The sequence below is a fragment of the Carassius carassius genome, chromosome 15, assembly GCF_963082965.1.
Source record: "Carassius carassius chromosome 15, fCarCar2.1, whole genome shotgun sequence".
In the NCBI taxonomy this organism is placed as follows: domain Eukaryota; kingdom Metazoa; phylum Chordata; class Actinopteri; order Cypriniformes; family Cyprinidae; genus Carassius; species Carassius carassius.
In genome coordinates this window covers 10718122-11167399 of record NC_081769.1, presented here as the reverse complement: position 1 = coordinate 11167399, position 449278 = coordinate 10718122, and the positions used below count along the sequence as shown (strand labels likewise).

The window sequence follows — 449278 nt, the reverse complement described above, 5'->3', positions numbered from 1 at the left end:
GCAATTTTACACTATTGTCGTGGGTTAAAGCAACCACAATAACATGATATTTAGACCCTGCAATGGCACTTTTCCCAGGGTAACCTCACCAAAAATTGCCCTGGAATGTAATTTTTACCGCTCTTGAAATGCAATTGGGCTAGTTTTGTTGTGCAAACCTGGCAACCCTGCATTGTTTGGCACATATACATCACAGACAGACAGAGAGCGCAGAAGTGAAGCCCTCACTCCCTTTCCAATTGTGTTTGTCTTGGTGTGGAGGTGAGTGGTGATGAACAAAAGACTACGCTACCTGTGCCTCGAATTTACAGCTAATTACCCCAAAGACAAAGGCAAATAAAGGTAATTTGTCTTGCTAACATCCATGACCCATGAGTTACCATGTAATAAGTTAACTAAAGTTTAGGCTAGCTAAGGCAGTTGCATACAGGCCAACTTAGGGGGGTTCATCCAATATAACGTTATTAATTATTTTTTAAAATAATTTTTCTTTATTAACTTTTTTTATTCAGCTTTTGTTTCTCCATTAAGGGGTATTTCACCCAAAAATGAAAATTAGCCTGTGTTTTCTCACCCTCAAAGTATATGACTTTCTTTTTTCAGACGAATCCAATCAGAGTTTTATAAAAAATAAAAATTGTGCTGGCTCCTCCAATCCTTGCAATGGGGATAAGTGGGTGTTTTTTGTCAATAGTCCAGACGACGTGAAATAAAGTGTGCGCATCCATAATAAAACATGCCTCACAGCTCCAGCGGGTAAATAAAGTCCTCATGTAGCGAATCCATGCGATTTTTGTAAGATGAATATCCATATTTCAAATGTAATAAACACTTTTTTTCTCAATTTTGCTGACTGTGATATGTGGAAGTCATTCAGGTGATGTAGGATGTTGGGGTAGAGGGATTAGAGACGAACGCGGAGAGAAAACAAAACGCCAGTTAGGGCTGGACGATTAATTGAAAAATAATCAAAACCGAAATTCATAACCTCTAACCCACGTAATTTTCCCATTTCGGTTTTTTAATCCTTTTAACACTTCCCCCTTAAAAGCATACTAGCGCGTGTGTAGCCACATGACTCTGCCCCGTCCAGACAGTGGCATAAAAGCAAAGCGTTGTGAGCGGTGATCCTTGCGTCTTCACTAAACTTTGTCAGTTGTATTTCTTTTATGGTTTGGACATTCAAGCGATTAGATGAACGGATGTGTATTCTTATATCGAGCTACCATGTTCGCGCAGCTGCATTGTGGCACGAACACTCATATAAACAGTAGATGTGAAGATCGCGCACACAGAGGAACACAGAAACTGGTTGTCAGCGCTGTCCTGTGATTTATCACTAAAGTAGTTTAGAATCTCAAAACTTATTAGGCTATAGCATGTTTGTGTGCAGCAGTGTGTGCAAATGAAACAACTGGGTGAGTGTGAGGGAATTAAAGTAAATTGGTAAGTCAGAGTTGTATAGGCCTATTATTAATAAAGGCCTATTCAATGTTTTGATTATTTTTATAAAAATGAGAAGTGACCTTTTTTCCACTTGAGCCCCTGCCCTCCGAAATATCTGTGCATATCCCTGCACAAGAGCGTCTCAAAGTCACACCTAACAGTGGATCCATCACCGTCAGCAGATACCTAATGGATCTGCTGATAAGCACTCGGTGAAGAGTGTGAAGGGATGATCATTGTAGCCAATCACAGTCATATCTGTTGAGCGTGTGAACACAATGACCAGTATGCTCAACAGTGCTCAAATGTTAGCGGCAAATCAAGTTTTCAAAAATTTCAATCAAATTTTCACTACTGAATGGTAATGCGGTCTGTACTTTTGAGAGCACTATCTGATACTAAGCATTTATAATGCTATAATGTTCTATTGGAGGACAGTTGAATAATACTCTTCTTTCTGTAATAACCCATTTTTTCTTCTGCTTGCTATTTTATTGCCATTTAATTTTTGATATCAGAATCACTGTGACCCTCAAGTGACAAATTTGTTTATGGATGATGTATCTGCCAACAGAATGGAACATGAAAGAATTGTAAATCTGATAATATACTGAGTGTCTACATGAAGGGCAGTTTCATTTCATGGTGTTATGTATAGCCGTAGGGGATATTGGTGAACTGCGATGAGCCGATGAAAAGGATGGAATGTGTGTGTGGTGTGTTCTGCAAGTTGAGACCAATTCGAACCAGGTTTCAGGCAGGTAGTACAAATTACATCAGCTTGCTTTAAATACAATAACCCAAACGTTTTTATCATTCTTTTCTTAAAGGAATCATTTGAAATGTAGCTTCTTTAGTGGTGTAAGGAGGTTAAAATAACTATACAGATAAGATTTGGAAAGGATTGGGATTGTCTGGATGGGTGCTTCATTAAACTAATAAAATATGAATATATAATAACAACATTATATGCATAATTAAGGGGAAAAGTTAATTAAGGTGCTGATTGTACATGATGCTGACACTACAGTGGCCGTTTTTAACAAGTTTCCTTGATCTGGCTGTCCATTTTGTTTCTATTTACATAAAAAAAAATATTCAAAAGTCAAGGTGCATGTGAAATTTATACCATAAATTAAGATGGTCTCCTCATGTGAAGTTAATGACAGACCTTATTTAACTCAAAACAAAATCTGCCATTCTAGAAACCTGTAGGAGCTCCTTAGAGAACCCATGGCTGAAGATGCTAATTGTTTTTCAGGTTTTAGGGCTACAAACTGAACTGCTATATTTGAGAAGGTCAAAATAAATGGGGAGAAGTGGTGTTATAAATAATACAGTCCTGCAATAACAGAGATTCCTATACAGACTGAATTAGATTACTCATAGGACCTCAGAGTTCGCCAAAAATCAGCAAGTAATTTGCTACATCATTTTACAGAGGTTATATGAGTCATAACCAGATATACAGTAGTCCTACATTTTTTAGATGGTATTGAAATTGCAAAGTGTGTCTTTAAAAGCAAAAAATGTACTTAAACTCCACATGGAAAACAAGCCCTATCTGAATAATGATCAAGACCAAATATTTCTTAGATTTATAATACATTGGTAGTGTTCTTCCAAAGGAAGATGTTACAAAGGAAATGTGGCTAGTTCATTTGACTTTATTTTTGAGAATAACCCATTTGAATAAAGATGTGGAGAAGGGTGAAGCTTACAGCATTTGAGTTTCAGTTATTCACCGTATAATGCTTTAATGCTTTTACTGCAATGATAGAGCTTGGAATAGCCAGAACAATTTTTAATGTAACTCCGACCGGATCATATACAAGTCATATACACCTAGGATGCTTCGAGGGTGAGTAAATAACAGGCTATTGTTAATTTTTGGGTGAAATAACCCTTTAACTTACCTGTTCATGAGAGCTTCTTTTTTAATTCTTTCCGTCATTTTTAAAATTCTGTCATCAAAAAATTTGTATCGCCGCATCACTTCTGTCATAAAAAAAAAAAAGAAATATATATATATATATATATATATATATATATATATATATATATATATATATATATATATATATATATATAAATCAGTGTGCCAGAGGGAGTTAGGGCAGATATAAATATTTTCAGTAAATAATTATTTAAATTTCTGCCTGTTCCTCACCAAAATCCATTACATGACAGTTTTGGAATAGAACTACAGTGTTATGAAAGAATTTTTAAATGGTAGTTTTATAGGACTTTTTGCTTTTTGAAGCTTGAAATTGCAAGAGACCAACAATGAACCCTTTTCACAGCCTGTGATAGTGTTTCCACAGTTATTAACATTGTAAGTCTGGTTAAAAAATGTATGTCTATTCTTTTTTCTTTTATATACATATATCACATATAAAAATCATATATAATTCATTCAAAATGAAGTTTGAAGTTTACACAACTATGGTGTCAGGATCACGCCCTGTCTGTCTTGTCTTTGTTTCATGTTTCCTTAATTGTGTTGCGTGTGAGCACATGGCTCTGTCTTTGTTGTTGTCTACCTGGTGCTCCTTTTGTCCTGCCTCATTTCCCGTTGCCACACCCCTTGTTTTGTCTTCGTTAGTCTAAATTTGTCAACTGTTCCTCAGAGTCAACTTCTGGCATCCCTATAATAATGAGGGGTATAATAATAAGTCACCTTCAATACTGTGATCCAGGAACAAGTTGTGTCTACCACAGTCATCACTCAGTCTACCTCTGTCTTCCCAGAGTCATCCTAGTGCACTCCTGTTATTCTAGAATCAGTCAAGTCAAGTGTTGTCCCTCAGTCAATAAAGACTGTTCCCAACTTGAATATAATGAATGTGATAGATTTCCTCTCAAATTCTCTACATTATCTCAGTCTTAGGTCCAGGTTTACAGTGAGCCTTTGCTAGATGTGTAAATTATCATTAAAGCTGTAGAACGAAAGACAGAGGGCAGCCAAATGACACTCTCTCCTGTTATTGTCACATCCTTACACCTGAGACAACAGCCTCGAGAGGGATCTGTCAATCACAACGTCACAATGAACCCGAGAGGGTGCCTGGAGCTGACTGCTTATTGTCATGGCAACACTCTAAGGTGAGGACCTTAAGGACTGTCATTTGCATCAGAGAGACTCAGAAGAGGGCAGAGCTCTTGCACAACACACGATAGTCTCTGAACAGGCAAGTATAGGATAGTGATGGTAAGTTCGGATCATTTTACCGACTCGGACTTTTGAGTCTCGTTCAGCAAAATGAACGAATCTTTTTTCGAGTCATTTCGTTCATTTTAGCAAAATGTAATGAAAATGTTATGTGTTACTTCCCCAACACATCTAGTACTTACGCAAACGTTGATCACACTAAAAACAATACAAAACTAAAATGCTATAAGATACAGAAAAAAAAATTCATTCTTTACCTGGGTCTTCAGTCTGTGATTAGCTCACCTCACCTCTTATCTGACAGGAAGTCCTCGGGTTTAAGTCATTCCTTAATCACGTGACAGCCCCATACGCAAAACTAACGCAGTCTTGAGCCGGAAAGAGAATTGATTAGTTCATCTAATGAGTCTTTCGGGTCTCGGGTCGAGTTTGACTCGTTCCTTAATCACGTGACAGCCCCATACGCAAAACTAACGCAGTCTTGAGCCGGAAAGAGAATTGATTAGTTCATCTAATGAGTCTTTCGGGTCTCGGGTCGAGTTTGACTCGTTCCTTAATCACGTGACAGCCCCATACGCTATTTCTGACATTTTCTGTCACTGTGTTTTTGTTACTGTTTGTTGAGGATCTGTGGTTTGTTATTATTCTATAAATAAATAAAACCCTGTTATAAATAAAATATTGATTAATTTGTCTTTTTGACTGTCTATCGGTAAATAAACACTAGGCTATATAATAATATAATAATTCAAGCTTACAATAAAAAGTATTTATACTAGTTTGTTCATTTTTACTCCAATTTTGAGTTTGCTGGTATAATAATTGCTTTTCTTAGGCAGACTTGACATATTGGTGTAATATATGTATAAGAAGATTGCTCAAAAAAGGACATAATGACATATACATTAAAAGCAAATACAATTTTGAATTTGAATTATTAATGTTAGTTTAAAACATTAAGGTTATGATAACTTCAGCTTTAACAGTTTTAACCCAGCTCAGAGTGAGGAGGATACTTCAGATCCTGGTGCGACTGCCAGTGCAGGGGCCATGTTTTGGGAAGACTTTGACGAGAGGGTAGCAAGCTTGAGGCCTTCTGCTACCTCTTCTAAGACCTCAGATGCTATAAAGGAGATGCGGGCCTACCTTGCAGAGCCACTCTTACCCCGCACATCAGACCCTCTGGCCTGGTGGAGGAGATGTTCACCAGTATACAAAAGCCTTTCTGAAGCCACAAAGACAAGACTTTGCATTGTGGCCACATCTGTGCCATCTGAAAGAATTTTTTCTAAAACTGGGCAGATTATCTCAGATAGAAGAAACAGACTCAGCCCATCCAAGGTCAGGGAGCTTGTTTTTTTTTTAAATGCAAACATGCCTTAAAGCAAGTCCTAAAAATAGCCACAGTGTGTTATTTATTTTAAAGCTTATTTATTTTTATTTATTTAGAAAAAGACTAGCTTGTTGTGCAATAATTTTGTTGTTGTTGTGATTTTAAAGGTAATTTGTTATTGTTATAAGGCTCCGTAGCTTTAGTATCTCTTAATTTTCATTTTTTTATATTTAAATGGTTTAAAATTATTTGGGGAATAGTTATCCTCTTTGATATAAAGTTTTTATTTTGGCACAAAAGTGTTATTTATTTTAAAATGTATTCATTTTAAATTATTATATAAAAAAAGCAAAGCTTGTTGTGCAATATTTTGTTTTTCTTTTTTTTTATATTGTACTTTTAAAGTTCATTTGTTAAGGTTATTAGACCCTGTGGCTTTATTATCTTTTAATTTATATTTTATTTTTAATTATTTACTTTTTTATTATTTAGATTTATTTTGGAATAGTTGTCCTCTTTGTTACAAAGCTTTTCTGGCACAAAAATAAACAATAAACAACAATTCAAAATTATGTACACAGTGTTTTTTAATGTTTATAAAGTGTCATATGTTACAAAAGTATGGTTTATACAGAAAATCTGATTTAATAATTACTCTAGCCAATGTTGTCACATCACGGGACAAAAGAACAAACAACCCAAAGAACCGAAAGATGAACTAATCAATTATCTTTCCGGCTCAATACTGCATTCTTTAACTGTTAGCGTATGGGTCTGTCACATGATTAAGGAATGACTCGACCCGAAGACTCATGAGATGAACTAATCAATTCTCTTTCCGGCTCATATTGCATTGGTTTTAGCGTATATGGCTGTCACGTGATTAAGGAACGAGTCAAAAACCCGATAGACCCGAACTATGAACTAATCAATTCTCTTTCCGGCTCAGACTGCATTGGGTAAGCGTATGGGGCTGTCACGTGATTAAGGAACGAGTCAAAAACCTGATAGACCCGAACTATGAACTAATCAATTCTCTTTCCGGCTCAGACTGCATTGGGTAAGCGTATGGGGCTGTCACGTGATTAAGGAACGAGTCAAAAACCCGATAGACCCGAACTATGAACTAATCAATTCTCTTTCCGGCTCAGACTGCATTGGGTAAGCGTATGGGGCTGTCACGTGATTAAGGAACGAGTCAAAAACCCGATAGACCCGAACTATGAACTAATCAATTCTCTTTCCGGCTCAAGATTGTATTGACTGACAGGTGAATCACTACTACTAGAACAGAACCTATAGAATATTGCGCATGCGCGACTGAACGAATCACTCCCCGAGACGACTCGTTCTTCCCGAGTCACATTAAAGATTCGTTCAAAATGAACGAATCGTTCAAGAACGACACATCACTAGTATAGGAAAATCTTTGTGAAGTTAGTGTCACAGTCTTCTGTCTTTCTGTCACTGTCTTCTGTGAGTGTTGTGTTTGTTTGGTGCCATGTGCTCTCTCCTGTCCTTTTCTGACCCCGCCCACCTTGTCACCTCATTACTGTTTATTTGCTCCACCTGTGTTTCTCCCTTGCTCCCGGACTCATTACCTTCACTCCGCACACCTGTCTCTCAATCACACACAGCTGTTGCTCATTGTCATGGACTAGACATAGATCTCATTGAGTTTGTCATTTGAATAGTAGAACCCCACACAAAAAAGTGTGGGCACCCCTGGATTAAAGCATTCACACTTTATCTTTAAAGAACTTTGTTTTTCTACCTCCACAAGTGCATCTATTATGTTTGATCGACTGCATACATACTGCAAACAGAGTATTTGTGATACAGGTGTCAGGCTGGTAGAGCAGGACTGGAGGAAAAACACAGCACAAACACACAAGAACACAAAACACAACTCGGCACAACACAAGGAGAAACAAATTGACGTAATAAAAGGGAAAAAATAAAACAAGAAAAAGAAGAAATGAAAAACTAAACAAATAAGGAAATATAAGAGATTAGACTACCACTATCAAATCAAAGTAATAAGGAGAATACAAGACTAGAAATGATACTGATGAACAACTAAAGAAAATATTACCAGTAAATATGAGCTACATAATTGAAGATTAAAGAGAGAGAGAGAGAGAGAGAGAGAAAGAGAGAGGGAGGGAGAGAAATTAAAAGCAAAATCTACAACAAGGAGACACAATCGCAGCAAACAACAGGGCAAGACTGGAAAACAGAGCAGCAAGTCAGTAACTGTCCAGAGCACAAAACAAACCAGCCAACACAAGAGGAAGAAACGGAACAATATAAAGTGAGGAAAGTAAACCGGCTCCAGGTGACCACAATTAATGGAATGAGAACAAGACAAGGGTTAAACGAGAGTGTGACCAAGGGAAGAAAGGAGGTGAAACACATGGAAGACACAAAGACAAAGCAACGTGTAAAGACACGACAAAGAAAAAAACATTAAACAAAGACAACAAAGACAATGTCTGCCTCCTGTGAAAACCTGAACTGGACCCCAAACGTCACCCACCGAGCGAAGCTTCACTATTGATCTTCATTGTCAGTGAGAGATATAAAGCAGGTATTCGCTATGGTAAGAGTGACTAAGCTGAGCAAGGGTGAGTGAGAGCATCACACCACCAGACACCTTGGTTCCTTCCCATAGATATGGTGTGGAGGGACACCACTCAACATCACCATCCAAGACAGCGATCCCACAGGAAACTGAACACAGAGGAGTGAAGCTGCAATAAGTCACTAAAGACTATAGAGTATGGAGAATTTTTACTAGGGAGGTCAATCGTTAAAATTTTTTCACTGAGTGACAGTTGTCACCTCCCATTACATTTTGGGCAGTGTGGCACAAAACGCAGTTGCGCTTTGTCCTGAGTTTGAGTCCAGGCTCGTGGACCTTTCCAGACAACAACCTTGTGTTTTCAATGTAATGTTAAAATTGAAGAATATCATAATTTAACTTTTTTTATTTATTTAATTAATAGATTAATTGAATATATAGATAAATGTAATGGTCCCCACAAGTTTTTTTTGGGGGGGGGAGATCTCATTGAGTTTGTCATTTGAATAGTAGAACCCCACACAGAAAAGTGTGGGCACCCCTGGATTAAAGCATTCACACTTTATATTTAAAGAACTTTGTTTTTCTACCTCCACAAGTGCATCTATTATGGCTGCATACATATTGCAAACAGAGTATTTGTGATAAAGGTGTCAGGCTGGTAGAGCAGGACTGGCGGGAAAACCGCACAAACACACAAGAACACAAAACACAACTCGGCACAACACAAGGAGAAACAACATGACGTAATAAAAGGGAAAAAGAAAACAAGAAAAAGAAGAAATGAAAAACTAAACAAATAAGGAAATATATGAGATTAGACTACCACTATCAAATCAAAGCAATAAGGAGAATACAAGACTAGAAATGATACTGATGAACAACTAAAGAAAACATTACCAGTAAATATGAGCTACATCATTGAAGATTAAAGAGAGAGAGAGAGAGAGAGAGAGAGAGAGAGAGAGAGAGAGAAATATCAAAAGCAAAATCTACAACAAGGAGACACAATCACAGCAAATAACAGGATAAGACTGGAAAACAGACCAGCAAGTCTGTAACTGTCTAGAGCACAATACAAACCAGCCAAAACAAGAGGAAGAAACAGAACAATATAAAGGGAGAAAGGAAAACGGGGGCCAGTTGACCACAATTAATGAAATGAGAACAAGACAAGGGTTAAACAAGAGAGCGTGACCAATGGAAGAAAGGAGGTGGAACACATGGAAGACACAAAGATAAAGCACCGTGTAAAGATAAGACAAGAATGAAAGAAACATTAAACAAAGACAAATAGTGCTGCAACGAAGCATTGCAACATGCATGAAATGCGTCAACGCATCACACTGTTTACATTTATCTCGCGTAATGCCGGCATAATCTGCTCCTGGGAATGGAGAAAATTCCAGGCTTTCACAAAAAGCTAGACCATGATTATCAAAAGTATGGGAATACTTTAAACTAGGGATATGCCGGTATCAAATTTTCCTGTTGCGGTTAATTGATAATGCTTTTATCACTGTGTACGGTTTTATCACTGTATTGAAATTTTGTTTTAAAAAAGTGGTCATAATACAGTATAACAGGTTAAATAACTTTTCTTCTTATAACAAAAATAACTAAACATTTAAAACAAAGCAATACATAAAAATATATAAATGTTACATGTTTTACATATTAAAGTGCAAAAGAACAATAAAAACCAATAGGTATCACTTTAGCCTATTAAGTCTAAATATTTCAGTAGTTGGCTCTGTAATAAACACCATAGGGAAAACACAAATCTGAATGGTTATTTAAGATTATTTAAATATGGTTTAGAAAGTAACAGATGCTTTATTTACTGTGTTTACAGGGTAAGGGCTGCATTTAGCGCCATCTGCTGTCAGAGAGTGAATGTGTTTTCATTCAGCGTCTCTCACATGTTCCTCCATGCGCTTATCATGCGTGTTTGTTTACATCAAAGCGCATGCGCTCTTTCAAGCAGCATACAGCGATGTTTTGCATTTTAAGCAGCTGATGGGATTACTATTCTTAAAATGCATTCCAAATTCGGAATACTTTGTAATGTATATTTATTCACAGTATTTAGAAGTGCCCACGATAACAATATCGTGCATATTAATCACCGCAATATACCGCATTACCGAATACCGGCACAGGTCTACTTTAAACAGATGCCAAATAAAATGGTCCTTTGTTCCCTTTGCGAAACCGAAATGGCTTACCATTGCAGCACAACTACGATGCACAAGCACCTCAGGAGAAAACATCCTGCTGCTCTCCGACCTCAAAAGGACGAGCCATCTATGTAAGTATTTATTATTACAATTAGTTTTTTTTTAATTGTATAAACTGTAAACATATATTACAGTATAGGTTACTTTGGCAAAAATAAAACAAACTTTTAATTAACATACTGGTTGTTAGAAGTTGTTTATGCACACGTAGACAAAAAATTTAACTACTAGATTTACATTAACAGTATGCTGTAATCTAGTAGTGTACGTGAACATATAGATAAATAGGCTACTAGTGCACTTTTGTCTACTTTTGTCACAAGCCAATTAAATAAAACATAATCATAAGTACGTGATTAATAACAAACTATCTCATTAAATTAAATGGGATTAAAATGCTTTCTGTATTTCATGATAAAATTACATTCCATACACTTTCTGAAATACAATTAATGTTAGGGCTGTGCAAAAAAATCGAATGCGATTTTCATGCGCATATTGTAAGTAAAGGCGCTCCTGTGATTAGCAGCATGTGCGTTCAGATCAGGATTGCAAAACAAATCAAACAAAAACCTGCCCAATTACTTCTCAAAACTAGCTCAATCGCGTTTCTTTCCAGGCGATAAAATACTAATTTTTGGCGGGGTTCCCTTGATAAAAATTGCATTTTAGGGGCTAAACATCACGTTAATTGTATTGGAGTCGCTTCGAACCGCGAACATGAAAAACAATCGCAGACTTGGCAACACTGGTTGGCCTAAAATCTATTTCAAAACCAGAGACGATTCTTTGTTGATTTTGAAAGTGATTTTGTGTAGCGTGTCGGTGGACTATGGCTCTGCATAGTAAATGCCGCTCCACCTGAACCAGTGTTGCCAAGTCCGCATGTCCGCAGGTTGAAGCGACCCCAATACCAATGATAGTGTTACCAAAATTTCAGTATTCGGTACCGATACCAATGAAAATCCAAGATATTTTTTTAAGATATTTTTGTTCATTGAGGGTTTCTGTAAAAAAAAAAATAGTAATAGATCATAATAATTATTATTAAAAGATAATAATACTACTAATTCTACTACCATACTAACAATATACAATGCACTATGGATTGATGAGCTGCTGGTTCATGAATATTAATCACGTTGTCTGCGTTCGGTCGAACTGATTTGCTGAAATCAAAACAGGGACGGTAATAGATAATAGACGGTAATAGACATGGAGCAGACACCGTCACCCACTGCCCACCCAACTACAAAGAAAACATCCTACCATCAAAAAAACTCAACACAGTCCAACAGGGAAGAGACTCAGGAGGACAAATAATCTGGTACAAATCAAAACTCCACAACCACATCAACACAGTGAAGCAATGCAAATACTACACCTGGCTTAACCCTTTAAGCAGCAGCCCTGTCTCACACCACACTCTTGGGAAAGATACCTTGTACGTTGGGTGCCGATTTTTACGCCATATTTACTTTCAGTGTACATTGATTTGATAAGGTCATAGGTTTTACCTCCTATGCCGCTTTCAATAAGTTTGTAAAACAGTCCTTGGTGCCAAATTGAGTCAAAAGCTGCTACTGCTTGTCTGTTTTATAATTTCATTTAATATCCCATCAGGTCCAGATTCTTTTTTGGGTTGGATGTTTAGGATTTTTTCTTTGCGTTCTTTATCAGTTATTGGGAAATCTAATGGGTTTTGGTTATCTTTGATTGCTAATTCTAGTTTTCCCAATTGGTTGATTGTTTGGTTTTGTTTACAGTTTGTGTCTGTTTGTACTTTATTAAACAGTGTTTCGAAATGACTTTCCCATATTTCTCCATTTTGGATTGCCAATTCTTCATGATCAGTTTTTTTCAGATTGTTACAGTTATTCCAAAATTGGTTTGTGTTCACTGACTTCTCAATTATTGTGAGTTGGTTTTGGGTGTATTGTGCTTTTTTGGTTCTGAGTGTATGTTTGTATTGTTTTAGTGTTGCACAGTAAAGAATGTGGATCTCTGTATTATTTGGATCTCTGTGTTTCTGATTTGACAGTGTTCTCAGTTTTTTGCGAGTAGTTTAGCAGTCCTGATCAAACCAATTTTTGTCATTTTTGGGTATTAGATTTTTTCCAGATTTTGTTTTCAATTTGGATTGTTTTGCTGATTTTTCAAATATGTAATTTAAATCTTTGACCGCAAGATTGACACCTTCATTGGTGTGAGCATAGATGTTATTTAGAAAGTTATCTATCAGTGCTTGTATTTTTGGGCTGCTAAGTGCTTTCTGATATTCTTCAGCGCTGTTTTCAGCCCATCTGTATGGTTTTCTGATGTTGTACAGTTTACTGGGCTTTGTGTTAATGTTATTTTCAGTCTTTTTGAGATACACAGTGATTTGACTGTGATCGGACAGAGGGGTTAGTTCTCTAACAGTGAATGATCTGAGAGATGAAGGATCTATGTCTGTTATCATATAGTCAACTGTGCTATTCCCAAGAGGTGAGCAAAATGTGAATTTTCCTAAAGTGTCTCCTCGTAACCTACCGTTGATGATATGCAGACCCAAGCTTCAACAGAGCTGCAGGAGGTCTTTCCCATTCTTATTTACTATGTGATCATGGATATTTCTGTGGATATGGGATAATGTGTTATTAATAACAGTCAGTTTGTTGTTGATGTATTTGCTCCCTTGTGTGTCGGTGAAGTCCGGCTGTAGTCCTGTTCTTGCGTTCAGGTCTCCACAGATGAGCACATTTCCCTGGGCCTGGAAGTGGCTTGTCTCTTCCTCTAATATGGAGAACGTGTCTTCTCTGTAGTAGGGGGACTCTGATGGTGGGATGTATATGGCACACAGGTATGTATCTTTTCTGGATGGGAGCAGTTCCTTGTGGATTTTAGTTCACCCAGATAGCAAAATTATGTAATTAATAACTTACCCTCATGTTGTTCCAAACCCGTAAGACCTCAGTTTATCTTTGGAACACAGTTTAAGATATTTTAGATTTAGTCCGAGAGCTCTCAGTCCCTCCATTGAAGCTGTGTATACGGTATACTGTCCATGTCCAGAAAGGTAAGAAAAACATCATCAAAGTAGTCCATGTGACATCATTTTGGTCCAAAAATAGCAAAAACGACGACTTTATTCAGCATTGTCTTCTCTTCCGTGTCTGTTGTGTGAGAGAGTTCAAAACAAAGCAGTCTGGATATCCGGTTCGCGAACGAATTATTCAGTTCACCAAATCGAACTGAATCATTTTAAACGGTTCGCACCTCTAATACGCATTAATCAACAAATGACTTAAGCTGTTAACTTTTTTAATGTGGCTGACACTCCCTCTGAGTTCAAACAAACCAATATCCCGGAGTAATTCATTTATTCAAACAGTACACTGACTGAACTGATGTGAAGAGAGAACTGAAGATGAACACCGAGCCGATCAGCAAATGAAATTAGCTCCGCCCACTACCGGAGAAACCGGCATATCTTCTGCTTGTTCGAAAATATGAATAATTCTAAATGAACTCCATTATTTTGACAGGAGAAGACAACAAAGAATATAGTTTACATGTAGCATGTTGATTCAGCGTGGTAAGACTCTCGCTCTCTCTCTTTGCATGTGTGAGAAACAGAGCTATCAGCAAAGCGACGGCGAGTCGTGCTCCTTCATACAGAGTTTACAGTTCGGCAAATACCATAGACAGTAAAAGAGGCAAATACAGGTGTACTGTGCGTCCATTGAGATGAATTGAAAAGTACAGATCGCTTGATGGAGAGAGAACTCTGAAGCGCTCAGTGTTCAGCGAGTGAAAATATATCTGCGCCAATCTTATAATAGCCTCGAACACACACACACACTGGCGAGTAAAATCTAAGAATTTATTAGCCAATGGCTAACAATAGACATAATTTAGTCGCCCTGAGTAAAATTTATTCACATAAGCGAGTGATTTACTCGCAAGGTAGAGGCTGTTTTGACGGTTTTCCGTGAATACCTTTAAATTGACACTGGTTTTACTCAAATGAAACGGTAAAATGCTTGTGAAGTGACTCAGAACAGTTCTGGTGATGTTGTTTGTGTATTTATGTACTCATTATTGCAAGCGTCATGCGCTTCAATCTATGTAGTAAACAAACCATTCATTCATTCACACAGAGACATGCACGCAGAACATGCAGGATGCAGATTTCAACCAACTTTTGCGGCTTAACATTTACAGATACTGGTCCATATGGAGATTTGATTTGATTAATTTATGCTAACTTTGACAAATTCCGTGACTGTGCATATTAAAATGTAAGTTTCATTTTCATGACTGGATTTTGAGATTCCGTCCGTGTTTTCTGCTTCGCGGAAATCATAGCGCTGTATGCATCCAGAACCGGGTTTGAACGGGTCCTCGGTACCACCGGTCAAAGTCAAAGTCACCTTTATTTATATAACGCTTTAAACAAAATACATTGCGTCAAAGCAACTGAACAACATTCATTAGGAAAACAGTGTCAATAATGCAAAAATGATAGTTAAAGGCAGTTCATCATTGGATTCAGTTATGTCATCTCTGTTCAGTTAAATAGTGTCTGTGCATTTATTTGCAATCAAGTCAACGATATCGCTGTAGATGAAGTGTCCCCAACTAAGCAAGCCAGAGGCGACAGCGGCAAGGAACCGAAACTCCATCGGTGACAGAATGGAGAAAAAAACCTTGGGAGAAACCAGGCTCAGTTGGGGGGCCAGTTCTCCTCTGACCAGACGAAACCAGTAGTTCAATTCCAGGCTGCAGCAAAGTCAGATTGTGCAGAAGAATCATCTGTTTCCTGTGGTCTTGTCCTGGTGCTCCTCTGAGACAAGGTCTTTACAGGGGATCTGTATCTGGGGCTCTAGTTGTCCTGGTCTCCACTGTCTTTCAGGGATGTAGAGGTCCTTTCTAGGTGCTGATCCAGCATCTGGTCTGGATACGTACTGGATCCGGGTGACTGCAGTGACCCTCTGATCTGGACACAGACTGGATCTGGTGGCCACGGTGACCTCGGAACAAGAGAGAAACAGACAAATATTAGCGTAGATGCCATTCTTCTAATGATGTAGCAAGTACATAGGGTGTTATGGGAAGTGTTTCCGGTTCCGGTTTACCTAATTAATGCAGCCTAAAAATCCTTTAACGGATTTGGATAATAAAAGCATATTAGTATGTTATGTGTATGCCAGGTTAAAGAGATGGGTCTTTAATCTAGATTTAAACTGCAAGAGTGTGTCTGCCTCCCGAACAATGTTAGGTAGGTTATTCCAGAGTTTGGGCGCCAAATAGGAAAAGGATCTGCCGCCTGCAGTTGATTTTGATATTCTAGGTATTATCAAATTGCCTGAGTTTTGAGAACGTAGCGGACGTAGAGGATTATAATGTAAAAGGAGCTCATTCAAATACTGAGGTGCTAAACCATTCAGGGCTTTATAAGTAATAAGCAATATTTTAAAATCTATACGATGCTTGATAGGGAGCCAGTGCAGTGTTGACAGGACCGGGCTAATATGGTCATACTTTCTGGTTCTAATAAGAACTCTTGCTGCTGCATTTTGGACTAGCTGTAGTTTGTTTACTAAGCGTGCAGAACAACCACCCAATAAAGCATTACAATAATCTAACCTTGAGGTCATAAATGCATGGAAATAACATTTCTGCATTTGACATTGAGAGCATAGGCCGTAATTTAGATATATTTTTGAGATGGAAAAATGCAGTTTTACAAATGCTAGAAACGTGGCTTTCTAAGGAAAGATTGCGATCAAATAGCACACCTAGGTTCCTAACTGATGACGAAGAATTGACAGAGCAACCATCAAGTCTTAGACAGTGTTCTAGGTTATTACAAGCGGAGTTTTTAGGTCCTATAATTAACACCTCTGTTTTTTCAGAATTTAGCAGTAAGAAATTACTCGTCATCCAGTTTTTTATATCGACTATGCAATCCATTGGTTTTTCAAATTGGTGTGTTTCACCGGGCTGTGAAGAAATATAGAGCTGAGTATCATCAGCATAACAGTGAAAGCTAACACCATGTTTCCTGATGATATCTCCCAAGGGTAACATATAAAGCGTGAAGAGTAGCGGCCCTAGTACTGAGCCTTGATGTACTCCATACTGCACTTGTGATCGATAGGATACATCTTCATTCACTGCTACGAACTGATGGCGGTCATATAAGTATGATTTAAACCATGCTAATGCACTTCCACTGATGCCAACAAAGTGTTCAAGTCTATGCAAAAGAATGTTGTGGTCAATTGTGTCAAACGCAGCACTAAGATCCAATAAAACTAATAGAGAGATACACCCACGATCAGATGATAAGAGCAGATCATTTGTAACTCTAATGAGAGCAGTCTCAGTACTATGATACGGTCTAAATCCTGACTGGAAAACCTCACATATACCATTTTTCTCTAAGAAGGAATATAATTGTGTGGATACCACCTTTTCTAGTATCTTGGACAGAAAAGGGAGATTCGAGATTGGTCTATAATTAAATAGTTCTTTGGGGTCAAGTTGTGGTTTTTTGATGAGAGGCTTAATAACAGCCAGTTTGAAGGTTTTGGGGACATATCCTAATGACAATGAGGAATTAATAATAGTCAGAAGAGGATCTATGACTTCTGGAAGCACCTCTTTTAGGAGCTTAGATGGTATAGGGTCTAACATACATGTTGTTGGTTTAGATGATTTAACAAGTTTATACAATTCTTCCTCTCCTATGGTAGAGAATGAGTGGAACTGTTCCTCAGGGGGTCTATAGTGCACTGTCTGATGTGATACTGTAGCTGACGGCTGAATGGTTGCAATTTTATCTCTAATAGTATCGATTTTAGAAGTAAAGTAGTTCATAAAGTCATTACTGCTGTGGTGTTGGGAAATGTCAACATTTGTTGAGGCTTTATTTTTCGTTAATTTAGCCACTGTATTGAATAAATACCTGGGGTTATGTTTGTTTTCTTCTAAAAGAGAAGAAAAGTAATAGGATCTAGCAGTTTTTAATGCTTTTCTGTAGGATATGTTACTTTCCCGCCAAGCAATACGAAATACCTCTAGTTTTGTTTTCCTCCAGCTGCGCTCCATTTTTCGGGCTGCTCTCTTTAGGGTGCGAGTATGCTCATTATACCATGGTGTCAAACTGTTTTCCTTAACCTTCCTTAAGCGTAAAGGAGCAACTTTATTTAAAGTGCTAAAAAAGAGAGAGTCCATAGTTTCTGTTACATCATCAAGTTGTTCTGAGGTTTTGGATATGCTAAGGAATTTGGATACATCAGGAAGATAACTTAAAAAGTAGTCTTTTGTGTTAGAAGTGATGGTTCTTCCATACTTGTAACAAGAAGTAGAATTTACAATTTTGGCTATATGAATTTTGCAAAGAACTAAATAATGATCTGAGATATCATCACTTGGCTGAATAATTTCAACACCATCAACATCAATTCCATGTGACAGTATTAAATCTAGAGTATGATTTCGACAATGAGTAGGTCCTGAAGCGTGTTGTCTAAAACCAATAGAGTTCAGAATGTCTATAAATGCTGATCCCAATGCATCGTTTTCATTACCAACATGGATATTAAGATCACCAACTATTAAAACTTTATCTGCAGCCAGAACTAACTCGTAAATGTAAAATCACCAAACTCTTTAATAAAGTCTGTATGGTGCCCTGGTGGCCTGTATACAGTAGCCAGTACAAACATAACAGGGGATTTATCATTAACATTTGTTTCTCTGGATAATGTTATATGAAGCACCATAACTTCAAACGAGTTATACTTGTAGCCTGCCCTCTGAGAAATCCTGAAAACGTTGTTATAAATTGAAGCAACACCTCCACCTTTGCCTTTTAGACGTGGCTCATGTTTATAACAGTAATCTTGGGGGGTGGACTCATTTAAAATAATGTAATCATCAGGTTTTAGCCAGGTTTCTGTCAAACAGAGTACATCTATATTATGATCAGTGATCATATTATTTACAAAAAGTGTTTTCGTAGAAAGGGATCTGATACTCAATAAGCCAAGCTTTATCATTTGTTTATCCATATTGCTTCTGTTTTTTATTTGTTGAACCTCAATTAAATTGTTAATCTTAACTTGGTTTGGACAGTAATTACAGAAACCTGGTACCATGACATTTTCATTTTTTTAGTACCGACTTGGTACCGAAGTACCGGGTCTTTTGACAACACTAACCAATAACGTGATGTTTAGCCCCTAAAATGCTAATTTTACCAAGGCAACCCTGCCAAAAAACGTGTATTTTAACCCCGGGATGCAATTTTTATCTGCAAACCTCCTGGAAACACGATTGGGCTAGTTTTGAGAAGTAAGTGGGCAGGATTTGTTTTGAAAACTTGGCAACCCCGATCTGAACGCACGTGCTGGAGATGTACTTCTAATCACAGGAGCGCCTTTACTGACGAGATGCGCATTAAAATTGCATTCGATTTTTTACACGGCCCTAATTAATGTTGTAATCAAAGTACTCATATTAAACATTGTAATTAATCACATTCAGTTCATAAAAATGCAGATTTACTACACTCTTTGAAATACAGTACACTACAGTTTATATATTGCCAGCATTCATAGATTTCATGTTTAAATTTATTCATATTGTTAATTATTGTGTTTGTTTTTTTCTCAGAAAGAGGCAAAGCTGTGTACAAGATTTCTTTCATAAAAAGGATGCCACTGTTTCCATAACCTAGATGGCCGTTACACTTACCGAAAGCATACTCAACATGATTGTAAAAGATATGAGACCTCTTTCTATTGTATTCTATTTGTGAGATGATCAACATGTTTTACCCAGGATACACATTTACCTCCAGGTCCCATTTAAACTGTATTAACCCTTATTTTTGCCCAGTGTTGAGCAGTGCTTTTGTTGAATTTATATGGCATTTTGAATGCTTTTGATTTTATATGACATTATTCGTTCCTGATGCTAAAGTGTTGTTTACATTTTATTTTTGCCACTTTATTTTTGTATACTGTAAAAACTTCAACCACACTGAAGTATTTTTTGGAAAAAATTTAATAAAAGTTGATATATTATATTAGAAGTTGTACTTATCATTTTTTGTAAAGTGATCAAAATGATCCATTAGCTAATTAAAAAAGAACAGTAGATTAATCAAAAAAAATTATAAAAATAATCTACTAGTCGACTAATCAAAAAAAATAATCATTAGATTAGTTGACAGAAAAAAATAATCATTAGTTGCAGCTCTAAAGACAACACTGACAAAGTCTGCCTCCCGCGAGAAGCTGAACTGTACCCTAACCGTCACCCACCGAGCGAAACTTCACTATTGATCTTCACTGTCAGTGGGAGATATAAAGCAGGTATTCGCGAGTGACTCAGCTGAGCAAGGGTGAGTGAGAGCATCACACCACCGGACACCTTGGTTCCTTCCCATAGATATGGTGTGGAGGGACACCACTCAACATCACCATCCAAGACAGCGAACCAGCAGGAAACTGAACACAGAGGAGTGAAGCTGTAATGCAAAGACTACCGAAGACAACCGACACTACCGAAGATTACCGATGCTGGCTTCTGATAGGACGTCCTGCTTTTCTATCTAATTAATAAGTCACCACAGTTTATAGAATATGGAGTATTTCTACTAGGACAGTCAATCATTAAAATATTTTAATCTAATCAACTCCACAGCGTGACAATTAATTAATTGCATATTAATCACACATCAAATCTGTCTAAACAATTGCCCATAAAAGAACATTTAATGCCAGTATTGATAAATCGATATTACAAATATACATATTATATATTTATTATATATTATTTTATTTATTTATTTATTTATTTTATTTTATTTTATTTTTTCCTTTTTGGATGCACTATCCCTTTAATTAGTTTTTTTTACTAATATAGTTTTTTACATAATGTAGAAGCCTTCTAATCTTTTTGTATTTGTTGTTACAGTTTTTACTGTGATCGGACTGACTCGAAGAATGCAAAAGCTTCTAATTAAATATTCAAAAAAGCGCCTGCCTCTCTCTCTTTATTTTTATTTTTTTATTATTATTATTGTAATTACATCCCTTGAGGTTCTTCTTGATTTTGACTAAACAGACCCTCATTATTTCAACCCTATTCTGACCCTCTTTCCGAAATTCTCAGTTTTTAAGGGATAATGTAAAAGGCCACTGATATCAATGTCTAACATCATCCGATAGGAAGAAATATCAAACGTACCAATGTCCCATTGTTAAAAAATTAAAATAAAATAAAATAATGAATCCATACAAAACATTTACAGACAAAACATTTTGAATACGACTAACTTACTTACGTTAGGAAAATAGGAATAGGAAATAGGAAAGCGTTAGCACTCGTTAGCTTGTCATTAGCATTTTCATTCGAACCTATCGCTGTTTTCTTTTCTCCTCTCGCTCCAGTTTTTCACAAGTTCATCAAACAACCGCAGTAAGAATTTTCATCAAGCATGGTGAGTAATGCTAAAGAGTAGGCTAGACACCTTTATAGACAAACATAAACTATTGAGTGAACATCAGTATGGCTTTAGAGCAAATAGGTCAACTTCAATGGCAGTGATGGAAATGGTAGAAGAGATTTCCACTTCAATGGATAATAATGAATATACTGTGGGGGTGTTCCTGGATTTAAAAAAAGCTTTTGACACTATTGATCATGCTCTATTAATGAGGAAACTGGAAAGATATGGTATAAGAGGCAAAGCCTATTTTTGGTTAAAAAGTTACCTTGATGACAGATATCAATTTGTCCAAATAAATGATGTTAGATCAGATTTAATGAAAGTTACTTGTGGTGTTCCACAGGGCTCGGTGTTAGGCCCCATAATGTTTGTACTGTACATAAATTATATTTGTGAAGTGTCAAAAATATTAAAAATGGTTTTGTTTGCTGATGACACTAATTTATATTGTTCAGGGAAAAATTTGGAACAGCTTCTGAATAGAGTGGAAATTGAATTGATGATCTTAAAAAAATGGTTTGATGATAATAGATTGTCATTGAATTTAAGTAAAACAAAGTTCATAATATTTGGTAATCGAAAGAGTTTTAATAAAGTTAAAATTAGGATTAACAATGAGGAAATAGATAGAGTATATGAAAATAAATTTCTAGGTGTTATAATAGATCACAAATTATGTTGGAAACCACATATTAATCATGTAAAAAGAAAAATGTCACAATCCATTGCAATATTACATAAAACTAAACATATTCTGAATGAAAATTCATTATATATTTTGTATTGTGCGCTCATAGTTCCATACATGATCTATTGTGTGGAGGTTTGGGGACATGCATATAAAACCAATATAAATCCAATATATATGTTACAAAAAAGAGCAATAAGGATTATAAAACATGTTGACTATCACGAGCCAACTAATCAATTGTTTAGTAATTTAAATGCTTTAAAATTTTTTGATTTTGATTTAGTAAATTTCTATACTGTACAGACAATGTATAAAGTCTATAATAATTTGCTTCCAAACTGTATCCAGAGGCTGTTTGAAATAAGAGAAAGTCAGTATGGAATAAGAGGAATGCATATGTTTAAAAAAATAAGGGTAAGAACTAATACAAAAAATAGATGCATATCTGTCAAAGGGGTAAATCTATGGAATAATTTGCATACGGAATTAAAATTGTGTAATTCACTTTGTAAATTCAAGAAAATGTTTAAAAACAAGGTGGTTAATAATTATTTAATTTAACGGGTATTAAAAAGTTATTTTTCTTTCCTTCTGTTTTTTTTTTTTTTTTCTTTATATAATTTGTATATGTATGTGTGTCTTGTATTAATCACTACTAGTAAAAAGTGCCGCTCATTTGATTGATAATTATGTACAAAGGGTAGGCGTAATAAGCAGAGGCTTCAGCCTACACCTTTTCGGTTATTATGTATAACTTCATTTATTTTTGTATGATTGATTGTCTGTGAGGACCGAATTAAATAAAATAAAAAAATAAAAAAATTCTCCTGTCATTGGTACTTGCACCTCTTGCCACATGTACAGTTTATCTATCTCTGTCGCTGATGAGGGACTCACATGTGATAAATGCAGGGAAATAGTTAGGCTGACAGAGAAAATTTCAGAATTAGAGACACGCATCCAAACTTTAATTGAGGACAGTAAGAATGTTAGGGCTCTAGATACGGCTTTGGATGAGTCTAGCTCAGGGATTCCTGTACATTGTTCGGTTCCAGAGCCCCTGCAGCAGGGCAACTGGATGACGGTAAGGCAGCGTAGTCGTGGGTCAAAACACCACTCTTCTGTTCCGATCAAAACATTAAACAGGTTCTCCCCACTCAGTGATGCACCCACTGAGAAACCTGATGAAAGTGCTCTAGTTATTGGTGATTCTATTGTACGGAACGTGAATATAGAGACACCAGCCACCATAGTCAAATGTTTACCGGGAGCCAGAGCGCCTGACATCTTGGCAAATTTAAAAGTGCTGGCTAATGCTAAACGTAAATACAGTAAGATTGTTATTCATGCCGGCGCTAATGATGTTCGACTTCGCCAGACGGAGATCACTAAAAATAACATTAAAGAGGTGTGTGAACTTGCAAGCACGATGTCAGACACTGTAATATGCTCTGGTCCCCACCCTGCTTACCGTGGTGATGAGATGCATAGCAGATTGTCATCACTCAATGGCTGGATGTCTAAGTGGTGCCCACAGAATAACATAGGTTTCATAGACAATTGGACGAGCTTTTGGGGCAGACCTGACCTGTTTAAAAGAGATGGTCTTCATCCCTCCTGGGGTGGCGCCACTCTTCTCTCTAGAAATATGGCAAATAGTCTTAGTGTTTATACTTGACTAACTGGGGCCCAGGTCAGGAAGCAGACAGACTGGCTAAACCGACCGTCTGCTAGCTGCCTCCCGTCACAGAGGTCAGTTAATTCTCAGCACATAGAGACTTTTTCACCTAGATATCACACTACAGAGACTGTGTCTGTTCCCCGAACTAGAAAAAACAAAAAACGTCCAAACCAAGTTAAGATTAACAATTTAATTGAGGTTCAACAAATAAAAAACAGAAGCAATATGGATAAACAAATGATAAAGCTTGGCTTATTGAATATCAGATCCCTTTCTACGAAAACACTTTATGTAAATAATATGATCACTGATCATAATGTAGATGTGCTCTGTTTGACAGAAACCTGGCTAAAACCTGATGATTACATTATTTTAAATGAGTCCACCCCCCAATATTACTGTTATAAACATGAGCCGCGTCTAAAAGGCAAAGGTGGAGGTGTTGCTTCAATTTATAACAACGTTTTCAGAATTTCTCAGAGGGCAGGCTTCAAGTATAACTCGTTTGAAGTAATGGTGCTTCATATAACATTATCCAGAGAAACAAATGTTAATGATAAATCCCCTGTTATGTTTGTACTGGCTACTGTATACAGGCCACCAGGGCACCATACAGACTTTATTAAAGAGTTTGGTGATTTTACATCCGAGTTAGTTCTGGCTGCAGATAAAGTCTTAATAGTTGGTGATTTTAATATCCATGTTGATAATGAAAAAGATGCATTGGGAACACCATTTATAGACATTCTGAACTCTATTGGTGTTAGACAACACGTTTCAGGACCTACTCATTGTCGAAATCATACTCTAGATTTAATACTGTCACATGGAATTAATGTTGATGGGGTTGAAATTATTCAGCCAAGTGATGATATCTCAGATCATTATTTAGTTCTGTGCAAACTTCACATAGCCAAAATTGTAAATTCTACTTCTTGTTACAAGTATGGAAGAACCATCACTTCTAACACAAAAGACTGCTTTTTAAGTTATCTTCCTGATGTATCCAAATTCCTTAGCATATGCAAAATCTCAGAACAGCTTGATGATGTAACAGAAACTATGGACTCTCTCTTTTCTAGCACTTTAAATAAAGTTGCTCCTTTACGCTTAAGGAAGGTTAAGGAAAACAGTTTGACACCATGGTATAATGAGCATACTTTCACCCTAAAGAGAGCAGCCCGAAAAATGGAGCGTGGCTGGAGGAAAACAAAACTAGAGGTATTTCGTATTGCTTGGCGGGAAAGTAACATATCCTACAGAAAAGCGTTAAAAACTGCTAGATCCGATTACTTTTCTTCTCTTTTAGAAGAAAACATAACCCCAGGTATTTATTTAATACAGTGGCTAAATTAACGAAAAATAAAGCCTCAACAAGTGTTGACATTTCCCAACACCACAGCAGTAATTACTTTATGAACTACTTTACTTCTAAAATCGATACTATTAGAGATAAAATTGCAACCATTCAGCCGTCAGCTACAGTATCACATCAGACAGTGCACTATAGACCCCCTGAGGAACAGTTCCACTCATTCTCTACTATAGGAGAGGAAGAATTGTATAAACTTGTTAAATCATCTAAACCAACAACATGTATGTTAGACCCTATACCATCTAAGCTCCTAAAAGAGGTGCTTCCAGAAGTCATAGATCCTCTTCTGACTATTATTAATTCCTCATTGTCATTAGGATATGTCCCCAAAACCTTCAAACTGGCTGTTATTAAGCCTCTCATCAAAAAACCACAACTTGACCCCAAAGAACTAGTTAATTATAGACCAATCTCGAATCTCCCTTTTCTGTCCAAGATACTAGAAAAGGTGGTATCCTCACAATTATATTCCTTCTTAGAGAAAAATTGTATATGTGAGGATTTCCAGTCAGGATTTAGACCGTATCATAGTACTGAGACTGCTCTCCTTAGAGTTACAAATGATCTGCTCTTATCATCTGATCGTGGGTTTATCACTCTATTAGTTTTATTGGATCTTAGTGCTGCATTTGACACAATTGACCACAACATTCTTTTGCATAGACTTGAACACTTTGTTGGCATCAGTGGAAGTGCATTAGCATGGTTTAAATCGTATTTATATGACCGCCATCAGTTCGTAGCAGTGAATGAAGATGTATCCTATCGATCACAAGTGCAGTATGGAGTACCTCAAGGCTCAGTACTAGGGCCGCTACTCTTCACGCTTTATATGTTATCGTTTCATCACAATTTCACCATCAAGTTAGGCACATCAACCATAACTCCTTCAAAAACAGCTAGAAGCCTTGGAGTTATGATTGATGATCAGCTGACTTTCTCAGACCACATTGCTAAAACTGTCCGATCCTGCAGATTTGCTTTATTCAACATCAAGAAGATCAAGCCCTTTCTTTCGGAACATGCTGCACAACTCCTTGTTCAAGCTCTTGTTCTGTCCAGGCTGGACTATTGCAATGCCCTCTTGGCAGATCTTCCAGCCAATTCTATCAAACATTTACAATTAATTCAGAACGCGGCAGCAATATTAATTTTGAATGAGCCAAAAAAAATACATGTCACACCTCTGTTTATCAATTTCCACTGGCTTCCAATAGCTGCTCGTATAAAATTCAAGGCATTGATGTTTGCCTACAAAACTACCACTGGCTCTGCACCCATTTACCTAAATTTGTTACTTCAGACTTATGTGCCCTCTAAAAGCTTGCGTTCTGCAAGTGAACGTCGCTTGATTGTGCCATCCCAAAGAAGCACAAAATCACTTTTACGGACTTTTAAATTAAATGTTCCCTCCTGGTGGAATGACCTCCCAAACTCAATCCGGACAGCTGAGTCCTTAGCCATCTTCAAGAATCTGTTTTCTTTATATTATATTATTTAAAATCCCATGCTAGGTGTACTGTGTTAACCTAACTGAGACTTGTTATAGCACTTATATATAATTGCTCTTTTTGTTTTTGATTGCTTCCACTGTCCTCATCTGTAAGTCGCTTTGGATAAAAGCGTCCGCTAAATGAATAAATGTAAATATATATATATATATATATGCACAGGGCTGGGGAGTAACAAAATACATAAAGGCGTTACGTATTTAAAATACAAAATATGAAACTGAATTTCGTTATAATTACATTTTAAATACAGTTACATCTGAAAAGTACTTTAGATTACCGAAGTGATTACTTTTAATTTTGATGCCATTTAATAATTAAATATTTAAGTAAACAGTTGCAGCATGTTCATTTAGCAACTGGTTTATTTATTTATTTATTTTTATTATTATTAATATTTTTTTTCCATTTAGCAACTCGTAGTGAGCGTGCATACCACACATCATAAAACACTCATCACGACACAAAAATTATTCTAGGATTCATATTTTGCATTCAGTTAACAGATCCATACGAATCACAAATCATGCAGCTTACACAAAATTGATTCCTCTTTCGCGTATCCTTGCTTCTAAATGAACACATACACAAATATATCTCAAAATACTTGTCTCTGCATGTATTCTCGTAAACATGGTTATGTCTCAAGTGAACGTGTAAAGTGGAGAAATAAATCTCCTTTGCATTTTTATATTGGATCCGTGCACTTGGTCTTAAAGGGGCAGCAGCCTTTAAATTTCCATTAGTGGCACCTGCTGTCAGAGAGTGACTTTTGCATCTCATTCACATAAAATCCGACCATTCTGTTTTTACTTCATTTTTTTTATTATACAATGCAAATAACATGTATTTAGCATCTTTTTTGGAGGGGATAGTAATTTAAATGGTTTTCTCTGATTTAAAATAGAACACAGACAAAGCCTTTGTTTAAATTTAGATATGTCTTTTAGTTGTATGATTTTGTATTTGATTTAGGATTTGTTTTAAAATTTCAAGTTAGTTTTATTAACATTCCAATTTTACAAAGAAATATGCAGCATTTTGTCTTGTCTAATAGGACACATTTTCATTTATAATGATCTCATTTTGTAAAAATAAATAAATGTATAACAGTATACAACAATAAATGTGTATTGTGAATATTATCACATCGTAAGTTTATTGAATTGTTACATCCCGATATGCTACTAGTTTTTGCTGATCATGCTGATTTGTCTAAAGTAAAGTTCAGTTCAGGGATTTTGAAATGTTGCCAGGCCTGAGGTGTGTTTCCCAAAAGCATCATTAATAACGACATTGCTTGCAACCGTGGAAAATGAGCACTGACAACTTTGACTTAACGATTACTTTGTGCCGATCGCTTCTCCATAGAGATGATTATCATCACTTAGAGTTTGGTCCATTCATTAAACAAATCTATTGTATAACTTTGACAAATCTGCGAGTTGTTTTAGCTACTTTTATTAGGGTTTGGTGTGTCTGGATTTGTTTTGAAGCTTGGAATGCAGCATGAAACAGCCCGGAATCCCATTCATTGTATTCAAATTGAATTTCTATTGATTGGAAGATTTAAATGACATAACATTTGTTTTGTCGTTCATAGAAATTCTGTGGAAAATTGATATAAATAAAGTGCAAAGAAAACACAAATCTTAGGGCTGGTAGATGTCACTTTTGTTTAGAGTTGGGAATCATAAAAACAAGACATCAAGTTAATATGTTCCTTTGTGTTACAAAGCTTAAGTATTTCAAAGTATTCTAAAGTATTTAGATTAAGTTACTAAACCTGAGTAATCTAACAAAATACGTTACTGATTACTTAATCTGTAGTGAAATACATTTTAAAAGTAACCTTCCCAGCCCTGTGTGTGTGTATATATATATATATATATATATATATATATATATATATATATATATATATATATATATATATATATATATAATTGTAAGTGATCTCTGATTAATTTTAATTTAGTTGTAGTTTTAAGTTAATAGTTAATTGTTCTAATTGGCCTGTTTACCAAACTCTGGGTTCGTACTAGTAAACTATATTCCATGTAAACACCACATTTACGGTAAAAGTAAAACTTTAGTGTAATTTGAAATTAAATGTTTACGGCCACACGAAACTGTTAAGCAGATTTTTTTTTTTTTTAGAAGCAAGGGTAAAATAACATTTTGTGTGACCACTCTAACAAACTGATAGCTGAAATGTGTTATTTTAATCACTAAAATTAATGTAATCTTACCATATCCAAACATCAAATGGAATTATAGACTAGAATTTTCCTGAATACTACATGGAGACACATTTTGAATTAAAATATATTAATGAAGGATGTAATGACTTTTAATGCACATTATTTCGAAAAGCACAGAAATAAGTGTTTTTATATGTGCATTAGTTATGATTATTTCATTTTACACTACTATTTACACTGAATATTTTTTGTTGTTGTTATTCAAAACATTGATGAATATAAAAATTTTCAGATCATAACCATAACAGTTCACCCCCTCCCAGAATGGCATGTCCTTGTGCTGACAAAAAAGTCCAACAGAGGAGGGAGGGTGGGGGTTCAGGAGGCAGGTGTGGGCCAGGCAAGGGGCAGGAATGGAGAGGCAGCATGGTCCATAGTACCAGGAGGAAGGAGCCAGATGACCGTTCACCGGTCATCACACCACAGCTGTTTCCTCCAGCGAAAATCTAGCCCTTAACACATATGAACACAAACTTTAATTATACTTATTTAAATATACTTGTTTTAATTATACTTACGTTATACATACACTACTGTGCAAAAGTCTTAGGCACATTATTATTTTAACCCCAAAGAATGGTGTTCGGCCAGTTATTTATATCTTTTGCTGTGTCAGTAGAAAATATCAGTTTACATTTCCAAACATTCATTTTGCCATTAATTTTAATAATAATCTAGTGAAATTTTTGAATGCACAAGCAGTCTGAAAACAGCCGGTGCTCCACTTGGAGATCTGATCACACCATCATCAAATCTGCCTGTGATTACATGAAGAAACAGATGAAACTGAGACAAACTAAATCCAAAAGAATTATGGTCATATCTCCAAGACGCTTGAAGAAAGCTAGAAAGAAAGCTTTCTACAAAGCTACCTGAAAAAAATACTACTTTATAAAGAATGACCATACAGTCATTCACAGAACTGATTAAAGACAGTGACAGACAGCACTCATTTGAACTAAATATCAGAGTGATTGACAGAGATACAGCAGAAACATTATGTGTGGTTTTGTATTAAATAATGACCCAGATCGTGAAATACATTTATTAGCCTTACAGTAAGGGAAAAACAACTTGGGAAATGAGAGCATCCAAAGAGCGTGTGAAAGCTATGGATTTATTTTAAACATTTTTAATGTTCCCGAGGCGACGAATGGTTGTCGACTAATGAAAGCGGAGCTGGAGGGACGAGGGAGCCCGGTGGAGCGGGTGGGATGACGGGCCACAGTGGAGATGAGGGAGCTATGAGCCAAGACGGAGCAGATGGGTCGAAGGACAGAGGTGGAGTCCAGGGCTCGGAGGCTGTTAATGTCTACATATCTACACAATGTGTACGACTGTCAAGTTATCTAAAGCTCATTATTAGCACACTCAATTTAAATTCATAATTTATAACCTTAATGCCATTTCAAACCCAAATATGACTTTCTTTCTTTTGTTCATTCCTCAATTAAGTATTTTTTTTATTAATCTTTATTAGCAGTGGAGGATTACAGTGGTCAGGGCCCCTAAGCTGCTCTTTGTGTGAGGCCTGCTACAGCAAGCAGGTGTCTCTGAGGTATGCTAGTCTCGCGAGTTTGCTTGTTTAATTATAGCAGCAAAGGAAGCAAGTTTCCTTACTTTAGCAAAGGTAAACCAGTATCCTCTTGGTTTATATTGAAATCCTCAACATTTTTCTTTACAAATCGTCGGTTTGTACTTCTAATTCATGACTGGCATTTTGTTTTTTTCTCTCTCCGCATTCATCACTAATCATCCAACGCCAGAGTACTACGTCATCCGCCGGAACTGCTTCAGTGTATGACAGTCAGTGCAAGTAAAAAAAAGTGTTTAAATGTTTATTACATTTGAAATATGGTAAATTTTCTTACAAAAACTCATGGATTCCCTATAGGGAGCCTTTGTTCCCCCCTCGGAGCCATGTGTTGTACGTGGTATTATGAATGCGCATGCTTTAATTGACGACTTGTGGACTGTTTAACTGTAACACCCACTGACTGCAATGATTATGATAGCTTGGAATAGCTAGGACAATTTTAATATATGTCACGATCTCGTGGGGTCTTAGGCTTTTATTGCCCTGGAGCACATGGCTTTTTGTTTTGATGGGTCGCCAGGTGTTTCACGGTCTCCGCCCTTCTTGTTACCCCCGATTAATGTGTTCTCCTGCACCTGCACCCTGTTCTGTACTTATTATCTTCCCTTTATCATGCCCTTGTGTTTGTTGTCTTGTGTCAGTCCGTAAGCATTGTTAGAAGCGCTAATCTTCTCCTTGCCTTCCGAGTTTTTTGACCCTGCTTTATTCTTTTGCCCGAGCCGCACGCCAACAATCCGCCCTTATATGATGGGGATCCGAATTCATGTCTGACATTTCTCTCTCAATGTGCACTGGTGTTCGCGCTGCAACCACGTCGTTATGCTACTGAGCGCCTGAAGGTTGCTTATGTCATCACAATGCTGACAGAAAAAGCTTGTGAGTGGGGGACGGCCATTTGCGATGCTAGAGCCCACTTCTGTTTGAATTTTGAGGAGTTTCGCAGGGAAATGACTAAGCTGTTTGCTCGCTCGGCAAGAGGGGATGAGGCTGCATCTCAACTCGTGCAGCTTCGCCAAGGGGGACGTTCGGTGACTGAATACGCCATCCAGTTCAAGACACTAGCGGGCTTAATTTTGACATCCAGCATGAAATTGCCACACACGATCTACCGCAAGACCTGGAGGGCTTTATGGATCTGGCCACTCGAGTTGAGCGCCGCCTCCATTTGCGTCAGCGGTGGTTGGCTTCCCACCCATCAATGAAGGTAGAAGAAGACCAGTCTTTCAAGGCTCAATGTCTGCCTCAATCATCTTTAATGGAACCTAAACCCATGCAGTTGGGGCAACTTCGACTATCTGCTCATGAGAAACAACAAAGATTGGTGCAGGATCTCTGCCTCTATTGTGGGAGGGCAGGCCACTTCGTTCAAGGATGCCCGTTAAAAGCCAAAGCCCAGTAGTCAACCCGGGGAGTCCTAGCGGGCGTTTCTCCTCTCATCTCCCCCAAGTCGCGTACCCAGTTGCCTGCCACCATCATATACCAAGGCTCTGTCCACTCCTGTAAGGCTCTTATTGACTCTGGCGCCGAGGCCAGCTTCCTGGACTACATTACTGCCAAGGACTGGGGCATTCCTGCCGTTCCTCTCTCCTCTCCCGTCACTGTCTGGGGTCTCTCTGGTCAGCCTATAGCTACTATCACCCACACCACCCCTCGTGTAAGTCTTGTTGTCTCGGGCAATCACCATGAGTCAGCTGTGCTGTTCCTCCTGGAGTCCCCTCACGCCAGTCTTATTCTGGGGCACCCAAGGTTGGTTCAGCACAGTACTCATGTGGAATGGTCTCGCAGTCAGAATGATTCTTGGAGTCAGTCATGTCATGCATGTTGCCTTGGTGCTGCCTCTCCTCCTGTCTCTGTGTCTCCTGTGTTGCAGGATGAGGCCGTTGACCTCACTGGGGTTCCGGCGGAGTACTCTGATCTGCTGCGAGTGTTCAGCAAGTCCCGGGCCACCTCGCTACCTCCTCACTGCCATTGATTTGTGCCATCGACCTCCTCCCAGGCACTTCTCCGCCCCAGTGTCGTTTATTTTCCCTGTCAGGTCCTGAACGAGAGGCTATAGACCAATACATTCAAGAATCCTTAAAAGCTGGGCTCATTTGCACTCGTATTCCCCTGCTGGCGCTGGGTTCTTCTTCGTCAAGAAGAAGGATGGCTCTCTGCGTCCTTGCATTGATTACCGAGGGTTAAATGACATCACTATAAAGAACAGGTACCCCTTTCCGTTAATGTCATCTGCCTTTGAACTTTTGCAGGGAGCCAAGGCCTTCACTAAGTCAGACCTCCGCAATGCGGGCAATCATCTCATCCACATTCATGAGGGTGATGAGTGGAAGACAACCTTCAATACCCCCACGGGACACTATGAATACCTGGTCCTTCCCTTCAGGCTTACTAACGCTCCTGCTGTCTTCCAGGGCATGGTCAATAGCGTGTTGGGAGACATAATTAATCAATTTGTCTTTGTGTATCTCAACGATATTCTCATCTTCTCTCCATCCCTTCAGGTACACTCAGCACGTGTGCCAGGTCCTCCAACGGCTGCTGGAGAACCAGCTTTATGTCAAAGTGGAGAAGTGCGAGTTCCACGAATTTCACCTGGAATGCTCGGGCTCAAGAGGCCTTTGATAATTTAAAGTCCTGATTTATCTCTGGTCCTGTTCTCTCCATTCCAGATCCTGAAAAGCAATTCATCGTTGAGGTGGATGTGTCTGAGGTTGGGGTAGGCGCAGTCTTGTCCCAACGCTCCAGTAAGGATGGGAAGGTGCACCCCTGTGCATATTTTTCCCATCGCCTTAACCCTGCGGAACGAAATTACGACATTGGCAACCATGAGCTGCTGGCGGTCAGGTTTGCCCTTGGTGTATGGCGTCACTGGTTGGAGGGGTTGGCGCTGCCCTTCTTGGTCTGGATGGATCACAAGAATTTAGAATATGTCCGTTCGGCCAAGAGACTGAGTCCACGCCAGGCTCGCTGGGCACTCTTATTTGGTCGCTTTAACTTCACCCTTTCATACGGCCTGGCTCTAAGAACGTTAAACCAGATACCCTATCCCGTCAGTTCGAGCGATCAGGAGAGGAGGCCCCTGCAGAGACAATTCTCCCTGAGGGGGTGGTGGTAGGGGTCCTCTCCTGGGACGTCGAGCGATGGGTGGAGGAGGCTGGGCGAGGGGAGGAAGTACCAGTTGAGTGTCCGGCAGGTCGGTTGTTCGTGCCAGCTGCGCTACGTCCGGGGGTCCTTCAGTGGGGTCATGAGTCCAGAATCGCCTGCCATCCAGGAGTCGGGAGATCTCTTGCTACTATGCGCCAGCAATTCTGGTGGACCACTATGGGCCAGGATGTCAGGCAGTTTGTCTTGGCTTGCTCTGTTTGTGCCCAAAACAAGGTCTCTAATCGTAACCCATCGGTTTACATTCATCCGCTGTTGGATCCTGGCCTTGTTTTCACAATATAACCCTGACTGATTTTGTCTTAAAGGGTTAGTTCACCGAAAAATGAAAATTATGTCATTAATGACTCACCCTCCTGTCATTCCAAACCCGTCATCTTCAGAACACAGTTTAAGATATATTAGATTTAGTCCGAGAGTTTTCTGTCCCTCCATTGAAAACGTATGTAAGGTATACTGTCCATGTCCAGAAAGGTAATAAAAACATCTTCAAAGTAGTCCATGTGACATCAGAGGGTCAGTTAGAATTTTTTGAAGTATCAAAAATACATTTTGGTCCAAAAATTGCAAAAACTATGACTTTATTCAGCATTGTCTTCTCTTCCGGGTCTGTTGTGAGTGAGTTCAAAACACTGCAGTTGAGTGATATCCGGTTCGCGAATAAATCACTCAATGTAACCGGATCTTCTTCAACCAGTTCACCAAATCGAACTGAATCATTTGAAACAGTTCACGTGTCCAATAAGCATTAATCCACAAATGACTTAAGCTGTTAACTTTTTTTAACGTGGCTGACACTCCCTCTGAGTTCAAATAAACCAATATCCCGGAGTAATTAATTTACTCAAACAGTACACTGACTGAACTGCTGTGAAGAGAGAACTGAAGATGAACACCGAGCCAAGCCAGATAACGAACAAAAGACTGACTGAATAAAGTCGTAGTTTTTGCTATTTTTGGACCAAAAGGCATTTTCGATGCTTCAGAAAAATTCTAACTGACCCTCTGATGTCACATGGACTAATTTAAATTTAAATTAAATGTATGCATTTAGCAGACGCTTTTATCCAAAGCGACTTACAGTGCATTCAGGCTATCAATTTTTACCTATCATGTGTTCCCGGGGAATCGAACCCCCAACATTGCACTTGATATCGCAATGCTCTACCAATTGAGCTACAGGAACACTTTGATGATGTTTTTATTACCTTTCTGGAAATGGACAGTAAACCGTACATACAATTTCAATGGAGGGACAGAAAGCTCTCAGACTAAATCTAAAATATCTTAAACTGTGTTCCGAAGATGAACGGAGGTCTTACGGGTTTGGAATGACATGAGGGTGAGTCATTAATGACATAATATTAATTTTTCTGTGAACTAACCCTTCAAAAAAGTCATTTACACCTAGGATGCTTTGAGTGTAGGTGCAAAACTGTCTAAGTTTAGTTTTTGGGTGAACTAATCCTTTAATAAACTGTGAGAATAAAAGAGTAGAAAGGCACCATGCCCTGGGTAATACTGTCACATGGTTTTTGAGGTAAGTTGACAAATTGGTCTAATAAAAAAATCACTTTTATCACTCAGATAAATATATCACATATATCACACAGAAACATGTGAAGACACACAGCTATAGTTTTATTTAAGGCATGGATGATGCTTTTATCTATCCTCAAGGGAAAGAATGCAATATGTGCTCACTTGTCAACAGAAACATTTATAAACAGAGGTTAGAAATCATCTGCGGAACTGCATACATTCTCTTTCTCTTTCTAATTACACTTAATTTAATCATTCCCGTGGTTAGGATTCATTAAAATTACGTTTCTAATAAATGGATGCAGGCCAGAGGTAACTCATGGTAGTGACTTTTGCTTCTCTCAGTTTTCTGAGAAACCCTCTTACATGGTCCAGCAATAATGGCTCTATCCACTCATCTCTTGCCTAATGATGAGAAGGCTTGTAGTTTTATATTTCAGCCTTTTATATATATATATATATATATCGCAATGCTATATATATCTGACCTTGTTAGACAACTGTGATCAAGTTGCACTTATTTATAACTTGAAAGGAATATTATAAACTGAAATGTTTATACTTGTTGGAAAATCCAGCCTATTGAAAAAAAAAAAAAGAATTATACCAATTATATCATGAAATATTTAAAAGACAGGCTTTACTTTTTATGGTAGGGATTAATTCTTTGAAGTAACACAGTACTGTGCAGTCATTCTGATGAAGAAAATGTTCTTTAAGGAAATTAATCGTTTGTTTATTTGTTAATTGCAGAGAAGAAATGCTATATTTTCATCCTTTACAAAAAAATTTGAATTTCTGAGGATTTTAGAGTGGTTTTGTTAATACATAGTTAAAAGCCAGTGATGTTCTCTCTTATGAAACTACAAGTACTTATGTTTTACCCATCTTTCCAACTAATCGTGATTAATCGCATCCAAAATTAAAGTTTTTGTGAACATAAAGTGTGTGTGTAGTGTGTATATTTATAATATGTGTGTGTGTATGTGTGTGTGTGAGTGTGTGTGTGTGTGTATATATATATATATGTATATATACACACACACACACACACACACACACACATATATATAAAGACACACACATACAGTATATATTTAGAAAATATTAACATGTATAAATTTATATTCATATAATTTATATTATCAATATATCCATACATGTGTGTACATTTATATATACACAATAAATATACACAGTACATACACATATTATGTACACAATTTTTTTTTTGGATGCGATTAATCATAATTAATTGTTGTCCAGCACTGCAATATACTAAAATTAACTGCAGTTTTTAAATATTGTACAGTTTACCAAGGATATAAAGTATCAGTGCATTCAGCATTTATGCTAAACTAGTCTTATGTTCAAATCTGTTTGGTGAACTCCCTTCTTACGTTTAAAAAGAAGCAGTCAAAGTACTTTGAAGTGAAATTGGAAGCAGAACACAGGCAGGAGTCTCTGGCCCACATTAGGTAAATGTAAATTAGACCTGTGGGAATTTAAACTGGATGAAAGGGAGATTTAATATTTCGCTGAAATTTCATTTATTTTCCTCCCTCGACATGCTCCTGATTTCCAAAAGTGTAATCAGTATGAGGCAAATGACAAGATCAACTCAGATGGGGTTGATATAGCCACTCAAACTCTTCTCCTCTTTATTCATTTGATTTCTGGAAATTATATCTGCATTTTGCAGTTTGCATTTGGTGTTCGACCAAATACAAACTAAAAATTGCAAATTTGCAAAATGGGATTTGAGCATTAATTTATGAAAAATAAATAAGCTGTCAGATACTTGTAATTCTTCACTTGATAGAGGTTTTTGGCTAGTCTTGAAATAATTTCTCATGAATCTTAGATGAGCACATTTACTCAAGTGAAAATTCCAAAATCAGCAAAAAAAAGTAGAACAATCAATGTTCTAAAGTTGCAGTCATACATTTCCAAAAATAATGACTTTTTAATTATGCATAAACTAGTGTGGGTGATGAAAAATCGGGCAAAACACTGATAATAGGCCTTTTTTTTTTTTTTTTTTTTTTTTTTTTTACAAAAAAAGGCCACCTACACACTACAGAATTTAGGGAGTATAATGTCCACATATACATATACTTGATTTGTCTAAATAAGCAGTTTTCAACCAGAGGACTGGGGCCACTAAGGGGGTCTACTTCCAAAGGGGACCTCAAGATGACTTAAAAAGGTAAAAAAAAAAGCACTAAAATATTAAGCAATATCAGAAAAGCAATATCAGCTTAATTCTTTTTCTTATTTTAATTCCCCGCCATTTTATTTATTAATTTAATCATTTATTTACTGTTTTTCAACTTGTTTTTTGAAAAAGAAAAAAGCAGGGTTCCCACTATCTAGATACCTGGATATATAAGGTAAAAGCCTGATTTACTGGAAAAGTCAAGTAAATCACTCAAATGAATAATTGCATGCATGGACCTTTTAAATGATTAGTTATGCAGAGCTTTGAAATTAAGAGAAATATCAGGTAAAAATTTGATCTCTAAATCGGGTAGATGATATGATATGAATTGGGTAGAAAGGTATCAAAACATGAAAGAAAGAAAAAAAGAAAGAAAGAAAACATTTTGTCCAGTAAATCACAAACTGCAGAAGCCATGGGGTCTTTGAACATTGTTACTGACCATAGGGGCCTTTTAGCCAAAAAGGTTTAGAACCACAATTCTAAATGATTGTTTCTCAGAAGAAGGGAGTGACATATTTAAATGCAGTGTGTGTACAGTATGTGGCCTATAGGATGCAGATGAAAGTCTTGAATCATGTATGACAACTATACATATGACACCACAAATACAGACTCAGCAATTGTAATGCATAACTGTGCCTTTGGGCACCAAATGCCTTGTAGGAGCCCAGCAGGAGTTACATGGCGAAGGCTCAGTTTCACTCCACACCACAGTTTCATAGTCCTCAGCATCTATTCTAGTATAGCAGCCTTCATTAAAGATTTAGCTTGTACACCACAATTCTCTTGTTCTGTCATTTCAAGGATACTGTAAAAGAAAAATTGTTTAGAAGCTGCATTATTAGCTTAGCTTCATATCTGATTCACAGCTGCAGTTATTCTTCCTGAATGCACTGACAAAGCTTAATTTCTTCCATGTAAATGCAGGTTTTGTCCAATGCGGTTATGACAACACAACAAATAAGTGACAGATTTAGTTGATTATTTGGTGTCTAATTTTGTGACAATTCACCCACTATGAAATATCATTAGTCCAAGATCTCACTCCTCATAACTGTACATTAAATATTAAATATCTTATAATTGGCTGTTGACCACTGTAGGCCATTGACAGCAAATTAACATTCAGCATAGAAAGACAAATTGCTTGTTGTTGAAAACCAATTTTATCAAGGACATGCAAGTCTCTACCCAGTGATGGACCTCCGCATGAGTCCTGCCTGCAAATGACCATCTGGAATGTCTTCTCTCAGACACTGTGCACATCACATAATCACAGTTCAAGGATTGTCAATCCTGATTAGGGAAATCGACTCAATAATCCATGCAAATGCACTGCCTCCTCTCATTTTAGCTGTCTTGCATAATGTGCATGACTTTCTAAGCAGCACAACAAAACAGACTTTCAGACACTGACATAAATGAGTCTGGACAATTAAAATCAAAGCAAGAGAATTTTGAGAATTGCTTTCCCCCCTAAATATAAGGGAATCTCTTCAATTGGAGAGTCATAGATCTCTGTTAAGGTGCAGTTTCTTTTCTTTTATGTGCTCGAGGAGGGCCTTGGCTCTTTGTTCAATGTGTTGGATGATAGATTTGAGTCCGGACGCCCCTCTTCTGCTCACCCAGAATTCCCGATCTACAGACAGGGAGCGAAGGAGCATCTTCTCCAGACATCCTGATTGCAGTACTGAAACAGCCCGCTTTGGAAACCTGCCAATCAACAAATATACTTACATATCTATATGTTCAAAACAGTTACGCTAACTGTTTTGAACATTTCAATCAATATTATTTCCTTTAAAACAGCATCCTTGTTCTGAAATTTGTATTTGTAAACAAATTTGTCTACTTCTAATTTAGTTGCCCCTTTTACCCTACAATAGAGGTCAACAAGTGTTTTATCAAATGCACAATGTTAATGTCATGGTTCAAACTTACAACATTGACAGTCCACATTTGTAACAATTAGGCTGGTATAAAATAGTATTGATAGTATAAATCTGGATAATTATTCACAAATACCAATACTTACTCATCAATACCTTCAACCAGTCTGAAGTTGAGGTTGTCTTGTGGTTGATGAGGTCTTCCTGCATTGTCAATAAAAACCAATCTGGATGGTTCTGTCTTCCGCACCTATAAATAAAAGTTATAATATACAGCTTATTTTGGGTAGATTCATGTGTACAGTATATACATTATGTAAAGTGGTTCTAAAGTATTTGGAAACTTTTGGACATTTAAATGGTTAGTTCACCCAAAGATTAAAATTGTGTCATAAGTTAGCTTACTCCACCTTTTCAAACACGTAGTACATTTGTTTATTTTCTAAACTCTAATGAAGATATTTTGTCAAAAAAAAAAAAGAGAGAGAAAAACAGTTTATACAGAACATTGTAAAAGTAACCCAAAGAAATCATTGTAATCCATGTAAAAGTATTGCATGTGAATCAATGAGATTCACATCAATTGTGAAATTTAATCTGTCCATGTCTGTATATCTATAGAAAATTTTTAGACAGCGTTTTAAAAGTCCTTAATTTGTCCCTAATTTGTGTTTTGAAGATGAACAAAAAGCCTTATAGATTTGGAACAAAAATATTTTTCATTTCTGGGTAAACTAACCCTTTAAGTTACACTTCAAAAATGTAGAATTACATTTCATTAGATAGAAATTAGCACCTGATAGAAAATGCTAAACCTCTTTTCAGATTTTGTTGAATTATATTTCGAATCACATAACTGTCCCAAAAGTATATTCAGTGTGTACAAAAATCAAAAGTCGTGACTAGTAATTGCCTACCATTGAAAATCGAGACTAGCATATAATATAACTTTTGTTTTTACAGTTCACATCCATGTTTAATAATAGGGTTAGGGTTTAGAGTAAAAGAGTGAGCTTGTATGAATTATACTGGTTGCAGTGTGGTCTGTAGGTTTTTTTCTAAGCAACAGTGAGAGACTTCTAAAATTGTTGAATGATTTTGTGGGCAAGCGATATTAAAACCGATGACTTTGGCAGACTTTCTCCAAAAAACTAAACCACAACCATGTTGGAGCTCCATTTCTCCAGCTCTCTGAACACTATCAGATAATGACAACAGAACCAATCTAAAGGCTCCCATGGAAACTGATTGCCTTGTCTCATTTTAGCTGCCTCGCTTAATTTAGTTGGGTTTCCAACTCACAGTTTGAGTGTGAGCTCACTTCATGTAGACCTTGAGAACTGTTGGAAAGTTATTACTTTTGATATTGGAAAGCAGAATGAAGGGAAAAAATGTTCTACACTCTCCTTGTAGAAAATGAATACTTACCAGCAGTGCAACCTTGTCATGAGGTCAGTCAATACAACTTGATGAAAAGGCAACTGCTTCAGGTTTCACTGAAGGCATAGTGTCATAAATTTTTCAAAGTCAAATGGAGTACTGGTCTTACTCAAGCAAAATATATATTTATTTATTATCAATGTAATTGCAAACCATTTCAGTTCTATAAAATATGGGACTCCTTTCTCTACAACTGGGTGATAATGTGATGGACTCTGAGGGTTGGACTAACTACTATAGAATGAGGATGTTGGATGTCTGGTATTGAAAAGTTAGTATTGTATAATCTGACAAATATCATCAATATTTCCTTTACCAGGATGTGCACCAGATTTAAGTCTTTTGGGTTTCCACATTTGACATGCAGCAGGTTTTCTACACAGAGTTCTGATGGGTCTGGTCTGAAACCACAGCAAGATCGGTCTAGTCTGTCATTCACCTAGAGAAAACAACAAATTCAGCACATTTTAATAATAATAATAATAATAATATTTCAGTAGGCATTCAATAGACATAGACATCAGAAATAGGCTTTCAAACCACATCTTTTAATGTTGAAATGTTAGTTTGAACAGCTTGTATTTTGTACATGTTTCATGATTTCAGTTCCGGTCTAGTCATGTTTTTTTATGACAGGTCTTCTAATTTGGGTTCAGTCATGTGGTTCCTGTTTCACTTCATGTAACCTCCTATTCCTGGTTGCTGCTTATTGGTTCATCATCTCCCATTCTTGTTATTAATTCTGTTCTCTCATTGGTTCATGTTCATTTTGTTTAGCAGTTTGTTTTGTCATTAGTTGTTTACATCATGTGATTAAAAAGTGCAAATTAGGAAGCTGGGCCAGTCGTGGGCCCTGTTCTTTGAAAAGTAAATTAGGCAGTGAGAGTCTGCCTTCTGAGGCAAAGAGGTTGACCTCTGCCTTGCCAAAGATCTCCCATATTCTTTGAACCATTTGGGCTGAGCATCCACAGCTCTGATGGGACGTTGGTCTGAGATAGCAAGTCTGCCCCTTTAATTCAACCTGACCAGCATAAGCGCTGCGCTTTGAGAACGCAAGTTGAGCTGAGCCCATTCCAGGAGGTGCTCTGACAGAACGAAGAGGCACTTCAAGGAGAGACCACCCTGGCGATTTATATACAACACCACTGTCATGCTGTCCGAACGGACTAGCTCGTGGAATACCATAGGTCTGGCAGAAAGGTGCGAAGGCCTAAACGTACTGCCAGCATTTCCAGGCAGTTGATGTGAAGCCGACTCTCTTCTTTCGACCAATGGTCGAAAGCCAGTATGCCATCGCACAGTGCTCCCCAACCCTTGTTAGAAGCATCTGTCAAGACCACCTTCCTTTTGCAGACCATTCCCAGGGGCACACCCATCCACTCAGAGTCTTTCCAAGGGGCCAGAGCTTCTACGCAGGCCCAATTTATCTTGACGCCATGACGCTAGGTGTGGGACAGAACTCATGGATTTAGCCATCACTGAAGGAGCCGCATTTGAAGCAGGACAAGCTGAAGGCCATGAGGCCCAACATCTTCTGAAACACCTTAAGGGGGCTCCAACTTTGAATGAGGCCACAAGCTGCTGACTAGACAGTGCACAATCTGGCATGACTATCACCCTCATTCATGCTGAGTCGAGAACTCTTCCCGGGAATGATATCCGCTGGCTGGGGGAGAGCGTGCTCTTGGCAATATTGACCCTGAGTCCCAGGCATTCTAAGTTAATGAGGAGGAAGGATCTGTGAGATAATATATTGTTCTCTTACTGGGCCAAGATGAGCCCGAGAGCCCAATCACCTTTGAGTGGTACAAAACGCGCCAATGGTACACAAAGTACCTTGGTCTGCGGAATTTGCATCGCGAGCTCCGCCCCGCAGAGCGGGTATATAAGGAGCAACGCGAGCAACATCGCTTGCTGCTTTCACCAGAGTGCTACAAGCAAGAGTCACTGGTCTTGGTGTGACGGCGCGATTCAGCGGTTCGTCTGGGTTTCCTGCGACAGCTCCCGCGTTCCCCTGAGCACTTCAACACAGCTAAAAGAGCAATTTCTCTCACAAAAGAGATACGGGCCGACTTGCGTCTTTTTAAAGATGTCATTTCGCCCGTGTGTTTCTGGGTGCGGTCGATATATCGCTCCTCGTGACGGTCGCTGTGTCACGTGTTTGGGCTTCCAGGACGCTGAGACTGAGTTCGTGGATGGCTCATGTTCTCATTGCAGGGACATGACCATCTCGGCGTTGAGATCGAGACTCGATTACCTTAAAAGGTATAGAGTCCCCTCTGCCACACCCCGTTCTAGCTTTTCTTCTCGTAAGAGGGCTACTTCGGCTGGTGGCCAGGGTGATCTGAGGGTTACTGTGTGGGCTTCCCCGACGAGCGAACCTCCTCGGGCCACACCCCCCTCACATACGCCGCAGCCGGTCGAGTTTCCGGATGAGTTTGCTGGACCCTCTCATGCTCCTGACATCTCATTCGGGGCTCGCGAAGAGGACTGTATGCCGATCGCCGCATCACAAGGCGGGCTTGAGTCCTCGGGAGATGAGGATTCGGCTGCGTTGCCTCCCTCGGGAGTGCCAGCTTTATTCGAGTCCGATCCCGAGCTGATGGCCGTGCTTTCCCGGGCAGCGGAGAGCATCGGGCTTGAGTGGAACCCTCCATCCTGTCCTGAGCGCTCGAGGCTGGATGATTGGTTCCTGGGGGCTGCTCATGCGGATCGCCAGCACCCCCCTCTGGTTCCTTTCTTCCCGGAAGTGCACCAGGAGGAAACCAGTTCATGGAAGGCACCTTTAACTGCCCGAAACCGTTCTGGTACTTCCTCCGCCTTCACTGCCCTCGATGGCGGGGCGGCCAAGGGGTATGCTGGGATTCCCCCGGAGCGTTCTGTTGCGATGCAACTGTGTCCACAGAGCGCCACCGCTTGGCGTGGTGGTCCCAAGCTGCCCTCCAAGGCCTGTAAGTTCTCATCCACGCTTGTGGCCAAGGCTTACAGAGCTGCGGGCCAGGCCGCTTCTGCCCTGCATGCCCTGGCCTCACTTCAGGTCTATCAGGCCTAGCTGCTCCGGCAGCTGCACGAGGGCAGTGCTGTCCCAGGGGTTTTGGCCTCAGCCTGCTCGTCGCCGAAGGCACCCCCCTGCGGCCTCTGCACTCCTGCTCAGCCACAGCAGCAGCCTTCACCCCGGCCGCAGCGAGGAGATGGCCGCAGAAGGGAGGCGCAACCCGTCTCTGCCCCTAAGCCTGCAAAACTCCAGGCCAAGCGGCGTTCCTGAGACGGGCGACCCGGAGTTGGAGACGTCAGCTCGTCAGGAGATGGTAGCAGGACCACTCCTTCCCCCGGAGGAGGGCCGGGGGAGAATCCTTTGTTCTCGTTTTCTTTTTGTTCCGCCACTGGCCCTGCGGCCGCTGGTACCCATACCTTCACTAAAAGAGCTGTTTCCTCTACCTCCGGGTCCCAAGAGGCCACGAATGACAGTTGGCGATGTGCTTCCTCGCCACTCTCGTTCCCCTCTCCCCTTGCCAGTTTCCAGGCAAAGCCGGCCAGAGAACGCTCGGCCTTCTCATGCCCTCTTTGCTACTTGGAGTCAGATGAGTGCCTGCACTCCGCCCCCGCTAAGGGACGCTATGCCTCCCATGCTGTGGCTGTCTGCTCCACCACGCTGCCCCACTGTGGGTATGCCTGTAGTCCCCTTGACCCCGGTGGTTCGGTTCCTGGGAGCCTAGCTAGAGCTCCCCAGGCCTTCCCGCTGGCTCATCTGGATGCTCAGGCTCGGCTACGCGATTCAGTTCGCCCGGCGTCCCCCCAGGTTTCGGGGTGTCCACGCAACGATGGTGGGCAAAGATGCCCCTGTCATGCGCGCGGAGGTCGCGACCCTGCTGGCAAAGGGCGCGATAGAACCGGTCCCTCCAGCCGACATGAAGTCCGGCTTTTACAGCCCTTACTTTATAGTACCAAAGAAGACAGGTGGGTTACGGCCAATCCTGGACTTGCGTGCCTTGAACCGAGCTCTGCACAGACTCCCGTTCAAGATGCTAACGCCCAAGCGCATTTTCGAATGCATTCGTCCGATGGATTGGTTTGCAGCGATCGACCTGAAGAACGCGTACTTTCATGTCTCCATTCTTCCTCGACACAGACCGTTTCTTCGGTTTGCTTTCGAGGGGCAGGCATATCAGTACAAGGTTCTCCCATTCGGGTTGGCCCTGTCTCCCCGCGTCTTTAAGAAGGTCGCAGAGGGAGTCCTGGCTTCTCTCAGGGAACAAGGTGTCCGTATCCTCAACTACCTCGACGACTGGCTGATCCTAGCTCACTCTCGAGAGCGGTTGTGCGAGCACAGGGATCTGGTGCTCAGACACCTTGCCCGACTGGGTCTTCAGGTCAACTGGGAAAAGAGCAAGCTCTCCCCTGTGCAGAGGATCTCTTTTCTCGGTATGGAAATAGACTCGGTCGCCATGTTCGCGCGGCTTACGAACGAGCGCGCGCAGTCACTTACTGAATTGCCTGAGACAATTCGAGGGCAAGAGAGCGGTTCCACTGAAATTGTTTCAGAGGCTCCTGGGGCATATGGCGTCCGCAGCGGCGGTCTTACCGCTCGGGTTACTCCATATGAGACCGCTTCAGCACTGGCTTCATGACCGAGTCCCGAGATGGGCATGGCAACAGGGCACGCTCCGAGTGACCATCACTCCGGCCTGCCGCCAAAACTTCACCCCGTGGTTGGACCCCTCGTTTCTATGGGCCGGCGTGCCCCTAGAACCAGTGTCCAGACATGGTGTTGTATCAACAGATGCCTCTGCCACGGGCTGGGGTGCCATGTGCAACGGGCATGCTGCGTCAGGCTCCTGGACAGGACCCCGACTTCAGTGGCATGTCAATTGCCTCGATTTGCTAGCAGTACGTCTTGCTCTGCACCGCTTCAGGGCCCTGCTGAAGGACAAGCACGTTCTGGTCCGTAAGGACAACACTGCGACCGTAGCGTACATCAACCGTCAGGGTGGTCTACGCTCCCGCCGCATGTCGCAACTCGCTCACCATCTCCTCCTGTGGAGTCACAAGCATCTGAGGTCGCTTTGTGCCATTCACATTCCGGGCAGGCTCAATCGTGCAGCCGACGAGCTCTCACGGCAGCAGTCTCGCCCCGGGGAATGGAGACTCCACCCCCAGTCAGTTCAGCTCATTTGGGAACACTTCGGAGATGCTCAGGTAGACCTGTTTGCCTCTCCAGAAAATTCCCACTGCCAGTTGTTTTACTCCCTGACCGAGGGCACCCTCGGCACGGGCGCCCTGGCACACAGCTGGCCGCTGGGCCTGCGCAAGTATGCATTTCCCCCAGTGAGCCTTCTTGCACAGAAGATGTGCAAGATCAGGGAGGACGAGGAGCAGGTCCTCATGGTTGCGCCTTTTTGGCCCGGCCGGACCTGGTTCCCCGAACTTGTACTGCTCGCGACAGCCCCTCACTGGCCAATTCCTCTGAGGAAGGACCTTCTTTCTCAGAGACGGGGCACCCTCTGGCACCCACGTCCCGATCTGTGGAACCTACATGTGTGGGTTCTGGATGGGTCACGGAAGGTTTAGGTACCTTGCCACCAAAGGTGGTAGCTACCATCACTTCAGCTAGAGCCATGTCCACCAGACATGCCTATGCTTTGAAGTGGAACCTCTTCATCACTTGGTGTTCTTCACGGCGTGAGGACCCCTGGAAATGCCCGATTGGGTCAGTGCTTTCCTTTCTTCAGGAGGGGTTGGAACGAAGGCTGTCTCCTTCCACCCTCAAGGTCTATGTGGACGCCATTTCGGCTCACCATGACCCTGTTGAAGGTAAGTCTCTTGGGAGGCACGATCTGATCATCAGGTTCCTGAGAGGAGCAAGGAGGCTCAATCCGCCTCGCCCTCAGCAAATCCCCTCTTGGGACCTCGCAGTGGTTCTATCAGCACTGCAGAGAGCTCCCTTCGAACCCTTGCTCTCAGTAGAGCTAAAATTTCTATCTTTGAAAACTGCGCTCCTGGTGGCTTTGGCTTCGGTGAAGAGGGTCGGGGACCTGCAGGCATTTTCAGTTGATGAAGCGTGCCTGGAATTCGGGCCGGCTAACTCTCACGTTATCTTGAGACCCCGGCCTGGGTACGTGCCCAAAGTTCCCACCACTCCTTTTAGGGATCAGGTGGTGAACTTGCAAGCGCTGCCCCTGGAGGAGGCAGACCCAGCCCTGGCGCTGCTCTGTCCAGTACGTGTGCTCCGCACCTATGTGGACAGTGCCTTAGGACCTCAGACCAGCTCTTTGTCTGTTACAGAGGCCAGCAGAAGGGAAAGGCTGTCTCCAAGCAGAGGTTATCCCACTGGATAGTGGATGCTATTGTCCTGGGTTATCAGGCTCAAGACCTGCCATGCCCCCTAGTGGTGAGAGCTCACTCAACTAGGAGCGTAGCTTCCTCCTGGCCGCTGGCGCATGGCGCCTCGCTAGCAGACATCTGTAGAGCTGCGGGCTGGGCGACCCCTAACACATTCGCGAGGTTTTATAATCTCCGTGTAGAGCCCGTGTCCTCCCGGGTACTCGCCCCTTCGGGCCAGTAAGGACCTGCTCGGTGTCAATCCGCTTGCTGCGCCATTCCACTCCGCGGACTGGATGCGTGCGCTATTCCCCTCAGGTGAGTTCCTCAGTCAGAACCCTGGGTTCCTCCAGCATTGTTGATGTCCAACACTTGTGTACATGCCCTTTGGTCAGCCATGTGTGGGACTAGGTGCCTCCATGTGTCGTGATTCCCCTTCTGGGTAATCCCACGTGTGTATGTCCACAGTAAGTCTCTCCGCAGCATGTGTCTTTCCCTTGGCAAGCCCCTTGCCAGCTCTGTCGTTGAAACTTCCACCCTGCGGGCTGGGTACCTCAGAGTTCTTATGTATCACCACCTTGGTAGATCCTGCCTTCTGTAAGTCCTCCCACGGGCAGGCAGCCTGCTAGCATATGTCCAGCTGGAATATGCTACCCAGTGTAGTCTGTGTGAGCTATAGGCCCTCACTCGTGCTGGCCTCACGACAGGGTGCTATCACTCACACGGGTCGCTGGAAGACAGCCATGTGGCGTTTTGTATGGGACCCCATTCGTAACGTTGAACGTGACCGACTGAAAGTGAATGTCTTGGTTACGTATGTAACCCTCGTTCCCTGAAGGAGGGAACAGAGACGTTACGTCCCCTTGCCACATCGCTGTTCAGCTGAACGGCCAGGTCACTGGCTCAGCTCCTCAGCGAAGACTTGAATGCGAGTTGCTCGCGTTGCTCCTTATATACCGGCTCTGCGGGGCAGAGCTCGCGATGCAAATTCCGCAGACCAAGGTACTTTGTGTACCATTGGCTCGTTTTGTACCACTCGAAGGTGATTGGGCTCTCGGGCGAGATCCCATTCGTAACGTCTCCGTTCCCTCCCTCCGACGTTTTTCTCCATAACGTCTTAGCAGAAGCAGCACGAGTGAAGTATCAATAGGGAACTCAGGATTACTTACTTACCATTGTGTTTAATAAACAGTTTTCAAACTCAATTTTCCTTTATCAAAGCAAGCAACTGAACTTTCAGTGCAGAAAGTCTTAAGAGATTACAGGGGTAATATTGTGGTTGATCGTTTCTCATAACATTTAACAACATTACTCCTCTTTGGTTTTTATGTGTGATGGGACCACACTCTTTTATCATCTCATTCCCAGTTTTAACACCTTCCCACCCTCTTAAACTCCACAGGCCATAATGACACACCACTGCTATATTTCACACTGTAAAGTGAACCGAGTCTGATCTCAGAACAACTGAGATCCCCTGAAGATGGAGCTGGGTAATAATCTTGTAAAGGCATTTAAATACACTTTCCCTTGAACGTTAAATGTTTTAAAAGATTTAAAGGTAAAAAGTTCAAACCCCCGTAAAACGATGAATATTTTGTCATCATGTAATTTTTTACATTTAATGGTGCTTGTCTCATTTTCTGTTAAACCTGACAATATGCAAGTGCAAAAGAGATCTGAGAATTAGGGTAGAGGGTAAGATTCAAATCAAAAACATATAGTTTGGTCTGTTGTTTTACTGCAGTATTTATTCATTTATTTAGGAACTTAAGTGTAAATCAGCATCAGTTACCATATGGAAAAGAGCACCTTGAACATTCTGGTATGTTTCATGTGATATATACATACCACCTGGCACTATGTGAACATGTATTGCCCCCTCCTGTTAAATTATGAAAGAACAGTGTATAATTAACCACATTATTTGATAGTATAATTAACTACATTATTTTAGAAAGCGTTAAATTTCACTAGCCACATCCAAGACCTGATTACTGCCAGATTTGTTGAATTAAGAAATCACTTAAATTTCTAAGGCTTTGGGACTCCAGCGATCCATGGTCAGAGCCAGAATCCACAAATGGAGAAAACTTGGAATGGTGATGAAACTTCCCAGGAGAAGCCGGCCTACTCCAATAGTGCAACGACGACTGATCCAGTAGGTCATGAAATACTCAGAACAACATCTAAAGAACTGCATGCCTCTCTTGCCTCAATTAAGGTCAGTGTTCATGATTCAACAATAAGAAAAAGACTGGGACAAAATGGCATCCATGGGAGAGTTCCAAGGTACTGTAAAAGCCATTACTGATCAAAAAGAACACAAAGGCTTGTCTCATATTTGCCCAATAAATAAATAAATAAATGTGGATTATACCCAAGACTTTTGGGCAAATATTCTGTGGACTGATGAGACAAGTTTCATTTTGGAAGATGTGTGTCCTGTTACATCTGGCGTAAAACCACCACAGCATTAAATTAAAAGAACATCATAGCAAGAGTCAAACATGGTGTTGATAGTGTGATGGTCTGAGGCTGCTTGTTATGACATGCCATGATTGATGGAACCATGAATTCTGAACTCTATCAGAAAATCCTGAAGAAGAATGTCCGGGCATCAGTTTGTGATCTCAAGCTCAGGTGGACTTGAGTTATGCAGAAGGATAATAATCCCAAACACACCAGCAAGTGCACCTCTGAATGGCTTGAGAAAAACTAAATTAAGGTATTGGAGTGGCCAAGTCAAAGTCTGGACTTAAATCCAATTGAGATGCTGTGGCAGGACTTTAAACAGTCCATTCATGCTCAAACCCTCCAATGTGGCTGAATTAAAACAATTCTACAAAGAAGGGGGAGCAGAAATCCCAGCCTCCACATTGATGTAAAAGATTCATTGTCAGTTATCGCAAACACTCTTATTGCAATTGTTGCTGCAAAGGGTGGCACAATCAGTTATTAGATTTAGGGGGGAATTACTTTTTCACGTAGTGCCAGGCAGGTTTTTTTCGTAATAAATGAAATCATTATTTCAAAACTGCATTTTATATTTACTTGGGTTATCTTTGTGTAATATTACAATTTGTATAATGATCTTAATCATTCAAGTGTGACAAAAAGAAAAAAAGGGGGGAGGGGGGTGCAAAAACCTTTTCACAGTACTGTATATATGTATGTGTGTGTGTGTGTATATATATATATATATATATATATATATATATATATACACAAAATGTATATATACAATTATTTTAAAAAAAAATGTTGCAGCAGTATAAAAATTTGTCAATTATGGAAAAAAATGCCTTAAAATAGCTAGAAAAGATGTTTGTCATTTGACTATATTGAAAATAAAATTGATTTATTGAATTTACAAAAATATATGAATTAATTTATTTTAGCTACATTTAAACAAACAAATGTATTCACTAACCTTCAACTGTCTTTTTTTAATGTAGCTAAAATAAATTGTTTGCAACCACCTTACCTTGCTTACCTTAAAATAAATTATCTTTTTTTTTTGTTTACAGTGTACATGCTGATATAATACTAAAAATAAAATTTTTAACATGAGCTCAGTGTCTGTGACAGCTGATGTCAGTTGGCAGTATTAGAAGCAGAGGGTTGTCAACATACATTGTGTTCTTGCCGCACATCATACTCAAATCTGTGCTCTCTTTTCTCACAGAGCCAGCACTGGGATAACCTTAGGGCTCACTTATGTAATGCTCTAGCCCAATGCTGCTAGTGAACCATGGTGAATGCCACAGAGCATTTCTGTTGAAGACATTTCCTTGTCACAGCCCATGAATATTCTGAATCATGTGACCTTTTGTTCAGAAATGCAAATATCTTTGCCATTGGTGAGTGCTATGTTGGGTTTATATACAATGTCTTTATACATACAGGTATACAATCATTTTTATACCTGTTTTTTTTTCAACAAAAATACTGTACTTACAAATAATATTTTAGAATAACAATTTGCGTGAAAAATATCATGAATTTCATCATTTGTTTTAATGACAGTAGTACTTGAGCTGCCACTGACAAAATTTGTAAACTTGGCAATATAATTTGGCAATGTTTTAAATGCAGTAGAAGCAAGGGCATTTACAGTTAAACTCCAAAGAGAGTCCAGTGTACTCAATGAAGCTCAGTGATGCACAATGCTCAATAAAGACCAGGAGTCAAATTTGAAGTTCAATCAGTTGCCAGAGACTTTATGAAGACAGAGTTCTCTTTGCCCTCCACATAGGGCAATAGGAAATGAGCAAGAGAAGCCTTGAACATAGAACACAGAAACATTGTACACTCACAGCATAGAAATTGTACTGTAACTATAGATAGTATAGATTTTTCCCCTTTGTTTCTGTGTTGCAGAATCTCTAAGTTCACATGAATGGAAACTGTATAAAATTTAAAAAGATTAGATCATAATTGTATTAGAGTTTGTTTTACCCATTAGTGGATCTTTATTGCTGTCATAGACCAGTGAAAAAAAAAAAAACTAAAATGTTTAATTAAAAATGAATCCACCGATCTATAATTAACCTTGTTTGTCCACACAATATCCATTTCATGAGCTCATAAAAAATTTATAAAATTGAAGTCATGAAACATATTGTAGCAACGTACAGTTGTTCGAATACCGTGGGCTAACTAGAGCTAAGCTAGACTGTTTATTTTAACCTAACGGCTAGCAGGGTGCTAGCACCTATACGGCGCGACTTACTTTCGCTAGCGGGGAGAGCGAGCACTCGCGTCCCATACACCGCACGACCATGAGTGTCTCTGTTTGTGAAGAGTTGTCAACAAACCAGCCAACAGGAGGCAGTAGTGTCTGTTACTCTTTAATTTCAGAACTCAATATTCAAACTTACACTGGCAAGGCCATATCACAAGTCACTCCCCTACACATCTCTCTCCATGACGGTGACAGTCACCCCTTTTTATAACATGGCAGTAAATGAACCCGAATCAACTCAAATTAACTTAGACATGAACATGTATAACATTACTAATAAAGGAACTCAAACATCTTGCTTAAATAACTCATAATTGAACGTTAAACAAATTCCCATGATGCACCTGGCTGCCAGTGCTGACTTACGGGTCATTACATAACCCCCCCCCAAGAGGGTTAGTGTCCCCACAACCCTATTCTCCCACAACAAAATCCAAAAAATGTCCTGGCCAACTTCGAACACGCTTCGGTCTCTCTGATGTTTTACCCCCAGCGCCAGGCTCAACCCTGAGTCCATTACTGTCCGTTGCAGCGCTGGGAGTGGATGGTGGGGAGCCTCCCTGGCCTCCACCATTCTCTTGTTCTGGGGCCAGTGGGTGGTACGGTGCCAACCGATCCTTGTGAAGCACCACCCGCCTACCCCGTCCAGGCATTCGGACCCGGAAGACCACCTCCGAAATTTGATTTAGTATCTCTCCGGGTCCCTGCCAATGATGGGTCAGTTTGGGTGACAACCCACGCTTTCTCTGAGGGCAGAACACCCACACTCTGTCCCCTGGCTTAAGGGTAGGCCCGTGGGCCCGGGTATCGTACGCCCGCTTCTGGCGGGCTCCAGCGTCCTCTAGAGCCTCCCTGGCCAGTTGATGGACAGTGCCCAGACGCTCCTTCAATCGCCGGAAGTAGTCCAGTTCTGGTCCACCAGCAATCTCCGGCTCGGGGGGCGACCCGAACACCAAGTCCACCGGCGTGCGGAGCTCCCTCCCAAACATCAGCGCTGCCGGTGTGCACTGACTTGACTCCTGCACTGCTGTCCTATATGCCCAAAGGACCAGGGGCAGATGCTGGTCCCAGTCTCTCTGGTGCTGACTAGTCAAGATAGCAAGTTGGGTAGCCAGGGTGCGGTTGAACCGCTCAACCAGTCCATCGCTTTGAGGGTGGAGGGGAGTGGTTCTTGTTTTCTTTACCCCCAGCCGCTGGCACACCTCACTGAACAACCGACTTTCAAAGTTCCGCCCCTGGTCACTGTGAAGTTCGTCCGGCACCCCGAAACGGGCAAACATCTCATCCACTAGTCGCTGTGCCGACGTGGAAGCACTCTGATCCGGCTCCGCATATGCTTCTGGCCACTTCGTGAAATAGTCCATAGCTACTAGGACAAAGCGGTTGCCGGCCTCTGTGATGGGAAATGGTCCCAAGATATCAACTCCGATCCTCTCCATGGGTGCCCCTACTAGGTACTGTTGCAACGGTGCATGAGAGCGTTGGCTGGGTCCCTTCTGTGCCGTGCAGACATCGCAGCAGTGAACATGTAGCTCTGCATCCTGCCGACACCCCGGCCAGTAGAACCGCTGCCGCAGCCGCCGCACTGTTTTGGAGTTCCCGAAATGGCCAGCTCCAGCTGCCCCATGAACCCAATGGAGGACTTCCGACCGCAGAGCGTGGGGAACCAGGAGTTGCAGACGGTCCACTCCCCCCCTGGGTGCCTGCCACCTTCTGTAGATCACATCATCGTGGAGCTCCAGGCTGCCCCACTGAGAATGAAGTGACTTGATTTCAGGCCCCTGTGAGGACACCGCTGGCCAGTCTGGACGTGCTCGAGCCTCCAGCCAACCCCTCACCTTCACCATAACTCGGTCATTCGCCTGCTGTTGTCTCAGCTGCTCGATGGTGAATGGCCCTGCGTCTCCACCACTGCCACCTGGCTCTGTGGCTGCCGACGATGGGCCCAGATCTCGTTCTTCCTGACGAGCACAATACCGACATTCATCAGCAAGGCATGGACGTCTGGAGAGGGCATCAGCGTTGGCATGCTGCCGCCCTGGTCGGTGTTGAACCTCGAAGTCGTACTCTTGGAGGATCTCCAGCCACCTTGCCACCTGACCCTCTGGTTGGCGGAAGTTCAGCATCCAGGTGAGGCTAGCGTGGTCGGTCCTCAGTGTGAACCTGGTGCCCAGGAGGTAGGGCCTGAAGTGACGGACTGCCAAGACCACAGCTAACAACTCCCGCCGGGTGACACAGTAGTTTCTTTCAGGACGACTAAGGCTGCAGCTATAATAAGCCACCACTCGCTCTCCAGTCTCCCCCTTCTGGGAGAGTACGGCACCAACCCCCACGTTGCTGGCATCAGTATCCACCAGGAAAGGTTGGTTGGGGTCAGGGTAGGCCAGAACAGGAGCATCTATAAGAGCGGCTTTTAGCTGGTGGAAGGCTGCCGCACAGTCCTCGGACCACCCGAATCGCCGACCCTTATTTGTCAGCTGATGTAAGGGGCTGGCGATGGTAGCAAAGTCTCTGACATACCTTCTATAATAGGAGGCCAGGCCTAAGAAGCTCCGCAACTCATTGATGTTGGTTGGTGGGGGCCAGTCCTTCACTGTGGCCACCTTTGTTGGGTCGGTGGCCACCCCGCTCTCACTAACAACGTGCCCCAGGAACTGCGTTTGGCGGGTGAGCAGGTTACACTTGGCCGGGTTCAACCGCAGCCCGGCATTACGGATGGCTGTCAGGACCTCCCTTAAATTGTGGACAGCGTGGTCAAAGTCTCTGGCATGGACTAATAGATCATCCAAATAGACCACACAGCGGGTACGAGGAATGTCTTTAAGGACCCGCTCCATCAGCCTCTCAAAGGTTGCTGGGGCATTACACAGCCCAAAGGGCATCACCTTAAACTGCCACAGTCCTTGCCCTATGGTAAACGCAGTTTTGGGCCGGGCCTCCGCCGCCAGCTCCACTTGCCAATACCCACTGCGCAAGTCCAAAGAGCTGAACCAACAGGATCCAGCAACATAATCCAATGCGTCATCAATGCGCGGAAGTGGGTATGAGTCCTTGCGGGTGACCGAATTTAGCCGCCGAAAGTCCACGCAAGGGCGCCACCCCCCCGTTTTCTTCCGCACCATGACCATAGGTGCAGCCCAGGGACTGTCTGAGGGCTCTATAATGCCGTTAGCTGCCATATCTCGGATCATTTCTTCAGCAGCCTGGCGCTTGGCGAGAGGCAGTCTGTGGGGCCGCAAGCGAATGGGAGCAGCGGGGCCAGTGTCAATGTGATGCTGCACCAAATCTGTTCTAGTACAGTCCTCCTCTCGAGCAGCAAAAATGTCCACAAAGTCTTTCAATAGGCATTGCAGCTGCTCCTGCTGCAGCACGCTCAGATGCTCACTGCTTCGCCGCCCCAACTCCTCAACAGCAGCAACAGTCTCAGGTGATGGATGGGTGAAAGGAGCGTGCGGTGTTAATGACTGGGATGCACTAGTCTGAGCTGCAATACTCCCATGGAGCACCCCTTGAGTCTCTGCAGATCTTGTATGGCGGCCGGGGGCCGGAGCCAGTGAACACTGGTGTCTAAGCGGTGGCTGCGGGGCGGCAGCCTCTCCATGATGACTCCGACCCGACCGGAGCGGCACGCTCTCATTACCTAAGCACAGTGCGGACCCCAGCACGTCGACACATGCTCCCCAGTGGGCCAACAAGTCCAAACCAACAATGCACTCATCTCTGATGTCGGCGAGCCAGAACTCATGGCTTGTCTGGCTCATCCCCACCGCCACAGACAACAGTTTCTTCCCAGGCATTACTGTCTTTTCACCCGTGACGGTGAGGAGTTCGGTATTGGTGGGGGTCCAGTCCCCTGGAAGAGGACCGGCCGTCCCTGGCAACAATCCTTTTCGTAGCAAGCAAATGGTGGACCCCGTATCCACCAGGGCGCTGCAGGGCTGTCCGTCAATAACACAGTCAAGGTACAATCCTCTGATAAGCCCACAGCGCCCCACAGTAGGGCAGTCATTGTGGAGGGGTGCCAAAGAACGGGGTGAGGGTCCCCTCACTGCCTCACTCCAAGGTCGTTTCCCGGGGGTGATGTTGCCCGGGGCCGGGGACTCGGGGCAGGGCAGTCCCTGGCGAAGTGCCCCGGTTCTCCACAGCGAAAGCAGCGGTCTAGTCTCGACCTCCGTCGGGGGGTCACTGGTTGAGCCCGGCTGACCTCCTCCTGAGACTGGACACCGTCAAGCTCTCGTTCTGCTGCTCTTGCTAGCTGGCGCTGGAGTGGAGATTGACCTGTTGTCGGCCCAGCCTGCAGCACTTCCTCAGCTCGCTCAGCCTCTCTCAGTGCCTCACTCAGATCTTGAGGTGATGACAAACGGACATGCTGACGTAGCCGTTCAGGTGTAAGACCCCGCAGGAAAGCATGGAGGCTCAGCTCTTCCCTCGCTGTGGCTGGGAAGGTAGGGTAGCCTTTCCTAACATGGACACGTATGTCAGCGGCGAATGCCCCCACACTCTCTTCTTCATGTCGACGTCGGTTAGTAAGCTCTTCCCTGCTCTGCTCTGCAGAGGTTCTCTGCCCGAAGCGGCTGTTAAGGGCATCGGTGAGGGCCTGAATATCACGTCGCTCTTCAGGAGACAGATCGATGAGGACCTGAAGTGCAGAACCCTCCAAGGCGAGGGCCAAGTGAGTCGCCGTCTCCTCACGGGTCCATCCATCGTGGAGAGCAGCCAGATCGACCTGGGCCAGGTAGGGCTCCAGGGGCGTCAACCCGCTGTATCGTGGTAGCTTTGCGGGTGATCGTGAGGGGAGGCCAGCCTGGACGCTGATTTGGCGTGTTGGTGTGAGAGTCGCAGATTTATCCTGCCCATGCCTAAGAGAGCGATACACAGTCCGGGGAACGCTGGCGCCATCAGGCCAGTGCGGAGCCCTGTTTCTCTGCGTCGCCTCATTTGTCAGGCGCTCTAGCGTGATACAATTCTCTCTGAGAGCACGCTCTATTTCGCCTATACTTTGCTCCATAGCTCCGTCTTCTAAACGGCCTCAATCCCACTTCTGACACCAATGTAGCAACGTACAGTTGTTCAAATACCGTGGGCTAACTAGAGCTAAGCTAGACTGTTTATTTTAACCTAACGGCTAGCAGGGTGCTAGCACCTATACGGCGCGACTTACTTTCGCTAGCGGGGAGAGCGAGCACTCGCGTCCCATACACCGCACGACCATGAGTGTCTCTGTTTGTGAAGAGTTGTCAACAAACCAGCCAACAGGAGGCAGTAGTGTCTGTTACTCTTTAATTTCAGAACTCAATATTCAAACTTACACTGGCAAGGCCATATCACAAGTCACTCCCCTACACATCTCTCTCCATGACGGTGACAGTCACCCCTTTTTATAACATGGCAGTAAATGAACCCGAATCAACTCAAATTAACTTAGACATGAACATGTATAACATTACTAATAAAGGAACTCAAACATCTTGCTTAAATAACTCATAATTGAACGTTAAACAAATTCCCATGATGCACCTGGCTGCCAGTGCTGACTTACGGGTCATTACAATATTTATCCATTTCAGTGCTTAATTTAAATCAAATTATAATTCATATGCCTGAAAAACTCATGGAAAGTTAAGAAATTCTTCAAAGGTTAAGAGAAAATATTAGAACACTAAACAAATAAAATGAAAAGGATTTTTAATTGAGTTAAAAATGTAATTAACAACAGATGAAGTGATTTACCAGCCTAAAAGAGTGGTCACATTTACTGTTGTTTAGATCATTTTTGTGGGCAAAATCTAGCCATTTGGTCATTTGAATTAGCCACACTGACCAACAGAAAGCTGAACTATCGCTAAACTAGACAATAGAAAATTTTAAACTTCAACAAAGTTTCAATGGCAAAGTAGGTTTACAACCATTGTCAACAGTGTAGCACTGCATGAATCGGTTGGTTTGGATATATATATAAAAAAACAACTTCACGAGTTCATGCTTACATATAATTAGCTGAGGTATGGTATGTGGAATTGGTGTGCTGTCCGGGGAAGGGCTCCGAGCTGGAAATGGCCCGAACCTAGAGTACCCCCCCTTCCCCGTCTATTTATAAAGTGAACTTGAAGTGAGGAGATGGGGTGGTGGAGGGATGCTGATTAACCTTCAATGGATAGAGGCAAGTCAGCGATATTTATACTGTGGGATTGATTACTAGATTGTGGTCCACCTGTGTTGATTAGGCTAAGTATCTGACGCGCTCCTCCCGAACCTTGTTAACGAGAACTTCATATGTATAAAAAGTGTTGCCATGTTTTCCCTGCACAACAAATACTGATTAGCATATTTAATTTGCTGTTCTGTAAGTTTGCATGATTAGTTGCATTGTATTATCTACATTATCATACTTCCTGCCTTCTGAAATCCTATCAGATCAGATCTGTGGCCCACCAGTTGAGAAACACTGATCTACATTTTAGAGTGGCACACAGAAGGATTTGTTTTCCAAATGGTGATAGTGAGCGTGTCCTTCACACTCTTCTGTGCTTTAAGGTGTGAGGTTTCACATCAGTGCCATCAGAGGTGCTAAATGAATAGAGAGGAACAAGTGTTTAAGGGTCCCAGTCAGCAATTTCACCAAATCAATACTAAGCTATTAGCTGTTGGCCATGTTACAGCTATTGACTTTTTCTTCTTAGATCTAATGTATTATTCATGGACAATCCATACTCCCATTTTTTCACAGTACAGAGTTTTCGCACACAGATTATTCTAACAAATTCACAAAGTACATTCATAAGCATTTGCAATTACGCATTGTTGGGATCACAACATTAGTCTACAGTATGTCTGCCATCAAGTAATTTTTGCATATATGATTTGGCCAGATTTCAAGCTGGAAGATGAGTTTTGCAGTTTTGCATGCATAATATGAAGTGTTTTTTTTTGCCAAAGATTAGTCAAGGTTATGTTCCAAGGAGTCAGTGTTAGGGTTAGGCTTAGAGAAGCAGATTACTCAAAAAGCGAAATTTGCTAAAACTTGGTGAGCAATAAGTGAGAGTTTAAAGTTAAAATGCCATAATGATGGATTTGTTTCATATAAACATGTAGCTTTTCAGAATCAGAATCAGAATCAGAATGAGCTTTATTGCCAGGTATGTAGACACATACGAGGAATTTGTTTTCGTGACAGAGCTCCGCAGTGCAACATAACAGCGACAGAACAAAAAACACAATAAGGAATAAAAAATACAAAAAAATACAAATAGGTGGGTAAGGATTGACAATATACAAATTGACAATGTATGGCAGGTATATTAAAAAGAGCATTTATGTATGTACATGTATATTATGTGGAAAAATTGTAACTGTACGCTAAGTATGTGTGTTTGGATAAATAAGTGTATGTGTATATAAATATAAATATAAGTAGTATAGTGTGTTCCATGTATGTACATGTATATTATCTGCAAAAGATTTACGTGTACGCTAAGTATGTGTGTTGGATAAAAAGTGTAGTGTATATAAATATAAATAGTGTAGTGTGTCCCACAGTTATTATCAGCTTCAATTCACAGGACATTACTTGATAGGAGTTGTGTTGAATACTTGTGGATTATTGTGATGTATTTATCATCTATTTGAACTCTCATTCTGACGGCATCTATTAACTGCACTGGTGAGAAAGTCATGTACTGTAATGCTAAATTACTCAAATCTGTTCCAATGAAAAAAAAAAAAACATCTACAGTACAACTTGGATGGCCTGATGGTTAGTATGTTTTCATTTTTTTTTTGTGAACTGTTCTTTTAATATCTTCAGGCAAGTTAAAAAAAAATATATATATATATATTTTAATATAAATATATATATAAATATATATATATAAATATATATATATATATATATATATATATTTAAATATAGAGCAGTAAAAATATATATATATATATATATATATATATATATATATATATATATATATATATATTTTTTTTTTTTTTTTTTTTTTACTGCTCTATATTTTATTATTGTGTTATTGTAGTTTTTTGTCATTTAGTTATAAATCACATTGGTTAAAACTCTAGATGTAGTATATATAAATACTACACGTCATGGTACATTTCAAGAACACCAGCTAATGCAACTGCCAAGATTCAGTGTCAGTGTGTTATTAGATGCATTTTTAACGATTATCCTAAAATCATAAAATTACAAAGGAAGTATAACCCTATCAGTTTCAATCTGTTTATAAGAATGGATGCATGCATTTACCTCCATTATATGTTCACAATATTAATTAAGTGTCACCATGACAACTATAGTTCTTGAAAAAGAGTAAAAACAGTGCAGCTATGAGGAGCAAAAAGTGAAGAAATGTGTGTGTGTTAGTGTAACTAAGCTAAATCACAGTTTCATTAATACATTTCAAACCCGCACATTCAATTAGATGCAATTTGAACATGTCTGTGTTTCAGCTGGATATTAACTGCCTGGTTATCAATTATAATCATTGTTTTAAACAACTAGGTTGACTAGGTCATGAACTCACATCAGTGATTGCATTTTTAAATTAAAAAATAATTTCAAGAGCCATCAGGAGAAAGGAGACATTGAAGAACAGAAAAAACAGCCTTATTATGTGAATCTGTTTAAACGAGATGTACATATTTTTTCATGTTAAATTGCTCTCTCCTTTCGCTAATTTCACACTTACATATAATAAAGTAAAAGGTTATGCATATTTGGCGTGCTGTCTGAGGAGAGGTCTCCGAGCTTGGTAATTCCTCCCAAACTCGGGGTACCCCCCCTGCCCAGGGAGAGGGGTCTGAGCTTGGCATTTAGCCCAGACCCAGAGCGCTCCCTCTGAGTGCTCCCCCCGAAGCTGGGGTAGGAACAGGCCGATGGTGAGGAGTCAGGGTAGTTGAGGGATGCTGGAATACTGTAGAGAGAATGTAGTTAAGATAATTTGGACTATTTATAGAAGTTCTCTCTTGAGTTGATAGGATAGATTATGTAATTGCTGTTAATAAATTGTGTTGCAGAAATGACTCGAACCAGACAAATTAAAGAGTCGATCAGGGCTATGGCTGAAACAAGAGCTGAATTCCTCAGTAAGGCAACAGGAAGTCATAAAACAGAGATTTGTCAAATCTGTTGTTTGTAATTGATAAGCAACGCCGGACATCATGTGTAAACCCATGAGAGTACTACACAAGATCTTTTGACTTCCCCCACCCAGCAGAACCAGACTGAAATTCCTAAGGGGGAAGGGGCTTTGAACCTCTGGTCTCCACAGACATCTTTGCCAAGAGAATGGCAAAGAAACTGTCTTTTCTACATGTATATGGACCAAAATGAACTCCAAAATGACTTATGAATGAATATCAGTCCATCGCTTAACTCCATATTCATTTGTATGTAACCCACACATTTGACTATCATGTTATAATCACTTATTGTGTATGTCTTTTAATAACTATGGGATAGCTTAAGGATTCATAATCATGTTTGGTATTTTTGTGATGGAAACTGCTTGCTTGAAATAGTCCTGACAATCAATGATTGGTCAAATGTATCATATTCTTGTTATAGGAATCATGTCCAAAATTATACCCTGCAAGAGCGGGAAAATTCGGACCACATGCTTGGTAAGATAAACATATGTTTTATGATACCCCCGAGCCAAGACAATATCTGATTGGTCAAGACAACATTTGAGGTGTGGCCAACAGGCCAGTTTAAATACTCAGGACACCATAAAATCTTGCTGTTAGTCTCTAGCTATGCTTCTGCTATTAGTCATGTCTGCTTTTAGTTGTTAGCTTTGCTTCTGCTATTAGTCATGCCTGCTTTAGTATGCTTTGAGCTTTTAGCTTTGCTTCTTAGCTTTAGCTTTTAGCCATGCTGTTTGTCATCACTGTTCTTTGAGCGCGTTCCCAGCGTGCTTCAGCCTGCACGCCTGCTGCTACTTAGCCACGATGAGAAGAAACACCACCTATAGTCTCGTCAAACTTTACTTCTTTTCTTTTCCGTTTGAGAGTTTCGTGTTCTGAGTTAAGTTTTGTAACGTCGAGTCTCCGACGCCTGACCTCGGGTGCCCGTTCAACTTCAACCAGCCACACAACTCCATCTTCAGCCAACGTCCAACCACGGGCTTCCCAAGACATCACTTCAACGACTACTGAACTTCCAGCCAATCAGCGACAACAAAGGGACTCCCTTTACACAGGCAATGTACCTTCAGACATTTGTGCTGGTGTATCTAATATTATTTTAATCTCATTGAGGAACTCAATGCGATGGTTAATTAAGTGATTGATGGCTGTTCATGTCTATGCAATTTAACGTATTGCTGTAAACTTGGGATTCCATATTTCCATTCTCTTAAACTCATCTTTCCCTAACTTTCGATCTTCCTGCAACTTGTGTATATTTGTGCGTGCGTGCGTTTATGTGTTAGATTAGTTTATATGTCTTAGATTTATGTAATAAAGCCTTATTCATATTGAAAAGAGAAGTATCTTGTGTTTTGTGCTTTCAAGTTAATGTCTTAAACTGCCGATCTTGTTACTGTGCTAATTGATAGTGTTTTCACTATAGTTTGGATATTAATATCCAGCGCAGATTTGATGTTAAATGGCTCGTTCAGTGAATCGCAGGGCGTCTCAGTGATCAGCCGTGAAACAGTGATTCTGTTCAAATTCCCTTTAAAATCTTAAATGATTCCCTTTGAGCTAAATTGACCTGTTTCCCTTACAATTGGCTGGGTTAATTGTTTGAATGTGCTCCTCTCGAACTTTATTAATAAAACATAATTTCACAGTGAACACTTACATATAATAATCAGAGTAAAGGTTATTCGTATTTGGCATGCTGTCTGGGCAGAGGGCACCGAGCTCGGCATTTAGCCCAGACCCAGAGTGCTTCCACCCCAAAAATTTAAAAGCGCAGGACAGCATCCAGAGTGGGGCATTGATAACCCCCCAAAACTTGCAGAACTTAAGGTTGGTGGGGTGCTGGATGCTTAGAGTAGAATCATTGCAGTGGCTGCAGCATCTGGAAGGAGAAAGTGGCTTCCACGGAAGTGAGCACTTCTGCGGCAGTAACCGCAGAGATGTTCAGGTGGACTGGTGAAAATTAGCTGATGTTAAAGGACTCAGCTGATGAAGGTTCTGTTAGCTTCTTTGATATGGAAGCAGTCTGACCGAGTAGGTCTTGAAGGCCTCTGATGTCTAGTGGTTGAGAGCCTGGATCTGAGACTGGGAGAGACCTTTTTGGGTGGCTGTGATAGCTGCGCCTGTATGGAAGAAGTGGTTGGAGAAATGATATGGTGGGATGCCGGATAACAGTAGAACGGACTTGAGGTGTTTTTGTAACCGGAAACATGTGAGAGGAGTTTAGCCTGCAGGCTTCTGTAATGCAGGTAGGCTAGGAGGGTTTGGTATGGTTGGATTGGTGACTGGAGATTGAAGATGTAAATGAAGTGGCCTCTTCTTGATTGGTCTGTCTTGCTTTGCTTAATGAAATAAGAGATTGCTTCAGTGTCTATCACTGATAGGTCTGAAAAGGTTAGGTGGATTTTTGTATTGAAGCTGGACGTGATGGTGAGTTCCGAGCATCTGAGGAAACCGAGGAAGGCTAATATGAACATGGAGTTGAGTGTGCGGAAATGCATTTGGTTAAGATTATTGACTGTCTAGCATCTTGGTGGGTGGGTTGGGCACTTTGGATGCCTTTAATGAGCATGGATGTCTGTGAGCTGAATATTTCTGGGGAGAGTGAGCAGAACATGAGCTTGTAAAAAATTTTTATTCCACTTAGGTAGCCTTTGATGGAGCTGGCTTGCAGGTTTTTGTTGGCATTGAGATGGGAGATGAACGAGGTGATGGCAAGCAGGGAAAATCAGGGAAAGGCAGGTTGTAAGCATGGTGAAAATTTTTAAAGCTGTTCCAAGCGGTTAAGTAGGATTAGAGGGTCCTGTGTGAGACAGCCTGGAGAATAGAACAGAGGGATGCATTTTGAAGGGTTCTTAGTGTGTGGTTTATGGGAATATCAGCTCTGAATATATAGGTACTGGCATTGGCAGTGGGTCGACATCTGGCGCAAGCAGCCTGAATTTCTAGAAAGCAAAATAAAAGAGAGAATCAGCTATTTAATTTTTGGATCCGGGGACATGTTTTGATGAATTGGTCAAACTGTGAGACATCTTAAAAAGGGCATTCATGCGGGGGAATGAGACTCGCCTTTATTTATGCAATGCAAGGCCGACTTCTTTTTTGATTAAGAGATCGACTGTGTCATGTTCGAAGACGGTGAACTGGGGGTTGGCACAAATTATGCTTTGGCGCAGAAGGCTTTCAACGCTATGATTAAAGCCATGGGTGAGATCAGACTGTAAATAATCAGTAAAGTTATTTTCAGGGTGGTGAATCATTTCAACAGTCAAATGGTAAATATGCACATGAGTCGATAAGCAGGGTTTTTCATTTTTATTCGCGGATTTGAACACAGGGCATATGATGCAGGCATGTGTGCCACCACAAAAGCTGCAGACATGCATGAAGCCCCAGCACTGCCTTGTGCACCTGCCACAGTTGAAGTGGAGTGGACCTGGTTGTTGGAGAAGGGGTGGCGGTAGTCAGAAAGGGAGAGCGGTGGTTCAGCTGAGCTGTTTAGGTGATGTGAGACATAGCATTTGAGGCGGTTCGGGGCAAGAAGGGATGAACAGATTCAAAATTAGCTGAAAACAGCTTGTGATAGGTGTACAAGTGAAAGCCTCCATATGATAATGTTAGCTCAGTGACTATTGCAAGATAGTTGCTGAACTCATGTCTCCTGAGTGGAACTGCTGTGCAAATTACCAAATTACAGTGAATTCAGGAATGACAAGATGAGTGACGGATTATGCGCTGTGTGACGGAGAAATCTGAAGTCTGAAGAAGGTGGTGAAAGGAGTGACAGGAGAGAAAAAAGGTCTATGTCTGCACCTGCTAGAATCTGTGACCTGATGCTGCCGGTGACTGGGGTGGTTCCAAGGCCGGGGCATTCAGTGGGATGGGCACCGGTGCGGCGGATTGAATGAAGAATGAAGATGGGGATGAGAGAGAGGAGAAGGAAGAGCTGCCATTGAAGCTGCTTGTGGAGGCAGCCTCATGCTAGTGACAGCTCCGATGTCCGGGCATGCGCTGCTAACAGAGGCATTCTCACGCTAGCCACGGCTCCGGTAGTGAAGCCATATAGGAAAGAAAGGAAGAAAAGAGGGCTAGGAAGGTGTCTGGACCCATGCCGCTAACGGAGGCAGCCTTGGGCTAGAGTTTGAAGGCAGAGCCACAGGCCATGTACTGGGGAGAGGATAGCAAGAAGGAGGAGGAGAAGGGAAAGGCTGTAGGTGAGCGGGAGCTGTTGGCGAAGTCATGCTCATGCCTCTGGGACTGTCTGTGAGCCCTTTCACGGAATCAGTAGCAGCTGTGGGCTGGAGCTCAGCTGAGTGGAGTAACTGACTAGGGCTAGCAGTGATGGAGTAAAGTAAATTTCAGTGATGCTCAGCACCTGTCTTAGGCTTAAGACTATCCACTTCTCAATAGCGGGGATAGAGGATCCGGTGGAGGCAAAGGAGGATACAGGAGAAGGTGTCGGACACCTGGAAGGAGGAGGCAAGAGCGTGACTTGGTGTATCGAGGTGCCTGTGGCTGATTGCCGTGCCCTAGTGGGCACTGGTGTGCTAAGCCACACCTGAAGATGGCGTAGGACCCTGGGCATCGAGGGAGTTGTCGTTTGCGAACAATTCTATCTCTGACATTGCGGTGATTGGGTGTGCCAATGCTGAAATACTGTAGAGAGAATGAAGGTAAGATGGCTTGGGCTATTTATAGAACTTTTCTCTCAAGCTGATAGGATAGATGGTGTAATATCTGTTAATGAATTGGCCAGGTTAATTATCTGAATGTGCTCCTCCTGAACTTTGTTAATTAAACATAATTTAATATCTGAATAACAAATTTTAAACTATACACACGCACATATAGTTTTAAAAATAATTAATAATTTAATGATTTTATTTTAGCTTGTGAATATATAAACATTATCAAATAAATTCACGTAATTCACTTGCATTAGTCTAATATAACTTTCATCAGTGGTGTTTTTTTTTTCTTATCTTATCTTAATGTGTTTGAATTTTTATATTTTCATGAAGATCTCAATCTTCAACAGAGATGTGAACTGTGGTGACTCTCCAATGAGAATTGAATCAGACAGACGTTCTCAACATGTCATGTGTGACTGTTTGCTGGAGATGTCATACTTTCACTGCTTAATCTCCAGACTAAAGCCATGTTGAATTTGTCTAGTTTGTCAACTTTAAACCTATCATAAAAGTGAAAGTTTGTTTAAATCTCTGACTGAGCATCCCGACCAACCCAACGCAACAATCTTGACTTATCTAATTCTTTGAGTTTTAGGCACGGTTTTCTGCTAGTCTAAACAATGAAAAATGCACTGTTTAGAAAACAAGTTTAAAACTCAAAATGCTAAATCACTCACTTCACCCCTAAGATAGTAAATTTTAAGCAGGAAAAATGCCAATGCTGAAATGGAAAACATGAATTACTTTAAATACCAGGATTGGCAGATAGGCGATTATGTACTTGGCAGTACCCTACATTGTGTGACTCATAGAAGAGTTTCTAACCACTATGGTCACATACATTGATTAAATATATATAAACTAAAGTCATATAATTTAAACTTAAATTAGTTACCATTTTGATTTCATGGTCTACATATCCCAATCTTTTTAAAAGATCTAGGACTTCAACCCTTCTTCTGGGGACCCACTGTCCTGCAAAGTATTTGTAAGATGTTTCAGCTCACCTAGCCTGTGATTCTTCAAATGATCCTGAAAGCCTTGATTACCTGTTTCAGGGGGGTTTGATTAGGGTTATAGCTAAACTCTACAGTACAAGGGATCCATAGGAAGAGAGTTAGGGTTAGGGTTAGGACCTAAGAACATAACACCTAGGTTATAATATAAAAAATTGTATTTGTGTGTTATTTGCGATATACATATGCAATTTACTCTCATTAAATATATAATAACACATTATACTCAAAAGTTTGTGGAAACAAAATATTTATTTTAATAGTGTTTCTTACCTGCAGCAGGAAGTCAAACAAGGCAAGCCTCCCCCACTCTGAATGATGAACTCCCACACAGGTTGTAAAGTTTAGTGGCACCCAAGTACCACACCTGCTCTGAAGTAGAATCTGATATTGTGGCCAAGTGAGTGAGAAAGAATTTTGGTCATTGTCACCTTCAGACAGATGTTGGATGCTGGGATCCCACCATATTACTGGTCTGGGAGATCCATTGATGTACTTGTAGGGTAGAATCTCACTGTGGAATGTTCTCAACACTGCGGGCAAGCTCCGGTTCAGACCCAGAACTCTGTCCAGGTGAAAGGCGAACACCTCAAACCAGTCATTGGGACGTTTTATGAGAGCACAGCTTCCTGTCTCACAGCATGTGATATGATTTTCCCCTTCAGGAGCAAAAATGTCTTTTTTCTCACTGAATCCAACCTGAAGCACTTGTCCATGACCTGGAAGCCTGGATTTACTCAACACAGTGCCTGTGGATAGAAGTGCCATCTTTTTTATATCATCCTCACTGAGCCAGGGTAGAGACTCTGCATTGGTTTGGTTCCAGCTATCATTGAAAGTCTCATCAGAGAACATCATACACCCGTCATTGGCTGAATCCTTGATGCCAGCCTCTTCAGGAATTCTGTCTTTTGTTTCTGCTCCAAATTTGGGTCTCTTCGTCTCAGAGGGGTCTGTTTGTCTTTCATGTCTTCCTACTTTTCCAGGGGCCTGTTTCAGTTTTACCACCTGCTGTGCATCAGATAACTGCCCCACAAGCCTCTTTGCTTTGGCTTCATCTGGAATGCATTTGTGCCTGCATGTCTTGTTGTTTGGGCGGAGGCTTTGGATGCTGGCAGACTGAGGGAATGCTAGATCGTGTCTGGAGCGAAGAAGATGGATGGTTGGGTTGGAGTTGCTGCTATTTCCTAGTTTAACAGCTCGCCCTCTTTTGGCACTAGCTGCAAATACTTTGCCTGGATACTTGTTTATGTTCTGCAGATGTCGTTCCTTTTTGTTTGCTTTACTTTTTGCAGGCTTTTCAGTTGATGCTGTTCTTCCAGAGGAAAATGATAGTTGGTGATGGTTAACCATCAGGAGATGTTTAGCAGAATCTTTCATTTCAGGATTCTTCAAGGTTTTGCTGTGTTCATATGAAGACACTGGAAGATAATGTTTTAGAGACAACTTCTCAACCAGCCTGCTGGGTTTGTTTTTGCGGGGGCCCCTTATGTTCAGCCTGCTCTGCTCAGATTGGAAGGGAGGGAGGGTGTATATCATCACCACCGAAAGACTGAAGAGAAACAGGAAGACCACCACAAACTGACATTTTAGTCTGAACTTCAACCACACTCTTAAAGCCTGCAAGACACAGCAGAGAAGGCAGTGGTAAAGACAAACAATACAATAAAGTCAGCAAGCAAGTCATAAATGTCAGAGAGAAAAGGTTTTGTAAACAAGAAAAGCAGTTTGGATTTCATGGAAGGTAGGGAAAACTAAAAGAGGGAATATTTTTAGAGATCCATTTTCACCCATTTCCATATGTGGTTAAGATTGTGGCTTTGTGGCTTTAGGTTAGAGATTTTCCATATGTGTCCATTACATTGTGCACTTCAGGTCCTACAGACTGGAATGTAGACTGGATCTTTCACAGCTGTTAGTTTTAGGGTGATATCTGAGAATTAATCAGCCTGAATATGGAATGTTTGATTCCAGATTATTATCATATTCTTAACGCGAATGATAAAACAGGGTCTGGAAAATGTTACTTTATTTGGCTTGTTTTAGCCGCATTCTCTAATTTTCCTGCCCCAGCCTTGACCCGTTCTAAATTGGGCGAAGCCTGTCATTTAAGGTTTAGAAAAAGTACCAATCATCCCGAAACTATACACACAACTGTGAAAAGTAAAATGTAGCTTTAAAAGGCTGCTGAAAATTAGAATGTTTGTTGACTGTGGCAAACAGAGTTAGGTGAACTTAGCTTAAAAAGAAAACATACATATAGCCTTTAAAATATATTACTTAATAACATAGTCTATATGTTTGATATAAAACATACATATAAAAAGGAAAACATACATATAGCCTTTAAAATATATTACTTAATAACATAGCCTCTATGTTTGATATTAATCATATTTGCACACATTAAAGTCTCAATAAAAAAAGCATACATATGTGCATGTCCGTCAATACAATAAGCCATGATGCCTAAATGCAATGCATTTCCACATATATCTGGACGCTAAACAGAAAATACATTTCTCAATGATATTTTTATGACTTTAGCAGATAGCACCTGTGAAAGACTTCTATTATGCTTTAATTTAAAGAATGCCTTGTGTGCAGTTTCACAAGACTAAGAAGTAGCACACAAACTGCGACAGGTTAGAGCCTGTTTCACTAACTTACACAAAAAAAGTGAATGTTTCTATGAAGGCAAGTGGATATCTAGGTCATAATTATGCATGAGGAGATCATGCAGATTTCTAGCTGATACCAGGTTCAGTATATAGGATTTTGTCATGTTTGCTGTGCAGTAGTTTGGTAAAGAGGTCACATGTTAAATAGATGCACTGTGGACATTTAAGCCATTTTACACTTAAACACTTAAAACACTTACAAATGTGTTTATGAATTCATAGTTTTGTGTCTAAGTAAATAGTCAAGTCACCTTTATTTCTATAGCACTTTATTCAATATAGATTGCGTCAAAGCTTCACAGTGATAAATAAAACAGAATCAGTTATGAAAACTCATAGGGTGCACGTTAAATCAGATTCTGTCCATTTGTTAAACACAATAATCTGCACCTTGCATTCTTATTATTTATCCAGCAAAAAATAAAAAAATAAATACATTTTGCATTTGTGTTATCTTGCATTGGTAACAAGTCTCAATGAGCTTTCACGGTATTGCTTGCCAGATGTCAAGAGTTCAAATCCCTGAATCAGAGTTTAAAAGAGCTTGAATAAAAAACAAAATACGAACATAGATTAGTAATTTTGAATGCTAGAGGTAAATTTACTCATCACAACATTGCAATGTTCAGTAAGAAAAATGAATATTCATTTTAAGATTTGCAAAAGATTAGATTTACACGTTAAATTAGATGAAAGCAAATATAATATGAATTTAATAAACATGCACAATTAAATATCCAGTATGATTGTATATGTATCAAATTGTAAAAAAAAAAAAAAAAATACAAATCTTTGATACCGGACAAAAGATATGTTTTTTTTAATTGATTTAGTTTTTCTAAGCCCTTTGCCAGATATTCTTTTTTTAAGCATTAAACTCCATTAATATAGATTTTTTATTTTTTCCCCTTTAAAACATTACTAGAAATCTAATGGAATTTTTTTTTTTTTTTCAAATAAATATGTCCTGATTTAAAAATGTTTAGCTATTTTTACTGTACATTAAAAATACTGAATAAAACAAATTACTTGTTTATGCCTTTTATTTAAGGTTACAGGCTTTAGATCTGTAAAAGAGATTTGGCTCTTTCCCACACACTTATAAAACCTATTTACAACAACAACAATTCAATTCCACAAAGGAAATCTTTAAATCCAGGTCAGCGTTTTAACAGTGAGTCAGAGATAAAACCCCTCAGCAATTCACATTATCTAAACAAACTGTTAGGAAAACAACCCACTGAAGCAACAGTCTCTCGCTGGTCCAGTGCACACAGAACATCTGCCAAAACCAATAAAACAAGACCTTAACAATCTTTAACAAATCTTACACCTCCTAAAGTATCAAAGGTGTTTGATTACCCACTGGTGAGTGTATGGAAAGTTGACTAGATATTCAGATGGTGAAAGAAAAGGGTTGAAGTTATGGCTATGTACAGTATGTAGACTGAACTTCACACTGAACGTTGTTGTGTCTGTGGTTTAGAGGACCCTTGCAAATTAAATGCTTTCATTAAACTTTCAGTACTTATGTTAACAATTAAGCATATTGACACTATGGTACGTTAAACTGGCAAATGCAAACAACACTAATAAAGTACAGTACAGACCAAAAGTTTGGACACACTTTCTCATTCAAAGAGTTTTCTTTATTTTCTACAATCTAGAGAATCTACAAAAAAAATTGTAGATTCACACTGAAGGCATTAAAACTATGAATTAACACATGTGGAATTATATATGGAATTATATACATAACAAAAAAGTGTGAAACAACTGAAAATATGTCATATTCTAGGTTCTTCAAAGTAGCCACCTTTTGCTTTGATTACTGCTTTGCACACTCTTGGCATTGTCTTGGTGAGCTTCAAGAGGTAGTCACCTGAAATGGTCTTCCAACAGTCTTGAAGGAGTTCCCCGAGAGATGCTTAGCACTTGTTGGCCCTTTTGCCTTCTGTCTGCGGTCCAGCTCACCCCTAAACCATCTCGATTGGGTTCAGGTCCGGTGACTGTGGAGGCCAGGTCATCTGGCGCAGCAACCCATCACTCTCCTTCTTGGTGAAATAGCCCTTGATGCCTTCAGTGTGACTCTACAATTTTCATAGTCATGAAAATAAAGAAAACTCGTTGAATGAGAAGGTGTGTCCAAACCTTTGGTCTGTACTGTATGGCCCAAGACATCACACTGTTAAACAAGACAGTGATCCAAGCACAACAAACACAGGAAGACAGACTGAGACCATGAAGAGGATTTACTCAGACAAGTACAATGTTTTGGGGAAAACATGTTCACATCTCAAAGCTATTATTTTTCAATAGTTTTTTTTTTTCTTTCTTACTTTCACAGACTACGCCTTTAGGACTCAAAACAAAGTGTATTAATTAGTTTCTGGTGAAATAATGGAAAAAAAAGTATAAAAGCCTAACAACATTACATAAAAAAAACACCAAATGAATCCAACAAACATGTTGTCTACAGTCAAAATATGGCATGTGAAGACAAAATATGGATGTGTTTTTTCTCACTGCAAATTTTAAAAGCAGCATGTTTGAGGTGTTAAAGTAAAGTGTTATCTGCCATTGTGTTTGTCTTTTCCACCTCTTTCTCTTATCTGCTCAAATCATTTAGACCCATCTGGGCCCATTTTTACCAACAGTAATGAAGTCCTGCACATAGAATGTTAATTCAATTCAATTCAATTCAATTCAAGTTTATTTGTGTAGCGCTTTTTACAATACAAATCGTTACAAAGCAACTTTACAGAAAATTAATGCAATTAATTTTTTTTAAATTAATGTTAATGCAAATGCTGCCTTCAGTAAACTATATAGAAGCATATGGCTAACTGGGTAAATTATTTTAATGCATTTCCCAACCTGATCTCATGAAAAATATTTTGAGGTGGTGTTTTGTATGAATTTTGACAATATAATCATACAGATTAAAAAAATATATATATTTTTTTTTTGCCTAAACATAAAGGTCCACCTCTACCCTATACCTAATCATAACTGTTAGTTTCAAATCAACTGAAAATGTAAAACTGCAATGTACAAACTCAAACAAATTAGCCTCTAATTCACAAAAACTAGTTAGAAATTTCATGAGAGTGAGTTGGATTTAGAAGTAAACTCAAGTATACTGAAATGACCCTCGTCACTTTTTTTTTTAAAGCAGAATGCTGAAATGTCAGTAGCGTTTAAAGGTGAATTGTGTCCTTTTTTAATGTTAATAACCCTTTTCCTATCCCAGATTAATATGCAGAGCTATAAGCCATTTACGCTGTTTGCAACATTGTCATGTTTGTTCAAACAACATTAGGGTGGCCATATGCACCGTTCATACGGGACACGTCCCAGCCAGGATTTTAATATTGCCTAAAATATCCAGGTTGTGTGACATTCATGAGCTATAGAGAGCAGAGCACACAGCTCCTAATGCTTTCGATTTGCTCTCGTGAACCTACTTTGGTGTCTTTTTTTGATCGGTGTGCAGCAACGATTCAAGTCAAACTACCGAACAAACACGTGCTTTGCATCACTTTGATCGTTCCCTGTAGTTCTCACGTTCTCACGCGCAGCCCCACAATTGGGCAATTATGAACAATACCTGCATGTTATTGGTCAAACTGCTTTTGATGTTTTAAGTCAAGTCAAGTCACCTTTATTTATCTAGCGCTTTAAACAAAATACATTGCGTCAAAGCAACTGAACAACATTCATTAGGAAAACAGTGTGTCAATAATGCAAAATGACAGTTAAAGGCAGTTCATCATTGAATTCAGTGATGTCATCTCTGTTCAGTTTAAATAATCACGTCAACGATATCGCTGTAAATGAAGTGACCCCAACTAAGCAAGCCAGAGGCGACAGCGGCAGTGTTTTCATAGAAAGGGATCTGATATTCAATAAGCCAAGCTTTATCATTTGTTTATCTGTATTGCATCTGTTTTTTATTTGTTGAACCTCAATTAAATTGTTACTCTTAACTTGGTTTCGACGTTTTTTGTATTTTCTAGTTCGGGGAACAGACACAATCTCTATAGTGTGATATCTAGGTGAAAGAGTCTCTATGTGCTGAGAATTAACTGACCTCTGTGACGTGAGGCAGCTAGCAGACAAATTTGTACAAATTTTAGGCAATATTAAAATCCTGGCCGGGACATGTCCCATATGAACAGCACATATGGCTCACCCTAAACAACATAGCAGCATTTGCGAAACCAGTGGCATGACTTTAAAAAAGTTTTAAATCAAGTAAATATTTAGGTAGCTTGGAGTTTTTTTTTTGTTTTAGCTGGATGTATGCATCCACAGAAATCTGAGCCGCTGAAGACGAGGTGGATTAATTTAGTTTTTGAAGAAAGATGCTCCCTCAACTCTACACCGGACTGCTTTGTGAATGAGTGAATGTCAGTATAAAGCAGATTTTGCACAAAAGTTACTCCTTAAGGATGCAGTAGTGTCAGCTGTTTGTGATCCAGCTACACCTCCGTAAGAAGTAAGTATTACACGTTAGTTTTCCAAATTGCATTTCTGAAAGAGCTTCTTAGCACTCTGTAAGGCTAATGTTGCTAAAGCTACCATTGTCTGTCTTTTTTAACTGATGCTGCCTTCACATGCTACCAGAATGATTGTGAATAGAAAGGTGGGAGCTAAAATTGCATATGAAAGCAATGTGAAGTTGACCGCTGGAATTAGTCAAGCACATATTCACAATCACATATTCCCGTCTGTGTAATTCATAAAGTGCATTTTTTATGCAAAGTACAACCAGATGACTGACTTTTAAACTGAGTGCTTTGTCTGTAAAGTTAACAGGCTTTTACCAATAGTGGAATGTTTATTCGCAAACCCAGCACTGGTATTGCAGGAGCTTGAGCTTTTGATGCTCTGACCTCTTCCCCGGATCACCAGCTCATTTACATTTAAAGGGGAAGACATGAAAATTATGCATTTTGGCTCATACCCTAAAAGTGGCAATTTTAACAAGCTATAAAAAAAATTATCTGTAAAGTATTTTGAGGTCAAACTTCACATACACACTCTGGGGACATCGGATACCTATTTTACGTCTTTTGAAAAGGGGCATAATAGGTCCCCTTTAAACATCTTGTTTATTTTTAGGTTTGAATAACTAAACCTGGCTCTCACCATGAACATGACCCTATAAGCTGACATGGCTGGAAAGAAAATAAGATTTTGTACATCCATTTGCAATTACTGCAGAAATTAAACACTAAACATGTATTGACCCAGAACAATCATTTAAATAAATACAGTGTTCATATTAAAATGGCCATCAGTCCAGTACAGACACTTGCCCTCGCAGCTAATATGGTCCAAAAAGGAGAAGTTGCAGCTTTCTGATTGAATGAAAAGAGTATACAGAATGTCAAACTACAATTCATGAACAAGACTAAGGAAACAAACAAACTGCCAGCAGCTGAAAGCTTGTTTATGACAGCTGCATTAGAAATCTGAATGAACACCTTCTCATGACAACAGAGAACAAAGACTCACTCAATGCTGAGATGTAATTGGGAAAGATGGTGCTTTGAGCCCCTTTAGCTGCAGTATATATCACTCTTCCTCATCCAGGCATTTAAGTTCATATTTGTTAATGAACAATGATTATTCACATAAGATGTGTAGCATAAGATAACGATGAACAAATTTAGGTAGGCCTAAAATTAAATTTTAGAATAGGTCAAACGGAGAGGATGGAGGGCCAATGAACGAGGGTGACAGAGAGGATCTGGAGGTCCTAGGTGGAGCCGATGGCGCCGGCGGCTGATGCAGAGATGTGGATCCGGGAGGTTGCAGTGGTGCCAGAGTGACAGAGGACTGAGTTGGAGCCGAGGTGATGTAGGAGCCTGACAGAGCCAGAGGGATGGAACGACGAGGTGAAGCCAGAGGAGTGGACTCCCAAGGCGCAGGATGGTTGATGCCAGACCAAGGCGTAGCCGGGGGGACGAGGGAGCCAGGCGGAGCTTGTGGACTACCGGGGCCACAATGGAGAGGAGGGAGCTAGAAGCCATTGTGGAGCCGCCAGGTCAATGGGCCGAAGTGAAGTCCAGGTCTCGGAGGCTGGAGGCGGAGGTGAGGGAGTCTCCAACAACCGCGACACTGGAGGATGGCAGTCCCGCTGGGCTCGCACCGCAATGATTGTGGGCTGAGTGCGAGCAGAGGGGCTGCCAGATGACAGCGGTGGTGGAGGGCATTTTTGAGGAGTGGGAACTGGAGGGCATATTCTAGGAGCAGGTACTGGAGAATCGGAAGCCCATTTAGGGCTGAACGAGGGAACCATGGACGAAGGAAGTCTGGACAGGAACAGCGGAGACAACGGAGAAAGGAGGGGGGCAGTTCGATCTCCAGATCAGTTTCCCAACCAGTGAGATCCTCCTCCTCGTTTTGGCCCTTTTGCTATGCCATATTCAGCTTACCCTCAGCTGCGGTGCCTCGCACCGTCCGTGGCTTTCTCCCTCGTGGCAGGCAGTGCTTCCTGGCTAACACACCTGCACTGATGTCACAACCTCTGTCTCCACAGCGATCCTCAATTCTGTCGCTCTCTCTAGCGATGGCTCATAGGTTGCAGTGGGCTCTGGCTCTCCGTCAGCTGTGGGCTCGGGCATGCGCTCTGCACATAGGGGAGATGGTGGGCTGGGCTCTGGGTCGGGAGTGGCACTGGCGATTAATCCCTGGGAACTGGTGAGGAATGGAGATCCATTTCTCACCAGTGTCCACTCCACAAAAGGCAGTGAATTCAGATGGCAGCGCTCTGCACTCGACGCTCAGGCTTGCATCATAGAAAGTGCAGAGTGTGTCATCAGGGTAGCTGGTGATATGAGCTGACAATAGGAACTGTGTGGTATGGTCCTCGAGAGATCAGCCTCCCGGCTCCAACAGTAGGAAGCGGAATTCAGGGTGAAGGAAAGCATCCATGAGGGCACAGAGGAAAAAAAAACACAGATAGAAAAAACATGGAAACAAAACGGAGGGGAGACATGCAATTTAAACTTTTTTTTGGTGGTCGTACATTCTGTCACACTATGTGTAGCAAGGAGTGAGAAAACCAGGAATGCATGGAACAATCTTCTTTTAATACAATAATCCACATGAATACACAGGGCAGGCAGGAGCACACGAAACACAGAGGTAGACATACCATCTCTGACAAAAACGGACATGGGCTTATAAACACAAGATAATTGGGGGAACACAAGTGCATGGAATGATACAATTTACATAGTACACGGAATACATGGAGGGAAAACACAACATAATGAGTTCAGGGGCATGACAATGTTGATTATTTTGTTTTTAATTAATGAAAGTAATTAAAATTGTTAAATGAGCTCACATTTATTTATTGCATTTATATAATTTTAGGTGAGTTATATTATTATGGTCTGTCTTTCTGTTTATCTGTGGGACCATGGGTTATATATGACAAAAGTTGAATGTGTATTAATTTATAATATATATATATATATTATATGTGTGTATATATATATATATATATATATATATATATATATATATATATCTGCCTGTTACATTTTTATATTGTCAAGAAATGTTAGGTTAAAGGCTGAGAGTAGGTTTGGTGTTGGGGCCTTAAAATATATATCAAGACATTGTAACTGAAATTATTGCCGTTGTACGTACACACACACACACACACACACACACACACACATATATATATATATATATATATATATATATATATATGCTTAAAAAAAATACAGATATACAATATATATTAATATAATATATAAATATAAGTATATAGAAATATATAAACACATGCAGTATACAAACATATTCAGATCAGATGGAAATCTTACAATATGACTTACAGGTTTTGCAGCATCTTATTCAATTTTAAGATGTTACCTCAATTTTTGGATGCCATTGCATTCCATCTTACTGTGAATGGCAAATAATAATAATTTTAATATATTATTTTGCATTGATTTTATATTCCCTGCTGAATTGCTCTAATTTTATGAAAATTCCTTATTGTGATAGCAAAACAAAACAATAATAATAATAATATAATAAAATCACGCTTGCATTGAGAAACTCCGTAGCCCCCTAAGACTAAATAAAAAGTGTAATGTCAGCATAGCAGGATCTTCCATAGCATAACCGGCTGTGGGAAAACTCTGCTTGATGTATGATCTTTCATGCATTGTGCAAAGGTCAGCATTACCCTCTACCCATAAAGCAGGATCTGTGATACCATTGCATGCAGAAGTCAAATGGTTTGGTGTGAGGAAGGTACGGTGAGAGAAAGATTGAAAGAGAAAGAGAGAGGAAGAAAAAGAGATCAGCCATCTGCTGCCATGTCTGTCCTTCCTTCAGAGTGTCATCAGCGAGTGTCTTTCTTATTATGGAGCAGATGCTTTTGACACTAGTGTCATCCTGAAATATATAATGCGCAGCTCTGTGTGTAGGTTGAAAATGTGTCACTGACAGTCTGCTGCAGTCATTTATATTCACATACAAAAGCAACAGAGAAAAACAGCATACACCAACAACAACAAAGCAACTGGCTCTTGTGGACCAAGCTTTAGAAAGCTATATAAATACATAAACATATCACAAACTATGCATTAGATAAACAAAATAAACCATTATTAGCATAACAAAATGAGAAATATTTGATAGGCTAATTATTCTATGAAAAAAAAACTGCCATCATTTTGATATTTAGATTTTTACATATGCATTATTTAGTTTTGATCGTGAAGCTAATCATTTAACTACAATCTTTCAATAATATATTATTAGGAGACAGAGTGACAGCTGATATTTCTATGCATTTTATGCTGCTGCTATACAGTTTTAGATATTAGATATATATGTATATCCTTGATTACATTACAAGCTACCAGAATATAATCTTTTTGGCCATAAATATATATCAGGAAATTGCATTTTTTTGCTTAGTTTTGTTCTCTGAATAAAACTTTATTTCCTCCTGAAGTACTAGCTCCATATTCACCTCTATCATTCTACATCAGCCTAAAAAGCCTAATGTATCAAAAAGGACACTTACAACACATATGTACTTTTTATAGGTTTAATAAACCATATTATACAGTAGGTTCAATACACCATAAAAATCTAAGTGTTTTTTTTCTGACTATTTTTTATGTCAGGTTTTAAAGGGTTAAGAAAGTAAATCATGTATTTTTATTTTATGTTGCCTTTGTAGTCAGCTATATTTTCCTTTATTAGTATTTTAGCTGATATGATTCAGAAGAATATACTCCTAAATGGTGCATGTATGTCAGTAATTGTGACAGATTTGCTTGCATTTTAGTATTTGTAATTTCCCTGTTTTTTGGATGAAAAATTAAGAAGTGTAGTGTAAATGTGTGTGAGAGCTTTGTGTGGGGTTTTTGCTGCCCTATGTGTGACCTATATGACCGGGTCTGTCACTTACTAGAGGGAAGGATAATACTGTAATACTGTAAATTTAACCTTAATGCCCCCCCCCCCCCAATAACTGTGAGGAGTATGATTGAAATACTTTAATTGCAAACAGCTGCAGCTGCTTTGAACAGAGATTTCATAATCACAGAAGGATGCTGACAACTGAGTTAATCACAGATTTTTAGCAGGGCTTGCTACATTCACATTATCCACAATAAATTTTAAAACAGTGTTTTCTTTTCTAAACAATCTCCATCTTAGCATTATTATTATTATTATTATCATTATTATTATTATTATTATTATGAATTCCTCAGTCACGTTACTGTGCATGCATAAAAAGTGATAAAAGCTCAGTAAGATGATACAGAGAGACCACTTATAATGTTCTTATGTTCTCATATTCAACAAAATATTTCACTGTTCACTGTTGTGTCCAGGTCACACAAAACCATTCCATGTATGGTATGTATGTAAAATAAGCAATTGTCATGTTTTGCTGCAGAACAGCAGTTGCAAGTAAATATTCTGTCAGATTTTTAGGAATATAATAAAAAATACAAGACTATGAATGTGAATACCAGGCACAACAATGCTGGTACATATCTATTGGTACAATATGTGACACATGACTAAACACTTATCATAGTTTTTGAATACATCCATTTTCACAGTCCACACTACAATGAGAAAAAAGCATTTTTAAATGTATCCTCTTGGGAGAATGTCTTCAGAAACACTGTGTCAGTGTCAATGGAAAGGCCAAAACGTAGAGAAAAAGATGCATTTTCAAATTTATCCAGATTGATGTTGACTTAGACTTAAATGGAAGACCAGCGAGCTGAAGCCCCCTTAAATAGGGTCTACAACAATTGAGTACCACAAAAAAAGTATCAGTACCCAGACTGTCTTTAAAAATGACATTGTGTACATCTACCTCTGATCATTTTAGATCTGTTTGCTGGATGAACCCATGGAATTAAATACACAGGCTATACAGTAGATAACCTGCTTGCAATGTCTCCAGATTTAATTAAACACAAATATCATCATATTTCTTGATTATCTACATTTAGTCTCTCCCTGACACCGACTTGCTTCTAAAGCTCAACAAAAATTGTGTGCAGGTGCTGTTGCTCCATGGCAATTTGAGAAGCCATTATTACAATGTCACAACTTCCTCAGACAATCAATTCTAATTCCCTTGGTGGCTATCTCATTCTGCCATGCTCATTCGCTGCTCACTGCTCACTGGCTGCCGCTGATTAACAGGCAGACCAATAACATTGCAGAAATGACTTCTAGATAATGTTGTGTGAGTCAGAGTCAAATCTCAATCTATGATGAATTTACACACACACACACACACAAACACACACACACACACACACACACACACACACACACACACACACACACACACACACACAGCAGTACATGTAGTATATGATAGTACTTAAAGAACACTGTGTATTACTTATATACGCTTTGAATTTTTTTGATAAGTACTGCATCTTTTCCAGCAGGAAATTTGAACAGCTAATGATTTTACATAAAAGAAAGAAATAAGTTCTTGGGAATCTGGGACAGCAATGTCTAAAGTTATCAGTAGGAAATACTGCTCTCTCAGGAGTGACTGACTCAGCCAGGCAGTAACTGGCAAACTGGTTCCCTCTACCAGATGGCACAGATATTTTCAAACATAGATCCCTTCTTACAAGTGAATTCAAGATGTTCAGCAATGAGTCACATTTAACAGATGTTATGCATAAGTTCTGAATAAAACGCTAAACGTTTAAAACCTCACCTGCAAATGCTTCATCTCTGTGAAAGACTTCATTACAGTTTTTTATGATTTCTCACACACTAAAATTAAAAATAACACACAGTTAGTAAAACCTGACACTCAAAGAGCAAAACCTTCAGCCCAATTCTGCACAACTATAAGCACATTCTCAACCTCCCACTTTTTGCAAAACATTACACACATTGTTTTGCAGACACTAAACACACGTAGACACAGAAATCTAATATGATGTCACTTCTTTGCCATTTTAAGGCACTGCTTTCCAAAATATTAAATTTATGAACCAATTTATTAAACACGGCCATCAGGTGTGCATATACTTAACTGTAAACTCAACAATTAAGGTGTAAGCATAATGAAAAGGCAACAGGTGAATTTATGTTTTCAACAAAAATGAAAGGCAGCAGTGCAGGAAGAGGAAGCGGAATAGGGAAAAACATTTATGGCCACAGAGCTATTTTGAATGTCCCAGGTCAACGTAGTAGTAGCATCACAATATGCTGCAATCACACAGAATGGGGTCCTCCAATGGTATTTGCATGCCAAAATAGGTACGTACAGCACCGACTACATACTAAATACTGTTTTTAGACAGACTAAGTATTGGACAGCCTAGGTGTCTGGTTCCATTATTCCAGTACCTCCCACAACACTCTCCCTTCCTTTGCTTTTCCCCTTCTGAATGACAGTGGAAGGTTTATGATCTCCGACCCTATGTTTTACTCCTCCTTTTACTAAGGATTCACTATTCAAAAGGATTCCTTCCTCGCTATCTTGTGAGGGATGACATTGACTGTGGTATGGATGAGTTGGCCATGCGAAGAGTTGATGCTAAGATGTTTTCCCCCATCTCCACAAAAGTTTATGTACTGTACTATTTTGTATTTGGAATATGTTCTGATTTTCTGTACAAAACCTAATTGCAATGATGTACCGAACGATTTTACAATGTGGTGAGAAATACTATAAATATTTTCATAAATGGGCAGAACTTGTCTCATGTGTTGTGTAAGGTCAATATTTTCATGTACTTTAACAATATTAAAAAAAAAATCAAAAACTGAAATGTTACAAGGGTTTAAGATTGAGAACAGCAGTGTCTAAGTGGTTCAAACAGAATCCAACTGTATGTACCACGTGTGTGCCAAAACTGGGTTTTGTTAAATTATGTAAAGTAATCGTAAAAAAAACTGTAAAATGACAGTAATGTATTGGTTTTATTGTACTGGTTGTATTATATTTTCATGTTCAAGCTTTAAGAGACAGGTTTAGGGATGGCAATATCCTGTGGGTTTTCAGAATCTATAAATCTGTGGCAAATCTGGCATAAACCATTTTATTTTTCTTATCTTGTAGAAAAGTCATGCCAGCTATCATAAGCCAACACAAACAGAACAAACACTTAAACAGGACCTGCAGAATTACTGGAACAAAGTACTTGGATCTGAAAACAAAAGAGAAATCTGCCCATTCAAAAACTGGCAAGAAATCTGAGATATACACATAGGCATGATTAGAGAACACAAACGAATGATACAAATAAACCAGACAATGCACTACAAATAGTGTATTGTCCACACAGGAAAGACCACAATTGGACAACTGCAGGAGCTTTTAGCATCCTGGTGTCAACAATACTGCAACCTGCAATTAAGCACCATCTCCATGCCAACAAACCATTTGGAAGGATTGCCAGAATAAAACCCCTTTGCTCTTGCCAGCTTTTAAGTGCCAGGGGTTTCCTTTTGTTCAAAAAAAGGAAATCGACTAGTATGGTAAAAAAAAAACAAAAAAACAAACACAGCATTCTGGCATAGGTTTAGTGCAAAAGGGTTTGGTGGAAAAGGGGTTATCTTATACAGACAATAAGCAAATCTCCCTGCGAGGTATGATTATTTGGTTTTAGTTTCAAAACACCTTGTAATCTTATTAAAATACCTCCAGATGGATTCTAGACTAAATTCCAGCTTTAACATCAACATCTGGATGCCAGTATCAGTAGGCATGGAACAGTTTGTCTCGCAATGCCGTGTATACACGCATTATTTCGGAATTTTTTCATTATACTCCTAAAGGTAAATTTTTTTGATTCGTTTTTTTTTTCTAAGAGTGTAGTAATACAATAATAGTAGCAGCAGTTTTTTAATATTGTTGTAGTGTTTGTTATGTTGCCAGGATTAATGCCACATATACAGTGTTGGGGAGTAACTAGTTACATGTAACAGCGTTACGTAATTTAATTACAAAAATATAGTAACTGTAATTAGTTACAGTTACTACGAAAAAATGAGTAATTAAATTACAGTTACTTATGAAATTTTTTACGATTACAAAGGGGATTACATTTGAATATTTACACACATCCACATACAGATTTAACTGATTTCTTTCCCAAATCGCACTGACTATGGTTCGTAGAATCCAGTCATAAAAACGGAATGCCTAACGCGGACGGAATATGCCACATTTTGGATGACTAAATCAAAAGTAGGTCAGTACACTTGAATGCACATTCTGCGTGTCTGTGGAAATCAGGCGCGGACTGGACACCGGGAGAACCGGGACAATTTCGGTGGCCTGGCAGCCGATTTTGCCCCACTATTTAATATCATTATTGTATAATTGCCTGCCGAATGTACTAAAGCGATCATTTGCGAATCCGCCATTTGATAATTAAATCTCTAATAAGTCATGAAGTGTTAGTCATGACTCGCGCGCTCTCCGCGCCTCCGCCAAATGGTTTGGATCAGACTCAGAGTAATCAATGCGAGAGAGAGAGAGAGAGAGAGAGAGAGAGAGAGAAAGAGAGAGAAAGAGAGAGAGAGAGAGAGAGAGACAGAGAGAGAGAGAGACAGAGAGAGAGAGAGAGAGAGACAGAGAGAGAGAGAGACAGAGAGAGAGAGAGAGAGAGAGACAGAGAGAGAGAGAGACAGAGAGAGAGAGAGAGAGAGAGAGAGAGAGAGAGACAGAGAGAGAGAGAGAGACAGAGAGAGAGAGAGAGAGAGACAGAGAGAGAGAGAGAGACAGAGAGAGAGAGAGAGTAGAGTGGACTGGGGAAGCGCACAGCTGGAGCAGAGAAGCAGAACTAGTGTTCAGGGTTTCAGGTCAGTTTCATCTGTAAAGATGCTTTTTTGTCTTTGTTTTTTTATTTATTTAATCAAGCAGCAGCACGTTGCTCATCAGTCATCACTCAAAAAAACTATATAAAGGACATCATTATTATCAGTTGTAATGTTACAGTAGGAATTTATCTGAAAAACAATCAGATTTTTTTTTATAGGTTTAGGGGAGCTACGACAGACAACAACACAACCCTTACGAAAATTAACATTTTAATATTTAACTATAAATCCAGAGAAAATGGTTACTATTGTTTAACTGTGATCACCAAAAATAAAAATTTAAAAATAAATACAAATCCATTTGCAAAAAAAAACAAAAAAACAAGGTTATTTTACTTTTATATAGGCTAAAAAAAGCAAGTCAATTTTTGTAAGGAAAACATGACTCGTGTACAGTATTAGGATTTTTCTATAAAGATATTGTAGTATTGTAGAGTATTGTATTGTATAGTTTTGTTCAATCTTGAGTATTAAAGTCATGAGAGAGATGGATAACAGGGCAAAATAAAGAGACTGAAGAGAAAAATGGAAGTGAAGGTGCAGTTCAGGAGAGAACTTATAATTATTTTGCATGTCCCCAAATTAAAGATTTAAAATAGATAAAAAATAGTTTTGTCCATGAATTTGTTTGTATGAGTTTGAATTTTCCAGTCTGAATTTTTTTTCCCAGTCCGCCCCTCCTGTAAATTAATGGCAAAGACATGGTTTCATTTACTACACATAGGCCTACTGAAGCTTGCAGTGTTTTCAACCTCTGCTGCCTCAATATAGGAGTACACGAGCACATAAACATAATTTCTAGAACTGCTCTGTGTCACTTCATGTGCATTTTACTTATTTTGAGAAAACTATCATCATATACAGAGACAGCAGTTTAAAAAAAACACCAATGTTTAGGAGTTTATTACACAGAATACGACACATGCTTATTAGATAACTGTATTTAAGTTGATGTATATGCTTTTATTTATTATTCTTTAAATTTCACAAATTTAGAAAAGTAATCAAAAAGTACTCAAAAGTAATTAGTTACATTACTTTAATAAAGTAATTGAAAAAGTTACACTACTATTACATTTTAAACAGGGTAACTTGTAATCTGTAACCTATTACATTTCCAAAGTAACCTTCCCAACACTGCACATATAACATAATAAGCAGGTAAGATTTTAAGCTTTGCATTAGGGTCCTTTTATTTTGCAGTAACATCTGGCTGGATGTTCTACCATCAAAGAGTCTTCACTGAATGCACGAGTGATCCATATCAAAGATTACTTTAAATAATTTTACTTCATAAAACATTAGATTCATCGCAGTCTTTCAGTGATCAGCAGATAAAGTCCACATGCATTTTTCATTGCCTTCTCTGCAAATAATTGCAATGCAATGCTTGGTAACTGCAACCTAACCCTCACAGGCAAGAACGCCTGTCTTTGGGTCTGCTGGGGTCTGCTGAGGAGGGCTGGAGCTAGGATGAATGATTCAAAGAATTCTCAATGCTGAAAAACATTAGGCACTGTTGTACAACTCTTGCATTATTGAAAACAAAGACTTTCCTGCCGAGTATAAAGACACACATCAGAAGTCTGATCTTAATACACACAATGTGCTTTAGTGCCACGTTCTGCAAAGAGCACTATTTTGAGCTATTTGATTCTATTTTTACTGAATTCAGATACATTTTAAAAGCAACACTTTTATCCAGTTTTGTGAAGGTTTGCATTGTGAGTTAAACAATAAAAGCTCATCTCAAAAAATATTCATTGAGTATTTAATAATTCACCACTAAACATGACCTGTGCAATATAAACTCTAGGAAAGCAGTCAATGTGCAAAAGTAATTACAAACAAATCATTCTGAGCTAGTATAACAATGAAAAGTTCTCAATTGGACACTTACCATTATAAAAACCACTGATAGACGTCTAATGTGTTCCGGCTGTACAATCACAGCATCAGCGCCACATCATCTTCATTCCTGCACTCCTCATCCATGCAAATACAGTATTATTCATGATGTAAACCTTCTTTAAGTTACTCTCATCTTAGCTGGACCGGTTTATGCATGAGATGGATCCAAAGTCACATTGTTTAGTGACTTTCCCTGGGTTTATTCTTGAGTTTCCATTGCAAAGTTTCCAAAGTCTCAGAACAAAGCTCTGATCTCTAGCAACACATTGCAGGAGGACGGTGGACTTGAGAAGGGAAAGCAGAGTGGATGTTTGGAGAGGAATGTGCTGTGTAACATGAGAAGAGACTTAAAAAAAAGAAAAAAAGAGAACATACTGAGGAGATTTATTGTCGTGGGCTGGGCTCTCTTAGTGATTTCACAAATGTTGTATGTAATCTTCATTTAATTTTTGTGTAAACAAAATCCTCAAGCAGAAGACAATTAAACTTACAGTGGTAACTAATTTCAATCAAAGTTACAGCTACTGTTAATTTTGGGAAAATATTTCTGTGGGAACTTGGTGTTAACCTCGACTGTCATCTAAAAAAAAGTAACAAAATGATGAAATGTTCTGACACATTAAATGATCATGTCAGAGTACAAGAACAGTTACTTTGGTGAATTAGAGGATGAAATGTAGGGCTTTGTAAAACTATTTCATTCACATTTTTACAAAGAAAATGATTTATATCAGTTGTATTGTTCAAAAAATATTTCACATTTTGGTTCACTATCCATAAAGAGTACTTCTAAAAAATAATTAAGGCACCTTGAGAATGTATTTTCGGACTGTACTGTCCTCTTCTGGTAGAATGGTGAGTAACAGAAGGAGATGATTGGGAAAAAGGCAAGTACATTGAGCAATGTCTCTCTCTCTCTAATATCGCACAGGAATCTTGTTTGGAAGAAGAAAAAGAAGAAAACCCACTGGAGCCGCAATAAAAATAAATAAATAAATAAATAAATAAATAACAAAAAGCTAACAACACCTCTGATTTTACAGAGGAGGAAGATGCAGAATATGTGAACAACTGTATTTATTTGCAAAACAGCCTCACATTTACTGAATTTTAAATAATTCTGTAATATTTCAACAAACAATAAAACACTTAGAATTTAAAAACCTTTATGGATACTTTTATACTTGTTTTGCATTTTCAATAATATTATTGCTGAATTGCATCTAATAAAATCAAATGCATATACAGTAAATATATACAGTATGCTCTGTATACATTTTGACTTGATATTCTTTATCTTATTCCAAAGAAAACTAAATTAAACAAATTAAAATCATTCCTATTCTCCTATAAAGAAATTTGGATAAAATTTTTATGTTCGAACTGAATTTTCAGATTTATTTAGAATATATTTCTTATGTATTTGTTTTGCTGAGCCTGGTTTCTCCTAAGGTTATTATTATAATTATTATTACCCTTCTTCTCCATTTCTGTCACCAGTGGATTTTGGGTCCCTTTCCATTGTTGACTTTACCCTTTGTACAAACAAGGCGATGACATCAAGGAATCAACACTGAGCTGACTTTACCTGGAAAATTGAATGTTTACTATTGTTCTCTTTAAAGAGCTGCTTTACAGCATAATTAACATTTTATTGCATTGTGGAAACATTATTTTCCTGTTTAACACTGTAAAGCTGCTATGACACAATCTGTGTCATGTAAAGCACTATATGTGTAAAATAAAGATGACTTGACTTGTCTACTGTATATAAAAAGTGTCCTTAGAATTAATTTTACTTACTTTAATAGCATTACATGTCAAATGCCATCAGTTGAAATACATAATCACCAGTCCTCACTGCACATTAATATTGTATTAACAATCATAACATTTATTTAGAGTAATATGACATATTTCGTCCAAAGACGACGTGTGCTGAAGAGCACATGCAGAAATACACATGTATGATACATAAAGGATGATGCAGTTGAACGAGACAAACATTAGATGCAATACACAATCAAAACATTGTCAGGACCTAATAGATACTTTTCACTGTAAATATGCTAAAATCTTGTCTTAGTCTTCAGTGTTTTCATTCAAATCCCCAGTACAAGACTTTGCTACTGCATTCCTGGGCTAGAAAGACCTGTACACTGCCTTTTTGGATAGAATGACATTGAATACAGGTTTGGTGTTCACATCAGGTGTCTTTTTTTAACCTTAGCACCGCTGAACCTTCTTATAATTATAATCTTTCTTTAGCAGGTAATTCTGCATTGACACATCAAAATCTCTCCTGGTTTACAATACCTCCCTGGGTGAAACACTAGTCTTGCAGACGAGAACTCAGTACAAGAACCTCAATAACAAAAGCGCACCAGCGCAATGACGAGGTACGTAAGGGTGATAATAGTCAAAGCAGAGAACAGCAGGAGGAGACCAGTAAAGAGGACGTTGTTAATGGGTAGCTTGATGATTTTCCCTTCGGCTGGGATCATGTTGGAAAGTGCAAGCATGTAGCCCAGGGACCACGCTATACTGGTCTTATTTACCTGTGAAACACAAAGAGACATATGGAGAGGTCCAGTTCATTTCAGAGTTTTGATAGACAGAACTGATTTGCTGGAGGGGGAGAGAATATCATTGGTAGATATTTGACATCACAGTCATGCGCTGATACAGGACATAGGTTACTAGATTCGACGTGTGTTCCTTAAAATTCAGGTGCTAAGAAATGCATTAACTGTGAAAAGACATTTAAATGAATATTTCTGGTTTACAGTATTCTGTAAAAATTCATGTTTAACTTGCCATTTGTTTGTAATTATTTGTAAAGTTTATCAACCAATTTCTGAGTTTTAGTGTCTTATGTGCAGTATTTGCAATGTTGTAATGTGTTCAGATTGCAAAAATCACAAAATTAGTAGAATACTTGGCATATTTAAGAGGTTTCAGTTGTTTTTGTTGAATTTGCCATTACAATACCCATATAACAAACTATTTCCGGAACGACCTGCGATGGAAGGAATCTGCTGGAACATTCAAAATGATGGACTGGCCACCTCAAAGTTTAGACCTCAACCCCATCAAATTTGGGGCAAGTTGGAATATAAACTGGAAAGATCTATTGTACAGTCAAAGGAAAGCCTTTGGCTTGAGTTGCAGAAGGCATGAGGTTAGCATTAGTGTTCTCAGGAAATATATTGACACTATGCCAGAGAGATGTGCTGCTGTAATTGCTGCAAAAGGTGGACATACCAAATATTAAAGTTAAAAGTGCATAAAAACAGTACGACTCAATTCATCAAGTTTTGTTGTACTCAGAACTACCATCTGCATGTTTGATCAACATTATGAAATTAAATAATATTTTAGAGGCAAAAAAAAAAAAAAATCAGATCTTCAGATCTGTCAGGTGTTCTAATAATTTTGGCCACCACTGTACAGCCGTGGCCAAAAGATTTGAGAATGACACAAATATACATTTTCACAAAGTCTGCTTCTACAGTGTTTTTAGATATTTTTGTCAGATGTTACTATGGTATACTGAAGTATAATTAAAATTACAATTAAAATGAAATGTATGCATTTAGCAGATGCCTTTATCCAAAGCGACTTACAGTGCTTTCAGGCTAACATTTTTTTCATTTTATTTTATTTATTTATTTTTTTAAATTTTTTACCTAACATGTGTTCCCTGGGAATCGAACCCACAACCTGTTGCGCTTATTAAAAAATTTAATGAATGAATTTAATTTAATTAATTCATTAAATTAAGTGAATTAAATTCTTCTAATTTAATTCACTTATTAAATTAGAAGAATTTCAGCCCTGGCAAGCTGTCAATAAACTTCTGGGCCACACCCATACTGATGGCAGCCCATTCTTGTATAATCAATGCTTGGAGTTTGTCAGAATTTGTGGGTTTTTGTTTGTTCACCCGCCTCTTGAGGATTGACCACAAGTTCTCAATGGTATTAAGGTCTGTGGAATTTCTTGGCCATGGATCCAAAATTTAGATTTTTTGTTCCCCAAACCACTTAGTTATCACTTTTTCCTTATAGCAAGGTGCTCCAGCATGCTGGAAAAGGCATCGTTCATTGCCAAACTGTTCTTGGATGGTCAGAAGTTTGTACCATTCTTTATTCCTGCTGTGTTCTTAGGCAAAATTGTGAGTGAGCCTTGGCTGAGAAGCAACCACCCCAGTCCTCAGCTGTCCAATCCCTGTACCTTTTGGAGAATATCAGTCCATCCCTGATATTTTTCCAGGAAAGAAGTGGGTTCTTTGCTGCCCTTTTTGATACCAGTCCATCCTCCAAAAGTCTTGGCCTCACTGTGCATGCAGATCGAGCGGCAACCTCCCGCTCTCTCTCTCTCTCGTGAAGCCTGCAAAAGGGAGTCAATCCCATAGACTCCCCATGTTAAAATGCCCAATTTTACAGCAGAAAATAACGTTTACAGCTTGGTTCAAAAAAATGATTTTGGTCTATATAGCTAATTTTGCCCTTCATGACAACTGTGAGGAGGTTGAATTTTTTATAACTCATCAGTTTAAATTATATTAAGGGTGTGGTCACTTGAGTGACAGGTGGATTGCCGCTGCTGTCACTGCTGTCGAGCTAGGTGGGCGTGGCTTCAGCAACCAGCTCCCACCTTTTTGCCCATTTTCGATTGTCCGGGAGAGTCACGCGGTGACGCATTGCCATGATGGCGACGGCTCGCTCTGCACACTTTTGGCTTCAAAAACGCTCTTCAGGAGTCTACGGGTGACATCATGGACACTACGTCCATGTTTTTATACAGTCCATGGTGCAGATGCACTCACACCTGACAGCTGCCATTCCTGAGCAAACTCTGCACTGCTGGTGCCCGGATCCCACAGCTGAATAAACTTTAGGAGATGGTCCTGACACTTGCTGGACTTTCTTAGGTGCCCTGAAGCTATCTTAACAGCAATTTAACCTCTCCCTTTGAAGTTCTTGATTATCTGATAAATGATTGATTTGGGTGCTATTTTACTAGCAGCATTATCCTTGCCTGTGAATCCCTTTTTGTGCAAAGCAATGATAACTGCACATGTTTCCTCGCAGGTAACCATAGTTAACAGAGGAAGAAAATTATTTCAAGCACCACCTTCCTTTTAAAGCTTCCAGTCTGTTATTCTAAATCATTCAGCATGACAGAGTGATCTCTAGCCTTGTCCTCGTCAACACTCACACCTGTGATAATGAGAGAATCACTGACATGATGTCAGATGGTCCTTTTGTGGCAGGGCTGTAATACAGTGATTATGCTTCTGGGATTAAGTTAATTTTCATGGCGAAGAGGGACTTTGCCACCAATTGCAATCTGATCACTCTTCATAACATTCTGGAGTATATGCAAATTGCCTTCATAAAAACTGAGGCAGCAGAATTTGTGAAAATTAATATTTGTGTCATTCTCAAAACTACAATGATAGCAATATTTTCCTCTTTTGATGTGTATCTGGTTTAAAGCAGTACTAAGTTTATTTGTAATGAGATTAGTTATTTTTGTAAACCAATAAACAGTGAAATACATTTGGCCTTTGTCAGAATCCTGCTAGAAATTGTGAATATACCAAAAAAAGAAAAAAAGATATGTACCTCTTTCTGAAAATTTAGATTTTTCCAGTTGTCTGTGTTGAACTTGTAACCGTCTGCAAGAATGCTGTGCACATAATTTGCAGAGTAGCAGTAGGACTTCAGATGGATTTCTCTGATGTTTTTGTTGGATGTCTTGAGCTAAAGGGGGTCGGGGGACATTAAAAGGTTGGTTTATTGATTTTACACATCAATCAAATCTACACAAAGAATCATTTATTCCAGTCTCTGTTATCCTACCAGTCATGATTATGCAGTTGGTCAATACTCACAGTCTCCCAGTCCTTTGAGCAAAACTGTTTCATGTTCATGTTGAAAGTCTCCATACTTTTGGATCCATTCACTTTAAGAGCCCAAGCAGTCCAGTAGAAGCCTGCATAAGCCTAAACAAAAATGTCGGAACGTTTGGTCACAATAACATGCAAGGAATTAATGACATTTGCCATTATTGAGGTTTAACCATAAAGGCACCCATTTGATTTGAGAGCTACATTACATCATTGAGATCACACAAAGCTACTATATGGCTTCCAAAGCCTTGGTGTATAGTATACTTCTCTTCTTTTACGGTGAATTAGATGTCCTTTTTAGATTTTGTTTGTTATTTTTATTTATTTATTTTTTATTCTCCTTTTGCATTCAACAGACAACATAACAGCATACAAGTTTTAAATGACATGCGGTTGAGTAAATTATGGCAGAATTTTCATTTTTGGGTGAAATATTAACTAGTTGTTTAGCATGCATATTACTAGCACAGTGGCTGTTTATTAGCACACATTAATTCCTTATTCTGACCATATTTTAGATCCCTTAATCCTACCCCAAACCTAAACGTAACAACTACCTTACTAACTATTAATAAGCAGCTAGGATTTAATTGAGTGAAAACTCTTAGTTATTGAAAATGTACTCCCTAATCTAAAGCATTACCACTATTTCTGCTACAGCATGTAACTTAACTAAGAGAAATGCAACCTGTCCTCCAACCAATACGCTCGTACAGGTCGTTTGTCCAAATCCCTGAAATACAACCCATCAGAGCGTATACTACAATTGCGCCCCTATCGGCAAAAGGCCGTTTTCATATTAATGTTTTGTACTCTTTTATTTGCACTCTGATTTGCATTTCGTGTAGCTCAGTTGGTAGATTATTGCGTTAAACCTTGATAGGTAATCATACTATTATGGGTTCGATCCCAGGGAATGGACGTGCACGAAAATGTATATGCTCAATAGATCATAATTTATCATGATTTCTGTGAGGGTTAGGTTTAGGGGTGGGGTTAGGTGTGGTCATTCGAATGAATAAGCCACCTAGTAAAATATGTAGGAAATACTGTGAGATTTTTTTTTTTTTTTTTTTTGCATTATTGACACACTGTTTTCCTAATGAATTGTTCAGTTGCTTTGACACAATGAATTTTGTTTAAAGCACTATATAAATAAAGGTGACTTGACTTGACTTGATCAGTGTAAAAAGCCCACACATTGCATTTAAATAAACGTGCGTTTTGATTGGTAATGACGTTATACGTCATTTCATGATGACAGACGCAACGCGATACTGTTTTTATTTTTACGCCCGCTAGAGGACGCTTAACTTTAAAACGTAAACATAGGTCATAATAAGGTGCTTGCACAAACGACCTATATGGTCGTTTTATGCCTACCATGAAGTCTCCACTGAGTGGTGGTTGATAAATTCCATCGAAGGAACAGTTTTCAGTTCCCTGGCAGGATGTCAGGTTAAAGATACTGCTAACCAATAATTTGCACCCTTCAGGGTCACTCTGTCCAAAAAAATAAATATTTCGCTTTGGACTATACTTCGTTGGAAGATCATTCTGTGTACATTCACTGCCAAAAACCTCCTCTGCAAGCATGGAGTTATTGTAGCCAAAATGATAACAGGGGTGCTTCACATTAGCCCAGTTGGTGGATTCCTGGGAAAGAGAGAAAGAGAGAGAGAGAGAGAGAGAGAGAGAGAGAGAGAGATCATGACAACTATGTAAAATGATACTTAAAGCCTTTATAATGCATTATAAAAGGTAAATAGAGGTTATAATGTATTATAATTATTCATAATGTGTAATTTATTACATTATATCTTGTCGTAAATATTACAAATGAATTTAAAATACATAGTGTAACAATGAATTGATACTGTAAATGTTATAATTCATTAACTGTGGTCACAATTATTCATGAGATTGTACAATGCATTATAACGTGCATTACAAGGCATAAGTAATACATTAAAACAAATAAAGTGTTACCTTTTTATATTGATAATAGGTAATTGGTCATTAAAATAGTTAATCATTAAAATAAAAAAAAATGAAGTGAAAATTGCCCAACTTGTTGGCAAAGGTTATTTACGCTAGTTCTGCCCACCACTATCTGGTTGAGATAGACAAAATTACAAAAGAATCCTGACAATCAAATGGGCTGGTACATCCACCATGACACGTACAGCTCCAGTTGTGCACGCTCAGAACTATGGCTCATGCTCAATCCTCTTCCTGGAACACATTTACTGATCAGCAGGTTCAATATGGTTAGGGAAAGATAAGATCCCATTAAGCCAGCATACATTGATGTTCGTATCATATACACGGGATATGTTGTTATTCTTGAACAATATTTAACAATGTACTACAACTACAGTGAAGTTCAAATAATATCTGCCACTATTTGCACTACATTTAAATAGCATTTAACACTATTTAATAAATTGGAAAACACTTCAACCGCTGGGGTGGGACAGACCACCTTTGATGTGTTTAAAACAAGTCTGTTTTAATGTTAGGATAGTTTTATGTTAGGAAATACCTAATACAGTACAATGCATTTAAAGAAAATATTAATATAAACATTTCTGGTAGAAATCAGGACAATATAATGAAATTAATTTCTCTTTTTTAACCCTACATTAAATGGCTGATATTAGTGCAATCTGTACAAGTGTTGACATTGCATTGTTCGGGGAAACGTTAAGCATAAGCTATGGGGTTAATTGCATGTCTCAGCAAAAATGGATTTTAGAAAAAAGGTTTTAGGCATATTTTGCAGATCAGTGTCTTTGTGTACTGATGGAAGTGAAGCAAATAGAAGCGGTCTAACAGGTACAATTCATATGCAATCTAAAAGAAAAATCCAATGTGGATCTAAAATGTTTTACCTACTGTATCATAAATAAAACATATTTATATTTTATGAAACAAGTAATGCACACTAATTCATTTGACAATGACATGAGTGTACTCTACCTTTGCAAGTTTGGCCAAAACTCTCTTCTCAGCTTCATTTTTCCCATAGCAGAGGAAACTGTGAGTATAGATGTTGTATTCATAGCCATAGAGTGAAACCTTAATGAGGTCTTCACCTTTGGCATCATCAGAAGTGGCAAAGGCAATCTGGGTGGAGGCGCCACCCAAGTCCAATGAGCCAACTGTCTCAGCCCCATGAGGATGTACCCAGGCATTCCAGAGATTTTTCTATAAAACAGACTAAAGTTAAAAATGTAAAAAGTTCAATAAATCTCTGTTTTCTGTACTTTTTGTTCAGATTCAATATTGTGTAATAAAATGACTGTACCTTAAAAAAAAAAAAAGAATCAAAAGATCCCCACTGCCCAGTAAAGCTGCCCATGGACTGACCTCTAGGAAGTTCCCCTTCAGGTAGTTGACGGTGATCCAGCCATAAAGGCCTTCTTCCTGTCCAGAGATAATGGAGGCATTTTGAAAATTGAAAGGAAGAGAGCTAAGGTAGTTCTTGATGGTTTTCAGAATAGCGTTGGAAGTCTCCTCATCTTTCATACTGTGTAAAAAAATAATAATAATAAAAAATATAAATTATTGCAACGATATGGCATGCATCGTGTCAGTTTAACTTTGTGGCAACTATATATTTCGATATTTCTTCGTTGATTGATTTAAAATGTATTGTTATTTGAGAAATAACACTTTGGACATAATTGTAACTCTCTGAACATGCGCATAAGACCAATTTTCTTTTATTTAATATTTTGCTATTCATATTTAATTCTGTTCTCTAACACTGAACTCTCAGTATCACAGTAAATGACTCAACTGATAAATATAGCAATAGAGATACGAACATAAAAAGAAAATATATATATAAAAAAGGATTCTTACTGTAGAAGCCTCATCCCTGCTGTTGCCCCAAGGAAGACTGGGGTCGAGTTATGCCGATGGGAGGGAATGGCCTCAGTTATATATGCTATGCAATCTTTTAAACTCTCCCATGTCTTTTTATCCTGATCCGCATCTTTACCAAAATCTGAAATGCCAGGGCCTTGAAAAGACACATTTTATTATTACATTACCTTCTGTAATGTATAAAATGTTTAAGTTTCATTATTATTGTATCACTGCCTATGTTAAAAGAGTAGTAAAGAACAGTAGTAAAAGAGAGTAGTAAAGAACTATACTTATTATTATTTTTTATATAAGATAATTATTAATTTACCAAAAATGTTTTTTTCACTTTTTCTATTTCAATAAATGTTGTGAAGAACAGTCTACCTGCATTTATTATTATTATTATACTTATTATTATTACACTACTTATTATTATTATTATTATTAATGTTTTTTTTTTTTTTTTTTTTTTTACATCATGGCACACCCAACTTGGGCAGAATTCATGGAAAGTTCCACTAATATCTCTGAGCTGTTCACTGTAAAGAATAAGTTGATCAGTACCTTGAACCTGACACTTTTTGGTCTCCCTCACAACCCCAGTGTTGTTTTCTTTCTCGGCAGGCCACTCATAGAGATACACAGTGGTCCTGGAGGAGCCTGCATCCAAAACAATACCATACTGGAGACAGAGAGAGAGAGAGAGAGAGAGAGAGAGAGAGAGAGAAAGAGAGAGAGAGAGAGAGAGAGAGAGAGAAAGAGAGAGAGAGAGAGAGAGAGAGAGAGAGAAAGAAAAAGAGAAAGAGAGAAAGAGAGAGAAAGAGAGAGAGAGAAAGAGAGAGAGAGAGAAAGAGAGAGAGAGAAAGAGAGAAAGAGAGAGAGAGAGAGAGAAAGAGAAAGAGAGAGAGAGAGAGAGAGAGAGAGAGAAAGAGAAAGAGAAAGAGAAAGAGAAAGAGAGAGAGATTCTATTTTACCATCTTCTATTTTATTTTTATTTTTTATTTTATTTCTTACTTATACATTCACATACACTAATTCACTTTGCACTACATGGTTAATACTTTTTTATATATTTTATTATAACTATTTTTTTTTCTTTCTGTTAATACATATGTGCACTATTTGTAAGCAGCCCAGCTGCAACTGCTTGCCAATACAAATGTACAGTTTTTGTCATGCCAATAAAGCACACCTAGATTGATATTGAGAGAGAGAGAGAGAGAGAGAGAGAGAGAGAGAGCAACAGAAGTGATGAAAGACATTATTACAGTAACTGTCACCACCAAATTCTCTTTCTTTCAAAGCCATAAAGAGCTTATTCATTTGCACTCTCCACAAAATGCATTGGTGAATAGCAATTTGACATGGTCTCAATCATGACTGAGTGAAGCAGTCAAGAGCAGGCATGTCTAATTGCCTGAAGCCCCTTTTGGAAGAAACTAACAAAAGTATATTTTTTTCCGTTGGGAAAATATTCAAAGATTGACTTCATGAGTCATCAAAAGGATCATCTATTTAAAGATTAATGATGCATTGTTTTATGGAACTAAATAACTCCATCAATGGTGATTATCCACTGAAAGTAGTTTTTGTGTGTAGAAAAATAGGTTTCCAGTGAGTGTTGTAAAAAAAAAAATATATATATATTGTTTTCACTGAGTAATAGGAAGCTGAAAGTAGTATTATGTAAAGTCATAATCCGTAAATCATAACTATAATAATCTTTCACCACATTTTGCCCACTATTCATCTGTAAATGAATAGTGTTCCATATGTGTGATGTGTGATGTTTGTTTTTCAACACTTATTAGGAATGTTACATAAGCTGAACATACAAACATTCATGTGTAACATATAGTTTAACCACATATTACATATTATTAAACAAATAATATTATATATTATTCATTAACAAATTAATGAGTTAATTATACTAACCAATTATACTTTCATGCCTCATAATTTTATACACTTTAAAGGGAACCCAGTTTATTGGTCAGTTTAATAGGCTCCGACTTGTATCATGCATGTAAAAATTACATAATTTTACCTTTAATCCACGGGATATATAAGTCTTCTTATGAGTTTGCACAACTGCTATAGATATGATGACTGCTATGCTGGCCAGCATAAAGGCGGCGGCAAAAGCTATTGCCACTTTTGCCATCCTCACCTACAGACAAAAAGATGAATATATCAAAAATCCAGCTTAATTCTCATGCAACTAATAGCTGAAAACTATTTATAATAAAAGATTGTTGAAAAAAAGAATAAAAAACGTACAGTTTTTATTTGCTATTATTTTACAAAACTATATATATTGTCATGCTTTGAATCTAGACATCAATCAATCATTTATCCAACATGCACATAAAAAGGTTCAAATGTGCATTTGAAATTATGAGGTGAGCTTTAAATTTTAAGGCAACTTAATGCAACCTTGTAATCACGATGCTTCAATTTAGATATTATCTAATCAATTTAGATATTATGTAATAAAGCATTTATTTATTATTTATTTTTTAACTGACAAAATCATTTTACAGTGAATGATTGAGGAAGAGGGTTACTTGTTGAGCCTGGGAACTGTTAATAAAAATGTTACTTTCTAAATGATTTGCCCAACTAATGACTTTCAGCATTTGCTTGGATGTTTTTTTTTCTGTTTTTTTTTTGTCATGTTGTGAGATTTGGGAAACTCTTCCAGACACTGTCAAGTCCACAGGCACTCTGTTAATCAAAGGTTTGTCATCTTCTGTAAAAATGGTCTGGAGCACACTCAGTTTTGTACCCTACTCAACCAGATGTAAGTATGTTCTCATATCATCCTGGAGCCTCTTACTCTAACCCATATTATGGTTTCAGTTTCTAATTTGATCAAAGAAAGTGGTTAGCGTTTTGAACTCAAAGACATACAGTATTAACATCATTTTAATACTGCTTCTGTGCTGTCATCCAAAACATCTTACCATGGAATTGTTTATTTAAATTATATATTATATACACATATATTAATTTTGAGATGCGAGCCCACATATTGTTCTTTTGTAAAGGTACTGTATATATAACATTATATTGCAGATTTCAAAGATATCATAACTCTCAATAAAAGAGAACAAAATCAAAATCAATGAAATTCTCTATTAATCGAAACACATCTGTTCTATGATCTGATACATGATCTGATAAGAAAACAAATATCAAATACAAAATACATACATTTCTGTAACAATCATACCATTATTAATACAGTGATAAAAATGTTTATTTGCTTACCCCTCTGCGTGAGGCTGTTGTAAGGTGGTCTGAAGATTGTGACTCTTTATTGATCATTCTGTCCAGACATGCAAGACTGTAAATGTGTAACTGTGCTTGGATGTGTGTGAGAGTGTGTGCATATGTTTGTGTTTGAAAAAGCAAGCATGAGGAGACAGAATGGGAGGGGTTTGGCTGTCACTCCCCGTAAGCAGGATCTCACCATTAAAGTTCATTAGAAACTCTACCCATTCAGATGGATGTTAATAAGGAAAAGACCATACACACTTGTCAACTTTTCTAAAAATAATCAGATAATATTACTAGCTATTTATTTATTTTTTTTGCTATTTATTCAATATCTCTGGGGATGATTTTTTCATTCTTTTTTTCAATTCATTAAATTTCTGTTTTTAAAAATAAAGAATCAATTGTTTTATGGAAATTCTTAAGATGCTTTGAAGACACGGAACAAACATTTGATTCCTTTCCGTGCAGGCAGCTACATGTACTCTTAGTTATGAATGTGGCAGTTCCCACTGCAAAGAAAAAAAGAGACTTCAGTTTATGTTTAAGACATATTTCATTCAATAATGTTAAACAACAAAATATTGACTGTATATTAGTGGGGAATACAACATATAAAGACCAAATGCAAGAGTATTGACATTTGAGAGGTAAAATCTATTCATAATTCTTTTTCTGCTGGCTGTGCATTAAGTGTTTTTAAAAGCTTGTAATATTATTTGAAAATGCCCCTTTTAATGGGTTATTTTGTGTGCTTGGTCAGCTAGATGTTTATGCCTGATCCTAATGGGGCACTTTACAGCAACCTGAGAATGAACGAAAGAGCTGTGTGGTGATCAGAGCTTACAAAATATCACTTTATTGGAAAGTCACAGACCGCATGAGAGACATACTGACACTGACATTTACATTAACTCTCTGCTAGAACAGGATCCATTTACACAACAGAGTCACACTTTGCAATGTGGTTTGGGTGAGGTATTAATCCTTCTTCTCAAAGTGGAATCCTCATTGACGAGTTTATAATGCAAACTGAATCTATCTATCTATCTATCTATCTATCTATCTATCTATCCATCCATCCATCTATCCATCCATCCATGGATTTTAAATTTAATTCTGAATCAATACATTAATACTCAAACACTTTATGTAAAATCAAAGCAGCTCCAAAATGGTTACAGCTAAATTCACTGTAATGGTTACAGTAATTAATTCATCTTTCTTTTTTATTCCATTGATATATTTCCAGTGATAAAGAAATCTGCATGAGAAGTTAAATGGGTGGTTATTGAAGCATGAAATAGCATGGAAATTCATTAATTCTGGAAACTGGTTGACATTGTTAAAGTATTTTACTTTAAATAAAATTCCAGCTTATGAGCTAGATGATGTCTCTAAGCTCATGATAATTGTATTACACCATCTACACTTTACACTGGATGCTTACTGTAGAGTCTGCTGTAAAATTACCACTGTAATTTATTACACACCCAGATCATCTAGGATCATCAATATTATTTTTATTTATTCTAAAACTGTCCATTATTCACTTCAGTTCTATACAAAGCGCTGGACATCCTCGCCACCCTGACGCCTCACACATCTAGCCAAAGCTGGGAAGATGAATCATACCTTAACACTGACTGGAGATGAAGACAGCCAAACTGAATTAGATTGTTCTGTTCGTCATAGGGTGTGCTGAATACAAGTATATTTAGCTGCTGGAAGTGTGATTTGACACTCCATTAGCCACAAGAAGCCGGAAAGTCAGTTCTTCACAACTGGATTAGGATAGAGAAGGCAGGGAAAACAGGCATATTGAAGCATTTCTCACTATGCAATAACATATATTGCAGTCCTTGGTTTCATTGCCACGTACACAGGCATTGAGCCTATAAATACTCTCGCTTGTCAATGGTGTTTAATATCAAAAACATGATGCACTGTGTTAATGATACAGATGATGAGTTTATTGTGTGGCTGTTTGTGAACTAATGACAAGAGCCAATTCACACATTTTCCAAAAAAGTGTTTAGTTTCAATGAAAAAAGGATAAACAATACAGTTCAATTTGTTAACATTATATAATGTATTATGTGTCATGAACTAGAAATGAACAACTATATTTTCCCAAAATTGTATATGTTAATATTAATTTAAAACTGATCATTGTTTTTTTCATGACCTTTTAGAAAACAATAACAACATTTTGATAGTTAAAAATGTATAATACATAACCAAGAGTAATAAGTGTTGTAATATGTGCTGTTATAATGTGTAAAAGTTTTGTATTTATTACATATATAATTTATTTGGCATAAAAATATTGACACGCTATATGCTGCCGAAAGGAACACGGAGCCGACGATAATCGAAATAGTCTTTATTAATGCAACACAGGAGTAAATCCAACATGGAGAACAGGAGGAAGACACACGTATGGAACTGGTAGACCCGACAAAACTGAACAGAGAAATGTATATTTAAAATTATACATGATTGGATTTTATGATGTCATTTTTCATGCTTTTAACATGTTCACCATCTGATAAATGAATGTTCAACATGCTCAGTGTATAACTCTCCATTCCTGTATGCAGTCTAATTTACAATATGTACTGTATAATAAGCATGATAGTAGACAGAAGAAAGGAATTCCCCTAATTCTATTAATACTGTATATCATACAACCACTGAATAATCTAATAGCATTCGATTAAATTGAATTCTCAGTGAAACTTAAAACCGTCTTATCACATGAGCATTCATATTTAGATAGGGAATCAATGCAAAGTTTAAGTGTGAATAGATATGAACAAATAACTCATTCATCATACATCCCTGAAGACTATAAATGAACTATTATTCATATGCATAATATAATAAATGACCACAACTAGAATCTACACAACGATTATTCTTCAGTTAATTATTATCAAAGGCATTAATGCCTGCTATATCACTCAGCAATGATGGATTTCTATATATATACTGTAAATAAAATACAAAGTTTTGTTGCTATATCTGTATCAGTTATTCAGTTTGTACAGCAGATACTTTCAGAATACATTAATGCTTCCATCAGACATCTTAAGTGAGGAGGCTGAGATGTGTGATTCCTCTAGAAGCAATTAGACGAGCAAGTTCTCCTTGGATTTACAACTAACAGACACAGACCCCAGAGAGAAATCGTGTCCTTTTTACATCCACAGCAGTAAATCAAATAGCACAAATTCAGGAAGGGGGAATAATGTGACTAACTGTACACAAATCATTCCTCCCTTAGGTCTTAAGAATTATTATGTCATGTCTGTGGTGTACATCTTTAATACCCAGAATGCATTTCCTCAAACTCTTTAACAATTAAGGGCTGAAGGAGTCCAAGTCTGCTGGGACAGCTGTAGATTTGCTTAAAGCATTTAGTTGAGTGCCTAACAATATCCTGTAACATTCTTCAGATATAATGTGAGAGGAGCAGACACTTAAACAAACATGCCAATGGAACTTATTTTACTCATTTATGCCAAATTGTCAGACATTATATCTATGAAGAAGTGATCAAAAGAATGATTTTCTGACTTTGGGTGCCCTTTAAACAGACTTCCAATCTGCTATTGTGATTTTTTGTATCCATACTTCAAATGTGACATCACAATTGGACACTTGTCCTTTTTTGTCTGGAATATGAATAGTTTCTTTCTTGAGGCCCTCAAAGTCATAAAGTAGGTTTCAATGTCATTTGCACAATTGAACATTTGTGTGTAATGTGTGTGATTCCCTATAATCATCTGCCAGGCAGTCTGTCTGGCCACCCAGCTTTGGAAACTGTTGCATGCAACTATCATTATACTTATTTGGTTTGTTTCATGGAAGATAATAATAATTCTATTCACTTACCAGTTCATCATATCTGTAACATATAAATTATATAATGTATTGTCCTCCAACCTGTTAAACTCAAAAAATAGTTCAATCAAAAATTTGAACTCTGACATCATTTACTCACACTCACATTGTTCTAAACCTGCAGAACACTGAGATGTTTTTTTTTAAAGATTTTCATATGTGCTGCACAGAAGTAATACAGGTTTTAAATAAAGACAGAATTTTCTTTTTTCTGTGAAATATCCCAGTCATGCAGATCATCAGACGTGTTCTTAATGAGAGAAAATCAGCAAATATCAGTATGAATAAAAAAATAAATATCATATATACACTAATAGCATATATAAACAGATAAGTGTGAAAAAAAATCAAGGCCAGTGTAACATTTAGTGCCACTAGAATAAACTCATTAGTATTGTATCACGTCTATACATCATCTAATATAACTCTAACTTGTATGGCCCATTAATCAAAGTGCAGCAGTTAAGTGCGCAATGAGATTACAAGTGTTGTGATTTCTTCCCATTAGAACATTTATCTGTATCCTTACATTGTTACAACATCTGTTGTTATACAGCTCAAACTTGAATGAATACAGAAATGTTGATATATATTATAGCACAATACATGCGGGATACTATGTTATGATCTCAAAACACTTTTACCACAGGTCATGATTCATAGCTAAGACATTTTGATGATTGCATCACATATCCAGCTTCATATTAATGGCTATTCTAATGTACAGTAGTAAACTTGCTTGATAGCTCACCTGGTACAGCATTCCACTTGCAATGTAGAGCACTTGAGTATGAGTCCTGTAACAAAGACTAGTATATGCAATTTAAATGAGCATGGTTAGGTTATGGTTTTTATTTAACATTTGCTTTTGTTGAACGCGCTCCTCCTGAACCTTGTTACTTAAATCTCATATAACAACCAATGCAATAAACCATTTGTTTTAGGGGAACTCAGTGGACATTTCACTTAAAAAGTATCAAAAAACATGCCGAAAAAAAAAAAAACAAGAACCGAAGTATCCATTTTCGAGAAATGTCACCACAGGAAAAAAAATTCCAATAAGCCTTGTAAAAAATAGCTACCTGTCCTAGACACATTACTTGGCTGATGGTCAGAAATCCACCCAAAAAATGCTGTTGTTTTTGAATTTGCAAAATTACAAATACCTGTTCAGTAGCATGTAGCCAGTAGCATGATAATAATTTAGAATATTGGAAATGTTGGACACGACAAGGTTTTATTTGATTTATTTTAAACATTTAAATATTCCCTTTAATAGGTTCACTCAATGCTGCATCAGGGCTGATGCCATGTGGAAAACCCCCTAAAGGTGTGTAGATTGACTGAAGCCTGTATAGAAACAATTCAGTTTAACTGCATCACTAGCACCTCGTAAGAAAAACCCAGCTATGTCTTTCTGGCAAAACAGTACTGGCCTACTTTTAAGCAGCTTATTCTCAGTTGAGGAAACCATTATTGTTCCAGCTCTTTCCAACATCTTTGAAAGGACCAAAGGTGATACAAACGCTGGACTTCGGCTCAGGAAATCCATCCCTGACAATGCGCTACAACAATGCAATATTGTTGAGGCAAATTCCCCCTGTTACTGATTCCCCCTGTTGTTTAATATATATATATATATATGGTTATAGACACAAAAGGCTCCACTTCGAATCTTACCAAGGGAAACTGGCAGGCCGCCCTAACTCTGTCGGCACAAATAATGCAGCCTTCAGTACTCATAGTGAGCAATGAAAATACCCAGCCCTTTCCTTCAGCCTACATGGGACATCCGCCACTTTTCAGCAAATGAAGGATATGCACTTATGGGGCAAAGGGAATGCAAGTGAGAAACCACCTCCAAGACTAATGTTTTTTCCATTTCTCCTCTCTCAGAGTCGCGGACTGAGAAAACACTATGCTTGCTACCCAAACTCACCACAGACGCCGGAAACAATGGGGCTTTCTTACACCACCTATGCACATTGGATTTTACACTGTTCATTTTATAATAAAAGCCCCTCTAGGCAGGGCTGTGCACAGGTGGGTGGCCCGGTGGCTAAAGCCACCGCTCCTTTGTCCTCATCGGCTGAGGTGCCCCTCTCACAACACCCTCCACCCTCAGCTGAGCTAAATGCATTCTGTTAGCACTCCGCTAAAGATTCGCTGATTCCGCAAATTCGCTCTGTATTTTCCCACTGTCCTGCAGCATCACTCAAAACCTGTGTGCCTGAGTAGAGACCACAGTTCTCGGAGCTCGTACATTATCAGGTAGATGCATTACAATTCACATAGAAATAAAAAAGATTAAATAACACATAATCCGCTGTTGTTGGCACACTTGAGAGAAAAAGCGAAGGGAGGCTGCTAAAGGCAGTTCAACACTGCAAACATGAATTCAAAGCTCCAGCAAGCCAGCAAGTAAATCATCATATAGAACATTTAGCTGTTTGTCACACTTTAATTCTTGTAATTAAGTAGGCTATAGTCCACGTTATAATCACTTGTCTTGATACAAGTAATCTATAACATATTTTATTAAAACCATATTAATAGTAGGCCTATAAATTGTTTAAAAATCATATAAATGTTCTAAATGAGTTGTTTATTAGTATATAATATAGATTTATGCTGTAAAATATTAAATAAATGTCTAATACTTATAAGAGAGAGTGGGGTAAGATTAGAAATTTTTTACTTCAAAAATCAAGATAAGGGAAAATTATGCAGAGATACAATGAAAGTATCTATCCTATCTAATACTACCCTTAATGAAATCATTTTAAATGATCAGAATGTATCTATGACAAAGGGTTCTAAAAATAAAGCTTTTTATAAAAAAAAGTGTTCCCATGGTTCAGGGTTATTGTTAAGTTGACCCAAGTCGAGTCAGTGGGTAAAATGCTCCATCTGAAATGACCATCTGACCAAATCTGATTCAAACCCATGTGAAATAAATAACAATATAAAAACTAATTTAATATTTTCCTCTTACAGACATTCACATTTCTTTTCATAAAATTAACTTTAACAACATAAAACCAACCAAATGAAGTTTAAATTTCAATATTTAATTGTTTAGATGTCTGAAACAATATGTTGAACACCAAAGTTGTAGCCTTCCAGACTAAACAGAGTTTGTAGGCCATTAGTGACTACAGGTGGAAAGATATATCTGATAATAATGTGAAACACATTTTCTGATTCTTATCAGAGAAGGATTTGGTGCACTTGTACACTGTCCCTATGAATAAACTACAATTAATACTCATATGAACTAAACTAGTGATATCACATTAAAACATCAGTTCATTCAAGTCGCTACAGGAGGCCTTTGTTCACCCCCCAGAGCCATGTGAGACAATTTTTTTTTATGGAAAGGGGCTTTTTATTTCACTTCTTTTGGACTGAAGGAATGCAACACCCTCTAACTGCAACAATAGAGATTGAAAGATCAAAGACTATCTTTTATATAACTCTGACTGGATTTGTCTGAAAGAAGAAATGTCATACACATAGGATGAGTGAACTGTAGCCTAATTTTCATTTGTGGGTGAACAAACCCTTTAACAACAGTGCCTTATGGTAAGTTAAAATGCAGACTCAATTTACCCTACAACATGTGGCTTACTTTGCCCCATAGCTGCCATTTAAAAAAAAGAAGAAAAAAAAGCTTTTGACCAGTTGAGGCTAATATTTAGCTTAATGATTGGCATGGTTTTGTGGTACCCGTCAAGCAGTAAATCTTTACGGTCTGACTACGCCACCCCCTGATGATGGGCAGGAGGACCCACAAGTCTTCCCTTAATGTAGTGTAGCTAACTCTATATTTTCCCCACAAAGGGACAGTTGACAAGAGGCAGATATATAGATGTATTCCAAATTTATTACAATTTAGTACAAAAAGTGTGGAAAAGTTATTAAAATGGATCTTAAATACTGCTAAACAATTGGTGGATTCTCCTCAGTCTAGGAAGGTCGGATCAGCCAATGCGAAACCCCTGCTCAGGAGGACCCTGGTGAGACAAGAAGAAACAGGAGACAGCAACCCAGCACCAGAAGAAGCATGCAACACACCAAGCACCACACATTCAAGATCTTCAGATACCACGACAAAAATCTCACACCGTGTTATGGTTATAAATACACCCCAAACCAATGTTTCTAACAATGTGGTCCCTTGGCAAGAAGGGGCAAAGCATCAGTGTGGATCCGGCCTTGTACAGGGATAGCCTAAGCAGAAGACATAGTTAGAGAGGAGAACCACCAGCATTGATAGCACCAGAAGTTAAGGAACAATGCTACTACAAGTAGGGCACATGGGTGGTAGGCCCAGAAGCAAAATCACATCACACAATCACACAAACAAACCAGCTGGCCTGGTCCCTTTTTGGAAATAAACAATCATGTTAGTTGCCAGCCTCATTAAACAGCATAGCATAGTCAACTCAAACATGGCTAGAAAATATAGGCCTACTTTTCAGTATGCTCAACTGTCCCACAGCTCATTGACATATGAAGACAAAGGTGAACATTCCTTTGCTACAGACAGAAAAAGTATTTTAAAACATGTTCCAATGCAGATATAAAACACTCAATGGCAAATGTACATATTAAGGCATTTACCGATGCAGCCCAGCAGCTCAGGTCACAATGAGATGATCACAACATATTTTAAAACTCCATGCAGAAGCCTGTGTCCTCCATGAAGAGTAGACACGCACTTCTAGAAATTACCCTGATAAAAACAAAATAAATATTAAAATTCAAATGGCAGTGATTAATCATGCTATACCATAACCAACAGTACCTACAGTCGTGGCCAAAAGTTTTGAGAATTACATAAATATTAGTTTTCAAAATGTTTGCTGCTAAACTGCTTTTAGATCTTTGTTTCAGTTGTTTCTGTGATGTACTGAAATATAATTACAAGCACTTCATACGTTTCAAAGGCTTTTATCGACAATTACATGACATTTATGCAAAGAGTCAGTATGTGCAGTGTTGGCCCTTCTTTTTCAGGACCTCTGCAATTCGACTGGGCATGCTCTCAATCAACTTCTGGGCCAAATCCTGACTGATAGCAATCCATTCTTTCATAATCACTTCTTGGAGTTTGTCAGAATTAGTGGGTTTTTGTTTGTCCACCCGCCTCTTGAGGATTGACCACAAGTTCTCAATGGGATTAAGATCTGGGGAGTTTCCAGGCCATGGACCCAAAATTTCAACATTCTGGTCCCCAAAACACTTAGTTTTCACTTTTGCCTTATGGCACGGTGCTCCATCGTGCTGGAAAATGCATTGTTCTTCACCAAACTGTTGTTGGATTGTTGGAAGAAGTTGCTGTTGGAGGGTGTTTTGGTACCATTCTTTATTCATGGCTGTGTTTTTGGGCAGAATTGTGAGTGAGACCACTCCCTTGGATGAGAAGCAACCCCACACATGAATGGTGTCAGGATGCTTTACTGTTGGCATGACACAGGACTGATGGTAGCGCTCACGTTTTCTTCTCCGGACAAGCCTTTTTCCAGATGCCCCAAACAATCGGAAAGGGGCTTCATCGGAGAATATGACTTTGCCCCAATCCTCAGCAGTCCATTCACTATACTTTCTGCAGAAGATCCATCTGTCCCTGATGTTTTTTTTTTTTGGAGAGAAGAGGCTTCTTTGCTGCCCTTCTTGACACCAGGCCATCTTCCAAAAGTCTTCGCCTCACTGTGCGTGCAGATGCACTCACACCTGCCTGCTGCCATTCCTGAGCAAGCTCTGCACTGGTGGCACTCCGATCCCGCAGCTGAATCGTCTTTAGGAGACGATCCTGGCGCTTGCTGGACTTTCTTGCATGCCCTGAAGTTTCTTTACAAGAATTGAACCTCTTTCCTTGAAGTTCTTGATGATCCTATAAATTGTTGATTTAGGTGCAATCTTAGTAGCCACAATATCCTTGCCTGTGAAGCCATTTTTATGCAACGCAATGATGGCTGCACGTGTTTCTTTGCAGGTCACCATGGTTAAAATTGGAAGAACAATGATTTCAAGCATCACCCTCCTTTTAACATGTCAAGTCTGCCATTCTAACCCAATCAGCCTGACATAATGATCTCCAGCCTTGTGCTCGTCAACATTCTCACCTGAGTTAACAAGACGATTACTGAAATGATCTCAGCAGGTCCTTTAATGACAGCAATGAAATGCAGTGGAAAGGTTTTTTTCAAGTTAATTTTCATGGCAAAGAAGGACTATGCAATTCATCTGATCACTCTTCATAACATTCTGGAGTATATGCAAATTGCTATTATAAAAACTTAAGCAGCTACTTTTCCAATTTTCAATATTTATGTAATTCTCAAAACTTTTGGCCACGACTGTACATGAAAAAGAAGCCCAAAGTGCACAACAGTGTCCAGCACCAACACAAAGAGAATCTGCCTTGCAACCAGCAGACACTTATCACTTCCTAATTGGTCATGTGACTTTTCAAAACATCATGTGGTCCTGGGTGTTGTGTGAACGTGATGCAGCTATGTTGTGTGCCTGCCTGTGTAGATCCCCACACTCACTCCTCCCAAAAGGTGTCGTCGCCCCCGACGATCAAACCTTAGCCCCAAGGAATGCAGCAGCCCTTACCACCCCCACATTGGGACTGGATACTGTGGACCTTGGCAGATTGTGAGGATTCTTGTGTTTTCCAGCTGTTACCCGCCTGGTGCGTCTAAGACCTGGTGACCTGTTTTGAAGTTGGGGGTGCCCTTCATCACTGTCATCATCATCATCATCATCGTCATCCTCGTCCCAACTCTCATCCTCCTCCACAGGTACTTCTGCAACTTCACTGGGGGCCATTGGTGGCGGATCTGGAGTGACAGCAGCTACTGGAGTAGGTGTTGCTGCTTCTATTCAGGTAAGGACATCTTCGTCACTGCAAGTGGAATAACCTTCTGGGTAGTTTTTGTGGATGGCTGAGGGACCTTTGGTACTGATGGTATGATATCCAACTGTGATGCTCTAATCTCTGTTCTGTGGACTTGCCGGACATTACCAGTTCCATCAGCCAATGTGACAGTGTAGGGCCCACCAGGGCCAGTTGGTGTCCTGACGACTTTGTACAGTGCTGGTGACCAGACATCCTGGATCTTGCGACGACCTTGGCAGTGGTGATCTTTTAAGTAGACCAATTGGCCATCTGTAAAACCCTTATCACACACCTGTTGATTGTGGTTTCGCTGCCGGTAATCTGCTGCCTCCTCCATGTTCTTGCGGGCTAGTTCACGAGTTACCTGAAGCCGTTCCTGATGCCGTATGACCCATTCATCCAAAGAACTTGTTTCTTCGGTGTCGTTAGCCCCCAAGAGGAAATCTATAGGGAGTCGAGGTAGCACGCCAAACATCAACAAGTAAGGGGAATGACCAGTGGAGCGGTGGGTAGAAGTGTTGTATGCCCACACCAACTGAGTGATGTACTTTGGCCACGCCCATTTCTTTTCCACAGTGAGCGATCGGAGGAGGTCATGGAGGGTCCTGTTAAATCGCTCACATTGGCCATTCCCTTGGGGATGGTATGCTGTTGTTCTAGACTTTTCAATCCCATATGGCTGACACAACTGTGCGATGAGTACACTCTCAAAGTTTCTCCCTTGGTCGGAATGTATTAGTTTAGGCACTCTGAAGCGGTTGAACCAGCAGTCAACTAGGATCTTCGCCACTGTTCTGGCACTTTGGTCTTTGGTTGGGATTGCCTGGGTCATGACCAAGACATTTTCCCTGCCATCTGTTGCAGACTCAAGCAGGGTAAAATCTATGGCAAGTACTTCTAATGGCTGACCTGCTAGCAGAACCCCCTGGTAAGTCTTGACTTTGGGCTGGACAGCTTTAGACAGCACACAGCGTTGGCAATTCTGACAGTACTTCTCAATTTCTACTCCCATCCCTGGCCAGTAACACCGTTGCCTCACCAGGTCAGTAGTTCGGCGTACTCCTTAATGTCCATGTTGGTCATGGAGACCCCGGAGAAGTTCCTGGTGAAGACACTGCGGCAGGGGTAGTTGGGTGTATGGCTCTCCATGAGGGGCAGTTGTCTTTCGGTACAGCAGGCCGTCTTTCTCCAAGATACGATCCCACTGCCGGAGGAGATGTTGTACATCCTTGGTGAGTTTGGTCCGCTGTTCCTTGGTGGGAGGCCTTCCTAGTCTGCAAAGAGACAGAAAGTCTTTCAAAACAGGATCCACCCCCTGCAACATTGCCAGTTCAGCATTGGATCGACTTGGAAGGACTCCGATTTGGTAAGGTTCAACTCTCAGCTGGTCAGTCTCCAGATCTGTGGTCTCTGCCTGCATGCTGTACTGGCAAGAGAGAGAGTCAGCATTAGCATTATTTTTTCCTGGTCGGTAGTGTACAGTGAAGTCGAAAGCTGCCAACTAGGCAACCCATCTTTGTTCAGTAGCCCCCAACTTCAGGGTCTGAAAATGACTTAAAGGGTTATTATCAGTGTAAACCTTACATTTGCTGCCAAGCAAGTACTCTCTGAATTTTTCTGAAACGCCCATTTTAATGCTAAGAACTCCAGCTTCATGGAGCTATAATTCTCCATATTATGCTCCGAACCACGCAATGAGCGACTAGCATATGCCACCGGTCTCAATTTTCCCTCCTTCTCCTGAGAAAGGACTGCACCTAGCCCTTGGGGACTAGCGTCTATCTCCAAGACAAAGGGCTTTGTGAAATCAGCAAATGCCAAGATGGGAGTACTTACAAACCTGCTCTTCAACTCAGTGAAACTTCTCTCACATTTTTCAGTCCACATACTGGGAAGGACGGCAGCTGGCCTGGTCCTACACACCTTTGCAGTTTTAATTACATCTGCCACTAGTTGGGGAAGTGGGGCCGCTAACGGTGCAAACCCCTTAATGAAGCGACGATAATAGCTGCAAAATCCAAGAAATGATCGGACTTCGGTCACATCACAAGGCCTCCTCCAGTTACTCACAGCAGACACCTTTTCTGGATCAGTGGCCACACCTTCTTTGGACACGCGATGTCCCAAGTACTGCACTTCCTTCCTGAAAAAGTGGCACTTACTCAGCTTTGCCTTAAGCCCTTTCTGTTGGAGTCGGCTAAGGACCATCTCCAGTCTCTGCAAGTGCTGGGCCACAGAAGAAGAAAAGATTATGACATCATCCAGATATAAAAGAACTGAGTGAAAGCTCTGATCACCAAATATTCGCTCCATGAGCCTCTGAAACGTGCCGGGAGCGTTACATAGCCCAAATGGCATCCTTTCAAATTCAAACAGGCCAAAGGGGGTACAGAATGCAGTTTTTGGCTTATCTCTCTCAGCAACAGGAACTTGATTATAGCCATTAGCCAAATCCAGAGTTGAGAACCACTGGGCCCCTGACAAGGCATCCAATGACTCCTCAATACGAGGTAATGGGTAGGCATCCTTTCTTGTCTTGGCGTTAAGCTGACGGTAATAGACACACATCCGTAGCTCTCCAGTTTTCTTTTGCACCAGGACAATGGGTGATGCGTAAGGGCTGCTACTCTCCCTGATCACTCTGCTGTCCAGAAGCTGTTTTATATGGTCCTTTACAGCCTGCCACTGTGTAGGGGGTATTCGCCTATATCTTTGTCAGACTGGGGCATCATCTAAAAGAGTTATCTCATGTACAATCTCATCAGTGCAACCCAGATCTCCATCATATCTAGCAAAGAAATCACTATACCTCTCTAACAGCTGTTTTGCTTGGCCCTCCTTTTCAGGTGAAAGCTCTGACCAGTGTAAAGATGCAAGAACTTCTGAGATGGAGGCAGGTGGCCCCCCAGCAGTATGAATATTAACTAGGGCAACATCACCATTCTCCCCTTCAAACTTCAGCTCCTCTGCCTGAATGTCAACCACTGAGTGCAACATCCCCAGCACCTGCTTTGAGTGGACAGTAGCACCAGTTGATCCTACATTTACTACAGGAACATATGTCACACCATTGGAAACACTGAGTAACGACGGGGACAACAGCAAACCTGGGGCAAGATCGGAGCCTCCAGGTTTCAACAGCATTGTGGCAGGTGGCGTATGTGGGACTTTTGGGCAGGTGACTTTAATAAACTTAAGTGACCCAGCTGGGATGAATTCCCCACCCCTTTCTAGGACCCGCACCTGACCCTCATGAGTTAAATGGCACACATCTTGGTGGCGACAGTAGCGGAGCACAGACTCCCAACAGGCCTCTGCCTTAACAGCACCTAGAGGAGCAAATAATTCCTCACCCTGTTGTGCAAACAACTCCCTATAACACTGAGAAATGACATTCATTCCTAACAGCCCAGGAATGGAATGTTGCTGTAGTGTGCCAGGGGCATCCTTCACCACCAAAGGAAAGGTTCTACCCAGTACCTGGATATCCATCTCTAAATATCCAACATAGGGGATATTTAAACCATTTGCAGCTTTTGATGCCAACCACCCACATGACTTGAGCCTAGGTGCTCCCCAATTTTGTAATACTTCCTTAAAAAGGGACTCTGTGATTGTTGTCACCATAGAACCAGTGTCCAGTAGACACTTTACTTTAACACCCCCCATCTTTACCTCCACAACAGGGCATTTACCTACAAGTGAGATTGACTCATCCGAAGAGAGCAAGACCTGATTAGAGGGACTAGGATTGTTTGTCACAGTGCTTGGATCAATATGATGCATATCTGACTGTCCTGTAACTGCAGGATTTTCCTCGGGCTGGACATTGGGTAAACTGGCTGTTCGCTGCCTTGGTCCCTGTCGACACTAACGGAGGACATGCCCAGGCTTACGACATCGGAGACAGATGGGTTGGCCTTCCGGGTTAACCTGTTAACCTGCACCCCGACGTCCTTGTCCTCAAAGCCTCTTAAAGCCTCTCCCACACGCACATGCAAGTGATTATGAATAGATTAAATGAAACAGGACAAATTTAATCTAGACAAACTATGTATCATTATAAAGATCTAAGCCTCAAGCATCGACGACAGATCGCTGTTTTTCAATGGAAAGCTTATAAAGACTGTATTTGCTACATTTGTGTAAGCAGTTCACATAAAAAAATAAACATTGAAAACGCTGTACATACCAGATCCGTCTTATAACGAGTCATAAACACATCCACAGCTGTAAATCCCGGTTTAGTTAGAAAGGTAAGGGTCAACTGAACGACATCTCATGAAGCACGTTTAGTCCAACGAAGCAATAACGTTGTAATATGGATCATAATTCCTTTGTTTACATTTCATTTCTTCAGCGACAGAATTGTTTGCGTCCGTTGTGGAATAACTCACGGTCGAAAACTGCCTCTTGGTAGTAAAAACACGGCACGGTTTTGCAGCATACAGTGTCTACAAACAGAATGAGGCAATCCACCAGAAAAAAGAATGAATGAAAAATAGGCGGAAAATTGTTTTATTTGAATTTGGCGCTCTCTCCTCAGAGCTGGTGACGCGCTCTGACGCACCTGTCAGCTGATGCAGGCGGAACTTACAGCGATCGCAAATTCCTGTCTTTCTTTTTATTTTAGAGAGTTTTTATATATGTGAGAGTGTGTTTTATGTTGAATGTGAATGTATCTGCATGATTACCATCTGTTTGAGTGCAAATCAGCCCAAATCAGCTCGCTATTACTGAATGGTCACAGCTATCAAAGTGAACGCGTCTATATGAATAGGGAGAGTGGATTATTTACTTCGGCACATTTGTGTTATTACCATCTGTATAAGTGGCCATCAGCACATCAGCACTTATTTGCATCGTAATTCATTGTAAAATATGCATCTCTAGCAATCTCAGGATGTTCTATATTGGCAAACAATGTTAAATCTTTTTTTATTTTTCTTATTATTCTTATTTTTCTTACTCAAATTATTCTTATTGTATTTTTCTACTGCTCAAATAAATAATTTATATGATGTCTAAGTTTATGTCTAGTGTTTTATAATTGAAAAAAAAACTATGCAGTGGTATGTTTACTGACTAAATAGTTTGTAGAAGCCTTCAATACTATTGGGAAATATATTTTCTTATATTTGGGGGGGTGGGGGGTGTAGACATAGTCTCAGAAAAATATTTGCAGGAGTCTCATTTTTCATGATATTTTATTCAGATTTGAAATAGAAACTCATGAGACATGTGGCTTTCAACCCATTACTTTTCTAGATTGCTCCAGGACTTATTTCATGTATTTTTATATCAAATAAAAAAAATATTTAAGAGTGGTAAAAAAAATTCAAGGCACTTTAGTGTCTATAACTTTTAATATTTTTGAGCATTATCAAATCTGGTTGATAAAAAGTGAAGCCCAAAGGGTCTTCTTTCTAAAGACACCACAATTATGTTTGTAACACACTGAAGTAGGAAACTATTACAATTATAAGTTAGTTAGAGCACTTTCAGCTGTGAGTCCCATAATGGGGGGGGGGTGCTGGCTAACAGGTTAAACTGGTAATTGGGGTTATGAGGACGAGAAGTAGGCTGGGTTAACACAGATACTATCTTAGACAGACTCAGTAGTATTTTATTAATCTGTGACTGCTGTTGGTTAAGCTGTTCCTGCAAGACAGAAACTTCAAACCCTTTTCCCACCCCCACTGCATGACAAGCCCCTTCAACATTTAGATCCACCCCACAGTGGTGAAGCTCGGCTCGAGTTTGTCCAGAGGGGCGCCCACCCTCTTCCATCCATCTAATTGGTTCATGCCGTAGTGCTATAAAAGCAACAGCCGGATTTTGACGCACAATGCTCTTTAGCCTCGTCTTAAGGAAACATCACGTACATGCTCCATGAACTGATCTCTAACTAACATATCTGGGTCTGTCAACCTATTAGGGTAAGCACGTTTGATTTCTTCAATTAGAGCCCACAAAGAGTGAGAAAATTCTTTTAAAGACTCCCCATCTTTCTGTTTTCTGTCAAAGAATTTTCTTTGCAGGCTGACAAAGGAGGAGGAGGAACCATAAACTTCTTTTAAAATGTTTAAGATTGTATCCGGATTTTCCCGCTCGGCTAAAGAGCGGAATCTGATTTCAGCTTTTGCTTCTCCTTCCAAATGATCATAAAGGAAGAGGGCCTTCTCCCTAGCGCTCATATTCCTATCCCTCATGCATGACTCAATATTTTCTATCCAATCATAAATCAATATATCAGATTTAGATTTCGAGCCGGAGAAGTGGGGGCACTTTCTCTCTCTTTGAATATAAACAAAACTTTCTGGTCTAGGTTGTGGACCAGGAAAATTTGGTGAGCCCCACCAGCAATAGTGCCATTACCAGAGGTACCTGCACTGGCACCTCTTCCTCTCTGAAGTTTTTCATTAGCCACTCGTAATCTCTGCACTTCTTCCCGAAGAGTCAAGATTTCCTCAGGCACATGTTCCTCCACCTCACTCATCTTACCAGTTTAACATCCTCACTATCACAAAAGAGAAGATGGAACAATGTCAAAGACATGGAAAACAAAAAAAAACTTCAGTTGAGAAGTAGTAGTCACTGGCCATTGATTGCCATCGTATTTATTTTTGTCTTGGCCATCCACTTGTAGTCTTCTGTTGTCCAGAGCCAGCCACTGTTTCTATTTTAACAAAATAAAATAAAAAAATACACAACAAAACCATGTAGACAAAACAAAATATCAATGCCTCATTTAGATCCTGCCGACTACACCATAAATGTGGTACCTGTCAAGCAGTAAATCTTTACGGTCTGACTACGCCACCCCCTGATGATGGGCAGGAGGACCCACAAGTCTTCCCTTAATGTAGTGTAGCTAACTTTATATTTTCCCCGCAAAGGGACAGTTGACAAGAGGCAGATATATAGATGTATTCCAAATTTAGTACAATTTAGTACAAAAAGTGTGGAAAAGTTATTAAAATGGATCTTAAATACTGCTATACAATTGGTGGATTCTCCTCAGTCTAGGAAGGTTGGATCAGCCAATGCGAAACCCCTGCTCAGGAGGACCCTGGTGAGACAAGAAGAAACAGGAGACAGCAACCCAGCACCAGAAGAAGCATGCAACACAGCAAGCACCACACATTCAAGATCTTCAGATACCACGACAAAAATCTCACACCGTGTTATGGTTATAAATACACCCCAAACCAATGTTTCTAACAATGTGGTCCCTTGGCAAGAAGGGGCAAAGCATCAGTGTGGATCCGGCCTTGTACAGGGATAGCCTAAGCAGAAGACATAGTTAGAGAGGAGAACCACCAGCATTGATAGCACCAGAAGTTAAGGAACAATGCTACTACAAGTAGGGCACATGGGTGGTAGGCCCAGAAGCAAAATCACATCACACAATCACACAAACAAACCAGCTGGCCTGGTCCCTTTTTGGAAATAAACAATCATGTTAGTTGCCAGCCTCATTAAACAGCATAGCATAGTCAACTCAAACATGGCTAGAAAATATAGGCCTACTTTTCAGTATGCTCAACTGTCCCACAGCTCATTGACATATGAAGACAAAGGTGAACATTCCTTTGCTACAGACAGAAAAAAGTATTTTAAAACGTGTTCCAATGCAGATATAAAACACTCAATGGCAAATGTACATATTAAGGCATTTACCGATGCAGCCCAGCAGCTCAGGTCACAATTAGATGATCACAACATATTTTAAAACTCCATGCAGAAGCCTGTGTCCTCCATGAAGAGTAGACACGCACTTCTAGAAATTATCCTGATAAAACAAAATAAATATTAAAATTCAAATGGCAGTGATTAATCATGCTCTACCATGACCAACAGTAACTACATGAAAAGGAAACCCAACGCGCACAACAGTGTCCAGCACCAACACAAAGAGAATCTGCCTTGCAACCAGCAGACACTTATCACTTTCTAATTGGTCATGTGACTTTTCAAAACATCATGTGGTCCTGTGTGTTGTGTGAACGTGATGCTGCTATGTTGTGTGCCTGCCTGTGTAGATCCCCACAGTTTTTTTTTTTTGCTAAATCACCTGTATGTATCATGACTTCCAATGAAGATGAGGCAGTAGCAGGCTCAGAGAGTGAAGGAGAGCCCATTCTTATCTAAAAACATCTACAGTAAAGTCTGATATTATTACAGAGTGTGCTGTCTTCTCTTTTAATTGTATATTTGTAACAACTGGATCACTTGTATTAACAAGCACCCAATCCCTAGTGCCCCTTTTTTAGGTTTGGGCCACTGCCCCTTAAAATGTCTGCTCGGCCCTGCCTCCAGTGAATCTCATTTTTAACCCTACCACACCCTGTAAAACAGCCCCCTTCTCCACCAAACTTTACAGTAATGTTCTCCTGATATCTGCCAAACCTAGACTCAGCCATCATCAGAGTCCAGTGGCAATGTATTTCACACCCGATTGGCATTGTACTTGATATGAAGCTTGAATGCAGCTTGCAGGAAGCTCCCACCAAAAAAGCCTAAAGGTGGTATTAATGCTTGTGGGAGTTTGAACTGCTAACTTTGGAAACAGTAGACTGTTGGTCACTTTTACACATATGCTCCTCAGAATTTGGTGGCTGAGTTTCTGCTGTTCCTAAAAACCTTCCACTTTACAGTAATACCACTTAAAGTACATTCGAATGTGGAATATCTAGTAGGGATGGAATTTCACGAATTGACTTATTGCAATGGTGTCATCCTATCACAGAACCACACTTGAATTCATTGAGCCCTTCAGAACAATCCTTTTTTTCACAGTGTTTTCAAAGTGTTTATAAATGCAGATTGCATTACTAGGTGATTGATTTTATACTCAAATTCAATTGTTACTGTATTTGAGTGATGGCCACAGTGCCTTCACACACCCAGTAGATTGACTGATTGATTTTCATTTACATTATACATTAACACTTTACATCCAGTGATATCTTGTTTTGATCTGCCTGCCTGTACTGTATGCTTGTTCTTTCTATTTTTACCCCCTGGCTCCTCCCACTTTTCACCACTTACCCAATTATGCAAGTTTGGAAAATGCTAATAGATAATGTGTTATCCTCTATGTCACCTTGCGCTAATTTTATTTGATTGAATTTTCAGAGAAAAAATAAATACATAAAATTTTCTCACACAATGTTGTCGAATGACTTTAAAAGACGTAAAAGATGTCATGCATATATTTGACTTTTATCTTTTTCGGTTATTTATTTAATTATTTATTTGAGTTTGCCAACCCATGTTGTATGCTTTGGACTATGAACAATTATTAACATTCTTGATTTTTTGATACTTAGAATGATACTTAAATGCAAAAGATGCAATTTTACATGAGAAAATTTCCCAACAAACTTCTCTGTCAATGGAAAAGTATGCAATCACCACTGTTTTACATTATGATGCCCCTTTATGAAATGGAATGCATTTAGAGTAAATCAACTGAATGATATCAAATTAAACATGAATTATTATGATGACAAGAGTATTTCATATGTCAACATGTTTTTACAGCATCTGTGATTTAATAACAGAATACCATAAACAGCAGAGATCACCAGTACTGTGTGAAAGCTCTACATACAGCACTTACTAGTCAATCAACACTTGAGATAAACACACAATATATGCGCACATAATAAAACAACTGTATAAGTGGCAGACATGCTAACACACCCAACAACATGCATACACAGAAATAAAGCAACCATGCAACCAGTAGATGGATGGATGGATATTTTTACTTCAGTTTGTTTTCGGCGTGTGTCCTAATTCAGTTTTCTTATTAGTCTATTTCTTACAAGTCCTTATGTAAGCTCTGTCATTGAACTCTAGCTCTTAATTCCATTCTGTAAGATTTCATTGTGTCTCCACCTCCTTTTACTTCTTAATTTCCTTGCTGTTAGTTTCCATTCTGTTATTTTTTTTTCTTGTAAATAAGGCAACATATGTCTCATGAATAATGATGTGACCGTGCTGCCATAAATGTCACATTTCTGTTTACACAAAAAAAAAAAAAGAAAAAAACTATCTTATATTTGAATGAGTATCTGCTAAATAAGTGCCACCTCCTACAGTATTTCCTCCTCAACTTGTTTTGTAATAGAGGTCACAAGAAGTTTTTGTACAGTACTTACACCCCAAAACCAATTATCTGAATGCATGTAAATAAATATCTGTATATGGAGATATGATTAGAATGGATCATTATAATCCAGATGCAACAGTTGTGCACTGTTCTGTGTGCATCTGTTATGTTTCCAACCAGAGGACATAGTGTGTAATTACATCATTTACTGTACATGCATCTGTCGTGGGCTATCCTAAGGATTCATGTAGATAACATTAACATTTTTGAAACCTTATTTTGCCAACGCTATATTATTTCATATGCATTAAGAATCAACCCTTTATACCTCAACAAGATAACATGCAGTTGTCCTGTTTAATGAGTTTGTGGATTTTGGGCTTTTTTATGTTTATTTTGTACTTTGAGCCAGACAGCTTCCAGTATGATGCAGCTCTGTTTTAAATCACATACGGTACAAAATTCTTAAATGTGTGCTTTGCATCATTGTGGGAAACCCATTCACTGTGTATTCTATTTGATTTCTAACACGTTCCTATAATATATCTCCACTGCTGGTCCAGGACAGTCAACTGCAGCAAGAAAGTCACAATGATTATGATGTTGCTCTGTTTTAAATGACATACGGTACAAAATTCTTAAATGTGTGCTTTGCATCATCGTGGGAAACCCATTCACTGTGTATTATATTTGATTTCTAACACGTTTCTATATTATATCTCCACTGCTGCTCCAGGACAGTCAACTGCAGCAAGAAAGTCACAATGATTTTGAAGCCATACTGCCATCTGCTGGGTTTAAATAGACACTGCAACAAAACAAACGCATCAATTCCAGACTACTTTTGAGTTTTTTCTTTATTTATAAGTATAGTTGGGAGAAAAATTAAGTGAACTATTTTCAAATTCCTGGTTTTCTGCTTAAGTTGGTCATGACATCTTGGTCATGTGATCTGATCTTCACCAAGTCACAAATATCAACAAACACTTTATTTCACAATATAAAGATTATAAAGCTCAAACAATCATGATCATTCATGTCTTTATTGAATACACCCATTAAACTTACAACATGATAGTGGGAAAACGCCATAAATAGTGCTGCATGTTCTTCCCAAACAATTCTATTTGTCCACAAGACATTTTCCTAGTAGTGTTGTGGAGTGTCGAGGTGGTCTTTGGCAAACTTTAGGCATGCTGCAATGTTTTGTTTGGAGAGCAGTGGCTTTCTTTGTGGTGTTCTTTCATAGATACCATGCCTGTTCAATGTTTTGTGTGTGGTTTACTCATGAACGAAGATGTTAATTAACTTCAATGAATCCTACAAGTCTTTAGCTTTTACTCTAAGGTTCTTTTTTACCTCATTCTGTCATCATTCTGTGTTGTGCCATGGGTGTCCACTTCTATGGAAAGTAGCCACAGTGCCATATCGTCTTTATAGTTAGACAGTTTGTCTAAGTGAGGACTGATAAATATATGTAGTCTTTGTAATTACTCTCTAACCTTTCCAACAACAAGCATATCACCAACTCTCGGTTGTATTGGGTATTTATATAAGTCAGCTTTACTCTAAACCACACCGTTATTCTTGTTTCATTGATTGGACTCCTGGTTTGCTAACATCTGACTCCAGTAGTCCTTTAGTAACACCAGAAGCCTAGTGTTTCACCTTTTCCACCATCACTTTGTATGTTTAATGAGTGTGCTCAATAAAGACTAGCAAGATGATGATTGTTTGTTTCAACAACTTATATCAAAGACTAAATATTGTGTTTTTGTGACTTTGATGAAAATTATATCCAATTTCATGACTAATTTATGCAGAAAACCAGAAAATTGCAAATAGTGCACTTACTTTATCTTGCAACTGTGTATGTATATACAAAGTTCTGGCATGAAGCAGATAGATAGATCCAACTCAATATGACATAATGACATCATTATCACACGGCACAGCTTCATACTGTAGATGTTCTATGTGTAGCAGCAATATACCTTACATGCTCACAGCAGCATGTTGAGGATGTATTGACAGTAGCAAGTCCCAGTGCTGCATCTATATATATACTTTGTACTTACCTTTTACTAGATATTATTGAATTAACAGTAGTGTCCCTAAATACATTTATTAGGCATAAATGTGTACATCAATTCACTTTATACATACATCACTTAATACTAATAATTAATCATAATGTTTTTAAGAACGATAAATATCTTTATCACTAGTTTAAAAAAGGACTTGTCTCATTATTTATGCATATATATTCAGGCAAAACATGAACAGGTTCACAAAACTAGAAAAGTACAATATGGATAAACTAAAATGTGCATTATTATACATTTAGAGCTATATAATGTAAAATATTTACACATTATTTATTGTATAAATATATAATTACAATGTAGGGACTACAATGCACAAACTATTAATTAACAATCAATTTAAACTATAAACTAATATTTTACAAATTAATTATAAGTACTCTTTCACTGTATACTTATAAAGTATATTTTAGCAATTATAAATAGTACAGCATAATGCATTTTAGGTTACTGTGGAAGAAATACAGCAGACTGGTAGGCACACAGACTGCAAGAAAAATTATATACCTGTATTGTAAAATATTGTGGATATGCATAGTGAATAAACAAACTGTAATCTTGCAACACACTATAAAATTCAATTCACATGCAACAGTTTGGGAGAAATGCACTTTATTGTCACTGTTAATACATACACACACTACTGTTTTATCTTTTTTAACTATTCGGTCACAACAGCTGTCAAAGAATGTCGGTGAGGTATCTCATCACAGCAGCTGAGCTCAGTCGAGAACAAAGCTTTTAGAAAAGAGGAATTAGGCTCAATATTTGATTTTGCATTATGAAGCTGCAGCACGAGTGAACAAAGCTATAATGAAATAAGTGAAGGACAATACATACATACATTTTGACAATAAATAGTAGAAAGAATCACAGCAGTAGAGTGAAAGTAAGGCCGTGTTGATAGCAGACGTAATACAGATCACCCATTTTTCTTAATATGTGATGCCCTCCACAGTAGTCAGTGGGGCAGTTCCTATAGCAGCTCTGATGCCAGGTGACTGATGTGGCTCCAGGCCTCCTGAACATGCCGTGACTCAGTAGTACGAGCGCACACGGCAAACCGCAGAACAAACTTGCCTGCCAGTTGGCACGGTACCAGATGGATTTTACGTACGCTGTTGATCCTCTTCAACAGAGTTTCATTTAATTCATTGGAGCCCTGCAGGGTATAACACATAGCTCATTAAGGATTTTTTATTTTATTTTTTATTTATTTTGTAACTGCTCACTGATCTAAAAAATGTGCTAACAAAGACACTTGACACAACACAAGTCCAATATACTGAGCACTGTTTTATAATTAACTGACTATTTGGACTGTGTTAAAGTAAATTCATCAGCATAATATTATGGTTATGTATACAAATAGGTTGCATATAAAATATACATTAGGATTAGTATTGCTAATTAAAATAAAGTAAAACAAACATTATTTTAAAATAATAATGTATTTATTTATTTATTTAGTTTCAGTTGTAGTACGGAAATAACTAAAATTAAATATATTTATTTAAATATATTTTTTTTATACTTTTTTCCCCTAAATTCAATAAAATAATTGGTAAATTTTCTTCTAAAAAAATTAATAAATAAATAAAAATGTGGTATCAGAGTTTCTTTTTTTTTTTTTCTCTCCATGTTGCTGTTGTAAATACTATAACAACAGTGTTATAGTAAATAAAAATATACATTAGGATTAGTATTGCTAATTTAAATAAAGTAAAACAAACATTATTTTAAAATAATAATGTATTTATTTATTTATTTAGTTTCAGTTGTAGTACGGAAATAACTAAAATTAAATATATTTATTTAAATATATTTTTTTTTATACTTTTTTCCCCTAAATTCAATAAAATAGTTGGTAAATTTTCTTCTAAAAAAATTAATAAATAAATAAAAATGTGGTATCAGAGTTTCTTTTTTTTTTTTTCTCTCCATGTTGCTGTTGTAAATACTATAACAACAGTGCTGCTCTCTTTGCATGTCAGTGGAAATTAAAATAAATCATACTGCAATTTTCCATAATTAACAACCTCTCAGAGTCCATTATAACCACAGGAAGACATGTTTTGTTTCTGTAGAGTTTTTCTCTGACCTTGAGTCTAAAGCAGACAAGGCCCAGCACAACATCAGCTGAGATCTCGAAGCGTTGATCGGCTCTCACCAAAGACTCAAACTCTTTGGCCAGTCCTACTTGCTGAAACAAGATGAAAAACACATTTTACACACGAAATCATGTGGCTAATTTGTGTGAAAGTGACAATGATTTATGTAAAAAACTAATAAATAAATAAAAGTTTGTTGTATGTCTTTGTTGAATATGCTCATATTGTGTTGAACAGCATGCAAACAAAAATAAAATAAAATAAAATAAAATAAAATCTTACATGTTTGGAATAACCTGAGCTGTAAATAATAAATAATAGGTGGTTACAAAAGCTTTCATCTCTGGGTGAAATACTTCAAGAATACCAGCAGAGGGTAGCCTGTAGATTAAAATAAGCAACAAAAATACCAGAGCAGAGAATGTTCAGGTGCTAATCATGTAGAATAAATTGTCCTAAATAGATTAAGTTTTTCAGTAATCATTTTTTCAATGCTGATTGCTGGAATCAAATCTGAACCCACAATTTCCTCATTCTCAATTATTCCTTATTGCCACTGTCCAGCAGTTGAGAGCTGACCATTAAACCTGAGTCATTCACAATTACCGAAATACTGAATGAAGAAAAGATAAGTACAAATAGGGGATATTGTGTTTTTTTGATAGATGTTCTAAATAAACTATTTTATCGGTAATCATTTTTTAAAATGCTGATTACTGGAATCAACATTGAGCACACAATTTTCAAATTTTCAGACCACTATTCCTTATGGCCACTGTCTGGTTAGCATTTGAGAGCTGACCATTAAATCTGAGTCATTCAGAATTACTGAAGAAATGAATGAAGAAAATAGAAGTACAAATGGGGGAAGAAAAATGTTATTCAATGGACAGACATCTTTTACTAAACTGAAACTAATAAGAACATACAAAGAGTTTAAAAATAGGTCCTGTATGCTCTGTATTTTCCCACAAACATAGAATCTGCCGAAGAACATGTCCAGAACATATAATGAAGATGAAGGTTGGGGGGGGGGGGGTTGCTCATTTGCGTCATTCCAAATCGACTGTGAAGCCAAATAAGATGCGATTGGCAAGGCTAACTTGATTGACAGCATGGATTAATGGCAGTTACCTTGCGGATGTGGGCTTGGAGACCTTTGAGTCCGTACATGCGGAACACAAACCACATCTTGAGAGAGCGGAACCTACGACCCAATGGGATCTGCCAGTGCTGAAGGGAGATGAGATGAGATAAGACATGAACTGTGCTCACATAAATACACAAACCACTGCACATACACTTTTGATTATACAAAATACAAAAGGTCGCTAGCTCCTTTTCTCAACACCTATACAGACTTAAATATAGATTAAAATACTTGTTTCTTCCTATACAAAGAACAATTGAGCACACAGAGACATATAACTGATAAATATATATGAAGTTATATGGTTACTGTAATCGATGTTTAAAGAACTAAATTTGTGTTTCTCAGACATGCTAATAAACAAATAAAAATGCATGTTTCACAGACATGCAAATAAAATGAACCTCTGATAATCACCAAGTCACCTATGTAATAATATTATCAGAACAAGAAAAGTTATTCATTCAGATAATAACCTAATATAGAGGAACAGAGGTCTTCAGCAGGCTAAACAAACATTATCTCAGACAAGCACACCTGCACATACCTATTGCATGCAATATACTTACTCTATAATCGGTGACAAGTCCTATGAATATAGAAAAGAAAATCAACATTTAGTGATAACACCCTAAAAAGCAAGCTCAGATGTAAATAATACCATGAGATGAGTACACAGCACACAAATGATTCTTTACATTACAAGCAATAAAAAGAACATCATTCTTTTTTTCCATCTGTCCAAGCCCTTGGTAATTTAATCAGGAAGTTGCTTATGATGGAAATGGCTTTAAGGTGTGTATGCATATATGCACGTATGTGTGTGTGTGTGTGTGTGTTTTGTGTTCTGGGTTTAGAGACTCTTTTGTTTTGCTGTCTGCAAAATTACAATCGTATGCACAGCTGCACACTGCCCACAGACACATTACCACAGTAACTGTCTTTGTTTAGCCATGTTTAAATGCCCAAAAAGCAACAGCCAGCTCATTGGTGGACATGTGTGAGAAAAACAACAGACATGAGAGATCAAATTACTGATACTGCATTAGATATTTAAAAAGTGGCATATGCAAACAAATCAAGACTCTTTCTAGACATTTTAGAATTACTTGTACCCATGGTATAACAGCTGCATCGAATGCTTTGAAAACGCCCCCGGCAAGACCCCATACTGAAGCATGTGTGAAATCAGTCCAATAGAGAGGTGAGACATCATGAGCTGGGTGTGACATGCGCAACCAGAGAGCATAAAGACCCATCCGGTAAACACACATATTAGCTTCTGCTCTTCAGCAAGCTTGCTGTGTATGTGTGTCTGTGTATGCAAAAAGCACTCAGTCAGTCAGGAATTACTTGGTATAAAAAGTGAGAATTCAAATGTATAGTATAAATTCAAGTATAAGGCAAAATCTAATGTGGTGAGCATAAGGCATTTCAAGTCGTGTTTTCCTCCCTAGCCACGCTATCCCTCGAGTGGGGATACACATGATGTGTGAATTGTCTGTTTTGGAGCGGAACATGCATGTACACCCCTTGAGGGGGCTGCCTGCCATGACTGTGTCCTTCTCACTCTCCATGTGCTCCGCTCCTGCCTGGCCATCTTCGATGAAAGTGGCCAGGTTCGCAGTCCTGATGTGTTTGGCCCTGCCATTGTTATCATGGGAATCACAAGTGAATTTAGCGGAGGGATCTGATATGGGCTCATACTTATCTCTGTCCTCACCTGCTAGATCCACAGCTTCCTCTCAGGGATCGGAAGCCCGCCCTGTGGTTTCTTCCCCTCAGAGAGAGAGAGCTAGGCATTTCATCTATCTTCCTCAGAGGAGGTTTATGTGATGAGCATCGAAACAGAGGAGACTGCGGACTCACCACCGCAGTCCCTCACATATGAGGAGCTAGTGGAGGTTGTGACTCGCCCTGTAGCCAAGCTCAACATTGATATGCCAGTTGAGAAACAGGTAGCTTGTCCCAAACGCAAACTTGAAGAGCACTTCCTTAGAGCTAGAACACAACCTTCACGGCCTTCCATTTTCCCCGATCTCCATGCCTAGGTGTCGAGATCATGGGAGAAGCTGTACTCAGCTTGACTCTTCAGCCCAACAGTCACCAACAGTCACTAACTAATCGAACATCGTGGGGCTGAATGAAAGGGTGGTGGGGCAGACACTCACAAGCTATCTCTCACTATCCTCAACTTCATCCCTGAAGGCCCGAAGCTTCCCACCAGGCCAGTAAAACTGACATCCAGCTTGGTTGTGAAAGCTTATACGGTGACACGTCAGGCTGGTACATGTCTGCACAATATGGCGATGCTGCAGGCATACCAGGCCGACCTGCTTAAAGACCTGGATGATAAGTATGAAGAAGAATCTGACGTCGGGCCACAGAACTGTCGCTTCGGGCCACCAAGGAAACGAACAGAGCCATTAGCAGTTCCATGGCAGCTCTTATGGCTACAGAGCGACGCCTGTGGTTGAACCTATCCGATTAACAAGACATGGTCAGATTCTTCCTGCCCCACTTTCGCCTTCTGGCCACTTCAGCGGCGCAGTAGACACTGTAGTAGAGAGGGTTCAGGAGGCAAAGAAGCAGGTGGAGTGGGAGCAGTCCCAGCCATCCAGCTCCTCATATTGCCAGACACGAAACAAGCACGTCGCAATCTGAAACCTCATGCAGTAAGACCAGGGGACGGGGCAGCACTCTCGGTCGGGGTCCTTGAAGCAGAAAACAGATCTGTGGACCTTTATTATGTCTAAGAGGACCTCGGCCAAGCAGGCCTGACTATACCATGGTCAAGACCCTGAGGGCAGCCAACCCTGGGGAGGAGAGGTACACACCTCAATATACAGTGCCCAATACAGGGCAGGGCTCAGTGAGCTCAGACGAGCATATTTCCCAGCTGCCACCCATCGACGGTACGCTACGGGAAAGCTCGTCTCCTCAGATGAGGGCACTAGAACAGTCAGGTAGATCGTTCCCTGCAAGCCATCCACATCAGGGCACCAAAGTGGCTCCTCTAGTGACACCAGAGGCCTGTCTCGAGAGACTGGTTCCCTTAGTAGACCTTATGACAGCATGGAAACCTCTGCCAAATGTCTCACAATGGGTCCTGAACACTGTAGAGGGAGGTTACAGAATCAAGTTTGGTTCTCATCCGCCTCGCTTCAACAGGGTTATTCTTATATTAGTGAGCCAGGAGCAGGTTCTGGTATTGGAACAAGAGGTAGAAACTCTCTTGAGGAAGAAAGCCATAGATCTGCATCTACTAAGCAGCGTTATCAAACGATTTCAGTACAAGAAGCTTACAATCAAACAGATTGTGTTTCAAATCAGGTCTGAGGACTGGTTTGTCATGATAGATCCCAAGGACACATACTTCCATGTATCCATCCTTCCTCAACACAGAAAGTTCTTGAAGTTTGCTTTCGGGGGCGAAGCATACCAGTATAGGGTTCCTCCATTCGGCCTGTCACTCTCACCCCACACTTTCACGAAGTGTGTGGATGCTGCCCTGGCTCCGTTGTGACTCCAGGGCATCCACATACTGATGGATAATCGACGATTGATTGTTTTTAGCTCAGTCAAAGCAGATGGCAGCTCGTCATCGAGATGTGGTCCTCGTCCATATGAAAGAGCTGGGGTTACAGCTAAACGTCAAGAAAAGTATGCTTTCTCCTCTACAGAGAACCACTTATCTTGGCATAGTGTGGTATTCGACAACGATTCAGGCACAGTTGTCTCCTGCTTGTATTGAAGTGATTCTCACAGCTGTGAGTAGAGTGAGAGAAGGCAAGTCACTCACTGTCAAACAGTGTCAGAGATAGTTGGGTCTGATGGCAGCTGCATCCAATGTGATACCTTTTGACCTGCTGTACATGAGACCCTTACAGAGTTCGGCCAGGCAGAAGTGGATATATTCGTATTGCAGGAAACAACACACTGTCCACTCTGGTTCTCCCTCATGCATCCAGCCCAAGCACATCAAACTCATGGTACAGACATGGTCGAGGCTTCATTTGTATGTATCTCTATCTATCTATCTATCTATCTATCTATCTATCTATCTATCTATCTATCTATCTATCTATCTATCCTAAAATAAAAGTCACTTGGTTTAATAATGGAATCATGTTTATACATTTTTAAGTGTGTCTTTGGTGTCCAAATATTTTTTAGGGACAGTGTATTTTATTTAAATAACTTCCAGTATGTATGTAAAATATTGTATTGTTGCCAAAATTCCACACAAATGCACAATACAGGCAAAATACTCTTAAATCAACTGTCAGTGTAGCAGGTTAGAAAGCTGTTGTTTACTAGCAGCAAGCAGAGGCTTACAGAAGACAGCAGAGCACTAAGGTGAATAATCTGAGCCTTCAATGTGACGTAAAGTGGATGTCAGCACAAAACGCCATGTCTCATTAATGAGGATCATGGTCATCCTCTTTACACCTCTGCACTGAAGTCCTTTATTGAGTTTATTATTGTTTATTCTTTGCAATAATGACTGGCTGTTTCCAGTGCTAAACTAACAGAAATATGTGAGAGCAAAATAAAATAAGAAATAAGCAGTGCAAAGTGCTGATTGGTTACCTGACTCTTGGTGATCATGCTTCAGATAAAGCGGCTCCATTTTAAATGCCCCAATGATGTCTGATCTTTTCTTCACCCTACACAGAAACATTTATCTTTATCACAGTGTAGGAGACAACAGTCATATGACATTATTGTGCATAAAGCATATATCATTATTATTTGAATTTTCAGTAATAGCTAAGTAATATGGTTTTAAACAAAAAGTAACATACAACTCAATAAATGTATGCATATGCTTCATCTGGATTTTAAACAAATTTAGCACAACATACCGTTCAATAAGAGACAATAAAAAAAAAGATTTATTATTTTACGATTTTCATGCATCGGTTTTTCAGTTATGATTGTTCACAAACCAAAAATGTAAAATTAGACACACAAACAGGAAGTGTAGTAAAAAAGATTAATCAAAGCTGTTGTTTGCAGATAATGCCATTGATACAATCACATTTTGCTACACGAATGAACCTTTTATATGTGCAGCACATCTATATGAAGGTATGTATCCATTTTATGTATTTACAATAGCTAATGCACTTATGGTCATTGTCAAGTTAGTTCTTAGAAAAGGATTTGCATCATTTGTTTTAAGGTTCAGGTATAAGGTTCACTTTATTGCCATTTAGTCAAGGCAGGGTTAAGGTGGGGTTTCAAGATTAGCAGACACCGCTAAGTTTAATTATTTTCTTTCTAATGTGATGAAGTGACATATTCACATCACACAATACATTTTTAAAATGTGGCTTAAGTGTTGAAATAACTTTGGGGCCACTGTATACACATTGTGATATATCATTACAATTAATTCTAAATCATTCATCATTCGAAATCATTCTTATCTGCTGATCTGCTCAAGAAAAAAAAAAAAATTTATTCTATGATGAATGAAAAAATCTTTTTAATTTAGCTAAGTGCATATTTGCTGTATAAATGCTTTGTATTTGCTGTATATTATCAGGGTAAATTTGGATACACTCTTGTCTTGTATTTTCTCTCTATATAACCATGAACATTTTTGTTTGCCTGGTGCTGACATAAAGAGCAGCTGGGACGGTTTCCTCTATTGACTGACAAAGCCAACCAATAGCATGTTGAGAAACAGTAGAATGGCCCTGATAATAAATTAAACATGCTTTTTACTGATAGAGCCACTAAACACTTACCACATTGCTGAACAGTCAAAGTTGACCAGGAGCCATTTATGAGGATTGAAATTGAAAGAGTCTGCAAACTAAAAGAAATGAAGATTTTAATGTGATTTGTTGTGAATTGATGTATCTAACTTACTCTTGAGAAAAGGGACAAAACATCACTTACTTAAATTTGCAACCTATCTATTATCAGAGAGGCTCTGGTGAGTCTTATAAATATTTAGTTTTAGATATTTATCTAAATGTAATTCAAATTGTTTGTGAATTATAAAATAATTTTAAATAGTATCTAGCAACACAAACAACAGAGGTGCCAATGCAGTTGATAAAGCTGTAGTCCCAATTCTTTTTTTTTATTTTACATATTTTTTTTTTATATCTTTTTTTTAATTGATTGCTAGATCTGTCAATATTTATAATGAAACTGAAATTTACTATGAACGTATTATTCATGAGGATTAACTAACTTATTATTAACTAATAATAAACTAGTATTTATGTAGTATTACTAGTATTCATTCTATACTATAGGAGAGGAAGAATCGTATAAACTCAATCATCTAAATTAACAACATGTATGTTAGACCCTATTCCATCTAAGCTCCTAAAACAGGTGCTTCCAGAAGTCATAGATCCTCTTCTGACTATTATTCATTCCTCATTGTCATTAGGATATGTCCTCAAAATCTTCAAACTGGCTGTTATTAAGCCTTTCATCAAAAAAATCACAACTAGACCCCAAAGAACTAGTTAATTATAGACCGATCTCGAATCTCCCTTTTCTGTCCAAGATAGTAAAAAAAGTAGTATCCTCACAATTATATTACTTAGAGAAAATTGGTATCTGTGAGGATTTCCAGTCAGGATTTAGACCGTATCATAGTACTGAGACTGCTCTCCCTAGAGTTACAAATGACCTGCTCTTATCATCTGATCGTGCTTGTACAGTATCTCTCTATTAGTGGTATTGGATCTTAGCCCTGCGCTCAACACTATTGACCAAAACATTATTTTGCATAGACTAGAAAACTCTGTTGGCATTAATGGAAGTGCATTAGCATGGTTTAAATCATACTTATATGAAGCTATCAATTTGAAGCAGTGAATAAAGAGGTATCATATTGATCACAAGAGCAGTATGAAGTACCTCAAGGCTAAGTACTAGGGCCGTTACTCTTCACACTTTATATGTTACCCTTGGGAGATATCATCAGGAAACACAGTGTTAGCTTTCACTCTTATGCCGATGATACTCAGCTCTATATTTCTTTGTGGCCCGGCGAAACACCAATTTGAAAAACTAATGAAATGCATAGGTGATATAAAAAACTGGATGATGAGTAATTTCTTACTGCTAAATTCAGAAAAAAAACTGGTGTTAATTATAGGACCTAAATACTGCATGTAATAACCTACAAAGCTGTCTTGATGGCTGCTCTGTCAATTCTTCTTGCTATTTGATAGCAATATTTCCTAAGAAAGCCATGTTTCTAGCATTTGTAAAATTGCATTTTTCCATCTCATCTAATATATCTAAATTACGACCTATGCTCCCAATGTCAAATGCAGAAATGTTAATCCATGCATTTATGAACTCAAGGTTAGATTATTGTAATGCTTTATTGGATGATTGTTCTACAGGCTTAATAAAGAAACTCCAGACCAAACTCCGAAATGCAGCAGCTAGAGTTCTTACTAGAACCAGGAAGTATGACCATATTAGCCCGGTTCAGTCAACACTGCAATGGCTCCCTATCAAACATTGTATAGATTTGTATAGATATTAGATTATAGTTTTCCATGTCTGCTGCGCTCTCAAAACTGGCAAATTGATAATACACAGAATATCAAAGTCAACCGCGGGCGGCAGATCCTTTTCCTTTTTAGTGCCTAAACTCTGGAATAACCTACCTAACATTGTTCGGGAGGCAGACACACTCTTGCAGTTCAAATCTAGATTAAAGACCCATCTCTTTAACCTGGCTTACACATAACACATTAATACGCTTCTAATATCCAAATCTGTTAAACCGGGAACACCCCATAACACCTGATGTACTTGCTACATCTTTAGAAGAATGGCATTTAGGCTAATATTAGTCTTTTTCTCTCTTATTCCGAGGTCACCGTAGCCACCAGATCCAGTCTGTATCCAGATCAGATGGTGGATCAGCACCTAGAAAGGACCTCTACAACCCTGAAAGACAGCGGAGGCCACGACAGCTAGATGAGCCCCAGATACAGATCCCCTGTAAAGACCTTGTCTCAGACGACCACCAGGACATGACCACAGGAAACAGATGATTCTTCTGCACAATCTGAATTGAACTGCTGGTTTAGTCTGGTCAGAGGAGAACTGGCTCCCCAACTGAGCCTGGTTTCTCCCAAGTTTTTTTCTCCATTCTGTCACCGATGGAGTTTTGGTTCCTTGCCGCTGTCGCCTCTGGCTTGCATAGTTTGGGACTCTTCATTTACAGCGATATCGTTGACTTGACTGCAAATTATTGCACAGATACTATTGAAACTGAACTGAGGACATCACTGAATTCAATGATGAACTGCCTTTAACTGTCATTTTGCATTATTGACACAATGTTTTCCTAATTAATGTTGTACACTTGCTTTGACACAATCTGTTTTGTTTAAGGTGCTACATAAATAAAGGTGACTTGACTTGACTAGTATTTACATACTCATGCAGTTTTACAGACTCTTTATACCAGAAATCAGTGTTAAAATAAAGATGGTGGTTTTGGAATATGAAAATAAATTTGGCTTGCTAAAAATCAAGATTAATCATCTTACAGAAATCTGTTAGCATGGTCTGATATCTGACTCATAGCATATTATGCATCAAACTCACAATCAACTGCAGCATCTGTCCAATGAGCATTCAAAAAGAGCCACTATCTCAAAGTCTAATCTTTTTGCTCACTCTCCCCTTTCCAATATCCTTTCCATCTGCCACAATAAAGGCAGACACTGCCATGACGGTTTGATTGTTGCCGTGCTGAGTCCTGTCTGTCTTTCACTTACTGGTAACCAACACCACACAGGAAACAGCAGCCAGCTGTAATTCCGGTCAATAATAAAAACCATTGTCTGTGCAGAGGAGCACAGTCTTCACTCTTGTTTGAACTCATGCTCCTAATAAACAGTGATATTTCTTTAGCGAGGGAAAAAAGGAACTTATCTAAAGGTCTTCCTATGCCTCAGGAAATTACTTTACCCTTATCATTTTGACACCCAGCTGGGCTCCACGACAACTCAAAGGACAATCAGGGATTTCTAATATCCCGCATATTCCACAAGTCATCGCTCATGCCAGCTCGTATCATTTGTGACATTTAAATATTCTCAATCACACACATACGACTCTGTCCTCGAACCATCGCTCCTAAAGTAACAGGATCAATAGTTTGAGCCCGGCACAGATTGCTCTTCTGTTATCGCTCGTGCCTCTCTGGGTGTTAAGAGCACCCTGTGAAGTGTGCTTAAGAACACCCCGTGTGATTTGAATGTTATCTTACCTCTATGCCATTCAGCAAGGGTCTGAACTCTGGACAGATAAATGCACTCCCAGCATATGCAGCATCAATGTGCATCCAGATCTTCTCTGCATTACCTGACATAGAAACAATGACAATGTGTCTATTAAAATATTAATCAATAAACTGATTTGCTAGAACAAATAAGATACAAAGGAAAATAACAGTAAATGTAAATTAGTCTTACATATAGGGCCGAGCTCAGTGATGCAGTCGAATGCACAGGATGGAGTTGTCCCCAGTGTTGCACAAAACTAAGAAAAACAAGCAGAATATCAAATAGATGGATTATTATGTGTTCATTTGAATATTTAAATGTACTACAAATAAGTCAACCTAGACATTTCTTTATCCTAATGTAGAATGTGCAATGAAAAATTCATTTGAGCTATAGGTTTTGATCACAAAAAGATTTGTTCCTGCTTGGTTTGTCGTTATGCTGTGATTCTTCTGACATGGGTTTGCTGGCTGAGCCTGGGGCTAATTTGACTAATGTGATTCAGAAAACAGGCTTCCCAAACAGCATTAACCATCATGCAGACTGTGGGGGGACAGGTTCAGAGAAAGAGCAGAGACAAATGTCCAATTTGTTCTCATTTTGTGCTCTCTAACAGTCTGAGTGGCTGCTATCTTTTTTACCATGTTTTGCACTTGTTATATACATAGTGACTGGAAGTTCTAATGGTAAGGGTTAATCATTAAGATTCAAGAGAAAATTCTGCAGCATTTCCTGGCATGATGTCAGAGTTAAAAATAATAACAATAACTATAAATAAAACTAGATATTTTCCAGATGTCTGGAGCTTTTTGTCAAAAAAAATAATAAAAAAAATAATAATAATAATTTATTATATAAAAAAACTATATAAAAACCCATGCCTGACCATCAGAATTCCCCTTTATTTTGTGTCGCTAATAAAAAAAAAAATCCAAACAAAAAATATCTGTATTTGGTTTGATGAATGCATTGGCTATATTGTGCATTTTGCATTTAGGGATTTTTTATTTCTTTTTTACATAGACAATGCAAAGTAGTGTTTCTTAGGATAATTCTTAAGGTGGTCACATTTTAGTTTTGGGGACCAATTCTTACTATAACTATGGCTTAAATAAACTCATAATTTGCATCACATTGATGGTTAGTATGGTAGTTGTTAGGTTTGGGATAAGAGTACAGGATTTAATATATGGTCACACAGAATATGTGCTTGTAAGTACTAATAAACGGCCAATATGTTAGGAATATGCATGATGATAAGCAACTATTTATAGCAAAAAGTTGATATATTGATGATACCTTTTGAACATTCTGTTGACAATAAATAATGTTGCACCTTTTACAGTTGTGCTCATAAGATTACATTGCAGAATATGCAAATATGTTAATAATTTTAACTAGATAAGAGGGATCATGAAAATTGCATGTTTTATTTAGTACTCTCCTGAATAAGCAATTTCAAATATAAGAGATGTTTATATATTTTCCACAAGATAAAATAACAACTGAATTCATAAAAAATGAGCCACTTCGAAAGACTGCATATCTTAATACTGTGTGTTGTTTCTGAGCAATCTTCCACATCCTGCACATTCCTTGGTTTTCCAGCATCTTTTGCATATCTGAACCATTTCCAACAGTGACTGTATGATATTAAGATCCACATGTTTACATGGAGGACAATTGAAGGACTCATACACAGCTATTACAAAAGTGGAAAATATTTACTGATGCTTAAGAAGGCAACACAATGCATTAAGAGCCACAGGTTGTAAACTTTTGAACAGGATGATGATGTGTAAGTTTTTCTTATTTTGTTTAAAGATCATACCATTTATCATTTGGTAACGCACCTGTGAAGCTAGATAAATACTTAAATGTTTCCCAGAAGACAGAATAAGTAGAATTTACCCTGATCATCCAGTTCAAATGGTTCAATTCAAAAACGCGTTGTGTTGCCTTCTTGAACATCAGTAAATGTTTTCATCTACATAGTTATGCATGCGTCCCCCAATTGTCCTCCATGTGAAAAAATGGATCTCAAAATCATACAGTCACTGTTGAAAAGGGTTCAAATATGCAGAAGATGCTGTGAAACCAATGAATGTGTAGGAGCTGGAGGATTTTTCTGAAGAACAGCTCCGGACCAACAAAGGACTCATGAGCTACTATCACAAAACAGAAAGAAAGTCCTGAATCATCCAGAAAACAACATAAAGTATTAAGATTCAAGGGCATGTAATCTTTTAAACTGGGCCATTTTTTTTAAATTCAATTATTATTTTGTCTTGGGTAGAATATATAAACATCTATGAAATAGCTTATTCAGGAGCACAACTGGATACCAATTAACTCTCATTAGACTATTAGTAGACTGTCCGCATAATATCTGCCTACTCTTTATTGTGATGGTCTCCCAGCAGACTTTACTGACTATAAGTAACCTTGCAAATAATTGTCAACTAATTCTAACTCTAACCCTACCAGTCTACTAATACTCTACTAACACTCTATTGAGACTTTGTAGATATTATAGATGCAAAATTACTTATAGTCAACAGAATGCGTTAAAGGGACGATCAAAATAAAGTGAATACCTGCTCTTTGAACCAAAGTGTTACTCTAAAGACAATAAGTGGTGCTGTTTAAAAGAAGCTTGTAGTTATTAGAGATATACATACAAAAAATGGTATGAGTCCTGCGGCTCTGTCCTCTTCTAGAACTTTCTTCAATGCAGCTCCTTTCACAGAAAACTCACTGTTGGTGGGAATTTTCTTCATCCTTACTCCACCTATCAAACCTGCCCTCTCCACCGATGAGTGTGCCTGAAATATCAACAAGACACTGCCATATAATTTATCAATTAATGATTTACAAACCTGCTTTGAACTTACTTTTTTGTTTTTGAGATTGCAGCTACTGATCTGGATGAGCTTACTGACACTGTGACATCCTACATCAGTTTCTGTGAGGACGTTTGTTCCCACCAGGACATATTTAACATTTAACAGAGACTAGCCTTGGTTCAGTGCAAAACTCAGACAGCTTCGCCAGGCCAAAGAGGACACCTACAGGAGTGGGGACAAAGCCTTGTACAAACAGGCCAAATACACAATGAAAGTGGCAAAGGTCAACTAAAGAAAAGAAATAAAAAAAAAACAGCTCTCAAGAAATGATTCTACATCAGTGTGGAATGGCCTGGAAGACATCTCCAGCTACAAGAACCCCATACCCCAGAATTGAGGCCAATCAACAACTTGCTGAAGACCTGAACGAGTTTTACTGCAGGTCTGAAAAGCAAAAGACTGGACTGACACCCCAAACTCGCTCAGACCTTCTCACATCACAGCCATCAACACCCTCTCCCTCCCTCCCTCCCCCTGCTGTTTCTCGGCCTGCACTTTCTGTGAAGATCTGTGAAGATGATGTACACAAAGTCTTCAAAAAGCAGATGATAAGGAAAGTCCAGATGGTGTCTCTCCACCCTGCCTTTGCTGTCCAGCTTTCATCTATCTTCACACTGATCTTCCCTGGAGCTGTGTGTAGTCCCCTCCTGCTTAAAATGTTCCACCATCATCCCTGTACCCAATAAATCAAAAATCACAAGACTTAATGACTACAGATTAATGCACCCTTGCTCCATCTGTCAGTGGATCAACAGCTTCCTGACAGAGAGACAGCTAGTGAGGCTGGGAAAACTTGCATCCAACACCTGCACCATCAGCACTGGAGCTTCCCTAGGGCTTCATTCTTTCCCCACTGCTCTTCTCCCTCTACACAAAAGACTGCTCCTCTAAAGACCCCTCTGTCAAACTCCTGAAGTTTGTAGATAACACTACAGTCATTGGCCTCATCCAGGACTCCGATGAGACTGCATACAGACAAGAGGTTGAGCAACTGGCTGTCTGGTGCAGTCACAACAACCTGGAGCTGAACATGCTCAAAACTGTGGAGATGATAGTAGACTTTAGGAGAAACCCCTCTGCTCTTCCCCTTCTCACCATCATGATGAGCACAGTGGCTGCAGTGGAGTCTTTCAGGTTCCTGGGCACAACCATCACTATGGACCTGAAGTGGGTTGTACTTCCTTTATCAGCTGAAAATTTTCAAACTGCCACAGGCACAAATGACACATATAACTGTCTGGTTTTGGTCAGCCAGCAAATCAGATATGAGAAGACTGCAACGGACTGTTAGGACAGCAGAAAGGATCATTGGTGTGCACCTGCCCAGTCTTCAGGACTTGTGCAACTCCGGAGTAAAGAAAGGCTTGTGACATCATTAAAGACCAAAGTAATGGTTCCTTGCTGCTGTCACCTCTGGCTTGCCCTGTTGGGGACACTGCTTTGCTTTATTGACACAATACTTTTCTATTTAATGCTGTTTAGTTGCTTTGTTACAATCTGTATGGATAAAAGTGCTATATAAATAAAGGTGACTTGACTTGATTTATACAGTTGTATACAGAGTAAATAATGCACAAATCTGTACACAAACCTACTGTTCCAGATTCATTTCATACACATTATTATAATTTATTGTTAAGTACAGTATTACTATTTAAATGTTTTTTTTCTGTTCTCATGTCAGATGTATATGTATATATGCATGCCTGTATGTACTGTATGTAATGGGAGCACCCTAAAAACACACACAACAAATTCCTTGTGTGTTTGCACACACCTGGCGAATAAAACAAATTCTGATTCTGATTGTTTTAAAAAACATAACCAAATATTCATGTTTTCCTGTTAGACACACATATGCTGTAAGCACATTCATAAACAAGTGGCTCTTCACCATTATCCTACTGCATGACCCTTTCACTTTGTTTGACATTTTTATTCAACAAGAATTCTTGCTAATCATCCCCACTAACAGAAACTCATTCTTACTTACAGATGGACATGACGCCATTTTCACAGTGCCTGTGTGTATTATCTTGCAGGTCATTAGTCTAGACTAAATATACCCCTGCAGCAGTCTTTCATCCAGTATTGTTGTTTTACCTGATCAGATGAATAGGCAACAAGTTTGGATATAATGTCTGTCTCAGATTGGTCAGGATGGTCAGCCTGGATCAGTTTGATGATTTTGGAACGAGCAGCAAGAAGAGCTATGAGAGTGGCTTCACTGGCAGTGCCCTGCACAAACAAACAACACAATATTTTTATTCATACTTGATACTTGAAATTCAAAAGCAGTCTAGATTGAGCAGGTTTCACAATTGGTAAACGTTTAATATTACTTGAGACATAATTTTCCTAATTTCAAATATTGCATTGAGTGAAACAATCATAATTGTAATTGTAAATGCAGTAGTGATGAATTTTCATCAGCTCTCCAGCGCTTTTGTGTGTCCACAATGAGTGAATGAGAAGACTTCCACTCGAAAACCCCTCAATACAGATCATCTCTGCTCATTGTAAGGCACGAGCTGTCTTTGATTTCTCTTCGTAAGCCCGACACGTCCTGATTAATAATGATTCAGTTTACTTTATGGGATTATCTGGAAAACTGTAGCCACACTTGCGTTTTCAATTCCAACGTCTTTGATTGAATGCCATATTCACCATATTTAACCCTATGAAGCCTTCTGTATCATATTTGATCTGCAAATTTCTAAAGCCTCTAAATTATCAACGTGATTAAAACTTTGCTAAAAAAACAGTCTGTCACCTTGATTGATCCTTGTAGAGGGTAAAAGGCCTTTTATTAAAAAAAAATATTATTCTTTAAACATGCTCCATCAGATCAATGTACATTGCAAATGTTTTGCTAGGAAATCTTTACAGACTTGTATAAAGTAAATAAAAGTTTTATATTTATATTGTTTATATTTTATTTAAGTTGTCAGCTTTACTGCTATAAAGATCTCATTGATTTACATTAAAAGCTATCAGAATTTTATCTTTTTTTTTTCTGGCCATAGAAATATCACCATCTGGACCAAATTGCATATTTTTTGGTCCTCTGAATAAGATTGAAATATGTTTTCCCTCTTTTTTCCTCCATGAGCATGAAATCTAAATTTCCTGATATGAGGCATAAAAAGCCTGATGTACCAAATATTATACTCAAAAACATGAAAACTTATTTGTACTTTGATAAATATCTTCTACTTCCACCTGTTCTCCTCCCCTCTCTGCTATTCCCACTTTTGCTGAGAGACATTGCTTACAAAACCCACAAACTCCCTCATTAGTGTGTGCTATTGGTGAAAATAATGCTGTTGTCATAGTGAGAGGAGAAAAAAAAGGAAAAATAAATAACCTTCAGTAGGAGGACACAAACACTCCAAAGCAGACTTAATTACAGAGCATCAAACCAACTGTCATCAGTGGGCTTTCCATACGCTGTGCTTCGTGTGTCTCTCTATAAATGGTCACAGCTGCTCAACTGCTACATCCATAGTGACAAAATGATCACAGACCGCTCTCAACGCACGCCCGCCTGACTGGCTCCTCTCATGTGTAGTCGATGTCTTAAAAGGCAATTTCTACAGGACATAACAATTTGCAGGGCCTAGAGAAGAAATCAATGACAAACAAATTGTTGTGTGGGACATGTGTTTGATATTTGTTATTGTTCAAAAGAAATTGCCCGTAAACATGGATTAAGTTTGCCCAGGTGACATTAAAGTGGTTTAAAATGTCCAAAATTTTGTGCAATTTTTTGTGTTAATAATATGAATCAAACTTTGCAAAACAACAGATGATTAAGGTTAATGTGCATTCACATACAGTAGTTAGACATGTCTTGAATTTTAAAATAAATACTGTATATATATATATATATATATATATATATATATATATATATATATATATATATATATATATATAATCTTATGATAATATGATATCTTATCATCTCCATAGACCCCCTGCAGTACATGGACCCACTTAATGGTCCCTCAGTTTATTTATTTATTTAACCTTTATTTAACCAGGCAAATAAATTTAGAACAAGTTCTTATTTTCAATAATAGCCTGACAGGAGAATTAATATCTCCTGAGAAACCATACAAACATATATTACAATACATAAAACACATAAAATTAAAATAAAATCTCAGTTGGCTAACCATAGAAAGTAAGTGCCTATGGTTAGCCAAGGAACTATAATACGATTATCTAGTTGTATAGTATTAGAATGAGGTTTCAGCAACTTTTAAAGATATTCAGGTAATAAGCCCAGTAGAACTTTGTAAATAAAAATATACCAGTGGATTTCTTGTTTTGTATTCAATGATATCCAATTCAAAAGGAAGTATAATTCGCAATTAGGAGCAATACTGTAAGGTGCATTAGTAATCATTAGCTGCATGATATAACACATCTTGGCTGACGTGGTAAAATCAGATCAATTTTGAAACAAGAAACCAAGTCTAGATTAAACTTTCTTATGTGGGTAGTAAAAGTCAAGGAGCTATCAAGCCAGATTCCAAGATATGTATAAGAGGATACTATCTTAATTTTCGCCCCAACCAAAGTTATGATGACTTTATTTTTATTTTTCCAAACCACATTACTTTTGGTTTTGTGTGTGTTTTTTTAACTAGATTCAGGTCATTAAAAGCATCTTGAATATTATTAAAACCATCCTGTAACTGGTTTAAAACGTCATCATACATTATGACGATCCCACAACATAGAGAAACACATCATCCACATATAGGTGAATATAGGTTCCTTTTCAGGAACTCGAGCTGCGTCGAAACGCTTTTGGGGAACGTCCCTGACGAGACCGACTCTGAATATCGTGTGCAATCAGTCCATCGGAAAGGCGTGACGTCACGGGCGGGGTGACGTAGCGACCAGGAAGCTATAAAAGCACGTGCCGTGCAGCTGGCTTCAGCTTCGAATCTGTCAGCAAGCGCTCTGTGTGCATGTCAAAGTCTGTCCTGTTGGTCCTATTTATTGTTGTCTGTCCCTTAGCCATTAAAAGATCGCTAAAACAGCTCAATATGCCAAAACAAAAGCAAAAGACCTAACATATGAAGGGCGATTCCAAGCCACGTTATAGATTGTGTGTTCCTCCCTGCCCTCGCTACATTACGAGTGGGGATACACACAGTTTGTGCGTGGCTTGCCTGGGATCGAAGCACGCTGAGTCGGCTCTCGAGGGGGCCGACTACCCGCATTGTGAACGAATGCCAATGCAGACGCTTCGATCCCGCAGGGCTCTCTTCGAGAAGTGAGCCTTCGCAAGCGTTCCTCGCGATGCCGGTTCCGCTTTCGCCGAGGCGAAGCCGCACCGGCATTCGTTGGGTTCGCAGATCGATCTGCTGGAAGGTATGGAGACGGGCACGTCCTTATCTCCTACCGTACCCACCAGATCTGCCTGATTCCGGGGTTTGGAAGCCCGAGCTTCGGCTCTTCCCCCCGAGCGTCGGGCTTGACGCTCTGCCTTTCTTTCTCCGAGGAGATTGACACGGAGGGCGTCGGGGAGCTTGTAGTTGCACAAACAAGTTGCATAAGCACAGTTTAAAACAAACAGTGTCATTATACGGGCAGCGTTAGTGAGCAGCTATTTAATCTCCGAGGGGATTAATATTGTTTGTGTGACTAAGCTATTCGCGCGCTGTCGAGGCAACGCGTGTATTACATCATTTTCAGTTGTGATGTGAATTTTTCCATACCCGACCGCGTGTCTGGTTATTTTTAACTCCATTTAATGAGTTGGTTCTATCACTTCAATGTGTACTTTATCACAATCTAGACCGTGTTTACTTGTCTGATTGTTTGATTATTTTAAATTCTGAGGAATATGACTCTGAGAAGTCAATATATCACTATATGTGTACTTTATCACAATCTAGACCGTGTTTACTTGTCTGATTGTTTGATTTCACTAAATTCTGAGGAATTTGGATTGCATTAGATTCTGAGGAATCTAATGACTGTTATCTAACTTCGAGAAGTTCAATATATCACTTCAATGTGTATTGTATCACAATCCAGACTCATGAAGTTAGATGTACTGGAGGGACTGCTGGGCGGGAGCAGCCCCCTCCGCGTACAAACAGTCACGACTACAGAGGGCAGCCCCTACTGGGGTAGAGCGGTGTCCACCTCATTACACGGTGCCCGTCTCACCTCAGTGCCCTCGGGAGGTGGGTCTGCCAACCCTGCCAGAGTTTCAGGGTGCAGCGGCCTCCAGCGAGCACTACTCAGTTATTTCCGCCCGTGAGCGTAGCGGAGGTGGGCCTCTTACTCCAGAGATCAGTCTCGAGAGACTGATTCCCTTAGTACATTAGCTAGCAGCGTGGAAACTACTGCCAATGTATCTCAATGGGTCCTGCGCACAGTGGAAAGACAATAGTCGGCCTCCTGCAGGCTCTGGTTATGGAACAAAAAGTGAATACCCTTTTTAGGAAGGAGGCCATCGAGGTGGTCCCTCCTCTAGTCAGGGAGTCCAGGTTTTATAGCCGGTATTTCATAGTTCCAAAGAAGGATGGGGAGTTGCGTTCGATCTTAGACTTATGTCATCTAAACCTCTCAGTAATGTCACTGAAGTTCAAAATGCTCACTGTCAAACAGATTGTAGCTCAAATCAGATCCGAGGACTGGTTTGTCACAATAGATCTCAAGACGCATACTTCCATATCCATCCTTCCACAATACAGGAAGTTTCTGAGGTTCGCTTTCGGGGGCAAAGCTTATCAATATCGAGTACTTCCCTTTGGCCTCGCACTCTCACCCCGCACGTTCACGAATGTATGGATGCGGCTCTGGTATCCCTCCGTATGCGGGGCATCCGCATTTTAAATTATATCGACGATTGGTTGATCCTAGCTCAATCAGAGCAGATGGCGGCTCGACATCGAGATGTCGTTCTCGCACACATGGGGGAGCTGGGTTTGAGACTAAACGCCAAGAAGAGTGTACTTTCTCCAGTTCAGAGAACCACCTATCTAGGCGTAGTGTGGAGTTCGACCACGATGCAGGCACGCTTGTCTCCTGCTCGGATCGAGTCGATCCTCACATCAGTCGAGAGAGTCAAAGAAGGCCAGTCACTCACTGTCAAACAATTCCAGAGATTGTTAGGGCTGATGGCAGCTGCGTCCAACGTGATACCTTTTGGCCTGCTGTACATGAGACCCCTACAGTGGTGGCTCAAGTCCAAGGGCTTTTCCCCGAGGGGAAATCCACTTCGAGTTATCAAGGTCACGCGGCGGTGCCTTCGTGCCTAAGACATGTGGAGGAAACCTTGGTTCTTGAATCAGGGCCCGGTGCTGGGAGTTCCTTGTCGCCGTGTAACGCTAGCGACAGATGCGTCCCTCACCGGTTGGGGTGCGGTCATGAGCGGCCACCCTGTCCGCGGTCTGTGGAGTGGTCGCCATCTAACATGGCACATCAATTGCCTAGAGATACTAGCGGTCTATCGAGCATTGAAATATTTCCTCCCAGACCTGAGAGGTCACCATGTGTTGGTGCGCACCGACAACACATCAGTGGTCTCTTATATCAATCACCAGGGGGGTCTGCGTTCGCGCCCCTTGTACAAGCTGGCACACCAGATCCTTCTGTGGTCCAAGGGCAAACTCCTCTCGATCAGAGAAGTGTATATTCCTGGGAGATTGAATGTGGGAGCAGACATACTGTCGAGACAGGGGCCGAGGCCCGGGGAATGGATGCTTCACCCCGAGGTGGTGAAGCAGATATGGAGAGTATTTGGCACAGCCCAGGTTGACCTCTTTGCGACTCAGGAGACATCGCAATGTCCCCTCTGGTTCTCTCTAGTTCATCCAGCTCCTCTGGGACTGGACGCTATGGTACAGACCTGGCCGAGGCCTCGTCTGTACGCTTTTCCCCCTATCGCTCTGCTCCCGGGAGTTCTGGCGAGAGTACGCCGGGACGGGGCCCATCTACTACTAGTAGCCCCGTTCTGGCCGGGCCGAGTTTGGTTCTCAGATCTAGTCTCGCTCCTCGACGGCTCTCCGTGGGAGATACCGATCAGGACAGACCTACTCTCACAGGCGCAGGGCACGATAATTCACCCTCGCCCGGAGTTGTGGAAGCTGTGGGTGTGGCCCCTGAGGGGGCACAGCTGTTAGCAGCTGGTCTCTCAACCGAGGTTGTTGAGACCCTACTCCAATCCAGAGCTCCCTCTACGAGGAAACTGTACGCCCTGAAGTGGAAGCTCTTCACTTCATGGTGCAGAGACCGCCAGCTTGACCCAGCAGACTGCCCAGTTGGTACAGTTCTGGAGTTTTTACAAGCCAGGCTCTCTTTACGATCTTGACATGCGAGCCACGCCGGGCTCTTCTGTTCTCTCGTCTTAGCTGTGCTCTTTTGACTACACACTAGGCAGGGATTTGGAAGTCTGGCAGCGTGGGCACATCGTTCCCCAAAAGCGTTTCGACGCAGCTCGAGTTCCTGAAAAGGAACGTCTCAAGGTTACGTATGTAACCCTAGTTCCTTGAAGGAATGAGACGCTGCGTCGCAGAGCCATACTCCCGGCACCCCTGCCGGCGCTTGCTTCCCTACTCGAAGCTGAAGCCAGCTGCACGGCACGTGCTTTTATAGCTTCCTGGTCGCTACGTCACCCCGCCCGTGACGTCACGCCTTTCCGATTGACTGATTGCACACGATATTCAGAGTCGGTCTCGTCAGGGACGTTCCCCAAAAGCGTTTCGACGCAGCGTCTCATTCCTTCAAGGAACTAGGGTTACATACGTAACCTTGAGACGTTTTATGACTACTGATAACCTGAGAAATAATATAAATGTTGATTGGAAACAGGGTTGGTGCTAACACAGAGCCCAAAGGGACCTCTTTATTGATAGTTTATGGTTCCAATAATTGTTGGTGAATCTTTACATATTGGATCTTTTAAATAAATAGTTAACCAAGATAACCAAGATAGGGTTAATTTAGACACAACAATACTGTGTAATCTGGATAATAATATAGAATGATCAGCTGTATTGAAAGCTTTAGCAAGGTCAAAAAATAGCTGCACAAAATTGTTGGGTTTCTAATACGTTATAGATATCATTCATAACTTTTACAACTGCTGTAGTACAAAACGAAATCCAGATTTAACTTTAGATAAGGTGTTATTTGTATTAAGAAACCCAATCAATTGCTTATTAATTCGTTTTTCCATCACGTTTGCAACACAAGGCAAAACTGAGATTTGGGAACTTTTTTTTTTTTTTGAGATTTGAATTTGGATCTGTTTTTTCACCACTCTTATGAAAATTGCTCAATGGCTACTTTCCAAATTTTAGGTATTTCCATTGTATTTCTAGATAAACTGAAAATACATTTACCTAAAGGATTATTAGGAACACCATACTAATACTGTGTTTGACCCCCTTTCGCCTTCAGAACTGCCCAATTCTACTTGGCATTGATTCAACAAGGTGCTGAAAGCATTCTTTAGAAATGCTGGCCCATATCGATAGGATAGCATCTTGCAGTTGATGGAAATTTGTGGGATGCACATCCAGGGCACAAAGCTTTAAGTACAGTGAACTCATTGTTATGTTCAAGAAAAAAATTTGAAATGATTCAAGCTTTGTGACGGTGCATTATCCTGCTGGAAGTAGCCATCAGAGGATGGGTACATGGTGGTCATAAAGGGATGGACATGGTCAGAAACAATGCTCAGGTAGGCCGTGGCATTTAAATGATGCCCAGTTGGCACTAAGGGGCCTAAAGTGTTCCAAGAAAACATCCCCCACACCATTACACCACCACCAACACCAGCCTGCACAGTGGTAACAAGGCATGATGGATCCATGTTCTCATTCTGTTTACATCAAATTCTGACTCTACCATATGAATGTCTCAACAGAAATCGAGACTCATCAGACCAGGCAACATTTTTCCAGTCTTCAACTGTCCAATTTTGTTGAGCTCGTGCAAATTGTAGCCTCTTTTTACTATCTGTAGTGGAGATGAGATGTACCCGGTGGGGTTTTCTGCTGTTGTAGCCCATCCGCCTCAAGGTTGTGCGTGTTGTGGCTTCACAAATGCTTTGCTGCATACCTCGGTTGTAACGAGTGGTTATTTCAGTCAAAGTTGCTCTTTTATCAGCTTGAATCAGTCTACCCATTCTCCTTTGGCCTCTAGCATCAACAAGGCATTTTCACCCACAGGACTGCCGCATACTGGATGTTTTTCCCTTTTCACACCATTCTTTGTAAACCCTAGAAATGGTTGTGCGTGAAAATCCCAATACATTTATTCATTTAGCTGAAACTTTTATCCAAAGCGACTTGTACAGACTTGTATAGATATATACATATCTATATATGTATATATCAGAGGTCGCACACCTCTGGAGAAGCGTAGAGAGAGAGATGTAGTATAGTGACAAACACAGTGTCAAATCTCTTATGTGTTTGCAGTACACAAGCCACAGACGGTTAAGACAGCTGACTCCATTGTAATGTAACCGTCTCTCTCTCTCTCTTTCTCCCTCTCTCTCTCACACATACGCATACACACACACACATGACACGCAAAACTCTGCATTTTAAGAGTCAATAGCAAATACTTAAACACTCTTGAAGTCAAGTCAGTGACCAACAAATTGGGATATCGCTTCGATAGACCAATGCACTGAAGAACCTGCATGAGGGTGACTGAGACAGTCCAACTTTCTGCAAGGTGGGCAGCTGCTGCCTCCATCCGTCCGCTGGTCGCAGTGCCCCAGCCAAGGGTGGACCCCAGAGTCCATCCCTGCTCCTGAACCGCATCTGCAGCAGCCTCCAGCAAGTGGTGCCATGGAGCTGGGAGTAAGCAGGCCAACCCACCTGTCAAACCTGCTGGTGAATGGAAGAGCAAGAGGCCCCAGGACGGGTGACCCAGAGAGAGAGGAAGCTGCTTTTGGGGGAGGAGGGCCAGGTGGAGAATCTGGAAATCTTGATCAGAATTTTTCTATCTCTGTGTCCCAGGAGGGCACGGAGAGTTGAGGACGGCCCAACACCGGACCCCACTCATCCTCCTCCTTCGCCAGTCAGCAGCAGCGGATGGATTGAGAGTGTCAAACAAAGGCCCTACTCACGCACCCTCTGCCAACCTGTGGAACCAGGTGAGCCTTGAACCCACTCTCTCACCCCTCTCGAACTCGCTCACAAGCTGTCAAGTTGGGTCCCTGTGTTCCACCTCACTGCCCCATTGCGGGTAAAGCTGTGGTTCCATTGGTCCCGCCTTGCAGCGATTAACCTGAAGGACACATAACTTTCATGTGTTGATCCTTCTGCACCACAGACCATTTCTGCGGTTCGCGTTCGAGGGGCGTGCATATCAGTATAGAGTTCTGCCCTTCGGTCTGTCCCTGTCTCCCTAGTCTTCACAAAGTTCAGGGAGGTGGCTCTGGGTCCCCTCAGAGAGTTAGGTGTTTGCATCCTTAACTATTTCGACAATTGGCTTATTCTAGCTGTTATTCTTTTACTTATTCCAGCTGTGCGAACACAGGGACTTGGTGCTCTGGCACCTCAGCCTGTTGGTTCTTAGGGTCAACTGGGAAAAGAGCAAACTCTTGATGCAGAGGATCTCTTTTCTCGTGGAATGGAACTGGATATGGTCAAACAGACAGCACAGAGGAAGGTGCACAGTCGGTGCTAGCCTGCTTGAATACACTCAAGGGCAGGACAACGTTCCCACTGAAACACTTTCAGAGGCTCCTGGGGCATATGGCGGCTGCAGCGGCACTTACACCGCTTGGCCTGTTACATATGAGACCGCTCCAGTACTGGTTTTATGGCCGAGTTCCAAGGTGGGCATGGAAACGTGGCACTCACCAGGTCCAAGTTACACTGGCCTGTCACCAAGCCTTAATCCACGTGGTCAGATCTTACATTCCTCCAGGCAGGGGTGCCCCCAGAATAGATCTCCAGGCATGCTGTGGTTTACACAGATACCTCCACCACTTGCTGGGGGACCACGTACAACGGGGCATGCAGTCTCAGGGGTTTGGACAGGCCCACAGCTGTGTTGGCACATCAGTTGCCTAGAGTTGTTAGCAGCGTGCCTTGCCTTGAACCGGTCTCAAAGGGCACTTATGAGGCAAGCACGTGCTAGTCCTCATGGACAACACAGCAACCATTGCCTACATCAACCGACAAGGTGATCTGCACTCCCATCACATGTCGCAACTCGCCCGCCACCACCTCCGTTGGAGTCGGAAGGTTCTGAGGGCACTTCGTGCTCTTCACATTACGGGCCTGCTCAACCGTAAAGCTGATGAGCTGTCTCAAGCAATGCTCCCAGGAGAATGGCGACTTCATCCCCAGATGGTCCAGTTGATTTGGAGACATTTTTGGAGCCGCTCAGGAAGATATGCAAATATGCGTTTCCCCAGTGAGCCTTCTTGCACAGAAACTGTTTTGCTAGTGGAGCCACATTGGGTCACTTGGACCTAATTCCCTGAACTAGCGCTCCTTGTGACAGCCCCTCTTTAGCCAATTTCTCTGAGGAAGGATCTTCTAACTCAGAGAGGGGGCACTGCTTGGCCCCCACATCCAGACCTTTGGAAACTCCATGTCTGGTCCCTGGACAGTACACGGAGGTTCTAGGTGACCTACCCCAGGAGGTAGCAAACACCATCACTTCAGCCAGAGCACCGTCTAAAAGACACGCTTGAAGTGGAACCTTTTCATCGAGTGGTGTTCTTCTCACTGAGAAGACCCCCGGAGATGGCCAATTGCTTTCCTTTCTGCAGCAAGGGCTGGAGCGAAGGCTGTTTCCCTCCATCCTCAAAGTCCAGGATGCTGCTATTGCTGCGTACCATGAGCCTGTGAATGGGAAATATTTGGGTAAGCATAATCAAGTTCCTTAGAGGGGCCAGGAGGTTAAATCCTTCCCGGCCACCCTCTTTACCCTCTTGGGACCTGTCTCTAGTGCTAAAATCACTACAGCAGGGCCCAGCTGGGCCTTTGTATTCAGTTGAGCTAAAGTTTCTTTCAATGAAAACTCCTGCTTGCACTGACCTCCTTCAAGAGGTTAAGGAACCTGCACACATTTTCGGTCGACGATTCATGCCTAAACCCCCAACATGTTTGCTAGATTCTATAGCCTTCGTGTGCAGCCTGTATCCTCCTGTGTTCTCACCTTAAACGGGTAATGGCACCGAGAGGCCCCGCTTAGTGTCAGCTTGCTAAAACTGAGTGTCCAGACTGTAGTCCCTGTTGAGATCCTCCACCACCTTCGGCAGCTGGATGTGGCGGAACGTCAGGCACCATGCCTTATGATACTGTGAGAACTGTGGAAGGCTAGGTTCCAAATTGAGACCTAAGTTTCCCGGCAGACTTCTGTCTCTCCAAGATGGTTACAATCACCTCAGATTTCTCAATATACAAAACTCGTTCGGGAAAGGTATGGCTTCCACAGCCTCCCTGTTCCAGGTAAAACAGGTAGGTTTCCCAGTGTTATCCAATCTCACTCATTGAGGTAGTGCTTTGACAATGGTGAGTGGAACTACTTGTTCTGAGCCCCGGCCTACACCAAATAGGGGTGCAGGTGGCTTGCACAGGGCACTGGAAGAAGCACCACCCATGGTGCTTTGATAGAGACCCCTATTCGTCAGTCACCAACGTGATGTCGAGAGTGACCAACTGAAAGGGAACATTTCAGTTAAGTATTGTGATCCTCGTTTCCTAAAGGAGGGAACGGAGACGTCATGTCCTGTCACCATGGTTGCTGTAACACCACTGAGTGGACCGGGACACCGGCTCGGCTCCTCAGCAAAAACCTGTTATCCATTGCATCTGCTGCCTTATTATACTCACGCTGTGATGAGCAGCTGGCTGCAATAATTGCATGCCAGTGTGCAGTGGCTCTTTTAGTTTGCACTTTAAGTAGATTTGTCTATTGAAGTCCTTCAAGAAACGAGGGTTACCATACGTAACCAAGATGATTGTCGAAGCAAAGTCAGAATTACCTCCTAACTCCTAGGTTCATGAAACGGTCATCCATAAAATTCGTTACTGTTCTGTTGTAAGTAATCTTAAATATTCCTAAATGCATCTACTTTCGGAAGGCCAAAAAAAGTGATTTTGCCTTCACCTAGAAACACATAGCATCACACAGTGAACATTTGGGCGGCATTATGCAAATATTTCCACATCGTGAGGTAAACATGTGGAGGCGTGTTTGAATGAGTTGGTTTAAGGGGGCGTGGCAGAGTCTTAAGTTTGATAAAGAATATCTTCTTTAATTTGAGACTGCGGTTTTTGCAACTTTACAGATCTTTTTTATGCACCAAGAGCTTGTAAAACTCCAAAGAGAAAGGAAAAATTTAAATCGCATCATATGAACCCTTTAAATTTGCAGCAGCTAGAACATGTAAGAAAGCATCTAAAATTCAAATTTAGATGTACACTTGGTTGAAAACGCTGTATAAGTGATACCATGTAAATCTTTATTTAAACTTGAAATACTAGCAGATAAAATATTTTACTTATTATATTACCTGGATGACCCCTCCCCCTCTGCCCTCTGTACCAGCTAAGAAATCCGCTGGTAGCTTCAGCATCTTCCCCAGCCAGTCCAGCATCACTGTCTCTAGCTCTGTACAGGCAGGACTTGCTGCCTACAGAAATAAATAAAGGTATTTATTGCTAAATAAAATCTTGAATTAGTATGCAAGATGAGCGCTTCAGATGTCATGGATGGTGGATGGATGCAAAAGCAGACGGATGCAGGAATAACAGACCAACAGGTGGCTAAATGGATGGATGGAAAAGTAGATGGATGCAGAATTAACAGTCCGATAGGTTGCTAAATGGATGGATGGAAAAGCAGATAGATGTATAATTAACAGACTGACAGGTGGCTAACTTGATGGATGGATGGATGGATGGATGGACAGATGGCAGATGAATGTTTGATGGATGGATGGATGGATGGATGGATGGATGGATAGATGGATGGATAGAAACAGGTGAATATTGGATGGGCGGATGGATGGATGGATGGAAAAACCGATGAATGATGTATGGATGGAAATGCAGAAGAATTTTGGATTGATAAACGAATGGATAAATGAAAAATCAGATGGTTGGATGAATGGATAGAAGGAAAAGCAAAAGCAAAAGCATGCTGGATGGATGATGGAAAAGCAGATGGGTGGATGATTGATGGACAGACAGATGACTAAATGGATAAATGCAAAAAATGGACAGACAGGTTGCTAAATTAATGGATGGGTGGTTGGATGGACAAACAGACTATACAGACCGTTCTCATCCCAAGGCGTCATGTACTGACCCTTTTGACATTTCGTCAACATCCTACGCACATGGCACCCTCTAGCGTCAATATTAGAAGCAGATAAAAATGGGCCAGAAGGCGCCTCCTAGCGGTCTAACCCTAACCCTCACCCTAACCCTAAACTTAACCCATAATCTGTGTCTCATATTGACGCTAGAGGGTGCCATATGCGTAGGATGTTGACGAAATGTCAAGAGGGTCAGTATATGACGCCTTGGGATGAGAATGCGTTAGACTATCAGGTACCTAAATAGAAGGATGGATAAATGAATAGATGGTTCAAAATAGGGACAGACAGATGGCTTATTAGATGGATAGACAGGTATGTTCAGAGAGAGAGAGAGAGAGAGAGAGAGAGAGAGAGACATACCCAAGAGAATCCAATGCAGCCAATGGCCCCACACAGCATATCAGCCAGCATTGCAGGAAAAGAGTGGGCAGTAGGAAAGTATGCATAGAAATACGGGCTGTGCCAGTGTGTTACCTGAAAAATATAGAAACATTCAATTAAAATGTGTTTTCATTGTTCATGAAAAACACCAAAAGATCATGTTTAAAACCATTTTCTACAGTAATATACAATTTTCAAGCAAAAGAGCCACCTAAGACTATGGACTGTAATCTGTCAGATTTAGCTTCGTTGTTCTATTTTTGTTCAGCTTTGCTCTTTTGAACAGGGATTATGACTTCAGTAATAGTGACATCAGGGTTTTTTGCTCAGAACGTTAAAGGTTAGATGAAATTATGAAGGCTAAATAAAATTATTCTTTGTGTTTAGCAGAGGAGAGAGCTTGAGGCACTGTGTGTCTGTGTCTCTCTTGAAGGATTTTCCTATTGTGAGTCATTCATTAGCCCAAGCTCACACTTTTAAACAACCATTAAAACAAGACTTCTGAAAGGGAAAATTTATCTAATTGGACACAGTGGGAAGGTTAACACCTTCAACTGAATTAAAGTGTTTGTTTTTTCCTCTGAGCTAAGCAATGAAGGGGTGGGGGAGGATTTTCTCTTACTCCAGGTCAGAGTTTAATGATTCATTTCCTAACTATCAGCTTCCAAACCCTCAAAAGGTGGACTTTGAGCATGTCTAATGAGAGAAAACCTTGAGGGTCTCTTGATGTGGTCACCTGTTAGTAAAACAAAGTATCTTTATCTGCACAAGATAAATCATACAAATTTATGAATATTTGCCTTGCTGTTACATCATCATTGAAATAATGTATAACCACATAATCATATAAGTTAACTGCTTGGTAGACTATCATTTTAAATTATTGGCATAATGTCATTACGTGCAATATACACAACATAAGATAAATGCTGACAAAAGCTTGCTTTATAGCATTTTTTTTTCTAAATTACTATAATAAATGTAAACCATCAAGGACAAAGATTAAAAAGACAGATTCAACTAGATTTCACAAGAGCTCTACTGTCTATAACAAGAAAGTCTTGTGATAAAGTCACTAAATGTGTTGTCTGTTTAATTTGTGGACCAATAAAAGTATTGATTTTATTAAAAAAAAAGAAAGAAAAAAATTACTGACCCCAAATTACTGACCAGTAGTGCATATTGTTATTACAAAATATTTATATTTTACAGATATAGCTTCTTTTTTTTTTTTTTTTTTTATTCATCAAAATATCCTAAAAAAGTATCACATGTTCTGAAAAAAAAATTAGCAGCAGAACTGTTTCCAACTTTGATAATGAATCATCATATTAGAATGATTTCTAAAGGATCGTGTGATAATGATCCTAAAATTTCAGCTTTGCTTCACAGAAATAAATAATAATATATCACAATATTACATTTTTTTCTGTATTTTTGATCAAATAAATGCAGGCTTGATGAGCAGAAGAAACTTCTTTCAAAAACATTAAAAATAGTAATGTTTCCAAACTTTTGGTCTGTACTGTATATATATTTATATATATATTCCTGATGATAGTTTTTTAAAGTGTTACATTAATAAATGTATATAATGTATTATTTGACTTGTTTATTTATACATTTTGTATTATATGTTTGATATATTACCATTCAAAAATAGATTTCATAGAGTTCAAGTCATTAAAAATCTTTTCACACAAGATCTGATATCTGAAAACCACTGTATGTAATGACAGTAAAGTAAAGCAATTGTATCATAGCTGGTCAGCACTGACTCACCCCTGGCATGATCACCCTCTCTATGTCTTTGACCACATCCTCATAGCTCTCTGCTTCCTGCGGGGCTTCCTCTGGAATCAGTGACCTGAGATATCCAGGTTCCACATCAGGGTAAACCTGTCTCTTCTCAATGTTCTCTATATAATCGGCCACATAGTCCACCATCTCCTTTCCACGTCTCCGGAACTCTGCAGCGTCCATGTTTTTGACTGAAACAGGAGTAGAATCTCTCAGTGTGGAGAATAAAAGACAAACTGATGTACGTTTTTAAAAAGGAGAGGTGTAATTATATTAGTGTTATGAGTGTTTTCAGGGTCAACATGACTCTCCGTATCTTAACAGGAAAATCACAGCCAGAGGCCACATGTTCAGGACACGAAATGTAATTGTAGATACAATAATACTCAACCATACATTACTGTCAGTGATTATTTCCATTTTTTTTATTTTAAGAATTCTCATAGAATAATAAACAGATAATACCACAGCATATCATTATTATTTAAGTACTATATAATAATATTAAAGTTTAATTAATATTTTGAATTAGCTTTTTTTATTCATTTAAATATTTTCTGTTTCATTTAAATTCATTATTATTATTATTATTGTTATTATGTTATTTATGCTTTTGTAATTTGTATTGTTTTTTTTTCCAGTTCATATTTTTAATATTTTTCCTTTCTTTTGTTGTCTATTCTATTCTTTTGTTTTGTTTTCTATTCTAATTCATTCAACAAAAGCATTTTCAATAGTTTTAGTTTTAGTTAACCATAATAACCCTGCAGCTTATTTTGAAACATGAAATGCACTTCATGGGGAGTGCACAAATTGATTTAATTTGTGCGAATTTTGAAAATGAATACAAAAACTGTATGTCACTTCACCTCAGTAGCAATATTCTGCTTATTAAAACATCACATGTTGCCAAATACATACTTTAAAAATTCACAAATGATAGTTTATCATTGACATGAACTTTGCCATCAAAAGTGTTATTAATATACTGGTACAGCTAATTCACATTAATTCTACTGATTTAATTCATTGCACTGATTCTCCTCACAGGACACATGTACTAGGTAAATCTGATCTTAAGTTAGAATTTGTTAGAGCAAATGTAATAGAAAGAGACTGTACCAATCAAATCATTGTTCTAAACGAGCTTTGTCAGCAGGGTCGGGGACAGTGGCTACTACTAATTATTTGTATGCCTGTTATCTCTTCACACTAATCCACGTAATACAAATGGATTGAGATGTGTCAGTGTGTCAGTTTGGCTGTGTGTGTGTGTGTGTGTGTGTGTGTGTGTGTGTGTGTGTGTGTGTGTGTGTGTGTGTGTGTGTGTGTGTGTGTGTGTGTGTGTGTGTGTGTGTGTGTGTGTGTGTGTGTGTGTGTGTGTGATGACTCATCTAGAAGGTAACTGGGCTTTTTGATCACGTACCAGTAAGTACTATTAGACTTAATCTTTACACATGCACACAAACAAGCAAACATAGATTTAGTATCTAAGGACAAAGCATGAACATATTAATAACCTGCAAAAATGTAATGTATTTTTGTACTTTGTAAGCACTTTTAATATAGAATTAGGATAGGAATATTAGGAATGCAATCAGCAAATTATAAAAAAGCATTTAATGAATCAATTATTGTCCTAATGTTCCTAATGAGAATTTTATGAAATAAAATCCATATAAAGTATTATATGACTATTATCAGTCAGATTTTGATTCGAATAAGCCTCCGAAAGCATATGGTGTGACAAGATATGATATCTTTATGACATGTCACATTGTACTGAAGCAGGTGCTGTAAAAATAGATTAAAAGCTAAAGTCTGCTGACATTTGACTTGTTACAGTGACTTTGTGTTTTTTTTTTCGTTTTTTTGTTACTCAATATAATAATAATAATAATAAAAATAATAAATCAATATATTTTAATATGAAATCAAATGTAGAAAAAGAAAGTAAAGACAATCCACTTTAGCAGTTACAAAATCCCATAATAGCCCTCTATTTGGACCTTGTACCTGGACTGTGTTCTAAAAGCTCAACGATTGTTACGCTCATAATATCTCTCTTTTTCCTCTAATTGCTTTCATTGTACTTACAGTGTCAGGCAAACAGAAGAGTCCTCTCTCTCGTAGGTCCTTACACGCTTTCTGTTTGTTTCAAACACATATATAAAAACACGTATACACAGAGTAAAGCAGAGTGATGTGGAACAGCAGGGAAGCCTGGGGGTTTATCAGCCCTGCCACTGTTCAGACGGCCAATCAGAACGAGCCTTTCATTCCGAGCAACACACACAGGCAGGGCATAAGGAGTTAATGAGAACCTGTTCACTTTCCACAAACATTAAAACAACCTCAGAACAACACACACACACACACACACACACACAAATTGTCTCACCCTGAATAATAATTGTATAACTAATGGCATATAGCACCTGAAAAATACTTGGAATGTATGAACTCAGATTATCCTTAGTCACCTCCTATGTAATATCTTAGCCATCTAATTTTTTATTAAACTGTAATTTTGCAGGTATCAAGGACATCTGAGGTGCCTTTGTACAGTTTACAGCCATTTCACATTCAAATGACTCAATAATATATTGTATTATGGAATAAATGTGTTTTCTTGTAAACTTAGTCATTAGATCTGTATTAGATCACAGGTTTCCCTCTCACATCTTGAGTGAATTAGCTCTGGAACCAAAGTCTATAGAACAGAAACAGGCTATTTGGGTGAAAACCTATCCACAAAAGCCATTTACTGAATACATCCAACAATATTAGCCTAAAAAAAAAAAAAAAAAACCTTTTATAAAAAGAAAACCTTTAGTGACGAAACATGGATACTGTAATTGGATGTCTGCCAAATTATTTAAAGTTTTCTGCCTTTTTTATACCCATCAAATCTCAAACTGAGAACATTATTTGAAATAATAAAATTAATTCTCTAATAGTGATGCAAAAACATAGGCCTATTGATATGAGTCATGAATCGGTTAAAGCCACTCCCTTAAAATTTCTGTATTCCATTTCAGAGAAAAACACACTATTCTTAAAGTCAGTTTTCTGCTTATACTGTATATTGACACAGCTTGAATTTATAGCTTGCTGGGGACTGACAGACTGTAATTACTGAGCATCTATATAACTCAGTCAGTGAGAGTCTCAGTCAGTCACAGTGCCTGTAACTAAAAAAAAACCTTGCTAACTTCAATTACCAATCTTTAAATAGCTGAACCAATTTCAATTAACCACGTCTTTAAAGCATATTTTTGGTTACCTGACACAACAGTTATTGTCACAATGACAACCTGATAATTAATAAAAAATGGATGAATTCTGCACCGGATGCACGGGACTAGTTTAGTTACTCGATACCAAACGAAGGACCCTTACCTCGATACCTTTTTACTAACAGGTGGGGATGCCTGAATCCATTTACTATTTATGAGTTTGTCTGCCCCCTAGTGGACATGAACATGGCTTACATCGAAATCTAACAGGTGATTCTACAAAATAATACATCATGTAGTTTTATTGTATAATGTTGTCTAATATCTGCTAATAATGTCTATGTATCATTTAGAAACTTTATTAAAAGTTATCCTTGTTGTGTTTCTGTGTAGCTGTTTTTCAGTGACTGCAGTCCACATTTAAAATGTAGCACAACTGTGAGTGAAGTTTAAATATACGTTTGCACCAATTCATTTTGTCCGTGTAATACACATAAAATTTTATATGGCCAAATTAATTATTTGTACTGTTGATAAGTATAAATAGGAATATTTTATAGAACAAACGGTCTAGTAATTAATAAATGTAGACTACCAATAGATTCCAAGCATTGTTCAGGAGCTTTTTCACATTTTTAATTACTATTATTTTTTTTAAATACAAATTCAAATAAATATGTATCTTGAGCTATTTACAGTTTTGTGAATGATGTATTTTTATTAATATTTAAATTTTTTTTTTTTTTTTTTTTTTTTTTTTTTTCAATTATTTCATTTATTTTTTATCAAATGAAAAAAATACAGGTGCATCTCAATAAATTAGCATGTCATGGAAAAGTTCATTTATTTCAGTAATTAAACTCAAATTGTGAAACTTGTGTATTAAATAAGCTACTGAAGTAGTTTAAGACTTTGGTTCTTTTAATTGTGCTGATTTTGGCTCACATTTAACAAAAACCCACCAATTCAATCTCAACAAATTAGAATATGGTGACATGCCAATCAGCTAATCAACTCAAAACAACTGCAAAGGTTTCCTGAGCCTTCAAAATGGTCTCTCAGTTTGGTTCACTGGGCTACACAATCATGGGGAAGACTACTGATCTGACAGTTGTCCTGAAGACAATCATTGGCACCTTTCACAAGGAGGGTAAGCCACAAACATTAATTGCCAAAGAAGATGGCTGTTCATACAAGCATGTTAACAGAAAGTTGAGTGGAAGGAAAAATTGTGGAAGAAAAAGATGCACAACCAACCGAGAGAACTGCAGCCTTATGAGGATTGTCAAGCAAAATCGATTCAAGAATCTTAGTGAACTTCACAAGTAATGGACTGAGGCTGGGGTCAAGGCATCAAGAGCCACCACACACAGAAGCGTCAAGGAATTTGGTGAACCACAGACAACGTCAGAGGCGTCTTACCTGGGCTAAGGAGATGAAGAACTGGACTGTTGCCCAGTGGTCCAAAGTCCTCTTTTCAGATGAGGGCAAGTTTTATATTTCATTTAGAAACCAAGGTCCTAGAGTCTGGAGGAAGGATGGAGAAGCTCATAGCCCAAGTTGCTTGAAGTCCAGTGTTAAGTTTCTACATTCTGTGATGATTTGGGGTGCAATGTCATTTGCTGGTGTTGGTCCATTGTGTTTTTTGAAAAACAGTCACTACACCCGTTTATCAAGAAATTTTGGAGCACTTCATGCTTCCTTCTGCTGACCAGCTTTTTGAAGATGCTGATTTCATTTCCCAGCAGGATTTGGACCTGGCCACACTGCCAAAATCCCCAAAAGTTGGTTAAATGACCATGGTGTTGATGTGCTTGACTAGCCAGCAAACTCACCAGACCTGAACCCCCACAGAGAATCTATGGAGTATTGTCAAGAGGAAAATGAGAAACAAGAGACCAAACAATGCAGATGAGCTGAAGGCCACTGTCAAAGAAACCTGGGCTTCCACACCACCTCAGCAGTGCCACAAACTGATTACCTCCATGACACGCCGAATTAAGGCAGTAATTAGAGCAAAAGGAGCCCCTACCAAGTATTGATTACACATACAGTAAAGTAATATACTTTCCAGAATACCAACTTTTCACATTTTTTTTTTAAAAATGATTATTATTGGTCTTATGAAATATTCTAATTTGTTGAGATTTGTTAAAAAACTAAAAACAAAGACTTAAACTACTACAGTCTGTGAGCATTGAATTTATTTAATTCACGAGTTTCACAATTTGAGTTGAATTACTGAAATAAATGAACTTTTCCACGACATTCTAATTTATTGAGATGCCTGTATGTAATATGCAATATGTCTTATCTAAAGCTATTCCTTCTTAAAAGGGCTTGGCAAAAGAAAAAAAAAGAAATCTGAGTCACATGTTCCCTTAACAGTAAGCATCTTACAAAGTCCTACAACACAAGTATAATCACTTAATCATATGAAAAGTGTAAGTGTGTAATGTTTGCTTGCTGGGATAATATCAACACACTTTGAGATGTCAATCAATTAATATTTTATTCTAAACAGAATATATCAGTCCCTTATTTGTACAAAAATACCTGAAAATGTTACAATTAGAATTTGTAAGCCATTCAGCTATTTACAGAACCAAGCAGAACACATTATCAACACAGAATCTGAAAAGAAGAAACCATTTTTTTTCTATCCATGTTTTTGTTTGTTTGATTGTTTCATTCCCTGAAAGACATAGATTCATATTTACTTCTACATTACTTACAGTTATGGTCATGATATTTTGCATCGAAAAAAAAACATACCAAAGCTCAGGAAATATCACTGACAGTTGGGAGAAGGTTCTGATTATGGCATGAAAAAAAGTCACAGAAGTACTGCTTTATATTACAGCGTCCATGTTACACACGGTAGATGCTGATATGATTCATGACAATAGCAATAATTAAAAGCAGATCCACAGAATTGCACATTAAGTTCATTACAAATTGCTATTTATGTATAATGCAATTACTCTGTAACATGAACAGTATAATCAAAAGCATGACCTCCTCTTTCATCAGAACTGATACTAGTGACAAATGGTCACAAATTCCAAATCAGTAACCATAACCTGAGTAGAAACACCCTTCAGGTCAACATTAGTGAAGAGAGAGGATGGACTGTAGGGTTTCGAGGCACCTGATATTCAAAAATTTGTGAAGGAATAGTTTATCCAAAAAAAAAAAAAAAGGAAGAAGAAGCTTGTATATGGAGTACAAAAGGAGTGATATAGCAAAATGTCCAAGCTGCTCTGTTCCACTCTATGGGCAAAAAAGCAGCTCCAAATGACTTGTAAATGTTATTTTTTAAAGTGAATTATCCCTAAAGGGTTAAGAAAGGGTTGAAGCTATATAATTCAACTCATTTGACAAAACTAGAATATCTTAAAGGCCAGAGATTCATTAAGAGAAAAAGTGTCCAATATTAGAGGTCTGGTGTGGACTCAATAAAAAGAAGTATACTGTTAGTTTAATCAAAAGAAAAATACAGAGAAGAAGTCTTGCTGGTCCACAGGACCAGTTTTAAACAGCCTCCACTTCAACCCTGAGCAACCCAGTTACATTCAGTTCTTTTAAATATAAAAATGACATTTATTTCTTTCACTGATAAACTCTCAGATCACACATTTTCTTTCAAACAACAATGGGGAAAATGCCAAAAGAAAAAAAGAAGACTTTGATCCATATTTAAGAAACATCTCTACAATATCTACAAGGCATAAATTTGTTAGCGTTTTCATAATAAGTGTATTTGTAAGAATAAGTGAGTTTTTTAAACAGCTATTTAGCTTAATAATGACCTTCAATGACTAAAGGAGCTCAAAGTCCAGTTTTCTGTCAGCTCAATGCAAACATAACATATTCTTTAAGGTCAATTAGCATGACAAAGCAACACAAAATAAAATAGATTCAATATTTACACACTTAACCAAATAATAAAAATGCACTAAAATAAGTCAAGTTTCTTCATTTTATATGCCATTGTGAAAAAAAGAAAAAAGAAAAGAAAATCTGTCTCCAAAAATTCAGTGTGGTATCTACAAACTTTAACAGTTGTACATGAAAGGAGTGTACCTATAATGTCCTTTTTAGCTGCAAGTTACATGGTATATGTAAAAATGAAACAATGATGCAAATTAAATGAATGCGTAAAGACAACGTGACTGTAATGTATTTCTGTATTAACTCCCAGAGTGTCTGGATTGTGAACAAACAACCTGTTCACACTTCACTTTTAGACGGCCAACTAGTTAAGCATTAAGCATTAATGGTACTCAGACTATCCTAATGATCAATTTTACTGACACAGTTGATTCACCAGTAACATATAGTAATCTAGCCTTTAAGTAACCTACAACTTCTTCACTGGCAAAATCCAACCCCCCCCCCCCCCCCCTTTTTTTTAATTGTTTAATTATCTCAGAAAAAAAAAATCATATAACCTCTAAACTTAATACATCCATCTGTCTGAACAAGGCAGAACAATTCTTGATATACTGTTACACTAGAATTATAGTATATCAAAACGGGTTGTAGAATATGCTAATTAATATCATCATGACTGAAATGTTGCTAGTTTAGTCCTTGGCTGGCTGATTGAATAGCTTCAATTATCAAACCCTGAAAAATAAAAACAATAATGTCAAGTTCAGAAAGCTTGCGTGTGTATGCTTGTGTCTTTTGGTGAACGTACCACCCACCCAAACTGCAGCTAAATTAACACTGACATATACTCATCCTCAAGGCTTGAATGAACTTAACTGACACTGAGAAAGATATTCAAGTGAATAATAATAGCGCTGACTTAAGCCCTGCAGTCTCTTTCTGTGGTTAAATCATCCAATGAGGTCTAAGTACTACCTGACAGACTGAGATCATATCCTTATTACACGGCTCTCTGAAATACTTGATTCATTGTTCCATAATCAAATAAATCAAAATTTCATTTTTAATTAGCTTTTTATTTGTAAGTAGCCGTGTAATAAGAAGAATAATGTACAGTCAAAATATCAGGATTGCCCTTTCGAGATTTTGTTATTTTTATTTTATTACCGGCTGATTGTAAATTATCCCTTACTTAACTGAGATGACATGAATTACATATATCTTAGAATACATCTATGAATAAACAGCTTAATGTTACTTTGTGACTACTATTTTTTTATAGACAACAATATGAAATTTGCAAAATAGACCTTAAATGTGTAGACATCTCATGAGAATGGAAACAAAGCTTTCTGGAATACGTGTAGAATACATGTCTGTTCAATGGGTTGCACCGTATATTGTGCTAACTTGTGTTTTTGTCCACTGGAATATTTTTCCAAAATATGTGTTTTCAATATAGTGTCAGATTAACAACTGACAGCGTTGTACACAACAGTACAACCCATTGAACAGGCTTTACTGAATCTACCATTAAAAAAGACCATAAAAACGGTGTTCTACAGTAGGATGTTGATGAAGAAATAGTGTTAAAAGATTCAAGAAAGGGGGTGCAGTTAATAACTGAGGTTAACCAAATTGTGGAAGAATATTATTGAACAGCGCTAAGAAAAAAACTAAATTTCAAGTAATCAAATCCAGATAAATAAATACATTTGTTGAAGCAATACTTAATAATGATTGTGTCGTTTGCATTTAACTATGCACTGATATCTTGGGTTAACTTGTAGGCATGGTGGCTATGCCATCTCTATCTAGTTTAATACAATATAGGAACAAACTAAAAACATGGCTCTTTCTTTACACTGCGTAAAAAAAAAAAATCTTTACAAAATCGTTGTACCTACTGCTACCATGGACAAGGCAGATTATAAATTTGAACCCCATCTTTTTGTGGGTGTTCTTAGCCCGAGCTTCACAGTGTGCTGTCCTCGAAACAATCTTTTGAAACATGGAGAGAAAACTAGAAAGTCAACAACAAAAATAGACTGGAGCTGGGACTGAAGATAACAGCAGTTCTAAAGATTCCAGTTAGTTGATCTAACTCTTGATAGACTGCGACCCACAGCGGAGTTCCCAGTAGAGGGTTTAGTGGTTATTACTCAACAGACTCCTCTTTAAAATCAAGGCACCGTTCCTAAAGGATGTGGTGGTGATGTCAGGCCATGTTTTTGTTCTCATGTTTAAAGGAAAAGTTCACTCAAAAACTAACTTTGGCCATTATTTTTCACCTTCATGTCTTTCCAAAATCTTTTCTTTTTTTTAGCGGATACGAGTTAGACGTCAAAATTTCAGATGGTTCCTTACACAAAGCTATATGTGGCAGTGTTTTAGTACTCAAGGCTGGACTCTTTTAAGTTGTCATGCCCAAGGAAATATTTGGACTCGCGCTCAACCTTCTTGTGGTCTCGAATACAATACTGTCATATGGCTTAAAATATAGCGCATGATCCATATATAATGTTTTGTTGTTGTTGTTTGTCCTGAAAACTGAAAGCCATGGTCACTATGAACTAAGAAATACAGTTGTCTGCCAATTTGCAACTGTACAATCTGTGTTCTACAAAAAAGAAGAAAGTCACATGGTTTTCGTACAACAATAGGGTGAGTAAATAACCCAATTTCATTTTTGAGATCCAACTATTTCTTGTAGGAGTGAAGGGACACATTAATTACTGATATGGCCAGTAGAGAGTGCTGCAGGTTATGTTTTGTGAATGGGAAAAACTACACAAGCATTTAACTCGATGAAAGAGGCCAAATGCACTATGCATGAGAGTTCTTTGCTCAACACAATGAGCACATAAAAAGAAAACATGTGTCTAAATATTCTAGTGATTACCGGTGAAAACGATATAAAGCACAAATTTAACGGCAACGTCTTTTCACAGTACTGAAACCACCAATCGGGTGTCTGCATCTCACAGGACATTCTAGAATCAAATCTGCTTGATTTATAAAAGCAACAATTGCCATAGCTTGGTTGTTCCTGGTTCATGAGTGCAAAATGAGTGTTCTGCTGGTCTTCCCAAACCGTTATCTGCATGATTAAGACCTGAAGACTCCCTCTGGATGATTGTCCTGAGAACCTGCTCTGGCCACGGTCGAGTGTGCAGGTGGCTGAGAGGTTCGTCAGCAGCTAACACACAAGCTTTATTTCCTTTATTTCTTGCTGGTCCTGTTTGTGTTTGTTCTTTTGATTTTCTCTCCTTGATAGAGAGTTGCTCTTGCATTGTGCTTTTCTCCAGCCCAGCAGCACAGCATTACACCACAGCACACGAAGTCTGAGTGTTTGTATTTAGGCGGAATCAGGCAAATGGAGGTCATAAGGCCACAGTGGTGCAGGGGTGTTTAAGTTTGCAAGGCAGAACTCCTCTATTCAGCGTGTAAAACTCCACCAACTGGATCAGGTCTGTGAATTTGGTGGCGGCGTCGTCAAGGCTCAAGAACATTTGACCATCTTCTTCACACTGGAAAATGTAAAACATTTATGCATTCTGAAATGTGTCAGGCTGCAATTTAAAAAAGCATTCTAAACTGTCGGCTTCTATGGTAAGGTTTCTCTGCTGGCAGAGCTACAGTTTTAAAAGATTCTTGCTGAGCATGTTAATATAAGTCACGCTGACATATTTATAGCCAGATACCTGATTAATAACACAGTTTAAAGGCTCAACCTTTTGAATTTTAACTCTATCACCCTCCTGAAGTATTTTGAGGTTTGTTACAGGCACAGCAAAGCAAGAATGCTTGTTATGTACAGTGTGCTATGCACTTGCAATGCATTGGCCCAACATTTGCATTTGTGACCTTGCATAACGTAAGTGCCCTTTCAAGGGAACTTCTAACTGCATCCTTTAAGGGCCGCTATTGGGAACACCTCGTCGTGACCCGTGTCTGAAGCATACATTGAAAAAACACCAATGAGTTGGACAGCGACAGCCTCTGACGTCACTACTGGCGCGACTATAAACAGGCACCGGGAGAACACATCATTCTCTTCTTCGTCTTCACTGACTGTTCTGTTTGAAGCATGCATCTGAAAGAACTGGTAAGAGTGATCTTTCTCTGTCTATCATGGCGACTACTAGCAAGCGTTTAGACAATGTGTGCATCCGTGCATCTGTTTTTTCCCCAGAGCACTCCAGCATTATTTCCACAGATCGAGCTGATGACTCTCAAACATACTGTTTTGAGATGCACCATTCCATCTATGAGCTGCTCTATCAGAGTGCCATGAGTTGTGCCCTTTGTTGAGTTGGTAAAAGCCCTGTTCGTATTGGGTGCCACTCCACCTATGTACCCTCGGATACCTATCTAAACAGGGTGTTGCTACTAGAGATCTGTTGAGACAGCTCCTTCAGCAAGCTTGTGCGAAAGCAAGCAGTAGCCTGTGTGACAGGCAAGAGTTGGTATAAAATGCTAGGTTCTTAGCCGTATCCCTTTAAAGGAATCTTTCCTGATTCCAAGCCTTCAGTTCTACCCTGGGCCGAGGCCTTAAAAATTAAGTTGGGTATGTAGCTTAGGCCTTTGGCTGTCACAGACAGCCGTCTAAACGTCCCAGGGGCAAGTTGGTACTTAGTGTTCGCCATGATTCTTGCCTGCACTCCCCTCAGCATGGTAGCGTGGGTATACTGTTCCCCATAGCAACCCCTAGAGGATGCAGTTCGAGGTTCCCTTGAAAGGGAATGTCTCAGGTTACGAATGTAACCATGGTTCCCTGAGTAGGAAACGAGACACTGCATCCTCTAGCTCCCTGCCATGCTTCGGACACAAGCTTCAGACGAAGAAGTGAATGACGTGTTTTCCCGGTGCCTGTTTATATTTGCACCAGTAGTGATGTCAGAGGCTGTCATCGGCCAACTCGTTTGTGCTTTTTCAATGTATGCTTCAGACACGAGTCACAACGAGGTGTTCCCCATAGTGACCCCTTAGAGGACGCAGTGTCTCGTTCCCTACTCAGGGAACCATGGTTACATTCATAACCTGTGACGTTTCTTGTCTTTCACACTCATTCTCAGCAAGGTAGTATTCAAAAAATCTAATGCATACTTGGAATACTTGACTCCTTTAAAGATATGCCATCATCAGCACACAGAGTTCATATGCTACATGTTTTGAGTGTAGTAAACTAAAACTATAAAATCTTACCGGTAAAATCTGGAAATGTTTGATTTTCTGGTGATGACACATTGTAAGTACAAATGCCTTAGGATTGCTCTGGCTATCCCTCAAGAGAAACATTCTGTTGCACAAAAAACAATTATGTGTTAAGTATATCTTGTATAGTCAGAACACAGAATCATCCAGAATGTTGTTGAGAAGAACTAATGAGCTAATAATATTTTTCAATATTATTTAACTAATAAATATGTACCCATCCACTCTGCCCTGCTGATGGATCATCTTGTGGGATTCCTCCCGTGAAATACGACCATGAAACCACAGCTGAGTTCTGTGGATAACTGGATCAGAGGACATACAAAATGTCTTTAAGACAAAGATGATGGTGAGCACGTTTCATATTCAGAGTACTGTGCATATTCAATGTTATCTTTTCTTTAAAGGCATACATTACATATTCTTTAAACACAAGGATTTTATCATTAATGAACTGTTCTTATTAAGACAATGATGTAATAGTAATTTTGTTTTACACCTTTTTTAAATCCAATTTACTTTATTTGCATTACCAGCTAAACTTTGGATTTGTACTAAACATAACACCATTTACATTAAAATAAATTAATTATTTTATTCAGCAATAATGCATTACACTGATCAAAAGTGACAGTAGGTCGTTTCACTTTGTTGCAAAGAATTTACTTTAACTTTCACTTGATTAAAATATAACATGAACCATTGGTTCCAACAAAACTGTTTTTAAAATTGATAAGTAATAAGCAATGTTTCCAAACCAGCATATTACAATAATTTCTGAAGGATCACATGATATTTATTGCAATTTGCCATCCATTTATAATAATTATTCACTATTTTACTGTATTTTTGATTGAATAAACATAGCCTTGGTAAAAACAAAAGGCTTCTTTAAAATACAAAATTAGGCATGATAGAGTAAATATAAATGTAAAAAAGTTAATATATGTCAAAATACTCATTTAAACACTCTAGAAAGTACCTCCGCTTAATGATGAGGGGTGTAATGGGCTGGGGCTTCCTAGTATATTCATACGCTGACTTCTCTTCTGAAAAAAGATAGGGAGACATAAACCACACAGTCAATCAACTTAAAATGCTCTACATCATGCTAATTTAATTACAAAACAGTATCTGTATTATCTGTGTTGAACTGGTAAACACTGCTTAGAAACATGATTTATATTATCTCTGTAATTCATCTAGATCAGGAAAGAACATCTGGTAGATATTTTAAAAATCAAATATCTAAACAATCAAAACAAAGAAGATCATTGGAACCTACTCTCCAGGCATGTCCCTCCTCCATGGCAGCACTCTGAGCCTCCACAGGATTGTCAATCACTCGGCCTATCCTCCCTGAGAAATCCATGGCTACCAGAGAGTTCTCTGAGACACTCCTCTGGAAAAGAAGATCGGAAGTTACAGCGACTTTGTTTGACACATTATAGATGTTTTGTCTTTTGCTAATTATCTAGTCAATATCTAGTACATGTTCTAAACGAGTAAGCAGAAGTTAAAACTTTTTAAGCATAACATAAATATTCATGGATTGATCTCTGGTATTTTTTTCTAAAATTGTCAGCATTGCATAATATCCATAGGACAGGCTGTAATAATAACTTCACTGCCAACACTTGAACAATCATTCCATAATTTGACATCATGGCCCACATACTGACACGTCTGATTAATGCTCCATCTGTGAGGTAGAGAGAGAATGCAGGGGTAGATTAAGTGAGTGAGTGTCTTACCACGGGTGCTGAGAAGTGTGAAAGCAATGTTTTTCGCTGCTGGGGGATCTTGTAATTTTGATAGAGTAAAATTCCATACTATAAGAAAAAAAAAAAAGTTAAACAGTTGAAAAAATAATTTTACCCTTTAACAAAATACCACAATAAAACATAGATTTGTCATTTTCCCCATTTCAGTACACAATATGTCATACATCATTTACGTCTAATGCATAGAACATAACTGCATTATGTTTGTCACAGATGCTCTAGATCAGTCAAAGAAAGGGGTCTAGGTTCTAGATCAGCCTTAAAGTGTGTAAAAGTTTTAGATCACCCTGAGAAAGAGTGCAGGTTCTAGAACAACTAAGGAAAGAGTACATGTTGTAGATCAGTCAGGGAAAAGGATATTGGTTTTAGATAAACCTTGAAATGCATATGGGTTCTAGATTGGTCAGGAAGAAGGTTTAGATTCTGGAAAGGATGCCACTTCTAGATTAACATATGAAAGGGAGCAGTTTTTAGAATACCCGTGAAAAGCAAAGCAATGGGTTCTAGATTAGTCAGGGAATTAGCAGCTTCTAGATTAGCCAAGGAAAGAAGATTTTATATCAGGCCAGGAAAGGAGGGGTTTCAGAGTCAGCCTGGAGATGGTGAGCATTCTAGATCAGTCAGGGAAGGTTAGCAGGTTCAACTGCAGATCAGTTAAGGAAAGGGTACAAATCCATAGATTGGCCAGGGGCAAAAGGTGTGGATTCTAGATCAGCCAGGAAAGGGTGGGGGTTCTAGCTCAGTTAGCTAAAGTTTAGTTTCCAGATGAAGAGTGCCCTTTAAAACTTCCCGTAAAAAGAAGAGGCATCAGATTATTCAGTGAAATTTGTCTGGTTCTATATCATTCAAGGTAAAGGTTAAGGTTAAATAAACCAGGGAAAAGATGTGGGGTTTTAAAACAGCCAGGGAATAAATGCGAGTTCTAGAACATCTAAGGAAAGAGTGCATGTTGTAGATCAGTTATGGGAAGGATATTGATTTTAGATAAACCTTGAAACTCATATAAGTTCTAGATCTGTCAGGAAGAAAACTCAGATTCGGGAAAGGGTGCAGTTTCTAGATGAGCATATGAAAGTGTGCATTGTTTATAATAGCCATGGAAATCAATGTGATCTAGATTAATCAGAGAAATAAGCAGCTTCTAAATTAGCCAAGGGAAGAAGAAATTAGATCAGGCAAGAAAATAAATGGGTTCTAGATCAGCCTGGAGATGGTGAGCATTCTAGATCAGGTTTTCAGTTTCAACTGCAGATCAGTTAAGGAAAGGTTACAAATACTAGATTGGCCAGGAAAAAAAGGTGTGGGTTCTAGATCAGCCATGAAAGGGTGTGGGTTCTAGCTCAGTTAGCTAAAGTTCAAGGTGAACCACAGAGAGGGTGCTGAGTGCACCCTTTAAAACTGCCAGTAAAAAAGAAGAGGTATCAGATCAGTCAGTGAAATTTTTCAGGTTTTAGACGTAAAGGTTAAGTAAGGGAAAATGTACATCCAGCTGGTTATTATCACAGAATAACCCACGACAGTGTTGTATCACCCTGGTGGGGGTTATTCTGCGATAACAACTGGCTGGATGTACATTTTCCCGCTTATTACATGGCTACTTGCCACATAAGTAAATAATTAGATACAAAATATCGAATTGAGTTGAAGTATTTGAAAGCAAAACTTCCATGAAGACAGCAGTTGCGAGCAAGCGGCAAGTTCAAACTAGACGGACGTTTGACCACTTATTCCACAACATTTCACCACATAAATAATTAAGGTAATAAAAGATTTATTTGATTTACAATTTAAAAAAAAAATCTTACCAGTTTGTTAGTTCTTTTATAATCCATTAAAGCGTACAGAACAATCGTATCAAAATGGCAGCAGCTGCATTTGTATGAAATAAAAGCGCGAGTCCGCAATACCAGGATGACATAAATTATATGTACACCATTTTGAATCAAGTTTTAATATTTTATAAGCTAAACAAACGCAAAGATTCCACCACGAAAAACTGTTCCTAGCAAGAGTACAGGGCCGACTTCAGTTACCCGTATAAGCCTGTGTTATCATCTTTTATTAGCTGTGTTATCACCTTTGATGTATGTCACGTCACTTTTACCGGTTGTATTCGAGGTATACCATAATGCCGAATGTCCCAACTGAACGATCAGAATCAAGTATTCTACAGAGCCATGTAATAAGGTTAAATAAACCAGTGAAAAACTGTGGGTTCTAGCACAGTCAGGAAAAAGGCTCAGGTTCCAGATGTAACATGGAAAGGGTGCAGGTTCTAAATCAGCCAGGAATAAGGCACAGGTACATTAGCCAGTGAAATGTGGTTCTACTACCAACCTTGAAAAGTCTGAAGGCCGTCATCCAGCATGTTCTGCTCTGCTCGTCCTCTGCACACAACATCCTCAGTTCTTTCACTTCATTCCTTACTTTGTTAGGCTGCAAAAAATCATAATGCACAACATTAGTCACTCTGCTACTAAGACTTAGTGAGATGTTTAACTGTGTTTTTCTGCAATGCGTAAACGCTTTTTAGACTGAATTTGTTAAATCTTTAACATTTAACTTATCAGAGCTTATCTGATTTAAGTTCTCACAACAGATCACATAAACTTACTTTTATGCAGAATTCAAAGTCAGTCGGTGCATTGTGCAGCTTTCTCCCTGTTATTACTGTAAAGACATTGCTGTCCTCCAGGTCTGCTAGTAGCTGTAAATGCCTGGGCTCCTGTGAAAGATCAGCCAACAGCTCATGTCATTTAATGGATAAGGAGGGGAGAGGGCACTAAAAGAGCACTCAGAAATGGGGGAGGGGACAGTTCTAACAAACACCTGATGACATTAACAGAGGCTTGTACATGATGCAGACTGGTAAAACAGACTAGGTTTTGTTTTATAAAAATAAAGCAAGCTAAATTTAGGTTTAGGGTTGTCATTTCACCAGTATAAAAGATAACTCACCTTTGACGTTCCTTTTGTTGAGAAGTACAACCCTGACCGTCTTAAAAACACATACAGTTTCTTCCATGATTTCCTGCCCATTTCTTTCACATACAAATATCCCTGGATCTCAGGACAACTGTTGGAGTTTAAGAAGTTCTGAAGGTAAAAGAAGAAAATAATTGAAAGTTCGATAAATCAAAAATTTTCTTTTCTGTGTGAACTATTCACAACCAGGTTTTAACAACGGTCTGAACGTGCAAATAAACCTAAAACTAAATATTTACTAAAAATTTTAAACTAGGTATCCAGGAAGGTTATGGGGGACTCGAGGAAATGAGCTAAATCGGACTAAACGTGTGTATATTTAGAGAAAGGTTATTTAGTAAAAAAAAATAACTCATACTGTAAATGTAATACTGTAATTAATCAGTCAATTGTGAAAAAAAAAAATCTGTTGTATGTAGCATATCTTTTTTCACTAACTCAGTTGTCAGCTAGATTATAAGAGAGGGGTCTTATCTTGTAAAAAGGCAAAGATGTGTGGGCTGATGTTAGAACAGTGGGTGATGGGAAAGAGAACACGTGTCAGTGTTGTACCTGCAGGAGCTGAGATGGGGGGATGGTCCCGTTGGTTTCCTGACACCAGGCAACCATTTGCTCTGGGAAGAAGTTCTGTAAAAAAAAAAAAAAATAAACAAAAACATCTTCTCTTAGTGATAGACGATATTTACATTAAGTGCAAATAGCTATAGATTCTATTTTCACTTTGTTAAAATAGAAGGATTTTCTGCTATTTTACTACTTTTTGCAAATAGTGGAACTTTTCTGCACCTCAGTATTGTAGTACATTATTAAACAGAATGCAATGATAAAGAACTAAGTGTAAATTATCATTTTAATTTTAATTATTAAATGGATGCCACCTTTTCGGGACAATAAAGCCCTCTCTACACCTATCCTAACCCTACCTGATACTTTATTTTCAACTTTTTAATTTTTATTGAAAATAAATGCCTTTCCAATGAGATTTGAAAAGGGTCGATCACATCAAAAAGACTACAGCACACGCTTTACCACCTACACCACACTGAAGCTGATGTTTGACAACCATCTTTTGTAGTTTTGACTACCTCAATCACACGCTGGTGGGCAGAGTTAGTGTAAATATTTAAATATAAGTGCCATTTGCACTTAGTGTAAATAGACACTCCCTTTAATATAACTTTTTACATTTACATCTCAATGTTGCGTGTGAATGAATTCAACGTTACAGTATATAAGTCTTATTAGTTGTATGATGCTTATTAAGTGAAAAAAGTCTACTACTAATACTAATAATAATAATATTTATAATAATAATGCAAAGTAACAATAACTTTTCTATGATTAAAGATATCCATCTGCTTGTTTAAAATTTTGCCTCATCACAGAGAAAAAAGAATCTTCAACACAGGGAAAGGTTTTGTAATGACTGCTGGAAAAACCCTGTCTTTAGTGCTTAAGCTGGATGAAAAAAGAGCAATTATTTGCTATTATTCTAAAAGCTCCTTGGTCCAAAAACCCACAAAACAATGGAGTATTACATAATCTTTAAAAGCATAAGCCTGCCACCCATTGACTTTCTTCTAATGATTTTCTACCACCACAAGGAATTTCAGAAGATTCAGTACAAAGCTTTGCATAGCTCAGAAAATAACTTGAAAAAAATCATAACAAATATTATTTAAAGTGCACATAATGTATTAGAATAAAATAAATAAATGAAAAAAATAAATAATTTGTACAGCATTGTATATAACCTGTATAATTCTTAATTACTTACTTTTTATGTCATAACCAACTGAATACATCAATGATCTGTTATGTAATGTGTTATGTGTTTGGCAATCCCACAAGTGACTGGACAATCATGGATGAGACAAATGGATAGAGAAAAATATTTGAATTTAGAAACTAATTGTCAGTGTCACATCGGGTGAACATTTTGCAGACTAGCATGAGAATCTTTACGGAAGTCACACTATGTCTGAATTATATTTAATATAATTCGTTTTTTACTCATTTTATGGAAGCACATACATTTTGCCAAGTGTAAATGGGGTGCAGTCTGATCAGTCAAGGTGCATAAGGTGACTATGTGGAAAACAGGCCCAAAGTAAGTGTTCCCAAAGATTCTATAGTCAGTAGCATTCTTGTGTTACAGCATTTTAAAACAGTGTCAAGGGTAAAAAAAAAAATCTTACAATTAAAGCACAGATTTCCTTCCTCTCTCTGTCTCCAGCTGAATTTACAAGAGGACTGAATGTTCCTGAAAGTGTTTGATTACCAGCCCAAACAGTAAGAGGCATGGATTTCTTTTGGATTGTGTGTGAGAGAGTGTGAGAGCAGCTCACTGAACTGGAATCATGTCACTTGATATCTGCATCTACCAAATAAGACTGAAAACAGTCCATTAATGTGAGGAACTTTCCTTCAGCGATAATCCGTGTCACGTTACTTATGTACCTACCGACACCTACACCTTGACTACGAGACAGAAATAAAAATCACCTTAACCTTATTATGAAATAGTTCAAGTGAGGGCTTGGATTAACTTACCAAAGGATTTTTAAAGAATTCATATTTGGCATAGTTCTTCCTGAAGAGAAATTTACTCTCACTGGTCATTGATGCCTGCACTTGGACAACCAGTTCATGGTCTTCTAAACATCTCTCTGTGGAATTATGGAGAAAAAAAAAAGAATCAGGTTAAAATAAGTCACATACACCCTTCAAGATCTGTATTGCTCTTCTGAAAAGGTCTGTGTGTATAGACATATGACAAAAATGCATCTTTGTAACCAAAGACTCATGCTTGGTGTAATATTTGCATCTTGAATGACATCATTGTCTGTTAGCATTCATGCAGGCAGACAAAAAATAAACAGGGTGAGCGATCCCTGCCTGATGAAAAGAGAGTTTGTCTGGAGGAGATAAAGCCCCCCACACACCACCTCTCTCCCCACTCCCCATTCAGCTTAACCAGTAAAGGGACTTACTGACTTAAAAAAGCCCTCCATTTGATTTATGCATAGATCTCTATTTAGTTTCTCTGTCTTTATCACAATCTCTGTCCTATGGGTCTAAATGTGTAGTTAATGCTAGTCATGAATGCAAAAAAATTCACTGTATTCCAAAGTTCAAGTTTGTTGAGCTCTGCTTTGCAAAATTGTATCATGCGAAGACGTGTGACCAATAGAAGACTGTTAGCCTACATCATGGTGTGACCTCTTAGCATTGCAGAAAAGCAGAGTAGATTCCATATTTTGGATAGTTTATATGTGTTTAGGAAGAATCAAGATTCATTTTTATTTTTTTAAGACGGTGTGACATCATATTACAACCATCACATTATCCAAAATTTTGCATCCTCAAAGTCTAGCATGAGCCACAGCTTTACCAAAATTCAGATTGAAAAGTCTCAGATAAAATAAAGTTAGGCAAAAATGCAGAGAAAACTATTGATGTTCAATACAAGTTTAAAATAAGACAAATATGCTTCTAAAGTGTAATTTGAAATAAAAACAAACAAACAACTCAAGGTTTCTGATTTTCAAGCAGTTTAGTGCTTAAGGTGGATGAAAAAAGAACAATTATTTATTATATAATTATATAATTTTAAAAAGGTTAAAAAAACCTTTACTTTTTTTACTGTTCCACCATATTTGTTCCTTTCTTCAGTCGATGTGTCTAGAAAGCATATAGCAATTATTCACCCTAACAACAATTTTGTATATGTGTATCAATTTATGCACACTTTAATCCACTTTACGACAAACCCTGTTTATGACTTTTCCCCACAACACATCCATCTTGAAATGGCGCTTGGAGATACAGAAGTACACTGAAGTGACAAGCTTTTCCATCATCCCACCGTTCAATATTTGGCTTAGTAAGGAGAGAGAAGGGATTGCAAAGAGATGATGTCATGCTTTCGTTCAACCGCACTTTGCAATATTTTAGCAGAGAGGATCCATAGCAAATGATGAATGGACCTGCTTTGACATTTTAAACGCAGCCTGTTTCGCATATAAAATAAAGCATTTGTCCAAACGGTTTGTGTTAGAAAAATTGAATCAAGAGATAAATAAGATTAATATTATTAATGTAATTGTATCAGGGACACTAAATACCAACACAATGGCTATTTTCAGAGATTGTGCTTACCTAAACAAGTTTAAAAAAAAAAGGTTAAAATTTAAATTCCAAATACGCCTTTTTTGTATGTGTAGCATTGAGAAGTCAATGAGTTAATTTTGGTTAATACACTAACAGACCATTCTAAACATGAATCTCTGTTAGGTATTTTTTTAAATATCTTTTTGTTTAGTTTATGATGCTGTTCACCATGTTTTCAACAGATATAGAAACTGAGGTCTTTTTCTTAGTTGCATTTAGTGTTTAGTTTCCAAACAACTTAATACCGTCATTGAGATTCTCATTGCTTTTGTATCAGATAAACACGATTATATGATTAATTGTTGATTAAAATATTCATATACTAACATGTGAAACAATATATTTCCATTATCCCCTTTAATATCTGAAACGTAGTTTCACTTATTAATAACTTACAATGTAGCTACCTACTTATAAAAAATAATTTTATATATATATATATATATATATATATATATATATATATATTAACTTGACTGTACTGTAGGTTAACCACATTAAACTATGAGTAGACTTATAGCTTTTGGCAGCTACAGTCTCAAAATTCCCCAAAATTTCCTAATCATCTGTTGGATCTCAAACACTCACTTGGAAACTGAAAGTAAAATAGAACATTGAAAGAATGATGAAAGAATGATGATACAGAGAAAGGAAGCAGGATGTCTGTTGCAAATAAAAAGAAAATGATTTGTTTGCCAAACAAAGCAAATAGTTGTAATGGAAAACGAAATCCTGTCCAGACCACGTACTCCGGGTGGCTGAACTTACTGTATGACTCGTTGCCCTGGGCTGACTTCAGTTCTACTAGCAAGCCTCAAGTTCACGCCACAGGTTATTTGAGGTAACCAATTAACACACAGCATGCGTTAGCCTAGAGATTTGTCCACAACATGTGCACTCTGACAGCAACCATCAGCATCAAAAAAAACCACTGACCATGTTTGAGTTTAAAGCAGTACGAGCAAAAGCACTAAAATAATTCTAATTACAAACAATAAAATGCTAAGTATTATATAACTCTACATAGTTAGGATGGCAAAATTAGGAGGCTTATGAACTTTTAATGTTCAAAAAACACTTCCCAATGTTATGTGTCCAATCAAATTATATGGTATTTAGACAAATTCATCTGTCATTTTCTAAAATATAGCCAAATTAGGGAGATATTAACATGTCAGGGTGTCATGCTCACATTCTAAAAAAAAAAAGAAAGAAAAGAACTATGCAAGGTAAAAGGAAATATAATTTGAACTACTTCAACTATGGCTTAAAATGGATATCAACTTTTATTTTTCTGGTAGTTGAATCTTGGATCATAAACAGCTTTGGTGCTATCTTGGGTCACCTTATAAATTGTGTCCTGAAACACAAAACACATTAATATCCGATGCTCAACTCTAAAATACAAGAACCAGTACCAGTTCAACTCTTGAGGAACTTAACTTCCTGTTATGTCCCTCCGTGAGACGGGATTTCCTCCGGCGACCGTTAATCAATTACCCTCAGCCCGAGGACATAAAAGGAAGAATCAAGGAAGTCTGTCTTCTTCTTTTACATGGTCATCATTGATTTCAACTCTAGCACAAAAGAGCCTGTAATTACTGCATCTAAAGTGGTTGACGCACACACAGACACTTTAAAACAGCTCTATAAATTCACTCGCTCCCCTCTAGCCTAGAAAACTAGCAAGTCAGTTACCGAGTCCCAGGGCTGGATGATGCTCCACAAGAGCCCAACTGTTATCGTCCACACAATGGTTTTTATAGACAAGAAACTGGCACAGGTCTCGCGCCGTCATGTCGGCTGGGATCTCCACCACCTTTCCCATCCCATCCTCGCTGAAGATTTTTATGATCTGAAATACATGAAAAAAAATCAGATATCTTAGATATGACGTTGAGATTAAACTGAAACAACAATTACACATTTTTGCATGGAAAAACACATTTACATACTGGGAAATTTTACTGCGTCACTAGACAACTTTATTTTCTAGGGCCCCGGCGGAAATAAAATAAACATCAAATAGTGAAACACAACAACATTTTATGTGAACTTACGATATCTTTACACAAAAATAAAATAATATATGTAACTCTTCAAAGGCTTTGACCCAGATTGTAAAGTCATGGTCGAATGCAGGTCTTCTCACATCCAAATTCAGTCTCTAGACTACATCGTTAATATGTGTTGAAGTTAAAAAAAAGATTTAATTCTAAATAGTTTGGTGCTCGACACTAAACGAGTCGCATGCCATTGTGTCCCCTTCATCACACACACATACTAGGTTTTCTCGAAAATTCTCTATTCCTATTTGCAACATCGCTAACACGTTCTGAGATCTTTCATACGTTCTCTCACCCAGCACACATTTAAGCCCACACCACATACATTTTGAAATCCATTCCATCAACCTTTACAGCTTTTCCACGACATTTACTCAGATGAATTCCATCATTCAGTCAAACCGTGGATGTAACCATTCCCATCACGCTCTATTTTGGATTTTTAGTTTAATTCAACAGGTTCTATTTTTCTCCCCACTACAGACGGACACAAACTCCCCAGACTCTTCTAGTCTCCTAGGGGGAGAGGGATTCCGAAGTAGCCAGGAGGAGCTCTAGATTTGGGCTGAGGAGAAATCTTACCTCCCCAGGCCTGAGCAGGCAACAGTCAGAAGAACACGATGGCATTTTCCCCAGCAGCCTGTGTCCTCCTCCACACTCTGAGAGACGAACCAGCTCCCTGAATGTCTCCACAACTCCACAAGAAAGAAAAAAAGGACCGGAAAAAGGAAAAAAGCAGTTCCGATGCTTTGCAGATGCTTCTTCCCGTCAGTGGCTCAGCATATCCTACCTGTCACAATCTCCCTCCTTCTCTTTCTCTCTCTGTCTAGCTTTGGCGCAGGACAGAGCATGCAGATGGCACTGTTTCCAGCTTGGCAGACAACTTGTCTCTGTTCCCCTCACAAAGGGTTACAGCCACAGGCTTTTAGGTAGTGAATCAAACCACACTTCCCTAACCAATCATAGGGCTAGCTCAAGCTGATGTAATCATTCCCACACAGACACAGTCACACACACAAACTTACACACCCCTCAAACACGCACACACATCGACAGACGCACATACACAGACGTGCAGTCATATGCACGCACAGCCTTAACTTTTCTTTCCCCCTTCTGCATAGCTTCAGTTTCTTTTCACTCTCGAAATGAGAACAGCTCGTTTTTAGCAGCTCGTTTCTTTCCTCAGAAGTGGAAAGGGCGATAGGACCGGACAGACAAAGCTTCTCAGCTGTCTAAACCTTCATTTCCAGAGTCTTGAATTAGTTTCATGTGAGGACTTGTTGAACGTTTTCTTACTTTCAAAAGCCTAGCTTTGAAGTTGTTAGTTTGAAGCCAGAAATTTCTCTCACGATAGGGCAAGACTCATTACAGCGGAAATGAAACAAATGCCAACACTTGAGACGCCGCTCACTGCCTTCCCCCCAGCCAAACTTTATGCCAACATTCCTCCACTAAAGCCGATAAAAAATAAAAAATAAAACAAAAAAGCAAACCCCAGCAGTTTCATTTGGGACCCCTGAATTCTCACAGACAATCCTAGAGACATGCGCAAACAAGGACAGAAGTCAGACACAAACTTTAAGATAGCTAATTCAACAGAAGACGGACACAATGAGGCTACACCCACCCATTTCTGTGGAATTTAATTGAGTTTTTCTCTTTAATAGACCCAGAGTTTCATCTCAAGTTTTTATCTCTCTCTGTATTGACACGCATATCTGCTTGACTGCCCCTGCTAAAATTAACTTTCTGTGTCCACAAGAAACCGGACAGAATGGATGACTCAATCCCTTTCAATCCTTTAGGAGACTATTTCAGTTATGGGGGTGGGGAGGAAGGAAGGTAGCAAGAGGAAGTCGGGGATAGAGGGCTGGAGGGAGTGCTGGAATCAGTCCAGAAGAAAGAGTCAGTAGGGGTGGTAACATAAAAGGTATGCAAACTCTCCAGTGCTCCAGCTGGCTTGACTGCTCCTCCTCTTCTCCTCTCTGTCACTCATCACTATACCATTTTGGCAGTCAGAGGGGAGAAGACTGGGTCCCATATGTGCACTCACCATCTCATAGCGTCATAAGCTGCAGCCATGTCGTGCAATGTACAGCAGGTCCAACATTACCCTACTGACCCATATAACCAAATGGTTACTGTTGGACTTTATATAGGAGTTTGTCTGTAAATGTTTGCATTGTCATCTTGACCTGTTTATTTTTATAGTATAACCATCAGGGACATACCATTATTTAACAAAAATATGTATATCTACATTCACCCCACCCCACTTTTTGAGACAAAATCATATTACAAGAGCTTTATTTTCTATTTTAAATATTAAATTCTGGACCAAGTAGAAACCAGCATGTAAAGGATAAACCAGTAAGCTTATTTACCAATCTCCTTCAGCAAATCAAATGTGTGTGTCATGTCAAATATTACTATTAATAAGTTAAGTTTTATAATATTATATGTCTCACCCACTTTGATTTTTCCAAAATCCCTGATCACTAAAATTCAAAATTTTTCAAATACATTTTTTTATGCCCCTGATAGCAGTAGAGTGAGGACAAACATTACTAAAAGAAGCAAGGAAATGGAAGTGAAATGAAGTTACAAACTAGTTTCAAATTTGTTTCACGTGCATGCCATTTGAATATGTGAAAACACAATTAAGATTCAAGAGCTAAAAGCAAAGGGCAATATTTTCTCTCAAAACAAAGATATTGCATTGCTTAAAATGCTTGGAATACAGACATATGGAGTACTTTTATGACACCTTTGTGAAGCTTTACACAATATGCTTTTGTTATATGGAATGAACCGCTTGGACATCCTTCAAAACATCTTGTTTTGTAGAAGAAAAATGTAGTATGAGTTTAGAATCACATGAGGGTGAGTAAATGATGACCAAAAGTGTCTGAGCACATATGCTAACTGCTAGGCTCTGACAAGTGTTTGTTTCCAAAACGTAGGAACTTTTTCCATTGCAAATCTGGAAGTCATTGGAATCTTTCAGAGTCCCGAAGAGCCTCCAGAGAGCATAGCTAACTCTCCTATTTACCAAGAAAAACAAAGATTAGTTAGCAATCAGATTGCAATGAACAAATTAATGCATCAGCCATGAGATGTTCCAGTCAATCCCAAAATAGAAATATTAAGTTACATAACACAATTATATTGTCACACAGGAGTCTTTTTCCTGACAGTATCGGGGAAAACATATAAGAAGAATTAATGTCTTCAGGTTGTTAATTCATAAGTCAAGTAACTGATGATACCAGATTGTGACAGAATTGGCATTAATGAAACCAACAAATATTACCACATCTACTTTTCCAGTCAGTAATTAAAGCTGTTAGAGGTAAGGAATGGTGTTAACTTTCGGTTCCAGGCTAAGACCAACACTTCCTGTCTTTCATCTTTCCTGTTTTCCAGTGTGCTCATGTCTCTGAGTCACAAAGACTAAATAAATAACTGTTTTAGGGAATAAAGAGCCAGTTCTACTGCCCAGTATAGTTTCTTCACATTTTTAAAAAGGAATCAACTGGTTAATTTACAAGTGTCAGCTTCATTTATGTTCTGTATAAATAATATGTTTTATATATCTGTCCAAGCACCCCCTGCAACACCTTTCACCGAGGCCCCAAGGATTGAAAACCTTGGAAACAAATCCCTGAACGCTATTTTACATACTTTAGGTAGACATTGCTGTAGAGAAGACAATGAATATGTCTATGTGTGTTTGTGGGACTCTTGTTTTTCAAATATGCTGTAAAAACATTCAGAAGAACTGTCAGTTTTAGTAAATCTCTACCCTACCACAGTGTCTACACTGTCTACATTATAATCAGAGATGCTGTCTACACTGGATGCAAAAATACCTGACAGAAAACTGCTGCTGTGTTCTATTTATGACGTATTAGCGCAAATTTCAAATGATTTTCAACTGTCGCTTTGTGTAGACAGGCTTTAGCTGTCACGGTTGCAGCGCAGCTTTAAAATGCTTTAAATTAATAAAATACACATGATCACAATATTCATTTTGTGAGAATGATTTATATGACTGTCACAGAGTTATGGTATCATTTTCACTACAATAGAGAACCGTGCTCTTCAAAAAGTATTTTGAAATGTCAGCGTATTTTACCAAGGGGGAAAAAAAGTTAAAGTGATGATACATGTGATGTGTGAAAAAATAGGTAAATATCATTTGTGATCAGAAAATTGTATATTCTCGATCATTTCAAATCAGGTTGCAAATTATGCAAAAAGTTTGAAAATATTATAATAATATATAAATTTCAGGGACCCCAGGCAATTGTTTTTGTCCCCTAATCACAATCAAATGCACTTTGGACATTGCTAGTAGGTAAGTGAGAGTGTGAACTCTTTGAAAAGTAAATTATTTAATCAAAACAAACAGAATATAGTGCAAACATTTTTTAATTGAATTCAACTGAAACTAAATTTTTCTTCATGCTGGCAAGCCCTTAACAACTGAGTGTGAGGTAAAATGCCCTCCTTACCACCTTACAACTGCTTTTATGATTTCTTCTCCCACAAAATGTGTTGCTCTATCAAAGTTTATTAAAAAACACTAAAGGAGTGTAGAGAAAGCACATTTTAAAAGCACATCCTTAAGGTGCGCCTTTAGCCCCGTTGTACCTTAATATTTACCATGTAATTTACAAGACCCTTGTTGTAAATTATCCAATGAAGAATGTGTGTAAATGACGCATGAAAAAAAAAAAAAAAATAGTCCGATAGGATGACCTCAAAATGCTTTGGAAAATGCCATTGTCATCACTGGTCCTGCAACCTTATAATCCTCCTCTGGCCCGGAAAATGATTGCCTGTAAGTCATCCATTGATAAGCACGACAGATTCACCCTCCCTCCCCCCCTCTGGTTTACAAGTGCATTTTTAATGACCAGACTCCTCCTCCAAGTTATTGTGTGCTGAAGGCTACGGCCTGACTTCTCCTCTAATGAGACAGTGAGACAAAACCAGAGCAGGAACAATCAGAGGGCTCTGGAAAAACATGTTTCTTTTTTCTATAAGACACTGCCAGGCGACCATGGGACTCTAGCTAACCCCTTTATCACTCCTGGCTGCCTGCCTGGGTGACTGTGCTGATTCATGAGTCAAGCATCAAACGCTCCTTGTTTTCTAATTATTGTGTCAGATTGGGTTATAAATTTTAACAATATCTGTCTTTATATGTATTCATTAACACACCATGCGAAGGTCCAAATAAACTTGAGGCCTGACTGATCAACTAGCATTTTGTGTAGTTTAGAAAAGAACAGATGTGAGACTCTGAACCCCTTTTGTGCTGCATGAATAAAGGAATAGGAGTTGACATTAGAGTAGGTGGATGATGACATATTATGTGGATAGTGTGTCTTGACTGACTGGTTGGCTTAATTGGACTGAATTATTATTATTATTATTTTTATTTTTTTTGCCACATCTATTAGACTAACATTTAAATTTATCTACAACAATCTATAGAAGTGACATGCAGGAAAAAAATTGCAAGATTATATTTCTCACAATTGTTAATTTACAGTCTGCAATTGTTTTTTTATTATTATTTGTTATTATTATTCAGTGGCAGAACCAGCCTTCCATAAAAATGTCATAACTAGGGATGGGTATCGTTAGGGTTTTAATGGTAGCCTATTACTACTCTTACCGATACTGCTTATCGATCCGGTACTTTAACAGCATTCTTATCGATACTTTTTGTTATATATGACAAATTAAGAGCTGAATTAACATTGCTTTATATTCTGAAATGTAAAATAAATATTTAATGAAATTCATATAAAACGTAAATTTGTAAATGCACTAGTGTGCAGGCATTTTAGTGTATTATATACATAAGATACAGTAAGCACATGAACAAAGAAACAAAGTAAAACTGACAAATACAATAAAAACACATATTGCAATAAATACATTGTCTTGCAAATTGTATCTGACTAGAGTCGCCAGCTGTTTCTTATATGCAACACTATTTAAACATTTGTCTATGATGCATTTTTTGCTATTCACAATTCACAAGCGAGATTGCGCTAACGCGGAGGAAAAGCGCATTTGCTTACACAATTTGGCACAAGAGATGCTGTTTCTCAGGCTGAAATGTGTGTGTGCTCTTGTTTTTGTGACATATCAGGACACAACTCTGTATAATGACATGGGTATGACAGGTATTACAAGGAGAGGGTGACTTATGAGGACATAACCCATGTCCCCATTTTTCAAAACGCTTATAAATCATACAGAATTAGTTTTTTTGAGAAAGTAAAAATGCACAAAGTTTCCTGTGAGGGTTAGGGTTAGGTGTAGGGTTGGTGTAGGGCCATAGAATATACAGTTTCTACAGTATAAAAACCATTATGCCTATGGGATGTCCCCACTTTTCACAAAAACAAACGTGTGTGTGTGTGTGTGTGTGTGTGTGTGGCGTGCTCCAAAATAGACAAGCAAATTAAATTTTGAGCTACGGGTGCACATCCAAACAATTAAATACATAGAGAGCATTAACTTGGACTCCATTAACTCCATTAACATTAACTTAAGTATTCACTTAAACACAGTTTATGTCTTAAGTGGATGAGAACATTTGGGAGAAAATCCTTTGAGTTTCTTAATTTCTCCAGTACTGACAGCAGAACCTTTAATGTCAGAGCATATCGATACTCCGGTCTTTTATAATTAAAGGCAGGGTAGGTAAAAAAATGTATTAAAAACTTTTTTTCCAAATTTGTTTAAACTTTATTTATATATCAATACATAATTCAAATGTAAGTACTCTGAAAAAGAAAGTATAAAAATCGAGTGACTGTAGACCTCTCACGACTGTTTTAAAGACAGCTCATTATTTCCATTCACTCCACCCCCTCCCTTCTGGGTTCCTTCCAAAGCCTCTACTACGGCTCGCTAAGTAATGTTATGTTAGCTATATTACGCAGCTACGTGTGCTAATGACACATGCTTCATGAAAAAAATATGTATGATCAAAATACAAAAAGAAAGATTTACCTGTCCAGCAGAAATAAAGCCATCAAGGAGTCACTTTTCAGCCCCTTGAGTTCCCTCAGTTCTCGCCATCGCTGGAAAGCCACGCCGATTTTAACTCGCGTTTTATTTCTTTGTTTATCCAAAGACTTTTTGTTCATTGTCTTTTCTTGTACTGTTACTGTCTTCCTTTTTTTGCCTGGTTCGCCTTCACTAACTGCATAGGCTGGTATTGTGAATTTTGCTTGCTGTTTCTCTGCCATTGTTTTGGTATTCCTAGGATCCGTGCCTGTTGAATCAAACGTGCTGTTTCCTCAAATCAAACGTGCACGCGCAAGTGGGCAGGTCATGTGTGGCAAAAGGGTGGTTGCCATGGTTGCGAGAGAGTGACAGTCGCCTAAGCCAATCCTATGTTTCGTCCCGAAATGGAAATAATGAGCTGTGTTTAATACAGATTAAACGGTCTAGAGTCACTCGATTTTTATACTCTTTTTATCAGAGTACTTACATTTTAATTATGCATTGATATATATAGAAAGTTTAAACAAATTTGGAAGAAAGTTGTTTATACATGTATTACCTACACTGCCTTTAAGCAACGGGACTGATTTAATACAGGGTTTCAGTACCCAACACATTATACCAACAATTAAACCGTTATTAATTTATTTTTATTTTATTATATTGTTATTGGGTTTTTTTCACCATATTTATCAGCCATTTCTTTTGGGTATGACTGACAAGTGTAAAACAGACAATAATAATGTCCTCTATCTATTGTGACAAAGGTAGTGATTTTGAATTGGACACTCCTGTCAGATGACACAACTCCAAAAATGTAATTGCGACCATATGATTAACCTTGAGCTAAAATAAGCCAGCACTGCCTTTTGGTTACAGTGTCATCTCTGCTGGGCCAAAAATGCTGAGCTTGCTTCACCACACTGAGGTTTTAATGAACTACAAAAACAGCTGATCATCATCAAAACACCCCCACACAAAGGAGGAGAGGACAGAAAGAAAGAAAAAAGAAACAAGGTCAAATAAATAAGGTTAAATAAATAAACTTTCATAACTCTTAAAAATAATGTCATTATTAAGTCACATAATGTGATGACTTTTGACAAGTTTAAATGCTTTTTAAAAATAGTTAAAAATGCCTTAAAATGCAGTGGGCTCAAAAAGTCTATAACCCTGTCGGAAATAGTGGATTCATAAAAATACAAAAAGCTATCTGGATTTGGAAAAAAAAATTGTAAAACAAAGGAACCAAAAATATAAAATAAATAAAGTACAGTACATTTGTGACAATGACTATATTAAATCCTTTGAATCTCAGTTGGCATATGTCTTTGGCAAAAAAGCTTTCTTTTTCATCTGGGCCAGCAAGCGGAAGAACAGAGGATCTATATATAGATCACACGGACACTATCAGTGTGGATGAATCCCTGCTGTCCGATCTTTTGGCCCCTCATCTCACTCTCAGCCACACACGTAGGCACTAACAATCCAGTCCTGATTGGACATCCTCTTTAGCCTTTGGTATCCAACTGAGATAAAACCAAAAAAGAGCCAAATATTTCCCCAATAGGACCAGGGACTTTAATTGCGTCCTTGGGCCGCAGGGCCGCTCATTCAGCCCAACAGCAGGTCATTGTCTATTTGGGGACGAAAACCCAACAGACAAAAAGAATGACATCATTACTTTTGATTTAACAGTAATTTCAGGTCAAGCAGCACCGTAACAATTCTTCACATTCATGCCACCCAGACACTAACTCCTCCTTTCCATAACCAGAGGAACTAAAGGCCATTCACTCACATGGCAGAGATCCATTTCACAGTTTAAGGATTCACACAAAGAGATTCTGATTGATGTGTGATGAAATCTAGATATGTATGATGCAAGCTGGGTCAACTTCCACAAGCTTACCCTTCATCTGTCACATGGCTTGTTACATGCAGGAGCTTAAAGTGGATATCCGTTGCCCTTTGGATGTCTCCAAAAGAAAATTCACTTGACAAAGTCTTATATAAGAGCTTTAGCCAACATAGGCTCATTGGAAATACATGCCTCCACCTTTCTGCAAAACTCAAAAAACTTGCCTATACACACCAATTGCTGCAGTTTCAGGCAGTAAAACTTATATTCCTTTTTACACAAAATATGATTTGCATGTCCACTGTTTAGGTTAGGTTATCGGGTAGCTTTAAGATTACAAACCACCGCAATACGTACTTGAAGCAATGTAATACAAACACAGCAATACGCGCCTATATCAACATAACATAACTGGATGTTTCACTTTGAAACTGTCTCAAAATGTACAGTAAGGCACATAATGACTGTGTTGCAGAAATGTATTTAAAGGCCCGTATTTCGAATGAGCCTGGGTTGGCTTTAGCATCATTCTTAATTTTGAACTTGAACATGGTCAGACTTTTGGCTTTGTTCCCCATTGTATTTCTGGGCCTTGACAAACACAGGGTTAACATAAAATAAAATATATCATGTAAAATAATTGCTGAAAACTTTAAACAAATTTCAAACTTCATTTATTTTCATATATCTGTAAGATATGTCAATTCAGTATTAACAACAAATGTAATTGCAATTATTTTTCAAACACATATTGAGAACACTAAATCCTTAAACCACAGTTTTATTTCTGGGTTACACACTTGTTTAAAGCAATATTTTACCAATCATAAAAGCTCTATCATCATTTAGGTTGGAAACATGGTTTATCCAAGAATGTGAATATCGATGCTTCTATCAATGAAAGATTGATTTGTGTAGTTAGGGTTAACACATTGTTTAACCTAATACAATACTTGTCCTTCCAAACTTATATGATGCTCTTTCTTCTGCGGAGCTTAATGCACAATGTTTGACATTATACCATTTTTGAGGTTTGTGTTTTTGATGTAGTCTGCATACAGTTTGTGTGCACTGATCAATTTATTTGATTTGTACAGATCCTCAAAGGCAGGTTCCTCTTGAGCCTTACTCCTGGAAAGTTTAGCTTCAACCCTAATTAAATGCATCTGATTCAGCTAATCAAGTCCATAAGGATTATTTTTAAACTACAGGTAAGTGTGTTGAAGCATGGTTGGAACTAATCTCTGTGGGACAGAGTTAGGCAACCTTGCCCTACAACAGTATATATTTTGGAAAATGTTTTAGCTCTTTTGGTCCATATCATGGAATCCAGTTATCACTTTGAATGAACAGTTTGAAATTTAAGTATAAACAGATTGAAAGTGTATCCACTCTCAAATCTGTGGAGCACCCTAAGGGGAAACAGTGATTGAAATGAACATAGAAAAATAAAAAAAAGATTTAAATGCTTTTGTGATCATTTGCAAAATTTTCGCAATCGATCAAGAAACTTTACTTATGCTTGCAAAACTTGTATTCGCTCATAAAAAGTATTGCATGTCCCCAAGAAACTCTGCTTTGACTCGTAAAAGTCACTCGTAAAAGTCACGTTTGTGGAACACAACATTTAGCAAGCAAAAACAAAATAATCTCAATATAATTTTTCCTTCCATATATTTGTTCCTTCACTATGTCCCCTTAGGGTGCTTTAATTGAGAGGGCATAACATTTTAGTCTGTTTAACTGTTCATTCAAAGTGATCACTTTTTTCCAAACTTTTTTCAAAATATCTTCCATTGAATTACAGAGAAGAATGAAAACCATTAAGTTTGGAATGACATGAAAGTGAGTAAATGATGACAGAATTTTCATTTTTAAATGAACTATTCATTAAACAAATGTTATGAATTAAGAATGAGCAGTGGTCAAAGGCCTAGGCGATGGGATTATTTGGTTGTTCTTTCATGAACAGATGGTGATGTGGGACAAAGCTATAAAACATTTCAAAAGACTGACTTGTCTTGCTCAGGCACCACATCAATCAAATTGGTTTAAAGGGTCATATATTTCATTTCCCAACTTGTCAAATATCATGTTTGCTGGTGAAAAAAATGGCATTTGAACTCAATCATCTTCAAATAAAACAAACTTCTTTGTCCAAGCAAGTACTGAAATATCTGTGAGCCACGTACTATGGGTGCCACGTACCACGTACTACATTATTTCATGAAGATAATTTTATTTTCTTGATTTTAGGACAAACACAGTGTCTGGAAATTACATTGAAATAACACGTGTCTAAATCTAATGCATCCTGAGAGTGTTGATTTGGTCCAGAAACAGTATAAATGATGTCTAAATGAACCTTAAATGATGTTGAAATATTTCCACTGACCACTTTTGAACTAGTTTTTAACCTTGTAAGGAGGTTCTGTGAACATCTAAATCAGATGTACAGAAGACGTCAAAAAAAGACGTCATAAAAACTTTCATTCTGGCTCCTCAGTGGACGTCTTTTCAACGTCTGCAAAGACATAAAAAGACGTCCACTGGACGTAACTTTGCACAGTGGGTAAGTTCACAAATAACCTAATAGAGTTGTTTTTGTGTTTGTCTAATTCTATTTTTTTTATAAGATGGGGAAACAATTGCATAAATGTGATGCACTGTTTAATTTGGAGATGGGGTGGTGCTAGCGCAGTGGATAAGACACATGTCTTTGGTGTGAGAGACCCGGGTTCGAATCCACTGTGAGACACCAATGTGTCCCTGAGCAAGACACTTAACCCCTAGTTGCTCCAGAGGTGTGTGACCTCTGACATATGTGGCAATTTTAAGTCGCTTTGGATAAAAGCGTTAGCTAAGTGAATAAATGTAATTTGGTTTAGTTTATAAGCATACATTAAACATGATTCAAATAAATGTTATTTAACTTTTTTAATTATCCTGATTTAGTTCTCTTAATTATTATGCAATTTATACAATAAACTTTATGTATTTTAAATAAATAAACTTTTTATTATTAATTAAGAATAATTACACTTTACATAAACTAATTACATAAACCTGAGGATTATGCATTTAAAATAAATAGGTTTTATTATCCTAATGAAAATAAATCGTATAAAGTTTATTTGGTAGATTTGTGTTAAAATTATGAAAAAAATTTACTTTAAAAATAAAATTACATAAATCTTAAATTTTGGGTGAAATTTTTCTGTGAGTGTATGATATGAGTTTACTTTTTCCATAAATTCTTTCAAAATTTCCTCCAAGGATTAAACAACTATTAACCTCTGGTGTGTGATACCGCTGAACCTTTTCTAAGGGTCCAGCTCTCAGCCATCATTAACTAGAGTACTTGGATTTTGAATGGGGTGAGGAACCGACTGGAATTAGGTTCTCAAACTAAGCCAGCAGAAGAATGAGGCCAAAGGTGAAAGTGCTTTCTCATTTAAAACATGGAATTCTGTACAGTACTGCCCACTCCGCTTCACTAAGTCTCCATAATAGACCTTAGCCTGGGTAGTCTACCATCATATATGAAAACAAGGCTGTAAGAGATAGGAGTAGAGTGTGTTCGACGGATTGTACTGTTATTTACCAACATACCAATTGTTCATCTTGTTGAAACATTTTTCAAAAAAACTTTGAGTGGACAAACAACAATTCTGATAGTTGTGAGTTCTGAAAATTTTATTCGATCTAGATCCTTTACACATTTCATGAAATTTCATAAAAAAGAACCAAAAAGAAAAGCACAATTTTGGCATTCCCGCTGTCTCTTTTTCTCTCTCCTATTTTTTTTCCTTTCCTCTGAAAGACATGCATTCCTGCGCTCCAGATGAGAGCCTAAAGGCTGACAGCTACGTGCCGTATGCGTGACCTACATGAATCCAGCTGCTCTATGCTGACAACTCTGAGCTACTCAGCTATAAGTCTTCAAAATGCTGACAAAGCAGTTCAGGGCAGACTCACTAACCCTGGTGAATGGGAAGGATTTAAACAACAAGGAAATTAACAATGAACTAAGAATCATTTGTGGATAATAGTTTGAAAACTGCATGCTGTATCTCTTGCAGTCTAGATTTATAAGATTTGACCCTGTAAACACATATGGAATTCTATTTCTGTTCACTGGGGTCAAGATAACTTTAAGACAATGTTTTTGGCAGTGCACCTCAGCAAGACAGAATTAGTATATTGGCAGTTTGTACTATACGTCTAGTTTTAATTAGTGTCCTTCTGAAGGAACTGCTTAAATCACTGTTCTCAGTCACAACTGTACTTAGCAGTCAGTAATCCAGTCAGGTATCGACTTGCTCAGTGGGTTAAAGGATAAAATTGGCTCTTTGACTCTGGAGAAGCCTTAGACTAAATCAGAGCCTGGCCAGTTTCCAAGCCAGCATCTGTCAACAGCTCTGTTGTGACTGGTATCAGCCTAGCAGAGAAAATCTGCAGATTTTATGCCCAGGAGCTCACCTGGGTGTGTGATGTGACACGTACACACACACACACCACCAGCTAAAACCGGCACATACTGCATCATCACACAGGTGACCAGGAGGGTGAAAAGCTATCTGTAATACAGATCTTCCTTGCTATGTAATTTAGCTGCAATATAATAGGAGCACCTGACACAAATTTTTCAAAATAACCTTTCAGCATCCTACACACAGCTCAGATCTGAGCTAATTATTTCTTGATCTTGGAATTTCTATCTTCTAAGTAACATGCAATCCTGCATTTCCAAAAGTACCAAATGATGCATAACCATATAACCATGGTAGTACCATATTATTGTTTGAACTATGTTGGATCACAATATAAATGGCATGGTATATGAATATGTATTGTTAGAATAAAAATTGGTTCCACTTTATTTTGGTAATCCACTTTAGAAATTCTACTTATTATAAGTAAGAGTATTTAGATTCATTATAGTATTAGTAGAAGTGTTGGGGATAACGGGTAACACAGTAACGCATTTCTGTAATCTAATTACTTGGTGAATGAGTTTTAATGAGTTTTCATAAATTTTACATTTATTTAATTTGATTACAGGTACTTTTGGCAATAAAATTACATTACTTAAGTTACAAATGTAGTGTTAAAATGTATAAAGTAAAAATCAGACAGTCCTACAACATTTAGATGCAATGAAAGCTTGTATTTCAATTCGTATGAATCATATTTAAAAATGTTTCACTCAACATATTTTAGTCAGCCATTATAGTTTGGAAAAATTTCAACAAGTGAGTGTGTACAAGTTTGTCACAGTAACAATAATATAAGTAAAAAATAAATGACTCTTTAGAATGATATCATCTGCTGCATTAAGGCCTTTACAATTCAAGGCATATTCTTCACAGTGTGTTTTCTTCCAAAAACGAAAAGTAGCAAAGATGAACTTGAATCTTTCTTTGTACACGGAGGTGATGTGGACATTTACATGTTACGCGCATCTCAAGCCTGGTTTTGTGTAGATGATTATTTTATAGCATACGATGTGTGCAGACACATCATAGGTGAGCTCAGAAAGGGAAAACTGTACCTCACGTTGGTTTCATACAGATTATTTAATCAGAGAATATTTATTTTCGACATGACTTACTTCATTTAATAATAGGCACTTCAAGCTTTCTTTAGATAAATTGTATTTCTCAGGTAATTGTCTTTCATTTTAGTGACTCGTTTCAGGAGGATTTTCACGGAGACTGAATGCAGAAAGCGCACCCTATTTGTTTTCTTTATTTTACAAAACAAACAAAAAAGGTTTTGTAGATTTTGGGAGTGTAGGCTATAAAAATAATAGGCTACTTATGTATTTTTCAGTAAATATTCAATTAATAAAAGAACTATAGTTTCTCTTTGTAGTGTATTTTTTACTTGAAAGTAAAGAGATTAGCAATCTTATTACTTTTTAAATGCAGTAATCAGTAATGTCATCAAATTACAGTTTTAAAGAAGTAATAAGTAATTTGTAGTGGATTACCTTTTTTTTGTAACTTATTACCTAGCACTGATTAGTAGATTTTTAGGTTTAGAGTAAGTAGAATATGTTGACATTTTCATGCAGTTACTTATAGTCATACTATTAAGCAAACAGTCTACTAAAACTCAGATGACTTGTAGTTAACATGTAGTTACAACATTACTTACAGTCAGCAGAATGTCTAAAGATGACTATCGAAATAAAGTGTTACCTATAACTATCATTTACAAATAAGCTTCATTGTACTACTTTTTTGTTATCACAGTACACCATTTTTAGTATCATGGTCCATATTAACCTGACTCAAGTGGTTTTATTCTTACCTCTGAGATAGGTCCTTCAAGTTATCTTGGAGACGTGAGGTGTACAAGTCGCAACATCTAACTACTGGGGTGCCTCAGGGCTCAATTCTTGGACCACTTCTCTTCTCTGTCTACATGTTGAGCAGATTTGCTTTATACAACATCAAGAAGATCAGGTCCTTTCTTTCAGAACATGCTTCACAACACCTTGTTTAAGCTCTTGTTCTGTCCATGCTGGACTAACTGGGTAAACGATTAGCTGACATTATTGACAACGTTGACAAAAAAAAAGAAAAAAATATTTTAGTCAAGTACTCGTTTTATCTATATGACCCAATGTAAGAGCCTGCAGTAACGCAAGTAAAAAAAAAAAAAAAATACAAATATTTAATTAGAGTGACAATTTGGTTTGCAGAGATCAAAACTTGATCGAGCTCAGGACTGTTTTGATTATCATAACCCTATAAGGTATTTTAAGAGAGATTTCGTTGTGCAGGTTGTGCTTGAATAAAATAGTTTATCCAGAAATAAAGCATCTCATCCCTTACCTCTATTTTGTTTTGTATCCATATGATTTACAAAAGTAGATATCAGGCAGAATGATGTCATTCAGTGAATTTTTTTTCATATGGCTAACTAAATGGTGAATGAAAGAGTTTATCTGTCTGTCAACTCATTTTGTGCCAAATACATTTATTTGTATTAATTAATTGTATAATAATTTTAATTACATAATATGATTTTCAAAAGCTGAAGTACAACCCGAATTCCGGAAAAGTTGGGACGTTTTTTAAATTTTAATAAAATGAAAACTAAAAGACTTTCGAATCACATGAGCCAATATTTTATTCACAATAGTAAATAAAGACCTTGTCTCAGAGGAGCACCAGGACAAGACCACAGGAAACAGATGATTCTTCTGCACAATCTGACTTTGCTGCAGTCTGGAATTGAACTACTGGTTTCGTCTGGTCAGAGGAGAACTGGCCCCCCAACTGAGCCTGGTTTCTCCCAAGGTTTTTTTCTCCATTCTGTCACCGATGGAGTTTCGGTTCCTTGCCGCTGTCGCCTCTGGCTTGCTTAGTTGGGGACACTTCATCTACAGCGATATCGTTGACTTGATTGCAAATAAATGCACAGACACTATTGAACTGAACAGAGATGACATAACTGAATCCAATGATGAACTGCCTTTAACTCTCATTTTTGCATTATTGACACTGTTTTCCTAATGAATGTTGTTCAGTTGCTTTGACGCAATGTATTTTGTTTAAAGCGCTATATAAATAAAGGTGACAATAGAACATAGATAACATAGCAAATGTTTAAACTGAGAAAGTTTACAATTTTATGCACAAAATGAGCTCATTTCAATTTTGATTTCTGCTACAGGTCTCAAATAGTTGGGACGGGGCATGTTTACCATGGTGTAGCATCTCCTTTTCTTTTCAAAACAGTTTGAAGACGTCTGGGCATTGAGGCTATGAGTTGCTGGAGTTTTGCTGGAGTTTTTCATTTAATGATGCGCCAAATGTTCTCTATAGGTGAAAGATCTGGACTGCAGGCAGGCCAGGTTAGCACCCGGACTCTTCTACGACGAAGCCATGCTGTTGTTATAGCTGCAGTATGTGGTTTTGCATTGTCCTGCTGAAATAAACAAGGCCTTCCCTGAAATAGACGTTGTTTGGAGGGAAGCATATGTTGCTCTAAAACCTTTATATACCTTTCAGCATTCACAGAGCCTTCCAAAACATGCAAGCTGCCCATACCGTATGCACTTATGCACCCCCATACCATCAGAGATGCTGGCTTTTGAACTGAACGCTGATAACATGCTGGAAGGTCTCCCTCCTCTTTAGCCCGGAGGACACGGCGTCCGTGATTTCCAACAAGAATGTCAAATTTAAACTCGTCTGACCATAAAACACTATTCCACTTTGAAATAGTCAATTTTAAATGAACCTTGGCCCACAGGACACGACGGCGCTTCTGGACCATTTTCACATATGGCTTCCTTTTTGCATGATAGAGCTTTAGTTGGCATCTGCTGATGGCACGGCGGATTTTGTTTACCGACAGTGGTTTCTGAAAGTATTCCTGGGCCCATTTAGTAATGTCATTGACACAATCATGCCGATGAGTGATGCAGTGTCGTCTGAGAGCCCGAAGACCACGGGCATCCAATAAAGGTCTCCGGCCTTGTCCCTTACGCACAGAGATTTCTCCAGTTTCTCTGAATCTTTTGATGATGTTATGCACTGTAGATGATGAGATTTGCAAAGCCTTTGCAATTTGACGTTGAGGAACATTGTTTTTAAAGTTTTCCACAATTTTTTTACGCAGTCTTTCACAGATTGGAGAGCCTCTGCCCATCTTTACTTCTGAGAGACTCTGCTTCTCTAAGACAAAGCTTTTATAGCTAATCATGTTACAGACCTGATATCAATTAACTTAATTAATCACTAGATGTTCTCCCAGCTGAATCTTTTCAAAATTGCTTGCTTTTTTAGCCATTTGTTGCCCCCGTGCCAACTTTTTTGAGACCTGTAGCAGGCATTAAATTTTAAATGAGCTAATTAAGTGGATAAAAGTGTAAAATTTCTCAGTTTAAACATTTGCTACGTTATCTATGTTCTATTGTGAATAAAATATTGGCTCATGTGATTTGAAATTCCTTTAGTTTTCATTTTATTAAAATTTAAAAAACGTCCCAACTTTTCCGGAATTCGGGTTGTAATTGCATTTGTTTATTTGTTAGATTAACTCTGCAGAGTAATCCGCCTCCTCCATGCCAGAGCCTGCCTCTCTTCCCTGACCTCTACATCAAGGCATCGAGGTTGTAGGCTAGACCCATCTCGACCCATATCTTCGGTACTACCTCCAGTCATTATACCAACGAGACAGGGTTGAGTGATGCTTGTGAGCTATCTGTCCCCTGGCACTGCATCGTCCTTGAAGTCTCTGGCATTGCCCTCCAAGCCGCTGCAGATCACCTCAGCACTGGTAGGTAGGCTGGTGCTTGCTTGCACACCATGGCGGTGTTGCAGGCCCACTAAACCGATCTGTTGAAAAAGCTGGATGAGGGCGAGGAGATTAATTTTGAGAATATCACCGAGCTCAGATGAAATGCTGATCTGTCTTTTCATGCCACCAAAGATACCACCCGTGCTATCGGCCAGTCTATGGCAGAACTGGTGGCGGCAGAGAGACATCTGTGGTTGACCTGATATGAAAGGGAAGGACAGGGTCTTCATCATAGATGCCCCACTTTCTCCTTTCTAGTCTGTTCTGTGACACCGTCAATTCCGTTGTTGACAGGTGCCAGGAGGCTTGTAAACAAGTGGCAGTGTTTGAAGCAGGCTCTGGTAATGAAACAAGAAGTCAACACTCTCTTGAGGAAAGAGGCCATCGACAGCAGGTACTTCATCGTTCCAAAGAAGGATGGAGGGTTGTGTCCCATTTTAGATCTGGGTCAATTAAACCACTCAGTCATGCAACTGAAGTTCAGGATGCTAACAATCAAGCAAGTCATGTCTCAGATCAGGTCTAATGATTGGTTTGTCACGATTGATCTAAAAGAGGCATACTTCTGTATCTGTATCCTTCCCCAACACAGGAATTTACTGAGGTTTGCTCTTTTTGGGGCAAAGCTTACCAATATCAGGTGCTTCCCTTCGGCCAAGCACTCTCATCACACTTTCACAAAGTGTGTGGATGCTGCTCTGGCTCCTCTGCAACTCCAGGGCATCCACATACTCAGCTACACTGACGATTGGTTGATATTAGATCAATCAGAGCAGATGGCGGTTCGGCATCGAGATGTTGTTCTGGCTCACACGAAAGTGCTAGGGTTAAGACTAAATGCCCAGAAAAGTGTGCTTTCTCCACTACAGAGAACAAATTATCTGACGTGGTGTGGGATTCTACCACAATGAAGGCACTTCTGTCTCCAGCTTGGATCGAGTCGGTCTTCACTGCAGTTGTGAGAGGTCAGTCACTCACTGTCAAGCAGTTTCAAAAACTGCTTGGTCTGATGTCAGCTGCTTTAAACGTGATACATTTTGGCCTGCTGTACATGAGACCCCTACATTGGTGGCTCAGGACCCAGGGGTTTTCCCAGAGGGGAAACCCATTCTGCTTGCTCAAGGTCATGCGGCAATGCCTTTGTACCTTAGAAATGTGGAGGCAACCTTGGTTCTTGTCTCAGGGCCCGGTGCTGTGAGCTGCTTGTCACTGCATAATGATAGCGACAGATGCGTCCCTTGTGGGATGGGGAGTGGTCATGAGTGGCCACTCGGCCCGTTGCCTGTGGAGCAGTCACCATCTCATGTGCACATCGAGCACCATAGTTACAAATGTGGAAGCTGTGGGTGTGGCCCCTCAGGGGGCACAACTCGTAGCTTCCGGTGAGATCATGATACCATCATCCAATCCAGAGCTCCCTCTACAAGGAAACTGTAAACACTGAAGTGGAAGCTTTTCACTTCTTGGTGCATAGACTGACAGCTAGACCCAGTTAACTGCCAGTTGGTACAGTGCTGGAGTTCCTTCAGGCCCGATTCTCCACAGGGTTGACCCACTCCACCTTGAAGGTGTACACCCCTCTTGGTGGCCATTCAGTGGGCAGACATCCCCTAGTTACACTTTTACTCATTGGTAAGCTGAGGCTTAGGCCTCCCGTACTATCTCATGACCCTGGCTGTGGTGTTAGAGGCTCTCTGTAAGCCTCCTTTTGAGCCTATAGAGGAGATATCTGATTTTCATCTCACTATTAAGACTACCTTCCTTCTGGCAATTTCTTTTCTCAATAGAGTTGGGGATTTGCAGGCCCTCTCAGTGGCCCCTTCTAACCTAAACTTTGCGCCTGGTCTGGCCAAAGGGTTTCTCTAGCCGCGAGGGGGCTATGTACCTAAAGTTCCCTCCTCTACACCATGGGCCTGTCGTACTCTAGGCCTTCTGTCCTCCTCCTTTTCGGCAGCCTGACCAGCAGAAGCTTAATTGTATGTGTCTAGTGTGAGCAAGGGTAAGACATAATGGGGTTTTGTTTTTATTTTTGCATGTGTACCATATTATGACATTCTTTTAGAATCATGGTACCATGACATATGAACATGTTAATCATAAAACATCATTTTTTATACCAAAGAATTATGATTTTATGAAGATGGCAATATGGTAATAGACTACAACGAAAGTTTAGGTCATGTATCATGATAATACCATGGTATTATCTGACATAGTTTGTAGTATAATGCAAATATGGTAGTCAAAAATTAATTTTGTTTTTAATGTACTATGGTAATATGTAGTTGAAACAGCGGGCATATTTCTGACAAATAGTCATTTTAACTGTGACAAAATAAAACACACATGGAACTCTGTTCTAATCAAACAGGGGCCTGGGACTCCTCAGAATACCAGAGTTTCATTTACCACTCTAAGACCATGAGATAAACCAGTTGTGAGTTCAGTGCGCAAAGCTGGAGGATCAGAAAATGGATTACAGAACTTCAGTGTAATAAAGATCCATACTGTCTTGGCATCATAGGACCACATGTTTGGGTGAATGTATCATCATGTATCATAACATGCACAGACATAGTCTGTGGCATGCATAGTCATGTAACCAGAACCCCATGGCTAAACCTTTGAGGTGGCAAAACTTTTTGTAAGTTTAAGCCATGCAAGATTTGAGTTAAAGCCACTGTGTCCTCGAGCAAGACACACACCCCCTGAAATAGCTACAATGGTAAAAGAGTCTTGGAATGCAATACATCTTGGAAAAATTATGATCACATCACTAAAACCACACTTTGTCAGGGACCCAAAATGGCTACATTGCATGTGAAGTGTAAATGCTGATGCATGACAGCATCAAAGTATTGCCTACTAATGAAACATGAAATCATTTGAACCGAAAAGTATTTTAAACTTGCCAGAACAAAATAAATAAGGCAAAATGCAACATTTCTGATAGGCCGTGTGAGGTCCAACACATGAATTTAAAATTGGTACTGTCCTCTTTTCATTATTAAAGGGATAGTTAACTCAAAATGAAAATTCTCTCATAATTTACAAAATGTCATTCCAAACCTGTATGACTTTCTTTTTCACGTGGAATACAAAAAAAAAAAAACATTTTGGAAATTGTTTTGAAATATCTTCTTTTATTCTCCACAGAAGAAAGACTAATATGTTTGGAACTATTTATTGAATAATTCACTAAACCAATCTGTTCAAAATGATGACTCATTCTGGAACAAAACATGTCACATGTCATTGAATCATTACTGAAATGATTTACTCAAAAATGCTGATTTAATCGAATACAAAACACCACTGCTGTCTTTCTGGGAGATGTGCAACTGTGTTGGTAACTTTGTTGATTAGCAAAGCAAAAACTACTTAGACTAAGTAACTAGAAATAGTGTGTGTCTATAAGCAGCATTATTTATAGAATCAAGATTAATATAGACAAAGAAATTAATCCAATGGAAATGCATCTATCCAAAATGTAAATATAAAGGTAATACAACAAACTAAACAAGAAACATGATGACAATCAGAAAGCAGAGAAACAAACAAACTGAAGCTGCGTTCCAACTGAGTCCCTACACATTTTACTACAGTACAGATATCTGTAGAAAAATCTTAACATGTTCTGTTTTTTATGCAAATGTTGTTATTTAAAGACAATATATTGGAAACACTAACTTCTCATTCATAAGCAACTAATGTAAGGGTCTCGTGTGAGCCAACAACCTGACTGCCAGTGTAATAAAATATAATTTTATCATGCTATTGGTCTGAACATCAGCACAGCTGTACCTGTTTCAATATTTGGAATAACGGCACTATCTTCTGATGTGATATTGCTTAAATATCACCTCCTGCTGTGACAAAAACAGACATAATGATCTCAGACCAATTGGCTACCTCTGCCCATACCACACCTCAGTGACTACAGCTAACCCAACACAGTAAGCACTTCTCCTCATCCTATCTCAAGTTGTGCTGTATTGTGTGGGCTTGATGAGCCTGCGAGCCCTTCCCAGTTCTGGGTTATTTCCAGCCGCTTACCTCACCCTAGAGTAAAAATGCATCAACACATTAAAGTGAGGTAAGATACTATTAAGCATATTGCTCATCCCCTTATTTCAGTTCCAGGCCTTCTCGGTGGGTGCCAGAACCTGATGTCAGTGAGTGCTTTAAATAGATTAAAGCTTACATTTTACTCTCTCTCTCTCTCTCTCTCTCTCTCTCTCTCTCTCTCTCTCCCCCTCCCTCTCTCTCTCTCCCTCCCTCCCTCTCTCTCTCTCTCTCTCTCTCTCTCTCTCTCTCTCTCACTGTGCTGATGGTGTGTTTCTGATAATAGTAGAAGATTCTAGAATGGAATAAACCCTGCTACAAGTCTGTTACAAATAAACTTTAAAATAAACTTGAGTCAGATAGGAGACACAATAAATTACTACGATTTCTGAAATTTGCAGAGCCATGGCATGCTATCAATGGGCCGGCTGGCTTGTAGTAGCCTTCTGGTTCGCGTGCCTTCTGCGTGGGATCTAGAAGAGCAATGGGGGCCTGTCAGAAAGCGCCCGCAGCTTGGAAAATTCTGTAAACACAAAAACGCCTTGTTTCTTACCAGGCAAGCAGGCCTTCAGACATCTGCACTTCTTTGAGCGTGCATTTGAGAAAAACTATCCAGGGGGTGCAAACCAGAAGCAGCTGTCCAAAAGTCCAAAAACCAGCTTCATAACACATATGATTTCCAGAGCGCACTATGGTGCCTCTATACAACACTCTGAGGATACTTACAGTGGTCCCAAAGTGTATTTAAAAACACATGCCAAACTTGAGTATGTTGGCAGGAATGAAACAGCATAAATAGCAATTAATAGTTTCAATGTGGCATTCATTTTAATGAAAGAAAGCACAACTATGTGAAAAACAAATATGCTTAATCATATTGAACGTGTACTTCTGGTGTACTTCAAATCACTTTAAAAAGTGTATTTAAACAAAAACAATGTGCAGATAATTTTATGAAATCAAAGGCTACTTAAGATAGTAAACCTTCATGACTGCTTCTCAAAATACTTAAGTAGACTTTTAATAAACGCAATTTATAAATGTGAAGCTCTACTTTGATGTAGATTTTTAATTATGAGTAGTGATTTAAAGAAGTATACTTATTTTGATGAGCTCTTGATGGCGCCGCCTCTCTTCTAGCTCTCGATGGCGCCGCACACGGCTGCTTCAATGCTTGGCTCTCCAGTGTTTGAACTGTTTTTCTTCGTTTTTTTTCTGTTTTTTTTTTTTTTTAAAACATTATCCGTTTCTCCAAGGATGAACTGCTGAACATTCGGCAGAACACACCACAAGATCTTTTACCGGATTTTAATTATTCAGCCGTTTTACTGAACGTTACTGTCAGAGGAGCAGTGGCGTTGATCAAATGCGCAAAAGCGCAGACAGGGAAAGCGAGCGGGAGCACTTGTCAGACTCAGGAAGCGCGGATTTTGAATGCCGTTGCCTAGCATCCATCTGGCAAATCTCCGCTCTCTACCTAACAAAATGGACGTATTTGTTCTGCTCTCTCATACAAATAAGGATTTCTCACACTCTGCTGCTCTGTGTTTCACGGAAACCTGGCTGAATGACGCCATACCGGACAGCGCGCTTAATAAAGGATGCATATTACTCTGTTCCACGAGCAGTTTTGGGGCTGTCTGATCACTGTCTATGTCATCTTATAACGACCTACAAGCAGAAACTTAATTTACTACTGCTAAACCTGTAGTGAAGACTGTGAAGAGATGGACCAGCAAAACAGGGCAAGATTTACAAGCTTGTTTTGACCTCACTGATTGGAGTGTTTTTGAAGCTGCTACCACCGATCTGGACGACCACACAGAGACTGTGACATCCTATATTAGTTTTTGTGAGGATATATGCATTCTTACCAGGACTTATTTAACATTCAACAATGATAAGCCACGGTTTACAACAAAACTCAGATGTCTTTGTCAGGCCAGAGAGGATGCCTACAGAAATGGGGACAGAGTCTTGTACAACCAGGAACACAGTGAACAAAGAGATTAGAGCGGCTAAAAAACTTATGCTAAAAAGTTGGAAGACCAGTTTACTTCCAACGACTCAACTTCAGTGTGGCGAGGACCGACAGCCAACACTAACTACAAGACACCATCTCCCTGCACTGAGGCTAATCAACGACTTGCTAACAACCTGAATCAGTTTTATTGTAGATTTAAAAAAACCCACCACCCATTCTGACCATCTCCCTACACAACTTTTAACACCTCCAGCAATCACCTTTTCCACCCCTCCTGCTCTTCAAATCTGTGAAGATGATGTGCGCCAGGTCTTCAGGAAGAACAAAAGAAGAAAAGAAACAGGCCCAGATGGTGTTACACCAGCATGTCTGAAAACCTGTGCTGACCAGCTGGCCCCCATCTTTTCACAGATCTTCAACAGATCTCCGGAGCCCCGTTCCAAAGAAACCCAAGATAACAGGACTTAATGACTACAGACCTGTGGCTCTAACGTCTGTCGTCACAAAGTCATTTGCAAAACTGGTTCTGGCTTATCTGAAGGACATTACTGGACCCTTACTGGACCCCCTGCAGTTTGCTTACCGAGCAAACAGGACCGTGGATGATGCAATCAACATGGGATTGCACTTCAACCTGCAACATCTGGACAAAACAGGGACTTATGTGAGGATCCTCTTTGTGGACTTTAGTTCTGCTTTCAACACCAACATCCCAACAGCCCTCCAGATCAAACTGACCCAGCTCTCTGTTCCTAGCTATATCTGTCAGTGGATCACCAGCTTTCTGATAGATAGGCATCAGTTAGTGAGACTGGGGAAATTCATGTCAAACAGCTGCTCCACCAACACTGGTGCCCCTCAGGGATGTGTTCTCTCCCCACTGCTCTTCTTGCTGTACACCAACGACTGCACCTCTAAAGACCCTACTGTCAAGCTCCTGAAGTTTGCAGATGACACTACAGTCATCTGCCTCATCCAGGACGGTAATGAGTCTGCTTACAGACAAGAGGTTGAGCAGCTGACTGTCTGGTGCAGTCTTAACAACCTGGAGCTGAACATGCTCAAAACAGTGGAGATGATCATGGACTTCAGAAGAAACCCCCCAGCACTCCCCCCACCATCATGAACAGCACTGTGGCTGCAGTGGTGTCATTCAGATTCCTGGGAACCACCATCTCCCAGGACCTGAAGTGGGACAATCACATTGACTCCATTGTGAAAAAGGCCCAACAAAGGTTGTACTTCCTTCACCAGCTGAGTAACTTTAAACTGCCACAGGAGATGCTGAAACAGTTCATCCTTCATTGAGTCTGTCCTGTGTACTTCAATAAATGTCTGGTTTGGTTCAACTACAAAATCAGACATCAGAAGACTACAGAAAAAGGTTCGAACTGCTGAAAGGATTATTGGTACTCCCCTGCCCACCCTTCAAGAACTGTATGCATCCAGAGTAAGGAAAAGGGCTCAGAAAATCACTCTGGATTCCTCACTCGTTTATATACGAGTAAAAGTACTTTAAAATCAATCCTAAATGTAACTGGAAGCCAGTGTAAGGACCTGAGGACTGGTGTGATATGCTCTAATGTTCTGGTTCTAGTCCGAATCCTGGCAGCAGCATTCTTGATAAGCTGAAGCTGTCTAATTGTCTTTTTTAGACTTTTCTACCTCATGAACAGTTAAATGTTCCCCACTTTTGCAATAAAAAACGTGCAATATCCATATATTTATTTTTTACCCCTTCATCCTAGTACGTACATCCCTGCATCTTACTAAATCCTAATCCATTATCACTAATAGCACAATTGTTTATACACTTATTTATTAGCAATGTTTTTTGTCTGTGTGTTGTCTCTGTGTACTGGAAGCTTATGTCACTAAAACACATTCCATGGCATACTTGGCAATAAAGCTCTTTCTGATTCTGATGAGTTGACAAACAGATTAAAGCACGTGTAAAGCACCTGTTTTAATTTTTAACTCTAGTATGCTATTTGATTTTACATTTAAATTTTATACATTGTAAATGTGCTAAAACTAATTATGGAACTACATGAGGACCATCAATGGTCTGGTTAACACATTCTTCAAAGTGTCTTCAGAAAAAAGAGAAACTTCAGTGTTTTTGTATTGTTTTGTATTATATTAATTACAGGCTTTTTCCCTGTATGGTGTCATTCATTGCCTTCTTAGTGGCCTATATTTGTATAAAGGTATATATATACATTCAGGTCTTTATAAGTATTTAGCAAGATTTTAAAATGCTATCGATGTTCAATAGAGATCCAGTGTTGACAGAACTGAGGTCATACTTCCTGGTTCTAGTAAGAACTAGCTGCTGCATTTTTAACCATATATATATATATATATATATATATATATATATATATATATATATATATATATAAGCTATAATATAAAGGTATATATACCAGGAAGTATGACCACATTAGCCCAGTTCTGTCAACACTGGATCTCTATTGAACATCAATTGCATTTTAAAATCTTGCTAAATAGTTATAAAGTCCTGAATAGTTTAGCTCCTCAGTACTTTAGCAAGTCCATATCGTATTATAATCCTTCACATCTTCTGCAATCACAAAACCTAGAATAACAAAATCAACTGCGGGCAGCAGGTCCTTTTCCTATTTAGCGCCCAAACTCTAGAACAATCTACCTTGGTACTGTAATAGATGAAAAGTTGACCTTTGAGGCTCATGTGGATGCTGTGTGTAAGAAAGCCCACCAGCTTATGTTCTACCTGCGGAAGCTTTGCAGTTTTAAAGTGGATAGTACTTTCATGAAGATGTTTTATTCTTGTTGTACTGGGGAAGTCGTGGCCTAATGGTTAGAGAGTCGGACTCGCAATCGAATGGTTGTGAGTTCGAGTCTCGGGCCGGCAGGAATTGTAGGTGGGGGGAGTGCATGTACAGTGCTCTCTCCACCTTCAATAACACGACTTAGGTGCCCTTGAGCAACTGCTTCCCGGGCTCTGCAGCATAAATGGCTGCCCACTGCTCCGGGTGTGTAATCATGGTGCGTGTGTGTTCACTGCTGTGTGTGTGCACTTTGGATGGGTTAAAAGCAGAGCACGAATTCTGATTATGGGTCACCATACTTGGCTGTATGTCACATCACTTCACTTCACTTCACTACTGAATTTGTCATTACGTTCTCATTTGTGCGTTGGTATGGGTCACTAAATGTTAAAAAAAGAAACAGATTGAAGGGTATTGTTAAAGTGAGTGGTAACTCACTTTAAATTATTTGAACGACTTGCATAAGGCTAGGACTTTGAAGAAGGCTCAGTTAATTATGAATGATCCCAGCCATCCCTTGCAGAATGTTTTTAAGTTGCTTCCTTCTACTCGCAGATATTATTTGCCTCTATGTAGGACCAATAGATTTAAAAATTATTTTATACCAGCTGCCATTGGTTTTTTTAATTACAAATAATTTTATGTATATTATTAATGAAAGTCATTGTTTTTGTCTGTGTGTTGTGGTGCTTGTTTGTTGTTTGCATATGGTTTACTGCTGGCTGTGAAACATATTGTCCTTCGGAGATAATAAAGTTGACCTTGACCTAACACTGTTCTGGAGGCAGACACATTCTGTCAGTTTAAATCTAGATTAAAGAACCATCTCTTTAACCTGGAATACACATTACACCCTATTGCATTTATATAATTAAAATCTGTTAAACTAAAAGATTGTTAGGTTGCAAGGTCAACCGAAACCGGGAAAACTTCCCATTACACTAGATGTACTTGTTATGTCATAAGAAGAATGACATTAATACTAGTATTAGACTGTTTCATTCTTATTCCAAGGTCACAAATCCTCTGACCTGTGTTGCAGCCTGGAATTGAACCCCTCTATACTGGTTGTATGGCCATGAAGAACTGCCCCACCCCGACTGAGCCTGGTTTCTCCCAATGTTTTTATTTATTTATTTTTTTATCACAGATAGAGTTTTGGTTCCTTGCCACTGTCGCCTTTGGCTTGCTTAGTTAGGATGCTTGAATGATTATTGGAACACTGTTGGAAGAGAACTGAACTGGATGATGACATCACTGACTCAATTGACTTAAGGCGAGACACTGCAGGTGAATAGGGCAAAAAAAATAACTAATAGTTATCACCTTACTTACCCAGTTGATTGATTACATTTATTATTGCAAACATTTTTTGTATTACAAGTTTTCAAAAATGTTATGTTTAAATATGCAAATTAGTCATTATTTAATGAAATATGTGCTAATTTGCATAAATGTCTAGTACAAAAATCTGAACACTAGATGAAGTCAGTTTCAAATTTTTTGTTTAATTTTTTTGACATATTAGAGTCAAATGTTTTTACAGAGGGAATTCTGGTTATCTTTTTTTGTCACTCCATAATTCAGAAAATACTTTGAACAGCCAGAAAACAATATATTTTCACAATTTTGGGGGGAATAAAATGTTGTATATAATCAAGGAAAATATATATGAACAAATCCCTCTGTAAAAACCTTGAGAGTATAGACAGGAATAAAAATGTCAAGTTTGGTGTGTGTAAGTGCTACTGAAGTGGAGATTTATGGCTCAGTGTTGAAGAAAAAACTCATTTTGAGAAAACGGCCTTTAAAAATATGTATTGTAATTGAAATCTATTGAAACAAACAGATAAAGTGCTATAAAAGAAACACTTAACAGTGTCTTTTGGATGTTTTCCTTCCACTAGTTTGAAAAAGCACTTTATGAAAAACCAAAAAGCCCAAAATCTCAAAATTGACAGGTGCTTGAAAAAACAGTGTTTTTGCCTGCAGTGTCTCACCTTAAACTGGAAAACATATTATTGTCCTCTTGCATTACTGACAAAATACTTTCCTGTTTGATACTGTAACACTGCTTTGACACAATCAATTGTATAAGGTGCTATTTAAATAAAGGTGGCTTGACTTGACTGAACTATTCTTCAGAATTTTCTGCTTTTGTTTTCCATGGAAGAGAGAAAAATAAAATGTTGGTTTGCACCATAGCTCTGACAAAAAAAAAAAAATAATAATAAAAATAAATCAAAAATATAAACACGGCATAACAATAAACCTCAATCAGTGCTTCTAATGGCACCCCCTGGTTAATTAGAATGGAGGTGATTTAATTCTGACGTGATGCTCACATCCTTTGTAAACACAATGTCAAGTCACAGGCCATGCAACAAGTATGTTCTCATTTCTCATATTGCAAAATAACATCTGCTATTCACACTCACTCCACATACAAAGAACAGGCAATGTGCTTGATATCTTGATAACATTTATGGACATCATCAGTCACTGATGATTTGTCAGCTGTTTTAAATTTCTTCCAGGTGTTCTTCCAGGTTGTTTTCTCTTTTGGACTGACCAGAATCCTTCTCTAGCACTTAGACCCCTACTGGGTTCCATCCACAGGACAATAAAAGTAAAGAGAGAGGGATTAGGGTAATTTATTAATGTCTGTAGTAATTTTTACGGTAACATGGGGACCATGTTACGGTAACAGACCGTGGCCCCATATGGATGTGGTTACCCTTGAGCAATGACAAGACTTTCCAGGAATATATCAGGGCCTCACTCAGCTCACATGTAACAGCCAGGGGTCCAGAGAAAGCTATATATACACACAGGCACACAACAGATGCTCACACACACAAATCCAAACAATTTAACTGCAATGTAAACAAATGCATAAATGTGCCTTAAAAACAACATGATCATGGTCTAGCATTGTGTTGCATTTGGCATATGCTTAGATAAGTTACATGGTGGTCCTTAGGTAATTTGATTTCAAATCAGCCTTCCATCATTTTCTGATCACACCTCTTCTCTTTTCTCAATATTTTCTTGAATACTTCCCATCTGTCCTATTCCGTTAACGGCTAAAAGTCTTTTATAAATTCCCAAAAAGATTTTATTTCATTTTGGATGAAGACATGATTATAGGGGACATACATGTGGACATAACTTTTTATTACTGCTGTAAGTAACTTACTGTAAGAATATATGAGTCACACTGTAAAGGAAGTGACACGTTTCTTGGGAAACCAGTGTCTAGACACATGTCAAAGCAATACACCACACTGAACTGAAATTCAGCATGTTCGAAATTACACCAACAACCATGTTATCCTAACAGTCCCATTAACTAATTAAAAATATATTTAAAAAAACCACATTGAGAGGCCTTTCAAAGTAACATTAATAACCATACAGAAAGATTCATGGAATAACTCAAACAGAAATGATATCTGTCACTCTTTACCCAACCCTAATGTTGTTCCAAAACGGTGTGTTGTTAATTTCTCCATGGAACACAGAAGGAATAAAATTTTTTAAGAATCTTTCCCATAAATGACAGTCCATACTGACACCAGCTGCCCCCCCCCCCCCACACACCATAAAATAAATAATTCTGATGCACCAAACTGAAACCAGTGACCCTAAGCCATCATATGCATCAGAAGTTATTTTGGAATACATTTATGGTTCTTTTCTGACTACATTTTTGCTTTTTTGTGGTTTCTGGAGCATGACTGTAGTCAGTATGAACTAATGCTTTACGAAAATAAGTTGCACAAATATTCTTCAGAATTTATCCTTTTGTGTTCCATGGAAGAAAAAAAAAATATGCTGGGTTGGAAAGACAAGGGGGCGAATAAATAATGTCAGAATTTCCATTTTTGTATATAGTGAACTATTCCTTCAAGAGAGAGAGAAGAATGAGAACAAAGGGTCTCTTACATATTTGCCTGAGGGCTGACACTGAGGTAAGGAGCCAGAGCTGAGCGTAGGGGAACTCGCGGGGCTGCAGAGCTCAGGAAAGGGATTGGGGATGGCAGGTAGAGAGGACGTTCGGTACTGTTGCTCCTCTTCCTGAAGTCTTCTGGAGGAATAAATTAAAATCTCAGATTTAGGGTTATATTACGGACATGAAATGTGCAAAGAACCTTGTCTCACAAGGGTATTACTGTCGGCCAAGAATGGTTGGTGGCTTTGGGCAACATTAGCATTTAGGGCCATTTTTTGAAGTCAGTAGTTGAGGAGTCCTTTTGAAGTGGGGACTTCAGAGAAAAACTGAAACACACACACAGACATTAATGCCTTAGATTTGAGGGCATGAGGGAGTGTGTGATAGGGAATTCAGAGCTGAAGTCTGAACGGTAACCTCTGAATGAACCTTTGCTTGAGTGAACCCTCGTTCACGAGCTCGTTATGCTCAACTTCCTGCTGTGATCCACAGCTGAGAGGGAAAAACACGCTCACCAAATGGAAACCATTTATTCTCAGAGGTTTCAGTACAACAGAGCAATGGAATAACAGGAGCGCCACTCTTGATGGAGACAAAGAAAGCCAAGTTGAAAAAGAGTGTAGTGTTGTTTTGAAAACATTTTTGAAGTTGTAATGTAATTTGCATGCAAATTTGCATTGTATTGCTGCGCTGCAAGTGCAGAATTAAAGTAACAGTGCATTGTTTTGTAAATATGAACATGGAAAGACACTAAAATGTAGTAATTACACCATAAAATGCATATTATTATAGTCTACTGTGTTTCACAGTCAATCCATATGGCTTTTTGGCTAGGTTTACAGGGAAAGAGCAGTTTTAAATAATGAAGGCGATAATAGATGGCATTCGTGGAGGTAGGAAAACAAAGTTCTTTATGAACTGCAGAATTGGATGAAATAAAGATTCAAAAGCAAAAGAAAAGACAGTAAAGCTGTCAATGGTACATTTATGTTAACATAAGAAATGTAGTTTAAATGTTTTGCCAATTGCTTGAGCAACTTAATATTGAATCAGGCTAAATGCAAAAGTAAAAAGCATTGAATAATGGGTTGCTTACATTTCCCCTCTCACAAGAGACACCTAAGAGGGGAATTCCCCCAATTTTCAAAAAATGAAATTCAGGCCCTGAATAAATGTCTAAAAATCCTGACTGGAGTAACACTATACATAATTAAAATGATAAAAAGAAGGTTTTAAATCAGCCTCAAAAATCCTGTTTAGAGCACCCCTACTCACGCATGTGGCTTTAGTGTCTAAATACGTTTTGGGGCCACAGTGTGTGTGTGTATGGGTATATATGTGCATGCTTTTCACCTGACAGCGAGGATGTGCATTGGCTGGGACCGGTGCAGTCTCTGGTGTGGGGAGGTGGGCTGAGCCTGTGTTTGATATGTGGCAGAGCGGTGCGCCTGGCCGTTGTGCAGCAGTGGAGTGGATTCTGTCTGCACACTGCAAGAAATGTACAGACTCTCAAAGGATGAGTTCATGTCATTCACCAGAGCTTCCAGATCCACGTCATCTTCTGGCAGGGAGAGAAATAGGAAGGAAAAACACATCAGATATACTAAATACTATCAGATATAATATCAAGTCTAAATATCAAGTCTGTTAATTAATTAGTTTCCTTTTATCATACAAAAAGGATGCTTTATCAAGCAAGTTAAGAATGTGCCATCTGGGCGATCTACAGTAATTGTTGTTGTTTTTTTTGCCTGCAGGTGCTGAGCATTGCTATGGACAAGAGTTGTTTCATGTCACAGCCATTTTACTATACTTGGTATTTTATCATGTTTGTAAGATCATGCACAATTTATTTCCTTTAGGGATGCATTATATGATTACACCACCAGAGGGCAATTTAATACACTCACACATTGTACTGCAGTCTCATTCTCAACTTTTTAAATCGTAACTGAACTAATATATGCACCTATTTTTATTTTATTTACACTTTTTCTGTGCTTTACTTGGCACCCCATGTGTAGCTGTGCCCTCTGAAAGACCTTTTTCTGAAAACCCATCAGATAATCAGATGATCAGCTGATGTATTAATAGAGACAGGTAAGCCCCTTCTCTACTTAGAGATCCTGGAGAGCTAAGATACATTCACACACTCAGGCTTTAGCACAGTGGGGAGGTATGGGGTATGGGGTAAAAAGGACAAAGGTCTTGGGTTATGAATTATAAATTGTATAAAATTAAATTATATTAAACATTAGTATTGATTAATATACTGTAGCTACAATTTTGTTTTCATATTGCATGTTTGGGATGTGCTCACTGTCCCCTGTTTGAACCCCGACTATCTTTTGAAACTCGACAAACTGGTCTATTGCTCCAGAGAGAGTTGTGATTGGCAGGTTATTTTAATTGAACATGCCTTAATAGCATGACAAAATGCCACTCTGAACCACATTTCTGGCAAACATCAAACATGATGCAGTTCTGTTTTAGTGCTGAATAAATCCATTTAAATCTGTACACTAATGTTAATTTTAACTGTACTTCTAAATCTAAACTCATAAACTCATTCATTTAAAGCGCAAGTTCACACACATTCATGTCACTCAATTTCATGGAATTACAATGAATAGAGACTGGAGCTTTAAAGCTTGATATCTTGAAAAATATCTTGAAATGTATACTCATATCTAGAATCTCCTGAAGCCGTGAGTGATAAACACCCCGTTTGTTGATTGATAATAATCTACTCAACCTGCTAAGAGTTCTGACCACATCATGTCTCAAAATTGATTTTTTTTGAGGCATGAATGAATCATATAGAATTTGTTTTAGTTTGGTTGTTTTTGTCTTTGTTTTGCACTTATTTATTTACTGTCAAATCAGATATTACTTAAATTGTAGCCTGTCATACAGGTTTAGAATTACTTGGGGATGTGTAAATTATTATTCATAGTTTGTGTGTGTGTGTGTGTGTGTGTGTGTGTGCGTGCGTATGTGTGTGTGTGTGTGTGTGTGTGTGTGTTTGTGTGTGTGTGTGTGCTTGTGCGTGTGCGCGTGCGTGTCTATTATTCATTTAACAGTGTGGCCTGCTGTAAAGCAAACACTTAATTTAAAGAAACATTTTTGTATGTCCAGCAGAGGGTGCTAAAACAAACAAGTGGAAACAAATAAAAACAATTTACACAGGACAAAATCAATCTGTATTTGTCATCCTTTTTTTTTTTTGACCTAAACATCCTATGAGATCCTTTTTTTTTTTTGACTTTGCAAAGCCACTGTCTATTCTCAAAAAATGTTTCAGAAAATAACTGTCCCAGACAGGGTCTTATGCAGGCACTTTGGAAGAAAAACACCAGATGATTTGTGAAGCACAAACGTGGGACTATATATATATATATATTACAGGCATAGATTAATCTGTGTTAGAATATCAAATTCAACAATTCACTGACTGTAGTTCCCAATAACAAAGCTTTCACTATATGTGAATACTTCACCCAAAAATTAATTTACTAACATTCATATCATTCCTAACTTACAGTATATGGTATCAAGTATCATAAAAAATCTGTGCAGCTCAGCGACCCAATCACTGAGTCATCTCATGAGCCATCTAAGTAATCTTAGTTCTGTTCATCAACATATGATTCAAACCAAAATCAATTAATTGAAACCTATCAGGCATTTCAACATTTATCCATGGGTGAATCAACGCCTTGGATCGAGGTTGAATCTCTGCTATATATTCTTTCAAATTTACAAAGCAATTCGGGAAAGATTTTAACATCTTCATTTTTGTAGTAAAATTTTCAAATTTAGATGTATTTTGATGCCTTTTTAAAATCTATTTCAACATTTTTTTTAATGTTGAAACAACTGAACATTGACATTGTTTCAATGTTAAAGGTTGGTAGTAAGCACAAAAGAATGATTTCTCCATGAATCAGGCATTGTTACTACTATCACAAATTCCCATGAATGTGCCACGGGTAAGCCAGATTGAACCAGAAGACTTTGAATATAATGAGTCATATGTACTGACATCCCCATCACTTACATTATTTTAAAAAAGAGCAGGATATTCTTCAAAAAAGAACTGTTTTGATCTAAGATGAGAGCAATTTGTCTTTTACGGATGAGCCAAAAGAAGACTTAAAAGTTTAACTGTCAATTGTCCAGAGAAATCCTGAGACAGCAATGCATGAACCAATCCTTCAATCTTTCCTCAGGGTATGAGGCAAGTAAAGCGTTCTAAATAGAGGGAGTGAATTCTAAAAGCATGCTGCTTTTACAGAAAATATGAAAATGTAAATCTGGTAGATTTCTCAGGTAGATGGCAATGAGGAGGGCCTGGGACTCATCCCAGACATCTCTGAGAAATGAATGATTCAGTAGAGCAGCTCCTCCAGCCCTGCCAGCTGCACTCGGTGCTCAGCATTCAGCGAGTGCGGAATGCAATGCAAAATGACTCAGCAGCCATGGGAACACTGCATCAAATGTACTGTTTTATTACCGTGTGGGAAATCAGCTGATTAAACTAATGCTAACCGTATTTGTGAAAGTAGAGACTGCGGCGCCAGAATCTGATTATAGTCAAGAGAGCTGTTTAAATTCCAGGCTGAGGTAAACTGAGTTCTGCCAACTTTTTTTGCCACTTATACACTGGAGTGGTTGTAGCGCCGGAGCCGGAGCTGGTGCATGGCTGCTTGGGGTCTGACTCTAACCACTCAATTCCAATTAAGGAGACTGACCGTGTTTCTAGATAATTGATTTTAATACATTTTCCATAAAAACAACAAGCAAGATAGTCATAGGATATCTGCTAAAAAAATCATTTTGATTTAAATGGATTGGGAAAATAAAGTGGTTGGAGTCAATTGGCTACAAAACATTTTTAAAAAGAGAGTTAAAAATAAAGGTCATAAGACAGATACGCATAAACTGACTGACACAATTTGATGTTTACCCATTAAGGCATGTAAACATCTGTGTTCTTTCGACTTATTAATGAAAATAGTTCAGAACAATCTAATTAGACACACATTCTTGGATAAAACGACAAAGAAAGATGATTACTATCAAAGAAAAAAAAACTGGATGGAATACATTCAGTGTTAGTGTAAAGAAAGACACCAGTAGATGGAGCTACTTTCTAGATAACAAAAAAAGTTTTTTTTTTTTAAATAAATAAATAAATACTTTTTTTAAAAAGTGATTATTAAAGCTTAAAAAAGGTAAAAATAATTACAAAATTGGTTTAATACAAATCTTCCGAAGAGACACTGATCAACATACATAGAGTACATCAAATATAATAAACCATAGCTCAACAGTGTGTGCATAATAATAAACATCCTTGGTTCTTGGGCATCAATCAAGCAGGTTAGAGCTGCTGTTATTTGATGTACTCTATGTATCTTTATTTGTATTCAAAAGATGAAAGTCTCATGGGTTTAGAAGAATATTTGCATAGATTCTGACAAAATTTTACATTTTAGGTTCACTAACCCCTTTAAACATAACTGGTCATGCCTTAAAAGGAACACACATTTTAATTAGATCGAATCACATTTGATTAGATCATCTTGGATGCATATTTAGAGGGTCTTAGATATTTGTCTAATTAAAAGATTTCCAACAATTAATACAGGGTGATGCTCGAAACATACCCTGATATGTCAGTGATTTCCATATGGGTTCACTTTAGCAAAAGTGCACATGTGCTAATTTTTGCTAATTTGCTGGTATAATTTATGCCAGACTGTTAAAGACAAATGCAAAAGTTTTAAAACATGTTTTATTGCACCATGTTTACGACTGAGTCCATTAGACCATCCAGCTGGTGACAATTAACATGCAAATTGTGAGTGAACAGAGACGGGTGTAATGAAAGGAGAAAGGAGGAGTCGCTTGGGCAGGAGCGACTCATAGAAGACCCTTGGGGGTAGATATGTGCCTCAAAAAAACACACGGGTGTATACATGTGAATCTATAGAGACGGAGTAGGAGAAGGATCAGAACTATGAACCAGAGTTTTGTTTTTGACAGATAATGGAGATGCAGGGTGATCCTGTAGTTGATTGTCAGTCAATGCATAGTAATAACTCAACAAACTTGAAGACAAAGTGAAATCCATGAAAGGAAATTTTCCGTCTCACTTGTCCTTCCCGCAAAATTCCTCATGAGATGACTAAGTTTTGTCTGTGGAATTCTGCCATAAGAATTGAAATGTGGCCAAAACTTTAGAGTGTGCGTTTGCTCAGGATAGCTAAAGTAACATTAAGGTACAGAAAAAAACGGTTTACTGATGGTATTGCATACACTGTATATGTGGGTTAAAGGGACATATCACCCGAAAAACTTAATTTTGTAAACATTTACTCGCCCTCATTACAAAACTGTTTGTCTTCGTTTTTATCTGTGGAACATGAATGTGTTTTTGTCCATTTATTTATTATATGGTTACCAAAACTCTTCAATTACCAACATTCTAAAAAAAAAAAACTTCTTTTTCATTCCAAACGACGGTAAGTAAATGGTGTACATTTCTGTATGCCGCTTTAGTGTACTAAATGGCTTTCTTGCAATAAGCAGTATTTTGGTGTGCAATGTAAAAGTAGTCAAAGAGAGAATGATGGGTAAAAATGCCCTTGGCAGTCCAAGAGCAGAGCGTGAGTAGAGAGAGGGAAAATCTGGAAAAACAATAATGTGGATCAGGGCCTGTTCTTGGGAAACATCAATCTAATCAGAGCTTCATATACCTCACCTTCCATAATCTTATAAGCCCCACCCGCCCACCACACTAAAACCTCTCTTTCTTCTAAAGAATGCAAAACCCTGGATATTGCTGCCCAAGGGTCTATCAGAATCATGCGGTGTAGGAGACGCACTGACCTCAACAAAGGAAAAACTTGAATAACTCTGCAGTGTTCCGATCCAGCCTTTCAGTGTCAAGGCCAGAACTAGTAAATATCTCTAGATAAATATCTCAATTAAACTGAAAAAAAAAGCTCATACTAAAAACTGCATGACTGCAAGTCTTTCTTCTGTAGAACACAAAATCACATATACAGTACAAACAAACCATGCATTCGTACTAAAAACCTAAGCTTAATAACACTTATAGTTACAATTTTAACTTCATTGCAATTCAGTTTGGAATGTTCCTTTCATGAGAGAGGATCAATGACAGACCCCACACACTTCCAGAAACCTAAAACATTTACTTTGACCCATCAAATGTAATCCATTTGAGCTAAAAGCCTACAATGTCACATTTCAACAAAGCACCTCAGTTTTAATAAACTTCATAAGCCAGTTAACTTCATAGCAAACAATAGAGTGTTGTCTTTAACTCTATTAAAAGATTATAAGTATGTGAGAGGTTTTAAGCTGTAAAATTATAGTAGTAAACGTCACATGGGATTTCGACACAGCAATGAATATTTCTGGCCTTAATCTGAGATTTGACGTACAAACGCTTCTCATCTATTTTTATCTGCATCCCAAAATAAGACCTTTGTTGTCACAGTTTGTTGTTTTCATTGGAGTATGAAAACTACAGGGTCAAAGAACAGACATGGGAACAAACTCTTGCTATTTTTTCTAATGTTAATCTATATATATATATATATATATATATATATATATATATATATATATACATTAATTCATTCAGGCTATGTTCACACGTACACGGATATTTTTATAAATAGAGTTTTTCCCTCCGTTAAAAAAAAAAAAAAAAAATCTCTGTCCACATTAAAACGCAAACGCATGCTATGATGCACTGTCAAGAGCATGCCAAGCCAACAGGGGTCAATATAATCTCAACCATAAAGCCATGTTGGCCAATCAGAAGCCTGAAAAAGTTTCCATTAGGCGAAGATAACAGCATTGGCTCCAAAGTCACAAGCCAAAAACTCTGGTTTCACTGTCTACATGATAACACTGCAACTGCTTTGAAAAATCTTCAGCCTGGCAGTTTTTTTAAAAAAATGTTGGGTTTCAGTGACCTGTTGCTGCGTTTGAGTGTGGAAGAATGGCAGAACTGCATAGAAAAACCTGCGGTTTTAAAAATAACTGCGTTCGTGTGGACAGGGCCTGTGTTTTACTTTCCACGTATGCAAGTCCGCTAGGGTCCGCTATTGTTGGCGTGACATACCAATTGCCCAGTGTGTGCATAGGGATTGCGCATTTGGAAAGTATAACGCAGGCCTTAGTTGTGCAATAAGAGTGTTTATTTAATACTCTGAATAAACATTATTAAACAGTGTTAAAAATCCACAAATCAACAGAATTATATGTATATGTAACTGTGTTTGACAAACACCACTCAGCAAATGTAATACTAAGTTTAATGTAGTCACAGCTGTGAGGATTTTTTCGGCACACTCTGAGAAGTCCTAAATGAAATATTTGTGCTCCATTTACTTCAATGACAACATCATACTTAAAAATAAATAAATAAATAAACTGAAAAAAAAAACCTTCAGGCTTTACCTCCCATGCTGAGGCGATATTGTGCTTAAATCTCATGCTCCAAATATCATGCCTCTGTATTTTTGTATGGCACAATTAGGTTGGAGGCTTAATGAGTGGCACCCTGTGTCTTTACAAATCAAGCCTTTGAACTGCTGGAGTGTTTACAGCGGAAGAGGCCTGAATATAGATCCCAGTTTGAACTTAATGAGCAAGTCTCCAACCATAAAAGACGTCTACGACAGACAGCCCCCTCCCAAGTCCAAGTTTGTGAGACAGACAGCCCCCGCCCATAATCAAGTATGCACACACATACTCAGTTGTTAATTGTGTGACTAGAAGCATTTATGCACATCTATTAAAAATGCGTTAACTCTGTTTTGGATATTAAGACCATAAACCATAACCACACACACATACACACACACACACACACAATACTGTCTTTACAAATAATGGAGCCAAGGTATATTATTTTAAGAAATTTATGAAGTGTTCATGCAAATTATTAGTTCACTGACCTTGGTGGTTGGGTGAATTCCGATTGGTTGACTGCTGAAAACCTGGTCCAATCAAATCTGCCTGTCTGTGATCGGCAGCTCGGTCTACATTATCCTGCTGAGACAGAAGCCAACAAAGCGGTCATGCTTAAAGCATTTTTTTACATTAGTCACACCACTCTCTCTCTCTCTCTCTCACACACACACACACACACACACACACACACAAAGACACACACTTTTTATTATGAAGGAATATATCAGTTTAAATCTGACAGAACAGGCCTGGAAAATAGACGATCCCTCCAAAATGTTGTCTAGGAATTTCATTAAACTGTAAATCAGTACTTTTTCCCAGTAAAATATCTCAAAAGTAACATTTAGCAGTTATATACATACATATCTTAAATTACATAGAATGTTCTTAACTTCTCATCTGGTTTTCTTGTTTTAAGCATTTTAATTGATTTATTTACAGAGGTTTATGTTTCAAAAAAGAACAAAAATATAAATAATAACCTTTTTACTAGAAAACAGACCATGTCTGATGCGTGTTAAGGTACAATACATGTTCACTTGTATAAACATTTTCCTGTCCGTTTTCAGGAATGAAAACAATTGCCCAATCTGTGATGAAAGAGAAGAGAGGAGGCCCTTTCCTTGTCCTCAGAAGACCCCCTGCCGTATCAGGGGAGGGTCACGGCCGTGTTTACAGGCTATGAGAAAAACAGCACAGTACAGACGCGGCTCTGCCATGTGATCAGCTGAAACTGTGCCATTGTATTCACGGAACAAGATCTAAAGGGACTGGCAGCTGGGAGCCACGTTCTCCATGTGTAAACTACAGGTGGCGACTCGATTCAAAAACTCATTCCTTTCCAAAACAGAGCCTCTCTGCCATCTCACCAGAGGGGAACACTTTGAACTCTTGGATGCCATACAAAAACAAAAAGCTGGGTTTGAGCACAGTAGGATCAAGGATTGTGGGATCTCTCTTTCAGCGCTGATTGGAGCTTTCACAGCACGAGCTGGGAACAGAATGTCCTGCGGCACTCTTGTATTTGGAGATGGTTCTCAGAGCGAGACCACGAAACCCAGAATCTGGCTGTGATGTGGCTGCAGAGTGTCAGTAGTTTTATGGCTTCTGAACGTTATGTACAATGTTCCAGGACCAGAGAAATATTGTTTTGTATTCTTATGTAAATGTGATGATGCCGCACACATGCAGCCATGCTGCTCATCACTTTGTTGAATGATACCAAATGCAAAAGGAACTGGTGTGTTTACATTTTTGATCAAACACATTTAAATTCTGATGATAAATTCTAGATATTATTAATTGTGAGCATTTTTCATGATGAAACAACATTCAAATAAATGTGGGACCCTGTATGACTCCTGCCTGAAGGAAATCATCTGACATGATCAGAGTTGAACTTTTCCATAAAGGGACAATATTTGCCCATTGTGATTGATTACCAGGGGCTTTTTTTTATTTTAAATATGCCTTTGTAGATTATTGTTATCATTATTAAATGTGTCTGTATTCCCTTTTATGCCAAATGCTTTGATTTGCCAAATACTTCAATCAGAAAACTAGACTGTTACAAATAAAATTGCAACAACAAAACATCTTTACACTACACAAATTGAACAAAATCTACTTCTGATATTGCATTTATGTAGCCTATGTGTGTTTGCATAGACTGTTTAAAGTATTGCCTGTATTTACAATACAGTATAAATGTAATATACATGTTATATGTGACAAATATACATTTTGTAATATAACAACAATCACTAACAATTATTAATTTCCACACCTCTTCTCAAAGAACTATACAATTTGAGGCATCCATAGGGCAATATAGATTTTAAGAGTTTAAAACTTTATTTTTTTTTCAAAGTGTGGGGAAATAGAGATGCTACATATATAAAATACTATATATATATATATATATATATATATATATATATATATATATATATATATATATATATATATATATATATATATATATTTATTTTTTTACAGTAATATGTTATTGATTTTATTCTCAGAAGACATCTAGTGTAGTTGACTACTTTACGGGTACTGCTGCCAAGTGACTTTGGAAATTTACAGCTAGTTTGCGCAATTCTGAATCCGTCTATCATATATCATATCCAACTAATTCGTCTTTTTATTTTATTTTGTTTTATGTTGGCAGTGGCATTTTACCCAATGCTGTTGAAAGTATCAACCACACAAACAAAAATAATATATATAAATAAATAAGTACATAAATAAATAAATAGCATTCACAGCATGGAATTCAAAAGTTTAAAGAAGAATCTCTCGTTTATTTAGCAAAATAATTAATTTTATATTTCCATGCACACCACATCTCAAGTCTTTGTTCTTCAAATTTATTCTCCATATGTATTCATGCACTTTTAAATTCCTGATGCTTCAACAGAATGTATATGAAATTATTTTTTTTATTTATATTATTTAAGTTGGAATTTAGTACTGATTTATCAGATCGGCTTGGAGTCAACAGTCTATCTAGTCTGTTCTGTGCGAATTTTGTTTATACATATATTGCTGTGTAGGCCTATCATATGGTCAGATGTTTTGAACAAGAAAGGACTTCTAGTCTCTTCTTGTGGTCTCCTGCAGTTTGAATGTTAACCCTTAAGCAATGCGTCTTGACATTAGCATTAACAGTCTGAAATTTTCTTAAGGACAAAAAGACTGTGTGCATGTGAGCATGTGTGGAGGCTTTTAGCTAGCCAAGTGTGACTTATCTGTTCTCAGTTCAAACCATACTTGTACTGAGGGAAGCCAGAAGGGTTCTGTCTGACTGAACTCAGCAGAAGGTCCAGACAGAGCTAAGACCTCTAATATCATCCTTTAGGTTTTGTCTGGGACCATAATCTATAGGTCTATGTTGCCCCTTTGCTGACTTTTCAAAACTTTTTCAAAGATCTTGGGAAAGTTGATCAGTTTACACAATAAAAGAAAATCTGAGTAATGTTAGATGTTATACAAATCATTTCATAACAAAGAACATTTTATAAAAGTAAATTCTATGGGTAGTGGTTAAGTTTTATTTAAACAAACATATGAAGATCAAATAATGCTCCTTCAAATTCTTTCAGAATTTATTTATACATTTCATTGCTTGATTCTTGTCCCAGACTTTAAAATAAGAACATCCATCATACATATTATATATATATATATATATATATATATATATATATATATATATATATATAATTATTATGTTGTTGTTAATGTTGTGATATGTTTTTACAAAAATATCTAAATATGAATAATTTATTCAATGAAAAAAAAAAGTACAGTATATCAGTTTTTACATTATAACTGTCCACCACAAGCAACAAGTTGCCGAAAATAAAGTTTGGGTACTTTGTTATCAAGAAGAATTCAGTTTCAGTGAAGAACATTTTTATTTAAATTTATTTAAATTAATTTAAATTTAATTTATGCATTTAGCAGACGCTTTTATCCAAAGCGACTTACAGTGCATTCAGGCTATCAATTTTTACCAATCATGTATGTATTCCCGGGGAATCGAACCCCCAACCTTGCGCTTAATAGAGCAATGCTCTACCAATTGAGCTACAGGAACACATAAATTATTTAAATTATAAATGATGTGTGAAGAATGAATGAATGAATGAATGAATGAATGAATGAAATAAAATAAATAAATAAATACATACACTACTAGATAAATGTCACCTTTTGATATCAAGGCTATATTTAGACAAAAAAAGAAAAAGAAACCTGCAATTACACACGCAAGGAGTGTTTTAAGGGAACTATTCAAGGGTGCTATGGTTAATTTATCCCTAAACACGCATGTGATGTAAAGTCATAACCCTCCACGTGCTGTAGTACATAGATCAAGTTTCTGCTAACAGGTGTTAGCAATACATATCCATGAGGTGTTTATTAAGGTTCATACATATCCTACTATACAAACCAGACTTGATTTAACCTACTTGTGTTGTGTTTATACTCTAAAACACAGGATTCCTAACAAAATTTTGCCAATAAACATGGCTATGTCAAGCATTTAGTGTGCTGGCTTGGTCATCCTTCAGATCAGCTGTACTAATATAATGCTTAAGGTACAAAAGGTGACATTGCAGTCCTGCTTATCCTCAGATGGTCAGGCTACTGTGAATTCCTCTGGCAGGACAGATTATACTGTGAAAACAGAGCAAGGCAAGGCAAGGCAAGGCAAGTTTATTTATATAGCAGATTTCGTACACAATGGTAATTCAAAGTGCTTTACATAAAAGAAAGTAAAATAATAAGAATAAAACAAGCAATTTTAAAACTTTTAAAATTATTAAAAATGTACTTATTTAATATGAATTTAAAACAGTTAGAAAATGATTTTACATAAAATAAAATAAAAAAACAGTGAAAATATATATTGCAATCAGTTCGGACATTGCACAGTGCTCATTCAATAAATGCACAGCTAAACAGATGAGTTTTAAGTCTAGATTTAAATGTGACTAGTGTTTTAGCACATCTGATCTCTTCTGGAAGCTGATTCCAACTGCGGGCGGCATAGTAACTAAAGGAGGACTCACCTTGTTTTGTGTGAACCCTTGGTATTTCCAACTGACTCGATCCTAATGATCTGAGTGGTCTGTTAGGCTTATATTCAGTGAGCATATCTGAAATATATTTCGGTCCTAGGTCATTTAGTGACTTTTATACGAGTAAAAGTACTTTAAAATCAATCCTAAATGTAACTGGAAGCCAGTGTAAGGACCTGAGGACTGGTGTGATATGCTCAGATTTTCTGGTTCTAGTCAGAATCCTGGCGGCAGCGTTCTGGATGAGCTGCAGCTGTCTAATGGTCTTTTTGGGAAGGCCGGTGAGGAGCCCATTACAATAGTCCACCCTGCTGGTGATGAAGGCATGAACAAGTTTCTCCAAGTCTTGGCTGGGAACAAAAGATCTAATTCTTGCAATGTTTTTTAAATGATAGTATGCTGATTTAGTTACTGCTTTGACATGACTACTGAAACTAAGGTCTGTCTCCAGAATCACACCAAGATTCCTGACTTGATTTTTAGTTGTTTGACCTCTAGAGTTAAGGTATGCATTCACCTTGAACACTTCATCTTTGTTTCCAAATGCAATGACTTCAGTTTTTTCCTTGTTTAACTAAAGAAAGTTCTGGCACATCCAACTATTAATTTCATCAATGCATTGGCAGAGGGAGTCGATTGGGCTGTAGTTATTTGGAGCCACATTAATAAAGTATTTTTCCTTACATTTACATTTATTCATTTAGCTGACGCTTTTATCCAAAGCGACTTACAATTGCTATATATGTCAGAGGTCGCACGCCTCTGGAGCAACTAGGGGTTAAGTGTCTTGCTCAGGGACACACTGGCGGTTCACAGTGGATTCGAACCCGGGTCTCCCACACCACAGGCATGCGTCTTATCCACTGCGCTAACCAGACAGAAGAGGGCTCGTCCGGGATATGAACCCGGAACCTCTCACACCCCAAGCGAGAATCATACCCCTAGACCTTCCTTGTACTCACAGGAACTGTAAATTGGTCTGTCAGGTGTATAGATTGTGACATAAATATTGAATAAATATTGAAAAGGAACAGGCATGTTAGAGTCATACAGATGTATGACTTTAGTTCACCTTTTAGTAATTTAGCAGATGCTTTTATCCAAAGTCACTTACAAATGAGGACAATGGAAGCAGTTCAGTTTAGTTTAGTTCAGTGTTTGTGAAGCAAAGCTCTTATCCCCATGTAGCCTGCATCTATTTAATAATGAAAAACAGTAATATTGTACAATATTACTTCAATTTTAAGTTTTCTATTTTAATATATTTTAAATGTCATTTAGGGAATTGCATAGCTTCATTCATGTCACATAATCCTTAAGGAATCTCTGATTCTATGGTGAATAAAGACAAATGATCCATATTAACCTCTAATTTGCTGCTTATTAACAGTTAGTAAGGTAGTTGTTACATTTATGTATGGGGTAGGATTAAGGGATCTAACATGCAGAATAAGGCATTGATATGTGCTTTATAAGTACTAAATAAATAGCCAAAATGCTAGATATAGAGTGGGGGAACTATGACGTCACTCTGTAGGTGGATTGGCTGTTAGCATGACACTGGTTCCCTCTACAAAAAGCCTACAGGATTTTTCCATAGGCTTTTGGATTATCACAAAATGTAAGCTATGTGTTCAGTCATAGTTTATGAAACTTACACATTTTATCCATCAAGATAATCTTCACAAAATAATATAACAATGATGAATTCTTAAGCCTAAATAAGAGTGACAGAACTTAACAGCTAAACTTAGGTTATAAACGAACTACAGCACCAGGTTGCTAGCCTTCTACGTCACCACCACCACGCTTCCCACAAATTTTTTTCAAACTTATTTTTAACGTGTTCAGTGAAAAGGATTTACTCTTTATATGAACTTTATTCCACACTACATGAACCTTTTCATATAAACTAGTATAAATACAAAACTAGAGCCAAAACAAAAATGAGACTAAAATAAATATTCTTAGTTAAATGACATATGAAAGCATATATTTCTGTACATTTCGATTTGGATATGGTAAGATTAAACTTATTTTAGTGAATAAAGTACCACATTTCAGCTTTGTTAGGGTGAGTACACAAAATGTTATTTTATCCTTGCTTTTAAGAAATCCTCATATGCTTTCTAACTTTAACAGTCATGTGGCCTTTTTTAATTTAACATGGCTTTAAGCGCTATGCATCGTTAAAGTTTCACCTTCACCATGACTAAGCCGAAAAATGTGGTGTTTACATGGAATAATCGTAATAGATTAATTTACGAACCCAGAGAGTCTGCATCAGTAGGAATAAAACAAGTATCTTCCATCTGAAGACTTGTGTTGCATTTCAGGGCATAACAAAAAAACATTGTTGACCAACAAAATAAAATTTGTGAAACTATTAATTGGTTATTACAAATTATACTACGACTGGAAAATACTGTAAATTGATAAACCGTTCGGCATAATGACATTTAATGTCTCTGATGGCACGGTGTATTTGGCAACTTGTTAGCAACTGTCTTTTTAAACAAACGTAACAGTTAAAAAAAATCACGATTGGGGTTTAACTGGTGTGTTTTATGTTGTGGAATAAAATGTGAAAGTATCTTGAGCCTGTGTGAACCATGGACCTTATTTTAGGGATTTAACCAAAATCCCATTCAAAAAAACCATCAACCCTGGGACGATGGAACCGGAAGTGCTAAAATGCTAACTCGCTTCCTTAAAAGTTTGTAAACATTGCAATGTCTCCGGGTGGGCGGAGTTTAGCTGGAGGCAAAAAAGGTGCAGACGCAATGTTGACAAGCATAAACTAGCACGTTTTAGGAGGTATTCATTAAACATGGATGCAGAAGAAGGTTTGAAACTGTCCGAATATGTACAGTCACTGACTCCAGGGACCGTGACAGCTATTTTTGTAAATTAACTTTGGCGGATGGAAGCAGGCTGCTTGACCCGTATGCCATACGGCCATATTAATTACTTTTGGGTGGTTTGGGGAATTTTGTAAAGGCTTATTGTCTGTAACCTATCGCTGGGCTAACTATGATTAGCAATTTGGATTATTTTAAGAGACCATTCAAAGCATGGCACACACATCTATCTCTGTATGTTTGTTTAACATTTAAGCTAGCTAGTGTGCTGAAGGTTGGCGACTTTTTACCTATAAAACAGTAACTTGCTGATTTTTACTAGATAAAATCAACACACCAGTACATATGCATAGATTATTTTACCTGATATGAAGTGTGCACTGCAAACACGAGCATTATTTATGATCATCTCTGTCCAGTCTGTACGCCGTATTGCATACAACCTCAATTGACTTCTTGATTTCTGTGAAGGAATGTCTGCCGGGATCCGGTAAAACGTTAGTTTTGAAACAAAGTGCTGTTCCTTCTATTCTGGCAGCCAAAAACACAACAAGACGACATTGTAAAGTCAAAACCTCAAACTTTTAGTGCACCTGCCATGAGTTCTTCCTTATGTTTTGCCTCCAGCTAGAGTGGTGACGTCACAGTGACGTAGGCTATTAAGGGGTCTATATGCATGCGAAGTAAATACTGAAAGTTGGTCCCTAAACTAAAATGTTAACATACAAATTTTACTATGGGGATTTTAAATATGATATGACATAACATCTTCATCTATTCAGAGAATAGTAACATGTAACATATATGACAATATCAGTATTTCATATATCACATTTCTGTATGGGATGAGCCAGACACAATTGATCCTCAAAGAACTTCTAGTTCAATTCATAGAAAGAATCTGAATCAGATTCATGATACAGAATCCTCAAGTTCTTAGAAATACCAAGAAAAGGAAAATTAACTTCCAGGGACAAGGAACCATATGTTGTCTTGATTCACTCTGAAAACAGCTATAAAACTAGAGCCCAAAACATTTACAGCTCTGAAAATACCAATGCGCTCCATCAACAGGCACTTTAATGGCTAAAGCAGTGTGAGAAAAAAGCCAATATGGCTGCTAAGCTAATGACAAACCCACATTTCTGGAGCAGTTCATCTTCAAATGGCAAAAGCAATGTTCCTCTGACTAAAAACATCCTCTTAGACTAAGCTAAGAAGACACAAACATACGCCAAACTTGCATACTTTTACCATTCATAGAAACTGGACGAGTTCTCACTTGAAATTAAAAAGATGTACTGCCTCACGATTTACAGTTTGCTTGGTATTCTGCATATCAATTCAATTTACCAGCCTACAGGACTTCCGGTTATGGCATCTTAGTGAGAGGCAGCATGTACGTGAGGCTCGCTGTTAAATCCCTTGAAACTATCCTTAACTTGGACCAATAAACATAATTTTACTTGTTCTTGACCCACGCGCTTCTACTGGACAATATGCCACAAAAAATTGCTAAAACTGGCCAACAACGAGGTAAAACGGCTTCACAAGGCAAAGGGGCTAATGTGGACACGGCTAATGCTAGCAAAACACAGCTGGATATTTCCAATGAATCCAATACACAGGAGGTATCGGAGACTCCAGAGGCACCCGAAACCCTGGAGGCGCAGGTGACGCAGAGTCTGACAAACAGTGACATTCTCAAGGAAATTATGTTGTCGAAAGGTGACATGGCTAAAAATTTATTGAAAAAATTAATTGCTGAAAGCAATTAACGATATAAAAGGGGATATACATTTGCACTAGGGCTGCACGATATTGGGAAAAAATGACATTGCGATATTTTATTTTTCTGCGATATATATTGCGATATTTTTTCTTACAAACAAAAATGGGGTGAGCACACTTACATTCTCATTTTAAATGATTTAAACATCGACACCATACCGTCAATTGATTAATATGCGGGAGGGAGAGAGAGCAAGACATCGCTCGTGTTGTTTGAAGAGTGAAGACGGCTCGCTGTCTCTCTCGCGCGCGCGCTCTCTCTCTCTGTCTCTCTAACGCACACTCTCTCTCTGTCTCTCTCTCTGTCTCTCTCACGCACGCTCTCTCTATGTCTCTCTCGCGCGCGCGCACTCTCTCTCTCCGTCTCTCTCGCACACTCTCTCTCTGTCTCTCTCGCGCGCGCGATCTCTCTCCCTCTCTGTCTCTCTCGCGCGCTCTCTCTCTCTGTGTCTCTCTCGCGCTCTCTCTCTCTCTGCCCTGTTAAACTTGCATGTGTTTTTCAGTCCTGTCAATGAAAAAACTTTCACTCCTATGATGGTTAAGCTGTGCAATTAATCTGAGAATCACATTCGTCAAGGGCCGGGGGGCAGCTGGCCCGTACAGTTAATGAATAACAGATCAACTACGACAGCCTACATCGCACATCCTGCGATGTGACTATCGTGGATTTGTACATCGCGATATCGATGCTTAAACGACACATCGTGCAGCCCTAATTTGCACTCTCAAAGAATCAATGAGACGGAGAAGCGAATCTCGCAAACAGAAGATGATCTCACCTCTCTTCAAGGCAAAGTTATAATACTGGAGAAAACTGTGGAGAATCTTTGCGACAGAATTACAGAGCAAGAAGACAGGAGCAGACGCTCCAACTTGAGACTGGTTGGGTTACTCAAAAAATCGGAGGGCTCAGATCACTTTGTCCCCCATCATAGAGAGAGTACACAGGATCGGGCCTATTAACCAGAGATGGGACCAAGTCACACATGTGCAAGTCTCAAGTAAGTCTCAAGTCTTAACCTTCAAGTCTCAAGTAAGTCCCAAGTATTTTTTTCTTGGGCAAGTCAAGTCAAGTCAAGTCACAAGTTATGTCAAGTCAAGTCAAGTCAAGTCCTGTAGTAAGTCAAGTCCAAGTCAAGTCACCTTATTATTGTAATTTTACCTGCAGAATCTGATCTTAATAAAGTTAAAGACAAGATATAAGTAACAGTAAATTAAAATAATTTGGATTTGCATTGTAAATACTCATGTTCAGTAAAATACATCATGGAATCAAACAAAATTGTAACTTCATAAAATTATTTATATTTCACTTCTGCCAACAGAAATGTTTTACATTTTCAACATTGAGTCCATAAAACAAATAACAGCTAAACATCCAACAGACTCCTCTCTGAACACCCCCTCTCTCTCTCTCTCTCTCTCTCTCTCTCTCTCTCTCTCTCTCTCTCTCTCTCTCTCTCTCTCTCTCTCTCTCTCTCTCTCTCTCTCTCTCTCTCTCTCTCTCTCTCTCTCTCTCTCTCTCTCTCTCTCTCTCTCTCTCTCTCTCTCTCTCTCTCTCTCTCTCTCTCTCTCTCAAACGACGTGACGTGACATGACATGACATGACATTCGGCCAAGTATGGTGACCCATACTCAGAATTCGTGCTCTGCATTTAACCCATCCGAAATGCACACACACAGAGCAGTGAACACACACACACACACACACACTGTGAGCACACACCCGGAGCAGTTGGCAACCATTTATTCTGCGGCGCCCGGGGAGCAGTTGGGGGTTCGATGCCTTGCTCAAGGGCACCTAAGTCGTGGTATTGAAGGTGGAGAGAGAACTGTACATGCACTCCCCCCACCCACAATTCCTGCCGGCCCGAGACTCGAACTCACAACCCTTCGATTGCAAGTCCGACTCTCTAACCATTAGGCCACAACTTCCCCTCAAACACAGTTTACATACAACTTTAAACTTTCTTACATTTCTCCTCTCTCTCTCTCTCAAGTTCAAGTTGCTTTATTGGCATGACATTTGAGTTACAGTATTACCAAATTTAGCATTTAGATACAGAATAAAATATGATTACAATAAAATACAATAAAAATAGCAGCAGCAGATAATATTTCTAATATTAATAATAGTAATTATATAGAATTAAGAATATAAAATAAAACAGTTGAATACAATAAATTATCCCTTTCGTATGGTGTATATGGTGTATAAATATTTAGTAGCTATTGTGACTGCCGTCTCATTCTCTCCAAGTATATAGAGTAGTTTCTCTGAGTCATTTAGAGACAAGAATGAACGATTCAAAGCTTCAAACTGTGGGAAGAATGTTTCTCTTGTAGTGCTGTATTTGGGACAGACAAGAAGGAAGTGTTTCTCATCCTCTGTTTGATTCAGCTCAAAGTGTTTGCCTCTCTTCTCTCGGTAGCCAGGATCTTTTATGTCTACCAATCTCTATTTCCAAATCATGATCACTGAGTCGATATTTTGAAAGGATTTGTCTTTCTTTTAATTGCTTGAGTGATAAGTAATTTGCCAGTTTTGTGGTTCTGTTTAATTGCGATGACCCTCAGTACCCCTCAAGCTGAGATGTTGATGTGATGTGATATCTGATCTAAGTGGGCGTGGTCTGCGTAAGGTAGAGAGGGCATGACTGATGATGTCATGACATGACAACGCGATTCTCAGCCTGCGCTCCAGCTGAGTAATCAATTTTATTTTTTAAAAATAATTTATAAATTTTATATTCAAACTGAAAACATAATGTGATTAACACTCAAGTCATTCAAGTCCTCCTGTCTCAAGTCAAGTCAAGTGCCGAGTCTTTAACTTCCAAGTCCGAGTCAAGTCTCAAGTATTTTATTTTTTGTTAAGTCAAGTCACAAGTCTTAAAAATAGCGACTCGAGTCGACTCGAGTCCAAGTCACCAAGTCACAAGTCCCCATGTCTGCTATTAACCCTATAAATCTACATCACCACGGGTGGTAATAATAGAGTTTCTGAACTACCGGGACCGGGAAGCAACCCTGAGAACCGCAAGGTAGATGACGGAGGTACACTACGAGAATCAACGAGTCGCTTTTTTCCCTGACCTGTCCATGGAAACACGCAAACTGCAGCAGCGCTTCAACGGTGTGAAAACCCAGCTTCGTGCACTGAATATTTGGTATGGCATACTGTATCCATGCACAATGGCAAACACAGGATTTTAAACCCTTTCACGCATAGTGGTCACTACAGTGGACAGCTATTAAAAAAGCATTTTCTTGAATTTACACGGGTTTTTATGGCAAAGTTGCACATCAATCTCTTCATTGGACCCTGGTGCATCATTGCAACCAAGTGGCAAGCCTTTGTGTTTCGATTTTTTCCCCCTCCAAACCAAGATGGCCAAGGGTCAGTCAGACATGCCAAGTTGTTCCAGAATATCCACCCATTCCTTCTATCCTAGGAGACTCTTGTAGGTAAAAAAAATCACAGTAAAATTTTCCAAGTTTTGATTTTAGATTGAGAGAAAACTCTGATTAATCACATGTCCACTGTAGTGGATGTCATGCATGCAATGGCTATATTTCAGCTACAATTCATAATTATAATGTGAATATTGTTTTTGAAATTTAAAACTTAAAAACTTAATATGCATTGACTTTTTCTACTGTAAATAAATGTATTTGTATTATTAGAATATAATTTTCATTGACATCGAAAAAAAGTCATGTGATTACATAATGTATGACACTTGTAATTAGGGCTGTGAATCTTTGGCAAGGCAGCGATTCGATTCGATTACGATTCATAGGTTTTCGATTCGATTCAAGAACGATTTTTGCAAATTTAGAACGATTCAATTCGATTCGATTCACAATTAAATTCGATTCGATTCGATTATACCGATTCGATTCTGCATTCTTTAAGTGCATTCACGGGATTATTTAAATGCTTCTACTTAATTCTTTAAATGCTTAGTCAGGGGGCAAATTACAGTAGCATTTATGGTTAGAGAACCATAGGTTAGAAAAAAAAAAAAACCTTTTGTCCATTGATAAATGCTAGTTTAATGATGCGACATGGCATATGTAAAAATGTATGTAAGCCAAGTTTTTAAAAAAGAGCTTAAAGAGTATTATGTATAAGCTAACATTTTGTCACACCAGGGGCATAGCCATAATTTCAGAAGTGACAGAAATGTCAAATACAATCATTTTATGTATGTAGCCTATATAATAATAATAATAATAATAATTATTATTATTAATTTATTTTTTTTACAAGAAATTATCTTCTTTTTTAATTACTTTTAATTAGCTGTAATAAATCAAATACACTGCTGGACAATAATCAATCATTTGTAATCGATATTTTTTTCCTAATGACAATTTTATGATTGTTTTATATACTAGGCTACATTTAATTAGCAATTATTTAAATTTTCTGCACAGAATAAGGTAGAAAATATACTTTATAGTTTCTGTACTGTAATAAATGTCAATTAGCACTGCATCATTCATAAATTGTTTGTGTTTTTTTTTTAGTTTCATCAGTTCATTCTGCTTTTATTCAGTTTAGCTGCAGATATAGCCTGGCACGTCTATGAGAGCGAGATCGCTTCTCTTTCAGTGTGAAAACGTCTTCATCTCTATTTAACTTTTCCTCTCCATCAGCGAATGATTCTGAGAGAAAACGTGCCAGATGTCTCTTTGCTAATGAAACAAATGCTACTTTCATGCATCTGATTATCAGATAAATCTCGCGCTCTTATTTCAAGGTCGTTGTTAATGCTGTGTTTAATTTTAAAAGTTTCCTTCGTATATTCGGTTCATCCGCATTGTTTAAAAACATTTATCATTTTATCATTTATCATCTCCGTCCATGCAATAAATACAGCTGTCGACAGCTCTGGTAACTCCGTCGGTAAGATGCAGAGAGCCATTGACAAACTACAGAAAAGTAAAACTACTTCACGTTAGCATTACTGGCCACGAGTCCTATAGATCACACGTCAGCTGTGTCAGAGACGAACGGAGCGCGAGCGCAATCCTGTGACAGTCTCAGTCGGTAAACAGTGGAGCGCGTGAAGGACAGATAAGAGTCACGATTCACGAACACTCTTCAAGGTCTCCATTAATTTGTGCGTGTAGTAATTTAATGTGTATACATTTTGAAAGCATTGAATCGCTATAGAAATCGTGATTCATTCGATTCTTAGCATTTTGAATCGATTACTGTCCAAGATCGGTGATTCACGATTCAAAAATCATGTTTCAAGATCGATGCATATGAATCGACAGGGTTTGTAATCGATGCATCGAGAAAACGAGTGAATCGTTACACCCCTACTTGTAATGCATTACTTTACTTGTTAGATCAAAAAGTAATCTGATTTTATAATGCATGTTATTGTAATGCGTTTTTTTACTAATAACATCAAAAAGTAATCTGATTACGTAATGCATGTTACTTTTAATGCGTTTCTTTACTCATAACATCAAAAAGTAATCTGATTACATAATGCATGTTACTTGTAATGCGTTTCCTTTCTCATAACATCAAAAAGTAATCTGATTATGTAATGTGCGTTATTGTAATGCATTTTATTACTCATAACATCAAAAAGTAATCTGATTATGTAATGTGCGTTATTGTAATGCGTTTCTTTACTCGTTACATCAAAAAGTAATCTGATTAGGTAATGCACATTAATTGTAGTTAATTACTTGTTAGATCAAAAAGTAATCTGATTAGGTAATGCATGTTACTTGTAACACATTACTTTACTTGTAACATCAAAAAAGTAATCTGAATGGGTTATGCATGTTACTTGTAATGCGTTACCCCCAACACTGATCATTTCAGATGAGATTGAAAAAACGTATCACTAGGTTTTCTCAGAGGAGGGCTATGATAGAAATGTGCATGTCCATCTTGAACATAATCATAATTATCAGCTAATAAGGGTAAATCTCCATACTCTGGTGCACTGGAAGGAGCATCTGAGTGGTTTCCACAGTTGTACCTTGACAGGCTGTAGAAAATTCTGATGGAATCACGTCCTCATGTTCTGATATCATAGATACGCGAAGTGCAACTTGTATGAAGTTGTATGAAGCCATTGCAATATTTTGCATTTATATTTTTTGCATATATTTTATAGTTTTCACATTATTTGATATAATTGCATTGATTAGTTTGTTAAATTCACATACTTTATCTGTTTGATTATTGTCTTATATTTAATACAGTATATCTTCAGTTTAAACCAACCGCATGCTGTCCACTCAAGTGGACATCTGAAGATCTCTTTGAAAAATTTGTAAAAAAATAAAATAAAAATCAATTCTTGTTTTTCATGCCCTAAGAGCAATAAAAACACATAGGAAAAAAATCCTGACTGAGGTTATCATAATTCATGCATGAAAGGGTTAAATCGGTTGCTGAGGCTGAAGAATACGTTCAGGAAATAAGCTTGCAGACTTGTGACAACTCCAAGACTTAAACTAAGCTTTGTGCTCACTGCTCTTTTTTCTCCTGCATGGAGCCACTGACGAGTAATGGCCATGATATTGGACAAATTCAACGGATTCCGTATTTTCTGCACTATAAGGCGCACTTTAGTTTTTTGAAAAAATTAAAGGCTTTTAAGTGCGCCTTATAGTGCAGAAAATACGGTATCCGTTGAATTTGTCCAGTATCATGGCCATTACTCGTCAGTGGCTCCATGCAGGAGAAAAAAGAGCATAATAATTATAATCCGGAACGCCTTATATATGGATCAAAGCGCTCTGTCAGAATGTTGACATTCCCTTTAGCACAGCTCCATCTAGTGGATGCATAATGCAAACCCAGTCAAATGTTTGACTGCAGTATCTTTTATTCTATGCGCCTTATAGTCCGGTGCGCCCTATATTAAATTAAATTAAATTAAAATTAAATTAATGCATTTAGCAGACGCTTTTATCCAAAGCGACTTACAGTGCATTCAGGCTAACAATTTTTACATATCATATCATGTGTTCTATATATGAAAACAGTTCTAAAATAGGCCATTAATAGAAGGTGCACCTTATAATCGAGTGTGCCTTATAGTGTGGAAAATACGGTAATTTTGTAAGTTGCCTTATAGTTAAAATATGTCCTTTTTTATCCCGCACTAGGTACTCTTTAATGTGCTTCAAGTTTTATTATGGTCCAAACATTTCTATTACAGCTAGCCCATGTGTGGCTGTTATGTGTGCAGATTTACACGTTACTCACTATGTGGATGAAACGTTTTATATAACCCAAGTTCCTAGTCTTAAAGGGTTTAGCATCACATTTTGTTTGGTGAAATTTGAGGGGTTTTGTGATAAGGGGCTCACTCCATATTTTTTTGTGTTTGATGACTTTACATGGCCTGAAATTTAGATTAATAAGAACTTATGTTTGATTCCTCAGATATAAATGTGTCTAGCTGGAATGTAAGAGGTCTGAACAAAATTGTCAAGCTCAAACAGGTGCTGGGCAGAATTAAACAAATGAAGAGTACAGTGTGTTTCTTACAAGAGACACACTTGGTAGAGATGTAGATGTGAATAAGATTAGATCTAGGTGGCCTGGTCAGGTATTCTCCTCTAGTTTTACTACTCATGCAAGAGGGGTCATAATATTGATTCATAAATCAGTTCCCTTTGATCTAAAAGATAAATATTTGGATCCATCTGGGAGATTTATTATACTTAGTGGAACTATAATCTCTATATTAACTTGGTATGTTTATACGCCCCCAATGGGGATGATCCTGCCTTTAACCAACATTTCTTTTTAACTATGTCAGCTTATAGGGGCCAGTGCATTATTGGAGGAGATTTTAATTGTGTGATACTGTCACGATGTCTGGTCTCTGTTTCCCTGAGTCTCCACTAGTGGTCTCACTTCCCCATAGGCACCTAACCATAGGCACTACAATTCCCACTAAGCCTTGTCCCTTCATCACAGTAATTGCACTCCTGTTAATTGCACTCAGGTGTCTTCACTTGATAGTCATTACCCTGCCTATATTAACCGGTCTTTTTGTGTTTGTCTGGATGGAGTCCTTTCATTCCGTCACCCAGTTTCCTCGCCTTCCGAGTTTCCTCGTCTTACGAGTTTCCTGTTCCAGTTCCTGTTCCTTCCCTGTTTGTTTATTGTTTGGATGGATTTATGGTTTTGACCCCTGCTTGTTGGATTCTGATTTGGATTACTCATTAAATACCACACTGCGTTTGGATCTCTCGTCTCCTGTGTTTCTCTGGGTTCTGATCGTAACAGAAGGACTCCATCCATGTCGAGATCCAGCGGTGCGAGACTTCATTCCCACTCCCCAGCCAGTATGGTGGAGCGGAGGGCAAGATACATAAAATTAACCACCCTCCGCCAAGAGGGGAATGAGGTGGGTGCTATGGCACATGTGTTCTGGACCCTGGCGGATGGTATGGCATACAATGATGCGGCCCTAAAGGACATTTTCAACACCGGTCTGGATGACCCGGTGCCTCAAAGGGAAATGGACGCTTTTAATTTCTGGGAGTTTGTGTTCTACCTACAACATCGGTCTCCGTGGAATACCCCAGCCACACCTGTCTCTCCCGGTGGGATGGCCGATTCTAGACCGGGGTCTACAAACAGGAGGACCGCCAGCCCAGTGGCACTGCACAAGATGGCCGCCAGCCCAGCGCCACAGCACAAGGTGGTCGCCAGCCCAGCGCCACGGTGCAAGATTGCCGCCAGCCCAGCGCCACAGCACAAGGTGGTCGCCAGTCCAGCGTCATGGCGCAAGATGGCCGCCAGCCCAGCGCCACAGCACAAGATGGCCGCAAGCCCAGCGCCACAGCACAAGGTGGCCGCCAGCCCAGCGCCACTGCCCAAGATGGCCGGCGGCCCAGTGCCACTGCCCAAGATGGCCGCCGGCCCAGCGCCACTGCCCAAGATGGCCACCGGCCCAGCGCCACTGCCCAAGATGGCCGCCGGTCCAGTGTCATGGCACAAGATGGCCACTTGTCCAGCGTCTCTGCACAAGATGACAGCCACAGTTGACCCTGAGTCAGGTTCCTGTTGACCCTCCAGAGTCAGGTCAGGTTCCCGTTGACCCTCCAGAGTCGAGTCAGGTTCCCGTTGACCCTACAGAGTTGAGTCAGGTTCCTGTTGAACCTGCAGAGTCGGGTCAGGTCACCATTGATACTCCAGAGTCAGGTCAAGTCACCGTTGACACTCCAGAGTCAGGTCAAATCACCGATGACACTCCAGAGTCAGGTCAAGTCACTGTTGACACTCCAGAGTCAGGGCAAGTCACTGTTTACACTCCAGAGTCAAGTCAAGTCACCAGTGATCTTCATGGGCAAAGTCAAGTCACCAGTGTTCTTCATGAGCAAAGTCAAGTCACCGACTATCTTCATGGGCAAAGGCAAGTCACCATTGATCTTCATGAACAAATGCAAGTCACCATTGATCTTCATGAGCAGAGTCAGGTCACCAATGATCTTCATGAGCAGAGTCAAGTCATCATTGAACTTCCTTAATCCAGTTTAAACACCACGGAATTACCAGAGTCTCTCCACGTCTCTGCTGAACTACCAGAGCCTCTCCATGCCTCTGCTGAACTACCAGAGCCTCTCCATGTCTCTGCTGAACTACCAAAGTCTCTCCACGTCTCTGCTGAACTACTAGAGCCTCTCCACGTCTCGGCTGAACTACCAGAGCCTCTCCTCGTCTCTGCGGAACCTCCATAGCCTCGTCACGTCTCAACCGAACTCTCTGTGCGCTCGAATGATCCTGTCGTTGCCACGGAGGCCACCCTTAACTTGTTCATGTTCTCTGTTTCAGACTAGCCTAACCAGACTTGCTCTCCTGTGTCATCGATTCCACTGTGGTGGTCTTCTGCGCCGCCTGGGTGGCCCTCTGCCTCGACCGCATGGATATGGTGGTCTTCTGCACCGCCCTGGTGGGCTTCTATCTCGACCGCACGGATGTGGTGGTCTTCTGCGCCGCCCTGGTGGGCTTCCGTCTCGACCGCACGGATGTGGTGGTCTTCTGCGCCACCTGGGTGGACTTCTGTCTCGACCGCACGGATGTGGTGGTCTTCTGCACCGCCCTGGTGGGCTTCTATCTCGACCGCACGGAGGTGGTGGTCTTCTGCACTGCCCGGGTGGCCCTCTGCCTCGACCGCATGGATATGGTGGTCTTCTGCACCGCCCTGGTGGGCTTCTATCTCGACCGCACGGAGGTGGTGGTCTTCTGCGCTGCCCTTCTTGTGTTCAGGTGGAGCATCTGGTAGCTGCTCCGTGGAGGAGGGGGTAATGTCACGCTGTCTGGTTTCTGTTTCCCTGAGTCTCCACTAGTGGTCTCACTTCCCAATAGGCACCTCACCATAGGCACTACAATTCCCACAAAGCCATGTCCCTTCATCACAGTAATTGCACTCCTGTTAATTGCACTCAGGTGTCTTCACTTGATAGTCATTACCCTGCCTATATTAACTGGTCTTTTACTGTTTGTCTGGATGGAGTCCTTTCATTCCGTCACACAGTTTCCTCGCCTTCCGAGTTTCCTCGCCTTCCGAGTTTCCTCGTCTTCCGAGTTTCCTGTTCCAGTTCCTGTTCCTTCCCTGTTTGTTTATTGTTTGAATGGATTTATGGTTTTGACCCCTGCTTGTTGGATTCTGATTTGGATGACCCATTAAATACCACATGCGTTTGGATCTCCCGTCTCCTGTGTTTCTCTGGGTTCTGATCATAACAGATACATCCTGCAGTAGATCGTTCAAATAGCTTCCCACCAACAAGCCAGGAAAACGATTGGAAAATTTATGAACGATCTAAATTTAGTGGAGATTTGGAGACAACTTTATCTGAGCAAGATTGAGTATTCATGTTTTTCATGAATTCACCAGACCAGTGCATCAATAAAATGGGAAGCATTTAAAGCCTATATAAGGGGGGAAATAAATCTAAATTACATATTTTTCATTTGTAGAATATTATGAAAATGTATATAAATCCCAATATCCAGATAATATGGATAAACAGGATCAGTTTCTGGACAAACTACAATTCCCAACCTTGTCAGAGGAAACTACAAATGATCTAGATGAAAAACTGAGCGTTCAAGAACTTAAGGAGGCACTGAATACAGGCAAAGCCCCTGGCCCTGGAGGCCTGTCTATTGAGCTTTATAAGAGATTTTCAGATAAATTATTACCTAATCTACTTGAAATGTATAATGAGTCCTATGAGAAAGGCATTCTACCCCCATCCTTAAGATTATCAGCCATTTCACTTCTGTTAAAACCAGGTAAAGCCCCGACAGAGATGGGCTCATACAGGCCTATATTCTTGATGTCATGTGACACCAAAATACTATGCAAGGGTCTAGCTCGGAGGATTGAATCACATATTCCTAACTTAGTTTTGAACGACCAAAATGTATTTGTTCTTGGCCGCCAAGCTTTTCACAATACCCGCCAATTATTTAATATATTATACGAAAAACAATTTGCCATGGACCATGCCTTTCTGTCATTAGATGCAGTAAAGGCGTTTGACAGGTGTGTTATCTTTTTGGGACACTCAAAAGATTTGGCTTGGGAGAAAAATATTTGAAATGGATTCAATTACTATATACAGAGCCCATAGCCAAAGTTGTAACAAACAGCCAGTCATCGAGAACTTTTAGCCTATGTAGATCGACACGACAAGGATGCGCATTATCGCCCCTTCTTTTCTTGTTTGCTATCGAGCCACTCGCTATTGCAATTCGTAATTCCCCTGATATTACTGTTATTCAAATCGGAGGAACAGAACATCGCTTGTCAGTTTTTGCAGATGATGTCATTTTGTTTTTAACTGATCTTGGGAAGTCTGTACAGGCTTTTGGCCAAATTCTTAAGATGTTTGGTGAATTCTCAGGGTATAAAATTAACCGAAAGAAAAGTTCCCTGTTAATGCTGAACAAAAATAACCCTACAATACAAACGCAATTTACATGTACCTATGAAGGCTTCAATTACCTGAGAATTAAATTAAATCTATTAATTATGATCCCTTAGTAAAAAAAAAAAAGGTATTGGACTCCTTAGAAAGATGGGGTGGAATGCCAGTTTCTATGATATGTTGCATTAATGTTATTAAAATGTCCATTCTCCCAAAATTCTTATATCTTTTCCAGTCCATCCCCTTACACATTCCAGCATCCTTCTTTTCCTCATTGAATAAAACCTTTACCAAATTTATATGGAATAGTAAACACCCCAGGCTACGGCTCTACCTTCTATATCTGCCCTATGACCAAGGGGATCTTAGATTGCCAAATGTCAAGTTGTACTATTTGGCAGCTCAACTTTGTGCTGCTACTTATTATTTTTCTACCACTGATACACCATCTTGGATACACATTGAGAACAATACATTGAAGCTACCCTTGACATCTTATCTTTATGCAGCCGAAATTAAACAATTATTAAAAGACACGCAAAATCCTTTTCTCAAAAACACAATATCGATCTGGCACCAATCTCAGTCTGCCTAATTGGAGGTATCTAGGCTCTCATGTTTGTCGCCAATTTGGGGAAATTATAGATTTAAACCAGGAAGAGCAGACATGGGGTTTAGAATTTGGCTGAATAATGGCTTGAATAAAATTGGGGACCTATATAGTGAAGGATTATTGATGTCGTCTGAGCAATTGGTAAATAAATATGGCTTGCCCAAAAAACACTTTTTTAAGTACTTACAGGTTAGAAGTTTCATCACTACCCAACTAAAGTCTACTGTGAAACCCCCACTCTCCACTATAGAGAATATAGCCGTTAACCATCATCAGAGTAGAGGCCTGCTTTCCAAATTTTATAACTTTTTACTACTTTCCTCAAAAGAAAGTAGTGTTTCTTATTTACAAGCATGGAAAACTGATTTACAAACAGAAATTTTTAGATGACGAGTGGAACAACTCTTGCCAGTTGGCACACACTCAAACTAATAACACCAGGTTTAGATTGCTGCAGTACAAATGGTTATTTAGAACCTAAATTACTCCTGTTAAACTTCACCATTTTAATTCTAATATTACTGATGTCTGTGTAAAATGTGGTGTAGACAAGGGCACTCTTCTTCATTGTATGTGGCAGTGTCCGGAACTTCAGATTTTTTGGGAAGTTACTACATTTGTTTCCCGTTTGATTGAATGTAACATGCCTATGGATGGCAAAGTCTGCTTACTGCACATTTTTCCAAATGGTTTTAAAGGGGCTACAAAAAAGAGGAAGCTTGTTAGTTTCTGCTTATTGCAGGCTAAACATGTAATCGCTATGAACTGGAAGAACACAAAAAGACCAAAAATAAACCAGTAGATTAAACTAATGTCTAGCAACCTGGCACTGGAGAAACTGACCTACATTACGAGAGGAAAACTTGAGGATTTTAAAAATATGTGGTTGCCTTTCTTGCGCCTTGTAAAAGCATGTGACATGTAAACTATTTTTTGCTGATGGAGTGAGCATGGGGTTCTAGGGTGGAGGGAGGCCTTGTTCTTTTTTTTTTCTTTATATATATATATATATATATATATATATATATATATATATATATATCAGTGGCATAGGCAGAAATTGTATTTTGGGCAGGCCATTGAAAAAGTGAGTGGGCCTACAGTTTTTAAATAATAATAAAACCTTATAGAGTGGAAAAAAGAATAGACAAACTGCAAAAACAGTTACACCTTAATTTTGCAATATTCGGCAAAGGCAATAACAAAACACTGTCTAATCATCATGTTCAACCAACAGAGCTCAATAAAGGCTAGACAAACCACCAGCATAGATAATAACCTGTCTATTTTATTCAAGTTAGTCAGCAGGGCAGACAGTTAACCCGTAAATGTAGGCTAAAAGTAAAATAAATTCAAATAATGAAAACTCTCAGCATACCATGGTTTGAAATAAATAACAACACACTCCCTACAGAAAATCGCGTCCTTAATTACACTGTACTCCAACCAAGAAAACGGTCCATACCACTTTGATGAGAAGCTCCTTGACTTTCCATTCTTGAAAGTGCAGGGAAATACCTTCAGATTGGGTTGTAAAGGTGGTTCATCTATTGCAGTTAGATCGGTGGGTGAACCCGCGTCAGGCTGGCCGGGAGAGAGCACTGGCACTGCCGCCAGGGAGCAAGCGACCGCCACCTGCGCCTGACTAGCCTTCTTCTGGGTTAATGAGTCTGAAGAACTGGGCTGGGTGGACTCAGCAGATGAAGGCAATGGCTTGTCAACTCTTTATTTTTTATTTTTTTATTTTTATAAAACATTAAAGAAACTTGTTTAGCCATTATTATGGCAATTAATGACACCAATGTGTCCCTGAGCAAGACACTTAACCCCTAGTTGCTCCAGAGGCGTGCGACCTCTGCCATATATAGCAATTGTAAGTCGCTTTGGATGAAAGTGTCAGCTAAATGAATAAATGTAAATGTAAATGTAATACATTGGCTAAAGGCCGCCAGAGGCCACCGCTCAGAGAGTCTTCGTGTCACCCTAGCAACCATAGCAACCACTTAGGCTTACGTTCCGGAGGGAGGCTTTCTACAACTTGCTTCAACAATTCCATTTTATTCGGAAAACAAATTAAACATACACACCAGTCAACAATAAATCAGGTTTATATTTATATATTTCCTTAAATACATTTGAATAATAAAAATAAACTAAAAATGTATTTTAATCAAACTTGCCTGGGCGGGACAGTAAGTAATGTGGGTGGGCCAGTGCCGCCCTGGCCCATTACTGGCTACACCACTGATATATACATATATATATATATATATATATATATATATATATATATATATATATATATATATATATATATTTCTTTGTATATTTTTTATTTTCTACGTCTGGAAAATGGTTAAAAAATTCAATAAAGATATTTGTGGAAAAAAAACTTAACCAGCCTACATGATTTATTAGGTTATTATTTCAAGGCAGGAAAAGTGAGTAAATTAGCATAATGCTGGCTTAGCTATACATTTTTACTCAATTCAAGCCCACATTTAATGAAGATCTGAAAGTAGGGGCTAAAACTTTCAGAGCAATTCACACATTAGCTCATCATCTTAATTGAGAGCACAAAGGCAAGAGGCACAGCTCAATAAAAGCCAGTTCAGCAGTTCATTTAAAACAGTAGTTAGGGAGCTCTCCTTGAAGTGCTGTGGCAGGCCTCCAGTCCCCCTGCATTAGCCAAAGCTGGAGCCCGGCCCAGAATCCCACTTACTTAGCAGACTTACACAGGCCATTCCTCTTCCTCCTCCCAAATGCATTGAAAATGCTTAGAGGGGTAGTCTGTCACATAAGCTTCTTCAGATATGGGTACTCAGACCACATGGGCTTTCCTAAACTCTCTTAAAATACTCTTTTCAAACTCTAGATTATTTAACAATGTCCACGTATGGATTGTGTCATTTTTGTTTTATTTTCCCTACTGACCCATCATGAACAAATCTCTGAAAACTCTTCAGTTGTGGTAACAATTCTACAGGTGTAAATTACATTTTAAATATTTGTGCAATATTTATGTATTCTAAATTCATTAGAATATAATTTATATTGACTGAAAATATTGAAAATGAACAATTTATAAATTATGATTTAGTCAAATTAGTGATATTCACATTAAAAACATTTTTACGTTTTTTCACACTTCACGTCTCATATTTAATCAAAAGCATGATCTTCACTGACACTGACGGAACATTTACACTAACAAAACAACTTTTTAGAGGCAAAATTGTTGATTGTGGTGGATATTACTTTACAAAAGGGCAATTTAAATCACACCTCTTTTTATATTAAATATTGACTGCTCCATGTCTGAGGATAAAAAAGTCAAAATTAGCAAAAATAAATGGAATTCACTCAGGAACACTATCATCAAATGGTGTATGGTTCTGTTCTGGGCAAAAAACTCCCTGCTCATTCATGCAGCCTAGATCTATAAAAATGAACAGAGATCTGTAAAACAGAACAGAACCAACATAAATGTAGCAGATAAAGAAGGCCAAGTCCTGACTGTGGACGAAAGGAGGAGCAGGGGATGGAGAATGGTAATTTGGTAAAAAAAAAAAAAAATTTAGTATAATGAAATTGATACGCTAACATCAGAGCTTTGGGGTATTTTGCATTAAGAAGTCCTCTAGGGACAAAAGTGGGTGTCCCAAAGGAAGACATGCCAAATAATCAAGCTGTACCAATACCAGATCTCCATGGTGCGATATGCCTGATTGATACCGTATTTCCCCTATTTTACCGTTTTTTGTTTTTCCGTATTTTACCGTATTTATTGTGGATATAAACAATGCCAATCAAGGAGAGCCCTTCAAAACCAGCCAGTTACTCCAAAGAACAAGGCTAGAATTTCACCATGTGAATTCAATGCGTTCAGCCCAAAGGAATGCACACTGATGCAATGGCCATTCCCTGTAACCCCATCTTCATTCAGGCTTAGACTGTAAATCTACTGCTCATGTCAGGTACTTTACATTCAAAATACACATAAGCCCTCAGCTTTACCTCTCACATGCTCTCAGAAACCAAACAAAAACTTAAAAAAAAACTAAAGTAGATGAACTATCAGTTCATCTTCAGGAACTCGAGCTGCGTCCAAAACGCTAAAATGGAAAACGCTATGGGGAACGTGAGCGACTCTGAATATCGTGTGCAATCTGTCCAATGGAAGGGCGTGACATCACAGGTGGGGTGACGTAACGACCAGGAAGCTATAAAAGCACGACCCGCACAGTTGGTATCAGCTTCGCATCTTTCAGCAAGCGATTTGTGTGTGCATGTCATCAGTCTGTCTTGTAATTCTTATTTATTGTTCTCGTTGCTCTCGTGGGGCATCTGGGTGGGAGATGCCCCCCGCCACATACCAGTTCCTCATACTGTGAAGCGCAAAAACAGAGCATCTGGGCCGGGGACTTCTAAGCCCAAAACAGATCTTAGGGCAGTCATTGAAGCTAGGTAGTCCTTGGCCAAAAAGTCCTGACATGAGGGGCTCAGGACTTCAAAGGGCGGCTCCCACTGGGGTACAACAGAGTACACCACATCACACGGTGCCCGTCTCGCCTCAGTGCCCTCGAGAATTCGGTCTGCTAACCCTGCCAGAGCTCCAGGGCACAGCAGTTTCCAGCGAGCGCTGCTCTCAGTCTCTTCTGCGAGAGTAGTGGAACTGAGAGGCTTGCCACCCCTTTGGGGGTCTCAAAAACAGTTAGATTGGGTAGCCCTGCGGGTGCTCTACTTCAAGGCACCGATTTAGCTTCCTCAATAACACCAGAGGTCAGTCTCGAGAAACTGATTCCCTAAGTAGATATTTTGCAGCTTGGAACTACAGCCAAAGGTATCTCAATGGGTCCTGCACACAGTAGAAAAAGGCTATCACATTCAGTTTGGCTCTCCACTGCGGAGATTCAACAGGGTTATCCGGATGGTAGTCGGACCCGAGCAGCCTCTGGTTATGGAACAAGAAGTGAATACCATATTAAGGAAGGAGGCCATCGAGGCGGTCCCTTCTCAAGACAGGGAATCTGGGTTTTACTGCTGGTATTTCATGGTTCCTAAGAAGGATGGGAGGTTGCATCCGATCATAGATCTGCGACATGTTAAATCGCTCAGTTATGAGGCTGAAGTTCAAAATGCTCCCCATCAAGCATGTTGTATCTCAAATCAGGTCAGAGGACTGGTTTGTCACGAAAGATCTCAAAGACACATACTTCCATGCCTCCATCCTTCCACAACACAGGAAGTTTCTGAGGATTGCTTTCGGGGTCAAAACATACCAATATCGAGTACTTCTAATCGGCCTTGCACTCTCACCTCACACGTTTACGAAGTGTGTAGATCCGGCTCCGGTTCTACTGCGACTGCAGGGAGTCCGCATACCAAATTATATCGACGATCGGTTGATTTGAGCTCAATCAGAGCAGATGGCGGTTCGACATTGAAATATCATTCTTGCCCACATTGGTTTGAGACTGAACTTTCTCCATTACAGAGAATCACTTATCTAGGCTTAGTGTGGGATTCGACCACGATGCAGGCACGTCTGTCCCCTGCTCGTATCAAGTCGATCCTCACTTCAGTCAAGAGAGTCAGAGAAGGCCAGTCACTCGATGTCAAGCAGTTTCAGACATTGTTAGATCTGATGGCAGCTGCATCCAACGTGATACCTTTTGCCCTGCTGTACATGAGACCCCTACAGTGGTGGCTCAAGACCAAGGGATTTTCCCAGAGGGGGAATCCACTTCAAAATATCAAGGTCACGCGGCAATACCTCCGTGGCTTAGACATGTGTAAAAAACCTTGTTTTCTTGAATCAGGGCCTGGTGATGTGAGCTCCTTGTCGCCGTGTAACGCTAGCGACGGACGGGTCCCTCACTGGCTGGGGTGCGGTCATGAGTGGCCACCCTGCCTGCGGTCTGTGGAATGTCGCCATCTGATATGGCATATCAATTGTCTAGAGATGCTAGCTGTGTATCAAGCATTAAAATATTTCCTCCCAGACCTGAGAGGTCACCATGTATTGGTGCGCACCGACAACACATCGGTGATCAACCACCAAGGAGGTCTGCGTTCGCGACCCCTGCACAAGCTGGCGTACCAGAACCTTGTGTGGTCCCAGGACAAACTCCTCTCAGTTAGAGCAGTATATATTCCTTGAAATCTCAATGTAGGAGCAGACATTATGTCGAGACAAGGGCCGAGGCCCAGGGAAATGGAGGCTTCACCTTGAGGTGGTGAAGCAGATATGGAGAGTTTTTGGCAAAGCTTAGGTGGACCTCTTTGCAACTCAAGAGACATCGCAATGTCCCCTCTGGTTCTCTCTAGTTCATTCAGCACCTCTGGGACTGGACGCTATGGTACAGACTTGGCCAAGGCTTCATCTGTACACTTTTCCCCTGATCGCTCTGCTCCCGCGAGTTCTGCCGAGAGTACACTGGGACAGGGTCCATCTTCTATTAGTAGGCCAGGCCGAGTATTGTTCTCAGATCTGATCTCACTCCTCGACGGCTCTCCATGGGCAACTGAGCAACTGAACAACATTCATTAGGAAAACAGTGTGTCAATAATGCAAAATGACAGTTAAAGGCAGTCCAATCCAGAGCTCCCTCAACGAGGAAACTCTATGCCCTGAGGTGGAAACTCTTCACCTCATGGTGCAGAGACCACCAGCTTGACCCTGCTAACTGCCCAGTCAGTACAGTTCTGAAGTTTCCACAAGCCAGGTTCATTCATTCAAGATATATCAGATCGACATTTGACCCTTAAGACTGCCTTCCTCCTGGCTATTACTTCTCTAAAGAGAGTTGGAGATCTTCAAGGCCCTCTTAGTGGCCCCCACTTACCTGGAATTTGCGCCCTGCATGGCCAAAGCATTTCTGTACCCACGAGGGGGTTATGTTCCTAAGGTTCCCTTTGTCACACCACAACCTATAGTGCTGAAGGCATTCTGCACTCCTCCCTTTTGTGAGTCGACCAGGAAAAGCTTAATTGCTTAAGAGCTGCCCTGTGAAGCAAGTCGGACCAATTGCTTGTGTGCTATGGTCCCCACAAGAGGGGCCTTTCTGCATCTAAACAGCCCCTTAGTCATTGGATACTTGAGGCTATCAACCTGACCTATGAGTCCTCTGGTCTCCCCTTGTCGATGGGAGTCAAGGCTCACTCTACACGGGGTATTGCGGCCTCTAAGGCCTTCTTAGCAGGTGTGTCCATGCTGGACATCTGCAACACTGTGGGGTGGTCTACGTCCTCAACCTTTGTGAGATTTTATGATCTAGATATGTGAGCCACTCCTGGCTCTTCTGTTCTCTCCCCTTAGCTGTGCTCTTCAGATACACACTAGGCTGGAATTTGGAAGTTTGGCGGCATGGGCAAACATCAGATGGGAATCGAGTTCCTGAAGAGGAACGTCTCAAGGTTACGCATGTAACCATGGTTCCTCGAGGGTTACGAGAAGCTGTGTCTTGATCCCATACTCCCAGCACCCCTGTCAGCGTCTGTTTCTCTACTCAATCCTGATGCCAGCTGCGAAGCACGTGCTTTTATAGCTTCTTGGTCGCTACATTACCCCGCCCGTGAAGTCATGCCCTTCCATTGGACAGATTGCACACAATATTCAGAGCGCAAACGCAAAAGGCATTCCCCATAGCGTTTTCCATAGCGTTTTCGGTGCAGCATCTCATTCCCTCAACATACCATGGTTACATGCGTAACCTTGAGACATTTTTACAGTACACAATAAAATAATAATAATTAAAAAAAACATCAAAAAGGAAGAAGACAGTAGGTACTAAATGTATATAAATTAATAAATAAACATTTAATTATAAATGGTGTCTTAAATATTATGAAGAAATGGATTCATAAAATGATGCAACGATATTCATAATATAGCACAGCCTCTCATAACTTGGTTAAGAATACATTTAAATCCATGCTTACTGTATATATCTTTAAGATAAAAAAGGTCAGTTTAAACAAAAGCCCAAAACATTCCACTGTCATTAACATTTGCCATTTCTTCACAATGATCTGCTTTAGTAAATAATACTACTACTTACATTATTATACTCCAAACAAATTTACTTGCCATATGACTCTGAGGTAGTTTTGAAATAATGTAATTACTAATTCCTTTAAAAAAGTAAATACTAAATACAATTTTAAAGGTAAACTGGCTGGTACTGCAATAACTTTTCCAGTTTGTTTTTTAAGGCATATTATAAACGTATTGTATAGTGGTTTTGGAATAAAACTATCTTACAATGACAATAACCATGAAGAGTCTGGGTAAACAGTGTAATAGAAATAGAACAAAACAAATACCTGGTAATTTGGATGGTGTAGAAAATAATCCGGACATCCGGCCACAGCCATGATACACACTTTGTAATGTCTCTCTCTGATATCACATCCACTTCAGATAGATGAGGAAAGTGTCTGAAATTAAACCAAAACAAAAATATTACATCAAATGTTTCTTCAAGGTAAAATAAAAGCAATCTCTTTCTTAGTTGAGTCTAAGTAGTTGCTACCAATACAGCACAGGGCACTTCTTAACCCAATCCACAGGGTTAGTAAACAACATAAGAATAAAAGCAGGGAAATACAGAATCTGAGCTGACCAACAGCTACACAGAGATGGTGCATGAAACACTCTCTAGGTTGTCTTCTTAAAAGTCAAGGCACTTGGAAAGCAACTTTGCTTGCAATGTGAGGAGAGAAGGAAGATGTTAAACAAACAGATCATACGGAGCTCCAAATAGTGAACATTTCCACTGGGACCAAGATTATATATTTTCACTCATATAATGGTACCTTATTTTCAGAGGGTAAGATTATGTAGTCTAGCAAGCTTAAACATACGCATTTATTTTGCTGCTTCACCATTTTGAAACAGAAAAATAAGAAGGCACATCTAGAGTTCACAGAAAACTTTGTACTTTTGAGACCCATTCACACCAATGATAAATGATGATTCATTCACAGTTGATAACTATAGCTATAAACTTTTAATATTTGTGCTAGTTCAATTAGAATAGATCTATACAACAGCTTCAATGATAAAGTCATAAATAGGGTGACCAGAAGTCCTGTTTTTCCTGTATTCTATCTCTATTTCTAATTTCCAGACTTATTACGAAAATATCAAGTTTTGTCCTAAATTTCTTTATGACTGGGTTATCAGAGCGCTTGGTCACATGAGAACCGCCTAATCAAAGGTAGCCAAGCCCATGGTAGAAAAAATCACCATCCAATCACAACTCATTACGGATTAACTGTGAAGATTAGTGAAGGCAGATAGACAGAATCACGTTAAATGACACACTTGCGATCTCAGTTCTCTCAGATTAAATTCTTTTAATGCCTTAATTATTTTTATGGGGAAATGTTGTGTAATAAGTGTTTTGACTGCACTGTTTCCCTTAAATGTCTATCTAATTTGAATATGCTGCTTTTACGCAACTGCTGTCTTCATGGAAGCTTTGCATTCGAATATTTCAACTCAAATCAATATTTTGCGTCTAATTATTTACTTTTGTGGCAAGACACCGTGTAATAAGCGGGATAATGTACATTAATGACACTTCACGTCGGGGTCCTGATCATTCTGTCGGGGTTTATTCTGAAAGAACAACCGTCTGGATATAAATCCCTTACATAGAGTAACAACCGGTAAAAGCTGATAACACCGGCTCATCCGGGTAACAGCAGTCGGCGCTGTACTCTTGCTTTAACTATTTTTAGGTGGAAGCTTTGCGTTTGTTTAGCTATTAAAACTTGATTCAAAATGGTGTACAATTATTTCATTATGTCATCCTGGTATCCCAGACTCACTCTCGTTTCATTCAAATGCAGCTGCTTCCATTTTGCTATGATTGTATTTTTAAATAAACCCACTGCATTTGAAAAACAAGTGTATTTCATTTGAATCTCTATCTTAATTTCTCTTATGGTTTGTGATTTGCTTCTGTTCTTTTTTTTATTTAACAAAAATAATTAATAATAATAAATTAATAATATATATATATATCATATCATATAGATATCATGAAAAAAAAAATCTAATCTGGTCACCCTAGTCATTGAGGAACAATATCATTGGAATCCCTTTCAGGAGGATTTTTTTTCTTTTTTTTTAAGCTGATAAAACCATAAAATCATTGAGAACATGTTGTTTATGCATGGTAACCCTTGTTCCCTGAAGGAGGGAATGGAGACGTCTCGTCAGTGAGCAACGAACTGAGATATCACTTTGATAGACCAATCTACTTTGAGTGTAAACTAAATGAGCCAATGCACATTTGGGATTTGGCACACAGGAATGACCACCACTGAAGCACCATACCACCAACATCAAAAGCTTCCAAGAACATGTTGAACTCATAGCTCACTAAAGACACTTGGATGGAGCAGAATGAGGTTGTCGCTGGCTCCGAAGCAAAAAGACGGTATGCATTGCACCTGCTGCCTTATTATACTGATGCTGTGATCAGCAACAGCTGGATGCAATAACTGCATGTCAATGTGCATTGGCTCGTTAAGTTTAAACTCAAAGTAGATTTGTCTATGGAAGCGATGTCCCAATTTGTTCGTCACTCACGTGATGTCGAGAGTGACCGACTGGAAGGGAACTATCAGAATCCATCTGGATTTAAAGAGCTCAAATATTTCAAGCAGCAGGTGACATAACTCTTTTAATAAACAGAGCATCATTGCCCATTGTTGTGGACTCTTAATTTATTATTCAGAAAATAAAATGAACCCCTTTGCTGACAAAGATTGTCTACGGCACCAGATTATTATTGTTTCACTTTCACAGCACGTTAAACATCACTTTTTAACTTGATCTGGAGAAACTGTGTATCACTCGAAAGTTTAAAGACTCTAGCTTCGAAATTTGACCAATGTTTTGATAAAACATTGTTGCAGTGATTTAGTTATTTAGTAATTTATGTCAGGAGTGCAAAATAATAAATCCATATTATGTCAAATTTTTTATAGAAATTCACCATTCATTCATATTCAGTCACGTCTGCAGCGATTTATTTGTGTTCACATAGATTCACTGAACAGCGTCAACAAGGGTTTATAGTCCAATGATGCATGCACATGGAGATATTTGGATATATTTACTCATGTTTACTTCATATTTCTTCTGACAGAATCATTATTTCTATTAATTTTCCACTGATTTACGCGATCTGATGATAAATAGCCTCTCCCAGCGCTGTCTCTGTGTGTGTGCAGTTCTGTGTACTCGAGCTGTGACTCTGATTGGTCCTTCGCCTTGTCAATCTTTAGAGTCCCAAAACAAGACAACATCATTGTGTCACATGCTTCCTGTATGAACTGAATCGAGTAATGCTTACCAGGGAATGACTATGCAGTTGCTAGTATTCTGGGGGGTTGCTTACAGTACAGTAAAAAAGCAGCATAGTGTTCTCACACAACAAACTAGCAAATGACAACTGTTCATAGTATAAAGCTGAACACATCAGTTAAATATTATGTGCTTTAACTATAGTATATAAAAGAATAGACAAGCTTGACTGTGGTTGTTTTTGTGTGTGTTTTTTAAATTTCTAATTTGACAGTGGTTCCTTCTTCAGAACCCTCATTGATGTTCTTAGAGGCCCTGTTTTTGGCCCCTGCAATTACATAATGGAGTCAGGTCTGCACGTTTCACAGTGTCCAATCCTGCAACAAAAGAGTGGGCAGCCCCAGGGGATGATGTCATCACATTTAATCATATGATTGACCTCCGGACCACGCAGGTCTGACAGCTCCTCTTTTGGTATCTAATTTCATTCAGTGTGCCTGAATCAGAATCAGTATTCAGAAGCCTGCTGAGCACTGAGTCGCACTCCTCAATCTCTCAATGCCTGGTTCAGTCAGCTATAGAGCTAAAAAGAAGAACTGGGGGAGCCAGCAACACCTCAGCAGGCATCTGTTTCTAAGGGAAAAGTAAGGGCCCCATATTTTTAAGCTTCTGAAAAGGAGACACAAATTGAGTAACATAGGTACAGTCTGTCTGCAACTAACTTTGATTTCCATACAAAAACAGAAAAAGTATTTTTGAAGTAGAAACTACAAACGAAAAAATTTGAAATTACAAATGAAAGAATATTGAACCTAAGTTTTGGAAATTGCTTGGTCATTGTTTTGAGCAAAAGTCATATATTTGGATACCTTAAAGTGTTAGCTAAGCTCACCCAAAAAGTAAAATAAAAATAAAAAATAATCTCACCCTCAAGTCATTCCAAAACAATAAAAATCTCATTCATCTTCTAAACAGAAGGATTTTTTAACTAAGACTGTTAAAAAACAATGCTATTCCATTGAACGTGCAGTCGTGCATTAATTTAAAGTATGATGCTTCAAAGAGTTCAAAACAGAACAAGTTGTTCATGAAATCTCTTCATCATACTGTATGAATCAGTTCCATTCATTGTATCCCCATAAGAACACAATTCCCAACTTGATTCAATTAAACTAACCACTGATAAATCATACAGTAAATTCCATGAAAATAATAGTTAAACTCAGGCTTGCATGAGTAGATATAGCACTGAGCCATGTAGAGCAGCTAGCACTGAAATCACACAGTAAGAGGAGCCAAGAAGTTGGTCACAAATTCAGGTGTGACATGGCAAACAGCCTCAACATTCATTCATCATAAAGGGTGGAAAAAAATAAGACTACTGTATTATCTTTTATATTTATATTTGTGGGAAGTCGTGGCCTGGTGGTTAGAGAATCGGACTCACAATCGAAGGGTTGTGGGTTCGAGTCTCGGGCTGGCAGGAATTGTGGGTGGGGGGAGTGCATGTGCAGTTCTCTCACCACCCTCAATACCACGACTTAGGTGCCCTTGAGCAAGGCACCCAACCCCCAACTGCTCCCCGGGTGCTGCAGCATAAATGGCTGCCCACTGCTCTGGGTGTGTGTTCACAGTGTGTGTGTGTGTGTGTTCACTGCTCTGTGTGTGTGCACTTCGGATGAGATAAATGCAGCGCACAAATTCTGAGTATGGGTCACCATACTTGGCCGAATGTCACTTTACTTTCACTTTTATTTTAGCATGGTGGTTGGTGGAATTGAGCTGCTTTGTTTGTTGGTGTTTCTAAAGAATTCGGTTTAAAGTGTCAAAGGTCAAAGCTCTTAAGCCGTGTTAACCTTGTAGACAGTTTTACATCAACCAAATGGAATATGGCACTCAAGTTGTATGGACTACATTGACAATATTTAAATTTTTGCAACAACTTTAAAGTGATATGCCCAGTGAGTTGTGCTAAAAGCACGTTCTGTTTTATCTAAAAAAGATGAATGTGAATCTGGCAGCATTTTATTATCTTGGTTGTTTTACACATTGCATCACTAAGTAGTATCAAGATAGTAGTGCTAAAATGTATTGCAAGTGAAACGCTGTACCAGGTGAGCTACTGAGGATGTTTAGTATGTCTAAAAGGCTTTATACATATGGAGCTGGTAGTGCTGGTTATGTTTTATAAAAACTAGGTATAGATGCACAGAAGAATGGAAAGAGAATATACACTCTACCTTGAACTCTACAGCTCTCTGTGTGTGGCTTGTTTGTTTGTTCTCCAGATTGTCCTAGCACAAAAGCTGAATTGTAGAGTGAGCTATGACGCCATTAAATGTTTGTTGGACACTGTGCTAAGAAGTTCACGTGTGCTTACACAGTAAAAGGAGAGCTTTAATATCTAGCAGTGATTAGCCCTGAAGCAAAGGCAAAGGCCAAGCCTTTGGGATATTGACCAGCCACCAGCTATTTAAAGTAAATCCTTATTGAAAAAGTAAAAATAGTTCCCTGAACTTCTTCTTTTGTGCGACATGAAGATTGAAGAAAATAAATCTATCTATCTAGTAGTATTCTATCTAGACAAGTATTTTACACTAGCAGCTATACCTTCAGACTGATGATAGAGTTCCACAAGGGCTGTCTTCAGCCCCAGAGAAAATTTCAGCTTCTCCGTGTGGTTGTCAGAGTCCATAAAACCACTGCGTAATGCAAGGCTGTCAGTGGGAAGGGAGGGAGGGAAGTGGCATGCCATATTACGCAATCTAAAGCTACAGAGAGAGTGAGAGAACCTGGCTGCAGCTCAGCTCCACTCTTCTTGAACACATCTGCACATTCACAGCATGTCTCTCAGTAATACTCAGTTCTCACATTATAAAGCAAATCTCACGGCTTATATTCATCCATGACATCGAGCAGGAATGGAACACTAAATCCTTTAATTCAGAAAACATCACAACTATATCCTAAAATATGCAGAGAGATACATGGTACTAAGGGAAAACACACAGTGAAATGGAATGTGGCACTTGAACGCCGCATTTTTTAAACATACACAGCCACTTAATACGAGATGACCTGTGCAAAAAGAATCTTTTCATACATTCCAGAAATTAGGCCAAAATGCATGGAATAAATTATCATATTGGGGAATACTGATAATGGTAAAGGTAGAAATTTGGCTCACTGCAATAACTCCACTTCCATTGAGATATACTGTATGTTAACTTCCAAACGTATTTGGTGCTTTGGCAACCCTCCTAAATTCCTTGCATTCTACAGGCTAAATATTTTCTTTCTTACTAAATGGGGCACACACGAAAATGTTTTGGTTATTTATAGACCCGACCATCCGTTGAGGATAAAAACAGCTAACCATTTAAGTAACCAAACAAAGTGTGGTCTTTACTTAGCAATTCAAATTGAAAATTGATTCCACATACAGTAACATATCACTTCGTAAAACAGATCATAAGCAAAATATACTGTTCCAAATTTTGGGATCATAAAGACATTAATACCTTTTTTCAGCAAGGACACGTTTAATTGACAAAAAGTGACAGTAAAGACATTAATAATGCTACAAAATATACAAGTCGCCTTTAAAGATGTCCAAATGAAGTTCTTAGCAAAGCATATAACTAATCAAAAAAATACTTTTTGATATATCTACGTTAGGAAATTGACAAAATATCTTAATGGAACATGATCTTTACTTAATGGCCTAATTATTATTATTATTTTTTTATTTTAAAAAAATCTATAATTTTGACCCATACAATGTATTGTTGGCTATTGCTACAAATATCTGTGCTACTTATGACTGGTTTTGTGGTTAAGGGTCACACACACATACTGTATATATATATATATATATATATATATATATATATATATATATATATATATATATATATATATATATATATATATATATATATATAAAATATAAATTAAATTATATATATATAATCTAAAATAAATTATCCCAGTTAAATAAAATGATCACAGAATGCAGAGTTCACTATATTGTTATATGTAAACAATATAATCAACTCTTCATACTGTGATCATTTTGTATTACTGGGAAAGATTCCAATTCTAGACCACTCCAATATACCCATGTAATATCCAAAATGCACCATCTCCTCAGGAATGTTGGGAGTGCATTCTTTCAACATAGGGTACTGGGAGGAGAGCCGCAAAATTGCATGCATTGATTTGTAGTGCAAAGTGCAGCGATGAGAGAGACGAGCTGAAAATAGGACAGCAATAAAAAATGAGAAAGAGTGAGATTGGCAGTAAGAGAGAGGGACAGCAAAAATGCCTGGTTGGGAGGGACGCTGAAATGTGAGCTGCTCTGTCCAGCTGTGTGTCCAGAAGCAAAGGGGCCATCCAAATGCAGCAAGTCATAAATATTTATGATCTGCTTCCCACACCCACTTCCTCTAACTCCTCCTACTGCAGATTAAATGAGTGTTTCTTCCACAGACAGGGGTCAGGAACAACATTCCCTTTACCATCACTTATCTCAGGTCTTGCACTGTTAAGATTCAAAATGGACATGGAAGAAAATACTGAATTGTAGTCAAAAAACAAAACCGAGGCTGCAAAGCAATTCAATGGATTAACTGAAACAACTTTAACAGCTGTAAATATTTCTTATTGAACATGAAACTTGATTCTTAAATTTTATAACAAAATATATCTTTGCCCTAATACAATTTTTGATAAAAATCTAATTTATTTATATATTATTTATATTTATATAAACACATTTTTTGTGTGAACCTTGGAGTTTGAAAGTCTAGAATCAAAACATTTACACATTTTACAAAAGAAAAAAAAATGATATGAGCAAATATAAGTATTTCCCATTTAAGACACCTAAAACTATGGCTGTAATATGACTTCAAAACCATAGAGTATTTAGTCTCGAGCCCTAGTCCAAGACTATATTTTATCATAGACTGGGGATTATTTGTCAACCAACAAGAAATAAGGTGAAGAACCGTATTATGCATCAAAAAATACATGAAAGATTTGCTATAAACTGCAATCAGCAATAATATCTAATCTAAATTATAAAAATCATATACTGATAATATACAACAATGCCAAGGTCTCTGGAAGAGGTTCGGAAAAGTGATATTTATGTTTTCTTTGGTTGAGTGAGCAGTCCGGTGGCAGTGACTTCCACTGGTTGTCCTGGTAACAATGCAGTGGGGAAAGGAGCAGGAATCTGTTTCAACAGCCTTGAACACAAAGTGCTGTGGGATGCTGATCTCCTGGAACACCAAAGGGTCATAAAATCTGGAACATGCAGATGTGGACCTGGAGTAGGTGCAGAAGGTCCTTAGCTTGGAACATGCAAGCAAAAAGTACCTTGAAGTGAAGGTTGCTAGCCAGAGCTTAACCCTGTTGCAAATGTCTGTGTGTGTTCTGCCTCTCTGGTCTAGAGACTCAGAACTTGGTAGATCTGTTTTGTCTCTTTAGGATGGAGACTCAGGACGTGCTGTATCTGTTGTTGTCTCGTTGGACGAAGACAGTCTGAATCTGAATCTCTTTCTTTGCTGGCTGGAGACTCAGAACGTCTGTTTATGCCTCAAAGCTGGAGACTCAGGACTTGGCATCTGTTATTGCCTCCTCCCTCATGGGCCAGAGGCTTTGGCAATCTGTTATTGTCTCTCAGGGTGAAAGACTCAGAACAGAGATATCTGCTGCTACCTTCCCGGTAACAGGACTCTGACTCAGAACTGTGTAGCTGTTATTGCCTCTTCCTTCACAGGACTCAGACTCAGTACACAGACTGTCTTTTGGGAAGGTACCTTTATCTCTTTCTGATGAGGAGGAGAATGCAATCTAGCGCTTCTCCATTTCCAGGCTGTGCCTGGCTTCTTCCATCAGAGTGGGGGACACAATGTGGCCCACCCTTCTTTCCTCCTGTGAAACTTTTTCCATAGTTCAAACATGAAGTTATAAAAGTGTCACTAATGTTTGATCAGTGCATTCAAACCACACATCCAGAAGTGACGAAGTGACGTGAAATTCAGCCAAGTATGGTGAAGAGCAGAAACTGCATTTTGACCAATAGGAAGTCCTTTCCTCCTCGGGCTTTGTAACAAAGGTCTTCTTCTTGCCCTCTAAGAGGTGTCTAGCTGTTGTCCTGGCATCTTTATCTGATGGTGTTGGACAGTTTGCTTATGTTAGTCCACCAAGATCCAATCAAAATGTAGCAAACCTTTGTCCACTATAGTAAACTGGGCCCTGGAATGAGCTGTCCACTACACAACATGTATGTTAGACCCTATACCATCTAAGCTCCTAAAAGAGGTGCTTCCAGAAGTCATAGATCCTCTTCTGACTATTATTAATTCCTCATTGTCATTAGGATATGTCCCCAAAACCTTCAAACTGGCTGTTATTTAGCCTCTCATCAAAAAACCACAACTTGACCCCAAAGAACTAGTTAATTATAGACCAATCTCGAATCTACCTTTTCTGTCCAAGATACTAGAAAAGGTGGTATCCTCACAATTATATTCCTTGCTTAGAGAAAAATGGTATATGTGAGGATTTCTAGTCAGGATTTAGAACGTATCATAGTACTGAGACTGCTCTCCTTACAGTTACAAATGATCTGCTCTTAACATCTGATCGTGGGTGTATCTCTCTATTAGTTTTATTGGATCTTAGTGCTGCGTTTGACACAATTGACCACAACATTTTTTTGCATAGACTTGAGCACTTCATTGGCATTAATGAAAGTGCATTAGCATGGTTTAAATTGTACTTATATGACCACCATCAGTTTGTAGCAGTGAATGAAGATGTATCATATCGATCACAAGTGCAGTATGGAGTACCTCAAGGCTCCGTACTAGGGCCGCTACTCTTCACGCTTTATATGTTACCCTTGGGAGATATCATCAGGAAACATGGTGTTAGCTTTCACTGTTATGCTGATGATACTCAGCTCTATATTTCTTCGCGGCCCGGTGAAACACACCAATTTGAAAAACTAATTGAATGCATAGTCAATATAAAAAACTGGATAATAAGTAATTTCTTGCTGCTAAATTCTGAAAAAACAGAGGTGTTAATTATAGGACCTAAAAACTCTGCTTGTAATAACCTAGAACACTGTCTAAGACTTGATGGTTGCTCTGTCAATTCTTTGTCATCAGTTAGGAACCTAGGTGTGCTATTTGATCGCAATCTTTCCTTAGAAAGCCACGTTTCTAGCATTTGTAAAACTGCATTTTTCCATCTCAAAAATATATCTAAATTACGGCCTGTGCTCTCAATGTCAAATGCAGAAATGTTAATCCATGCATTTATGACCTCAAGGTTAGATTATTGTAATGCTTTATTGGGTGGTTGTTCTGCACGCTTAGTAAACAAACTACAGCTAGTCCAAAATGCAGCAGCAAGAGTTCTTACTAGAACCAGGAAGTATGACCATATTAGCCCGGTCCTGTCAAAACTGCACTGGCTCCCTATCAAACATCGTATAGATTTTAAAATATTGCTTATTACTTATAAAGCCCTGAATGGTTTTGCTCCTCAGTATTTGAACGAGCTCCTTTTACATTATAATCCTCTACGTCCACTACGTTCTCAGAACTCAGGCAATTTGATGATACCTAGAATATCAAAATCAACTGTGGGCGGCAGATCCTTTTCCTATTTGGTGCCTAAACTCTGGAATAACCTACCTAACATTGTTCGGGAGGCAGACACACTCTTGCAGTTTAAATCTAGATTAAAGACCCATCTCTTTAACCTGGCTTACACATAACATACTAATATGCTTTTAATATCCAAATCCGTTAAAGGATTTTAAGGCTGCATTAATTAGGTAAACCGGAACCGGAAACACTTCCCATAACACCCTATGTACTTGCTACATCATTAGAAGAATGGCATCTACGCTAATATTTGTCTGTTTTTTCTCTTATTCTGAGGTCACCGTTGTCACGGCAGGGATCCAATGAGGCACGGAGATAGAACCAATTGCGAGTAAGTCTTTTATTAAGGGCAATCCAAAAGGGTAAACAGTCCAGGCAGAGGTCGATACCAAACAAAACCAAATCAAACATAAACAAACAAGGACACAAGGCAAGAGCACGACAAGATGACGGACATGAATTAAACAACGACTCCGTGACACATACTAAGACAGACCGGGTTATATACACAAAAGGATAATGGGGAAACAGGACACAGGTGGGGAACAATCAATTAACTAAACAAGGAGGAAGGTGACCAAATAAGGAGACAGGAAGTGATAATATGATAAACACCATGGGAACTGAGGACACCTAGTGGAACCCCAGGGAACACAACCCAGACACTGTGACAGTACCCCCCTTCTACGGAGCGGCTCCCAGACGCTCCAAGACAGACACAAAACAGAGACCAGGAGGGAGGTGGACAGGTGGAGGCTCAGGGGGAGGGACGGAGGGCCAGAAAAGAAAAACATGGGGAACAGGCACCAGAATGTAAACACAACACAGAAAGACCAGGAGGGAGGAGGACAGGAGGAGGTTCAGGGGGAGGGACGGAGGGCCAGACTAACAGAAAGGAACAGGGACAGACATTAACACAAAAACCAAAGGAAAAAACAACATGAAGCCCCCCAGGGCGGAGCAGAAGACCACCACACCCTTGTGGTTAAGGCCAGAGCCCTCCAGGGCGGAGCGGAAGACCACCACAACCGTGTAGTCAGGGCAAGCGCCCCCCAGGGTGGAGCGGAAGACCACCATGTCCGTGTGGTCAGAGCGGAAGCCCCCCAGGGCGGAGCAGAAGACCACCATGTCCGTGTGGTCAGAGCGGAAGCCCCCCAGGGCGAAGCAGAAGACCACCACAACCTTGTGGTCGAGGCCAGAGTTCCCCAGGGCGGAGCAGAAGACCACCACCACCATGTGGTCAGGGCGGAAGGCCCCCAGGACGGAGCAGAAGACCACCACCCCCCTGTGGTCAAAGCGGAAGCCCTCCAGGGCGGAGCAGAAGACCACCACATCCCTGTGGTCGATGCACAAAGCCCCCAGGGCGGATCAGAAGCCCACCACTTCCGTGCGGCCGGATCAACGGGAGGACGAGACTCTGGTAATTCCATGGTGTCTCTACTGGACTCCAGAAGATCGGTGCTGGCCTGACAATGCTCATGAAGATCATTGGTGACTTGCATTTGCTCATGAAGATCAATGGTGACTTGCCTTTGTTCATGAAGATCAGAGGTGACTTGCCTTTGTTCATGAAGATCAGAGGTGACTTGCCTTTGTTCATGAAGATCAGAGGTGACTTGACTCAGTCCTTGAAGATCACCGGTGACTTGACTCAGTCCTTGAAGATCACCGGTGACTTGACTCAGCTCTGAAAGGTCAAAGGTGACTTGACTTGACTCTGAATTGTCAACGGTGACTAGCCTTGACTCTGGAGCATCAGCGGTGACTAGCCCTGACTCTGGAGGGTTAACAGTGACTAGCCTTGACTCTGGAGGGTCATCTGGAACCCGACTCGACTCTGGAGGGTCATCAATGACTAGCCCTGACTCTGGAAGGTCATCGGTGACTAGCCCTGACTCTGGAAGGTCATCGGTGGCTAGCCCTGGCTCTGGAAGGTCATCGGTGACTAGCCCTGACTCTGGAAGGTCATCAGTGACTAGCCCTGACTCTGGAAGGTCACCGGTGATAAGCCCTGACTCTGGAAGGTCATCGGTGATAAGCCCTAACTCTGGAGAGTTCCCTGGCACCTGACTCGACTCTGGAGGATCATCGGTGACTAGCCCTGACTCTGGAAGGTCACCGGTGATAAGCCCTGACTCTGGAAGGTCATCGGTGATAAGCCCTAACTCTGGAGAGTTCCCTGGCACCTGACTCGACTCTGGAGGATCAGCGGTGACTGGCACCTGACTCGACTCCGGAGGGTCCACTGGCACCTGACTCGACTCCGGAGGGTCCACGGGCACCTGACTCGACTCCGGAGGGTCCACGGGCACCTGACTCGACTCCGGAGGGTCCACGGGCACCTGACTCGACTCCGAAGGGTCCACGGGCACCTGACTCGACTCCGGAGGGTCCACTGGCACCTGACTCGACTCCAGAGGGTCCACTGGCACCACCATCCAAGATGGCCGCCAGTCCAGCATCACTGCCCAGGATGGCTACCAGCCAAGCGCCACAGCACAAGATGGCCGCTAACCCAGCGCCAATGCCCAAATTGGCCACCGTTCCAGCGCCACAGCCCAAGATGGCCGCCAACCCAGCGCCAATGCCCAAATTGGCCACCAGTCCAGCGCCACAGTACAAGATGGCCGCCAGCCCAGCGCCAATGCCCACTTTGGCCAACGGTTCAGTGCCACAGCCCAAGATGGCCGTCAGCCTAGCGCCACAGCACAAGATGGCCGCTAACCCAGCGCCAATGCCCAAATTGGCCACCGGTCCAGCGCCAAAGTACAAGATGGCCGCCAGTCCAGCACCACAACCCCAGATGGCCGCCAGCCCAGCACCACAGTACAAGATGGCCGCCTGTCCAGAGTCATGGACCAAGATGGCTGCTTGCCCAGCGCCGCTGCACAGGATGAGAGTCTCAGCTGACCCTTCAGAGTCGAGTCAGGTGCCCGTGGACCCTCCAGAGTCGAGTCAGGTGCCCGTGGACCCTCCAGAGTCGAGTCAGGTGCCCGTGGACCCTCCGGAGTCGAGTCAGGTGCCCGTGGACCCTCCGGAGTCGAGTCAGGTGCCAGTGGACCCTCCAGAGTCGAGTCAGGTGCCAGTGGACCCTCCGGAGTCGAGTCAGGTGCCAGTGGACCCTCCGGAGTCGAGTCAGGTGCCAGTGGACCCTCCGGAGTCGAGTCAGGTGCCAGTCACCGCTGATCCTCCAGAGTCGAGTCAGGTGCCAGGGAACTCTCCAGAGTTAGGGCTTATCACCGATGACCTTCCAGAGTCAGGGCTTATCACCGGTGACCTTCCAGAGTCAGGGCTAGTCACCGATGATCCTCCAGAGTCGAGTCAGGTGCCAGGGAACTCTCCAGAGTTAGGGCTTAAACAATCAATTAACTAAACAAGGAGGAAGGTGACCAAATAAGGAGACAGGAAGTGATAATATGATAAACACCGTGGGAACTGAGGACACCTAGTGGAACCCCAGGGAACACAACCCAGACACTGTGACAACCGTAGCCATCAGATCCAGTCTGTATCCAGATCAGAGGGTCACTGCAGTCACCCGGATCCAGTACGTATCCAGATCAGATGGTGGATTAGCACCTAGAAAGGACCTCTACTGCCCTGAAAGACAGCCGAGACCAGGACAACTAGAGCCCCAGATACAGATCCCCTGTAAAGACCTTGTCTCAGAGGACCACCAGGACAAGACCAAAGGAAACAGATGATTCTTCTGCACAATCTGACTTTGCTGCAGCCTGGAATTGAACTACTGGTTTCGTCTGGTCAGAGGAGAACTGGCCACCCAACTGAGCGTGGTTTCTCCCAAGGTTTTTTTCTCCATTCTGTCACCGATGGAGTTTCGGTTCCTTGCCGCTGTCGCCTCTGGCTTGCTTAGTTGGGGTCACTTCATCTACAGCGATATCGTTGACTTGATTGCAAATAAATGCACAGACACTATTAACTGAACAGAGATGACATCACTGAATTCAATGATGAACTGCCTTTAACTATCATTTTGCATTATTGACACACTGTTTTCCTAGTGAATGTTGTTCAGTTGCTTTGACGCAATGTATTTTGTTTAAAGCACTATATAAATAAAAGTGACTTGACTTGACTTGACACAAGCAATCTTAAAATTATATCCTTCAAGAGTACCAGTAAAGTTATATATGCTAAGCACTATGTGGAATGACTGAATCTACCCAGAAAAAAAGTGACGTGACATACAGCCAAGTATGGTGACCCATACTCAGAATGCATGATCTGCATTTAACCCATCCAAAGTGCACACACACAGCAGTGAACACACACTTGGAGCAGCAGGGCAGCCATTTATGCTGCAGCGCCCGGGGAGCAGTTGGAGGTTCAGTGCCTTGCTTACGGGCACCTCAGTCGTGGTATTGCCGGCCCGAGACTCAAACCCACAACCTTAGGGTTAGGAGTCAGACTCTCTAACCATTAGGTCACAACATCCCCATAGAACTGGCCATAGTCCAAGGCTGAGTGTCCAAGAAAGAAAGGCATTGAAATAAAGGCCATCAAGAGTCATCTAGAAGTCTCCACACATTGGAGCATCAATCAAGAACAGTGCATGAAGATGAAAGCTAATAAAAAGTGCTTTGTTAAACCTAGGCATACCTGACCAATCAAAAGTCATGGCAGTGAAGCCTGCTCTTTGAGGGATGCTTCCTTAAATCAGGTACTGAAGAACCTATAATGAAGGGAAAGTTGGAAAGAGTAGAGAACATTCTTACTGGAAAAAATAAAAATAAATGGTCGACAAGAGAACCAGGTCTGAGAAAACTAGTAATGGAGATATAGCATGTGGGTCAATAAACGTACTAGTTTAATTTCTGCCGGAAATAAAAATAAAAAAAACTGCAAAATCTGCTATTTCAAGTGAAAATTGCATAAAGACTGAAACTGTGTCTCAAGACTTTATAAAAAAAAATAGTTTGCAAAAAGCATCTGTCCCAAACAGACTAAACAACAAAAAAATGTCTGTCCAAAATATTTACTGCATAAAGCTCCGCATCTGTCCCAAACAGACTAAACAACAAATAAATGTCTGTCCAAAATATTTACTGCATAAAGCTCCACAGTATCCTTGTGATTTTTTTTTACTGTTTGAGTTGGCTCAAACTCTCTTGCAACTTTTCCAAGCTTTGTTTTAGAGCTGTTAACTCCTCACTTCTGTCTGCGACACTTTTGCGATAGGCATTTGATTTTGACAGTAAGGTGAAGTCATGCCTTTTCTCTGCCCTGACGGCCATTTCATCTGCCTCTTTCTGCATGGTTTCAATGCTATGTATTATTTTTTGTCTTTTTGCATTGACATTTGCAATTTCTTGGTGCAGGTCTTTTCTTTTCCTCTCATTGGCAGTTTGGTCTTTATTTTTCTTTTCATCCTCCAAGTACTGCACATATCTCATCCTTGCTCCTTTGCAGTGTGCATCAAGATCTCTTGGCAGGACTTCATCTAGTGGCTGTCCTGCCATTGCATCCTGAACCATGCACAGTGCTACGAGAGACCTCTCTTTAAGGTTTTCAACTAACATGTCTTTGTTGATAGAGTATCTTCACTCCACTGCCCCTTGTCCATGAGAGAGTGTGAGCAGATGTTTAATCAGGTCCCAGAAGGCTTTTTCCAAGAAACTTGTCCAGCCTGGAAGTGTAAGCAAAATTTTGGAATTCTGCTTTATGGTGTGTGAAGACGTGTATTAAAAACATTTTGTACTGTGCAAGAACCTCATCACACTGAGGTGCAGTGTACCAACCAGCATTGAGCAAAACTCGCAAGAGTTTTTGAAACATTTCTCTTGAATTATCTCTGTTTGCAACCATGATCACAGGGTCAAGGGAGCTCAAGTGCTGCACAGCTGGGTACATTAGGGGACTTCTCTCCATCATTTTCTTGCAAGTCATGGAAAGGAAGGAGACACATTCTTTTTTGAACAGCTGATTTTTCACAGGATGTTCCTTGAGGTTTTCAAATGCTTTTTCTAAAGCTTGCTTTGTACCAAATCCAATGTCAAGCTTTTTGAGTGATACATGGTTTGCTTTGTCTTGAAGATCTAGTTTCAGCAGCTTGAGAGGTGTCTTTAACTTTTCCAGTTCTTCCATTTTGTCTCTTGTCTTCTTGGAACAGCTTCAAGAATTTCCAATTGACCATAGGGCCATCCATTGAGATCTGCAGGAGCTTCTTGGGATCAAGTGGTGAGAGGGTTTTCTTAATTTTCTCCAAAAGTTTCTCTTCCTGAGTATGTCCCATAAACTCTGAATCAAAATAGCGCACAGCTAGCCTGGGAAAACCCAGACTACTTCCGGTGAATTTCAATTCTCTCTACAGAATAGTCTGGCAAAGAGGACTATCTAGCTCGTTTCTGTGCCGCCGAAATCGCGGCACCAATCAGAAACGTTTAGGCGGGGTTTACATGATGACGACAGCGCAGCGACGGTAAAGCAGATTTTGTACATTACAAAGATGGATGCTACAGAGGAACATTCGTTCGAAACTGCTATCGCGTCTGTTTTAAGTGATTTAAACTTTAACTTTGCGTTAAAACCCGAGCAAAGAACAACACTTGAAGCCTTCATATCTAAAAAAGATGTTATCGCATACACGATACTCTGCATACGTCATCTCCTTCATCGCTCTGATTGGTTTAAGGTCTATCCAATTGCGCCCAGAGGCATTTGAACGAGGTCCGTTCAAATGAGAACGTCCCTTTAGAAACGAGACGTCTAATAGGCTTTGCCAGACCCTAACTCAGTTTCAACTGAAAAGGGTCTGGTTTTAACCAGGCTAGCGCACAGCTACTTTCTCTTCACGATCACACCAGTAACGGACAAGAATATCCATCGGTTCCTTCTGTGTCACTTTATTCAAGCATTCATCAAATTACATAACATAACATTGTGCCTTCCTGACATCTTTGATCAACTCTTCTTTGAAATATGGGCACAAGCTAAAGGATAAAAGGTAAGCAGATTTTGTTGCACCACATGCAAACCATTTGGCAATTTCACTGTCTGGGAACATTTGACTAAAAATGACTGACACATCAGAGCTGGAGTTGAATGAGTAGTGTGACCTGACCATTTTGATTACCCAACGAATCTCAGCTTCAAGCACAGCTTGGCTTGAAAAGAACTATGACAGTGTTTAGCTGCCCTGTTGGCCTGAGCATGTCGCCTCTTCATTTGTATTGGACACTTGAAAAGCTATGCTTCCCTGACAGCAACTTTCTACATCTACAGTGGTTACCTGGACAGGAATCGATAGATGGAATCAAAATTTAATTTGACAACATGTATCCAATTCTTGACCTTAAGTATCTGATTCTGGAATTGATTTTTGATTCCCAATCCTACTCTCCATACACAATTACATGCATATTAGGCATGGGCGAGCTGAATATAGCTCCGCCCACAATCTTGCAGGATCAGGCTGAACCTCAGGTTTGAGGTTTATTAACATTTTGGATTGACCGAGAACACTGTTGTTGTTCAATAACAAAAGTAATCCTCAAAATACAACTTAACTAATAATTCTGCACACAGTGTCATTCAGTTTTTACAACCTTGCGCAACTGGATAAGTAGGGGGTTAACCGGTGGCTTTTTTCTTTGTATATTTTTCAAAGATACAAATTGAATACAATTTTTTTTTTATTAAACCAACTAAAATAAAAACAAATCTCACAACTTTTAGTGTCCCAAAAAAAACAACTTACTAACAACTTACTCATCAGGGCCCGTATTCACAAAACATTAATCTTACCCCTAAGAGCTAAATAGCTGTAAAAGTTTTTAGCTAAGAGTTTTCTCTTAAAACCTATACTAACTGTGCACACAGTGATTGGCTGATAGGAGAGGGTCTCCATCAGAGATTTATTTATAGAAATATTGTATGGGAATATTATGTTACCATATTCAAATAAAGATATAAAAATAAAAATGTTAATCGCCACATTCAAATAAATATTTTAAAATGTAGGATAAGTGTCACTAATTAAACAAGTATACGTTCAGCTAATTGTTAGCCTTTTACATGTACCTGTATGCTTTACATAAAAAAACAGCAGACATGCATATAAACAGCCTTTTCATTAACAGAGAAGAATAATCATGGCTAATAGTAAGACATGCAAACGTAAAAGAAAACCAAATTGGATGCAAGAACAGCAGTTACTTCTTGCCCAACTGGTTAATGTAAACAAGGATATAATCTAAGTAATATCTGGAGTTGAGATAACTGCCAAAACCAAACTGCCAGCAAACAGCCATTTTTGAAGTCCTCTTCACTACTCCTGATGTTTCACAGATTTAGGAGCTAGTTTTAGCATTAAAACGCTTTGTGATATAGTTTTAGAACAAAAATTTAGGACTGACATGCCCATTATTTTTAAGATTTCCCCTAAATCAGCAAGTTATGAGCTACATTTAGCCTTAAGATGTTTTGTGAATACGGGCCCAGTATAAATTGAAACCAGCAAAGTTTTAGTGTATGCATTGCAAAGCCACTCTTGACCAGCTAGTTCAACAGTTTTGTATATAGCTGGAACTTTACTCTTCAGGATCAGTACTTATCACTAACACTAAAGTGTATATTCTAAACTAAAATTTGCAAAGAATGTGGACTAAGGCTAAAAAACACTGGCATGAAAGTGAATATGTGGAAACTGTGAAGAAATTCCATTAGAATTTAATCATTTTGTTGAGTCTTTATGTAAACACATTATTAACTTTGAACTCCAAATCTGGGTCAGTTGCTTTATTGCCCTCATTTACTGTCTTTTCACATATTTTACACCCATAATGTTATGGCCAGGTGGAAGCAAATAAAAAATCACATACAGGAAAGTTATTCAAAGCTGCAAATGTAGGACAACATTTGACTCACTCAACCACATTTCATGGGTATGTCAAAACCTCTTGAAGGAAAAGATGAAATTTTCTGAAAGCACCATGTTTGACAAGTATAGATATCAGATCACTACTCAATCCAAATCAAACATTTCATTAAACAAGAGCAAGCTCTGTGTCAGGATACTTGTACATACACGTTGGCTTTTAAAGCCAGAAATACTAAGAGAACAAAAATTCGGCAGTTTGCCAACTTTATCTCACCAAACAAACAGGCTTTGCTATAGCAACAGAGCAGTGATGTCTGGCTTCATTTCACATTCACACAGTCAGTGTTTGGGATCGACAAAGACATTACAATTATGTGACATTGTGAATTACATTGTTCATACAACAGCAAGTTGAAAAGTATTTTTTACAAATAATATAAATTGTTAAATATCAATACGTTTTGAGGGGCTACAATGCGTAACATTTACAACCTAAAATAGTCTTGCCTTGCCGAGAAAAGTTCAAATTAACAGATATTTTAAAAGACATATGACCTTAACATACATATGTGATAGTTGTTAGTTGTTTAAGTAGTAGTAGTACTTATAATGAAAGATTAAGTTCAAATGATTAAAGTTTTCTTGTTTATTTTTATTTTAATAAGGGTTTTTTTTCTGGTCAGTTTTTAGAAGAGGTGTCACAGAGGTGTATTTTTTTGTCATTTTTAATGAATGGATTAACAGTTCTGGACAAAAATTCATTGACATTGACCCAAATATCAAAGATATTTAATGCGTATTTAATGCAATCTAAGGTACAAATTCAGTCATCAAATCTTTTTTTTTTTTTTTCATGAATACATGAATATATTCAGCTCTAGTACAGCCATATTCTTCTTTGTTAATAGCACAGGTGTGTCAGAAAAAGAATATTGTATTATTTTATTCAAATAACAGAAGACAAGTTGATGGGTCAAGACTCTTGGTCCCAGGGCTTAGAGAGCTGATAAAGGTCAAGTGGGAGTGCAGTTACTTTAGTAACAAAAGAAGTTCCTTCAACTCATTGGAAATTAATCCAGATTCCAGACCTTTCCTTATTCAGGGAATGTATTAATTAACCTCATTAATTTATCTTGACAAGCAATAACATTTACTTTAAAAGATAGCTTTAATTACCAGCAGAAGTTATATCAAAAACAAAAGGGAAAAACATCACAACTAGTTGTGAATCATAAAATGTTAATAATATGGTTAGTATAATTTAGCACGCCCATGAATTTCATGTCCATTTTCTAAATGAGGCATTGGTTGACAGCACAACACCTCAGTTGCTCATCCTGATTTCTTTATTAATGGGCAACTTCATTATTTTGGAGCCACTGGGCAGAGGACGCTATAAGAAAGCTTCATGTCATCAGGATGGCTGAATGGGCAACCAGGGAGAAAAGCTTTTGGAAACATGGACAATCACTAATTGGATGAGAGATTCACTGGCAATGAGGAACAGGCTCTTATGCAATCTGAATGATGAATGGGACTGAAGCTCTTATAGTTGTGCACATGTTTGCTGTTTGGGTGGGCTAAATTTGTTCTTTCTTTTAATTCCAGCAATTAACACGTCCAAACTATATTTCACAATCAGTTAAGGGTTTCCATTTGAATTTACAGTTTCATTTATGTAATTAGGAAGAATGTAATGGCTAGACAGGAAATGCTCTACCTATGTGGTAATATGTTGTGCTGCATATAAGGATTAATTTTCCTTGTTTTAAATTATTTTTTTATTTTTTAATGAGATGGTATTTTATAGTTTTTGTTGAATCAAAATAAGTAACGAACCTGCACACTATCAGTAATTAAACTTTATCACACGTTTAACAAACAAACAAAAAAAAAAACATTGTGATTACATACAGTAAATTACCTGCACTACGAGGTAAGCGGTTTTGCTTGGCATGTTTTCAATAATAAATCTTGACTGCTCCAGACATCAACTGTTTATGTCATCTGAATTACTATCTGGATATGCAGTTCATCGATTCATTGGTTCTGAACTAATGAATCACGGTTCGTTGAATCTAAAACAGTGCAAACCCAAAGCTTGTAGATTTTGAATTCAGGCATATAAACCCAACCCTCTCTAAACTAAAATGCCTGGCCTTAAATTATTTACGACACTCTGGACGAGAAATTCCACAGTCACGTGAGCAGCCTCAAAGGAGAAACGAAACACATTCCACAACACACACACACAAGCACACACACACAATTTATGCTCTTTATGTAAGTCCTTAATGATATGTATTTTGAATAGGTTTGTGTGTTGCATAAAGTGGTTAATCCTGTTATGCGAAGATTATAAATTGCTGATTTGTAAATTGGAAATGTTTTTCCTAATTTTGATGTTCTCAAATAGAATCATGAGTTGTAACCCTACCCCCCTGACCAGGCCGTAAAACTTTATGACCTAACTGACAGAACAGCAAAGCCAGATCACTGGTACCTTTTTAAAACGTATTTCTAAACATATTGACTGTGTTGCCTTTTTGGTGCATTAGATGTTTTCTATAATCAAATTGGAGTATAATGTTTATCGTGTGTTAATCAAACTTTAAATGTGTGTAATTCTGCATATGAATGTAACATCGTTTCCCCAGAGACAAAGGAACTTTTTCCCACTTCAGATCACGGACGTTCATTGGTTGTTCGCGCAAACAGAGGAGGCGTGAACCAGTCACTCCATAAGTAGAACTGACCCAGGAAGTTCCTCCCTGTCTTGTCGGCTCTTGCTCTTTTTCGCTCTCTTGTCCCCGTCTGGTCCCTCTCAGCACGGCGGCTGAGAGAACAGCCGTTCTCATGGCTCCTTCGGGAACTTTCATCCCCGTTGTTTTCATTTCTTTTACTTACTAAGTTCCTCTCTACACGAGGAAGACGAATTCTGAATCATTACGTTTGTTGGACCTTTCAAATATTGCGCGATTCCGCAGCAGCCCCGGAAGACACGAAAGAACACGCCTAGCTACAAAGGACCACGCACACACGCACGCTGGTCTGGCGAGTCACAAAGAGACCACATGCAAGTATCATTCTCTATGGAGATTTAAATGCTGTTTAAAGTTTGTCTATTACCTTTTCAAGGTGATTTGATTCGTTGTTGTCTTTCAAGGGTTACTGTCTGTGAGTTTGCATAACTGAGCGCGTAATTCTGTGATCGCGCCTAATTCTCTCACCTCTCTCTCTCATCCTCTCTCACTCATTCTCTCTCTCTCTCTCTCCCTCATTTGGATTCCGTTATGTCTTGTACAAAGTTTACTGTCTGTATTGTCGTACGCGTATTTACTCTGTGTGATTTGTAGTTTGATGTATTATTAGTTCAATTATTAAAAAACAATATATATTCATGATTGTCTCTGTCTAAAACGCTCACATCACGAGTCAATGAAATGTCTGATCTTTAGCTACAAGCTCTTTACTTTTTAGTAACCGAAATTTCATAGTGATAGGATAATGTTTTCATGGCCAGAGAATATTTTTCCTTGAATTATAAGAAGTGATAACTTTATTGAAAGTTGATAAGTTAATCTTACGGTCGTTTGCTGGACAAACCACTGTTTGATTTGCGGTAATTTACAGTAAGAGATATCACTATAATTGATATGAAGAATGGCATATTGACATATTAATGAGTAAATTACAGTGCCTTGTAATGAGTTATTGATATATACAATTGACCTATTTTTCATCTTCAATAATTTTAATGTAAATGTCATATGAGATATATATATATTAATCATATTCCTGATTAATTATTAAAATTCCCTATATATCATTTGAGTTAATTATAATGTACAATCCAGTGCAGCTACATATTTAATGATGGAGGAACGCAGGCATTTCAAATTTCGTTTTGTGAGCAATCCAGTTCAATCTGTGTATATGGTTATTAATAATTTCTGCACGCGTGCTATGTACTAGTGATATAAGTCGCAAGACGCGAACTCACTCCTAACTGACTGAGGCAAAAGCGGTTCAGTCAGCATGTATACCTAACAGTATAGTCGCTGTTATTTTAAAGTAAACTGCAGTATAATGTTAAAAGTCTCCTGTTAAAAAAGACCAAGATCTCTCTGCAGTGAGAACATTTTAATATTAAAAAGACGAAGAAATCTCTTTTTTTTTCCTAGTGGCGAATATGTAAATCTGAACATGAGCGATGTTCCTCTGATTCAGTTAAAAAGGCCTTGTTTATTAAATATCGTTATTGAATTCGTGGTGAACCACAGTGATATTCAAAAATAAACGATAAAAACTCCTGGTCTAAAATTGGCTTAGCTACCCGATTGTAAACCTAAAACATTTAAATCATAAGTGCTATTTTGTTAAATGTTTATGGGAGTCAACAGATGGACAAAACCTGTTGTTAACAGTTGTCTGTTTGGCAGTGAAGGGATCCTGCCTCACGCTCTTTTTAATATAGCACCGCAAAGGTCATAAAACTTTTGTCAGTTTGTTAGTTGTGATTTTGATGTAGAAAATCAGCCTGACAAACGATCAGATTCTAAGTCATATTGAAATTGGCTGTAATCCCCCTGACTAAACACCAGAGGGGGTCCTTTGTTTAGAAGTTCAAAATTACGCCCTGCCTTCTGATGTCAGCCTGCATGAGTGCAATTACGCCATCTCGTGGCCGTTTCAGATAATGCGCTCACTGCTAAATCTCTATTCCCTTGTGATTTATTGAATTAGATGTCTAAATTCTCAATAATTATTTGCATTTACAGCTTTGCTCGTGCGAATATTATTTCAGGTTAGACAATTTTTCCTTCCTTTGACTGTTTACATTAACTTTGAGTTTGGTTCAAACATGATTTGAATTAAAATTTAATTGATTAATAGTGTAAATCGATGTTTCAGGTCAACCACTGATTGACCCACTTAGAAGGAAGTAAGCCATCTAGTGGCAGTCTCCTGTTAAATCGACTCACAGCTCTCAGCTCTCTTTTCAATTATGTTTTGAATTGAATATTTCCACTTTTACCCCTTTTTGATTAATTTCATAATTGTTAATGATACCTTACTGTCATCACTGGTTATTATAGGATATTGTTCTGATTTTCCTTTTAATTCTTCTTGGATGCTTATTTTAAATTTCGATTTAAACCAGTTTTGAATATTTAATTTGAATTAAGTTTTCTGCTTCCCAGGTTAAGCACAGAGAGGGAGTACGCCCCCTTGTGTTGAAAACCAGCTACTTCTTCTCCCGTGTTTCATTCCTGTCTTTTGTTATTTGATTTTTATTATTTTTCTTCTCTCTTTTGTCTTAGGGTATTTTGATAATTACCATCACTATCATAATTTTTTTGTTGTTGTTGTTTTATCATTATTAGGTAAAGCTGTTACCTCTCATTTCTACATATATATTTACTCAGTTGATGTTAAACAAACCTAACCTTAATTAACTTTAAGTTTCCTTTGTTCATCCTTTGTGTATTTGATTGTAGAACTCCATTGGTGATTGGACAGTCATCTCAGGTTTCCAGTGAGCAAGGTTGGCCAACCAGCGTTATCGACACTGGCTGTGAGTGAAACTCGGTTCCTCTTATCTCTGTCCGTTGCGGCACGCAGTGGAGACATCAGCAATGTGGCACTCCAAAGGTAGTCAATCAGTCCAGCTGACACACAACGCAATCTCTGGGACCAGTACCTAATCCGAGGCCTAAAACTGGGGCCACTCTCTTTTAAGAGAGGGTTCTAGGGAACAGCCCAATTTTGCAGTGCTGTCTGGCGGTTGACATCTTGGTGTTGCCAGGTTGTGTTAAAAGTCACAAGCGGTTTGAGAGGGCGCAACGCCAGAGTAACGGAGGGCCCGGGGACTTTGCGGTTGAGTGTTTGTGGAGCGCCGGAGAGGTTGACCAAGCCACTGGTTTCCACCTGAATGGCTTCAATTCACCCAGGTGAACAAAATGTGATAAAACCCATCCACTACCAAAATATTAGATATTCCCCCGGATATATTTTAAGTGTTTGACCCATTGCTTCTTCAAGCCACACCATCTTTCTAGGTTTCCTACCCAGATAGCCCCACTCACCTGTTGGCCCTATCTTAAAATCAGCAGTAGGCTTAGTCCTCCTTATTCTCACTAACACATCATGTTACTATGGTTTTTATCTCATTTCAAGTGTTGTGTTTCACTTTGATATTTTTCTATCCTCTGTTCTGTTGTGATTTGTTTCTTTCATTTCACATAGAGACAGTAACCTGTGAGAGCCACCAAAGAAGCTAAATAGTAGAGCAACAACCAGCAGCCGGTGTCATCACGCAACCCGCTAGGCTACTGCCTGTCAAATCTCCATTTCAGGTCCTTCGTTGACCCAAGTTAATTGGCTACTGAACTGTCTGCATCAGTTAGCCCCAAAATTCTCATAAACGGCACAGCCCATATGAATATAGCTCGTTAACCGTAGAACGGACTTGCATTGGTCTTTTTGTGTGCGTGCTGTGCTTCTTTCACCTACAGTGAGCCAGGATGTTCCAGTCATCCAGTCCACGGGGGCCACCTCTCGACATGGTTAAAAGCAGTGTCGACCCCCTTCCTGCCCAAGGACGGCAGTAACCTGCAGCACCCAGAGCAACTAGACACCGAGCTAGATGAACTGATGGCACACGATCCAACCCAAAGCGACTACTACAAAGAACTCGCCAGGATCCTCGGAAGCCTAGTTCACATTCTTGTCACCCATTAACGGCTCAGTGAACGGAGCAACATCGACCTTGAACAGCAAGCAGCAACGCTTAAGCTTCAAGCGGAGGAGGCCTGGAAAGACCAGGCCCGAACCCAAAGTCGCCTTGATCAGCTCCTCCTCGAGACCCAGAAACAGCATCAAAGAGAACAGCTGGTGAGAGAAGCCAGAAAAGAACTCAACAAAAAACTCCAGCGAGGTGACACTCTCATAAAAAGAGCAGAGACTGAACTGAAAGAAAGAGACTCTAAAACCTGGGCTTGCAAAACACACTTGCAAGCGGCCCGAGCTAAAATCAACAAGCTTACTCTGCAGAGAGACGATCTCCAAGATGAACTCAACACTGTTCACACAGAACTGAAACAATCTCACAGATTACAGAGTGGCTGGATCGGAGAAACGCACACCACAGAGTTTCTCCCGGCCCGCCTCTCCAACCCTTTCAGCCAAAAACCCAGAGCTGAAAAAGGGGGTGTAAGCCCATGGCTCAAGAAATCACCAGCCAGCTTACAAGAACACCTGTCAACAACGGAGGGGGGAGAACCCTTCCAGAGAATTCATGCCACTAAACCCTGCACGGCTCACCGAGAACTTGACAAGCTAGCCAGAAGCATCCCTACATTCAATCCAGATCCTGCAGGAGGACATGACGCTCACGCTTATTTACAAGACATTGACTTTCACTTGTAAACTGTCACCAACGTGACAGATGTGAACACATTGTACCTGTTAAAAATCACATCCAGCCGTGATGTGCATAGTTTTCTGGATCGTCAACCAGAGACTGTCAAAGCGGACTACCAGCAACTGCTAAAAACTTTGATTCTTGAATTCTCTGATCCAGACTCAGACCATGGGCTCCTTAACACTATGGACCTCAAACAGGGCCGACTTGAAAACCCACAGACTTTTTATAGTCAGCTACGAAAAGCCTACTTCGGAGCATGCAACGAACCAGGTATGGAACAGGATGTCGACTTAAAAACTCTGAAAAACCCCACAATCTCTGTCTCTGAGCACTGCTTGGAGTTAACCCTAGAGGGCGCCCCACAACACCACAGTCACAGACTTTTGCTCGTCCAAAGCACCAGAGCGAGCGCTCTGAAAGATTCTGGGACCAGCAACCCAAAAAGAGCCGATCCCCACCGTCCAGGACACAAAGCCCCGAGAGCCGGCTGTGGAACCACTCTCGACATGACACTGATAAGCTCAATCCTGAGCCCACATCAGAAAAACACAGGGCAGCCACGTCTGAGACAGCAGAGATCCTGAGGGTGCTGAAAGAGCTTCTTTACATGAAAACTAGCAAGGAAGACAAGGAAGATGAACCAGACATCTTATGTCTAAGCATAAGAACTGAAACCAACACCCTGTCTAACTGCCATCTGTATGAGCCAAGACACCCAGAACACTGCTCGTCATCCACAGACCACAGAGCTAACTGTCACATCACAAGGTGACAGCATCACCCAAGCTCCACAGCTGACAGCTGCACACCCTGAACGAGACATCACATGTCCTCACACCAGGTACCACAAACACAAGGTACCAGAAAATGCTGTTTTGACTACCTGCCTTCGCAGCGAGCTACACAAGACCGGTCCTAACCACTTATCGATCGTTACACCTGCCCCGATGCCAACATTCCTGGGCAGCTTTGTCGAAAAGAGGGTGGGCCGAAAAGGAGTGAGCATGGAAGACCTGATCGACACAGGATCAAACCTTACGGTGATCTCATCTCACCTTTTTAAAAGACTCCAATTTGAAGCTAAGAGACAAGATCGAACTCTTACACCTCAAACTTGTGAACTGAATGTACAGTCGTACAGCCAGAATGACATCCGGTTTGAACAGGTTGCTTCCATTCACCTGACAATCGGTCCGATGAGTCTAGTACATCCTATTTATGTCTCACCAATGAACACTCATGCATTTCTCATTGGCAAAGACCTGCTAGACCACTTTGATCCTTTACTGAACTTCAAACAGCTAAAAGACTTTGCTCAAGTGCGAGAACCTCTTTCCCTCCAGCCACACAGGTTGCCATGGGTACACAGCCCCAACGGCAGACCAAGGCTCAAGTTCACTCCTCTGCACCTTAGTCAACGAACAGGGTACGGTGGTACCAGCTTACACCAAAGGGGTGGCTGTTCGGCTCAACATGCAATGTGGTCAAACCTTAAACCACACGCTGGGTTTCTTCCAATCCTCACCTGAATGTGTGGAACTCGGACTCACACTTGAAGCCACACCCCTCACTGAAGTGTCATCTTGTATAGTATACATCCTGTGCAACAACTGCACGGCAACTGACATCAACATTCCCAAGGCCTACCGGCTGGGATGGCTAGTGAGCCATGACTTTAATGACTTTGAACTTGTACTACCTGTCATTGAGCCCATTCCACCTGCAGTGATACCCAAAGGGAGTACAAACAACACATTGTTCATTGCACCCTTCAAATTCATTGCCATCACATCTGTCATGTCGGTGAGCAAAGACCAGGTGTGCAGAATGGATCTGACAGATGACCAACACCTCGCAGTATACACAATCTCCCACCAGAACGTCAGTGAGACTGATGAAGCTGCTACACCTCTCAATACTAAACTGCCTGATGACACACCGACGGAGGAGCCTTACACAGGTTTTCAATCTCAAGTGCAGCAAATTCTACAAGATGCTCATGCCCTTCAGAGCGATACAGATCGCCAAAGACTCAGACAAGTTCTTTATAAGCTCAAAGAATCCTGTGCCAAAGACTTTTTAGACTGTGGTCTTACCAACCTACACAGGGTGCGCATACCTTCGCACCCTGATGCTCCTCCCACTTCTGTCAAACAGGACAAGATTCCCATCGCCTCACACGAACCAGTGCAAGAGATCATCGAATCTAGGCTGGAGAAAGGTGTCATCCATCCATGCAACAGCACCTACTCAGCCCTCATCTGGCCCGCCCTCAAAACTAACTGCGAGGGGCGACCCACCATTGACTACAGGAAACTGAATCAACAGGTGCCGCTGTCACAATGGCACAAGACCCAGCTTGAACAAGAAATGCCCCGAATCAGAGGAGCCACAATCCTCCCTACACTTGATGTGGCCTCTAGATTCTGGACCATTCCGGTGCACCCGGAAAACCAACACAAGCTGGCATTCACATTTGGCAACCGACAGTTCAACTTCAACAGGTGTCCGTTCGACTATGACGACTCACCAGCTGAATTCAACATCTGTTTGAACAAAATCTGTACAGACTGTAACTATGCTAGACTCAGTTTCGTGTGCCATCTTCCGTGCTGTAAACAGAATGGTTTCAAAACTGCAAACAACAAGCCAGTCAAACACCAACACCTGTTCCAGCAATGTGATAACATCACAAAAACACACAATGTGACTGTGTACTGGAAGAAGGTAAAAGGAAACTCGAAGCTACCAGGTCTAGACAAGGACCTAAACGATGAAACTGACACCCTTGCCAAAACTGGTGCACTAAACAACAGGCTGTGGTCACTCCCAACCCACCCACCCACATTCAAGGTTGAAGTGATTACACACAGCATAAGAACTTTACTAGCTAAACTGCCTACCTCAGAAACGCTTACGCTGGCTCCGTTGTCTACAAAGACCAACATAGCGGACATGCGGGCTTCTGAAACCTCCATAATGACTTTGCTTAATCACCTCTCAGACCCCTCCATCCACCCTGGCAACCAGTCTACAGTCACTGACAACCAACGCCCCAGACCACTGCATGATACAAAGGACATGCTGCGTGCACAGAACAACATTGTGGGTTGTGCACCGTCTGACATCACAATGCCAGGGCTTGTAATGCCACGGAGCAAAAGGGGGGAGAATGCAAATATATTTCCATGACGCATCATGTGCTGCACCACGCAGCACCAGAGCCACTGACAAGACACTGAAGCAAGCGTCATGCCAGCAGCAAGATGTGGCAAAACATGGGCCAGGGCGAGCTAAACCCAGTCGCCGCCCACGAAGGAAAGAGACTGCCCTGTCCAACCAAAGACAGCCCTCGCTTGTTTCTTCCTCCCCTTTCTCTCTCTCTCTCTCCCTGTTATCTGTACCAGGATGCTGCTGTGGTTTGCCGTGCTGTACTGTCAGCCAAAGAGAGGATAGCTGCCACCGAGAGAACCATTGAGACTCCTGATCACCGACGACAGAGCACACTACCCCAGCACCGTAACCCAATACAGCTGGACAGGTGTCCGATGGAGAGAGGACTCCCTCATTCACACTGAGGTCGATGTCAAACACATGTTCAGCCAACATGAGAAAGTGACTGTTACACAAATGGAGTTAGGTGGACACCACCACCGCTCCAAACAGTTCCCGGGAGCTTTGCTCAGAGCCGCTGCTGCCGCCAGAACGTTTAACATTGGTATGTCCAGTGTCAATGCAGCGAACCAGACCGTAAACTCCACGAAACCGCTGTTTACTGTCTTCCAGAATGACTTTGCCCAGACTTAGCTGGTTACAGCGTTAACCGCATCGAGTTAAAAACATTTCAACTTTTCAGAATGCGGCAAGCGCACCGCGGGTCATGTGACAAGAACTAAATAATCAGCTTCATCCTTTCCCGTAACAACGTTTAAAGCTCAGCCAAGATGAAGGAACAGCTGATCATAGCTGTATATGGATTTCCATTTTGAAATAAATTTAGTAGCAGAGCTACTGCAAGCGATTTTTAGAGCTGCAAATCCATTTATCCTTTGCTGAAATTTCCGCGTCTTCAAGGAGAGAGCACATCATGGTTGCTTAGCAAAGGCAGACGCCTCAGGGGCGCTTCTGCCCGAGCTCTATGGAAAGGAGGAGAAAGCGGTGCGCCTAGCGTTTTCCACGCATTTTTAGGCGCGATATGTGAACGGCCCCTAAGACTTTTATTTGTGCAGATTCTCCAGTACAATGTTGTTTGCAAATGTTTAGTCGTAAAAGCTGATAACATTGCTTTTTAACAGTTAACATTTAAAGCTTTACACATGTTCTGTGATCAGTTTGTCATTTACCAGTTCATAATTCAGTCGTGCAGCCTAATTATGACTGAATGAGAGAGGTAAATGTTTAAAGATATTTGAAATGCACTTTTTTTCTAAGTATTCACTGCTCTTTTTCACACAGCAGGTTTTTTGTGTGTGTCCAATTTTTTTTTCTGGACAACCTTCTGATGGATTTTACTTTAAATTGTGAGTTCCATTCAGGTTTCATGCCATTGGCACTTTTTTCGAAGGATTGTTTACAATTTCACAGTATAAGCTATAAAGCTGTTTCCCAGTAAATAATAAAATACAACGCACTGCAATCTTATTCTGTTTTATCCTTATTCTTCGTGAAAATATGTTCTGAAAGATTCCTTAATAAGCTTTGTTCGGGATGTTAAACTACTTTAGGAGCCCTAAGGACTGACATGATGAAACCATTATTTGAAATCTCCTTGTGAAATTTGCTAGAGTATGGGTCAGTGTTTTGATTGCAGAAGAGTTCAACAAAAGGATTACTAACACATAATAAAACATCTCCAGGTATATTTTTGATGAGGATATGACAATGCAAAATGGTTAAAATCTCTTAAAAATCTATGCTGAATGATAAAGCCCCTTTATTAATAATTTACTTGGGGGGAAAAAATGGAAAAAGACTAAAATATAAGTACATAAACCGATTAATCGATTAATCGATTATCAAAATAATCGTTAGTTGCAGCCCTACTACAAATACACCTGGCCAACACTCTGGATAGCGCCATCCTACTTCACGTCAATCCCAAACAGAGAGAAGTGAATGTGCTCCTGAACCAACCCATAAGCGAGTCAAGCCAAGTCTACAGACTTAAAGACATTGTCAGTGTCAGGTTGTGGAAAAGCAACACCCACACCAAGACACACATTCCAGATGTGGTGGCCTACCACGACAGCGACACACAGCTGTACCTGGCCCCAAACCTGCACATGTGTACTTTGACCAAAGACATTCATTATCTCTGCCTTAGCAAACCCTTCCTCAGAGACAACGCTGAAGGAACCTGCACGTTGCAACCCCTGGTCAGCGACACACGCTGCCCTGCCAAAGCCAAGCCTCGTATACAAGTCACAGAAACGCAAGCAGAGATTGTAGGTGACAGATGGCTCGTCAACACTCCTGTGCGTACAGCTACACTGACCTACGACCAGCATGACACCGCCACCCGTGTCAACCTGCTTGACCAGAGCATGTGGATTCAAGTACCGAAAGGTGCCACCCAACACATTGACATTACTCCCGTCGACACAGCCCTCCAAGCACTGTCTCGACAGCCCATTCTGAACCTGTCATCATGAGTTGTAACCCTACCCCCCTGACCAGGTCGTAAAACTTTATGACCTAACTGACAGAACAGCAAAGCCAGATCACTGGTACCTTTTTAAAACGCATTTCTAAACATATTGACTGTGTTGCCTTTTTGGTGCATTAGATGTTTTCTATAATCAAATTGGAGTATAATGTTTATCGTGTGTTAATCAAGCTTTACATGTGTGTAATTCTGCATATGAATGTAACGTCGTGTTTCTATCAGTTATATATGTTATTTTTGGTATCAGTTTAATCGTCATGCTTTGACGGACTCACTTAAATAAAGGAAATTAATGAAAAATGTATTCATCTGGAATTACGAACTTGCTAGAATATCACTGCTGAGATCCGATAAGCCATAACTTATTAGAAGTGGGTGTTTCCCCAGAGACAAAGGAACTTTTTCCCGCTTCAGATTGCGGACGTTCATTGGTTGTTCGCGCAAACAGAGGAGGCGTGAACCAGTTGTTCTCCCTGTCTTGTCGGCTCTTGCTCTTTTTCGCTCTCTTGTCCCCATCTGGTCCCTCTCAGCACGGCAGCTGAGAGAACAGCCGTTCTCATGGCTCCTTCAGGAACTTTCATCCCCGTTGTTTTCATTTCTTTTACTTACTAAGTTCCTCTCTACAAGAGGAAGACGAATTCTGAATCATTACGTTTGTTGGACCTTTCAAATATCGCGCGATTCCGCAGCAGCCCCGGAAGACACGAAAGAACACGCCTAACTACAAAGGACCATGCACACACGCACACACGCACGCTGGTCTGGCGAGTCACAAAGAGACCACATGCAAGTATCATTCTCTATGGAGATTTAAATGCTGCTTAAAGTTTGTCTATTACCTTTTCAAGGTGATTTGATTCGTTGTTGTCTTTCAAGGGTTACTGTCTGTGAGTTTGCATAACTGAGCGCGTAATTCTGTGATCGCGCCTAATTCTCTCACCTCTCTCTCTCGTCCTCTCTCATTCTCTCTCTCTCTGTCCCTCATTTGGATTCCGTTATGTCTTGTACAAAGTTTACTGTCTGTATTGTCGTACGCGTATTTACTCTGTGTGATTTGTAGTTTGATGTATTATTAGTTCAATTATTAAAAACCAATATATATTCATGATTGCCTCTGTCTAAAACGCTCACATCACGAGTCAATGAAATGTCTGATCTTTAGCTACAAGTTCTTTTTAGTAACCGAAATTTCATAATGATAGGATAATGTTTTCATGGCCAGAGAATATTTTTCCTTGAATTATAAGAAGTGATAACTTTATTGAAAGTTGATAAGTTAATCTTACGGCCATTTGCTGGACAAACCACTGTTTTATTTTCCGGTAATTTACAGTAAGAGATATCACTATAATTGATATGAAGAATGGAATATTGACATATTAATGAGTAAATTACAGTGCCTTGTAATGAGTTATTGATATATACAATTAACCAATTTTTCATCTTCAATAATTTTAATGTAAATGTCATATGAGATATATATATATATTAATCATATTCCTGATTAATTATTAAAATTCCCTATATATCATTTGAGTTAATTATAATGTACAACCCAGTGCCGCTACACATTTGATTAGGGTTAATGATAATAATGCATTTGCTTTGTTTTCAAACAGTGTGTAATGGCATACAGAATATCAGTTAATTAACATAATGATTAAATGATTTGCTGTCTTTAATAACCAAGTCACATAAATCCATTTTGGTGTTGTGATCATTGAAACAAAAATGAATCTTATGAGTATATTTCTCGAAGTAGAATCTGAGTTGCTATCTTGTAATTACAGTAATTCCAATACAATGTGACTGCAACATAAGACACACTGAACTTTCATGCAGAAGAATAATAATCACAATAATATAAACTCTGGATCACACTCACATCTGTCTGATAATTAAAGGTTGACACTAAAGATGGGAGAATTCCAGTCTGGTTAAAAACAAAAACATTTGAGTAGGGTTGGAAAAATGCAGTCCCTCTTAAACTTCCAGAATATACAAGAAACAGAAATAAGAGGATCCCAGAACTAAAGTTAGAGAAACACAAAACAAACAAGGTAGAAAGATGCAATGATATGTTGCATAAAACTTCAGTTCATTACGCACCAGGAGAGCCTGATCCAATGAAACGTGGGGTCATCAAAGCACAGGACAGTTCGCTCTGACCACAGTACCCATAATCATCGCTTGTGAGTCACTAACTCAATGTACATAAGAGCTGAATGAATGAATAGTGTCATGAGCCGGCCTCAGTCCAGCGGGTATTAACACTGTATAGGAAACTATGAATGATAGCAAAATGACGCAAGATAGAATGGAATGTGTCCATGGAGTCCACCGGCCATTGAAAGTTATGGCCATGAGGCTCATGATCAATTCCCTCTGCAGGAAGCATCTTTTGTGGGTTGGTTTAAGTCAAGACCGTTTTGTCCATATAAATGAATTTGTTCAAGTATTAAAGGAAAACATAAATCCTAGATACAATTACAGAAGTTCTGATTATCAAAATATGTATATCGCTAGCAGGACACTGAAGTATGTGACTTTTCCTTAAGCTGTGCTTGAAATTGCCTTCATTCATCAAACTAGTGTCTGCAACAGCGTGCTATCTATCTATCTTTATTACACGGCTCTGTGGAATACTTGATTCTGATTGGTCAGTCACAACATTCCGAGGTATGGTATCCCCCGATAACAACCAGTAAAAGCTGATAAGACAGGTTCATCCAGGTAATGGAAGTTAGCGCTGTAGTGTTGCTAGGAACAGTTTTTCTTGGTGGAAGCTTTGCATTTGTTTAGCTAATAAAATATTAAAATTTGATTCAAAATGGTGTACAATTTATTAATTATGTCATCCTGGTATTGTGGACTCGCTCTCGTTTCATACAAATGCAGCTTCTGTCATTTTTTTATTACGATTGTTTTGTATGCTGTAATGGATTATAAGATAACTAACAAACTGGTAAGATTTTAAAACGTGAATGTACATTATCCCTTACATATGTCTATCTATTTATTTTGGGGTGAATTATCCCTTTAATGTGTAATCATTACATAGGCTATATAAAGGTATGTTCAAGCAATTAACTAAGCAAGTACAGTATATGTGATAGCGACAATCAAAATAATATTTAAGACATTCAATAATAAGAATATAATTTAGGGGTATTTCGGTTTTACATTTAAGGAAGCAACTCACCTTTTTGTTCACAACTTGCCTCATAAAGCTTGCCAGAAATTAAATACATGTCAGTATCCATGAGGATGAAAATGACTCAGAACATCATGTTTCTACATTACATACACATACATCTTTTGTATTAATTCATAAATAATAAGCTGAGAACCTTACCCACTTTTATCTACACACACAACCCTCCCTTCCATGCTCCTTCAGCACTACATCATGCATGAATCACCACTCAAAGCTTTTTAACTTTGTCATGCTCTTTAAATGGGGGTTTAAATAATTGTGGACCCATTTAAAAGCATTGATTAACCAAAACTCACCAGTGTCTGGTGTGTGTAAAGCCCTGTGTCTGTCCGGTCACAGAGATCTAAATGCACACAGTATTAAAAGACTGCTTTACCATTACTGCTTCTGCTTCAAGATCTCTAATATCCCAATGCAAGTGTCCACAATGTATCTCTTAGCTGACTCTCTCCAATACACACCAAACAACTCCTCCTCTTACAATAGCCCCACCCTTTAAAGCTTCATCATCCTCTGACTAAATTTTGTCTTCAGCCTCAACCTGTCAGAGGAGGAACCTCCCGAGAATGAAATAGGACCTATTTGTCATCTGTCATCAGAATTGATGTCAACTATAAATGAAAGTGCAGACTGTCCTGATTTAACTAAACATTTTGACATGGCTGACGTAAACAGTCACACAATCAGAGCTGTTTAAGAGAATAGTTCACCCAGAAATTAGCTGTTTGTCATCATTGACTCACCTTTGGGTGGTGCCAAACCTACATGACTTCCTTTCTTTTATGGTAAACAAAAGAGGTTAGCTATTTTATAGATGTGGTAACCAAACCAATTTAGTGTCCATCGATTTGTATTGTATGGACAGAAAAAAAAATCACTAAGATATTTCTCAAAAAAAAAAAATATTTTATGTTCCAGAGAAGAAAGAAAGTCACACAGTTTTGGAAAAACACGAGAGTAATGCATACATTACTTGGCTTAATATGCATACAAATATTGTAAATTGTTTTTTTTAAATATAGTTTTACCACATTTACTAAGGTAATTACATGCAGTTAACCAAAGAACAGCGTGTATTGTACGCTTACATCACTGCCCTTAATGTTCACATTGTAACGTTACATGTCAGACTTATCTAGTTAGTAGGATCTTCTGCTGCTATTTTCTGATTTTCGGTAGTGCGTTGCTTTTGCATGTTACATTTGTGCATTGTGATAAAGAGGTAATAGGCAACTAAGATTGTATTTATTTATTTATTAAGTAGTAGTAGTAGTAGTGATTCATTCTGAATCATTCGGTTCAGGTTTTGATTTGAATGAATATGACCAGTGATAACATTTATTTTATATAATACCAACATGAAGCCAGTCTGACAAAACATTTTACAGCCTAAATATTAAGCTTTGAATTACTGCTCTACAGTATTTGATTCTAATGCTGCAACACTGAAGTTGCCTTTACTCTCTATGATTCTAGGACAGAAGCCACACCTCTCAGCCCTCTCTCGCCCACTGGTCTTATTTACTCACAAGTTCTTCTTTAGGGCACCCTACACCCGCCTTTTCCTCCCAGTGCACACTCACATATTAAACTTTTGAGTGAACGCTTGTTTCGAAAGAAAATATAGGAGTTAGAGTAAAACAAAAAAATCGCTTACCTCTCTATAGCATTGGACAACCGTGTCTTATTCACTGTAAATGTGTGAGTGTGTATGTATGTGTGTGCTGCTGCGCGCTGTCAGGATCCCAAAATCTCCGCCCACACAAACCAGACCCCGCCCACTCCAGGGCAACACCACCCCGTCATCAGCCACTAGAATTCCGCGTTCTGGCCAGACCCCCGCGCGACCCAATGTGTGCGTTGAATAAGCCGAGCGCGTGACACGGCTCGGAGCACACACGGTTAAAGCATTACCCACAACAAGGCTGTGTGTACACACACACACACACACACACACAAACACGTTTAACACATAATTGCTTGCCCTTTACGGCTTAAACTCTGACTTTAAATTATGTCCTCGGCAATTAAAATAGCCCCCACGAGCTCATGGATCAGGTTTTTGAACGTTAAATCATACCGAGCACGGTTTCTGTTATTGGGTCGTGTCGTGTAGAAAAGGTCAGTTAGCTACTTTGCCTTGGGCACGTTTTATTTGACTGTTTTTCCAGCTGTAAAACTACAATGAGGTTACTATATAATTATATATATATATATATATATATATATATATATATATATATATATATATATATATATATATATATATATATATATATATACGTAAATATTTATCTATATATATATATATATATATATATATATATATATATATATCTATATATATATATATACGTAAATATATATATATATATATATACATACATACATATATATATATATATATATATATATATATATACACACATACATATATATATATATATATATATATATATATATATATATATATATATATATTTTTTTTTTTTTTTTTTTTTTTTCATGATGTTAAATTCTAATGTGAAAAAAAGATTGAACAGTTATACTGATATTGTGAGAATGATGATTTCACTTTTTAGGCATGCAGAATGCGCAATGGTTACTTGCAGTCTTGTTAAAGGAGCCAACTCTTGGCTAAAGAGAATGTGTTCACTGGTTTAATACTGAGCAGTTATCAAAGTCATTCATTTAGGACATAGTCAGAAGTCTTTTTGAGAATGATAAAACACAGAAGTGCAAGTGCATGAGTAATCAAAGAAAAGTATACCCCATTTTATTTTGCCCATTAAAGCACACAGAAGTCTTGCAGACTTTATCAGTTTCGCTTTGTTGTTGTGTCTCTTAGGTAAGAAGGTATTTTTGAACAGAAGAAAGAGTAGCTATTAAAGGGTTAATTGACCCCAAAATGAAAATTCTGTCATTAATTACTCACCATGTCATTCAACAATATCTTAATTTGTGTTCTGAAGATGAACAAAGGTCATACAGGTTTGGAACGGCATGAGGGTGAGCAATTAATGAAAGAAATTTCATTTTTGGGTGAAATAACACTTTAAAACAAATATCTAATAGCTCTGAATCTGTGAATCATATGTAACCTAATACACATAAGACAAGGACACTGTAGAACTCATTCAGAGGTGCAAGATTGTAGTTGGAAATTGTTATACAGTCATAAATAAAAGTTCTGCATAACTTTTGTTTATGTGATGATTCTTAGGAAATCATGTTCTTCAGATCAGTGTATTGTGTTCTGGGTTCTTTAAATCCACAGGACAAGGATTGCTCTCTGTGAAGCTGGAGATGGTGGTGGTTTTGTGGAAAAATGTTCTCTGGCATCATGGTGTTAGGGTTCTAATGAGCTTAATTTTTAAAGACCCTATAAAATGAGTTGACGAGTGCATGTATTTTGTAATGAAATTGGATACTGGGGTATGCTTGTCCCTCTGCTTTTTATCAGTCATGCACTATGGTTTGATACTTGCTACTTCCATTTAGAAGTAGGCATATAATGAGGAACAACGTGGGATTGCAACAAGTGTCATAATTTCCTGCAAGAGTAAAATTATACATTTTTATTTTGTATGTATGCTAAGTTTTAAGAGTAGACTACCATACAGATGGCCTGTAATTTCATATTGTGTAACCAAATATAAGTTTTCTGAAATATTTTATGAATGCATTTAAACATCTGTGATGTGGCAAGCCTTTGTATGTGAGACTACAAAGTTCCCTTTCGAACATTCACTCTGTTATGCATGGAAAACTCCTTTTTTTCCTTTCTGCTGAAGCCTGATTTTTTTCAAGTTTGTGTACTCGCAGAGGCCATGGAGGACCTGGGCCTCAAGTGGTCGGCTCCGGATGAGCCTGCCCATGGCTTACTGGACGAATGGTTCCTGCCAGAGATCAGCCAGCAGTCCTCCCGCCAGCACCCAGCCCCATTCTTGCCAGCCGTCCATGATAAGCTTACCAAGATGTGGCGAGCCCCCTACTCGGCACGGGTAAACCCCTCTACTGCAGCAGCTTTTACCACCGTTGACGGCACTGACAAAAAGGGAAACACCAAACTTCCTCCCCTGGAGGAAACGATCGCCAGACATCGGTGTCCACCATCTGCCCTCGGCATAAAGGGCCATGTAGCCATCCATCTAAGCCCCTGCAGGATCACCTCAGCTATCGCAAACAGGGCTTACCATCAGCCGGGCAGGCCAGCTTGGTGCTGCACACAATGGCGATCCTACATGTGTTTCAAGCCATACTTCTCCACAGTATGGATGAGTCTGGCCAAGAGCACCAGGAGGCCTTTAAAGAGCTGCGCACAGCAACAGATCTCACTCTGTGCGCCTCAAAGGCCACAGCGCAAGTGATTGGCAAGACCATGGCCAGCCTGGTGGTGTTGGAGCGCCACCTCTGGCTGACGCTGATAGAGATCAGGGACGCTGAAAAAATGGCCTTCCTCAACTTGCCAGTCTCGACGAAAGTGTTATTTGGCTCTGCTGTGCATGGGTTCACTGAAGATGATGAAGATGTCGCAGGCGCTGCATCACTTCCTCCCTAAACGTCCTAGCACCACGGCTGTGGGCCACCAGAAGAGCCCCGCTGCTCAGTCCGCAAAGCCGGCGCAGCATCAGCCTCAGCGAAAGACGGAGCCTGGACTGAAACGGCACTTCAGGCCGTCGAAGTGCTTTCCCTTCCTGAAGTATCAAGGTCCCTGCCCATAAGATGTGCTGGACCACCAGCAGCCGAAGCCACCCTGAGGCGCTAGAGAGATGAAGTTTAGTTTGCAGCGGGTCACCTCCTGCAGGTACAGTACGTGCCCGAATATTTTACCGCTGTGATAGCAAACCCAAATACTTTAAAAAGCGAAATTCCTCATCCTCTAGCAATAACTTACTCGAACGTAGACTCGAGAAAATAAAACCTCTCAAATACCATTATACGGCCAGATCAGAATGGGAACTGAATGCTCACAAAGATCTGTTGCTCAGCCACTTAGAGTGCCTTGGCTTGGTCATCAACCCACGCAAGAGCCAGCTGTTGCCTAGACGATGAACTGTCTTTCTGGGAAAGGTTCTGGACTCCGCCCTAATGCTGGCATGGATCTCACCAAATTGGTCCCTGACAATTCATCGATTGACGGCTTCCCTCACACCAGGGACGACACATCCCCTGAGGGTTTTTCAGAGGCTGCTCGGCCTTATGGCTACTGCTGCCTCTTTAACTCCACTGGGCCTGCTCCACATGTGGCCCCTCCAATTTTGGCTAAAAGCCCAAGTCCCGACCCACACTTAGCGGTTGAAGAGGTTTCCGGTCAGGGTGGACCACATCCTGGTCCGTTCAGACAACACGACAGTGATGTCTTAAATCAATCACTAAGGCGGCCTCAGGTCTCACTCCTTATACAAATTGGTTCATCGCCTCCTTCTCTGGGCACAGAAAGAACTCCTCTTACTAAGGGCGATTCATGTGCTGGGCAAGATGAACCCGGGAGCAAACATGCTGTCCAGAGGCAAGGTAGCCCCGGGAGATTGGGCGCTGCATCCTCAGACGGTACAGCGAATTTGGGCGGTCTTCGGGAAGGCAGAGGTAGACCCCTTAGCCTCGGAAGACAACTCTCATTGCCCAACATTTTTCTCGATACAGAGAGATCCCCTGGCCCATGACTGGCCAAGGGCTCACTTGTATGCATTTCCTCCCATCGCCCTGATTCCCAGGCGAGTCAAGGAAACCAAATGCTCCCTCCTCCTAGTAGCTCCACTCTGGAAGAACCAGGCTTGGTTCCCAGAGCTGATGCAGCTGGTGACGATGGTCCCGTGGCCCATCCTGTTGAGGAGGGACCTTCTCTCGCAGGCGAAAGGCATGATTTGGCATCCCCGCCCAGAGTTGTGGAGCCTTCATGTCTGGTGCCTCAACGGGAGTCTGATAAGCTGCCAACAAGAGAAAGCAACATCATTCTTGAGGCAAGGGCACCATCTACGAGACGGCTCTATGGCCAGAAATGGCAAGAGGACCCGTTTTCATGTGATGTGTCCTGCGTGCTGACTTTTCTGCAAGAGCTGTTGGATAAGGGGCGCGCCCCATCCACTCAGAGTATATGTGGCGGCCATGGCGGCGAATCATTCTCTCAAGGCTAGCTACTCAATAGGCAGAAACGACTTGGTCGTTAAATTTCTGAAAGGCGCGAGGAGTCTGAATCCTCCTCGCCCTTAAACTGTGCCATGTTGGGACTTATCCATGGTCCCAGGGGGCCCTGAAAAAGCCCTCATTTGAGCTGTTCAGTTCAGCTGACTTGCGGCTCTTATCGCTTAAAACCAGGCGGGAAGGAAGTCGACCGGAAGTTGAAGTCGGCCACGTGCCGCCATCTTGTAGCAGAACTCCACTTGCGTTAGCATCCCATTGACTCCCATTCATTTTGGCGTCACTTTGACAGCGAATAACTTTACATCTGAGGCATTTAAAGACTCCATTTGTCCATTATTTATTTCTAAAGATACACGACAATGTATAAAGGGCTCCATTACCTTCCATGTTACATTATGGCCCCGTAGAAACAGTTTTTGTAAAAATAGGCAAACGATTGCGTCATAACCACTCTCTGTCGCACAGTAGAGAAATTACTGTACAGACAGGAGGAGAAGCTCGCAGGCAATCGGGGAGATGTCAAGAGAGAAGCCCATAGATATAGAGTCCATAAAAGCAATGGGACAAAATATTTCAACAACGTTTTTGGGGAATTGGAAATAATTTGGTATGTGGCAAGTGAATACATATGAAGTAGCTTTTATCCATGAACTTTAATAATTTATCTACTTTATTAAATAATGAAGTATGGGTAACGGCCGGTATATTGACGGGGAATGGAGAAATTATCAGGAAATTATACAGGCAGTGTAAGAAAAATCTCATTGTCAATCGTGGTTAATGTTCCTTTATTTATTTATAGATCTACGCTTGAAGATGAATGTGATCCCTTTCATCCTGGTCGGAAGCCATCTACAAAATGTCATAGCCTACATAACGTGAAATAAAGAAAAACGTTTTTTTGTTCAAGTGTTTTTGACCATGATTTATTAACCAAAACTGCATGATTTAACACCTAGCTCACAATTATTTGAATATTAGCCTATTGGGCAAATGTCTTACGTGAAGAGATGAAATCATGTAGAACAATAAGCAATTTTAAGAGACTATAAATGAACAGCCTATATTGAATCGATACGAAAATGACTCGAGGGGATATTGTATACTGACAGTATGGTGCCTGGGATTATATATATGTCTGTTTTGGATGGGTTATTATTCGGTTTGATGTAGATAGAAGGAAACGAAAAAAAAATTTATGTGTGCGTTTATGCATGTATGTGTGCATGTGCTATTTGAATCACTTTTAATAATTTTGGATGATTGTACATGTTCTTTGTTATTTGTTATTTATATATATATATAGCCAGCACATGCCGCACAAGCCCTGAAAAGTGAAGCCAAAACGTCTCGATCGCCCCCTGGTGAGTGGTCCTAGTATAGGTCATAAACCCCGCCTCCCCATGTTATTCAAAGGGGCGCGAGACCAACTAAACAATTAAATTACCCTTCAAATATCTTTTTTCCGAAGCTCTTTTTTGTCATTTACTGTAGTTTGTATCACGCTAATGTAAATTCAAGTGTTCGTTTTTAAAATAAGTTGTTTTTTAGATAGTTATTTAATGCTCTAAAAACGGTGGTGTGACGTCGTGATTGACAGCTGTGATTGACAGCTCTCTGAGCCGAGGAGGCACTGAAGCGTCAACAGGTTTTTTTCATGATCTTCGGAGGACTGAGGAGATTGTATTTACCTTATTTTAATGAGATTGGAGTGGAACGGAGCAGACAGAGTTCACAGGAGCAGGACTCCACTTCCAAAACAGTGCAGATTACGGTATGTGCATTCTGCGAGGGAGAGTGAGGGCGGGGCACAGGGGCGGGGCCGTTGATTTCGCGGCTTTAAGGCTTTACTTCCTGCTTGCTACTGCGCAGAACTGGTCCCTAGATCGCTATCTGCGCAGGCGCAAGTCCAAGATGTCAGCGCCATATCGGGACACTGGCGGCTTCAGTTTTGACCAATGGAAGAGAGCGAAGGCGAGTCGTCCATCTTTTTTTACAGTCTATGATATATATATATATATATATATATGTGTGTGTGTGTGTGTGTGTGTGTGTGTATTTAACGGATCTTCTATCGCCCTACAATCCATCGCGCTCTTTAAGATCACTAAATTTGAGGCTTCTGGTCATTCCTAGGATATCTAAAGGAAAAGTCCACTCAAGGAGGGAGGGTGTTTTCACATTTAGCTCCTAAACTCTGGAATGGCCTTCCTGATATTGTTTGAGGCTCAGACTCGCTGTCCCAGTTTAAAACTAGATTAAAGACGCATCTCTTTAGCCAAGCGTTCACATAATGCATCTCATACCTTTTATACTACAGTTACAGGGGAAGTCGTGGCCTAATGGTTAGAGAGTCGGACTCCCAATCGAAAGGTTGTAAGTTCGAGTCCCGGGCCGGCAGGAATTGTGGGTGGGGGGAGTGCATGTACAGTTCTCTCTCCACCTTCAATACCACGACTTAGGTGCCCTTGAGCAAGGCATCGAACCCCCAACTGCTTCCTGGGCGCTGCAGCATAAATGGCTGCCCACTGCTCCGGGTGTGTGCTCACAGTGTGTGTGTGTTCACTGCTCTGTGTGTGTGCATTTCGGATGGGTTAAATGCAGAGCACAAATTCTGAGTATGGGTCACCATACTTGGCTGAATGTCAGTTCAAATTAGACCAAATGCATTAATATTATGAAAAGCAACTATGTTAATTATTTCCCATCTGCTTTTTTGTTATAGACTATGTCAGCTCCAGTTTGTATCCAGCCTCTCATGGAAACTTCAGATGCCCCAACACCTGTGAAGAGACGACTCGACGACTGTGAAGAGACGACTCGATTCTGGCGATATGTTATGCACTAAATTAATACATTTCTGAAATGCATTTTCTGTAAAGCTGCTTTGAAACAATATGTATTGTGAAAAGCGGTATACAAATAAATTTGAAATTAACATCCTTACTGTAAACCGTACCACTAGGTTAACTGTATACAACTTTCATGTCATTTACTGTTTATAATACACTACGTCTATACCACACTTTTTTTGCACTTCTGGTTAGACACTAACTGCATTGAATTGTCTCTGTACTTGTACTCTACACATTGACAATAAAGATAAATCTAATGTAATCTAAAAGTGTCTTGACATCTCCCTTATCAATATTCACTGTGAAGGCTACTGACTGAATATGTATCATTACGAAGTTCTAAACCATAAGTAATAAAACTACATGACATTTCTGTCAAAGTATGTCTACTTGAAGTGTCTACTGTGTGTTTTGATAATAAATATTCAATCATTACGTTAATAAAGCGTGTGGGTGACTTACAAGCGCTGTTGGTCAGTGCTTCGTGTCTTGAGTTTGGGCTCAATGACTGCAAGGCCATTTTGAAACCGAGACACTGCTATGTTCCTAAAGTGCTCTCTACTCCCTTTAGAGAGCAAGTAATATCCCTATTGGCGCTCCCCGCTGCAGACAGCAAGCAGGGACTGAAACCTCTCTGCCCTGTTAGGGCTCTGAGAGTCTATGTGGAGCGTTCTTAATTGTTAAGGCAGCCTGAACAGCTGTTTATTTGCCATGAATGCCACCAGAAGGGTCTGCCAGTCACTAAGCAAAAACTGTCTTGCTGGATTGTTGATGCAATAGCTCTGGCTTATGCATTAGAAATACTGGAATGCCCCATTGGTGTGAACGCCCACTCCACAAGGGGAATGGCCTCCTCATGGGCGTGGTCCAGTGGGATATCTGTCAGTGAGATCTGTGCAGCCGCCAGCTGGTCGTCGCCATTCACTTTTGCCAGATTCTATAACTTAGACATTACTGCTCTGCAGGTGCGGATTCTATCGGTTTAATCCTCCCATATGGTTAGTGGTTCTCATGCCCTCAGCTATGGTTGGGGCGAGATAATTCCTAAGTCCCTTAGGGCCCTTATTAGTACTCTAACACTGGGCTCGCAGAGCAGCATGTATTTGTTTCTCGTAGTGCTGCGTGATTGGATTCGTTCCCATACATAACGGGAGTTAACATTCGAAAGAGCACACTTAGGTCACTTAACGTAACCTCGGTTCCCTGAAATATATATGTCATTTGCCACACTACAAGCTGCATGAATCGATGATCGCCGCTTCAGTCGAATGATCTGATGAATGGCGCTATAGGCTGACTTATATAGCAGTCGGCCTCGCCCCTTTTGGTGGGCTAAAGCACCATTGGTTTGTGCAGCTACACAAACGTGAACAAATCAGGCTTCAGTAGAAAGGAAAAAAGGAGTTTTCCCATACATAACGCTCGTTCCCTTATGTAGGGAACCGAGGTTATGTTAAGTAACTGAAGCGTTCTCTATGATTCTAGCATTTACTCTTAAACATGAAAGCTCTTTGTTGGCATCAAGAGTTTCATAAAGAACCTTTCCACTGTACTAAAGATGTTTTGTAGAGGATTGTTCTTCACGCTGAACAAAAAGGTCCTTTCAGGAAAGTAAAAATGCCATTCCTGTTCAAACCCACTTTTGGAAGTACACATCTCATCCTTCCACCTTGTTTACTTCCAAGATGTTCTTGAGGGCAGGAGTTCCCAAACTTACACCCTTAAAAATAAAGGTGCTTCAAAAGGTTCTTCAAGCGATGCCATATAGAAGAACCATTTTTGATTCCACAAAAAAATCATTCAGTCAAATGTTCTTTAAAAAAATCATCTCTTTCTTACTTTTTATAATCTGAGGAAACTTCTTTCGCCACAAAGAACCTTTTGTGAAACAGAAAGGTTCTTCAGATGTTAAAGGTTCTTTATGGAACAATTTAGACAAAAGATTATTCTATGTCATCGTGAAGCAGCTTTATTTTTAAGAGTGTGGTTAAAGTTAGTATTTTAATAATTTAACAACACATTTGTATGTTGACGGTACTCTGATGCCGATTATAATAGTAGATGTAGTATGTCTTAACTGTTTTATATAAAATAATTATTTGATAATAATAATAATGAAAAGTACTGTTATTAAGATTTTATAATTAATATTATTATAATTATTAATCTTTTCATAATATTACAAACCCCTTGCGGTTCACTCATGAACCCCCATTTGGGAAAAACTGCTTTAGGGCAACACATAACTGTTTTAACAGATGAAAGCTCATTTTAAAAGAAGAATATATACAAATAACTGCTTAGCCGTACAGCAGATATAGTGGAGTTGATCTGTGTCCTATTCAGTTGTAACTTAAATATGTTGACCTTTTAAGTTTAGTTACTCAACCAAATATACTTTCAAACATTTCAGTGTCTGAAATGTCAAAATATACTCTATACATGTACAGTACATGAGAAGGCCAGATTCAAAAACCTGCTTATTCACCATACAATTCTATAGGATTGATGCAGCTTTCATATATAAAATATATCACTGTGACCTTTGATCTAATTTCTCCAGTTTGTTTTCCTATAGTAACGGCATCCCCGGTTTGGAAGCAAACAGTCATTTTGCAGTTTCGTAACACATATCAGATTAGCCACAAACGAGCCGGAATTCTGACCAACAGAGGGATTGTGGGAGGGGAAGAATTTACTGCCATCCGCCATAGAGGGGATTACCCCATCAGGGTGAGGAGGAGCCTGCCTCTAACCTCCAGCCCACAACCCTCAGAGCACATGGGTGCTGCCAAAATATGTAATAACACATTAATATAGGAAAGAGAGGATGGTTTATGATGCTGAATGAGGCATGGTAGTGCATATCAACAGGCCTCTCTTGGATACAAGGAATATTTTTGAAAGGGGACTTTTGCATTCACCCAAAATAAATAGACTATTAAATAAGCACTTAGAAACTAACAAATTAGTGGTTCTAAATTGCCGTTTGTCAGGCATACAAGTAAAAAAAAAATGCTTGCATAATGGATAACACTTTTTATGATGCGGATTAAGAGAAACTGCAAATGATAACACTGGAGAACCTGTCTGTCATGGGTTGACTGTAATTAAAGGTCTATTAATATCTTGCTGGATTTTACAAACCATAATTAATTCCAGTTACAAGAAACAGACTTACTAGGATGTTTTTGTAAATCATGAGAGAGTTCATGATGTGGTCATCCATCATTGCCAGTAAAGAAGTCTGTAACCTTTGGTATACAGTATCCTCATAACTATTAGTTTATATATGGCTTTTGATAGAGGTCTGTGTGGGTATTAAGTTGAAGACCTAACAAGAGGATGAGAGACTGAACCAAACCTGACAGTTTTCGGTCCCCTCAGCCTCAAGTCAGGTAGATCTAATCCTTTAAACTTTCTGTAAAATATCTGGCTATCTGGACTGACTTAAACTTGTTTGATTTTAGATTAAGTGATCACCTTTCTAGCAAGAAGAAAACCAATAATATTAATAATAACAGGAAGACATACTGTAACTGTAAGTTCCCGCATCTTTTGGCTTGTGATGCCTTGGATTGCACAAAACAAAATAAAAAACACTGTGATTTCAATCCCCATCTAACCATTATTTATTTTTATTTTTTTTGTATCTTATTTCAATCAGTCTCAAGGGAAAGTTGCTCACCATTATCGGCTGTATAATTAATCTTAAACTACCAAGCCAGTAAGGGCTGCTTTGGAAAGCCTTTTTGTTCATCATATGGAGAATGCAACGGTATCATGGCAATTGTCCAAACATATGCCTGGACCGTTGTCAGAGACAGCTGGAGAACAAGATGAACAAGTTAAGCGATAAATGAAGACATGGTGCAAGAGTTATATAGTCTTGCATGACAAGCCAGTTTTACCTGTCAGGAGATGAACCTTCAGAATCATGTATTAGTGCTTTAAAATTGTGTCCTGTATGCTGGCAAGCTGTTTTAAAATGTAAACCTAACATAACATTGTAAAACATTGGGATTGGGTACCACTGTTTAACATGTAAAACAAGATAAAATTATCCATTTATTTTTGGCATTTTTAAGACTTTTACAATTAGTTTAACACATTTGTGTTATTTTGAATTCTCTGAATGTACTGTATGTCTGCAGCTTGGAGCATCAGTTTTATTTTACTAAGCTATGACAACACTATGACAAGCAATGCTAATGGCATCCAGACTAAAACAATAACATGAAGTGCACAGTTTGCAGACAACATTATTAATATGTTTATAAAATTGTAAAAAGTCCTGCAGCCATTTCTTTTGGAGTATATGCATACAATAAGCCATTTTTCAAAATAACTGCAAGCAATGTTAACGGAGAGACTCTAAAACATTTTTATTTATTGATTTACAAGTTTGATTCAGTTTGTGTTGCAATCAAAAAAAAAAAACCATTACAAAAGCATTATTTAAAAATCTTTCCCTTACACTTATGGTTTAGTGTCAGATTTAAACTTAGCTATATTAGTGTCATTTATAAGTGTCAATATATATATATATATATATATATATATATATATATATATATATATATATATATATATATATTTCTTTTTTTACAAAATATCCATCTGTTGACTGATATCCAAGTCATTTATTCAATAAGATTATCACTGTACAGGCAAACAGTCATACAGACTATAGTGCTAAATTGCAACAACATAAATACATTTACAACTTGTGTAAATATATAAATCAAATTATTCTAATTATAGTAGTGTGTGATTTTCCCAATTAAATAAATTAAAGCTGAATTACCATGAAAGCTCTAGATCACAGTTCAGCAGACTGATAAAAAGGAATTGATTACATTATGTCCAATCATACCATATCTATAAGGCTTTCAAAATAATTAGTCTTTGAGAAAGTGCATCAGTGTTGGTCAAATATACAGCATCTGTATCTTCTGCACAATGCTTCAAAGAGTGTCAAGAAGGATTCATTGTCGATACATAATTTTCTACTCCACTTTTCTAATGAAAATAGTTTGTGATCTAATTATCAATATGTATATATTTGGAAAATAACAAAACATTAAGAGAAACACCTTTATAATAACAATTAAATAAAAATCTCTGTGTTTTCCATTTTACCACTTAGTGTTCCTTTAAAAACAGAAAAGAAAAAAAAAAGAAAAAAAAAAAGAAAACAGACTGCTGTGATTGGCAGGTGGATTCAATTGCAGCCCACCACCTATACTGTGATGCAACAGCAAATACCTGCATAATATATTCAGGTATAATACTGATAGAGATATAGAAGTCAGGCAGCCATATGGAAGAAAAAAAAAAACTCAAAGCAGCATTTACAAAAAAAACTTCATATCTAATCTCATCATTAGAATGTCAGTAGGACATAAACTGCCTGAATCTAGGCAAATTAGTATTGGCACTGATGTGAAGCAGCATATAACTATAAAGAAGGATGTGAATATTGTGTTAGCATTATCTGCAACAGCATTAGCACAAATGCTTAAACACCAGATTTGGCGATGGGTAAACCCAAACGGTGATCCAGTAAAGGGTTCTAGTGTCCATAAGAAAGTGGTGATGTTGCCTGGATGGTTCCAAGTCTTCCATTCACTTGCCGTCTTGTCTCTGTGACAGGGACCTGTGTAATTAAAAGTTGTAATGTTTTGTTTTGTTTTTATTCAAGAAATAAATATTTAAAATGCAATTTAATCTGTATCATGGTATTTGGCATTACTGTCTTTGGAATGACCAACTGTGACAGAAAACAGTACAAAAAAATATAAATAAAATTAAGCTGCATTTGTTTTTGTTCTTTTGTAGTAGTAGTAGTAGTAGTAGTAGTAAATTTATCTAAAATCTATTTTTTCCCCCATAAGGATTCTTTGACACAAGTTACAGCTTTTATGAGCCTCTTACCTTCCTCAGTCGTTGAGCCCCAGATCCTGAGCGAATGGCCTCCAGAAGAGCCTCTCGGGCCACCTCTGGGTTTCTTCCAGCAGGCAGCACTAGAGGGGGCTTGACTGGAGCTGAAGGTGGAGGTGGGGGAGGACCAAAGGCTGGAGGTGGGGGTGGCACAAAAGCAGGAGAAGAAGTGGGATGAGGTGAGATATCATCTCTCTGGACATTTCTTTCTTCCTCAAGCTTTCTGAGCTGCTCCAACTCCTTAGCTGCTCCTGATTTGGTCTAGAAATACAACAATGATGTGGCATTCATAGTTAACTTAATCACAACCAGGCTGCATGTGAATGGTTTTTTCTTAGTATTTTTAAAGTTTGATGCACTATGATGTGAATTTGCAAAACTGACCAATAGAAAAAATAGAAGCCAGTGACATTTGTGTGGCCATTTACTTGACATGAATGGGGCATTCAAGCAGTGACTAGTACTACTCAACCACGTCTTTATAATGGCACTGTTCAAGAATATAGAGTGCTACATAAAAAAGACCTGCTTGCACTTAACATCCAGCCTATCCTTTTTTTGCCTGCAGAACCTCACAGTACAAAGGTAACTGTAAGTCTAAGTGTAAAAGCGAGTGTCACATAGTTAGTCGCTCACACTTGCAGTTCAAAAAAAAACTAAACAAAAAAAAAAAACATAATAATTACCCACCACCACCAACAACAACAACAACAACTGAAAACGCAATTATTTCAATAAGAATCAGGTTCACTATTGACAATGGACCTTTTTTGCCCACAAAATTTCACTTATGTGACCACACCTTAGGGTTGCAAAAGGGGCAGAAAATATGAGATACATTTTTGTAATCTTTCCAGAATTTTAGAAAACTTTCCAGGATTTTAAAAAAATGTTCTGCAGTCTTCTGAAACTTTTGGAAAGCTTCCGGAAATTTCCTCCCCTTTTAAACCCTACCACACCTTTGTGTGTCATATTTAGCTTACCTTCTTTAATCTCGCAGAGTTGCTTGGAGCTCTTAATGCTGAAAGAAGCGCTGAATGCTCATTGTCTGCATTATTTTTAGACAGCTTTCTAACTGTGTTCTTCGTAGACAAGTCAGACAACTGAACAATGTGGAAAGCAAGATATTAGACAGACTTAATACATTTAAATGTTCCAAAAAGCTGATGCATTTATTTTCATGCTGAGTCACAGTTTACCTTTCTGAGCCGTTCAATGCCATCTCCAGACTGTATGGCCTCCATTAGCGAGCTATGGATAGAAGTTTCCTTCTGTACAGGCTTAAAAATAACAGACTTGAACTTCTTAACTGGTCCAAAAAATTTACCCTGGTTTGGTTCAGATGGAATCTCAGATTTGTGTAACTCTGGCATCTTTGTAAGTGCTGGATGTGTGGTGTCTGTTGGCGTCTGTCTGGCAGAGGTGTCTGGGAACTTACTGACTGATGTGGCTTCTTCAGAGAAAGATTCCATGGGTTTAATGTGAGCAGACATATGTGTAGACGGCTGGATTTTGATATTTAGGGGATGTGAGTCCAGAGCTTTGGTTCTGTCTTCCCCAAGCAGAGTGCCTTTTTCAACACTGCTTATACTCTCAGAACTTGGTGGCTTTTCTGCAACATGACTGAGGTAACTTTGCAGGTGTTTAGGGTGTCCAAAAGAAGGAACTGAATTTTCGAGGGGTTTGAAAGCAGTAGCAAGTTTTTGAACACCAACAATTGACTCCGATGGCACCTGTTTGATATCTGCTTTAGTGTTGATAATGCTATTGTTTTTAGCAATGGCAGAAGCTACGTACTGGCTGGAGGTTCTTCTGGAGGGTATAAGAAAAGAGAAATCTCGCCTTTCAGCTGACATAGAGGGATTTTCCGCAGGCTCTGGGAATGAAGGCTTACTTGCCACTACAGATATGGGCTTCCTTTCCAATATAATTACCTCTTTGTGTGTTTCTTCAGGAGGTGTTTCCACTGAAAGTTTAGAGACTTCAGACACAATCAAGGGTTTGAACACATCAGTATCTCTATTGTTTGATATGGGTGCCTGGTTGATCGTAGTTGATTCGTCTTGCTTCTCTGCAGTGCTCCAGAATGCTTTGGCTTTGTCCAGTGGGGATGTTTCTGTACTACCTTCAACGCTGGGATTGGCATTTTTCTTTGGGCCAGTGTAAATTTGTTTCTGAGTAACCATGTTGCCCTGTTCATCTATCTTAATGGCACCTATGACTAGAGAACCTGTAGGCTTGGTCTGAGATACAGTTGGTTTGGGAGGGATGACAGTGAAGGTTTTCATTCCAAAGCGAGAGAAGGAACTCTGGGTGATCTTACCCTGAGTTGTTGGGACTCTGGTAATAGGTGTCCTTTCCTCATAAGCAGTGTCTGTACTTAACCTCCGAACCATAGGTGCCGTAGCCAGCCTCTCATCAGGAAGCTTTTGAATGCTTTGAACAGCAGGACGCACAAAATTTTGGGACTTCTGTGATACTTTGTCTTTCTGACTCTTTAATTCTTCAGTTACAGCTTTACTCTTAGTCTCAGCGTTAAAGACAGCTTTCTTTTCCATAGTGTCTCGCTTCTGTTCCACAAGCTTAGTATCTTGTGATGGCTTCTCATTGGTTGGAGATGGCTTCATGGTTTTCTCAATAACTGTGAGTGTAGTCTCTTGTGACTGGTTCTTTATGTCTGGAGGTGGCCTTCTTTCGGGGGCAGACTGTTTCTCCTCTGTCCTGCAGTCATTGTTGGTTTTGTTTTCGATAGCTTCACTTGGTGCACACAACTTGCTGGTGATGTCTTGAGAGCTGTGTAACATTGCTGCCTTGCATTCACTCGAGCAGCACCGGTCATCATCAAGAACTTCATCAATCGTTGTCACTGGAATGTCCATGTCAACAATGGACACAGGTATTTCATCATCCACAAACACAGTTGTTACTTCTGAGTGATTAATTTCTAATATGCAGAAAGAAAGAAAGAAAGAAAGAAAGAAAGAAAGAAAGAAAGAAAGAAAGAAAGAAAGAAAAAACACAATTATGGAGTAAATTAGTCATAGGGCTTCAAAAGTTGTTCATGATATGATAGTTAAGTTGCCAGGAAACATGTTTATTTAATTTTACAAAAGTTGAATAACTTGTAGAAGGTTTATAAAGGGTCATGAAACACAAAAATTTAATTGAACAGTTATGTGTGTTGATAATAGAACACAGTGTTAGCACCTGTTCATTTGAAATCATCAAACTGGTTATATAAATAGCAGGACACGTGACTTATATACATCACAGAACGTGTCTATTAGTGTAATCTACAGTGAGCTAACAAATCCATTTAAAAAAATAAAAATAATAATAATTTTCTTGCATTTCTTGCTGAATTATAACGTACATTTATGGGAACCTTTGATGCTTTTTACTCAATGAGAGTGAAATAGTACGGTCCAAATCAGAAGATGCTATTGTGTTGTCAGTCTCCACTTGTCTATCTCCGCTCCACAGTTTACCTTAACCACTTTAGTAAAAAAAATTTAACTGTGGTGAGAACTAAAGTTATCATGACCATTAAAAGTATTCATGAGAAAGCATAGCTAAGTGAACTTAGTTAAAACTTCATCAACACCTTAATCTAAGAGTAATTTACCTGCCAGATTTGCATCTAGATCGGCTAGAGTAAGCCGAATCTGAGCAGCAATCTCTGGATCTTCTTCATATCCATTTTGTCTCTTGATTGACTGATGCCCTCGCTGAATATTTCCGCTACTGAGAAATCAATAAATCATCACAGTTGGTTGTGTATTTGTAACAAGCAAGTAAAAGAAAGTGACCAACTTTAGTAAAGCTGTCCCTAGTATATAATTATTCTCACAGTAAAACTACAACATAAGAATAACATAAATAGCATTGTTGTCTAATTTTTATACTATAATTTATGTGTGCCATCAGTGTAGAAATACAGTCTCACATTCAAGATGAAAGTCAGCGTCCAATATCAAATTGAGAAAAATAACAAATAAAAATGTTATGTTTGCATGACATTACTATGGAATGATATTCTGGACATTATTCAAAAGGAATTGCAAATTGCGTTTTCAATTTGTGGACGCATAAAATGTGACATAATCAAAACGCAAATGCAAATCGCGCATTAACATTTGCATTTTCGTTTAAGCGAACGCACAATGTCTGCCAAATTTAAAATGTAACTGCAAAGTCCGTTAGCAAATATGTTTTCCCCAATTTACGAGCAATGAGCCTGTCATATTTAAATAGCAATATTAATTACCTCATTTGCCTTTTCACTCTCTCTGCACTGTGCATATAAACTGCCAAAACTCAAACGGAATCGCAATTCCTTTTGCATTTGAATTTCCAACATCATACACGGAAACCTGTCTAACAAGTCACAGGGGTGGGGACATTTTATTGGGCGTGTTTGCATTGGGAAGTGACGTCACTCACAGTCGACGGTAATAAAAGAGGCAATTGATATAATATTTAGTTTCCTTTGTAATGACTATATATATACCGTATTTTTCGTACTATAAGTCGCACCTGAGTATAAGTCGCATCAGTCCCAAAATACGTCATGATGAGGATAAAAAACATATATAAGTCGCACTAGACTATAAGTCGCATTCATTTAGAACCAAGTACCAAGAGAAAACTTTACCGTCTACAGCCACGAGAGGGCGCTCTATGCTGCTCAGTGTAGGCTACAGGAGCACTGAGCAGCATCTCTGGCAGTATAGAGCGCTCTCTCACGGCTGTAGATGGGATTGTTTTCTCATGGTTCATTTCTCTCGGTTCATGTCAAATTAATTTTGATAAATAAGTCGCACCTGACTATAAGTCGCAGGACCAGTCAAACTATGAAAAAAAGTGCGACTTATAGTCCGGAAAATACGGTACACATTTCCCTGAACTAAGTACATTTCTGCTGCTATTATTATATTTAAATGAAAAATGAAAGGAGGCAGTGGTATTTCATGTACTTTTTCATTTTATTGTAAATATACAGTGAGGAAAATTGCAGTAGTCAAGGCGAGCTGAAATGTTATCAAGTACGCTGCTGTTTGCAGAATTACCGGACCTGCGTCCTCGCAGACATCACACTCCCGAGTCAAATGCATAAAGTCTGAACTACTGAGGATGCAAGTCCGAAATCAGCGTACTTTGTATTGAGAAACGCGTGCAGACCTACGTCACCAGTCTATTTGCTGAATCTCCCCGGTGTTATGGTTTAACTGGTTACCGTGTTATCTGGTGACCAACTTCCTGGTTCAGGTCTCCGCTGCAGATGTGCTGGAATGACGGCAGCAGATTCAGCGTTTCTGAAAGCACAAACTGACGCGATATTAAGTGTTTAATAAATGCAGACTTGCTCATTGCATGATTCAGATATTCTTGTAAAGATTACAAGTTATTAGTATGATCGCCCGTTTCGTGGTTGAAGTAAGTAGGATAAAGAAAAAAATTAAAATAAAGTATGTATGTGTTGGCGCAGGTTTCGAACACGCGCTAAAAGACGGCACGCCGCGAGACGACAGTCACGAACCACCGAGCTACCGATCTACACCGAATCAACTCCAGATCTCTAGATTCAAGACAGGACACTCGGCTTCACTTCATGCAGCTGCTGAATCAAGGAAATGTGACCATGTTAACTTGTGACCTGTGTTTACCTATTATGAAAATAAACCATAGCAGAATACTGACTACATTTTTTGGTTCATGATGTTAAAGAACATTTCATAACGTCTCAGACAACTGTACATTTGTGGCTACTGTGGTTTAATTATAAACACTATCGTTAACTCATATTTACCATAGTAAAAACATGGTACATTTTAGTATGATCGAAGATACAAAAATTCTTCCAGAACAGACTTGTATATGTGCATTCCCAGAAGAGATGAAAAATGGATTTGTGTTCAGCACCACAAAAAGAACATAAAGTGTCAATATTAGGAAACATCTTTTTTAAGTAAAGCTTCACAGGATAGAAAAGATGAAGTAATTTGTAAGACACATCCTTAACCTTATTGGTTATTAAGTATTTAGATGACAAAGTGCACACTAATTAGTTCATAATTATTTATTACTGTCGACTGTGAGTGACGTCACTTCCCAATGCAAACATGCCCAATAAAATGGCCCCACCCCTGTCACTTGATTGACAGGTTTCTGTGTAGACGTTGGAAATTCAAATGCAAAAGGAATTGCGATTCCATTTGAGTTTTGGCAGTTTACATGCACAGTGCAGAGAGAGTGAAAAGGCAAATGTGGTAATTAATATTGCTATTTAAATATGACAGGCTCATAGCTCGTAAGATATGGGAAACAAAATTGCAAACGGACTTTGCATTTCCATTTTAAATTTGGCAGACACTGTGCGTTCGCTTAAACGAAAATGCAAACGGTAATGCACGATTTTTTACTTTTTTATGGACTGGCCCTCTGAACGCTCTTTGCATATGGCACAAACCCCTTCCATTAATTAAATACTTTAAATACATGCACATACATGCAGTGTTTTTGATTCATGTCCAGTGGACTAATAAAAGTCTAATAAACATATTGATCTTATTGAGATCAAACAATGTGGGGTAGATCAGAGAAGTGTTTACTTAATGTAGTAAATATTAAACGACTGATGTTGTTTAAATGTAAAATATCTAAAATTGTAACATTTTCACAAACAAATTTGTGACTAAAAAAACCCTAAAATTTACATAAACCCTCCCCCTGTGAACATGCAACAACTGAGGAGAGGCCATGTTGCATATTTTCTTTCTAACTGAGCTCAATGCTTTGTCATGACATTGATGCTATAGTAACATCTAGTTCAGCAGTGGACATAAAGATCATAAAGGGCAGGGACTGGGCATAAAATGTGGAGCATTTCTTGCTCTGGAGATTCATGAGGCGAAAGAAATTATGACTGCAGGATGAGCAGCTGGTTGGTCTCAAAAGATACCTAAGCAATGTGGTCCAGTCTGGGGTGCAAAATAACTTTGTCCATTCCAGAAGCAAAGTCTACACAAGAGAAGGCTACTGACAGGGTCTGCAGATCTCCTACTCTTTTAAAGGAAAATACCACTGTTTTTCCAGACTGCACTAGGTTCTTCCCTCAACTTAGATCTGTTGATACATACCTCTCCCGTCTCAGTGCGTGCACTTAATCGCTGTAGAGCGCAGCGCCACTACGCTAGTGTTTAGCTTAGCACCATTAATTTCTTAGGATCCAAACAGGGATGAATTTACAAGCTACCAAACCTTTCCATGTTTTCCCTATTTAAAGGAGCAAAGGACATGAATTAGCTGGACATGAATTAGCGTGTCTTGGACTGGACATGAATTAGCGCGTCTTCCGCGCCACGCTAAACGCCTCATTCGTGCCGCGAGACTTCCAGACGCGCGTAAACATGCCTTTGCATTGACTTAACATGGAAATCATTCGCGCCAGATGCTCTATTCGCGTTTGGTGTGAACACAGCATAAGATAGCCCTCAGCCGTTTAACATCTTCCAAGTAGTAAATACCCACAGCATCTCTGTCAATAGATTAGTGGTTAGCAGAAATAGCAGCCACATGTACTTTGAGTATAGCATGGATAACCTAGCTGAGAGGGCCTCCTGGAGGAACAGTAATGTACTGTACTGTTCACACCATGACACGAAGATCTTCCATTTTAGCGGATACATTTTCCTTGGGGACGGAGTTCTGGAACTCAGAACTATCTCAACAACCTCAGTTGAGGGACTGGAATCTATAAGCTGGTTCTCCTCAGGGACCAGACTTGATGCTTCCAGATCTCTGGCAGGCTTTCAGATTGACCCCAGCACTTGTGACTGAAAAGTCTCTCTGGACCACAATCTCCCAAAAAGTGCTGTCCAGGAGAGTCACTAAATCTGAGAAACAGACTCAGGCTGGCTAGAATGGAGCCACTAATAATAGGTAGGCTCAGTCTTGGCAAATCCTCGCTAGAATACCCGTGAGCTTAGCTATCTGAATAAAGACATACAGATGAAGCCTCTGCCATGTCTGTACCATGGTGTCCAGCTCCAATGGAGCCAGAGGGGACAGTTGGTTTACTTCTCAGAGGCAAGTAAATTCACATCCAATGCCTCCTCATTCTTCATTTCATGACCGCTGCAATATGGACTCTACCACCTGTGAGTGGGGTCATCAAGTGTTTCAGCGCACCCTGACAGAGAGAGATCAGATACACAAATTTGTGGTAAACTTGGTATACTAAAGTGGCCAAAGTGCAATCTAATGAGTGAAAATTCTAAATCTGTCACTTGATTGACAGGTTTCTGTGTAGACGTTGGAAATTCAAATGCAAAAGGAATTGCGATTCCATTTGAGTTTTGGCAGTTTACATGCACAGTGCAGAGAGAGTGAAAAGGCAAATGTGGTAATTAATATTGCTATTTAAATATGACAGGCTCATAGCTCGTAAGATATGGGAAACAAAATTGCAAACGGACTTTGCATTTCCATTTTAAATTTGGCAGACACTGTGCGTTCGCTTAAACGAAAATGCAAACGGTAATGCACGATTTTTTACTTTTTTATGGACTGGCCCTCTGAACGCTCTTTGCATATGGCACAAACCCCTTCCATTAATTAAATACTTTAAATACATGCACATACATGCAGTGTTTTTGATTCATGTCCAGTGGACTAATAAAAGTCTAATAAACATATTGATCTTATTGAGATCAAACAATGTGGGGTAGATCAGAGAAGTGTGAAAATTCTAAATCAGACCAAATGTTTGTGTTGAACTTTCATGTTAGTGAGACCAGGCCTATCCAGAGACTTTTGTTTGTTGTGGTGCTTTATAGTTAGAGTAAACATGTGTACATTTGCATACCTTTGTCTGGAGCCCCAGGTTGCACAACCCTCATCACTGTCACTGGACGAGTCTTCGGACTGGTTACCAGGCAGAGCTGAGCTACTGTTTAAAGACATGGGTGACACAGATTGCATCTTTTTGGGAGAGACTGGGACGGACTCCTCAGCCATGCCCTCTGATGCTGCGTAGCCCTGGTCTGCAAAACTCTCATTGCTGGCGACAGATGCGGTTTCAACTTCCTGCTCTGCCATCTTCTCTGACAGAGAATCATGTGCTGAATGCAGCCAGGCTGAAAATAGGGATAAAATGTCAATGTTATTAATGCCATAAAATGCAGAATAAATACAAAATATAGTACTTGAGGGGCTTTTTCCTGCAGAATTAAGCAAGCTAATCAATTCAGAGATACTAGAAATTTAAAGGCAGGTGAGTTTGATCATGGTTTGAGGTAAACTCTGCAGGGCAGTGGCCATCCATAGCCAGATTTGAGGAACCCTGCTATAATGGGTCAGCATTTTAGATTTGGTCGATTACATAACATGCTTCATCAATTAACCAGAACCAACATAACAGAATTAGTGCAATATGTGCCTGTATGCACACTGTTAAAGCAAGCATGTGGGAAGAAAAGGATAAAAGGAAAAAGATGACAAATCTACAGACACACACAATAGATTAGAATAATCAATCACTACTGATTATCAAAATGATTGCAATCATGCTCCAGTCCACCATTTGATTTGTTACTTATAAAAAGAAAAGAAAAGAAAAGAAAAGAAAGAAAGAAAAAAAAAAACCCTATGGTTATGGACCCCAGAAATAGATTTTAAGGATTGTGAAAGGTTTCTCGTTACAAGGCAAACTCAGCCAATTAAATGCTCCTACAAGCTTTCAATAGGACAATTGGGACCCAAGTAATGGCAACAATATGTTTCGTATAGCCTAAGAAAAAACACAGCTGATGTTGCACAGTATGCTATGGTTTTAAGAAATGATTGCAAATAACTCTTAAAAACCTCACTTAAGAGCCCAGGGAGAATTAAAAAACGTCCTTGAAAGATCTCAAAGGGCCTTTAGCACCGCAGGAACCTTTTCATAGTACCAGAACTAATTGTGGAACTACCCACTTTTCGGCATTTTCGCACCACAGGAACTAGGTGCAATTTTAGTAACGGACTGCCGTTTTTGAGAACCAAATAAGTTCCTACTCCGGAGCAAGGTCTTACCAGCACAACTGGTACTAACCGTGATGTAAGTAGACATTGATCGACCAGATGAATTCAAAAATGCCCTCACCCACCGTGTTTTAAAATACAGTTTAACATAGTGTAAACATTGTGTCTACTTATTTCGCAAGTATGATGAACAGAGATAAATATATGGATGCTGAAGTCCAGGTACTTGTAGCAAATGAAGAACTGCCAGTTTTCGTTTGACATTCTTAATCCTAATTTCCATATTTTAAATCACTTTTTGTATACGTCGACATTCCATGTCCATTATTGTGAAACTCGCGAGACACAACAAAAACACAGCTCTGATCACAGCGTCCTCCATCCTCCTTTTGTTAACGTTATTCTTCTTTGTTAATGTTGTTGAACTCCGCCCACAAATGACATCACTGTCGACCGGCTTACGTCACATGCTAGTACACAAGGTTGGTGTGAATCCAACCCTTTAAATGGTACTGATAATTATTTCACGCAAAATCGTACTAGTACTTAAGGACTGTACAGTACATTTAGTTTTGGAACTAATGTGGTGTGAAAGGCCCTAAAATCTAGGGGAAAACAGTTTAGAACCACTAAGCACCAATTTTTTTTTTTTAAAGACAAACACAAAGCCAAAATCGATCTGTTCTTTTTAGGCCTAAACAAATTTGATCTGTATTTTTTGTGTTTTTTGTATTTAAACAAATGAGATGGTTAATAACATCATATGGAATGAAGGTCATGAATTAAAGCCAAACATAACTCACATTTTTTCTTGTGAAACTGCCTGTGCCTATTCTTCAAACTGTTCTCTTTTTCTGGTATTCCATCATGACTTTCTCACTCATTCTCTAAACCCTAACATCTCTCACATAATTATCTGCTATTACAATAAATGCAACTGGCTTTTTCAGGTTATTCAAATCAGACAGAAGCGATGAAGGAGGATTTACTTGAGGAACCCTGGGATGAACTCTTGGTGTGTTGTCAGTGAATGTGTGTGTTCAGGTTTGGTAGTTAAGTTGACGAAAGGCCTGTTCCTGGATTCATTGTGACTCACAAGCTGTTTCCCAACCCTTTCCCAGCAGAGCTCATGTATATGCCAGCTACAACCACAGAGAGAGTTTATGTGCATGCATGCACACACTTACTATCGATTAGTGGCACATCATGGCATTTGGGTCATGAGTAAACAGTGTCACATCTAAAAATTAGACATGTTCCTGAAATCAGAGCCACACAACTCAGTCTGATAGTGTTGACATCTTGATTACATACACAACCATGCAAAGACCTCATCAACAGACCAACATGCAAAATGAAACGAAACACCTTACTTTGTGGCAAACCTCACAAGTAGATCTTCCCAGGTGACAAATCATTTCACAATAGTAGTGTTCCTCTGAACTCAATCTTTGGTCTATTTCCAGCTATTTTCCAATCTGTCATTGGATTAATTCTTGCAACAGGAGCCATAAGTAGCACTTTATTAAAAATTCCTAAGAAATTAATAGCACATAGTGGTAAGTAGTGGCTTATTATAAACTGTAGTTATGTAATGTCAAGCAGTGTGGACTCGCACAGTCCACATTGTATAAAATATATATATATATATATATATAAATCTACAATTGAGCATTGAGTTCAACTTTTTTTGATTGGCTAATAAGCAGTGATTCATTAATACCTATGATACCAATGAACCAACTTGGTTGAAGAATATTAATTTTTGAGCCAAGGGATTATATTCTATATATTGTTATGCACAAAATTAAATATTGAATTCAAAAGTATTGTATTGTGCACTTTTTTCATTTAAAAGTACTGCTAAATGAACAACAGTGTAACAACATTTGGTTTGCAAAAACTTTAAACAAATAAGGTGCCTTATTACAGCAGTATTCTTTTTACATAGTAGCAGTTAAAATATTTATTTTAAATCTCAACTTTTAACATTAATTTAATCAAACTAAATATAAAACCAAAGCTATTTGCCACTGCCAGGGCATTAACGTTTTTATAGAAAATATTTTATAACCTCGATCACAACATTATAACAGGCACCTTCCGAGTACAGATCTGCACAATCATGGGACACAATGCAGCAAAGTGCAGTGCGGGACAACACTTGATGGGGGAGTGCAGGATCGGGCGAGCAGAGACTCATGTGTGCGGAATAAGGGTGTATCACACTAAGCAATCTTAACCATGCCTGAGCGCGTCTGACCCCCCCAAAGCCTGGTTCGTTTGACTAGTGTGATCGTTCCATGCCACGGTTCATTTAGCTGTCCCTGGCTCGGTTGGAAGAGGTGGGGAAGAGTGCGGTTCAGTTACACTCGGGCACAGTACGCATGTATTGTTTGAGCACGGAACTTCAAGAAACCTACCTGGAAAGCTACCAAAAGCTTTTTTTAAACATAGTGTGGTCACACCAAATGTTGATTTAATTTAGTTAAGTTAATAGAAGTTAATTAATAAAATCTATTTATTATTTTTGACAGCATCCTCACTTTACAGCATTTTTACACAAGTGCCTAAAATTTTGCACAGTATTGTAGCTTGTGGGGTAGCGTGTTTCTTGAAGCGTTTTGGAGATATTGCAACCGTTTTTCTGGATTGAGACACTGTCTCAGTTTGTTCTGTTTCTTCATGTTCTTCCAGACAGATTGGATGATGATCAGATCAGATCTCTGTGTGGAGCACTGGCTGCTGTCAAACTCCTTGTGGAAACAAAAATCTCACTGGATTATTAAATTTAATGGCAGAAATAATGTTTGGAAATGTAAACTGATATTTCCTTCTGACACTACAGCAAAACATAGAAATAACTGACTTAAAACTATTTTTTTTGTTGTTGTTGTTGAAAGTACTAGTGGCATAAGACTTTTGCATAGTACAAAAAGAGTGCAATTTCATCAACCAGTATGTCATTTATCATACTCCCTGGAGATATATCTATACATAGTTTTTTTTTACTGTATATGAAATTACTTCAATTATTGTTAAGGCAGCTCCCTATTAATTTTCACAAATGATGCATAGCATGCATCATGTAATGCTATATACCTCCTAAATAATCCTTTCTGAAATGGGATAACAACCTCTACTGTAAGTATACAGTCAAAATCAAAATCAAAATCATTTAATAAGAATAAGTCACACAGACCCTTAAAAACAATCATAAAATGCACACAATCAAATAACAAAGTTATAGCTTGCTCTCCGGGGAAAAAAAAACATTAATTAAAACATCATTTAGCACTCCATTCATGCAAATTAAAAGCTGAGTGTAAACAAAGACATTCTTTCTTGATTGTGTTCTTGTTTCCCTTCATAAATCTGTGGTTTTCCTACCTATAAATACAATTATCAACATGGTGATATATGTAATGTCTTAAACAAAACAGCACATACTTTTATCTTCTGGAGAAACCAGCATGCAACAGCCTAAAACAAAACCTGTGAGCACGAGGTTTGGAAACTGTCATTGACTTGTGAACAATACATCACATGCTTTAATATCCTTCAAACCATTTCCGAACATCAGTTAAACAAATTGTAAATAAAGAGCAGCGCTCCAGGACTGATGCCTACGTAACTCTGACCATGCTGTACGATTCCGTTCCTTCATCTGACTTCTCAAGCTAATCAAATGCAATAGAATACGGTGTATATTTACATAGAAATTACTTGCTTTAAGCTTTAGGAATCTAAGAATAGGGGAAGAGAACAGTGTGGAAGACAGAAGCAAGTGAATAGAAACCCATCAGAGGAAGAGGAAGGTGAATAAAAGGAGGAAAAGGTGGAGAAAGGATGGACATCAGTTCACCGGCGTCCAGAGCGCAGGGAGACAGGTGCACAGCAATAGACTGCAGAGGAAAAAGAGAGAGGGAAAAGCAAATATTGCTTGATTATAATGCAATATTTAGTGTGTAATTGTTTTAAAACCACTGAAACATTAAGCCATGGGAGGTGTATTACTTTTATAAAATGATAATAGTCAAACCTTAAATGTGTGCACAATCCACTTCCATATATAAACACATATACAAAAAAAAAAAAAAAAAACCTTACTCATAGATTAGTACAGGGTGCCCGATTTGTGAAAAAAACAGAGGGGGTGATGTTTTGAAACATTTTAATTCATAAAAATAAATCATGAGAACATCTACTTCATCACTGCATTTGCAGGAATTGTAAAATAAATCTTTTTTCTTATTAACCCATGAAGCAGCCTAACGCAATATTTTTACTCTAATAGCTTATCTTTTCCAACACATATGAACTGTCTGTGATCAAGCACAATGAAAAAATACGCAAGAATTAAATCAATGAAATGATAGAAAAGACATATGCATTATCTGTGCTAGTCAATTCCCCTCATTTGCGCGAACTGGATGCACCCACGCCGCGTTAAAAGCCTCATTCGCGCCACAGGACCTTTACATCGACTTAACATTGAAATCACTCGCGGCAGACGCTCAAGAGTGAGTGAGTAATCAAAAAACCTTTGCTTTAGCCTCAATTGAGTGAAACACTGTATGTGTAACTTCAGCCATTCTCAGTGGTGTGACTGGGACACTAACTCTGCTTGTCATCATAGAAACAGATAATCAGATTGTGATGTTTATTCCCGCTTCAGTAATATGCTGAATATGCTGCCTTCCTTTGTTTCGACCATGGTTTCGACACAAAGCTCCACTGCAGTGTTGCCAACTTCTTTCAGTGGAAAGTAGCTAAACCCCGCCTGAAAAGTCGCTAAATGTCGCTAGATGACATCATGCGCTAAATAGCATATTTATGACGTAAGTGCGTCGTATTGTATTGCCTCCCTATGCTCACATACTGCATTTTAATTCAGCCAAATTCTCAATAAAACTGTTTTTATTACTATATTTTAATGTTTCTGTCAGACAATGGAATGAATATTATAATGACTGAAATGCTGTCCGTTAAGACTACATAACCAACTCTCAAACATTAATCTGCGCTAAAATCCTATTCACGACATTGTCTAATGAATTCAAATAAACATACGATAAAGTCAGTGATTGTGCTGTGACTGATGTTGGCTATACTTGCTTGTAAAATAGAGTTAAAAGCAACAGAATATCTTTTTTTTTTTTTTTACTCAAAGTGCTGCTCCTCTCTGTGCTCGCTGAACACAGCAGAAGAAAAAAGTCATTAAATCTAGCGACAAAGTCGTCAAGTTGGCAACTCCACTGCCCAGCGGACCAGCTTCATCCATCTCGTAAGTGTTGATAGGCTATTACTCGTGAGGTGTAACCAATCAGATAGCGCCGTGGGTGGGACATTGAGCAAGTCTGCAGAGTGGTGAATACAGAGAGGCTGCACGACAGCTATATCCAGAGGCAGCCAAGTAGCGCATTTTAAAATAAAATTGACTTTAATCAAACCACGGATCCGTGATAAGTTTTGTGATCTGTCTTGCCACTAGTGTAGTAGCACTGATCACTTTGAGGGGGCGATAAATTTATCCTCACCGGGGATAAAAATAATTAAGCAGAGGCAGAGATACATTGACCAGAAAGGGGGAAATCCCACACATCCCCCCCAGCAAATCGCACCCTGGATTAGTACATGGTTTAGGAGTGACAACCACATTTATATGTAGGAGTGAATCAGCTAAATTATCATTCTGAGTTACTCCAAAAATGGCAATGACTGGAAAAGTAGTAACCACATCATTCTGAACTTGCTATAAAACAGAAACATGGATACCAACATGAACTTATTTAGTGAGAAATTATTGTCTGACTATTACTACAAAACCACGGCAACAGACCCAGCACTTTAAAAAGCGTGCTTTGTTATAATGCCAATTAAAAGTTTTACTTTAATGTACATTTAACCGATGTTTTATAATCTTGTGTTCTAAAGACTAACATACTAAAGCACATGCAAAGTACTTGATGTAAATTTTAACTAGTGTGTAAATTCAGTATTAGATTTAAAAGTAATGTATTTATTTAATACATTAAATTGACTAAATTACAACTTTTCAACACAATTCATACAAATTTCAATAGAAAACTTATAGAAATGGAAGTGTCTTAGTACGATATATGCTTGATATATGGTATATTTAGCAATATACGTCTGCCCATATTTCAAAAACATTTTGAAATATTTCATTTTGCTATCAAGTACTTATTTTTTACAAAAGAGCTGAGATATCACTGAGATTAACTAAAAGCCAGTAGTTCAGATCAAGTCTGTGCACATTATGCAGATTTGATATGAATTTGGTTGTCACTCCTGAAAATGACCTGTCTAAATCGGATCCCGTAGGAGTGACAATTATTTTTAGCTGGAGTGTGTTCTTGGCTAAAGGAATGCTACACATACACAACAGGTTTTAGTCAACATTGAATACAAAAAACAAATTGACATGAACTGCTACACAATTTTTTCCGTTAAATTCAGGAGAATATCGGCACTATTTTATATTAAAACATTTCTAGAATGTGTTAATGCATTGTATTTCGTGTTTACACTATATGATATTCTAAGCATATTATTTAAAATACAAAGCAAATGGCTACACAATAATATTTAATATGATTTTTTATTACATGCTATACAGGTATAGCCACGTGTCAGATTTGTCAGTTTTGTCAAAAGTGATATAATAAATGCTTGACAGAAAGACACAGACAGAGAGAGAGAGAGTGAGAGAAAGATAGATAGATAGATAGATAGATATACAGATAGATAGATCAACAGATAGATAGATAGATAGATAGATAGATAGATAGATAGATAGATAGATAGCCACAAGTGTGTCAGTAGAACTCAGCTCAAAATTCAAAATTAAAATTCTGTCATTAATTACTCACCCTTGTGTCATGTCAAACCTGTAAGACCTTCACTCATCTTTAAAACACAAATTAAGATATTTTTGATGAATTCTGAGAGCGCACTGATATTCCCAATGACACCAATTGTTGAATCAAGTTTGTTTTCTTTATGCACTAAAAGTATTCTCGTAGCTTTATAAAATTTACGGTTGAACCACTGATGTCACATGGATTATTTTAACAATGTCCTTGCTACATTTCTGAGCCTTGATCGTGTAAGGATCCTTGCTGTCTATGGGAGGGTCAGAGAGCTCCAGGAATTCATCAAAGTTATCTTAATTTGTGTTCTGAAGATGAACAAAGGTCTTGCGCATTTGGAACGACACAAGGGTGAATTATTAATAAATGAGAGAATTTTCATTTTGGGGAGAACTACCCCTTCAATACGTAATACCAGATATAAAGGGGCAGGGATTATTTGGAGAGCTTTGAAGTTGATGTTGAAATTATGAGACCTACACTGAGGGGTGGTCTGTATGCAGTTGTATAAGGCATCTTGAGAGTCCTCCTTAATAGAAGGGAAAGAGATGGAGGACACCTGGGACATCTCATACAATGGGCTTCCTCTTGGTTTTTCTAACAAGTGATGGTTAAAACGTACTCGGTTACTAAACGTAACCTCGGTTCTCTCTAGAAGAGCGAACGAGTACTGCGTCTTAGCTAAGACGCTACGGGAAAAGTCCCTTTTCACGAAATACTGAAGCAAAAAATTATCCTTAATTTTGTATTTTTGTAAAGCGCATTTGCAGCAGTACACAGCCATAGGCGAGACGGCTCGTTAGCTCATTGGCTTGTTCTGACGCCGTGCGCGCAGGGATCACACACCAATAAACCTGAAGCAACGCCCAGGATTTACAGTGCACAGTCACCTGAGGGACTCACAGAGAGCAATACGCAATACTGCCCATATAACAGTCGGCAGCGCATAGCACTCGTGAACTCAGAATTCCCCTCTGGGCCCTGATTCGACTATACCGACAACAGCCTTGCTTGCAAGGCGGGGACCTCCAGGTTATAGAACCTGATAAATGTAGACGGCGAGGCCCAACCTGCCGCCATACATATATCCTGCAAGGAGATCCCAGTAGACCACGCCCACGACGAGGCGACGCCTCTTGTGGAGTGTGCTCTGACGCCCAACGGGCACTGAAGGCCCCTGGAAGCGTAAGCTAACGCTATGGCGTCAACTGTCCTTCTGGATAGAGTCTGTCTCGAAACAGCCATTCCCTTGGAACGTCCACCGAACGAGACAAACAGCTGCTCCGTCTGCCGAAAGGCAGCAGAGCGAGACACATAAGCTCTTAAAACCCTGACAGGGCAAAGAAGACTCGAGTCTCCATCCTCCCCTGACACCGGCAGGGGGACCCTTCGTGGCCTCCAAAACCGCATCTGCAAAACTGCATCCATGCACCTCGTAAACGTACGAGGAGCCACGGAGGACTGTAAACTGGTATGCCTGGCCATCGAAGGCGAATCTCAAATATCGCCTGTGGTTTGACGCTATCTGTATTTGAAAATACGCGTCCCTCAGATCTATTGACATGAACCAGTCCCCTCTGCGAATCTGCGCGAGGAGTTTCCTGGTCGTAAGCATTTTGAAACTGCGTTTCATCAATGCCTTGTTCAGCTGTCTTAGATCCAGTATGGGCCTGAGACCCCCGTCTCTCTTGGGCACCAGAAAGTATCTGCTGTACAGCCCCCCCCTCGCTTTGAGCTTGAGACACAGGCTCTACAGCCCCTTTGCTCAACAGTCTTGATATTTCGGCCCAAAGTATGTGTGCTACTTCTGTTTTGACCGTAGTTTCGACGCGCACTGAAAAGCGCGGAGGGCGTCGAAAAAAAAACTGTAGCGAGTAGCCTCTCTTTATAATGCCTAGCACCCAATCCGAAACCCCTGGAAGCGCTGACCATGCATCTGCATGAATGGCTAAGGGCTGGATGCGAAGCGCGCTCTGTTGACCGGGCAACGGCGGCACTCGGGTGTGCTGCGCATTTGAGGCGGGGAGCGCGCTGATCACAGCGGGCAGATCGCTCCTCCTCGACCCCGTCCCGGCGCTTAACCGACTGGGGGAAGGCTGAGCAGGTCCCGTGGGACTCGATATGTCTGCGAGTAACAGTGGGCTGCATATGTGCACATTTACCACTTTCAACTCGCTGTCTGCCTGTGCAGAGCGTACGTGCACGGGCCTCGTTTTTACAGAAGCCACGCGCCGTATGTGACATAGTGTATGTGGGCACTGGGGAGTGGGCACGTTTACTATGCGGCGCGCTCGACCGATCTGTGTCGATCTTATGTGCGTGAGCCCTGTGTGCAGGGCTGTGCTTACATGTGGAGATGGGCACTGAGGAGTGGGCATCGTTACTGCATTTATAGCACCATCGGCCGTGGCCGGACGAGCGTGCACGGGTTTTGTTTTTTACAGAAACCACATGACACGTGTGACATAGTAATTGTGGGCACTGAGGGGTGGGCACGCTTACTATGCAGTGTGCGCGATCGACTTGAGTCGCTTTTATGGGCACAGGCCCTGTGTGAAATGAGGCGGGCTTTGAGAAGTACGCTCATCCTAAAGGGAAATACCATCCAGCCGGGAACGAGAGCGGGGGCGCTGGTGCAAACCACTCGCGGCCGAGACTCATTGCGGCCAACACGAGCATTCGCCCTGGCTCCTTCTCGATGTCAGCTCGTCTGCTGGGCTTCTGAGCAGAAGGCGCGAGATCCTCGAAGCTCGCCCAGCCCTCACTGCCCGAAGCTAGCAGAGAGCGCGTGTCCTCTTCCCCCGACGCGGCCCTGAGATCGACTTCCTCGGACGACGCGCCGGCAAACAGCGGGCGCTGCCCACCGGGAAGCGATGCAGGGGGGGCCGGTGAAGCAGGGCGAACCGGCGAGCTCGGTTGAGCTGAAGACGGTTCCGGAATCCGCTGAAAGCGATGCTTTTACGGCCTCAGCGCAGCGGAGAATGCAGGCTCAGAGAAAAAGGCCAGGCGAGTCCTCAGAGTCACCATGGCAACAGCTCGCAGTGGGGGCATCCGCCGTCAGCGAGCGCGAGCGCTGCATGATCTTCACCCAGGCAGAAGACACAGATGACGAGCCGCAGGAAGGCATCTTAAAAAAGACGCAAGCTCTTTTACGAGTGTGTGTCGCAGGGCGAACACACACACACACACACACATAAAGAACAGCTTGGATATAACAGGATTGAAAGGATATAGGCGCCGGATAGCGCAGCAGGAACGGCAGTGGAAGGCGGCGATGCCAGCAGCTTCAGAATGGCTCGTCGTGCTGATGTGCTTTCTCAGACGGCGCTTGCTTCCTCCGTGATCCAGCGATGCGTGAGCTTCGCTGAAGAGATGAAAAATCGGGTGAGTCAGCCTTTTCGAGCTCCTTTTATAGGTTGGGCCACACCCGTTTCGGCGGGAAGTGGCAAGAAGGGCGCGAAGCAGAACAAGCCAATGAGCGAACGAGCCGTCTCGCCTATGGCTGTGTACTGCTGCAAATGTGCTTTACAAAAATACAAAATTAAGGATAATTTTTTGCTTCAGTATTTCGTGAAAAGAGACTTTTCCCGTAGCGTCTTAGCTAAGACGCAGTACGAGAGAGCTCTCGTAAGAGAACCTGTGTATGTTAATAATACAATGAGTACGATTGGTTACAGGAAAGGATCTTTATATATGTGGCTCTTTAGAAGTTGCACATTCATATTCTGTTACATATTGCTTGTCTGTTTCTAATATTTTTTTAGTCCAAGAACATTCAGCTCCAGTCAAGGAAAAACTCTTTGAATGTTTTTGCACCCGCCTGACTAACCCACCTAATTATAATACTGGGCTAATTACCAAACACTTCAATGAATAAACAAACTGTGGGTTAGTTTTGGGCTGAAAACAAAGACATTAAACCAGGACCTCTTTCCACTACTGCTTTTACAATATTCAAACGACATTTCTTGCAGTTCCTCAGAAAACTATGCAGAATCAAACCTGTTATTATCCTAAATATTCCTAAGAAAAATAAAAACTAAAACATGCTGTTTCCTTAAGCATTGAGCTCCTGTGTTCCATAAGGGTAAATGCGCAATAGTCTATGTGCAAACAGGAAGAGGAGGACATACAGCTGATCACTGACCACACAGCAAACAGTAAAGTATGGCAGTGACTGCTTCATATTGTAGCTTGCTTTCATCATCAACGAGTGGACGTGTTGTTAAATAGAAGAATGAGTTTGTAGAAAGTTCACAGCTAACACTATGATCCCAAACAAAATAATCAATTATCACACGAGGGACTGAAGAGCATAAAGGTCAATGTCCTAAAATGGCCCTATCAAAGCCATGATTTTCATGCAAATACAAATCTGTGGCTCTTCTGAAGACTGAAGTGCTGTATAAAAGAGAATACATAAGATAGGCCAAAACTGCACCTAAACACTCTGCATATCTGATATAGGTCTTTTAGTCCAACTTCACAAAAAAATTGACTGATATGATTTCACTCAGACTAAATTGTTTGTTACATTTAAAAACATTTTTTTTTAATTAAAAAATTAAAATGTAATATTCAAAATACATGTAAACCTACTGAGTAGTGTGTGGGAAATAAATACTACTTAAAACAACAATGTTATTTAAGTAATCAATCAGCGTTTTTTTTTTAAAGAAGAATAATACATGTGCGGTGTTTTGAGAGTTCAGTAAGTGATATATCAGCCTCACTAATGTCGGTTCATCAGCTAACAGTGAGGATGCACAATGTGTCAGCATTATATATATATATATATATATATATATATACACACACACACACATATATATACTTTTTTAATATATATATATATATATATATATATATATATATATATATATATATATATATATATATATATATTTTTATGTGCTGACACCCTAATTCTGTCTTAAATCTTTTAGGAAGTATGTAAAGAGTTGTTTGTATATTCTTTGTTATTTATCTATTTATTTTATTTTAATTTAATTTATTTATTTTTGCTATATCTGCAGTACTGTTAAAAAGGTGAAATACCTACAGTATACGGAGGAAAGAGAAAAGTTCATCCAGATAGAAAAGTCATCATTAAAAAAATGTTGCATGCTGTTATTGTCTAATCTATGTTATTAACCTCATGAGTATGCAAATTATGATTGTATAAATAAATTACAAATAAGGAAACCTGACCAGCCAAGTTTTATTACTAACCATGGGTAAAGTATGAGCAGTGAAACATGCAACAAGATAACCTAGGACTATGAAAAGCTGAGACCTCAGCTAACAGATACAGTATGTATTAGATGTAGATCCATCACAGAGTTTTACCTCTAACATCTTCTGCACTTATAACAGTTCTATATTTATACTAGCTTTCTCATCACCAGGTCTCTTTCACAGGTGCAGATAAATCTTATTTCCATAACTGGCTTCCGAGGAGACCGTGAGCACAGAGGGATCAATAAATGGTGTCTCACACCCTCTCTATTCTCCTTTTAGCTTTTACACTAAAATTTTGTAGATTTTATCAATTCATAGTATGCGATCAATGCTTGGTAAGTTTTCCAAAAGCACAGTTATTTAATGTTAAAGGGGTTATGTGATGGGATTTAAAATTTTCCTTTCTCTTTGGAGTATTACAATCTCTTGGTGCATAAAGAAGGTCTGTAAAGCTGCAAAGACTAAAGTCTCAAATCCAAAAGAGATATTTACATTTACATTTAATCATTTAGCAGATGCTTCTATCCAAAGCGACTTACAAATGAGAACAATAGAAGCAATCAGATCAACAAGAGAACAACAACATGACAAGTCTCAGTTAGTCTAGTACAGAACGCAGAACGGTTTATATATATATATATATATATATATTGGGACTTCTGGTGGTGCGCGCTGCAAGATGGCTGCACAACACTAGGCTCCCGAATATTAACCTCCTATTTTTAGTTATTCATTTCATACAGAGGAGAATATAGTTTCTTTTGCGGCGTGCTCATGCCAGATTGAGATTGACAGAGCCCATCGCGTATATTCAAATTCCAATTCACCTAGACCACGATCGATGTTATTTCGGCTTCTTCACTGTCCTGACAGGCAAGCCATCCTTCAAGGAGCACGTAAATCAAAACCCACTTTACCTGGAGGAGCAAGTCTGGAGTTCTATGCTGATTATAGTCACGAGACGGCACAAAAAAGGAAGGCGTTTTTAACCGTAAGATCCAAGCTTCACCAGAAAGGCACTGAAACTTTCCTAATCTACCCAGCATTGCTGAAAGTCACTTACAAGGGTCAGAAAAACTCGTTTGAATCTCCAGAAGATGCTGAAAACTATCTGGATGGTCTTGATGGAACGGCGACACCGTCTGCTCGCAGATCTTTAAACTTTCCACCTGAGGAGTCAATGGAGGAGGACTTATAATCGCTTTGTTTTTGTTCAATACAAGAACTAGAAACCTTTCCAAAGTTTGCTCATGGTTCAGCCCATCAAAGTGATATGGTAACATTCTTATTTTTATAAGGTATTTTTATTTATCTGTTTATTCTATTTTTGATTATTATTATTATTATTTATTTTTTATTTTATTTTGTTTTATCTCGTGCTGATTGATAGATATTGCTTTATAGAGAGTTTTTAGTTGAGTATTGTAAGCTCGCTAACTTTGAAAAGTTGGGTTTTAGTTTCATAATTTAATTCTGGCTGTCATAAAGAGTCCAGTTATGGAAATCACATGTTAGATGATTATCCAGAGTTCTGTAAAAATCATCTTATAATTCTACATATCTCTGTTTGTTTAAATCATAGGGGTTAATTGTCGGGTCTCGGGGCTAATCACCTGTCTTTTTGGTGTGGGTGTGTGTGTGTGTTGGGATGGTGACAGCTCACCACGTCTGCCTGTTTGTGTTTTCCCCGCCTCCCTTGTTCCCCGTTGTTAACCATAATTGCTCGCCACCTGTTCTCTATGTCCTTCTAATTTTTTCCCCTTTATTATTCCCTGTGTTTCTCTGTCTATTGTCAGACTGTTGTTATTCGTTCCAATAGCTCCGATCATCTAGCAGCTCTTTGTACTCACCCTGTCGTGTCTTGTCCTCAGGCTCCAGTGTGTTTGGCTTATTTCTCTGCTCTAGTTCTTACAAGCCCAGAGCTCCTAGTAGCTTCAGCTGTTCATCCTGTCACTACGAGTGAATCCTGTGAAACGTGACTCATCTGCTGTTCATCCTGTCACTGCGAGTGAAACCTGTGGAGCGTGACTCTTTCTTCTCTGTCTCCGCTTTGTGAATAAAGCCTTGAGTTTACCCGCAACTGAATCCAGCCTGCTTTCTCCTGACAGAACAGTCTGACCATATTATGGATTCAGCGGGATCTGGTCCGCTTCGCGCGGCTCTCGCTCAACAGGGAGTGTTGATCGGGCAGCATGCCACTCAGCTCAACACCACCGCGCTGGATGTGGAATTTCTCAGTGCCCGAGTCTCCGAACTCCTCACACGGGTGGACGATCTTCAGCAAGAGGCAACGAGCCGGGGTCCCGTTCCTCACACCGGTATGTCACACGAGTCCGAACCCCATGCCAACAATCCGCCGGTCTCAGGGTGACGAGGCGGCGGCCCAGTTATCACGACTGTCTCAGGGGAGGAGCTCCGTGACTGACTATGCTATCCAGTTCCAGACTTTAGCTGCGGCATGCGGCTGGAATGAGAGCGCGCTGCGCGCTCGTTTTCTTGAGGGGTTGGATTTCGCCATTTCGGATGAACTCGCGGCCATAGAGCTCCCGCGGGAATTGGATAGGCTCATTAGTCTCGCGCTCCGCATTGAGGGTCGTCTCAGCCGGCGCCGCAAACAACGGCAAACACCCGCCCCGTGGCGCCACCTAGAGTTCTCTTCAGCCAGTTTAGCCAGCCGACAGCCCTCGGAGGAGGAGCCCATGCAGTTGGGTCGTCTACGGCTTACACCACGGCAGAAGCAGGAGCGTCTGTTGTCGGGGGCGTGTCTATACTGCGGCAAGGGAGGCCACTTCGCCCTTCAGTGCCCATTAAAGGGCCAGGGTCCACCAGTGAGGCGGAGCGTCCTGGTGGGCACGGTTCTCAGCTCAAGCTCTCCTGCAACACGCACTCAGCTGCCGTTCCAACTCTCCTTCCAGAGTCATTCACACACTGGACTCGCCCTTGTGGACTCAGGGGCTGAGGGGAACTTCCTTGATGCTGCCTCTGCTCAACGTTGGAAGATCCCGCTTGTTCCTTTGGCTAGCCCCGTTTCAGCATGGTCATTAGCTGGCCGTCCCCTTACCACCATCACCCACGTCACTCCCAAGATAGACCTCCATATTGCTGGCAGTCATCATGAGCGGATTGAACTGTTTATTATTGATTCCCCTAAGGCTCCTTTAGTTCTGGGACACCCATGGTTGCACAAGCACAATCCCCACATTGATTGGGTCTATAATTCTGTTTTAGCCTGGAGTCAGTCTTGTCACGTGTCATGTTTGGGTGCTGCTTTTTGTCCTGTCTCTGTGTCTTGTGTTCCTCAGGAGGATCCCTCTGACCTGACTGGTGTTCCGGCGGAGTACCATGATCTTCGGGCGGTCTTCAGTAGGGCCCGGGCCACCTCGCTACCTCCGCATCGCCCCTACGACTGTGCCATTGATCTCCTCCCGGGCTCTTCTCCGCCTAAGGGTCGTTTATATTCCCTTTCAGGTCCAGAGAGAGAGGCCATGGACAAGTACATACGTGAGTCACTTCAGGCTGGGCTCATCCGCCATTCCTCCTCTCCCGCTGGTGCAGGGTTTTTCTTTGTTCAGAAGAAGGACGGCTCCCTGCGCCCTTGTATTGATTACAGAGGTTTGAATGACATTACTATCAAGAACAGGTACCCCCTACCTTTAATGTCTTCTGCTTTTGAATTATTACAGGGAGCTCGGGTCTTCACCAAGTTAGACCTGCGCAACGCCTACCACTTGGTGCGCATTCGGGAGGGGGATGAGTGGAAGACGGCATTTAACACCCCTTCGGGACACTACGAGTACTTGGTTCTTCCGTTTGGGGAAGTCGTGGCCTAATGGTTAGAGAGTCGGACTCCCAATCGAAAGGTTGTGAGTTCGAGTCCCGGGCCGGCAGGAATTGTGGGTGGGGGGAGTGCATGTACAGTTCTCTCTCCACCTTCAATAACATGACTTAGGTGCCCTTGAGCAAGGCATCGAACCCCCAACTGCTCCCCGGGCGCCGCAGCATAAATGGCTGCCCACTGCTCCGGGTGTGTGCTCACAGTGTGTGTGTGTGTGTTCACTGCTCTGTGTGTGTGCACTTTGGATGGGTTAAACGCAGAGCACAAATTCCGAGTATGGGTCACCATACTTGGCTGAATGTCACTTCACTTCACTTCACTTCACTTCACTTGGTCTGACCAATGCTCCAGCCGTTTTCCAGGGACTCGTCAACAGCGTGTTGGGTGACATGATTAATCAATTTGTCTTTGTGTATTTGGATGATATTTTGATTTTTTCTTCTTCTCTCCAATTACACACCCAGCATGTCAGACGGGTTCTCCAGCGGTTACTAGAGAACCAGTTGTTTGTCAAGGCGGAGAAGTGCGAATTCCACGCTGAGTCTGTTACGTTCCTTGGCCATATTATTTCTATGGAGGGGATCAAGCCTGATCCCGCTAAGATTGAAGCTGTTGCCCAGTGGCCGGTCCCTGACTCCCGGAAGGCTCTGCAGCGTTTCCTGGGTTTTGCCAACTTCTACCGGCGTTATATCCAGAATTTTGGTCAGATCGCTGCACCGCTGACAGCCTTAACCTCCACTAAGGTGTCTTTCAGGTGGAACCGGGAAGCGCAGGTAGCCTTTGACATTTTAAAGTCCCGTTTTTGTCTCTGCACCTATTCTGATGGTTCCAGATCCAGAGGCCCAGTTCATTGTCGAGGTTGATGCTTCTGACGTTGGGGTTGGCGCAGTTCTATCTCAGCGTTCCCTCCATGATGGGAAGGTTCATCCTTGTGCATTCTTCTCTCGTCGTCTCAGCCCTGCAGAACGTAACTATGACATCGGCAACAGAGAGCTGCTGGCGGTACGATTGGCCTTGGGTGAGTGGCGTCATTGGTTGGAGGGGTCAGCGCAGCCCTTCTTGGTCTGGACGGATCACAAGAACCTAGAATACATCCGTTCGGCCAAGAGGCTGAGCTCGCGTCAGGCCCGCTGGGCGCTCTTCTTTGCCAGATTCAATTTCACCCTCTCGTACCGGCCGGGATCAAAGAACACCAAGCCTGATGCCCTCTCTCGCCTGTTCGGTGCTCCGGGGGGGGGGGGTTTGCGGCCGAGGCCATCCTTCCTGAGGGGGTGGTGGTCGGGGCTCTTTCGTGGGGTATCGAGCAGCGAGTTGAGGAGGACGGTCGAGGGGTGCAGGTGCCGGGAGAGTGTCCAGCGGGCAGGTTGCTGGTGCCGGCTGCGCTGCGCTCTGAGGTCCTTGAGTGGGGTCACTCATCCAGGTTAGTCTGCCATCCAGATATTCGGAGAACGTTGTCTGCCATCCGACAGCGTTTTTGGTGGCCTACTATGGCCGCAGATGTTAGACAGTTTGTGTTGGCCTGCCCCACATGTGCCCAAAGTAAGCCTGTCAATCGCCCTCCTGATGGTCTACTGCATCCTCTCCCTATCCCTTCCCGTCCTTGGTCACACAATGCCCTTGATTTCGTTTCTGGGCTTCCTCCGTCGAAGGGAAACACTGTAATTCTCACGGTGGTGGATCGCTTTTCCAAAGCGGTTCATTTTATTCCCCTGCCCAAGCTACCCTCCGCCCGGGAGACCGCCCAACTGGTGGTGGATCACGTCTTCCGTCTCCACGGGTTACCGGTGGATGTGGTTTCTGATAGGGGTCCCCAGTTCGTCTCCCGGTTCTGGAGGGAATTTTGTAGACAGATTGGGGCCTCTGCTAGTCTGTCATCTGGTTTTCATCCTCAGACCAATGGGCAGTGTGAGCGGGCCAACCAGGATCTAGGAAGAATGCTCCGCTGTCTAGCATCCAACAATCCGAGTTCCTGGTGTCAGCAGCTCTCCTGGGCAGAATACGCCCATAACACCCTTCCTGCGGCCGCGTCAGGTATGTCCCCTTTTGAGTGTGCTGTTGGTTATAATCCACCTCTGTTCCCATCACAGGAACCCGACGCAGCGGTTCCATCCGCCCTGGCTTTCGTCCAGTGCTGCCGTCGCACCTGGGAGAGAGTCAGGAGGATTTTGGTCCAAGCCTCTGACAGAACCAAGGCTGCAGCTGATCGTCGCCGGTCCTCTCCTCCTACCTATGTGTGTGGTCAACGGGTTTGGCTCTCTACCAAGGATCTGCCTCTCCGGGCGCCTTCCCGTAAGCTGGCACCCAGATTCATTGGGCCTTTCCGCATCACCAAGGTGGTTAGTCCGGTGGCGATCAGGCTCAAGCTCCCTCCTACTCTTGGTCGGGTTCACCCGGTGTTTCATGTTTCCAGGGTCAAGCCTGTGTTCTCTTCCCCCCTTAATCCTGCTTGCAGTCGCCCCACCCCCCCACCCCCTCGTCTTGTGGATGGATCTCCTACCTATACGGTTAAGAGATTACTCGATGAGCGGCGCCGCGGCAGGGGGTTTCAGTATCTTGTGGACTGGGAGGGGTATGGTCCAGAGGAGAGGTGTTGGGTGCCGTCCCGGGACATTCTGTACCGCTCGTTGATTGAGGACTTCCGGCGGCATCGAGGTAGGCCCCTTCCTAGAGCGCCAGGTGACGCTCCTGGGAGGGGGGGTACTGTCGGGTCTCGGGGCTAATCACCTGTCTTTTTGGTGTGGGTGTGTGTGTGTGTTGGGATGGTGACAGCTCACCACGTCTGCCTGTTTGTGTTTTCCCCGCCTCCCTTGTTCCCCGTTGTTAACCATAATTGCTCGCCACCTGTTCTCTATGTCCTTCTAATTTTTTCCCCTTTATTATTCCCTTTGTTTCTCTGTCTATTGTCAGACTGTTGTTATTCGTTCCAATAGCTCCGATCATCTAGCAGCTCTTTGTACTCACCCTGTCGTGTCTTGTCCTCAGGCTCCAGTGTGTTTGGCTTATTTCTCTGCTCTAGTTCTTACAAGCCCAGAGCTCCTAGTAGCTTCAGCTGTTCATCCTGTCACTACGAGTGAATCCTGTGAAACGTGACTCATCTGCTGTTCATCCTGTCACTGCGAGTGAAACCTGTGGAGCGTGACTCTTTCTTCTCTGTCTCCGCTTTGTGAATAAAGCCTTGAGTTTACCCGCACCTGAATCCAGCCTGCTTTCTCCTGACATTAATAAGGTGAATAGTGTTCTAGACATTGCCTCGCGATCGCCACAGATGTTTGCTAAAAGGGTTATTTGGGAGAAGGAGGGGGCGCTTAGGCGCATAAAGCACCCAGGACCGATAAGGATTTTGTTACTGTATATGGATATGAAAATCTTGGTTATATGTACAACAACCTGTTTTTTACTTTATGCGTTATTCTGTGTGAATCCAGCAATTGTAGATTATGGTTAATATAAATATATTGTCTCTCAATGTTAGGGGGTTGAATTCTCCCATTAAACGTACACGGGTTTTAGATCTTTTGCACAGAAAGAAAATCGATGTAGCGTTTCTTCAAGAAACACATCTTACTAAAATAGACACTCAAAGAATGCAAAACAGGCGTTATATAACCCATAATATCATCAAATTGTCATTCTAAAAAGCAAGGGGTGACTTCTTTTTAAACGTAATTCTAATTGTATTATTGAACACAAAGGCTCCGATGACGATGGCTGAGTCGCTTATTGCTGTGCCTTAATTGAAGGAAATAGGTATGCATTTGTTAATATATATGCCCCAAACTCATATGATGTCTCCTTTTTTCCACAAGTTTTGAAAACACTTTCATCTCTTCATGGTTATTCAATCGTCATTGGATCTGACATGAATGCTGTGTTTGACACAGTTTTGGATCACTCCAATCCTTCCGTTTCAGTAACACAGTCTCAGTCTTCTGCAGCACTGAGATTGTTTATCAAAGACCTAGACCTATGTGATGCTTGGCGTGTACATAATCCTACAGCTAAGGAATACACCTATTTTTCCCCATGTCACAAATCATTCTCAAGAATTGATTATATTTTACTTTCGTCTACGCTACTTTCAGATCTAATACACATTGAATTCCTACCACAAAGTATTTCTGACCATAATGCTGTATTAGCACAGCTCCAGATCAAGACATCCTGTAAACCGTCCTGATGGAGATTTAACACTCTGCTTCTACAAAACGAGGACTTCCTATCTCAACTGAGAGCAGAACTGACTGAATTTATTAGATTAAATCAAAACTCAGTCTCCAATTATGATATGCTATGGGCATCTATCAAAGGCTTTTTAAGGAACAAAGCCATTTCATTTTCTGCTAGACTTAAAAAGAAATATTTTGAACAAATATTATTATTAGAAAAAAGATGTGGGGACTTAGAAAGGGAAATAGGGAAATAATGTGAGTTAAATGTTGAAAGGGCTGCACTCAATGATTTGCTACGCAGAAGAGCAGAATATCTAATGCATATTACAAAACATAAATACTATATAGATGGAAGCAGACCAAGCCGACTCCTTGCACTTACTCTGAAAAAACATGAGCAACGTTTTAATATACGGGCGATTAAAAATTAAAAAAAATTTCTCAATTCACATCCCAAAGATATAAACAAAATATTCACGTCATTCTTTGAAAAATTATATACTTCAGAAACGCAACCCAGTACCGGTCAGTTAAAAGAATTTTTTGACCAATTGAATTTAAATAAACTTTCAAAAGAGTAAATGGACAACCTTGACTCTGATATAACTTTAGAAGAACTACATAATGCAGTAATCTGTTCAAATAAAGGAAAGTCTCCCGGAATTGACGGCCTTCCAACAGAGTTATACCTGGTGCTATGGGATTCATTAGGTCATATTTGGTTATGCACTATAAATGAGGCCATATCCAAAGGCCATTTTCACAGAGACCTCAATACAGCTTTAATCTCTGTTCTACCTAAACCTGGCAAAGATCACTCAGACTGTTCTAACTATAGGCCCATCTCCTTGATTAATGAGGATGTCAAAATCTTCCTAACGCCCTCAAAATTATAGATGAATTTGGCATACTATTGGGATTTAAAATTAATCTTTCAAAAAATATTTTGATGCCTCTTAATTCCGGTGGTCTAAATTTTTCTATTCCAAACAATATATTATTATCAACACAAGTTAAATATTTAGGGATCGAACTCAGACCTACTTTACCCCTAATCTCAAAAATAAACTATATGTCAATCTATGGGAAAATTGAGTCTGATATTCAACGATGGATGTATCTGCCCTCATCACCTTCAGCCCGAATGTCAGTAATAAAAATGAATATTCTGCCTCGCACCAATTTTATTAGTTCCATGCTTCCTCTCCCCCCACCTACAAATTATTGGAAAAAACTAGATTCTTTACTAATAAAATATATTTGGAACGGAAAACGTCCCCGCGTTAAGTGGTCTACACTTCAAAGAATTAAAATGAAAGGCGGATGGGGTTGCCCAAATTTTAAATTGTATCATTGGTCATTTATTCTGCTCTCAGTTAAGAAATGGTTTGATCCTTGTTCACGGTCCTCGTGGAAAGTAATAGAGCAAGAACTTATTTCACCAATTCGATTGCAAGATTTTTTATTTTCTGGTCTTACATATAGGAAGTGCTCATTACATTATGGACCTATACTTTCCTATACTCTCCAAATATTTAAAAAGATTGAATCCCTTTTTCCTTCTAAAACTATATGGCATACCCATACTCCCGTATGGCACAATCGGAATCTGCTTTCTGGCGGACAACCATTTGTACAGCCATCTTGGGCTTCAAAAGGTTTTCTAACGCTAAAAGATATAAATGGAGAGAAATCAATTTTAAATTTTCAAGACTTAATTGAAAGATTTAACATTTCCCGTAACACTTTATTTCTGTTTTTTCAATCTTCAATCTAATCTTCAAATTCACCCAGTAGTGCAATGGATTCAAAATGCGCCAAAAATAGGAATCTTATTTTTTACTCTTGCTTTTCAAACCTTAATTCTGATCATTTCCCTAATGCTAGAGCATGGTTATCAGAATTGACTCCCTATAGTAGAAGTATTGATTGGGACATAGTGTGGGTTAATACATTTCATGCGTCCTCAAACTTTAATCACAAATTCATTCACTTTAAAATTATTCACAGAGCATATTTAACCACACATATACGGTATGCTATGGGTATTTCACCCCATCCATATTGTATATTTTGCGGACCACGTTGCCTTGACACTTTAAGACACATGTTATGGGATTGTCCAGAAGTACAAAAATTTTGGGACATTGTGCTTGATGTTTTATACAAGGTTATCAAGATTCATTTTCCCAAGGATCCTGTTATTTTATTGTTGAATGATAATTCTCAATTTTCTGTAAGTGTGAAAGAACAGAAATTTTGGCTAGCAGCTATGACTGCGGCAAAGAAATTACTAGTTCAACGCTGGAAACCCCCTCATGATCTTTCTGCTCTTTCTTTACTTGATTCATTCCTTATTGGAAATACTATATCTGGAACTGTCTTCTGCACAGACTAACCACGCAAAGCCTGCTACTCTTTCTATGTGGAAGAACTGAATTTCCATAATATCGAAGATTTTGGTTATTTAGTCTAAAATGTCATTCTGTTGTTAATATTATTACCAATTTCTGTTTGTGTATATTTTATCTTTATTTTATTTTATTTATTTTTGAGTATATTTATTTGATCACATATTATCTTACTTTTGTATTTATTTGGGTCCTGGGGTGCGATGGGATAGGTGTGGGTTGGGGGGAGGTTCTGGGAGGGCAGTGGTTTAACTTGGTTTTCCTTTCTTTGTTGTGATGTGTTTTTGTGTGTTCTATTAAAATAAAAACAGTGAATTACAATATATATATATATATATATATATATATTGATGAAGGATTCTAAACTGATTCTGTGTTAATGTTATGATCTCTGTCCACTGGAACGCTATCGCTTTTAATTTAAAACAGGTTATTTAAAAAATTACTTATCAAACAGATGGAATTAGAAATAAATGCCTGCCTCTAATAAAATCCTGCTTCTAATAAAAGCCTGTTACCTTCTGCAGTTCAGGTAAGCCACGGCTTTTATTTGACGAATTACGGTATGTGTATATATATATATATATATATATTAGGGGTGTAACGATACACGTATTCGTATTGAACCGTTCGGTACGAGGCTTTCGGTTTAGTACGCGGTACGGATTATGGACCGAACGGTTCGTTGGACTAATTAATTATATTTGGAAAATAAAAAAAATTGTGAAATATAATGATATGCGTTCAACAAGGTAGCCCAATAACCCAAACGACGTAACAGGCAATGCCCCTGACACCCCCGAAGAAGAAAAAAACACTAACTTATATGTTTATGTTAGGCTACTCAGTCAGGCGCTCGCTCACTCAGTAATACACGCTGAAGGCTCGTTGCAAAATGGCCAATGCGTTTAACAGACTAGAAATAGAAGATCCTCCAATAACCAACAGGTCTGGTGTTTGGGTGCACTTTGGATTCCCTGTAAGCTATAATGGTGATGGCAAGAGAGTGGTGGATAAAAAAAACAACGATATGTCGCATCTAGGGTACACCAGAGGGAATACAAAAAAAAAAAAAAAACACCAGTGGGAATACTTGAAACATGTCAACTCATCACCTTAGTGTGTCAGTATCTGGGAAAAGACGGAAAAAAGGAGAAACATACATGCAACAAACTATCCCCACAGCATTTAGACAGACATTTCCAACGGATTCAAACAGGGCAAAAGACATCTCCACGGCGATTGGTAGGCTACATTTACGTTATAGCCTCGGATATGAGACCTTACTATTTACCATTGATTCTATCATCACCATTATAGCTTACAGGGAATCCAAAGTGCACCCAAACACCAGACCTGTTGGTTATTGGAGGATCTTCTATTTCTGGTCTGTTAAACGCATTAGCCATTTTGGAACGAGCCTTCAGCGCGTACTGAGTGAGCGAGCGCCTTACTCTGTAGTGGAAAACGTAGGTTTTAAGAACATGCTTAATGTAATTGATTCCCGTTACAATATTCCTTCACAAGCCCATTTCAGACAGACCGTAATTCCTGCTTTTTTCCAAAAAACATAAGCCCTATAGAGAACCAATTGAGTAAAAACACACTCAATATAAAGAGTTATAGAGTTCCATATAAAAAGTTACATCTTTGTATTTGTTCATAACTAATATAACATTTTCATTTTTTTTATAAGGAGCTGTTTTTGTTTTATACAGTATGCTGCTAAGAAAACACCATAGAAGATGGGTAAAGAATAGCTCCATCATTGTTTAATGTAAAAAAAAAAAAAAAAACATACTTTGTTAGTTTTAATAAATAAAACATTTTTTTTAAAAATCAAGGAAATTTATCTGCCAACTTTTTCTTTTTGCTGTATCTAAAACGTACCGAACCGAACCGTGACACCAGTGTATTGTATCGAACCGAACCGTGAATTTTGTGAACCGTTACACCACTAATATATATATATATATATATATATATATATATATATATATATAGTATGTATGTATATATATATGAAAGACAAAGAAAAGTCCCAGTATTAGTTGGTTAAGTGCTGGAGTCTTTAGATGTTTCTTGAGAATGAGTAAAGACACAGCTGTAAGAATTGAGATTAGGAGGTCATTCCACAAGCTGGGCACAGTCCAGGAAAAGGTGAGAGTGATTTCGAACTTCTTTGGGATGGCACCACAAGGCGCGTTCACTTGCAGAGCGCAAACATCTGGAGGGCACATAAAATTCAACTAGAGAGTTTAGGTATGTGTGTGCCGTGCTAGTGGTCGTCTTGTAGGCAAGCATCGGTACCTAGAATTCTATGCGAGCGGCTACTGGTAGCCAGTGTAACCTAATGAGGAGAGGAGTAATGTGAGCTTTTTTTGGCTCATTGAAGACGACCCTCGCTGCTGCATTCTGGATCAGTGGCAGAGGCTTGATAGTACATGCAGGAAGGCCCGCCAGGAGAGCATTACAATAGTCCAGTCTGGAGAGAACAAGAGCTTGGACAAGAAGTTGGATGGCTTGCTCTGACAGGAAGAGTCTAATCTTCCTAATGTTGTATAAGGCAAATCTTCAAGACCAGGTCGTTGTAGCAATATGGTCTGTGAAGCTTAACTGATGATCCATCACAACTCCTAGGTTTCTGGCTGTCCTGGAAGGAGTTATGGTTGATGAACCCAGCTGTATCGAGAAGTTGTGATGAAACGATGGATTAGCTGAAACCACCAGGAGTTCTGTCTTAGTAAGGTTGAGCTGAAGGTGATGGTCATTCATCCAGCTAGAAATGTCACTCAGACAGGCTGAAATGCGAGCAGCTACCGTCGGGTCATCTCGTTGGAATGAGAAGTAGAGTTGGGTGTCATCAGCGTAGCAGTGATAAGAAAAGCCATGCTTCTGAATGACAGATCCTAATGACGTCATGTAGATGGTGAAGAGAAGTGGTCCGAAATGCTGAAGGATCGATCGGAGAGGTAGGACTTAAACCATAGGAATGCGGTTCCAGAGATGCCCCTCTTTCTGAGGGTGGACAGGAGAATCTGGTGATTAACGGTGTCAAAAGCAGCAGACAGGTCCAGTAAGAGGAGTACTGAGGATTTTGAAGCTGCTCTTGCTAGTCGCAGGGCTTCAGTAACCAAGAGCAGGGCAGTCTCCGTTGAGTTTTGAAGCCAGATTGGTTGCTGTCCAGGAGGGTGTTCTGTACAAGTAACATAGAGAGCTGGTTGAACACAGCTCGCTCAAGTGTCTTTGCAATGAATGGAAGAAGGGATACCGGTCTGTAGTTTTCTAGAAGCACTGGATTTAGAGATGGTGCCTTAAGCAGTGGGCTAACCCAAGCCTGCTTAAATGCTGAGGGAAATGTTCCAGAGTGAAGAGAGGAGTTGATAATGTGAGTAAGTGAAGGTATGACTGAAGAAGAGATCGCTTGAAGAAGGTGAGTGGGGATCGGATCAATTGGACAAGTAGTAGGATGATTGGACAGGATAAGTTTGGAAACGTCCATCTCTGAGAGTGGAGAGAAGGAGGAGAGAGAGTGTGCAGTGGTCATTGTGAAGTTATCCTCAGTCTGCGGTGTGGAGAATTGGTCACTGCAGTTTTCTTCACAAATAAGACAAGAACCATCAAAGTCGTCAGCTGTAAGAGTCGATGGAGGAGGAGGAGGAGACGGATTAAGAAGAGAAGAGAAAGTTTTGAAGAGTGTCCAAGCGTCACAACAGTTGTTAATTTTGTTGTGGTAGTAGGATGTTTTAACAGTGAAGACATTTGCAGAGAAGGAAGAGAGGAGAGACTGATACACACTAAGGTTGGTAGAGTTTCTTGATTTATGCCATTTCCTTTCTGCAGCCCTGAGTTTAGAGCGATGTTCACAGAGAACCTTGGACAGCCAGGGGGCAGATGGGGTGATGCGTGCTGGTCTAGATGATAGTGGGCAAAAGTTGTCCAAGCAAGAGGTTAGAGTGGAGCAAAGAGTGTCCGTAGCACTGTTTGTGTCCAGAGCTGAAAACTGAGAGAGTGAAGGAAGTGAGGATGAAACCACAGAAGATAGGCGAGATGGAGAGATGAGCGTAGGTTCCGTCGAAAGATATTCTTTATAAAAGTTAAGAGTCAAGAGTGCTGCACATTTTATGGAGGATGAGGACTGTTTCCTGTACCAGTAGCCTACAATTTGTCTGTGGCACAAAGGCTGTTTCTATGAAAGGCTGTTTTCTTTGAAAAGACAGTCTGGCTTCTGACTCACAGCCTGTAAGTAACTTTAAGATTTTTATATTTAAATAATTTGCCAATGATAATTCAAATGAAATGGTTCGCGTCTACAGTACGCACTAATCCACTATAAACATGCCTGACACTCACTCTTGACATGAAATAAACCAATATCCCAAGTTAATCAGTTTCTCCTAACAGTACATTGACTGAATGGCTAAAAGAGAACCGATGATGAGATGTGCATGAGCAGAGCAGCTGGACTGAGTCTCGTCCTGCTGAGACACAGCATCACAGTTAGTTAAGGGGCGTAACTTTCTGTCACACGCTCAAGGCATTCAGCCAATCACAAAACACTGGACAGCTGGCCAATCAGAGCACATATTTACTTTTTCAGAATGATGTGCTTTGTAAAAATGTATGCGTTTCAAAATGGTGGGGAATAAAATGTAACAAAAAAAATAAATTATATGAAAAAATATATATAAATAAATAAAATATATTTTTTAAATGTTTTATGTTTTCATTGTAGAGCAAAAGTTTTAGTATTTGTTTCAATTGTTATTATATATATATATATATATATATATATATATATATATATATATATATACAGTATACATATATAAATAACAAAAATATATGAAACCTTGCGTTGAAGTTGCGAGTACTTCTAAACCTCCTCACACACATGATTATCAGACCGGGCGTCTATTGTTGTTGTGGTCTCAATTGGATTATTGTTGTTGTTCCATCTCTTCCATTTGTTTTTCAACAGTAAAAAAAACAGCTTGAGCCACTCTTTCCAACTTGTGGAACACCTTATTAGTGAAAAAAAAAAAAAAAACCTTTATATATAATAATGTGACGCTGCTTTAAACAAATAGGTCTGTTTCCAATGGAGATTATATATACTAATACTAATATATATATATAAAATTATTGTTATTTAAAAAAAAAAATTATTGACATGTTTCCATTAAGCATCTTTTCAATTTGCAATTTCACTTTGTACAATTTGAAGGGTAATGGAAACAAGCCTAATATCTATAAAGCACTATAAAATCATTGTATTATCTGCTATAAAAAATAAGGTGACATGACTTGATATGATTGCACACGTGTGACCTGAGTGTGCTGAGTACACAAGGTTAGAAAAATCTGGGCAGCCACATACAGTACATGCGCAATATGCTGATGCCAAAATGTACATCACACACAAAAAACAAGGTATACTTTGCACTTTATTTGTACACTGGAAACTGCTCACTGTATATTACCAAGAACACTTTAGCCGAGGGGTGGTATTTTATGCTTTTAGAAATCAGTGATGCGTTATACAGTTGGCTTGGAACTGAAAATGAAAACTTGATATACTGGTCTTGTTTACCTGTTGTCTGCCCTCTCTGACTCCAGATTCAATATTAAACTGATTTAGTGAGGTAGAGTGAGGGAAAGAGATGGTGGGTTGATGTAAAACTCAGCTTTTAGACATACAGCTTCTGGCGCCAATTTGACATTATTTTTCCTTTACAAGTCATGTGTTGATCAGGAACTCACTGTCAAATTGCCAGAATACCAGCACAGCACAGCAGATTTGCCAGTATAAATAGCTGTAACAATGTTGTTACAAAGTTATGGCTAATACTGTGGCTATTTTATGTTTACTGTGCTGCATTTTATGAAAACATTTTTTATCATTATTTCATGTATTTCGCTTCAAAAAGATATGGTTACATTACCTATTCCACTATTACGGTTATTTTCCATCTCTTCCATTTTTAGCTCCATCTCTAGCTGTGGGTCTTCTTCCATTTGATACTCTGAACTTGGACCTGGTTCTTGAGGAGGTTCTTTTGGAGTCTGAGGAGCTGCTTCTTCCTTGTCTTCAGGTTTAGGTTCAGGTTCAGGTTTAAGTTGAGGTTCAGGTCCAAGCTTAGGTTCAGGAACTGTTTCAGGTTCTGGTGTATATGTGGTGTATGCAGCTATCACATGAACCTGATGTGTTACAGGTTCTTCAGCTAGACTACTGCTGCTGGATCCCGCAGCTACATCACTGCTGGTGCTACTACAGATGGACCTGGCCGGCTCTGAATCCTCAATACTATGGCTCAAATCAGAATCATCGGCTGGAGTTGAGGCTCTGGGAGCTGGCAGCAGGGTCCTTTCAACTGGCACCGGGACACATGGGGCCCTCACAAATGCAGTAGGCACAGGAGTGGAAATAACTGGTTCAGGCGACGGTGTTGGTGGAGGTGCTGGAGCCTTCCGCTTCTTAAGATGGTTGTGCGAGGATGGAGAGCTGAGGCTTATCTATAGAGGAAGACATAGGACAAATTTAAATGTTTGAACATTTAGGATTTTCTAGGTGGATCAGGGGTGTTGCTATGCAGTTTTTTTTTACTGGTATGTGATTATTAGAATGTGTATGATTGCAAGGGCATTGCTTACTTGAGTAAAAATGGGCCAAATTTACTAACAAGTTGCACCAGCGCAAACCCTCTTTCAGTGTTAAAAATTTTACTGTCAGGATTTACTAAAGACACACAGTGAGGAATTAGCACTGAAAAGGCACTGACAGAGTTATTTTTGCGCCAGATCGTATTGAATATGCATTTTTAGGATTTTCTCTTTCAGACGCAAAATATTTAAGACCCCAAAAAAAGCATGTTTTGCACTTGAAACGGTTGTAATTGATCTATCTTAAAGTTTCGTCCCCCTTAGTTACTATTGCTCAATCAGACAAACAAACTTACAATGACAGCTGTCAGTGAAAACCTTCTGAGGTGTTTCTGATAAATTCAGGCCCCAGATGGACCTTCAAGTGGGACTTAAATATTTCATGGAGGGATATTTAAAAGATGTTAAATATGTAAAAATACATATCACAATGCAAACAGCAGAATTTTGTTACGGTTGTCATGATCGCAATGACAACATCCCAGATCAACATCATTCATATACTTCATAGTAAGATTAGATAAATTTACATTTAACCATATTAATATGGAGAGGCACGCTCATATAGACCTTCGCTTATGTCTTTTTGATTTTCAATGCACGATACATGATGTGAGAACAGTTTGCTATTTAGGTTTGTACATTAGCATGGACTCACTAACTTTAATGCTAACGTTAGCTAGTTTTAGCCAGAGATACTTTGCTGAAGCTCAAGATGACATTACCGTTCTGCTTGAGCAGATGAAAACTGTAACTTAATGAGAGTATGACAACCAGAAAATGAACGTTTTCTTCTTCATTGTGATTGGGGTTAAATGCTTATGGACATTTTGCTCTGTTTTTGTTGGATTAAGGAAGTTAAATAAAATAATGGAAAAACCATTAAACCGATGCGCTCTTCAGACCTTCCAGCTTTTCTCTATGGCGCTGAAACCTAAAGGTGTCTGAGTTCCACCTCCAGGGCAACTGATACTCGACTGCCATTGGCTCATCTGCATCGAGGAGAGCTTACCCATAGGTCAACTGCTGTTGCTAGGAGGGGGCAACACAGAGAACAGAGAGAAAAATACAATAAAATAAAAAAATATTTAACTTTGCATATTACAGAAAAATCCTGAGATTGCTAGAAATGCAGCATTTACAATGAATTTACTCTCTGTTCTGTTTGTGACACTGTACGCTGCAAAACCATGCCGTTTTTTTACTACCAAGACGAAGTTTCTGAGCGTGAGTTATTCCATAATGGACTCAAACAGTTCTGTCGCTGAAGAACTGAAACGTAGGCAAAGGAATTATGATCCATATTACAATGTTATTGCTTCATTGGACTAAACGTGCTCCATGAGATGTCGTTCAGTGGACCCTTACCTTTCTAACTAAACCGGGATTTACAGCTGTGGATGTGTTTATGACTCAGTATTACCACAAATCTGGTATGTACTGCATTTCTAATGTTCATGTTTTTATGTGTACTGCTTACACAAATGAAGCAAATACAGTCTTAATAAGCTTTCCATTGAAAAACAGTGATCTGTCGTCAATGCTTGAGGCTTAGATCTTTATAATGATACATACTTTGTCAAGATTAAATTTGTCTCGTTTCATTTAATCTATTTGTAAACACTGACATGTGAGAGTTGAAGGGCGTTGAGGACGCCCGCGTCGGGTTGCAGGCTAACAGGTTAAAAGGAGCCACTGTCCCTTTAAAAGGGGTTCATTTTTGCCTTTACTGTATCAGCTTGCATTGGATTTGCATGAAGCTTTGTATAGTGCTAAAGGTTTGTAGGGACATACAAAAGCAAATTCAGACAATTTAAGAATCAAATAGCTGCATACAGTACAGTTTATCTGTTTAAAGAAAAACATGCTTTGCTCTACATGAATCAGCTTTCTTTGGTGTAAGCTATGCTGTAAATAAACAAGCCTAGGAGGAAAATTTCAAGGGAACATGCATGCCTAAATGTGGGTCAGAGGTGAGGAAAAACATTGAACAAAATGACACATTCCCACTCTGTATATTGAGGACCAAGGAAACTACAGTATTTGTAATTATTAGGGCTGTGAATCTTTAGGTAGGCAGCTATTCGATGCAATTCACGATTCGTAGGTTTTCGATTCGAAGAACAATTTTTGCAAATTTAGAATGATTCAATTCGATTCACAATTAAATCTGAGTTGATTCAATTATAAAGATTGGATTCTAAACTCTTTAAGTGCATTCACAGGATTGTTTAAATGCTTCCCCTAAATTCTTTAAATGCTTATTCAGTGGGCAAATTACACCAGCCTTTATAGTTAGAGAACTGGTTAGAAAAAAACTGCCCATTGTTAGATGCCAGATTTATGGTGCTATGGCATGACATGGCATACGTAAAAATGTATGAAAGCCAAGATTTAAAAAAAGAGCTTTAAATATATTATGTTTAAGCTAACATTTCGTCACACCAGGGGTGTAGCCATCACTTCAGAAGTGACAGAAATGTCAAATACAATCAGTTTATGTATGTAGCCTATGTATTATCATAATTATTATTATTTTATTGCTTTTAATTTGCTTTAAGAAATCAAATACACTGCTGGACAATAATCAATCATGTTTAATCGATAATTTCTTCCTTATGGCAATGTTATAATTGTTTTATATAGGCTACTACATTTAATTAGCTATTATTTTATATTCTGCACAGAATAAGGTAGAAAATATACAAAACCGATTCCAAAAAACTTGGGACACAGTAAAAATTGTGAATAAAAACAGAATGCAATGATGTGGAAGTTTCAAATTTCAATATTTTATTCAGAATACAACATAGATGACATATCAAATGTTTAAACTGAGAAAATGTATAATTTTAAGGGAAAAATAAGTTGATTTAAAATTTCATGGCATCAACACATCTCAAAAAAGTTGGGACAAGGCCGTGTTTACCACTGTGTGGCATCTCCTCTTCTTTTTATAACAGTCTGCAAACGTCTGACACTGAGGAGACAAGTTGCTCAAGTTTATGAATAGGAATGTTGTCCCATTCTTGTCTTGTCTTAGGTCTTCTTTGTCGCATCTTCCCCTTTATGACACGCCAAATGTTTTCTATGCAGTTTTCTTCTACGCAGCCATGATGTTGTAATTGATGCAGTATGTGGTCTGGCATTGTCATGTTGGAAAATGCAAGGTCTTCCCTGAAAGAGACGACGTCTGGATGGGAGCATATGTTGTTCTAGAACTTGGATATACCTTTCAGCATTGATGGTGCCTTTCCAGATGTGTAAGCTGCCCATGCCACACGCACTCATGCAACCCCATACCATTGGATGCAGGCTTCTGAACTGAGCGCTGATAACAACTTGGGTTGTCCTTGTCCTCTTTAGTCCGGATAACATGGCATCCCAGTTTTCCAAAAAGAACCACAGAACCGTTTTCCACTTTGCCACAGTCCATTTTAAATGAGCCTTGGCCAAGAGAAAATGCCTGTGCTTCTGGATCCTATTTAGATATGGTTTCTTTTTTGGACTATAGAGCTTAGCAAGCAACGGCGAATGGCACGGTGGATTGTGTTCACCGACAATGTTTTCTGGAAGTATTCCTGAGCCCATGTTATGATTTCCATAACAGTAACATTGCTGTATGTGATGCAGTGCCATCTAAGGGCCCAAAGATCACAGGCAACGAGTATGTTTTTTTCCGGCCTTGACCCTTACGCACAGAGATTGTTCCAGATTCTCTGAATCTCTGGATGATATTATGCACTGTAGATAATGATAACTTCAAACTCTTTGGAGTTTTTCTCTGAGAAACTCCTTTCTGATATTGCTCCACTATTTTTCACAGCAGCATTGGGCGAATTGGTACGTAAGCTTGCTTTGTGGCTTCTTCCACCCTAAGTGAGAGTTTGATGATTGGGCTATTCAGCTCTGAGGAGGTGGATGTCCTAAGCATTGAGGCAGGGGATTTTGAGGAATCAACACCTCACTTGTGAGGAGCTGTTGGAGATTGTAGATTGTGCCATCAAGAAATTAAAGTTTGAGTGGCCTTCTCAAAAGCAGGAAGTGAAAACAAAGAGTAAACCAGAGGAGTGCTTCCATGGCCTGTAGGTTGGGGTAGAGTTCGACCGATATGGGTTTTTCTATAGCCGATGCCGATGTTTATAGGTCAGTGTCAGCCGATGGTCGATATGTGCTGCCGATTTTTAGGGCCGATATCTTGAAGTTTTCATTTGCATGCTAAAATGTCACACTAATAATAAGTGCATGCAATAACACGGGGCTGCCCGCTAACATGCCTGACTTTAAAGTTTTTAAATTTTATGCGTTTTATTTAAATTATTTATTTTACATTTTAACTTTTTAATCGTACTGACGTGTTTATGTCTCATCTTTTCTTGACTTTATCAGCATTTTAATCCATCTTGTAGATGACCTGGGAATGAAGGTTCACTTAAAGTGAGAGCTAAATGTCTTTTTCAACTTGAAACATACAGTCATGCGTTGTTTATTACACAAAATCTGTACCAATATCATGGATCATAAGCATCTCTTGGCCCCTGAGTACAGTTTGGGGTCCTCCTCAATGCATCCTGTAAATGTTGTCATACTCTCTTAAAAATAAAGGTGCTTCATGATACCATAGAAGAACCTTTTTTCCTGTCTAAATAGTTTCATAAAGAACCTTTAACATTTGAAGACAATAACAGATTATGAAAAGGTCAGAAAGAGATTGTTCTTCAAAGAGCCTTTGACTGAATGGTTCTTTGTGGAACCAAAATTGTTCTGTGAAGAACCTTTTAAGCTCCTTAATTTTTATGAGTGCATGTCTTTCACACTTTCAGTCTGTTTTTCTTAATTAGTAAAATAAAATTTTATAGGAGGAGTTGAATCATGTAGACAACAGGTTAAGTAAAAATATTAAAATTCAATAGCTCATAAATATAGCAAAATGCTCCTCTTTATAGTTATTTTTCTAGCTGACTGATGAGCTTATGGACACCGAAAGGTTACTGAGGTAAATATTACATTGCAATGTTTACAAGCTTTACACGTTTTCCGCAGTTTGAAAGTGTTGTACTGTAGAATCTCTTATAAAATAGCCTACCTTTTGATGTTAATTCATGTTCATTATGTACTCTAGTAGTAAAGAGCAAGGTATGATAGGTTCACGTGCTGCTTGAAATGAGGCACTACTCGCGATCGCGCCTGCCGCATTAGGGGCCGTTCACATGTCGCGTCTTTTGCGCGCTCAAGTTCGTTATTTCAAATGTAGGCGCGCGGTATGCGTGCGTGCTCATAATGGAAGCGACTCGCTAGTTTTTTTCCAGGCGCGCCCGCACCGCATCGCGTTAAAAACATCTCAACTTTTCAGAATCCCGCAAGCGCACTGCAGGTCATGTGACAAGAACCAACCAATCAGCTTCATCCTTTCCAGTACCAACGTTGAAAGCTCAGCCAAGATGAAGGAACAGCTGATCATAGCTGTATATGGATAGCCATTTTTAAATAAATTTAGTAACAGAGCTACTGCAAGCGATTTTTATTGCTGCAAATCCATTTATCCTTTGCTGAAATTTGCGGAGAGAGCAGGTCATGGTTGCTTAGCAACGGCAGACGCCTCAGGAGCGCAAGAGCCCGAAGGCTTTTGGAAAAAAATCAGAAAGCGGCGCGCCTAGCGTTTTCCACATGTTTTTAGGCGCGATATGTGAACGGCCCCTTAAACAGCACCAAAACTGTATTTATTGTTTGATTTTTTTTTATGAATTTGGAATAATTTTAAAGCTGATACTTTGTAAATTAAAAAGTAAAAAAAAAGCACAAAGCTTTTTGCGATTAATGGACGGCAAGTGCACTTCAAATAATGAAGTTCATGCATTAACAGAACACAGCATGGACTAAGATCTTGTTAAGAAGAAGCCTTATGATTATAAACAAGAACTGTTAACGATATAGCCAATATCCACACAGATGACAGCTTTACCTGTTGTAGTTGGTTCAAGTTATGAACGAAATAGACGCTGTTTTTCTGCACTTTCTCTTCAAGTCTCCATCATTTCTCTCTCTCGCGCGTTTATCAGGTGTGTGTCAGCGCTGCTGCGCGGCAGATGAGGACTGTTTAAAACTCTTTTTCCCATTAAAACTCTCTCAATGCGCGAACATAACAAAAGATGTGAATGCAAAACAATCAGGAAAAAAGGCATTACATGCAATTTTTTAAGAGATAGCATGTAAATAGACCTCAGCAAAAACTTCACTCACATTTTAATATTTATGGTCGCAAATGCGACCGTTTTAGTCGCAGTTTGGAGCCCTGCGATATATTAAAAATTACAAATATCGGACGACCGATATATCGGTCGACCTCTAGGTTGGGGCCTGCCTTTTTTCTCCCAATGATGATGCTGTGAGTTGAAGAGACACTTGCAACATCCTTAAAGGCCCTGACACTGCCCACTAAGCCATGCCAAACTACATCTAATGCCAATGCACAATTGGCAATTTGGCAGGTATACCAGGCCGATCAGCTTAAATACCTGGGTGAAGGCAAGAAGGTCTGATCTGAATTTATTGAAGTGCTCTGTTGGGCCACAAACCTGTCTTTCTGAGCCACCAAGGAGATGGCCCAGGCCATCAGCCCCACTGTGACAGCAATGGAGAGGCACCTATGTTTGATCCTCTCAGTTATCAAGGAGAAGGATAAAGCTTTCCTCCCTGATGCACCACTGTTACCCTCTGGCCTCTTTGGTGATACTGTTAGATTGGTCGCTGAGAGGTTTCAGGAGGCAAAACATCAATCAGCAATGTTTTAGAGGCACTTGCCTATCCAGGTCTCATGGGGCTGCTGGTCTACAGCCTACGGTTTAGCAGGCCTTCAATCCTCCACCACAAGTATCTGCTGAATATGAGAGGACACATTTAATGTGACCTGTCAGGGCTCTAGAGGCCTATGTACAAAGGTTCTCAATGGAGGAAGATGGACCATCTATTATCTATCAGTTATTTGTCTTGAAGCAAACCATCTGGAGTCTCTCTTCAGGAAGTTTGCAATGCTGCAGTCCCACCTGCACCCCACACACATTTTTTTCTGGTTTTATAACCTGGCCCTTTCGTCCTGAGGTGTGCCTGGACAAGCCTCACACCAGAACAGGCACTAGTAAGCATGGCTTACCTTCGTAGCTTCCATGTATGCCATCACATGTTAGGTCACTATGAAACACCAATCAAGATTGTACTAGTTCCAAACATGCTCCAGATTCTTTCATGCTCAACGCATTTCACAAAGTGTCTTCAACAATGTAGCATCCCGTCCGTTCCCCTCTCTGGGAACAAGGTTAACTATGTAACCAGAAATGTTATTTAATTTATGTCCACTGTAATTCTGTTTCCTTTGATTTATACTACCTCATAAAATGTTTTTAAAAGTACACAATTTTTCTTGGCTTGGTCCTGTATGTTGCATGATGTATGAACATGATTCATGGAGCCTCCTTTTATAGTGCCATGAGTGCATTGCGCCCCATTACATGACAATTTACTTTGACTGGGTTAAAGTTCAAAGTCATTATGTGATTTATTTTCTTCCTTGAAGTCTTTAAATATATTTAATCTACATTTAAAAGGGGCTCTTAATCTGTGTCTGTACCATACCCTTAAACTTTGACCTTTAATCCACAATGGGGCAGCAAAATGTATGATTTCACTCCTCTGGCATGTTAAAGTTTTAATGTAGAGGAGAGGAGAGAAGGGACAGAAGGTGTGCTTAATAATTACAGACTATGAAGGCAAGGGTCTAGCCACACTCACACTGGGTTGCTGGGTTATGTTTCACAGCAGGCAGGCTGGTCATTCATCTTTCTGCTCCCTCCCTAACACAGAGTGCTGCTTCAACTTTCCCCTACATAGTGCTCAGAGCAGAAAATACAATGTGCTCCAGGTCGTTCTAATGTACATATGCACATGCAATCACACGTTCAGGAAAAAAAGAGGCTTCGACATGTGTCATAATGGAATGTAGGCAGAGGTGGGTAGTAACAGAGTACATTTACTCCGTTACATTTACTTGATTACATTTTTTTTTTAATTTTACTTTTAGGAGTAGATATAAAGATGGCTACTTTTAATTTAACTTGAGTACACTGTTAAGGGGAAAAAAAGTACTTTTACTTCGCCACAGTGGGCGGCGTTCCTCTCGTTACTTTTTTTTTTTTTTTTTTTTACAATTTGTATGCTATACATGTTAAGACACACATAGTTTATTCCAAGCATGCAGTCTCTTTTATTTGTGGCATGAACGATGCCCCATTTGCAAATTAATCCCTCTTCTGAGTCGACTTGAACAAACAAGTCTGGAAAACGGTCTGAATTGGTTCTCAAATCACTTTGAAAGATTTGTTTATTCCATGCACTCACTGAATCATCTGAAGCGGTTTCTCTTTCATTGTGGGTCATGTGTGCCAGATAAGGAAGACAAACAAAGCATGCAGAGCAGGGGGTCCCTAGGTATGTTTTGAAGAAAGGCTGTTGGTTTGAGCTAGTTTAAGTTGGTCCTTAGCTGGTCATGTACTGGTCTTATCCTGGTCCTAAGCAACTAGCTCCTACTCAGGACCAGCTAAGGGCTAGCACATGACCAGCTTAAGCCAACTCATGACCAGCTAAGGACCATCTTAAACAGCTTAAACCAGATCAATCTACAGGTGCATCTCAAAACATATGGATATCATGGAAAAGATCTTTATTTTTTTGTAATTTAATAATAATAATAATAAAATTCTTATATTCTAGATTCATTGTACACAAACTGAAATATTTTAATAGTTTTTTTTTTGATGGTTACGACTTACAGCTTAGGAAAATAAAAAATTCAGTGTCTCAAAAAATTAGAATATTCCATTTTGAGCTTGATTAGTTTGATTCATTTTGAGTATAAATACTGGGTACCTCTTAGGCTAGTTTAGAACATGCAAACACAGTTATGGGAAAGACTACTGACTTGACAGTTATCCAGAAGACAATAATCAACACCCTTCTTGTGAAGAGGAAGATAAATAGCATCTAACAAACAATACAGAAGAGCTGAAGGCTGCTATCAAAGCAACCTGGGCTTTAATAATGCCTCAGCAGTGCCACAGGCTGATTACCTCCATGCCACACCGCATTGATGCAGTAATTAATGCAAAAGGAGCCCCAACCAAGTATTGAGTGCATAATTAAACCTGCTTTGGAGATATTCTAATATTCAATTTTTTTGAGAAACTGAATTGTTTATTTTCCTAATGCTGGGTACACACCAGAAGATAATAGGGTTGATTTTGGGCCGATTTCCCCCCTTCCGACAATCCTAGCTATGTCCCAATTATCTTGATGGTTCTACAGATTATCTTATCAGATTTTCCCTTGGTGTGAGGTGTGTTAAGAGTGTCCGAACCCAATAGGAAGAATGTCGGAGCCGTCCTTATCGCGAATCATAAATATTCAACATGTTTAATATTTACGATCAGAAATCCTGATGTGTGGGGAGAACACCGAGGACAAACGCATGCACGCTCTGGAGATTATCACGTGGAACGCAACAATATCCAATCAGAAAGTGAATGATCACGTTCTTAAGATATAAGATCTGATAACAATTATTTAAAGTTTTTTTAATAAGGCAATTTTTTAAATTTGTTCATTAATTATATCTAAAGAAACACGAAAATGTATAAAAGGCTCCATTACCTTGTATCTTATGTTATGGTCCCATAGAAGCAGTTTTTGTAAAAACAGGCTAACGATTGCGTCATAACCTGCGACTCTCTGTCGCACAGTAGAGAAATGACCGTATGGACAGGAGGAGAAGCTTGCAGGCAATCTTTTACTGTCTTTGAGGCAATCGGGGGACATGGAGGCATAAAGTCAAGGAAGATAACTAATCAGAATACTTACTAAAATGTGCTCCTGTTCACGCTCGTTTTCACGCAAGATTCGGTGGGTGATTCAGATTTCTCTTGGCACAGCGATTAGAAGACTTACAATTGTCAGACAGGTTGCTCACGTGACCTCTACGTCATCAAGCTCAGTTTGAGTCTGTGCAGTAGACTCGACCCCCAGGAAGTGCGTGCTTCTAATCGACTTCATTTTTCTCCTTTGAATCCAATGGGGTCGCTGTGTCCATTTCTTTTACTGTCTATGTGACCAATCAGCAGTCTGTCGTGTTTTCACGTCATATTTTAGTACCGCCTCAGTTTGCTCAGAACCTCGCCGGACGTGGTATGAAAAAAAGTACCTAGTACAACTTATACACAGTGGAAAACCAAACAAAGGCGAGTCGAGGCAAGGCGAGATGGTACTGTGTAGTGGAAAAACGCCATTAGTAAGATAGCAGGCTAACCTGTTAGCTTGCTAAGTGAAGGTTACACAGAGAAGAGTTGTTGTTTAATTTGACAGTTTAAAGCCTCTGTGTTATGTATACAACCATTCAGATACAACTAGGGTCAGTGAGATCTTTATTATATTTAAAAGAAATCTCTTGCTGCATTTATTTGATTTAATTCACAGTAAAGTAGTAATATTGTTTGTTATTGCGAATCTAAATTTTCAGCAGTAATTACTCCTGTCTTTAAAGTCACATGATCTATTTGAAATGTTTCTAATATGCTGATTTCCTGCTGAAGTAACAATTTCTTATTATCACAGTTGAAAACAATTTGTACACATTTTTTATGATTATTATAATTTAATTTTTTTGTGAATATATATATTTTGTATAATATATATATTATTGAATAGAGCACCGAACAGACCCCCCCCCCCCTCCACCACCAAAATAAAATTGACCCTAACCCATAACCTTATAAAACATGGTAAATTTACTTTCATTTGGCTTGATTCTAATTTTATTCCAAATATTCCTGAGGTGATTTTCCAGACAGTTTCCAGGGTCAAACTGTGGCACCTCACTCTGTTTGCCTTCTGTAATCTCAGTTTTCATCTTTCCACAGCCTCTAAGATGCAGATGTTAATTATTAAGATATATAAGGAGATATATCAAACCCCAGGTCCCCCCCTCTTAATCCTGAGCCTGTGATGAATTTTGAGATTTCAATCACTAAACCCTGACCTATTTAATTACTTTGTCTTGTACCCTGGTCATGAACTGGAACATTCAATTTAACCTGTCTTTATAGTGGGACCACACACAGTTGTGCACTTGTTTGTTTGTTTTTAGCTTCTGATCCGGTGGCACCGCAAAATGGCATTCTCTGAGCTTCACAATTCTTCTGTTGTTTTTGTTTGTTCTGTTTTTTTGTCATTATTCTTCTATAAGTTTCACAAGAGACAAACTCCTTAACATTAGGCAACGTATACCAGACAATGTTTTTCCAGTTTTTAAATATTCTGACGTTTTGTTGGACATTCTAGTCAGAGGTACGGACGTGTTGTTTAAACGCGCGTACAGATGCAGAAGAGGGAAACACGCCGGCGCCCTGGTGAAGCTCTGCGTACGTGGCTTTCAGACTGCACTTCCAAGCACTCATCTCGCAAATGTCTGTTCCCTTCCTAACAAAATGGATTAACTTTTTCTCTTCACCGGCACCAATAGGGACTTTTCAGACTCTGCTGCACTGTGCTTCACTGAAACCTGGCTGAGTGAAGCCATTCCAGACAATGCGCTTCATCTGCCGGGCTATCAGCTGTTCAGAGCAGATCGCATCGCAGAATTAATGGGGAAAACAAGAGGTGGTGGATTGGTTTCTACATCAACGAAAGTTGGTGTTCAGATGTAACAACACTGAAAAAGGTATGCTGTCTTAACTTAGAGGCACTCATCATAAACTGTAAACCTTTCTACTCGCCGCGGGAGTTTTCCTCTTTCATTCTCGTGAATGTGTACGTGCCTCCGGACACGTGCGTGAACGCCGCGATGTGACAGAAATGGAGCAAAGGTACCCAAAGGACTCTTTTTTAAACATTCTTGGAGATTTGAACAAATGAAATCTCTCCCGTGAACTGCCAAAATACAAGCAGCACATTATGTGTCCCACCACAGACAGTAATATATTTGATCACTGTTACACAGCAATAAATGATACATATCACTCTGTTTAACGGGCAGCTTTGGGGCTCTCCGATCACTGTTTGGTTCATCTTATACCGACCTACAGGCAGAAACTGAAATCAGCTAAACCTGTATTAAGGACTGTTAAAAGATGGACTAATGAAGCAGAGAGTGATTTACAAGCTTGTTTTGACCTCAATGACTGGAGTGTTTTTGAAGCTGCAGCCACTGATCTGGACGAGCTCACAGAGACTGTAACTTCATATACAAGTTTCTGTGAGGATATGTGCATCCCCACCAGGACATTCTTATCATTTAATAATGATAAACCGTGGTTTACTGGGAAACTCAAACTTGGTCCCACTTTATATTAGGTGGCCTTAACTACTATGTACTTACATAAAAAAATAAATACAATGTACTTGTTGTGTTCATACTGTATTGTAAAACACTTTTGCTGCTATTGAGGTGGGATAGGGGTAAGGTTAGAGAGAGGGTTGGAGGTATGGGTAAGTTTAAGGGTGGGTTGAGGTGTAAAGTATGGGTCAACAGTGTAATTATAAATGTAATTACAGAAATTAAATACAGATGTAATTACATGTAGTTTTTTTTAAATATAAGTACAATGTAAAAACATGTATGTACACAATAAGTACATTGTACTAAATTATTAATTAAAATGTAAGTATATAGTAGTTAAGGCCACTTAATATAAAGTGGGTCCCAAACAGCTTTGTCAAGTGGGGATAAAATATTGTATAACCAGGCCAGGAACAGAATAACAAAGGAGATCAGAGTGGCTAAAAAAAACTACTCAGAAAAGCTTAGAAAAGAGCTGTAAGCTAACAATCTGAAATCAGTATGGACTGGTCTGAGGAACATCACCATGTACATAACACCACCTCCACAGTCTGTGGAGAATCAACAACTGGCTGACTATCTGAATGTGTTTTACTGTAGATTTGGAAGGGATAGTCTACCACCCCCCCATCCGCTCGAATGTGTTTTACAGTAGATTTGGAAGGGATAGTCTACCACCCCCCCATCCGCTCTGATCTGCATTTGCACATGCACTTAGCACCCCTGCAACCCCACTCCCTCCCTCCCTCCCTCCCTCCCTCCCTCACCATTCAACCTGTGCTCAAGGTCTTTGTAGAAGACGTGAACCGGGTCTTCAGGAAGCAGAGATCTAGAAAAGCTTCTGGCCCAGATGGTGTTTCACCTACCTGTTTAACCTGTTGGCCAGCACCCCCCATTATAGGACTCTACCTAAATTAAAATTGTAACAGTTCCTTACTTCAGTGTGTTACACACACAATTTTGGTGTCTTTGGAAAGAAGACCCTTTGAGCTTTACTTATTATCAACCAGATTTGATAATGCTAGTCAGTGCCTTAAAAATCTTTAACCACACTGAATATATATATATTTTTTTATTCGATATAAAAATACACAAAATCAGTCCTGGAGCAAATCTAGAAAAGTAATGGGTTGAAAGTCATATGACTCATGAGTTTCTATTTCAAATCTGAAGAAGATTTCATGAAAAATGAGATTCCTGCAATATATTTTTTGAGACTATGTCTAGCCCCCCACCCCCTCAAATATAAAAAAATATTTACCAACTGTATTGAAGGCTTCTACAAACTATTTAGTCATTAAACATACTGCATATTTTTTTCAATTATAAAAACTTGAACTAGACAGAAACTTAGACATCATATAAGTTATTTATATGAGCACTAGAAAAAAAAAGAATAATTTGAGTAAGAAAAATAAATAAATAAAATAAAAAAGATTTGTAACTTTGTATGCCAATTACAGAACATCCTGAGATTGCTAGAAATACAGCATGTACAATTAATTACAATGCAAATAAGTGCTGATGGCCAGTTATAGAGATGGTTATAATATAAATGCACCATAAAGTCAATAAGCCACTCTCTATTCATATAGACGCGTTCACTTTGATAGATGTGATTACACCATAATAGCAAGCTTATTTGCACTCAAACAGATGGAAATCAAGCAGATAAATTCATATTCAACATAAAACACACTCACGCATATATACTAACTGTTGGAAAATAAAAAAAAAAGAAAGAAAAAGACGATCGCTATAAGTTCCGTCTCCATCAGCTGACAGGTGCATCAGAGCGCCAGAATTCAAATAAACATTCTTTCGCCTATCTTTCACTTTTTTTGGGTGGATCGTCTCATTCTGTTTGTGACACTGTACGCTAGGGGTGCACGATTTTGAGAAAAAACCTAATTGCGGTTTTTCTGACAAATATTGCGATTGCGATGCGATTTTCGATTTTTGCGTTCAATAATTTTAAGTGCATAAAACCGGATCTGGATCTGGCCACGGCACGTCAACATATTTTACATTTAGTACTCTTTTGCTCCACGTCGTTCTTCGCGAATCCAAAATAAGTCCAAACAGCTGAAGTACCACCCCTCTTGTTAACCAAGTGCTCCCCCGCTTCCTCTCCCGTCACCGAAGAAGTGCCTTCGGCCATTTCTGCGCAGTTACACAAGCTTTTTCTGGCACAATTCGAGGAAAACTTTGTGTGTTTGCTGCTTTTCTGCTGACAGAAAGCTGATGCACTGCATACAACCTTGTTTTCCATTGCCATTTCTAATTGGCCAGCAAGCCAGGAACGCGAGATTCGACCATTTTGATTGGCTAATAGGTTTGTCATTCAAATGTCAGAGGCGGGGGAAAAAACCTCAGACTCCTGAGGTTAGGTTATTGCGGGAGTTAAAACCTCAATATCGATGCGATAAAGGTTTATCGTGCAGCCCTACTGTACGCTGCAAAACCATGCCATTTTTTCACTACCAAGATGCAGTTTCTGACCATGAGCTATTCCAGAACAGACACAAACAGTTCTGTCAATGAAGAACTGAAATGGAAACAAAGGAATTATCATCCATATTACGTTATTGCTTCATTGGACTAAACGTGCTGCATGAGATTTCGTTCAGTGGACCCTTACCTTTCTAACTAAACTGGGATTAACAGCTGTGGATGTGTTTATGACTAAGTATTACGACGAATCTGGTATGTACTGCATTTTCATTCTTCATTTTTTGATGTGCACTGCTTACACAAATGTAGCAAATGTAGTCTTTATAAGCTTTCCATTGAAAAACAGCGATCTGTCGTCGATGCTTGAGGTTTACATCTTTATAATGATATATAGTTTGTCAAGATTAAATTTGTCCCATTTCATTTAATCTATTCATTAATACTGACACGTGCGAGTTGAGTGGTGTTTTGGACGCGGGCATCTGGGTGCAGGCTAACAGGTTAAAAGTCTGTGCCGATCAACTAGCCCCCATCTTCACACAGATAGATTTTCAACAGATCATTGGAGCTGTGTGAAGTTCCCTTCTGCTTCAAATGCTCCACCATCATTCCGGTTCCAAAAACCCCAAAATCACATGACTTAACGACTACAGACCTGTCGCTCTTACGTCTGAAATCACTTGAGAGACTGGTCCTGGCCTATCTAAAGGACATCACTGGACCCATGCTGGATCCTCTTCCGTTTGTCTACAGAGCAAAGATATTTATGGACTTCAGTTCGGCCTTTAATACCATCATGCCTGACCTTCTCTCTGACAAACTCACATAGCTCTCTGTGCCCACTTCCATCTGTCAATGGATCACCAGTTTCCTGACAGACAGGCAGCAGCTAGTAAGGCTGGGCAAACTCACATCCAGGACTATCACCATCAGCACTAGCACCCCCAGGGATGTGTTCTCTCCCTACTGCTCTTCTCTCTCTACACGAATGACTGCACTTCAAAGGACCCCTCTGTCAAGCTCCTGAAGTTCGACACAGACGACACTACAGTCACCGGCCTCATTAAGGATGGAGACGAGTCTGCTTACAGACAGGAGGTTAAGCAGCTGGCTGTCTGGTGCAGTCTAAACAACCTGGAGCTCAACACGCTCAAAACTGCGGCGATAATAGTGGACTTAATAGGATAATAACAGAAACCCCCTGCACTCCCCCAACTCATCCTCATGATCAGCACTGTGACTGCAGTGGAGTCATTCAGGTTCCTGGGCACCACCATCTCTCAGGACCTGAAGTGGGACACTCACATAGTCTCCATTGCAAAAAAGGCCCAGTAGAGGTTGAACTTCCTTCGCCAGCTGAGGAAATTCAACTTGCCACAGGAGCTGCTGAAACAGTTCTATTCTGCCATCATTGAGTCTTTCCTGTTTTCATCCATAACTTTCTGATTTGGTTCAGCTACCAAATCAGACATCAAGAGACTACAACGGACAGTCAGGACTGCTGAAATGATCATTGGTGCCCCTCTGCCCAGCCTCCAAGATCTTTATAACTCCAGAGTGAGGAAAAGGGCTAAAAAAATCCCAGCCCAATCTCTCTTCCACCTGTTGCCTTCGGGTCAGCGCTACAGAGCACTGACCACCAGAACAGCCATGCACAAAAACATTTTTTTCCTGCAGGCTTTATTCAACCTGAACAATTAATCTTACAACATCAATCACAGCTAACATAGTTGTCTGACATATTTATATTAAAATGCACATTTTGTAAAAAAAAAAAAAAAAAAAAAACATATCTGCGCACTAATAACATATCTGTACATTTATTTAAACAATTATCTCTTTTTTCCCCTATACTTCTATTTCTGTATAAATAGTACATTATTTAATTTTTGATTCCTTTTTTTATATCAGTGTTCTATTACACCCCTAGTGTGTTATTCCTATGTATGTCTGCACTATGTTGTACTTTCTTCTACACTGGAAGCTCCTGTCGTCAAGTCAAATCCCTTGTGTGTGTTATCATACTTGGTAATAAAGCTCTTCTGATTCTGAATATTTTATGCTATAACTACTAAAGAGGAAGAAATGATCGGTTTATGTGCCACTTGAAACGAGGTGATATAGCGATCTGTCACAACATATTAAAGAGCCACAAAACAATTGTCAGCTTTCTCTTTGCTTCACAGTGTATTTTTCACTGCGTGCGAACATGATTTGTTGCGTGAGAGTAGCAGGAGGGTCTTTGCAAAGGATCAGTTATAGCTTAATGCATGTTACCTTGCTGTGATTATAATTCATAATGCATTTTGTCATGTACATCTTAAGTAAAAATATTTTTCTAGAAAGACTCTAGATTCTAATAAGTGGATGAATGTATGTTGTTATCAGAATGACATGAACTAGGAGGCACTGGACTATAAGGAGTGGATGAATAGATTTTTATAAAATGAATAGAGGCTGAAATGTTCTTTCTCTGCTTCTGAACAGAGTAAATGAAAACACTGACTTTAAAGCAATGTTTAACAACCTTATGTTTGTTCAATTACACTACAAAAGTTATAATCATCTAATTATTACAACACCTAAAACACATTGCTTGTAAAAATTGCTTTCTTCAGCCAGCTGAAGGCACAGTTCAAGTACATGTGTGCACATGATCAAAACCTCCACTTCATTTTGAGCCATGAAATACTCTGGATATTAAGCTAACTATTTGTCAGCATTTGTATTAATCAAGGTGTTCATATTATTTTTTACAATACTTACATTTTCATTTTCATAAAAATCAACAAAAACATTGTAATTATTTTTGTAATACAAATAAGAAAGGACAAGAAGAGAAGTATTCTTTCATTAAACACACACTCAATTCTCAAAATAAACCCAAGCAAACATCCATAAAGAGATTTGCTTCGGCAAAGGACGTAATTTACACAAAACACAATGTCTCCCTACATAAGAACATGGAGCAAGAGTGTTGTGCAGTAAACAGTGTGGTCTTGCGTCAGTACCACTCTTCTTTGTTGTGACCGTTTTATTTTTATCGTCCCATTCCAGGTCACATTTAGAACTTCACAGTGTTGCCTAATCAGTCATAAATCCAGCCACCTCTGAGAAAAGCCCAGAAAACACATCTAAGAGACCAGCATGTCACTCAACATTACTGGGGCTTGGAGTCAGATCTGTTTGGGAAGGAGGAGGGGTGTGGGAGAAAGAAACCACTTTGTGGCCTTTCTAGTTTTTTCCATTGTGTAACGGTTACATACAATAGCTTTGCAAAAGAGGCCAAAGGTTATGCAAATAGTCAGAAGGTATTGATGATCAATGATTGCCATCATCTTTAATATACATTTATAATTTGTATAATTTTGTGTTTATTGGATGTAACGATTAACTGCGAACTGGTTGAAAATCTATTCAAATATGTGATGATTCAAATAGCTTGAAATGTAAAAAACAAAAATACAAAACCTGATTCAATTAGGGGTAGGAGTTTATATCAATGCATGTCTGAGGGGAATTTACTGTCTTTAGAAAAGTTTAGATGGTATTTTATTTTCATTTTGCCTCTGTATAATGCATATTTAAGTTCATAAGTGCAGCGCTGCTCTGTTTACAGCAGAAACCAAGGAAACGCTTTAAGCGCAACCTGGTGGCAGAGAGTGAATCTGCGTCTCATTCAGCTCATCTGTTGTTTCATGCAGCTATTTTTTATGTATTGTTTCACAAAACTGAAGTCAATCCATTCTGTTTTTGCAAAAAAAATAGAAATAAAACAATCTAATTTAGATTAAAATCTGCTCATGTTCAGATGGTAGGTTCAGAATTTGGTGTAAAGAACATGAAAGCATGGATCCATAATGTCTTGTCTCAACGATTCAGGCTGTTGGTGGTGCAATGGTGTGGGGGATATTTTCTTGGCACACATTGGGCCTCTTAATACCGATTGAGCATTGTTTAATCGCCGCAGCCGATAGCAGAGTGTTGTTGCTGACCATATCCATCCCTTTATGACTATAGTGTTCCCATCTTCTGATGGCTACTTCCAACAGGATAATGCACCATGTCACAAAGCTCAAATCATCTCAGACTGGTTTCTTGAAAATGATAATGAGTTCACTTTTCTCAAATGGCTCAAATTTCACCAGATCTCAATCCAATAGAGCAGCTTTGGGATGTGGTGGAATGGAAGATTTGCATCATGAATGTGCAGCTGACAAATCTGCAGCAACTGTGTGATGCTATCATGTCAATATTGACCAAAATGTCTGAGAAATGTTTCCAACACCTTGCTGAATCTATGCCACGAAGAATCAATGCAGTTCTGAGGGCAAAAGTGAGTCCAACATGGTACTAGCAAAGTGTACCTAATAAAGTGGCCAGTGTGTGTATAAACGTGTATATATATATATATATATATATATATATATATATATATCCAAACACAACTTTTGCCTACAGCACAATTGTGACAATGGCGAATTTGCAAATAAAACGAAAAAAAAAGAAAACAATTATTTGTTAAAAATTATGAAGTAATTCTGTTATGAAGTAATGAAGTAATACTTCAGTAATTTATTTTAGTTGAATCCTCTGTTGACCTGTTATGATTAAATTTACAATACAATACACTGTATTTGAGTTCTACTTGTTGAGTATAAAAATATGATATGTGATGAGTGGGGCGGGGCCGAGAGCCGTGGGAACGGAGCGAGGCCGGTGGAGTGATTGGGAAATGAGCGACACCTGCTTCACTCGCCGGTCTCGCATCCCACGGAGGAGATCGGAAGGATACAAAAGAGGAGCGACAACAGTGAAGGATGAGAGAGGACCAGGCCAGGACTTTATTTTGTGTTTGGTTTTGGTTTGTGCGTGACAGTCGTCCGCAAGGGGCCGTCACGCTGTTCCCTATCAAAAGCTACTCTCGATGCTGCGCTCAATAGCGCTAATGAGAACATTCTTTGTTCGACCGGTTGTGAAGCTTGTGGGTCAAACACATCAAGAATTGGCTTAAATAACCTCGGCAGGTGACGTCACTGATAACATGCACCTGCAGGTTATAAATAGACGTGAAACGGAAACATCCTCAGGTTTCTTTGTCTTCAGAGACCGCTTTGTGTGTGTGTGTGTCACGCTGATGAAAGTATTAGTTTAAAAGGAAGTATGTTGCGAGTTAAAAAAAGGAAAAAGAAAGTTCTAACTATTCTTGCTGATTCTATAAGAGATGCGTGCCTCGCTCTCCATGGCCGATCTCTGAAGAGAAATCGCATATTTATTGTTTGAAAAAAAAAGGCTGCTTTTGCGTTCTAGAGTGGCAGTTGTAAGCACCACGGTTCACTTCCTATCAACGCTAGGCTCTTTGCTCTCACGAGGAACGAGCTGCTTCCCGGTCATTAAGATCGCGCTCCGATCTAGAAGATCGGATGGTTCTCGCGCCCACCTCCGAAGCGTGCCCAGGCACTTCTTCGGATTGGGCAGAGGCTGCTGTAGCTCTAGCTCCTGTTGAAATGGACATTGAGAGTGCTCTCTCCTAGCGCTCCTCTCACGATTATAAGGACATGAGGAGTTACTAGGTGGTGACTCGTGCAGTTATCAGATTAAAGCCTTAAAATTAGATGTTGTACATTATGATTTCATAGGTGAGAGAGATGCTAGCTGCTATCTCTCCCCTATCGGAGCAACATCATTAAATAAAAATATAAATAAAAAAATGATGATGAAATGATGATGATGAATAACATAAATATAAAATATATATATGAAAAGACAGCAATTGTTCCCTGCCAAGCGTACTGTAGCAACAGGTTTCTTTGTCTTCAGAGACCGCTTTGTGTGTGTGTGTGTCACGCTGATGAAAGTATTAGTTTAAAAGGAAGTATGTTGAGAGTTAAAAAAAGGAAAAAGAAAGTTCTAACTATTCTTGCTGATTCTATAAGAGATGCGTGCCTCGCTCTCCATGGCCGATCTCTGAAGAGAAATTGCATGTTTATTGTTTGAAAAAAAAAGGCTGCTTTCGCGTTCTAGAGTGGCAGTTGTAAGCACCACGGTTCACTTCCTATCAACGCTAGGCTCTTTGCTCTCACGAGGAACGAGCTGCTTCCCGCTCATTAAGATCGCGCTCCGATCTAGAAGATCGGATGGTTCTCGCGCCCACCTCCGAAGCGTGCCCAGGCACTTCTTCGGATTAGGCAGAGGCTGCTGTAGCTCTAGCTCCTGTTGAAATGGACATTGAGAGTGCTCTCTCCTAGCGCTCCTCTCACGATTATAAGGACATGAGGAGTTACTAGGTGGTGACTCGTGCAGTTACCAGATTAAAGCCTTAAAATTAGATGTTGTACATTATGATTTCATAGGTGAGAGAGATGCTAGCTGCTATCTCTCCCCTATCGGAGCAACATCATTAAATAAAAATATAAATAAAAAAATGATGATGAAATGATGATGATGAATAACATAAATATAAAATATATATATGAAAAGACAGCAATTGTTCCCTGCCAAGCGTACTGTAGCAACATTTTCACTTGGATGGAACGCATTTCATGCTGTGGGTCAGACTAGTGCTTCCCTGCACACCATAGGTTCTGTAGGCGTATCAGGCTGATCTAAAAAATCTGAGTGCCAGGAAGAGACTTTTAATATGTTTCTCACTCACTGTGCTCAAGTGTCGGGGCTGTCAAAAAAATAAATAAATAAACAGTCCTGACCTGATCCAGCTCCTCTGGGGTAGGAGGTTCAAAGAGAGACTGTGGCGAGTTGTGCACCCCCTCATAAGACTGGGGAGCAGCTTGTCACACTTGGCAGCCGCAGATGGAGCTGGACTAAAGTACGGTCATCACGACCAAATCAAGGGCCTTAAGCTGTGCCCAGGATAAAGGGTGTGTCCCCTCAGGGAGGGCCCTGGAAAATTCCATCAGAAGTGTAAGGCTCCTTCCTGGCACCCTTAGGGGATCACTGAACAACCTCCGCCACCAGGGGGGCAGTGGTCTCCAGTGAAATGATACATGCTCTGTTGCTTCCTGCCACGTTTCAGGACACCAGACATCTAACACCCCCCCCCCCCCCCACACACACACACACACACAACAAACAAAGTGTCACAATTAGTGTCCCTTTTGGAGAAGCTGGCAGCGTGGAAGCTACTGCCAAATATCTCCCCATGAGTCGAAAGAACTATAGTGAAGGGCTACAGGATTCACTTTGCACATCATCTTCTGTGTTTCAACAGCGTGGTCTCCACCTCTGTGAAACCGGCACGTGCATATCTGTTGACACAGGAATCACAGACTCTGCTGGTCAAAGGGGCCATAGAATGTGTTCCCCTGCCAGACAGAGAGTCAACAGTCGGTATTTCTTGATTCCCAAGAAAGACAGGGGGCTGCATTCAATCATAGATCTAATGGACGTGTATTTTCATTATGAAATATTGCCACAACTCAGGAGGTTCCTGAGGTTCACTTTCGGGAGGGAAGCTTACCAGTATCAGGTTCTTCCATTCGGCCTAGCTTTGTTATCCCGCACTTACACGAAATTCATGGATGCAGCTCTGGCTCCTCTACGACTCCAGAGCATCCACATTTAGAAATGTATATAAACGACTGGCTGAATCTGACCCAGTCTCAAGAGCTTGCACTTCGACATCAGCATGTCGTCCTAGCTCATCTCGAATCTCTGGGGTTGAGACTCAACACAAAGAAAAGCGTTCTCTCTCCGGCTCAGAGGACAACGTATTTGGGTGTGGTATGGAATTCGATCACAATGCAGGCACAGCGGTCTCCTGCATGCATCAAATCCATTCTAAACACCCTAAAGAACATCAAGCTAGGCCAGAAAGTCACTGTTCAGGTCTCATGGCAGCTGCATCCACGGTGATACCTTTGGGCCTCCTGCACATGAGATCGTTTCAGTTGTGGCTCAGAGCCAGGGGATTTCATCCAAGGGCCAATCCCCAGTGGCAAATAAGGGTTACGCGCCAGGGGCTTTGTACCCTATCTATGTGGTTCAGACCCCGGTTTCTGACTTTGGGTCCCACTCTAGGTCCATGTTGTCATCGCAAGATGCTAATGACAGATGCTTCCCTCATGGGCTGGGGAGCGGCCTTAGTTGGCTGTCCAGCCCAAGGGATCTGGAGAGGTCATCTTCTCGAATTGGCACATCAATTCCTCGAAATGAAGACTGCATTTCTGGCCCTGAAATACTTCCTCCAGCAGTTGAGAGGCTACCATGTCCTAGTGCGGGTGGACAACACATCTGTAGTCTCTTACATAAATCGCCAGGGTGGACTGCGGTCGTGCCGCTTGAACGAGTTAGCGCACCAGGTTCTGCTTTGGGCACAGGACAAGTTCCTGTCCCTCAGGGTGATTTACATTCCTGGGCATATGAATGTGGGAGCAGACTTGCTGTCCAGACAAGCTGTGAAACATGGGAAATGGAAATTCCACCCCTATGTAGTCAAATCTGGGAAAGATTTCAAGTAGCAGAAGTGGACCTCTGTGCTTCACAGGAGATGGCACAATGTCCCCTCTACATCTCTCTGACTCATCCAGCTCCCCTGGGTCTGGACGCTATGGCCCATGCGATATGGCACATGCCCTAGTACTCTCAGAAATTACATGGCCGCTAGTTTGGCTTACCATGTTTTGATTGACTGGGTTTCTGTGGGGAAGCACCCTCTGGTCGCCCGCTTCATTCATGGGGCTTAGAGGTTGAGGCACCCACTAGAGCTACGGCCCCTTCAGGGGATTTAGCCGTAGTGCTCGAGGGGCTGGCTTGCACCCCTTTCGAACCATTAGAATCAGCGCCTGCCAGGCTTCTGACTCTAAAGATGGTTTTTCTTATGGCCATTACCTCTCTAAGGAGAATTCGGGATTTACAGGCTTTGTCAGTCCAGCCATCCTGTTCAGATTTTGCCCCTAGGCGAGTCAAAGCTATTTTTACCCTAATTATCTTCCAAATGTTCCTTACAGTATCCAGTACGTGCTCTTCAGACTTACGTCCATCGCACTAGCCAGTGGCATAAGTCAGAGCAGCTTTTCATATGCCATGGGGGCCGTAGTCAGGGGTGCGGCTGCCACCAGGCAAACAGTTTCACATTGGGTGGGGGTTGCTATTGCCCTAGCCTACGAGGCGCGTGGTCAAACTTCGCCTCTAGGAGTTAGTGCCCATTCAACCAGTTGGGTTGCATCTTCAATGGCTTGAGCAAGAGGTGCGCCCTTGCAGCAAGTGTGTAATGCGGCAGGTTGGTCCTTTCCGCACACATTTGTCAGATTCTATAGTTTGGATGCCGATGCTACTCCGGGCTCGCATGCCCTTGAGTCCACATCCCAGAGTCATGTCTGAGACCTCATCGATGTTTGTGCGCACACACTACACAACCTTGGGGGTCCAGACACTTACAGTGCGGCGGCACTGGTATTCTCATTCCCATTAGTGCTATTGAGCGCAGCATCGAGAGTAGCTTTTGATAAGGGAACGTCTCGGGTTACTTGACTGTAACCCTGTTCCCTGAAAAAGCCTCAATGCCGCACTGTCGATGTGTCCGGACATCTCTCAGACAAAGGGGTAACCTGAGGATGTTTCCGTTTCACGTCTATTTATAACCTGCAGGTGCACGTTATCAGTGACGTCACCTACCGAGGTTATTTAAGCCAATTCTTGACGTGTTTGACACACATGATTCACAACCGGTCGAACAAAGAATGTTCTCATTAGCGCTATTGAGCGCAGCATCTCGTTCCCGCTTTTTCAGGGAACAGGGATACAGTCAAGTAACCCGAGACGTTTTGTGTTTATTTTGTTATTAAAGTTTAATTTAAATGTTTGCCGGTTCACACCTCCTTCTTCCTGTTGATTGTGAAGTTTGTATATTGCTACAAGATAAAAATAAATGTTTTGAGTTTAAATAATTCTAATAAAAATCCATGATGCAATACAATTATTTAACATTACTTCAAATAGTGCTTTTCACAATTCTGCATGGTTGCAAAGCAGCTTTGCATGCACATGTGACCCTGGACTCCCAAATTCAGTATCTCAGAAGATTATTATTTAAGACCAATACAAAGAAAGGATTTTTAGAAATCTTGGCCAACTGAAAAGTATGAACATGAAAAGTATGAGCATGTACAGCACTCAATACTTAGTTGGGGCTCCTTTTGCCTGAATTACTGCAGCAATGCGGCGTGGCATGGAGTCGATCAGTCTGTGGCACTGCTCAGGTGTTATGAGAGCCCAGGTTGCTCTGATAGTGGCCTTCAGCTCTTATGCATTCTTGGGTCTGGCATATCGCATCTTCCTCTTCACAATACCCCATAGATTTTCTATGAGGCTAAGGTCAGGCGAGTTTGCTGGCCAAATAAGAACAGGGATACCATGGTCCTTAAACCAGGTACTGGTAGCTTCGGCACTGTGTGCAGGTGCCAAGTCCTGTTGGAAAATTAAATCTGCATCTCTATAAAGTTGGTCAGCAGCAGGAAGCACGAAGTGCTCTAAAACTTATATATACGGCTGTGTTGACCTTGGACCTCAGAAAACACAGTGGACCAACACCAGCAGATGACATGGCACCCCAAACCACCACTGGCTGTGGAAACTTTACACTGGACCTCAAGCAACGTGGATTGTGTGCCACTCCTCTTTTCCTCCAGACTCTGGGACCCTGATTTCCAAAGGAAATACAAAATTTACTTTCATCAGAAAACATAACTTTGGACCACTCAGCAGCAGTCCAGTCCTTTTTGTCTTATCCCAGGCGAGACGCTTCTGACGCTGTCTGTTGTTCAAGAGTGGCTTGACACAAAGATTGCGACAGCTGAATCCCATGTCTTGCATACGTCTGTGCGTAGTAGTTCTTGAAGCACTGACTCCAGCTGCAGTCCACTCTTTGTGAATCTCCCCCACATTTTTGTGAACAGCCAGCCTCTTTTGCAATGACCTTTTGTGTCTTGCCCTACTTGTTTAAGGTGTCAATGGTCGTCTTTTGGACAACTGTTAAGTCAGCAGTCTTCCCCATGATTGTGTAGCCTACAGAACTAGAGGGAGAGACCATTTAAAGGCCTTTCCAGGTGTTTTGAGTTAATTAGCTGATAAGAGTTTGGCACAGGTGTCTTCAATATTGAATCTTTTCACAATATTCAAATACTGAATACTGAATATGATTGGGACTTTCCTAAGTTGTCAGTTATAATCATCAAAATTAAAAGAAATAAACATTTGAAATATATTTATAAATGTAACATACAAGTTTAACTTTTTGAATGGAATTAGTGAAATAAATAGACTAACACCTGTATAAACTTAGTAATTTGTACAACTTGTAATTTGGACAACTTTAAAGGCGATTTTCTAAAAAATTTTATATTTTTTTGTACCCTCAGATTCCAGATTTTCAAATAGATGTACTTGTTCAAATATTGTCCTATTCTAACAAACCATATGTCGATGGAAAGCTTATTTATTCAGCTTTCAGATGATAAATAAATCTCAATTTCAAAAACTTGACCTTTATGACTGGTTTTGTGGTCCATGGTCACATATAGAAAGTATGTAAGGTATAAAGGTACATATAGTAAGGTATAAAAATTGACGTAAGTTTGAAGTAAGTTTTAAAAAATAACAGAACACAAAAAAAAAAAAAAAAATTCTCACATTTCTTACACATTACAGTTTTAGTGAATGTGAAGTGAGCTCTTCTACATAGTTGGTCTCCCTACACTCTAAAACTACTTATTTATACAAATTTCAATGTTTTGCTTAGTTGTACTTCATAACTAAAGGTCAGAATGTAGATGCAATCAGTGGCTTAAAATTAGTTATTCCAATGAAATTGTGTGTGAATATTAGCCAATTATCATAATGGTATGTGTGTGTGTGCTCATACCTGTGATGTCAGTGGTAAAGTCTGTGTGGGAGCTGTTGGGGGTGCTGGAGCTCTGCGTTTCTTTAATTCCACTTTTGGGGACATCTTGGAGATGTTCATCACAGACTGAGACTGTCCCAGAGTGCTAGGACGGGTCTCCACACATGGACCGCTTGCCACAGACATACCCTGAGCAAAAAAGAGAGACACTTTAGTAGACATACAGATACAAATTTATGGACAAGCTCAAAAGGCATATGTGAATGAGTGTGTTTAAATGCACATTTATTAACCAGAAGTGCAAATAACAATATGTATAAGTATGAAGTAGAGAAAGTAGAGACCAGCTCAGTGCAATTGTCAAATATAGAATGTGAATTTTGAATTGTACAGAAAATTGAGATATTGTTGTATACACATTCATTTTCAGACTGTTAAATAGAATGAAACAGAACAGAATATAACATAACAGAATTAAAGCTATTTTAGCTATTTTAAATTCAAAAGAATAAAATGTTTATGAGCCTTTCTCAGGAAATGACACCCTTAACAGTTTTTCCATTCTCCATTCACTTTGTAATGCAAAATAACTATATATATAAAATGAGATTTTTATTTTAGGCCTATTACTTACATAAGCTATGCATTTTCTTTAAAGCATCAAATTTTTCATCAATTCTTTAAAGCATCCCATTTTTTCATGAATTAAGAATTTGTTCGATTTATTATTCAGTTAATTCATGGGTTATTTAAGGAACAACATTAATGAAACATAAAGAGTTGCCACAAATTAATAAGTCGTAGGGAATTAATTAACAATTTGTAGAAATGAATAGACTGTCCTGTGTCCCGCAGCCCTGCAATGCACAGATATGAAATAATTATCTGGTGAAACATCCCCAATTGACACACTATTTTCCTATTAAACACTGTAAAGTGATTTGACATTATCTGTATTGTTAAAGCAGTATAATACTATAAGACTTGCCTTGATAGCATACTTAAAAATCCTGTATTTGTGTATAACAGTAACCCTAAGTGTAAAAAGTAGTACTATAGTACTGTAGATTCTGAATACAGCTTTAAGGTAAGGCAGAAAGTAATTTTTAGTTCAATGCCATTTAAAGGGAAGCAGGTTTAACAGAGGACAGAAAATCAATAACATTTGGGCTGGAAATGTCATGACCTGCTCGTGGAGAGTGGCTGATTCTGAGGGCTTTAACCCAGCCTTGACCCCACGTTAACACTCCATAAAACATCTGCCCTGAGCAGACGGTTAACAAGGAGGGACTTAAGACAAATACTAAGCCACAACAATTTTGCATCCGATATCTTCTGATTCTCCTGCTATGTAAATCTATGAGCTTAAGAATGTCTTAAAGAAATTATTCAAAAGTTAGCACAATGTGTAGTTAGACTTTTTGCAAATACTGAGAAGCAGAACCGAGTATTTAAAAATAAAGAATAGAGATATTAGAACAAAATTCAGAGGTGTTAATACTGTATTAATTTGTCTACAAAAATTAAGTCTTACACTAATGAGGAATTTCTGGAAGCAAATACATATATACACCTGACATTAAAGTGTAATTTTGTTAGATGTTGAAATACATTCTTCTACTTCATTACATAGCGGGACAAAAGCTGTGTGCTTAATCACCAGCAATACTGTTAACTTGATTGCATTATTTGAACTATTTGAACTGAATTGAGCTGGAAGATGACATCACTAAGATATTATTTACACTATTTTGCTTTTTAATATTGTAAAGGTGCTTTGACAAAATCTGCATAGCAGAAAGTGCTATATCAATAAAGGTCACTTGACTTGCTGAACTCAGAATCAATTTAATTTCCAGATGAATTGAACTGAGGTAACAGAATGCAGAACTGTAATTCGAATTGCCATCTATTAAAGTATAAACTAAAATGAATAGAATTTCAAAGAAAGTCATAACCCTGTTGCAAACATATTTTTGGATGCACTGATATGATATTTTCAGATTGCTCATTTTACCATTATACTTTTTTGTTGTAGCTCCTACTACATTATCAAATTTTGATATCATTATTTTTGTTGTTGTTGTTGTTGTTGTTGTTGTTTGATTGTTTTAAAAACATCTGAAAACATTGCAGACAACAGAATTAAAAATTTCTGATATTTAGAGAAATATGTGTGATCATTTGAGGTAATCAGGAAATTAATTCAAAATTAAATATAGCTGCAAGCAGCAATTAAAAGCAATTTGGCTGACTATGGCAAAATTGGCTTCAAGTCATGGTCATCATAACAAACACCAAGTTTGGTCTCAATATGGTGAACCATTGCTGAGATATAGCCTTACATCTATTTTTGCATTCTCTATGTTAAAATTTGTTTACAAGTTATTCAAGAACGGTTTGACTAATCAACTTCAATTCCATAACTTTTTGTCGGAATGGTCTGAAGATGATCTCGTTTGTGCAAATCAGAACAACGGCCAGGGAGGAGTTTGAAAAAGTAGGTTTTTGAGAAATTCAAAATGGAAATTCATCTTGAGCAAAGGAATACATTTTTCCCCATAATTTTTAATCCGAAAGTCTTTTCTGGTTAAATAATATACTTCTCTTTAGTAATGTATGACACACTTTTCCAATTATGCACGCTTGCATTAATCTGCATCTACAGTATTTGTGAACTCAACGCCAACATTTCAAAATCTAATCATCAATCGATGGATGCAACCATGTCCCTGTCCCATGTGTTTTTTTTTTTCTTCAATAATCCACTACACTAATCACAATATTACTTCACAATACAGAACAAAAGATCTGTTGCTACTTCGGTTTCGTTGTGACTTTAAATTCTGAATTTCGGGCAACCGTGGCAGAGACAGCTACAAGTATTCATCTACTCCTAACAGAGGTTAACACAATGGATTTTTTTTTATTATTATTATGTTTGTTTGGCAAGACATTGAGGTTTGACTACCCGTTTAGTCAAACAGTTTTAGACAGGAAGGGATGGTAAAAATGTCTGGGAAATTTGTTGGAAAACAAAAATTATATTTGCAATTTAAATTTGTGGCCACTAATGTAACAAAAATTACACACTTCACTTTACAAACAAAAGCTGAGAAGTAGGGATATGCATTTACATAACACACAGAGGTGTGGAAAGGACAGAGAGGATATTCCTTTAAGAGACAGCAGAGAGATCTGGCAAACACTGACAGGAACGACACCGGATCTTCCAGAACCTTGCAAGAGTGTTTGAGTGAGAGCTCAGCTGTCGGTTGGAACGAGAGAGAGAGAGAAAGTATGCAGTCTTGCAGCTTGACTTGAGAAGAAAGCAGAGTAACGAACAGACATATGATCCAAACTAGACATAAAAAAACTTAGACACAAACACGCACACCTATACAAACAAACACACTGACACCTGGAAGAGAACTAAGACAAAATAATCACAGCTCTCCTATCATAGCCACTGCTGTGATTGCTTTCATTAGACTACACAACCTTGCAGCTAAAGTTCAACCTTTTTCTCTCACCCCTCTTTGCCCTTAGAACGGAATGTTCAAAGTGGGAATGGCTATTAGCAGGTTACATAATTGGAAATCAGTTACTGAGACATGTTGAAAATGGCTCTTGGCTCTGTTTGTGATGATATTGTAAACAGCGTGTACCTGAACTTGTATATTTACAGGCAGGGACCACGTAGAGCAGGGCCCTGAACAGAGCCCTTCATAAAAAGGCTGTTTGGTAGGCCAATCAGAGACAGGTAGATAAATTACATAAAATAACATCCATAATAAATTATGGACAACCAAGTTGAAAAGCGCATGTGTCTTCAAGAACAGGGTGTGCTTTGAAAAGAGGGAAATGGACATAGCAACATGGGTATAGAAATAAAGATATCTGAAGGATCAAGTGTGTGTGAATGCAGCTTTTTAACCATATAATGAAGCAAAGTTTGTACCATGAAGTAAGCTAAATTTAATATGGCATGTGTCACATATTACTACACAGCTCTGTGTAAAACGTGTTCGAGTACTCGGATCATTTTTTGCCCAAGTAATTACTGACACCTAGAGGTGAAACCCGGAAAAAAATACATTTAACGGTGAATGGAGTTTCTGTAAAACTTTCATTAGTAGTTTTAAGTAGTTAAGTTTTATACAAATATTAAAAACACAAATAAAAAAAGGCATTATATTCATTAAAGAAGGACCTTTTATTATTATTATTATTATTATTATTTAAATGTATTATTTTATTAAACATTAAACATACTAGATTATTTATAGCTTTTATTATAATTGAGTTCTGGTTCAGAAGTATTATTTTTTTATATAATTAAAAGAAGAGTTTGCTCATTGACACAATAAATAACAGTGAATCACAAAAGAGTATGGAACTATTTGTTACAGATTTTGTGAAAAGAACAAAAAATAGAAGAATCAACTTGCAGGCAGTATAATTGTGTTAAAGACTGAAAACTGTGGCAGACAGAAAGATAAAAGTGTATTAGTAGTTACATGGGTTAGTACTTACATTAATGTTAGTGTCTGCATTGTCAACAACACTATCATCATCAAGACTGTCCATGTCCTCAGAGGACTGATCTTCAGTCTGAAATGGGAATGTAACACTAGAATGGCAGGCAGACTCATAACATCAATGAAAACCATGCAATGCAGGGTTCAAACACTAAAATATCAACAAAATTGTTATTTTTCATTACATTATTTTGCAATGTGCATTAGTTTCCCCCAGCATATCCATGGGTTCTAGTGTTTATTGCTCTATGTCTACGTATATAAAAAATACGAATGAACACTTGTGTGTGTCCAATCATGCACACGTGAGCCTGTGTTCTACCTTTGATTTCCTGCGATTAAACTTGAGGAAACCCAGCAGACCCTTTTTCTCTGATCCACTCAGACTGTTGGAGTGAAGAGATTCAGCTGTAAGAGAAACACATTCGTTCAGCATCTTACACAAACACGCAGGAGCAACTATTATAATGTAGAATTGAGTCAAGCAATGTCACTTTAGTTGAAGTGATTCATTTTGAGGTGGCTAATGAGAACAATGGATTATAGAAGATATAAGATTAGCATATGCAGAATAAAGCTTGCATGCCAGCAAACCAGTAGAAAGTTTTTTATGAGTTTAGGATATAGACTTGGTCTCTGTAAGAAAAATATTTCTATGTAAAAAAAATATGCTGTTTTGATTATCTATTAATCAAAAAACCGTGAAAAAAAGTATCACGTTCGACAAAATATATAAAAAGCTTAAATAAATTAGGCTACATTCAAATATATTCAAATAAAAAGTTTTATTTTTAATTGTAATAATATTTCACATCAATGTTGTTTTACTGTTATTTTGATTGATAAATGTGGCTTTGTTAAGCATAAGACAGTTTAACATAAAAAAAGTTACAAACATCATATTTTTGAATGTACGTATAAGCCAAAAAATAAATAGCACATAATGCACAAAAAGCAGTACAAGATTCTGGCAAGAGATGGCGCTCTAAGTCAACAAAATCAGATGAAAAACACTAAAGCCACTACAAAACCTGAAGAATCAGCAAGACGAGTAACAGGTTTCTCTGAAGACATGTATTGAGAATGAAGCATCACAGTAACAATAAGCATGAAAGATGAATACATAAATATAGGCACTGCACATCTTGTTTAATTTCTATTGACCAGGCTCAATTCAAAAAAGCTCCAGCATATACTATGACAGGAGGCAGACTCTCAGCACATTCAAGACAGTTTAACTACACATACTGTAAAGCCTATACATACTGTAAAAAACTATTCAGCCAAAGTCATGCACATGGCATCAGTACCTGAGTAGTTCAGGGCAGGTGATGAAGCCATTTTAGGCTGGAGAACTGGAAACAATCAAACCAGTATAAAATTTGAAGGCAAATAAAAGTGAATAGAAATCTTATCACATTTGTCTAGACAGTGAAGGACAGTGAAATGTCTCATGCTTAGTGCATTCTGTGTTTGAGCATGTTAAGTAATAATAGCACTGGCTAAACAAAGATACTAAAAATGGATACATCTAAGAGTGTATGAACAGGAAGTACTGGACGTGCCAATGAAATATCTAAAATCAAACTTAATCTAAACCTGTGGTTTTTTAGCTGGTCTTTACATCAAAGGTTTCCACTGGACATATAATTGCTCCACAACACGCCACCAAAAGTGTTTATTATGACAAATCTCTCCATATTTTGAACTTTCTATGCATCAAAGATTATTGCGGAAGGAACAACTGTATCACAGTTTCCACAACTGCCCTCACTTTTTATCCCATACCTAGTGTTTGATCCAGGACATAGAGTTCCCTGATACCCAGCTCGCTCAGGCACTTGTTCAAGTCCAGCTGTTGGTGACTGATATTGTCTTTGAACAGCAAGACATGAGCCGGGTCAAACTCGCACTTCTGACAGATCACAGGGACCAGTGTATGCAGTGGGACCGATGGATTTACTCGAACAACAGCCTTCTGACTGCGGTGATAGTTCACCACCAAACGTACCGTTTTCTGTGAGAGGAAAGAAAGAGAAACATATGTGGAGAATGGGAGAGGTTCATTTAGACATTTAAGACAAATTTACAACTTTCTTTTTGGTGAAACATCATTTTTAATAGCTTATATTATAAAAATAAAAATAAAATAAAGACTTGCTTTGAAATGAATATTAAAGGAGTTAAATACAACTTTAGCTTATGGTGTCAACTTCCTTTAGTATTTAAACTAAATTGTTATAAAGTATCTCTATTTTTTTAAAGGAAATAGAAACTGATTCTTAAAAAAAAAAAAACCAGGGGGCAGTGATGTTGACAGCAGCTATGTTGTATTTAATCTGGATTTTTTTTAATGGAGAAAATAATAAAATCAAGAGTAAACCGACCGGATTGTACCTAACATTCAAATGATCTCTTCCTGTATATGACAGCACAGCAGTACAGCAAACTCAATACTTTGTGGCCATTATCATCTGCATGATCAAGATAAGATAAGATGCAACACAGATCTCTGAAGTTTCATATGAGAAGTGGGCTCATGTTGAGAATGTTCGACTTTATATGCATGTTTGCAGTGTCTAGTAAAGGAAGTATCACACCAACCACAATACACTGCTTAGAGAAAAGCTTCTCTAGAACAGAAATTACTGTAAGTTTCCATTGAACACCAATAAATCACATTACCGAATTCAGTTACTCATATGCAAATACTAATATTGTTTATGAAACATTCAAAAAACTCTTTATTTAGGCAGCTAAATGTCATCCTAGCTACATAATAGCAAATAACCTACTGTCAAAGTAGACAGAGAAGATATTTAATGTGTGCCATTTCCTGTATATTACTATGCAGAGACAAACAAAAACACACGAGAAAAAACTGAGGCGTCACAAAATTGTACACACTTCTTCAGCTTTGTTCCACATTTTAGTTCAAGTGTAATCCAACTTGAAGAAAAACTGTTACTCTACTGTCACACATTCTCATAATTTTATGGATATGAAACTACAGACACTGCACACTCAGAAGAAACTGAAAAAGACAAAAAAAGTGCTAATTGAAATTAAATACTATCTTCGTATGAGTTTAGTAGGAGGAAAGGCAGATTACACAGGTATTGCAGGTTTTATCATTATTGGATATATGAATTTAGAGATGAAAGTTCTCAGAAAGAGGATTAGCATGCTGAGCACGTATAACAGTTATAACAGCCTGCTCACTTTGTCAGCTAACCAAAGGGTTGACCATCCTGATCCTGATCTCTACTCTAGTCAAACATTTCTGAGCTCACATGTGGTCTATGTCTAATATCCTCACAAACATTGACAAGAAATTGTGTTACTCCATTTCTTTATATATCTATACTCATTTACTGTGTGCTTTCAACTGCCCAGTGACAGATTGTACTGCTGTTGTAGCAGAATCAGAGGTCATTTCTTCACTTCTTCAGCACTTCTTCAGCTTTGTTCCACATTTTAGTTCAAATGTAATCCAACTTGAAGAAAAACTGTTACTCCACTGTCACACGTTCTCAGACAGATGAAACTAAAGACACTGCACACTCAGAAGAAACTTTAAAAAAAGTACTAATTGAAAAGGAATAGTCAAACATTTCTGAGCTCAAATGAGGTCTATATCTAATATCCTCACAAACATTGACAAGCAACTGTGTTTCTTTATGTATCTATAATTATGTCCTGTGTGCTTTCAACTGCCCAGTGACAGACTGTACTGTTGTTCAAGCAGAATCAGGGGTGAGAGCCTCTTACTCTGCCCAGAGGTCAGAGATGTGGGAGAGGAGCAAGAGAGGGGCCAGCCAGCCAGGCTGAGAAAGAAATAATGCATGGTAACTAAAGGTAAGACTCTCATCAAATATTCACACATGAGGGGGAGGAGAAAAGGATACTCGAGAAAGAGAGAAAACACACTCAGAGCAGAGCCCATTAAAGACTCACTGTACCTTTGCTCGAACCCTTTTTATGATCATTCGACCCTCCTGATGAACAAGATGTCATCATTTAAGAACATTATTACACAACAGTAAGATCAATATTAACTTTTGTACAGTGAAAAGCTATTTTAAAAACACAAACAATACGTGAATATGAGTAGCTGATAAATAGCATGGACATCATTTATATTAAATCATTTGAAGTACAAATATATAAAGTATTTGCCAATTTAAAAGGAGGTAATAAAAATGCATGCATAATAACTACACAATAGTTATTAAAGTTTAAAACTGATTTAGATTAAATACATCATGTGTCACTACTGTAGGCCCCTCCTGTCTAGCACTTGGGGTCGTGTTAACTCTAAAAACTAGTGCAATGAAGATTTTTCATATAATATGGCTGACGCAGTTAAACAAGAAGTAGACTGTAGTGTGACGTTAGCAAAGCAAATGATTTACAATACAATTTTGGTCTACATTAGTGAAGTCTTGCCAGTAGAAGAGTAGCCTGCTTAGAATTTAAAGATACCACAAAGAGACATGAGGTCAAAAACCTTCATAACACTGTGTTTCGGAAACTGACCTCTGGCACTTTGGGTGGAGGTTTCCGGATCACCCTGTCCTCCAGCACTCGTTCTTTGATCAGGGCACAGGAGACGTCCAGGGCACCCAGCAGGGCATTTGGCTTAAAGATGACGGGCTGAGCATCGGGTGACAACAGCTCCAGACTATGATATGCAGGATTCAGATGATACTGACTGCAGAGATCCACCAACAAATCCATCAGAGCTTTTCTGAAGAGACAAGAGGAGACATAAGGACAGAGAAAGATAGAGTTACTTGATGGTTTAGACTTGTAATTACATCATGTGATGCAGACAGGACTGTGACAGGGCGATAGAGAGAGAGAGAGAGAGAGAGAGAGAGAGAGAGAGAGAGAGAGTCGGTTTGAATTACAGGTGTTACGTAAAGCAGCAAATTGCTACATGAATGCTGATCTTAAATTGTTTAGCTTCATTGACCGATTGTCAATAATTCAACCTGCATCTACCAAAAATTGTTCTGTAGACACTACAGGGTTTTCAAACACTGCTGATAGATATTTGTATACAACTGTTTGTTTAAATTCCACGTCATGAGTACTATCTAGTCTCAGAAAATAATAAATAAATCAAGAGTTAAATTCGATACTTAATTTTCAGGTCAAATGTCATTCACTGAAGAAATCAATGTTATTTCAGTCCTTCTCGATTCAAGCTGTACCTGCATGGCTAAAAAACTGTTGAATTTTAAATCGACTGACTTTACGTCAGTAAACCGCTTTTATGCGTGTGAATGTCCAAATTTGCGCAGTCCATCTAAATACAAAGTCCAATGTGTTTGAATATATTCATTATGTTGCTAACGTGCAGAACAATTCATCTAAATATAAATATCTATTCTTCTGACACTTCCTCATTACCATGGAAATGTTTTATCACGTGGTAAACACTGAATCATAATTTCTCCAAGCATTATTTTCTTTAGTCTTATAGTTTCATATAAAAGGCTTATGGTGTCCTGAACTCAGACAAATGCCTATAAATGTCAATACTTTCCTTTTAAATGTTGATCAAAATTCAGTAGCAACTAAACAAGTAATAACTAAAATTGTACATTCATATACAATAACAAATATATATGGTGGTAGCCGTGTGGAAAATCATCTTATTACCCATGGTACTTAAAAATTACTAACTTACTACATGTGATAAATAACAAATAATGTGTTATTTTTAACAATATTTTAATTTGTAGGCTACTATTACAGTACATTTAACTACATACTGATATTATGCATCATTATATGCATTGTAAATTATGCAAAATCACAGCATTTGATTAAATTAAATACAATTAATAGAGTAAATGTAAATAAAATTAAATACAGTTATTTATTTAACCAAAATACCAATAATGCCCAGAAAAAAAAAAAAAACCCGGAAAAAATCAGGCATACAGTGCAGTAGATCATGACAGTGTGTGTGTGTGTGTATACAAGGACGAGCGAGCATGGTTTTGGCTAGATTTATTTGGAGGTTATTGCTAATGTCTCATTCGGCACAAATCCAAATATTTCCATATTCGCAATGTATTTGAATCTTAAACTATTATTTATAATGTAATCTAGGCTTGTACTTTACACACATTTGCACATAGACTGAAAAAATTATGCTCTTCATATGAGCAAAAACGTCCTTGGCATAACAGCAGAGTGAACCGGTATACTATGGTAAATTTAAACTGACTAGTATAATCTTTTAAATGTTTAGTTGACTATTTTATTTTGATAATGAACAGAGTGTGATGTAAGTTTGAATTACTGGAATACGTGCATGCCAGGCTCCGGCACGATCGAAACTGCTAAGACATAAAAAATAAATAAAAATTAAAACCTTTTCTGGAAAAGTGTTTACTTTCATTAGTGCACACACAATAAAAACAGAAGATTTGTGCTCTTGTAAAATAAAGCAAACAAACATAATGCGCGTTGTCATCCTTTTCTTTCTTTGAAATTGTGGAGAGCTGCCACACTTCTTTTTTAAATCCGTTATCTCAATTAAGTCAGATATATTTAGCATATTTAAAAAAATATGAAAACAAATTGTTATTTTTATGTTAGGACTATTAATTATATAGGCTATACATTTTCCTTAAAGCATCCCATTTTGTCCCAGGGCTTGAGAACCTGTGCCCTAGTTTGGTACATGTAGAAACTTATGAACTATGAAATGTTTTTTCCCCCTCTGAAATTCTGTGTATTTAATTTTTTGGGGGTATCAAATGAAAGCATAAAACATTCATTTAATTTATCTTTTAATTATTGAAAATTAAGCAAACTTTATTTTTTGGTAAACAAAGGGAATTTACTATTAAAAATAAAACATGGAAGAAATGTTGTGTGATTCTTCCTTAAAAAATTATGTTCGTTTCATTTTAATAGTAGTAGTAGGCTATTTACATTCTGCTGAACAATAGTAATAGATTATTCAATACTACAGTCTATGATGTGATATATGACGCTAGTTTTACTCAAATCAAACGGTCAGATGCTCATGAAGTGACTCTCAGTGCAGTTCTGGAGATGTTCCTCATGTGTTCAAGTCTTTATTTAGTGAGAAGAAAGATGCTGAAATCACCGGAGCGTCACACGTGCTTCTGTGTGTTTAATGAATGAAGCCGCACTTCTGACCCATTCATTAACACAGACACGCACAACATGCAGGATTCATATTTAAATAGACTTTTCCGGCTTAATATTTACAGATATTAGTCCATATCGCTATTTGATGTGAGTGCAATGACCTACATTTGATTAATTCATTCAAATTTGACAAATTCTGTGACATTCCGCGTTAAAACTGTAAATTCCATTTTTATGACTGGATTCCGCAATTCCGTCCGCCTTTTCTGCATCGCGGAAATCATAGGGCCCTACAGTAGACATCTGCCCGACGACTTCAAACCGAAGTATCTCCATATAATGGAGCCAGTTGTCTTTTTTGATACTAGTTCTGTAGCCACCGGGCTGGTTGAGGATGCCGCCATGTTCAATGAGACAACACACGAGGGGAGGGGAAACAAAATCAAGGAGGCGGGGGCGAGCACAGCACAGAGAAGTCAAACAAACAAAGTGGCGGAATCAGAATTAAATATTAACAATATATCGATATATACGATATGTCAAAATCCATATCGTGTTTAACAAATATATTGATATATTTTAAATATCGAGATTTCGCCCACCCCTACTCTAAACTAACGCATACCTGCCTTTATTGAATATGATTAAGCAACGCTCCAGTAGAATTATTGTAAGCTAATCTGACATTACACAGTTTACACAAAACTTTTCAGTTTCTTTCTAATTTAACCCTCTGGAGTCGATTCACGCGTATACACACAATGAGGCATTTTCTCCTGATTACCCCGAAAAGAACCTAAAATACACTTTCAGTTTTGATCGTACAGATAAGAGAAATACATAAAACGAATCTGTAAAGGTTCTACTTTTATTTGTATACAGACATAATAACAACAAAACTTTGTGCATTTATAAAATAAAGATAACAAACAAGGTGTGCTGTCTACAGCCTTGTTCTGCGGTGATCTTCGTTTAGAAATGCGTCATTAAAATGAACTCAGTGAATACACAACGAAGAGACATTAGAGATATATCTATAGAAAGCTTATCATGTCTACTTTTAAACTAAACAAGTGCTACCGAAAACAAATATTCTGTGATAAAGTAATCCATATGAAAACAATGCCATGTCCAGTCTTTCACGTCTCTTTTCATTATCTCTAATACGACCATGCCCCCGCGCTGAAAGACCTATTGAGATTATAATGTTTCACTGAAGCGCGCGGCTTGAATACGCCCAAACAGAAAACAAAGCAGAGGGACTGTTCAAGTTTTATTTTTTTATTTTACTGTTTGCTTCGAGAGGAATAAGACATAATACACCCCAAGAAGATGAGGATTACATCAGGATTTGACTTGGATTTCCTCAGAAAAAAGAATGAAGACCTTAAGCCACAGAGATCAAAAACATGAGTAAGTATCTTTTTATTTATTTATATACTTTTATTCGGTTTCACATAATGTTTAAACATTTTACTAGTTAGATTTTTTCCAAACTATAATTCCTGACTAAATGTATAATCAAGTTAAACATTTTTAAAACAAGTTTCAATAACAATATACACTATACCTTTCAAAAGCTTGATGCAAATAATATAAATGTAACAAATGTAATAAACAATGCTGTTCTTTCAAATTATCCCAAAAAAAACTGAAAAAATATTATCTAATATTTAATATTATTATCTAATAATAATAATAAAAACCATTTTTTTTTTGTTTTTTTATAAAAACAGTGTGCCTGGAGCAATGATGCTAAATATCAGAGACTATTTATAAGAGACATGACACTTACTCAATCCTCAATACAACTATATAAGGAAAACCCGTAACAGCAAAGATGGCGGTTGTATGCACATGTCCCGCCCCTCCCGCTGGAAAGCAAATCATCTGCTTTTAACAGTCAAGCCGGGAAACATTTAAGCCTATCATCTGGTTCCACTGATGAATGCGCACAGTTGAGGAACCCTTGCGCATGCGTAGTAAAAGTATAACCTGTGGGGAAAAGGCGTTTTAAACCTTATTTAGGTGCAAAGTCATCAACATTTTTCAGCGATTTTTAAAAAAATTTTTACTGCTGTTTCTTTACATGCAGTTTTTATGTCCCGGTGACCAGTGAAAGTGCAGTTCTGACTCTGTGCCCATTCATTTAGATAGGAGACTGGTCTTGTTAGTCTCAAATGCTGCCCGGAGGCGTTGCCAAGATGGCGGCCGAGTGACACGACTTGCCTAAAAGGACTTTGTAAAAATTCAGCTTTGAAAGTCAGCTTTGATTGTTCCTAATAAACTGTTTAACTGCATTCAAAGGTAAATATTAAATTATTTTGTGGGATAATTAAATATATTCCAAATGAACTACAAACATAAAAATATATACATGTATTTTGTCCTCACATACTTTCTTGTAACTCTTCCCTCTCAGTCACACAGATGACTGAAAGGCTCATTATGCGGGCCTTTGTCTTCTCAGGTGTAAATCACTATGATATTCATGACAGTTTACGCCTACTCACATATGACTTTTAGAAACAAAAAGTGTCTTAGAAAATTTAAATCAATATATTGTTTTCTGTGATTGAGTAAACAAGATGATTTTCTTTCTAAATTATGAAAATCATCTCGTTTACTCAAGTGATTTACAATTTTTAGTTTTTCACTATCACGCATAAATATTGTTTTCTCAAAAAAACAATCATGTACATACATACTGCTCATATAATATTATAGCCCAGTTTGTGCTGATTACAGTGATATTACACTTTAGCCATTTAGATGTTTATAAGCAACTGAAAAAAGCACAAATGTTAGGGCATGACAAAACTTCTCCAGGTCCCAAAAATACCCTTAGACCTCAGTGGGTTAAAATAATCCCACACTTGCTCGTCTTTCGCGTGGTCACATTTCACTCAGCTCACCACAACTGACATGAAGAAAACTAATGCAAGGTCTGAGGTTAAAATTTAGCTTATGCCCTTATAACACTTTTAAAAATAATGTTTTTTTCACATATTTTATTTTAACTTATTTAAATTGTTTTAAATGTAATAATGTTAATTTAATGGTAAAATAAAATTATGGTCATTTAAGTGATAATTATATTTTTTTCTGTCGCGTAATCGACTATCGTTTTCAGTGTCGACCTGTACCATTTAGATAGACCCTCTGTTTGGATATTTTTGAAGGTCACTGTGTACAATTTCTGTGACCATTTCCTGTCCCAGATCTATTTAGTCAAAGTTAAACTATTTATTTAGTCCAACTGCAACTCGTGAGACACATTCACATCAAATGTCAGTTCAGTGGTAGAACTACACTCACAAGACACTGAACACATTTTTTTCATGTAATGTACGAAAGTACATTATTTGCGTGTGCTTTAAGGCTTTGCCAGTGAAACGTTTTAGTCGTGCTATTCTAAAATGTGCTTATTCAGAGCACGTCCAACCGAAGTGTCCAAACACTTAAATGCTGGTCAGACATCACCTGATTATTTAGTTATATTAGTTATCATCTGATTGTGCTAAAACTGTCAAAAACACAGAAGGTTTACATATAAACACAGTTAATTATGCACAAAGTGAGAAATGGGTCCGTGCATCTCTTAAAGGGACAATACTAAACATACTGCAGCTTGACATTAAAGGGATAGTTCACCCAAAAATTAAAATTCTGTCATTATCTATTCAGTCATGTTGTACCAAACATGTATTTATTTTTGTGCTGAACACAAAATAATATATTTTGAAGAATGTGGGTAAGCTAACAGATGCTGGTCCCCACTGACTTTGATAGTAGGGACTTTCAACATATGTTCAACAGAAGAAGAAACTCATTCAGGTTTAAAACAACTTGAGAGTGCAGTATAGTATCGATAAAATGCCAAATGGTACTCATCCCTAGTTTTGAGGAGAATGAGTGTCAGTCAGTCACCACACCAGTATTGATATTCACTGTACTTCAGAATCACAGATTCTAGCCTACATCTTGGAATATATGACCCAAATAAGAATTTTCACCGTATATTGTCATCTGAACAAGGAAGTAACATGTAACTGAGGAAAAAAGCAATTATAATTATTATATACAATAAATTTGTGATACCAATGGTGATTTAATCTAAATAAGCTCATATCCCATCAAACCAAAAAACAAAATTATTATTATTGTTATACTTTATTATCAAATTGTTAATGTTAACAACATCAGCATTACATGACTATGCAAATATAGTGTGTATAAGCGAGAAGATTTCAATTTCTGTACAGTCTAATCTATAATTGTAATACCAATCGAATTTCATATTAAGAAATTCTTTAAACCCAAAAAGAAAATTATGTTCCCTTTGAACTGGTTGTCTTTAACCTGTTAGCCAGCACCCCCCATTATGGGAATCACAGCGGAAAGTGCCCTACCTAACTTAAAATTGTAACAGTTCCTTACTTCAATGTGTTACAAACATAATTTTGGTGTCTTTAGAAAGAAGACCCTTTGGGCTTAACTCCAGAGTTGATAATGCTCAAAAAGATTAAAAGTTATAGACACTGAAGTGCCTTGAAAAAAATTTACCACACTGATTTTTTTAAAAAAATTTGATATAAAAATACATGAAATCAGTACTTGAGCAATCTAGAAAAGTAATGGGTTGAAAGTCATGTCTCATGAGTTTCTATTTCAAATCTGAAGACGATACCATAACAAATGAGATTCCTGCAACTTTTTCTGATACTATGTCTAGTCTCCACCCACCCAAATAATTTACCAACTGTATTGAAGGGTTCTATAAACTATTTGTCATTAAATTTACCAATGCATAGTTTTTAAATTATAAAACAATAGACAGAATCTTAAACATAGTAGGGCTGCAACTAACGATTATTTTGATAATCGAATTATCTGTCGATTATTTTTACGATTAATCGATTAATCGGTTTATGTACTTATATTTTAGTTTTGCCCATTTTTCCCCCCAAATAAACTATTAATAAAGGGTCTTTATCATTTAACATAGACTTTTTAGAGATTTTAACCATTTTGCATTGTCATATCCTCAGCAAAAAAATATACCTGGAGTTGTTTTATTATGTGCTAGTAATCCTATGTCGATCTCTTCTGCAATCAAAACACTGACCCATACGTACTCTAGCAAATTTCGCAAGGAGATTTCAAATAATGTTTTCACCATGGCAGTCCTCAGGGCTTCTAAAGTAGTTTAACATCCTGAACAAAGCTTATTAAGGAATCTTTCAGAACATATTTTCACGAAGAATAAGAATGAAACAGAATAAGATTGCAGTACATTGCATTTTATAATTTTTTCCTGTAAACACACAGCTTATACCTAGGAAACAGCTTTATAGCTTATGCTGTGAAATTGTAAACAATCCTTCGAATAAAGTGCCAATGGCATGAAACCTGAATGGAACTCACATTTTAAAGTAAAATCCATCAGAAGGTTGTCCAGAAAAAAAAAAAAAACATTCAAATACATTTAAACATTTACCTCTCTCATTCAGTCATGATTAGGCTGCAAGATTAAAACCGTTGTGAGTCAACCAAAAGTAAGGAGATGTTTATGAACACTGACTGATTATGTACTTGCTCAAATATTGATTTCATATATTTTTTAACCAAAAAAAAAAAAATTACAGACTGTTGCTTTAAGTTAATGTCAGTGCAATGAGCATATTCACCTGCCATCCACATTGATGGTGGTCTGGTACCCTGAAGGCAGACTGATATGGAGATCCACAGAGGGTCGAAGCATGTTTTCCTTGCTGTCTCCCCCTGAAGATCCTCCACCATCAGGAACAGCATTACGGAAGATCCTGCGGGGGGCAGGCTGAGGGGGTTGAGGTGGAGGGGGGGCCTTGGCCTTCATTCTCCTCCTGTCGAATAAAATCAGATGAGCAATAAGGAAGGAATAGGTTCAATGTTTATGTGGTTTATAAAATATGGCAATGAAGTTATACATAAAAGGGTTGTCAGACAATCTGTGCCAGTGATTATACAGTATGTATGTATGAGAAAGTACATACTTGGGCTGTGGGCATGCTGTTTCATGCTGATACTAGAACAAACCTAATATCATAACTGAAAGACCGATTGCTTATAAATTCATGGTCACCCTTCGGGCACTATCATACATTGTTATAGTACCTGATAGGGCTGCGTATCACCAGCAAAGTCACGATAAGTATTACGACACAGGACTGCACTGAATTTCACCTCAGAAGTATTTAGTAAAACAGCTTTTTATGAAACACTGCATACTATAGTTCCATTTCGAACTATTGGCAGAGCAGGCAACTGACTGCTCCATAACTGTACCACAGTTAGTACAACATAGATAATAGCTTATGGTTCATGTTTACATCATGTTACACTCCCCACTAGGGCTGTCAAAATTGAATATTCCCTCTAAAAAAAACACGAATATTCGAACTATTCGAACATCTGGTTGCGCATGTTGTAAAATGATGCGCATTACGTCAATAACAGGACAAAATAATACAAAGAGACATAACTACTTGTATAGGTAGTCTATTTAAGTTTAAACATATTTGACAATGTATTACCTACACAAAAACAAGGAAATCAACTTATGTCCAAGACTGCAGACCTCACGCTCTCTCACCCTCACGTTCTCTGCGCATAACGGTTTAAATGAACAAACACATTTTGAGTGCTGATCAAGAGTTTTGTGCAAGCAATTTAAGGTCGCGACTGTTGTCCCAAATATAGCAGGCTTTATTCAGTGATTGAAACAAATATTATTAATATTAATTGAAGTTTTACAGCATATAGAACTGACATCGAATGCTCCTCGGTTTGAAAACCTTGTCTGCAACTTAACAAATTAACCCCACCTAAAAGAAAATAATGGCAATGGAAACTGTATGCAGGTTTATGACAAATACATATACAAACATAGAAGCAGGAGAATGTTTTGCAATGTAATTATATAATAGTCAATATGAGCAATTAGTATAGTGATGGAATAAGCCCTGCTGTGTGTCAGTATAACAACACTAGTGGGTTGCTTTGGCATCAACAGGGTGGTGTGCAGGACTCCTCCTTAGCCGCAATATTTGACGCCTTAGAAGTGAGAATATGTTGTATCACAACACTAGTTCTGGCATTAATATGACTGCATTTTTAGTTAAGTAGCATATCAATTACCAAAACATAAAATAATCAATCAATAGCCAAAACACTGCTATGGCAGACAGGACAAGTAGTAAATAAACTGTAAAAATGGTGCAGAATGTATTGAAAAAGCTAAGAAACCATATTATCTCAGAAACTGAATTGCATTGTTGACTTAATATAACCATATAAACGGTTGACAACTACAGTAGCATAACTATATAAGCACTGGTTCAATGTTTCAAACGGTTGGGCCATAAGATTACTGAAGACAACAGAACCTTTAAGATGACAATCTACTCTAGGCTCATCATGATGTCATAAACAAGCAAATGTACATTTAAGGAACTATAATCAGTGTTTTCATTAAAGCTGCAATGCTTAAAAGGTCAATCTGATAATATATTATGTCACACTGCAGTAATAAAACAAAGGCCTATCTTTTTAAGCCTGAGTCAAGATAGCTCTGGGGTGCGTTCTCCGAAACTACCTTAACGCTACGTCGTTCTTAAGTTGTACCTTAAGAAGTACCTTATCGTTAATACGTGGTTTCCGAAACCTTCTTAGTTAAGTATACCTTCTGTAAGTCATGCGTTCGTAAGGTTGGTCTGGAGCGCTCTTAGCTATACCTTATCGCTGCTGACGGTTCATACCGCTAGTGGCCACCACTATGCAAAAAGATTTTTTACATCGCAGTTTAATTACACATAGAAAATGTTATATTATATATAATATATATATAATGTATAATGCACTAATTTAATATTATTAATTTAATATTATTACTTTATTTTACTTTAAAATTATACACTAATTTAATATTATTAATTTAATATTATTAATATTATTAATTTAATAATATTATAATAATATTATATTTAATATTTATATTTTAATATTTAATAATATTATAATATATTATAATAATTTAATATTATTATATTTTACTTTACTTTAAAATTACATTTTTACTTTACTTTAAAATTATATATTGCTGAGTAAGACCTCAGTGTGGCTTGGCGATTTCTTTTTGCGGACTTTTTTCCCCTACATAGTGAATGTCGGCATGTCTCTCATGTTTGCACTTTTATTGAGGAAATCATCAAATTACACAAATGAGCGATTTACGCCAATAATGTGATACGGCTGGTGGATAATAAGCATACGTTGTGGAGAACATTAACACACTTATGGCCATGAGGGTTTGGGATTGTACACTTGCTAAATTATAAACACATACTCATATTTATTTCTGCATGTACTTATTTCAATAAGCCCCGATAAATGCAGTTTGTACTATTTCTAAAACGCTTTTTTATAAAGAACATTGTTTTCTCAATACTTTACCTATACCGCTGTGAAGGAAAGAGCGCACAATCGATCATCGAGGCGTCGATATCAACCTATTCAGCACCTCCACCATGGACAGCAACTGCTAAGGTCGAACTTAAGAAGGTTTACCTTAAGCAACATCCTAAGGTATAGTTCGGAGAACACACGTAGCAAAGGTATACCTGTAGTTAAGGTGTACCTTTTGAGTATTCGTAGCGCGCTAAGAGACAACGTTATCGGAGAACGCACCCCTGGTAGATTAGACTGAACTTCCTTCTTTCTGACCATAAAAACACAACATAACTATCAGCTGACATTACATAATAAAGTAGAAGAGGGGACAAGCAATCTAAAAAACAATAGAATACCTTCAGATAATCAACAACCATGTACACAGAAATCTAGCAATGTCTGCATATCCACATTTCCAAATTACATTCCATAGCCAGTCAAAAAATAATGTTAATTCATTAATCAATACATTTGGAGAGAAAAAAAAGTGTCAACTTAACAGAAAATCATTCAAATCATAAACCTTAAAAATACTACTCTATAAAGAAATCTTGCAAGCTTTTATTCAAAATATCACACTTTTAGACAGGGTTCCTACACATTTTCAATTTCAAAATTCTATACTCTTTCCAGACTCAAATTTTCTAATCTCTTAGTAGATTTTCTATTATTAAGAAACTAAATGGGGCAAATTCAAATATTTTTCCATACTCTGTTTTCTTTTTTCCATACTTGTCCACACCTGGAAATTACTAATCAAATTCCATACTTTTCCAAGCTGTGTAGGTAACCCTGTTTTGACTAACTAAAAGCATTCAGGACTTTTTGGGTGGTGGGTGAAGTGAAGCATTTTTATTTTTACTTACTGTATAAACAGGTCAATAGCATACTCCGTACTGTATAAACTTGTTGAAATATGAGAAATGTAACGTATTAAAGCAAACTAACCAACAATGATTTGCGCTTTGACATTGCTAAGCAACTAAGTTGTTTTCTCCAAGTTGTTATGAACCTAAATGTAAGCACAGACAATAACATATAACTATATATCTTGTTTTACAAAAATCTCTGTCATGACCTTGAAGGGGGAAACTGGTAAACCATTTACCTACTTTAAAGTCAAAAGATTTCATATTTCAGCCGTATTTCATAAACTAGGCCCCAAACATCATACCACAAAGCCTCTTTTACTTTCAATGCCACGCCAAAAACCATATATACTGAGAACTGATAAGCACTCTTTTCATTTCAAAAGACCAGTTAAGCAAATTCTCCTTCAGCAGTGCAAATATTAGCAGTAGATAAAACCATCCTACTACTGTCAAAGCAGCCGTGAGAGTCTGTCTGTAGTCAATGTCCAGGAACCACATAGAAGACGAACTACTGGAACATGGAGCGACTATGATCCTCGAAGACACTGAGAGGTGTAGAGCCTGTGAGAATGCCAAAATGCTTGGACCTCGAGCATGCCCAGTTAATGATTAATAAAGACTTGTGCCAAAATGCCTTTTATCAACACAGTGTTGTGTCATTCTACTGATTATGCAACCAAGACTGACCTCTGCCCCGGGACTGTCAATGGAATGACCAGCTACTTCAAAACAGAATGAATTAATTTTAAAACACAATGATTTCAATGAGACAGAATAAAATGAAGTGGCTGAAATGTCAAGAGATTTGATGTCTTTGATTGAAGGTTGAATAAGCAAATTAAAAAAGTTTTCTTTAACAAGTAAATAAATCATCATCATTTGCCCACCCTTATGGCAATCCAAGTCATTCCGCTCACATCAAATATTAAAACGAGTAACAGTATTATTAATATATGCCATCTTCATTCACAAGAACCAATCAGGTTTGTTCTTGTGTGTCAACCATGCACAGTTGAATATAAGTCTAAAATAAATCTGTTCATTACATACAACATTCATGTCTCTTTACAGTTGGACAAACCATTGGATTATTTTTATAATGTCTATGAATTTATTTCCACTTGAAATTTTGGATCGAGTCAACATTCAATGTATGGACAAGAATTTTGAGAGAATATTTGTCATTTGTTACGACAACATTGTTTTAACAACATGAGGGAGAGTAAATTATTATAGAATTTTTATATTTGGGTGAACATTGATAATGTCTTATACTGTACCATAAAACATGCATGTTCTTTTAAATATATTCCATGATATATTAAATATCTATGATACATCATAAGATGAATGAATTCATAATATGAATTAATAATATTTATAAATATTTGATTATTTATAAAAATGCAATATTCAGGTTAAAGATTTACCAAGATTTACCAACAGTTCATCGAAATATAAGTCATTTTTAGTAGTTATGCCCAAGAAAGGCATGTTTGTAGGAAAACTCTGGCACCTGCTGTGATAGTGCTCTTATGTGTTGTACTAAGTGTGGAAGAACACACCTCCGGTGCTGACAGGAACAGGACATTTTGAAAGTGTGGTTTTGTACCGAGCTCAGTGGCTGCTCAGATCGCACACCTTGTCCAACAAAGAGCCCTTTAGGTGTGAGCCAGCTTCCCTGGGAGAGCAGGAAACTCTCAGCTTCTCAGCTGGCAGCTCCAAACACACAGCCTTCACTGCGACTGGGTTACTAATGGATCGACTTTGTCCTCCTTTTGAGATGACTTAACTTTCACTGCATTGATACGTTTTCACTCTGTAATTTGCTCCTCCAACTATTTCTGCAGTATATTCATGTGTGCAAAGTATGCAAATATTCTGTATATATGGGGTATTCAGATGACATTTGCCACAAACAGTGAACACAATAAACCAAATATGGTCAGAAATAAAAACTTTATAAAATAAGATAACATTCTATGTATAATGTTTTTTTAGTGAAAAGAACAGGATTCAAACTCATCATAGGTGAAAAAGGTGTCAAAATCTTTTTAGATTTAATTTAAAAACTATTTTTTTAAACATTGCCTTGAAAAGGACGTCAAAAATAGTGCTTTAAGTTTTATTATCAACTCTAGAAGCAGCTAAATATATAGCTGAAGGCAAAAGTTTACATACACCTTGCAGAATCTGCTAAATTTTAGTTATTTAAAAAAATATATAAACTGCATGTTATTGTTTATTTTTTAGTACTGACCTGAATAAGATATTCTGCAAGGTGTGTGTAAACTTTTGATTACAACTTTATTCAGCCAACACATACTTGTTGCTGCTGTAGATGTATTATTCTGAATTTGCTCTAATATGTAGTATTGTCATATAGACGCTGTGTGTTACACTGTGAAAGCTAAACTACTTAGTTTGGCCTTTCAAAAGAGGATTGTCATGCCTGGAGCTGATCTGTGCTGGTTACTGAGGAAATATATCAGCTTTGCACTGTGGATCACCGGATCAGCTTTCACCGTGGACAAAAGCAGCGTCCAGCCCGGGGGCGTCACATGTTGTTGCTGCAAGACCAAGGATACGCTCCTTCGTAGAATCTGCCTACCCCACCATTCTCAAGCCTCCTGCCTCTGCTCACTCAAGGCCACAATGTGTGACACTGTTTAGTTGAGAAAGCAAAACTACTTAGTTTTTTGCCTTCCAAAAGAAAACACGACTAGAAATCATGTTTATATCACGTTTATAATGGGTTTTCTGTTTTTGTCTCGTCGCTCCGGCCGGACAAGGCTTCCAAATATGTTAAGAGGCGTAACATTTCCGCCTCAAGCTTGAGGCATTCGGGCAATCACAACACGCTGGATAGCTGGCCAATCACAGTACACCTCACTTTTCAGAGAGATGAGCCTTGTGAAAATACTCGTTTCAGTTGTATTTTTTAACAAAGATTAATAACTTCTGTAGCAAATGTAGCTATTGCTCATTGTGAATGTTAATGCATTAACTAGGGTTAACTAATGAGGTCTTATTGTAAAGTTATACCTATTGGTCTTTATAGTTCTTTTGCACTTTAATCTGTATTGCTTTATTGTATTTAAATGTTCAGTTATTTTTGTTATAAGAAAAATGTTATTAAACCTGTTATATTGTATTATGACCACTGTTTTGAAAGTAAATTTAAATAAAGTGATAATACCATATACCATGATAAAAGCATCAGCAATTAACACGACATGAAAATTGAATACCAGCATATCCCTAGTTGCATGGAACGAAACGGTTGCAACTTGCACAAAACAAAATTCAAAACTTAAAATGCTGTCCTTATCAGAGTAGGGTTGGGTCGATAGACGATAGTATCGTGTATCGACGATCGTCAGAGATATCGACATAAGCAGAATTCTCTGTCGATAATCAAGACGATATTAGGCTCATTTTCCTATTAATGTATTAAATTATAGTAATAATAACTATTATTTTTATTTTTATTAGGCTGCTTATTATGATTCGGCTTTTAAACTGCCCAGCTATTTCACTTAATTTCACTGCCCGCATTTCACACACACCTCGCACACGCAGGAGGATTACAGCATGTAGTCGGTGAAGTTGTAACGCTTTGACTCGGATAATTCGTTAAATCCATGAAATGAAAGAGATAGAAAATGACAAGTTGGTGTCCCACACATTTAATGGCTGGTAAACTGCAACGCGCTCTTCTCATACATGAGAGATTAACTCTTTCTTGGTGTCACAAATAAATTAAAGACAAAATAATTAACAAGGCAGCAGAGCGAATTTATCATCCATAGTGCATGGTTCTCACGTAGTCCTTTTCTTAAAGACTGATCACTTAACTTATAAAACAAACTATGTGGTGATGACGTAGAAGGACTACGTGAGAACTAGGGCTGCACGATGTGTCATTTAAGCATCGATATCGCGACGTACGAATCCACGATAGTCACATCGCAGGATGTGCGATGTAGGTTGTCGTAGTTGATCCGTTATTCATTAACTGTACGGGCCAGCTGCTCCCCGGCCCTTGACGAATGTGATTCGCGGATTAATTGCACAGCTTAACCATCATAGAGTGAAAGTTTTGATAGGGCAGAGAGAGAGAGAGAGAGAGAGAGAGAGAGAGAGAGAGAGAGAGAGCACGCGCGCGAGGGAGAGAGAGAGATAGAGAGAGAGTGCACGTGAGAGAGAGCGAGAGAGAGAGATAGAGAGCGAGAGAGAGAGCGCACGCGCGTGAGATATAGGGCCGTTTCATAGTCAACGCATCTGTACGCATACGCGTCCCCGAGGCTACGCATCGTTACGCTTTGGCCGCCATTATGCGTCGGTGCGTAGCCAAATGTGTCGTCCTAGTTTTTGATACGCGACGCGCCGATGCACGCAATACTATGCGTTGTCGGTGGGGGCAAAATTGCAAGTATTGTACATTAATTCAAGTATATTGTGTTTACAGAAGAAGAAGGTTTGAATACAATGGCGGGCGAAGAGGAAAAATTATGCGAACTTAACGGCCCTATCTCTGCGTTGCCTTTGTTGCCGCCGATGTAAAATCAGCAACAGAATACACTCCTCTTCAGTTGCCATTGTGATCTGAATATCACGCGACCCGACTTTACTAATATCACCCTGACTCTACTACCCCCTGTTGCGTGAGCGGTGTATTGCATACACGCATCGCCCGTGACGCTTGCGTCCACTGTTTAGACTATAAAAGGGAGCGCACCGCTCGCGTCGCTCGTGTTGCTTGCTCGCGTTTCTCGCGTTGACTATATAACGGCCCATAGAGAGAGCGCGCGCCGCACGCTCACCGTCTTCAAACAACACGAGCACTGTCTTGCTCTCTCTTCCTCGTGCATATTAATCAACGACACGATGGTGTCGATGTTTAAATCATTTAAAATGAGAATGTAAGTGTGCTCACCCCATTTTTGTTTGTAAGAAACAATTTGATTAGATTTCATATCGCAATATATATCTCAGAAAAAAAAATTTCGCAATGTCATTTCTTCCCAATATCGTGCAGCCCTAGTGAGAACCACTATGGATAATAAGTTCAATCTACCGCCTTGTTATTATTTTCATGCACACCGCACTATAATGTGATGCATGCAAAATACATAGTTTTGGCCGTTACAAAGTCTCCATCCACAAACAGACGTACATCGTCTGCAGATATAAGGTATTTCATTGCACTTTAACAAGTAATCTAAACGGCCTATATACTGTATAGAGTTGTTCCGATTCCGATACTAGTATCGGAAATATCTCCGATACCACAACAAATTCTGGCATCGGCATCGGCGAGTACATGAACCCATATACCGATCCGATACCATTTTCAAGACCTAGTTATGAACGCTAGCTTTGCCTAACCGCTGCACGGTTCTTCTTCGCTGCTCAGAATGCATTGCAAACACAGGACGTTGTGCTGTAATGCCACAAGCAACCCCTGTTTAGAGCAGCGAAGAAGAAATGAAAACGCGTTAGCAGCACTGATCTATATATGACTGGATGGCTCATCGCATTCTAAACTGCCAACAGACAGTGAAGCCGCTTCTATATTACAGATCAGTGGTTAGCAGTATGTCCACTGTTTAGCAGTATTTCAGACTGGACCAACCAGACAGTAAAACGGCGACTAGGGACCAAGACGGTGCTGAAAATTTTAAAATGTGATGATACCAGCGTCTCGGTAGAACCGGTAGTAAGTTTGAGTATATTCGTTACCCGCAGCTGCGTTCAGTCGCTTCCGTGTTAGTCTAAGCGCAGGGCTCCAGACTGTAGCCGAATATATATACTAGTGTCTGTGAATATTAAACTGCAAAATACTATTTAAATATTACTCCTGCAAAGTCTACATCTCTGGGAGACGGGCGCAAATGCACGGGAGCTCGCTGTTTTGTGGCCTCTGCCGTGTGTCACTATATGAGGACATGAACGCATAAACCGTCACTTCATGAGAATTTAACGTTTCATTTGAGAAAACTGTCATATCATAAACACAGACACTCAAAGATCTTCATGGCGAGTAAATTGACAATATATTAAGCTACTGTTGTAGCCTACAGTAGATTTAGCTACGTCTCTATGTAGTAATAATACGTCTCTATTAATAATAATAATTATGCCTAGACGGTTGCTTGATTTTTACTTGTTTTGTTGTAAAGAGATTATCTGATTAATATAGAATTTTTTATATTCCTAGACTTATTTGTTGCAGTTTTTTATACACTAATATTGTAAAACTAAAATACTAAAATACCTTTTTTAGTTTGCGGTGTTAGATTTTTGGCTGCATTTGAAGTTCTTTTTCGCTTAAGAAATTAAATAATATTCCTGTCAAATTCATGTCAGATAATAAAAATACTGTAATAAATACAGTAGTTCACCATGTATTTGTTCATGTTTTATCAAGGGATAAGTCTGGAGCACACCATAAAATAATTCTAGCAATTTACACAGGGCTAGTAGTATATACAGCTGTATATACAGATACACACCCAGGTATCGGATCAGTACTCGGTATCGGGAAGAGAAAAAGGGTATCGGAACATCTCTAATACTGTATGTGCAAAATATTAAACGAGCCCTCACTAACTGAGTTTAATGCCACAGTTATGTTAGAATGCATCTAATTCTTGTTTCTGTGGGGGTGCGTCAGACTCGTCATGAGGCGCGCGGTCCGGAGCGTTGTATGACTGATGCATCAGTTCAATTCAACTGTACTACAAATATATCAACTTACCTGTTTTAAATACTTTATATTTAAATGTTTGTTTATGCCCAATATTAGTGTTAAACTGTTGGACTTTAAATTAAATCTACTATTGGTTTTCACCGTTGACTGATTTTGCAGAACATTTAGACTGATAACTTCCCTGCGCAGATGTGGATGTGCGATATGACAGTTGCGTCTGACTATGTATGAACTAGCTGTTTTAAATACAGTATTTTTATATTTAACGTTAGTTAAATCAGTCAGTATGTTTGAAATTAATTAATTAATACACTTTTTTTTTTATTATTGGTGACTCCTTAGGCCCTCTCTCTCGCACCTGCGCGGTTTAAAACACCCAATAGTTATGCTATGACAAGAACAAAGAGTCTCTCTCCACACATGCTCGATAATATTGTGTATCGTCGATCTCACGGGCTGACGATATGACGATTTGAAAAATGACCATATCGCCCAACACTATATCAGAGACACGGAGGCTACACACTACGGTCAAATTTTATTATATTAATAAAAGTCATGGGGCATGGTTCACGACCGGTTTATGTCCTCCTGAATGTTTATATGTGTGAACAGCGCGATCTCCGATCTCACAAACCAAAATAATAGACATGATTTTCTCAGGCCACATGTAAAATCATATGAATTATTATTAAAATTATTAAAATTAATATGACTGGTTGACAGTTGATTACAATAATAGTTCAGCTTATTCCCCTCATTATTTATAGCTTCCCCTGTGGGATAAATAAAGTTAATAGTCTTATATTAATAAATACTTAATTAACAACTTAATTAACATTGTTATTAATTATCCCTTTTAAAGTATTATTCATTAGTCATAAACCAACAAGATTTTTTTTTTTTCACCATGTTTCCAGTTCTCTGCCTCAGGTCCAAAAGAAATGTTAAGAATGCACAAGCTGAAAACACTAAATATTTTTGTAATCTCTTTTCATTAGTTATTTTTTTAAAAGGTAAATACTGTCATGGATGTTTTTGTTTGTCTTTATTATTATTATTTTGTGCTGTATTATTGGTTACTGTGCTATTTCTGCTTCAAAAGGAAGCAATAAATAATACGTTAATATCTAAAGAGTTTCCATGTGACTTTATACATTAATAATTTTGTGAAATTAATAAAAGCATAATAATCGTCATAATCGTAAAATCGTAAGTTTTTCTCCGAAAATAATCATACCAACAAAACACTGATACCAGACATTAATACCAGAAATACACTATCCATTATCAATCGCTGTTTATGTTGAATGAAATAAAATCAGAAGAATCATTCTCGTGTTTCGATGTTTCACTGGTTATTTTTTGTCATAGTTTAATTCATCCAATTGAAAAAATAAATAAATAGGGTAATGATTCACATCTACAGCTTGAGTTAGGGCAATTTATTTATCTAGGACAAGTTATTTATTTTTCATTAGCTCAAGATAAAAAAAATATAGATGTGAATCATTACACTATATTATTTTATTTTATTTTTTAATTGGATGAATGATTTTTTTTTTCAATGTAGTAAAACTTTATTTAAACTTTTGAATGACCCGCGGCAACCCTGTTTATAAACCAACTTTAAATTAAAGAACTTTACAGTTTTCACTTGCAGCAGAATGCAAACAATAGTCAGAGAGCACAGGCTAAAATGAACTTTAGTTATCTATTGAGATTACACAATGAAGTTTATAACACATTTAGAAATTACAGACATTTAGAATTGCTGCAGTTAAGATCATGCTTAATCAGTTTTGCGGGCATGTTTCTTTGTCTTTACTTATCCTTTTTCAACACACTATTGGAGCACCAGTCAGTCAGTTAACAGAATAGTTAAAGTGAGCGTCTACATGAGTGCCACCTCACCGCCCTCCCTGTACACTTCACTCTCTGCTCCAGTTAACATACTCATCTGCAGGAAAAACAACATACAGCTTTCACTAGCAAATTAATCTAATGAAACTTTCCAAAAAAAAAAAAAAAAGTAAATGAATGAATGAAGGTTGCAACTAATTCTCTTATTTATAGATTAAACTGTTGGATTCTTTTTATTTTTTTATCTATTTTTTATTTTTTTATATTTCAAAAATTCCAATATGTTAAATTATAAACAAATGTAAAGAATTATAAGTATTTAATTTCCACACCAATGTATTGCACAACTTGCTTTGTGCAAATTTTTTCCACTGTGGTTCATTCTGTAACATCCCTTTTTTCCAAATGTGTTTTTTTTTTCTTCCCCAAAAATTTCATTGTTCATTCAATGCAGCCTTAAGTAAAACATAATAGTGCTTTCAGGGGTGTCAAACAATGTGTGTGACGCTGGTTAGTTGAGAAAGCAAAACTACTTAGTTTTTGCCTTCCCAAAGAAAACACGACTAGAAATCATGTTTATATCACGTTTATAATGGGTTTTCTGTTTTTGCCTCATCGCTCCGGCTGGACAAGGCATCACAATATGTTAAGAGGCATAACATTTTATTTAGCCAACAACAATATGGTTGGTTAAATAAATAATTCAACATATCGTCTCAGTATAGCCGCGTTTCCACCGCAGGAACTTTACCCAGGAACTAGGGACTTTGGGCTGGTACACGGTGTGTTGTAATGGCTGTATATATAGACATTTCACTGAACTAAGTACATTTCTGCAGCTGGTATTTATGTTCAAATGAAAAGGAAAGGAGGCAGTGGTATCTGATATCCTATTTCGTTTCATTGTAAATATACAGGTACAGTGAGAAAAATTGCAGTAGCCAAGACAAGCTGACTGATGTTATCAAGTACGCTGCTGTTTACAGATTTACCGGTCTGGGGGTTTGCGTCGTCGCGGACATCACACTCCCGAGTCGAATGGGCAAGTCCGAACTACCGAGATGCAAGTCCAAAATCAGCATACTTTGTATTGAGAAACGCGTGTAGACTACGTCACGAGTCTATTTGCCTAATCTTCCCGGTACTTCAGACTGCGGTGGAAACGCAGAAAGCAAGTTCCTGGTACAAATGTTCCGGGTAATTTCGGTGGAAACGAGGCATATATAACCCTTGTTTCTTCAAGGAGCGAACAGAGATGTCATGTCGGTGATGGCCGATGAATTGGGATATCACCAGACATACCAATCTACTTTGAGTGTAAACTAAATGAGCCAATGCATATTGGCATGCCATAATTGGATCCACCTGCTGCTGATCACAGTGTGGGTATAAAAGGCAGCAGGTGCACCGCATTCATTCAAGCTTTCACTGAGGAGCCGAGTCAATACCCGGCAGCTCAGTGGTGGTACAGCAACTGTGGTGACAGGACGTGGGACAACCGGGTTACTTATATGGCCACTAGCCCATAATTTGATAATACCTAGAATAACAAAATCAACTGTGGGCAGCAGATCCCTTTCCTATCCTATTATAACATTGTTCGGGAGGCAGACACACTCTGTCAGTTTAAATCTAGAATAAAGACCCATCTCTTTAACCTGGCTTACAAATAACACACTAACACATGTCTAATATTCAAATCCTTTAACCTGTTAACCCCATTTTGGGACAATTTTGGTGTCTTTGAAAAGAAGACCTTTTGGGCTTTACTGTCCATCATCCAGAGTTGATAATGCTCAAAATGATAAAAAGTTATAGAGACTGAATTGCATTGAAAAAATTGTACCATATTTATTTAATTTAAAAACACATTAAATCAGCTCGCAACCCACAGCTCTACAAATGTCTGCTAGCGAGGTACCACAAGCCAATGCTCAGGATGATGCACGCAGTCTGAGCAGGCAGGGCACACCTTGTGCTTCGTAGGCCAAGGTGATGGCATCAACTATCAACTCTGGCCCACCCTCTGCTTGGAGACAACTTTCCCCTTCTGCTGTCCACCACAGAGAAGAAGCTGTTCTGAGTTCCTAAAGCTCTGAGTTCTATCCACATACTGTCTCTGTGCGCATACAGCACAGAGCAAAACTAGGGCTGGGTCTGCCTCCTCCAGGGGCAGTGCTTGCAGGTTCACCACCTTGTCCCTGAAGGGAGTTCTAGGGACCTTGGATATGTAGCGGGGCCAGGGTCTCAGTGCTGCAGTGGAATGGAGGCAGAGGAAGATTCCATGCGAACCCGACATTCTCGACAGCCCAAGAAAGCATAGACATCATCTCTGGGTCTGTCTGGAACAACGCAGCTGGGTCGTCATCCCCGGAGAGAGAGAACTCACACTCTGATGTAGCGATTGACATCTGGTCTCGAGGGGGCAAACCGATGGAAAAGGCCAGCTCCCTCCACACTTTAGAGGGACCAGCATGTCCCTCCGGCCACTCCACTGGGTGTGGAGTGCTTGAGGGGTGAGGAACTCCCTTTGGGGAAGCCCTCACCATGATACTCAAAGCACCTAGCACCGGATGCAGTGCAGCCCCAGTGGATCGTGACACAGGCAGAGGGACTTTATGCAACTACAAGATGGTCATGTCCCCACAAGAAGAACATGGACCATCCACAAATGCTTCCTTAGTGTGCTTAAGGCCCAGAAACGTGAGACAGCGATTGTGACCATCCTGAGGCATCATCCTGAGGCATCAGGTAACGACTGCGCCCAGAAACGCACGGGTGATAAGACATCTTTAAAAAGATCCCCCTTGTTGCTCTTTAAGAGAAATGCTTTTTTGTCCTGAAGCATGCAGGGGAGCTGGCCACAACACACTCCTGGTGTGGCTGTCTGCACGAAGATGATTGTTTTGCTGCCATGCCGTAACACCTGCACTCGCTGGCTCTTTGCTATGCAACACTGCAGTAGAGAGCAGTAGTGATGCACAACCGTTACGACTCCTCAGCAAAAGGATGAATGAATGCGGTGCACCTGCTGCCTCTTATACTCCCAATAGTATATAATAGGATGCAATATTCACTTGCCAAGGTGCACTGGCTCATTTAGTTCACACTTGAAGTGGATTGGTCTCTCTGGTGAGATCCCAATTCGTCAGTCATCACCGACTTGACGTCAAGAGTAACCTACTGAAAGGGAACAAATGTTACACAAGAAAGAAGGAAGTGTTCTGATGCTGTTTCTGTCCACTCAGAGCTGACATTTTATGAAAACAGAAGTATATAAATAATATTGTCGGGTTTCCTAAGTATCTCTTGAAGCCTCTTAGAAAAAAAGTGAAATGGGTAAAACAAAGACAAACTGTTTTTGTCTACAGTAGGGGGCATTATGTTGAGTAGACTGTAGTCTGCTGAAGGTTAAATGAGTTTCAGCACAGGTCGCTGCATATGGATCCATTCCAGAAAGGAAACACTCATCAAATGATAAAATACAGTACCATGGTCTGTTTTTAAATATTTACAGTGAATTTTGAGCTTTTTAAATTGTTTTAGCCTATATATATATATATATATATATATATATATATATATATATATATATATATATATATATATATATATAAATGCAGCCCCCGATCCACTGGGGCTGCACTGCATCCGGGGCTAGGTGCTTTGAGTATCATGGTGAGGGCTTCCCCAAAGGGAGTTATATATATATATATATATATATATATATATATAAAAATGTTAGCACTATAAAACTGTTATTGGTGTAATTACTGCCCACAGAAATGTTTAGTGTGAACAGGATGGGTACATTTTTAAAAGAGATTTTGTAATGACAATTTTAAGAAGGCTGTAATTTTGTGTTAAATGTGTGTTCAAATGTTTGTATTCGCTATTTAGAAGCTTTTAAAATGTCTTTTGCATTCATTTGTGGACAGTCAAGGGGCATTTTACACACATATATTATACGTGCAGTAGACTAAAAAAGTAGCTTATTGCCATGTATTGTGCAAAAAGACATTAACATCCTTTCTGACACTTAAGTTTTCTTTGGCTTTCAAGCTAACATTAGCTTGCTTTATTCATTACTTGGTAGTACAAAAAAACAATGTGCCTTTATTTCCACTCTTGCAGCTTTGAATGGAATTTGAATGGCACTTATTAATGTGACAGGCAGATAAATGAGAGACTGCACTGAAAAAAAAGGTTCTCACCTCATTCAATTAAAAAACTTGTCTTTCAATTAAATTAAATTTACCATTATTTGTTTTGAGTTTTTTTTTTTTTTGCTCAAAATATTGATAAATATAAATATTTTTTAATTAAGAGCTAGACATTTGTTTTGATGAATGTAAAATAACAAGGTTAGATTAACCCATATTATTCAGTTTATGTCCTGACCACTCCCCACGCTGGTGCTCCGAGTGTGTTAACAACAGCTGGTGCGAGCTGTGGATGAGAAAGTGGAAACATTGTTTTAGACAAGTTAGTTCTGTAGTAGTAGTCTGTGCTGGTGGGTCTGTTGGTTGTGCTTGCTAGCGGGGATGGAGTGGCTGTGGGACCTGGAGGGGTATAAGGGTTTTCTATAATAATTTTACAGAGTAATCCATTTATTACTACTATTATTATTATTATTATAACTATTACTTGTATTATTATTATTGTTATCATTATTATCACTACTGCTGCCGCTGGACATTTCCCATCAAATTCCATATAATACATAGTGCTCTTCTGCCACAATAACACAAGGAAATTTAATTACAATTTATGAAACTAATCACTTACCTCTGTATCTGTTTAAATTACCACAATCATACATTTATAAAGTGATAAAAAAAAGTGAAGTGAAGTGACATACAGCCAAGTATGGTGACCCATACTCAGAAGTGCACACACACAGCAGTGAACACACCGTGAACACACACCCGGAGCAGTGGGCAGCCATTTATGCTGCGGCACCCAGGGAGCAGCTGGGGGTTCGGTGCCCTGCTCAAGGCCACCTCAGTCGTGGTATTGCCGGCTCAAGACTCGAACCCACAACCTTAGGGTTAGGAGTCAAACTCTCTAACCACTAGGCCACGACTTCCCCCATTATATCCCCTTTATATCCCCATTATATCCCCATCTCTCAAAAATAAATAAATAATCAGAAAATAAATAAAAAGTCAGAGTACAAGGAAGTTAGATAAGATTATATTAAAGAATTAGATTAGTGATTTAGCAAAAATTATCTGACAAATATTCTATGGATGAATGAGTGTTAAATAAGTGGATGTATGTGTAAGTGGGACATGAGGTCTGACCTGAGCTCATGCTCTAGTGAACTGAACAGTACAGCAAACAATAGCACCTTTATTAGTCCAAATTAATCCTTCTGTTGTTTGGGCTATTCTGTTTTAGCCCAAAGCAAACAGTGGGATTCAACCTGAAGGATCCAGGGTGTTTGCTGTTCTCTTTTACAACAGGCCTTTGGGTGTAGATCTATTTCAGTCATTATTTTCAGAGATGATCAGTGACTAAAGAGGTGACTACTAGCTTTCAAAAGGAATGGAAAGCAAAACCAATGGCATTCGTATAGCGTGAGGCTTCATACTTAACACAAATGGTTGCTTATGAGTTAAGTTTCAGTTTGCTTGAAATACATTTCAATTCATGTCTGTCAGTATGACAGCTTTACAAATGATTGAAAAGTTATGTTAGATTTAAATCTCTCAGTCATGGCCCATATATTTATACTTTATCTCACCATCTGCCCCTGGAGTTTTGTTGTGCATTGCTCCATTGAGGAAACGAGTTCCCTCACCCTCAGTAGATCAGCAGGGCGTAACAACAGGCACATGCCTCTGGGGAGTCATGGTGTTCACATAGCAACCTATTTTTATACCCAAGAAGAGAGAGCAAAGAGCCCATAGCCAAGCAGCTGCAAATGTATGATTGAAGCTTCACGCAAAGAGTGTATGACCAAAACGATTGCTGAATCTGGAGGGACATTCAACTCCTTACCAGCATTTGTTTGCCGTTGCTAAGCATGAAGTCTGCTGGCACTGCATCTGCCCTTAATCTCTGGTTACAGGGCCATTAAACTGGCAGAAAGCCCCACCCTTTTACTGCTGAGGGTGAAGCTTCCCTGTCTTTTGAGGAGCTATAAACAGCTCACAGAAATGCTACCATTCTGACGACACTAACACTTGCAAAATCTGTCCTGTTGTGAGAGTAGGTGCTACCACATAGACATTTAAGTTGACATGGAATGGAAATTTACTCTATTTTCTAAATTCGTGTTCATTCAAATTTGTACAAATTTTTACAAAACTTTTCAACATATCAACATCACAAAACTTTTCACTTTTTTTTTAAATCAAAATGTCCAGAAAAATAAATAAATCTGTCAACGACTTGCTGAAAACCTTCTATGTATTGGACCCAGAAATAATCTTTCTCTCTCTCTCTCTCTCTCTCTCTACTGTATATAAAGTAAATATTATATATTATTATGTAAAGTATAATATTATACACTGTAATATAATATAATATTGTATTGTATTATAATTATTATATCCAAATTGTCTGAAATGCAGCATTAGGTTAAAGGGGAGGTACAATGCTGTTTCAGGTATTCAGAGTTGTTCACAGTCTTAAAGAGATGGATTCTCATGCTAAACATGGCCAAAGTTTAAAAAAATAATTTAGAAATATAACTGAGAATTACGATTGTGAATCTAATGACGCATACAAGAGTGGAACTCCTTATATGAGCATTTCTCTCAGAAAAGCGTGCCCGCGCACACATTGACCAGAGAAGAGTGAGACCGTGTTCAGCTTCCCCAAGAACCCAGCGTTACATGAAAAGTGGATGCAGTTTGTTTTTCAGGGCAACAACGGAGTGTAGCAAGTGCGTTTGTGTGTTCTGGTCATTTGAGTGATGAATATTTTAGAAACCAGGCCCAAGTCGATGCTGGATTTGCACATCGTTTGCTATTAAAACATGGATTAAATACATTAAGTACATTAAAACATTAAATACACAATGATGGTAATCAACAGAACAGGGGACAATGAAACTAATAAGAAACTTTGGCAACAAAAACGACAAACTCAGTCAAAGACTGGCAAGAAAAAATAAATAAATACAGAGAACAAAGCCCTATCCGGACGGTAATTGTTTCTCAGGGGGATGTAAGTGATTTTCACCATTTATCGGGGGTAGTCGGTGATTTAATTGCCATGTTAATTTAACAGAATGTCTGTGTTTTTCTCTCACCACCCCCTTAAAAATCCCCTGCTAAAATACCTACTGTTTTTTTGACAAACACCAAGGTCATGACTCATGTGGTAATGCTATTCGAATCCACATGTATGAGTTCACAAGAAGAAATCGATTCAAAATTCAGTGCTTAAACCTTTTTGAAACCTTTGAATCCTTTTTGAAAACTCCTGAACACTGTAAGGTACGTTAACTGTTGTACTTTGGTGTAATTTGCATACATATACTGGAAAGTATTTAAAAGAACAATACTTCATAACTGCTCATAGCAACTGGGAGCATAAAGAGAAGAAAAGCACAGAAAACATTCAAAATGGGTCTTTATTATGGCAGCAGCAGGTAAGCAATACAGTTTTATGATATACAGTTTTACATAACTATATCACGTATAATTATATACAATTATAGCGTGTCTTTTTAAACAGGAGATATAAATAATCAAATAATAAATATGATTATATATAATAAAATATGCTTGGAATAATAAGAATACATTTTATATAATAATAAGTATTTTTAAATACATTTTACACAATAATAAGAATAGATTTCGTAAATAAAATTAATATTTACAGCAGACAATTATGTGACTGGTAATGTGAGCAGCACGTTCCCAGGTTCATAAGATCACAGAACTAACTCCTCTGTAGGGCTGTCAACTAATAATCTAAATTCGAATATGTATTCGAATAGTTTTTAAAAAAACGAACTTCGAAGGTGAAAATTAATATTCAAATAAAAAAAATGTGGAAAAAAAGGCCCGCGGTAGTAGAGGCGTGGTTGTCTGCTTTGCCAGTGGGCGCGCTAGCGCGCCTGAGGGTTCAGGGACAGGTCACAGGAGTCGCACTGTCTGGCACAGCATCACTGCTGAAAGTTGACGCGTCTTCATGGAAGATGCCAGCAAGTGCAGAGCCCAACTCGACCGCAGCAGAGAAAATGAGGTCAAATTGTTGACCCGCGAGATAAAGTTGTATGCAAGCTATTTAAGATACAGTTAGCATACCATTCGACCACTAGCAACATGAGGTCACATCTCCAAAATGTGCACCCAAATGAGCATGGCATAATGTGTGGAACTACAGGCTAAACAGTCACGTCTTGACACTTAACGTTACTTTGCATCGCTCGCCACAAGCACTTTGTCTGCAACATGACAAGAGGCCATAACGGATAAATACATTTCATTCATTTGTAAGGACATGAGACCGATCAGTATCGCGGATGGGGCAGGCTTCGGGGAGTTCTGTCAAGCAATGGATCCGAGGTTTGATTATTTATCGTTTCATGTCAAGGAAAAGTTCCATGTTTACCACAGCACAGCTCGCTCGGAGCATTCAATGTCAGTTCTATATGGTGTAAAACTTCAATTGATATTAATAATATTTGTTTCAATCACTGAATGAAGCCTGCTATATTTGGGACAACAGTCGCGACCTTAAATTGCTTGCACAAAAATGTGTTTGTTCATTTAAACCGTTATGCGCAGAGAACGTGAGGGTGAGAGAGCGTGAGGTCTGCAGTCTTGGCCATTAGTTGATTTCCTTGTTTTTGTGTAGGTAATACGTTGTCATATATGTTTAAACTTAAATAGACTATCTATACAAATAGTTATGTCTCTTTGTATTAGTTTTGCCTGTTTTTGACGTAATGCTCGTCATTGACAACATGCGCAACCAGATGTTCGAATAGTTCGAATATTCGTGTATTTTTTTGAGGGAATATTCGAACGTCAATTTTGAGCAATTTTGACAGCCCTACTCCTCTGTGAATTAGATCGCCATCTGAAATCCATGAGTTTAATCACTGAGATGATATATAATTTTATTTTTACAGACGCCTCAGTTAAAGCAGTAATGCAGATTGTGGGTGAATCATCTCTTCCTATTACTACTAGTTGTAGTACAAAATAAACATGAATGAATATAAGAAGGTATGTTAAAGAAACAATACAACTTACTAAAATGTGTCATGACTCATGTAATCAACCAATTACTGTTTCAATGCAAAACAAATATGAGAACAATAGCTTGTAACCAATGACATGTAAAGCCATTCATTTCAGTTAATTCAAAGCAATAACTCTAGAGAGGAATGTTTTGCTAAATACATGTAATATTACATATGTGATGTCTTATTTAGGGCTGAAACGATTCCTTGAGTAACTCGATTACAAAAAATGATCGAGGCAAATTCCTCTGCCTCGAAGCCTCTTTTAATTTATTTCAAATCTCACATCAGGTTCTTTCGCAATGATTTTTTAATGTGACACAACGCGTTTACGTCTCCCACAAAGCTGAAGGAGACACAAGCGCTGCGTCCGAAATCTCATACTGCAAGGAGTCAGCAGTGTTTTGAGGGCGCGGGCAACTGTAAAGAGAATGTCGTGGCGTGTGTCCATTGCAAGATAGAGCTGGCATACCACAACTAGGGCCCTATGATTTCCGCGATGCAGAAAACGCGGAGTCCAGTCATAAAAACGGAATTTACTGTTTAACGCGGAATGGCACGGGATTTGACAAATTTTTTACGAATTAAATCAAAAATAGGTCATTGCACTTACATCAAATCATGATATGAACTAATATCTGTAAATATTAAGCCGGATCAGTCTATTTAAATATGAATCCTGCATGTTCTGCGTGTCTCTGTTAATGAATGGAGCAGAAGCTCTTCCTTTATCACACACACTGAAGCGCGCGTGACACTCGCAGTGATTTCAGTGTCTGCTGTCTCACTAAATAAGGACGTGAACACATGAACAACATCTCCAGAACTGCTCTGACGGTCACTTCATGAGCATTTGACCGTTTGATTTGAGTAAAACTAGCGTCACATCACATACACAGAACTGTAAAGGTACGTCAACCCGTCAAAATAAAAGTCCTGTATTTGCCAGAGAAGTATTACTATTGTTCAGCAGAATGTACATAGCCTAGTACTAAAAAAAATGGTTTTTATGGTTTAATCACACAACATTTCTTCCATGTTTTATTTCTAATAGTAAATCACCTTTGTTTACCAAAAAGTTAAGTTTGCTTAATTTTCAATAATTAAAAGATAAAATACATTAATGTTTTATGAGTTTAATGTTTAATGTACATCTCAGAAAATGCTTTATTTAAAACCCCAACTGAACTTCATCTGTCAACTTTATTGTCATTGTTCACAGTACAAGTACAGACAGAGAAACAATGGGTAATAATTAAATGTTTATTTTTGATGTATGCATTGCATTTTATGCATTTAAAAAATAAAAATAAAACAATTCCAAAAAAGGAAACTTAGTTGTTCATTTTAAGAGACCCAGGAGTCTTATTTTCTCTTGCATAATTAATATTGCACTTTAATTAAGCAAAAACACATTTTATAAGATTACTCGATTAATCGATGGAATTGTTGGTAGAATATTCGATTACTAAAATATTCGATAGCTACAGCCCTAGTCTTATTTATTTTATTTTTGAATACATCTATCTATATTTTAAATTTCAACAACAAATGCAAGTAAATAAAAATAATAAAAAACTAAACTGGAAAAAACACTGTATTTGGACTATGTTGCTAATTTTAACATTTAATATACCATATTTTCCGGACTATAAGTCACACTTTTTTCATAGTTTGGCTGGTCCTGTGACTTATAGTCAGGTGCGACTTATTTATCAAAATGAATTTGACATGAACCACAAGAAATGAACCAAGAGAAAACATTACCGTCTACAGCCGCGAGAGGGCGCTCTATACTGCCAGAGATGCTGCTCAGTGCTCCTGTAGTCTACACTGAGCAGCATAGAGTGCCCTCTCGCGGCTGTAGATGGTAATGTTTTCTCTTGGTTCTTGGTTCTAAATAAATGCGACTTATAGTCCAGTGCGACTTATATATGTTTTTTTCCTCGTCATGACGTATTTTTGGACTGATGCGACTTATACTTAGGTGCGACTTATAGTCTGAAAAATACGGTAGTAATGACAGGGTTCCTTGTATAGTTTACATTATTTTTTGCCCCTATAATAAAATAGTTTTTGGCCATTTTAATTTTGCTTTGTTTGACGTTTGTTTCAAAGCGGATTCCCTCTTTTTTCATACTCTGGAGTAACCTTAAGCATTTACGTATATGCACATTGTGCCCAAGAGCATGATCTATTTAAGTCCACATCACATGTTGAAAGTTATTCAACTAAATTTGTTTATTTAAAATTAGCTAAAATAAATTGATTGCAACCACTTACCTTTAAAAAAAAGTGTATTTGCGAATGTTCAATTGAATGTGGTATGAGAAACACTGAACTGTGACAGAACTTGCACCATAGATGGCAAACAATGCTTTGGGGAAATGAAAACCAACATAATTTTTGAGTTCACTACCCCTTTAACCTAGCCAATTTAGCACAGCCACACTGCTTAATGCTTATTCAGGCAACATGAGTTTGTTCCTCCCTTATTTTCCTTGCCATATCTCTCACAATCTCTGAAATAACAGTAGCATTTAAAAATGTATTTCTTGAAAATATTTCACTGGGAAAAAAATACATAAAAAAATGCTGAGGTAACAGGGTATTTCACAACATAACAAGAAACTCCTCACTCCCTCAGTCTACTCCACAATGCAATTCTTTCTCGATCCAAACACCCACAGACGGAAAGAGAGAGCAGGCAGTCTTTAAGTTCCATGGCTGCTGAAACAAACACAGTCTGTTCTCCAGGGAGACAGAAATCCCTGGTCCTCTGGTACAAACACACACTGGGATTCTGGGACCAATTACTCACTTTCTCCAGAGAGAAGAAAACGTTGATGGAAATAAAGAGAGTGAGAGAGAATATGGTGCTAATCTGTCTCCAAAATGGCAAAAATAAGAACAAGCATTTACATTTAACATTTCTATAACATGATTAGATAGCATTTCACCTGACTCTGTTAAACAGTTAATAGTGAAGTTTAAATATAATGGAAGAAGTCACATCTTATTCACACATTTAAATATAATGACTCAAAGTCAATTCCATCTGTATACACCAGATTTAAGGAAGCTGCTTGAAACTGCATCTAGCCAAGGTAACTCATACTTTAAAGTATTTGTGCAACAATTATACTACTTTGATTCAGTAATAAACTATACTATAGTTTACAAACTAATAGTACACTACACTGAAGAAACCCAGATACAAACTTTTTTTTCTATGCCACTTATTTACAGCACACTGACAATACAAAGTAGTACTTATTAGTGTTGTATCTGTGCACCGATACTTCAAAACTATCGCGATTCTCGGAAATTAAAAACGTCACGATTCCTAAATTTATTAGTATCGATACTTCAAAGAATGTCTGCGTTCCAGATTTGTAAGAGACGTATTTCATGTTGGTGTGTGCAACACACGCTTCCAGTGCCTCCCTATGGATGTCTGTGTTTTTTCTCCTCACGCAAGCAGCAAAAAAGCATAACAGAGAGATGGCTGCATTAGTGGCTTTACTAAACTGATTTGGCTTTACTAAAATGTGTGCATAATCGCATTAAATAGTTTAAATAAGTTGTTCAGATGAACAAAGCACGAGGTTTTCTTGCATGAATAACATTTGAATTGTTTGGTAAGACAGTTCATATATAATATGCACATTAATCGGGGATTAAACGTGGAGTTATGTTCTGTATGCTAAATATGAAAACGAGCGTATCTGCACAGCACCTATAACTGCGCTTTGTATCTGCTGATTGCTGATCGAGATTTACATGCTTGGCTCACTGACCCTGTATACTCATTCATTTCGTTCATAAACGAGACGTATCAGTTCAGATTTCTCGATCTCGTTCAGTGAAGGGAGGATGGGTTCACTACATTCAACAAATCACATGCTCCGTCACATCTTGAGTAACTCTTTGACAGGATAAGACAGTTCACAGAGCTGTTCACGAGCTGTGCATGCGCTGCTAATAGCGTCGCGCTCGCGCGCTGCTGTGGAGGGAGGAACTTCAGTAAACAAGAAATATGAGTCAGTGGATTACGTGAACAAGAGTGATTAGTTCACCTAAAAGATTCGTGCTCGAACGAACTATCACTAGTGCAATTTCATATAGCCTATATTAAATATTTGGAATATATATTTTCATATTTTATTAGGTTCTTTGATAAGGTTACAATACGAAGGTCTAAGTAGCAACGTATCTTCCGTGATGTCCCCGATGCGCGGGTCGGGGTGGATAAAGAAATTTTACTTTATTTGCAGGCTGGGGCGGGCCAAATAATTTCATAAAAGCGGGACCCGCGGGTTGGAAAAAAAACCCGACCAGCGCATCACTAGGCTGCATGTGCGAGCACAAGTGATACTGTGGCCGCCGGTCCACGACTGGTAGAAAAAGATGACGCTCACTAAAGATGACGCTCATTAAAGCTCACTGGCTGAGTTTTCTCCTCTGAAAGAAAAGGTTGCACAACTGACAGAATAAGTTACAATATCTGAGATATAGCTGCTAAATTTTATATGATTTTTTTTTTACTTGAATGACATTGCTTAAATTGATATTATTTATCTTTTGACATTTCAGAAACATTGTTTAATATAATCGCTGTTCATATTTTTATTCAAAGTTCAGAATCAAGATAATGTATTACTCTTATGTTTCTTATGATAACTGAGATAATGCTGCTAAATTTATTCTTTCTTTACCTTGAATGTCATTGCTCGAATTATTTTTTTATATTTTGATATTTCATATTTTGTTCAAATATTTTATATATCTGCTGTTCATATGTTCATTTATTAGTGTGTTATATTTCCTTTTCAGGAAAAGTATCGAAAAGTATAGAAATTGCAATTCTTGCCTAGGTATCGGTATCGAAACAATAATTTTGGTATCATGACAACACTAGTACTTATTTATCTGGCACAAACACAATCAACTAGAATATCAATTTACAGAATAATGTATACAATTTGCTAAAACATAATAAAACTAAATCACCCTATTTATATAACAATCAAGTACATACTGCTAAACAGCAGTATGGAGAAAAATATATAAAAATCGAACTCTGGGAACACTTATGAATACATCCCGCAAATTAGGAAATCTCTCTTTTTTTTTAACAATAGAAACTAACCGTGAGATGTTCCCAACACTACTTAAGAACAAGGATACTTTTGAAGATAGTGCTTGTTGAGTGTACCATAAAAAAGCACATGGCAGTTTGCTTGTGGGACTGAAATGCTACCCTGTATTGTGACAGAAAAAGTGATGCAATATTTTGTCACCACTACTTGCTGGAAAACGCTTGTTACTGAAAAGCTAAACCATTCCTCTAACCATTTTCACACTACTGAAAATATCATAGCCCTTTTCTCCTGAAGTTATCAACACTGCTATGTAGTGGGTCTGTGACAGAAAAATATTTTAAATATCCAGTTTTTAGAAGTAAGTTTGATTTTATGAGTTTATTATTTTTTTCTTAAAAATATTGTAAATTATTAAGCTATGAGAATACTTTTTGGGTGCAAAGTAAAAATAACAAAAGAAAAAAAAAATGAATGTGCATGGCGCTGCTGCTTACATTAACACACAAATGCGTCAGCACACGCATGTGTCGTTTACATGAAGCAAGCACATGAATCGTGATATTCTCCACAATGGCGGCGTCGCCAGGAGGAGGAGAAGAAATGTTTTTTAAAAAGTTAATTTTGTTTGCTTTGGTTGAACCCCTGATGTCACATGGACTATTTTATGGATGTCCTTGCTACTTTTCTGGACACAGGAACATTTAAAGGGATAGTTCACTTTCAAATAAATTTTTCATATGTTTTAGCTTACCTCAAGAACATCCAAGATGTAGGTGTCTTTGTTTCCTCAGTAGTTTCCATTTTGATATTTTTAGGTCAAACCGTTCTTGTCTGTGACTCATATAATGGAGGTCTATGGTCACCACCTCAAAGAGCATGCACAGAGGAGTCCAAATTAAACAATTACCCATCGTAAGTACACCTTGATGACCTAAGACACGAAACGAGCGGTTTGTGTAAGAAAACGAACAGTATTTATATCGTTTTTACCTCTTGTACACAACCACGTCCAACTGATCTGAGGGTGCGTGTGCGAGACATTTTACTCTGTTCGGTCAAAAAATGGGTTGGAACACTTAACTTTAAACTCTCAAAAAAACATAACATTAATGCATTTAACTTTAAAATGTACTAAAGTTTCTTTCAGGGGGCATGCCACCAGACCCCCTTAAAGGGACCAAGATCCACGCCACATAATCTCACAAAATTATGTGAGAAAAAAAGAAACTGATTAGAGTAGGGTCTTGTAAGCAGATGGTCTTGTTCCAAATGAATGGGTCAGTTCCCGAGCTGTCTTTTCTGTCTTTGTCTTAAACCATCTTCTAATCCAATGCCTGCATGGATTTAGCCAGAGCTTTATTCACTCTCTCACTGTCTGCTATGCGTCACAGGATGATCCGTCCACCTATGCTCTAATTAGGGTCTGAGAATTAGAGGAGCATGTAGTTGGCTCACAATGTCTTCAGCATCACTAAGAATAATGTACTCTGTCTATCAAAGGCATAGTGTGAGTAGCACTCCAATACATCATGTAATAGCACCTCAGACAAGCTGAGTTTTAGCTTCTGACTTAAGATGCTTCTTGGTCCTTATCCTTATCTCCTTATGCTGTCTAATAAAGGCAAAATGCCGGAAAACATAACATCAGAAAATAAATATTGCACTCTGTCAACTATATGAGATCCCTTTGCATGCTGCTTGGCATCCTGTTCAAGTATGAAGGTCTCGGAGTTTAATATAATTTCCACTATTATTGGTGAGTTTTAAGGAATGGGCTACACAATAATTACTTCCCTTTCCTGTCCAAAAAAATGCAAATTGTGCAAATGTTAATTAAAATTTTTGTCTTCTGTTTCGTCTGTCATACAGGTAATGATTCTCCTCATGTCTCTGCTGGTAAAGCACATTAATAAATATCTAGTTTTATATTTTAAATATCAATTTTTTTTTCTCATGTAAGTGATATGAGATACAGCCAACTATGGTGACCCATACTCAGAATTCATGCTCTGAATTTAACCCATCCAGCAGTGGGCAGCCATTTATGCTGTGGCGCCCAGGGAGCAGCTGGGGGTTCGGTGCCTTGCTCAAGGGCACCTTAATCGTGGTATTGCCGACCCGAGACTCAAACCCACAACCTTAGGGTTAGGAGTCATACTCTTTAACCACTAGGCCACAACGATGTAAGTGTATGGTATTAAGATTCAAATTTAATTAACAAACATACAAAACAAGAAGTGAGAAATTCAGAAATTTGTGGCCACCAAAATGTGGTCTGATTGTCACAGTGTCTGGGTTGGTTTCCCTGGGTTTCCACTAGATGTCCTCCTTTCCCACGGTGACTGTCCCTTTATGAACTGTCTGTTCCCTTATTTGGTCACCTTCCTCCTTGTTTGGGTTAATTGATTAGTCCCCACCTGTCTCCAGTTCCCTCATTACCTTCTGTGTATTTATACCCGGTCTGTCTGAGTATGTGTCACGGAGTCCTTGTTTAATGTCCTATGATTATTCATGTCCGTCGCTTCTTGCCTTGCCTTGCCTTGCCTTGCCTTGCCTTGCCTTGCCTTGCCTTGCCTTGCCTTGCCTTCGTGTCTTGTTTATGTTTGATTTGGATATTCTGGTTTTGACCCTGCCTGGACTGTTTACCCCTTTGGACCGTGTCTTGTTTATGTTGGATTTGGATATTCTGGTTTTGACCCTGCCTGGACTGTTTACCCCTTTGGATTACCCTTTAAATAAATGACTTGCCTGCAATTGGTTACCTCTCCTGTGTTTCCTGTAATGCCGATCGTGACAGAAGGACTCCGTCACAGTAGGAACCAGCGGTATGTCATTTTTCCGTTCCCCAGCCAAGATGGCGGTGCGGCGAACCAAGTACCTTCGGTTGATCGCCCTCCGCCAAGAGGGCAATGAAGTGGGTGCCCTGGCTCAGGTGTTCTGGTCCCTGACAGGTGCCAGTGAACTCTCCAGAGTCGAGTCAGGTGCCAGTGAACTCTCCAGAGTCAGGGCTAGTCACCGCTGATCCTCCAGAGTCAAGGCTAGTCACCGCTGATCCTCCAGAGTCAGGGCTAGTCACCGCTGATCCTCCAGAGTCAGGGCTAGTCACCGCTGATCCTCCAGAGTCAGGGCTAGTCACCGCTGATCCTCCAGAGTCAGGGCTAGTCACCGCAGATTCTCCAGAGTCAGGGCTAGTCACCGCTGATCCTCCAGAGTCAGGGCTGGTCACCGCTGATCCTCCAGAGTCAGGGCTGGTCACCGCTGATCCTCCAGAGTCAGGGCTGGTCACCGCTGATCCTCCAGAGTCAGGGCTGGTCACCGCTGATCCTCCAGAGTCAGGGCTGGTCACCGCTGATCCTCCAGAGTCAGGGCTAGTCACCGCTGATCCTCCAGAGACTAGGCTGGTCACCGGTGATCTTCAAGGACTGAGTCAAGTCACCGGTGATCTTCAAGGACTGAGTCAAGTCACCGGTGATCTTCAAGGACTGAGTCAAGTCACCGGTGATCTTCAAGGAATGAGTCAAGTCACCGGTGATCTTTATGAACAAAGGCAAGTCACCGGTGATCTTCATGAACAAAGGCAAGTCACCATTGATCTTCATGAGCAAATACAAGTCACCAATGATCTTCATGAGCAGTGTTAGGCCAGCACCAATCTTCTGGAATCCAGTAATCCTGGACACCAGGGGATTACCAGAGTTTCGTCGTCCCGTTGGTCCAGCCGCACGGAGGTCTGCTCCGCCTTGGGGGGCTCTGGTCCTGACCACATGGCTGTGGTGGTCTTCTGCTCCGCCCTGGGGGCCTTCCGCCCTGACCACACGGTTGTGGGGGTCTTCCGCTCCGTCCTGAAGGACTCTGACTTCGTCCACAAGGACGTGGTGGTCTTCGGCTCCGCCCTGGGGGGCTTCCGTCCTGACCACACGGTTGTGGTGGTCTTCTGCTCCGCCTTGGGGGCCTCTCGTCCTGACCACATGGCTGTGGTGGTTTTCTGCTCCGCCCTGGGGGACTTTCGCCCTGACCACACTGTTGTGGTGGTCTTCTGCTCCGCCCTGGGGGGCGCTTGCCCTGACTACACGGTTGTGGTGGTCTTCTGCTCCGCCCTGGGGGGCTTCATGTTGTTTTTTCCTTTTGTTTTTGTGTTGATTTCTGTCCCTGTTCCTTTCTGGTAATCTGGCCCTCCGTCCCTCCCCCTGGACCTCCTCCGATCCTCCTCCCTCCTGGTCTCCCTGTTTTGTGTTTACACTTCTGGTGTCTGTTTCCCATGTTTCCTTTCTGGCCCTCTGTCCCTCCCCCTGAGCCTCCACCTGTCCGCCTCCCTCCTGGTCTCTGTTTTGTGTCATGTTGTGGAGCGTCTGGGAGCCGCTCCGTAGAGGGAGGGTACTGTCACAGTGTCTGGGTTGTGTTCCCTGGGTTTCCACTAGATGTCCTCCTTTCCCATGGTGTCTGTCACTTTATGAACTGTCTGTTCCCTTATTTGGTCACCTTCCTCCTTGTTTGGGTTAATTGATTAGTCCCCACCTGTCTCCAGTTCCCTCATTACCTTCTGTGTATTTATACCCGGTCTGTCTGAGTATGTGTCACGGAGTCCTTGTTTAATGTCCTATGATTATTCATGTCCGTCAATTCAGTCTTGCCCTTGCCTTGTCTTCGTGTCTTGTTTATGTATGTTTGGATATTCTGGTTTTGACCCTTCTTGGACTGTTTACCCCTGTGGATTACCCTTTAATAAAAGAATTACCTGCAATTGATTCCCTCTCCGTGTTTGCTGTAACACCGAACGTGACACTGATCATGTTTTTTTTTTGTTTTTTTTTTGTGCAAATGAATGGAATACATGTAAATATAGTAAAATGTGTTAAGAAGTGCTTTATTTAGATATGTTTATTATTAGCTGAAATTAATCAAACTAGACTATATTAAATATTTAAAGGGGTTATTGGATGCCCATTTTGCACAAGTTGATATAATTATTTTGGGTCTTAAAGAAAAGTCTTTTACATAGTTTGGTTAAAATTTCTAAATTTCTCAAATTTCTTTACCCTGTCAAAAACAGCTCTGTCTACAGCACGCTGTTTTATTGCATTCCGCTTTACATTTGCATTAACTTCAACTGCTCAATGTCAGGAGTAGTGTTGCACTGTGCACCGATACTTCAAAAGTATTGCGATTCTCGGAAATTAAAAAATTCTATCATCGTTTACTCACCCTCAAGTTGTTCCAAACCTGTATGAGTTTCTTTGTTCTGCTGAACACAAAGGAAGATATTTGGAAGAATGTTTGTAACCAAACAGATCTCGGTCCCCATTGACTACCATAGTATATATTTGTTCCTACTATGGAAGTCAATGTGGACCGAGATATGTTTGATTCTGTCATTCTTCCAAATATCTTCCTTAAGAGATAAGTGAACGGCCCCTAAGAGCTGCGGTCTTTTACAGTACTTCAGATATGCCGTGGAGAGTCGCAGAAAGTGACCGAATTCAAGAACATTATTGTGGCATCTCTCAAGCAACGAATAAACACCGCTAACTTGGAGAATGCAGTGAAAACTCCTCTTCTCGCGTCTGTCCTAGACCCTCGGCACAAACATCTCAGGTTCCTCGACGAAAACATGAGAACATTTTCCTTGATGCGAGTGGTGCGTCACCAACGATGAAGAGGATGCAATGCCCACTCGTCGGAAAAAGCTGAGCCAGTTCTTCAGCGATGATTAAAGAGAGTCCAGCCGAGACGAGTGAGAACAATTCTTGCTGGAGCCATGTATTCCACCAGATGAGGATCCCATTCAGTGGTGAAACGAAAACACGAAGCGCTTCACAAAACATATTCGCTTAGCACACCGTTATTTGTGAGTCCCGCCAACATCTGTGCCAAGGAGCCGACTTTCCCCCGATCATGTTTACATGCCTGTATTTCTTAACAAGAACATGTAAAACATGTATTTTTTTTGTTGCTTTTAATCTGTACTTTTGTTTGTTTGCACGCATTGTTAAAGGTTTTCAGCTACAAAACACGATGGGTGATGTTCAAGCTTATTCTTTGTAATCTTGTTCAAAATGATGGAAACAATAAATGTTGCTGAAAAATAACGTCTGTCTCATTAAACTTAATTTAAATAAACGAATATTCGAATATTCGTTTTTTGTGAGCTCAAATATTCGAATGTGATATTTGCGGAAAACGCCCATCCCTAGTATCTGACACTAAGTGTTGGCAATGGAAATGTGTACTTGTTACTAAAAATATATGATATATTTAACTTAATCCCCCCCCCTTCCCCGGTCCCCAAAGACCACACCACCACAAATAGAATCTAATTCTGTGGGAAACACTGGTATGTATGAATATATATTATCCAAAGGCAGGTTTGAAAATAGATCTTTTTTTATGTAATTTTTTTAAACAGCAGTATTCAAGCCTCATCACATTCTCAGCTGATATTACTCATCCTGCACAACAAAAACAGGAGTACTCCTGCATCTGAAGCAGAAGAGAGCTGCAAGTATTAGGGAAAGCATGTGTCTGTGAAAACTGCAGAAAAACAGCATTTGCTAAGGCCAAGTCTGGGAGAGAAATAGCTCCAATGGGATTAGAGGATGGGTGAAGAGTAGACATGTGCCAGTATTTGGTAATGCGATGTATCACAGTAATGAATATGCACAATATTGTTATCGTGGGCACTTCTAAATACCGTGAATAATTATACATTACAAATTAATTCAGAATTTGGGATGTATTTTAAGAATACTTTTCCCATCAACTGGTCAAAATGCACAAATACAGCCGTTACCCTTTAAACCCCATAAACAAAGCAGCTGCAATACTTTCTAAAATTTATTTAAATGAATTTAAATAGCCATTCAGGTTTGTGGATTTGCCATGGTGTTCATCACAGTGCCAAATCCTTAAATATTTAGACTTAACAGGCTATTTATTTTAAAACATTTTTTGTCATTTTAATTTTGACTACAACATGTCCTAGATATTGTTTGAAAGTGTTTTGATTCTATATTGTCCATTCACACTTTACATTAGGGCTTCATTAGTTAACATTAGTTAATTCATTAGTTAACATAAACTACCAATGAAACATTCTTCTGAACATTCATCAATCTAAGGCATTCCAATATTTAATAACATGTAAAAATTGTAACTATGTTATTTAATGAGCTAACATAAACTAAGACTAACTTCTGTAACAAATGTAGCTATTGCTCATTGTGAATAATAATGCATTAACTAAGGTTAACTAATGAGGTCTTATTGTAAAGTGATACCTATAGGTCTTTATAGTTCTTTTGCACTTTAATCTGTGTAAAACATGTAACTTTTTATATTTTTCTGTATTGCTTTATTGTATTTAAATATTCATTTATTTTTGTTATAAGAAAAATGTTATTAAACCTGTTATACTGTATTATGGCTTTTTTAAACCTAAATTTCAATATCGTGATAATACCATATATGCCTGGATTAAACTTCAAAAGGCAGTGCTACAAAGTAAAAAAGTTGATTTTGAAATGTTAAAATTAAAAAATATATATTTTTTATAATAATAATAATAATAATAATAATAATAAAATAAATAAAACACATTTATCCTGTGGCACCTAAAAATAATAATTTGCCACCTACGTCTTTTTCTTATAGTAGCCAATTGGTCTGGAGCCCTGATACAGTGTTTTGAATCAGCTTTTTTGGGCAATAAGATAACTCTGAGACAAACTCTCTGGTTGACGTAGTTTCCACTATAAAGGCTGTTGAATTGTATGTTGAATAGATCTCTTAAAACACCTCCTGACAGCAGACTCCAAAAATAGCTGTGGGATTGCAAACTATTACATAAAAACAATGCAGTCCGAAGAAGTCATAGACACTCCTATATCCCATTCTCATCAGGGTTAAACTCTTCAGTGAGTTTTCCCTTGCAACATCCCATTTTAAAAATACACTGATCTTCCAGTGTGACTTGACATGGTCTTCAATCTACTGTAAAAGCGAAGGATTTAGCCTCAGTGAAGGATTAGTTCACATGAACAAATATGAAGTTGGTCATGCTCTTCACATTTGGAAATACACTTACGGACCACATAGACATGCTTGTGCCAAGAACGTTGTTATATTTGTTGAGCTGATATTAAGAGAGACCATATGCTGGTACCAGATATGCAAAGCTTGTCTCTCATCTTTCAACATATGAGACATGATCATTTGTGAGCTTTGTGAAGCATTTTTACCTAGTATATTCAAAAGAATACGTATAAGAATACATGAAAAGAGTGTTAAAGGCAATATAATTCTAAACAAAAACTGACACATTACTTTTTCCAAAAATTAAAGACACTGGAGTTTTGGTTTATGTGCAGGGTGTGTCTGCGGGCTCCAGTGAGGATTGTGGTGGGTGTGAACAGGGAGAAGGGTGTAGAAATGCAGTGGTTAGTCCAGCTGATGGACAGAATTATCTGTTGTAGTCTCTATTTTAAGCACCATGTACAGGGAGGTTGACATTCGAAATCAGAAATATGAGCTGCAGTGCACTGAAGCAAACAAATGGGGTTCATGCCCGTGGTGTCAATGAAAGTACTCTGGACTATGGTTCAACAATGAGTGTTCAGATTTGTGGTTGACAGATATATCACCAAGGTCAATATATCGGCCGATATTTGGCATTTTTTAAATATCAGCATCGGCCGATTTTCTGTTTGGCCGATGTATTTTGACAGCGAGCTGGACTTTGATTTTGATTTTGGATTTTGATTTTGATGGCGCTGAGAGTGGCAGCACCTGAGTGCGGACAGTGCTCACACTCTCTCTCTTGTTCGTCATCGTTGTTAACAGTTCTGTCTAAAATGGATAGAAGTCTGTCTAATAATCAGATAGAATGGTTAAACAAAGGAATTGATAAATAAATAATTTTATATTATGCCTATGCCTATAGAAAGGTAAAAATAATAATACTTTCTCGTTTGCCATCAGCATTAAGCAAATACGCATATATAATTTAAACAAATCTTTGAATGACTAATGAACATTTAATTTCACAAACCTTGCGAACTTAGTCAAATTCAGCTGTGAGATCTTGTGAAGTGTGCATTTTTATCCAGCATGATCATGTGGGATGGTCAGTCCATGTGAACTGAATGCTTTAAACTTAAACTTTAAACTCGTGATTTCAAATTATTCTACACTTTAAGTAGGGTTGTAATGATATACTGGTATGGCGATATACCGCGATATAAATATGTACGATTATCATACCGTGTACATTTGCTTATCTACGGTATTGAGAGAAAATAACAAACACAGAATCTCACCTGCGCCTAGGCAACAACTTTCAACCTAAGGGGCCGTTCACATATCGCGCCTAAAACACGTGGAAAACGTTAGACGAGCTGCTTTCTGATTTTTTCCTAAAGCCTTCTGGCACTTGCGCTCTTGAGGCGTCTGCCATTGCTAAGCAACAATGACCCGCTCTCTCCATGAAGACGCGGACATTTCAGCAATGGATAAATGAATTTGCAGCACTAAAAATTGCTTGCAGTAGCTCTGCTACTTGATTTATTTAAAAATGGCAATCCATATAAAGCTATGATCAGCTGTTCCTTCATCTTGGCTGAGCTTTCAACGTTGTTACGGGAAAGGTGAGGAAGCTACATGACCTGCAGTGCGCTTGCGGCATTATGAAAAGTTGAGATGTTTTTAACTCGATGCGGAGCAGAGGCGCCTGGATAAAACGAGGCGCGTTTGCTACATTTGAAATAACGAACTTGAGCGCGCAAAGGACGCGATATGTGAACGGCCCCTAACTGTTCTCTTGCTACACCCACACGTACAGCGGAGACAACATCAGAGACAGAGGCCGTTATCTCTAATCTTTATCCCACGTCAAAATATGAGTTAAAATTGGTACTAGTAGGCCTATGGGAATACTTTTTGTATAGAAAAGACGAATGCTTATTTGTCCTTGAAGGTAGACACATTTTGTTTGTTTGGCTTTGTCTGTGTTCTTTTCATTTAAAATTAGAGGCATCCACTGCATTTCAATCATGACCCAAGCAAAAATGCTGCATACATGTAACATGAGCAGTTTTTAATCTAAATTAGATTGTATAATTTCGAAATTCTGAAGCAAAAACAGAATGGTATGACTTGAGTTTTGTGAAACTATACATAAAAATATCTGCATGAAACGGCAGACGAGTTGAATGAGACGCAGATTCACTTTCTGCCAGCAGGTGGCGCTTAAAGCCTTTCCTTGGTTTCTGCTGTAAACCAAACAGCGCGGCCCTTTTTGAATTTCAAATTTCTTAAATACTGTTAATAATAATTTAAAAAAATTATATCTGCTTTATATCGGTTATTGGCCCCCCTGCTTTCCAAGATATCGGTATCGGCTGTCAAAAAACACATCAGTCAACCACAAGTTCAGAGCTCATGGAATTTAATCTTGCATAGCCAGACTTTTCACTACTGGCATAAGGTTGTTGGAACAAAGCATATTATTCTGGCCAAGAAAGAGACTTACCAACATGCAAAGTGACCAACCACAATTCATTTTATTTTTACATAATTTAGGGTGGAGCTAATCTGACATTGATGACAAAAATCACAGTCTCCTCATGGTTGTACACAGATTTTAAAATGGTTTAGAAGCACTTGTGCTATATATACTGTGTGTGTGCGTGTGTGTGTGTGTGTGTGTGTGTGTGTGTGTGTGTACCGTATACACTGAAAAACAAATGTTCCATTTAAAACAATTTAGGGTAAGATATTTATTTTTCATTGGCTCAAAAGAGAGAAAGCCACAAATATTACATATATAGCCACAAGCCTCATGTGGGTCTAAGCACAAAAGGCTTGTGTAGACAATACTAAATACACAGTTACTGGCCATGTCTCTTTTTAAAGTGTCTCTGTATTAAAACTATATTCACTGAATGTAATAATAAAAAAAATTGAGAATGTAATCGAGAGCTTGCGAATCGAATCATGGTATCTGAATTGATACCAAGCCCTATATTATACTACTATACATTCCAAACTATAGCCAAACAATATATCTTCTCTAAAATGTTTTATTTTAACAATAAATTCAATTAGAATAATAATTGGTTTGTTACCAATCAAATTAAATCAGTATCAACAAAAGTCATTATTGCACTGCAGAGGTGGCACAGCGATTCATTCAGGCATTCATTCAAAATAGTTCATTCATTCAGGAAATCTGCTGTGTTCTGCTCTGTGAGGCACAACAGTTCTGCTTTGGCTTTGTATAGGTAACTATTTTTGTTATTGAAATAGAACAAAAACTGACAATATTGTGTCTAAAATGTAAGCCACCTAATATAAACAACTTCTTCTTTATTGAACCATTGTATAAAATCTGCAGCAAAGAAACAACAATATAATGTATGCCTCCCACTAGATTGCAGTACACATAACTATTAACACAGAACCATCATTGGTAAATTCTACTAATGACTTCCATTTCAACATTTTAAGACTCCATCAGATTTAGAACCAAGCTCAACTCCACACTACTCAGAAAACAACAGTACTCTTCACAGGTTCTTGAACTACATTTTTTGTCATCTGAATGTCATTAGAGAAACATGCTTAGTGAAACTTAATCTTTAACTCAACAAATGTATCTAATTTGATAAAGTTTTTGTCCTTCGATTTATTGTTTCAATACTGTTTGACCTTCATGGCTGAATATACGAAACTCCAAACAGAGATAAGTGCAAGGACTGCCTGAATGGAATTTAGAAGTCCCTAACTAAATGTGCCTTGGCTTCAAATTGTGTGTTTTGTTGTACTGTGTGCACATTGTATTCTGATGCATTGTGTATATTAGTGGAAAACAATTAATTGTGGTGTGAGATCCAGCAGGAGTAAGAATTCCTAATAGAGCAAGAAAACAATTAGTGGCTAATTACGAGTCACCCACATGCAAAAGGAAAATGTATGCATCGGGGAAAATACTGAGACATGTTCAGAGCTTCACCTATGAATATAAAGGAAATTTAAAGGGTTAGTTAATCCCAAAATTTTAATTATGTCATTAATTACTCACCCTCATGTCATTCCAAACCCTTAAGACCTTTGTTCATGTTTGGAAAGCAAATTAAGATTTTTTGATGAACTCCGAGAGCTTTCTATTCTGACCCATTGACAACTACACACAACTACCACGTTCCCAGAAAGGTAGTAAGGACACTGTTTAAATAGCCATGGGTGTTGGCACCAATAGTCTTGTGGACAGCACGCCAACATAATGTCATTGCAATTTGGCAGTCCTGAGTTTGAATCCCCGCTCATGAACCTTTCCCAATCTAAATAAAGGCAAAAACTAATCTTAAAAGAAAAAATAGTCTGTGCGAAATCAGTGGTTCAACTTAAAAGGGATACTCCAGTCTATGGGACAGTCACAAGCCTCCTGGTTTCATCCAGAATATCTTAAATTGTGAATTATTTTTTTCTTTGCACCAAAAAAGTATTCTCCAAAAAAGTATTCTCGTAACTCCATAAAATTAAAAGGGTTATGAACTGCCTATTTTTTTTATTTTATTTTTTGTACTGTTCTCTGAGGTCCACTTATAATTTTATCAAGATTTCAACATCAAAATACTAATTTAGAAGTAATAGGCTATTTTCTGTCCTGTTTTTGAACATGCTCATCTTAACGCTTAACACTTGTGTATGTTCAACAGCCTATGTCCTTCACAGATGGATGCTACTGTGCTTTAGATTAAAACTGCATAAATAATCATATTTAAACTGAAACACTCCCTATCCCCTGGCCTATATAGTGCACGAAATGCCATTCATCACCATACAGAAAATACTAACTCTGTGAACAGGTGACCGATTACAGCAGCAGCTTCAGCATTTATTTACATATAGTGTAGGGGCAAAGTTCTTCAGATTCAAGAGACCATTTGATTGGACATAAAGTCTGTTGAGAAGCTGAAGTATAGAGTGACGTCATCAAAATCGTTGATCCATATTGGTGGAAGTGAGAGACCGTAAGTTTTGAATGCCTATATCTTATAGGGCTGTCACTTTTAGTTCGAAAATCGATTGCACAATCGATTGGACCAACCAAAAAAGTTTCGAAAATGAAAATAGGGAATCGATTTTAACCAAATATGTACACTATTAATTTTAAAATAATTAAACAATTAAAAAATATACATGTAACAAAATTCACAAAGAAGCAGAAAAAGAAAATAAAGAATTCCGAAAGTGCAGTATGCCTTGCTAAAGCTAGACAGAAAATACCAGCAATTTTACGCGCCTATAAGACCCAGTGACGTCGAAAGCAACCTCTTTTGCTGCGTTCACACCAAACGTGAATAGAGCATCTGGCGCGAATGATTTCAATGTAAAGACGTGTTTACGCGCGTCTGGAGGTCTCACGGCGCGGTAGATGCAAATTCACCTCATTCGCGCATCTAGTTACAGTAGATTCAGAGTTATGAAAAGGACCATTGCAAGCTGACAGCGATCAGCTTTTGTGCTCGAAAATTGGCAGTAATACCCCAACCTTGCGCAGCTGTACCTGAGTGTCCCTGGGACATCAGTGCAGTCGGAGCGCGTCTTCTCAACAGCTGGACATATAGTGAATTAAAAACGCTCTGTTCTGGACTCCAAAAGTGTTGATCGACTTGTTTTCCTGTCCAATAAATTTGAAATGGCCCTAGCCTTTTTGCGCATTTCATTATGCCTGCCTAGTGCCGCCTAGCCTAAGTGTCAGTTACGTTCAATAAAAAACACACATGGCGTGTTCTCAAGTCCATTTTAAAGTTTCATTTTTTTAAACATTTATTTGAAATGGATTGAATCATTATTTAAAATAATCTTGGAGATTTTTGAATTGCCTAAATCATAAATGCAGTCGGGTTGAAGTCTGCAGTGATGTTATTCTTTTGTTATGGCAGCCGTCCCCTCTACATACATATTTTTTCGAGAATGTAGCACTCCCGTTGCTGTTTGTTATTCTGCACGAAACTTCATGCCAATAAATAAGAAATATTGCTGACTTGTGCGTTTCCAGCGCTCTCTTTACGTCCATCCATTATTTGACATTGAAAAAGGAAACATCTTTTTTTTTAGACATGGAAAATTGATTTTACAATCGATTCAATGAACACTTATGTCTTAAAAATCGAAAACGATTTTTCACAAAAGTGACAGCCCTAATATCTTATGAATGTGAATTTTGTTATTGTTTTGGAGCACACTAGCTTATAGATAGCCTTAAAGGATTAGTTAATTTCTGAATTAAAATTTCCACATAGTTTTCTCACACCCATGTCATCCAAGATGTTCATGTCTTTCTTTCTTCAGTCGAAAAGAAATTAAGGTTTTTGAGAAAAACAATCCAGGGTTTTTCTCCATATAGTGGACTTCAGTGTGGTTCACTGGGTGGAAGGTCCAAACAGCAGCTTAATAGGGCTCTACACAATCCCAGAGGAGGAAGAAGGGTCTTTATTAGCAAACGATCTGTCATTTTAAAAAAAAATCAATTTATGTACTTTTTAACCTCAAATGCTTTTCTTGTCTAGCTGTGTATTCCGGTTCATGACAGTTAGGGTATGTCGAAAAACTCTAATCTCATTTTCTCCTCCAACTTCAAAATCATTCAAAATCGTTCTACATCGCTGTTTTAACATTTTTTGTAAAGGACATTCTTTGCATGTTGACTTTGTAAACACTGGGTCTGTACTTTTGCAGCAATGTAATACGATTTTGAAGTTGGAGGACAAAATGAGATGGGAGTTTTTCGACCTGCCCTAACTGTTTATAACACAACTGCACAGAGTAGGCATGCACATTGCAGAGCTAAACAAGACGAGCGTTTGAGATTAAAAAAAATGACTTTCATTCTTTTTTTAGAAAATGATTGTTTCGCCAGATAAGACCCCTTCTTCCTCAACTGGGATCGTGTAGAATGCTTTGAAGCTCCAATTTGGACCTTCCACCCAGTGAACCCCACTGGAGTCCACTATATAGAGAAAATCTGGAATGTTTTCCTTAAAAACCTTATTTCTTTTCGACTGAAGAAAGAAAGACATGAACATCTTGGATGACATGGGAGGAAATTATGAGGGAATTTTCATTGTGAACTAATCCTTTAAGGAGATATTCATACTACAAGCCAAAAAACTTTGATTTTAAATTTTCATCTATTAACAAAGTGTTCCAATACAGGGATCTTGTGTGTGTGAGCTAAAACTTAAACTCACTTCATAAACAGATATCAGGACTCCTACCCCTTTTTGTAGACAAAATTCTGATATTAGAATAGAACTACATGTTGTCTACGTAGCAAAATATCTATGGTAATACTTAAACTCTAAAATGACCATATAAACTATGATTTTAACAGCTTTACAGTTCAAATATAACAACTTTTGACAAACACAACAAATGTTATAAAATGATAAACATCATATTTCTACCTAATATGATTATGTATGATTGGTCTGTGTTTTCATTCAGTCTGTCTGCTTTTTTTGTTCAAATTCATTGCATAATATCAAAACTGAGACCAAGAATCTCATTGGATACTAATAAACATTTTGAGAAGATAGCGATGGGAATGCTCAACAACTGTTCAAGCTTTAAATAACCACAATCGCCCACTGCTTTAGCTATGTAATGGGGTCTGATTACATAAAAGGAAAGGGGGGCTATGGGTAAGATCCACAAAGCAGACTGTTGTTTTGTCAGAGAGGGGACACTGGCTAACATTTAAATGGCTTGTTGAGATATACAGTATTACCATCGCCAGAAGTTTCCGTTTCTGTGAGAATGCAATTCCAGTGGAGAGGAATTTGTTGCACCTGTGTTTACTTCTCATGAGGACTGACTTGAAAACCAAATACACAAAGTCGATTTCAGGTACTTAACTTGGAGGTAGAAAAGCTCAGCAAACATGTCATTCAATAAAATGGAATAATGAGCTATTGAGTCAAGAGCCGATGTGACAAAAGATGTGAGAGGTGGAATACAAAAGCATCACAGGCAGATGAACAGACAGTTATTTGTTTGCATTTCCTAGTTACTCTTCTCTCATGTAGCTGCTAGAACAGAGCTTTTATCCAAACAAGTCAAATGCCATGTCAGCTTCTTTTGTTACAGACTATTAGATCTGTTATTGCAAATAAAACTAAATTACAGAATTTGGAATGTTAATCTATGCAAGTAATTTAATTGTGTATTATTCAGATTTTCTCATTCCACTACAGAATATCCTGATGTTCCAGTTACCTCCACTAACTTAAAAAGAGCTCAACAACTGATTGGTGTGTGGCTTAATTACACATGGTGATCAAGATAGCTTGAAAAAAATACATTGTAATAATTTTATGAAATATGCACACTAGAAAGCCCCATAATTTCTCATAGATAGATAGATGATAGATAGATAGATAGATAGATAGATAGATAGATAGATAGATAGATAGATAGATAGATAGATAGATAGATTAGTAGCAGTTATAACACTCAAATCCATAAAACATGAACATTTAGTAAGGGCTTTGTAACAAGTTACACTCACCCTACGGGAGGTCTGATCGTAGCGTCTCCCAAATTCATCTGTCATAAACTAAATCCGCTTTGTATCAACGCAGTTAACTCGTACTTCCAGGAGGGGACATTGGAAATCGGATTCACACTTATTCATATAAGTGTCACCTTTAAAGAAGGATCATGAAAATATACTTCAGCAGAACAAGGTAAAGAAGAACTTCTCTATACAAAACTCAGCTGACCAGCACCAAGGTGTCACGGTCAAGTATTCAGAATGACTTCACCATTTACCGCGCTTCTAGATGTTGACAAGTGTTTGATGTACGCAGTTCGGTTCTTACATATGGGTAAACAAATAAAAGCATTCAAACGTTTCACTAGTCACATAAGAGACTACGAACATATGCAGTATAGTCAACGCAACTATTACCATTAAAAAAGTTCCGAGTCAAAGTAAAAGTAATATCGTCACGGAAATAGCACCAAAATATAGGGCAATGAAATACTTACGTGGGTTCGGCTTCACAGACAGACAACAGCAGCGGCACAAGAGTTCACACCTCTATTCTAATCCGTCCAGCTGACTGCGCCGTTCCCGCGGCTTCTCGAGCGCGCGCTCAACGGCAACCTGAGCCAGGAATTCTGTGCGCGAGAACGCGCATGAGAGAACGAGCCGCTGGAAGCGCGTGAGCTTTACAAACAGCACTGATAGAGCGAGACTGTCAATAAATTACTCTAACCACCTAAAGGCGTTTATCTAAAAGAACAGTTAACATTAACGTAACCGTTAAGACGTCATTTTTACGTTATTAGCAAGAGAATTCTCATATTATCAATATGAAACAGCTATGATAACACAAGCTTTTACCATGGCAACCGTGAGGCTGCAGCGAAAAGTCCGTCCCTTAACTTTCAAATAGTGTTTACTCCCAGCGTCCCTAGCGTGTATTATTCTTTTGCGGTCTGCCTGATTGGCTCGCCTGCCGTTAATATGCCCCGCCCCTGTCCATTTAAGCAGGATCCTCGGATCCGTTGGTCAAAGACATTCTCTGGTCAAAGTCTTTGTCAGCGCATGAATAAAATAGCCTACTGTTACACGAAAGAAGTGTCAATCTATATATATGATTTTCTAATCCATTAAAGTTTTCTAATTACTCATAAATAACTTTGACAAATATTATATAACAATTTGAAGGAGTGGACCTTGCTTGTCTGCTGGAACAAAAACTACTGAACAATGTGAACAATCATATACCCAACCACTGTAAAAAAAAAAAAAAAAAAAACCTGTCATCCCAGAATGACAGCTGGGTAAATTCTGCTGCACTGTATAACCCTAAGAGGGCCTTTGTAAACATTTGTAAAAGTTAAATGACATCTGAAGTACTAGAAATGTGTATTTTAACATAGAAAATAAGCTACATAAAAGCTTATTTAAGCTGAAATTTACATTTACAAATTGTTCCCTGGTATTATTTATTTGAATCAAATTGTATTAAAATGTGTAAATCTGTATGTGTGCATGCATATGCATGCTTTGTAATTACAGTATAGGCCTATGCCCCTTTATCTAATTTCTCAGTTTAAAAAGGTTAATGTGAATTCCAAATGAATTGATTTAATAATACAGACATCAGTTTGAACCATTTTAATGGCTTTAGAGTGAGTTTAGGACCCGCCTCTGGGAGGTTCAGGAAATAGCACCTCCTGTGTTTGTAAAGCTTTTTAACTGACAGGATCACAAAAATTCACAGATTCAGCAGTCATAACCAAGAGAGATGACAGAGGGAAATACTGAGCCTGGTAGGTTACTAAACAGCCTATTCAATGTAATTATGCTACATTTAAAAAGTCGTTCCTACTTAATAATATACTTATATGACATTAGAATTTGTTTTAATTGTTTTTGTCACAACAATTATTAGCATTTTAAATAATAATTTGATTCAAAAAACTTTTTAAAATAAATAAATCGAAAAACTGCATTACTATAATTTGATTTTATTATGAAAGTTCACCCAAAAGTGAAATGTCAATTCTGTCACTTACTTACCCTCAAATTGTTCCAAACCTGATTTAGTTTCTTCCTTCGGTTCAGCTCAAAAGAAGATATTTTGAAGAATTACAACCATCTACTGTTTGGTTTCCAACATTCTTCAGAATATCTTATTTTGTTTTTATTAACATAAAAAATAATAATAATAAAGCTCAGACAGGTAAGGAACATTTTGATGGTGAGTAAATTATAAAAATTTTTCTTTATGTATTTATTTATTGTGTGTGTGTGTGTGTGTGTGTGTGTGTGTGTGTGTGTGTGTGTGTGTGTGTGTGTGTGTGTGTGTGTGTGTGTGTGTGTGTGCTATCCTTTTAAACATGAAAGAAGTCGTATAGGTAAACATTTTACCATCTAGAAGTCGTCAGTTTACAGACCATGCCTAGTCTGACCAGTAGATGTCAGGAGAGCACAAACTTAAATTCAAGTACCTACTTGGGGTCTCATTTGGTCTACTTTCAAACCTAAAGAACCCAACGTTATTACAATTTCATAATACACTACAAACATATTATAAATCATATATATATATATATATATATATTATAAATAGACCTATTATATATTATATAACCTAACATTGTTATTTTTCTGCCCTCCAACCTACAGCAAAAGACTACAATGATTACTACCTCAACTACAACAGTTCCCAAGATGATGCCTTACCATGCAACAATGGCAACACAAAGGCCTTCAGCGAGGTTTTCCTTCCCACCCTGTATAGCATCGTTTTCATTCTCGGTTTCATCGGAAATGGTCTGGTAGTGTGGGTCCTGATCAGATACCGCCAAAAATCCAACATGACAGATGTGTGCCTCTTCAACCTAGCCCTATCTGACCTACTCTTTCTTGTGTCACTCCCTTTTTGGGCTCACAGTACCATGAACGAGTGGATTTTTGGCAAATTCATGTGTCATACCATAACAGGTCTCTTCACGTTGGGTCTGTACGGTAGCATCTTCTTCATGGTCCTTATGACACTGGATCGCTATGTTGTCATCGTCCATGCCCATAGTATCTTTTCCAGAAATCGTTCTGTAAAAATGGGTGTGATTCTGGCCTCATTTGTATGGATTCTCAGTCTGTTTGCATCCCTCCCTAATATTATTTTTGCCAACGACAATAAGGAAGGCAACAAAACTTCATGCGGAACTGATTTTTCTCAAAATACAGCCTGGATATCATTTACTTATCTTAATATGAACTTCCTGAGCTTGATTTTCCCTCTGATTATTATGGGATTTTGCTATTCCCGGATCATCCCTATTCTAATCAGCATCAAATCACAAAAAAGGCACAAAGTCATTAGACTAATCCTGGCTGTGGTGGCAGTTTATTTTCTCTTCTGGACTCCCTACAACATTGTCATGTTTCTTACGTTCCTGCAGAAGCAACATTTCCTGCTTTCTTGTGAGTTGCATACTAGTTTAAGCCTTGCCATGCAGTGGGTGGAAACAATCGCCTTAAGCCACTGTTGCCTTAACCCTATCATCTATGCCTTTGCTGGACAGAAGTTCAGGAGAGCAGTTCTTAAAGTCCTAAAAGAGCAGTTTCCATTGTGCTTCAGCCAGTGCACCACTTTGTCTCGACAGTTATCTGAACGCAGAAGTTCAGTCTTCAGCAAATCTACTGAATATTCCTCCACGCAGATTGCATAGAGAAAACATATTCCCTCAGTTGTTTTCATTCTGAGTAGCTTACTTTTATATATATATATATATATATATATATATATATATATATATATATATATATATATATATATATATACATTTTTTTTTACTATCCCTAAGTTCCCCTTTTTAATGAATGTATATTGCGTTCTTGAAAGTTGTCTGTTCTGTTTCTTTTTTTTTTTTTTTACAATTTTGTTAACAATAATGATATATGTTAAGTAGGAGAACGCAGAAGTTGAAGCTGTTGCAAATGTGCTCCTCTTTGTGCATGTATATTGCTCATATATATTATAGAAATTAATGATTTCATCAGGAATTTTAAATAAACTCACTTTTAGTTCTGAATCACTCTTAGTCACTAATTAGTTCTTGCATTGGGGTTAAAAATGTTTTCAGCTGTGTCTTTTTGACATCTTTCTTAAAGAAATGCATTTAGCCTATATTTTGAATGTTGCTTTTAAGATTTTTAATGTTAAGTGTCATTTAATAAAATATTTGATGGATTAAAATTCATTGTCCTGGTGGTATGCATTTAAACTTATATACATGTAACATAATGACCCATTTGGGGTAAGTAATCAAGCGCAAGGCGGTAGTACAGCTTTACTCAACAGGCACATTTTTATTCAAATAATTCAACATATTAAAAAAAGGTGTAACAGATCGTCAATGCAAATACCCACAATAGAAACAAAAACAAAAAATGAAATCAACCAACAGATAGCCACGGGTTACCTATATCGTGAAGACAGAGTCAGGCACGTGCACACATAGACATGAAAGGGGGCTTGAGCACCTGCCCTTTTTATTCCTGAAGAGAAAGTGCCCTTTTTTCTGGGATGCTTTTTTTTATTTTTGAAAAATAATATATATTTCTGTTTGCACACAGCTTCCCTGTCAAACAAATATATTTATTGAAATATAGTATCTAAACATCAGGTCAGGAGTTCTGAAGTGCTCCCTCTCCCTCTCCCTCTCCCTCTCCCTCGATTGTTAAACCCGATTGTATTGCTTCCGCTAAAGAAAATAGTCCGCTCCGTCTCTACGGTTAGAATCCTGTGAGTCCATAGCAACGCTCTGTTTTTCATGGCAACGGTCTGTTATACTCCGCACAGCGGTCTGTCGGTTATTATAACAGACCACATTCTACAATGGAATTCAACCAAGCCATGTAATAAAACAAGTTAATAAAATAAGCATATATCACCACCAGGTGATATGCTTTAGTTATTTTGTTTAGTGAGTGAAGTGACATTCAGCCAAGTATGGTGACCCATACTCAGAATTTGTGCTCTGCATTTAACCCATCCGAAGTGCACACACACAGAGCAGTGAACACACACACACACTGTGAGCACACACCCGGAGCAGTGGGCAGCCTTTTATGCTGCGGCGCCCGGGGAGCAGTTGGGGGTTCGATGCCTTGCTCAATCAGAATCAGAATGAGCTTTATTGCCAGGTATGTTCACACATACGAGGAATTTGTTTTCGTGACAGAGCTCCGCAGTGCAACATAACAGCGACAGAACAAAAAACACAATAAGGAATAAAAAATACAAAAAAATACAAATAGGTGGGTAAGGATTGACAATATACAAATTGACAATGTATGGCAGGTATATTAAAATGAGCATTTATGTATGTACATGTATATTATGTGGAAAAATTTTAACTGTACGCTAAGTATGTGTGTTTGGATAAATAAGTGTATGTGTATATAAATATAAATATAAGTAGTATAGTGTGTTCCATGTATGTACATGTATATTATGTGCAAAAGATTTACGTGTACGCTAAGTATGTGTGTTGGATAAAAAGTGTAGTGTATATAAATATAAATAGTGTAGTGTGTCCCACAGTTATTATCAGCTGTTCATAAGATGGATTGCCTGAGGGAAGAAACTGTTCCTGTGTCTGGTCGTTCTGGTGCTCAGTGCTCTGTAGCGTCGACCGGATGGCAACAGTTCAAAGAGGGAGTGTGCTGGATGTGAGGGGTCCAGAGTGATTTTGACAGCCCTTTTGCTCACTCTGGATAAGTACAGTTCTTGAATAGATGGGAGGGTTGTACCGATAATTCGCTCAGCAGTCCGGACTACCCTCTGTAGTCTTCTGAGGTCAGATTTAGAAGCTGAGCTGAACCAGACAGTTACTGAAGTGCAGAGGATGGATTCGATGATGGTGGAGTAGAACTGTTTCAGCAGATCCTGTGGCAGGTTAAACTTCCTCAGCTGGCGAAGGAAGTACAACCTCTGCTGGGCCTTTTTCACAATGGAGTCAATGTGAATGTCCCACTTCAGGTCCTGAGAGATAGTGGTGCCCAGGAACCTGAATGACTCCACTGCAGTCACAGTGCTGTTCATGATGGTGAGTGGGGGGAGTGCAGGGGGGTTTCTCCTGAAGTCCACAATCATCTCCACTGTTTTGAGCGTGTTAAGCTCCAGGTTGTTGAGAGTGCACCAGACAGCCAGCTCTTTAACCTCCTGTCTGTAAGCAGACTCGTCACCGTCCTGAATGAGGCCGATGAGTGTGGTGTCATCTGCAAACTTCAGGAGCTTGACAGAGGGGTCCTTAGATGTGCAGTCATTAGTGTACAGGGAGAAGAGCAGTGGGGAGAGAACACAGCCCTGGGGAGCTCCGGTGCTGATTGTACAAGTGCTGGATGTGTATTTTCCCAGCCTCACTAGCTGCTGCCTGTCTGTCAGAAAGCTGTTGATCCACTGACAGACGGAGGTGGGCACGGAGAGCTGAGTTAGTTTGGGCAGGAGGAGGTTTGGGATGATCGCGTTGAAGGCAGAGCTGAAGTCCACAAACAGGATCCTCACATAAGTCCCCGGTCTGTCTAGGTGTTGCAGAACATAATGCAGTCCGATGTTTACTGCATCGTCCACAGACCTGTTTGCTCTGTAGGCAAACTGAAGAGGATCCAGCAAGGGTCCAGTGATGTCCTTCAGGTGGGCCAGCACCAGTTTTTCAAATGACTTCATGACTACAGACGTTAGAGCCACAGGCCTGTAGTCATTTAGTCCTGTAATTTTGGATTTCTTTGGGATGGGGATGATGGTGGAGCGTTTGAAGCATGAAGGGACTTCGCACAGCTCCAGCGATCTGTTGAAGATCTTTGTGAAGATGGGGGCCAGCTGGTCAGCACAGGATTTCAGACAGGCTGGTGTAACGCAATCCGGGCCTGGTGCTTTTTTCCTTTTCTGCTTCCTGAAGACCTGGCGCACCTCATCCTCGCTGATCTGTATTGCAGGTGTGGGGGAGAGGGGGGTTGCAGGAGCTGTGAATGGTGTGAACGGTTGTTTGGAGAGGCATTCAGGGTTGGTTGCAGGAGTTGTTATTGGTGTGAACGGTTGTGTGGAGAGGTGTTCAGGGCAGGTGATGGGTGTTCTTTCAAACCTGCAGTAAAACTCGTTCAGATCGTCTGCCAGTCGTTGATTTTCCACAGTGCTGGGGGGTGGTGTCTTGTAATTGGTGATCTTCTTTAGGCTTTTCCACACTGATGCGGAGTCGTTCGAAGTGAACTGAGTCCTTATTTTTTCAGAATAATTCCTCTTTGCCACTTTGATCTCCTTTTCCAGTGTGTATTTAGCCTGTTTATACAAGACATTGTCCCCCTTCACGTAAGCATCTTCTTTGGCCTGACGGAGCTGTCTGAGTTTTGCAGTGAACCACGGTTTGTCATTGTTGTAATTTAGTTGAGTCTTGGTAGGAATACACATATCCTCACAGAAACTGATATATGATGTTACGGTCTCTGTGAGTTCATCCAGATCGGTGGAAGCAGCTTCAAAAACACTCCAATCAGTGAGGTCAAAACAAGATTGTAAATCCTGCTCTGCTTCATTAGTCCATCTTTTTACAGTCCTTAATACAGGTTTAGCTGATTTTAGTTTCTGCCTGTAGGTCGGTATAAGATGAACCAGAAGGTGATCAGAACGTCCCAAAGCTGCTCGTGGAACAGAGTGAAATGCATCCTTTATTGTTGTGTAACAGTGATCCAATATATTACTGTCTCTTGTGGGACAAGTAACATGCTGTCTGTATTTTGGCAGTTCACGGGAGAGATTGGCTTTATTAAAGTCCCCAAGAATGATTAAAACAGAGTCTGGGTGTTGTTGTTCTATCTCTGTGATCTGCTCAGTGAGTTTCTGTAAAGCTGAGCTCACGTGCGCTTGAGGAGGGATGTAAACACTAACCAGAATGAACGAATGAAACTCCCGCGGCGAATAGAACGGCTTGCAGTTAATGAAGAGCGTTTCGAGATTTGAGCAGCACGTCTTCTTTAACACAGTTGCATCTGTACACCACCGTTCATTGATGTAAAAGCATGTCCCGCCGCCGCGCGATTTCCCCGTTGATTCTGCGTCGCGATCCGATCTAAACAGCTGAAAGCCCGGCAGATGGAGCGCGCTGTCCGGTATGGTGTCATTCAGCCAAGTTTCCGTGAAACACAGAGCAGCAGAGTGAGAGAAATCTTTATTTGTCCGAGAGAGCAGAAGCAGTTCGTCCGTTTTGTTGGGAAGAGAGCGGAGATTTGCCAGATGGATGCTAGGCAACGGCGTTCGAAATCCGCGTTTTCTGAGTCTCACGAGCGCTCCCGCTCGCTTTCCCCGCCTGCGCGTCCTCTTGAAGCGTGTGATCAGCGCAGCCGCTCCGCCGACAAGAATGTCTAGCAAAACATCAGAATAGTCGAAAACTGGTGAAATATCGGGAGATGTGTGTTGCCGAATATCCAGCAATTCGTCCCTGGTGAAACTGATTGCAGGAATATAACTAAAGACAGGACACACTAACAAAAACAACTGCAGAGCACGTCACGGAGGCAGCCATCCTGTATCGGCGCCACTCGCCAATCACCTAAGGGCACCTAAGTCATGGTATTGAGGGTGGAGCGAGAACTGTACATGCACTCCCCCCACCCACAATTCCTGCCGGCCCGGGACTCGAATTCACAACCTTTCGATTGGGAGTCCGACTCTCTAACCATTAGGCCACGACTTCCCCTTTATCCTATTTACCTGCATTTCCCTGTCAATTAGATGCAAATGTGCGCATTTTAACTAGTTGACGCCTAATTTGCATACAGAACGTCCCCAGTTATTGACTTACATCAAGAGTCTTTCCCCCTGAAATTTAGAAATCTAAATTGGTGAATTTAGAAGAAATCTACAGATGCAAACAGATATACACAGGAGGATACACTCTAAAAAATGTAGTAAATCTGAGTAACTGCATCTGGTACATTAATAAATAAAACTGAGTAGAAATAAGTTAACATTAAACTTTAAAAATAACAATATTTATAAATTAACTATTTAAGTAATTTAACTTTTTTTATTTCCTCGAAACCTTTATAAAATAGTATTCCATACCACCACAAATACATACATGACATTGGCTTTTATTGAATTTTTACTCAATTATTTTGGTAAGTTTAATTTTAAAGTGTTATGTATTCTGATAACACCAAAATAATTAAAACGATGTAGTGCCTTGTGCTAAAATAAACAAATTATTAGTAAAGCACGCCCCTCTGTTTGATGCAGTTATTTAGGTTATTCTAAATATGAAGAGTTCAGATGAAAAATCCCCTAAGTGCCATCTGAAATTTCCTTCAATAATGATTATTTTTATCAAGCTTGTATGTTTATGTTCACTTATTTCACATTACTGGCAATGAAAATTACCTATTAATTGTCATTTAAGTTAAATTACTGAACTTAAATACGAGCTTGAAAAAAAAAGCTCATAAGAAAATTTCAAATGGCTTTTAGAGGCTTTTGCATCTGAACTCTTCATATATACTTGAAACTAGTAGCATAGAAAATGTTTTCAAAACATGCACATTGTGGAATGGTTTCCTTTGCTGCTCTATAAACCTAGTGAATACTAAGGAGACCATGGTTTCTGTGAACTGATTATTTTGTAGACATCTTTTGAAAATGAAACAACTGCGTGAGTTTGAGTAAGATAAAATTAATTAACTTTTTAAATTATTTTTTTTAAAAAGGAAGTCAGAGTTGCGTTTATATATATATATATATATATATATATATATATATATATATATATACTTTTTTTGTTTAAAATAAAAAAAAAAACCTTAATTATGAGAAGTGCCCTTTATTTCACTTGAGCCCCTGCCCCTCAAAATGTCTGTGCACGTCCCTGGACAGAGTGGCATTCAAAATGCTCTCACCACAACAACGCTCACAGCAATTACACTGCAAACCTACAAAAAAGAAAGAAACACAAATAAAGTGACCAAACCACCACACGATCCCAGCCACCTCACCACCGCCATCCACACAGTGAGGATAACCCAGAAGCCATGGTTGGTTTGAAAAGAAATCTACAAAAAGAAAGAAAAAACAAATTAATTAACAGTGGGTAATGCAAGTAGAACTAACCAGTCAGCACCATAGAACCATCCTTTTATGGCCTAGGTTTTCCTTATACAATTATGATCCAACATCCAACAAAAAAAACAATAAATAAACCAAAGAAAATTAAATCTAAAGTTAAATGGTAACCGTGCATCCCTGTAAGGGGAAACACAGTTAATTGCAACAAAGAATTGTTTACAACATAAACACATCAATAAAATAAAACATTCAAAATAATTGCTGCACATAATAGAAAACATTCAAAAGTTCCCTTCTAATTAAGCAATACCTCTAACATCCGTTATTTTGATGGACACTCAGGCAACAATCAGTCAGGCAATAATCCGGCCAAAACACTAAAAACAAAACAAAATAAAATCATTAAAACATAACCTTAAAAACAATTTTATAAAATTATAAAACTACTACCTCCTTAACGGTGTGTATCATATAATCAGCTCGTAATAACGCTGTGCCAGCATTTAACATAACTGCTCGCCTGCTACTCTTCTTCTGAGGTGATCAATCATCAATTGAAATTTTAGATGTGCCGTGACATCCATTCATCCATCAGTCAGTCAAAGACAGGAAGCGAGAGAGCGAACGAACCTCACTGCTTCCTTATATAGCACTAGGGCTGATGGGACTTGTAGTGCCCCAACCATGTCTCATTGCATACAGGAAACACATTTAATCTTACATGACCTCTACTCTTATGTAAAAAAAAAAAATTGTGACGTGTTATAGCAGGTGGGTTTATGCCAAGCGGTGGTGGGAGGGAGGTATAGCTGTCTAACTGGTAGGCTGTCACAAAGAGGAAGAAGTCTGACGCATAGCCGTAAACCACATCTGCGTAAGTACTTATCTATCTGTGATAAGCCAATGTTCATGGCCATTTCTTTAATAATACTATTCTTAGAGACTTTGCTTTATAAAGTTACTTTTTGTGTTTTTTCCTCAACAAACTTCTATTTTGATATGTTTCATCAAAAGAAATTTTTGATGTTAATTATTCATTTTAGACAATGGAAATTGGGTTGCACAGTCATTCTTTGTCATGTTAACAAGGGGAAAATATTGTGGGCAACCACTTCGAGGAGACTCGATTATTGTGGCAAGGTGCATTATAGGCTTTATCTTCTATCCTGAGAGTTGATGCTTGATTGTAACGAATCAGATGAGAGGTTTCTTCTGCTGCTGGATGAGTGCAGATCAGTTTGTTAGATCAACAGCAAGCTGATGTTCCAACACCCTCTATCACAGCATGGGCTTTACCTCCAAGAAAATGGCAGTGAAGTACAATAAGACTACTCAAAATGTAATTAAATAAGAGAGATTTAATATGGTACTCAAACGACATAATGCACACGTACACATAAGTAATAAGAACACAACTTCTGCACTTTTAAGTCTTACCTTATTTCAACTATTTAGCAGATGTGGTATTTGTGCAAGGCCTCCAGTGTCAGTAGTTTTCTGTTATTTTAGCTGTACAATCTGTTAGTCTGCTTTATAATAATTGGTATATATAGATTTTTTTGACATGTTTGTCAACAAATGATAACCCGAGTGTATAGAAAATGCAGTTTTGGAATAATTATTTATATGCCTGGCACTACATGAAAAAGTAATTTCTCCCTAAATCTAATAACTGGTTGTGCCACCATTTGCAAGAACAACTGCAATCAAGTGTTTGGGATAACTGGCAATGAGTCTTTCACATCGCTGTGGAGGAATTTTTGTCCACTCTTCTTTGCACATTCGAGGGTTTTAGAGCATGAATGGCTTGTTTAAGGTCACGCCAGGGCCGGCCCTGACCAATTTGCTGCCCTAGGCAAGATTTTACCTGGCGCCCCATGCATCACAGCCCATTTCACCCTGTCATTGTGTTCATGATTTAGCATATATATATGCACACACACACACACACACACATTACAGCAGAACTGTTTCCAACACTCATAATAAATCATCATATTAGAATGATTTCTAAATGATCATGTGATAGACCGGATGTTACATGTGACACTGAAGAATGGAGTAATGATGCTGAAAAGTCAGCTTTGCATCACAGAAATAAATGATAATTTAAAGTATAATAAATTGAAAATAAATTATTTTAAATTGTAATAATATATCACAATATTAAATTTTTTTCTGTATTTTTGATCAAATAAATGCAGGCTTGATGAGCAGAAGAAACTTCTTTCAAAAACATTAAAAATAGTAATGTTTCCAAACTTTTGGCCTGTACTGTATCCCCCCAAACTGCACAACTGTAGAGTAAAACATTAATAAAAAAGTGATAATAAAAAATGCGTCTTAAAACTGACATGATTGTACAAAATCACAGTCTGGGGACTCAGAACTCAGAACAACTGCTAACATTAATATTATATGTTACCCTTGGGAGATATCATCAGGATACATGGTGTTAGCTTTCACTATTATGCTGATGATACTCAGCTCTATATTTCTTCGCAGCCCGGTGAAACACACCAATTTGAAAAACTAATGGATTGCATAGTCGATATAAAAAACTGGATGACGAGTAATTTCTTACTGCTAAATTCTGAAAAAACAGAGGTGTTAATTATAGGACCTAAAATAGTTATATTATAATTATATATAATAGTTATATAGTTAATTAATAGGACCTGCTTGTAATAACCTAGAACACTGTCTAAGACTTGATGGTTGCTCTGTCAATTCTTCGTCATCAGTTAGGAACCTAGGTGTGCTATTTGATCGCAATCTTTCCTTAGAAAGCCACGTTTCTAGCATTTGTAAAACTGCATTTTTCCATCTCAAAAATATATCTAAATTACGGCCTATGCTCTCAATGTCAAATGCAGAAATGTTAATCCATGCATTTATGACCTCAAGGTTAGATTATTGTAATGCTTTATTGGGTGGTTGTTCTGCACGCTTAGTAAACAAACTACAGCTAGTCCAAAATGCAGCAGCAAGAGTTCTTACTAGAACCAGGAAGTATGACCATATTAGCCCGGTCCTGTCAACACTGCACTGGCTCCATATCAAGCATCGCATAGATTTTAAAATATTGCTTATTACTTATAAAGCCCTGAATGGTTTAGCACCTCAGTATTTGAATGAGCTCCTTTTACATTATAATCCTCTACGTCCGCTACGTTCTCAAAACTCAGGCAATTTGATAATACCTAGAATATCAAAATCAACTGCAGGCGGCAGATCCTTTTCCTATTTGGCACCCAAACTCTGGAATAACCTACCTAACATTGTTCGGGAGGCAGACACACTCTTGCAGTTTAAATCTAGATTAAAGACCCATCTCTTTAACCTGGCATACACATAACATACTAATATGCTTTTATTATCCAAATCCATTAAAGGATTTTTAGGCTGCATTAATTAGGTAAACCGGAACCGGAAACACTTCCCATAACAACCTATGTACTTGCTACAGCATTAGAAGAATGGCATCTACGCTAATATTTGTCTGTTTCTCTCTTGTTCCGAGGTCACCGTGGCCACCAGATCCAGTCTGTGTCCAGATCAGAGGGTCACTGCAGTCACCCGGATCCAGTACGTATCCAGACCAGATGGTGGATCAGCACCTAGAAAGGACCTCTACATCCCTGAAAGACAGCGGAGACCAGGACAACTAGAGCCCCAGATACAGATCCCCTGTAAAGACCTTATCTCAGAGGAGCACCAGGACAAGACCACAGGAAACAGATGATTCTTCTGCACAATCTGACTTTGCTGCAGCCTGGAATTGAAATACTGGATTCGTCTGGTCAGAGGAGAACTGGCCCCCCAACTGAGCCTGGTTTCTCCCAAGGTTTTTTTCTCCATTCTGTCACCGATGGAGTTTCGGTTCCTTGCCACTGTCGCCTCTGGCTTGCTTAGTTGGGGACACTTCATCTACAGCGATTTAACTGAACAGAGATGACATAACTGAATCCAATGATGAACTGCCTTTAACTATCATTTTTGCATTATTGACACTGTTTTCCTAATGAATGTTGTTCAGTTGCTTTGACGCAATGTATTTTGTTTAAAGCGCTATATAAATAAAGGTGACATTAAGTTTAAGGTAAAAATAACTGCCATGAAATTATAGTATCTTACTCCTATGCAATAAATTGTTCATTCACTACATCTCTTTACCTCTGTCTTTATCCTCTTCTCTTCTATTATGCACTGTATCTATCGCAGACTATGCTCATTTATAATGTGTCATGTAGATTCGGCCTTCCGTCACAATCAGGAAACTTTCACCGTGTCTAGAACTGGCGCGAGCTGCCAGGCCCGTTTCTACGAGCTGTGTGTTAACAAAAGCAGTGCTGTCTACATTGGACGCGGCGTCGGGCACGCTACACAACAAATTACCAACAACTGATCGTGCGCGCGCTCTGTTTCTGACGCACTTCAAGCACTCGATGGGGGGGGGGGGGATTGAAGAGCCGGACTTTTTTATTTTTTTTATTTTTTTTTTTGCTTTATTTGGTAGTATTTCGAATGAATGGTTTTTAAATAGTAGCCTTTTATAAAAAAAATATATGTAAAAAAAAATTCACTCATTCTGGCGCCCCTATGGATGAGTGGCGCCTATGGAATGATATTGCGGACATTATTCAAAAGGCATTGCAAATTGTATTTGCAATTGCGTTTTCAATTTGTGGACGCATAAAATGTGACATAATCCAAACGCAAATGCAAAACGCGCATTACCGTTTTCATTTTCGATTAAGTGAACGCACAGATGTTCTTTATTTTTTTTGTTTATCCTACTAACTTCAGCCGCCAAACGGGCGATCATACAGTGAGGAAAATTGCAGTAGTCAAGGCGAGCTGACATGTTATCAAGTACGCTGCTGTTTGCAGAATTACCGGACCTGCGTCCTCGCAGACATCACACTCCTGAGTCGAATGCACAAAGTCTGAACTACTGAGGATGCAAGTCCGAAATCAGCGGCTGAAGTTAGTAGGATAAACAAAAAAATAAAGAACGTCTGTGTTGGCCTGGGTTTCGAACACGCGCTAAAAGATGGTATGCCATTGGAGATGACAGTCACTAACCACTCAGCTACCAAGCTACACTGAATCAGCATCAGATCTGTGACCGTCTTAACTTGTGGCCTGTGTTTACCTATTATGAAAATAAACAATAGCAGAACACTGACTACATTTTATGGTTCATGATATTAAAGAACATTTCATAACGTCTCAGACAACTGTACATTTGTGGCTACTGTGGCTTAATTAACACTATCGTTAACTCATATTTACCCTATTAAAAACATGGTACATTTTAGTACGATCGTCACTTCCCAATGCAAACACGCCCAATAAAATGGCCCCACCCCTGTCACTTGATTGACAGGTTTCCATGTAGACGTTGGAAATTCAAATGCAAAAGGTATTGCGATTCCATTTGAGTTTTGGCAGTTTACATGCACAGTGCAGAGAGAGTGAAAAGGCAAATGTGGTAATTAATATTGCTATTTAAATATGACAGGCTCATAGCTCGTAAGATATGGAAAACACAATTGCAAACGGACTTTGCATTTCCATTTTAAATTTGGCAGACACTGTGCGTTCACTTAATCGAAAATGAAAACGGTAATGCGCGATTTGCATTTGCGTTTGGATTATGTCACATTTTATGCGTCCACAAATTGAAAACGCAATTGCAAATACAATTTGCAATGCCTTTTGAATAATGTCCGCAATATCATTCCATAGGCACCCTTAGCATTTGCCTATACCGCCCATGCCGCGGGCCGGCCCTGGGTCACGCTCAGGGGCGCCCCCAAGGGGTGGCCAGGGGTGGCCACGGCCACCACTGAATAAACTCTGGCCACCCCTGTGGCCATAGGCGCCGATACCGTGGGTGCTCCGGGGCTCGCACCCACGGAAAATGAGCCCCCACGTGTGCCAGTGCCAGACTGCCAGTAGGCTACATTTATTTAAAATTAGACATTGCAGTTGGCGCTTTGAAGCGTCTGCCACACTGTGATTGGTTATGTTGTTGTCAGTGACAGTGACATAACCAGTCGCATGCATGTTCCATATCCTATCCACCAATCACAGCGTTTCTGAAAACGTCCCATCCCCCACTATACAGTGCCGTGCGAGTATGTAATCATTTACTGCTTTCCGTAATCACTAATCATTAATCAGACTAAAATGGACAGATTTGTTATAAAAAAAAGCCAAACCTATTAATATTGATATATCGACATCCACCACAAGTGCCCTCTTAGATAATAAGCTATGTGCTTTGATCTTGATGTGTTGTCTATGTTATTCGTTCGCTATGAGACCTTGAGTAACAGCTGGTAGTACAGAGGGAAGAGAACGCAGGTCAGTATATCGCGATATACACTGTACATATTGTATAGACACACTAGGTAAGAAGTGAGCGCCACACATTGTATTTCTGTTTTTGTTAGACAGTTTAGTTAAGGTGCCGGATGCACTGAAGATTTCGGTTTATTTTCTACATTTTGCTTTGGTTAGATTAGGTTTAGATTAAGGATTGTTTTCTTATATTTTGTTCTTTCCTTTGGCGCCGCTCTCGTTCTTTTCCCATTTTATTGTTTGTTTGTTTACATTTTCACCTTGTACATAGCGCACATTATTATTGTTATTTTACTGGATCTAGTGGCTTTGGCTTTTTGTGAATAAACGTCCAGTATTTTTTCTCTTTCAAAGTTTTGTCTGTCATGTTCTTCCACCTCATTTCATACCCAGCAGTACGTTAATATGTAAATGTTACGGTACATTCCCTAGACTCCTTAAAGTTCGTAACAGGGTTTAAATGGGAACATTTTTCTGCTCAAGTATAGGCCTATATACGGTTTAAAAGAGGAAAAAATAATGGACACAAAAGTAGCCTACTTTTGGACAGAGTAGAGCCGCTGTCTGGGGTATAGAGAGGCTCGTTAAGCGCGCAGTGTCCCATTCTATTTCTCCGCGTAACGTTCCTAAAGACCTCCTTTTTGTCCCTGTTTCCGCTCGCTCGACTGTAATTCAGTGGGCCCACTCTTCCAAATTGACTGCCCACCCCGGCGTTAGGGGCACGTTAGCTACGGTCCGTCAACGATTTTGGTGGCCCACTTTAGAACCCGATGTACGTCGCGTCGTGGCCTCTTGCGCTGTTTGCGCTCAGACTAAGTCTGGTCACTCTCCGCCTGCCGGCCTCCTTAGACCACTTCCCATTCCTTCGCGTCCTTGGTCCCACATTGGCCTTGACTTTATTACCGGCCTTCCTCCCTCGGCTGGTAATACTGTAATTCTCACGGTGGTAGACCGGTTTTCCAAGTCCGCTCACTTTATACCGCTCCCTAAGCTCCCCTCTGCCAAGGAGACCGCTCAAGTACTGGTATCTCACGTTTTCAAGAATCACGGGCTTCCCTCTGACGTAGTTTCTGACAGGGGACCCCAGTTCGCGTCTCAATTCTGGAAGGAATTCTGTCGTCTGATTGGTGCGTCCGTCAGCCTCTCGTCAGGTTTTCACCCCCAAACCAACGGGCAAGCGGAGCGCACAAACCAGATAGTCTGCCGGTTGCTGCGCAGCCTGGCGTTTCGGAACCCCTCCTCGTGGGTCGAACAATTACCTTGGGCAGAATATGCTCACAATTCGCTCCCGTCCTCTACTACTGGTCTATCGCCGTTTCACTGTTGTCTGGGATACCAACTCCCCCTGTTCTCCTCGCAAGAGACCGAGTCCAACGTTCCCTCCGTTCAGGCTTTTATTAAACGCTGTAAGGGTACATGGAGACGGGTGAGAGCATCCCTGTGTCGGTCTATGGCTCGCACTCTAAGAAATGCTAACAAACGTCGCGTCAAGAGTCCTAGGTACGTGTGTGGTCAACGGGTGTGGCTTTCCACTACCAATTTGCCTCTCCAGGCACCGTCTCGTAAATTAGCTCCCCGTTTTATCGGACCTTTTCAGATTTCCAAGGTCATTAATCCTGTCACGGTAAAGTTGAGGCTTTCTCCTAAGCTCCGGCGCATTCACCCGGTTTTTCACGTTTCCTGCATTAAATCAGTCGTTCGCGTTCCTTCTCGTGTTTCCGTTCCTCCTATTCAGGCCGTTGGCACGTCTGTCTACACTGTACGCAAGATTCTTGATATGCGTCGTCACGGTCGTGGCCATCAATTCTTAGTAGATTGGGAGGGTTACGGTCCTGGGGAGAGAAGCTGGGTACCCTCCCGGGACGTCCTGGATCGCTCTCTCATTGATGATTTCCTCCGGAAACGCCAGACCCCTCCCTCGGGAGCGCCAGGGGGCGCTCGTTGAGGGGGGGGCACTGTTATGAGTCTGGTTCTCCCCTCTGTCTCTCCTTTCCTTTTCCTCCCTCTGCTGGTCATTACCTCACTCTTTCCCTTTCCCTCTTCAGCTGTTTCTCATTTGTAGCCTTTTCGCTGATCCGTTGCACCTGTTCCCTCTCTAACTCGCTTGCTATTTAATGTCCTCTGTTTTCTTGCCAGTTGTCGGATTATTTCATCGGAGTATGATGCTGGTGGCTTTCTACAAACCCTGCTGTATCCGTCTTGTCTTGTCACAGTCTTGTCTACAGTCAGGTTCAGGTCAGCTACACCTTATCACTGCCTATTAACCTCTCTTCTACTGTGTCCAGCCCTCCCGCTGTCGAGGATCTACCTGAGCAGCGCTCAGAGCATAGCGGCCGCCCAATACGTGGGGACGAGAGGTCAAGGCTCCGCTAGCCGGTCTCCCTGTTAACCTGCTGCATTCCAGCCGTTCACTAAATCAAGAGAGAGCCACTGACCCATTCATCGAGGACCCTCTACGGAGACCGTCCCGTGATCTATCCTTTGTTCTTAGCTATCTGCCGTTTCTGTTATGAGTGACCTTTTCCCTGCATAACCTGCAGCAACCTGTGTTCCCGTTTACAGAGACTTGTGTTGTCGCTCTCTCAATAAACTCTTTCATTGCACTTGGATCCTAGCTCTTCATTATTACAAGTGATTCGTTCCTGAATAAATCAACCGTTTAAATGATTCGGTTCAATCGCAATGACTCACTTATTAACAGTGACTCACTGCCACCTAATGCTGGTTTTAATTTCATATTTACGGTACCTTCTTATTTTTTAAATAATTTCGAACATCAGTTTTCAATGTTTTATTTTTAAAATATCAGAACATTATTTATTAATTTATAACTGCAGGCTAAAGTTACCATGTCCCACAGAGCTGCATTAAACAGTGTGTAAAAACATCTCAATGGCACTTCAGATGCAGCTTCTGTTTTCTCTGCATTGCAAAGATCATTTTTGTTGATACTGATTGCATTTGCTTGGTAACAGCCCAAATGCAAGTATTTGACCTAAAAGATGGTGCACACTTCTAGAAAAAATGGCGTAAAGGTAAAAATAAAAAATTCAGGAGTCATCTGTCAGCACAATTAGAAATAAGATATCAGCACAATTAAAGTGACATTATTGTCTATTTATCGTTATCGATAAAATCCCAGAAATACCAGGGATACCATTTTTTTTGTCAATATTGGAAACCCTTAATTATTTTCTCTTTATTTTGGTGTGCCACCCCAATATTTAATGTGGCCTCATCTGGCCACCCCTGTTAAAATTTTCTGGGGGCGCCACTGGTCACGCTACAGGTAAGCAGCCCCAGACCATCACATTAATACCACCATGTTTGACTGTTGATATGATGTTATTTTTATTAAATGCTGTGTTGGTTTTACGCCAAATGTAAGGGGACACACATCTTCCAAAGAGTTAAGCTTTTTTTGCATCAGTCCACAGAATATTTGTACATGTCCTGTCAGTAAATTTTGAACCACTCTTTACCTAGCCCACTATGAGTACCCCAGCAGTCAAGGACGTTCGGAAAAGAGAGATTGAACAATAACCAATAAAGAAAAAATCTCTAGGGAGGATCTGGACGTGGCTATAGCCAGGGCCGTTTGAAGGAATTTGGGGGCCCCAAGCAAAATGGACATAGAGGCCCCCCGACCCCCGCACACACGCAAAGCCTACAGGAACCACAGCATAGCCATACAGTTTAAGTTCACCCACACTTTATATAAATAAAAAAGGTTTACAGTGCAAATACTGCTTGAAAAAATAGTTTGGTGGGAATTCAATAGTGATTTGCACTGTTTTTTTTTCTAATAATATCACAGCACACACTTATCAGTTTAAACTCTGGGCTGTGCAGGATATCAGCTATAATTATAGAGCTTGTGGTACCTTGGCTATATAGAAGAAACATCAGCACTGAGAAGTGATGCATCTGTTAATGTTGAGGATGAAGTTGATGGTGTAGCTGGGAAAATAATTGAAAAAAAAAATCTGAAATTACCTGTGAGGTACGTTTTACCATTTCACTGTTAGCATATTGAAAGAGGTCACTATTAACAGCTCAGGGGTGCGTTTCCCAAAACCATAGTTGCTAACAAAGTTAAATGGTAGACACTTTATAATAACAATCATTAATAGATGGTAAAATGATAGTTAATTAATCTTTAGTTAATTGTCATTTAACTCTTAGCAAACAGTATTTTTACTTATTATAAAGTTTACCGAAAAATTAAAGATATGTTAGCATTTCCATATTTTGATATTAGAAGGGAAGGGATGCAGGCAGCTGCTTTCACTACCAATGCTTAAAAACATCCCAAGCTAATGTTTGATGCACGGAATTTATTGTGTGGTTTTCCTAACCCCCATTTGGTAAATAGATAATCACGGTGGAATAGTATAGCATGCTATTTGCTACGCCACTTTCATCTAGGGCTGTAGCTATCAAATTTTTTACCAAAAGTTCCATCGATTAATCGAGTAATCGGATAAAATGTGTTTTTGCTTATTAATATTAATTATGCAAGTGAAAATAAGACTCCTGGGTCTCTTAAAATGAACAACTAAGTTTCCTTTTTTAGAAAAAAAAAATCTATTTTTAAATGCATAGAATGCAATGCATACATCAAAAATAAACATTGAATTATAATCCATTGTTTCTCTGTCTGTACTTGTACTGTGAACAATGACAAAGTTGACAGATGAATTAAGTGCATTTAAGTGCCATTCAGTTGGGGTTTTAAATAAAGCATTTTCTGAGATGCACATTAAACATTTTACACAAAACATTAATTTAATTTATATTTTAATTATTGAAAATTAAGCAAACTTAACTTTTTGGTAAACAAAGGGGATTTACTATTAAAAATAAAACATGGAAGAAATTTTGTGTGATTAAACCTTAAAAAAAAAGTTTGATTTTTTTTAGTAGTAGGCTATGTACATTCTGCTGAACAATAGTAATACATCTCTGGTAAATACTTGTCTAAAACAGGACTTTTATTTTGACGAGTTGACGTACCTTTACAGTTCTGTGTATGTGATGTGACTCTAGTTTTACTCAAATCAAACGGTCAAATGCTCATGAAGTGACTGTCAGAGCAGTTCTGGAGATGTTGTTCATGTGTTCACGTGCTTATTTAGTGAGACAGCAGACGCTGAACTCACCGGAGCGTCACGCTCTGTGTATTAATAAAGGAAGTCGCGCTTCTGCTCCATTCATTAACAGAGACACGCAGAACATGCAGGATTCATATTTAAATAGACTGTTCCGGCTTAATATTTACAGATATTAGTCCATATCGTGATTTGATGTAAGTGCAATGACCTATTTTTAATTAATTCATTCAAAATTTGGCAAATTACGTGCCATTCCACGTTAAACTGTAAATTCTGTTATTATGACTGGATTCCGCGATTCCCTCCGCGTTTTCTGCATCGCGGAAATCATAGGGCCCTAGTTGTGCCCATCTTTATCTTGCAATCGACACACGCCACGACGTTCTCTTTACGTTTGCCCGCGCCCTCAAATCAAAACACTGCTGACTCCTTGCAGTATGCGATTTCTGTTCTGTGTCTTCCTTATCCCGTTAAAAAACATATTACAGTAACCATATTACTTCCGTTCGAAAAAAAAATTGCACTAATTGTTCGTTACAAGCAGCTTTTGCCGTCAGGCAGGTAGCTAACATAAACATATTTTTGCCAGCCTACCTGCTGCAAAATTACACCATTTGTACAAGACATTTTATCCAGTGTAATTTATCAATTATCTTGTTTTTTTATCCTCATCTTTCTTTCTCTTCTGGCTTCCTGAAGAATAATTCCGTTTCATGACTGCCGAGGAGGTTTTGTATTTTGCCGGCAGCAGAGATCACATGGTTGGCTGGCTGCTGTCAGCGACTACTGAGAGGGGTCCAGCTCGGGGCCCCAAGCAATTGCTTGGTTTGCCTGCCTTGTCACGACGGGCCTGGTTATAGCAAATAGTACCAAAGTACATTCAATTTGGTTGTGACTTTGACTGTAAGAAAAGCAATAGACTCTGTACAGACCCCAGCACTCCGTGATCTACAGTCCATTTGGATATACCAACAACCAACTATTCTGTGAAAGAGCTAAAAGAAGAAATTGAAAAGCTAGCCAATGCAGCAATGCAGACAAGGGACCTGATTGATTCCATTCAAACATTTTCGCATGAGGATAAGAGAACAGTCACAAATGTAAGAAATCAGTTGGAACAACTCACCGAAATCAGTTGGAACAACTTGCCAGAAGGGGCCACGGCTCTGATGCGGCTTGCTTTCTCAGAGGTGATCTTTCCAAGTGAAGCCATTCACTGAAAGGCAAAGACATCAAGATTGACCAGGCACATTGCATGTATGATGGAAGGAAAAATTGAGATCAGTCAAGTAATCTCATCTTCCGTGTACTAATATGGCATGACAGGTTGACGATCCTGAAAGGTGCTCAGCAGGCATATCTGGTGAAATATATACCAGACAATGTCATGCTTCTATTTTTTCCTGACTTTAGTCCAGCAACTACTACCAAGAGAAAGAGCTTTAATCCAGTCTTGTATAAAATGACAGCACTCTGTCTCCAGCCCTTCCTCACCTGTCTGGCGGTAATTAAACAACGGCACAAAGGTGAGCAGATGATGTTCGACTAATAATTAACTGGATTAATTAAGGAATTTGATCAATTCAGTAGTCTGTCAGAGTACAAGATAATAATAATAATAATAATAATAATACATTTTATTTATAATGCGCTTTTCTAAAACCCAAAGCGCTACAAAGAAAACAAGTAAAATACAAAAGTACAAGAGTAATACAAAATAATCATTACAATACAACACAGTAAAATACTATTCATGATTAAAATAAGCAATTTTAATAAGATGTGTATTTAACAACTTCCTGAAACTGGTTAATGTAGGAGCATCCCTAATAGCAAAAGGAAGTGCATTCCATAACCTGGGTGCCGCAACAGAGAACGCTCTTTCCCCCATAGATTTTAATCTGCAGGGGGGGCTGCTGAAGAGTTAGAGAATCCGTAGACCGGAGGGAACGAGAAGGCGTATACAGGCTAACTAAATCACAGATATAAGAAGGAGCTGTTTCGTGCATAGCTTTATAAGTTAATGTGAGAGTTTTAAAAGCAATACGCGACTGGACAGGTAGCCAATGTAAACTATAAAGCACACCTGTAATGTGCTGACGAGATGATGTATATGTAAGCACGCGTGCTGCTGAATTCTGGATGTACTGCAAGCGTTTAATAGATTTGACAGGTAAACCGACAAAAAGCGCATTACAATAATCAATCCTAGCCTTTCCGCGTCAGGTAGAGTAAGGTAGGGCCTAATTTTTGCAATGTTTCTTAGATGGTGGAATGCAGATTTG

General features: G+C 39.1%; 6 protein-coding genes and 2 long non-coding RNA genes across 15 annotated transcripts; 1 reads left to right on the top strand and 7 right to left on the bottom strand.

Moving 5' to 3' along the window:
* Positions 1–37727: 37727 nt before the first annotated feature.
* gask1a (golgi associated kinase 1A) lies at positions 37728–85910 on the bottom strand. Its single transcript, XM_059567349.1, has 5 exons — positions 85553–85910; positions 66866–68212; positions 40978–41100; positions 39368–39471; positions 37728–39045 (listed from the first exon to the last, which is right to left on the bottom strand). The coding sequence occupies exons 1-5, from the start codon at positions 85553–85555 to the stop codon at positions 38841–38843; spliced, it is 1782 nt and encodes a 593-aa protein (XP_059423332.1). The 5' UTR covers positions 85556–85910; the 3' UTR covers positions 37728–38840.
* A 1452-nt stretch (positions 85911–87362) lies between these two features.
* On the bottom strand, positions 87363–98752 carry entpd3 (ectonucleoside triphosphate diphosphohydrolase 3). The gene is made up of 10 exons (XM_059566991.1): positions 98636–98752; positions 97410–97532; positions 95924–96041; positions 95354–95513; positions 94856–95015; positions 94466–94693; positions 92867–93139; positions 91466–91576; positions 91197–91334; positions 87363–88121 (listed from the first exon to the last, which is right to left on the bottom strand). The coding sequence occupies exons 1-10, from the start codon at positions 98690–98692 to the stop codon at positions 87930–87932; spliced, it is 1560 nt and encodes a 519-aa protein (XP_059422974.1). The 5' UTR covers positions 98693–98752; the 3' UTR covers positions 87363–87929.
* Positions 98753–106281: 7529 nt separating this feature from the next.
* On the bottom strand, positions 106282–109108 carry LOC132157682 (uncharacterized). Its single transcript, XR_009437591.1, has 4 exons — positions 108917–109108; positions 107177–107288; positions 107028–107092; positions 106282–106783 (listed from the first exon to the last, which is right to left on the bottom strand). It is a non-coding gene; the product is annotated as an uncharacterized LOC132157682 (long non-coding RNA).
* A 7325-nt stretch (positions 109109–116433) lies between these two features.
* LOC132157681 (uncharacterized) lies at positions 116434–117310 on the bottom strand. Its single transcript, XR_009437590.1, has 3 exons — positions 117147–117310; positions 116997–117061; positions 116434–116752 (listed from the first exon to the last, which is right to left on the bottom strand). It is a non-coding gene; the product is annotated as an uncharacterized LOC132157681 (long non-coding RNA).
* Positions 117311–122286: 4976 nt separating this feature from the next.
* ddc (dopa decarboxylase) lies at positions 122287–156885 on the bottom strand. The gene is made up of 14 exons (XM_059567348.1): positions 156767–156885; positions 154652–154860; positions 152849–152962; positions 151679–151798; positions 139255–139389; positions 136927–137070; positions 134435–134501; positions 134230–134324; positions 130712–130779; positions 129546–129622; positions 125522–125541; positions 124937–125035; positions 123793–123894; positions 122287–122853 (listed from the first exon to the last, which is right to left on the bottom strand). Exons 2-14 carry the CDS (start codon positions 154850–154852, stop codon positions 122668–122670), a joined length of 1428 nt encoding a protein of 475 aa, XP_059423331.1. The 5' UTR covers positions 154853–154860; positions 156767–156885; the 3' UTR covers positions 122287–122667.
* Positions 156886–163565: 6680 nt separating this feature from the next.
* grb10b (growth factor receptor-bound protein 10b) lies at positions 163566–285796 on the bottom strand. 4 transcript variants are annotated; one of them, XM_059567344.1, is made up of 17 exons: positions 285719–285796; positions 248223–248336; positions 218079–218175; positions 210427–210634; positions 209067–209208; positions 177663–177819; positions 174345–174460; positions 172344–172418; positions 171765–171902; positions 171421–171531; positions 171144–171242; positions 168777–168854; positions 168308–168424; positions 168005–168071; positions 167240–167327; positions 167014–167107; positions 163566–165335 (listed from the first exon to the last, which is right to left on the bottom strand). In XM_059567344.1, the coding sequence occupies exons 2-17, from the start codon at positions 248271–248273 to the stop codon at positions 165189–165191; spliced, it is 1785 nt and encodes a 594-aa protein (XP_059423327.1). In that variant the 5' UTR covers positions 248274–248336; positions 285719–285796; the 3' UTR covers positions 163566–165188. The 4 variants fall into 4 exon arrangements, with proteins under 4 accessions (XP_059423327.1, XP_059423329.1, XP_059423328.1 ...); XM_059567346.1 differs by having other exon boundaries at positions 218079–218172; XM_059567345.1 differs by lacking the exon at positions 285719–285796 and adding an exon at positions 284358–285195.
* An 11892-nt stretch (positions 285797–297688) lies between these two features.
* cobl (cordon-bleu WH2 repeat protein) lies at positions 297689–426334 on the bottom strand. 5 transcript variants are annotated; one of them, XM_059567339.1, is made up of 16 exons: positions 425921–426334; positions 425439–425575; positions 382303–382497; positions 374012–374222; positions 371261–371489; positions 370783–370827; positions 369795–369880; positions 369468–369545; positions 364953–365120; positions 337524–338094; positions 307870–308140; positions 302629–302747; positions 300203–301947; positions 299987–300106; positions 298998–299264; positions 297689–298719 (listed from the first exon to the last, which is right to left on the bottom strand). In XM_059567339.1, exons 2-16 carry the CDS (start codon positions 425474–425476, stop codon positions 298636–298638), a joined length of 4227 nt encoding a protein of 1408 aa, XP_059423322.1. In that variant the 5' UTR covers positions 425477–425575; positions 425921–426334; the 3' UTR covers positions 297689–298635. The 5 variants fall into 5 exon arrangements, with proteins under 5 accessions (XP_059423322.1, XP_059423324.1, XP_059423325.1 ...); XM_059567341.1 differs by lacking the exon at positions 370783–370827; XM_059567342.1 differs by lacking the exon at positions 369468–369545 and having other exon boundaries at positions 425921–426333.
* An 854-nt stretch (positions 426335–427188) lies between these two features.
* LOC132159012 (C-C chemokine receptor type 2-like) lies at positions 427189–429433 on the top strand. Its single transcript, XM_059568651.1, has 2 exons — positions 427189–427213; positions 428073–429433. The coding sequence occupies exons 1-2, from the start codon at positions 427189–427191 to the stop codon at positions 429119–429121; spliced, it is 1074 nt and encodes a 357-aa protein (XP_059424634.1). The 3' UTR covers positions 429122–429433.
* The last annotated feature ends 19845 nt before the right edge of the window (positions 429434–449278 follow it).

Coding starts and splice junctions, on each gene's coding strand:
- gask1a (XM_059567349.1), bottom strand. Junction 39,472..40,977: donor TAAATCTGGTGCACATCCTG/GTAAAGGAAATA, acceptor TTTTATTTATAG/GTGCGGAAGACAGAACCATC. Junction 39,046..39,367: donor CTGGTTGAAGGTATTGATGA/GTAAGTATTGGT, acceptor GTTGATTGGCAG/GTTTCCAAAGCGGGCTGTTT.
- entpd3 (XM_059566991.1), bottom strand. CDS start 98,692: ATGATCAATAAAGAGTCACAATCTTCAGACCACCTTACAACAGCCTCA. Junction 91,577..92,866: donor CACTCAGTGGAGACTTCATG/GTAGGCATAAAA, acceptor ATTTTTGTTTAG/GCTTATGCAGGCTTCTACTG. Junction 91,335..91,465: donor GCTCAAAGGACTGGGAGACT/GTGAGTATTGAC, acceptor GACCCCCTTTAG/CTCAAGACATCCAACAAAAA.
- ddc (XM_059567348.1), bottom strand. CDS start 154,852: ATGGACGCTGCAGAGTTCCGGAGACGTGGAAAGGAGATGGTGGACTAT. Junction 137,071..139,254: donor TTGCCTATTCATCTGATCAG/GTAAAACAACAA, acceptor TTGATATTTCAG/GCACACTCATCGGTGGAGAG. Junction 125,036..125,521: donor GACTTGTCACCGATTATAGA/GTAAGTATATTG, acceptor ATCTCCCTTCAG/CACTGGCAGATCCCATTGGG.
- grb10b (XM_059567344.1), bottom strand. CDS start 248,273: ATGGCTGTGGCCGGATGTCCGGATTATTTTCTACACCATCCAAATTAC. Junction 168,425..168,776: donor CACACTTCTCAGCACCCGTG/GTAAGACACTCA, acceptor CTTCTTTTCCAG/AGGAGTGTCTCAGAGAACTC. Junction 165,336..167,013: donor AACATTTCCAGATTTTACCG/GTAAGATTTTAT, acceptor TACATTTTCCAG/TGTGAAGAAGATGGTCAAAT.
- cobl (XM_059567339.1), bottom strand. CDS start 425,476: ATGAATTTGGGAGACGCTACGATCAGACCTCCCGTAGG. Junction 369,881..370,782: donor ACCTGCCCTGAACTACTCAG/GTACTGATGCCA, acceptor TTTCTCTTACAG/CTGAATCTCTTCACTCCAAC. Junction 338,095..364,952: donor CTTTACCACTGACATCACAG/GTATGAGCACAC, acceptor CTTCCTCTATAG/ATAAGCCTCAGCTCTCCATC.
- LOC132159012 (XM_059568651.1), top strand. CDS start 427,189: ATGACAGAGGGAAATACTGAGCCTG. Junction 427,214..428,072: donor AGAGGGAAATACTGAGCCTG/GTAGGTTACTAA, acceptor TCCAACCTACAG/CAAAAGACTACAATGATTAC.